Here is a 576,716-nt window from a genome sequence, read left to right as displayed (position 1 = left end):
ATAGACTGATGGTCACACATGCATCTCCCTTCAAAGTGTATGAAACACACAGAGACAGCGGAGCATAGAGCTTAACTACCTACATTTGTCAGTCCCACATAACCTAAAAGGAGTGGCAACACGTATGCACAACTCCCGCCGCATTTCACACCTTATTATCTATTTTACAATTTTTATAAGAAAGCCATACCTTGATCATATAGCCCTTTGTTTCTTGTAAACTTTTCCTTAGCTTTTTATCCACCATAATAATATAATTTTGATCCACAAAAGACACAAACCTGATATCCAGACATGACTAAAAAACAAATGAAAGATATTTTGTAGTTAATATAGATTGTGTAACCAACAGGGGTAGCTTAAAACTTCTAAATTCTAATCCATTTATGAGGCAGAGGGATTGTTTGGATGCCCTATTGAGATAACAGGAGACCGGAGATGCCTGCTTCCAATTTAAGCAGCTCGAGCAATTTGAAGCTGGCTACAAGAATTGCAGAGGAGACTCCAATCCATACAGGTCAGTATAGGGCAGGGGCTGTATGGTCAAACTAATATGGCATCACTTAAGAAAGCTCCTTAAAAATTTGTGCTGTGCTCACAAATTCCAAGTAAATCCAAATAAAGACAGGCTGCAGGAAGGCCTGTAGAAATCCCTACTATCAGACATAGAATTAATTATGATTTACTTCTAAGTGTTATACCCTAGGTTTTGAGCTTTTGACAATGCGGGACACAATATGTGATTGTCAATAAGTGGCCAGATGCACTGTGAAATGTTGCTGTGAAATTCTTCTGTACGTCAACCATCCATCCCAGAAGATGGTGATCATGAGGGCTAATGACCTCCTCCAGGGAGCGGACACAGACGGAGGCAGGCCCATGTGCACGAACAATATACGGGGTCTTTGCGGTCCAACATTTCATCATAATGCACAATTTCACCTGCTTTGGAGGTATAAGTAGCGCTTTTACCTCTTGTGCCCCTGTGGCGGCTGCACAAGCTTAACCAATGGTATGTCCGCCCATGCCTCCTTCCCCAAGTTATCACTATAGACACCTAAAACTATGTCTACAGACATTTTATTACTGGAATAAAATATATCTTTGTAACACGTTAGCAAATAGTAAAAATAACAACAATTGAGTAACTGATTCCTTTTAATGACCAGTTGAGCAGATTATGACAAATTTCAAGCTTTCGAGACTACTTAGGTCTCTTCTTCAGGCTTAGTGATAAAGAGACCTAAGACTAAGTAGTCTCAAAAACTTGCAATTTGCTATCACCTGCTTAGATAGCCATTAAAAAGTATCAATCACTAAGGTCTCTCAATTGTTATTACTTTTTCAAACACTTTAGTAATTTTTAATTAAACAAATGGATTACTGTGAGGATACTGGGGCCTTGTATTTCTTTGAACTTCTGCTCATCATAGTACTTCTGTCCTGAGTTTGGAGTGCAGCAGCATTTATAATATTGGCTGATGAGAAGATCAATCACTACTGAAGCCTACATGTAAGAAACAAAAAATTGAGATAAATGACTTCAGAGGCCTTAGATTACGTTACATCACATTCTTAAAGAAAACCTTTCATCAGTTTGAGCATGTTAAACTTGTCACATCAAGGAAAAGTGGCTGCAGAGAAAGTAAAATGTAGTTTCCATTTTTTCATTTCTCCTGTCCAATGCGGAGGTATTAGCTTGTAAAGTTCAAGGTAGAAGAGAGTTATAAAATCAATAATCATAGCTTTAATTTTTTTCATAAATCTATAAGAACACATGAAAATAACAAACACTGTAACATATCTCACAGTGAAATCTGCTTATAACCTCCTGGACTGATCTTTCACCTCTCAATTCAAGGGTAAATCTGTTTTCAGTGAAAATACTAATTTTCCCATTACTGAGATAGAAGATTATAGTTGATGCTTTTAAAATTCTAAAGAGGGGAGAAGGGAGGAGCTAGAGGCAGACACAGACATTCTGCTGCAAGCTCTCCTGAAACAATGGTTACAGTTCTCTATAGAACCTTATGAGCACCAACTGTCATCTCCTGGCTCAGTAATGTGAATACCTGTGAATTGGGAACTTATAAAATGAAAGATTGGGCTAGGTGGAGAAAGAAGCTGATTTTCTAGCAAGATATATTACAGGGTTTCTTATTTACATGTGTACTATTGATTTATGGAATAAAATAAATAAAATGATGGTTACTCTTTAGGTTTAATTGGGTGTTACCAGACATTTCTCTCTGGGGGTGTGTAGTTCTTCCCTGCATAAAGTTGACTAATAATAAGCAGGCAGCAACATACAGGAGGGAAAAGAACACACCCTCCTCTCCTTACTGATCTCTACCTTTAGAGATACAGCAGTGCTGAGTTATGCATCATACACAGAAACTTCCAGATCTCACATTGCAGTCAGTTCTCACTCTCCCCCATCACTGACCGCATAAGATCTATAATGATACATAACTGCTCTGATGTATCACACATTGGTGGCATAGATCAGTGAGGAAAGGAGGGTGCATTCTTTTCTCCCCTGCATAACACAGCCTGCTTATAATTGGTCAACCTCATGCAAGGGAAGAAGTATACTCCTCCAGAGATAAATTTCTGGTAACACCCAATTTGGCTTATCATTGGCTTATAAATTATAACAAAATTTTTTATAAGCTCATATATCTGCGGTGTAGAGGAGAAATTAAAAAATGAAAACTAAGTGGCCATAGAGATGAGTAAAACTATTTCATGACATGGACATTTTATTATGCTACAACTGGTGAAAGTCCCTCTTTAAATAGCTATTATGTTGACATTTAACTCACCAATCCAAAGTAGGAAAGATAGGAACCAATGAATATTACCAATTCTAAAAAGTTGAATCGACCTCCCTGCAGAGGCAAATATATAATTACTAGCCCACACAGTTTGATCACGTATTCATAAAAAACCCAAAACATTACATCTAGTCTCCATTTACTTAGTATATTACATATTAATAAATATGCCCCTCTAACACTAATGTATTAGTAGAATCATAGAATCATAGAATCGTAGAGTTGGAAGGGACCTCCTGGGCCATCTGGTCCAACCCCCTGCTCAAAGCAGGATTCGCTAAATCATCCCAGTCAGATGTCTGTCCATTGTATATATTGTACAATGGAGAACTGCATTTTTTTCTAACAGAAAAGTGGCAAAAACTTTATTACATCGTCTACACTATGTACAACTTGAAAACCATACGTACAAACAAAGTAATAACAGAAAACCAGCCACAAAAACCGCATGAGTGATTTCAGTCTTAAACAATGCTTACACAAGTCGTAAATACTAGCACCAAACATGGGTATAAATTATGGCTCGCTCACATGAGCCCATATAACTCGGACGAGTACTATCCAGTGTTTTATCGGATAGCACTCTGACCAATGTTATACTTTGTAGATTGTAAGCTTGCGAGCAGGGACCTCACTCCTAATGTCATTGTTTGAATTGTCTTAACTTGTATTGAATTTATTGTCTGTACATGTCCCCGCTTAATTGTAAAGTGCTGCGGAATATGTTGGCGCTATATAAATAAAAATTATTATTATTATTATTATTACTATAGGGAAGAGCAGAACAGATTTTTTTCTATAAACTTACAAATACTGACCAAATACTGAACATGTAAACGTGGCCTAACACAGCTGTGTACACTGGGTAGTGGTCATTTTTCGTGTAGCTTACCTCCAATTGAAGTGAATAAGAGCCAAGTTTGAGTACTCTGAAACGCTCACAACACAGTGAATAGAGCTGTACTATTCGGGCTTTATATACGAGGGGCTGCTAATAAGTCTTTGGCTTTGTGATCTTTTTTGTTTCTATGGTAACGAATGTTACATCACATGAAAGCCTTATGTGTCTAATATACTGTACGTTTTCAAAATTTTGTTTTTTTATCCTATGGCAACAGTGTTCTACGCACGAGGAAATACAAAATGGCGGAGTTTAAAGCGATATTCACAGCAAATGAGAGCAGAGGAGTGATAAAATTCTTGTTTCTGCAAGGAAAGTCCACGAAGGCTATTCATGGTGATATGTCGCAGGCATTGGGGGGGATCAATGCCCTTAATATTCTCCAGTTAAGAACTGGGTTGCCAAGTTTAAAACGGGCCACTTCAGCACCAACAATCAGGGACGTCCTGGACGACCGAGAGGAGTTGTTGTTCCGGAGATCGTCAATGCTGAGCACTACCTCATACTGGAGAATCGGCAAATTTCAGCTAAAGCAATAACAGACATCATGGGGATTTCCCATGAACATGTTTGTGTAATTATCCATGAACATTTGGACATGAAGAAGCTATCTGCAAAGTGGGTCCCCAAATGTTTGACAACCAATCAGAAGAGCATGCGAGTGAAAACTTCCCGGTCCATTTGTCAGCATTTCCAGACTGATAAGAACTTCCTGGATCGACTGGTCACTATGGATGAGGCCTGGATTTTTTTGTATGACCCTGAAATCAAGGAGCAGTCAAAAAGAGTGGAGGCACACAGTGGTTCTCCTCATCCAAAGAAGTTCAGGGTACAAAAATCAGCCACTAAGGTGATGGCATCTGTGTCCTAGGATAAGGAGGGCTTGTTGCTAGTGGACTACCTTCAAAAGGGTTCCACCATCAATGCAAGGTATTACACTGAATTTTTGGACCAATTGAAGGTAGCTCTGAAGGCCAAAAGGCGCAGCAAGCTGTCTAAAGAAATCTTGTTCCTGCAAGACAACGCCTCCGATCACACTGCACATGCGACCAAGGCAAAACTGGCAGTGCTGGGCTTCCAGCTGGTTGACCACCCACCTTATTCACCAGATCTAGTGCCCTCTGACTATCATCTGTTTCCAGACCTGAAGAAACACCTCAAGGGTCCCAAATTTCACCCCATTTCCGATGCCATGGCTGTTATGGATGCCTGGTTTAAGGCACAACCGAAATCCTTATTTTTTCAAGGCTTACAGAACTTGGAATACCGATGTAAGAAGTGTGTTGACATCAGTGGAGAGTATGTGGAATAAATGTAAACTTTCATCATACTATCTCGTTTCTTTCTGGGTAAAGCCAAAGACTTATCAGCAGCCCCTTGTACAGTGTACCGTAAATCTGACTGTAAGAGGAGCAGCAAACAACTGATCAGTGGGAGTTCTGGGTTTTGGACTCCAATAATTTCGATATAGATGCCTTATCCTAAAGACAGGTCATCAGTATTAGAGTCCTGGAAAAACACTATAAGGCCGGGGTCACACTTGCGAGTGCAATGCGAGAAACTCGCACATCAATACCCACTGCCACTGCATCAATAACACTGCCGCCGGCACTCGGGACCGGAGTGTGTGGCTGCATGTCTTTCTATGTAGCTGAGCGCTCCAGTCCGGACCGCCAGCGGCATTGCTGGATATTGAGACATGCGACTCATGCGAGTGTCTCTCACTGCACTCATAAGTGTGACCCCGGCCTAATAGTCTTTTGCATTCTTTACAGTCTCCATGAACAATGATTTGCCATGATCACGAGTGAACAGGCAACATCGGTAGCTTGAGTTAGCTTTATATAGAGTCAAAAATCACACTTTGACCAGTTTCACATGTCCAACATGGTCTGTGTACGGACCGCAATGTCTGGACTGGCTGCTGGATTCCAGGCCCGCACTGAACGGCATATATGAGGCTGCTGAGTTTGGATGAGACCTCACGTCTGGATCTTGTGGTCAATACTAAGACCATGAATGTTCCATGAGTGAAACCAGTATTAATATTATATAATGAAAAAAATAAGTTCAAACTTGTCAAAATCAATGAATTAGATCAGATGTCATGTTAAGGAGTGATTTAAAATCTAGGTACTTAAAAAATAAAAGCAATCATTACCGTGCCATGGACTTGAATGTCAAACCGTATTCCATATGCCTTTATTAGAGTTCTCCGCTCAGTCTGATCTGGGGCCTTATAATACTTTGCAAATCTGTAGGCAGGACACATTTTTAATTTAGCAAATGTAAGTGTAAAACGAGTTACTTTCCCCACCCCAAAGTAATGCTATATTTATACAAGTTTTTTTTATTGTACCTGTGTAAATTAAACTTTGGGTAGTAATGCATATTGACCTCTATGTACTTAGAAGGTATGATCACTGTGAAAAATGCCAACTTTTGAACGTAGTGCAGCATTTTGAGGAAAGCACTTTAACGCTTGGTCTTGCAGTTTGTCTCTTTTTTGCAGGTAGCTACATAGTTGTTCATTGACTTTAATGATGTGACCTAGTGAAGATATTACTGCATAACTGACTGATGTATACTAATGATACGGAACATGAGACTTGCTGCAGCTTTGCCACAAGTGGCAGCATTGTTTCCTTCTATTAAAGTTTTAACGTTGCATTTTTCCACAACTAAAGTAACTGACAGCATGAGACACTGTTAAATCTGACACATTCAAGACCGTCTAGCTTAAGACTCTGGTTAATCATTTATGCCTTTTAGAATTATTGTTGTTTTTGGGCCGTTCTTGAAAATTGCACACAAGGTTCATGAATTTTGCGCAAAGCAAAAAAATTGCCCTAATTTTTCACCTTGACCTTTTTTTGAGCTGTATTAGCTCAAAAAGATTCAAGTGTACAAAAATTTGCTGTTGTACACAAAATCACCACAAGGGGGACTTAAGTACGGTACATTCGTGCCAACATTTTGTGACTTTTCAAGATGCAATTGATAAATCAGCCATAAATATTCGGAAAGCCTATGTCTCTACTCACAAAAAAAGCCAAAACAGAACAAAGTGACTTTCAAATGGTGCAAGCGAAAAGACTAGTGATGAGCGAGCATACTCGTTGGTCGGGTTTTCCTGAGCATGCTTGGGTGTCCTCAGAGTATCTTGGTGTGCTCAGAGATTTAGTTTTCGTTGTCTCAGCTGCATGATTTGCGACTGGTAGACAGCTTGAATACATGTGCGGAATGCCTGCTTGTTAGGGAATTCCCACATGTATTCAGCCTGTCTACAAGTCGCAAATCATGCAGCTGAGACAACAAAATCTAAATATCCGAGCACGCCGAAATACTCGGAGGACACCAGAGCATGCTCGGGAAAATCCGAGCAACGAGTATGCTCGCTCATCACTAGAAAAGATGGGTATGGCACAAACAAAAATAAAAACAGGCATAAAATGCAAAATTAGCCAAGGGTGCAAAAGTAATGATGAATTGGAGCCTAATTTTACAATGTTTGCACATGAAACAGTTTTGGTAAATTTTAACAGATTTTTTTATGTATAATTTTTGGTTACATAAAAAAAAAAGTTAGTGGTATATTTGCACGTAAAACCATCATAACTTCTGAGACAATGCTATCCCCTTACCTGAAACTTAACCCTGGAAACAAACTTTCATCAAGAGCCTTATCATCCAAACGTCGAAAGCTATACTGTGGTTGGCAACTGAAGGCCCAAGGATCTAGATCACAATTCCAATTAATTTCAATGCCCATTATGCCACCCTAGGGGAATAAATAATTTAGGTAATGCAGCGCTATACCTACATTCTAAAGACACTTCCAAGAAGACATAATAGATTTAGTCATGCAATTAAAACAGCTTTTAGGTGTCATTGTATTCAAATAATGAAATTGGACATTGTGTATTGTGTTCAGGATTTCGTTTGCAGAATATGTTCAGTCAGACCAAGTAGGGATTGAACATCGGAAAAAAAGTTAAAAAGGGGACTGTGAGTAATTTAGGGCAATCTGATTCTTGGTTACGGCCAGATCACTTTTCTGCTCCATCTATATCAATTTGCTAAAGGCTCATACTCAAAACGGACGAGTGCAATCCTATAAAAAAAATTCTGATTTTTTTTTTCAGCCGAAATCGGACTGAGAAAAAAATTGCAACATGTTGCGATAGTCCTCGTATCTCGATATAGATACAATGAAATTTCAACAAATTCTTGATGCAAACATAACACCAAGTGTAAAAAGCTGAAGTGGAAAAGAGGATGGCTTCTACAAATGGATAATGATCCTAAGGTTTTACAATGGCCCTCACAATCCCCTGATCTGAACATCATTGAAAATCTGTGGCTACATCTCAAAATAGCAGTGTATGCAAGACGATCCAGGAATCTCACAGAAGTGGAAGAATTTTGCAAGGGAAGAATGGGTAAAAATCCATCAAACAAGAATTGAAAGACTCTTGGCTGGCTAGAAAAAGTGTTTACAAGCTGTGATAGAGTGCTACTAGGTACTACCCATGCAGGGTGTCAAATGTATGCAACGATGCATTTTCCTTTTTTGTAATTTTTAAAATGTAAAAGATGAAAATTTATATATTTTTTTCTTAAATTACAAAAGAAACGTTTCATCTTTAACTTTAGGCCTTTTAGAGATTATTTCAGCTTTGATGTGCTTAACAGTAATTTCGACCGGGGTGCCCAAACTTTTACATGCCACTGTAAGTCATTAGCATCTTATCTAGAGAAACGATTCACACTAGTTGCACAGCTGTAACCAATATCTTACTTTTCGGTGGAATATTCATTGCAACCTTGCAATAACAATACCAGCAGAACATACCAAAATCGCAACTTGAGAAAATGTCTCCCTAGCTTCTGTTAATATGTCTCCAAGTCTGAATATGGGGCATCGAGGAGCTGTCTTTTTGTTATATATGCAGGTTACATTGTATTCTGGTAGAATGTTCTTCCTAAAGCGGAAGGAACAAAAAGATTTTGGTAATAACATATAACAAGATTCTGCTTTGTCACAGTAAAGGTGTTCATACACATTAGAGGAAAGTCAGACAACCCTCCAGCATCCAATTTTATGTATATGGGGGAAAAGAAGCTACTGACAGATGCACTCCCAACATGTACATGCTTGGTAGGATCAAACTTGCATGTATATGGGGTGGTCAGGAGGAAATAGCCGTCTTGTTTAACGTGTATTGCCACTTTTGAACACTTTTTTTAACCCCTTAGTGACAGAGCCAGTTTTGTACGTAATGACGGGGTCAATTTTTAAAATTCTTACCACTGTAACTTTATGCGGCTATAATTCTGGAACACTTCAACGGATCCCGCTGATTCTGAGATTTTTTTTTTGTGACATATTGTACTTCAAGATAGTGGTAAAATTTCTTCGATATGACTTGCGTTTATTGGTGTAAAAAATGGAAATTTTAAAAAGTTGCAATTTTCAAACTTTTAATTTTTCTGCCCTTAAATCAGAGAGTGGTGTCACACAAAATAGTTAATAAATAACATTTCCCACATGTTTCCTTTACAACAGCACAATTTTTTTAAACAATTTTTTTTTTTTGTTAGGAAGTTATAAGGGTTAAATATTGACCAGCGATTTCTAATTTTTACAACAAAATTTACAAAACCATTTTTTTAGGAATCACCTCACATTTGAAATGAGTTTGGGGGAGGTCTATATAAAGAGAAAATGCCAAAAAGTGACACCATTCTAAAAACTGCACCCCTCAAGGTGCGTAAAACCACATTCAATAAGTTTATTAACCCTTCAGGTGCTTCACAAGAATTAAAGTAATGTGGAAGGAAAAAATTAAGAGTTTACTTTTTTCACAAAATATTTACTTTGGAACCAAACTTTTTTATTTTCACAAGGGTATCAGGAGAAAATGGACTACAAAATTTGTTGTGCAATTTCTCCTGAGTACACCGATACCCGGTATATGAGGGAAAGCTACTGTCTGGGTGCATGGCAGGGCTCAGAAGGGAGGGACCACCGTTTGACTGTTTGATCGCAAAATTGGCTGGAATCAATGGCGGGCACCATGTTGCGTTTGGAAACCCCTTGATGTACCTAAACAGTGGAAACCCCCAAATTCTAACTCCAACCCTAACACAGCCCTAACACCAACCCTAACCCCAACACACCCCTAACCATAATCCCAACCCTAACCACAACCATAACCCCAACACAACCCTAACCCCAACACCACAACCGTAACCCCAACACAACAATAACCCCTACACAACCATAACCCCAACACCACAACCGTAACCCCAACACAACCGTCACCCCAACACAACTTTAATTCTTGCCCCACCCCTAACCCAGCCCTAACCCTAGCTCTAGTCCCACTCTAACCCTAGACCAACCCTAGCCCAACCTTAACCCCAACCGTAGTTTCAACCCTATCCCTAGTCCCAAACTTAACCATAGCGCCAACTCTAACCCTAACCCCAACTCTAACCCTAGCTGCAAAGAATGGAAAAAATAATTTTTTTTTATTTTATTAAGGGACAAAGGGGGTTTGATTTACTATTTTTTTTTACTTTGATCATTGCTATAGGGTCTATCACAGTGATAAAAATGAACCAATAGGAAAAATCTATTGTTGCCGGGTGCTGGCCGGCAGATCTTGATGGGCGCACTGCTCATGCTGTGAGAGATGGAATCTTAAAAGATTACCATTTATTAAATAGTTTAGACATAATTTACTTCAAGTCAAATAACTGTTTTTGGATAAATTATTAAAACCTTTTTTTATAAAAATGTTTTAATTAAAAAAAACTATATTTCCTTATCCTACACAATAAAAATATAAAATGGCAATTTTTTGACTATTCTGCTAATAAATAAAACCAACAAAACTGAATAACCTGCTGCAACCCCCCCAACCTACTGTCTCCTTCCCCTCCATCCTGTAGAATATAAGGCCCCCGTCCCACATAGCGATGCACCAGCGATCCCGACAACGATATGACCTTGTCAGGATCGCTAGTGTGTCACTACATGATCACTGGTGAGCTGCCAAACAGGCAGATCTCACCAGTGATGAGGACCAGCGACGACGCGGGTAACAAGCGAAGGCGTCGCTTAGTTACCCGCAGTGTACCTTAGATACCAGCGCGCTGGTGCAGGGAGCTGGTGGAAACCCGCTGTTTACCTTGGTTACCAGCTCCCTGCACCAGCGCGCTGGTATCTAAGGTACACTGCGGGTTTCTAAGTGCCGTGCGGCGCTTAGAAACCCGCTGTTTACCTTGGTTACCAGCTCCAGCTCACTGGTCTCCCGCCTGCCACACGCAGCGATGCGTGCTAGCCAGCGGGAGACCAACGATCAAAAAAATGTCCAGGGTATTCCAGAACGATCAGCGATACCCGGCGGGGGGGGGGGCCAGTCGCTGATACCTGTCACACACAGCGATATCGCTGGTGAGATCGCTGTTGCGTCACAAAACTTGTGACTCAGCAGCGATCTCGCTAGCGATCTCGCTGTGTGTGACGGGAGCTTAAGCCCGAAAGGGCAGGGTCCTCTCTCCCCTCTATATCAGTCTGTGATTGCTAGTTTGTTTACTGTAAGTGATTCCTGTAATTTGTATGTAACCCCTTCTCATGTACAGCACCATGGAATCAATGGTGCTATTTAAATAAATATTAATAAATAATAATAATTATTTTACTTATATCACACTGCAAACACAAAGCCCAAATATAATGATGAATTTACTGATTCCTTGCCTTGTCTGGCCCAAAAAAATTATATATGCTAAACTAATCCAAGTATACGCAGCCCAGATGGTGCCATTTAAAATTACACCTCCTGCCAGACACAAAAAAGCGATCATACAACTATGTTGATGGAAAACTAATAAAGAACATACTGGACTTTAAAAGTAGAGATTAAAAGTTAGAGAAAAAAGCAAAAAAGTCCTGGGCTTTTGCCTGCTCTGTAAACCACTAGTTCAGATCTACCTCAAAGTGTCCCAAGATGTTTAGGAAGTCAATAAAAGCCCTTGACTAGTCCCAAATGACTACAGTTAACAGAATAGCATGAAGCCCAAGGGCTGGATGGAATCCTGGTCATATAAATTTGAGCTATCAACCTGTTTAGAGCTCCATAACCCAGGAAAAAAAGTTCAGTAAATGGTATCACCTTACTTGCTATTCCTCATTGCTGACTTTGACTTACCTTGTATAACCAAATGCTGCAAAGTGGATTGTGTTCTTTATCAAAACTGTGAAATTTTCTGCACTTGCCAAAATGGCAGGTCTAAAAGTGAACAAATGAGACAATTGTACACAAAATGGAACGTTGCAATGGTTACATGTTAAAGTGTTTCTTAACATTAAGAATGTAAATCATAAAAAAGATGCATCTTAGGTGCTATAGGTGTCCAAGACAACTGGTACACTATGGTCCAAACCAGACTTCGGCTTGCTGGAGAGGTTGCGGAGGATTGGGATCGTTGAGCCACATGTGGCGGTCCTGTCCGGTGGTGAACGGTTTTTCGAATACTATATATATGTTGTTAAGGGAGGTGACTGGGATTCAGGTTAACTTGACACCATAAATGGGACTGTTGCATATAGGGACAACGGATTTTCCTTTAGATTTCAGGGGTATAGTGTCACATATTCTGATTGCGGCTAGGCTCACCTTTGCTGCTAAATGTAAGGGGATGTCTCTTCCCACCATGAGAGAAGTGGTGGACAAAATCAATATACATTGTCAATATGAACAAACTCTGGCGCACTCATCAGTTACTAAGAAAAAGGTTGATCGAATATGGGAACCGTGGTTACTTAGTCAGAGGTCTGCCCCTTTGCATTGAAGATATATGTCTTTTCCTATGATTTTTTTTTTATGCAAGTGTCGATATGTTTTCTGTTTTATACATTATGTCAATCTATGATTATGCACATTTATGCTTATGTTTCCCTTTTTTAAACCCCTACGTTGGGGGTGTTGTTGCTTACATGTTTTCTTTTTCGAAAATATGCAATAAAAATTTATTGAAATAAAAGAATGTAAATCATAATTTCATTATATTTCAAATGTTATCCCATCTTAAAAATCATAATGGGTTTTACAAGTATTATAACAATTTGTGTGAAGTCCTGAAGCTGGAATCACACCTGGAGATATTGTGGCAGATTGATGGGACAAACAGAGGAAACAATACAAAAGAGGAGAAAGCTCTGTCATTCTTTTATACCTTTGCTTTTTTTCCCTCCATTTCTACTTTGGCTAAAGAAACTACATCAAAAACTGCCACAAAAACTGCATATGTGATTCTGGATTAAAGAACCTAACACCTGGCTAGCCCCCTATATTTAATTAAATGAGTTGTCCACGATCTAATTGAGCTCTATTCAATGGAACCTGTCAGCTTGGAAATGCAGTGCAATCTATTGGCAGAATGTAATGTAGCAGAAGCTGAACAGATTTATATACAGATTTGTGGGGAAATGTTCAGTAGAACTTGTAATTAAATAATGACTGTCAGATACTGTATGCACAAGTATACAGGGAAGGTTGTCATAAACTGAGGTGAACTGCCAGAAAGCTCCCAAAAAGCAGAGATTAATCTAAAATAAAAGTTATACTGAATCTTTACCCCACAAGACTGTACAGCAATATTCAGCTTCTCCTTCTGCGATATACTGCCATTTCCAAGCTGTCAGCTTCCCTTTAAATCTGAATGTGAGAATGGCTGAGCAGCTGCACACAGGTCTAGGGTCACCATGAGTAATGCCTGGCATCAGCTAGGGTGGCGGGGATGTGTTTTTTGGAGTGATGAATCACATTTCACAATACGGCAGTCTAATGGATGATTCTGGAGTCGGAAATTGCCTAAAGAACGCCCCACATCAGATTGCACACTGTCTATGGTGAAACTCCTATTCTCAGGACTTGGGTTAGGCTCTTTTTTTTCCAACTGAAGGGTAGTTTCAATTAATGGGGTTGTCCAGTTTTCTCTTAAAAGTCTGCAGTCGCTCTATGTGATTGCAGACTTCTCAATCCTGTCAGGGTGTGGTGCTCTGTCAGGATTCACCAATGTTGCTGGTGAGAGCAGTCAGACATGCGACTGCAAGGGTTTGATATGTATACTTCCTGTCACATTCCAACTAAACATGTCTGGCTTCACTCAATGGCAGTGAGATGAGATAAGCTGAGCATGTTTAGTTGGCACGTGACCGCATGTATGCAAATTGCATGCTTTTAATCACCTAGCTGCCTGCTCTCACTGGCAATACCAGTGAATCTTGACAGCATTTGTACTGTTATTAGAAGACCGGATAATCACTTTAATTGCATCTTTTCACTGGCGTGCGCATAGCCAAGAATGTCACTTCAGTCATCTTTGCCACTCCGTGCCCACAACAAGCTCTGCCTACTTTATTGGAGCTGACAAACTCGTGTGAAGTTGAAGTTTTTGAAAAAAAAAAAAATTGTGATATTTGAAGGTGTGTTTTACACCAGCATTTTAGCAAAAACACCTTCATGAATCAGGCCCTTGGTTTGAGGAGTTTTGTGAGGAGGAACCTGGTTAGCCTGTTCAGAGCCCTGATGTCAAGCTCAATGAACACAGTTGAGATTAATAAGAACACGAAGTACACATTACAAAATCTGGAGGAAAGCCTTTCCCAGAAGAATGGAGGCTGTGATACCTTCAAAATCGCACCCAACAACATATTATTTGAGGAAATAATCACAAAATTATTATTTATAAGCATATAAAGCTAAAAAGTAGGAACCAAGCACCTCACAGACACTAAGGCCCCAAGTCTTCAGTATCTCCAGTTTTCTGAAGTAACTTGCGCTTTATTAGTGGCTTTAGGATGAGCGCCTTATGCCCTATAAATTTTGCACTTCATTCCTCAGCTCTGATGTACTTCACCACCCACTGCCAGCCTACGGTTGTTTACTGACAAGACACTCAGAAGAGTAACCTGTCTCCCTTACACAGGCGCCCTGGTTTGGTGAGCTCCTGATGAGGTTATGAGATCAATGAACTGCCTCCTTGTCACAACGCAGCTGTTGGGTGACCCAGGACCAGGGGCTCCTTACCTGTCCCTAAAACTAGAGGGTGCCCTAGATCGCCCTGCTTCCCGGGATACTTCAGATGGCGAAGATGCCAAGGCTTCCGCCCTTGCCTTATTTCCTAAGTTAGCCCTCCGCCTGTTCTCTTTCCCACCCAGGGAAGAGGGGCTACTGTGCACCGTAGTACACTAACACGACAAACAAGGCTACATAGACAATGGATAACTGAAAACTCCAGGCATACAATATATTCACTTACATGTAACAGAGGAATGCACCGGGGTGTGAAGGTAAGGGAATAAATAAAAACAGAGAAGGATAAGGAATTACCACGCATACAAACCAAGCAACAGTCAGTAATAACTCCTCCAACTCTCCTTCTCATATGTACTCCTCTCCCACCGACAGTCATGCAGCAAATGCTAGCTCTGACAAGGATTAGTAACAGAGACTAGATTATAAATGGGAAAAAGAGTGGCTAACCGAGCTCAGCTGTGAACAGGGATTTCCAACATGGTCGATTAACCCCTGTTCTGCCAGAGGAAATAAACACATTTAAAATGAAGAAGTGCTTCTTCTCAGCTTCGAAGTAGGAGCAATCAGACGCTGCGGTCTTCTGGCTCCACATTGTCGCGGTAACCCTGTGACACTCCTGCTACATCACTAAAAGCTTACTGCGCAGGTGCTGTCATTGCCTGGGTTTGATGCAATGACGGTTTCTTTGGAATGAGCTCCTTATGACGTTGAGGGAGCCAGTATATTGATCTCGCAGTGTCATCAGGAGCTCAATGCGCAGGCATCGTCCCTTTTCATAAAATTAACTCAGGCACTGATGGTGCAGGAAAGACAGGTCACTCAGGAAAGAGTGACCTGTCAGTCAATGACCAGAGGCCGATAGTGGGCAATGAAGTACAGCAGAGCTATGCCGCTCCGCATAAAACTTTAAGAATAGAATTCTCAATAATGCAAAAAAATATGCTTTTTTGTGGCATGAACTGATATTTTATGTATTTATGCCATGATGACTCAGACTTGGAAATAAGACAATTACAATGTCCTATAGAGTAGAATTATTCTTTTTTTCCCCATCAGTTTAATTTACTATTGGCTCACAAAAACATTTCTTTGTGAAGAGAGACTGACGTTTCCAATGATATCTGCGGGGCAGACCATGGGGACAGGCACAATTCACAACCATTGCAACTTTATGTACATCTTCTGGTCTAGTGTATACATCAAGAATTTAACGGGACCTGACAAAGGCCAGCGTAGTAATCATCGGTATTGGAACTTTCATTTATAAATCATAAACCACATGAAATATTCATTCTATGATCGGTGCTAAAACATGTAAACAAAAAAGCCGGAATTTCATTATATCATGGAGACAGAGATACCATTGTCATTGCCAGGCGTCCTTCAGTTTCATGAGTACAGTACACACAATGTACTATTGTGCGTCCATCGCAGCTAGTGGTGAAGCCTATGTTGTAGCTCAAATGTCAAGTCAAGACTTAGAAAAAAAGATGATTAGAGTTGGAGGAGAACTTACTCTGGAGTGCTCTTGGACTCCACGGGGCACCATGCTTTCACTTGACAAGTCTTGTGAGTTGAGTTATAAGGTACACAGAGGCCTGTTTGGATTCCTAATGCACACATATTACCATTGAAAAGAAGAGGAATTATCAGGTCATCCTGTGCGAAAGACTGCAAGGCAGCCTCCATTATCAACATAGACCAAAAAGCAGTAGCTAGCCAGCATCCAAAAGTAGCAAAATCACTTGATACATTATTTTTCTTCTTAAAATCACAAGCCATTATATGCATTATTTGGGTTGTGTGATTACAACGACACCAGATTCATATCAGTTTTTCTTTATATTTTGTTACTGTTACACTAGAAAACGCTTTTTTTTTGCAAAACCAAGTCTCTGCATTGCCATGTTATGATAGCCATAATTTTTCTATATTTTTCTCAATAGAATCACATGAGGACTTGTTTTTTTTTAGCAGGACGAGTTGACGTTTTTATTTTTACCATTTTCGGGCACATGACATTTTTTGATTGTTTTCTATTCCAATTTTTGGGAGGCAGAATGACCCAAAACCAGCAATTCAGGAGTTGTATTTGTTGTTTTTTTTTTTAATGCCATGTGGTAAAATTGATAAGGAAGCTTTATTCTTTGGGTCAGTACGATTACAGCGATATCACATTTATACAATTGCTTTAATGTTTTGCCACTTTTACACAATAAATACAATTTTATAAAAAATAAAAATTTTTTTGCATTGCTAGATTCTGAGAGCTATAGCTGCCTTACCTTTCCACTGATGGAACCGTTTGGCAGCTTGTTTTTTTGCAGAACAAGATGACGTTTTCAGCTATACCAGTTTTATTTACATTTCATTTTTTCATCTCGCTTCATTCCACATTTTTTCAGCAGTATGATGAAAAAGCATAGTTTTTTTTTTTTTACGTTGTTCACAGAAGATGTTACTAGTGTGACACAGTGTTATAGGGTGGTTCACTCCGGACTGTTTTTTTTTTTTTTGTTTATAGTAGCACAATTGTAAAAAAAATTCACTTTTCTTTTTAACTTATCCCATTATGGGACATGAACTTTCCATTGTCTGATCACTGTTTTAATATCTGCACTGCTTTTGCATTGTAGGGCACTATATCTGTGCATCGCTCACAGGCAGAAGGTGTGTCAGCTACTGCTCTTTGCAGGATCTTACAGGCCACGCTACCTGGGTGACCCTGCGGCCATCGCGATCGCAATCACCTTGTGACTATCGGAGAAGAGAGGGTGCTTCCTCCCTCTGCGAAGTTGATCGATGTCACTATTGAGAGCGGCATCAGTGGGGTTAAACTATGTTAGTCAATCCCTGCATGTGTTGTGGCTGTTGAACAGCCACGAGACATGCAGCCACAGGGACTAGAACACAATATTCGAGCACACCGAAGATCAGGGCCGCCATCAGGGCATTACTGGTGTATGGGGCCCGACAAGCAGAGGGGGCCCGCATCGGGCCCCGTCTCTTCTGCTCAGAGGGCACCAGTGGCAGGATTCTGCCGATGCAGTAACTGAACCTAGAAACTCTAATGCCGTGCGGGCCCGCAAGGCAATAGTTAAAAGCCGCCAGCCAATCGGAAGCTGGCAGCTAAAGTCAGAAGCGTATGATGTCATTGTCATTCGCCGGTGAGTACGAGCTTCAACTGCATGGAGTGAGCATCACCGCAGGAGCGCGGCCAGGTAAAGAGTAAGGGGTTTTTGTCTTTATTGAAAGCGGCACAGGGGCAGGATGGGAGCACGTGGGCAGGATGGGAGACACAGCGGGCAGGATGGGAGACACGGGGCAGGATGGAGACAGATGGGGCAGGATCATGGGTCAGGATGGAGACAGATGCGGCAGGATGGAGACAGATGGGGCAGGATCATGGGTCAGGAAGGAGACAGATGGAGCAGGATGGATACAATGGAGACAGATGGGGCAGGATCACGGGACATCACATGGGGGCAGAATGGATACTCATGAGGGCAGGATGGGAGAACATATGGCTGGAGCCAGGAATGAGACACACGGGGGCCAGGTTGGGGGATATTATTACCATAAGGGCTAATTAAGGGATAGTATTACTGCACTGATTTATTTATTTTATTTTTTGAGGATACTGTTTTAAATGGGGAAGGCGGTCCTGTTACTGTGCAGAGCGACACTATGTCTCCTTTTTATCTTCATCTGGTGTAGTTTAAAAGTTGGGAAACAATTAAGTAATGTGTTCTGCAAGCAGTGCTCTAGATAACTGTTATTTCCTGCAGAGATGTGCCCTGGCTGGATGAAGATGAAAAGCAAAGATGAAGGACTTCACCTAGAGACGTCACAGGTGAGTCAATGTGTTACCTTTACATTGACACTATACACTGTATACAGAGGTCCTGTGTACAGTGTCACCAGTGATCACTGTATTACCTTTACACTGACACTATATACAGAGCTTCTGTGTATAATGTCATTGATCACAGTATAACCTGTACAATATATACAGCGCTCGTGTGTATAATGTCACTGTTTATCACTGTATTACCTGTACACTGACACTACATACAGAGTTCCTGTGCATAATGTCACTGGTGATCACAGTATTACCTGTACACTGACACTATATACAGAGCTCTTGTGTATAATGTCACCAGTAATCACTGTTATACCTGTAAACAGACACTGCATACTAAGTACAGATCTCCTTTGTATAATGGCACTTACGATGATATTAGTATTGTGTTTTTTTTATTAATGATCAGTATTGTAGTGTTCAGTCAATATGTGGTGGTAATATGTTGTCCGGCCATGATGTGGCGGTATTTGTTCCTTGTATGTGCAATTATTTGGTCACTGTGGTGTAATATGTGGTCTGGTCATGGTATGGCTGTATTTGTTCCTTGTATGTGGTATTGTAGGTCACTATGTGGTAGTAATATGGTGTCTGGACATGGTGCGGCGGTATTTGTCCCTTGTATGTGATATTATTTGTCATTTTAAAAATTGAAAAACAAATAAAAATATACCTAAATTGTATTGGAAATTTTAACAAATGTTTAATAGGATAGAGTAGAGCAGGGCTCGGCCAAAAGAGTCTACCTTGTCGTGGTGGCACCTAAAAAAATCTTTTGTCCAACACAAAAGCTGCTGGCTATGTGTGTGATTTAGTGATGGGAACAGTTAGTGTGTGATTGGTGAGAAGTGGAATTTTTCCAAGAGAGAGCGGTGGGGCTCTGGACAGTTTGAGGGGTGGAGCCTGGGTGGAGTCTCAAGGGGGCCCCGAAAATGTTGCCAGTATGGGGCCCCAAACTTCCTAGTGACAGCCCTGTCGAAGACACTCGGTTAGCACACAAGCATGCTCTGATAACATATCGTTTATCACTATTGCAGATCCTTTTTAACATACTTTGTACCAGGGGTGGACATACTCCACTGGTGCAACATCTGCAGCTGTACAAGGGGCCCAATATGTAAGGGGGCCCACATACACCTTAAAGGTAGGTGGAACTGTGCTTTATTATGAGCTATTGGACTGCAAAAGGCTCATATATTGTTCTTGCAGAGGAGCCTTCTTCTGTCCATGTCTGTTCCTGCTCTGTATACTAGTTTAGGGAAAGGCTTCCTTCTATGAGCCAGACTGGAGAGTTGCTCACGAAGAGTTTCTCATCCCCCTGGTAAGGCAAGCCCGTTCATGTATCACATGGTGGCCTCATATTTATCACATTCATCTCCAGGGCAAATGTATGACTGACTACAGCATTACCTTTAGAGAACTGCTGATCGCCACAGGTTTGTGAGATAACCGCAAAAAGCATTGTAAAAGCGACAAGGAAAAACATACCATTATTATATGTGTCAGAATATCCCTTCTTACAGATACTGTCCTGAGAGCAGATGGTTTTCCGGTTTGGATACTAGGAAGAAGAGGACAGTACATGTAATAATGTATTCATAACTATACTAACATAACACAGCATTTACTTCCAATATTTACTTGCATAAAGGTGATCCACCATATTAATTCAACCATTACAAGAAGTAAGAATATTAGAAATGTGCATAAGTTATCATTACACAAAGCAAAATTCACAAATCTAAGACCTCGCTCAGACTTCAGTGATTTTTCTCATAGGCCAAAAATGGGTCTTATTTCATAAGTGGGTTTTATCAGTTTCTTCAGATTTTGGTCAGTGTTTTATCAGTTTTTCTCAGATTAAAAAAAAGGTGATGGAGGTTTCTCCTGCTTCTCGGATCAAACAGTCCATGAAGAACGCTCAGCACACAGATGGCATCCGAGTTTTTTCACAGACCCATAGACTTCCATTGGCGAGTTTGATCCAAGATTTAGATCAAAATCAATATGTCTCTGCAATTTTGTGAAGACCACTGGGTGGGCAAAAATAAACAGACGTGTGATCAGTGCTATAGATTATAAATGCTACGAGTTCTATCCTTCAGAAACACATATGAATAAATATGAAGATACAAGGTGAGCGCTCTGCAACGATCAATGAAGGAAATGCTGAAACAAGAAGCAAAGCAAATGGAGACAAGAGCTCCATAGTGAGGAGACTGCAAAGAAAAAGGAAAAAAAAGGAAAAACTAAAGGAATTGAAGAGAATATTGACACATTGTGGCTGGGCCCTTTAATCATAACCATGGGAGAGTTGTAACAATTAAAAGTTATATAAGGCATAATAAAACTTTGCCCAGGGACAGGATATGTAAAAAATATCAAACCAAGGTGCCGACAAGAGTATTTTCTTTCGGAGTGTGATCTGACAAAACATCAAATCGCACTGTTATGCCATGAGTCCGTGCACAAGTGGCGCCCCCAGGAGTATGGTCGCCACAGTGGCTTTGCCTTCCTCCAGGGAGGGTAATGCCAGGCTTGGGAGCAATGACGGGTCTCTCTCGCAGTTAATCTTACATGCAACACAGTTCCACTCCAGGCCAGCAGGGGGAGCTCTGAACTGGAATTCAGGGAGGAGTGCTCTCTGGGGGCCAAAAGGAAGGAGTGGTTAGTTAGTCTGCGGAGGGTGAAGTGTGCAGACGTGAGGAAGGAGCGCTGAGATAGAGCTGAGAGGAAGAGCTCGTCTCTCGCAAGAGCGCATGAACTGGAGCCTGGTCTCCACGGTTGTATGGATACTAATGGTCCTGCAACAGACACCAGAGGAGTAGAAGGCTGTAAATGCAATACTCCCATCTAAGACTTCAGGGCACAACAGCAACACTGATAGTGAGCCGGGACTTAGAAGCGAGGAGTCCCTGGAACAGGCTACAGCTGTCTGCCGTACAAGTAGAGTTCTTGGGAACATCTGACAGGAGGAACTTCAGTGTAACTCAGTACTGGAGATCCTTCAAATAAGCGCTAGGAAGGAGACTGCACAGCCCGTCTGCCGGGAGAATCCCTGAGTTTCTTCCAGGCTAGCCTGCTCCGGTACCGTCTGTAATCAGGACCCAGGACTGCAGTTATCAAGTAAAGGTACAGAAATTGCACCCCGCTGTGTCTTGTCTGCTTCCTACCTTTCCGGCACCGCTACATCCCCGTGCCAACCACATCTAAACTGCCCTGGGACTACAGCTTCACCTGTGGGGAGCTTAAACATCTTGGCTGCACCATACCATCAGTCCCAGCGGATCTGCATGCAGCGTCGGCTTAACACCTCCCTTGCCGAACACCACAGGTGGCGTCATGAACTATTCATCTAACTACATTCCACCATTCACATCTTCCTATTACTTGGGCACCCAGGGCCACGGTCCGGGTCACCGCTGCTGTGACACATCCCACTGATACCGGCCCGGTACCGAGTACCCCACAGCCCTGGGAGGGCGATCCACACATGTCTGATTTTTTCCCTCAGACAATTGACTGTCCAATCAAAAAAATCACTACATGCCCGAGTGCAATTGAATATCAGATCAACCTTAGGCATGAGGGCAGTGAGTGCGTGGAAAAAAATCAGACTGCACTCGGATGACATCAGAGTGCAGTCTGATTTCCGAGGCCTCACAGAAGGGAGAAGATGGAGTTTTTTTTCTCCATCTTCTCCTCATCTCAGAGAATTGGAGCACACTATGATGACACTGATCAGAGTGTGATTTGAATAATCGATCCGATTAACTCAATTGAGAGAATATACTGTCTCACCTACTGGTACCCTCCTGGATCATCATCAGATGCTTTATCATGATGGCACGCTGCTCAGTTACCTGACTGCTGACACCAGTGATGGGTCATAGCAGCCTAGCAGATGATAGAACGGCGACATCACAGCTTCCTTCCATCGCACTACGGCCTGCACTGGATCCAGGCGGGTGCCAATTGGTTATTTTTCACATATCCTGTCTCCGCGGCAAACTTTTATTTTGTCCAGGCAACAGTTGGACCGGACTTGCATACAGTACAACTACAACATGGAAAAAATCCAAAGGCTAAATGGATGTTGCTCTCACGGAGGAACTTTATTATAGTAGAAATCTACGCGTTTCAGCCTCCCTCTGGTCATGATGGTACATGTTTTATACATAGGCTTATGTAACAGAACAGAGAGCAAGGGAATGCGGCTAAAGGACAACCAGGGCACAATCATACAAATAAAAGGGTTGAAAGTATTACAAAATTAAAGGGGTTTTCCCAATAAATGCAGGACATGTGATAAATGTATTATTACTAAAGGCCTGTTTCTGGCCGTACCCAAGAAGTGAAATGAGAAGTGTCATGCGTGTGAACTATCATTCCATTCAGGCCTCATTCAGCCGTCCATGTCGCACATACATCTTGTATCCATTTTTTTCACAGATACAACATGCACCCATTATAAACTACGGTGCTATTCACGTCTGTGCTTTTCATGGATCGTGTGTCCATGCCAAACATACAGAGACATGTTCCTTTTTTCCCGGCAGCATGGATGACAAGAACCAATACAAGTCTATGGGTCCGTGAAAAACACGTACAGCACACGGATGGCATCCATGTGCTGTCTGTGGTCACAATTGCAAAATATAGGAAAAGCTTTGCCATTTATTTATTTCTCCATCCGTGAAAAACTTTTGGTGACACACTGATGGTAGTAATGGATACACGGATGATAACCAAAAGAGAAGTATAGGCTATTAAAGGGGATCACCACAAGGAGTCGGGTCTTCTCTTTTTTTACCCTACCAGACTCCATGTGGGCTTTATCCGCTACCATCATATAGGCACCTTGATTCCATTTTTGGGTAATTTACACAGCATTTGCTGTGACACCTGCTGCATTCATACTTGACTCTTCATCTTAACCCTTTGTGGTAATAGCAGGTACGCAGGATGCAGTGACGAGTCGCGAGACAACCTGGTGCTTTCTAAAATAACTTTTATAAGACTGGGGCAACTTTGGAACTTTCCTCAGTCACGGCTTGAACACAAAAAGGGGTAACATGTGTTGCCCTTGCAGGGGCTCTAGACAAGCAAACACCAAAGAGTGGAACACGACTACTTCCGGCAACAGCCGGTCACTATAGGGTCGCGGTTTGGCCGACTACGGGTCCTTAATTGAAAAGTCAACTTAGCTGCTGTCCAGACATCCCTCGCCGTTCGGGTTGGTGGTCTTTCGGTGTAGTAGTTGCTGGGCCCAGTTGCTGAGGCGTTGACGGAGTCTTCGCGCCCTCCGGCGCGCTGGCGACACTGGAGCCCCACAGGGCCTGGTGAAGTCCTTGGACGGGTGGGCCGCAGCCCCCGGACTGGGGCCAGCGGCAGCGATGTGCGGTGGCGGATGACAGGCCACCTGCGCAGCCAACGGCTGCGACGGGGAGTCCGCGGTCAGTAGAGGCCTGGCCCCTGCTGCAGGCCTGAGCGGGACGGTCGTGGCCGCCGACGGCCCGGTACGTGCTGCGGCCACGGGCGAGCACGGGGTGGCTGCGGATGGCGGGGAACAGGCCGCAGCCGCGGGCGGAGGAGAGGCGGCGGCAGCCGCCGTGGGTGCCCGTGGGTAGGCCGCAGCCACGGGCTGAGAGGAGGCGGCAACGGCCGTGGGTTGAACTGGGGCCGCAGTGGCCGCGGGCTGGAGCAGGGCAGCAAGTCTTGGATGATCGCCTTGGCACCGTCCCTCTAGAGTCCTCAGAGACCGTCCCCTCTCACACTGGTGAGTCGCTCTAGCTTCCCGTCGCTCCAACGCTCTTCTGCAATCTCTGTCCCGGTCTGCTGACTTATCGTTCGGGCAATTCCCCGCCTCCTTTATACTGGTCCCTCCCCCAGCCCATCTGTCTGTCAGAACGGTCCGTCCTTGAATTCTGTCCCCCGGGAACAGTTTCCCCCGGAACCCGGATGACGGCTCCTTTGGTTCCGGCTCGGACACTCGACGGGGGCCGTTCCTCCCACACTTTGTTTATTGCAATGGGTAAATCTGGGGGCATGGCACCTTCTCTGTCCTTTGTGTAATTAGTGTTCATTCACACTGAGCATGTAATCCACAACTTGGGGAAGCTGAGCTCCTATACAGGTTTTCATCATTCACACTGAGATGAATTGGATCTGTATGCAAGTTACCTGAATGCTTTCAGTTTCAATTTCTTTATTCAGCAAGGATAGGTTTGTGGCGTTGCTCAGACAGATTAATAGCAGTGGTTTAATCAAAATTTCTTTGATGGTATGCTGTTTATATGGGTACTACACAGATTATACACATCTGAGTCTCAAGGGTAAAGGCTTTATTATGGGCCTATGTATTGTCTAGATGAGTCACATGTGTGACCGTTTTAATGTTTTTAATGTTTTTTGTGTGTTCATATATGTTTAATAAAATTTATATGTGACTTTCATGCCTTGTGGTGATCCCCTTCAATAGCCTATACTTCTCTTTTGGTTGTCTGTATACTATTGTTACTATAGGCTGTGGCAGGATCCCCTTTAGATTGCTCTGTGGTGCCCCCTCAATCTATAGGATACACGGATGACACACTGATGGTAATAACTAGAGTTGAGCGACTTTTGGTTTTTTAGGGTCGCGTTTCGTTTCGTGAAACCCGACTTTTCCAAAAGTCGGGTCGAGCAAGATCGTCCGATTATAGGGAAAAGTCGGGGTCGTCCCGAAACACGAAACCCAATGTAAGTCAATGGGGAATAAAAGTCGGCAGTGAGAGGAGGACAGGAAACACACCAACAGTGCCCATTTGAATGCCAAAAGCATCAATTCTTCTTACTTAAGCTTGTCAACCTTAATTAACTTCATAATACAAGTTACGCACTGAAAAATGGGGGTTATTTGGCTACAGACTGTGGGGGGGGAGGGCTGGCTCCAGGTTTTCATGTGCCCTGGGCGAAAGAGCGACCCTTTAACACATACCACAACTCATCATGCTCCGATACGGCAGAGAAATAGCGGTATAGTACAATGAAAAATACCTCACTTTTTACATCTCATGACGAGGCCCATCCATTTCTCCATACAGAATCATTGGTCCCATATAATGTTTGAAACAGTATATGATGAGCTCCACATAATGCTACAGTATATGTTGGTCCCCATGGATGAAGCTCCACTGTCTTATGGGCCCAAATAATGCCCCAAACATAATGGGCCCCATTTCTAATGCTCTAGTGTATAATGGGCCCTGTAAATGCTGCTCCAGTGTCTGATGTCCACCTTTGGAATGTTCCAGTGTATGGTGGGCCCCATCTATCATTCTCCAGAGTATAGTGCTCCCCAAAAATTGCTGTCCCAACATTGAAAACAATGAAATAAGTCTCCTCGCTAGGGAATCCCTGTACTAGTCTGGACTCCTCGTCGTCCCCATCTTCCATCTCACTGCACAGTATTTCAACTTTGCAAGTGCTGTGATCCTGGGCAAGCAGGGGGGGCCCACTCGTTGGCGACGGCACTGGCACAGGGCCCCTGATAGTACGGTGGTGTGTCTTATGGCGGGTGGGCTGAACCTGCACTTTCATCTGCAGCTTCCTCTTTGTCACCGTGTAAGATGGAACTGTATATGGGAAGGGTAACCTGAGTTTCATCAGGGTCAGATTCAGGTCGTGTAGCGTGCGAGGGGAATGTAGTGGTCTGGGTCAATGTACCAGCAGATTCATCGAGCAGTGGCTGGGCATCAGTGCACTTGTGTCGCCCCCAGGAGTACGGTCGCCACAGTGGCATTACCTTCTTCCTAGGGAGTGTGATGTCATGCTTGGGAGCAACGAAGGATCTCTCTAGCAGGTTAACTGATTGGGCGGCGTTATTCCCACGAGTCATGACCCTCCAAACAGCGTTCATGAAGGCAAAGTGTTTGTTTTACGTGGGCAGTATGGTTGCAAAGCTGAACCTTAAAGGAATGTCCAGAAGGGCACCACCAGGAGTGGAGCCTACGGTTAAATTCGACTCCACCTGGGAAACCTCAACCATGCCAGCTACAGAACAGATGCACACATTGCAAGCTTAATTCCGTTAACGAACGAGACTCTGTCATGCCCCGCGGTCCGAGTCCGGCTTACTAGAGGGACACGTGAGGCTCTGGCACATGAGATTGGCCAATAACTGGTGTGTCATGCCCTTACATGTCCGTGGCTGCATGTGCGCTACACTGAAAAGGCCAGCGTTTGTCGCTTACAGGTGCAGATAACCCGCTGAACAACGTTAGTGATGGGGATCACTGATTACAATTATTACCCGCGAACAATGATTTCCCAGTAAGTGCAGGTCAACCGCAGTTCCGGAATTAGGCCTAACCGTCATTCCTGAAAAAATGAAAAACTTACGTGTGCAAACCACAGGTGCTGTAGCTTGCTTAACAGCTCGCCAGCCGTTCTCACGCCCAGTATGGATTACATGTGATTGCACAAAGGTTAGAAAGGGTACCGTATCCCCGGATAACATGTATGGATAGCGTACACATTCAAAATATATGTCTCAGGAGGCAGGCTCAGACGGTGTCAGGCCCAGTATGGATTGCACGTGATTGCACAAAGGTTAGAAAGGGTACCGTATCCCCAGATAACATGTATGGATAGCGTACACATTCAAAATATATGTCTCAGGAGGCAGGCTCAGACGGTGTCAGGCCCAGTATGGATTGCACGTGATTGCACAAAGGTTAGAAAGGGTACCGTATCCCCAGATAACATGTATGGATAGCGTACACATTCAAAATATATGTCTCAGGAGGCAGGCTCAGACGGTGTTAGGCCCAGTATGGATTGCACGTGATTGCACAAAGGTTAGAAAGGGTACCGTATCCCCAGATAACATGTATGGATAGCGTACACATTCAAAATATATGTCTCAGGAGGCAGGCTCAGACGGTGTCAGGCCCAGTATGGATTGCACGTGATTGCACAAAGGTTAGAAAGGGTACCGTATCCCCGGATAACATGTATGGATAGCGTACACATTCAAAATATATGTCTCAGGAAACAGGCTCAGACGGTGTTAGGCCCAGTATGGATTGCACGTGATTGCACAAATGTTAGAAAGGGTACCGTATCCCCAGATAACATGTATGGATAGCGTACACATTCAAAATATATGTCTCAGGAGGCAGGCTCAGACGGTGTTAGGCCCAGTATGGATTGCACGTGATTGCACAAAGGTTAGAAAGGGTACCGTATCCCCAGATAACATGTATGGATAGCGTACACATTCAAAATATATGTCTCAGGAGGCAGGCTCAGACGGTGTTAGGCCCAGTATGGATTGCACGTGATTGCACAAAGGTTACAAAGGGTACCGTATCCCCAGATAACATGTATGGATAGCGTACACATTCAAAATATATGTCTCAGGAGGCAGGCTCAGACGGTGTTAGGCCCAGTATGGATTGCACGTGATTGCACAAAGGTTAGAAAGGGTACCGTATCCCCAGATAACATGTATGGATAGCGTACACATTCAAAATATATGTCTCAGGAGGCAGGCTCAGACGGTGTTAGGCCCAGTATGGATTGCACGTGATTGCACAAAGGTTAGAAAGGGTACCGTATCCCCGGATAACATGTATGGATAGCGTACACATTCAAAATATATGTCTCAGGAGGCAGGCTCAGACGGTGTCAGGCCCAGTATGGATTGCACGTGATTGCACAAAGGTTAGAAAGGGTACCGTATCCCCAGATAACATGTATGGATAGCGTACACATTCAAAATATATGTCTCAGGAGGCAGGCTCAGATGGTGTTAGGCCCAGTATGGATTGCACGTGATTGCACAAAGGTTAGAAAGGGTACCGTATCCCCAGATAACATGTATGGATAGCGTACACATTCAAAATATATGTCTCAGGAGGCAGGCTCAGACGGTGTCAGGCCCAGTATGGATTGCACGTGATTGCACAAAGGTTAGAAAGGGTACCGTATCCCCGGATAACATGTATGGATAGCGTACACATTCAAAATATATGTCTCAGGAAACAGGCTCAGACGTTTTAGGCCCAGTATGGATTGCACGTGATTGCACAAATGTTAGAAAGGGTACCGTATCCCCAGATAACATGTATGGATAGCGTACACATTCAAAATATATGTCTCAGGAGGCAGGCTCAGACGGTGTTAGGCCCAGTATGGATTGCACGTGATTGCACAAAGGTTAGAAAGGGTACCGTATCCCCAGATAACATGTATGGATAGCGTACACATTCAAAATATATGTCTCAGGAGGCAGGCTCAGACGGTGTTAGGCCCAGTATGGATTGCACGTGATTGCACAAAGGTTACAAAGGGTACCGTATCCCCAGATAACATGTATGGATAGCGTACACATTCAAAATATATGTCTCAGGAGGCAGGCTCAGATGGTGTTAGGCCCAGTATGGATTGCACGTGATTGCACAAAGGTTAGAAAGGGTACCGTATCCCCAGATAACATGTATGGATAGCGTACACATTCAAAATATATGTCTCAGGAGGCAGGCTCAGACGGTGTTAGGCCCAGTATGGATTGCACGTGATTGCACAAAGGTTAGAAAGGGTACCGTATCCCCGGATAACATGTATGGATAGCGTACACATTCAAAATATATGTCTCAGGAGGCAGGCTCAGACGGTGTCAGGCACAGTATGGATTTGATGGCCCAGATTACACAGCGGAGGAGCAGGGAGAGGTAAAGATTGCAAATGCTGGGGCCCTGCCCAAGCAAGGGGGGCCCACTCGTGGGCGTCGGTACTGGCACTGGGCCTCATAGTACAGTGGTGTGTCTGACGGCGGGTGTGCACCACCACCGTCAGAGACACTTGATTGCACTATGAGGGACCCTGTGCCAGTGCCCGCGCCCAAGAGTCGGCCTACCCACCTGTCCAGGGCAACGGCACTCGCACGGTGTCGTGCGCTAGGTGGTGACCCCGGCCATGGGGGGGGAGGCAGCACAGTTAGGGAGTTTTAGAAAGTGGCATATGTTGATGTTGGACATTCAGCTGATGCAAAAGGCGAAATAGGTGAAGTACCAGGAAGAGGTGGACCAAAGCAAGCCATTTTTCTGTCACCCTATGTGTCATCAGGGGAAGGTGGGACAAAATCCTTGGAAACCCATGCGTGGTTCATTTTAATGAAGGTTAGATCATCCACATTTTGGGTTGACAGACGGGTCCTTTTTTCTGTCAGGATTGATCCAGCTGCACTGAAGACTCTTTCCGATAGCACACTTGCAGCTGGGCAAGCGAGCTCCTGTAAGGCATATTGGGCCAATTCAGGCCAGGTGTCCAGTTTAGCGGCCCAATAGTCAAAGGGGAATGACCTGTGTGGGAGAACATCGATATGGGAGGAAAAGTAGTTTGTAATCATAGTTGACAACTGCTGTCTCCTGTCACTTTCCATCGATGCAGTATTACCAGTTGTGTGAGCGGTATTTGAAAAATCAGTCCACAACATTGTCATGAAACCCCTGTCTCCAACGCCACTTCTGCTGTGTGCACCACGAACACCTCTGCCAAGCTGCCCCCGGCCCGTACGGCTCGTGTGAGAACCATCACCGCTGCTGTGTGCTGGGAATGCCTCAAGCAACCGATTTACCAGAGTTGCTTGTTTATTAGCCAATATTAGGTCAAGGTTCTCCTGTGGCATGATGTTTTGTAATTTGCCTTTATAGCGTGGATCCAGGATGCTGGCCAACCAGTAGTCGTCATCGTTCATCATTTTGGCAATGCGGGGGTCCCTTTTTAGGATCCGCAAGGCATAATCTGACATGTGGGCCAATGTTCCCGGTGTCAATGATGCACTGCGAGTGCTGGGTGGAGGAGCACTTTCTGGCAAATCCACATCCCTCCAGTCACGCACAAACCCTGTACCAGACCTTGCCACGCCAAAATTTTCACTTGCCCCACGAGATGCATCCTCCTCCCCTAAGTAATCATCCCCATCATCATCCTCCTCCTCCTCTTCTTCCTCCACCTCGTCCAGGAGAGGTCCCTGAGCAGACAATGGCTGAATGTCATCAAGGATTCCCTCCTCCTCTTCCTCCTCATCAACATTGGCTGCAGACGCCTGCTCCTTAAGGTGTGTCAAAGTTTGCATGAGCAGACGCATAAGTGGGATGCTCATGCTTAGGATGGCGTCGTCTGCGCTTACCAGCCGTGTGCATTCCTCAAAACACTGAAGGACTTTACAAAGGTCTTTCAGCTTCGACCACTGCACACCTGTCAACTCCATGTCTGCTCTCAAAGTGCCTGGCCGTGTATCCTCCCACAAATGCATTATGGCCTGCCTCTGCTCGCACAGCCGCTCCACCATGTGCAGGGTGGAGTTCCACCTTGTTGCAATGTCGATAATGAGGCGGTGGTTGGGAAGGTGGAGCAATCGCTGCAGCTTCTGCATACGAACGGAGTGTACAGGCGACCGGCGGATGTGCGCGCACAGTCTTCGCACCTTCTGGAGCAGGGCTGTTAACTCCGGATAATTTTTGAGGAAGCACTGCACCACCAGGTTCAAGGTGTGAGCCAAGCAAGGTATGTGGCTGAGTTTTGAAAGGGCTATGGCTGCCACAAAATTACGGCCGTTATCACTAACTACCTTGCCTGCCTCAAGATGTACACTGCCCAGCCATGACTCAGTTTGTCGCTTCAAGTACTCGGCCAGCACCTCGGCGGTGTGTCTGTCGCCCAAACACATCATCTGCAACACAGCCTGCTGACGCTTTCCACTAGCTGCTCGATAGGGGGACACATCGTGTGCAACAGTGGCAGCTGCAGATGGAGTGCTCATACGACTGCGCTCTGTGGACGAGCTTTCGCTTCTGGAGGAGGAGGAGGAGGAGGAGGAGGAGGGTCGAACGCCTACAGCCAACTGTTTCCTATACCGTGGGCTAGGCAGCACTGTCCCACCACCGCTGTCCCCTGTGGACCCTGCATCCACCACATTAACCCAGTGCGCAGCGATGGACACGTAACGGCCCTGGCCATGCCGACTGGACCATGCATCAGTTGTGAGGTGCACCTTTCCGCTCACTGACTGCTTGAGTGCATGGATAATGCGGTCTTTCACATGATGGTGGAGGGCTGGGATGGCTTTGCGAGAGAAGAAGTGGCGACTGGGTAGGTCATAGCGTGGTACTGCATAGGCCATGAGTTCGCAGAAAGCTGTGCTTTCCACGAACCGAAAAGGGCATCATCTCAAACGAGATTAGTTTGGCAATGTGGGCGTTCAAACCCAGTGTACGCGGATGAGAGACTGAGTACTTTCTTGACCTACTCATAGTGTCTGGGAGGGTGAGCTGGACTTGAGAGCTGCATATGGTGGAAGTAGCGGTGGACAGGGCGGACTGAGAGAGAGTTGATGATGGTGATGGAGTTGGTGTTCTTTCTGATGGCCTAGAATCAGTCTTTCGTTGATATAACAGTGGGATTCCCTGACTGCTGTGGTCTTGCAACGACACAGTGGGGGAAACAATGTAGCGTTGCTGACTACCTTCGTTGTGATCAGTTGCACATGTGGCACTTGAGGTTTGGTGTTGTGTCCACGCTTGCAAGTGCATGCTGGTTAAATGTCTAAGCATGCAACTGGTATTCAAATTTTTCAGATTTTTCCCTCGGCTAAAGGTCTTTGCGCACTTCTTACAGATAACCTTGGCCTGATCATGAGGATTTTGGTCAAAAAAGTGCCACACTGCACTCTTCCTACTTTGGCAGACATTTTGCGGCCTAGCACGCTGTGATCTTTTGACCCTCTGGACAAGCTGTCCAGCAACTCTTTTGATGTTTGGAACCTGTCTTTGGAGTGCGCCGGGCCTGCCAGATAACAGCTGTTGCGATGTCGATGTCTGCTGTGGATGCTCCTCATCTGAGCTATTGGAAGCAGCACCCTCTTCCCCCAATGGATGCCAATCTGGGTCAACAACTGGGTCATCCATCACCTCCTCTTCTATGTCATGTGCACCTTCCTCTGTGTCACCGTGTATGGTGGTATAGTGTGCGGGAAGGGGCACCTGAGTCTCATCAGGGTCAGAATCTGGCTCTGTACACTGCGAGGACAATGTAGTGCTCTGAGTGAATGTACCAGCAGAATCATCCATCAGCGGCTGTGCATCAGTGCACTCCATGTCAGATTCATCTTGGCCTGGGTAATTCACCATTTCACTTGATAATCCAGGCATGGTATGTGAAAACAGCTCCATGGAGTAATCTATAGTATGGCCTGCGTCATCCTTCAATCTTGGTTGGGGTGAAGGACACAAGGAAAGGTGTGGTTCATGAACATGAGCCTCCAATGACGACTCAGTGCTTTTACTTTTTACAACTGAAGAAGAGGAGGCGATAGAGCTGGAGGCTGAGTCAGCAATGTAAGACAAAACTTTTTCCTGATGCTCTGGCTTTAAAAGCGGTTTGCCAACTCCTAGAAAACTAAGCGTTCGAGGCCTTATGTAGCCAGACGATGACGCAGGGTCAGCACCTCCTGCATTCGGTCCTATTTTGCTCTTGCCACTACCATCAGATCCACCACCAACACCATCATTACCAGCTGCCAACCCCCGCCCAATTCCACGGCCTCTTCCACCAGCCTTCCTCATTTTTGGTAGAAATGTAGACAAAATCCAACAAACTATATAGTAATGTAAAACAAGGTACAAGGTGTCTATAGGACAGGGGAGATTTTGAATTTCTGCAGACACTTGTGGACACTGGACACTTTTGGATTGTGTGAGGCCCACTGATATCTGAGCGCTATGTGACAGGCTCGATGGCACAGCTGTGACCAAAGTGACTAGAGGATAAGGGAGATTTTGAATCTCTGCACACACTTTTGGACACTGGACACTTTTGGATTGTGTGAGGCCCAATGAATACCTGAGCGCTATGTGACAGGCTCAATGGCACAGCTGTGACCAAAGTGACTAGAGGATAAGGGAGATTTTGAATCTCTGCACACACTTTTGGACACTGGATGTACACTTTTGGATTGTGTGAGGCCCACTGATATCTGAGCGCTATGTGACAGGCTCGATGGCACAGCTGTGACCAAAGTGACTAGAGGATAAGGGAGATTTTGAATCTCTGCACACACTTTTGGACACTGGATGTACACTTTTGGATTGTGTGAGGCCCACTGATATCTGAGCGCTATGTGACAGGCTCGATGGCACAGCTGTGACCAAAGTGACTAGAGGATAAGGGAGATTTTGAATCTCTGCACACACTTTTGGACACTGGACACTTTTGGATTGTGTGAGGCCCAATGAATATCTGAGCGCTATGTGACAGGCTCGATGGCACAGCTGTGACCAAAGTGACTAGAGGATAAGGGAGATTTTGAATCTCTGCACACACTTTTGGACACTGGACACTTTTGGATTGTGTGAGGCCCACTGATATCTGAGCGCTATGTGAAAGGCTCAATGGCACAGCTGTGACCAAAGTGACTAGAGGATAAGGGAGATTTTGAATCTCTGCACACACTTTTGGACACTGGACACTTTTGGATTGTGTGAGGCCCACTGATATCTGAGCGATATGTGACAGGCTCGATGGCACAGCTGTGACCAAAGTGACTAGAGGATAAGGGAGATTTTGAATCTCTGCACACACTTTTGGACACTGGACACTTTTGGATTGTGTGAGGCCCAATGAATATCTGAGCGCTATGTGACAGGCTCGATGGCACAGCTGTGACAAAAGTGACTAGAGGATAAGGGAGATTTTGAATCTCTGCACACACTTTTGGACACTGGACACTTTTGGATTGTGTGAGGCCCACTGATATCTGAGCGCTATGTGACAGGCTCGATGGCACAGCTGTGACCAAAGTGACTAGAGGATAAGGGAGATTTTGAATCTCTGCACACACTTTTGGACACTGGACACTTTTGGATTGTGTGAGGCCCAATGAATATCTGAGCGCTATGTGACAGGCTCGATGGCACAGCTGTGACAAAAGTGACTAGAGGATAAGGGAGATTTTGAATCTCTGCACACACTTTTGGACACTGGACACTTTTGGATTGTGTGAGGCCCACTGATATCTGACCGCTATGTGACAGGCTCGATGGCACAGCTGTGACCAAAGTGACTAGAGGATAAGGGAGATTTTGAATCTCTGCACACACTTTTGGACACTGGACACTTTTGGATTGTGTGAGGCCCAATGAATATCTGAGCGCTATGTGACAGGCTCGATGGCACAGCTGTGACCAAAGTGACTAGAGGATAAGGGAGATTTTGAATCTCTGCACATAATTTTGGACACTGGATGGACACTTTTGGATTGTGTGAGGCCCACTGATATCTGAGCGCTATGTGACAGGCTCGATGGCACAGCTGTGACCAAAGTGACTAGAGGATAAGGGAGATTTTGAATCTCTGCACACACTTTTGGACACTGGACCCTTTTGGATTGTGTGAGGCCCACTGATATCTGAGCGCTATGTGACAGGCTCGATGGCACAGCTGTGACCAAAGTGACTAGAGGATAAGGGAGATTTTGAATCTCTGCACACACTTTTGGACACTGGACACTTTCGGATTGTGTGAGGCCCAATGAATATCTGAGCGCTATGTGACAGGCTCGATGGCACAGCTGTGACCAAAGTGACTTGAGGATAAGGGACATTTTGAATCTCTGCACACACTTTTGGACACTGGACACTTTTGGATTGTGTGAGGCCCAATGAATATCTGAGCGCTATGTGACAGGCTCGATGGCACAGCTGTGACCAAAGTGACTAGAGGATAAGGGAGATTTTGAATCTCTGCACACAATTTTGGACACTGGATGGACACTTTTGGATTGTGTGAGGCCCACTGATATCTGAGCGCTATGTGACAGGCTCGATGGCACAGCTGTGACCAAAGTGACTAGAGGATAAGGGAGATTTTGAATCTCTGCACACACTTTTGGACACTGGACACTTTTGGATTGTGTGAGGCCCACTGATATCTGAGCGCTATGTGACAGGCTCGATGGCACAGCTGTGACCAAAGTGACTAGAGGATAAGGGAGATTTTGAATCTCTGCACACACTTTTGGACACTGGACACTTTTGGATTGTGTGAGGCCCAATGAATATCTGAGCGCTATGTGACAGGCTCGATGGCACAGCTGTGACAAAAGTGACTAGAGGATAAGGGAGATTGGATTGCTTTTAAAAAAGCAGTTTGCGGAGCAGTGGGTAAACAGCAATGCAGGAATGTCAGGAAGCCTTAGAAGGCAGCCCAACAACCAACACCACTGATACACCACTATATAGCCTCCCCTTGCACTGCACACACACTGACTGGTGTGTTGTGCAGGCCAAATCGCTAGCAGCAGAAGCAGTTTTTTTGTCTTCTTCCCTGCCTAACGCTCTCCCTACAGAATCAGCAGCAACCTCTCCCTATACTAAGATCGGCAGAAGTAAGATGGCAGTCGGCGTGCACGCCCATTTATACCCCCTGTGACGCCCACCAAAGCAAGCCAATCACTTGCATGCCCTTCTGAAAGATGGTGGTGACCCGTGCCTATGTCATCACGTTGCCCACAGTGTCCGTGGATCCTGATTGGCTGAAAAAGAGCGCAAAACAAACTTTTGAAACGCGACTTTGGCGCGTAAGACGCCGACCTCGTGGCCGACCTCATCCTAGGGTCGGGTTTCGTTTCATGAAACCCGACTTTGCCAAAAGTCGGTGACTTTTGAATTTTTTCGACCCGTTTCGCTCAACTCTAGTAATAACGGATACACATATGACACACTGATGCAGAACACTGATGACACCGGGATCATATGTTCACAAACGTATTTAAACAACGACTTATGAATGAGGCCTTACTTAGGGGACTTTGGACCCTCAATCCTGTAAATAGATATTAATTATATCAAGTGTGAAAAATAAATAAATACATATCGTATTTTACCAACTATAAGATGCACTTTTTTCCACCATGGGAGTGGAGAGCAGTGAATATTCATTTCTCTTTAATAGCGGACTCGCTGTTTGTCGCAGCCGCCGGATTCCTGCAACTACAGGGCTTTCAAGTGTGCTCGCTACTTAAGGGAATGAATATTCACTGCTCTCCACTCCCATAGATGTGGAGACCAATGAATATTCATTGATCTTTATTAGCGGGCACAGGAGCAGCCGGCAATCACATGTGACCGCTATTAAAGAGAATGAATATTCACTGTGTCAGTTCATTCCCTTTAGTAGCGGGCACAAGTGAATGCCCAGCAGCTGCAGGAATCCAGCGGCTGTGGCTAACACTGTGCTCGCTATTTAAGATCAGTGAATATTCACTGCTCCACACGCCCATAGTCCCAGCGTGGGTAGCAGTGAGTATTCCGGCAGCTGTCCTCTGCTTGTAGGCAGCATATGATGTCACTGCCATGTGCTGCTTACAAGCATAAATCATCTGTTGGCATCGGAAAAGAAAGCAACGAGGGAGTGCAGGAAGGTAAGTAGAACCGTGTAAGTTTTTGTTTTTTTCTGATGGGGGCCAAGCATACCAAGTTGTAGATGGGGGCCCTGAATACCAGGATAGGGATGAAGGGAACCATGCCTACCAGGATAGGGATGAGGGGGCCATGCATACCAGGATAGGGATGAGGAGGACCATGCCTACCAGGACAGGGATGAGGGGGGCCATGCATACCAGGATTGGGATGAGGGGGCCCTGCCTACCAGCATAGGGATGAGGGGGCCATGTCTACCAGGATTGGGATGAGGGGGGCCATGCCTACCAGGACAGGGATGAGGGGGCCATGCATACCAGGATTGGGATGATGGGGACCATGCATACCAGGATTGGGATGAGGGGGACCATGCATACCAGGATTGGGATGAGGGGGACCATGCCTACCAGCATTGGGATGAGGGGGGCCATGTCTACCAGCATAGGGATGAGTGGGGCCATGTCTACCAAGATATGGATGAGGGGGCCATGTCTACCAGGATATGGATGAGGGGGCCATGCATACCAGGATTGGGATGAGGGGGCCATGTATACCTGGACTGGGGAGATATATATATACCAGGATAGGAGATATTAGTACAGAACTGACCACATTGTTTGCTTCAATTTTTTTTCTATTTTCCTCCTCTAAAATCTAGGTGCGTCTTATAGTCCGAAAAATATGGTAAATAATGTAAACATAAAATACATAAAAAGTGTATTATATTTACGAAAAACAATTGCTAGCAGGCAAACCATTGCAGGACCAGAGTGGTATTGTACATTGAGCCTGAACATACTGAAAAGATGACAAATTGTTTGAAGTGCACAGTGCATCTTAGGGTATATTCACATGCAGCATTTTTGAATTGGTTATTTTCTACTGCCTCTTTAATGGAAATTAAAAGCTGATTTGCAAAAGCTATGAGATTTCAGAACTCTCATGCACATGCTTGTTTTTTTTTTCAGTCTGCAGCATGTTTATTCTTTCAGAGTTTTTAGTGTTTTTGACCCATAGAAAGCAATGAGGAAGCGAGATAATGCTACAATAAAGCAACAACGTTTTAAATTCTAAATTTTCAAACAGATTCTAATAAACGACAGTCTATACAATCAGCAGATACAGAACTAATTTCCCATTTTCTAAGAAAATAGCACCTAAGCCAAATAGGTGGAAGTATTAACATAAACTTACCTCTGCACAAAGGCTTTCTTTTTGATTTTCAGTTTTTACAACATTGGTTACTACAAAAAATGATGAACCATCCTGTAAAAAAAATAATAATAATCTCCAACTAATAAAGTAATTTATTGCATAATTTACCATATTTGTCAATGTGAGATGGGTGTCAATGTAATATTTCAATTTTTCATGAGCATAAAATAAGCTGTTGAATTCTGGTCAGAACTGTGGTCATTCCATATACCATAGTCTGTACTCACACCGGGATACACGGACATGTAAAGCCGACGGCCTCATTCAGACATCTGAGTCACATAATCTTCTATCCATCTTCTTCACACATAGAACAACTACCCATTATAGTTTAAGCGGTTGTTCATACCCATTGTTTTTTGTGAACCGAGTGGTCTGTGAAAAACCCTGGAAATTTGTCAATTTTTTACCCAAATCACAGATCAAAACTACCCATACAAGTCTATGGGTCTGTGAAAATCACAGCATCCTTGTGCCATCTGTGTTAACATTATGATGGATAGGAGAAGCATTGCAGTTCTTTTTTATCAGTGAAAAATCACTGATGTAACACTGATGGTGATAACGGACACACTGACCAAACACTGATGAAAGCTGGATTCAAAACACTGATGGACAAAAGTCCATGCTTTTATGCACATGAAAAATCATGGACGCCTGAATGAGGCTTAGACCTTTAGCAATTTAGCTGAAATGTAACAATATACTATTTATTTTTTTTACAAAAACATTCAGTCCAGAATCCGTCTGAAATGTGCAAAGCCGCTTCATACAATGAACATACCCTAAGGCCTTATACACACACACATTTTTTTGTATACTATGCTATGATATTCAAGTATTCTTATTTACTTTGTTTTCCAATCATGCTGGTGGCCTTTTTTCTATTTCTAATGTGTTTTTTCCTGGTTTTTCAAGTTCTACATGGGAAAAACAGCAGGAAAAAACCACACCATTTCCCGGAGAATCCTCATAGCGAACACAATGTGAGGGTTTACAAGTCTACAGTCACATAGAGAGACACATGGAGCGACACATGGAGCAACACAGAGTGGCACATGGAGCAACACATGGAGCAACTAATGACACATGGAGCAACACAGAGCAACACTCAGTGCAACACACGGAGCGACACATGGAGCAACTAATGACACATGGAGCGACACATGGAGCAACACAGAGTGGCACATGGAGCGACACATGGAGCAACTAATGACACATGGAGCGACACATGGAGCAACACAGAGTGGCACATGGAGCGACACATGGAGCAACTAATGACACATGGAGCGACACATAAAGCGACACATGGAGCGACACATGGAGCAACACAGAGCAACACTCAGTGCAACACACGGAGCGACACATGGAGCAACACAGAGCAACACTCAGTGCAACACACGGAGCGACACAGAGTGGCACATGGAGCGACACATGGAGCAACTAATGACACATGGAGCAACACAGAGCAACACTCAGCGTGACACACGGAGCAACACAGAGTGGTACGCGGAGCGACACATAAAGCGACACATGGAGCGACACATGGAGCAACTAATGACACATGGAGCGACACATAGAGCAACACAGAGCGACACTCAGCGTGACACATGGAGCAACACAGAGTGGCACGCGGAGCGACACATAAAGCGACACATGGAGCGACACATGGAGCAACTAATGACACATGGAGCGACACATAGAGCAACACAGAGCGACACTCAGCGTGACACATGGAGCGACACAGAGTAACACAGAGCGACACTCAGCGCAACACACAGAGCGACACAGAGTGGCACACAGAGCGACACATGGAGTGACACATAGTGACACACGTAGCGACACATGGAGCAACTAATGACACAGCGTTTCCCACTCCCACACTACCTCCTCATCCCGCCCTCTCTGTTAGAGTCCCCCAAGGATCTGTCCTGGGGCCCCTTCTTTTTTCCATCTACACCCTTGGCCTAGGACAACTCATCAAGTCCCATGGCTTCCAGTACCACTTGTATGCGGACGACACTCAGATCTACCTCTCTGGCCCAGATGTCACCTCTGCTGTCCTGAATCCCAGAGTGTCAATCAGCCATATCCTAATTTTTCACCTCTCGCTTTCTAAAGCTCAATGTAGACAAAACTGAACTCATTATCTTTCCTCCATCTCACGTATCTTCCCTACCCAATCTATCTATTATAGTAAACGGCATCGCGCGCTCTCCCGCACCTGAAATCCACTGCCTTAAAGTAACTCTCGACTCTGCCCTGTCCTTCAAACCACAAGTCCAAACTCTTGCCATCTCCTGACGACTCCAACGCAAAAATATTTCTAGAATCAGTCCCTTCCTCAGTCCTCAATCTACTAAAACTCTTGTACATGCCCTCATCATCTCCCGCCTTGACTACTGCAACACTCTCCTCTGTGGCCTCCCTGCTAACTCTCTTGCACCACTCTAGTCTGGCCTCAACTCTGCTGCCTGACTAATCCACCTCTCTCCTCTGCAAATACCTCCACTGGCTCCCAATTCCCCAACGAATCCAGTTCAAACTACTAACACTGACCTAGTACAATACAAAATAATATTGTAGTACACTGACACTGTTAACACTGACCTACAAAGCCATCCACAACCTGTCCCCTCCCTATATCTCTGACCTAATCTCCCAATATCTTCCCTCATGTAATCTTCGTTCCTCCCAAGACTTCCTACTCTCCTCCACACTTAAGGGGGTTTTACACATAGCGATATCACTATAACGTCACCGATTTTGTGACGTTATAGCGATATCGCTAGCGATATCGCTATGTGTGATACTTACCTCCGACCGGCTCCCCTGCTGTCCATCGCTGATCGCGCGAGAATGTCCGGCTCCATTTCTCGTCGGGCGCTTCCTGCTGGCGCCGACGAGCGACGCGTGGACGCGGGCGGGAGGACGTCAGGATCGCTGTGTGTGAAAGGTGAGTATCGTGCGCTGCTGCGTCGCTACACCGCTGTGAGCTCTGCCTGTGTGACAGCTCACTAGCGATCATTTAGCGATGCACCAGCGATCCTGACCGGGTTGGATCGCTGGTGCATCGCTAAATGTAAAGGGGCCTTTATTCGTTCCTCACACAACCGCCTCCAAGATTTCTCCTGAATATCCCCCATCCTCTGGAACTCCATGCCTCAACACTTCTGGTTATCTATCACCCTCGGGTCCTTCAGACGGAAGCTGAAAACCCATCTCTTCAGGAAAGCTTACAGCCTGCAATAACCATTCTGCCGCCTCACCACCGCCCGAGCTGCCGCCTCATCACCACCAGAGCTGCTGCACCCCCGACCTTCTGTCTCTTCCCCACTATCCCATAGAATGTAAGTCCGCAAGAACAGGGTCCTCTCTGCTCTGCACCAGTCTGTCATTGTAAATTTGTTTACTGTTAACGATATCTATAATTTTGTATGTAACCCCCCCTTCTCATGTACACCACCATGGAATTAATGGCGCTATATCAATAAATAATAATAATAGAACAACACACAGAGCAACACACATAGCGACACATAAAGCGACACTCAGAGCGACACATGGAGCAACTAGTGACACATAGAGCGACACATAGAGCAACTAATGACACATAGAGCGACACAGAATGACAGAGTGACACATAGAGTGATACATAGAGCGACATATAGAGCGACTGCTTGTTGTTTTACACCGGACAATCCCTTCAATCATCTAGTCTCTGGTATTCTGTTTTGGGCACACCTTGACCATGATATGACTGCAACATGTGAACCAATCCCAATAGGCTGTGCTCATATTTTAGGCTACATTGCAGCTTTTTCTTGCAATTTTCAAAGTTTACAGCAAAAAATATTTTTTGCTTCAATATTCGATATAACATCAAAAATGCATTGATTGCTCTGAAGTTGCTGCAAAAACAATGCCAATCTGGAGCGGGTGCAGAGAAGAGCGACCAAGGTTATTAGGGAACTAGGGGGTCTGCAATACCAAGACAGGTTATTACACTTGGGGTTATTTAGTTTGGAAAATCGAAGGCTTAGGGGTGATCTTATTACAATATATAAATATATGCGGAGACAATACCAAGACCTTTCTAATGATCTTTTTAATCTTAGACCTGTGACGGGGACAAGGGGGCATCCTCCACGTCTGGAGGAAAGAAGGTTTAAGCATACTCACAGACGCGGATTCTTTACTGTAAGAGCAGTGAGACTATGGAACTCTCTGCCATATGATGTTGTAATGAGTGATTCCCTACTAAAATTTAAGAAGGGACTGGATGCCTTTCTTGAAAAGTATAATATTACAGGGTATATACACTAGTCTCCTTAATATTGCGTTGATCCAGGGAGCTAGTCTGATTGCCGTATGTGGAGTCGGGAAGGAATTTTTTTCCCCAATGTGAAGCTTACTGTTTGCCACATGGTTTTTTTTTTGCCTTCCTCTGGATCAACATGTTAGCGCAAGTTAGGATAGGATATGGGTTGAACTAGATGGACTTAAAGTCTCCCTTCAACCTTAATAACTATGTTACTATGTTACTATGTATTTGAATCGTATTTCGAGAACAGCGACAAAACCATTGCATCTGCGCCACAAACTGTGAAAAACGCAGCTAAATATAGATTACCGCAATTGAGTAGAGGGACAATCAGGACCTGGACTAGTGTTATAGCAGTGTTAGAAGTGAAGAAAGGATGGCTGCATGAGGATGCAACAGGCTTTACCAATGGACAGCATCATAAATATTCAAACAGCCTAACAAGACAAAGAGCTCTTTCACATGGACCTTTCTAATAATGCAGGAACTTGGCCCTTATTCCTGTGTGCATGTTGCCAGCTATGTCAATTACGTAAAAAAACTGCACACATTTTACTGTGGGTATGTGTACTCGTTACAAATTCTGCAACATCCAACTAATGAAACAGGCAATAAGGGAAATCTGTCAAGAGGTTTTTGTCATCTAATCTGAGAGCAGCATAGAGTAGGGGCAGAGGCCATGATTCCAGCGATGTGTCACTTACTGGGCTGCTTAGTGTAGTTTTTATAAAATCCTTGTTTTCTCAGCAGGAGACACAATTCTGTCTCTGAGCTCCTTGGCCAGGTCCTTTGACCTCATGATTCTCATTTGGTCTGACATGCACTGTGAGCTGTGAGGTCTTATATAGACAGGTGTGTGGCTTTACACATCAAGTCCTATCAGTTTAACACAGCTGGACTTCAATGAAGGAGTAGAACCATCTCAAGGAGGATCACAAGGAAATGGACAGCATGTGACTTAAATATGAGTGTCTGAGCAAAGGGTCTGAATACTTATGACCATGTAATATTTCAGTTTTTCTTTTTTAATAAATTTGCAAAAAGGTCTACATTTGTTTTTTTTCAGTCAAGATGGGGTGCAGAGTGTACATTAATGAGAAATAAATGAACTTTTTTGAATTTACCAAATGGCTGCAATGAAACAAAGAGTGAAAAATCTAAAGGGGTCTGAATACTTTCCGTACCCACTGTATACAGAGCTGAGCATTCGGAGCATGGTAGATCTGCAGCATCCAAGTAAAGTACCGTATATACTTGTGTATAAGCCGACCCCCCTAATTTTGCCACAAAAAAACTGGGAAAACTTTTGACTCGCGTATAAGCCTAGGGTTAAATGGTGGTCCAAGAAGATGCTCCATAGATTACCCCCCCATATGCTGCTGCACAAGGGTTAATGCTGGCCCAAGAAGATGCCCAATAAATACCCCCATAATATGCTGCACAAGGGTTAATGCTGCTCCATAAGATGCTCCATAAATACCCCCCATATGCTGCTGCACAAGGGTTAATGCTGCCCCATAAGATGCTCCATAAATACCCTCCATATGTGGCTGCACAAGGGTTAATGCTGCCCCATAAATATCCCTCATATGCTGCTGCACAAGGGTTAATGCTGCCCCATATATACCCCTTATATGCTGCTGCAATAAAAAAAAATGACATACTCACCTCTCCGTCGCTGGGGGGCCAGGTGCCGGTGTCCTGAGCCCCCAGCACCGGCGATATTCACCTGTCCCTGTTCCATTGCCATCCACCGCTCTGTCTCCCGGCTCTCTGCATTGACAGCAGAGGGCGTGCCCTCTGGAGTCAAAGCAGGAGGACCCAGAGACAGTGAGACACAGCGGTGCACGGCTTGGAACGGGGACAGGTGAATCTTACTCTGCCCCATCCTACTCACCTCTCCTGGCACTTCTCTGCAGCCCCTGCTTCTCCTCTGCCGTCTGCTTCCTGCATTCAGATGGTCACGTGGTACCGCTCATTAAACTAATAAATATGCGCATATTCATGAGTTTAATGAGCAGTACCACGTGACCGCTGAATGCAGTAAGCAGACGGCAGAGGAAGAAGCAGAGGCTGCAGAGAAGTGCCAGGAGAGGCGAGTATGATCTCTGACACTCCCGCTCCCCCGCCATATGACTCGCGTATAAGCCGAGAGTGGGACTTTCAGCCCAAAAAAATAGGCTGAAAATCTCGGCTTATACACGAGTATATAGGGTAAGTTGTTAGCACCACCGCGACTGGTCCCACTGCCGCCTCTGCACTCACCGCTGGCCCCGCCGCCGCTTCTGCTTCCGGCCTGGGTTTCTCCTGCCTCTCTGCTCCAGCGCGTGCCCCCGGTCTTCCTCCTTTCCGGCGGGCGGCTTCCCGGCGCGCTCCTCCTCTAACCTCGGCAGCGCGCACTGTGCCTCTGCGCACGCGCCAGGGTGTCAGACCGCGCATCCCTGCAGTACGGACACCCCGGCTACCTTGGAGGATCTCATTTCTTTGGCCACACGGATTGACCTCCGGTTCCAGGAACGCGCCCGCGAGGCCGCTAGGGAGAGGAGGCCGCTTAGACCTTATTCTTCTCTTCACAGGCCATCCAGTCCACGTCCTGTTGGGTCATCCTCCAGTCCGGCGCCAGAGCCGATGCAAGTAGATCGGGTCAAGTTGGCAGAACAGCGCCGGAGGGAGAGATTGACGGAGGGCTTGTGCCTGTATTGTGGCAGCGAGTCTCACTTCCTGCGTTCTTGTCGGAGAGACCGGGAAACTCCTCCACCTAGGCCAGGTAAGAGAGGCCGTCCTAGGTGTGTCTCACTCCTCTCATCCCCTTACTCTTTCTGTACAGCTGGTATTTGGTCGGAGACGTGGTTCGGAGGTGGCCTATGTGGACTCGGGCGCGGCGGGGAACTTCAACCGGTTGAAGGAGGTGAAAAAGTACCAGATTCCCGTGATTACTCTGAAGACTCCATGTGTTATCGCCTCTGTTGATGGGAGACCTTTGCAAGTATCTGTGTCCTTGGTTAAGGAGGAGGTGCGTCTGCAAGTCGGGGCCTTGCACCATGAGCTGATCGCATTCTACGTCCTACCCAACCTGTCCCACGCTCTGCTTCTTGGTCTTCCCTGGCTTAGGACACATGAACCCGTTTTGGATTGGCATTCCGGTGAAGTCCTCCGCTGGGGGCATCCTTGTCAAGAGAGGTGCCTAGGGCCCGTCCTTCCTGTCGCTCCCCCTCCAGTCTCCTCGGGTCCTGCGGGCTTACCTGCCGCATACTGGTCGTTTTCTGACGTGTTCGATAAGAAGGAGGCAGAGACACTTCCCCCGCATCGGCCGTATGATTGTCCTATTGATCTACGACCCGGGACCACTCCGCCCAGGGGCCGAATTTATCCCTTGTCTCCAGCTGAGACTACGGCCATGTCTGAGTACATTTTTGATAATTTAGCCAGAGGGTTCATGCAGAAGTCTTCTTCTCCTGCCGGTGCCGGGTCCTTCTTTGTGAAAAAGAAGGACGGTTCGCTCCGTCCTTGCATTGATTTCCGGGGACTAAACAACATTACGATAAAAAATAAATATCCCTTGCCTCTCATTCCTGAACTCTTCGACCGCTTATGTGGAGCCTGCGTCTTCTCGAAGTTGGACCTATGCGGAGCCTATAATCTCGTCCGCATCCGCTCCGGCGACGAATGGAAGACTGCTTTTAACACCCGGGATGGGCATTATGAATACCATGTTATGCCCTTCGGCCTCTGCAATGCTCCCGCGGTGTTTCAGGAGTTCGTTAATGACATCTTTCGAGACCTGCTGTACTCCTGCGTGGTCGTGTATCTAGACGACATCCTTATTTTTTCCCCGGATCTAGCGTCCCACAGGAGGAGTGTTCGTCAGGTACTACAGTGTCTGCGGGAGAATCACCTCTACGCGAAGCTTGAGAAGTGTCGCTTTGAGCATTCTTCATTGCCCTTCTTGGGCTACATTGTTTCAGATTCTGGGCTGGAAATGGATCCTGAAAAATTGTCGGTAATTCTTCAATGGCCCCGTCCGGTGGGGGTCAAGGCGATTCAACGGTTCCTCGGCTTCGCCAATTACTATCCTCAATTTGTGCCACATTTTTCATCTCTCATCAAACCCATTTCCAGTCTTACTCGCAAGGGTACCAACTCCTCGCTCTGGCCTCCAGAGGCTGTAGAGGCCTTTTCCAGTTTGAAACAAGCCTTTGCGACAGCACCTGTGCTCCACCGACCCGAGACTAACAAGCCATTCATTTTGGAGGTACATGCCTCATCCACGGGAGCAGGTGCAGTGCTCTCTCAGAAATCCCCGTCCGGACGACTGGTTACCTGTGGGTTCTTCTCAAAGGCTTTCTCTCCTGCTGAGTGTAATTACTCCATCGGGGACCGCGAGTTGTTAGCCATAAAATTGGCACTGGAGGAGTGGCACTATCTTCTGGAGGGGTCAGTCCACCCGTTTACCATCTTTACCGATCACAAAAATCTAGCGTACCTCCAGTCAGCCCACAGACTGAACCCCCGGCAAGCCAGATGGTCTCTCTTTTTGACCGGTTCGATTTTGAGCTGCGTTTTCGTCCCGGGCCTAAAAACGTCAAGGCTGATGCATTGTCCCGGTCACTGCAGCCTCCTGATTTCGTGGAGAAGCCGACTCACATCATCGATCCAGCCAACATCATCATGGTGGCTCCTGTGAGACTGATCACTCCTCCAGGCAAGACCTACGTTTCTGAGGCAGACAGAAAAGAGGTGCTGCATTTGGGACATTCCTCTAAACTTTCTGGGCATGTCGGAGTCAGAAAGACACTGGATCTCATTGCTTGTTTTTATTGGTGGCCTTCACTGCGCCAAGATGTGATTGACTTCACGGCTTCTTGTTCCTCTTGTGCCAAGGTCAAGGTTCCTAGACGGCCACCCTCCGGTCTTCTGCTTCCTCTGCCGATCCCCTCGGTTCCATGGCAACATATAGCTTTGGATTTCGTCATTGATTTGCCTAACTCGTCCGGATGTACGACTATCCTGGTAGCGGTCAATCGTTTCTCTAAGATGGCCCATTTTATTCCTCTTCCAGCACTGCCCTCCGCTCCAGAGTTGGCGAAGATTTTTATCCAGCATGTCTTCCGCCTTCACGGCTTCCCGCAGCATATTGTCTCTGATCGCGGTGTACAATTCTCCTTTCAATTTTGGAGAGCCTTACGTAAACTTCTGGAGGTCAAATTGGACTTTTCTTCCGCATACCACCCTCAGTCCAATGGGCAAGTGGAACGCGTCAATCAGGTGCTAGCATCATATTTACGCCTGTTCTCTAATGCTCACCAAGATAACTGGGTCCATCTCCTCCCCTGGGCAGAATTCTCCTACAATAATCATTCCAGCGAGTCCTCTGCCAAATCTCCATTTTTTGTGGTGTTTGGGATGCATCCAGGTATTCTGCTACCGATATCCGCTACCTCCGGTGTGCCTGCAGCGGATTCCCTAGCCATAGAGTTCTCCAAAGTCTGGTCCGAGACTAAAGAAGCTCTCAAGAAGTCCGGGGAGCGCATGAAGAGACACGCGGACAAGAGACGTTTGGACTCTCCGACTTATCTCCCGGGACAAGTTTGGCTTTCGGCCAAGTATATTAGGCTGAAGCTCCCGTCCTACAAGCTAGGACCTCGCTACATTGGGCCTTTCAAGATTCTGAAGCGCATCAACAACGTGTCCTACCGGTTGGAGTTGCCTGCCTCGCTCCGAGTTCCCAACACCTTCCACGTCTCTCTCCTTAAGCCAGTTGTCCTGAATCGTTTCCACCCGGCTCCGAACTCTTCTCCTCCACCTGTCAGTTCTGATGATGTCTTTGAGGTGAGACATTTTGGCCTCGAAAAGGGTAAGGGGTAAAACGTTTTTTCTCATCGATTGGAGAGGTTTCGGTCCCGAGGAGAGATCCTGGGAGCCACAAGAGAACATCAATGCCCCACGCATCCTTAAGAGGTTTTTATCCAGACACAGTAGAGGGGGGTGTAAGAGAAGGGGTACTGTTAGCACCACCGCGACTGGTCCCACTGCCGCCTCCGCACTCACCGCTGGCCCCGCCGCCACTTCTACTTCCGGCCTGGGTTTCTCCTGCCTCTCTGCTCCAGCGCGTGCCCCCGGTCTTCCTCCTTTCCGGCGGGCGGTTTCCCGGCGCCTCCTCTACCCTCGGCCGCGCGCACTGTGCCTCTGCGCACGCGCCAGGGTGTCAGACCGCGCATCCCTGCAGTACGGACACCCGCCAGCGTGACCTGACCCGGACCCACGGCCTGGCCAATCAGGAGCTACCACCAGGTATTTCAGGCCGCTCTCCCTTAGGGGAAGCGCCTGACTATCGAGTTAGTTCTCGCTGCGTCCAGGCCCTGCTCGCTTCTGCTAACCCCTTGCTCCAGCTCGCTCTTCCGCCTCCCGCGTCCCTTCCGCCTGTTTCTCTGCTAACCCTTCTGTGTGTTTTCCTTTTGCAGTCCCCTGTACCCCTGCCTCCGCCTGGTTCCCGCTGTCCTCCTTCGTCCGTCAGCAACACTCTCTCCATTCCCTGTACCCTGGTTACCCCAGGCGTCTCTCCAGGTTCCCCACTGCCCATCTGCTGCTCACCCTATCGAGCCGATCCCTGGTCCTGGCTGCCGTGACGTTTGAACTCCTTGAGCCTGCTCCCAAACGGTCCCTGTATAGGGGTCGGTCCACCTGGTGCGCTCGCTCGGGGAGGGTTCGACATCATGGTCCAGTGGGTCCACTCTTGCTCCCGTCACCAGTAGCGTAACATAAGTGATATATTGCTGGAATCTGTCGCTGGCCCTACATTATGCTGCTCTCAGCTGGGGTAGCAAAAACCAGGTCACAGATTCCCTTTAAGCACTAGGATTAGATTCTCAGTTATGTAGATTTAAAGGAGTGGTCCTAAACTAAATTTTATTTTAATCCTAAATCGCTATATAATGTCATAATCTGATCTTTTTTTAGTAATATACTTTAATTTGAAATTCCCTATCCTCTCACTATGCTATCTAACTACTTTTTATTTCTTTACTACTTCTTTTGTGATGATGCATGCTGGAATACTCAAGACAGTTTTCATTATGGGGCAGAGTCTGCCACACCCGGAAATGAAGGGGCATCAGTGATGTCTGTTTCAGGGGTTGGGCTGCTCCCTGCTCTACTGAACATGTGTCAGCTGTCAATTCCGATGGATGCTTTGTAGGATTTTGTTACTCATAGAATCATAGAATCGTAGAGTTGGAAGGGACCTCCTGGGCCATCTGGTCCAACCCCCTGCTCAAAGCAGGATTCGCTAAATCATCCCAGTTAGATGTCTGTCCAGCCTCTGTTTGAAGACTTCCATTGAAGGAGAACTCACCACTTCTCGTGGCAGCCTGTTCCACTCATTGATCACTCTAACTGTCAAAAAGTTTTTTCTAATATCTAATCTGTGTCTCCTCCCATTCAGCTTCATCCCATTGCTTCTAGTCTTTCCTTGTGCAAATGAGAATAAAGTTGATCCTTCTACAATGTGACAGCCCTTTAGATATTTGTAGACCGCTATTAAGTCTCCTCTCAGTCTTCTCTTTTGCAAACTAAACATTCCCAAATCCTGCAACCTTTCCTCATAAGACAGGGTTTGCAGACCGGTCACCATTCTGGTCGCTCTTTTCTGAACTTGCTCCAGTTTGTTGATGTCTTTTTTAAAATGTGGTGCCCAAAATTGGACACAATATTCCAGATGAGGTCTGACCAAAGAGGAGTAGAGGGAAATAATTACTTCACGTGATCTAGACTGTATGCTTCTGTTAATACATCCTAGAATTGCATTTGCCTTTTTTGCTGCTGCATCACACTGTTGACTCATATTCAGTCTGTGATCTATTAGTATACCCAAGTCTTTTTCACATGTGCTGTCACTTAACCCTATTCCTCCCATTCTATATATGCTTTTTTCATTTTTATTGCCCAGATGTAGTACTTTGCATTTCTCCCTGTTAAAAACCATTCTGTTAGTTGCTGCCCACTTCTCCAGTTTATTTAAATCTTTTTGAATCCTCTCTCTCTCTTCTCTAGTATTAGCTATCCCTCCTAGCTTTGTGTCATCAGCAAATTTAATCAGTTTACCCTCAATTCCTTCATCTAAATCGTTGATAAAGATGTTGAACAATACAGGGCCCAGGACAGAGCCCTGTGGTACCCCACTTGAGACATTCTTCCAACTGGATGTGCAGCCATTTACGACCACTCTTTGGGTCCGATCACTAAGCCAGTTATGAATCCACCTAACAGTTGCCTTGTCCATTCCATACTTAGTCATTTTTTCAATAAGGATTGTATGAGAGACTTTGTCAAATGCTTTGCTGAAGTCAAGATATACTATATCTACAGCATTTCCTTGATCCACCCAATCAGTAATACCATCATAGAAGGAAATTAAATTAGTCTGACATGACTTATTAGTTACAAACCCATGCTGACTCTGTTTAATCACTTCATTCTTATCCAGGTATTGACATACATGTTGTTTAATAATTTGTTCAAAGATCTTTCCTGGTATAGAAGTCAGACTCACCGGCCTATAGTTGCCTGGGTCCACCTTCTTCCCCTTTTTGAAGATAGGAACAACATTTGCTCTTCTCCGGTCTTCTGGCACTTCTCCTGTTCTCCAAGAATTTTCAAAGATTATGGAGAGGGGTTCAAAAATTTCTTCTGCTATCTCCTTCAGTACTCTGGGGTGTAATTCATCTGGACCTGGAGACTTGAATACATTTAGGTTAGCTAAGTGTTTCCTCACTATCTTTCTGTTTATAGATATCCTGGATTCTTCTTTTCCCTTAATAGGACAGTGAATAACAGTCGATGTTACATTTCCTTTCTGAGAGAAAACAGATGCAAAATAGGAATTTAAAAGTTCAGCCTTCTCAACATCCTGTCTTACCATTTCATCATTTCATTTTCATCCTGTAAAAATCCTATAGCATCTTTGACTTTTCTTTTACTTTTGACATATCCCCAAAATCCTTTATTATTGCTTTTGACATCTCTTGCAAGCCTCAATTCATTTTCAGCTTTAGATAATCTGATTTGTGCCTTGCAGGTTCTGCAGACAGCATTATATTCTTCTTTAGATATGCCTCCATCTTTCCATTTTATAAACATTTTTTGCTTCCTTTTTAGCATGTGCTTAAGTTCTGTGTTCATCCATCCTGGTTTCCTTAAATGCTTCCTATTCTTCCCTCTTTTCGGAATTGTTAACAACTGTGCTTTGAGAATTTCATTTTTCAAGATTTCCCATCCTTCCTGGACATTTTTGTCTTTAAGGATATCCAGCCATTGGATCCCTCCAATTCTCTTTCTGAATCCCTTAAAATCTGCCTTTCTGAAATCTAACCTTGACGTCTGAGTCTTCACAGGTCTTCCGCCTCTAGTTATCCAAAATTCTAAAATAGCATGGTCGCTACCTCCTAGGGTCCCAGCCACTTTTACCTCCTCAACCATTTCCTCCCTGTTTATAAGGATTAGATCCAAGGTAGCAGTTCCCCTTGTTTTCTCCTTTACCTTTTGGAAGATAAAGTTGTCAGCAAGAGAGGATAAGAATTTCCTTGACCTGTTAGTTTTGCCTGAGAGAGATTCCCAACAAATGTCTGGATAGTTGAAATCTCCCATGACAACTATGTCAAATTTTTTGGAGAACTTGGCCATTTGATGCATAAAGAGTTCATCCATATCTTCAGCTTGCACAGGCGGCCTGTAGTAAATGCCTACAATGGTGTCCTTTCCATTGTTCTGTCCTTGTATTCTTACCCAAACAGTTTCCACAGAACTCCCAGTCTCTGAAGCTTCAATCTCTGTGCAGATATACGCATTTCTAACATACAATGCGACACCCCCTCCTCGTTTATCAAGTCTGTTTCTTGCAAATAAGTTGTATCCTTCTAGTCTTGTATTCCAATCATGTGTATTGTCCCACCAAGTTTCAGTGATTCCAATGACATCATATTTCTTTTCCTGTGTTAGTAGTTCCAATTCTCCTTGTTTGTTGCCCATGCTTTGTGCATTAGTATAGAAACATTTTAGTTTGTGATTGGTTTCTCTTTCTCCAATATTTTTTTTAATTAGATTCTTTCGTCTTTGTTCTTCCTTTCCACTTCTAATAGCAGAGTTCTCAGTAGCATTTGTCAGGTGTATGGCTTTTTCTGGTCTTTTGCTTCCCTTCCCATGTTGTTCTAGTTTAAAGCTCTCCTTACAAGTGTAGCAAGGCGACTTCCAAATACCTGCTTTCCAGTCTTCGTAAGGTGCACCCCATCTCTAGCAAGTAGTCCATCGTATAAGTAGTTCACTCCGTGATCCAGAAATCCAAATCGTTGCTGACGGCACCATCGACGTAGCCAGTTGTTCACCTGCAGAATCTTATTCCACCTCCTTGTTCCATGGCCATCCACTGGGAGGATGGAAGAGAAGACCACCTGCGCTCCCAGTTCTTTCACTTTCTTGCCTAAGTCTTCAAAGTCTCTGCAGATGGTTTCCAGGTCGTTTCTTGCGGTGTCATTTGTCCCCACATGTAGTAGCAGGAATGGGTAGTCATCTGTAGGTCTGAAGAGTCCTGATATCCTGTCAGACACATCTTTAATTTTTGCACCTGGAAGACAGCACATTTCTCTTGAAGTTATATCCGGTCTGCAGATAGCGGCCTCTGTTCCTCTCAACAGGGAATCCCCCATGACCACCACTCTCCGTTTCTTCTTCACAACATTTTTCTTTCTCCATCCAGGAGGACTCTGAAGGCGTACAAGGTTGCTGTTTGTTGGCAAAGTCTTATCCTGATGTATTTCTTCATCGTTTTCCTGCGTGAGAGCCTGGTACTGGTTTCTGAGCAGTATGGGTGCTGACTGCCTCCTGATCCTCCTGCTTCTCTGGGTCACATGTCTCCATTCCTCTGTTTCTTCAGGTGCACTTCGAATTTCTTCTCTTTCTGTAACATGAAGAGATAATTCTGCTCTGTCCAAGAACTCTTCACCTTCCTTAATGATCTTCAACGTAGCTAACCTCTCTTCGAGATTTTGCAACTTTTCCTCCAACAGGGTCACAAGCTTGCATTTGTGGCATGTGAAGTTTGGCTTTTCCACTGGTAAATCTGTGAACATGTAGCAAGAAATGCAGCTCACCAAATGGCTCCTGGCCTCTTCCATCTTGAGATTTCTTAAAAAGATGAAAGATGAGCCAAAATTCGCGCGCCGATAGGCGCGCAGTTTCTCCGATTTCCTCTTTTCAGCTGCAACGGCCAAAACCCAGTGATCGTTGAGCTCGCGGAGACTCTTCACTTATCCCAGAAGGCACTGGGAATATGCAAATGATCTCCTCAAGACTATTCCCCTGGTTTCTCCGATTTCCTCTTTTCAGCGGCAACGGCCAAAACCCAGTGATCGTTGAGCTCGCGGAGACTCTTCACTTATCCCAGAAGGCACTGGGAATATGCAAATGATCTCCTCAAGACTCTTCCCCTGGTTTCTCCGATTTCCTCTTTTCAGCGGCAACGGCCAAAACCCAGTGATCGTTGAGCTCGCGGAGACTCTTCACTTATCCCAGAAGGCACTGGGAATATGCAAATGATCTCCTCAAGACTCTTCCCCTGGTTTCTCCGATTTCCTCTTTTCAGCGGCAACGGCCAAAACCCAGTGATCGTTGAGCTCGCGGAGACTCTTCACTTATCCCAGAAGGCACTGGGAATATGCAAATGATCTCCTCAAGACTCTTCCCCTGGTTTCTCCGATTTCCTCTTTTCAGCGGCAACGGCCAAAACCCAGTGATCGTTGCGCTCGCGGAGACTCTTCACTTATCCCAGAAGGCACTGGGAATATGCAAATGATCTCCTCAAGACTCTTCCCCTGGTTTCTCCGATTTCCTCTTTTCAGCGGCAACGGCCAAAACCCAGTGATCGTTGCGCTCGCGGAGACTCTTCACTTATCCCAGAAGGCACTGGGAACATGCAAATGATCTCCTCAAGACTCTTCCCCTGGTTTCTCCGATTTCCTCTTTTCAGCGGCAACGGCCAAAACCCAGTGATCGTTGAGCTCGCGGAGACTCTTCACTTATCCCAGAAGGCACTGGGAACATGCAAATGATCTCCTCAAGACTCTTCCCCTGGTTTCTCCGATTTCCTCTTTTCAGCGGCAACGGCCAAAACCCAGTGATCATTGAGCTCGCGGAGACTCTTCACTTATCCCAGAAGGCACTGGGAACATGCAAATGATCTCCTCAAGACTCTTCCCCTGGTTTCTCCGATTTCCTCTTTTCAGCGGCAACGGCCAAAACCCAGTGATCGTTGAGCTCGCGGAGACTCTTCACTTATCCCAGAAGGCACTGGGAATATGCAAATGATCTCCTCAAGACTCTTCCCCTGGTTTCTCCGATTTCCTCTTTTCAGCGGCAACGGCCAAAACCCAGTGATCGTTGAGCTCGCGGAGACTCTTCACTTATCCCAGAAGGCACTGGGAATATGCAAATGATCTCCTCAAGACTCTTCCCCTGGTTTCTCCGATTTCCTCTTTTCAGCGGCAACGGCCAAAACCCAGTGATCGTTGAGCTCGCGGAGACTCTTCACTTATCCCAGAAGGCACTGGGAATATGCAAATGATCTCCTCAAGACTCTTCCCCTGGTTTCCAGTACTCTGTACTGTTCTTCTCAGTGCACAGTGGCAGTGCACTCTATTGCCGTCTCTCATGAGAAGTTACCAATTGGCAACAGAGTGCACTGTCATTACACATTTCCTAGCCCCTAAGACAGACAACACTAACACTGATGATGCTTCATTTCAGGGTGAGGTAAGATGCTGCAGCAGTGACTCATTTAAGCGTCTCAGCATGCAACAGAGAAAGTAATACAAAAAAATGAATAGATAAAGCAGTTAGGTTAGTGAGGGAAGGAGGGAAGGATAGTTAATTTTTAATTAAAGTATAGAAGAAATTTTTAATTAAAGTATAGAAGAAAAAGAAAGTTTCAGACCACCACATTAAGCCTCTTGACAAAACACTACAATACAAAAAATTTTTTTACCAATGATTCTTAAACTAATTTCTGCAGAGAGAGGTCTCCGAGAGGTTCACCGATTTCCATTTTTGCAGTTGCAGAAATTTCTATTCCTGCCACATAATTATGGGACTGGGCATGCCACAGATGGGGAATGTAAAGATGCATTAATGTAACAGTAATTATGCAATAGGTATAAATAGAAGGTAGACATGGAGGTATGTGATGCCACATAAGATTCAGAGTATGGGTTTGAGGCACAAAAAAAGAAGCAAAGGACACCTGTCTGTTCAACAAAAACATTAAATGGAAACTGTCACCAGGTTTTTGCTACCTCATCTGAAAGCAACATAATTTAGGAAAAGAGACCCTGATTCTAATAATGTATCACTCAGTTTACTGGGTGCAGCGTTTGTGACTTAGCCTTCTTAAGGGGGTTTTACACATAGCGATATCGCTAGCAATATCGCTAAAACGTCACTGATTTTGTGACGCAGCAGCGATATCGCTATGTGTGATACTTACCTCCGACCGGCTGCCCCGCTGTTCATTGCTGATCGCGCGAGATCGGGCGGCTCCATTTCTCGTCGTCTGCTTCCAGCTGGGCTTCCTGCTGTGTGAGGCGAGCGACGCGGGAGGACGGCTTCATCGCTGTGTGTGAAAGGTGAGTATTGTGCGCTGCGTCGCTGCTGCATCGCTGTGAGATCTTCCTGTGTGGCAGCTCACTAGCAATCATTTAGCGATGCACCAGCGATCCTGACCGGGTCATATCGCTGGTCGGATCGCTGGTGCATCGCTAAATGTAAAAGGGCCTTTAGTTGTAGAATGCAGATCTGAGAAAGCTGACCCCACTCACACCAGGCTCGGTATGTACATTGTCTATTGACAGTGAGCTGCTTATCACAGTAGGGGCAGAGGCGGACGCCTTGACACCACACAGCTAGTCAGGGCAATGATAATGTCCTAGTGATAAAACCTTTATTATAAGTAAACAATAGAACACAGCCTAATAAATGACATATCGTTGAATTCAGTGTTTTAACCCCTACCTCATGCTGTCCTCAGATTGCATAGCAAAAACCTGTTGACAAATTCCCTTTAAAGGGTTTTCCAGGACATTGTTTTATCAACAAAGACAGATGCAGCGGCAGAGAGTCTGCAATTAACTATTTTTGAAAAATGTTTTTGAAAACAATGTTTTTATTGTTTTAGCTAGCTTTCTCCCCCATGGAATGTATATTCTCACCCCTATTGAATGTATTTAGACTTACTGGAGATGGCACTGTGTATTCGGCAGGGTCCCAGATCCTTGAATCTGCATCCAAAACTCCTTTAACCTTTGTGTGCACTGAACTGATAACGGTTTCCTTTTTCTGATAACGTTTTTCAGTAATTAGAATCACACTGAAAGTAATGGAGAACCTTGTTGAGAAGTTTCATAGAAATACAAAGGGGGCATTTATGAAAACTAATGCAAAGTGATATAAAGGTAACAGTTACACTGTAAAGTATATATACTTACATGATGATGAAGCTTCTGACACAGATGCAAAACAAATATCAGACATTAACAGGGATGTCTTATTAGCTTGTAGTTTGTATCGTATGTGCTTTAAAGAAAATCATCTCATTGGGGCAGATGTCTTAATGAAGTTAAAGGGAATATGTTACCTGAAAAAACACTATTAACCTGCAGATATGGGGTTAATGTGCAGGTTAATAGCATTCTGAATCTGCCCTTATATCCCCTCTGCCAAGAGGAAATTAACTTTACTTCCCCTGGCAGCATTCAGCGTTCAGTCTTGGGGGTGGGGCATTCAGCGTTGACTGAACCTGCACCAGCGCCAACATTGTGATTGAAACCCAAATGCTGCCAGGGGGAATAAAGTTAATTTCCTCCTGGCAGCGGGACTCTAAGTGCGGGCGCTGGGCAGGTTCAGAATGATACTAATATGCAGGTTAACAGCATTTTTTCACATGCCACCTTCTCTTTAAAGAGGTTGTCCCATTTCATCATTGTCACGCTTGCGCCTTGGCGGCTTGATGCGAGCCGGGGGGGTTTGGCCCCACTGTGCGACAGACCAGACTACTCTGGAAGGGGTGTAACTAAGACAGCTGCCTTGGTCTTCTCTGGAGCCTACAATGATGTGGTCAGGGTTGTGCGGCAGGCAGCTGCCAGGTGCCACTCCAGGGTGGTGTCTGGCTGTGACTGCTAATCCCACTCGGGGACAGGACACTTGGTCAGGTGCGAGTGACAAGCAGGTAAGTAGACATGGCAGGCATGGCTTGAGACACAGGACAAGGCGGGCACGGCTTGAGACACTGGACAGGATGGAACAGGAGAGACACAGGGCAGGCAGGAGTGGTATATGAAGAAACAGATAGAGACCTCTTCACACAAAGAAATGCAGGTATGGATACAGGCAGGAAGGAGTGGAATATGAAGGGACAGGTTTGGACCTGTTCACACAGGAGGTGCAGGTATGGATACAGGCAGGAGTGCAGAGCAAAGCTGAACCACAAGGTGTTAGGCGTCGAGTTTCTCCCACTGCACAGGGTTTGTCTCGAGCCATGTCCTCTGCGGTCTCCCATTCCTCTGCAGCAGCGGAGGTTCCTGCTCGGCGGAGACGTCGACGCGGTCAGGATCGCTGGTGAATCGCTGGGTGGACGCTAGTGAGCTGCCACTCAGGCAGATCTCACCAGCGACATCGCTGGGGACGGGGATCGCTACTTACCTGTCAGACGATCCTGCGTCCTCCAGCCCGGCTCCACGCGTCTCTCGTTGTCACAGCAGGAAGCGCCGCAAGAAGTGGACGACGAGAAATGATCCAGGAGCTTCTCGCGGATCAGCGATAACCAGCGGGGGAGCCGGTCGGAGGTAAGTATCACATGCAGCGATATCGCTAGTAATATCGCTGCAACGTCACAAAATCGGTGACTTTACAGCGATATTGCTAGCGATATCGCAGTGTGTAACGGGGGCTTAAGTCCTGCTTTTCTCCTAATGAGCTTGCCCGTGGGACGACTCATTGGAGGTCGGAGGTCACATGCTCAGCTCCTATTGCAGTTCGAATTGGGCCATCAGGAGGGTCCCGGAAGACTGCGTCTATGAAAGGATCGCACGACCGTGCGCTAATATAGAAAAAGATTTGACCATGTGGAGTGAGTGTTGTATGCATGTATGAATGTCTCTGGTGAACGACTCATTATGAAACTCCTACCCTTGGTACACATGTGTTGTGTAGCCTAGCCTGCTAGCGCCCAGGCTGAGGTCCAGGTAAAGGCCAAGTCAGAGACTGCCATCAGCATTCACCGGTGGCTTTGTCTGTACGCCACGGTGCACACAGTCTGCACTCCTCGGTGGTCTGCGTTCATTAGAGGCGTCTGCAGGTGCAACGCCGCACGCTCAGTAGGTCTAGAGGGACTCAGACCTCGTATCCTTGGGGCTGAGTTCTGTGTCCATTTACTGTGCGCCCTCTTGCCAAGTGCTATGTGTTTTAACAGGCTCCGGCATTTATGTTCCGCGGTAATGCGGGTCTGTGACGTAACAGAGTCCGCTACTGTTCACACAGGGTGATGTTAACTCGCGTGTGACCTATTCTCTACCGCTATACACATCCGCCATTGCTAAGCAGCAGTTTACCACCTCTGCACGGTGGACCCCAGGCTGCGAACGCACATTACTATTATTTTATTATTTGGTGTGTTCCGCCAGCCCTAACACAAGGCACAAGGTTTGCGGAGAGAAGCTGCAGCAAGAGGTTCTGCAGCAGCAGAGCAAAGCTGAACCACAAGGTCTGCGGAGAGAAGCTGCAGCAAGAGGTTCTGCAGCAGCAGCAGGAGCAGAGCAGGCAGAGCTGCAAGGGTGCAGAGCAGACAGAGCTGCAAGGGTGCAGAGCAGGCAAAGCTGCAAGGGTGCAGAGCAGGCAAAGCTGCAAGGGTGCAGAGCAGGCAAAGCTGCAAGGGTGCAGAGCAGGCAGAGCTGCAAGGGTGTAGAGCATGGACAGGGAGGACACAGGGAAAGACACAGCAGAGAAAGAAGCCAAAGACAAGGAGGCAGGGGTAGGACAGAGTTCAGACAAGGTAGAGGGACAAAGACTCAAGGACCAGGATATTCTGCCTCCTGGAGGGTGGACGGAGGTACTAGGCAAGACAAGGTCAGGAGCTATAGCACAGAGACCAGGATATACAGCCTCCTGGCAGACAAACAGGCACAAGACAAGGCTAGGAGTGTAGCCTCCAAAGAAGGAGAACTACAGGAGAGGACCTGGCAAGCTCAGTAGCAAGGTACTAACTGAGTTTAGACATTGCATGTAATGTCAAGTGTGACTGGATACACCGCCTCCAGCAGGGCAAATTTCTATAACACCCGTGAACCTGGATACACCGCCTCCAGCAGGACAAATTTAAACAAAGTTAAGGGAAACACCAGGGAAACCGTTACAATGGAGGGCCCTGCAATAGGGAATGGGAATGTGGAGACCTCCTGCACTCCCTTGAGTCAGTGTCCCTACACTCCTGACGATCCCTAGGCAGGTTCAGCACCTGGCGACAAGCTGGATACCTCAAATCCCTAGCTCGCCCTGCACCTATCCCTTTCTAGCGAATTGGATGGTGCAGAAACTAATCCCACCACTGCACTAATACACACACAAGGAAAGTAACAAACAGGGTAAAAACCCACTTAGCTTAGCTCTGTTACTATTGCTCCCAGCAACAGAGTATGACACCAAAGTTCAGCTTCACCCCTGAAGCTCGACACCTGAATTCAGCTTCCGCCTGAAGCAATTACACCAGAGCTCCCCTGAGCTGCAAGGAACTCCTCTCTGTCGTTCCTTCCTTCACCAGACTTTGTTGGAAATGAGCAATATCACCAACAGTGAGTGAGACCACCTGCTACTCCTTTCTAGCTAGAAGCCAGGGAATCACACCTGCTTCATTATCACGTGCAATAACACTAGTGGCCACCGGGGGCAACTAAACCAAAGTAACCAGAGTGCAATGACCCTAAAGGCCACCGGGGGCAAAACTAGAACTAAAACAACCACAGTGTAATTAATAACCCTAATGTCCACCAGGGGGCAAAACTAACTTTAAGCAAACAGCTTAAAGGGAAAAAAAAAGGTTACACTCAGGTACCTCGCCAACCATCACCTCTGCTGACATAGTACCTTCTGAGGGCGAGGAGGAAGGTCTTCCTCCACACGACCAGGGGGACACGGCTTCTCTGATATTACCGAAGTTTCGGCGTGAGTGCCAAGGACTAAATCATTAGTCTGCTCACTATAGGGACGTACCCTTTCACCTTGGGGAACACCAGGCAGCACCATGGGGACATCAACTCCTCCCACCTGCCTGGGTACGTCCACCTGTATAAGCAAGTCCTGCTCCCCAGCAGGGACTCCAAGGCGCATCTTCGCCAAAGCCGCAAATGGACCCTCTAGTTGAGGCAGAGGGTAGGCCTCAGACCCATAATTCCGCTGCAGGTGCTGCTTAAACACATCATTCAGCTCCTCACTCATCTCAGTGACGACCAGCAGCAACTGCTCACTGGTCTGAACTTGGCCCATGGCTCACCAGAGAAAAATGTTAAGGTTGGTGATAATGTAATGTCACGTGTGACTGGATACACTGCCTCCAGCAGAGCGAATTTCTATAACACCCGTGAACCTGGATATACCGCCTCCAGCAGGGCGAATTTAAACAGAGTTAAGGGAAACACTGGGGAAACCGTTACAATGGAGGGCCCTGCAATAGGGAACGGGGACGTGGAGAACTCCTGCACTCCCCTGAGTCAGTGTCCCTACACTCCTGACGATCCCTAGGCAGGTTCAGCACCTGGCGATGAGCTGGATACCTCAAATCCCTAGCTCGCCCTGCAGCTATCCCTTTCTAGTGAATTGTACGGTGCAGAAACTAATCCCACCACTGCACTAATACACACACAAGGAAAGTAACAAACAGGGAAAAACCCCACTTAGCTTAGCTCTGTTACTATTGCTCCCAGCAACAGAGTACGACACCAAAGTTCAGCTTCACCCCTGAAGCTCGACACCTAAATTCAGCTTCCGCCTGAAGCAATTACACCAGAGCTCCCCTGAGCTGCAAGGAACTCCTCTCTGTCGTTCCTTCCTTCACCAGACTTGGCTGGAAATGAGCAATATCACCAACAGTGAGTGAGACCACCTGCTACTCCTTTATATGAAGCAGCCAGGGAATCACACCTGCTTCATTATCACGTGCAATAACACTAGCGGCCACCGGGGGCAACTAAACCAAAGTAACCAGAGTGCAATGACCCTAACGGTCATGGACATATTAGCCCGGTGCACCCTGACTCCATAAGAAGCAGAGAGTTCAGGCGCCGCCCCCCTATACACACAGTCAGGAAACATGAACACAGCAGACAGAAGATAAAAGGGACAGAGCATGGAGCTGGCAGTATACAGAAATCACAGCATGGCCTGGAGTAGTGAGCAAATTGGTGAGTGGGGAATGGGAGGCCATGCAGCGATGCCAGCAGGGTTGTTACAATCATGTACATTAATAAGAAAAAAAATTAACTTTTTTGAATATACCAAATGACTACAATGAAGCAAAGAGTGAAAAATTTTAAGGAGTCTGAATACTTTCCGTACCCACTGTATATATATACAGGGGGGGTCTTTTATTTTTGAAGGTATGCCAGAACTGAGTACAAGATATAGTGTCCATCCACCAAAAGCAATGATAAAGAATACTTGTTTGCTGCCCTGACTTTTCTCTGTACTAAATCACTTGCATTTCCTACAAATTTCTGGAGCAGCTTTTCTTAGAAGTTTGTGTTGTTCTATTCTACTTTTATTTCCCCTGGAACTGTAAGGATACATTTACAACAACTGGGTGTTGCCATTCATCTATCAATAAGGGTTGTCTCTACACACTTTGTCAATGTCTCATTGCACTGTTAATGCAAAACTGTACAGAAACACAACCTACTCAAGGGGGGATTTGTAATGCCAAGTATTCAGTTTAATGGTTCACTACCAAGAGGAGCTACAACATTTTGAAGATAGTCAATAGGACTTCTTAGTGCAATAAACAAGCATGCTTTGACAATTTATTCATGTATGTGGGTGTCAGAGGTAGATAGCAAAAAAAAGATACGTTTTTGGCCAACTGTGATATTATGTGCACGGCCAGTATTAGGCATGTGCAAGAAGACTGTATAGCAGCACATGGAGCCCGAAGGGTCTCCAGACTTGTAATACCTCAACATGCTGTTATATAGTGCCTGTGTTATAATGCAAAAACCCTTGGAGACAACATTGCTAACCACTAAAGCACAGTGCCATCCCTTCACTGAAGTGCTGTCAAATAAACAAATAACATCTTTTAACCGTCTTTCTCTAATCTTCACAGCAAAATTGTAGTTATGTTGGATCAGAATACTGACTATATTATTCTGCATTTTTTTTACATTTTATTTTCTTCCTCATACCGGTTTACATTCAGAATAGGAAGCAGTGCTTACCACAAGAAACAAATGCGGCCAGATCACAGCTTCTCTCTTCTATTTTTGCAGCATTGATTCCACTGCTCTTTTCGACAAATGAAAGGGCTGTAGAAATGTGTATGTATGTGTGCATACATGGGACCCTTACTGATTCTGCTAGCCATCTGGTTTAAATGGAACCAGTCCTGCTTACCAAATGCTATTAGGCTGAGTGCAGACGGAGTTTTGAGCCCTGCGGATTTTTCCGTGCAGAATGGAAGAAAACCGCAGGTCAAATGACCTGCATTTTTCCTGCGGATTTCTTCCATTTTTCACGCGGTTTTCATGCGGTTTTTGTGCGGTTTTCCATTGCGGTTTTCCCCCTGCGGATTTGGTGACAGGGGAGATAGAAAACCGCACAAAAGAAGTAACATGCTGCGGATTTTGTACCGCAGGAAAACCGCGCGGAAAAATCCGCAGCGTCTGCACAGCGTTTTTTTTTTCCCATTCATTTTAAAGGTACTGTACATCACAATGCGGATATGCAACGTTTCTGCGCGGTAAAATCCACTGCGGAAACGCTGCAAATCTGCATCGTGTGCACACAGCCTAAATCTGCAGATATTTGGTAAACTGCAAGCTCATAATTGAAAAAAAATAAACTATATTCCTCCCGGCAGACACCAGGTTTCAGACATAGAGATGAGCCCAGAGCAGCTATAGCATTGTGAGCGGCAACTGGAAGAAGTCTCAGGCACTTTGATTGACAGTTCGCTCTGCAGCACATCTGTGCAGAGCGAAATGCCAATGAAAGTGAGTGATAACTCTAGCCACTCTAGTCTCACCTTTATAACTGAAAGTTGGCAACTCCCAGGAGGAATAAACTTTATTTTCTCATAGTAGCTTATTATGATTAGGTCACCGAGGAGGATAGCCGGGGGAATAAGCTAGGCAAGCAGATGACCAGAAAGGTTGGTAACTTAGCGGACTGCAGACCCCTAAAACTAACAACAGAACTAGAATTAGCCGAGGGTCTTAACTACGATGCCCTAGACGCCTCGACACAGCCAAGGAATTGACTAAGCCTAAAGCAAGAAAGGCGAAAGCTAAACTGCCCCGGAGTAGAACCCCAAAGAAATAGATAGCCCCCAAACATATATATCCGGTGAGACAAGATGAGGCACAAACACAGGCAGAAAATAGAGTAAGCAAATGAGGGGGCCCAAACTGTCTAGATAGAACAGGACAGGAAAGATACTGTCTGCAATCACGCAAAAAAACCCTAAGAAAAATCCAACACGTCTGATATGCAAAAATACTGAGGCCACACGACATCTCCCCCACTAGATCAGAATTCTGGTGTGAACTGGAAGCAAAACAAAATATACTGACATAACAGGGGATTAGCAATACTGAACAAACTGACATGAGTTGTGGCATATGGAACGGGGTCCAGCACAGGTCCCAGCAGGGAACAATGTTGAACCCACACAGCAAAGCCGAAAGATTCCAGCAAACAAATAACTTATCTGAACGATGCGGGACCAAACAGGGGGCAAGCGGACTTCAAAATGCACAGGAAGAAAACCAAATCACCAGCAACAACTGAGGGAAGCTTGCTCACTTAAATCTTCCCAGTCTGTAACACCTGACCTCCAATCATTCACTTCAGGTGATTGACTTCTGTCAACCCGACCAGCTCCATTACCCACAGCAACCACCAGAGGGAGCCCAAACTCAGAAGTCAGGTCTAAAGTGTTCTCAACAGTAGCTGGACTTTCAGTAAGGTGGCTGGACAGGATTGAGACGTCATTATCCTGCAGATTAATCCCATATCTACATGTATAGGCCGGGCTCACACTTGCGAGAAATTCGCACAAGTCTCGCATCTCAATACTACCCGGCACTGCCACCGGCACTCGGGACCGGAGCGCTCAGCTGCATGTATTTCTATGCAGCTGAATGCTTCGGTCCTGAGTAGCGGCGGCAATGCCGGGTATTGAGGTGCGAGTTTCTTACGTGTGACCCCGGCTATATAATGTTTGTGGACATGACATGTTCTCCTCAAAGAGTAAACAGAACAATAGTTTCTCTAGTCTAGTGTTTCCCAAATTCCAGTCCTCACGGACCCAAACAGATCTTGTTTTCAGGAAGACTTCCTTAATCCCTTAATGACCAAGACACTTTGTAGGTTAGTGACCAGGCCTTAATTTCGAAATCTGCCCACTGTCAATTTATGTGGTTATAACTCTGGAACGCTTCAATGGATTTCACTGATTCTGTGGATATTTTTTTCATGACATATTGTACTTTATGATAGTGGTAAAATGTCTTCAAAATTATTTGTGTTTATTTGTGAAAACAATGAAAATTTGACAAAAATTTTGAAAATTTCACAATTTTCAAACTTTTAATTTTTATGCCCCTAAATCAAAGCGTTATGTCAAACAAAATAGTTAATAAATAACATTTCCCACATGTCTCCTTTACATCAGCCCAATTTTTGAAACATAATTTTTTTTTGTTAGGAAGTTATAAGGGTTAAAATTTGACCAGCGATTTCTCATTTTTCCAACAAAATTTACAGAACCATTTTTTAGGGACCACCTCATATTTTAAGTCACTTTGGGGGCCTATATGACGGAAAATACACAAAACTGACACCATTCTAAAAACTTCACTCCTCAAGGTGTTCAAAACCACATTCAAGAAGTTTATTAACCCTTCAGGTGCTTCACAAGAATTGAAGCTATGTGGAAGGAAAAAATTAACATTTAACCTTTTTTCACAAAAATTTTACTTCGGACACAATTTTTTATATGTTGTCAAGGGTATCAGGAGAAAATGAACCACATTTGTTGTGCAATTTCTCCTGACTACGTTGATATCCCATATGTGGAGGAAGACCACTCTTTCTTTAGGTGCACGGCAGAATTTGGAAGGGAAGGAGTACCATTTGAGCTTTTGAACGTAAAATTGGCTGGAATCGAGAGCAGACATCATGTCATATTTGGAGAGCCCCTGATGTACAGTTGTGGCCAAAAGTATTGACACCCCTGCAACTTTGTCAGATAATACTCAGTTTCTTCCTGAAAATGATTGCAAGCACAAATTCTTTGGTATTATTATCTTCATTTAATTTGTCTTAAATGAAAAAACACAAAAAGAATTGTCCTAAAGCCAAATTGGATATAATTCCACACCAAACATAAAAAAGAGGGTGGACAAAAGTATTGGCACTGTTCGAAAAATCATGTGATGCTTCTCTAATTTGTGTAATTAACTTCACCTGTAACCTACCTGTGGCACCTAACAGGTGTTGGCAATAACTAAATCACACTTGCAGCCAGTTGACATGGATTAAAGTTGACTCAACCTCTGTCCTGTGTCCTTGTGTGTACCACAGTGAGCATGGAGAAAAGAAAGAAGACCAAAGAACTGTCTGAGGACTTGAGAAACCAAATTGTGAGGAAGCATGAGCAATCTCAAGGCTACAAGTCCATCTCCAAAGACCTGAATGTTCCTGTGTCTACCGTGCGCAGTGTCATCAAGAAGTTTAAAGCCCATGGCACTGTGACTAACCTTCCTAGATGTGGACGGAAAAGAAAAATTGACAAGAGATTTCAACGCAAGATTGTGCGGATGTTGGATAAAGAACCTCGACTAACATCCAAACAAGTTCAAGCTGCCCTGCAGTCCGAGGGTACAACAGTGTCAACCCGTACTATCCGTCGGCGTCTGAATGAAAAGGGACTGTATGGTAGGAGACCCAGGAAGACCCCACTTCTTACCCCGAGACATAAAAAAGCCAGGCTGGAGTTTGCCAAAACTTACCTGAAAAAGCCTAAAACATTTTGGAAGAATGTTCTCTGGTCAGGTGAGACAAAAGTAGAGCTTTTTGGGCAAAGGCATCAACATAGAGTTTACAGGAGAAAAAAAGAGGCATTCAAAGAAAAAAAACACGGTCCCTACAGTCAAACATGGTGGAGGTTCCCTGATGTTTTGAGGTTGCTTTGCTGCCTCTGGCACTGGACTGCTTGACCGTGTGCATGGCATTATGAAGTCTGAAGACTACCAACAAATTTTGCAGCATAATGTAGGGCCCAGTGTGAGAAAGCTGGGTCTCCCTCAGAGGTCATGGGTCTTCCAGCAGGACAAATGACCCAAAACACACTTCAAAAAGCACTAGAAAATGGCTTGAGAGAAAGCACTGGAGACTTCTAAGGTGGCCAGCAATTAGTCCAGACCCGAATCCCATAGAACACCTGTGGAGAGATCTAAAAATGGCAGTTTGGAGAAGGCACCCTTCTAATATCAGGGACCTGGAGCAGTTTGCCAAAGAAGAATGGTCTAAAATTCCAGCAGAGCATTGTAAGAAACTCATTGATGGTTACCGGAAGCGGTTGGTCGCAGTTATTTTGGCTAAAGGTTGTGCAACCAAGTATTAGGCTGAGGGTGCCAATACTTTTGTCTGGCCCATTTTTGGAGTTTTGCGTGAAATGATCAATGTTTTGCTTTTTGCTTCATTCTCTTTTGTGTTTTTTCATTTAAGACAAATTAAATGAAGATAATAATACCAAAGAATTTGTGTTTGCAATCATTTTCAGGAAGAAACTGAGTATTATCTGACAAAATTGCAGGGGTGTCAATACTTTTGGCCACAACTGTACCTAAACAGTGGAAACCCCCACAAGTGACCCCATTTTGGAAACTAGACCCCACAAGGAATATATTTAGATGCATGGTGAGCACCTTGAACCCCCAGTTGCTTCACAGAAGTTTATAACGTAGAGCTGTGAAAATTAAAAATCAAATTTTTTCCTCAAAAATTATCTTTTAGCACCAATTTTTTTATTTTAACAAAGGTAGCAGGAGAAAATGGACCACAAAAATTGTTGTGCAATTTCTCCTGAGTTCGCCGATACCCCATGTGTGGAGGAAGACCACTGTTTGGGCCCACGGCAAGACTCGGAAAGGAAGGAGAAAGGTTTGCCTTTTTGAACACACAATTGTCTGGAATCGAGAGCGGATGCCATGTCACTTTTGGAGGGCCCCTGGTGTGCCTAAAAAGTGGAAACACCCCACAAGTGATACCATTTTGGAAACTAGACCCCTCAAGGAACTTATCTAGATGTGTGGTGAGCATCTTGAACCACCAGGTGCTCTACAGAAGTTTATAACAGAGATAAGAACATTTTTCCCGCAAAATTTTAGCCCCGATTTTTTTACACTGCTCAAAAAAATATAAAGAGAACACTTAAACAACAGAATATAACTCCAAGTACATCAAGCTTTTGTGAAATCAAACTGTCCACTTAGGAAGCAACACTGATTCACAATCAATTTCACATGCTGCTGTGCCAAAGGAATAGACAACAGATGGAAATTATTGGCAATTATCAAGACACCCTCAATAAAGGAGTGGTTCTGCAGATGGGGACCACAGACCACATCTCAGTACCAATGCTTTCTGGCTGATGTTTTGGTCACTTTTGAATGTTGGTTGTGCTTTCACACTCGTGGTAGCATGAGACGGACTCTACAACCCACACAAGTGGCTCAGGTAGTACAGCTCATCCAGGATGGCACATGAATGCGAGCTGTGGCAAGAAGGTTTGCTGTGTCTGTCAGCATAGTGTCCAGAGGCTGGAGGTGCTACCAGGAGACAGGCCAGTACATCAGGAGATGTGGAGGGGGACATAGGAGAGAACAACCCTGCAGCAAGACCGCTAACTCCGCCTTTCCGGACTCCGGGGACCTGCCTGCAGGCCACATGTGGCCCGTGGCCGGAGGTTCCCCACCCGTTTTAATGGGCCGGCGGCGGTGGCCCACGTAGCCGCAAGCCCACCTGGCAGATTTGCAATCCGGGCCTGAATACACACCACACAGCCCCACACGGGAGTACAATGCAGTCCCACACAGGAGTACAGTGCAGCCCCATAGAATGTAATGCAGACAGCCCCCATGGAATGTAATGCAGCCAGGTGTTAGGACGGCGGAACGCACCAAATATAAAATAACAGGAGGTGCGTTCGCCGCTCGGAGTCCACCGTGCGGTAGGTGACAAGACCGCTGCTGAACAATGGCAGATGCACCTAATCAATGAGGTACTGCACTCGGATTAGCGTCACCCAAACGCTAAGGACGGCTCTGTTCTGGCATAGAGTCGCAAGAGGCAATGTGGTGCTGAGACGCGGCTCTGTTAATGTCACAGAGACCTGCGTGTGGTGTCGCAACAGCGACCAAGAGTAGCTGCGGTTAGTGCAGCGCAGCGGCAGGTAAAGCCGCAGACGTCGGCGCTGAGACACAGGCGCCGACGGACGCTAGTGTAGGCGAGGATCACGTGGCGTGTAGCTTGCCACAAGCTGAGACTGACTATCCAACTCTCTGTCACCATTCGTAATATCCGAGGGAAGGGGTTTCATAATGCGTCAGTCACCAGTCCACACATCCGTCACCATACACACACAGCATAATATGCTACACTAGCGCATCGCCGAGCCGCCATGCGGGCTTTTTATAGCGATGTGCTTCCGGGACCTTCCATTAGCTTGGGAAGGACCAATCAGATCCGACGTAGGACCTGAGCATGTGACCCCTGCTCTCCAGTGAGAGGTCAAGTTGCGGGCATGCCCAGTAGCACGGCATGAGGACTTAGCCTCAGGAGCAGGTCCCTGCAGAGCAGGTTGCGCTGCTATTGCTGCACCAGAGGTGGCAGCAACATCCAGGCTGTCAGAGCGAGTCTGAGCAGCAGGCCTGGCTCGCCATGTTTGCTGAGCAACACCCGGAGCGGTCGAGAAAGAATGGGAGACTGCAGGATGTCTGGCTCTGGACTCCCGCTGTGCAGTGCCAGGAATCCGACGCCTAACATGGTCCCCGCCTCACTGCGCTCAAAAGCCGCGACCAGAAGCGGTGCATGAATATTCTCCACCGTCTCCCAGGTCCGAGCCTCGGGACCATGACCCTTCCTGTCCACCAAATAGAATTTTTTGCCACGGACAAACCTGCGCCCCACGATGGTGTTAACCTCATACTCGTCAGACGATAAGTCTGATGACCCGGTGGATGGCTCAGAAAACCGGACCATGTGGGACCAGATGGCCCAGGAGGTCCCTTCCAACTCTATGATTCTATGATTCTATGAACTGGTTTGAGGAGGGACACATGAAACACGTCCGATATGGCCAAATGTGGAGGAAGAGCCAGGCGGTAGACCACTGAGCTAAGTCGCTCGAGGACCTTGAACGGTCCAATGTATCGTGGTGCGAACTTGGGAGGCTCGACCCGCAATTTAACGTTCCGGGTGGAGAGCCACACCATGTCGCCCGGGGAGACGCTTGGCGCGGGTCGCCGGTGCGTGTCGGCGGACGCCCTCATCCTTTCTTTAGATGCCCGGATAGCATTCTGAGTGTGATCCCAAATCTCCCGGGCCTCCACTGCCCAGTCTGCCACCCTGGAGTCAGTGGAGGACACCGGCATTGGGACGTGTGGGTGTTGACAATAATTTAGGAGAAAAGACGTCTGACCCGTGGAATCGGCCACTGCATTGTTTAGGGCAAATTCAGCCCAAGGCAGCAAGGATGCCCAGTCATCCTGCCTGGCAGAGACAAAATGTCGTAGATAGGTGACCAAGGTCTGATTGGCCCTTTCGACCAAGCCATTCGTCTCGGGATGGTAGGCGGAAGACAGATTTAGCTTGATGCTGAGTAAGCTGCAGAGCTCCCTCCAAAAACGAGACGCAAACTGGGGACCTCGGTCACTTACGATTTTGTCCGGCATACCATGTAAACGGAATACATGCTTAATGAACAGGACGGCCAGACCTCGGGCGGAAGGTAGGCGTGCGAGTGGCACCAGATGTACCATTTTGGAAAAATGGTCGGTAACCACCCAGATGACCGTACTGCCACTGGACTTGGGCAGGCCAACTATAAAGTCCATGCCCACCATTTCCCATGGTCTATCCGCTACTGGCAGGGGAAACAAGAGCCCCGCCGGCCTCTGTCTAGAGGGCCTGTTCCGGGCACACGAGACGCATGCTTTCACGTATGCCTTGACGTCTCGAGCCATATGTGGCCACAAATATGACCTTGCCAGGAGTTCGGTGGTCCTTTTATTACCAAAATGGCCACCTAGCCTGGAGGCATGTGCCCAGGCAAGAACCTCCGGCCGTAGCCGGGGGGGGCACCAAGGTCTTGCCTGGCGGTACCGACTCGAGAGCGATAGGAGCCACGGTCGTAAAACTCTCTGGAGGTAGAATTAACCGGGGCTCAGCTTCTCCTTCTTCCGCTGAGACCACCGAGTGCGAGAGGGCATCTGCTCGGATGTTCTTCTCCCCAGAGAGGTAGTGCAGGGTGAAGCGGAAGCGAGAGAAGAGGGACCACCTGGCCTGACAGGAATTCAGACGTTGGGCCGTCAGAAGATAGACCAGGTTTTTGTGGTCCGTGAACACCTGAAAGGGGAACCGGGCTCCCTCCAGGAGATGTCTCCACTCGGAGAAAGCCAATTTCATGGCCAGCAGCTCCCTGTCGCCGATGGAGTAATTTTTCTCCGCCGGTGAAAAGGTCTTAGAATAGAAGAAGCAGGGATGCTTCCGACCTTGAGCATCCTTTTGGTAAAGGACTGCTCCTGCACCGACGAAAGAAGCATCTACCTCAAGGATAAACGGCTTATCCACATCGGGATGGTGTAAAATGGGAGCGCCTGCAAAGTGGGACTTTATGGAGGAAAAAGCCTTAGAAACCTGTTCGGTCCACGCCTTAGGATTAGCTCCTTTTTTCGTGAGAGCAACCAAAGGAGCTACCAGAGTGGAGAAGTGGGGTATAAACTGACGGTAATAATTAACGAACCCCAAAAAGCGCTGCACCGCTTTAAGAGAATGGGGTTCCTGCCAGTCCATAACCACTTGCAGTTTAGCCGGATCCATAGCCAACCCCTGGGCCGAGATGACGTAGCCCAGAAATAGCAAGGACTCCTGCTCAAACTGACACTTCTCCAGCTTGGTGAACAGGGAATTCGCCCGCAGGCGGTCGAATACCCTGCAGACATCTTTCCGGTGGGTGGGGAAATCTGGCGAAAAGATGAGGATGTCATCCAGATAGACCACCACCGAGGTAGAAAGCATGTCACGGAAGACGTCGTTGACGAAGTCCTGGAAGACAGCGGGCGCATTACAAAGGCCGAAGGGCATGACCAGATATTCATAATGGCCATCCCGAGTATTAAAAGCTATCTTCCATTCGTCTCCCTCGCGAATACGGATCAGGTTGTATGCCCCTCGTAGGTCTAGCTTTGTGAAGAGCCGCGCCCCACGCAACCTGTCGAACAACTCGGAGATCAACGGGAGAGGGTACTTATTCTTTACCGTGATGGCATTGAGACCCCGGTAGTCGATACAGGGGCGTAACTCCCCGCTCTTCTTCTGAACGAAGAAGCCTGCCCCAGCCTGTGACACCGACTTCCTGATAAAGCCCCGCGTCAGGTTCTCCCGGATATATTGGGACATTGCCTCTGTCTCCAGGAGAGACAATGGGTAGACACAATCTCGAGGAGGTTCTGTGCCCGGCAGGAGGTCAATCGGGCAATCATAGGGACGGTGCGGCGGGAGTGTCTCCGCAGACTTCTTAGAGAAGACGTCCGCATACTGATGGTAAGGTTCAGGAAGCGTGGAGAGATCTGTAGGCAGCTCTGTAGACGCTACCTGAAGACTGTCCCTAAGACACCTTCCCTCGCAGTCCTTGCTCCAGCCCAGTATTCTCCCCGATGCCCAATCAATGTGAGGGGAGTGACAACGAAGCCAGGGAACCCCGAGGAGTGCCTGATCGATGCCATCAGGCATAATAAGCAAGGACAGGGTCTCCCGATGTGAGGGGGACATGGCGAGACCGTGTGGGACCGTCTGATGGGTCACTTGAGACGGCAATGGTGCCCCATCCACCACCCTGATGGTCAGAGGTTGTGGGAGTGATACCAGGAGGATAGAGTGACTCTGGGCAAAACTCGAGGACATAAAGTTCCCCTCGGCGCCGGAGTCCAGAGTAACCTCTGTCTCCCAGGTGGAGGAACCATTATCCATAGTACCCCGGAATACCGGCTTAGGTGAAAAGGGCTCCATCTGGGACTGGCCACCACCTACAACCATGGAACGGGCTCGTCCCTTTGGCCGCTGAGGACATGTGCCAGCCGAGTGGCCAAAGTGTCGGCAGTGATAACAGCGCACAGAGCCCCGCACCTGACGTGGCTTAGTACCGGTGCGAGAAACCTCCATGGGCTCGATGGAGGGAGGCTCCTGAGCGGAATGGCTCAGTGGTTCGGTAAAGGTGGGAGCCAGGTTAATCTTACGTCTGGATTGAGTCCTCTCCAGCCCGCGCTCCGTGAACCGGAGATCAATACGGGTGGAGACGGAGATCAATTCCTCCAGAGTTGTGGGAATATCTCGGGTGGCTAGAGCATCCTTGACGTGCTCAGCTAGGCTTCTACAGAACACTGGGACTAACACTTTGTCCGGCCACTCCAATTCGGAAGCCAATGTCCGAAACTGGACAGCATAATGGCTAACCGAGAGTGACCCTTGTGTTAACGCTAACAGTTGGAGAGCCGTATCGTGCATGACCCGTGGTCCCAAGAAGACCTGCTTCAGAACCGCGAGGAACTGAGCAGGCCCCTGAACCACGGGATCATCACGTTCCCACAACGGTGAGGCCCACTGCAATGCCCGGCCAGCTAACAAGGAGACAATAAAGCCCACCTTGGCCCGCTCTGTAGGAAACCGTGCAGCCAGCAACCCCAGGTGAATGGAGCACTGACTGACGAATCCCCTACAGGTGGCGCTTTCACCCGAAAACTTATCGGGGAGCGGGAGGGAAGAGATTGTTGGCGAGGGCAAAAGAGTGGGCACACGTGAGACGGCCTCAGCGACCGTCTGGGCGGCAGCTAGCGCAGCATTCGCAGCTGAGGTGGTGCTCTCGATAGCCGCCAACCTGCTCTCCAGCTGCCAGCCAGACCCTGGCGCTAGTGTAATATTAGGACGGCGGAACGCACCAAATATAAAATAACGAGGTGCGTTCGCCGCCCGGAGTCCACCGTGCGGTAGGTGACAAGACCTCTGCTGAACAATGGCAGATGCACCTAATCAATGAGGTACTGCGCTCGGGTTAGCGTCACCCGAACGCTAAGGACGGCTCTGTTCTGGCAGAGTCGCAAGAGGCAATGTGGTGCCGAGACGCGGCTCTGTTAATGTCACAGAGATCTGCGTGTGGCGTCGCAACAGCGACCAAGAGTAGCTGCGGTTAGTGCAGCGCAGCGGCAGGTAAAGCCGCAGACGTCGGCGCTGAGACACAGGCGCCGACGGACGCTAGTGTAGGCGAGGATCACGTGGCGTGTAGCTTGCCACAAGCTGAGACTGACTATCCAACTATCTGTCACCATTCGTAATATCCGAGGGAAGGGGTTTCATAATGCGTCAGTCACCAGTCCACACATCCGTCACCATACACACACAGCATAATATGCTACACTAGCGCATCACCGAGCCGCCATGCTGGCTTTTTATAGCGATGCGCTTCCGGGACCTTCCATTAGCTTGGGAAGGACCAATCAGATCCGACGTAGGACCTGAGCATGTGACCCCTGCTCTCTAGTGAGAGGTCAAGTTGCGGGCATGCCCAGTAGCACGGCATGAGGACTTAGCCTCAGGAGCAGTTCCCTGCAGAGCAGGTTGCGCTGCTATTGCTGCACCAGAGGTGGCAGCAACATCCAGGCTGTCAGAGCGAGTCTGAGCAGCAAGCCTGGCTCGCCGTGTTTGTGGAGCAACACCCGGAGCGGTCGAGGAAGAATGGGAGACCGCAGGATGTCTGGCTCTGGACTCCCACTGTGCAGTGCCAGGAATCCGACGCCTAACACCAGGTCTGTTATGAATGAGTCACCGAGGAGGAAAAAACAAAAAGCAAGCTAAGCCCAGAAAACCATAGAGGTTGGTAACTAGCGGATTGCAGACCCCTGATCCTAGCCATAACAACTAGCAGTAGCCGTCGAGCGTGCCTACGGTGGTCCTAGATGCCTCGTCACGGCCGGAGAACTAAATAAGCCTAAAGAAAGAAAGGGAAAATCTAAACTGCCCCAGAGCCCCAAAGCAATAGACAGCCCCCAACATGTATTGTCGGTGAAACAAGATGAAAACACAGACACAGGTAGAAAGATAGGCTGAGCAAATGATGGGGCCCTCGCTAACTAGAAAGGACAGGAAAGAAAAGCTGCTGTCTGCAATCATGCAAAAAACCCTGCCAAAAAGAATGTCTAACACATCTAATAGAAAAAGGCCCTAAAGTCGCTAGACTTCAAAACACTGTATCAGCACTCAGGTATATTCTGAAGACAGAGCAAAGAGATCAACTGATTAGAGACAAAATGGGGATTCAGGCCAGGGCTGGCTAAACACAAAAACTAAGTAAACCAGACAAAAACTCATATGAACAATAGCAGAGAAAACTTAGCTTTAGGAAGGCAGGAACCAAACTGGAAACCAGGAGCCACAGTCAGGAAAAATCACCAGCAAGAAACTAGGGAGTCGGCTGCCTTAAATCCAATCAGAAACTCCTGATATCCAATCGCAGTCCTCTTCCTCAGGTGGCCGGTCTCTGCCATTTAGATCAGCTTCATTACCTCCCTTCACCAACAGAGGGAGTCCAGATAGAGAACTCACTACTCCTCTGTCAGCACAGCCAGCTCCATAACCCTCACCAGAAGCCAGAGGCAAACCTGAAAATGAGCTCACAGCACAGGTCCTATAAAATGTCATGCAGCCAGCCCACATGGAATGTAATTGTCATGCTTGTCATGCCGCATGATCCCCAAAGCCGGGGCCCTCTCGAGTGCGCACGCGCATCTCCCTTTATGGCTGCACGCCATTGCGAGTGCACACGCTCATCTCACCCTGTGGCTGCACGCCGTTGCTAGTGCGCACATGCACCTCCTATGCTGGATCCTTTGGCTGGACACCTATGCCCAGCATGCGTGCGTGCCCGTCTCTGCTCTGCCTGCAGTCATTCCTCTCTGTGGTCCTGGAGGACCTGACTCGGAAGTCCTCACTATGATGCTGGAGGACCAAACCTGGAGGTCCTCTCTATGGTCCTGGAGGACCTGACCTGGAAGTCCAAGTGTTCATGCCCTATATCAGGCCGCCTCTTCCTATGGGAGGAACCTGAATATCGTTTTGTGCTTCCCTGCTAGGCCTGCATGGCCTTTGCTCGATCGCTCACTGTATTCAGTACCCCTGCACTCTGCCCTATTGTGCTCCTTTAGCACAAGCTCTGCTTTCCGCTCCGCCATGCTTCCTAGCACATGTCCTCTATTTCCTCCTGGTACATGTGCAGCCTGACCCAGAAGTCCTCTCTTTGGTCCTGGAGAACCTGACCCAGAAATCCTCTCTATGATCCTGGAGGACCTGACCTGGACGTCCTCTCTATGGGCCTGGAGGAAATGACCCAGTAGTCCTCTCTATGGTGCTGATCCGGAAATCTTCTCTATGGTCCTGGAGGACCTGATCCAGAAATCCTCTCTATGGTCCTGGAGGACCAGACCCGGAAGTCCTCTCTATGGTCCTAGAGGACCTGACCCAGATGTCCTCTCTATGGTCCTAGAGGACCTGACCCGGAAGTCCAAGTGTTCATGCCCTATATCAGGCCGCCTCTTCCTATGGGATGAGCCTGAATATCGTTTTGTGCTTCCCTGCTAGGCCTGCATGGCCTTTGCTCGATCGCTCACTGTATTCAGTGCCCCTGCACTCTGCCCTATTGTGCTCCTTTAGCACAAGCTCTGCTTTCTGCTCCGCCATGCTTCCTAGCTCATGTCCTGTCTATCCTTCTGGTACATGTCCAGCCGTGCTCCTTAGCACATGAACTGTCTTTCCTTTACTCTGCTCCATCGTGCTCCTTTAGCACAAGCTCTGCTTTCCTATACTCTTCCTTGTTGAGCTCTCTTGCACAAGCCCTGTTTCTGTACTATGTTTCGCCATGCTGTCTAGCATGTGCTTTAGCTCTGTACTCCGCCTTGTGCTCTGTACCGTACCCTGCCATGTGCCTCGTGCCTGTACTCTGCTTCGTGCACTGTACCGTGCTCAGTGCCTGTACTCTGCCTTGAGCTTTATTCTTGTACTCTGATCTGTCGTGCTTCTTTAGCACATGTCCTGCCTTTCCTCCTGGTTCTTGTCCTGTCCATGCCTTGAACCCTGGTGTGCCTCCTAGCTCGTGCAGGACCTTGCCTTGAACCCTGGCGTGCCTCCTAGCACGCGCAGGCCCTTGCTTTGAACCCTGACGTGCCTCCTAGCACGCGCAGGACCTTGCCTTGAACCCTGGCATGTCTCCTAGCACGCACCATGCCTTGAACCTTGGACCTTGGCGTGTCTCCTAGCACACACCATGCCTTGAACCTTGGACCCTGGCGTGTCTCCTAACACGCATCCTGCCTTGAACCTTGAACCCTGGCGTGTCTCCTAACATGCACCATGCCTTGAACCTTGGACCCTGGTGTGTCTCTTAAACATGCACCATGCCTTGAACCTTGAACCCTGGTGTGTCTCTTAGCACGCACCATGCCTTGAACCTTGGACCCTGGTGTGTCTCCTAAACACGCACCATGTCTTGAACCTTGGATCCTGGTGTGTCTCCTAGCACGCACCATGCATTGAACCTTGAACCCTGGTGTGTCTCCTAACACGCACCATGCCTTGGACCCTGGCGTGTCTCCTAACATGCACCATGCCTTGAACCTTGAACCCTGGCGTGTCTCCTAACACGCACCATCCCTTGGACCCTGGTGTGCCTCCTAGCACGCGCAGGACCATACCTCGAACCCTAGGGTGCCTCCTAGCACGCACCATGCCGTGTACCTTGGACCCTGGTGTGCCACTTAGCACGCACCATGCCTTGGACCTGCTTTGCTTCGTAACCGCCGTGTCCTTGTGAATATGTCTTGCACTGTCTTGTACCTGACGAAACCCTGTGACCACGCTTTGCACTCGCTTGTACCCTGCACATTCCCTGCTACTAGACACTCACACCCGTGTCTTCCGTGAGCTGGCCATCTGGTCCCAGGAGTCGTGGTGGCTCACCCCCTTGGGCTTGCCCCTGACACTCCCTGTATAGGGGGTGGTCCTCACTAGGCAAGTCGCCCTAGGTGGGTGGGTGCCACGACCCAGAGGGTCCACTCCAGAAACCGTCACAGTAATGCAGCACCCATAAAATGTAATGCAGTCAGCCCCATAGAATGTTATGCAGTCCCCATAAAATGTAATGCAGCCCCCATAGAATGTAATGCAGCCGCCATAGAATGCAATGCAGCCCCCATTAATAAACAAAATACTCACCTCTTCTCGTTCCCTGCTGTATCACATCTGCTCACCTCTGCAGCTCCACTGCCCGACACACCGTAATGCATGATGATGTCATCGCACCCACTGCATCAGAGACAGAGGGGGATGATGGGAGAGTCACGTGATGCTCTCTCCTCCATCATTGTTTTCAACTGTATTGGCATCTAGTGGGAGCCTTAGGCAGCTGCCTAGTTTGCCTGCCCCTAACGCCGGCCCTGGTTACTTTATCCCCAAAGCAATTACTAGATGGAAAAAGGACACAACAACTGCACATATCTGCTGAGAGCTCATGCCAGTGCCCGGTTGTATGCCAGCATTAGCGGGTTGAACCAGATGACCCAGGCGGTCCCTTGCAACTCTACCATTCTATGATCCTAAAAACAAAGGACTCAGCTTTCATTTTTATACAACTACAGTCTGTTGGTACTGATTACACATTCTAAACACAGCAAATACCTGCTCTCTTTTCTAGGAGATCTACAGGGTGGGCCATTTATAAGAATAGACCTTGGTGGGCCATTTACAAAGATGGATCCAAAATATTTGACTTCAAAATGGCCGCCATGGTCACCACCCATCTTGAAAAGTTTTCCCACTCCCATATACTAATGTGCCACAAACAAGAAAACAATAAGTTGATATCACCAACCATTCCTATTTTATGTAGGTGTATCCATATAAATGGCCCACTCTGTAGAGAACTACAAATCAACAATATGCCCATCACATGTCACCTGTCTCCAGGCCCGGATTGGCAATATAACCAACCGGGCATTTTCCTGCTGGGCCGCTGTCACGTGGGCCGCCGATCATCTGGCCGCTTGCCAGCTGCTGCGGCCACTGTGGCTCCTGCCGCCGGCCCTCTGCGGGCATGGCAGTGATTGTTTCAAGTTCCTCCCGCACTGCAGGGAGATAAGACGCCACGCCCCCCCACACACACCCCATCCTCGACGTAGCATGAGACCCGCCCCCACCCCCACTCACAGTGTCGCACTCGCTTGCCTGCTCGCTCTGTTCGCAGGACCTGTGATTAGGTCACAGGAGGTGAGGAGTCAGGGGGTCACATGATCAGGAGCCTTTGTCCAGACCCCCGATCATGTCACCCCTGACTCCGCCCCTCCTGTGACCTCATCACAGGTCCTGTGCGCTCAGCCTTGCCTCTACCGTCTGCAAGACTCTGCTTTGCTGTTGTCATGGTGCTGGTTGAGGTAAGTATGTGTGGGGTCAGGATTTACAGTGTGGATGTAGCAGAGCTGTGTGTGTATGAGGTGTACGGAGCGGAGCCGTGTGTGTACGAGGTGTACGGAGCGGAGCCGTGTGTGTACGAGGTGTACGGAGCGGAGCAGTGTGTACGAGGTGTACGGAGAGGAGCCGTGTGTGTATGAGGTGTACGGAGCGGAGCCGTGGGTGTACGAGGTGTCGGTACGAGGTGTACGGAGCGGAGCCGTGTGTGTACGAGGTGTACGGAGCGGAGCCGTGTGTGTACAAGGTGTACGGAGAGGAGCCGTGTGTGTACGAGGTGTACGGAGAGGAGCCGTGTGTGTATGAGGTGTACGGAGCGGAGCCGTGTGTGTATGAGGTGTACGGAGCGGAGCCGCGTGTGTATGAGGTGTATGGAGCGGAGCCGTGTGTTCGAGGTGTACGGAGCGGAGCCGTGGGTGTACGAGGTGTACGGAGTGGAGCCGTGTGTGTACGAGGTGTACGGAGAGGAGCCGTGTGTACGAGGTGTACGGAGCGGAGCCGTGTGTACGAGGTGTACGGAGCGGAGCCGTGTGTGTAAGAGGTGTACGGAGCGGAGCCGTGTGTGTACGAGGTGTACGGAGCGGAGCAGTGTGTACGAGGTGTACGGAGAGGAGCCGTGTGTGTATGAGGTGTGCGGAGCGGAGCCATGTGTGTACGAGGTGTATGGAGCGGAGCCGTGTGTGTACGAGGTGTACGGAGCGGAGCCGTGTGTGTACGAGGTGTACGGAGAGGAGCCGCGTGTGTACGAGGTGTACGGAGCGGAGCCGTGTGTACGAGGTGTACGGAGCGGAGCCGCGTGTGTACGGGGTGTACGGAGCGGAGCCGTGTGTACGAGGTGTATGGAGCAGAGCCGCGTGTGTACGAGGTGTACGGAGCGGAGCCGCGTGTGTACGGGGTGTACGGAGCGGAGCCGTGTGTACGAGGTGTACGGAGCGGAGCCGTGTGTACGAGGTGTGCGGAGCGGAGGCGTGTGTACGAGGTGTGCGGAGCCGTGTGTACGAGGTGTACGGAGCGGAGCCGTGTGTACGAGGTGTACGGAGCGGAGCCGCGTGTGTACGAGGTGTACGGAGAGGAGCCGTGTGTACGAGGTGTACGGAGCGGAGCCGTGTGTATGAGGTGTACGGAGAGGAGCTTTGTGTGTACGAGGTGTACGGAGAGGAGCTGTGTGTGTACGAGGTGTACGGAGCGGAGCCACGCGTGTACGGAGAGGAGCCACATGTGTACGAGGTGTACGGAGAGGAGACGCGCGTGTATGAGGTGTACGGAGAGGAGCCACGCGTGTACGAGGTGGTCGGAGTGGAGCCGTGTGTGTATGAAGTGGAGCCATATGTGTACAAAGCGGGTTTTTCCCACGGACACAGGAGTACACAGCGGAGCCCCGAGGAGCATTTTAAAACACACACATGACGTTCCACCTGAAGTGATATGCTGGAAGCTGATGGGAAATGAGATAATTTCTTGAGGAGATTGTGACGGAACCAGGAATGCTTCAGATCCATCACCGTGTCCTCCTCCGACAGCGCAGACAGCAGGATCGCCTTGGAATCGGGGATGCCGGCCATGTGAGCGGATCATGATAGGTCCTGCACCGGGAGGCTCAGGTGGGCACTACAATGGGAGCCGGGCTGCTATAGTATCTTTGTAGAATCTTTCTTTATTTCTTTCTCTCTTTTTCTTTCTTTCTCTGTTCTTTCATTCTCTGTTCTGTCTTTCCCTCATTTTCTTTCTCTCTCTGTTCTTTCTTTCTCTCTCTGTTCTTTCTTTCTCTCTCTAATCTTTCTTTTTTCTCTCTCTGTTCTTTCTTCCCCTTTCTTTCTTTTTCTTTCCTCTCTTTCTCTCTGTTCTTTCTTTCTTTTCTTTACTTTCTTTCTCTCTCTGTTCTTTCTCTGTCTCTCTGTTATTTCTTTCTCTCTCTGTTCTTTCTTTTTTCTCTCTCTGTTCTTTCTTCCCCTCTTTCTTTCGTTTTCTTTCCTCTCTCTCTCTGTTCTTTATTTCCCCTCTTTCTTTCTTTTTCTTTCCTCTCTTTCTCTCTGTTTTCTTTCTTTTCTTTACTTCCTTTCTCTGTCTCTCTCTGTTCTTTCTTTCCCCTCTTTCTTTCTCTGTCTCTCACTGTTCTTTCTTTCTTTCCCCTCTTTCTTTCTCTCTCTGTTCTTTCTCTGTCTCTCACTGTTCTTTCTTTGTCTCTCACTGTTCTTTCTTTCTTTCTTTCTTTCTTTCCCCTTTCTTTCTCGCTCTCTCTGTTTTCTTTTTTCTCTCTCTCTCTGTTTTCTCTCTTCCTTAGTGCCAGTCAGTGTGCCCATAATGCCAGCCACTGTGCCCTCAGTACCAGTCAGTGTGATCAGCAGTGCTAAATGGGTGCGATTAGGTGTGGACATGGGTGTGACTAGTTGTGAAATGGGTGTGGCTGGGCGTGCAGTCTTTGTGCAGCTTTCCCTTCTTCAAAAGTTGGGAGGTATGATAGGGGCGGCTATGACCAGGGGGTCTGGTTGCCCAATAGAGAGCAGTTCTGCCAGGAATTCTGTAATCATGCATACAAAAGGGTACAGAGATTTGGGAGGAGTACTGTACCTAAAAGCAATAAATAGGACTGAGCTGAAATACTGGTCACAGCTCTGACTACATGTTATATAGTCGTGTTAATCTCCTCTCACTTCTTGTAAACTACAAGTGTACAAAGATATTATATAGTTACCATGTGACTAGTGGCCCTGTGTAACTTCAAATGCCAGGGCTGAATTTTAGTCCCAGTCCGGCCCTGCCTGTCTCTATACTGAATCCGGATTCCTAGGAAGTAGAACAGGCACATTGTGAACCTACAGTGAGCCCTCAATGGATAGAGAGGAGTAAAATTCTATTGGTACAAAGTTGTTTGTCAATAGAATCTCTTTAGTCATCAGATTCCTTTTGATGCTACCACACCTAGGTTTGAACTGAGAACCTAGGGTCCATTAGTTGAAATGTAAAAAAGTAACTCAGGCTGTGCTCCCACATAACGTTCAGTGGGCAACTAGAGCTCGGCCAAGGTGCAGCTGGAGGACAGCAGCTTCATAAGAGCTGCAGCGGATTTCCACTGTATTATTAAAAAATGAATTACATATTGGGCATGCAGGTCATAGGAAGTTGAATAAAATGATACCTTGATAGCTGTGATCTGATGTCTTATTCCACAGAAATCCATGGTTTTCTTAATGTGTAAACAGCTGTTTATAACTCTGGGACCGACATAGATCTCCCCCCGGAGCCCGGAAGAAATCAGTAGCATAAGGACATCCTCTAGCTAGATAAACCATCCTCCCTCTTTTTAAAGGGGTTTTCACGTAAACAAAGTGCACTTTAATCAATAGATCTTGGATTAAAAATATGTGTCACCGTGACATGTGTTAAAAAAAGTTCCTGTGCTGACATAATGTTATAAATGTGCCCCTGCTTTGTTTGTGGGACAACCCCTTTAAAGCTATTGTCTGACCTTTGTTTAGATTGTATGTAAATTCTGCCTACCTTACCCACCCCTAGGTGTCTGTGGCAAACACAACCCTGGGATGACCCCCCTTAGCAATGGTGCCATCATTGTGACTCTATGCTCCATGTGCCTCACATGCCACAATGAAAAGTTGCCATCAGAGCCCAAAACAGCCAATCACTTTCTAACAATTCAACCATTAGCAATGCATAGTAACTGATGATTGTAGCTGCTCTGATGTGTGATTCGCTCATTACTGGCTGTAATCTATGAAAAAAGACAATCAGTGCTACTGTACCAGATACCACACAGCACGAGACAGGCAGCGGGAAGAAATCCGGGCAGCCTCGCCCGAATAAACAGCTCCGGCTGGCAGATCATTACAGAAGCCCATAAAGTGACACAATGTCATTACTGCCTGCTGCTGCGGCATTGTTGCCGGGTAGAAAGCTCCGATCTACAGACACACCGACAACTAGTCATGATGTCAGCCCACATCAGTAATGGCCCCGGCGCGCCTGCACTACTCACCACAAGTACAGGAGCACTCCGGCAGAGATCACCCACTTCAGTGTCCCCAGAGGGGCACTCCTAATCCGGAGCTCCTGATCCGTGCTGTACTCACAGAGCGACATCACTCCGGCGGCTCCACTGCGGCTCTGAGCCAAGGCGCTGAGAAGGAAAGCAACAGGACTCGGAGGGACACGTCACGGCCGCCCTCACTGCTGAGGGAAGAGCACGACGCGGGGATTCCCTACTGCTGAGAGAAGAGCACTGCACCATAGGGAAGAGCACTGCACTAGGATTTCCTAAGCACTGCACTACTATCTCACTGCTGAGAGAAGAGCACTGCACCATAGGGAAGAGCACTGCACTAGGATTTCCTAAGCACTGCACTACTATCTCACTGCTGAGAGAAGAGCACTGCACCATAGGGAAGAGCACTGCACTAGGATTTCCTAAGCACTGCACTACTATCTCACTGCTGAGAGAAGAGCACTGCACTAGGATTCCAAAGCACTGCTCTACTATCTCACTGCTGAGAGAAGAGCACTGCACCATAGGGAAGAGCACTGCACTAGGATTTCCCAAGCACTGCACTACTATCTCACTGCTGAGAGAAGAGCACTGCACCATAGGGAAGAGCACTGCACTACTATCTCACTGCTGAGAGAAGAGCACTGCACTAGGATTTCCTAAGCACTGCACTACTATCTCACTGCTGTGAGAAGAGCACTGCACCATAGGGAAGAGCACTACACTAGGATTTCCTAAGCACTGCACTACTATCTCACTGCTGAGAGAAGAGCACTGCACTAGGATTCCAAAGCACTGCTCTACTATCTCACTGCTGAGAGAAGAGCACTGCACTAGGATTCCAAAGCACTGCTCTACTATCTCACTGCTGAGAGAAGAGCACTGCACCATAGGGAAGAGCACTGCACTAGGATTTCCCAAGCACTGCACTACTATCTCACTGCTGAGAGAAGAGCACTGCACCATAGGGAAGAGCACTGCACTACTATCTCACTGCTGAGAGAAGAGCACTGCACTAGGATTTCCTAAGCACTGCACTACTATCTCACTGCTGTGAGAAGAGCACTGCACCATAGGGAAGAGCACTGCACTAGGATTTCCTAAGCACTGCACTACTATCTCACTGCTGAGAGAAGAGCACTGCACCATAGGGAAGAGCACTGCACTAGGATTTCCTAAGCACTGCACTACTATCTCACTGCTGAGAGAAGAGCACTGCACCATAGGGAAGAGCACTGCACTAGGATTTCCCAAGCACTGCACTACTATCTCACTGCTGAGAGAAGAGCACTGCACCATAGGGAAGAGCACTGCACTACTATCTCACTGCTGAGAGAAGAGCACTGCACTAGGATTTCCTAAGCACTGCACTACTATCTCACTGCTGTGAGAAGAGCACTGCACCATAGGGAAGAGCACTACACTAGGATTTCCTAAGCACTGCACTACTATCTCACTGCTGAGAGAAGAGCACTGCACTAGGATTCCAAAGCACTGCTCTACTATCTCACTGCTGAGAGAAGAGCACTGCACTAGGATTCCAAAGCACTGCTCTACTATCTCACTGCTGAGAGAAGAGCACTGCACCATAGGGAAGAGCACTGCACTAGGATTTCCCAAGCACTGCACTACTATCTCACTGCTGAGAGAAGAGCACTGCACCATAGGGAAGAGCACTGCACTACTATCTCACTGCTGAGAGAAGAGCACTGCACTAGGATTTCCTAAGCACTGCACTACTATCTCACTGCTGTGAGAAGAGCACTGCACCATAGGGAAGAGCACTGCACTAGGATTTCCTAAGCACTGCACTACTATCTCACTGCTGAGAGAAGAGCACTGCACCATAGGGAAGAGCACTGCACTAGGATTTCCTAAGCACTGCACTACTATCTCACTGCTGAGAGAAGAGCACTGCACCATAGGGAAGAGCACTGCACTAGGGTTTCCTAAGCACTGCACTACTATCTCACTGCTGAGAGAAGAGCACTGCACCATAGGGAAGAGCACTGCACTAGGATTTCCTAAGCACTGCACTACTATCTCACTGCTGAGAGAAGAGCACTGCACCATAGGAAAGAGCACTGCACTAGGATTTCCTAAGCACTGCACTACTATCTCACTGCTGAGAGAAGAGCACTGCACTAGGATTCCAAAGCACTGCTCTACTATCTCACTGCTGAGAGAAGAGCACTGCACCATAGGGAAGAGCACTGCACTAGGATTTCCTAAGCACTGCACTACTATCTCACTGCTGAGAGAAGAGCACTGCACTAGGATTCCAAAGCACTGCTCTACTATCTCACTGCTGAGAGAAGAGCACTGCACCATAGGGAAGAGCACTGCACTAGGATTTCCCAAGCACTGCACTACTATCTCACTGCTGAGAGAAGAGCACTGCACCATAGGGAAGAGCACTGCACTACTATCTCACTGCTGAGAGAAGAGCACTGCACTAGGATTCCAAAGCACTGCTCTACTATCTCACTGCTGAGAGAAGAGCACTGCACCATAGGGAAGAGCACTGCACTAGGATTTCCTAAGCACTGCACTACTATCTCACTGCTGAGAGAAGAGCACTGCACCATAGGGAAGAGCACTGCACTACTATCTCACTGCTGAGAGAAGAGCACTGCACTAGGATTCCAAAGCACTGCTCTACTATCTCACTGCTGAGAGAAGAGCACTGCACTAGGATTCCAAAGCACTGCTCTACTATCTCACTGCTGAGAGAAGAGCACTGCACCATAGGGAAGAGCACTGCACTAGGATTTCCTAAGCACTGCACTACTATCTCACTGCTGAGAGAAGAGCACTGCACCATAGGGAAGAGCACTGCACTACTATCTCACTGCTGAGAGAAGAGCACTGCACTAGGATTCCAAAGCACTGCTCTACTGTCTCACTGCTGAGAGAAGAGCACTGCACTAGGATTCCAAAGCACTGCTCTACTATCTCACTGCTGAGAGAAGAGCACTGCACCATAGGGAAGAGCACTGCACTAGGATTTCCTAAGCACTGCACTACTATCTCACTGCTGAGAGAAGAGCACTGCACCATAGGGAAGAGCACTGCACTACTATCTCACTGCTGAGAGAAGAGCACTGCACTAGGATTCCAAAGCACTGCTCTACTATCTCACTGCTGAGAGAAGAGCACTGCACTAGGATTCCAAAGCACTGCACTACTATCTCACTGCTGTGAGAAGAGCACTGCACCATAGGGAAGAGCACTGCACTACTATCTCACTGCTGAGAGAAGAGCACTGCACTAGGATTCCAAAGCACTGCTCTACTATCTCACTGCTGAGAGAAGAGCACTGCACCATAGGGAAGAGCACTGCACTACTATCTCACTGCTGGGAGAAGAGCACTGCACTAGGATTCCAAAGCACTGCTCTACTATCTCACTGCTGAGAGAAGAGCACTGCACTAGGATTCCAAAGCACTCCACTACTATCTCACTGCTGAGAGAAGAGTACTGCACCATAGGGAAGAGCACTGCACTACTATCTCACTGCTGAGAGAAGAGCACTGCACTAGGATTCCAAAGCACTGCTCTACTATCTCACTGCTGAGAGAAGAGCACTGCACTAGGATTCCAAAGCACTGCACTACTATCTCACTGCTGTGAGAAGAGGACTGCACCATTATCTCAATGCTTAGGGAAAAGCACTTCACTAGTATTTCCTTCACACTGCACTAGTATCTCACTGCTGAGAGAAGAGCACTGCTCTAGTATCTCACTGTGTGAAGAGCACTGCACTAGTATTTCCTAAGCACTGCACTAGTATCTCACTGCTTAAAGAAGACCACTGCACTACTATCCCACTGTTTTGAGAACAACACTGCACTAGAATCTCACTGCTGAGGGAAGGTCACTGCATTAGTATTTCCTCAGCACTGCACTACTATCTCACTGATGAGGGAAGAGTTTTTACTTGTATTTTCTAAGAACTGCACTAGTATCTCACTGCTGAGAGAAGAGCACTGCACTAGTATCTCACTGTGGGAAGAGCACTGCACTAGTATCTCACTGTGGGAAGAGCACTGCACTAGTATTTCCTAAGCACTACAGTACTATCTCAATGCTGAGGTAAGAGCACTGCATTAGTATCTCGCTGCTGAGAGAAAAGCACTGCACTAGTATTTCCTATGCACTGCCTATTTCACTGCTGAGAGAACACTGCAGTAGTGTTTACTAAGCATTGCACTAGTTTTTCACTGCTGAGATAAGTACTAGTACTGATGAGAGAAGCACTAGTATTTCATAAACACTGCATTATTATCTAATCGCTGAGAGAGCACTGCACTAGTATTTACTACACACTGCACTAGTATCTCAATGATGAAAGAAGGGCACTGCACTAGAACAGATGCTTTTCACAAAATTAGAATATCATCAAAAAGTTAATTTATTTAAGTTCTTCAATACAAAAAATGAAACTCATATATTATATAGAGTCATTACAAACAGAGTGATCTATTTCACGTGTTTATTTCTGTTACTTATGATTATGCTTACAGCCAATGAAAACCCAAAAGTCATTATCTCAGTAAATTAGAATACTTTATAACACCAGCTTGAAAAATGATTTTAAAATCGGCTATGTTGGCCTACTGAAATGTATGTTCAGTAAATGCACTCAGTACTTGGTCGGTATTGAGAATATTTAACAAAAAACACCTGCAAATGCTTCCTAAACATTTAAAAAGGTCCCTTAGTCTGTTTCAGTAGGCTCCACGATCATGGGGAAGACTGTTGACAGATAGGCAGAAAGCAGTCATTGACACACTCTTGTGGAGTGTGTCAATGACTGCTTTTTGCCCATCTGTCAACAGTCTTCCCCATGATCATGGAGCCTACTGAAACTGACTAAGGGACCTTTCTAAAGTCCCCTTTACATTTAGCGATGCACCAGCGATCCTGACAACGATACGACCCGGTCAGGATCGCTGGTGCATCGCTAAATGGTCGCTAGTGAGCTGCCACACAGGCAGATCTCACAGCGATGCAGCAGCGATACAGCGGTCGTTACTTACCTGTCAGACGCGGCGATCCTGATGGAGCTGCGCGATCAACGACAGACAGCGGGGGAGCCGGTCGGAGGTAAGTATCACACATAGCGATATCGCTAGCGATATCGCTGCTGCGTCACCAATTCGGTGATGCTTTAGCGATATTGCTAGCGATATCGCTATGTGTAAAACCACCTTAAATGTTTAGGAAGCATTTGCAGGTGTTTTTTGATGAGTGTTTTTTGATGATGCTTTTTGATATGAGTATATGTGGATTACCTTCACAAGGAGGGTAATCCACATTGTCATTCTAAAAAAATATATGTGACTCATTCGCTTAAAGAAAAATAAATAAAAATAGTGTAGGGCCCAGCCAAAAGAGTCTACCTTGTCGTGGTGGCGGCTTAAAAATTCATTTGGCCAAAACAAAAGCTGATGGCTATGTATGTGATCTGGTGTCTGTTGGGAACTGTTAATATCAATCAGATTGGTGAGGACGTGGTGCAGAAGATGAGTTTTTCCAAGAGCGGGAGGTGGGACTGTGGAAGGTACGAGGTGTGGAGGCGGAGCTGGGGTGGAGCCTGGGCGGAGTCTCCTGGGGGCCCGAAAATTTTGTCAGTATGGGGCCCCGAAATTCCTAGTGGCAGCCCTGTGCACTACTATTTCCTAAGCACTGCACTAGAATCTCATTGCTGAGGGAAGAGCTCCTCACTAGTGAAGGGGGGCACAGGGCCAGTTTGATATGGGCCAGACCAGAGTTGACTGTGCCCTGAAACCAGGTCGGACTGGAGCACCTTGGGCCCACCAGAGAAAATCATTCTTGGGGCCCACTATGTAGCTACATAGAAGTAAATACAAGACCACCAATTGTGTGGTAAAACATGCTAATATCAGGGTATAATATAAGGTAGTGTACGTCTTAATTATGTAGCAGGGGTTGGGGTAGAATCATAGAGGGGTAGCCCCCTCATAGAATATAATATAGCATCCCTCATAGAATATAATGTAGCCCCCCTCATAAAATAATGTAGCCCCCTCATAAAAGCTAATGCAGCCCCCTCTCATAGAATATAATGCAGCACCCCACAAAATATAATGCAACCCCCTCATAAGGTATAATGCAGTCTCCACCATAGAATATAATGTAGCACCCTCATAGGGTATAATGCAACTCCACCACAAAATAAAATGCAGCCCCCCCATAGATTATACTGTATCCCCCTCATAGGGCATAATGCTGCCCCCTCATATGATGTAGCCCTCCAGAATATAATGTAGTCCCCTGAGAGAGTAATGCAGCCCCACCACAGAATATAATGCAACCTCCACATAGAGTATACTGTAGCCCCCTCATATAGTAATATGTAGCCCCCCAGAATATAATGTAGTCCCTTGACAGAATAATGCAGCCCCACCACAGAATATAATGCAGCCCCCCCATAGAGTATACTGTAGCCCCCTCATATAGTAATATGTAGCCCCCCAGAATATAATGTAGTCCCCTCAGAGAATAATGCAGCCCCACCACAGAATATAATGCAGCCCCATAGAGTATACTGCAGCCCCTCATAAAGTAATATGTAGCCCCCAGAATATAATGTAGTCCCCTGAGAGAATAATGCAGCCCCACCACACAATATAATGCAGCCCCCCATAGAGTATACTGTAGCCCCCTCATATAGTATGATGTAGCCCCCCAGACTATAATGTAGTCCCCTGAGAATAATGCAGCCCCCCCACAGAATATAATGTAGCCCCCTCATAAAGTATTATGCAGGCCCTCTCCACCCCCATCATTGTCCTCATCACCACCTCCATCATTACCTTCTCCCCCACCACCCCTATCATTCTCCCCCACCACCCCATCACTGCCCATTCCACCACCTCAATCATTGCCTCCTCCCCCACCACCATCATTGTCCATTTCATCACCTCCATCATTGCCTCCCCCACCACCATCATTGCCCATTTCATCACCTCCATCATTGCTTCCCCCATCACCTCCATCATTGCCTCCCCCACCACCCTCATTGTCCATCACCTCCATCATTGCCCCCCCACCGCCATCATTGTCCATCACCTCCATTATTGCCTCCCCATCACCACCATCATTGTCCATCACCTCCATCATTGCCTCCTCCCACCATCATTGCCTATCACCTCCATCATTGCCTCCCCCACCATCATTGCCTATCGCCTCCATCATTGCCTCCCCCACCATCATTGTCCATCACATCCATCATTGCCTCCCCCACTGCCATCATTGCCCATCACCTCCATCATTGCCTTCACCCACCAATATCATTGTCCTTCCCCACCACCCCTGTCTCACACACACACAGCAACGCATCACTCTCTCACACTCACACACAAAGCACCGCACCACATACACACACAGGCACACAGACACACTGCACAGCTCACCTCCACGCAGCAGCACATCCTGGCAGCCTCTTCCTCACCGGCAGCTGTCTGAGACAGCGCACTGGATGATGATGTCATCCAGCTGGGTTGTCTCAGAAAGGAAGCGCCAGGCAGGAAGCAAGACGCCGGGATGTGCTGTGCTGTGTGTCTGTGTGCCTGCATGTGTGTATGTGGTGCGGTGCTGTGTGTGTGGTGGGGCTTTACATGCGGGCAGTGCTAGCTGCAGCCTGCGGCTAACGCTGCCCGCTATTAAAGAGAAATGGGCGTGGAGAGGCGTGAATATTCATTTCGCTTTAGTGGGACAGGATCCTGTCTCCAGCTGCTGCTACGGTGGCACAGGGTGGGCCCCCTTGACTCAGGGCCCCATAGCCACTGGCTGGGGGCCCCTGGAGCAGTGGGGGCCCTAGGCAGCTGCTGGCCAAAATGCCAGCAGGTGTCAGTGCCTGGGCCCACCAGAGAATCCACCGGTTCTCCGATGGGCCAGTCCGAGCCTGCCTGAAACCCCTCTTCTGATACGGGATAAGAGAAGTGGTACTGTGCAGTGTATATATACAGGATAGGAGAACTGGTCCATATATATGGAGGGTGGGTGGGAGATTCTAACACTAGCTGATGGGCACCTAACATGGTTGATCCTAGAGAAATGGCCATCCCTTGTATACTCTTCACCGTTACCTCTGACCCCTCCTCTCCCCTGTCCTGACCCACTCATCCTCTTTTCTTTATTAACCCCATCGTTCCCAGTAACTATCCAGCTCCCTCTATTAGCCCCATCATGTTGGCCTCCCTTTAAATCCAGGGGCCCAGTACGGTCTCTCTGGACAGGAGAAGTGTTACTGTGCAGTATATATTGTGACAAAGTCACTGGCAAGGTGCCGGAGGGGATATGTTTTGCTGAGGCTAATGGCTTCAGTGATTTAAAAACCCAGAAGTTTTTCCTTCAGCACATTAAGTGTTGCATGGGGTTAACAATCAATTTGTTTAACCCCTTTCTGACATGAGACGTACTATACCGTCCATGGAACCCGGGCCCCTATGCCCATGGACGGTATAGTACGTCTAGCGTGATCATCGACGCTCACAGGGTGAGCGCCGCTTATCGCGGCTGGATGTCAGCTGATTATCACAGCTGACACCCGGCACTATGTGTCAGGGGAGGTCACGGACCGCCCCCGACACGTTAACCCCTGGCACACTGCGATCAAACACGATCGCAGTGTAGCGGGGGTTTAGGGAAGCATCGGGAGGGAGGGGGCTCCCTCCGTGCTTCCCTGAGACCCCCGCAGCAGCTCAATGTGCAGCGCTGCTGCGGGGGCCTCCTTCCCTGCAGGTCCCTGGATCCAATATGGCGACGGGGACCTTCGGGGGCCTGCAGGGAACTGGCTTCCTCACTGCCTGCAAAGCGCAGGCATGAGGAAGTCTGCTTCAATGACGATCTGTCACATGACAGTTATGTCCCCCCTGGGACAATGTAATAAAGTTAAAAAAAAAATAAGTGTAAAAATAATTTATAAAAAATCGCTAAATAAATAATAAAAAAAATTCCCTAATAAATTCATTTTTTGTAAATAATAATAAAAAAATAAAAGTACACATATTTAGTATCGCCGCGTCCGTAGCGACCCGCCCTATAAAACTGTCCCATTAGTTAACTCCTATAGCGAACCCCTTAAAAAATAAAAAACAAAGCAAAAAATAATGCTTTATTATCATACCGCCGAACAAAAAGTGCAATAACGCGCGATCAAAAAGACGGATATAAATAACCATGGTACCGCTGAAGACGTCATCTTGTCCCGCAAAAAAAGAGCCGCCACACAGCATCATCACAGTGAAAAAATAAAAAAGTTATAGCTCGCAGATTAAAGCGATGCAAAAATAATTATTTTTTATATAAAATTGTTTTCATTACATAAAACCGCCAAAGCATAAAAAAGACATAAATGAGGTATCGCAGTAACCGTACTGACCCGAAGAATAAAACCGCTTTATCAATTTTACCGCATGCAGAACGGTGTAAACGCACCCCCCAAAAGAAATTCATGTAATGCTGGTTTTTGTTCATTCTGCGTCCCAAAAATCGGAATAAAAAGCGAACAATAAAAGTCACGTGCCTGAAAATGGTACCAATAAAAATGTCAACTCATCCCGCAAAAAATAAGGCCTCATATGACTCGGTGAGTCAAAACACGGAAAAATTACAGCTCTCAAAATGTGGTGATGCAAAAACTATTTTTACAATAAAAAGCGTCTTTTAGCGTATGACAGCTGCCAAATATAAAAATCGCCATATATAGTAAATCAAACCCCCCTTTATTACCCCCTTAGTTAGGGAAAAATAATAAAATAAAATTTTTTTTTATTTATTTCCATTTTCCCATTAGGGCTAGGGTTAGGGTTATGGTTAGGGCTGATATTAGGGGTGTGTTGGGGTTAGGGTTGGAGTTAGAATTGGGGGGTTTCCACTGTTTAGGCACATCAGGTGCTCTCCAAACGCAACATGGCGTCTGATCTCAATTCCAGCCAATTCTGCGTTGAAAAAGTCAAATGGTGCGCGTTCCCTTCCAAGCTCTGCCATGCGCTCAAACAGTGTTTTACCCCCACATATGGGGTATCAGCCTACTCAGGACAAATTGCAAAAGAACTTTTGGGGTCCAATTTTTCCTGTTACCCTTAGGAAAATAAAAAAATGGGGGCAAAAATATCATTTTTGTGGAAAAAAAATATGATTTTTTTATTTTCACGCCCGGGCGTTATAAACTTCTGTGAAGCACTTGGGGGTTCAAAGTGCTCACCACACATCTAGATAAGTTCCGAGGGGGGTCTAGTTTCCAAAATGGGGTCACTTGTGGCGAGTTTCAACAGTTTAGGCACATCAGAGGCTCTTCAAACGCGACATGACACCCGCAGACCATTCCATCAAAGTCTGCATTCCAAAACGTCACTACTTCCCTTCTGAGCCCCGACGTGTGCCCATACAGTAGTTTTCTCCCACATATGGGGTACCAGCGTACTCAGGACAAATTGGACAACAACTTTTGGGGTCCAATTTCTCCTGTTACCCTTGGGAAAATAAAAAAATTGGGGACTAAAAGATCATGTTTATGGAAAAAATATGACTTTTTTATGTTGAATCTATTTTTATTGAAAAACAAGTATACAAGGGGAGCATACAAGATAACAAAAGTTATACACCCATCTGTACAAGATCATAGTATAAACAGTTTCATGTAAAGCCTACATATCTTTTGAAATATGAACTCGTATCTTCACAATAGGGTATATATTGAGAAAGCACAAGTACCCCATCATGAACCAAGCTCGAGACAAGTGACTGGCATTGTAGGATGATTAACCCTGCTATATAGCATACATTAACATTTGACTGATATGCAATAAAATAGGCTGGAGAGCAAACCTTTCGCTCACACCATCTTTGGTAGATTGGTAACATAAATGGGGAGATGCACTAAAATAATAATCGCAAGCTTTCATAGTGCGCTTTAACATATATCAACAAGGGTGTATTACAAAAAAAGAAAAGAAAAAGGGAAAATATAAGAAAGAAGCGGAAAAGAACCTGAAAGAGTTTAGGATGGAACATTTAGGAAAAATAGGGTAGTAGGAAGGGAGAGAGGGGGATGAAAGGGTAGGGAAAAGACGGGCACCAGACCTCTGAACCAGCCCCTAAGAAGCCTCCTCGACCAGTTGGGATAGCCCGGCTGTTTCTTTGAATATGATCCAGGGATGCCAAGTACGAATCAAGCGGGTGTTATCCCATTCCATTTCTGCCATCAATTCCTCCATCCGGAAGACGTCTGCAAATTCGGACACCCATTCCGCCATTGTTGGCGGTGTTACTTCTCGCCAATGGCGTGGAATTACCATGCGTGCCGCTGTGATACAAAACCTGAGAAGGCTCCGTTTCTGAGCGGATATGGGGCCTGGAAGGATCGAAAGGATGGCAATTTGCGGGGAAGAGGGAACATAATCTCCAGAAATTTTATGATAAGCCAAAAACACCTTCTTCCAAAAAGATTGTATAGCGGAACACTGCCACCATATATGAAATAGTGTGCCTCTCTCAGTTCCACAATGCCAACAGGTGTCCTCTACTGACGGAAAAATAGACTTTAGACTAGCGGGGGACAGATACCATCTGGTCAATATCTTGAAATTTTTCTCCTGTGCGCCCCCAGCCGGGGACATTTTGTGTGTGAATAGGTAAGCTTTGTTAAGGTCCTCATTTGAGAACTTACATCCCATCTCCTCTTCCCATGCCCGAATATAACTCGGGGTCACCTCTGAATCCTCAGCATGGAGTTCCTTGTATAAAAGAGAAATCAAATGAGAAGGGGGGTCCTGCTGCTGTAATAAATTTTCCATTCTTGTCATGGGGGGGCAAGAATTGCAGCCAACTATATGTCTCTGAATAAACCATTTCAACTGATTATATTCCATCCATGAGAGCCCCACAGTGGGAAATTGTTCCCGTAGGGACTCCAAAGGTGGAATCTTTCCTCCTATCAGTACCTGTCCCAAGCGTAAGTCCGAGCCCACAAGCCAACCCAAAAAACGTTCCCTGAAACGGCCAGGAGGAAAGTCAGGATTGCCAAAGATTGGCGTCAGCGGATTCAGGGCGCTGATCAACTTCTTCTTAATTTTTATGCGATTCCAGAGTCGTAATGTCTTCCATGCCAAAAAGCCCATTGATCCCTCAGTGTCGTTTGAAGTAAGGTCATAACATCGAATCCAAGGAAGGAGTCGCAAGGGGATGTCAAAGGATGTCTGTTCCAATTGAACCCATTGTTTAGAACGGTGGCCAAATTGCCAGTCGAATAGACGTGTTAGCAAGGAAGCTCTATGGTAAAGTTCTAAATCAGGGAGACCCGCACCGCCTCTGGACTTCGGGGTAGTCAGACTGGTATACTTTAAGCGGGGTTTAGAAGCCTGCCAGACAAATCGGGTCAGTGCAGATCTGATGGCTTGGAAGAATGCCCTTAGCGGCATAATTGGGACTGCCTGAAACAAATATAAAAATCTGGGAAGAACATACATTTTAAAGGAGTTCATCCTGCCCAACCATGAGATGTTCCTTCGTCTGTACTCTTTCAAACTTTTCAGGGTTGATTCCAGGAGGGGTAAGTAATTAAGTTTGTAAAGGTCAGTCATATCAATAGGAACCCGAACGCCCAAGTATTGAATAGCTTCATTTTTCCAACGAAAGGGAAAATTCTCCACTGTTCTCGTAAGTTCTGCTTGTCCCAGGGATATATTAAGGGCTTCGGTCTTCTGAAAATTAATTTTAAAATTACTAACTGCACCATATTTTTGAAACTCCGCCATCAATGATGGAAGAGAGATGTGCGGCTGAGATACATACATAGAAGATCATCTGCATAAAGAGAGACCTTGTAATGAACGCGGTCCACCCATAGACCGTGCACACTGGGGTTCCCTCTAATTGCCACCGCTAAATGTTCCATAACTATCGTGTACAGAAGGGGTGACAGAGGGCATCCCTGTCGTGTGCCATTCCCGATGGCTATAGGATCTGACAGTGCGCCATTGACCCTAACTCTTGCAGTAGGGCTGGAACATAGAGCCGCAATCCTATGTAGGAAACGGCTCCCCAGGCCTATCTGTCGTAAGGCCGAGAACATGAATCCCCAGTGCACATGGTCAAAGGCTTTCTCCGCGTCAATCGACAGCAGAGCTATCGGTTTATGTTTTGATTTAGCATGTGCAGTCAGAATGAGGGTTTTGCCTATCCCGTACCTCGCCTCCCTCCCCCGCACAAACCCCACCTGGTCCGAATGCACAACCAAAGGTAGATGGGGAGCTAATCGGTTAGCTATAATTTTTGCGTAAAGTTTCACGTCTACGTTAATGAGTGATATCGGACGGTAGTTGGTCACCACCGTAGGATCTCTTCCCGGTTTCGGTATTACTGTAATGAAGGCCTCTAAGGATTGTGGAACGAACGGGGCATCACCCGCGATGGAGTTAAAGACCTGTGTCATAATGGGATTAAGTTGCTCTCGGAACAGGAAAAGCCATCCGGACCCGGACTCTTACCAGCCGGGGTGCTCCGAATGACCTCGTCAATCTCCTCAGTTGTAAAATCTGCCTCTAATGGTTCCGTTAGATCTGTAGTCAGTGTTGGGAGGGCGGTATCATGAATATAAGATTCTATTCGTGGTTGGGGGCCCAGAGGCGGCTGTGGGGGATCATTTCCCTTAATACTGTACAATGTATGATAGTAGCTTCGCATTATGTCTAGAATTTCGGTTGGATTCGATGTCGTCTGACCCCGACGTTTCTGAAGGGATGGGATTAGTGATGGGCGAGTCCTAAATTACTCGGAATCGCTTGACTCTAGTGAGTCTGAGCCCGGGACTCGCTACTCGTTGCGAGTCTAGCGAGTCCAATGTTAATGAATGGGGAAGCGAGTCTTAGCGAGTAATGTGCGATTTACAAATCGCAGATGTGTCTCGGAAAGCGCTTGCATTGGCGATTTGTAAACCCCACTCGCAACAGTTTGTTGCTGCTGTGTCCGAGTCCAAACTCGCATTTGTTTGTCTTATTTAGCGCCGATGAGGCGAGGGAAGCGATTTTCTCTAGCACACACCATGCTTTGAGCAAACAGGAAATAATCCGAGTCGAGTTGACATACGCACACACACACAGAGCAATACAGAGCAATCATGGCCCGTGTCACTGTCAACACGCTGCAGTTGATTGATCTGGTGGAGGCTCGGCCCCTGCTTTGGCTCCCCACTGACCCTGCCTATGGGCATAACATCCAGCGGACTACAGCCTGGAGGGAGATCGCTCAAGTGATGTTCCCTGCACTGCTACGGCCACAACCTCGTCCCTTTGCAACCTCTTTTTTGGGAAATTGTGGTTTTTGTGACATTGTTGACAAATGCACAGTCACCGAGATGGAGTTAGGTGGTGCTGTAGGCGTCACTTGCTGGCGGGGTAAGTGTGTGTGCTGACACCTAGCAGTGAAGCTGCACACTAGTCCCTGCACTGTGCACTGCACTGTAAGGCTTGATCCTCCCTGCCTGCCTGCCTACAGTCTACACCGTACTCCTCTGTCCTCCTGGTAGCTCTCAGAAGAGCTGTTTGGGTTTAATATAAGGAATCTTGAAGTTTCCCTACACTAACTGACAATCCCTATGATCTGCTCAAGCATCTACCTCACCCTGCTCTATCTCAGATCTCTCAGGAATGTAGAGGAAATGGCGGTGGAAAAGGCTTATATACAGCCTCGCCTCTCATACATGACATAGGCATCACGATGGATAGAAGCCAATCATAGTCCTGCCACAACCAACATTACTGAATATGATTGGCTAACATGCTTGTCCATCTAAAAAAGTTTTCTGACCTAACACGCTAGGCTGTCTCGGAAGCTTTGTAGGAACATAACAGATTCTATATTTGCGAGTCCCAAATCCAGTATACAGGACTCGGGATTCGTAGACTCGCTCAGACTCGCTCACAATCGCTGTGTGTTGACATAGGCTGTCTTGGAAACTTGTAGGAACATAACAGATTCTGTATAAGCGAGTCCCGAATCCAGTATACAGGACTCGGAATCGTAGACTCGCTCAGACTCGCTCAGACTTGCTCAGACTCGCTGTTGACAGCGATGTGATATAGCGAGTCTAGCGAGTGAGAAAAAAAACTCTGACAAAACTAGGATTGCCATTGACTTGCATTGGACTCGTTACTGTGCGAGTAATCACTGGGAGACTCACCGAGTAATGAGTCCAGCGAGTCCCTTACTATTCGCCGAGTAACGAGTCCTAGCGAGTAGACTCGCCCATCCCTAGATGGGATGTATGTGATCTGACAGCATGGGTGTAAAAATCTGGCCAGCATACGTCCACATATATTAGCTTGGCCGTATAATATACTTTTAAAACAATTTCTATGAATATGGGACTTCTCGTTTAGCAGAGACTTCAGATCGTCTCTACATTTGATCAGGTCAGACTGCGTCTCCGCCTTTAAGTCATTCTTTTGAGTCATCTCCAAAAATAATATTTTTTCCGTGAGATCTTTAATTTCCTTATTTTTCATTTGCTTTAAGCGGGAGCCATGTTTAATAAGAACCCCTCTAAGGACGCATTTTAGAGTTTCCCATTTGATAGGCATGACAGTGGCGTCGTGTTCGTGATCTTGTAAAAAAGTATAGTAGTTTTAACGTCAGCTACACATGTAGGTGTCACGCTCGCGCCTTGGCTGAATGGCGCGAGCCGGGGGTTTGTGGCCCCACTGAGCCACAAACCAGACTACCCTGGAAGGGGCGTGACTACGACAGCTACCTCGGTCTTCACTGGAGCCTCTGATGGTGAGGTCAGGCTTGTGCGGCAGATAGCTGTCGGGTGCCACTCCAGGGTGGTGTCTGGCTGTGGCTGCTGGTCCCACTCGGGGACAAGTCACTTTGACAGAAGCTATAGACAGGCAGGCAGGTAGACACAACAGGCACGGCTGAGACACTGGGCAAGGAGGTGTGGCTAGGAGACACAGGACAGGCGGGCACGGATTGGAGACACAGGACAGGCGGGCACGGCTTGGAGACACAGGACAGGCGGGCACGGCTTGGAGACACAGGACAGGCGGGCACGGCTTGGAGACACAGAACAGGCGGGCACGGCTTGGAGACACAGGACAGATTGGCGTGGTATGAGAAGGAGCAGGTAGGGACCTGTTCACACAGCAGGTGTAGGCAGGAGGGAGTGGTGTATGCTGGAATAGGATTTGGACCTGTTCACACAGGAGGTGCAGGTATGGATATAGGCAGGAGTGTGGAGTAGGCTGAGCCGCAGGAGTGCGGCGTAGGCTGGGCGGCAAAGGAGCCGGGCAGGCTGAGCGGCTAGAGAGCCGTGCAGGCAGAGCGGCTAGAGAGCCGAGCAGGCAGAGCGGCTAGAGAGCCGAGCAGTGACTAGAGAGCCGAGCAGGCAGAGCGGCTAAGGAGCCGAGCAGGCACAGCGGCTAAGGAGCCGAGCAGGCAGAGCGGCTAAGGAGCCGAGCAGGCAGAGCGGCTAAGGAGCCGTGCAGGCAGAGCGGCTAAGGAGCCGAGCAGGCAGAGCGGCTAAGGAGCCGAGCAGACAGAGCGGCCAGGAAGCCGTGCAGACGCACAGATAAGGAGGACACAAGGAAAGACACGGCAGAGAAGGAACCACAGACAAGGAGACTGACAGACAGAGGTAAGACTGAGTTCAGACAGAGACACAGGGACAAAGACACAAGGACCAGGATATTCTGCCTCCTGGCAGGCGGACAGAGAAATGCTAGGCAAGGTACGAAGACACAGGAATAAGCAGTAAGAGCCTTCAGAGACGGCAAGACATAGGACAGGGCCTGGCTACCTCAGCAGCAAGGAGCTGAGTTTAGACATTGCACAGGCAATGATTCAGTGGGAGTGGCGAAACTAAATAGTCAAGGGCTCCAGGTGATTGGTAAGGGACATATTACACAGGTGCACCCTGACTGCATTAGAACCAGAGAGTTCAGGTGCCGCCCCCCTATACACACAGTCAGGAAACATGAAGAGCAAGCAGGAAAACAAGAGGCATAGCACATGGAGCTCAGGTCTGGCAACAGACAGAATTCACAGCATGGCTTGAAGCAGAAAGTAAGTTGGTGTGCGGGGGATGGGAGGCCATGCAGTGATGCCAGCAGGGTTGTTACAGTACCCCCCCTTTATGGCCCCTCTTCCTCAAGCCTGCCAGAATGACCAGAAGAAGGAGTATGGGACCACACACAGTACAGGTTGACACGACATCCTTCAGGTAGGGTGGAGTATGTGTGCCATCAGGAATCCCAGATTTTCCGGTTTCTTGGTGCCCAAGGGAGTCAGTTTCCAACACAGAGGGTACAAAGACTTCTTCCTCCAAATTGGCAAAAGGTGGGGACCAGGCAGCTTCAGACTTCGCCCCTACATCCGACCGGCCAGCTAGAAACAGAAGACACCTTCCCTGAGTCCGACTTCAGCCTGACATGCCAGAAAAATTGGACCTCCTCCTCCCGGTTGGTGAGAAATGGAGATACGTGGGTCACTGTTCCAACCTCTTCACCCACCTGCAAAATGGAAGCTGGAGGCATACATACAGGATCCATCTTCTGCCCATGGCCTAAAGAAAAAATTTCAAACGACAGGGATGCTTCTGGGAACTGGTCACAGGAGGTGTGTGGAGAGGGCGCCACTGCTTCCTTTTCTTCAGTGACATCAGCACACCATGACCCAATAGCCAGCAGAACAGATGGGGAAGTGTAATGATTGAGTCACCGTAGGAGGCAAAAACAGAAATGCAAGCTAAGTCCAGAAAACCAGAGAGGTTGGCAGCTATCGGATTGCAGACCCCTGAACCTATCAACACAACTAGCAGTAGCCGTGGGGGGTTCCTACGATGCCCTAGACCCCTCGATCACAGCCGGAGGACTAGATAGCCTAAAGACAGAAAGGGAAATCTAAACTGCCCCAGAGCAGACCCCAAAACAAAAGGCAGCCCCCCCATATAATGACGGTGAAGCAAGAAGAAAGAACACAACACAGACAGAAAGATAGACTGAGCAAAGACGGGGCCCAAGCTAACTAGCTAGGAAAGGACAGGAAGGCTGATGTCTGCAATCCGTGAAAAACCCTATGAAAATAAGAGCCAACAGACTGACAGTGAAAAAGGCCCTGAAGACGCTAGGCTTCAAAAAGACTATGTCAGTACTCAGGAATATTCTGAAGACAGAGCAACAGGCAAAAGGAGATTCGGCTCACCCCAGCAGGGAATGGCAGAATCCAGAAAAGCAAGGCAAACAAAAAACAAAACACAAATGCAAAAAGGCAAAGCAGAAAACTTAGCTTTAGAGGAGCAGGAATCAGACTGGTGTCCTAGAAGTCCACAGAGAAATCACCCGCAGGGCAGAAGGGCGTCGGCAGCCTTATATCCAGTCAGTGACTCCATTCAGCCAGTCATCATCATTAGGCTCAGGTGCCTGATAATCAGGCTCATTACCTTCCTTTACCAGAATAGGGAGTTCACCAGACCTCAGTGACGAAGGGGAAAATGAACTCACAACAGGGAAGGTAACACTGTAGCCTGACCTTGTAACATTGGAACTAGATACCTTTGGTGACTAGGTAGCTCCAAGTGCGGCACCACGCTGGGTCTTCGGACCGGAACGGGCAGTAGAGTGTCCGGCTCAGAAGGACCGATGGGCAAACTGGTCAGCAAGTGTAAAATAAACTTCTCCAAATATAATGCTCCGATTTGGAGCTGTAGTTGTCCCCTCGACACTCAACTGTTCATAAGTAGGGTACAACCATCACCAAACACCGTCACCGGATTCTGGAGCTGTGGAACAGGAACCCTACACAGACTCCGTCTGGCTTGCAGCTTTAACACATCTGCAGGGCCGAAGCTCCCACAAGGCACACGAACAGTCACCGATCTTAGTGAGGAGGAGGGACTCTTACCAAGGGCAGCCTCCCCCACTGACCCAAGGTTTTGGAGCTTGCGCTCCCTCAGACAGAAGCCGTCCGGGTGTTCCACACAACCGCAGCAATACTGTATGCCCATCTTACGACTGGTTTCAGGCTGCTGCTTTGCCAGCCCACTCTTAACAGTCTTCTTGGGTTCAACTCGAGTCGCTGCTTTAACAGGTGGAGGAACTAGAGGGTTTCGGACGGCAGTCGCGGTCTGACGAGGCGGTTTCTTCACTGGTTTCGCCCGTCTGGCGCGCCTCTCAGATCTGGAAAGGGAAGACTTGGCAGACGTAGCTGGACTGGGTACTTCAAAGGCTTTACGGAAGGCCACTAGGAAGGCCTCTAGGTCCGTGATGATAGGATCCCCTGCTTCCCAGAGGGGACAGATCCACATCAAAGCTTCTCCTGCTAAGTAGGACATTATATATCCCACTTTGACCCAATCAGAGGGGAAAATGGCTGAATTCCACTCAATGTACCGCAGGCACTGCTCCAGGAACCCTTGGCACTCCTTAGGATCTCCATAGAACCTTGGAGGATCTTCAGGGTCAAGCCTCTCATAAGCCAGGAGCTGGTTGTAGATGGCATTGGAGACAATGATGGGTTCAGAAGTCTCAACAATCGGAACCACACAGGGCGGAACAAATTGTTCCAGATGCTCATACTGGCAGAGAGAAAGTCCCTCATGCTCTGCAAGCAGAAGGACATGGGACTCAGCGGGGACCATGGCCTGTGCAAACTGTCACGCTCGCGCCTTGGCTGACTGGCGCGAGCCGGGGGTTTGTGGCCCCGCTGTGCCACAAACCAGACTACCCTGGAAGGGGCGTGACTACGACAGCTACCTCGGTCTTCACTGGAGCCTCTGATGGTGAGGTCAGGCTTGTGCGGCAGATAGCTGTCGGGTGCCACTCCAGGGTGGTGTCTGGCTGTGGCTGCTGGTCCCACTCGGGGACAAGTCACTTTGACAGAAGCTATAGACAGGCAGGCAGGTAGACACAACAGGCACGGCTGAGACACTGGGCAAGGAGGCGTGGCTAGGAGACACAGGACAGGCAGGCACGGCTTGGAGACACAGGACAGGCGGGCACGGCTTGGAGACACAGGACAGGCGGGCACGGCTTGGAGACACAGGACAGGCGGGCACGGCTTGGAGACATAGGACAGGCGGGCATGGCTTGGAGACACAGAACAGGCGGGCATGGCTTGGAGACACAGGACAGATTGGCGTGGTATGAGAAGGAGCAGGTAGGGACCTGTTCACACAGCAGGTGTAGGCAGGAGGGAGTGATGTATGCTGGAATAGGATTTGGACCTGTTCACACAGGAGGTGCAGGTATGGATATAGGCAGGAGTGTGGAGTAGGCTGAGCCGCAGGAGTGCGGCGTAGGCTGGGCGGCAAAGGAGCCGGGCAGGCTGAGCGGCTAGAGAGCCATGCAGGCAGAGCGGCTAGAGAGCCGAGCAGGCAGAGCGGCTAGAGAGCCAAGCAGGCAGAGCGGCTAGAGAGCCGAGCAGGCAGAGCGGCTAGAGAGCCGAGCAGGCAGAGCGGCTAGAGAGCCGAGCAGGCACAGCGGCTAAGGAGCCGAGCATGCAGAGCAGCTAAGGAGCCGAGCAGGCAGAGCGGCTAAGGAGCCGAGCAGGCAGAGCGGCTAAGGAGCCGAGCAGACAGAGCGGCCAGGAAGCCGTGCAGACGCACAGGTAAGGAGGACACAAGGAAAGACACGGCAGAGAAGGAACCACAGACAAGGAGACTGACAGACAGAGGTAAGACTGAGTTCAGACAGAGACACAGGGACAAAGACACAAGGACCAGGATATTCTGCCTCCTGGCAGGCGGACAGAGAAATGCTAGGCAAGGTACCAAGACACAGGAATACGCAGTAAGAGCCTTCAGAGACGGCAAGACATAGGACAGGGCCTGGCTACCTCAGCAGCAAGGAGCTGAGTTTAGACATTGCACAGGCAATGATTCAGTGGGAGTGGCGAAACTAAATAGTCAAGGGCTCCAGGTGATTGGTAAGGGACATATTACACAGGTGCACCCTGACTGCATAAGAACCAGAGAGTTCAGGCGCCGCCCCCCTATACACACAGTCAGGAAACATGAAGAGCAAGCAGGAAAACAAGAGGCATAGCACATGGAGCTCAGGGCTGGCAACAGACAGAATTCACAGCATGGCTTGAAGCAGAAAGTAAGTTGGTGTGCGGGGGATGGGAGGCCATGCAGTGATGCCAGCAGGGTTGTTACAGTAGGGTCTTTTAAAAGATTATCGTTCAATTTCCACGTCCACTGTCGCGTCCCCAAATCAGGAGGGCTAATGTCCAGGAAAACTGGAGCATGATCCAACCATAGGAAACTCCCAATGGATGGCTTCAGATCCCAGGCCAATGCGCAATGATTAAGAAGAAATCTATTCTGCCGTATGGTTTATGTGGCGTGGAGAAGAACATATAATCCTTCGTGTTGGGGTTAAGGAGCCTCCAAACATCAGTAAAATGTAGGTCATGAAGGTCTCTTTTCAGAGAGGTCAATTGGCGAAAAGAGAGGTAAGACCTCGCCGCTGTTGAGTCCAGCGTCGGATTAAGAGTCAGATTAAAGTCTCCCCCGAGGACAACAACCCCTTCGGCGAAATCAGCTACTGTCTTCAAAAAAGACCTCGCAGCTCGAATTTGGTCTCGGCCGGGGGCGTACCACCCCGCAATAGTATATGTTGTTGAAAAAATCTGGATTTTCAAAATCACGTATCTTCCCTCAGTATCAATTATTTTATCCAGTATGGTATGTTGGAGGGACTTGTGGAGTGAAATGGAAACACCTCGGGACCGTGAGTCCGGGTTGGCGCTATGGAACCAAGTCGTGTAATAGCGGTCGGGTATACTAGGGACATGCCCAATCTTAAAATGTGTCTCTTGCAGTATCAATACGTTAACTCTTTTCTTGTGCATACCATATAAGATATGCGACTGCTTCTGTGGTGTATTAAAGACCCTAACATTCAAGGAGCCAAGTGTAATCTTTCGTTTGTCAATCTTACCAGGCATTGTACTTGCAGTCTGGGGCCAAGAGAATCAGGCCTCTTCCAAAGGGGTAAGTCCGCTCCGAGGTCCGGCGCCCGCTGTGGGAAGGGGAAAGAGACTAGTAGAGTGGGGATAGGTTGAACACTAAGAATGAATATAGAGTTAAGAGTTAGAAAAGATAAAGGTAACAGTAGAATCAATGATGTGAGTGCGAGTAAGCACACACCCACAGGTAACGTGCAACCAGGTGGAGGTATGTACTAATTGCTGTACGCCACAATGGCAGAACAGCACCTCCAGGGGGGGTAAGTGTACGACAAGAAGAGAAATGGAGACCCGTCTCCTCCGGTCCCCGATCCTATGGAAATATAACATTCACATACCCCTAAAGCAAGAAGTCTAACCCTTTAAGATTATGTGTACTTATATCTACCGAATCCACGAATCGTTAACACATCACACATCGTATATAACTACAGTATCATCAGAACTGATAATGTCGAGAACATCGTAATCTTTAAATCTGGAATAACATAAGCTTCTAGAGATCATGCCTTCCATTAAAATGGAGCATTACAGGGTGGCGATCCACCCAGGTATCTGAAGGTGTTCAGTAGGAAGATATAGCCGCTCAAGAGCACATAGAAAAGGGCAAGGGGAGGGGGGGGGGAGAGAGGAGAAGGAAGAGAAAGAAAATCGACTGATGATGACAACTGATAAAACTGGTCCTCCATCCCTGACCCCAGAACCATTCATGAGAAAACCCGTCCCGATTCATAGAATTTCTCGATCAGTCATTCTCTCCCTCTCCTGGATATGCATGCTCAAGTCCATTGGGCTGTCTTCCGGGTCGACGCTGTCGTTCAGGATCTCGTCCCCTGCGAGGGTCATTCATTCTATAAAGGGACGGTAAGGATGGCCAATCAGTGACGTCCACCTCAGATACATCCAGGGCGGCCAAGAATGCCGGGATTCCGTTAGGATGGCTCAGGCGATGCGCTCTGCCCCTTTTCTGAACCTGGAGGCAAAATGGAAACCCCCAAGTATAAGGAAGATCATGTTGTAGTGGCTCATCTAAAAGTGGACGAAGGGCTCTGCGTCTCTGTAAGGTCCATCTGGATAGGTCCGGTAGGAGCTGTATGCGGGTATCCAAGTACTTAATGGGTCCTTTCTTCCTGGCCGCTCCCATGACCGCATCTTTAAGTTGATACTTATGGACTCGGCAAATCACATCTCTCGGTGGGTCCTGTTCACTAGGACGCGGGCCTAGAGCCCTGTGAGCACGATCTAACTCCATTGTTGTATCTTGAGGCCTGTCTAATACCGAGTTGAAAATACTTCTCAAAGTGTTATTTAACTCCTTAGGGGGTATAGACTCAGGTAATCCCCTTACTCTTATGTTATTCCTGCGTCCCCTGTTTTCAGAATCGTCCAGCATCTCCGCTAAGGTCTGCAGCTGTCTAGCCTGGGTAGCCACAGCGGCCTCCTGAGCCTCCATTCTGTCGTTCAGGGAAGCTATAAGCTGATCGTGAGATTCAACCTTCTCACCACATTGTTGAATGTCGTCTTTAAGTATGGAAAGCTAAGCTTTGTAAGAAGATTCCAGGCGTACAATATATTGCTCCATGTCTTGTTTCGTCGGTATGTCTCTAATCTTATCGTACAGTAATGTGAAATCGACTCCTATGGGTGTTGCAGGAAGAGGGGCCGAAGGTCCACACTGTGGTGCTAGGGACGCTGCTAGTTGAAGGGTAGGTGGGGGAGGTAAGGCTGACGGCAAGTCATCTTGATGAGCAGGTGACATAGGATGGTCAAGCTGCCCTCTCATTATGGGATCCGCTCCTCCTTGCATTATATCGCCATCTGTAATAGCAAAGTTGCATTCAGGGAGAATGATATGATGATCTCCCCGGGAGTATGATGCAGGGTGTTCCAGGGAGGCTTTCCCTAGGTCTGCACAAGCTGTATCAGTGTGAGACCTCTCTGGCCTGACCACGGGGTCTCCCTGTAAAGCGCATGTTGCCAGGGGCTCAGCGGCGCCGTTACCGCCCTGAGAAGATTGCCCCGTTCCTTTTATGGCCGCCGGGGTCACCCCATTAGATTTCGGGGGAGTCTCCCCATCGTCTCCTTTCCTCCCACATTGCTCCCCCACCTCCGGTACCTTATTCCCCGCTGGCAGCGGAGCTGATTGTCCCTTGCGCGCCGCATCCATCATGGCGCCTGCAGCTTTCTTCTTACCCGCCCCAGTGAAGTAGCGGGAGATATCGTGGGGGACCATTTCGGATGCCGTGAGGCCTGTGGGTGCACTCCCACGGCTTCTCCTGGTGGACATCGGGGTATTAGACATCTAGGTGAGTCTCTGATTGGGTCGGTTCTCGGGATAGGAGCGGGAGCTCTCCAGTACGCGTCCTCACTCCTCTCCTGCCATGCCATGCCCCAATATGACTTTTTTATTTTCACGCCCGGGCTTTATAAACTTTTGTGAAGCCCTTGGGGGTTCAAAGTGCTCACCACACATCTAGATAAGTTCCTTGTTCTAGTTTCCAAAATTGTGTCATTTGTGGGGGGTTTCCACTGTTTTGGCACATCAGGAGCTTTCCAAACACAACATGGCGTCCGATCTCAACTACAGCCATAAAAGTCATATGGTGCTGCTTCCCTTCCGAGCTCTGCCATGCGCCTAAATAGTGGTTTACCCCCACATGTGGGGTATCAGCGTACTCAGGAAAAATTGCACAATAACTTTTAGGGTCCTGTTACCCTTGGGAAAATAAAAATTGTGGGTGAAAAGATCATTTTTGTGGAAAAAATATGATTTTTTTAATTGTACGGCTGTACGTTATAAACTTCTGTGAAGCCCTTGTGGGTTCAAAGTTCTCACCACATATCTAGATATGTTCCTTGGGGGGTCTAGTTTCCAAAATGGGGTCACTTGTGGGGGGTTTCCACTGTTTAGGCACATCAGGGGCTCTCCAAATGTGACATAGCGTCCAATCTGAATTCCAGCCAATTGTGCATTGAAAAAGTCAAACGGCGCTCCTTCCCTTCTGGGCTCTGCCTAGCGCAGAAACAGTGGTTTCCCCCCCACATATCAGATATCAGCGTACTCAGGACAAATTGGAAAATAACTTTTGCAGTCCAATTTCTCCTGTTACCCTTAGTAAAATAAAAAAAATTTGACATGAAGTACTTTTTTTGTGAAAAAAGTTAAATGTTAATTTTTTTTTTAAACATTCAAAATATTCCTGTGAAGCACCTGAAGGGTTAATAAACATCTTGAATATGGTTTTGAGCATCTTGAGGGGTGCAGTTTTTAGAATGGTGTCACTTTTGGGTATTTTCTATCATATAGACCCCTCAAAGTGACTTCAAATGTGATGTGGTCCCTAAAAATAAAATGGTGTTGCAAAAATGAGAAATCACTGGTCAACTTTTAACCCTTATAACTTCCTAACAAAAAAAATTTTGGTTCCAAAATTGTGCTGATGTAAAGTAAACATATGTGAAATATTACTTATTAAGTTTGTGTGCCATATCTCTGTGGTTTAAGGGCATGAAAATTCAAAGTTGTAAAATTGTGAAATTTTCAAAATCTTTGCCAAATTTCAGTTTTTTCACAAATAAACGCAAGTTATATGAATGAAATTTTACCCTGTTGTGAGCTCATCTGTTCATTCACCTTTTGTGTCTGAGGATCTCCCTCTTCTGGTGAAGGAAGGTAGCGAGGCTGATTTGGGTGAAAGAAACCAAACACCTGATCAGGTGGATTGTGACTGGGTAACGGGAACTTCAGACTGGATATAAGGCAGCCGACGCCCTTCTGAGTGGCTGGTGATTTCTCTGCTGGATTCTTGGAGACCAGTCTGATTCCTGCTTCCCAAAGATAAGTTTTTGCTCTGCTATTGAACTTATTAGTTTCGGTTTTGTTTTCCTTGTTTTTTGAGTTCAGCCATCCCCGGCTGGGGGTGTGCTGGATTCTTTTTCCTTGATCAGTGTTCTCTTTTGCTCTGCTTTCAGAATATTCTGAGTGCTGATATAGGGTTTGAAGTCTAGTGACTTCAGGGTCCTTTTTGCTTGTCAGTTGTGTTGGTAATATTTTTAGCAGGGTTTTCTCGGATTGCAGACAGCAGCTTTTCTGTCCTGTCCTTTTTAGTTAGCTTGGGCCCCATCGTTTGCTCAACCTATCTTTCTATCTGTGTTAGTGTTTTCATCTTGCTTCACCGTCATTATTTGTTGGGGGCTGCCTATTGCTTTCGGGTCTGCTCTGGGGCAGTCAGTTTTTTCCTTTTCTCTCTTTAGGCTTATGTAGATCTCCGGCTGTGACGAGGTGTCTAGGATCACCGTAGGAACACTCCACGGCTACTGCTAGTTGTGTGATAGGATTAGGGGTCTGCAATCCGCTAGTTTCCAACCACTCTGATTTTCTGGGCTGAGCTTGTGTTTTGTTTTTTCCTCCTCGGTGACTCAATCATTACAATACCCTATCACGAATGTGGTTAGCAAGAAGCTCCAAGAACTGTGCCCAGAAATATATAGAACATACAGGTATCTAATACAACATTAGCCTCCAGACATATATTGGTTAATACTCAAATCCCCAGCTGAAACTGATGAAGTAAAGGTCATGCTCCACTGTCCAAAAGAACATATACAGAAACAAATGAGGACAGAACCCTCCTATTAAATAACATAATAAACAGAAGAAACCAAAACAGTAGGTAGCTCCGGCTGGAACAAGGACATACATATGTCTCTTGCCCCCCACAATAGGGAAGAAGTAATGGCTGGGTATATACTAACACTCGGGTTATGCTCAAAAAAGCTAGTAAAGGTAGAAATCAGCCTTGACGGAGGATAGTGTAGGCACAGGGAAGGATACCTGTAAACAAGGAAAACCTCAAGTCATCCTAAGGGTCCCGTTACACATAGCGATGCACCAGCGATCCCGACAACGATATGACCTGGTCAGGATCGCTGGTGTATCGCTACATGATCGCTGGTGAGCTGTCACGGCGCTTAGTTACCCGCTGTTTACCTTGGATACCAGCTCCCAGTGCGAGCATGCTGGTATCCAGGGTACACAGCGGGTAACTAAGCGACGCACTCGCTTAGTTACCCACTGTTTACCTTGGATACCAGCTCCCAGCGTCTGCTTACAGCGCTGGGAGCTCGCTGATCGATGGTCTCCCGCTGCCATGCGATGCGTGCTGGCCAGTGGGAGACCAACGATCAAAAAGGCCCAGGACACTACTGCACACTGCACACTCAGCGATACCCATCGAGGGGGCCGATCGCTGATTGGTGTCACACACAGCGAGATCGCTGCTGAGGTCGCTGTTGTGTCACAAAACTTGTGACTCAGCAGTGATCTCGCTAGCGATCTCACTTAGTGTGACGGGGGCTTAAGGATACAAGGAGCAGGAGACCATGACATGGCCTCACGCATATCAGCGTATCAGGAAGGGCTTTGTCAGGGGAAGTGTTGTCCCTCTAGCAAAACGAGAGTAAAATACAGTTTGAATCACAAGTAACAACATACCGGTGATCGCCGTGGATCAACTGGGCGGATGCGGAAGTAGACGCAGAAATGATGCACTGTGTCAGTAAGGGCAGACGTCTCTGCCTGAACACTGTGAGCGCGCATGCGCATAAAAATAAAAATAACCGAGAGCAAATAGTGCGGGGAATGAGCAGCAGCAGGTAGCCAGGCATGCAGGTGAGAGTATGATGAGAGCTTGTGCAACTCCCAGGAAACAGAGAATTAGCATAAGGCCATTATCAAGGACAAGTACACATGACAGCCAGAGCCAGACTCACACAAGGTACTTACAATGATGCAGCAAGAGTACACACAAACCGCTAATGTTGCACATAGACAACAGATTAGAGATAGGTACAGGTTCAGACACTGCAGGTTTTAGAGATAGGTACAGGTTCAGACACTGCAGGTTTTAGAGATAGGTACAGGTTCAGATATAGAGAATTTAGGAAAATATCCAGGCTTAGATACAAACAGGTTCAGGGATTGGTCCTAATTCAGACAAGGACAGACAAAGATACAGGTTCAGGCTTGGGTATCCAGCCTCCAGGGTGGCGGAAACAGGATTGATCAGATACAACTACTACAGGTACAGATTCAAGGTTCAGGCCTGGGTATTCAGCCCCCAGGGTAGCAGGAACAGGAAAGGCCCTGACAACTAGCAGTTGCACAAACACACTGAAAGAGAATGTTGCTCAGACACCTACCAACAGGTGGAAGTACCTTATGTTCCAAGTGCCTCAAAGCAATAGGCTGAAGACACATTAGCACTGTCTCTTTAAGAATCAGGAAGTGCATGCACAGGCACCTTAAGCATACACAACAAGCAGAGAACAAGAAGCTCACTGCATAATGGGGGATGAGAAGCCATGCAGGGATGCAGTCAGTGGTCTTACAGAGGCTATGTGCTTACACTGTATGTAGGGGACAATCTGGGGGCTCATACTATATATATGGGGAGCTATGTGTGGACTCACTGTATATAGAGTGGCAATATGGGGGCTCATACTGTATATATGAGGCTATTTAGGGGCTCATACTGTATGTAGGAGGCTATGTCGGGGCTCATTATATATATAGAGGCTATTTTGGAATCTCAAACTCTGTATAGAGAGGATATGTGCTTACACTGTATGCAGGGGACTATGTGGGGGCTCATACTATATATGGGGGTTATGTGGGGGCTCACAGTGTATATAGAGTGGCTATATGGGGACTCATACTGTATACAGGAGGCTAAGTGGGGGCTCATACTGTATATAGGGGGCTATGTTGGATCCCAGCCTGTGTATAGGAGGCTATGTGGGGGTCTCAAACTCTATATAGCAAGGCTATGTGGGTGCTTACACTGTATAGAGAGGTTTTTGTGGAGGCTCATAGTATATATAGGGGGCTCACACTGTATAAAAGAGCCTATGTGGGGGCTCACACTATATACAGTGGGGAAAAAAAGTATTTAGTCAGTCAGCAATAGTGCAAGTTCCACCACTTAAAAAGATGAGAGGCGTCTGTAATTTACATCATAGGTAGACCTCAACTATGGGAGACAAACTGAGAAAAAAAAATCCAGAAAATCACATTGTCTGTTTTTTTTCATTTTATTTGCATATTATAGTGGAAAATAAGTATTTGGTCAGAAACAAGCAATCAAGATTTCTGGCTCTCACAGACCTGTAACTTCTTCTTTAAGAGTCTCCTCTTTCCTCCACTCATTACCTGTAGTAATGGCACCTGTTTAAATTTGTTATCAGTATAAAAAGACACCTGTGCACACCCTCAAACAGTCTGACTCCAAACTCCACTATGGTGAAGACCAAAGAGCTGTCAAAGGACACCAGAAACAAAATTGTAGCCCTGCACCAGGCTGGGAAGACTGAATCTGCAATAGCCAACCAGCTTGGAGTGAAGAAATCAACTGTGGGAGCAATAATTAGAAAATGGAAGACATACAAGACCACTGATAATCTCCCTCGATCTGGTGCTCCACGCAAAATCCCACCCCGTGGGGTCAGAATGATCACAAGAACGGTGAGCAAAAATCCCAGAACCACACGGGGGGACCTAGTGAATGAACTGCAGAGAGCTGGGACCAATGTAACAAGGCCTACCATAAGTAACACACTATGCCACCATGGACTCAGATCCTGCAGTGCCAGACGTGTCCCACTGCTTAAGCCTGTACATGTCCGGGCCCGTCTGAAGTTTGCTAGAGAGCATTTGGATGATTCAGAGGAGTTTTGGGAGAATGTCCTATGGTCTGATGAAACCAAACTGGAACTGTTTGGTAGAAACACAACTTGTCGTGTTTGGAGGAAAAAGAATACTGAGTTGCATCCATCAAACACCATACCTACTGTAAAGCATGGTGGTGGAAACATCATGCTTTGGGGCTGTTTCTCTGCAAAGGGGCCAGGACGACTGATCCGGGTACATGAAAGAATGAATGGGGCCATGTATCGTGAGATTTTGAGTGCAAACCTCCTTCCATCAGCAAGGGCATTGAAGATGAAACGTGGCTGGGTCTTTCAACATGACAATGATCCAAAGCACACCGCCAGGGCAACGAAGGAGTGGCTTCGTAAGAAGCATTTCAAGGTCCTGGAGTGGCCTAGCCAGTCTCCAGATCTCAACCCTATAGAAAACCTTTGGAGGGAGTTGAAAGTCCGTGTTGCCAAGCGAAAAGCCAAAAACATCACTGCTCTAGAGGAGATCTGCATGGAGGAATGGGCCAACATACCAACAACAGTGTGTGGCAACCTTGTGAAGACTTACAGAAAACGTTTGACCTCTGTCATTGCCAACAAAGGATATATCACAAAGTATTGAGAAGAAATTTTGTTTCTGACCAAATACTTATTTTCCACCATAATATGCAAATAAAATGAAAAAAAAACAGACAATGTGATTTTCTGGATTTTTTTTTTCTCAGTTTGTCTCCCATAGTTGAGGTCTACCTATGATGTAAATTACAGACGCCTCTCATCTTTTTAAGTGGTGGAACTTGCACTATTGCTGACTGACTAAATACTTTTTTTCCCCACTGTAAATAAGGCTATGTGGGGGCTTATACTGTATATATGAACCTAGGTGGGGGTTAATATTCTATATAGGAGGCTATGTGGGGGCTCATACTGTATATAAGAGGTTATATGGGAGCCTACACTGTAGACAGGAGGCTATATGAGGGCTTTTATTGCATATAAAGAGTCTATGTGGGGGCTCATACTGCATATATGGGGCCCGGGAGTCAGGGGGCCCATTGCCAGCACAATCTGAGCCCCCCTGTACACTGTATATAGGAGGCTATGTGTGGTCGGTCTCCTACTGTTTATTGGTGGGCTAAGTGGGGGATCATATTGTATACAGAAGGCTATGTAAGGGCTCATACTGTATGTAGGGGGCTATGTGTGGTCTCAAACTGTATACAGGGGGCTATGTGGGGGCTCATGTTTTATATAGAGAGGTTATGTGGGGGCTCATGCTGTAAATAGAGAGGGTATGTAGGTGCTTACACTGTATATCGAGAGGCTATGAGAGCGCTCATACTGTATGTATGAAGCTGTGTATGAGCTTTTACGGTATATAGGGGGGCTGTATATAAACTTATACAGTATATAGGGGGAGTCAGCATACTTAATTCTGCTCACTATTAGGTGATACAATTAATATTATTATTATTCATTTTTATAGTGCCATTTATTCCATGGCGCTTTACATGTGAAAAAGGGACATACAAAGACAAGTACAATAAACATGAGCAATACAAGGCACACAAGTACAAAAGGAGAGAGGACCCTGCTCGTGAGGGCACACAGTCTACTGCAGGGTTCCCCAACTCCAGTCCTCAAGGCCCACCAACAGATCATGTTTTTAGGATTTCCTTAGTATTGCTCAGGTGATAATTGCATCACCTGTGCAATACAAAGGAAATCCTGAAAACATTATCTGTTGGTGGGCCTTGAGGACTGGAGTTGGGGAACCCTGGTCTACAGGATAAAATAATTGTAATTAATATATTAATATTGAGCAGAATTAGTTTCAGCTTATTGGTTCGGCTCTCCAGAACAGTCACGGTTTCTCATGTGGCTCCTCAGGAAATGAATTGCCCACAAAGTAATGTTGTCTATTGTGTTCTCTCCTATTTACTTACATTTATCCTACAGTAATATATCCACCTCCCCATCTAACCAGCCATATTAACTAATCTTCTGTATTACTGGGTTATATGGGTTATTGTTGTGGATTTATCATTGTTCAAGTTAGTAGAACTACTCTGGAATTACATTGTATGGCAATAATGTCATTGTGGCACTTTGTAAAAGGTTTCAGAGGTCAAGGTGGATAATTAGAGTCCATTTCATCTATATGGTAATGAATTGGTTGCATGGCCTGGTCTGGTCCCTTCAACCCCTTAACGACTGCCGATGCGACTTTTAATGGCGGCAGTTAAGGGTACTTGTTCCTCAGCGCCGCTTTTCAACGATACTGAAGAATAAGGTTATAGCGCCCCACCAGCGTCAGTAATTCTCCGGGGTCTCGGCTACCAGGGGTCCCTGAGACCCTGGAGAACATGATTTAGGTCTTTTTTTACCGACCCCAGTGTTGTGATCACTGTTATTCACAAAATAACGGCGACCACAAAAAAAAAAACAGGTTTCCCATTTATTTCTCTCCTCTGATGTGATCTAGCACATCAGAGGAGAGAGAAATGGGGTCCCCCGAACCCCCCTCCCCAATATCTGTGATGTCCCACTGTCCCTCCAGCTGTGTCACCCCGGCCCTCGGAATCTTCTTCCGGGAAGAAAATGGCTGGTGCATGCCCAGTGCACCCAACGAGATCTGACGGCCGGCAACAATAGATTTCTTCTATTGGTTCATTTTGATCACTGTGATATAGACCCAACTCAGTGAAAAAAAAAAGTAAATCAAACCCCACTTTATCACCCCTTTAGGTAAAATTTATTAATAAAAAAATGTTTTATTTTTCCATTTTTCCATTAGAGTTAGGGCTAGGGCTATGGTTGGGGCTATATTTGGGGTTATCGCTAGGGTTAGGGTTATGGTTGGGGTTATAGTTGGGGTTATAGCTTGGGTTAGGGTTGGGGTTAGGGTTATGGTGTTGGGGTTAGGGTGATTGCTATAAACTGGTCACCGAGGAGGATGGCAGGAATAAGCTAGGCCACCAGGAAACCAGAAAGGTTGGTAACTTAGCAGATTGCAGACCCCTAATCCTAACAACAGAACTAGCAGTAGCCGTGGGGCGTACCTACGATGCCCTAGACGCCTCGGCACAGCCAGAGAGCTAACTAAGCCTAAAGCAAGAAAGGTGAAATCTAAACTGCCCCGGAGTAGAACCCCAAAGGAATAGATAGCCCCCAAACATATATTGTCGGTGAGACAAGATGAGACACAAATGCAGGCAGAAAATAGACTGAGCAAACAATGGGGCCCAAACTGACTAGATAGGAAAGGAAAGACACTGTCTGCAATCACGCAAAAACCCTAAAAAATCCAACACGTCTGATGTACAAAAAACACTGAGGTCTCACGACCTCTCCCCCACTATATCAGCATTCGGGTGTGAACTGGCAGTAAAGCAAAATAGACTAATATAACAGGGGAGTGAACAAACTGACACAAGCTGTAACATATGGCGCGGGGTCCAGCACTGCTAAAGGAGGGAGCATGCTGAACCCTCACAGCAAAGCAGAAAGAGGCAAAACCTTATCAGATGCAAAGGATTAGCAAATGAACAACTTAACTGAAAAATGCAGGATCAGGCAAGAGACAGCAGACCTCAGAATGCACAGGAAGAAACTAATCACCAGCAGCCACTGCAGGGAGCCTGCTCACTTAAATACTCCAGTCAGTAACCCCTGATTTCCAATCATCGTCGTCAGGTGGCAGACTTTGGCCAGGTCCACTACCCACAGCAACCACCAGAGGGAGCTCCGACTCAGAAGTCAAATCGAGGGAGTTCACAACAGGTGATGTTGAGGTTAGGCTAGGTTCACATTGCGCTAGGGGCATCCGTTTCACGGATCCGTTAAACGGATGCGCTAACGCTGATGTCAATTTTGACATCTTTTGTGCCCTAGCGCTAACGTATGCGCTAACGCATGGTAGCAGTTCGCTGTGCGCTAGACCCGACGCACCCCCGAACGCTGTAGACCACGTTTGAGGGTGCGTCATGAAGTAACGCATCATCGCTAACGCATGCCGATTTTGGCATGCGTTAGGATGCGCTACTGTCATTGCGGGCAATGGGTGCGTTAACACATCCGTTGCATAGCGTTAGTGCCGCTATGAAACGGATCCCGTCAGCGCATTGACCCTAACGCAATGTGAACCAGCATTGTGGTTAGAGTTATGGTCAGGGTTGGGATTAGGGTTAGGGGTGTGTTGGGGTTAGTGTTGTGTTAGGGTTGGAGTTAGAACTGGGGGGTTTCCACTGTTTAGGTACATCAGGGGGTCTCCAAATGCGACATGGCGCCCGCCATGGATTCCAGCCAATTTTGCGTTTAAAAAGTCAAACAGTGCTCCCTCCTTTCTGGGCCCTGCCATGCGCCCAAACAGTGGCTTTCCCCCACATATGGGGTATCGGCATACTTAGGAAAAATTGCACAACAAATTTTGTGGTCCATTTTTTCCTGATACCCTTGTGAAAATAAAAAAGTTTAGTTCCAAAGTAAATTTTTTGTGAAAAAAATAAAATGTTAATTTTTTTCCTTCCACATTTCCAAATTTAGTTCTCTATTACTAAGAGCGGCCAGCAATGCCGGAGAAGCATCAGAAATGTCTGTATGAGCCAACAGAACTGTTATTTATGGATCTGAAATAAAGCATATCATTTGTAAAAAGGGACGTACCTGCTTTTTCTCCAAAAAAGTTTTCATGTATGTTACACTGGGCTGCAGTCTGAAGCCGGTCCCACATGTGAGGTGACACAATACTACATGTGATGTTGGTGAGTTCATTCCTTACACTTTGTATTCTCTTTGGAGGTTGTATGTACCTGACATGTACCTGACAAAGAATTGTCCAGAGGAAAAAATTGTAAGGCCAGGGTCACACAAGTGATGATTATGCTACTGACACTCAGCTCAAACTCTCATCTGAGTGTCATCCTAGAGTGATTCGATTCTCTTGGATGAAAGAATCGGAGCATATTGAGAAGACAACTTAATTTCTCCATCTTCTCCATTGTCTGAGGCCGTGGATATTGGACTGCACTCTGATGACAGCTGAGCGCAGCCTGATGTATCACACGCATCGATAAATTTCAGTGGGTGCGTGTAATCCGAATTCCAGAGCCACTCGCAGCATGCTGTAGATTATTTTTCCACATGCCAATTTTGAAAGTTCACTATCATCTTGTTGTAACCGGACCCACTCATCCCGGGATCGCCCCAAGACACCTTCCCGAGCCAAAACTTGCACCTGGTCCTGCGTGGCCACCATTGACTTGGCGAGGTCTAGGAACCTGGGGATCTCCTCATTTCTAAAGGTACTGTCACACTAAGCGATATCGCTAGCAATATCGCTATAACTTGTTACGTTATAGCAATATTGCTAGCGACATCGCTGTGTCTGATACTTACCTACGACCGGCTCCCCCACTGGTTATCGCTGATCGTGCGAGAACGTCCAGGACCGTTTCTCGTCATCAGTTTCCTGCGGCGCTTCCTGTGGAGAGACGAGCGTGGAGCCGGGCGGGAGGACGCAGGATCGCCTAGTGTGACAGGTAAGTAGCGATCCCCGACCCCTGCGATGTCGCTGGTGAGATCTGCCTGTGTGGCAGCTCACTAGCCACCACTTAGTGATGCACCAGCGACCCTGACAGCGTCATATCGCTGGTCGGGATCGCTGGTACATCGCTAAGTGTGACAGTACCTTAACTCTTCATCTCTATTTGGCCCAGGTTTAGCATGTTTCATCCTGAATAGGGCATCAGCATGAGTGTTCTCAGCTCCTCTTTTGTAAGCAATCTTATACCGAAACTTTGCCATTCTAGCCACACATTGTTGCTCCAGAGCTCCCAGCTTCACATTCTCCAGATGAACCAACGGATTGTTGTCGGTGCGCACTAATACTTCGGACCCAGACAAATGTTCCGCGAACCTCTCCGTCATAGCCCACACGAACACCAGCAGCTCTAACATGAAGGAACTGTATTTGTCCAGATTACGTTCGGAATCGTGAAGGGATCGACTTGCATAAGCGATCACCATCTCTTCCCGTCCTGTATCTGTGACAACACAGCCCAAAGTCCATGCAAACTCCCGTCAGTGTGGAGAATAAACGGTTGAGTAAAGTCCGCATAAGCCAACACAGGAGCTTCTGTCAATGTCCTTCTTTAGATCTTGAAAGGCTTTTTCCTGATGTTCCCTCCAACGTATAGTCCAGTTCTTTGCACCCGAAGGCACTCCCTTCAGTAGTTCTAGCAGCAGTTTCGCTATGCGGGCAAAATTCTTCACGAAACGGTGGTAATACCCGGTCAGTCCCAGGAATGCTCGTACATCTTTCATCGTCTCTGGAGTGGACCAATCCTTTATCACAGCAATTTTCTCTCGAGATGGTTTCACTCCTTCAGCAGATACCACATGGCCCAATCTGATTGGGAACAAATGGCACTTTTGGGGCTTCACTTTTAGCCCGTATCCTTGAAGGCGACTTAACACCTGTTCTAATCTTTGTAGATGATCTTCAAATGAAGCAGCGTAGACTATGATGTCGTCTAAATAGATCAGCGTAGCTTCAGAGTTCAAATCACCTAAACACTTCTCCATAAAGGGTACTTCACACATAGCGAGATCGTCACAGGTTTTGTGTCGCAACAGCAACCTCGCCAGCGATCTTGCTGCGTGTGACACATAGCGGCGACCGGCCCCCCGCTGCGATATCGCTAATCGTGCTCGAATGTTCTAGGCCATTTTTTGATCGTTGGTTTCCCGCTGGCCAGCATGCATCGCTGTGTTTAACACCATAACAACGACGAGCGACCTCGTTGAAGCACGCCTATCAAGGACTGAGTCGTCAGAATAGCTGCTGTGTGACAAGGTCCCAACGACCGCCGAATTCGTTATATGGATCGCCGTATCGTTGCTGCGTCGATGAGTAGATCTGAGTGTTTGACAGCTTACTAGCAACCATGTAGTGACGTACCAGCGATCCTTACCAGGTCGTATCGTTGTCGGGGTCGCTGGAGCGTCGCTATGTGTAACGGGACCCTAAGACGCTGAAAGATACTAAGAGCATTGGCTAGGCCAAACGGCATTCGGTTGAATTCGAACAGGCCCATGGGTAATATAAAGGCGGTCTTTGCCTGGTCCTGTTCTGACATCAGTACTTGCCAATAACTGCTGGCGAGGTCCAATGTTGAGAAGAATTTGGCTTTTCCTAATGTGGGCAAGGATTCTTCAATCCTGGGTAATGGATATGAATCTCTCACAGTACAGGCATTTAGTTTACGATAATTCACACAAAAACGCAGAGTACCATCCTTTTTTTCAGACCAGGACTAAAGGAGCAACCCATGGACTCTGACTCTCTCTAATGATGCCTTTCTGTAACCTCTGACTTAGCATACTGTTCACTTCCTGGTACAGCTGTGGTGGAATTTGCCGATAGCACTCTCTTATGGGTGCGGTATTTTCAGTTGGTATCTCGTGAGTGATGGCCGTAGTGCAGCCGAAATCGTCCTCGTGACGAGCGAATATGTCTCTATGGCTGGAGTTACACACAACGACAAAAAAAAAAAATCGGTCCGATTTTTACGGACCAAAAAACGCACAAATGTTTCCTGAACAGTGATCCGTCTGTCATCCGATTTTCCTGCGATGATGCGATTTTAATCGCATCTAAGCATCCGTTTGACATTCATCTGCCGATATTTTGTCGGAGGCTACCAAAATGGACACATAACAGTTTTTAGGCCTGAAACTAATTTAAATCATCATCCAGCCCTATATTTATTGGCTCTACAACAGGTGGGAGCCTCCTAACTTTGCAATAGAGTCTGTGCTTGGATTTGGTTAGATCTGCTTTGTGCTAAACACAGGGGTGGATTAAGGGTAGTCAGGGCCCCGGGCTGTTCAGACTCTGTGGGCCCCCCGATCATGTGACGGGGTCGGGAAGTCACTAGTTTTCATGATGCATACAGTGCGTCAAGGGGCGGTAAGGGGTTAAATACTTAGGTAAAATAAACTCTGGAAATACGCAACGTGTGCACGAGGCCTCACAAATACGGAGGTAAAAAAACACCAAATGCTCAGTGTGTCCATGAGGCCTTACAAATACTGAGTGAAAAACTCAACAAATACTCAGCGTGTGCACAACGCCTTATAAACACTGAGGTAAAAATTCACCAAATACTCAGCATGTGCACGAGGCCTTATAAATACTGAGGTAAAACCTCACCAAATACTCAGCGTGTGCACGAGGCCTTATAAATACGGAGGTAAAAACTCATCAAATATTCAGCGTTTGCACAAGGCCTTACAAATACTGGAAGGCTTCCACCCAACATCTAGTCCTGACTCACCTGTACCTAACATCAGCTAATAGTCTGCAATCACCTGGTGACCTGGACCCATGACCTATCAGACAAGTTACTTCACATGAGTCACACAGAGGCTTCTGCTTCATGAACTTCCCCAGATAGAAGAAGCAGCCTCCAATGTGCAGCCTGTGGCCGGATACACAGGAAGAGACGCTCCTCGTCACAGGCTGTGCCCAACATGGCAGCAGAGGGGTTAACGCCACAGACAAGTCGCCGTCTTCTCACACGCTGGACACGACGCTGCATCTGGCGACAAACAAGCGCACAATGCGCAATGTTATTCATGTCCCAGATGTTCAGCATGTGGAGGACCAAGGGGGGACAAAAAAGACCCCAGGATTAGAACAGGAGCATGGGAAAGTGGATGGCGGTCGGAGGGGCAGGGTTTATATAGGGATTGGAGTAAGTATATATATATATATATATATATATATACACACACACAGACACATATCACTACATGCGGGCAGCGCACACATGCACAATCCTCAGGTTGTATAACTTTCAACTGGTCAAAACATTTCTCTGAGTAGGCCAAGAAAGAAATGTGGCAGGAATAAAGTACACCTCATAGTAACTTATGTGTGAGGCAGAGGCGACAAGACCCGCCATCTCGTGCCCACCTTACTAGAGGTGCCCACTGCCCACATATAACAAAGTTGATAGAAACAGATGACAGCCACTATGATGATTGGTTACCGGCTGCCCGACCACACTCATTTCACAACTAGTCACACCCATGTCCATGCCCCAACCACACCCATTTAGCACTGCTGATCACACTGACTGGTACTGAGGGCACAGTGGCTGGCATTATGGGCATAGTGGCTGGTTCTGTGGGCACATTGGTACTGAGGAAAAGAAAGAAAGAACAGAGAGAGAGAAAAAGAAAAAGAGAGAGAAAGGAGAGAAAGAAAGAACAGAGAGAAAGAAAGATGAAACAGAGAGAAAGGAAAAAAGAACAGAGAGCAAGAAAGAGTGCACAGGACCTGTGATGAGGTCACAGGAGGGGAGGAGTCAGGGGGTCACATGATCAGGGGCCTCCAACTGAAACCCCTGATCATGTAACCCCTGACTCCTCCCTTCCTGTGACCTCATCACAGGTCCTGTGCGCACAGAGCAGGGATTTATCAGTGAGGGGCTGGCGCTGCGGTGGCAGGTGGGTCTGATAGGGGGAGGAAAGGGTCAGTACATGGGGGGGCGTAGCGCTATGGTGGCAGATTATAATGGGGCAATTTTCCCTGGACTCCTGGGCCCCCCACACCACTGGGCCCTGGGCTACCGCCCAGATTGACCTCATTATAATCCGCCACTGGTTAAACATGACAGACAGGCTGACTTTTAACACCACTGAGCGTGTTGTTTTCAATTGGGTTATATCCCGACGCTTTGGTGAGCCCTACCCTGTGATTGTAGATCCGTGGAAGCATTCTTCCAGCTTTTTTTTTACTGGTGCCAGTGAAATTTGCATGCCAAAGCTTCCTGCCAATGCCTGATGCTATTTCCTGTCACCTGGAGAAGTCTTGCGATTTTATCGAAAGTCACACGTGTGGTCCGTTTTTAATCCGATTTTTAATCACACCCATAGACTTGCATTGGTGAGTCTGATCCGAAAATCGGTGATTTGTCTCGGCCCGAGGAAAAGATCCGATAAAAAAAAATCGGATGATGGGAGCTACACCATAGAATAACATTGGTACGATTTCAATGCGATTTTCTATCGTATTGCATTCGTCCGATTTTCTCGGCCCGAGGAAAAGATCCGATAAAAAAAATCGGATGATGGCAGCTACACCATAGAATAATATTGGTACGATTTCAATGTGATTTTCTATCGCATTGCATTCGTCCGATTTTCTCGCTAGTGTGACGCCGGCCTATAGCTTCCAAACAGAGCTTATACTTGTGCTTGAGTAAGTTCAGTTATCTCGGCCTGCATCTGCTCCAAAATAAATCGTCATTCTTGGATATGCTGGGGCTCTGGCGTCGAAGAGGAGTTTACCGTCACAGTCCAGGGGGTCTCCCTGCTCTACTCTCAGCTGCACAGCCTGAGGTGGTATTACCTCTTCAAGCATGCCCATAATCTGAGCTATTTCACTTTTGGAAGAAACTGTGATGTCCTGATTTTCTAAATTGACACAACGCACAGGAACTGTTCCACCACACACAATGGTTAACGTACGCGCCACCAGGAGTCTCGGGGGAAGTTGCTCTGAAAGAGATGGCTCAATGGGGATCTCTACTCCTTCTAACGGGGTGCGAGCTCAAACAGACAGAGTGAGTACTGTCTGCCCGGGGGGCAGAATGAGTTTGGAAGAAGCGGGAGCGATCACTTTTCCGAACGCCCCTGCATCACTGAAAGACTCTTGAGCTTGAGCTCCAAAAATTAGCTGTTGGAATTCCTTCCTCTGGGGGGTATGTGGGCTCCACTGCTTCAGGGTCTCGCTAGAGGGTTCATTGATGAGGAGACTCCCAAATTCCTTTAATATGTTCGTTCCCAGGGTGACTGTGTGCCCGCTACTCACTTCTCCTAGGGTTAGCACCACACCTTTCCGGCCCAGATCCTTTCCACACATGGAGATCTGCATCCACGCCACTCCTGCGACCGTGATGGGCAGTTGGTTGGCAGCCGTCAACTTTATCACTGTGCCCCACTCAGGCTGTCTTGCCTCAGGAAAATGTGCCTGAAATAGGCTTCGGGCATCGTAGTAACTTGTGAGCCGGTGTCCAAACGCAGCCCAGACTAGAGGGAACATTGAAACTAGATTTGTGGGACTTCCACTCCTCCTCCGTATCTGTTATGGCTCCGGGCGGCATCCCCCAGGCTCGGAGCCCTCTAATTTAACGGACGACGTGGTTGGATTCTACCCCGTCGTGAACACTCCCTTGCCATATGTCCAATCTCGCTGCAATTAAAGCAGGTGAGGGGCCTCTGTCGACGGAACATTTTAGATTCACGCCGGGAATCCGGGTCTTCCCTGCCTCCTAACGGATTTGAGGCAGCCTTGGATTTATTTTTTACATCAGCTAACTCCCCCTTAATATCCAGAAGTTCCTTCGTTAATTCTTCCACCCACTGGGGTACACTGGGGTACACTGATTGCATTCACGGACACCTCCCCGCTCCGGACCTTCCCTATCGGTACTGTCACCCCTGCTCCTGTTCACACGTGCGCGCTTCGCTTCCTATATCAGAAAAAATCATGTGAGGGTTCACCCACACACGCCCCCGCAGGGTCTGTTTCGTCAGCGCGTCCCGCAAGCCCGTCACCAACAGGTCTTTTGCAGCATTATGTCTGTAGGACCTATGCCTATGCTATCTTTCCTGACAATCGCAGTATGCAACTCCTGCAGTGCATTCATGTACTGAGTCACAATCTCCCCCTCCATCTGCATACGACCAAAGATACGCCTCCTCAGTTCCCCTACGTCCGTTGGATCTCCATGAGTCTCTTCTAAAATTTGAAGCACCTTAATCTCTGGGGGCCGTAGCATAACTGAGTCTCTGGCTTCTCCATCTATTGCCAAGATAGCCACCTCGGCTTCCAACACAGGGGTCTTGGGGTGCATCCTCATCATTCCCCTTATGCATCAGTCCAGCTCCATAACATGGTATTGCTTCCCGTAAACTTTGGTAAATTATTCAACATGGCCCCCAGAGAGATACTGGACCTAGGTCCGACCCCAACTGCTTGGTCTGCTGCCTCCGTGCTGTTGGACTGCGTCCTGCCGAATACGCCAAATGTAAGGGACTAGCAAGAATGCGGGATGCAGTGACGAGCAGGAGGCAGAGCAAGAGTTAATGGGTTATTTATAATGAGTTATCATAACAGTGAATACTCCACACAGGGAGAGAGGGGGTAGGGAATATAGGTGAACAAGGCGTATGCAGTAATAGAGCAATAGTAGAAGTTAAATATAGGGTTAACTTATCAGTCTGTGGCTCACAGACGTAGGAGGCTGGAAAATCCCAAGATGGCGACGTAGGTGACGCGTGAAGTTCCCAAACTGGTTCTGGAGAAAGGAGAAGCACTGTCTCTTAACAGAGGTGACGTATCCTGGCCTTCCCACGCGTAGTCTTGTGCTACTTGAACAAGGTACCGTTCGAGTGGGTATCTGCGGCACTGCGTTTGGTGAATGAAGTCCCGAAGTGGAGGCTGCGGTCAGGCTACCTGCTCCAGTGTGCAATGTTTGGTGAGCACTGTGTCGTGTACCGGCAGAAATCAGCAGTAAAGAACGATTTGTCTTAGTCACGTCAGCGACAACAGGAGTGATGGTCTCTGGAGGGGGGGATGAAAGAACGCAAAGCGAGCCTCCTTGTTGGCATCGGTCTGCAGAGAGGGAGTCAACCTTCTCCTGTAGCACACGCTGTCTTCCCACCAAAGGCCCCATTCTGGCGCGCCCTGTCCCTTTTATGTCAGACTCGCCTGCTACAGTCAGAAAGTCTTTCCCCCGGCAACAAAGGTGACAGTCCCGACAGTTCCGGCCCGGACACGAGAGAGATACTACCAGCCTGGTCCATCTCCTTACAGAAAAACTGATGCCTTCAAATTGTGGTGCTGGAGAAGGAGGTTATCAATACCATGGATGAAAAGAAGAACAAACAAATCAATCTTGGAATGGATCGGTCGCCTTCACCCAGGGCAGCGGGGTACTCGGAGCCGGGCCCGATGATTTCAATGGAAAGTGTCACGGCAGCTGTGACCCGGTCCGTGGCCCTGGGCGTCCATTGTAAAAGGGAAATGTTGAGCGTGTGGATGATGATGATTAAAGTTTATGAGTGAATGATTCGTGACGCCACCTGTGGTGTTCGGCAATGAAGATGTTAAGCCGACGCTGCAGACAGATCCTCTGGGACAGATGGTGTGGTGCAGCAATGATGGTGTAGCCCTCCACAGGTAGGGCTGTAGTCCCAGGGCAGAGTAGATGAAGAAGGTAGGTGTTAAGGGAGAGAGTGTAGTGTCCGGCACCAAGATGTAGCAGTGCTAAGTGTGTTGGCGCAGGAATAAGTGGAGGACACCAGGGCATGTAGTTCCAAAGCTTTAGTCACAGTCTGTTGTGCATACAGGTGCCCGTGTCCGTGCCGTGTCCTCCAGGTCAGGAGCTCAGTCAACCTCCAGGCAAGATGAAGTACTCCGTTCCAACACTCCGCCAACATATGTGCCTTTTCTGAACGTCTCCCTTTTGCGCTGTGATAAAACACTCCGCGATCGCCTTTGCTGGGGTCAAAGGTCATTTGCGTTCAGCATGAAACTCAGGCGCACAGCCGGGGTCCGGGTATAACTGACACTGGGTCAGGTTTATAAAAGGTGAAAGCAATGCATAAAGGAAATAAAAACATAAAATAAATCCTTGCCTGTCCGGCACTAACTAAACAAGGTACAACCTAACTACCAACTGGCGGGCTTCTCCCGTCCAGCCAAACCACAGTTACCGTGGGCACTGCTTTCATTCACGTGTGTCTCTCACACAGACAGGCTCTCTGTGTCCCCAGGCTGAGACACACACACCATCACCTGACATCCTTTTATATCTGCCTCCCATTATTCATTAGTAACCAGGTGAGATACTGACCAGACTAGGCCACATAGGAAAGGTATCTGGGCAAGATATACCTGCCCTCATCCACTATTCCCACATGATTCTCACAGCGCCTATAGTGAAGTACTCTCAGTACTGAGTTACACTGGAGTTCCTCCTGTCAGATGTTCCTATGAACTCTACTTGTACGGCAGACAGCTGTAGCCTGCTTCGGGGACTCCTTGCTACCAAGTCCCGGCTCACTATCGTTGCTGTTGTGCCCCCAAGTCTTGTGTGGGAATAAAGTGGTGGCAACTTCCATTCCTCCGGTGTCTGCTGCAGGACCATCAGTATCCATACAACCTCGGGGACCGGACCCCGGCCTTGCGCTGTGAACTTGGGAAGGGTTCTGCTCTAACCCTAATCCTTAGTCCTCCTCTCCTTACGTTCCGTACTAATCCTTCCTTCTTATGGAGAGAGTCAGGCTTTCCATCAATGTCTCTTTCCTGTGCCAGCGGACCCAGGTCACTTAGGTCAGCTGCAGCACTTCCTTCATCCATCCCACTCCGGGGATCTTCACTTTTCCACTGACTCTGTCAGACTAACTCAATCCTAAACTTTTCCCGCTCTTTTGGTGCAGACTAACTCCACCTGCCTCCCAGCACGCTTCGTGTTCCAAGCAGGGAGCCACCAAAGGGTGCTTTGCTACACTACTATGTTGTGTGGGATGCAGGTGTTGGAGCGTGGTCAGGTGTCTCCACCTTACCTGAATGGTGGGGTACCACACCTCAGGAGGAGGTGCAGTACCTCTGTGGCGACTGAACCCTCAGGGGCGCCACAGGAACAAATTAAGCCAGACCTGTCACTCAAAGCAAGGATCACAAAGCTATGATTTGCCTACTTTGGTCACATCATACAAAGAGAGCAATCACTGGAGAAAGACATCATGTATGGAACAATAGAAGGAACAAGGCGAAGAGGAAGACCAGCAAACCGATGGTTTCATACAATCAAAATAACGTCAGAGAAGACCCTGGTGGACCTATCTAGGCTCGTACAAGATCGATCTTCCTACATATCGTTCATCCATCAATTCGCTATATCTCCAAATTGAGCCAAATAAATTCAGCAAAACACAAAAAATACAGAAGAAAATTCTAGGATAACGTGGTTAACTATGCAAGCAAATCCTGACTGAAGAGAGCTGGTCCTAGGGTGCAGTTTTCCACACTTCAGATTTCCCAATAGCACATAAACAGCCAACATGTGCTCTCTGCCCTTATATACCATACCTGTGCACACAGGAGATTAGCCAGAGGCATCACAAATACCTGGACTGTCTCAACGGAGCAGGAAAATTCACAGTTGCCTGCTACCAAACTGCCTGACTGGCCCATCTACAGTGTTGGTGGGAAAAATGTTGCTTAAAATATTCAGGCCTTTTCCTCATTTTTGATGCGTTTTTATTCATTTTTCTCTAGTTATTTGAACACTTGAAAAACACTACAAAAACACTGAAAGAACTGACATGCTTTGGATTTGAAATTGCTTCAACTCTGCAAGGAAAAAAGCAGCATATACATGAGATTTCAAAAATCTTATACACTTTGCAGGTAAAGTGCTTCATTTTTTTCTGTGGCAAAAAAGCATGTAAAAAACACGGCAAAAACATAACGTGTGGACATACCCTAAGGAAGGAACCTAGGGGAAATGTACAGACATCAATCGTTTTTCCCCTGGTCCTGTTACAACCTCTTTAGAGATTATTACCATAAATTTTTCCACAACTTAAAGTGACAGCAAAAATTAAGCACTGTTCCTAAAAAATGTGATTTGTCTATGCGATATTTGAGCCACTGGTAGCATCTTGCTGCTTTATGCCCAGTCACTCTGCTCTCATGTGTTGCCCAGTTGTGTACTTCTCACTTGAGCTATGCTTCTGTAGTAAAGGTGAAGAAACCGAGGCGTTGTGTACGTTGGCGCCTCTGAGCCGAGGAAATTCGAAAACTTGTCTGTAGATAAGATGCTTTATTAGAGATGCAAAGACAACATTTTGAAGACAAATTGTCCCCTTCGACAGGTATACAATACCAATTCGGAAAGCAAAAAATACCATTGACTATCATTTTTGCTTATACTGACTATCAAACCCAACCTGGGAGATCAATGAAAGACGGTTGGCAGCAGTCTAGTACTGCACAAGTGTCTATGGGTGTTATGTTCCTAGTATAATTCCGCCAGGTGGGAGTCCTACTTATGCCACTAACAACCATTTTCTTTCCCAGCGATGTTAACCCATTTATCGCTGTTCTTTAACCTATGTGCATGCTCTTATCATCTCCCGCCTCGACTACTGCAACCTCCTACTCTCTGGCCTCCCCTCTAGCACTCTAGCACCGCTCCAGTCCATCCTACACTCTGCTGCCCGACTAATCCATCTGTCTCCCCGCTATTCCCCAGCCTCCCTCCTATGCCAGGCCCTTCACTCTCTTCCTATCGCCCAGAGGCTCCAACTCAAAACCCTAACCATGACATACAAAGCCATCCACAACCTGTCTCCTCCATACATCTGTGACATGGTCTCTAGGTACTGTGAGAATCATGTGGGAATAGTGGATGAGGGCAGGTATATCTCGCCCAGATTCCTTTCCTATGTGGCCTAGTCTGGTCAGTATCGCACCTGCTTACTAATGGATAATGGGAGGTGGATATATAAGGATGCCAGGTGGTTGTGTGAGTGTCTCAGTCTGGGAACACAGAGAGCCTGTCTGTGTGAGAGACTCACACGTGAGTGGAAGCAGTGCCCACTGCAACTGTGGTTTGGCTGGACGGGAGAAGCCCGCCAGTTGGTAGTTAGGTTGTCCATTGTTTAGTTAGTGCCGGACAGGCAAGGATTTGTTTTATGTTTTATTTCCTTTTGCATTGCTTTCACCGTTAATAAACCTGACCCAGGGTCAGTTATACACGAATCCCCGCTCTGCGCCTGAGTTTCATGCTGAATGCACGTGACCTTTGACCCCAGCAAAGGCGATCCCGGAGTGTTTTATCACATTGTGGTGGAGAACGCGGGCATCACGTTGCAAGCATGAGCATGGAGGACGTGGTGAAAGCGCTGGTACAGTCCACCGCCGTCCAGCAAGAAGCAAATCGGGTGATGATGGCCCAGCTGAAGGAGTTGGTGGACATGACAGCTACCGATCGTTCGCTTCTGCAGCAGGTGGCGCAGCGCTTGGCAAGCTTACCTGAGCTTAACCTGGAAGCCGAGTCGAGAGTGATTCACGTGAGTCGGTACTGGCAGAAAATGACACCTGATGATGACGTCGAGGCATACCTGACCACGTTTGAACGGACGGCGGTGCGAGAAAAATTGCCGAAGGCACGATGGGCCGGCCTGATTGCCCTGTTTCTTTCCGGTGAGGCCCAAAAGGCGTATTATGACCTGGAACCTGAAGCTGCGCAGGACTTTGACAAATTGAAAGCCGAGATCTTAGCCCGGCTGGGAGTGACGACCGCTGTCCGGGCACAGAGAGTGCATCAATGGACTTATCAGCCGGATAAACCACCGCGGTCCCAGATGTTCGACCTGATCCACGTGACGAAGAAGTGGCTACAACCCGAGGTGTTGACAGCGCCAGAGATAATCCAGAGAGTCGTCCTGGACAAGTACCTGAGAGCTCTACCGCCAGCCCTGAGGAAGTGGGTAAGCCATGGAAATCCTACGACGGCAGATCAACTGGTGGATCTGGTTGAACGTTACTCCGTGGCGGAAGGACTCCGAGACGACGCTACCCCACCTCGTTCTTCATCGTCTCCACATGGAACCGGTAAGACTGTTCCAGGGAGTAGGGGAGATGGAAAAATCCCTAAGACAGTGGGGGAGGAAAACGGGACTGCCCGCACTGCGAGGCCGAGAGTAACGAACTATGGTCTAAGCAAGGGGCCCGTTAGGTGTTTCCGCTGCCAAGATATGGGACATATTGCTGCGAACTGTCCGGTCACTACTGAACCCATGCAGTGCGACGTCACAGACTCTAAAAACCGCATGTCTATGGTTGCACGGGTAGTGAGTGTGAATGCCGGTCAAAAGGATGTGGAAAAACACTTGTGTGATTTAACTGTTGATGGCAAAAATGTGGTGGCATTGTTAGACTCGGGAAGTGTGGTGACTCTGGTGAAGGCCAGTCTGGTGCCAGCCCCGACTGGGCCATCAGACAAATTCTCTGTAACGTGTGTGCATGGAGACACCTGTTCGTACCTCACCACAGTCATATGCATTACAACTTCCTATGGGTCTGTGCAACATAAAGTGGGACTCGTCCCGGCGTTATTGCATGATGTTATCCTGGGCCGAGATTTTCCCCACTTCTGGCAATTGTGGGAGAATCAGTTGATGCCCTCGGGTAATAGTGTACATGATTCTTCTCCCAGGGAGCGTGTGGGTCCCGAACCCCTGGAAGAGGTCTCCCTGGAAGACTCGGGGGAAGAGTCTGCGGGAAATAACCTGCAGTTCCCGTTTTCAGTCATGGCGGGTGATAATGAGGAGACCGGGGAAGAGGAGGAGGCTGACAGCCGTCCACCTCCCCGTTTGCCGGATTTAGAAGTTCAGAAAGATGACTTCCAAAGTGAGCAAATAAAGGATCCTACCCTTTCTCAGGCTTGGACAAATGTGAAAGTGATAAATGGGGTGCCCGTAGAACCTGGCTCTAGGCTGGCATATCCTTACATGGTTCTGGAGAATGAATTACTCTATCAGATAGAGAAAAAGGGGGAAGATACTGTGCAACTATTAGTCGTGCCAAAACCCTACCGGCGGCAGGTCCTGGACCTGGCCCACGGACATGTGATGGGAGGTCACCTGGGAGTCCAGAAAACCACCGAAAGGATATTACACTGTTTTGTTTGGCCAGGCATGCATCACGATATTCGTGTATATTGCGAGTCTTGTCCTGACTGCCAAGCCTCTGCACCTAAGCCCAGGTTCTGTAGCCCTTTGGTACCCCTACCTATTATTGAAGTCCCGTTTGAGAGGATTGGGATGGATTTAGTTGGGCCCCTTCCACGGTCTGCACGTGGACACCAACATATCCTGGTCATCTTGGATTATGCCACTCGTTACCCGGAGGCCATCCCTTTGCGTAACACGGCCACCAAGACGATTGCCAAGGAGCTGGTGCATGTGTTTAGTCGGGTCGGTATACCAAAACAGATACTCACCGACCAGGGGACCCCCTTTATGTCCAGGATAATGAAGGAGCTCTGCCGATTGTTACAAATCGAACCGTTACGCACATCCGTGTATCACCCTCAAACAGACGGGTTGGTCGAACGGTTCAATAAAACGCTGAAGCAGATGCTGAGAAAGGTGATAGACAAGGATGGGAAGAACTGGGACTATTTACTTCCGTATTTGCTTTTTGCCATCAGGGAAGTACCCCAGTCTTCCACGGGATTCTCGCCTTTCGAGTTATTGTACGCCCGACGTCCTCGCGGACTGTTAGACGTTGCAAAAGAAACCTGGGAGGGTCAGGTCACTCCGTTTAAAACGGTGATAGATCACGTCACACAAATGCAGGACCGTATTGCGGCTGTTATGCCTATCGTCAAAGAACACATGACACAGGCTCAAGGAGCCCAAAAAAGAATCTATGATAGGGGCGCCAAGATCCGTACGTTTGCACCCGGAGATAGGGTGTTGATCCTGGTCCCCACGGTGGACAGTAAGTTCCTGGCAAAGTGGCAGGGCCCCTTTGAGATCAAGGAAAGAGTTGGTGAAGTAAACTACAAAGTATACCAGGCAGGTAAACGGAAACCTGAGCAGATTTATCATGTAAATCTGATAAAGCCCTGGAAGGATCGGTCTGCCTTGTCAGCGGAGCTGGCCCGTCCTGTCTGCTCGCATACCGTACCGGAGGTACGGGTTGCAGAGACTCTCTCGGAGCGGCAAAAGACAGAAGTCAGGCAGTTTCTACTTCACAACCAAAAGTTTTTCTCAGAAAAACCCGGGCAGACTATGCTAATGAAACATGACATCATAACGGAACCTGGTGTCACAGTTCACGTAAAGCCCTACCGAATCCCGGAAGCGCGCCGTGAAGCCGTTTCCCGAGAAGTGAAGGCAATGTTAGAGTTAGGAGTCATTGAGGAATCGCACAGTGCGTGGTCCAGCCCGATTGTGCTAATTCCTAAACCGGACGGCACCATCCGGTTCTGCAATGACTTCAGGAAACTGAATGCGGTCTCAAAATTTGATGCCTACCCTATGCCCCGGGTCGATGAGTTAATAGATCGGTTAGGAAAAGCCCGGTATATTACGACCCTAGACCTAACAAAGGGGTATTGGCAGATCCCTCTGGCGGAGGCTGCCAGAGAAAAGACGGCATTTGCTACCCCAGAAGGTCTATTTCAGTATGTGTATATGACGTTTGGACTGCACGGAGCACCGGCGACCTTCCAGAGACTGATGGATCGAGTCCTGAGGCCACATAGGCGGTACGCTTCGGCCTATTTGGACGACATTGTCATTTACAGCTTGGACTGGGAGACTCATCTCCAGAAAGTACAAGCTGTGATTGACGACCTGTGGGAGGCAGGTCTAACCGCGAACCCCAAGAAATGTCACATCGGGCTAGAAGAAGCCCGGTATTTGGGGTATGTAATTGGGAGGGGTGTTGTTAAACCCCAGGTTGATAAGATTCAGGCGGTTCAGGACTGGCCACAACCTGTCAACAAGAAGCAGGTGCAAGCCTTCCTGGGGATCGCCGGTTATTATCGCCGGTTCATACCCAATTTTGCAGCCATCGCTACCCCCCTGACGGATCTTACAAAAGGGAAAGACTCCGTCATGATTAAATGGAGTTTAGCGGCTGAAGAAGCCTTACATAGCCTAAAACGGGCACTTTGCTCTCAGCCCGTACTGGTGACTCCAGACTTCCGCAGCGAGTTTGTGGTACAAACGGATGCCTCTGATACCAGTATCGGGGCCGTACTCTCACAAGTGAGGGACGGAGTGGAACACCCAGTCCTCTATCTCAGCAGGAAGCTGAATAAACACGAGCAAAGGTATGCAGTCGTGGAAAAAGAGTGCCTAGCCATTAAGTGGGCTCTAGAGGCCCTCAAATATTACCTGGTGGGCCGAAAGTTCAGGCTGATCACTGACCATGCCCCTCTCAAGTGGATGCACTTGAACAAGGAACGGAATAGCCGGGTGACCCGGTGGTTCCTTGCCCTGCAGGCCTACACTTTTACGGTGGAGCACTGCCCAGGGGTACAGATGGGGAATGCAGATGCCCTGTCCCGAGTGCACTGTTTGGCGGGTGTCATTGCTCGACTGGAGTGGTCTGAGCAGAGGGGGGGGATATGTGAGAATCATGTGGGAATAGTGGATGAGGGCAGGTATATCTCGCCCAGATTCCTCTCCTATGTGGCCTAGTCTGGTCAGTATCGCACCTGCTTACTAATGGATAATGGGAGGTGGATATATAAGGATGCCAGGTGGTTGTGTGAGTGTCTCAGTCTGGGAACACAGAGAGCCTGTCTGTGTGAGAGACTCACACGTGAGTGGAAGCAGTGCCCACTGCAACTGTGGTTTGGCTGGACGGGAGAAGCCCGCCAGTTGGTAGTTAGGTTGTCCATTGTTTAGTTAGTGCCGGACAGGCAAGGATTTGTTTTATGTTTTATTTCCTTTTGCATTGCTTTCACCGTTAATAAACCTGACCCAGGGTCAGTTATACACGAATCCCCGCTCTGCGCCTGAGTTTCATGCTGAATGCACGTGACCTTTGACCCCAGCAAAGGCGATCCCAGAGTGTTTTATCACAGTACCTACCTGCACGCAACCTTCGATCGTCCCAAGATCTCCTTCTCTACACTCCCCTTATCTCTTCTTCCCACAATCGCATACAAGACTCCTCCCGTGCTTCCCTCAAACTCTGGAACTCCCTGCAGCAACACATCAGACTCTCACCATCAACGGAAACCTTCAAGAAGAACCTGAAGACCCATCTGTTCCGACAAGCCTACAGCCTGCAATGATCCTCGGTCTACTGAACCACAGCATGACCTGCTCTACCCTCTCCTACTGTATCCTCACCCATCCCTGTAGACTGTGAGCCCTCGCGGGCAGGGTCCCCTCTCCTTATGTACCTGTGTGTCCCTTGTCTTACACGTTTACTATACTTGTCTATATTTCCCCTTTTCACATGTAAAGCGCCATGGAATAAATGGCGCTATATAAATGCATAATAATAATAATAATAATAATAATATGCACAGAGTTGAAGCTCGGCTTTTGGAGTATGGCGACTTGCCCCATTGTATAGTCTCTGCTGGCGGTCTTTTCTCTCTTCCTAGGGCCACAGTTCCCTGCCAGCACTGTGGGACCACTGCTTGTCTATCTGTCCGGGCCCGTCTATCAGACTCCATTCTAATGTGCACCCTGGAGCCTTCATCAGCTTTCTCAGACTTCTTCTAAAACTATGAGGAAAGGGTCCCAGCAGGACTTGTTGATCGAAGTGTGCCAACCAAACGTGCAGCACTCTGGTTCAATACTGGCACCAAGCTTTCTGCAGTCAGAAAATGTGTAAGTAGGATAACAAAGCCACAAGGTGACACCTGCCAGGCACTGCTGCGACCACGTCATTATTTATGGGGCACATATTACACTACTGCAGTTTGTGGAAACTTCATGAACATCTGAAATTTACACAGTTGACCGCTAGATGGCAGCATGCGACAATTTGTGGAGGAGAAAGCCGCATTCTATCACTCCAATGACGAAGCCGCTTTGTCGCAAAGACTTCCGCTCATTCCAGGAAGTGACGTCACTCATGGGAAACGTCTCCTAGGCAACTACAGCAAGCTGCTTTCATCGTTAACGGAGCAGGTTTTCTGTGTCAGGTAAGAGCGCGCGCACACTGCCCGTTATCTCCGCGCAATGGCGGCTGTTTCTGATGAGAACTAGGATAGTATACGAGCAGGCTTTCTCTTATAGTGAAATGGAAACATTATTTCTCCATCATAATGACTGAGCTGTGCAGCTGCCGGGCTCCTCTCAGGACAAGCACTGCTGACCTCACACCAGACACCTGAACACCAGGCTCCTTCCACAGTGACCTCTGCCGCTCCGTTATCCGAGGTTGCTTAGTCTGCTCCTTGTAGGGTATGTGCCGGCCATAGATACTGGTGTTCCGGCCCTCTGCAGCCTGTTGTGTCCCTGCCCTCTGCCGCCTGTGTCCCTGCCCTCTGCAGCCTGTTGTGTCCCTGCCCTCTGCCGCCTGTTGTGTCCCTGCCCTCTGCCGCCTGTTGTGTCCCTGCCCTCTGCCGCCTGTTGTGTCCCTGCCCTCTGCCGCCTGTTGTGTCCCTGCCCTCTGCCGCCTGTTGTGTCCCTGCCCTCTGCCGCCTGTTGTGTCCCTGCCCTCTGCCGCCTGTTGTGTCCCTGCCCTCTGCCGCCTGTTGTGTCCCTGCCCTCTGCCGCCTGTGTCCCTGCCCTCTGCAGCCTGTTGTGTCCCTGCCCTCTGCCGCCTGTTGTGTCCCTGCCCTCTGCCGCCTGTTGTGTCCCTGCCCTCTGCCGCCTGTTGTGTCCCTGCCCTCTGCCGCCTGTTGTGTCCCTGCCCTCTGCAGCCTGTTGTGTCCCTGCCCTCTGCCGCCTGTTGTGTGCCTGCCCTCTGCCGCCTGTTGTGTCCCTGCCCTCTGCCGCCTGTTGTGTGCCTGCCCTCTGCCGCCTGTTGTGTCCCTGCCCTCTGCCGCCTGTTGTGTCCCTGCCCTCTGCCGCCTGTTGTGTCCCTGCCCTCTGCCGCCTGTTGTGTCCCTGCCCTCTGCCGCCTGTTGTGTCCCTGCCCTCTGCCGCCTGTTGTGTCCCTGCCCTCTGCCGCCTGTGTCCCTGCCCTCTGCAGCCTGTTGTGTCCCTGCCCTCTGCCGCCTGTTGTGTCCCTGCCCTCTGCCGCCTGTTGTGTCCCTGCCCTCTGCCGCCTGTTGTGTCCCTGCCCTCTGCCGCCTGTTGTGTCCCTGCCCTCTGCCGCCTGTTGTGTCCCTGCCCTCTGCCGCCTGTTGTGTCCCTGCCCTCTGCCGCCTGTTGTGTCCCTGCCCTCTGCCGCCTGTTGTGTCCCTGCCCTCTGCCGCCTGTTGTGTCCCTGCCCTCTGCCGCCTGTTGTGTCCCTGCCCTCTGCCGCCTGTTGTGTCCCTGCCGCCTGTTGTGTCCCTGCCGCCTGTTGTGTCCCTGCCGCCTGTTGTGTCCCTGCCCTCTGCCGCCTGTTGTGTCCCTGCCCTCTGCCGCCTGTGTGCCTTGTACATGTATGGAGTATGCTATGCTAATATTAGTAAGTGCAGAATCCACACAGAGCTGAGGTGGTGGCTCTCTGTGCCAGCGTCTTAGAAGGAACGTGTCTGTTAATTCATGATGCCCGGACCACAGACAGCATTAACCAGACTCTGCATTACCAGAAATCATGCTTTAAGGCCGGGTGCACGCGTTCAGGAATTGGCAGCGCTTTGGACGCAGCACATGTCCACTGCGTCCAAATCGCTGCAGGCTTTTGAACGCAGGGTAATCTGCATGTGCTCACTGAACCGTGTGGATTCACCGTGTCCAATACTTTGTACGGGTGAAGCTTTTCTTGCAGAAACTGGGGTCTCCGCAAGATAAATAGACATGCTTGAAAGATCCACCGCATGTGCGTCTCTGCGGGTGTGTGTGCACGCATAGTGGGCATAGGATTTCTTGAAATCCTATCCACTATGCTGTAACATCTTGACGCTGCGGATGTACGCAGTGTCCAACCCGCAGCATTTACTGATCATCTGCATATACCCTAAAAAACTTACTATATGGCAAAACATGATGAGTTGAATGACTTCCCCGCCCTGCTCCAGCTGACTGACAGGTTTCTCCCGTGTATGTACTTAGGTAGAGACCTGTCAATTATCTAATGTGGAGGTCAGAGGATGCCGGCCTGGGACGTCATTGGATTGGTCAGGTCTCTACAATGTGTGTACCTAAGTAGAGACACGTCAGTTATCTAGAGTGAGGGGCAAAGGATACCTGCCCGCATCATTGGATTGGTCAAGTCTTACCTTGCTAGAGACCTGTCATTCATCTAGAGTGGGGTTGTGGAGATGCCGGCCGGGGATGTCATTGGTTTGATCAGGTCTTTCCCATTTGTGTATTTATGTAAAGACCTGTCTTTTATCTAGAGTGGGGGGCGGAAGATGTCGGCCCGGGACACCATTGGATTGGTCACATCTATCTCATGTGTGTACTTTGATAGATGCCCGCCAATCATCTAGAGTGGGGGTCGGAGGATGCCGGACGGGGACATCATTGGATAGGTCGGGTCTCTCCCATGTGTGTAGTTGGGTAGAGAGAGACCTGTCAATCATCTAGTTTGGGGGTCGAGAGATACCGGCCTGGAACGTCATTTGATTGGTCAGGTCTTCTCCTATGTTCCTCTCCCAGAACATCCAACTGTTTTCTCTGAAACACAGCAGTATTTCAGAGAAAAACATATTTTGTTGAGTCGCACCCTCAGGCTCTGATTCATTTATTCTGACCTTGGTTCAGATACCTTGCATTTAATGACCAGTTCCCTTTAAAGTGTTTGTCTATGCATACTGTCCCAGTCTAGGACTTGTGTACGTTTCTTGCTGCTCACCAGATCGTTGCCTGCAGATGGTTTCAGTTTTCAGTAAGAGCCAGCTATGTATATCAGCCATGTTCTGGCAGTTTATCACATGGGTACAGAGGCAGTACCTGTGCTGCCACCACGATGTATGTGTCTTTCATGGAGCACTAATTGCCAAGTTCTCATGTTTGATGTAGATAATTCATGTAACATTAAGGGGTTAAAATCAAACCTTTTAGTAACTGTAGTAAGTATCTGACGTGCGTGCAGCCCCCTGATGACGTTCTGGTCCAGGAGGGGTGATAGACGCTGCAGAGAAGTGCTTGCAGCCATAGCCTCCTGTGACGTCCTGTTAGAGACTTCTCTCAAGTGAAACGTCACAGGAAATTAAGAAAAAAACTCATTTAGGGATTTGCAGAATAGTGAGAAGTATGGGCATTTTATAATAAAGCTAATTACAAAAGTGGCTAGGGTGTAAAGATGAGTATTTAGAAAGGACATTTTAGGTACTGGACCAACTCTTTAAATTCTCACCTGGTATGTAGTTACTGTGCAGCCAGTGTCTCGGCAGGCCCTAGTCGCTGAACTCTATGGAAACAAGGCGTAAACTATTTAAGATAAAACCTCTCGTGGTAGGATAGTGAAATAATTTTTTCATTCAATGTTTACATAGTGAAAAAGAATATAATTTGCACAAAGCACATTTATCAGGCGGAAAAATATCACCTGTACATAAATCATATAGTAAGGTCCCATCTAAATTTTCCAAAAATAAGTGTCTTCAGTATTTTAGCCCAAATATGTAGGTAATGTGCGCCTAAAAAGTGCACTAGTAAATATATAAAGATGACACTCTGAGGCGCGTTTCAGCTTTTTCCACGCACGCTCCCTTGGAAAAAGCTGAAATGCACGTCAGGGTGCCACGGCCTTTGGAGGTATGATACATCAAAGCCAGCAATAACTACTTTTAATTTCTCCCTGTGTCCCATCTTTATATACAGTGGGGAAAAAAAGTATTTAGCCAGTCAGCAATAGTGCAAGTTCCACCACTTAAAAAGATGAGAGGCGTCTGTAATTTACATCATAGGTAGACCTCAACTATGGGAGACAAACTGAGGAAAAAAAATCCAGAAAATCACATTGTCTGTTTTTTTTTCATTTTATTTGCATATTATGGTGGAAAATAAGTATTTGGTCAGAAACAAGCAATCAAGATTTCTGGCTCTCACAGACCTGTAACTTCTTCTTTAAGAGTCTCCTCTTTCCTCCACTCATTACCTGTAGTAATGGCACCTGTTTAAACTTGTTATCAGTATAAAAAGACACCTGTGCACACCCTCAAACAGTCTGACTCCAAACTCCACTATGGTGAAGACCAAAGAGCTGTCAAAGGACACCAGAAACAAAATTGTAGCCCTGCACCAGGCTGGGAAGACTGAATCTGCAATAGCCAACCAGCTTGGAGTGAAGAAATCAACTGTGGGAGCAATAATTAGAAAATGGAAGACATACAAGACCACTGATAATCTCCCTCGATCTGGTGCTCCACGCAAAATCCCACCCCGTGGGGTCAGAATGATCACAAGAACGGTGAGCAAAAATCCTAGAACCACGCGGGGGGACCTAGTGAATGAACTGCAGAGAGCTGGGACCAATGTAACAAGGCCTACCATAAGTAACACACTACGCCACCGTGGACTCAGATCCTGCAGTGCCAGACGTGTCCCACTGCTTATGCCTGTACGTGTCCGGGCCCGTCTGAAGTTTGCTAGAGAGCATTTGGATGATCCATAGGAGTTTTGGGAGAATGTCCTATGGTCTGATGAAACCAAACTGGAACTGTTTGGTAGAAACACAACTTGTCGTGTTTGGAGGAAAAAGAATACTGAGTTGCATCCATCAAACACCATACCTACTGTAAAGCATGGTGGTGGAAACATCATGCTTTGGGGCTGTTTCTCTGCAAAGGGGCCAGGATGACTGATCCGGGTACATGAAAGAATGAATGGGGCCATGTATCGTGAGATTTTGAGTGCAAACCTCCTTCCATCAGCAAGGGCATTGAAGATGAAACGTGGCTGGGTCTTTCAACATGACAATGATCCAAAGCACACCGCCAGGGCAACGAAGGAGTGGCTTCGTAAGAAGCATTTCAAGGTCCTGGAGTGGCCTAGCCAGTCTCCAGATCTCAACCCTATAGAAAACCTTTGGAGGGAGTTGAAAGTCCGTGTTGCCAAGCGAAAAGCCAAAAACATCACTGCTCTAGAGGAGATCTGCATGGAGGAATGGGCCAACATACCAACAACAGTGTGTGGCAACCTTGTGAAGACTTACAGAAAAAGTTTAACCTCTGTCATTGCCAACAAAGGATATATCACAAAGTATTGAGATGAAATTTTGTTTCTGACCAAATACTTATTTTCCACCATAATATGCAAATAAAATGAAAAAAAAACCAGACAATGTAATTTTCTGGATTTTTTTTCTCAGTTTGTCTCCCATAGTTGAGGTCTACCTATGATGTAAATTACAGACGCCTCTCATCTTTTTAAGTGGTGGAACTTGCACTATTGCTGACTGACTAAATACTTTTTTTCCCCACTGTATTTACTAGTGCACTTTTTAGATAAGATAAGATAAGATAATCCTTTAATCGTCCCACCATGGGGAAATTCAGAGCATTACAGCAGCAAGGCAGGAACAAGTACAGATACAGATGCATAAAGGCATTACATTGACAGTAGGTAGGTACATATACAAAAAAAAAAAAAATGCACATTACTTACATATGTGGGCTAAAATACTGAGGACACTTATTTTTGGGAAATTTAGCTGGGACCTTACTATATGATTTATACACAGGTGATATTTTTCCGCCTGTTAAATGTGCTTTGTGCAAATTATATTCTTTTTCACTATGTAAACATTCACTTATGCTCTATGGTCTTCAATAAGCCTGCTGTTTTGGCTATGTATGCACTTGCTAGCACTTTATATGTAGACTGTCTTATTATTTAGAGATTTTTTTCATATAAAAGAATTTTTTTGTGCAAAGTCCATTGTTTACATACTTATTATTATTATTTTTTGATTTCTGCAGCGTTCATTACCGACTTTTTTGCATTTTGTTGTCCCCATTTTTAAATTTATATGATTTTAAAAATATTGCTAAATAAAAATTCTTTGTATTTTATGGTATTGAAGCCTCTTCATCTCTTTTTTTTGATAGTTTTGCTTATTTTCATGCTGTCTAACTAAAGCAACCTAATAACTTAAAATACCTCTTTAAGACTTTCCCATAGACTTCAATTTAAAAAAAATGGATCCAGTTGTACCTGGCACTGAGCAGTCACCGTTCCTGCCAGTGATTCAGCTGCTCCATGTCAACAGAGCGTCTCTTCTGGGCTGCTCTGTTTACAAGACGTAACTTCCTATGTCATGCTGATTGACTGTCGGCTTCCTGCAGTTAGGCTTCAGGGAACTAGCTGGCTGTCAATCAGCATGACATCCCCAGTCTTACTTCTTAAACAGAGTAGAGTGGGTGAGAAGCCGCTTCATTGATGACGTGACGTAAGCGGAAGCTGCCGAATCGCCTGCTGCCTAAAAGGTCTTAGGCGTATTGTTAAAGATGTTGTCCACTACTTGGCCATCTTCTTCTCATACCCCTCGCTTTGCCCCGATAAAATAATAAAGCTTTTACTCACCTTCCATGCCGGCGCCGTTCCCACGGTGTTGGCACTTCGTTTCCCGTGGCTCCCATGCTGTTGTGACAAGACACGCCGGCGCCCAATCAGCAGTCGCACTTCTTTATGTTCGATTTGTTCGAAGGCGCCGGGACAGTGACGCCGGCGCTGGTTGGGTGCCAGCGTCACGTATCACAACAACGGCGGGAACCGCAACGGTGTCGGCATAGGAGGGGAGTATTGGCTTTACTATTTTATGGGTGTCTAAAATTTTGATCAAGAAGGGATTGTCCTAGTAGTGGACAACCCCTTTAAAGAAAAAATAGTTTTGGATAGCCACTTTATCAACATAAGATAATAGATAGACATGTACACCATATATCTCATGTCCCTGCCTTTGATGTGGGTTCACATGCCAAGTCAACATCTTTCCCAGCAGATGATGGCTGATTTAATTAGGCATCATGCGCCTTTAACATCCGTGGGTGGAGAAGAACTGCTAACCTGTTAAATCCCGCTCTCAGTCTCTCACAATGGCATTTAAAGGGAATCTGTCACCCTTTTTTTGGCCTTGCAGCTGCCGGCATAGACATCGGGGGCTTATCTACAGCATTCTGTAATGCTGTAGATAAGCCCCCGATGTAACCTGAAAGAGAAGAAAAACACGTTATATTATACTCACTGAGGTGGGCGGTCCGGTCCGATGGGTGTCGCCGTCCTGTCCGGCGCCTCCCTTCTTCATGCGATGTCCTCTTCTCCCGTCCTGTAATGGCTCCGGCGCAGGCGCATTGCTCTGCCCTGTTGAGGGTAGAGCAGAATTCTGCAGTGAGCAGGCGCCAGACCTGTCCCGACGCCTGCGCACTGCAGGACTCTGCTCTGCCCTCAACAGGGCAGAGCAATGCGCCTGCGCCGGAGCCATTACAGGACGGGAGAAGAGGACATCGCATGAAGAAGGGAGGCGCCAGACAGGACGGCGACACCCATCGGACCAGACCGCCCACCTCAGTGAGTATAACAGGGCAGAGCAATGCGCCAGAGCCATTACAGGACGGGAGAAGAGGACGTCATTGCATGAAGAAGGGAGGCGCCGGACGGGACGGCGACACCCATCGGACTGGACCGCCCACCTCGGTGAGTATAATATAACGTGTTTTTCTTCTCTTTCAGGTTACATCGGGTGATTATCTACAGCATTACAGAATGCTGTAGATAAGCCCCTGATGTCTATGCTGGCAGCTGCAAGGCCAAAAAAAGGGAGACAGATTCCCTTTAACATGGGCTGGTGGGGGGGAGGCATCATTCCACTCACCCATTGGCACGCCTGTGACGTGATTGTGGGGTGCCATTGGATGGTCATGACAGCTGAGAATCTGCTCAAGATCTTCGTGACAGCTACAATTCCCCTAACAAAATTAACTACAGTAAAAACTAAAAATAAAATGTTTTTAAAAATATGAAACAAATAAAAAAACACAAGTTTCAAATTTTTCCCAATTAAAAATACAACAACCAAAATGACACATTTTTTGTATTGCCTCTTTCCTGTGAAAATGTAAAGTTAATTAATCTGGTCAGTAAGCTGCTTAACGAGAAAAAAATCGAAACGCCGGAATTATTTTTTTGCCTTTGCAACACTGTAATAAAATGCAGTAAGAGATAATCAAAACTTTTTATGTACCCCAAAATGGTAGCAGTAAAAATGTCAGCTCAGGGCACAAAAAGTAAGCCCCCTAACAGCCCCATATTCCAAAAAAAGAAGCATTAGGCTATGTGCACACGCTGCGGATTGGTCTGTGGATTTTTCCGCTCGGATTTTGCAAAATCCGCATGTCAGAAGACCTGCGGTTTATCTGCAGATTAGCCTGCGGTTTTGCCCTGTGGTTTATCACCTCTACAATGGAGGAGATGGTAAACCGCAGCGGAATCTGCAGAAAGAATGACATGTCAATTCTTTCTGCGGATTGGAAACCGCAGCAAAAACCGCGCAGAAAATTCCGCACCGTGTGCACTGCGGTTTCCATTTTCCATAGGATATAATGGTACTGTACAACACAGCAGATTCTGCTGCGGAGCCGCAGGGCCAAATCCGCTGCGGATCCGCAGTGTGTGCACATACCCTTAAAGTTGAAAATGGCGATACAAGCAGAGTTCTTTTTTTATTTTATTTATTTATTTATTTTTTTTTACAAAGTTCCCAATTTTCTTTTATCACTTTAATTAAGCAAAAATTGTTTTGTATCTGTGTAATCATACTGACCTGGAGAATCATATTGCCAGGTCAGTTTTATATTGAACATGGTAAGTAAAAAAAACAAAACAAAAACAGTTGTGGAATTGCAACCGTTTTTCCAGTGCATCACATGATAACATGAATGATGTCATTAAAAAGTGCAACTCGTACCGCAAAAAAACAGACTCTCATAGTGCTATGTGGACAGAAAATAAAAAAATTGTGGATCTTGCAAAAAGAGGAGCAATAAGTGAAAATGAAAAAAACGGAAAATCGCCCTGGGGTGAAGGGGTTTAGGAAATTTAGAGCCCCACTCATATGAATGAATCCTGTACCATTTGTTTTATTTCCTTTTCTGTCATCCCAAATCGGATTCAAAACCGGAAGTATCTTCTGGACTTATGAACATAGCCTAAGGCTTTGTTGTCATCATCTTCGGAGCCTGCCTCAGGATGATATGCCGATGCATCCACTGGTAGGCTCAGATGAATTACTTTGGCTTCCAAAACTTGTACTATTTGGTATCCTTTGTGTTCTTTTCTTTTCTGCTATATGCCTTTGCATGGAATTGTCAGGCTATTATCCTACTTTGTACAGCAACAAATAAGTGACGTTGAACCTCCCAGATAAATCCTTACGGATACATTGGAGTATATGCCGGATATGGTTCAATCATGGGCTCTAAGGCCAAGTTCAGATAGCTGTATTAAAACTCCGGCCAGTCACGTCCTCTATAAATTGTGGGTGTATATGGCTCCGTCTGCATATTGGATAAGTACAGGAGCTTACTGCTATTTTCATGCTCTAGTCTGGTTCATAAATCGGACCAAAGTATAGTGCATCCTGCAAATTTTTTTTCCCTGTAGATTGTTGCACTGGCTAAATGGACGCACACGGACAGCACAATCCGTAAACACTCTCCTCTGACCGAGCCCTGAACGTGCGGGCATCAGAGGCTTAGAGAGATCCTGTTGGTTGAATCTGCTGATATTTGTCTTATTCGTCCTGTATCATACATTTATGACGCTGGGACGAGCGTATGGCTTGTCATGTGTCGCTGCTGTTATCAATGTGACTTCCATCAAATCTTAGTATTAGTACTGAGCCGTTATAATTATTTCATGTTCCAAAATAGTAGAAAAATATCTTTATTTTTACAGATTTAAATCTCGCTATTAAAAATGAGTGACCAACTCAAATTTATTGTGGAAAAATTGAACAAGGATCCCTTTAAGAAGAATTTGAACTTAATTACTTTTGATTCTCTGGAGCCAATGCAGTTGTTACAAGTCCTCAATGATGTTCTTGCAGTAATTGACCCAAAGGTAATGTGTATTATATTTATTTGGGCATATAACATCGATAATGTCTTATCTGTACTTAATCTAATTTCATGTGTATGTGATGGTAACCGGTATTATGGTGCTGTACTGTCCTAATTTTATATGACTGTGTTAAAAATTAAAGGTATATTCCTATAGTAAATATTTATGGTTTGTCACTGGCTCGCTCTTGTCATCTGCAACTCAAAAACATTTCTAGAATTCGACCTTTTCTTACTTTTGAGTCTGCAAAAACTCTTACTGTTTCTCTTATTCATTCTCGTCTCGACTATTGTAACTCTCTTCTAATCGGTCTCCCTCTTACCAAACTCTCCCCTCTCCAATCTGTCTTGAATGCTGCAGCCAGGATCATATTCCTCACCAATCGTTACACCGATGCTCTACCTTGTGCCAGTCATTACACTGGCTACCCATCCACTCCAGAATTCAGTATAAACTTATTACCCTCACCCACAAAGCCCTCCATGGCTCAGCACCACCCTACATCTCCTCCCTTGTTTCAGTCTACCACCCTACCCGCGCCCTCCGTTCTGCTGATGACCTCAGGTTAGCATCCTCAATAATCAGAACCTCCCACTCCCGTCTCCAAGACTTTACACGTGCCGCGCCAATTCTATGGAATGCACTTCCCAGGTCAATACGAGTAGTCCCCAATCCCTACAATTTTAAGCGTGCCCTGAAAACGCATTTATTCAGACTGGCCTACCGCCTCAACACATTAACCTAATCTATCCCTGTGTGGCACAGCCAAAAGTTTTACCATAACCAGGTTCCCCGCATCATTCTCCTACATGCTTTATGCATCCATTAGCCCTCTGTGTTTGTACTGTCACACACCTAACATTATGGCTGGTCCATACAATCAGGGCAACTGTTACCACCCACCTTTCGTGTCTACCTCTTTCCTCATAGACTGTAAGCTTGCGAGCAGGGCCCTCTTTCCTCTTGGTATCTGTTATAATCTACTGTATGTGATTATTGTTATGCTGTAATGTCTATTGTCTGTACAAATCCCCTCCGAAATGTAAAGTGCCCCAGAATATGTCGGCGCTATAGAAATAACATTTATTATTATTATGTTTGTCCACTGGATGTTCTCTCAATGGCTGGTAGGTGTGGGTCCCTCTCAAGCACTTATGTGACATACTCTTATTTATAACACAGACATGTATCTTGAGATAAACTTTCTCCTATAAAGGTGTTGATTTGCAATACATTGTTAAACAGTTTTTCGCAGGATCACAAGTTATTCCCTTTCTGTAGGATATGCTGTTCATTGGAGGTCTGACTTCTGTATCTCCCATGGATCCTGAGAATGGGCCTCTGCAGAAATCCAACTTGAATTCAATGGAAGGTGCACAAACTCTGCAGCTCCAATTGCTGCTGTAAGATGCAGGTGCTGGCTGTATAATTCAAGATAAAGCTTAGGATGACTAGGAGTCCCAGCTGTAGGACCCCCAGCAATCACCAAATAAATCCATGGCTGGACTAGTAATGAAATTTAGCCCTGGCATTTGAAAGCTCACGAGTCCATGCTTCCTTTTTTTACCCGCTTCCCCAGATAGTGATCTGTATTGCAAATATGACTTTGCCTGACTTTGGAGGAAATCAATATTTATTGCAAGACCAATATTTCCAATAATATTGCTCTATATGGGTAAATAATACCACCCTACTATGATTACATAATCTCACAACATAGTGACAGTATCATGCCACCATACTGAACATTAACAGACATCACTGTCCCATTATTACCATCAGTACTACAAGGCTGTGTGCCCACGTAAGTGTTTTTTCCTAGTTTTTTAACCGTTTTTACCGGCAAAAACGTTTAAAAATCGCTCAAAAGAAGCATCCCATTCATTTCTTTTTGTGCATATTGATGCGTTTTTTTCCGCGAAAAAAACGCTTTGCGGTAAAAAGCGCAGCATGCTCATTAATTTTGCGAAAGGTCCACGTTTTTAGCTATTTTCTATGTGTCTGGGGACGCGCGGAAAAAACGCATCAAAAACACGTTTTTTTCTAGGAAGGAGTCCGGTTTTCATGCAGAAATTTTCTGCATACGTGGTCACAAAGCCTAATGTATGACAAATAATTCCACCTGATATTTATTACCAGCACATACAGGAGTGACAATACCAACATACTGATCAATAACAATACCTACTGGTATTAAAACTGATTTTACCACCATGCAATGACATTGTAATAGACATATCAGTTCTACTTTTCTGAAAATAACATTTGTGCATACTGCACAGATAAATCCATTGATCATCAGTGACGTTCTTCTACTTTCCTTTTTCTTTTCATTCTCCCAGACCTCCATTACCACTTCTTCCATTCATAACTCATCTCTGAAAAATAGAACACCGACATCTTTTGCTTATCCCTTTTCCAACCCCCTCCTTACATTCCGCCATATGTACACAAACCATTTAGTGATATAATCTGTACCCTAGATAGTAAGGGTATGTGCACACTCTGCGGATTCTGCTGCGTTTCCGCAGCGTTTTTGGCTCTGCAGAAACGCAGCAGATTCTGCTGCGTTGTACAGTATCTTTATTTCCTATGGAAATAAAAAAAAGCTGTGCACATGCTGCGTTTTTTTCCGCGCGGTTTTGCTGCGGTTTACAATCCGCAGCATGTCAATTGTTTGGTGCAGAAACTCTGCGGTTTTACACCTCATCCATTATGAGGTGTAAAACCGCAGGGAAAAAACGCAGAAAAAACGCAGATAATCCGCAGATAATCCGCAGAAAAACCGCAGCACTTTGTCCTGCGGTTTTCTCTACAAAATCCGCAGAGACTAAAAACTACGTGGGAACATACCCTAATAATACACCCACTTTGCCCTGTGGCTCTTTATAATAGTAGTCATAATGTCCTACTGTGCCTGAACTTTATAGTTATACAACTCCTTGCACTAATAAGGTTTCCATGTACCTCCTCCTAATGCCCTCCAATATATCTCCTTACAATAATAATGCCCTCCAATATATCTCCTTACAATAATAATGCCCTCCAATATATCTCCTTACAATAATAATGCCCTCCAATATATCTCCTTACAATAATAATGCCCTCCAATATATCTCCTTACAATAATAATGCCCTCCAATATATCTCCTTACAATAATAATGCCCTCCAATATATCTCCTTACAATAATAATGCCCTCCAATATATCTCCTTACAATAATAATGCCCTTCAATATATCTCCTTACAATAATAATGCCCTCCAATATATCTCCTTACAATAATAATGCCCTCCAATATATCTCCTTACAATAATAATGCCCTCCAATATATCTCCTTACAATAATAATGCCCTCCTGTGTATCTCCTTATTATAATTATGCCTGCTTTATAATAACAATGTCCTCACGTGTATCTCCTTATAATAATTATGTCCGCTTTATTCCAATAGTGCCCTCCCGCTTATTATTATAATTATGTCCTCCTGTGTCTCTTTATAATAATGTCCCCTTGTATTGTAATAATGCCACCCAATGTGCCTCCTTAGAATAATGCCCCTATTGTTCTTCCTTACCATAATGTCCCCCACCCTTATTGTGCCTTGTTATATTATAATGCTCCCCCATTGGGCCTCTATCATTCTGCCCCCCCCCCCCCGATTGTGCCACTAGAGCAAATGAGAGTTCCATATATGCTGTCCATGTTCCTAATCGTAGAAGCGTAAAAAAACCCTGTAGAATTAAAGACTGTTTTCTTGTCCTGTACTAAATATCTAAAGTGATGACATTCTCCAGTGATGTCAATGTGAAAAAGTTCTTAATCTGCATTTGATTTGTATCAATCCTTAGCTGATTAACTGAAGCTAACTATTACCAAATATGTTGCTATGTTCTCATATATAAACCCATAAACATATTAAAGAGGTTGTCCACTACATTCCATAATGCCCTCATTGATTTAATCCTTGTAAATAAGTATTTTTGTAAATACACCTTGTTGTCTTCTGTGCCTGTGACCGTGTGTATCAGTGACCGCTCCCTCAGTATGACGTGACCCCGGCTGCAGCCGCCGCTGACATCCGCTGATGTCATGTTACGTTCGGGATCTCCTCCATTCCCCCAGGTGTGACTCAGTCACGTGCACCCCTCCTCATTAACTGGGCTGTGGGCGGTGTTTCACCGCAGATCACCGCCCAGTATCCAGCACGCCCTTTCTTCCTTTCCTCTGCTTTCATTAGCCACAAGTGCACCCTGGATACTGGGTGGTGACGTATAGTGAAACTCCGCCCACAGCCCAGTCAACCAGGAGTGGTGCGCGCGACTGGGTCACGCCCGGGGGAATTGAAGAGGTCCAGAACTTGACGTGATGTCAGCGGCGGCTGCAGCTGGGGTCACGTGATGCCGAGTTAGTGGTCAGCAATAGCGCCACTCACAGGCACAGTAATTACAAAATTCTTTACAAGGTCTAAATCAGTGGGGGCATTACAAAATGTAGTGGACAACCTCTTTAAGTCATTAGATCGACAAATATAATAAAAATTAATATATTTTATTAATAAATATATGATATACAAAATGACATGAAATTGATGAATAAAAAAATGAGGTCCACAATGAAGACTCAAACAAGAGGAAAGAATAACACCAGATAGTAATAGTTAATCAGAGATAATGAACATATGAAATAGACAATGTCATGATTCCAATGAATTAATACCGTATTGTTCTGACTATAAGATGCACCGGACCATGAGACGCACCTAGGTTTTAGAGGAGCAAATTAGGAAAAAAATTGAAGCAAAAAATGTGGTCAATTCTGTACTTAATATCCCCTGTCCTGGTATATATGGTCCCATCATCCCCATCCTGATACCCTTTCCCCCCTCATCCCTATCCTTGTGTATGGCCCCCTTAACCCTATCCTGGTTTGAATGGCCCTCATCCCCATCATGATTTTCATGGTTCCCTGATCCCTAGCCTGGTATGCATGTCCCCCTTATCTCTAGCCTGGTAGGCATGACTTCCTCATCCCTACGCTAGTATGCAGAACCCCCTCCATAACCTGGTATTACTGGTCCCCATACTGTTCCTGGTATGCATGGCCCCATCCTTATCCTTGTATGATTGGCCCTCACCCCCATCCTGGTATGCATGGCCCCCATCAGAAAACATATAAAAACCCAAAACATTACACTTACCTTCCCGGCGCTGCCTCGCAGCGTCCTGCTCCGTTGCCAGCGGCTGCTTTATGCTTGTAAGCAGTGCATGGCAGGGACGTCATGCGCTGCTTGCAACCCGAAGGGCAGCTTCCGGAATACTCACTGCTCTGCACCCCAGGACTCCCATGGGCGTAGAGTGAGGTGAATATTCATTCTTCTTTAGTAGCAAGGACACGTGACCGCCGACAGCTGCAGGAACACTCCAGCTGACACCATGTGCGCTACTGAAGAGCAATGAATACTCACTGCTCTCTGCGCACACAGTCCCATCGTGCAGAGCAGTGAGTATTCCGGCAGCTGCCCAGGACGCTGCGAGGGAGCTCCGGAAAGGTAAGTTTAATGGTTTGTTTTTTTCATGTTTTCTGATGGGGGTTGGGGGCCAATCATACCAGGATAAGGATGGGGCCATGCATACCAGGACGAGGATGGGGTCCAATCATACCAGGATGCTAAAGATAAATGAATATTCATTGCCCTCCACGCCCATGGTCTTGGAATGCAATGAATATTCATTTCTCTTTAGCAGCGGGCACAGGAGTTAGCAGCAGCAGCTGGCTCCTGCCTTATGACCCGTTGCTTCTCCGATGCCGCTCTCCCACCTCCCCACCACAGCCAGAGCCAGTACATCCAGACTATAAGACGCACCCTCCATTTTCCTCCACATTTTGGAGGAAAATGTGCATCTTATAGTCCGAAAAATACGGTATATATGAGAAGCATCAATGAGTAAAGGAAGTAGTAAGGACTTTCCACCAAATTTTACAGGTTGAACTAAATACATAATGTAATAGTGGCTGCAGAGCGGCATAAAACATTTTTGTTTTTTAATTTTGCTTCTCTGTTATGGAGATATTAGCAATAAAATTATTTGGCACCTAATCAGTTAACTTTTGTTAAAGGGGTTGTCCACTACTTTATATTAACCCCCCAATGTATCCCCCCGGGGCCCCCAATGAATTTTGTAAATACCTTATGTTGCCTATACTGTCTGTGAGCAGCGCTATCCGTGGCCACTCACAGGCAGCACGTGACCCAGCACTGACGTCACGACAAGTGAGGCATGACTCACTGCTGGGTCACCGCAGTGGCTGCTGGGTTGTGGGCGGGGTTACCGCCCGCTTTCTCAATGATTGGGCGCATGGTGGATGTCGGGTGTGATGCGGGGGGGGATAACCCCGCCCACAGCCTGGCAGCCAGCGCGGAAGGAGGAAGAAGGACCTCCGGCTGCTACCAGCACTTGATGGGACTTCAGCGGAAGCAATAGCCGGCTGCAGCCGGGGATCACGTGCTGCCTGTGAGCGGCCAACGATAGCGCCGCTCACAGGCAGTATAGGCAACATGAGGTATTTACAAAATTCATTAGGGGCCTCGGGGGGGATACATTGAGCGGTAAATTTAAAGTAGTGGACAACCCCTTTAAGTCCAAATGGGTGTTATCTGATAGCAACTCATACAAGGAGAAGTACATGCCTCCAGTGAAAAGTATCTAATGACATCCGCTTGGCACTAAAGGGTTGTCCAGCCTTAACCGCTGTGCTTCACGCTGTGGTTTTTTCCGCGCGGTTTTGCTGCGTTTTTTTTTCCGCAGCATGAGCATGTCAATTGCTTCTGCGGATTCTGCTGCGGTTTCACACCTTTAACATAGTAGAGGTGTGAAACCGCAGGGCAAAACCGCAGGCCAAACCGCAGCGTGTGCACGTACCCTCAGGGTATAAGTCTTGTGAATCTCTGGTGTCAACGCTGGGAGCAGGTGATCATGTGACCATAAGTGTGCGGTTTGCATACTTCTGGCCATATTCCAACTAGGTGTCACCCTGCTCAAAACACTTGCATTGAGTGAGGCCATGCATGTCTAGTGGACATATGACTGCATGTATGCAAATCACATACCGCTGGTACCAGAGAATCCTCACAGTGCGCATCCTGTGCGGAATCACAAGTCTGTAGTTACATAGAATGACTGCAGACTTGTACCCTAATGCTGGACCACTCCTTTAAAGGGAACCTGTCAGCAGGAATGTGCACAGGAACCTACAGTCAGTGTTGCCACTATGCTGATTACAATGATACCTGGGTTGATGAAATCCGTCTTGTGGTTGATGTTTAATCTTTATTTTCAGCTTCAGGGCGAGACTGTGGGGGGGTCTTCATGTGGTGCTCTGATTAGGGATCCACCAGTATGGCTTCTGACAGGTCATTGATCCCTCAGTGACCTGTCCCCTATCTTGCATAAAGAAAACTAGGAAAAAACCTTCAGCAGGCAGGCGGCGGCGCCTGCACTCAGCATGAATCACATGCAGCATGATCTGATCTTCGGCACCTGCCTGCTGAAGGTGTATGTGTACATATATATATATATATATTGTGAGAATCATGTGGGAATAGTGGATGAGGGCAGGTATATCTCGCCCAGATTCCTTTCCTATGTGGCCTAGTCTTGTCAGTATCGCACCTGCTTGCTAATGAATAATGGGAGGTGGATATAAAGGGATGCCAGGTGGTTGTGTGAGTGTCTCAGCCTGGGAACACAGAGAGCCTGTCTGTGTGAGAGACACACGTGAGTGGAAGCAGTGCCCACTGCAACTGTGGTTTGGCTGGACGGGAGAAGCCCGCCAGTTGGTAGTTAGGTTGTACTTTGTTTAGTTAGTGCCGGACAGGCAAGGATTTGTTTTATGTTTTATTTCTTTATGCATTGCTTTCACCATTAATAAACCTGACCCAGTGTCAGTTATACCCGAATCCCAGTTCTGCGCCTGAGTTTCATGCTGAACGCACGTGACCTTTGACCCTAGCAAAGGCGATCCCGGAGTGTTTTATCACATTGTGGTGGAGAACGCGGGCATCACGTTGCAAGCATGAGCATGGAGGACGTGGTGAAAGCGCTGGTACAGTCCACCTCCGTCCAGCAAGAAGCTAATCGGGTGATGATGGCCCAGCTGAAGGAGTTGGTGGACATGACAGTTACCGATCGTTCGCTTCTCCAGCAGGTGGCGCAGCGCTTGGCAAGCTTACCTGAGCTTAACCTGGAAGCCGAGTCGAGAGTGATTCACGTGAGTCGGTACTGGCAGAAGATGACGACCGAAGATGACGTCGAGGCATACCTGACCACGTTTGAACGGACGGCGGTGCGAGAAAAATGGCCGAAGGCACGATGGGCCGGCCTGATTGCCCCGTTTCTTTCCGGTGAGGCCCAAAAGGCTTATTATGACTTAGAGCCTGAAGCTGCGCAGGACTTTGACAAACTGAAAGCCGAGATCTTGGCCCGGCTGGGAGTGACGACTGCTGTCCGTGCACAGAGAGTGCATCAATGGACTTATCAGCCGGATAAACCACCGCGGTCACAGATGTTCGACCTGATCCACGTGACGAAGAAGTGGCTACAACCCGAGGTGCTGACAGCACCAGAGATAATCCAGAGAGTCGTCATGGACAAGTACCTGAGAGCTCTACCGCCAGCCCTGAGGAAGTGGGTAAGCCATGGAAATCCTACGACGGCAGATCAACTGGTGGATCTGGTTGAACGTTACTCCGTGGCGAAAGGACTCCGAGACGACGTTACCCCACCTCGTTCCTCATCATCTCCACGTGGAACCGGTAAGACTGTTCCAGGGAGTAGGGGAGATGGAAAAATCCCTAAGACAGTGGGGGAGGAAAATGGGACTGTCCGCACTGCGAGGCCGAGAGTAACGAACTATGGTCTAAGCAAGGGGCCCGTTAGGTGTTTCCGCTGCCAAGAGATGGGACATATTGCTGCGAACTGTCCGGTCACTACTGAACCCATGCAGTGCGACGTCACAGACTCTAAAAACCGCATGTCTATGGTTGCACGGGTAGTGAATGTGAATGCCGGTCAAAAGGATGCAGAAAAACACTTGTGTGATTTAACTGTTGATGGCAAAAATGTGGTGGCATTGTTAGACTCGGGAAGTGTGGTGACTCTGGTGAAGGGCCAGTCTGGTGTCAGCCCCGACTGGACCATCAGACAAATTTTCTGTAACATGTGTGCATGGAGACACCTGTTCGTACCTCACCACGGTCATATGCATTACTACTTCCTATGGGTCTGTGCAACATAAAGTGGGACTCGTCCCGGCGTTATTGCATGATGTTATCCTGGGCCGGGATTTTCCCCACTTCTGGCAATTGTGGGAGAATCAGTTGATACCCCAGGGTAATAGTGTACATGATTCTTCTCCCAGGGCGCGTGTGGGTCCCGAACCCCTGGAAGAGGTCTCCCCGGAAGACTCTGGGGAAGAGTGCGGGAAATGACCTGCAGTTCCCGTTTTCAGTCATGGCGGGTGATACGGAGGAGACCGGGGAAGAGGAGGAGGCCGACAGCCGTCCACCTCCCCGTTTGCCGGATTTAGAAGTTCAGAAAGATGACTTCCAAAGCGAGCAAATAAAGGATCCTACCCTTTCTCAGGCTAGGACAAATGTAAAAGTGATAAATGGGGTACCCGTAGAACCTGGCTCTAGGCTGGCATATCCTTACATGGTTCTGGAGAATAATTTACTCTATCAGATAGAGAAAAAGGGGGAAGATACGGTGCAACTATTAGTCGTGCCAAAACCCTACCGGCGGCAGGTGATGGACCTGGCCCACGGACATGTGATGGGAGGTCACCTGGGAGTCCAGAAAACCACCGAAAGGATATTACACTGTTTTGTTTGGCCAGGCATGCATCACGATATTCGTGTATATTGTGAGTCTTGTCCTGACTGCCAAGCCTCTGCACCTAAGCCCCGGTTCTGTAGCCCTTTGGTACCCCTACCTATTATTGAAGTCCCGTTTGAGAGGATTGGGATGGATTTAGTTGGGTCTGCACGTGGACACCAACATATCCTGGTCGTCTTGGATTATGCCACTCGTTACCCGGAGGCCATCCCTTTGCGTAACACGGCCACCAAGACGATTGCCAAGGAACTGGTGCATGTGTTTAGTCGGGTCGGTATACCAAAACAGATACTCACCGACCAGGGGACCCCCTTTATGTCCAGGGTAATGAAGGAGCTCTGCCGATTGTTACAAATCGAACCGTTACGCACATCCGTGTATCACCCTCAAACAGACGGGTTGGTCGAACGGTTCAATAAAACTCTGAAGCAGATGCTGAGAAAGGTGATAGACAAGGATGGGAAGAACTGGGACTATTTACTTCCGTATTTGCTTTTTGCCATCAGAGAAGTACCCCAGTCTTCCACGGGATTCTCGCCTTTCGAGTTATTGTACGCCCGACGTCCTCGCGGACTGTTAGACGTTGCAAAAGAAACCTGGGAGGGTCAGGTCACACCGTTTAAAACAGTGATAGATCACGTCACACAAATGCAGGACCGTATTGCGGCTGTTATGCCTATCGTCAAAGAACACATGATACAGGCTCAAGGAGCCCAAAAACGAATCTATGATAGGGGCGCCAAGATCCGTACGTTTGCACCCGGAGATAGGGTGTTGATCCTGGTCCCCACGGTGGACAGTAAGTTCCTGGCAAAGTGGCAGGGCCCCTTTGAGATTAAGGAAAGAGTTGGTGAAGTAAACTACAAAGTATACCAGGCAGGTAAACGGAAACCTGAACAGATTTATCATGTAAATCTGATAAAACCCTGGAAAGATCGGTCTGCCTTGTCAGCGGAGCTGGCCCGTCCCATCTGCTCACATACCGTACCGGAGGTACGGGTTGCGGAGACTCTCTCGGAGCGGCAAAAGACTGAGGTCAGGCAGTTTCTACTTTACAACCAAAAGTTTTTCTCAGAAAAACCCGGGCAGACTACGCTAATGAAACATGACATTGTAACGGAACCTGGTGTCACAGTTCACGTAAAGCCCTACCGAATCCCGGAAGCGCGCCGTGAAGCCGTTTCCCGAGAAGTGAAGGCAATGTTAGAGTTAGGTGTCGTTGAGGAATCGCACAGTGCTTGGTCCAGCCCGATTGTGCGAATTCCTAAACCGGACGGCACCATCCGGTTCTGCAATGACTTCAGGAAACTGAATGCGGTCTCAAAATTTGATGCCTATCCTATGCCCCGGGTCGACGAGTTAATAGATCGGTTAGGAAAAGCCCGGTATATTACGACCCTAGATCTAACAAAGGGGTATTGGCAGATCCCTCTGGCTGAGGCTGCCAGAGAAAAGACGGCATTTGCTACGCCGGAAGGTTTATTTCAGTATGTGTATATGCCGTTTGGACTGCACGGGGCACCGGCGACCTTCTAGAGACTGATGGATCGAGTCTTGAGGCCACATAGGCGGTACGCTTCGGCCTATTTGGATGACATTGTCATTTACAGCTTGGACTGGGAGACTCATCTCCAGAAAGTACAAGCTGTGATTGACGACCTGTGGGAGGCAGGTCTAACCGCAAACCCCAAGAAATGTCACATCGGGCTAGAAGAAGCCCGGTATTTGGGGTATGTAATTGGGAGGGGTGTTGTTAAACCCCAGGTTGATAAGATTCAGGCGGTTCAGGACTGGCCACAACCTGTCAACAAGAAGCAGGTGCAAGCCTTCCTGGGGATCGCCGGCTATTATCGCCGGTTCATACCCAATTTTGCAGCCATCGCTACCCCCCTGACGGATCTTACAAAAGGGAAAGACTCCGTCATGATTAAATGGAGTTTAGCGGCTGCAGAAGCCTTCCATAGCCTAAAATGGGCACTTTGCTCTCAGCCCGTACTGGTGACTCCGGACTTCCGCAGCGAGTTTGTGGTACAAACGGATGCCTCTGATACCGGTATCGGGGCCGTACTCTCACAAGTGAGGGACGGAGTGGAACACCCAGTCCTCTATCTCAGCAGGAAGCTGAATAAACACGAGCAAAGGTATGCAGTCGTAGAAAAAGAGTGCCTAGCCATTAAGTGGGCTCTAGAGGCCCTCAAATATTACCTGGTGGGCCGAAAGTTCAGGCTGATCACTGACCATGCCCCTCTCAAGTGGATGCACTTGAACAAGGAACGGAATAGCCGGGTGACCCGGTGGTTCCTTGCCCTGCAGGCCTACACTTTTACGGTGGAGCACCGCCCAGGCGTTCAGATGGGAAATGCAGATGCCCTGTCCCGAGTGCACTGTTTGGCGGGTGTCATTGCTCGACTGGAGTGGTCTCAGCAGAGGGGGGGGATATGTGAGAATCATGTGGGAATAGTGGATGAGGGCAGGTATATCTCGCCCAGATTCCTTTCCTATGTGGCCTAGTCTGGTCAGTATCGCACCTGCTTGCTAATGAATAATGGGAGGTGGATATAAAAGGATGCCAGGTGGTTGTGTGAGTGTCTCAGCCTGGGAACACAGAGAGCCTGTCTGTGTGAGAGACACACGTGAGTGGAAGCAGTGCCCACTGCAACTGTGGTTTGGCTGGACGGGAGAAGCCCGCCAGTTGGTAGTTAGGTTGTACTTTGTTTAGTTAGTGCCGGACAGGCAAGGATTTGTTTTATGTTTTATTTCTTTATGCATTGCTTTCACCATTAATAAACCTGACCCAGTGTCAGTTATACCCGAATCCCAGCTCTGCGCCTGAGTTTCATGCTGAACGCACGTGACCTTTGACCCCAGCAAAGGCGATCCCGGAGTGTTTTATCACAATATATATATATATATATATATATATATATATATATATATATATATATATATATGTGTATGTGTGTGTGTGTATATTATATACATATATTAATAACAAGGTGTATATATATGTATGTATATAGTATATAATATTATGTAAAATAAGGGCCAGGTCAGTGAGAGATCAGTGACCTGTCGGATGAATACCAAATCAGAGCACCACATGACGACCCCCCCCCCACAGCCCCACCCCGGAGCACGAGCATATCTTTAACTCAAAACTGGAAATAAAGATTAAACAACAACCACAAGACTGATTTCATCAACCGATGTAGCATTTTAATCAGTATAACGGCACAAACCTGACAGTGCCTAGGTTACTCAGCACAATCCTGCTAACAGGATCCTTTAAGAGCTACATAATGCTTTTATTATATGGCATCTAATTCTTGAATATGTTATTTATTTTATTAATTGCCTTTGCAGCATTCCCTTGACATTCGTGAAGAAATGCCTGATCAAACAGCTAAAAGGATGTTGAGCATTTTAGGTGTCCTGAAATATAAACCTCCAGGAAACATGGGAGACATGTAGGTATCAATCATTATGAAAATTTGCAAAATGTCCAGTTTAAAAAAAACAAACACTTGTGTGGATCCAAATATCATTGTTTCCCATATTCATATATGCAGTATATCACAAAAGTGAGTACACCTGGCACATTTTTGTAAATATTTTATATATTTTCTTATTTAAGGGGTTCTTCTAGTCTAGACACTCTAATTTTATGCTATTTTTGTGATAGGGTTTTTTACAATATGTTTATACATGTTTGAAGTATGCTTACAAATCTTTATATCATGAAAAGCTTATAAATAAGCACCGTAAAATACAGTAAAATGGGCAAGAAATACAAAACGGTGGCCATGATCCTGGCTGTTGTACTTGTCTGACACAACAAACATAGAGATGTTTAATTACTGTGATTGTCACTATCGCCGGTAGCAGAATTTTTTTAAAAAAGTGAAAAATGGAAAATTGATGTCATGCTGAAAATTATCAATTTTTTTGGCTCAACTAGAGGCCCGACAAAATGCTAAAAATAAAGATTTTGACTTACCGTATATACTCGTGTATAAGCCGAGATTTTCAGCCCATTTTTTTGGGCTGAAAGTCCCCCTCTCGGCTTATACACGAGTCATATACCGGGGGTCGGCCGGGGAAGGGGGAGCGGGGGTGTCATATCATACCCACCCTTCTCTGCAGCTCCCCTGCTTGTTCCATGTTTGTCGGCGCTGCTCTCTTCCTGCTTCAGCTGACAAATGGCACCCGCTCATTAAATATACGCATATTTAATGAGCGGGTACCACGTGACCGCTGAACCAGGAAGAGAGCAGGCCGACAACATGGAACAAGGCAACAAGCAGGGGAGCTGCAGAGACAAGCGCCAGGACCCGGTGAGTATGAACGGGGGGTTGGGAGGCATATTCACCTGTCCCTGCGCTCTGCTGTCTTGCGTCCTCTGCAGTGACATTCAGGTCAGAGAGCGCTATCGCTCTCTGCCTGCACAGTCACTGCAGAGCGTAACGCTGATGAGCAGGGGGCAGCGACGGAGGTGAGTATACAGTTTTTTTGGTTTTTTTTGTAAGGGAGTCAGGGGCAGCAGCAACATGATGGGGCCACTCACTGTGCAGCATAACAGGGGCCACTCACTGTGCAGCATAACAGGGGCCACTCACTGTGCAGCAAAACTGGGGCCACTCACTGTGCAGCATAACAGGGGCCACTCACTGTGCAGCATAACAGGGGCCACTCACTGCAGCATAACAGGGGCCACTCTCTGTGCAGCAAAACTGGGGCCACTCTCTGTGCAGCAAAACTGGGGCCACTCACTGTGCAGCATAACTGGGGCCACTCACTGTGCAGCAAAACTGGGGCCACTCACTGTGCAGCATAACAGGGGCCACTCACTGTGCAGCAAAACTGGGGCCACACTCTGTGCAGCAAAACTGGGGCCACTCTCTGTGGAGCAAAACTGGGGCCACTCTCTGTGCAGCATAACTGGGGCCACTCTCTGTGGAGCAAAACTGGGGCCACTCTCTGTGCAGCATAACTGGGGCCACTCACTGTGCAGCATAACTGGGGCCACTCACTGTGCAGATAACTGGGGCCACTCACTGTGCATGATAACTGGGGCCACTCACTGTGCATGATAACTGGGGCCACTCACTGTGCATGATAACTGGGGCCACTCACTGTGCATGATAACTGGGGCCACTCACTGTGCATGATAACTGGGGCCACTCACTGTGCATGATAACTGGGGCCACTCACTGTGCATTAGGGTGACCGCAAAAAATCGATGTCGGAATTTTGTCCGTCTGATGGTTCATCTGTGCTACTGAGCAATTTATTAGCCATTAACAACTTTTCATTGTCTGTAATGGTGGGATCAAAAAACGATAATCCCACCAACTCTGCATTCAAATACCACAAATGGTTCGAAAATTTGGTCAGGGCTATTTCTGCAATGTTGTTGTCACATTCTTTATAGTCTAACAGACTATGCAAAATACCTAAATCTTAAAATACCTCAATTTGGATTTTTTCAAACTTTGAGCGACGAGCGGCACGGGTTAACGTCGGTTGATCGAGCTCAAATTTTGGCTATCTCAATATCTGGAAAGGGGAATCGTTTTGTGGGGTCCAGACGAACAAGATTCTGACATTTTTTCCCCCCCATATGAGATCCGGTCACCCTACTGTGCATGATAACTGGGGCCACTCACTGTGAATCATAACTGGGGCCACTCACTGCGCATCATAACTGGGGCCACATACTGTGTAGATAACTGAGGCCACTCACTGTGCATCACAACTGGGGCCACATACTGTGTAGATAACTGAGGCCACTCACTGTGCATCACAACTGGGGCCACATACTGTGTAGATAACTGAGGCCACTCACTGTGCACCCTCGGCTTATACACGAGTCAATAAGTTTTCCCAGTTTTTTGTGGCAAAATTAGGGGGGTCGGCTTATACTCGAGTATATACGGTAGTTCTGGTGCAGGAGGTAGGCACTTATATATTGAAAATGTTTGCACAAGCCTCACTCAATTAACCAATTGGTTCTGGAGATATCGTGACCACTGATTTGAGAAAAACTCTTTTAAGGTTTTTCGTGCTAATTTCACAGAGACACGTTTAATTGCGATCAATCAGCTATTCCTGGACCATAGAGTTATCCTTCCTCTTGCTCATAAAACTCCTGCAAAGTTGCTTTCTTTTTCTGATATGAGATCTGTCATCTTGAATGTAGTAATAAGAACGCCGCTCCGAGTGATTCAAACGAACCTCATCCCGAATGTGCATGTACAATTTCCCCTAGCTGTCCAATATTCATTGCCATCACGTCCATTACTTTAAGAATTGGCATAAATTCCTCGTTTGAGATAATTGTTGCCAAAAATTAGCTATGTTTCAATCTTTGCACCTGAATGAGGATGTTTCCAAGCAAAAGTCATAATGAGTGAGTTGAACGATTTCACAACTGTTGCGGCTTTACCAAGACAGAGGGGTCAGAAGACTGCAGTGTCTGGTTCCACATACTCCTGCACTGATTGCGCCGTGTGGTCGATCGCTTTTTTTATGCAATGAAAACAATTTTATATAAAAAATAATTAATTATTTTTTAATTTAGCGATTTATTTTTTTTTTTTTTTATAAATTATTTTTACACTTTTTGTTAAACTTTATTGCATTGTCCCAGGGGGGACATAACTGTCATGTGTCAGATCGCTGATCTGACACATCACAGATCGCTGTGACAGATCAGCGATCTCACACAGGCACTGCAGTAGGCTTCCTCATGCCTGCGCTCTGCAGGCAGTGAGGAAATCGGCTCCCTGCAGGCCCCCGAAGATCTCCGCCGCCATATTGGATCCGGGGACCTGCAGGGAAGGAGGCCCCTGCAGCAGCGCTGCACATCGCGCTGCTGCGGGGGTCTCACGGAAGCACGGAGGGAGCCCCCTCCCTGCCGATGCTTCCCTAAACCCCCGGTACACTGCGATCGTGTTTGATCGCAGTGTGCCCGGGGTTAACGTGCCGGGGACGGTCCGTGACCGCTCCTGACACATAGTGCCGGGTGTCAGCTGTGATAATTAGCTGACACCCGGCCGCGATCAACGGCGCTCCCCCCGTGAGCGCTGCTGATCGCTATGACGTACTATCCCGTCCATGGGCATAGGGGCCCGGGTCTCATGGACGGGATAGTACGTCAGATGTCAGGAAGGGGTTAAATTAAAAATCCCAATATCTCTGGAAGTAAAATGAACCAAATGAGCACATTGGCTACTGCAGTAATGTCAAATTCACCAAGAAAGAGGCCATATATGTCTATATTTATTTTATCAAGAAAAGGACAAAGCACAAAAGGCACAGTAATCTGGGATGGAGGCATATCCTCACCTTAAGTGCCCCCTCGACATAGTATTGTGAGTAAAGAAGGTAATGTACTCCAGTATGCAGATGAAACCATATTTGCCAAATGTCAGAATAATGATAGAGAATGTTTTAAGGCATTTTTATTACTTACTGCAAAGTCAAAAGTTTACATACATCTCATTAGTATTTGGTACCATTTCCTTTAAACTGAATGACTTGGGTCAAACATTTGGGATTTCCTTCCACAAGCTTCTCACAATAGTTGGCTGGACTTTGGGCCCATTCCTCCTGATAAAACTGGTGTAACTGATCCAGGTTTGTAGGTCGCCTTGCTCGCACCTTCCTTTCCAGCTTTGCCCATAAATTTTCAATAGGATTGAGATCAGGGCATCTGGAGGTAGTAAGAAAGCAGTTGCAGCTCTGACTTCCTCTGGATGTCTGATTTGTCTGAAGGAGGGAAGAGTGAAATGGTCTTTGATGGGCCACAGGGCTCACATGACATAACAGTGTCAAACAAGCCTCAGGATAGCAGGTGCGAACATCACTGTTACGGCGCTCGAAATGGAAGTGAGTATAGGTGTTATTATTCTACTTGGAGGCATAGTGATTGAGAGGGGTTATCAGAGTCGTGGACTACCCCTTTAATATGCATTTGAATATGTTTGTGATAGAGATCATTAGCGAAAAAGAGGTGTATTAGACACTAGGCCGTTATACAGGAGTTATTTGCTGCACTCCTCGCTATATACTTGGATATAGGAATGGTCTTATTGCAAGTTGCTCCTCATCTTCATAGTCCATTACGCACTGTTTGTCCAGAATGTTTAACAGGATAATATTGAAATTGGCTGAATATTTATAAACGGTTAAGTTATGAATAAGGCAATTTGCATAATTTTCTGTGCTAGGCCACTTTCCCTGTAATAAAGACTGTGTATAATACATTTTATAACTTATCTGTCCTGCATTATGTATTTGATTGTGATGAATCTCAGTCTAGAAATCAAACTACTAAAATCAAGTGTATGTGTTGTTTCAAACGTCAGCCAGAAGAGTGTGATAGCTGATTGATTAAAGTGCTATCGCTCTCAGAGACCGTGCTTGCTTCATTTGATGGATTTCCTTAAGTGTTTAGTTAATTTTTAGTTTAGGAGATTTCGTTTAGGGTTTGGTTAACAGCCGTACACTATATAATACATATGGCTTGCTTTTGACATGAGGCTTAAATGTTGGCTTGTGAACCAACTCTGGCTCATGATAATTTAGTAATTGGTTGCAAAGTGTTAGTACACGTAGTATTTAATCATTGTTATACTTTGACTTTTTTTTTTCTTTTAAAAGGACATATGAACATGACAAGGAGGTAGGAGTAGGTCTCCGTACTCAGTCCTTTCTACCAGTAAAGTCAGAAAGAAATGCTCTCACTCAGGAGTGAAATAATTGTTTCAATTTTTATTTAATAAATTACGAATACTTCTGAAAATAAGCAATGTGGCAATATATCATATCAGATAAATCTTCTTTCTTCACCTTGACTGATCATTCATTCTCAAAATTCTCAATTCACAAGAAAAATATGTTTTCAATTAATACAGATTTTCCCTTTACTGAGATGGATGTCAATTGTAACTGATGAGATTCTATGTAGATGGAAGGGGGAATAAAGTTGGGCTCCTCCCTTTTCCAGCCTCTCCGGGAGGGGCTCCTCCCTTTTCCAGCCTCCCCGGGAGGGGCGCCTCCCTTTTCCAGCCTCCCCGGGAGGGGCGCCTCCCTTTTCCAGCCTCCCCGGGAGGGGCGCCTCCCTTTTCCAGCCTCCCCGGGAGGGGCGCCTCCCTTTTCCAGCCTCCCCGGGAGGGGCGCCTCCCTTTTCCAGCCTCCCCGGGAGGGGCGCCTCCCTTTTCCATTTTTCCAGGGAGGGACTCATCCCTTTTCCAGCCTCCCCGGGAGGGGCTCCTCCCTTTTCCAGCCTCCCCGGGAGGGGCGCCTCCCTTTTCCAGCCTCCCCGGGAGGGGCGCCTCCCTTTTCCAGCCTCCCCGGGAGGGGCGCATCCCTTTTCCAGCCTCCCTGGGAGGGGCGCCACCCTTTTCCATTTTTCCCGGGAGGGACTCATTCCTTCACCACCCTCTCAGGGAGGGGCTTCTCCCTTCACCACCCTCTCAGGGAGGGGCTTCTCCCTTTTCCAGCCTCCCCGGGAGGGGCGCCTCCCTTTTCCAGCCTCCACGGGAGGGGCACCTCCCTTTTCCAGCCTCCCCGGGAGGGGCGCCTCCCTTTTCCAGCCTCCCTGGGAGGGGCTCCTCCCTTTTCCATTTTTCCCGGGAGGGACTCATCCCTTCTACACCCTCCCCTCTATACAGAAATTTATGAGTAGAAACTATCATCTCCTATCTCAGTAATGTAAAAATCTGTTTTGACAGAATATAGATTTTACCCGTGAATTGAGAATATTGTGAGTGAATGATCAGCCCTGACAGAGAATAAAGACAATTTCTCTGATAAGATATATTACAAAGTTTCTTGTTTTCATGTGTACTAGTAATTTGTTAATAAAAATTAAACGGACTGTTACTCTTTACGGCCTACATACAAATTATAATAGTCAGCCAATGGCAATGATTACTACAGGACTGGATGTGCATCTGATGTGTATCTCTTGGCTATGGGTATTTTAACCACTTCATGACCGGAGTTTTTTTTCGATTTTTCGTTTTCGCTCCCCTTCTTTCCAGAGCCATAACTTTTTTATTTTCCCGTCAATATGGCTGTGTGAGGACTTATTTTTTGCGGGACGAGCTGTACTTTTGAAAGAGACCATTGGTTTTACCATGTGGTGTACTCGAAAACGGGGGGAAAAAATTCCAATTGCGGTGAAATTGCAAAAAAAGGGCAAACCCACACTTGTTTTTTGTTTTGGCTTTTTTGCAAGGTTCACTAAATGCTAAAACTGACCTGCCATTATGATTCTCTAGGTCTTTACGAGTTTATAGACACCAAGCATGTCTAAATTCTCTTTTATCTAAGTGGTGAAAACAAATTCCAAAGTTTGCTAAAAAAATAAATAAATAAATTGTGCAATTTTCCGAGACCCGTAGCGTCTCCATTTTTTTGCGTGCTGAGCTGACGTTTTTAATGATACCACTTTTGTGCAGATAAGTTCTTTTGATTGCCTGTTATTGCATTTTAATGCAATGTCGCGGCAACAAAAAAAACGTAATTCTGGTGTTTTTGATTTTTTCTTTTTATTGCTACTCCGCTTAGCGACCAGGTTAATTTTTTTTATTGATAAATCGGGCAATTCTGAACGCGGCGATACCAAATATGTGTAGGTTTGATTTTTTTTTTTTTTTAATTGTTTTATTTTGATTGGAGCGAAAGGGGGTGATTTGAACTTTTATGTTTATTTTTTATATTTTTAAACACTTTTTTTTTTTTTTTTACTTTTGGCATGCTTCAATAGCCTACATAGGAGGCTAGAAGCTGCCATAGCGCGATCGCCTCTGCTACATAGAGGTGATGCTCAGATCACCTCTATGCAGCAGAATTACAGGCTTGCTATGAGCGCCGACCCTGTGATCGGCGCTCATAGCAATCAACTATCAACAACCATAGAGGTCTCGAGGATACATCTGGTTGTGATGGCAACGCAGCGATGACCCCCGATCACGTGACGGCGGTCGTTGCTGCGTGTATTTCTGGACCGGCGTTCAGAAGTGCATTTAAATGCCCGCTGTCAGAGTTTGACAGCGGCATTTAACTACTTAATAGGCGCGGGCGGATTGCGATTCGGCTTACGCCTATTGCGGGCACATGTCAGCTGTTATGTCGCGGCTTTGAGGTGGGCTCACCGCCGGAGCCCACCCCAAAGCAGGGGATACTGCCAGCTGACGTATTATTCCGTCAGTTGGCAGTAAGGGGTTAAAGGAGTTGTCCTTTTTGGGGACCACTTTCCTGAAATTCTGTAAAATACATAGAATAAGAAACACAGTAGTTACTGTACTTTCCTAGATTCAGCACCTGGTCCCTGCAGCTGCTTTGGACAAAGCGATTTGACTACAGCGGTGATTTCAGGTCAACAGCACGTGTCACTGAGGTCAGTGCCTGTTCAATGAGATTGACGCCATGCGATTCTGACCGCTCTAGCCAGCCTGTCACTTTAGCTCCGCATCTTGTGTCGTCAACCTCCATGTTCGAGTAGTGAGCTCTGTTACTAGCTACACTGGGACTGAATGGCTAGACCGGTCCTGTATTCAAAACACCAAGACCAGAGCAGTTATGTGGAGATAGCTCTGGACCCATACAGGGTGAGTGCCTGCTGAGTTTGTTCTATGTATTTTACTCAGTTTAGAGCCCACTTTCCTGAAAGTGGACACCCCCTTAAAAGAGATTCTTGTCAGTAGGATCAACCTTTCTAAGCTTTCTATATGGGCATGCAGGTCATAGGAAGCTGCATAAAATGATACCTTAAAGGGAATCTGTCACCTATTTTTTCACATATAAGCTGCCAGCACCGTCATCAGGGGCTTATCTACAGCATTCTGTAATGCTGTGGATAAGCCCCCAATGTAACCTGAAAGATAAGAAAAACGAGTTAGATTATAGTCACCCGGGTCTGGTCCGGTGGGTGTCGCTGTCCGGGTCCGGCGCCTCCTATCTTCTAACGATGATGTCCTCTTCCTTCTGTCGCGGCTTCTGCGCAGGCATAATTCTCTGCCTGGGAGAAGATGGGAGGCGTCGGACCCGGACCGCCACACCCATCGGACCTCACCGGTCCGTCCACCCCGGTGAGTATTATAGAAGTCGTTTTTCTTATCTTTCAGGTTACATCGGGGGCTTATCTGCAGCATTACAGAATGCTGTAGATAAGCCCCTGATGGTGGTGCCGGCAGCTTATATGCGAAAAATGAGGTGACAGATTCCCTTTAATATCTGCGATTGGATGTCTTACTCCAGAAAAACCCACGTTTATTATATGTAAATGAGCTGTTAAGATCTATGGGCCAGATACTGATCTGCATGAGATCTTATTTGTAATAAAAGGGGACATTACCGATGTGAGACATGTAACTAGCAAAGAACAATAGATACAGGTGCATCTTACAAAATTAGAATATCATCAAAAAGTTAATTTATTTCAGTTCTTCAATACAAAAATTGAAACTCATATATTATAGAGTCATTGCAAACAGAGTGATCTACTTCAAGTGTTTATTTTTGTTAATGTTGATGATTATTTCTTACAGCCATTGAAAACCCAGAAGTCATTTTCTCAGTAAGTTAGAATAATTAACAAAAAACACCTGCAAAGGCTTCCTAAGTGTTTAAAAAGGTCCCTTAGCCTGTTTCAGTAGGCTCCACTGATAACTTGACAGATGTCCAGAAGGCGGTCATTGACACACTCCAGGTGGAAAGTGTCATGATCCAGTCCGGGTTTTGAGTCCTGTCTGCTCTTTTCCCGGGCTGATTATGTTAAGGGTTAACTTTGCCTGGCCTCGTTTTGGGTTCAGGTCTGCTATTTCTTCCTGCTGCATCCTGCAGGTCATGTCAGTTATATTTTCTGTCTATGGTAGTACCCTGATTTGTCCTGCTGTGCTTTCTGACCTTGCCCGTGTCTGTTCCCCCCTCTCCCGTCTTAGTGTTTCCTGATTGCTTTTGGATTTCCTGGTGTTTGACTCTGCTTTGACTCTGACTTGACTTGAACAAATTTTGTGTTGTCTTGCCACATCTCGGCAAGATGATTGGTGCTCCTCACTGCCGGTGGATGAATTTGCATTCAATAATCGGGTTAATCAGTCCACTGGTACTTCTCCGGTTTTCTGTAATTACGGTTTTCACCCCCATTTTGGTGAATTTTCCAGGCTGGATTCGGGGTGTCCAGGGGCTGATTCAGCGGTTCAACGGTTGGAGGAGATGTGGAGGGAGGTTCAGAAGAACATTGGGGTGGCTCAGGGCAAACAAAAACATTTTACTGATAAGCAACGATCTGTGGGACATAAGTTGCTGGTGGGAGACAAGGTGTGGTTGTCTACCAGGAACGTACATCTGAAGGTTCCTTCTGTTAAGCTGGGTCCTAAGTTTATTGGTCCTTACGAGATCATTGAGGTTGTCAACCCAGTAGCCTTCTGGGGAAGGCCAGGGGAAGAGTCTTGAGGAGATCATTTGCATATTCCCAGTGCCTTCTGGGATAAGTGAAGAGTCTCCGCGAGCTCAACGATCACTGGGTTTTGGCCGTTGCAGCTGAAAAGAGGAAATCGGAAAACCAGGGGAAGAGTCTTGAGGAGATCATTTGCATATTCCCAGTGCCTTCTGGGATAAGTGAAGAGTCTCCTATCGGCGCGCGAATTTTGGCTCATCTTTCATCGTTTTTAAGAAATCTCAAGATGGAAGAGGCCAGGAGCCATTTGGTGAGCTGCATTTCTTGCTACATGTTCACAGACTTACCAGTGGAAAAGCCAAACTTCACATGCCACAAATGCAAGCTTGTGTCCCTGTTGGAGGAAAAGTTGCAAAATCTCGAAGAGAGGTTGGCTACGTTGAAGATCATTAAGGAAGGTGAAGAGTTCTTGGACAGAGCAGAATTATCTCTTCATGTTACAGAAAGAGAAGAAATTCGAAGTGCACCTGAAGAAACAGAGGAATGGAGACATGTGACCCAGAGAAGCAGGAGGATCAGGAGGCAGTCAGCACCCAAACTGCTCAGGAACCAGTACCAGGCTCTCACGCAGGAAAATGATGAAGAAATACATCAGGATAAGACTTTGCCAACAAACAGCAACCTTGTACGCCTTCAGAGTCCTCCTGGATGGAGAAAGAAAAATGTTGTGAAGAAGAAACGGAGAGTGGTGGTCATGGGGGATTCCCTGTTGAGAGGAACAGAGGCCGCTATCTGCAGACCGGATATAACTTCAAGAGAAATGTGCTGTCTTCCAGGTGCAAAAATTAAAGATGTGTCTGACAGGATATCAGGACTCTTCAGACCTACAGATGACTACCCATTCCTGCTACTACATGTGGGGACAAATGACACCGCAAGAAACGACCTGGAAACCATCTGCAGAGACTTTGAAGACTTAGGCAAGAAAGTGAAAGAACTGGGAGCGCAGGTGGTCTTCTCTTCCATCCTCCCAGTGGATGGCCATGGAACAAGGAGGTGGAATAAGATTCTGCAGGTGAACAACTGGCTACGTCGATGGTGCCGTCAGCAACGATTTGGATTTCTGGATCACGGAGTGAACTACTTATACGATGGACTACTTGCTAGAGATGGGGTGCACCTTACGAAGACTGGAAAGCATGTATTTGGAAGTCGCCTTGCTACACTTGTAAGGAGAGCTTTAAACTAGAACAACATGGGAAGGGAAGCAAAAGACCAGAAAAAGCCATACACCTGACAAATGCTATTGAGAACTCTGCTATTAGAAGTGGAAAGGAAGAACAAAGACAAAAGAATCTAATTAATAAAAATATTGGAGAAAGAGAAACCAATCACAAACTAAAATGTTTCTATACTAATGCACAAAGCATGGGCAACAAACAAGGAGAATTGGAACTACTAACACAGGAAAAGAAATATGATGTCATTGGAATCACTGAAACTTGGTGGGACGATACACATGATTGGAATACAAGACTAGAAGGATAAAACTTATTTGCAAGAAACAGACTTGATAAACGAGGAGGGGGTGTCGCATTGTATGTTAGAAACAAGTATATATGCACAGAGATTGAAGCTTCAGAGACTGGGAGTTCTGTGGAAACTGTTTGGGTAAGAATACAAGGACAGAACAATGGAAAGGACACCATTGTAGGCATTTACTACAGGCCGCCTGTGCAAGCTGAAGATATGGATGAACTCTTTATGCATCAAATGGCCAAGTTCTCCAAAAAATATGACATAGTTGTCATGGGAGATTTCAACTATCCAGACATTTGTTGGGAATCTCTCTCAGGCAAAACTAACAGGTCAAGGAAATTCTTATCCTCTCTTGCTGACAACTTTATCTTCCAAAAGGTAGGGGAGAAAACAAGGGGAACTGCTACCTTGGATCTAATCCTTATAAACAGGGAGGAAATGGTTGAGGAGGTAAAAGTGGCTGGAACCCTAGGAGGTAGCGACCATGCTATTTTAGAATTTTGGATAACTAGAGGCGGAAGACCTGTGAAGACTCAGACGTCAAGGTTAGATTTCAGAAAGGCAGATTTTAAGGGATTCAGAAAGATAATTGGAGGAATCCAATGGCTGGATATCCTTAAAGACAAAAATGTCCAGGAAGGATGGGAAATCTTGAAAAATGAAATTCTCAAAGCACAGTTGTTAACAATTCCGAAAAGAGGGAAGAATAGGAAGCATTTAAGGAAACCAGGATGGGTGAACACAGAACTTAAGCACATGCTAAAAAGGAAGAAAAAAATGTTTATAAAATGGAAAGAGGGAGGCATATCTAAAGAAGAATATAATGCTGTCTGCAGAATCTGCAGGGCACAAATCAGATTAGCTAAAGCTGAAAATGAATTGAGGCTTGCAAGAGATGTCAAAAGCAATAATAAAGGATTTTGGGGATATGTCAAAAGTAAAAGAAAAGTCAAAGATGCTATAGGATTTTTACAGGATGAAAATGATGAAATGGTAAGACAGGATGTTGAGAAGGCTGAACTTTTAAACTCCTATTTTGCATCTGTTTTCTCTCAGAAAGGAAATGTAACACCAACTGTTATTCACTGTCCTATTAAGGGAATAGAAGAATCCAGGATATCTATAAACAGAAAGATAGTGAGGAAACACTTAGCTAACCTAAATGAATTCAAGTCTCCAGGTCCAGATGAATTACACCCCAGAGTACTGAAGGAGATAGCAGAAGAAATTTCTGAACCACTCTCCATAATCTTTGAAAATTCTTGGAGAACAGGAGAAGTGCCAGAAGACTGGAGAAGAGCAAATGTTGTTCCTATCTTCAAAAAGGGGAAGAAGGTGGACCCAGGCAACTATAGGCCGGTGAGTCTGACTTCTATACCAGGAAAGATCTTTGAACAAATTATTAAACAACATGTAAGTCAATACCTGGATAAGAATGAAGTGATCAAACAGAGTCAGCATGGGTTTGTAACTAATAAGTCATGTCAGACTAACTTAATTTCCTTCTATGACGGTATCACTGATTGGGTGGATCAAGGAAATGCTGTAGATATAGTATATCTTGACTTCAGCAAAGCATTTGACAAAGTCTCTCATACAATCCTTATTGAAAAAATGACTAAGTATGGAATGGACAAGGCAACTGTTAGGTGGATTCATAGCTGGCTTAGTGATCGGACCCAAAGAGTGGTCGTAAATGGCTGCACATCCAGTTGGAAGAATGTCTCAAGTGGGGTACCACAGGGCTCTGTCCTGGGCCCTGTATTGTTCAACATCTTTATCAACGATTTAGATGAAGGAATTGAGGGTAAACTGATTAAATTTGCTGATGACACAAAGCTAGGAGGGATAGCTAATACTAGAGAAGAGAGAGAGAGGATTCAAAAAGATTTAAATAAACTGGAGAAGTGGGCAGTAACTAACAGAATGGTTTTTAACAGGGAGAAATGCAAAGTACTACATCTGGGCAATAAAAATGAAAAAAGCATATATAGAATGGGAGGAATAGGGCTAAGTGACAGCACATGTGAAAAAGACTTGGGTATACTAATAGATCACAGACTGAATATGAGTCAACAGTGTGATGCAGCAGCAAAAAAGGCAAATGCAGTTCTAGGATGTATTAACAGAAGCATACAGTCTAGATCACGTGAAGTCATTATTTCCCTCTACTCCTCTTTGGTCAGACCTCATCTGGAATATTGTGTCCAGTTTTGGGCACCACATTTTAAAAAAGACATCAACAAACTGGAGCAAGTTCAGAAAAGAGCGACCAGAATGGTGACCGATCTGCAAACCCTGTCTTATGAGGAAAGGTTGCAGGATTTGGGAATGTTTAGTTTGCAAAAGAGAAGACTGAGAGGAGACTTAATTGCTGTCTACAAATATCTAAAGGGCTGTCACATTGTAGAAGGATCAACTTTATTCTCATTTGCACAAGGAAAGACTAGAAGCAATGGGATGAAACTGAATGGGAGGAGACACAGATTAGATATTAGAAAAAACTTTTTGACAGTTAGAGTGATCAATGAGTGGAACAGGCTGCCACGAGAAGTGGTGAGTTCTCCTTCAATGGAAGTCTTCAAACAGAGGCTGGACAGACATCTGACTGGGATGATTTAGCGAATCCTGCTTTGAGCAGGGGGTTGGACCAGATGGCCCAGGAGGTCCCTTCCAACTCTACGATTCTATGATTCTATGATTCTATGTTTACGCTTACCGCCGTCGTTTCAGATCCCTAATATATTCCATAAGTCTCTTAAGCCATGTGTACATTCCTCTCCTGGGTCTCCACCCCCTCCGCCTCCTGTCTCGCTGGATGAAGTTGAACAGATTGTCGATTCTTGGAGGGTTCGCAGTTGTTTTCAGTACTTGGTCCATTGGATGGGTTATGGTCCTGAGTAGCGATCTTCCGTCCATGCTGATCGTCTGGTTCGGGCATTTCATGCACGTTATCCTGGAAAACCTGGGGGTCCGGTGGCCGCCCTTGAGAGGAGGGTGGGGTGCTGTCATGATCCAGTCCGGGCTGATCATGTCAAGGGTTAACTTTGCCTGGCCTCGTTTTGGGTTCAGATCTGATATTTCTTCCTGCTGCCTCCTGCAAGCCATGTCAGTTATATTTTTTGCCTTTTGTGTGAGTATCTGACTGGTAGTACCCTGATTGGTCCTGCTGCGCTTTCTGACCTTGCCCGTGTCTGTTCCTCCCTCTCTGCCCATCCTGTCTTAGTATTTCCTGATTGCTTTTGGATTTCCCGGTGTTTGACTCGGCTTTGACTCTGACTTGACTTTGCCTCGGGTCCCTGGTACTTCTGCCTTTTGTCTGGTATTGACCCTTTGGCTCTTCACTGACTCTGTGCTTGTTTTATCCCTTTTTACTGCCTGACGGTCTAGGTTTTGACTCGGCTTGTTTGACTATTCTTCTGCCACCTAGTGGTAGCTTCGCTGCAGCACTGCAGGTCTGCTCTTCCAGACTTGATACTATCCTTCCACTCTATTGCCATCTAGTAGAGGTTGCAGTTACGTCCATAGCAGCAGCGTATCAGAAAGTAAATTTTGCATTTAATTTGGAAATCAAGGTCCCAGAGTTTGGAGGAAGAGTGGAGAGACACACACTCCAACCTGCTTGAGGTCTAGTGTGAAGTTTCCACAATCAATGATGGTTTGGGGAGCCATGTCATCTGCTGGTGTAGGTCCACTGTGTTTTATCAAGACCAAAGTCAGCACAGCTGTCTACCAGGAAATTTTAGAGCACTTCATGCTTTCCTCTGCCGACAAGCTTTTTGGAGATGTTAGTTTCATTCTCCTGCAGGAATTGGCACCTGTCCACACTACCAAAAGTACCAATTCGTTGTTTAAAAACAACAGTATCACTGTGCTTGATTGGCCAGCAAATTCGCCTGACCTTAACCCCATAGAGAATGTATGGGGTATTGTCAATAGGAAGATGAGAGACACCAGACTCAACAATGCAGATGAGCTGAAGCCTGCTATCAAAGCAACCTGGGATTCCATAACCCCTCAGCCGTGCCACAGGCTGATTGCCTCCAGGCCACGCCACATTGATGCAGTAATTGATGCAAAAGGAGCCCCGACCAAGTATTGATTGCATTTATAGAACATACATTTCAGTAGGCCAACATTTCATTTTTTTCAAGCTGGTGTTATAAAGTATTCTAATTTATTGAGATAATGACTTTTGGATTTTCATTGGCTGTAAGCCATAATCATCAGCATTAACAGAAATAAACTTTTGAAATAGATCACTCTGTTTGTAGTGACTCTATATGTACATATAATATATGAGTTTCACTTTTTGTATTGAAGAACTGAAATAAATTAACTTTTTGTTGAACTTTGTCTTAAAAGCATAATTTGCATAAGTAGGTGCCACCTTCGAGCCCATCGCGGTCCCAAGTATCTGATGGTATAGGGTATCTTGAAAGGTAAAAAAATTATTGAGTATGAACTGCATGCTTTCATACAAAAATTCTTTTTGTGTGGGTGTCAACCGTGGATCAATGTCTATGAATGTTTTAAAACACACCAGTCCTAAATCATGTGGGATGCTGGAATACAGGGCGGAGACATCCATGGAGATGAAAACAAAAGTGTTCTTCCATGAGATGTCCTTCGTAAGTTGGATTAGATGACTGGAGTCCCTCAAATAACTGTGCAGTTGGTCTACATGTGTGTGCATCACTACATCCACATAATTTGCAAGGTTCGCCATTTATTACATGGCGCTTTACATGTGAAAAGGGTATGCATACTAAAAAAAAAGTACAATAATCTTGAACAGAAGGAGAGAGGACCCTGCTCGCGAGGGGTCACAGTTTACAAGAGATGGGTGACGATACAGTAGGTGAGGGTAGAGTTGATTATGCAGCTGTATGGTGGAACAAGGGTTGCTGCAAGTTGTAGGCATGTTGGAAGAGGTTTCATTTGAAGGTTTCCACGGTTGGCGAGAGTCTAATATGTTAGGGTAGAGAGTTCTAGAGTAGGGTGATGCATGGGAAAAATCTTGTATGCAATTGTGGAAATAGGGGAGTAGAGAAGGACATCTTATGAGAGTCAGAGGTTGCGATCAGGTAAGTACCAAGAGACTCGACCACAGATGTATGGAGGAGACAGGTTGTGGATGTCTTTGTATGCCGTGATTAGGGCTTTGAAATGGAGTCTTTGGGAAGTGGAGAGCCAATGAAAGGATTGACAGAGAGGAGAGGGCAGGGAATAGCGGGTGAACAGGTTTGGCAGCAGAGTTTAGGATAGATTGGATTGTTGTGAGAGTGTTAGAAGGCAGGCCACAAAGCAGGAGGTTGCAGTAGTCGAGGCGGGAAATGATGTGTGCAAGCACTCTTGTTTTCGGAATGTACGGAAATATTTTTGAGTTGCAGTCAATAGAAGTGGAAAGGGCTTGGATATGTGGTTTTAAGGAGAGATCAGAGTCAAGGGTTACTCTGAGGCAGAGAGCTTGCAGGACTGGCAAAAGTGAGCAGCCATTGACTTTAATGGATAGGTCTCTTAGGGGTGTTGAGTGAGATGGTGGAAAGATCATGATTTCTGTTTTGTCCGTGTTATGTTTTAGGTATCTAGCAGAGAAGAAGGATGAAATGGCAAACTGACATTGTGGGATACTGGTTAGTAAGGAGGTGATATTGAGTCCAAAGATGTAGATCTGTGTGTCATCAGCATAGAGATTATACTGAAAGTCGTGGGACTCTGAGCTGTTCCATGCCGAAGGTGTAGATGGAGAAGAGCAGGGGTCTTAGAACTGAATCTTGGGGTACACCTACAGGGGGCGTGATGAGGAGGTGATGTGTGAGTGGGAGACGCTGAATCTCCCCTCTATTAGGTATGAAGAGATCCAAGATTGGGCCAAGTCTGTGAGGCTAAGATGAGAGAATGTTCCACTGTGTTAAAAGCAGAGGACAGGTCCAGGAGGAGGAGAACAGAGTAGTGTCACTTGAATTTGTTGGTTAGTAGGCCAATGGTGACTGTAGTTAGGGCAGTTTCAGTGGAATGGTGCCATCAGAAGCCAGATTGTTAGCGGCCAAAGAGGGAGCAGGAGGTGGGAGGACAGTTCAAGATGGACGCGTTGTTCCAGTAGTTTGAAGGCATAGGGGAGAAGTGATATGTTGCGACAGCTAGACGCAGAGGAGGTCTTTTTAAGAATGGGTGTGATTGAGGCATGTTTGAAGCATGAGGGGAAGACACCAGTTGTTAGTGATAGGTTGAAGAGATGGGTTAGGGTTGGGATGAAGACTGTGGTGAGGTTTGAGATGAGGTGGGATGAGATCTGGTCAAGTACACTAGTGGTGAGATGTGATCCGGAGAGTAGAGAGGAAAGTTGATTTCTATAGTGGAGAAGGAGGGCTGAGTAGTTATAAGGAGGGGCTGTGGAGCTTTCTCTGGTGTTATTAATCTTCTGCTTGAAGAAAGACTCAAAGTCTTCAGCTGAGATGAGAGGAGAGTGAGGAAGTGGTGGGGAATGGGGGGGGGGCGAGTTTTGATACTGATGAATAGCTGTTTAGGGTTGTGTGACAGGGAGGATATGAGAGATGAGAACTAGATTTGTTTTGCAGCAGTGAGTGTGGATTTGAAAGTGGTCAAGGACTGTTTGAATGTGATAAAGTGCCTGTTGGAATGGGATCTTTTCCATCTCCGCTCAGCAACTCTTTAGTCAGGTTTGCCTGTTGATTGTGCGAGCTTTATTGTGTGTGAGGAGGGGCGAGCGATTAGAGAGCTGTAGCTGTTGTGGTGTTATGTAAAGTGGCTGCAGCATCTGCACTGTCTAAGGAACCTATGTCTGCAAGAAGGAGAAGGAACTCAGAAAGTGAGGGTGTGTGCATACGCTGCGGATTCTACTGCGGATTCGGCGCAGTTTCGGTCCTGCGGATCCGCAGCAGTTTCTGCTGTGGTGTACAGTACCATTAAAATCAATGAAAAATGAAAACCGCTGTGCAGACAGTGCAGATTTTTCCACGGTTTGAAAACCACAGTATGTCTATTCTTTGTGCGGATTCTGCTGCGGTTTGGCACCAGCTCCATGACAGGTGTCAAACCGCAGGCTAAACCGCAGAAAAACTGCAGATAAACCGCAGGTCTTTTGACTTGCGGATTTACCTGCGGTTTTTGACAAATCCGTGCGAAAAAATACGCAGGACAATCCGCAGCGTGTGCACACACCCTGAGTGTAAATCAAAGTGTTTGAGTTTTCTGCGATCGTGTGCAAGTTTGTGGATTATGCACCTGGACAGGAGATGGAAGAGAATGTGATAAGTTTGTGGTCAGCCAGAGGAAGAGGTGAGTTAGGCTAGGTTCACATCGTGTTAGTGCCATCCGTTTAACGGATCCGTTAAATAGATGCGCTAACGCTGATGGCCAAAATATTTTTTTTTCTACAATCGCGCTATCACATGCGCTAATGCATGGTACCATTGCGTCGGCATGCGTTAGTAATGGAGGTCTATGCACAGCGAACTCGTCCGTTCGCTGTGCAATAGACCTAACGTATCCGAAAACGCGGTAGACCGCGTTCGAAGGTGCGTCACAAAGTAACGGAACATCGCTAACGCATACCGATTTTGACATGCGTTAGGCTAGTTTCACACTAGCGTTTTCTAGCGCTGCGCTTCGTGCGCAATAGAATCGCATGCAAAAAACGCATCGTGCGTGTTGTATGCATTTGCTTTTTTTAGGTGCATGTGTTTTAACCAGTTTCTAGCCATGTTAACTCTTAAAACGCATTCGATTTTAAACGCAGGCGTGCTCATATCCATGCACATGCCTGCGTTCCCATAGACTGTAATGTGATTTTTTTTTTTTGCGCATTCCGTGCGCAATCGTTTTTTTGAGACAGGACGGACAGAAAATGCAACAGGTTGCGTCCGGCGCGCCTAGGCGCACACTACAAAAAACCGCATGCGCACGAAAACGCATACGAACGCGTGCATACGCTAGACCATGCGCCCCCGTGTTAAAGATAGGGGGCGCAGGACGCATGCGCATGGACGCGCACGAAGCGCAGCGCTAAAAAACGCTAGTGTGAAATCAGTCTTAGGGTGCGTTACGATAATGGCTGGCAATGGGTGCGTTAACGCATCCGTTACACAACGTTAGTGCCCCTTAGTAATGGATCTGTTAAACGGATGGCACCTAACGTGATATGAATCCAGTCTTAGAGAGGTTAGGTAGGGAAAATAGTGAGTGTCTGCGGAAAACCATTGAGCAAGGCCGAAGGAGGAAAGGGAGTTATAAGCTTACAGACAGCTGAGTTGGAATTGTCAATGGGAATGTTGAAGTTACACATGATGATATTAATGATGTCTGCGGAAAGGAAACAAAGTAGCCAGGTGGTGAAGTGGTCAAAAAAAGTGGTGGCTGACCATGAGGGTTGATAAAAGACAGCTAGTTGGAGAGGGAGTAGATGCGTCCAGAGTTCACCTCAAAAAAGGGAGAATAACAGAGGGTAAAAGGCCTGTCACACTAAGCGATATCGCTAGCAATATCGCTATAACTTGTGACGTTATAGCGATATTGCTAGCGATATCTGTGTGTCTGATACTTACCTACAACCCGCTCCCCCGCTGCTTATCGCTGATCGCGCGAGAACGTCCAGGACTGTTTCTCGTCGTCAGCTTCCTGCGGCGCTTCCTGTGGAGAGACGAGCGTGGAGCCGGGCGGGAGGACGCAGGATCGCCTGGTGTGACAGGTAAGTAGTGACCCCCGTCCCCAGCGATGTCGCTGGTGAGATCTGCCTGTGTGGCAGCTCACTAGCGACCACTTAGCGATGCACCAGCGATCCTGACCGCGTCATATTGCTGGTCGGGATCGCTGGTACATCGCTAAGTGTGACAGTACCTTAACAGTGGAATTGGGGTGAAGAAGCAGTTAACTGATAGAAGAAAACCACTATGCTTGCTGCTGGGACAGGTGATGTGAGAAATATGGAGACCCCCGTAAAAATGCAGTTGGAGAGGCTGTGTCAGAGAGGGTGAGTCTGATTTCAGAAGGAGAGTTGGTTAGTAATGAAAATATTATGGATGTATGAAAGTTAGTGGCATATAGACTTTCTTTAAATGGTTATATGGATATTCCCATCTCATAAGGTGATGGTACATTACAAAAATGTCCTATCACTTTATGATCTGTGAGGTTCCGACCTCCATTTGAGGGGCTTGCAATGCTAGTTTAGTGTGGTGAGCTCTTCATGGTGATTCCCTTCCCAGTAATGCCCAGGCTACCAGCTGTGAAGGGGAACTATGAGTACTGTCACACTTAGCGATGTACCAGCGATCCCGACCGGCGATATGACGCGGTCAGGATCGCTGGTACATCGCTAAGTGGTCGCTAGTGAGCTGCCACACAGGCAGATCTCACCAGCGACATCGCTGGGGACGGGGGTCGCTACTTACCTGTCACACTAGGCGATCCTGACGTCCTCCCGCCCGGCTTCACGCTCGTCTCTCCACAGGAAGCGCCGCAGGAAGCTGACGACGAGAAACAGTCCTGGACATTCTCGCGCGATCAGCGATAAGCAGCGGGGGAGCGGTCGTAGGTAAGTATCAGACACAGCGATATCGCTAGCAATATTGCTATAGCGTCACAAGTTATAGCGATATTGCTAGCGATATCGCTTAGTGTGACAGGCCCTTAAAGCACAGGATTCATTTAAATTCAATCTCTGAAGCAGTTGTGGTCCTAAAGAATGTCCCCCATCGATCATATAGTGATAGCATAGCCTAGCTATATGCCATGGCATTATGGAATGGAAAAAAACATTTAAGAGCTCTGTATAACTTTGTAGCTAAATCAGTAAATGAGAGCTTAAAACAGATGTCTAAATATAGCAGCCTTTTTAGTGGATAATATATTTGCTTTTCCAATTTTGGCTTCACAAAGAATAACCCTGCAGGAGCTTCTAAGGGTCAACAAAAGTTGGCTGTTTCAGCATGTTAGTAAAAACTGAGAACATATTGGAAACATCATGGGTCAGGATCAGTTTTTGGTAAAGCCTGCATTGCCTTGCTAAGATAGAGGCACCTGTATTACAACTAAAGGAGGTTTTGCTCAATTAGTACAAGTTTTGGTGACAGGACTGTGATGCTGTTCTTAGAAACTTGTGGATAGTTCCTTCCTTGAGGACGAGAGCGTATTTCCATACTTGTTCCTATAGAGCAGGGGTCCCCAACCTGTAACTCGGGATCCACATGTAGCTCGCGGTACCATGAATTGTGACTCGCGACTGTCTGCCAGCTAGGTGCGTTAGGTCCAGGTCGAGCAAACAGGTATGAAGAGCACATCACAAAATAGTGATTTACGTGAGCAGCCCTGAACAGAAGAGCATATCTGGATGCACATATACTGGTCTTAGGGGTTTAGAGATGTTTTAGGTATGGTACGCTGGAGGATGGTACTACCTGTTAGAGGAGGTGCTCAAAGCTGGGTGTGACAGTGTGTTGGGAGTCCTTGATGGGAGAATACTGAATTGGGGCATTGTGGGAACCCCTGGATCTCGGTGTACTGCTTTGGAGTGATTTATGTGGAAAAGCTTTGGTTATCATTTTACCTGTAATGGGGGCTTTGGTTGACACTACTTTGAAGGAGATGGGAGCTGGATGTGGCTCGCGCCCGCTCTCTCAGTGCTGAATGTGGCTCGCGACCCTTTGTCTAAGCAGAATGTGGCTCTCAAGGTCAGAAAGTTTGGAGACCACTGCTGTAGAGCATTACCTGTAAAGGCCCTGTTACACACAACGATGTCCCAGCGATCCCACCAATGATCTGACATGGATGGGATCGCTAGGACATAGTTAGGCTGATCGCTGGTGACCTGTCACATAGAGCCGCGCGACTCTTGGATACCCGCTGTTTACCCTACATTAGATACCAGCGTGCAGCTTTGCTGATCGTTGGTCTCCCGCTGCCACATGCAGCGATGCGTACTGGCCAGCGGGAGACCAACGATCAAAAAATGGCCCAGGACGATCCTGCACGATCAGCGATACCCGGCGGGGGGGGGGGGGGGCGGTCACTGATGGATATCACACAGCGAGATCGCTGGGGAGATCGCTGATGCGTCACAAAATCAGCGATCTCGTTAGCGAGCTCGCTGTGTGACAGGGCCCTAAGACTCTGCTCTGTACTGATGAGGAAGAATTTAATAAACTGGCCTAGTTACTTTTGTTGTGATATTTAAGTATATTAGTATCCTTATCTCTCGCCTGTTCTAGTGCCATTCCAGTCCCACATGAACGCTCCTCTTCATTGCCATGTTGTCATTTGCGCAAATTGACCATTTTGTGGGGTAGAGCTACTTCCTTCAATGTAAACTTATGGAGCCAAAGAACAAGGCTCCATAGTCTTATACAGAGATAGTGACCTACTTCCTACACAAAAACCTCAGTGTTCGACGTTTAGGCTGGTTTCACACATGCGTTGGGCAGAGCTGCGGAGGGTTGCGTACTTCCTCCGTTAAGCCCCGCCCACTGCCGCACTTCCATTTAGCTCCGCCTACACCTGCCTGCGTCCTGCGTACCTATCTTTAACATTGGGTACGCAGGCCATGCGAATGTATGCGAATGCCTCCGCTTGCGTCGTTTTGTCTCAGTCGCACACGCTGCTTAGTGGAAAAAGAAACTGGTGGCTCTGTCCTCCACGAATGTAGTCATTGCTACCTGCATTTTGAGGAGGGAGATAGCGTTGATATCAAGGCGTGGGGTGGGCTCTGGAGCAGCCCATGGGCCACTGTTTTTAGCCATTTGCCAAACGTTGCCCAGGTGTGTCCCGAGGATATCTAATTTGCATACATTTTCTCTTAAAGTATTGTAAAACTGTAAAACTCTCTACACCAGCTGGATCTCATCAAAGTCATCAAATTTAGTATGTTCCAAGAGCTCGGTCTGTATTTTACGGAAGCAAACACTTTATTGAAGATCATCTTTGATGCAGTTGTTTGTTTATAATGACTCATGCTTGTTTTCTCCTTGATGCAAGTGTATCCCTTGTCTTGCACGTTGTACATGGATTCATTAAGAAATTCAGCTCTCCTGTGAGTGCTTTAATGCATGGTGGTTTGTGGCAGTGCAATGCAGAATTAAGAGAAAAGGGCATCCTTCATCCATTTCTATAAAAGGCTAATATTTTATTCCTAAAAAATTCATGGTAATACACAAAAGAGCAACAGATATTCTCATTGGCTGGAATTTCTACCTAGGCGTCCTTTTACATCAAAATTATTGTTTCTAATTACTTTATTGAGAAAGATTAACAATATAGTAAGTTTTAACACCCAAAAGAAGACATTTATATGTTACAATAGTCATATTTTATCATAATTTTGTCTTTCCTCTGTATTTACTGCTAAAGAACTACAGATGTCTGATTACAAAGAGGTATAAAGCTGTCCAACAATAATTTTTTGGTCACCATTAAAGTTTTGATCAGCAACAATCAAGCAATTTCTAACCGATCAGCTACATATTTACACCAAATTTTTGTTAAATCCTTTGAGATAATTTCCTTCCATATTCAAGAGGAATGGTAGACATGATGTAATAGCCTCAAGGAAGGCCTGTTTCCCAAAGGCTACTTTCACATTTGCGTTAGGAGGCGCAGCACACTGCCGCTGTGCAGTTCCGCCCCCTGCCGCGTCCCCTCCGGTCAGCTCCTCCTATAGGCGCATGACGCTGCATGCGACCTGTATACCCTATCGTTAGCATTGGGTACGCAGGCCGTGCGCTGGTATGATTTATGCTAACGATAGGGTACGCAGGTTGCATGCAGCATCATGCACCCATAGGAGAAGCTGACCGGAGGGGGCGCGGCAGGGGGCGGAGCTGCATGGTGGCCTGCTAACTCAAGTGTGAAAGTAGCCTAAGAAATTAAGGTACCCTTTGTTGTGTAGATCCATTTATTTAATTTTGCAGGCTGTACTACTTGTACAGTATTAACAATAAATATACAGTACAGACCAAAAGTTTGGACACACCTTCTCATTCAAAGAGTTTTCTTTATTTTCATGACTATGAAAATTGTAGATTCACTCAGAACTATGAATTTACACACATGTGGAATTATATAATTAACAAAAAAGTGTGAAACAACTGAAAATATGTCTATTCAGTAGGACTATCAGCTGTGTATCCACCAGACTTCTGCACAACACAACTGATGGTCCCAACTCCATTTAGAAGGCAAGAAATCCCACTTATTAAACCTGACAGGGCACACCTGTGAAGTGAAAACCATTTCCGGTGACTACCTCTTGAAGCTCATCAAGAGAATGCCAAGAGTGTGCAAAGCAGTAATCAAAGCAAAGGGTGGCTCCTTTGAAGAACCTAGAATATAAGACATATTTTCAGTTGTTTCACACTTTTTTGTTGATTATATAATTCCACATGTGTTAATTCATAGTTTTGATGCCTTCAGAGTGAATCTACAATTTTCATAGTCATGAAAATAAAAATTCTTTGAATGAGAAGGTGTGTCCAAACTTTTGATCTGTACTGTAAATGAAAAAGAAACTTGACCTCAAAAAGTCCAATTCCTGTTTTTGGACTGTCATGAAGCCAGGAGATGTGATGTAATGCCTAATACAGGTGCACAATGTTAATAACAAGAATACATTCAGCAGCAGCTTGAAAGAATTTTTTTTAGAGGTTTATTCTCAACTGGTGCACAGCCTTCACTTCCTTGTTTCTGAATGGTGCCTCCAACTTGAGTGACAGGTCTGGTTGAAAAACAGTTTGCCAAAAGACAACAAAACCCCAACTAAAGACCTAAAATATAGCTTTTATTAATTATACTAATAAGGAAATATAAGAGTTAAAATTTGCACTGGTCAGCTCAGTATAAAGAGGACACTAATATATTATTCATTGGACTCACGTCCTATATCGTACTCATTGTCCTAACAAGGTATTTAATTATAGGCATGTGGATCAAGGTGCGGGCGCTACCTATATACCAAATCTATTGCAATCCTAAAGCTGCCTGGTGCATATGAAAAGATTGCCCTAAGCCTCCCCGACATGTTTCGCCAGCATGACTGGCGTCATCAGGCGATTGAGGCTATAATGAGCCAAAAAGTAGGATGCTTATATGACTCCCTGGGTAATGGCCTTGTATCCCATCTCTATTCTACATTTAATTAACCTAGAGACGGCTCTAAACTGAAATCTATGGAGCAATGGGAAGCAGACCTACAAATTTCCCTCACACCTCAAAGGTGGTACAGGTGTTACGAGAATATAATGAGGGGTAGCAATCAAGTTTCACTTACTGAAACATCCCTTAAACTGTTCCATAGGGTTCACTACGTACCTAGCTTCCTGCACAATATCTACCACTCAGTCCCTGGTAATTGTTTTAGAGGCTGCACGGATAGTGGGGATACCCTCCACATATGGTGGACATGCCCGATAGTAAAGTCTCTCTGGAAAGATGTGGTAAAACTAATTGACAATTTATTGAGTAAGAAATTGCCTCTGTCGCCGTCAGTACTACTGCTGGGAGACAGACCAATCAATGCTAATAATGGGAGTTAACGTCTTATTGACTTTATTGCAATGGCAACGAGAAACCACATAGCTAGCCGATGGAAGACTAGTACGCTATTAATAACGCAGGTGAAGAGAAGGGTTAATTTGATGTTATACGAGAAAATAGAAGCCATCAGATCTGATTCTCTCGATATTTTTCGAAATATCTGGGACCCCTGGATTCAAGCCCATGGGGGTGACGACCTCTCCAGGATGATATCCACATAGCGTGCTGACATGGTAATTGACTCTTACAGTTATGGTCTCTAAAGCAAACTCTCTAGTACCTCACGTCTAGTCATCTTTATTATCGACACTCATCATACACTCACCTCTTTCCCTCCCAATTCTGTTAAGACTAGATTAGTCATGTTATATTTGTTTTTCTATAAATATTTAAAAATTAAGATAACGAAGTCAAGGATAACATATGACATAGTGTCTTTTCCTGTGTACTTCCCCCTGCGAGGGGATCCTTGCACTCTAATGTGAATGTATTTCATGTTTAATGATGTTTCCTTTTCAATAAAACTGTTGAAACTAAAAAGTAGGATGCTGGACCTTTTAAAACCTAGGCTCTGATGTCATAAGTTCGACCAAGCCCATGATATATTGCAAGAACCAATAGCATCTCCTGTTATAATAGTATTAGGTAGTAGGTATAACAAACTTTCCACATTATTATGATAGATTTGCCTTAAATGACATCTGCCCGTAACAGTACTACAGATGCGATTGGATAATATACAGTGGGGCAAAAAAGTATTTAGTCAGTCAGCAATAGTACAAGTTCCACCACTTAAAAAGATGAGAGGCGTCTGTAATTTACATCATAGGTAGACCTCAACTATGGGAGACAAACTGAGAAAAAAAAATCCAGAAAATCACATTGTCTGTTTTTTTTTCATTTTATTTGCATATTATGGTGGAAAATAAGTATTTGGTCAGAAACAAAATTTCATCTCAATACTTTGTGATATATCCTTTGTTGGCAATGACAGAGGTCAAACATTTTCTGTAAGTCTTCACAAGGTTGCCACACACTGTTGTTGGTATGTTGGCCCATTCCTCCATGCAGATCTCCTCTAGAGCATTGATGTTTTTGGCTTTTCGCTTGGCAACACGGACTTTCAACTCCCTCCAAAGATTTTCTATAGGGTTGAGATCTGGAGACTGGCTAGGCCACTCCAGGACCTTGAAATGCTTCTTACGAAGCCACTCCTTCGTTGCCCTGGCGGTGTGCTTTGGATCATTGTCATGTTGAAAGACCCAGCCACGTTTCATCATCAATGCCCTTGCTGATGGAAGGAGGTTTGCACTCAAAATCTCACGATACATGGCCCCATTCATTCTTTCATGTACCCGGATCAGTCGTCCTGGCCCCTTTGCAGAGAAACAGCCCCAAAGCATGATGTTTCCACCACCATGCTTTACAGTAGGTATGGTGTTTGATGGATGCAACTCAGTATTCTTTTTCCTCCAAACACGACAAGTTGTGTTTCTACCAAACAGTTCCAGTTTGGTTTCATCAGACCATAGGACATTCTCCCAAAACTCCTCTGGATCATCCAAATGCTCTCTAGCAAACTTCAGACGGGCCCGGACATGTACAGGCTTAAGCAGTGGGACATGTCTGGCACTGCAGGATCTGAGTCCATGGTGGCGTAGTGTGTTACTTATGGTAGGCCTTGTTACATTGGTCCCAGCTCTCTGCAGTTCATTCACTAGGTCCCCCCGCGTGGTTCTGGGATTTTTGCTCACCGTTCTTGTGATCATTCTGACCCCACGGGGTGGGATTTTGCGTGGAGCACCAGATCGAGGGAGATTATCAGTGGTCTTGTATGTCTTCCATTTTCTAATTATTGCTCCCACAGTTGATTTCTTCACTCCAAGCTGGTTGGCTATTGCAGATTCAGTCTTCCCAGCCTGGTGCAGGGCTACAATTTTGTTTCTGGTGTCCTTTGACAGCTCTTTGGTCTTCACCATAGTGGAGTTTGGAGTCAGACTGTTTGAGGGTGTGCACAGGTGTCTTTTTATACTGATAAGAAGTTTAAACAGGTGCCATTACTACAGGTAATGAGTGGAGGAAAGAGGAGACTCTTAAAGAAGAAGTTACAGGTCTGTGAGAGCCAGAAATCTTGATTGCTTGTTTCTGACCAAATACTTATTTTCCACCATAATATGCAAATAAAATGAAAAAAAAACAGACAATGTGATTTTCTGGATTTTTTTTTCTCAGTTTGTCTCCCATAGTTGAGGTCTACCTATGATGTAAATTACAGACGCCTCTCATCTTTTGAAGTGGTGGAACTTGCACTATTGCTGACTGACAATACTTTTTTGCCCCACTGTACATAATTATCCATTATACCTAAAACGCCAAACACATTAAGATATTCTCATTACTGTTGCGGTACTTACCGCCAATCACGGTATCAAAACGGGAGTTCTTCGGGGTGTGTAGTACTGACATAAGGCGGCTGCTCTGAGCCATCATTATTATTAGAACATACTTCGCATGTCAAAGTCATTTCACATCTGCGCAGGTCCACTAAAAATCTCTAGGAGAGGTCAGAGGATGCTGCGCATGCTCACTCAGAGAATCGCATCAGCGTTCACCTACAGCACAAAAGGTCAGCGTTCACCTACAGCACAAATGGGTTCCACAAATCTCCTACATTGACTCGTATTATCCAAAAAGTACCCCTGACTTGCTATCCGGACTGTAAAATTCTCAGATTTAATAATAAATATCATTTAAAGAACGAAAAACTTCCTAATAGGGCTCGGATCAAAGAGGGGGAAGAAACAATTCCTATAATGTATACAGTATTCATCTATATATCTAAGATGTATATCAAGCTGTAAATTATCTTTAAATTGAATTAACTGAAGAGGATAAATATTGCCTAATGGAATGAGGCAACACCAAGTTTATAAATTATAATTTCATTGATTTGAGCCTGGATATATTACATCCACACACCGCCATAGTGGTACAATTTATTATCTCCATTTCCCAGAAGATGGTGATTTAATTACCTCCGTGTTCAAAGGCTAAATATCAACATCATAGTTCTTCTCCATAATGTGGTATATTCACCTCCATCATCAATAACTACACAGGCCATATAGCTCATACTTCAAAAACATTTTTAAAGGTCCAGCAAAATCTCTAAACAAAACCATTCCCAATAATTATATATTATTATATGGCAGGTAATAAGCACATCTATCTCATTATCACTATTTAATTCTCTCTATTATTTGCAACATGGTAGGGTTAAAGGGCCAACAACAGGCATTTAACCGAGATCAGAACCAAACAATCAGAGATTGACCTTTAATCCTCAATAAAGGCAGCAAAGGGAAAACCCTTATTGAGCCCAGAGGGGCTACGTGACATTAATCTAAATATCCACCTACACTCCTCCTGCAATAATAGCTGATCAAGGTTACCCAAGACTATATGTCTAAATCCCCAGACTTGAATATCAAGGGGGTTACCAGGATGTACATTCCTCATATGTACTGACAGTAGATTATCAGTACCTGTCTTAATGGATGTTTGGATAACCATCTCCTCAGTTCCTGTATGGTTTTCCTTACATATAATTTAGGGCATGGGCACCTAATCACATAGACCACACCTCGGGTCTTACAATTAATGTCATGCTTTACAAAATACTCTATTATCCACAGGGTTTACAAAATTTCTTGTTGCAATTTTACTAAATTGCTTGTTTTGGGTAATAATTAACAAAATGTACATGAACCACAAGGATGTAATCCCTTATTATTCACTTGTCCATCCCCATTACCTCCAGCACATTCTGTGGAGAGCTGGCTATGTGTTAGGTGGCCCCTTAAGTTTTTCCCTCTATGATAGGTAACAGATGGGTATCCTCCAATAACATCCCTCAAATCCGGGTCAGCCCTTAATATCGGCCAGTACTTACGTAGGATATTATAGGTGCTTGTCGCTTTCTCATCATATGTCCCTATAAATTTTAGAAATGGGGTTTCCACCTTTCTGGGAGCCGCATCCAAAAATCTTTCTCTATCTGCCACCTAAGCCCTGTAGAGCACCTTCTTGGGATAACCTCTAGACCTAAATCTCTGAAAAAGGTTCTTACTCTCTTTGACAAAATAGACATCATTAGAGCAATTACGGCGTGCCCGAAGGTACTGTCCGACCGGTAGCCTTCAAAGACGGAGGGTGCCAGCTTTCCCAATGTAAAAAAATTGATGGTTGATGTGGGTTTTGTGTATATATGTAGGTATGTATATCCCCCTATTCATCAATCAATATGGTCAGGAAGTTAATTTCTTTACATCCAACTTCCATAGTAAAATGCATACCAATTTTGTTTTTTATTGAGGATAGAAACAAAATTCAGGAACAACTGTGTCTCTCCATCCCATAAAATCAACATGGCAGCTGAATCAAAAATACCTGCCTGCTGGTGGCAGAGGCTCCCCGACACGCGTTTCGCGTAGGCTTCTTCAATGGGGGTATAGGTTAGATTATGGCACTGTATAGATAGGAATTTAGGAGAAAAATGTGTTTTAACTTCAGAGCATTTATTTAATTCTCGTTTTTACTTTTGCAAAAATGGCTAATATATAAAAACATAAAATATTATCTCTGTTTGTAAAAGTTCATGTAATTACCAAGCTTTGCTTATGGGCCATTATTTTCATATGTGGCATACTTCCACATGTAGCATATCCATGTCTTTGTTTTCGACTTTAACCTTTTTTATTTCATATGCATGCTCTGATAAAAAAAAAATAAAATGATCCCTACTCACTCCGGCTGCTACAGCCGTTGCACTTAAGTTTCTGCCCTAGCTGCAGCAATGACGGCTTAACTACAGCCTTGGACTGCCAATGAGTGGGTCAGTGCTGCTGTGCCATCTACCTTGATGGGATGGCAGAGCATAGTGATTGGATGCAATGGTTACTTGCTATAATCGTGAGAGCACCACTGCAGTTGAGTCAACAAAGACCGATGTGAGTGCAGTGACAGGGGACTTACCTCGTTTTGTTATTTTTCTTATCAGAACATGCCTGTAGAGAATTGTTTAAATCATAAAACCCCTTAACAAATCACCTGTGCTATTTTCCAAGTCAATTGGTTCGTATTAATTTGTTTAAACCAAATGATCTTGTTAAATGCCAATGTACTAATGAAATGTACAACTACCGTGTCACAGCTAGAAATATAGCACTAGTTTGTTTTAAGCATATAAATGCCATCAACTTTATAGTCGTTATTGGAATTTATTCCAATCCTTTTTATGTAATAATCTTTAATTGCTTTTATTCATAGGAGCACGTTTCGCCAAGGTCTGGTTGTAGGAAGTAAACCTGTTATTCACCCAGTATTATACTGGCTTCTCCAGAAGACAAATGAATTAAAGAAGAGAGCTTATTTGGCCCGGTTTCTGGTTAAAATGGAAGTTCCTGTAGAGTTTCTTCAGGATGACATTGTTTTTGAGACATACAAGCAGGTAAGGTGACTTCAATTCTTTGGAGGCTTTGTGGAAACTGATGTAATAATCTCCGACTTTAGAGTGCACCTATAATTTCCTACAATTTCTGACATGTCAGATGTTTTAATCAGTAGAGATTAATGTGCGGAGATTGCCCCACTGATCGTAAAATAAAAAGCCAGACAGTCTCAACAATTTCTATGATTTTTTTTTTATGAGCCTGTACACCACTCATTTTTCTTTCCAAGAAAAGTTAAGCAGGGGCATAGTAGTCACTTAAGTGCATCTGCTCCTTTGCTATACTAGTTGATGGGGTCTCAGTATCCAGACCCACACAGATTAAGGCCTCGATTCAGCAAAGCAATTTTGCCAGAAGTGTGTCGTAAATTGATTTGAAAAGTCGCAAAATTTTGGCACATTCTGCAGTTGTACGTTTTGGTGTTTCCAAAATAGGAGGAGCTGGGCTACATGGTAGCATGACAGGACAGCTCGTCTAATTCTTGATGGGCTGTGGTGTACCTTATGTGGCACACAGAGGCGGAGGGGACGCGTCAGATGCTCCTAATTCATGAAGAGGCGTACGCCTCTTAATGAATCAGGAGCATCTGACGCGTACAGACTGGCATACAAAATGGGTACCACAACCCTTGGCGACTGCTCTCGCCCTATACACTAATCCAGCACTGTTGCTTATTTTCTTAAACTGTTACTGAACATTTATGGCTGTAATGATCTTACTGTTCGGTAACCGTAAAATGCTGCAGCGCTGGAATAGTTTAAAGAGTGAGATCTTGCTCTTTCACTGTAAGAGCGGCCGTGGACAATTGTGAGATCCTGGCCTTGCATGCCGGGATCCTATAGACTAGAAGTTTAGGCCTGACTTTGCTAGAAAGTCGGGCCCTTTCAAGACACACTAGGGTTTTTTTTCTCCTAGAATATATTTAGACAAATAATCCATCAGGGACTAACCGCTGTTAAAAAAAAAAAAAATGAATAAATGATCCAAGCATAGAGTGACATGCTATGCAGAATTAAAATGTGTAGCATTTCCATTCTTTCTGCTGAAAGCTTTGTTGCAGGCTTGTTCCATTGAGTTCGGTGGGAATAATCTCAATTCAAAATCCACAATAGACTCCTATTGTTGCAGATTTTGCAGCATATTTTTAAAGAAAAAAACTACATTTCCCTTCTCTGTTGTACCCACCTTAATGATGATTCCCTATGTAATTGGCTGAAGGCCAATCACCGATTCCGGCGTTCACAACAGGACATCAACGCAGGAGGACGAGTTGATCGTCACAGGACCAGGCAAGGGAGCCACAGATTTCCATGGGAAAGTGATTATAGTGTTTTAATTTTACTTTTGTTTTTCTGCATCAAAATTGGCAGCATGATCCGCAACAATTTTACTTCGTGTCAGCATTGCCCAAAGCTTTGTTGATGGAAATGACCATTGTGCTTTTATTTGTTTTATAATGAATTCTAATGTAACGTATTGACTTACAATGGATCCATCAGACACAGCTGCATGACTGCCAGACAGGGCAACAGAAACCTGAGAGAAGTGAACCATGATGCCAGTGTTAGCAGCTTGAGTAATAGTTTTATTATATGATTTGCTATGGATTTAGCTACAGATTTCATGCAAGGACAAGTGACCATTTTATGATTACAACTGAGGCAAATTCACATAGTTATTCCAAATGACGGCGTTCTTGCAAGTTCCGAGATTTGACTTTTTACCTTCTCACTTTTTATATTAATTATAGGAAGACTGGATATAGTGGGAGACAGATACTGTATGTCATAAATACATTTCTAGGTGTAAGTGAATATGACATCAGAGCTGTCTTCAGTCATTCTGATACAAAGTATTTACTGGTACAGTCCTTCTGTGTTGATACCTTTCTGATGTATTATATTTGTGGTCAATAAGGGGAGTCATAGGAAATGACATCTTTGACGGATTTAGCTATTAACTTATTCACAGTCTATGTACTCTATTACTAACAGGCTGTAGAAGCCAAATTAAGCAAATTATTTTTGATGAAACACAACATTAATAAGGTATTAGGGATCCTTGCCACTGTTCTAACACTCCTCAAGTTCCTCCTCAGTCTTTGTATAGCCGGTCCCAGCCAAACATATGACTGCTGCAACCAATTGTGCTGTGGTCAGTCATAGGATGCAAAGGTCATATATCCTTTTGGCCAGAACAGGGAGAGGCACCGAGGCAGTCATACGATTCCCCTTACTGACCCCCAAGATAATACATGAATAAGGTATCACCACAGAAGGATTGTTCTAGTAAATGCATCGTATCAGAATGACTGAAGGCAGCTCCAGTGTCATTTTCACTTACACCTTGATAAAATGATTTGATCTTTGAATGGTTAAATAGCTCCTTTGCTTTATCATTTTGATTAGTCCTTGTAATGTTTGCCAAAAAGTGTGAAGATAGAGAGTAAAATCTAGAAACTTGCAAGAACTTTGGATTAACTATGTGAATTGGCCTCAGTAGTCATCATTAAGTTGACCACTTGTCATTGTCACGGGGTTACCGCGACAGAACAGAGCCAGAAGACCGCAGCATCTGATGGCTCCTGCTTTGCCGCTGAGAAGAAGCACTTCTCCGGCGTATTAAGGGTGTTTGTTTTCTTTCAGCAGGACAGGGGTTAATCGGCCATGTGAAAATCCCTGCATTCAGCTGTGCTTGGTTAACCACTCCTCTCTCCTATAAAAACTAGGTCTGCAGGCCAGATCATTGTCTGAGATAGCATTTGCTACAAGGATCTGTAGAGAGAGAGGAGCTGGTGTTTGGAGTGCTGGAGGAGTTTATTTTGCGACGGTTGCTTGGGTTGTACGCTTGGAGAGTCCTCATCTATTCCTGCTTTGTTTTCTTCCCCCGTCCTTCACACCCTGGTGTATACCTCTGTTGCTTGTGAGATTATTATTTGTGAGTGGAATTTTCTTTTACCCTTGACTCGTTTCCCTGTCTGTCGGGTTGGTGTACTTCGGTACACGGTAGCGCCTCTCGTCCCTGGGAGGGGGGGAAGGGGACAGACGTAGGGCTAAAGCTAGGAGACAGGGCTAGGGCGGAGGCCCCGGCATCCTCGCCATCTGAGGTATCCCGGGGAACAGAGCGAGTTAGGGTGCCCCCTAGTGTCAGGGTCAGGAAAGGTTCCCCTGGTCCCAGTTTACTCGCCAGCCCAATCGTGACATTATCTCAGACCGAAAACCTTTTTCTGATCCATGATGGATCCCATCACAGCGCTGACAGGGAAGTTGCAGCAGCTCAGTTTAGAGGTGGCGGATTTACGCACGGTGGTTTCACAGCCCCCTGTTACATCTGGTGTGGGGATTGCGTCATCCAGACAAATCATTGTTGAGCCCAAGGTCGCACTGCCAGACAGGTTCTCTGGTGGGCGGGGCAAGTTTGTTGTGTTCCGTGAGGCCTGTAAACTATATTTCCGGCTGCGTCCGGTATCCTCCGGTACGGAGGAGCAACGGGTGGGGATTATTATCTCGCTCCTGCAGGGGGACCCACAAGCATTGGCATTTTCTCTCCCATTTGACTCACACTCACTCCAGACAGTAGAGGGTTTCTTTCAGGCTTTGGGCTTGGTGTATGACGACCCTGATCGCATCTCCTTGGCTGAGTCATCTCTGCGCCAACTTCAGCAAGGAGACCGTCTGGCGGAGGAATACTGTTCCGAGTTTCGGCGGTGGGCCACCGACACTAGGTGGAATGACCGACCCTCCGTAGTCAGTTCTGTGAGGGTCTCTCTGAGAGGGTAAGGGATGTATTAGCTCTCTATGAGACTCCTGACTCCCTAGAGGCGGTCATGTCTCTGGCGATCCGGGTCGATCGCCGTCTTCGCCAGAGAAAAAAAAGGAGTCACCTCTGGAGTTGGGAGGTCCAAGTTTGAGCGTGGTCTGTACAGATCCCACTGTGGAACCCATGCAGGTGGATGCGGCAAACGTACAGTAATTTGGCGTTAAGGGGGAGTGTGTTTCTGTTGTGGCAAAAAGGGTCATTTTGTGAACAAATGTCCTATCCGTCATTTGTTTAAACAACCGCCGGAAAACTAAAGGGCCCGGGTTGCGGGGAGGTTAGCAACTCGGGTGTACTCATAACCTTGGTGGGAAAGACTCAGTTTTTCCTTCCAGCCATTTTGTATGGGTGAAAATAAGGTGGACATATCCGCCTTCTTGGACAGTGGGGCAGGTTTAATTTGGTAGACGCCAAGTTTGTCCGGGACCAAGGTCTTATCCCACATTCCTTGTCCAGACCGATATCCATTATAGCCATCGATTCCGGCCCTCTAAGGCTGGGCCATTTCACGCAGATGGTCCATGACTTGCGACTACAGGTGGGAGCCATACATTCTGAGGTGTTAAGCTGTTACGTGCTTGAGGGCCTGCCCTCACCTGTAGTACTGGGACTTCCTTGGCTCGCCGAGCACAATCCGGTAATTGATTGGCAGACACGGGAAGTGATAAAATGGAGTACATACTGTCAAGGACACTGCTTGGGTATCCGGTTGGCAAGGGTGGATACTCAGTCTGTGCTCCATTACCTGTCAGACTTCGAGAATGTGTTTTCAGAGCAGGGGAGCCAAGAGCTTCCTCCTCATCGTCCTTATGACTGTGCCATTAATCTGGTTCCTGGTGCCAAGCTGCCCAAGAGCAGACTTTACAACATCTCAGGTCCAGAGAGGCAGGCCATGAAGGACTATATTAAGGAAAGCCTGGCTGAGGGTCATATCAGACCATCCTCTTCTCCCCTTGCTGCAGTGTTCTTTTTTGTCAAGAAGAAGGATGGGGGGTTACGTCCTTGCCTGGATTTCCTGGAACTGAATGCTATCACTATCCGTGATACATATCCGCTACCTCTGATCCCCGACCTCTTTAATCAAATTGTGGGAGCAAAATGGTTCTCTAAGGCTATGTGCACATACTGCGGAATCACCTGCGGGGTTTTCCCCTCGGAACCGCAGGTAAAGTGATCTGCGGTTTTGCTGCGGTTTTGCCCTGCGGTTTCACACCTCTACTATGTTAAAGGTGTGAAACCGCAGCGGATTCCGCAGAAACAATTGACATGCTGCGGTTTATAAACTGCAGCAAAACCGCGCGGAAAAAAACGCAGCGTGAGCACTGCGGTTTTGAAAACCCATAGGGTTACATGGTACTGTGCCATGTCTGCGGAACTGCTGCAGTTCCACAGGGCCAAAACCGCAGCGGAATAGCAGCAAAAACCGCAGCATGTGCACACACCCTTAAATGGACCTCAGGGGGGCATACAACCTCATCCTCGGTAAGGATGGGGATGAGTGGAAGACTGCGTTCAATACGCCAGAGGGTCACTACGAGTGTGTAGTGATGCCCTTTGGATTGACGAATGCACTCGCCGTATTTCAGCACTTTATTAAGGACATCTTCAGTCACCTAGTAGGTAGGTTTTTGGTTATTTACCTGGATGATATCCTTGTTTATTCACCTAACCTTGAATCACACCAGCAACATGTCAGGCAAGTCCTACACATTCTACGTGACAATAAATTGTATGTGAAACCAGAGAAGTGTATGTTCTCGGTTGAAGAGATCCCTTTTTCTTGGATATGTATTATCCACCACTGGTATTCACATGGATCCAGCAAAAGTCCGAGCGGTATTGGAATGGGTTCGTCCTGAGGACTTGAAGGCCTTACAAAGGTTTTTAGGTTTCGTAAACTACTACTGAAAATTCATAAAAACTTTTTGGTAGTAGCCAAACAACTCACTGATATGACCAAAAAGGGGACAGACTTCTCCAAATGGTCCAGTCCTTCCAGGGAGATGTTTGACACACTGAAGGGGTGTTTTGCTTCTGCGCCAATTCTTATTCAGCCTGATGTCACTCAGCCTTTCATCGTACAGGTGGATGCATCCGAGGTGGGAGTTGGGGCTGTATTGTCGCAGGGTGCGTCTCTTGGTAAATGGCAACCATGCGCATACTTCTCTAAAAAACTTTCGCCAGGTGAGAGAAACTATGATATTGGTAATAGGGAACTCTTTGCTATCAAATGGGCATTTGGGGAGTGGTGTCATTTTTCTGGAGGGAGTGGTTCACCCTGTGATGGTGATCACTGATCATAAGAATCTGGTTTACTTGGAGTCGGCAAAACGTCTTACACCGCGTCAGGCAAGATGGGCGTTATTCTTTACCAGGTTTAGCTTTTTTGTTACTTTTAGGCCAGGGAGCAAAAATGTTAAAGCAGATGCTTTGTCCTGTTGCTTTCCTGGGGGAGGCGATAAGTGCAAACCGGTATCGATTCTACAAAAAGGGGTAGTGATGGCATCAATATGCTCCGATCTTGAAAGAGAGGTTGCTGATGCTCAGGGGGATGCCCCTGCTACCTGACCTCTGGGTAAACTGTTTGTGCCGCTCAATATCCATCTGAGAGTCCTCAGTGAACAGCATGATACAGTGCTGGCTCGACATCTGGGAATAAGGCCACCGCGGATCTACTTACTAGGCGTTTTTGGTGGCCAGGTGCTCATAAGGATGTTTGGGAGTATGTGGCCGCCTGCAGTGTCTGTGCACATTCTAAGACTTCGCACACGCGTCCATCTGGTGCTCTCCAACCACTGGAAATTCCCAGTAGACCTTGGACTCACTTGTGGGTTGATTTTATTACTGACTTACCTGTGTCTGCAGGGAACACTGTAATCTTGGTGGTGGTGGACAGGTTCAGTAAAATGTCTCATTTTATTGTTACCATCTTTGCCTAACTCCAAGACTCTGGCACAAATCTTCATCAGGGAGATAATCAGACTGGATATTGTCTCAGATCGGGGGGTGCAGTTTGTCTCCAAATTCTGAAGGGCGTTTTGCAGCCGTCTTGGTATCCATTTGTCGCTCTCTTCGGCTTTTCACCCGCAGTCCAACGGGCAGACTGAACAGGTTAATCAGAATTTGGAAACCTATCTAAGATGTTTTGTGTCTGAGAATCAGGAGGACTGGGTGACCTACCTACCGTTGGTTGAATTTGCGGTTAACAATCGCTGTCAGGATTCAACTGGTAAGTCCCCGTTTTTCGGGGCATATGGGTTTCATCCACAGTTTAGTTCGTTCAATGGTGATAACCCCTCTGATTTACCTGAGGAAGAACGGTTTTCTTCTTCCATATCTACCATACTAATAATTTGCGAAAGATGGGTTCCAAGTATAAGAGTGTGACTGATCGGAGACGTATGGTGGGTTCCGACCTGTGTGTTGGGGACTGGGTGTGGTTGTCCTCAAGGAACATTAAGCTGAAGGTTCCATATTGGTCCCTATAAAATCTTAGCCGTCATCAATCCGGTAGCATTCCGACTTGCTCTGCCACCGACTTTTAAAATTCAAAATGTTTTTCACCGTTCACTTCTCAAGAAATATGTGACATCGGCTGGACCTTCACCTCTGCCACCTTCTCCTGTCATTGTCGATGGTAATCTGGAGTTCCAGATAACTAAGATCTTGGACTCTCGTTTTGTTGTCGGTCACTGCAATACTTGGTACACTGGAGGGGGTATGGTCCTGAGGAGAGGATGTGGGTTCCAGCTTCTGACGTCCATGTGGCCAGACTAGTTCGGGCCTTCCATGTGGCACATCCGGATAAACCAGGCCCTGAGGTTCCGGAGGTCCCTCGTAGAAGAGGGGGTACTGTCACGGGGTTACCGCGACAGAACAGAACCAGAAGACCACAGCGTCTGATGGCTCCTGCTTTGCCGCTGAGAAGAAGCACTTCTCTGGCGTATTAAGGGTGTTTCTTTTCTTTCAGCAGTACAGGGGTTAATCGGCCATGTGGAAATCCCTGCTTTCAGTTGTGCTTGGTTAACCACTCCTCTCTCCTATAAAAACTAGGTCTGCAGGCCAGATCATTTTCTGAGATAGCATTTGCTACAAGAATCTGGAGAGAGGAGCTGGTGTATGGAGTGCTGGAGGAGTTTATTGTGCGACGGTTGCTTGGTTTGTACGCACCCGAACAATCCATTGAAATAGACGTCCTGGATGGCCACATGAAACCAAAGTTCCCATTTTTACTTATTTGATACTGCCATATTGTTAGCCTATGCATTGAATGCAAGGCCTGCCCTGCCCCAAAGTTACACGTACCCCAATAACCCTTTGAACCAACGTACTTGATGGCCATATGAAACCAAAGTTCCCATTTTTCTGTATTTGCTACTCCCATAACGTTAGCCTATGCATTGAATGCAAGGCCTGCCCTGCCCCAAAGTTACACACACCCCAATAACCCTTTAAACCAACGTACTGGATGGCCACATGAAACCAAAGTTTCCATTAGCGCCGACATATTACGCATGACACTTTACATTTCAGAGGGGATTTGTACAGACAATAGACATTACAGCATAACAATAATCACAGATTATAACAAATACCAAGAGGAAAGAGGGCCCTGCTCGCAAGCTTACAGTCTATGAGGAAAGAGGTAGACACGAAAGGTGGGTGGTAACAGTTGCCCTGATTGTATGGACCAGCCATAATGTTAAGTGCGTAACAGTACAAACTCAGAGGGCTAATGGATGCATAAAGCATGTGGGAACATGATGCGGGGAATCTGGTTATGGTAAAACTTTTGGCTGTGCCACACAGGGATAGATTAGGCTAATGTGTTGAGGCGATAGGCCAGTCTGAATAAATGCGTTTTCAGGGCACGCTTAAAATTGTGGGGATTGGGGACTAATCATATTGACCTGAGAAGTGCATTCCAAAGAATTGGCGCAGCACGTGTAAAGTCTTCCATTCTTCATTTGGTACTCCCATAGTGTTTGCCCATGAAGTGAATGCAAGGCCTGCTCCAAATTTTGATGCACCTCAATAACCCTTTGAAGAGACATCCTGGATGGCTACATGAAACCAAAATATTTGACCATGAAGTGAGTTCAAGTGTTGAGGGTAAAGAACCTGCATTGGAGCATTGCAGTGTTGAGGCTGAAGAAACTGCATTAAACTGACATTAACCCCTGATGGCCTGAAAGGAAAAAAGTTTTAATGTGAGAATCCTTATCTGCCACAGATCTAAAAATGGATCTCAATAAGTGCGCAATATAATCAAGAAATTTACAACCCATGGCACTGTAGCTAATCTTCCTGGACATGGATGGCAGATATTAATGAAAGGTTGCAACACAGAAAACTCCGGATAATGGATAAGCAGCCCAAATCAATTTTCAAAGAAATTCATGCTGTCCTGCAGGCTCATGGTCCATTAGTGTCAGTGCATACATAGTAACATAGTTTTGAAGGCTGAAGGAAGACCTTATGTCCATCTAGTTCAGCCCATTTTTAGTGCAGCTGTTCTGCATTGTTGATCCTGGGGAAGGCAAAAAACCCACAGAGTAGAAGCCAATTTTCTCCATAGGGAAAAAAATTCCTTCCCGACTCCTAAGCTGGGTCAACCATCTACCTATAATATTATGTTATTCGTAACCTTCTATACTGTTACTCACAAGAAAAGCATCCATTCCTTTCTTAAATTCATTCAGTGAGTTGGCCATCACCACTTCCTCAGGAAGAGAATTCCAGAGCCTCACTGCTCTTACCGTGAAGAACCCTCTTCTATGCTGGTGCAGAAATTGTCTTTCCTCCAAACGAAGAGAATGCCCCATTGTTCTTGTCACAGTCCTTGGTACAAACAGTTCATTGGAGAGATCTCTGTATTGCCCTCTGATATACTTGTACATATATATTAGGTCTCCCCTAAGTCTTCTCTTTTCTAGAGTAAATAGACCTAATTTTGATAACCTTTCTGGGTATTGTAGTGAACCAACTCCATTTATCATTTTAGTAGCCCGCCTTTGAACCCTTTCAAGTTCAGTAATGTCTTTCTTGAGCACCGGCGTCCAAAATTGCACACAATACTCCAAGTGTGGTCTGACAAGTGATTTGTACAGAGTGAGAATTATGTTTTCATCTCGTGTCCCCAGACCTCTTCTAATGCATCCCATGACCCTATTTGCTTTGGTGGCAGCTGCCTGACACTGGGCACTCCAATTTAGCTTCTTATTGACTAAGATGCCTAAGTCTTTTTCCATGTTTGATTTCCCCAGCAGTTTCCCATTTAGTAAGTAATTGTAGCATCTGTTTCTCCTTCCCATGTGCATAACCTTACACTTATCTGTGTTAAACCTCATTTGCCATTTTTCAGCCCAATTCTCCAATTTACTCAAATCTGTCAGTAGTTGCAAACAGTCCTCCTTTGTGCTAACTACCGTACATAGTTTTGTATCATCTGCAAATACTGATATTTTACTGTGTAAGCCATCCACTAAATCATTAATAAATATATTAAATAGTAGGGGGCCCAATACAGAACCCTGTGGTACCCCACTAGTAACCCTGGCCCAATATGAGTATGCACCATTAATAACCACTCTTTGTTTTCTATCACTAAGCCAGCTACCTACCCATCTACACACATTTTCCCCTAGCCCAAGCTTTTTCATCTTACTTACCAATCTTTTATGTGGGACAGTGTCAAATGCTTTAGAGAAGTCAAGATAAATGACATCCAATGATTCTCCTTGGTCCATTTGAGAGCTTACATCCTCATAGAAGCTGATCAGGTTAGTTTTACAGGAGCGATCCTTCATAAATCCATGTTGATATGGAGTTAAACATTTATTAACATTGAGATATTCCATAATGGTATCCCTTAGAAACCCTTCAAAAATTTTACCCACAACAGATGTTTTGCTTACCGGCCTATAGTTTCCAGGTTCCCTTTTACGCCCCTTTTTGAATATTGGTACCACATTTGCTTGCCGCCAATCAAAAGGATCAGACTCCGTTTCTATAGTCTTTAAATATAAGGAATAGAGGCCTGTCTATCACATTACTTAACTCCCTTAATACCCGAGGGTGAATGCCATCAGGGCCTGGTGATTTGTCAATTTTAATCTTACTTAGGCCTCTTTCACACTTCTGTTTTTTCTAGTCAGTTAAAATCCGCCAAAATGGCGGAAAGCGGATCCGTTTGTAACTGATGTAAACGGATGCCACCGGATCGTTTTTTTGACGGATCCGTTGAATGCAGAATTTTGAAGGAACCGCAGTCCGGGAAGGAGAGAGAGAGAGATCCGCAAAAAAACGGATCCAACGGATGGCCATCCGTCAAGATCCGCCGGTAATGCAACTCAATGGGGAAAAAAACGGATCCGCCAAAAAAAAATGGCGGATCCGTTTTTTTCAAAAACTGGCGGATTTTGACTGATGGTCAAAAACGGAAGTGTGAAAGAGGCCTAAGGCGGTTCTGCACTTCTTCCTGGGTTAGGCTGGTAATACTTAATGGGGAGTTTACATTATCACTCTGCGTTTCCCCTGGCAAATCCTTTTCCTGTGTGAACACTGTTCAGAAAAAAGTATTTAAAACATTTGCTTTTCCCACATCGCTCTCTATGATTTCACCCTCATTGTTCTTTAAAGGGCCGACACCATCAATGTTAATCATTTTACTGTTTATATAATTAAAGAATAGTTTGGTGTTTGTTTTACTTTCCTTAGCAATGAGTCTCTCAGTTTCTACTTTTGCTAAATGTATTTGTTTTTTACACATTTTATTTTTTTCTCTATAACTTTTTAATGCTTCTTCATTGCCTTCTTGTTTTAGCTTCCTAAATGCCTTGTTCTAGTTATTTATTGCCCTTTTTACATCCTTATTTAGCCACATTGGTGTTCTCCTGTTCCTAGCCCTTTTATTTCTGTACGGTATGGCTAGCTCGCAGTGGGTGTGTAAAACTGATTTAAATATTTCCCATTTATTTTCTGTGCTCCTATTTTTGAGGACATTGTCCCAATCAATTCGGCGAAGATCCTCTCTAAGCTGATCAAACTTTGCTTTCCTGAAATTCAGCGTTTTTGTAACCCCCTTCCAGGGCACCTTACTGAAGGACAAGTGGAATTGTATTATATTGTGGTCACTGTTCCCTAGGTGCCCATCGACTCGTACTTCTGTTATTCTATCTGGCCTGTTGCTTAAAATTAAGTCCAGAAGGGCTGTCCCTCTAGTTGTGACAGATAATTATCCTTGGTCACTGACAGAAATTGGTTTCCTTTCTGAGATACGCAGGTTTCAGTTTCCCAGTCTATGTCGGGGTAGTTGACATCTGTTGACATTTGAATGAGATTAAATGATATGGCAGGAGAGAAAGAGACACTGAGAGGAAGTACCTAGAGTCAAATATGGTGGAGTTTCAAATATGTTTTGGAGTTGCTTTGCTGCCTCTGGCACTGGGTGCTTTGACTGTGTGCAAGGCATAAAGTAATCTGAAGTTCACCAAAGGATTTTAGGTTGCAGTGTAGTGCTGAGTGTCAGAAAGCTGGGTTTGTGTCCTAGGTCATGTGTCTTCCAGCAAGACAATGACTCCAAACATGCTTCAAGAAGCCCCCAAAAATGGATGGAAACAAAGCGCTGGAGAGTTCTGCAATGGCCAGCAATGAGTCTGGATCTCATTAAACACCTGTGGAGAAATCTTAAAATTGTTGTTGGGAGACACCATCCTTCAAATGTAAGAGACTTGGAGCAATTTACAAAAGAAGAGTTTTGTAAAATTCTTCTTGAGAGGTATGATAGAAGTGAAATACTTTTCGTACCCAGTGTGTGTGTATATGTATGTGTGTGTGTGTGTGTGTGTGTGTGTGTGTGTGTCTATATAGATAGATAGATAGATGTTATATATATATATATATATATATCTCCTTAAACTATTTAGTCAGCCTTTATAATGTTGAAGAATATACTGAGTTAAACAGCATAGGCGAGGGAACATGAAATGGTTATGAAAGCATTGAAGACGCAGCTGGAGCTCATGGTTAATCTAAAGGAGAAGTTTCAGTATACCTGGTCTTTAAAAGCAACAGGAACATGTTCTACAGTGGACAGAAAGTACAGCCTGTGATGGAGAGGAATTGTATCACTCACCCACCTCCCTACGCCTACTCACCACCACAAGGGTCCTCTATCAGACATGCATTTTGAAATAACAGACTGTGCAGAGCAGAATGTTTTCCTGCTCACTTCCAGGTTATAACACAGATTTTAAATATGCAGTTTACCATAATTAGCATTATTGAGTAGATTTATTGTCGGTTTCCAACTGCAGAAATATTGCCAAATATATACAGAGAAATTAAGTGGATCAATATGGAAGAATGGTACCGGCTTACGTGACATCATATATTTATAATTCAGAACAAATTAGTCCCAATCCCCGTCAACTGTGTTAATACGTGTTTCTCTCTTCCGTGCTTTTGCAATTACACACATTAATAACTGGCTCAGCAGTCTTTCTCCTGATGACTTACATTTACCAGGAAATGAATTTGGAGCGTTTTTCTCAAATTTCTCATCTGCAGAATGTTATTGAGATCCCTGGAACACTGCCCGGCGTGCTGTTTACATGGCAATCTCAAGCACAATTGCCTAGTACAAGATGTAGTTAAATGCCACGAACCTCCTCAGAAATCATATTTATATCAGACAAAATTATGTTCTAGATTTATGGATGGAAGTTGTACTTTTGCTAATGTGATTTTATTAAAACTTTGTCTTTACAGTTCTTTGGATTGGCAGTACATAGTAATACCACGTTCTATTGTGTAGCATAGGAAATATAGTATCACGTCATTTCTTTTCTGTACAGCTTACAATGCCTTATTATTTATCAGACATGCACACATTCTGCATTCAGATTTTATAGGAAACCAAATAGCACTTAATTTAAAGAAGCAGTCCCGTTAAAATTTGTATCCTCCTTATATATTGCAGTCATATTATATTGCACTGTGTACTTACAATTGCCCATTTTGCCTTTCTACCCTGCTTTTTCTTCCCTTTTCCTTTAGGTTTATGACATCACATGATTAAAAATTTGACTAGCTGAATCCTTCTAAGCTCTATGTAGTAACAAGAAGTCTATTTACCCTGTATGAGTCATGAGTCGATGCAAAAATGCCTGGCAGGGGGAGAGGAAGCAGCAGCAGCTGGGTCAGGAGTTGAAGAGGGGAAAGATGAATGTCGGAACAAGAGACTTCCTGTTTCTACTTAAGGCCCCATCACACACAGCGATATCGCCAGCGAGATCTCTGATTTTGTGACGCGTCAGCGATATCGCTGTGTGTGACATGGATCAGAGACCGGCCCCCCTGCCAGGTATTGCTGATCGCGCTCCATCGTCCTGGGCCGTTTTTTGATTGTTGATCTCCCGCTGGCCAGCACGCATCGCTGAGTGTGGCAACGAGAGACCAGCGATCAGCGACGCTGGACACTGGTTTCCAATGTAAACAGCGGGTATCTAAGAGCCGCGCGGCTCTTAGTTACCCGCTGTTTACATTGGAAACCAGCTTACTAGCTGGTCCTGATCGCTGGAGGGGCTGTTGTCTATGTGACAGCTCACCAGCAATCAGCCTAACGATGTCCCAGCAATCCCATCCATGTCGGATCGTTGGTAGGATCGCTGGGACATCTTTATGTGTAACGGGGCCCTTAGAAAAGAGAAGAATTAGCTGGATAGAAAGGCAAAATGAGAAATTGTAAGTACACAATGCCACATAAAATGATGATTGCAATATATTAACAAGATGAAAAATTTGATTGGAGTGTTGCTTTAAAGGCATTGTACAGTCATGCTCATCGTTATTGGCACCCTTGAAGTTTAAGTACATAATTTGGAATATCTCTTTGAATGGAGCACTCCTGTTTAAATATAAAAGAGCAAATGATCAACAATAATGTGAAACAAAAAACAATGGAAGGGAAAAATAGAAAAACCTAAAGCTTGCTGTGACTCTGGAATTTGCACCCTTTACATTAAATTAGTATGGAAACACATTTTGACTCACCTGTGGCAAATCACAAATCAAATCACCTTTGATTGTCAGTGCTCATGTGACGTGAATTAGACAATGGAATGATGACTTCAGTGCATGGAACAGTCAAGAGCCTTCCTGGACGTGGGGGAAAGAGGAAAATTGACAAGAGATGTCTTTGAAGGTTGCAGCGAATGGCGGAAAAATCATTATGTCAAACATCCAAAGACCTGAAGGCCAACCGGGAGAACAGTCTGGTGTCATGGTTTCAACAAATACCATACGCCACACATTAAACCACCCAGAGTTTTATGGCCAAAGGCCAAGGAAGAATCCATTGCTGAAGAAAAGACGTAAAAAGAAGCGACTGAGGTTTCTGCAAGGAGTTTGTATGTTCTTCCCATGTTTGCATGGGTTTCCTCCCACATTCCAAAGACATACTGATAGGGAATTTAGATTTTGAGCCCCATCGGGGACAGTGCCGATAATGTATGTAAAGCGCTGTGGAATTAATGGCGCTATATAAATGAGTAAAATAAATAAGTTAAATGTTTGTCAAAGAGTACCTTGACAAACCACAATCCTGGGGAAATGTTCTGTGGACAGATGAAACAAATATAGAGCTTTTGCATCAATTTTTTTTACAGACGGCGCAATAAAGCTTATAAGAACACTCTACCAGCATTTAGGCTATGTGCCCACCTTGCAGAAATGCTGCGGAACTGTCCGGAACTTTTCCCACAAAACACAAGCATTTGTAAGCGTTTTTAGCTTGCAGAATGGTAGCGCTTTTCCAAGCGATTTGAAGCAGCGCTTGGAAAAGTGATAGGTTGGTCACACTTGACAAGCATAGTGCTTGACAAGTGTGACCAACTTTTTACTATTGATGCTGCCTATGCAAAAAAAAAAAAACTGGACACATTGGGTATCTATGGGTCTGGGAAGAAGGGGAGGAAGAAATGGAAATGCAAAAATGGAGGGGTTAATATTAACTTATGAGTCTGTAGCTGGTATTGTAGTCACATGAATAGGGCTAAGTTGCTGCTGAGCTGTTATACTAGACACAGCGTGTGGCATTTTTAATGTAATCTATTTTGGTCAGAATTTATAAGCTAAAACCATAAGCAGAACCTACATACAGAAACTAATGAAAAATTGTATATTTCTTTGGTTTTGACACTTCTCGCTTTCACTTACAAATATGGATGCAAAATACTGACATGGGAAAGTGTCCTATTGATGAGTCTTCTGATTGCTGGAGGTCCCAGCTGCCAGGCCAATACCAATCACATATGGCATACAGTGCTGCTCACCATTATAAGCACCCCTTCATTTTTTCATAGACTGTACAATATCTTAATAAATATATGTACCAAAGTTATATCCTCAGGATTTTTCTATTAGTGGTCCAAAGTAATACAACAATAAAACTTTGTTTTCTCCTTCGCCTCATTGGGGGACACAGATACTGTGGGGTGTATGCTTCTGCCGCTTGGAGGCTGACACTAAGTGAAAAAAAGAGGTTAGCTCCTCCTCCGTCGTATACATGAAGATAAGACAGGGGCGACGGATCCTATTGAAAGGGTCCGATCTCCCCAAACCATCAACGGGCGAGCACGTGTTGAGTATCGTCTCCACGTATCCTTTCCCGCACCGAGGGACATATCTGGGCCTTTTTCCCTAGACTTCTATTTTTTGCTTGTTATTTTATGAAGATAAGACAGGGGCAACGGATCCTATTGAAAGGGTCCGACGATTTCCCCAAACCAACAACGGGCGAGCACGTGCGAGTGTCCCTCCACGTATCCTCTCCCGGCTTCATCGCAGGGTAGGCCGCGACCGGGAGAGGAACGTCATGGCCTACCCAGAGGAAAGGAACGCTGGGCAGCGGAGCGCAGAGGCAGCGGCAGGAACACGTGGGGACACAGGACGGAGTAAGTGTGACCCCCGACCCTAGGGGCACACTACGGGCGATTAAAGGTGGTTTTTTCCTCCTCCTCCCTTCCCTTCAACCCTCATATAAATTAGGCCTGGCAGCAATATGACCGAAAAGAGTAAATCGCACATGTTCCTTTATGCCGCATGCATTTCTTGTGGGGTTAGGTTTCCACGAGCAGAGAGCCAGAAGCCTGTAACTCCGAACGCGCTCAGGAGCTCTCCCCTACGACTGTAGCCAAGGTGTCCCCGGAGTGGGCCCTATCTCTGTCACAGTCCATGGTGTCGCTTACGAGAGCAATAAAGTCCCTTCTTGCCCCAGATAGGGGCAGGGACAGTGGCTCGCCGGCCTTAGAGGGAACCTCCACCTCACAAAAGCCTCCGGCCTGCAGGGGCCAATCTCACTCCAGGCAGACCCGGAGGAAACAAATTCACACGGTGTCGCCCAATACATCCGGTGCTTTGGCATCTGTAAGCTCTGCTTCTCGCTCCCCGTCACCAGTGGTTGATAGCGAGCAGACCTCAGATTGCGACTCAGACGAGCCCCTTGACCTGGACACTCCAGGGTCACGTGAAACAGTGAACAGCCTCATAGAAGCCGTCAATCAGACCCTGGGGATTGAGGATGATCCCGCAGCGGCTACGGGGCATAAAGTGGCATATAAGCGAGTGAAGCGCCCGCACAGAATTTTTTCCTCTCACCCGGAGTTTGAGGACATAGTGCAGCGACACAGAGAACATCCAGACAGACGTTTCTCGGGTCAAAAGGCACTCGCAACAAGGTATCTGTTTGCTCCGGACCTCCGTAAAAAATGGATGGAATCCCCGTTGGGGATCCTCCGGTTTCGCGCCTAGCCACTAAGACCCTGCTATCCGTCCCTAGGGTTTCCTCAGTTAAGGATCCCACGGATCGCCTTATAGAGCGCTTAGTTCACTCAGTATATGAGACGTCAGGGTCAGCGCTCGCTCCCTCATTCGCAGCAACTTGGGTAGCCAAGGCTAGGATATCGTGGTCAGAAACATTAAACAAGGTTGCGCAGGAGCAGGATCTACCTGCAGAGATCTCGGAGGTCGCAGGTCAGATGGCGGTGACCGGAGACTATGTAATCAATGCGTTTTGGGATGCGGACAATTGCTCGGCACTTGCTGCCGCTAATGCAATTTCTGTCATAAGAGCCCTATGGTTAAGGACATGGCGAGCCGATCCTACTTCTAAGAAGTCCTTGACTTCCCTGCCTTTTCAGTGCGGCCACCTATTTGGGGAGAAGTTGGATCAACTTATCTCTGACTCCACAGGAGGAAAGAACGGGTTTCACCCTCAACAAAAGGGCAAAACGCTTTTTCGTCACCCGTTTTCAGGCACGTTTTCGGGCCTTTCGCAACCCCGGGTGGACTACAGCGGCCAATTCTGCCGCCTCAGGCCGCCCCAACCAGGCGCCTACTCTGGTTTCACTACGTCTGGATCAATGTCGCTCACGACGCATGGGGAAAGGAATCGGTGGCCTCGGGTTACAGAATAGAATTTGTCAGATATCCTCCAAGACGGGTTTTTTCTTCCCGGCTTCCCAGCGTGGATACCCAGGCATGGGCTCTATTGGGAGCCATCAAATCGCTCCAGCACAACGGAGTCATTGTTCCAGTGCCGGAACACGAAAGAGCTCAGGGGTTCTATTCCAACCTTTTTGAGGTTCCCGAAAAGGACGGGTCTGTCAGGCCTGTTTTGGACCTGAACCTTCTGAACAAATTCATCAGGATCAGACATTTTCGGATAGAGTCTCTCCGTTCACTCATATCGGCCATGGAGCAGTGAGGATACTTGGCCTCAATAGTCATCCAGGACGCTTATATGCATATTCCCATTTTTCCTCCTCATCAGGGGTTTCTACGCTTCACCATCGGCGATCAACATTTTCAGTTCGTAGCGCTACCCTTTGGGCTAGCCACGGCTCCCAGAGTGTTCACAAGGGTTATGGCAGGCGTCATGGCCACACTACATTCTCGAGGTATAGTCATCTTGCCTTATCTGGACGACCTCTTGGTCAAGGGCCCGTCAATACGGGCATGCGAGGAAAAGGTCAACATCACGCTAGATACTCTTGCCCGCTTGGGATGGTTGGCAATGCAAAGAAGTCATCCCTTGTGCCAGCTCAGAGGATCATCTTCCTAGGAATGATCTTCGACACTTGCCGAGGGTTGGTAATTCTCCCTCAGGTAAAGGCGCTAGCTCTCCTGCAGGGATTCCGGACACTTCGCCAACCAGTCCCTCATACCATTCGATCCGGGATGAGGATTCTAGGGAAAATGGTGGCAGCAATGGAAGCGATACCTGTCGCCCAGTTCCACCTTCGCCCCTGCAGCACGCCCTCTTGTCAGCCTGGGACAAGAATCCTTTCACGCTCGATCGGCGGTGCCGACTGTCCTCTCAAGTCAGGCAGTTGCTCGGATGGTGGATAACCAGTTCCTCTCTGGCCCAGGGGAAACCTTTCCCCCAGATCATTGGCTGGTAATGACAACCGACGCCAGTTTCCTCGGTGGGGGATCGGTGTTTCGCCACCACACAGCCCAGGGACGGTGGTCGCCACAGGAGGCACGCCTCCCGATCAACTTATTGGAGATACGAGCAATTCAGCTGACGCTGTAGAAGTTTCTTCACTTTCTAGCAGGCCGCCCTGGTCTGGACTCAGACAACGCCACGGTGGTGGCTTACATAAATCATCAACGGGGCACCCGCAGCAGAGCAACCAGAGGGGGAGCTCGTTCTTCAGTGGGCCGAAGCAAACCACTTGGTGATTTCGGCGGTCCACATCCCGGGCCGTGGAAAATTGGGCGGCAGACTTTCTCAGCCGGCAGGGTCTTGCATCCGGAAAGTGGTCTCTACATCTCGAAGTTTTTCAGCAGTTTTGTCAACTGCGGGAAGCTCCGGATGTGGACCTGATGGCTTCCAGAGTGAATGCCAAGGTGCCCACATATGTCGCTCAGGCCAGGGACCCGCAGGCATTCCTTGTGGATGCGTTGGTTCTGCCATGCAACCAGTTTCGCCTCCCCATATCTGTTTCCCCCACTGCCACTACTTCCGAGAGTCATCAAAAAGATCAAGACGGAAGGGGTGCCGGCGATCCTGCTGGCCCAGTCGAGCGTGGGGCGCAGATCTAATGCAGCTGCTCGCCGACGTTCCTTGGCGCCTGCCAGAGCGCCCAGATCTGCTGTCTCAAGGGCTGATTTGCCACCCGAGCTCAGGGACCCTGTGTTTGATGGCATGGCCGTTGAATCTTGGATTCTAACCCAGGCAGGGTTTTGAAGCGTGGTGGTCGCTACAATGATTGGCGCCCAGAAGCCTGCTTCAGCACGAATTTACCACCACACCTGGAAGGTGTTCTTTGCTTGGTGTTGACACCGCGGTGTTTCCCCGCTGGGATTTTCGATTCCCAACATCTTGGCTTTTCTGCAGTCGGGCTTAGAGAGCCCGGATAGCTCAGTCGGTAGAGCATTACACTTGGACTTTGCCCCAGGTTCCCTCAGGAGACAAATATCGGCCTTATCCGTCCTGTTCCAGCGCAGAATTGCTACTAATTTGCAGATGGAGTCTTTTTTCATTCAGGGAGTCTCCCACTTGGTACCTACCTAGAAGGCGCCTATGGACGCCTGGGACCTTAACATGGACCTAAGTGTTCTGTAGGAAGCTCCATTTGAACCGCTTCAGAGTATCTCTTTGAGGTACCTTACCTGGGAAGTGGTGTTCCTAGTGGCCATCACTTCCATCAGGCGGGTTTCAGAGCTGGCGGCCCTATCCTGCCGAGCTCCGTTCCTCACTTTCCATAGGGATAAGGTGGTCCTCAGACCAGCCCCTCCTTTTCGGCCGGAAGTCATGTCCTCTTTTCACATTAATGAAGATGTTGTTTTGCCTTCATTTTGTCCAGCACCGGTGCGCCATGTGGAAAAGGCTCTTCACACGTTAGACCTGGTAAAAGCCCTCCGGAGGTACGTGACGCGGACGGCACCTTTTCGTCAGACGGACACGCTGTTCGTGCTCCCCGAGGGGCGCAGGAAGGGACTTGCTGCCTCAAAATCGACCATAGCCAAATGGATTCGTTTGACGATTCAGGAGTCTTACCGCGTTAGAGGCACACCGATTCCAGCAGGGATCGGAGCGCACTCTACCCGGGCAGTGGGCGCCTTTTGGGCGCTTCGGCACCAGTCTTCGACGGAACAGGTTTGCAAGGCAGCCTGCACACATTTGCCAAACATTATAATATCCATGCTCAGGCCTCGGCGGATGCGAGCCTGGGTAGAAGGATTCTCCAAGCAGCGGTGGCGTACCTGTTAAACAAGAGGTGCATGTAGCTTGGATCGGTGAGTCAATCTCCCACCCATGGACTGCTTTAGGACGTCCCACAGTATCTGTGTCCCCCAATGAGGCGAAGGAGAAACATGGATTTTTGTGATAACTCACCGTAAAATCCTTTTCTCCGAGACGCTCATTGGGGGACACAGCACCCACCCTATTAGCCAGTTGGCTCTGTTTTCTGTTTAGTTAATACGCATTTATTTATGTGATATAAGGGTGGTCTTTTTCTAGACATGTTGTTCCTGTGTTAAGGCTGATTTTGTTGTCCTCCTACTGCTTTGGCACCAAACTGAGTTCCGCCCGCAATAGGGGCGAGGGTGTATACGACGGACGAGGAGCTAACCTCTTTTTTTCACTTAGTGTCAGCCTCCAAGCGGCAGAAGCATACACCCCACAGTATCTGTGTCCCCCAATGAGCGTCTCGGAGAAAAGGGTTTTACTGTGAGTTATCACAAAAATCCATGTTTCCATTTTACATGTTCCAATATCAAAGAATAAACAGAATAAACAGCACGTGCAGCAGTAAAGGCACCCCTTATTAATACTTGGTTGCACACCCTTTGGCATTGATGACAGCCTCCGAACATTTCTTATAACCATCTATAAGCTTCCTGCACTTCTCATTTTGTATTTTCTCCCACTCTTCCTTTGCAGTTTGTTCAAGCTCTAGAATGTTTGCAGGGTTCTTTTTCCCAATGTCAGATTTCAGCTCACTCCAAAGACTTTCAATGGGACTGAGGTCAAGACTCATTGCTGGCCATTTTAAAACACTCCATTTTTTCTTTTTCAACCATTTCTGTGTACTTTTAGATGTGCGCTTTGGGTCATTGTCTTGCTGGAGGACCATGATTTTAGACTCAAACCAAGTTTTGTTACACTGGGTAGAACACTTCGCACTAAAATCTCTTGATTATTCTCTCATTTCAAGATTCCTCTGATACAATCAAGGCCTCCAGTACCTGACACAACAACCTCACAGGACTATGCATGCTCCACTACCTGACACAAGACAACAACCTCACAGGACTATGCATGCTCCACTAAGCTTAAGGCTGTGTGCCCACGTTGCGTTTTTAAGCGTTTCCGCTGCTGCGGAAACACTTAAAAAACGCATTCCCATGCAATCCTATGGTATTCCGCAGTTGCTGTGTGATTGCTTACTTTTTTTGAGGGGCGAGACATTTTTATTAGTACCATTTTGGCATAGATATGACTTTTTGATCACTTGTTACAGCTTGTTTTGTGAAAATGTGGCGGTCAAAAAAACATAATTTTGTCGTTCTTTAATTTTTTCCATTTACATTGTTTACTGATTGGGTTATTTTTTTTTATTTTGATAGGACTTTTCTGAACACGGCAATACCACATGTGTCTGGTTTTTTTTTTTAATCTTCTGTTTTTTTGTGCTATATACAGCGATGCAACAGCATATAGCAGAAATCATGGTCTCCTTTGAAGGCTGGCCACAGGCAGGGTTTCAAAGGAAGTCAGGAATAACATTCACGGGGGTGATCTGTTGAACCCATGCTGTCATGACAACCCATCGGTGACCCGCAATCATATCAGGGACGCGCCGATAGGCAGAGAAAATGACGTGCGTGTTAATTGCCACCGTCAGAGATCGACAGCGGTATTTAACAAGTTAGCAATCGCAGGCGGAGCACTGTTCCACCTGGGATGGTTAGTGGCAGGTCCTGGCTGTAATGCACAGCCATCACCTGCCGAGTATAGGGTGGGCTCCCTGCGGGCATCTGCTCCATACAGACGCTTCCGACATGCGCCATAAATGTACGGCGGATGACATGAAGGGGCTAAAGCAGCTCTGTGAGGTCTCCTATACTCTTCCCTCTATGAGTAGTATGTAATACAATGCAAGACGCTGAGTTTGGGGATATATAGGGATTTTTTTTTTTTTTTAAATGGTTCGGTTAATTCTTTAAATTTAAGTGCTGTTGAAATGCAGCCAGGACTTATTGAAAATCTTGTGAGTCCTCCTTTCTCTCACCCACACATTGTGATTGACAGCTTTATATGTATGCAAACTCAAACATGGAAATGTGTCAGCCAGCAAGATTTTACATGAATATAGCCAGTCATATAGACAGCTATATATGTCAGAGCTCATGTGCCCTCATATAGGAGATGTGACGGATCCACTTCAAAAAATGTCTTAACACACATTGAACAATGCAGAAATTAAAATTGTGAGGATTGGAAGTGATCCTAGCCATTCACGATCACTTAAAATCCCTCTTTTTCATATACTCAAATTAGCTTAAAGTGTACCTGTCATTTGAGGTGACTGATCAGAAGAAGCTTTTCTGTGTGTATATCAGGAATAGCATAACAATATCAATATTTTTGCCCATTATATAACCTGTTTCTTGCATTTTTTTATCAGTTTTCCTCTCTGCTCAATATCTACTGTTCAATTATTTCTGAGCTAGTGGTCTTAGACAAGAAGTTATTATGTCTCCCATGCACAGCACACACAGACATCGGTTATTCCTGCTTCCAAGTCTCTATGCTGCACACAATCAAAATCAGCAGCACAGAGGACATTATGCAGCTGTCCTGAACAGTGTATCTGGTGAGATAAACACTTACTAGAAAGCAAGATAACCTGTATGTGTCTATACCTTTCACCAGTTCTCTCTTTACTACTTCACCCTCCCCTTTCTAGACTTCAATATGCTTTAATCTGACACCTCAGTGAGCTGTTAGTCCACCTTGTTCAGACCAAGACAGATTTAAGCAGATTTTCAAGGTGAATGACGAATGAAGGAGGAGAGACGTGTATCATAAGTGAGAAAAGAAGCATGTTTCCTCTGAAAGATTTATAACCGTGTTTCTCAGATTTGCCTGTATCAAATTAATCCAACTTTGTTGAAGTGACTATTAACCTGCTTATATTACATTTTAATAGTTTTTTTTTTCCTCTGGTTACTTTGCATGTGAAGTGTTTTCTGATGTAAGCTGTATGTATTTTTCTTTACAGTATGAAGATTTAATGGAGAACTTCAAAACTGTACATAAGGAGTGTGAGCAGCTAAAAACATCTGGCTTCTCTACTGCAGAGATTAGACGGGTAATGCCAGCTTTGTGTTTTTGTTTTTTATCCTTACAATGAAAATTTCTACCTCTTTTTACCTTCAACATTTCTGAATTTTTTTCATTTTAACTTTTATTTTGGGGCGCTTTGTTTCTTATCAGTTTGACACTGTAGTCATAAGCGGATAACAATGAAGGCAGTCTGGGCCACGACTCGGGGCCGAGGCTCTGGGGGGCCCGTGGCCAGATTGCACTGATTATGGCGCACATCCCCGGGCAGAGAGCTTTCCTGAAGTTCTGCTGCAACAGTACAGAATGGCAGCATAGCTCCAGGGGGGGCTTCTGTCGCCTCTTCTGTGACGTGCCTGCGCTATGACGTCATCAGCTGGCGCGATTATGTGCTCTTGTCAGCATGTACGTGCCCATCAAGAGAAGAAGTAGAGCCCTGGTGACTGGGAAGGAGTATGTGTTATGCTGTTTGCAAGTATATAGGGGGTCAGTTCATGGCTTTTGCTGTATACAGGGGGCTTAGTTAGGGGTCACACAGTATATATGAAGCTACTTGGGGGCTCATACTGTTTATAGAATCATATACAGGGGCTCATACTTTATATAGGGAGCTATGTGGTGGCTCATATTGTATATAAGGGCTATGTGGAAGCTCACACTGTATATAGGGAGGCTTTACTCATACTCTATAGAGAACTACGTGGGAGCTCATACTTTATAAAGAAGTATATGTGCGGGCTCATATTGTATACACGGAGCTATGTGGGGGCTCACTTTATATAAGGAGTTATGTGGGGGCCCTCACGCTATAGCAGGCTATATGAGGTCTCATACTACATATAGGGAGCTATGTGGGGGCTCATATTGTATATAGGAGGCTATGTGAGAGCTCATACCATATATAGGAGGCTGTGAGGGGCTCATACTGTATATAGGAGGCTATGTGAGAGCTCATACCATATATAGGAGGCTGTGAGGGGCTCATACTGTATATCGTGAGTTATGTAGGGTTTCATACTGTATGTGGGGGCTTATACTGTATCTAGGACCTATGTGAGGGCTTATACTGTATTTAGGGGCTCATACCTTTTCTAGGAGCTATGTGGAGGCTCATCCTGCATATAGGGGCTAGTGGGGCTCATACCATTTCTAGGAGCTATGTGGGGACTCTTACTGTATATAAGGACTATGTGGGGGCTCATACTGTATGTAGTGTATATGTGGGGGCTGTGTATGGGCTCATATGGTATATGGAGGATGTCATTACAGGGCACTCTATGTGCTGAGATGTCACAAAGAGTTGAGCAGATCTGACTGGAGCACTGGTAGCAGGGAACAGGGAGAGATGAGTATTTGATTAATATTTTTTTTATGAATGGAGCATTATATAGGACTATTATACTGCATGGAACATTATATGTGGCCATTATTTTGTACGGAGCATTATATGAGGCCCATTATACTGTGTGTAGCAATATGTGGGGCCATTATTCTGTATGACGGAATATTTTGGGCTATTATATTGCATGGAGCAATATATGCGGCCCATTATATTGTATGGAGCATTATATGAGACCCATTATACTGTTTGTAGCGATATATGGGGCCATTATTCTGTATGGAGCAATATATGGGGCCCATTACACTGTGTGTAGCAATATATGATGCCATTATTTTGTATGGCGCAATATATCAGGCCCATAGTACTGTATGGAGGACTATGTGCGGCCATTATAGTATATGGAGCACTGTGTGGTGCTGATAATACTGTATGGAGCACTATATGGTGTGTCTTATGTTGCTTTTTATTGATAGATTATTTTATTTAAACATTTGATCAGCTTTCTACATTGGTTATCTATGGATCACATGCAGGTCAGGAATGATTTTCGTCCTCTGAGATTCCTTTCTTTGTCGTCGAGCACGCCTATTTTGATTTTTTTGGGGGTGTGATATTTAGGTAGTGTGGTATTTAGGGGGAGTGTCAAATGTCCGTAAAAATTTTAGGCCATCCGATAATTTGAGTCCAGGTGTACAGAAATTTTTTTTTTTAGTAGCTTGTCAGCCCTACCTAAGGCCATGTGCACACGTTGCGGATTGTGCTGCGGATTTTTCCGCGCGTATTTGGATAAATCCGCAGGTCAAAAGACCTCCGGATTAGTCTGTGGTTTTCCCCTGCGGTTTGACTCCTGGACAAGGGAGCAGGTGTAAAACCGTTGTGGATTCCGCACAAATAATTGACATGCTGCGGATTTAAAACCGCAGCAAATCCGTGCGGAAAAATCCGCAGCATAAAGGTACTGTACAATGCAGCAAAATCTGCTGCGGATCCGCAGGGTCAAAAACGCTGCAGATCCGCAGCAGAATCCGCAACGTGTGCACATGGGCTAAGACTTCATGGCCCGGATACGACTGCAGCCCTGCACCTGTGATAGTTACATCCCTGCTAAGTTCTTTAGCTATCTAACTTCTGACTATAACTTTTGAATTGTGCAAGTTCTAAAACTATGTATATTATACATTATTATTTTTATGCCATGTTTAGGACATCAGTGCAATGGAAGAGGAAAAGGATCAGCTGATGAAGAGAGTTGAGCGTCTTAAAAAAAGGGTGAGAATACATTTGATATTGTAACAGTTCAGTGTCAAAATGTTTGTCTTAGGGAATGCAAACACGAATTAGGAGCCGCATGTTGCTGTTTATTAAAGGTACCATCACACATAGCGACTCACCAGAGATCCCGACAACGATATCAACGTGTCAGGATCGCTGGTGAGTCGCTATGTGATCGCTGGTGAGCTGTCAAACAGACAGCTTCACCAGCGATCAGCACAGCGATGCCGAGCTCCCGGCATCGCTGTGTACTTTAGTTACCAGCGCGCTGATGCAGGGAGCTGGTAACTAAGGCACACATCGGGTATCTAAGGGACGTGCGTCACTTAGAAACCCGATGTGTACCTTAGTTACCAGCTCCCTGCATGAGCGTGCTTGTAACTAAGGTACACATCGGGTTTCTAAGTGACGCATGTCCCTTAGATACCCGATGTGTACCTTAGTTACCAGCTGATCGCTGGTCTCCTGCCTGTCACACGCAGCGATGCGTGAGGGCCAGCGGGAGACCAGCTATCAAAGAAATGTCCAGGGCTTTCCAAGAGCGATCAGCGATACCGGCAGGGGGCCGGTCGCTGATCGCTGTCACACACAGCGATCTCGCTGGTGAGATCGCTGTTGCGTCACAAAACTTGTGACTCAGCAGCGATCTCGCTAGCGAGATCGCTATGTGTGACGGGGCCCTAAGGAAGATACAAATGCAAGTGACAGAAAGGGGATCTCCTTGGGCCGAAGGCCAAAGCTTTTAAGGAACTTGAATCCGATAACTTTCTGTCAGCTGCTGGGAGTAGTAGACATGAAACAGAAATGCCAAGCAAGACCGGTGTTAAACGTGATACATCTACTTGTTTTTGTAAGTCATTTGCACCTCTTTATTATTTACTGTAGGTGGAGACAGTTCAGAATCACCAACGGATGCTTGAAATAGCAAGTCAGCTGCGTGTTGAAAAGGAAAGGGAAGACTCTCTGACTCAACAGAAGCAGGAGCAGAGAAATCAGGTACCTTCCTAATTCTTATAAATCAGGAGAAAAAGTGGACTATAAGGCTGTGTTCACACGTAGCCTTTGTTTTGCATTTTCGCAGCGTTTTTAAACGTGCGATTTTGCCGAGAAAACTCAAAAAAAAAAAGCATCCCATGCAATCCTATGGCATTCCACACATGCTGTGCTAATGCTGCGTATTTTTCCGCGGCGGAATTGCATCGTGGAAATATATGCAGCATGTTCATTCTTTGTGAGGAATCGCGGGAAAATCCGAACACATTGGAATGCATTGTTCCGCTAACATTCCGCATGTGGCTATGCCCACCATGTGAAAAGTAAGTGGAAAATTTGCGGATGGTACCCATGGTCTGGATTCTCCTCCAGGCTCTGGGTACCATATTCCTGTTAAAAATAGAATTAAAATAAAAAATCGTCATATTCTCACCTTCCGGCATCCCTCGCAGCGTCCCCAGGCCTCAGCGATGCTCTCGGCAAGTCCCGTTTCCAGGGATGCCTTGCGACAATAACCTTTGACGTTGCGGGGAGAAAATATACCTCCCTGACTCAATTGAGGTATGGCGGGAAATTTATAAAAGTGATTATTTCAGCGTTCATAGAAATAATAAACATAAGAGCCACTTCACAAAATGCAGCCTTAGTGCTGCTGAAGGTGGCTCTTTTACTTTAATAGGCCCGGGGGGGGGGGGGTGACAGATTCCCTTTAAAGCCAGAGCTGTCAAACAAATAAGAGGTGGGGAGGAATTAGATGAAAAACAAGTAGGTGTGAAGAAGCACTTAAATGTTTGACCATGCCATTATGCAGAGAGGGCCTGTACTTGGCTTGAACAGGCAGTCTGTGCTGGCAGTCGCTGTTAATGATCATTCTGTTAGCCATCATTAATGGGTTACAGAGTTAGCAGAAAACAGTGACTAATAACTATTTTAATGCGGTTTCCAGCGCTTCTGTGCTCCCTCTCCTGCATCATGTGACCACTCTTCCTTGCCGACTCACATTGAAGATCGTTACTTCCTTTCTTAGTGTAAAGGACCCGTCACACTAAGCAAGATCGCTAGCGATATCGCTTAAGCGTCACCGATTTTGTGACGCAGCAGCGATATTGCTAACGATATCGCTATATGTGACACTTACCTCCGACCGGCTCCCCGGCTGGTTATCACTGATCGCACGAGAACGATCTGGGCCGTTTCTCGTCGGCTGCTTCCTGCTGGCGCCGACGAGCGATGCGTGGACACGAGCTAAAGGACTTCTTCATCGCCGCGTCTGACAGGTACGTAACGACCGCCGACCGCTGCTATGTCGCTGGTGAGACCTGCCTGTTTGGCAGCTCTCTAGCGACCATTTAGCGATGCACCAGCGATCCTGACCGGGTCGTATCGTTGTCGGGATCGCTGGTGCATAGCTAATTGTGACGGTACCCTAAGTCTATGAGAGACTTGTCCTGAGTCTCATAGGGCCTGATCTTATTTGTGACTGGCATTTTTTCCGTACAATGGAGTGCGAAGCACCTAATTCATTTAGAGACTGATAGCACTGAAAGAATTAGGCGCTTCTCTTAACTGGTGTCTGTCTCCAGTGCACTACTGGAGAAATTTACACCACCAAAGTTGTCCTGGACTGTTGTGAAAACACCAAATATTGCACAATTTTGGGACATAGGGAGGTGTTTTACTTGTAATCACCTTCATGACTTGGGGCCATAGACTAACAATGAGAAAGTAATTTCGAGCCCACATAGAATTGCTGTGTGAGCCGGCTAGTCGCAACTGTGGTCACATGATGCAGGAAAGGGACTTGAGTAACAATAGAAACTGCAGAAGACCGAGTCCTGTAAGTACAGGCATGGCTGGTGATAGGGGCAGGCAGACTAGGCAGCTGCCTAGGGCCCGCGATCTTCCAGGGGCCACCAGCCAATGGCATGCTTTTAATAGTGGCACACTATGCGGCCTCTTTGGGGGGCCCTCCCACATTGCGCATTCAACTTATTGGCATCATAGATGATGATACAGTTAAAAGCAGTGATGGAGGAGAGAGTGTCACATGACGCTCCCTCTCCCATCATTCCCCTCTGCTTGTGACTCAGCGGGCGCATGATGACATCACTTCATCTTGCGCCACGCTGTGTCGGCAGTGGAGCTGCTGAGACCTGCTGCAGAGGCCAAAGCAGCAGGGGGACTGGGAGATGTAAGTATTGCATATATGTGTATGCATTGTACTGTGTATGTGTGTGTGTGTGTATATATATGTGTATGCATTAGACTGTGTGTTGATATGTGTATGCATTATACTGTGTGTGGGGGGCTGCATTATACTGTGTGTGGGGAGCTGCATTATATTGTGCGGGGGGCTGCACTGTACTGTGAGTGGGGGGCTGTATTATACTGTGTGGGGAGGGCTGCATTATACTGTGTGTGGGGTCTGCACTATACTGTGTGTGTGAAGGGACTGCATTATACTGTGTGTTTGGGTGCTGCCCTATACTGTGTGGGGGCGGCACTGTACTGTGAGTGGGGGGCTGCATTATACTGTGTGGGGAGGACTTCATTATACTGTGTGTGTGGGCTGCGTTATCCTGTGTGTGGGGAGCTGCATTATACTGTGTGTGGGGGCTGCAATATACTGTGTGTATTGGGGGGTACACTTTACTCTGTGTGGGGGCTGCATTATACTCTAAGGCAGGGGTGGGGAATCTTTTTTCTGCCAAGGGCCATTTGGATATTTATACCATCCTTCGGGGGCCGTACAAACTCCACCCACAAATTACATCCTGACTCTGCCACTGGTGTTAGAACGTAATCTTTCATTGCATGCCCTTCAGTGTTCATTAGTGAACACTGCGTGTGTGTGCTTACAGAGCAAGAAGAAATTAATGAGTTTGTGGCTATCAAAATACAGCTCTCTGCCCAAGAATGCGGTCCCTGAGAATCTGCCCGGGGGCCTGATAAAAGGTCATTGAGAGCCGTAAATGGCCCTGGGGCCTGAGGTTCCCCATCCCTGCTCTAAGGGCTGCATTATACTCTGTAAGGGCTGCATTATACTCTGTAAGGGCTGCATTATACTCTGAGGGGGTTGCATTATACTCTATGAAGGGTCTGCATTATACTGTATGAGGGGGCTGCATTATACCGTGTGTGGGGGGACCTGAATTATACTCTGTGAGGGGGCTTCATTATACTCCGAGGGGGCTGCTTTATACTCAGAGGGGCTGGATTCTCTGAGGGGGCTGCATTATACTCTGAGGGGACTATTTTATACTGAGTGTGTGTGGGGCTGCATTATACTCCATGGGGGGCTGCATTATACTCTGGGGGGGCTGAATTATACTTTGAGAGGGTCTGCATTATACTTTGAGGGGGGCCTGCATTATACTTTGAGGGGCTCTATTATTAAGGACTATGGGGAGTCCTTTATACTGTATCGAGGACTATCTGTCCACATCATTCTTCCTCAGCCGGTGTAAAGAAACTCAGGAACAAGCGTCGAACAAATTCAATATTGTTGATCACGCTTGTTTAACGGCCTGAATGCAGCGCATGTAAATACAACCAAAATGTTTCTGTGTGATGGTGCAATGTGTTAGCATTTGGGGCACCACTTTAAACTTTTGCCCAGGACCCCACTTTGTCTAAAACCGGCCCTGAGTATGGGTAACAGAAGGGGCAATATTAAAAGTGCTGGAGTGACCTAGTAAGAAAGGCTAATTAGAAACCAGAGAAAATGGAAGCTTTTTACCATAAAAAACAAAGTTTATTTAAATTGGTATATGCAACAATGCAAATCTCTTCACCATAAAAAACACAGAGTTTATGTAAATTGGTATATGCAACAATGCAAGAGAAATGTAAAAGTGGGGAATCACAAATTCAAAAAATTATATTGCTGCAGAAAATAATCTTGTGGCATAGATAGACAATATTCATTGCACAGATTGACATATGAATGCCAGAATAAATAGTATTCCTAGTATAAGTTGCAAAAAAAAGCCTCCTAATTAAATATTCTGTTCTAAGGCCTAAAAAATAATAGCCAATAATTGTAGAAGAGATTTTTCCTTTTGGATGGTATATAAAGTGCAAATGCATAAGCTAATGAAAATCTCAAAAAAATATTTGTGCATCAATGAAAAAAGTAATGTGCTTGTGCAGAAGTGGAGATTCTCAGACAAGAAAAGAGGTCTATAAAGGGGTAAATTCCCCAGCTTAAGGACATAAGTGTGATAGTCAAATGCTGTGCTAATATTGTCAGAGGTATTCAATCTTATAATGGCTGAGAAATTAAACCCCAATAAAAAATGCTAATGCTACAACAAGACCGGTTATACAAAGAAATGAAGTGCTAAAAAGAGAGTCTTTATCTATACCTGATGGCAGCAAGCACACCAACGCGCGTTTCGCACTTGGCTTTATCCAGGGGAGGTGTATATAATTATGCCATGTGTATGCGCTTTTATATTGTGTCATAATGAATAGTGGCAGAGGCTAAAAACATCACATCCGCCCGCAGGTCTGGCGCGACGCCCACCGAGGCAGATGCCTGCATGATCACCGCCCGCCTCCAAGCCCAGGCGTCAGAGCAGGAAGGGCGGGCACCAGTACGGCGCGTCACCATGGTGACTGAACATCGCACGGAAGCTCAGCCCCCACCCACCAGCCAGACGGGTCCGGGCGAGTGGGAGGAGCCAAGCCCCGCACGAGCGTCACCACGGCAGCTGATATCAACGCCGCCATGATGCCCGACCATCCCCCCAACCCCGCGCGCCAGGGCAGAGGAGGAGGCCAGACACCACTGCAGCCATACTGTCCCCAGGGATGGAGCACCAAAACAAGGGGAGGGGATAAGAATGCTATTAAATATAAAAGGATAGTGACAACATGTAGAGAATTATGCAAATATGCCCAGATTAAATATAGGAAAATGCAAAAGTGCATAAATATAAGGTGCATTATACAGAATATAATATCAATATGACAAGATATTATGCAAATATGAAATATAGCAAAAAACATATAGTTGTATTATGAATACATAGTGAATAATAAAATGCTATTGAAGTGCAATACATAAGTGAATAGTATATAAATAACATATACAAATGTGTTAAAAATACTTACAAAACCATATGTGCATTTGTCTTTTAAATTTTTTTTATTTTTTTTGCAATATACAATAAAGGACCTCGTGCATGTATATATATCAAGCAAGTGAAAGTGCTTGTAATCTAGCCTGATGAAGGGGCCTTCTGAGCCCTGAAAGCTTGCTTACAAATATAATTTCTCTACTTAGCCAATAAAGGTATCACACCTTGAATACTTTTCTCAATTTTTGGGGGGGAGATAAGTATTTACATCTATTTTTCTGGCTAACACGGTACCACAATATTATTATTTTGTATTGTACAAAAATAATTTAAAAAATAAAAAATATGGTTATTCTCACCTTCTGACGGCCCCCGATCTCCTCAACGGCGCTCCCGGTATGTTCCGTTCCCAGGGATGCTTTGCGCGAAGGACTTTTGTGACTTCACGCTCGCGAGACCGCGACATCATCTCAGGTGATTCGTGCAATGCATCCCTGGGAACGGAAGATGCTGGCAGTGTGGCTTAGAGGCGGGAGGACTCTGGGGGCCATCAGAGGGTGAATATATATCCCTATTTTTTATTTTAATTCTATTTTTAACAGGATTATGGTATCCAGGGCATGGAGGAGAGTCTCCTCTCCTCCAGACCCTGGGTACCATCCGCACATGAAGCGCTCACTTTACGCATGGTGGGCATAGCCACATGCGTAAAGTGAGCGTTTCAATGCAATCCTATTGCGGCGGAATTGCCGCGATTCCGCAGAACTAATGAACATGCTGCGGATTTTTCCACTATGCGATTCCGCAGCGGAAAAATCCGCAGCATTGGCACAGCACCTACGGAATCCCATAGGATTACATGGGGATGCGGTTTGTTAGCAGTTTTTAAGCGTTTCCGCTGCGGCAAAAAAGCGGCGGAAAAGCTTAAAAAGCGCAACGTGGGCACACAGTCTAACAGTTCTCTGGTTAGCTATGATGACTGAAACAGTGCAGATGGAGAGTAGACACTTTCACATCGCACTTGTTCAATTGAATATCATTTCAGAATAGTCCAGACTATGCATGCAACTTTTTTTTTCTTCTTCTAGCCTTCATTTCTTCCTTTTATTATCCCTTCCGTCTGCCTCTGGTATTATCTTGCAGCTCCCCTGCCCTGCATTAAAACAAAAAAAACAAAACCCAACCATATTGTCTGACTTGAGTGGGGAATCCAAGCATTATTCATATGATTGCTTTTTAATTTTCAGTATAAATAATTGATTTCTATGTCAGTTTTTTATTGTACCATTATTAGAATTTCTAGTTTATATCATTTGAAGTAAACGGGTTAAATAAAACATTACAATTATGCACATATTTATGCACGTCAACATTATGCAAATGAGTTCTTAAAGGGAGTTGTGTGGCAGACATAATATATGACCTATTTCCAGGATTTGTGGTAAATTGCAGATAGTGGTGTATTCTACTTTTGGGGACCCCTTTAATCACAAGAATGAGTGTTGTAAGTTTCCTGTTTAAATAGAATGAAGGTCAAGCATGTGTAACGTTTGTCCATTAAAAGTCCATGGGACTGGCAGAGGTGGGCCATCTCGCTTGGTCCTATAGACGTTGCATTGTGTGGCAGTATGCATGCTCAGTATATTCCTTATTTCTGTACGCAATTATGAGTATATTTTTATATAGTGAGCATATTACAGTGATCTTAATTATGTTTCACAGCTATTCAGTGCAGAGCAAAAGCTGCAAAGAGCCCAGCAACAGTTGAAAAACATGCGACACGCAGCAGCAGATGCAAAACCGGAAGGTAAATTAATTAAATTTAAAGTGACAGTGGAAAGGGAGCCTGGAAAAAGAAAAACTGAATACATGCTTACCCCTGTCATCTGCTCCAGCACTGTTACTCTGCTGGACCAGCAGCAATGACATGCTGACCACCAGTCACTTTATCCTGATAAAGAGCAATGAGAGTTGAATCAATAAATGGGATTCTCCAGTAAAAAAAAAAAAAGCTTGAGAGGGGAAAGCCAGTCTGGAAAAAGAAAAAAGAACAAATACTCATCCTTGGAATTCACAATCCAGCTCCTAAACTGAACCGTAGCCACTCAGTGGTCAGGTTAGTGGTGGTCAGGACATCATCCTCTCCCTTTTCAAAGGGTCACACCTATTTTATTTCTCTGTCAAAGTCTCCTTACAAGGGACTGTTTTTTGCAGGATGAACTGTAGTTTTGAACTGTAACATTTAGTTTTCTATACAATGTGCTGGAAACAGGAAAACATTCCAAGTGTGCTGAAATAAAAAAACGCAATTCCACCAATGTTTTTTTTTTTGAGGTTTTGTTTATAGGCATTTATTGTGCAGTAGAAATGACTTGGCAGGGATCGTCTAGATTGAGTATTGGATCCCTGCAGAGGCCCAAAAATCAGGGTGCTTATGCTCTCCTGGACCTGTATTTATACTATTTAGCTGGTCAATTGCGTCATTTAAAACACTGGTTAATTGGAGCGAGACTCAGTAATGCAGAGGCACATCTCGTGCACCTTCTGGATGGGCATACACCGTGGGCAATATTGGAAGGATCATAGAGACCCCCCCAGGGATTATTATTTGCACATAAAATAGCGATACAAATTTGGCAAGAAAGTAAGCGTATTGTGAAATTCACTGATCAGATTGGGGATGTTCTGATATGGGATAATCCTGAGTACCCACACCTTCACAACTTACAAGATCCAAATTTTTGGAAGCAGAATGGAATAATAACACTTAGTCAGATTTTTGAAAATTAAATTTTATTATCGTTTGAACAAATTCATGTGAGATTTGGAGTCTCTTACTGAGAATTTTATAGATACCTGCAGCTGAGGCACGCCATAATGTATCAATTCCCGTTTCCTAGAATGAGAATATCTAAATACCCATTGATAGGAATACTATCAACTCTGGGACCTACGGGGATGATTTCCTCTCTCTACACCTTTGTATTGAACCCTAAGATTGCATCCACTCAGCTTGTTGTAGAAAGTAAGTGGCGCCGCTTGATACCTTCTATCACTGATGAACAGTGAAATGACGTCCTGGAAGCACATACGATGGTGTCACCAGCTGCAAACAACAAATTAATCCAATTGTATATCCTTCACCAGTCGTATTTGACCCTAAGCAGACTTCATAAATTCGGTAGAAGGGCAACGGATGAATGCCTTAGATGTGGGGAATCGGGGGCGGATTTTTGGCACCTTATCTGGAGCTGTGGTAGTATACGGGGGTATCGGAGAGATGTCATTTATACGTTGGAACGAATATTGGGAATACCGATTGAATGCACTCCTGAATTATGTCTCCAGGATGTTGTGGATGAAGAGATGTGGGTTCATTATGATAGAATATTTCTTCGAGAGGTTTTATTTATGGCTAGGAAGGCAGTGGTGTTCAGATGGTGGTGAATGACATAATTCCTTATGAGAACATATTATATAAAAACAGAAAATGTCCCCAAAAGTTCCATAGGATTTGGGAAAGGTGGTGTGACTCCCCTTTGACACACTTGGCTCCTACTGATATGGTCTCTTCGATTTCGAGATATGGTTCATGATGTGTGTCACTTCATGTAAGCTTTGATTTATGTGAATTTTAGAATGTGTATCTTCTATAAACTAGCCTGATACGAGCTCATGGATCCTAAATAGACCCTGTAAGCTAAAAGATGCAACGAATGGTATAATGTACTGTGCAAGAATATTGTGTTGTAATTGTTTTGTTTGTTTCTTATTATTGGACATATGATATCATGGTTATGTCACTATGAATAACTCTGACTCTATATTATAATGTTTTATGCTTGATATACAAAAAAAAAAGAAAAAAAAGAAATGACTTGGCAGCATGATTCTCCAGAATAGTACAATGACTGAGATGCCAAATTTGTATAGCACCAATAACCAAATTTGTTCAGAAAACTTGATGCAAATCGATTGTTCCTTATTTTGCTCCTTGGTCTCTTGAAACCCCAGGGTTTAATAAACTTCAGGTTAAAGAAAAATAAAATACTCATCTCACCACATCTTCCCATTCAGTCTCCTGTGCCGCTCTCTCCGGCCTCTTCTTTCCTATGGCATCATACGTGTGACATTGTCGTTGGTTTTTCCAGCATCTTCACTTTTCACCGGTGCCAGAAGCTCAGGCGCATAGTGAAGAGGCCAAAAGAGCTAAAGGGGATGTCATATTCACTATGCCGAAAGAGAGAAAAAGCCAAAGGATATTATAAGTAGAGGACCAAGTTTTATGCTGCAGTTGTAGTACAGGTGAGCAAACGAGGTTTTTGTTTTCTCAGCCCTTTGCCAGTACATTGCAAATCAGTAAAATGTCAGCCAGCCAGGTGCTATTTTGAGTGCAGTGATGACAAGGGGCATCCTCTACGTCTAAAGGATAGAAGGTTTAACTATCATCACAGATGGCGATACTTTACTGTAAGAGCATTGAGACTATCGAACTCTCTGAGGCCCCATAATATTGTAATTGAGGGCTGCATAACGTGTGGGCCGCATGTGGCCTGCCAAACAGTTTGCTGCAGCCCTTTCAGACACAAATACATTTGAACACTGGTGCAGCAGCATGATGAGGTCAGCACACTGCTGACCTCATTACACTGCTACCGGCGCCGCAGAGGAAGTGGTCACCATACTCACCGCCCCGACTGCAGCAATGTCCTCGGGCTCCTCCTCCTCTCCGTCTGTGCATGCTGAATTGACTTCTGGCGGCATACCTAGTGACGCACCTGCTCGTAAAGGGGCAGCGCGCGTACCTGCAAAGATACCCCCCAGCCAATAGCTGGGAGGCATCTTGTATAAAAGGCACAATCCCCAATAAGTAGGTGCCTGAGAAACCCCTATAGTTTGATAGTGGAAGTGTGTGTGCAATTGTATGTTTCCAGGTCCCCCTACAGTATCGGGAACGGTGTTACTGGCAGTTATCTACAGCTCAGGCCTGACTCCACCATCAGCAGCTCTAGTGAATACCAGGTAGCCGTTTGGCTACACCCCTCCTAGGCAAGCTCGTCACTATGGCACAGTGAGTCCACGAATCTTGTGCACCACCAGCGAGCGTGACACGGAGTCAGGAAGGATTTTTTCCCCATATACGGGGCAATTAGTACAGTGGCATGTAAAAGTTTGGGCACCTCTGGTCAAAATTACTGCTGTGAATAACAGCAAGTTGAAGATGAAATGATCTCTAAAAGGCCTAAATTTTAGGAAAAAAAAAACATTTTAATCTTTTACATTTTAAAAATTGCAAAAAGGAAAACGGGCTAGTGCAAAAGTTTGGGTACCCTGCTTGGTTAGTACCTAGTAGCACCCCCTTTTGAAAGTATCACAGCTTGCAAACACTTTTTGTAGCCAGCCAAGAGTCTTTCAATTCTTGTTTGAGGGATTTTCATTCGTTCTTCCTTGGAAATGTTTTCCAGTTTTGTGATATTCCTGGGTCATCTTGCATGAACTGCTATTTTGTGGTCTAGCTACAGATTGTCAATGATGTTCAGATCAGGGGACTATGAGGGCTATTGTAAAACCTTCAGTTGAACCTTTTGAAGTAGCCTATTGTGGATTTTGACATGTGTTTAGGATCATTATCCATTTGTAGAAGCCATACTTTTTTCAATTTCAGCTTTTTTACAGATGGTGTTATGTTTGCATCAAGAATTTCATTGAATCCATTCTTCCCTCTACCCGTGAAATGTTCCTCGTACCATTGGCATGCACCATACTAGTTTAGATATTCTTTTGCATACTAATTCTGATGCTGAATTTTATGGTGAGGACGCAGGACAGGTTTTCTTGTGATGACTATTCCATGAAGGCCATATTTGTGCAAGTGTCTCTGAACGGTAGAGCAATGTACCACAACTCCAGAGTCTGCTAAATCTTTCTGAAGTTCTTTTGCAGTCAAGCGGGGGTTTTGATTTGTCTCTCTAGCAATCCTACAAGCAGCTCTCACTCAAATTTTGTTTGGTCTTCCAGACCCTATCTTGCCCTTCCTGTTAACTGCCGTTTCTTAATTACATTTCGAACTGAGGAAAAGGCAACTTGAAAACGCTTTGCTATCTTCTTATAGCCTTCTCCTGCTTTGTGGGCCTCCACCATTTTCATTTTCAGAGTGCTAGGCAGCTGCTTAGATGAACCCATAGCTTCTGTTCTTTGGTACAAGGTTAGAGGAGGGTGGGTTTTTATAAACCTGGTCTTTCCTAACGATGGTGAAATCATAGTCTGAACTCTGCCCGCTCCCAACAACTGGCGAAGGTGAGCGTGACGCCGAACTTACTAATGCCGAGGCACCGGATGGGCCGGGCAACGCCATGAGGGTTTGTTTCCTTTGCGTCTGCCTGGAATGAGAGCGGCCCCTGCAGGTCGGAGGGTCCTGTGAGGTGGAGGAACCCTCCCAGATCAGTGAGCCACTATCCTTGCTCCTATCTGGGGCATGAAGAGACTCAATCGCCTTTGTAAGCGAAGCCATAGATTGCGATAAGGCCCATTCTGGAGGATTTGAATTCCCGGGCTCAGTCACGGGGGAGGGCTCCTGGGCGCGTTCGGAGTAGCAGGCTTCGCATAATTTATTGCTCTGCTCCCGCGGAAATGACGCCCTACAGGCGATGTATGCAGCGTAAAGGAACGTGTGCGTCTTCCCTTTCCCAGCCATATTGTATCCGCCAGGTCTTAATGCTGCCCTGCAAGGGGCTATGAAGGGGGAGGAGAGGGGAGGGGAGTACCCTTGGTTGCCATTCGTGGTCGGGACCGCACTTACCCGGTCCTGTGTCCCCCACATGTGCTGCTTCTCCTGCCGTGCCATCCTGCTGAGGGCTACTAGACCGTTCTTTCCTGGTCGCGGCCTATGCCTGACACGAAGCCGGGGCCTCAATTTATCCGGCGCCCGCCCAGGCCGGAGGGCGGGCCGCCGGAAGTGACATCGCGCCAGGAGGGTGGGACTTCCGGCCGCGACCTACCACCGGCCGAAGCCGCGGCCTGGATTTTTAATGTCCGCCCGCGACGGGGGTGGCGGCGGGCAGGCAGGGCGCTGCACACTAAGGCCGGAGCCGGCGTCATACTGCGTCAGGCGTCGCGTCCGTTCCGCCACCACTGCTGCAGTCACGTCACCGCGAGGGGAGGGGGGCGGGAAAGGGAAGGGAAGCGCTGGAACTCCTGCCTCTGCTGACCAGCTCCGGCCCTCTGAACGCCGCAGGGCCCTCCCTGACCATCACATCCATACCATCCGGACACTGCACTTCTCCGATCAGGTAGATGGGGGTGGTATCCTGGACGGTGCAGGCACCCTAACTCCATCCTCCTTCCAGGGATGAGGAGAGGGACCGTCCGCCGCCTTGCAGCACCGCCGTCTAGCGTTGGTGGAGCAGTGGGGGCCGCACGGACTAGTCTTGTGCCTTTGTACAGCCCATGGTTTCCATACCTAGGGGTGGTCAGGGCTAAGTCCGGCATCTTGTCCCACGTCGCGGGAGAGGATACGTGGAGGGATACTCACACGTGGTCGCCCGTTGATGGTTTGGGGAAATCGGACGCTTTCAATAGGGTCCATTGCCCCTGTCTAATCTTCATAGCAAAAAAAAAAAAAAATTCTGGGGAAAATGGCCCAGATATGTCCCACGGTGCGGGAAAGGATACGTGGAGACGATACTCAACACGTGCTCGCCCGTTGTTGGTTTGGGGAGATCAGCCCCTTTCAATAGGGTCTTATCTTCATGGAAAGGGAAAAAAAAAAAAAAAGTCTGGAGAAACCAGACACATGTGCCTCCAAAGACACGAAGCATAAAAACTGGTTTCCGCCCGTAATCGGGGCAAGGGTGTATGCAGCGGAGGAGGAGATAACCTTGTGTTGCTTAGTGTCAGCCTCCAGATGGCGGTAGCATACACCCACAGTGCCTGTGTCCCCCAATGAGATGAAGGAGAAAATTATATATTTTCATCTTTCAGATTTTCAAAATTCCAAAAAAGAAAATGGTCCGATGAAAAAAAATTTGGGCACCCTTGGAGATTTGTGTGCTCAGAAAACTTTCACTAAGGTTTCAGATCTTAATTAGCCTGTTAGGGATATGGCTGATCTCAAATGAGCCACTGGACCTGGATACCTCGGAGTGTCGGGAAACAGTTGACAGCCTCATCGATTCCGTTAATCAGACACTGGGGGTTGAGGATGACGTCACCTTGGCCTCAGGCCATAAGGTGTCCTTTAAGCGGGCTAAGCGACCGCATAGAGTGTTTGGCACTCACCCAGAGTTTGAGGACATAGTGCAGCGTCACAGGGAATGGCCGGATAGGTGTTTCTCGGGGCAGAAGACGATAGAGGCAAGATATCCGTTTGCCCCGGAGCTCTGTAAGAAATGGGCGGAGTCCCCAGTGGTGGATCCACCAGTGTCACGCTTGGCCACGAGATCCTTGTTATCGGTACCTAGTGGTTCTTCTATCAAGGACCCCACTGATCGGCTCATAGAAGGGCTGGCTAGCTCAGTTTTTGAAGCATCAGGATCAGCACTTGCTCCCTTGTTCGTTGCAACGTGGGTGGCCAAGGCCATGATGTCATAGTCAGAGTCATTGAGCAAGGTCTTGCAGGATAGAAACCTGCCTACAGAGGTAGCAGAGATCGCGAGTCTAATCGCTATGGCCGGTGACTACTTAATCAACGCTTCCTTGGATGCGGCCAATTGTGCGGCTCTTGCGGCCGCAAATGCGGTAGCCATTAGGAGGGCCCTATGATTAAGGACATGGCGGGCCGATTCAATTTCCAAGAAGTCTTTGACTTCCCTACCTTATCAGGGTGGCCGTTTGTTCGGGGAAAAACGGCCAGCTCTGCCGCTCCAGGGCGCTCCAACCAGGATAGGGAGTGACAGGTTTCATATAGAACCAACCCATTGGGGAGAATGCGTGCTCGCCAGCCCAGGGCGAAGGGGGCCAGGGCCCAGAGACCCTCAGCCAAATGACTCAGAGTACTTTTTAGGTGACATCAGCAGAGTGGGCGGCCGCCTGCTCTGCTTTCGCCAGGTCTGGGTCACGATAGCACGCGATTCATGGGTGGCGGAACTCGTATCCGCAGGATACAAGATAGAGTTTTTCAAGTTTCCCCCAAAACGATTTTTTCTGTCCTGACTTCCCAAGGTGGAGCCCCGGGCAAGGGCGTTGCTAGGGGCCATCAACTCACTCCAGCGGAACGGAGTCATTATTCCCGTACCAGAGCATGAGAAGGGGCAGGGTTTTTATTCCAATCTGTTTGCGGTCCCCAAAAAGGACGGGACAGTCAGGCCGGTTCTGGACCTGAAGCTCCTGAACAGTTTCATCAGGATCAAACATTTCCGAATAGAATCTCTCCGTTCAGTTATATCGGCCATGGGCCAAAGGGAATACTTGGCCTCGATCGACATCCAGGATGCCTACCTGCACATCCCCATTTTTCCTCCGCATCAAAAATTTCTGCGGTTCGCCATCAATGGCCGATATTTCCAGTTTGCAGCTCTGCCCTTCGGGCTAGCCACCGCTCCCAGAGTGTTCACAAAGGTGATGGCAGTCATGATGGTCATCTTACACTCTCGGGGCATAGTCGTCTTACCATATTTAGACGACCTCTTGGTGAAGGGCCCCTCGTTTCGGGCATGCGAGGAGAATGTCAGCATCACGCTGGATACCCTCTCCCACTTAGGGTGGTTGGTCAACAGGAAAAAATCATCCCTTGTCCCAGCTCAGAGGATTTCTTTTTTAGGGATGATTTTCGACACCTCCCGAGGGTTGGTAATTCTCCCTCAGGACAAGACGCTAGCACTCTGGCAAGTAGTCCGTAAGCTTCTGCAGCCAGTCCCGCACACCATTCGGTTTGGGATGAGAGTGCTAGGGAAGATGGTGGCAGCAATAGAAGCGATTCCGTTTGCCCAATTTCTTCTTCACCCCCTACAGCACGCCTTCTTGTCAGCCTGGGACAAGAACCCATTCACGCTCGATCATCGCTGCCGGGCTATCCTCGCAGGTCAGACAGTCTCTGGAGTGGTGGACGAGTAGGTCCTCCCTTCTTCAGGGTAAAACCCTTTCCCCCAGATCACTGGCTAGTGGTCACGACCGACGCCAGCCTCCTTGGCTGGGGAGCGGTTTTTCGCCACCAAACCACACAGGGACGATGGTCAACGCAGGAGGCACGCCTAACGATCAACTTGTTGGAAATACGAGCAGTCCAGCTGGCACTGCAACATTTTCAGCACCTAGCAGGATTCAGTCGGACAACGCCACGGCGGTGGCTTACTTAAATCGCCAGCGGTGCACGCGCAGCAAGGCAACAATGCGCGAGGTAGCACACGTGCTTCACTGGGCCGAGAGGAACCATTCGGTAATATCAGCAATCCACATCCCGGGCGTAGAAAATTGGGCGGCGGACTTCCTCAGCCGGCAGGGTGTCGCGGCGGGGAAATGGTCTCTACACCCCGAGGTCTTCCACCTTTGCCAATGGTGGGGAACACCGGATGTGGATCTGATGGCCTCCAGGGTGAACGCCAAGGTGCCCGTGTTCGTCGCTCGGTCTCGGGACCCGCGAGCGATCACCGTGGACGCGTTGGTTCTGCCATGGAACTAGTTTCACCTACCATACTTGTTTCCCCCGCTGCCACTAATCCCGAGGGTTATCAAGAAGATCAAGGCAGAAGGGGTTCCAGCGATTTCTGCTGGCCCCAGACTGGCCCCGTCGGGCTTGGTATGCAGACCTAGTGCAGCTACTCGCCGACGTCCCATGGCGACTGCCAGAGCGCCCAGATCTACTGTCCCAGGGCCCGATCTTCCACCCAAACTCAGGGGCCCTGTGTTTGACGGCATGGCCGTTGAATCTTGGATTCTGACCCGGGCTGGGTTCAGTTGCAATGTGATAGCTACAATGATTAGCGCCCGGAAGGCTACCTCGGCGAGTATTTACCATCATACCTAGAAGGTCTTCTTCGCTTGGTATCGAGATCATGGTTTGTCTCCACTGACATTTTCGATTCCCAACATCTTGGCCTTTCTCCAGTCAGGTCTAGACTCAGGATTGGCTACGAGCTCCCTTAGGAGACAGATATCGGCGTTGTCCATCCTGTTTCAGCGAAGGATCGCTACCAGTATGCAGGTGAGGACTTTCATCCAGGGAGTCTCCCACTTGGTACCGCCCTATAGGGTGCCCCTGGACGCCTGGGACCTTAATCTGGTCCTGAGTGTGCTGCAGGAGGCGCCTTTTGAACCACTTCAAGATGTTTCTTTGTCGTACCTTTCCCGGAAAGTAGTATTCTTGGTAGCCATAACTTCCATTAGGCGAGACTCTGAGTTGGCGGCCTTGTCCTGCCGAGCACCGTTTCTCACCTTCCACAAGGATAAGGTGGTGCTCAGACCAGCTCCCCCCTTTCTGCCAAAGGTCGTGTCCTCATTTCACGTTAATGAGGAAATTGTCTTGCCCTCATTCTGTCCGGCACCAGTACATCGCATGGAAAAAGCTCTTCACACGTTAGACCTGGTGAGAGCACTCAGAAGGTACGTGGCGCGGACGGCACCCTTCCGTCAGACGGACACGCTGTTCATGCTCCCCGAAGGGCGCAGGAAGGGACTCGCAGCCTCAAAGTCGACCATAGCCAGATGGATCCGTCTAACGTTTCAGGAGGCCTACCGCATCAGGGGGGCGCCGGTCCCAGCAGGAATCAGAGCACACTCTACTCGGGCAGTGGGCGCCTCTTGGGCGCTTAGGCACCAGGCTTCGACGGAACAAGTGTGCAAGGCAGCGACCTGGTCCAGCCTGCACACGTTTGTTTACCTAACATTATAATGTCCATACTCAGGCTTCGTCAGATGCGAGCCTGGGTAGAAGGATTCTCCAAGCGGCGGTGGCGCACCTTTGAACAGGAGGTGCATGTAGCTTGGATCGGTGAGTCAATCTCCCACCCAGGGATTGCTTTAGGACGTCCCACAGTACCTGTGTCCCCCAATGAGACTAAGGAGAAACATGGATTTTTGTGAGTACTCACCGTAAAATCCTTTTCTCCGAGACTCTCATTGGGGGACACAGCACCCACCCTGTTAGCCAAGTTGGCTCTGGTTTATTTAATTAATGTACATTTTTTTTATGTCAGGGTGGATCTTTTCCAGACATATTGTTGTTTGCATTAAGGCTGTTTTTCGTTATTCTCCGACTGCTTTTGCACTAAACTGGTTTCCACCCGTAATCGGGGCGAGGGTGTATGCGGCGGAGGAGGAGGTAGCCTTGTGTTGTTTACTTAGTGTCAGCCTCCAGATGGCAGTAGCATACACCCACAGTACCTGTGTTCCCCAATGAGAGTCTCGGAGAAAAGGATTTTACGGTGAGTACTCAAAAAAATCAATGTTTTTTGCCTAAAATACAAAGGAAAAGTGTCATCTTTAACTTTAAACTTTTTCAACTTGCTTCACTGTTCACAATAACAGTACTTTTGACCAGGGATGCCTAAACTTTTACATGCCACTGTATTTGCCTTGTCTTCCTTCAGCATTATATCCTATGAAACTTGAGGCAAATCACTAAAATCTTTCAGATTCCGGAAAGTCCAAACTTATTTGTAAAATTCAAGGCAATTTCAGTTCACATGTGAAATAAGTTTTCATCTTTTTTGTTTGTTTTTATTAAGTGGTATTTCATCTTTTTTGTTTTTATTAAGTTATGAAGAAAATGTACAAATTTGTCAAAAAAAAGACAAAAAAATGTGCTTACATTTGTTAATGGAGCTGTGGGAGGGTTTATTTTTTGCATGGTGAGCTACAGCAAGTAGCCCACAGCACTCACACACTGGCCGCACACCGCACACATCCCTGACACACACTGGCCATATACCGCACACAGCCCTGACACACTGGCCGTATATTGCACCTGAAAATGGCTGTCCACAATCGTTCACCATCCAACCTGACGGAACTGGAGAGGATCTGCAAGGAAGAATGGCAGGGGATCCCAAAATCCAATCCAGTTGTGAAAAAGTTGTTGCATCATTCCCAAGAAGACTCATGTCTGTACTAGGTCAAAAGGATGCTTCTACTCAATACTGAGCAAAGCGTCTGATTACTTATGACCATCCTGGCTGTATACTGCACACAGCACTCACACACTGGCTGTATGCCGCACACAGCCCTCACACATTGGCTGTATACTGCAAGAGGCACTCACACACTGGCTGTGTACCGCACACAGCACTCACACTGGCCATATACCCCACAAATACACTGCACACTGATGTCACTTTTACATTACACATATGATACACACATTGCTCAGGCAAAAAAACATTTCACTTATTCAGTGGACTACACTGAGCAGTTGAACTGCAAACCCCAATGACAAATATGATGTCACACTTATCTGCTTTCTTTCATGACTGCAGGCTGGCAGGAGTCTTGCAGGTTATGGGCAAGACACTGCCTGCTCCAGATGAGCAACACCCCTTTCTCTATGCTTTGCCCATCTTCTCGGTCTGAGGGTCTCCCCAGTCTGTTGCTGCCCCCGTGTCCCCTGTAAATTCAGGTATAGCACTGGTTCCCTGAGGCTCCTCCTCATGTTATGAGACTGCTGGCAGCTTAAACTATCAGAGCTCAAAGTCTGTAGCAGAAAGCAAGGCTAGCACTGATTGCCATTGCTCCCCATCTCTCTGATTCTAGCTGCGATCTGGCAGGACAGTGTGCAGGAGCCCACAAGGTGAGAAAGTCGCCCCCGCTGCAGTCTGTCAGCCGGCGCCATGTGCGATCACACAGGTAGCACGTGGCTAAGGCCGACCATGGCTGCAAGGGCCGCCTTCAGTAGGACCTTGCCTGCCATGGCAGTTCATCAACACCCTGCAATTGTTTAGCGGGAGGGCTAATAGGAGCCAGTCTATGTGCACACTGGCAGCTGTCAGTGATTGACAGCGGTATCTAAATGGTTAAACAGCAGTGATCAGAACAAGCTATATAACATAGCTGACATCTGCATGTGGAACAGGCTTCGCTTATGCCTTTACACACTCTTGCCTCCAGCATGTGCTACTCATGTATGGAAGATTAAAAACATATGTGACATGCACAAGTGTGAACAAGTCGGTCAGACACTGTTCACGCCACCCACTGGCTGAAACACAACAAGAAAAAGGGTTACCGTGACGTGGTGGAGCAGCTTGCTATACAGTTTTTGCAAAAAATGTATCGACTAAATACCCTGTATTTGTTATCCAGCACATGCTGATTACTGTCATATTTTTTACTGCAGAGTATTTTTGCAAATTTGTCTTTTTGTGTTTTCTTGTTGTGTTTCAGCCAGTGGGTGGCGTGAACAGTGTCTGACCGACTTGTTCACACTTGTGCATGTCACGTTTGTTTTTAATCCGTTTTTTCCTTGCTTAGCATGGTTTGGGAGACCCCACCCCTCTCTTGTGTGACATGCACATAAATGAGCTGCCTTGCACCACGAGCCCATACTGGTGGGCGCCTGTCTGTATCCTGTTCATTTAGACACTGTTCACATGTTCAGGTTTTAAATACATTAGATAGGGACTGCTCTGTGAAGGGTTACTGTGACGTGGTGGAGCAGCTTGCTATACAGTTTTTGCAAAAAATGTATCGACTAAATACCCTGTATTTGTTATCCAGCACTTGCTGATTACTGTCATATTTTTTACTGCAGAGTATTTTTGCAAATTTGTCATTTTGTGTTTTCTTGTTGTGTTTTATGTATGGAAGATGTTGGGAAAGGGTTAATCTGAATTCTGTAAGTTGTCAATCCTCTCCTATTCATTTGTATAGGAGCTAAGCTGCAGTACCCAGGAACGACCACAAGACAGTGTGCAGAGCTTTGATGTATTGCTCCATGAACTGTTACTGCTGATTAGGGGGGGTGCTGGGTGTCTGTCCCCCCAATGATTTGATATTGATGACCTATCCAAAGGACAAGTCACAAACATCATAGTAGTGGGCAACCCCTTTTAAGAAAATATACGGTTTTAAAGGGGTTGTCCGGTCAAAACCCGATAAGTCTGCAGTCACTCTGTGTGACTGCAGTCTTATGAATCCGCCCAGCACACGTAATGTGAGCTGTGAAAATTCTCCGGTTTCAAACCCAGGATCGGAGGGCATGTATGAGTTATATACACTGTCGGCCAGTGGGCACGGCCTCACTCTCCTTACAGTGTGCCCAAACATTTAAATGAGTTATCCATGACTTCTGTCATCTTAGTATATGGGGTTACGTAGTAACAGGCAGATAGTTGTTAACTACCTGCCTGTTCTGCTCAAAGCTAATCTTGCCGATGTCAATTCTGCGGCTTTCTCAGAAGTTTTCTTTTTCGCTCTGCTCTGACGGGGCGTCTTCCGATGTCATGCTGATTGACAGCCAACTCCCCGCTGCCTAACTGTGGGGAGCCAGCTGTCAATCTGCATGATGTCTGCAATGACTACCCGTTGACAGAACAGACCGAAAGAAGTGGTGCTGCTCTGTTAACTAGAGGGGAAAAGAAGCAGGGGAGTCGCTGGCAGAGATCATCCCTGTGCAGAATAGACAGGTAGTTGGCAACTATCTGCCTGCTAGATCTTAGCCCTCACACAAAAATAATAAATGTATTGCATAACCCCTTTAAGAGAAACCAAGCAGGTGTTAAGGAGCACTTAAATGTTTGGCCATGTCAGTTGAGCACCAAGCAACTGTGCTTGGTTTAAACAGTTATTCTGTGCTGACAGAGTCCCTTTAACCTGGGTTGTAACAAGTGCTAAGATTAAAATTCCCATTATGTCAGATTGCTGCCAGTTCTAAAATTAAAGCTTAGTGGTATTACTTCCCATCATGTCCCTGTTCCTTGGGATGATAGTTTCTCGATTGAGATGCCCTAGTTCCTTCATTTCAGTGCAGTCTGTTTTATAACCATGTATATGTAAGCACATGGTTGGGAAATCAGAGCTTGGAAGGAAATCTCAGGGCATCTGGCCAAATCATTACTGTGCGCTGTACATCTGCACATTTTGTAAACCATGGTTATGTACGAATGGTAAACAAACTCGGTATATGTAATGGAAAGATTTCTTTTGCCTACTCAATTTAAAAAAAAAAAGAACCTGAGAATAGTGAATCTTTTACTGGCACCATTGTGAAAAAAGTTCATATATTTTTTAAATTTTTTTTTTTGGTTGTTTTTTTTTTTTGTAACACAGCAGTATAGTAGGAATTTTACTTATGTTTGTTATGCGCTTGCAAATAGAAACACAAATGCTATTTTCGTTTTTTGTTCATGACTATTTTGTAGTCTTTCATAAGAACATTGTAGCCATAGCAGCTTGTGTGATGGATGCACAGCATGCCCTGCAACAGAAGGAATCATATTCTTTAAAGGCCAAAACAATCTAAATATGGGAGCATGAATTTTGACTTTTGTATGCTTATGTAATTAGACATCGCATAACAATTTCACAATAAAGAATTTCCTGATTCAGACTAAACCCAAAGATAAACACCAGAACTCTATCAAAGGTTTTACATATTTACTCACTTAAACTGAATCTGTTACCGCATTTGACCTCTCTAATCTATTAATATGGGCATACAGGTTATAGACTGTTGAAAACATTTCTATCTGTGTGCCTCATATCAGGTGCCTTGTTGTTGTCACATCATCTTTTATAACTTTATGTAAATGAGCTCTTCCATGCTCTGGGGAGGACCCAGCCTGATTAAATTTATTTAACTCTGCCTCCAGAGCTTATTTTATATGAAGGGGAGTTACCAGTATGATGTGTGATGGCCGCTCTATGCTCTCCTGATCTCGCTGCAGAGCTGTGTGTGATTATACCTGACACATCTGCAGGTTCCTCTCAGCTTCAGCCTCCATCTCACAGCCAGACAGGTTTGACAGCAGCCAAACAGAAAAAAATATAAATCTGGTATTACAGTAATCACATGGATCCAGTATCCAGTGAGCCCTTGCAGCCAATGAAAGCAGAGTAATAATAATCTTTTTTTTTTATATAGCGCTAACATATTCCGCAGCGCTTTACAGTTTTGCACACGTTATCATCACTGTCCCCGATGAGGCTTACAATCTAAAATCCCTATCAGTATGTCTTTGGAATGTGGGAGGAAACCGGAGTACCCAGAGGCAACCCACGCAAACACGGGGAGAACATACAATCTCCTTGCAGATCTTGTCCTTGGTGGGATTTGAACCCAGGACCCCAGTGCTTCAGTGCTAACCACTGAGCCACCGTGCCGCCCTACAGAAGGAAAGCACATGTTGGATTCTGGGCTGTGACGTGTTGTGAAACACAGCCCAGTCAATCAAGTGTGGTTCCTGCCAGGGCTGTGGAGTCGGTAAGCCAAACCTCCAACACCAACTCCAACTCCTCAATTTCCATGACACCGACTCCGGACTCCACCAAAATGCACTCCGACTCCACAGCCCTGTTTCCTGCGACTGGGCCACGCCTGGGAGAATCCTAGAAATCTAGACGTTGACATGACATCAGTGGATGGCAGCTGCAGCCGGAGTCACGTGATGCGGACTGAGTGAGCAGCGATAGCGACACTCACAGGCACATATGACAGCAGAAGGCATTTACAAAAATACTTGGTTAAAAAGTGTAAATCTACGGGGTCATAGATTATACAATATAGTGGACAACCTCTTTAAGTTTTGTCTTGAAATTCATACTCGATGGGATTGAGATCTTGTGATTGACTCGGGCACCTGAGAATATTTCACTTCTTTGCCTTAAAAAATTCCTTGGTTGCTTGCGCAGTATGTTTTGAGTCATTTTCCATCTATACTTTAAATATTATGGCATTTAACTTGAGTAAAATAATGATACTTTTATATTTTGAAAGCTCAGGCTTATTTTTTTAGGTTTTTTATTTGGATTGTTTTTACATTTAGGTTTTAAAGGGTTTTTATATAATTTTTGATACATTTGTCAACATTTTTACATACATGTTTAGTCCCACTAGACCATTTGATCACTTGTATAAAAAACTGCAATACTTAAATACATCAATACGTTGTCAAATTAACAATCTGCTCTAAAACCATACTTATGGTGGAGCTTTAGAGTAGTACCAATAATACTAAGATTGTCGCAGTAGTGATTATGCCATGGGAGTCTAATGTGCAAGTAAATGGTTGACTGGGATCTATCCAATCCAAGCATATAAGTGCCATTGTTCTCAGTTGTTAAGAGGACATTTTAAATGTTAAACAGCAGCGATATAAGCTAACTCCAGTCGCTGCTAATAGAGACAGGTGCAAGGCTGTACAACATGGTTGGCACCCACAGTGACTGGAGCTGGCTCAGATCCTGAGTTCTCCCATACACCTAAATCTAATACATTTTGTCAGTTTCTTGCAGAAATAGTTCATATGTGTTCATTTTGTGTATTTTTTTTGTTTTTCTTTAGGTCTCATGAAAAGAGTTGAAGAAGAAATTAAATTTAATTCATATATGGTTTCTGAAAAGCTTCCAAAAGAACTGGAGAACAAGAGACTAACCCTGAGCTTCATGCAAAGAGTAGTGAATGAGCAAGTTATTGACCAGTCTGATCTCACAGAACTTGAAGCCAAGGTATATATAGTATATGTCTACATTATTGACTGTAACTTTACACATAAATATTAGTAGTGTTATGTTTTATACAATATCTCTGTGTCTCCACAAAGTCTTTCATTGAAATATATGTTGTTAACTGCATAGTAATAAACAGCCAAATAGTTTCCCTGCATATCTGAAAGCATGCCATGTACCCATACGCTGTTTTTCGCATCATTTTATCTAGTGTTTCAAACATCTAAACGGAAATGAGACTAGCACATGATAACTGTTCTCACCAGGCAGTCATGTTTTCTTCCTTTTCCAGTTTTTATCAGATTGAAAACATTTTAAGCACGTACCAAATATTAGCAGAGCATCAGTGCACCACCATCATTCTAATTAGATCACATATCTCTTTCTCACACCATCCAACTCTGTTAGTTTAGTTATCACTGCTATATTTACACTCTATGAATAAAGCTATTAGCTTTTATTATTATATAGTTGACTGGTCTGACAGTAATTGGAAATTCATTCCTTTGCTAACTCCTGATTACTCTTGGCGATCACTGCAATTTAACATGTAAAAGATTTAAGGCTCCCATACACATTAGATTAATGTCGGCTGAACTTGCCGATATTGACGAGTTTGGCCTACTGTCTACGTTTGGGGGCACCGACTGACTGATGGTTGGAAAAGATGTCAGATGGGCATATATACGATTTCGGACTGCCGACTGCATTGCTCTCCCCGACATAATCCACCAGACAACTTGTCAGTCAGCAGCTTTCTCATAGAGCACTCATGTGCATAGTATTGTCAGCTGAGATGGCTGGCAGCTTAAACATTGTTGTTATCGCCTATCCGTTGAGTAGATGATAATCTGCTGATCATTGATGATCAGAACTGGAGCTCTGAAATCTTAATGGAGCACTGAACGGACAATGCGCATCACAGCTTCATTCATTTTGTCTAGGACTACCAGATATAGCAAAGTACAGCACTTCTTTTGTCTGCAGTCCCATCAAGAATGGATTACCAATGCCACAATAGGGTTACTCTGCCCTCTGCCCGTGCTTTGACTTTGATGTTCTTTCTTGAGTCTGGTTATTTTATCTCTGCATGATTATTTGTTATTGTTGCATATTATCTGTTATTATTTTGATCTATTCTCTTCCCTGATGAACTAAACATTTTGTTCGGCTATAGGTTGCACTAGTGGTAATTATTATTGAAGTCTATATCCTATGTGTTTTTGACCTTGGTGTTCCTAATCTAATCTATTTTTATAATGCAAATAAATGTAATGTTTTTAACCAGTATTGTCCAGTGATGGAAAAGAAATAAAACATAAATAACACTATATAAATTTGGAATTGCCATCATTGTAGCCACAGAATAATGTTAACACTTTATTTAAGCAGCACATAAAAAGACATATTTAAAATGTAAAAAGAACAGTTACAAAATTGCTGTTTTTTTAAGTCCTTTCCAAAAAGAGTTAATAAATATTAATAAGTTATATGTACTCCAGCTGACAAATGCAGCTCATCACATGAAAAGACAAACACTTTTACTGTTACTTAACGAAAATGAAAAGAAAAATAAAAGATTAGTCATCAAGGACTAGGTCTTATTATCGGGTCAAAAGTGACCAGTTTAGGCTTATATTTAATTCTCGCTACTTCCCTGATTTTCTTTGTTTTGTTTTTTTATATGCGACATACTATACCAGAGATACTGTCCTTTTTATTTAGTGTTACTTTTTATCATCTTGACCGAAGGGGCATGGCCTTCTCTGAGGGCATGTCTTTTAGGCTGCTTTGCATTATTACCCTGTTTACAACACCCCCTTGCTAGAGAAAATAAAAATTAGCACTAAACAACACAGCATACACAGCATTTCCTCCTCTGGAGCCAGTGGTCATATGATCACTGGGTGTAGGGAGGGAGCAGTAGCTGTTGGGTCCAAAGAGACCCAGGCAGCTCTGCTTTGCAGCCAGTAGGCGGAATTCCCTACTATTGTACCAGCCCCAGTTATAGGGGACACCATATGAAAGACATTTTGGGAGCATTTTTAATATTTTTTAAAATAACCTTATGGTGGGCACAATGTGTAAATTAAATGAAAAATAAAAAAGCAGGAAAAATAAATACGGGTAAATAAAAAAAAAAGAAGTTACATTTATGTTAATGTTTTCTAATCCGCGTCCACATTTTATATATTAGAGTATGTTTTATCCCATGTCTTCAAATAATTTAAAAGGTCAAACATTTTTATTTATTTATTTTTTGCTTAGAATGCTAGAATAAAATAGCTTAACACTTGTTTACTTATTATAGATCCAAGAAGTTAATGCTGAAATTAACCATCTGATTGAAAAGAGAATGAGAAGTGATCCAGTGGATGACAAGCTTACTCTTTTTCGACAGCAGGTGTGTTTTACTGTATGCTGAAAAATGTTATCAGCCTTCCCCTTCTACCTCTTATATTGTTCAAAGCTCCATGGCAATGTTAAGTTAATAAAAATGAGCATAAAAAACAGTGAAACCTTTTGAAAGATATTTATGTCACATATATTGAAGACATAATTTATTTTGTTTTGAATCAATATACACAATTATTTTCTTCTCTCTCAGGCAGCTATCATTTCACGAAAGAAAGAAACAAAAGCTGAAGAATTACAAGAAGCAAAGGAAGAAATTGCCAATTTGGAGAAGGAAATAACACAAAAATCTAGCCAGGCTCGAGACACTGATGGCTCTGAAATGTTAAGAGGAGATGAGGTGAGAAACAACATACTTGTACAAGATTGTACTAATTGCTACACTTTCTTTAAATGAACAAGACGGGAGCAATCCTTCATATGAGAAATATAGTTTAATTGTTTTAAGATTGAAAGGAGACACAAACATGTTGTTCCAGAAGAAAGAAAACACCCCTTTAGGCAGACGCTAATTGCCATTTATTGGGGGAAAATGTTTTTGCCTGCCTCCAGATATAGTAGTCAGTCTAGTTCCCTGGATCAACATTGCATCACCAAAATTTAGTATTCATAGTCTGTAATATAGTGTTTTCTAGAAAGCCATCCAGGCCCTCTTTGAACTTTTTTAGTAATCAACCATTTCAGCATCATGTGGCAGAGAGTTCCATAATCTCACTGCTCGCACTGTAAAACATCACTGGCTGTAATAATAATTTAACAATTTTTCCTAAAGATTGAGAGGATGCCCCCTTGTCGCCATTGCAGATGTAGGTCTAAACCAGTGATGGCGAACCTTTCTGAGACCGAGTGTCCAAACTGCAACCTAAAACCCAATTATTTATGACAAAGTGCCAACACGTGCCAAATGCCCCATCTTGATCCCCTTCATGTAGAAATATGCCCCATCATGATCCCCTTCATGCAGAAATATGCCCCATCATGATCCCCTTCATGCAGAAATATGACCCATCATGATCTCCTTCATGCAGAAATATGCCCCATCATGATCCACTTCATGCAGAAAAACTCCCCATCATGATCACCTTCATGCAGAAATATGCCCCATCATGATCCCCTTCATGCAGAAATATGCCCCATCATGATCCCCCTTCATGCAGAAATGTGCCCCATCATGATCCCCTTCATGCAGAAATATGCCCCATCATGATTCCCTTCATGTAGAAATGCCTCGTCATGATCCCCTTCATGTAGAAATTGCCCATTCCACCACCTCCATCATTTCCTTCTTCCCATCATTAGCCCTCTCCACATCACTCCCATCATTGGCCCCCTCCCTATCACTCCCATCATTGGCCCTCTCCCTATCACTCCCATCATTGGCCCTCTCCCCATTACCCCCATCATTGGCCCTCTCTCCATCACTGGCCCTGTCCCCATCACTGGCCCTCTCCCCTTCAATGGCCCTCTCCCCCTCAATGGCCATCTCCCCATATCACTGGCCATCTCCCCATATCACTGGCCATCTCCCCATATCACTGGCCCTCTCCCCATATCACTGGCCCTCTCCCCATATCACTGGCCCTCTCCCCATATCACTGGCCCTCTCCCTATCACTGGCCCTCTCCCCATCACTGACCAACACACACACATACACCACAGCGGCCACACTCACTGCCACACTCAACACACACGCACCAGCGGCCACACACACACCAGCGGCCACACACACAACAAACACCAGCGGCCACACACACACACTAGCGGCCACACACACACCAGCGGCCACACTCACCTCTCCGTGCGCCGGCAGCTTCCTCGGGCTCTCACTTCCTCTCACACATTGAGAGGCTTGGCCGCGGCTGGATGACATCATCACTCAGCTCCGCGGCCGCGCTGCTCAATGTGTGAGGCAGCCAGGAAGCTGCAGCTCCGGATCAGTGAGGCGAGGCCGCGTACCAGCTGAGAGGGCTCTGCGTGCCCTCTCTGGCACGCGTGCCATAGGTTCGCCATCACTGGTCTAAACAGATCTTTATATTTGTACATTGTAATAAGTCCCTTGGAAGAACACCAATATGTCAGGGGGCAACACTCCGTCAGCTCCAATAAACGACAATTATTCAGTTGATGGGCAGTGATGAACCAGGCCATGGATGTTCTCCCTACTAGGCCAGTTATTGGGAATATATTTATTGCGAGGGATCAGCTGTGTGGTAGACACTGATTCACACACAGGGCTTCATTTCGCAGTTCAAAACAAACAATTTAAAATAAAGGTATGGGCAGAATGGCGCTGTCACAATGATTTAAGATGAACCTTTAGTGTAAAAATCTGCACCCTGGTTTTCCTTAAAACATAATGATAAATTTTCGTTTTCTCATCACTTTGTGCTTTGGGTCGAGACTGAGTGTAGGGTCTTCAGCTCAGAGGTTCATCCACGGCTTCTCTGCTGCTCCGTTGTATTGATCATCTTTGTAATTTAAATTTTGAGCTTGCGCCATCCTAGCTGTGGGTGGCGCTCTCGCAGATTCAGTTGGTGGCGGTCTTCATGAAAATAGCACCGACACATGCACATATCGACCTCCAGTGGTCTTCAGGAAAATGGGGCTGAAGGTGGCGCATGCGCAGAATAAGGTCTTGGCTCATCATATTCCACAGTCCCACCCACTAGTCATTTCCATATTGTTTTCCAGGTCTATGCTCCACCTAAACACTAAAATCCTGTAGGGCTAGGAACCATCTAGTTACTCTGGCATTGTTTCCCTTGTTCTCTCGCATCAAGCTCAGTGGGGCATGGTCCGACACTAATCTTCTACGTAACAGGTAATACAATGCCCAGTTGATGGCCAAACATTCTTTTTTCACTATGGAGTAGTTCTTCTCTCTTGTGGACAACTTCCGACTGAGGTACGGTCATGATCCAGGTTGGATTATGACAGATTTTGCACTAGTAACCTTTTTTTTTCTTAAGCTGTGTGCTTAAAGATAGTTTGGCCCCCGGTGGCCATTAGGGTCATTGCATTGTGTGGTTTCAGTTCTAGTTTTGCCCCCGGTGGCCATTAGGGTCATTACACTCTGTTTACTTTAGTTTAGTGCACGTGATTATAAAGCAGGTGTGATTGCTGGCTCTTGCCTATAAAAGAGTGTCAGGTGATTGCAATCACTTTTGGTGATATTTCTCATTTACAACCAAGACTGGTGAAGGAAGGAACTACAGAGAGCAGCTCAGGGGAGCTCTGGTGTAAAGTCTGGTGAAGGAAGGAATTACAGAGAGGTGTTCCTTGCAGCTCTGACAAAGCTTGGAGGAGTAGCAGCTATTCTGGAGGAAAGCTGCATTCTGGTGGTGGACTCTTGCTGGGAGCAATTGCAACAGAGCAAAGCTAAGTGGTGTTATCCCTGTTTGTATTTTTCCCTGGTGTGTATTAGTACAGCGGTGGGGCCAGTGCCTGCACCACCCAGCTCCCTAGCAAGGGATAGGTGTAGGGTGTGCTAGGGTGACAGGTTCCGGCTCGGCGACAGGTGAGGAGCCTGTATAGGGAACGTTAGAAGTGTGAGGGACAGGAGGTCTCCACGTCCCCGTTCCCTATCGCAGGGCCCACCGTTGTAACTGTTTCCCCTTCCCCCGTATCTTGTTGTTTTAGTTACCGACCTGCGGGTCGTGTCACACAGGACGGGTCCACGTGACAGGTACAGCACAGGGTGTTCTCTGTTAATCTCCTGGGACAAGACTGCTTCCAGTCCGACATCCGATGCGTCCATCTGAACCACAAACTTTTTGGAGAAGTTGGGCGGCACCAACACTGGCTGCCTCATCTTGTGGAGACCATTTAGCCCTAGCAAACTTCGCCCCTTTCAGAAGATCCATCAGCAGGCTTGCTATCAGTTAGGGACAAATTTTTTTTTAGTAGTCGGCGATGACTAGAAATACCCTGACCTGCTTTTTTGAGAGGGGCTGCGGCCAGTTCTGGATCGCCTTCACCTTATTTATTTGTGGTTTTATTCACCCCTACCTACCATGTAGCCCAGATATTTGGTTTCCTCCATCCCTATATCACATTTCTTTAGGTTGATGGTAGCGCCTGCCTTTCTTAGGGTGTCACGTGAACTTTGCTAACATGACTTCCCCAGTCCTGGCTAAATATAACGATGTCATCTAGGTTGGCCGCTGCATATTTTTTAATGGGTGCTAAGATCCGGTCCATGGCTCTCTGGAAAGTGGTTGGAGCTCCCTTCAACCCAAATGGCATCATAACGTACTGATAACGTCTACCTGGCATCGAGAAGGCAGGTTTTTTCTTGGCATCTTTGGATGGGGGACTTTGTCAGTATCCTTTCGTGAGGTCCAGGGTGGTGATGTACAGAGCTGGTCCTAGCTAGAGATGGGCAGATACCTGGATGTTCGTGACCGGCAGGTTCGGCCGAACAATTACAAAAAGTTCGTGTTAGTGAACCCGGACCCCATTCACTTGAGTACGGGGCATGAACATCCAATGTTTGCCATTCTCTCATGTGCATGACAGAGGGGCAAATACCTCTTCTGATCAGTGGTAAAATCAACATCGCCGGTCAGACAGCCGCGGTTCCCATCCTGTCAAAAGACAGCATAAGCGCGCAGCTGTGATCGGAGGTATAAAGTTTACCTCCGGTCACTGGTGTCAGCTGATAGGACTACTGATCCATCAGCCAACGCCTGCTGCCGCTTGTAACAGTGAGAGCAGAAGAAGCTGATGGGAGTATTCATTAGCCTGCGCTGTAAATAAATAATTAAAAAAAAAAAAACCGCTATGGGTTCCCCTGTATTTTTGATAACCAGCCAGACGAAACTCACAACTGGGGACTGCGACCCTAATCTGTCAGCTTCAGCAAAGCTGGTTATCAAGAATAGAGTCCCCACTCCAGGTTTTTTTAAATTATTTAAATAAATAATTTAAAAAAAAGCTTGGGTTCCCCCTCATTTTTGACAACCAGCCTTGCAGAGAGCTGGAGTTCTGCTATTCTCGGGCTGGTAATGTACCATGAATATTGGTCCCCTCCCACCCCCAGGGAAAAAATAGCAGCCCACAGCCACCCAGAAAAGGCGCATCTATTAGATGCGCCAATTCCGTCGCTTTGCCCTGCTCTTTCCACTTGCCCTGTAACGGTGGCAAGTGGGGTTCCTATTTGTGGGGTTGATGTCAATTTGTATAAGACACCTATCCATTACTAATCCTACAGTTATATGGTAAATAAAGACACAGCCAGAATAAAGACTTTTATTTGAAATAAAGCAAAACACACTTTTTCATTTTTATTTAAAAATAACAAACACCGTTATACTTGAGGGATAGCCACCGAGTAGCGGTGTCGCCATTTTTCATACAGATATATCTAGGGTGCCAACCTCGGCTGGTAGGCAGATGTTGAGACTAAGGCCCTTATAGCAGGGTGAACCTAGAGTGCACTTTTTAAATTGTGTGATGTTTTTGTTTTCTGGGCATTGTATGTCTTCTAAAAGTTGGTTTCATTAAAATTTATGATTTATATCTATCTTTGGGGCCCTATATATTAGCTATTCGTCAATTTGAGCCCCTCACTTTATTACTTTTCTTTTCTCAGTAACCTTGATATGTCACTTCTGACAATACACATCTCACTGGGTTTCACCACTATCACTGTCACGTTTCCTATCACAATTTTATCTTTATTTAGATAAGAAACATGGCAAGGATAGCATCATCCATCTTTTCGATATTCAGTTTGAAGGTGTTCTAGTCACTGCCCAGTGACGTTAAGCAATGCGTTACGTTCGCCGCTTCACCATGAGTCAAAAAATGTCAAAAAGTTAAAAAATAAGACTTTCATATCTATCATATATATGCCGTTCACAAAAGGCGCATTATTCAAAATAATTTGTATGGAACAAAGAAGCTCAGATCAGTCTGTTTGCAGTTCTGAGACACATGCAGACAAGGACCATAAACCTGTCACCCTCTGCATTACTTGGCAAGCTGTGGGATCTGCTATTCATCAGATTCCAATGTTAATTACCTCTTTGAGAGGAGAAGGGGAGTTGGATGGTCTCAGCCCAAGACAAGGGTCATAGAAAAGTTAATAACCAGTTTTTGGTTCCATTTAATCCACGCTTCAATGTTAATATGAGAGTGATTTTTACAATTATATTTATCAAACCCCTAAACATTTGTTTTCCATCATTGAATATCACAAAGTTTGACAACTTGTCTTGATATTGCAGACCACCAGTTCCCTCAATAACCTTGGTCGCTCTTCTCTGCAGCCGCTTTAATTAGGTTAATCTCTATATCTAAAACTGAATGTGTGTGTATCACCAACCAATCACGAAGCATCTTTCATTTCAACAGAGCTGTTCAAAAGATGCTGAGCTATGATTGGTTGCTATGATTAACAGTTTTCCTTGCAACCAATCACTAAGCATCTCTCATTTCTCCTTCGCCTCATTGGGGGACACAGGTACTGTGGGTGTATGCTACTGCCGCCTGGAGGCTGACACTAAATGAATGACAAAAAAAGGTTAGCTCCTCCTCCGCAGTATACACCCTCGCCTCGGTTGCAGGCGAAACCAGTTCTTGCTTGGTGTCCATTGGAGGCACACGTCTAGTTCTTTTTTCTAGTCCTATTGAAAGGGTCCGATTTCCCCAAACCAATAACAGGCGAGCACGTGCGAGTGTCTCCTCTACTTATCCTTTCCCACTACGTGGGACATGATGCCGGACTGAGCCCTGACCACCCTAAGGTAGTGAAACCCTAGGCTGTACAGAGGCCTACGAACAGTCCGTGCAGCCCCCACTGCATCACCAATGCCAGACAGCGATGATGGAAGGTGGCGGGCGGTCCCTCTCCTCATCCCCTATAGGGAAGACGGAGTTAGGGTGCCTGCACCGTCCTTAAGTTTTTTGCAGCCCCCCTCCCTCCCCCCCAACCTGAGGATCAAGATGGACGTCTAGGGGTGAGGCGTGGAAGGAGGTGGGCTGGGAGGGGTCCTGTAGACCCCCAGGGTCGGCACTCCTGGTGGTGCCGTTTTCAGACATCCCCGGGCTTCCATGGGTTGCATCACATAGCGTGGCAGCCAGCGACGCATGTTTTTCTGCCCAGGCCCTGCTTCTGGCGGTCCCGCCCGGGTGCGGGCGCACGCCGAAAATTTAGTCCCCGGATTTTGCTGGAGCTAGGCCGCGGGCGGAAGTCCCGCCCCCGTGACGCGGCCACTTCCGGCGGCCTTGGGCGGACGTCAAGAATTTAGTCCCCGACATTTGCCGGAACTAGGCCGCAGGCGGAAGTTCCGCCCCATGACGTCCCGGCGGCCGCCTCTTTGTCCGAAGGCCCGCCCACATGCCGAGGGGCACTTTGTTTTAAAAAAAGGAGCAGCTGGTCGGCAGGCTGGATGCCTAACAGGAGCCAGGACGGGGAACACAGGACTGGGGTAAGTGTTACCCCTGGAGGAAGGCCACCCTCTGTGTTTCCAGAGGCTAAGCAGTTTTCTCCTTCGCCTCATTGGGGGACACAGATACTGTGGGGTGTATGCTTCTGCCACTTGGAGGCTGACACTAAGTGAAAAAAGAGGTTAGCTCCTCCTCCGTCGTATACACCCTCGCCCCTATTGCGGGCGGAACTCAGTTTTTTGCTTAGTGTCTTTGGAGGCACACGTGTCTGGGTTTCTCCAGACTTCTTTTTTCCATGAAGATAAGACAGGGGAGACGGATCCTATTGAAAGGGTCCGATCTCCCCAAACTAACAACGGGCGAGCACGTGCGAGTGTCCCCCCACGTATCCTCTCCCGCGACGTGGGACATGATGCCGGATTTAGCCCTGTCCACCCCTAGGTATTGAAACCATGGGCTTGCACAGATGCACAATACTAGTCTGTGCGGCCCCCACTGCTCCACCAACGCTAGACGGTGGTGCTGCAAGGCGGACGGTCCCTCTCCTCACCCCCTGAAGGTGTTAGACGGAGCTAGGGTGCCTGCACCGTCCAGAAATTAACCCTATCCCCTCTACCTGGTGTGCTAGATCCGGAGTCAGGTATGGAGGGCTGGGGAGGGCCCTGCGGCAGCGTTCCGGGGAAGCCCCAGGCACCTTAGGGAGTGTAAGGCACTCCTCCTTCCCTCTCCTCCCTCCTCCTTCCTGCCTCCTTCCACCAGGCAGGGACGCCGGGTTCCGGCGGCAGGGATCGCAGGGGGAAAAGGCAGAGGCCGCCAGAGTGCCCCCCCCCGCGCGCCGGGCATGCAAAATTTAGCCCGCGGCTTCGGCCGTGACTAGGCCGCGGTCGGAAGTCCCGCCCCCGGCGTGACGTCATTTCCAGCGCATGCCCCCCCCCCGGGCTAGGGCGGACGCCAAACAAATTGAGCCCCCTGACTTCATCGCACGGAAGGCTGCGAACGGGAGAGGAACGTCCGGCCTACCCAGAAGGAAGGAACGCTGAGAAGCAGAGGCAGCGGCAGGAACACGTGGGGACACAGGATGGGGTAAGTGTGACCCCTGACCCTAGGGGCGTGCTACGGGCGATTTAAAGGTGGTTTTTTCCTCCTCCTCTCTTCCCCTCAACCCTCATATAAGTTAGACCTGGCAGCAATATGACCGAAAATTGCACACGTTCCTTTATGCCGCATGCATTTCTTGTGGGGTTAGGTTTCCACGAGCACAGAGCCAGAAGCCTGTGACTCCGAACGCGCCCAGGAGCCCTCCCCTGCGACTATAGCCAATGTGTCCCCGGAGTGGGCCCTATCTCTGTCACAGTCCATGGTGTCGCTTACGAGAGCAATAGAGTCCCTTCAAGCCTCAGATAGGGGCAGGGACAATGGCTCGCCGGCCTTAAAGGGAACCTCCACCTCACAAAAGCCTCCGGCCTGCAGGGGCCGCTCTTATTCCAGGCAGACCCGGAGGGAACGAATCCACACGGTGTCGCCCAGTCCATCCGGTGCCTTGGCATCCGTAAGCTCTGCTTCTCGCTCCCCGTCACCAGAGGTTGATAGCGAGCAGGCCTCAGATTGCGACTCAGACGAGCCCCTTGACCTGGACACTCCAGGGTCACGTGAAACAGTGGACAGCCTCATAGAAGCCGTCAATCAGACCCTGGGGATTGAGGATGATCCCGCAGCGGCTACGGGGCATAAAGTGGCATTTAAGCGAGTGAAGCGCCCGCACAGAATTTTTTCCTCTCACCCGGAGTTTGAGGACATAGTGCAGCGGCACAGAGAACGTCCAGACAGGCGTTTCTCGGGTCAAAAGGCACTCGAAACAAGGTATCCGTTTGCTCCGGACCTACGTAAAAAATGGATGGGATCCCCGTTGGGGATCCTCCGGTTTCACGCCTAGCCACTAAGACCCTGCTATCCGTCCCTAGGGTTTCCTCAATTAAGGATCCCACGGATCGCCTTATAGAGCGCTTAGCTCGCTCAGTATATGAGGCGTCAGGGTCAGCGCTCGCTCCCTCATTCGCAACATCTTGGGTAACCAAGGCTATGATATCATGGTCAGAAACATTAAACAAGGTCGCGCAAGAGCAGAATCTACCTGCAGAGATTTCGGAGGTCGCAGGTCCGTTGGCGATGACCGGAGACTATGTAATCAATGCGTTTTGGGTGCGGACAATTGCTCGGCACTTGCTGCCGCTAATGCAATTTCTGTCATAAGAGCCCTATGGTTAAGGACATGGCGAGCCGATCCTACTTCTAAGAAGTCCTTGACTTCCCTGCCTTATCAGTGCGGCCACCTATTTGGGGAGAAGTTGGATCAACTTATCTCCGACTCCACAGGAGGAAAGAACGGGTTTTTCCCTCAACAAAAGGGCAAAACGCTTTTTCGTCACCCGTTTTTAGGCACGTTTTCGGGCCTTTCGCAACCCCGGGTGGACTACAGCGGCCAATTCCACCGCCTCAGGCCGCCCCAACCAGGATAGGGAGCGGCAGGTCTCATATAGAGCCAACCCATTGGGTAGAATGCATACTCAGCAGCCAAGATCGAGGGGATCCAGATCCCAAAGTTCGTCGGCCAAATGACTCGAGGCCTTTACCAGACGACACCGGCAAGGTGGGCGGCCACCTTTTTGCGGTTCCTGAAAAGGACGGGTCTGTCAGGCCTGTTTTGGGCCTGAAGCTTCTGAACAAATTCATCAGGATCAGGCTAATTTCACACTAGCTTTTTTTTGCAGTGCGTTTTTAGCGCAAAAAAAACGCATGGAACAAACGCATACAAACGCTGCGTTTTATTCAAGCATTTTTATGCGCATGCAGGAAAAAAACGCAGCGTTTTTATGCGTTTGTATGCGTTTTTAGTGCGTTTGCGTTTTCTTACACATTTTTGGACAACACCCAAAAAAAAAACAAAAAAAACATTCAACAACACACAAGACCAATGGGACGTCAATGTCGGTGTGGTATGTTAATATATAGACCCTGTCTACAGTATTCTTCAGATTTGCTTGATTCTTCTCGTGTCAACATGGATCTGCGTTGGAAGAGTTTTCACTTCAACTTGTATTTGGACATCGCGATGGCTCAGGCGTATGCAGTTGCTTGCCATGAACAAAGGAAGAGAGAGAGGCAGTGAAGACGGCAGCGGCGGCGTATGTGGATACATCCGATTGTTGAACTCCCGGAGAGCCGTGGGGCATACCACACCCTCTACAGTGAGCTACAGGCAAACCCGGAGAAATTTATATCCGTATGTCCCAAGAAACCTTCAGGGATTTGCTTGCTCGTGTCCAACAATCCATCCGGAGACAGGACACACAGCTCCGTCGTGCGATTCCTCCTGAGGAACGGCTACTGGTGACATTACGGTACGTAATATTTAAAAACCAAGGGGTGCTGTCTGATGGTTTTTTTTTTAAATTTAGTATTCAAAACCTTGGGTAATTAGTTTTCGTGAATGTACTTATATTTTATTTTATAGTTTTACAAAATAATATACAGAAATATTAATTTTACTTCTTTCTCTGTTCACAGATTCCTGGCGACTGGAGAAACCCTATCTTCACTACACTTCCAGTACCGTATTGGAATCTCTACCTTGTCTGGAATTGTTGCGGACACCTGCCGGGCTCTCTGGAATGTTCTTTGTCCAGAATTTATGCCCCTGCCCACCGCTGAAAGTGGATGGAAATTGCTGACAAATTCTGGACAGTATGCAATTTCCCCAACTGTTTGGGAGCTGTTGATGGTAAACACATACGGATCATCAAACCCAAAAGAACAGGATCTGAGTACTATAATTACAAAAAGTACTTTTCAATAGTACTCATGGCCATTGCGGATGCCGGATGTATGTTTGTAGCAGTGGACATTGGAGCATTTGGCCGTGGTAATGACTCACATGCTTTTAAAAACTCAGACATGGGCCGGAGGTTGTATGGCAACCAATTTAATTTCCCTATGCCACGGCCTCTTGCTTACACCGAAGCTCCGCCACTGCCCTTTGTAATGGTTGGTGATAAGGCTTTTCAAATGTGCGCAAACTTACTGAAACCCTACTCCAGCCGGGACTTGGACCACACCAAAAAAATATTTAATTACAGGCTGACCAGGGCCAGAAGAACTGTCGAGTGTGCTTTTGGGATTCTTGTCTCAAGATGGCGAATTCTCGGCACAGCCATAAATCTTAAACTTCAAACGGTCGATGAGGTGGTGAAGGCATGTGTGGTTCTACATAATTCTGTGATGGCTAAAGAGCACACGACCTTTGAACTGGACGATGATGCTCCTAACCCATTGCCTGAATTCACTCAGCACCCTCTCAGGTCTTCCGTTGAAGTTGGCCAAATGAGGGACCAATTTGCGGCCTACTTTATTTCTGATGTAGGACGGGTGCACTGGCAAGATGAAATGTTGTAAGAATGTTTTCGTTTGTTTATGGTAATAAAAAACCTTATTTGATACCATTACTGAGTGCACTATATTTTTTACACTCCAATTAAATAGAAAACTTCCCATGTATACCTGTGAATTTTTTGATGTTCTCACACCTTGTCAGGTAAATACACATATGAGTTAAATTGCAGCATTGCTAGTCTGCGTGAAATATATTGGAACGTAAGCAAAGCTGCATGTTAAATCTGATGTGTATTAACCAGGCCATGATTGATAACTATAACCAGGCCATGATTGATAAATAGTTATGATTATGACTTTTGAGCGACGTTGGTAGGATCGGGTTTCAGGAAACCAAATTTTTTAAAAAGAAAATTGTACAACTAGTGTAAAAAAAGTATGAGATTCGTTCAAAACCCAACCCCAATGCAAGTCAATGGGGAATAAAAGTCAGCATTGAGTGGATGAATGTAATCAGCTCAATTCCAACTTTTATTTAACATTAACTAACATTGTGGTAGTGTTTAGAAAGAAACTTATTTTTTTTTTTTTATACAAGTTTCACCAGTTTGTTTTTCAGGAAACCAGATCCTAGTCGGTAAAACTCGAGTTATTATACTAGGCCTTGGTATGACTATACTAGGCCGTGGTATTTAACATATGACTATACTAGTCCTTGGTATTTAACATATGTTAAATACAAATGCCTAGTATAGTCATATGACTATACTAGGCCTTGGTATTTAACATATGACAATACTAGGCCTTGTTATTTCACATATGACTATACTAGGCCTTTGTATTTAACATATACAAATGCCTAGTATAGTCATATGACTATACTAGTCCTTGGTATTTAACACATGATTATACTAGGCCTTGGTATTTATTATACTAGGCCTTGTTATTTCACATGACTATACTAGGCCTTGGTATTTAACATATGACTATACTAGTCCTTGGTATTTAACACATGATTATACTAGGCCTTGTTATTTGTTATACTAGGCCTTGTTATTTCACATATGACTATATTAGGCCTTTGTATTTAACATATGTTAAATACAAATGCCTAGTATAGTCATATGACTATACTAGGCCTTGGTATTTAACATGTTAAATACAAATGCCTAGTATAGTCATATGACTATACTAGGCCTTGGTATTTAACATATGTTAAATACCAAGGCCTAGTACAGTCATATGACTATATTAGGCCTTGGTTTTTAACATATTACGTGTATTTACCCATCAGTGGATTCTTCACACAAATGTATGTTGTTAATTACAAGGTATATAAATAATCCCTCTTGCCTAGAATCACAATAAGTGAAATGAGGATTGGAAAAAACAGCCAATCCTCCAAACACTTTTTATGACACCTTGCAAAGTTTAAGTCGCATTGTGTGTACGGCGCAGTGTGTGTGAGCGGCGCCAAAAACATCAAACTTTGTTATGGTGAACCACAAATGTAAATTTATTTTTAACCACAAAATTAAAAAAAAACTTTATTTTTTTCTGCGTTTGGGGGCAGATGGTTGCAATTTGGGGGTGTGCAGGGAAGATGCAACACTTGAAGTGGAAGAAGGTGTTTGAGGGGAAGGGGCAACAAAACTTGTGGGGGAAGGTAGTCCAGTTAAGGTAATTAAACTAGGAACACTTGGAGGAGAGGAAAAAGGTTCAGGTACATTTGTTCTAAGTGCATGTCGCCGTAAGCTTGTCTGCCTGGACCTACTTGGGCCCAATGCCCGCCTTGATTGATTTCGCCTTGAACTTGGGGCAAATATTGAGTGTAGGTCCCCCGTCTGCTGCTGTGGCTGCTGCTGCGGTGGCTGCTGCTGTGGCTGCTGCTGCTGCGGTGGCTGTTGCTGCTGTGACTGCTGCTGCTGTGGCTGCTGCTGCGGTGGCTGTTGCTGCTGTGGCTGATGCTGATGCTCTGTGTTGGCAGTGCTCGTCCTTGCAGGAGGACTGGTGGCGGCAGTGATGGTCCAGGTTTGCGGAGTGGTGGTGGCAGGGCTACTACATGTTGTTGTAGCGGCAGGGCTGTTCCACGTTTGCCTAGTGGTGGCTGTGCTCCACGCATGCATGGGGGTGGCGGTGGTGCTCCAGACAGGAGCAGCGCTTGCCATGGTGGTGTTGGTGAAGTGACCAGCTGCACTCACACTTGTGGTGGTGTAACATTGGGTGTCCTGGCTTTGAATAGAGGTGTCCATGCAGTGGTATACAGCACAAGTCGGTAGTGAGGTGAAGCGAGTCAATGGTGGCACAGGTGGAAAAGACACCACTGACTGCTGCCCGTACCGATTATGCTGCATAGCCTGCAAGAAAGCATTGTTGCAGGCCTGCAGCACATTCAGCTGTTGCTCAGGACTAAGGTGTTCCGCCATGCCCTTTTCAATCTTACTAAAAAAATGGTGCGCTGGTCTGTTGAGGTCGGCCCCCAGACGGTCAAGGCGCTGTTCGACAGAATTGAAGCGGTGTTCAAAGTGGTTAAAACCACGTTCCATGAGTGCAAAACCGCTTTCAACTCTGTCGGACAGCGACTTGAGGCTGGCATTAAAGGCCTCGCTCAAGTGCATAAACTCGGGCAAGACATTCCTGTCCAAGGCCCTCTGCCGCTGGCGGGTAGTGCCCACATAACCAGTGGCAGAGACCTGGGACAGGGGAACACCTGATGGCCCAGCTTCCTGGTCACCAGCTGTCTGTGTGGCTGACCTGCAAGGTGCTTCCTGGCTGTCGGATGGCTGGGACGGGTCAGAGGACGTCCGAGGAAGGACCGCTCCAGGGCCAGGTTGCAGGGTGCTGCTCCAGGTGCTGTGGAAGAAAGGAAAATCATTACTACCATGCCTTTACAAGAAGCATCAGCTGTGGATTAGAAAAACACAGATTAATAAAAATAAAAACCCAAAATGTATAATAATTACGATCTGGTGGCAAGGACCGGTCTTAGGAACTGCAACGCATGATAGTGACGGTATCTAGTTCTTGTCCTTGACGCAGATCCACTGCGAACCTGGCCCTCAGCACGAACAGCGGTCCTTGATCGAGCGCCAACGTGTTCGGACTTTGTCCACTGTTGGAAAAAAAAAACAACAACATGTCACTTGTGTTTTTGATGCACGACATATGGTATCACTAAACCTAACAGTGCCATCAAGGACAATAGTCACTGCGGCACAATACAGCGATACAATACTCAAAGCAGTCACTGTAGAGCCCGATGACACTGTTGGGTTTCCTGCTAGAATATACAGTCATATGTAAAAGTTTGGGCACCCCTATTAATGTTAACCTTTTTTCTTTATAACAATTTTGGTTTTTGCAACAGGTATTTCAGTTTCATATATCTAATAACTGATGGACTCAGTTATATTTCTGGATTCAAATGAGGTTTATTGTACTAACAGAAAATGTGCAATCTGCATTTAAACAAAATTTGACCGGTGCAAAAGTATCGGCACCCTTATCATTTTCTTGATTTAAACACTCCTAACTACTTTTTACTGACTTCCTGAAGCACTAAATTGGTTTTGTAACCTCATTGAGCTTTGAACTTCATAGCCAGATGTATCAAATCATGAGAAAATCCCCTCTGAAATGTAAAGTGCTGCGGAATATGTCGGCGCTATAAAAATAAAATTTATTATTATTATTATTTAAAGTGGCCACTTGCAAGTAGTTCTCCTATTTGATTCTCCTATGAAGAGTGGCATCATGGGCTCCTCAAAACAACTCTCAAATGATCTGAAAACAAAGATTATTCAACATAGCTTTCAGGGGAAGGATACAAAAATTTGTCTCAGAGATTTAACCAGTCAGTTTCCACTGTGAGGAACATAGTAAGGAAATGGAAGAACACAGGTACAGTTCTTGTTAAGCCCAGAAGTGGCAGGCCAAGAAAAATATCAGAAAGGCAGAGAAGAAGAATGGTGAGAACAGTCAAGGACAATCCACAGACCACCTCCAAAGACCTGCAGCATCATCTTGCTGCAGATGGTGTCACTGTGCATCGGTCAACAATACAGCGCATGCATAACGCCTTTTTGTATGACCAAACAACTCAATCTTTGTTTCATCAGTCCACAGGACCTTCTTCCAAAATATAACTGGCTTGTCCAAATGTGCTTTTGCATACTTCAGGCGACTGTTTGTGGCGTGCTTGCAGAAACGGCTTCTTTCACATCACTCTCCCATACAGCTTCTCCTTGTGCAAAGTGCGCTGTATTGTTGACCGATGCACAGTGACACCATCTGCAGCCAGATGATGCTGCAGATCTTTGGAGGTGGTCTGTGGATTGTCCTTGACTGTTCTCACCATTCTTCTTCTCTGCCTTTCTGATATTTTTCTTGGCCTGCCACTTCTGGGCTTAACAAGAACTGTACCTGTGTTCTTCCATTTCCTTACTATGTTCCTCACAGTGGAAACTGACTGGTTAAATCTCTGAGACAACTTTTTGTATCCTTCCCCTGAAAAGCTATGTTGAATAATCTTTGTTTTCAGATCATTTGAGAGTTGTTTTGAGGAGCCCATGATGCCACTCTTCATAGGAGAATCAAATAGGAGAACTACTTGCAAGTGGCCACTTTAAATACCTTTTCTCATGATTTGATACACCTGGCTATGAAGTTCAAAGCTCAATGAGGTTACAAAACCAATTTAGTGCTTCAGGAAGTCAGTAAAAAGTAGTTAGGAGTGTTCAAATCAAGAAAATGATAAGGGTGCCCATACTTTTGCACCGGTCAAATTTTGTTTAAATGCAGATTGCACATTTTCTGTTAGTACAATAAACCTCATTTGAATCCAGAAATATAACTGAGTCCATCAGTTATTAGATATATGAAACTGAAATACCTGTTGAAAAAACCAAAATTGTTATAAAGAAAAAAGGTTAACATTAATAGGGGTGCCCAAACTTTAACATATGACTGTATCTAGCACGAAACCCAACAGTGACATCAAGGACAACAGTCACTGCGGCACAATACAGCAATACAATACTCAAAGCAGTCACTATAGAGCCCGATGACACTGTTGGGTTTCCTGCTAGAATATATCTAACACGAAACCCAGCAGTGGCATCAAGGACAACAGTCACTGCGGCACAATACAGCAATACAATACTCAAAGCAGTCACTGTAGAACCCGATGACACTGTTGGGTTTCCTGCTAGAATACATCTAGCAGGAAACCCAACAGTGACATCAAGGACAACAGTCACTGCGGCACAATACAGCAATACAATACTCAAAGCAGTCACTGTAGAGCCCGATGACACTGTTGGGTTTCCTGCTAGAATATATCTAGCACAAAACCCAACAGTGACATCAAGGACAACAGTCACTGTGGCACAATGCAGCAATACAATACTCAAAGCAGTCACTGTAGAGCCCGATGACACTGTTGGGTTTCCTGCTAGAATATATCTAGCACGAAACCCAACAGTGACATCAAGGACAACAGTCACTGCGGCACAATACAGCAATACAATACTCAAAGCAGTCACTGTAGAGCCCGATGACACTGTTGGGTTTCCTGCTAGAATATATCTAGCACGAAACCCAATAGTGACATCAAGGACAACAGTCACTGCGGCACAATACAGAGCAGGGAAATACTTACTAAACGCCTTTTTGGAGGATGCAGTGGCGCTGTCCCAGCCATCCATCAACGCTGCGGCCACCTCATTCCATAGCCGCCGGGTCTCCACATTGTCCTTGTACAGCCGGTCACGGCTGTCCCACAATGGGGCATGCTCCTGGACCAGGCTGATGAGCTGCTCATTATCCAGGTAGACGTCTTCATCCCGTTGTGGACCCTAGACAAAACACATTCATTAGAATAAAATTTAAATTGAATAAAAAGTTACAAAAAAAAAAATACAGATAAGATGAAAAATAGAAGATAAAAAATAAAGAACATTACAAATCATTTGATACATACATTCCGTGGTTAAAACCACGTTCCATGAGTTGGGCGGACCAAAAATTGCAACATGTAGCGTCTGGAAAATAAAATCGCACACCACAAAAAAACGCAGCGCACGAAAAACGCATACGTGCGCATGCCAATGCGCACGTATGCGCGACCATGTTAAATATAGGGGGAAAAAGCGCATGTGCACGTATGCGTTTTTTTCCAGCGCAAAAAAACGCAAATGTGAAACCAGCCTTAGACATTTCCGGATGGAGTCTCTCCGTTCAGTCATATCGGCCATGGAGCGGTGAGGATACTTGGCCTCAATAGACATCCAGGACACATATCTGCATAGTCCCATTTTTTCCTCATCAGAGGTTTCTACGCTTCACCATCGGCGATCAACATTTTCAGTTCGTAGCACTACCCTTCGGACTAGCCACGGCTCCCAGAGTGTTCACAAAGGTTATGGCAGTTGTCATGGCCACACTGCATTCTCGAGGCATTGTCGTCTTGCCTTATCTGGACTACCTCTTGGTCAAGGGCCCATCAATACGGGCATGCGAGGAAAAGGTCAACATCACGCTAGATACTCTTGCCCGCTTAGGATGGTTGGCAATGCAAAGAAGTCATCCCTTGTGCCAGCTCAGAGGATCTCCTTCCTAGGAATGATCTTCGACACTTGCCGAGGGTTGGTAATTCTCCCTCAGGAAAAGGCGCTAGCTCTCCGGCAGGGAGTCCAGACACTTCGCCAACCTTTCCCTCATACCATCCGATCCGGGATGAGGATTCTAGGGAAATTGGTGGCAGAAATGGAAGCGATACCTGTCACCCAGTTCCACCTTCGCCCCCTGCAGCACGCCCTCTTGTCAGCCTGGGACAAGAATCCTTTCACGCTCGATCGGTGGTGCTGATTGTCCTCTGAAGTCAGGCAGTCGCTCGGATGGTGGATAACCAGTTCCTCTCTGGCCCAGGGGATACCTTTCCCCCCAGATCATTAGCTGGTAATGACAACCGACGCCAGTCTCCTCGGTGGGGAAGCGGTGTTTCACCACCACACAGCCCAGGGACGGTGGTCGCCACAGGAGGCATGCCTCCCGATCAACTTATTGGAGATACGAGCAATTCGGCTGGCTCTGTAGAAATTTCTTCACTTTCTAGCAGGCCGCCCTGTCTGGATTCAATCGGACAACGCCACGGCGATGGCTTACATAAATCATAAAGGGGGCACCCGCAGCAGAGCAACCAGAGGGGGAGCTCGTTCTTCAGTGGGCCGAAGCAAACTACTCGGTGATTTCGGCGGTCCACATCCCGGGACGTGGAAAATTTGGCGGCAGACTTTCTCAGCCGGCAGGGTCTTGCATCCGGAGAGTGGTCTCTACATCCCGAAGTTTTTCAGCAGTTTTGTCAACTGAGGGAAGCTCCGGATGTGGACCTGATGGCTTCCAGAGTGAATGCCAAGGTGCCCACATATGTCGCTCAGGCCTGGGACCCGCAGGCAGTCGCGGTGGACGCGTGAGTACTGCCATGGAGCCAGTTTCGCCTCCCATATCTATTTCCCCCACTGCCACTACTTCCGAGAGTCATCAAAAAGATCAAGACAGAAGGGGTCCCGGCGATCCTGTTGGCCCCGTCGAGCGTGGGACGCAGATCTAATGCAGCTGCTCGCCGACGTTCCTTGCGCCTGCCAGAGCGCCCAGATCTACTGTCTCAAGGGCCGATTTGCCACCCGAACTCAGGGACCCTGTGTTTGACGGCATGGCCGTTGAATCTTGGATTCTAACCCGGGCAGGGCTCAGGAGCCAGGTGGTCGCTACAATGATTGGCGCCCAGAAGCCTGCTTCAGCACGAATTTGCCACCACACCTGGAAGGTGTTCTTTGCTTGTTTTTTCTCCAGTCAGGCTTAGAGAGCCCGGACAGCTCAGTCGGTAGAGCATTAGACTCGGGCTTTGCCCCAGGTTCCCTCAGGAGACCATATCGTCCTTATCCGTCCTGTTCCAGCGCAGAATTGCTACTAATTTGCAGGTGAAGACTTTTCATTCAGGGAGTCTCCCATTTGGTACCTCCCTAGAAGGCGCCTATGGACGCCTGGGACCTTAACATGGTCCTAAGTGTTCTGCAGGAAGCTCCATTTGAACCGCTTCAGAATATCTCTTTGAGGTACCTTACCTGGGAGGTGGTGTTCCTAGTGGCCATCACTTCCATCAGGCGGGTTTCAGAGCTGGCGGCCCTATCCGGCCGAGCTCCGTTCCTCACTTTCCATAGGGATAAGGTGGTCCTCAGACCAGCCCCTCCTTTTCGGCCAGAAGTCGTGTCCTCTTTTCACATTAATGAAGATGTTGTTTCGCCTTCATTTTTGTCCAGCATCGGTGCGCCATGTGGAAAAGGCTCTTCACACGTTAGACCTGGTAAAAGCCCTCCGGAGGTACGTGTCGCGGACGGCACCCTTTCGTCAGACGGACACGCTGTTCGTGCTCTCCGAAGGGCGCAGGGAAGGGACTCGCCTCAAAATCGACCATAGCCAGATGGATTCGTTGGACGATTCAGGAGTCCTACCGCATTAGAGGCACGCCAATTCCAGCAGGGATCGGAGCGCGCTCTACCCGGGCAGTGGGCGCCTTTTGGGCGCTTCAGCACCAGGCTTCGACGGAACAGGTTTGCAAGGCAGCAACCTGGTCCAGCCTGCACACATTTGCCAAACATTATAATATCCATGCTCAGGCATCGGCGAATGCGAGCCTGGGTAGAAGGATTCTCCAAGCAGCGGTGGCGTACCTGTTACGCAAGAGGTGCATGTAGCTTGGATCGGTGAGTCAATCTCCCACCCAGGGACTGCTTTATGACGTCCCACAGTATCTGTGTCCCCCAATGAGGCGAAGGAGAAACATGGATTTTTGTGATAACTCACCGTAAAATCCTTTTCTCCGAGACGCTCATTGGGGGACACAGCACCCACCCTATTAGCCAGTTGGCTCTGTTTAGTTAATACGCATTTATTTTTGTGATATGAGGGTGTTCCTTTTCTAGACATGTTGTACCTGTATTAAGGCTGATTTTGTTGTCCTCCTACTGCTTTGGCACCAAACTGAGTTCTGCCCGCAATAGGGGCGAGGGTGTATACGACGGAGGAGGAGCTAACCTCTATTTTTCACTTAGTGTCAACCTCCAAGCGGCAGAAGCATACACCCCACAGTATCTGTGTCCCCCAATGAGCGTCTCGGAGAAAAGGATTTTACGATGAGTTATCACAAAAATCCATGTTTTTGCCCTTGGCATATCACTTAGCAGCCATCATGTCCAGAAAAGCTAAGGCACACACATTCCTGTACATTGCGTGCCCCTCCTGTAAGTCCGTCTTCCCACATGCGCAAATCAAACAGATTTGTGATGCTTGCGATTCCGAACGTGCCCATGAACCCTCCCCTGCGACCGAGCCCAGTGTACCGGACCCCCTAGAATGGGCTCTGTCTCAGTCCATGGCATCGCTTACAAGAGCAATCAAGTCCCTTCGAGCCCCATATAGGGGCAGGGATAGCGGCTCGCCTGTGTTAGAGGGGTCCTCCACCTCACAGGAGCCTCCGGCCTGCAGGGGCCGCTCTCACTCTAGGCAGACGCGGGGGGAAACGAACCCACACAGCGTCTCCCGGTCCATCTGGTGCTTTGGCATCTATAAGCTCGGCCTCTCGCTCAACTTCACCAAGGGAGCTCAGATTACGACTCAGATGAGCCGCTTGATTCGGGTACTCCAGAGTACCGGGAAACAGTTGACAGTCTCATTGAGGCTGTCAACCAGACCCTTGGGATTGAAGATGATTCCACCTTGGCCTCAGGTCACAAGGTCTCATTGAAGGGAGCAAAGCGGCCGCATAGAGTATTTAGCTCTCACCCCGAGTTTGAGGACATAGTGCAACAACAAAGGGAGCGGGCCGACAAGTGTTTCTCAAGGCAAAGGGCGCTCGAGGCGAGGTACCCGTTTGCCCCTGATCTCCATAAGAAATGGGCAGAGCCCCCAACGGTAGATCCACCCCTGTCACGCTTGGCCTCTAAAACCCTGTTATCCATACCTAGTAGGTCCTCTATCAAGGATCCCACTGACCGTCTCATAGAGAGCCTGGCTTGCTCAGTGTTTGAGGCATCAGGTTCAGCACTCCCCCCCCCTCATTTGCGGCAACTTGGGTAGCAAAGGCCATGATGGCTTGGTCAGAATCATTAAACAGATCCCTGCAGGGTATGGACCTACCAGCAGAGGTATCAGAGATTGCAAATCAAATCATTTTGGCCGGGACTACCTAATTAATGCATCTTTGGATGCGGCCAACTGTGCGGCACTCACTGCGTCAAATGCGATCTCCATTAGGAGGGTTTTATGGTTGAGGACATGGTGGGCAGACACAACTTCCAAGAAATCCCTGACTTCCTTGCCTTATCAGAGCGGTCGTCTGTTCGGGGAGAAGTTGGATCAGCTCATCTCTGATTCCACGGGTGGAAAAAGCAGTTTTCTCCCTCCGCAAAGGGTCAAACAGCCGTTTCGTCACCAACATCAGACACGGTTTCGATCCTTTTTCAACCCAGGGTGGGCTGCAGCGACCAATCCCGCTGCTTCAGGTCTTCCCAGCCAGGACAGGGATCGGCAGGTTTCATATAGAACCAACCCATTGGGGAGAATGCGTAACCACCAGCCCAGATCAAGAGGACCTAGGTCCCAGAGATCTTAAGCCAAATGACTCGAGGCAATTTCAAAGCGACTCCGGCAAGGTAAGTGGCCGCCTGCTTTGGTTTCGCCATGCCTGGCTCTCTGTCATACACGACACATGGGTAAGAGAGCTGGTGTCCATGGGGTACAAGATAGAATTCATCAAATACCCCCAAGACGTTTTTTTCTCTCCCTTCCTCCCAAAGTAATTGCCCGAGCAAGGGCTTTACTCGAGGCCATAAAATTACTCCAGCACACCGGAGTCATTGTCCCCGTACTGGAGAACGAAAAATATCAGGGGTTCTACTCCAACCTTTTCACGGTGCCCAAAAAAGATGGGGCCGTGAGGCCCGTTCTGGACCTAAAGCTCCTAAACAAGTTTATCAGGATCAGACATTTCCAGATGGAGTCTCTCCATTCAGTCATATCTGCCATGGGGCGGGGAGAATACTTGGCCTCTATTGACATCCAAGACTCCTATTTACACATCCCCATTTTTCCCCCGCACCAAAGGTTTCTGCGCTTCGCCATCAACGGCCTACATTTTCAGTTCGCAGCACTGCCCTTCGGGTTGGCCACCGCACCCAGGGTATTCACAAAAGTCATGGCGGTCGTCATGGCCACCCTGCACTCCTGGGGCATAGTTGTCTTTCCTTATTTAGACAACCTCTTGGTCAAGGGCCCCTCATTTCGGGCATGCGAGGAGAGTGTCAGCATCACGCTAGATACTCTTTCCCGCCTAGGATGGTTGGTCAATCTGAAAAAGTCATCCCCTGTTCCAGCTCAGAGGATTTCCTTCTTAGGAATGATCTTCAACACTTCCCGAGGCTTGGTAATTCTCCCTCAGGACAAAGCACTAGCTCTCCAGCAGGGAGTCCGGAAACTGCGCCAACCAGTCCCTCATACCATCCGTTTCTGCATGAGGATCCTAGGAAATATGGTGGCAGCAATGGAGGCAATTCCATTTGCCCAGCTCCATCTTCGCCCCTGCAGCACGTCCTCTTATCAGCCTGGGACAAAAACCCATTCTCTCTTGATCGCCGGTTGTCCATGCGGGTCAGACAGGCACTCGGGTGGTGGACAGCCAGTGCGTCACTTCTCCAGGGCAAGCCCTTTCCCCCAGACCAGTGGTTGGTGGTTACAACCCACGCCAGCCTCCTCGGCTGGGGAGCGGTTTTTCGCCACCACACGACCTAGGGACGGTGGTCCCCGCAGGAGGCACGCCTCCCAATCAACTTGTTGGAAATACGGGCAATCCGGCTAGCTCTGCGACAGTATCATCACCTTCTAGCAGGCCGGCTCGTTCGGATTCAGTCAGACAACGCCACGGCTGTGGCTTACATAAATCATCAGGGGGGCACCCGCAGTAGGGCAGCCATGCGCGAGGTAGGGCATGTGCTTCATTGGGCCGAGAGAAACCACTCGGTGATATCGGCAGTCCACATCCCGGGCGTAGAGAACTGGGCAGCAGACTTCCTCAGCCGGCAGGGTCTTGCATCCGGGGAATGGTCACTACACCCCGAGATTTTCTGGCAGATTTGCCAATGATGGGGGACGCCGGATGTGGACCTGATGGCCTCCAGAGTGAACGCCAAGGTACCAGTGTTTGTCGCTCGATCCCGGGATCCGCAGGCAATTGCCGTGGATGCGTTGGTTCTGCTATGGAACCAGTTTCGTCTCCCATACTTATTTCCCCCGCTGCCATTACTTCCGAGAGTCATCAAGAAGATCAAGGCAGAAGGGGTTCCAGTGATTCTCCTGGCCCAGATTGGCCTCGTCGAGCATGGTACGCAGACCTAGTACAGCTACTCGCCGACGTTCCTTGGCGCCTGCCAGAGCGCCCAGACCTACTGTCCCAGGGCCCGATCTACCACCTGAACTGGCCCTGTGTTTGATGTCTTGGCCGTTGAATCTTGGATTCTAACCCAGGCTGGGTTCGGCCACAATGTGGTTGCTACAATGGTTAACGCCCGGAAGCCGGCCTCAGCACGTATTTATCACCACCTGGAAGGTGTTCTTCACCTGGTGTCGGAACCATGGTTGTTCTCCACTGAGATTTTCTATTCCCAACATCTTGGCTTTTCTCCAGTCTGGCCTAGACTCAGGCTTGGCCCCAAGTTCCCTCAGGAGACAAATATCGGCCTTATCCGTTCTGTTCCAGCGCAGGATTGCTACCAATCTGCAGGTAAAGACTTTCATTCAGGGAGTCTCCCACTTGGTACCTCCTTATAAGGCGCGCCTGGACGCTTGGGACCGTAACCTGGTCCTAAGTGTTCTATAGGAAGCTCCATTTGAACCGTTACAGGAGGTTTCTGTAGCCTACCTTTCCTGGATGGTAGTATTTCTTGTGGCAATAACGTCAATCAGGCGGGACTCAGAGCTGGCAGCTCTATCCTGCCAAGCTCCGTTTCTGATCCTCCACAAAGATAAGGTGGTTCTCAGACCAGCCCCTCCCTTTCTGCCGAAGGTCGTTTCTTTATTTCACATAAATGAGGATATTGTCTTGCCCTCTTTTTGTCTAGCACCAGTACACCGTGTGGAAAAGGCTCTTCATACGTTGGACCTGGTGAGAGCTCTCAGGAGGTACGTGTCATGGACGGCACCCTTTCTGGTCCAGCTTGCACACATTCGCAAGGGACTACACTATCCATACTCAGGCTTCGGCAGATGCGAGTCTGGGTAGATGGATTCTCCAAGCAGCGGTGGCGCACCTTTAGACAGGAGGTGCATGTAGCTTGGATCGGTGAGTCGTCTCCCCACCCAGGGACTGCTTTAGGATGTCCCACAGTACCTGTGTCCCCCAGTGAGGCGAAGGAGAAACATGGATTTTTGTGATAAACTCACCGTAAAATCCTTTTCTCCGAGACGCTCATTGGGGGGACACAGCACCCACCCTGATAGCCAGTTGGCTCTTTATTTACTTTGTTCATTAATATGTATTTATAATACTAGGTGGGTTTTTTCTAGACATGTTGTCACCTGCATTAAGGTTGATATGTCTGTTGTGATCTCCTACTGCTTTTGCACCGAACTGGTTTTGCCTGCAACCGAGGCGAGGGTGTATACTGCGGAGGAGGAGCTAACCTTTTTTTGTCATTCACTTAGTGTCAGCCTCCAGGTGGCAGTAGCATACACCCACAGTACCTGTGTCCCCCAATGAGCGTCTCGGAGAAAAGGATTTTACGGTGAGTTTATCACAAAAATCCATGTTTCACCAGAGCTGGTTAAAAGAAGCTGAGCTGTGATTGGTTGCTATGCCCAACAGTTTTCCCACTTGACAACACCTCAGCAGACACTGACATGGTGGGAGAAGTCTAGCATCCTCGGGAACATAAGCTCCCAACCATTGTCTGCCCCCCTGAAAGGAGCAGAGAGCACATAACAGAAATGAATCCCCCCCTCCCTGCCCATATCCCCATCACACATCCTCCATCCCATAGGCACATCTTCCCTCTTAAAGGGATCATTGGTATGGAAGTCAGAGCAAATCCATCCAGGACTTTGGTTTTGACCCCAGGCCTCTCTTAAAGGGATCCCCGGTATGGAAGTTAGGACCGTTCCACTCGCTCTGTGGTTCTGAAACCAGGGTCTCTTAAAGGGATCATTAAGGGATCAACTTAATATGGACAAAACAGAATTAATCATCTTTCGCCCATCTCACGTGACCCCCCCAACAGACCTATCCATTAAAGTAAACTGCTGCCCACTCTCTCCAGTCCCACAAGCTTGCTGTCTCAGGGTTATCCTTGACACTGATCTCTCTTTCAAAGCACATATCCAAGCCCTTTCCGCTTCCTGCCGACTTCAACTCAAAAATATTTCACGGATCCGTACATTCCTCAACCAAGAATCTGCAAAAACCCTAGTCCATGCCCTCATCATCTCCCGCCTTGACTACTGCAACCTCCTGCTCTGTGGCCTCCCCTCTAATACTCTCGCACCCCTCCAATCTATTCTTAACTCTGCTGCCCAACTAATCCACCTGTCCCCCCGCTATTCCCCGGCCTCTCCCCTCTGTCAATCCCTGCACTGGCTCCCCATTACCCAAAGACTCCCGTTCAAAACCCTAACCATGACATACAAAGCCATCCACAACCTGAGTCCTCCGTACATCTGTGACCTAGTCTCCCGGTACTTACCTGCACGAAACCTCCGATCCTCACAAGATCTCCTTCTGTACTCCCCTCTTATCTCCTCTTCCCACAATCGCATACAAGATTTCTCCCGCGCATCCCCTCTACTCTAGAACTCTCTACCACAACATATCAGACTCTCGCCTACCATGGAAACCTTCAAAAAGAACTTGAAGACCTACCTCTTCCGACAAGCCTACAACTTGCAGTAACCACCGATCCACCAAACCGCTGCACGACCAGTTCTACCCTCGCCTACTGTATCCTCACCCATCCCGTTGTAGATTGTGAGCCCTCGCGGGCAGGGTCCTCTCTCATCCTGTACCAGTTGTGACTTGTATTGTTTAAGATTACTGTACTTGTATGTATTATGTATACCCCTCCTCACATGTAAAGCGCCATTGAATAATTGGCGCTATAATAATAAATAATAATAGGTATGGAATTTAGGGGAAATGCACTCTGCACTTTGGTACTGACACCAGGCCCTTCTTAAAGGGATCCCCGGTATGGAAGTCAGGGTAAATCCATCCAGAGCTTTAATTCTGAACCCAGGCCTCTGTTAAAGGGATCCCGGTATGGAAGTCAGGGCAATTGCCTTCAAATGCTCTGGTACTGACCCCAGGCTCTCTTAAAGGGATCTCCTGTATGGAAGTTAGGGCAATTCCCTCGGCGCTCTGATTCTGACCCCAGGGTTCTATTAAAGGGATAATTGGTATGCAAGTCAGGGCAAATCCACTCAGCGCTCTGGTTCTGATCCCAGTCTCTCTTAAAGGGATCCCCGGTATGGAATTTAGGGCAAATCCACTCAGCGCTCTGGTTCTGACCCAAGTCCCCTCTTAAAGGGATCCTCGGTACGGAAGTGAGGGAAAATCCACTCTGCGCTTTGGTACTGACCCCAGGCCTCTCTTAAAGGGATCTCCGGTATGGAAGTTAGGGTAAATCACTCAGCGCTCTGATTCTCACCCCAAGCTTCTATTAAAGGGATCATTGGTATGGAAGTCAGGGCTAATCCACTCAGCGCTCTGGTTCTGACACCAGGCCTCTCTTTAAGGGATCCCTAGTATGGAAGTTAGGACCCTTCCACTCAGCGCTCTGGTTCTGACTCCAGGCTGACGGGATGATGTGGGATATTAGTGGTAGTTGTCCGGTTGCTCTAGCTGATGGGATGATGTTGGATATTAGGAGTGGTAGTCCAGTGGCTCTGGCTGACGGGATGATGTGGGATATTATAGTGAATGTGGCTATGCGGAATGGTTGGAGCTCTACACTCAGCTTTATATATATAGATATAATCATTATAATTTGTTATAACTAACTGTAGTTAGTTACTATGCCCGGGCAGCGTCGGGCTCTTCATCTAGTGTCCTTATAAAATGATGCCCCAAAGTGTACACAGTATTCCGAGTGTGGCTTGACTAGTGACTTGAATAGAGGCAAAATTATGTTCTTCACTTGAGCATCTATGCTTCTTTTAATGCATCTCATAATTTTATTTGACTTGGCAGTAGCTGCCTGGCACTTGTCGCCAAATTTTAGTATACTTTCCACCATTATACCCAAGTTTTTTCCAGTGACACTTCTACCAAGCATTTTATTTTTTAGTACATAGTTGTTAATTTTGTTTTCTCACATCAGATGCCTGAATTTACATGTTGATGCAAATTGATTTACACTTTCCAGTTCATCGGCAATGACAATGTTTTGTGGACACTGGATGGATGGCGAACAGTTTCTTACCTGATGGCATCTTCTGCTATTTGATTTTCTTGTACATATACAGTAGTGAAGAAGACTTTTAATCAAAACTAGATCTTTTTCTCTCATTCTTGACCAAGCACATTTTAATTTTTTTGTATTTGCTGTTTTAAGGTATACAATCTTTTTTTCTCTTTAAAAATAAAGTAATAATTGCAAGGAGCACTGAAATACACTGTAAATTTTGTTCCGCTACCAGTCACAATTATTTTTATATATCGGACACCTTTTTTGAGGGAGGGAAAGTGGGGCTGTATCTGGCAATGACAATTCAGGCACAGTTTTAAAATTTATTTTTCGTGATTTTTTTTAATTCATTCATTTTACACATTGTGCCCCCTATAAGTTCATAAAAAACAGCACTCTTGTATAGTTCTCAGGAGTGCACAGGAGAGGGAGCTCTCCTCTGTGTGGAGTTGGAAGAGATCGCTGACAGCTAACAGCTATTTGTTTTGTGTTGGGGCCTTTAGGCCCAGGTCATGATCTGCTCTCTGTACAGTCATTGCCCTCCCCTTTCTTATCTTCAGTACAGCTGCATTCTCCTCATTGAGGTTAAGACAGTAGAGAGCAAAGTCATCCCAGCTGTCCAGGAACGCAAGACCCTCCTTCTTGTACCCATTCCCGAGCCACTTATTTACCTCCCTAATTTCTTCTTGCCTCTCTGACATGGCATGATACCGGTAATATTTCAGAAAATACTACCATTGTGGTCCATGCCTTAAGTTATGGCATAAATCCCACCTACCTCTTTCTTTGTCACTATTGATGCCGATGTGAACCACTACTGGGTCTTCACCAGCTCCTCTCAGTAATCTATCAAACTGATTTACAATATGTTAAACCCATGCACATTTAAGATAACAAACTGTTCGCCCATCCAGTCTTTGTGACCATTTTTTTAAATTTAATACAATAATAATTGAATCCCCCACTACCTGCATCTGTCTGTACTGCTCTGCACTCCTGTTCCCCTCGCTACTAGAACAGGCATTCCCCTGGCTTTCTGCAGTAGTGCTACTACTGTACTGACATCCCCTCCTCTGCCAACTTGGCAAACTTGTTCGGATGTACCGGATCAGGATGAGCCTCTAACCTACCATCTGTCACACAGCTAACTCTTATCCTGTCCCACATGTAACCCAACAAATTCCTCTTTAGTGATCAGCAAACTCCTCTCCATTTTGTCAGTGAATCATAGTGTTACAAGTTGCTCATTTAAATCAAGTATCTGGGCTTCCAAATGTTTAACGTTAATACATCATGCACAGCAGTATGCACCTTCAAATGGCTACACAACGATTGCATGCATGCAACAAGACGAAAACTGGATGGCGTTGTCAATTATGGAGCTCATTTTCCTAATAGGAATTGCGCAGATAGCAAAAAAATAGAATTATACTTACCGGTAATTCGGTTTCTAGGAACCTTCCACAATAGCCACCTTGGCGGTTGTCTCCCCGCCCTAATAGGGGACAGGAACACACAGAGGTTAAATAACCCTCCCCTTCCTGCTACCTCAGTGTTTTTTCTGAACATACTAGCATGAATAGTTACCGCCAGTAGAGCAGGAATCATCAGGTAAATATATCATATAGGGAGGGAAATTAGTGCTGTCGTGGAAGGTTCCTAGAAACCGAATTACGGGTAAGTCTAATTCTATTTTCTCTAGTCACCTTCCACGACAGCCACCTTGGAGTCATGCCAACGTTAACTTTTTAGGGAGGGACTACGGCTTGCAAGACGCATCTGCCGAACGTCAGATCCCTATTGAAATCCAGTCTATAGTGTCTAGTAAAGGTGTGCACAGAGGACCTGGTGGCCGCTCTGCATATCTGCTCCGAAGACGTATTTTCCCTTGCTGCCCAGGACGTAGCGACTGATCGAGTGGAGTGGGCCTTTAACGACTCCGGAGGAGAGAGATGTCTTGCAGAATATGCCAGAGAGATGGACTGCTTGATCCAGCCTGCTATCGTGTTCTTTGCTGCCTTCTTCCCTTTATTTCTTCCTGAATACTGAAGGAACAGGTTGTGATCAATTCTCCAATCCTTGGTTGCTTCGAGGTAACGGAGAACTACCCTGCGAACATCCAGGGTATGAAATTTCGCTTCCTTCGGGTTAGAAGGATTTGGGCAGAATGAGGGCAACACGATATCCTGGCTTCTATGAAAGTCTGACACCGCCTTGGGCATAAAGGAGGGGTCTAGGCGCAGTACTATACTGTCTGAATTGAGTAGGAGATAAGGTTCCTGTACTGAAAGGGCCTGTAGCTCCCCCACCCGTCTAGCTGATGTGATCGCCACAAGAAACACTGTTTTGAGTGTGAGCATTTTTAATGGAACTTCTGACAGGGGCTCAAACGGGGCCTATGTTAGGCTATTAAGCACTAAATTAAGATCCCAGGGGGGAACCCGGCTAGGGAGCGAAGGGCGAATCCTGCCTGCTCCTATCATGAACCGCTTGACCCAGCGGTGTTTGGCTAGGTCATGGTCAAAAAAGGCACTTAGCGCAGATACCTGTACCTTTAACGTACTCGGAGTAAGCCCTAGATCTAACACTTTCTGTAGGAAGTCTAGTATTTGGGCAATATTTGGATGGACGGGGTCAGGGACCCTCGGGAGGCACCAGGAGGAAAATCTTTTCCATATTTTCCCGTAGATTGCATTCGTTATCGGCTTTCTACTCTTTTGAAGGGTCCGGATTACCTCATCCGACAACCCTTTGGCCTTCAGAATGTTGGCCTCAATAACCAGGCTGCTAGGGATAGCTTGGCTGGGTCCGGGTGTAGCAATGGACCTTGAAAAAGGAGGTCGGTCTTCTGGGGTAATAGCAAGGGACCTTACTGGGCCATGTCCAACAGAGCGCTGTACCAGCTTCGTCCTGGCCACATCGGAGCCACCAGGATCGTCTTGACTCCGTCTGTCCTGATCTTTTGTAGGGTCTTTGCCAGCATCGGGATTGGTGGAAAGGCGTAGGCCAGTCTGAAGACCCATGGATGGGCAAATGCATCCGTCCCCCTGGCTCCGTACGTGGGACTGAGGGAGAAATAGGTCGCAGCCTTTGTATTTTGTGCATTCGCGAACAGGTCGACTTCTGGATCCCCCATCTTGAGGCTAGAGCCTGGAACACCTCTTGGTTCAGACACCATTCTCCTGGATGGACGTCCTTCCTGCTCAGGAAGTCTGCCTGGAAGTTTTCCGACCCCTTCAGGTGTACCACGGAAATGGTTAACAGTTGCTTCTCTGCCCAGAGGAAGATCCTTGCTGCTACTTTCTTTAGGCTGGCGTACCTTGTGCCCCCTTGATGCCTGAGATATGCCACCGTGGTCACGTTGTCGGAGTATATCCGGACATGATGGTTCTTGACAAGGGCTTCTGCGGCCTTCAGTGACTCTTCCACTGCCGTCAGCTCCCTTAAGTTTGAAGATCCAGCCTTTATGTTCTGGGGCCATTGTCCCTGGAAGTATGAATCTTTGACCACGGCTCCCCAGCCCCTCAGGCTGGCACCGGTGCATAGTATTTTTAGAGGAAGCTGATCCCAGCTTACTCCTCGCCTCAGATTTTGGTAGCTCAGCCACCACCAGAGGGCCGATTTTACATGTCCTGGAAGTAGAAGCCTTTTTGACAGGTTGTTTGGATATTTTTCATATTTGTCAGGACATACGACTGGAGGACTCGCGTGTGAGCTTGTGCCCAGGACACCGCCTGAATGCACGCTGTCAGAGAGCCCAGGATGGACATGGCGTCCCTCAGCGTCGGCACCCTTTGGTCTCTGAATCGGATTATTTTCTGCTGAAGGTCTTTTTGGCGATCTTCGGGAAGAAAGGACGTCCTGTTCTCTGAATCCAAGAAGATCCCCAGGAATTTTTTTCCACGGGGAAGGACAGAGGGCTGACTTCTGGAGATTTGATATCCACCCTAGAGTTTCGAGAATCTGTAGGGTTCTTGATACATCCTGGTTCAGCCGGTTTACTGATGGGGCGACGATAAGCAGATCGTCCAGATACGGTACAATGCATATCCCCTGAAGCCGAATGAAGATGACTGCCTCTTTCATGATTTTCGTGAACACCCTTGGTGCTGGGGATACCCCAAACGGCAGGGCGTTGAACTGAAGGTGGCTGATTCCTCTGTCGTGGGTGACCGCAAACCTCAGGAACTTCCGGTGGTCCGGATGAATGGGTACGTGGTAATACGCATCCCTTAGGTCTATTGTCGCCATCTGCCAGCCTCGTCCGATAAGAGGAATTGCTGGTCTTACTGACGCCATCTTGAATCGACGGTACCTGATGAAGTGGTTCAGGGGTTTTAGATTTATAATGAGCCTGTGCTTTCCTGAGGGTTTCTTTATCAGGAACAGGTGAGAATAATGTCCCCTGCCCTCCTCCTGAGGAGGTACATACGAGACCACTTGTTCCCGTAGCAGTTCTTCTAACTGCAGCCACAGAACTTTTTGCAGACTTGGGGAATGCGCTGGGGTAATCTTTAGGGCATGCGGGGGGGGGGGGGAGTACTCGAACTCCAGTTGTAGCCCAAATTGTATAGTGTGCAGGACCCACTGGTTCGAGGTCGTGGCCTGCCATTGGGCGAAAAACTGTGTGAGTCGACCCCATACCCGGGAGTCACTGCTTTTCCGGGGGCTGCTGCTGTTGGGGCACAAGGATGTTTCTTCCTTTACCCCCTTTCGGGTAGCTCCATCGACCCGTTTTGCCCTTCCCTCTGAACGCCCTTTGAGAAGTCTGTTCCCTTGAGGGACGAAAAAAACGCCTTTTTGTGGGTTTCTGTTCCGGCAGTGACCTATTCTTGTCAGAAGCCTTCTCAAGGATGTCATCGAGGAATGGCAGGAACACGTGGTGTCCCTGGAAGGGGATGGCACAAAGTTTCGTTTTGGAAGTGATGTCGCCTCCCCATGACTTCAGCCACAAGGCTCTCCTGGCCGAGTTTGAGAGGACTAGGGACCTTGCTGCCACCCATACCGTTTCTCCCGAAGCGTCAGCTAAATAGCCTGTTGCCTTTTGGAGGATTGACAGGGAGTCTAAGATTTCCTCCCTTGGAGTGCCCCCCGACAGGTGGTCTTCCAACGTACGTAGCCAGAAAAACAACGATCTGGCTACGCATGTGGATGCAATATTTGCTTTGAGCAGGTTCGTAGAGGCTTCCCAGGACTTTTTAAGATGGCTCTCTATTTTGCGATCCATCAGATCCTTCAATTGGGAGGCATCCTCAAAGGGCAAGGAAGTCTTCTTAGTGACTTTAGACACTTGGACGTCTATCTTAGGGATCTCCCAAATGGAACTATCTCTTTCTAGGGGGAACTGATTTTTTAGCTCAGAGGGCACAGTAAGTGCTTTCTCGGGGGAGGACCACTCCTGAGTTATTAAATCCTGTATAACCTCATGAACCGGGAAACCCTTTTTACCTCTGGGTTTCAAACATCTCATCCTGGACTGAGAGCCTAACCTCCTTCTCCTCCAATCCCATGGTATTTCTTACCATGGAAACTAACTCCTCCATATCCTCCGAGGAGAAATAGTATTTTTTTTGGATCATGACTGGAGGTGGACGTGGAGCCCTCATCTTCCCAAATCTCCTCCGACCCCGAGGAACGGATCTCTCCTGAGTCTGAGTCGGCTTCTATAGGTGCCCTTTTCCCCTTTTTTGGGGCAGGGCCCTGGGCCGGGGTTTGGGCTGCTATGGAGGTCTGAACCTCCTGTCTAATGAGAGTCTTTATGCTGTCAAACAGGGAGGGTTGCTTGGTACGCAGTATATTTTGCGTACATGGCTGGCATAACTTCTTTCTGTAATCAGAAGGGAACCTGGCACCACATATACCACACTTGCGGGGGTTTTTAGGGGCCGAGGCTTTGTCTTCCTGCAAGAGAAGGGACCGGCCCCGCTACTCACTGTAGGAGGGGGAACGCTGGGCTCCGCAGATGCTGCAGTTGAGGGCTTCTCACCGTCCATTCTGCACACACACTCTGCGCTTACCTGGAGCTGCTGCACCCTTTTAAGGGTGATTGGGCGTTCATTCCTGGTGCTCCTCCCTGGTCCCTGGGGAGGAAATGCTCGACCCCCACCGCCATTGTGATCGTTTCCCGTGTCTCCCCGGGAGCCGGCGCGCGTTTCCCCTTCCTAGGACGCCGGAGGCCGCAAACCGGAAGTGCGCGTCACTGCCACTTCCAGTCGACTGCCCGCCCCCTCTGACGTGCGCGCCCTGGCTCCAATGTGGCGCTGGGAGGAAGGAGGAAGCCGGGGAGCTATGCAGGACCCCGGCAGGCACCGTACCGCCCCGCTTTACCCCGGAGGGCGCGGGAGGGGCGGCCATGTCTCGAGTCACACCGCGATGGAGACGGGAGCAGAGCATGGATGAGGAGAGGCGAACCCCCCGACGTCGGCTGCCCAGCTCTGTGAGTATATAGGGGCTCCGCTCGCTGGTCACAGCAGCCCCTTGTGACCTCTTCATGCCCCGATAGGGGACAGGAAAAACACTGAGGTAGCAGAAAGGGAAGGGTTATTTAACCTCTGTGTGTTCCTGTCCCCTCTTAGGGCGGGGAGACAACCTACAAGGTGGCTGTCGTGGAAGGTGACTAGGGAAAGAATATATAGCAATAAATACAATCAGTGAATTAATGCAATTCACTCATTTTATATATCCCTGAGTTTAAAGTTACTGAATCTCACTTAAGACAAAGCACACTTAGAACCAAACATCCAAAAGTTCGTTCAGTTGCTTTTTCAGACACTAAAGATGTTTTTTCTTCGCTTTAGTTGCAATACAACCTGCAACACATTGCGATTTTTGTCATATCCGTGGTTTACTTTTAACTCTCATACGTCTGTGCTCTTTTACATCTTTTCTTGTTTTCAACCAATTCAGGTTCGGGACATTTTTTACATTTGGTTCTAAGAGCAATAAAGTTTTTTTTTCTCATTTGTTAATTATTTGTTGCCATTTTTGTGATATGTAGGGTCTAATTATTTTTACATTTTATTTTTTTTGCCAATATTGGGAGATAATGTAAATGGGGGGGGAGAGGACATTTGTCTATGGTTTTACAATATTTTCATTTTTTTTCTCAGACCAAGAAGGGCAACTAACCGCAACTAAAACATGTTAAATTGCGTTCCCAATTCTATTACATATATTTATTTTTCTGTTGAAAGTAAGACTGAAGGTTCAGGCAGTCAGTACTTGGAATGCACACCCAACATATAAACTGAACACATTTAATAGATGTGTTTAAAGGGATTATCCATAATTAACACAGAGTAGGTGATAAATGTCTGATTGCTGGGATTCTGAAAATCACCTGGCGAGTGTCCCACACTTCCTCTTCTCACTGTTGAACTGCAATAAGGAGGAATTTTAACAAAGGACGGACAAGTACTAACACTGTCATATCTCTATCTGAACCTGCTTCAAAAATGTCTACTGCTGTTGCCATGTGCTATCGTATTCACTTTTGTGAGCAGCACTGGTGATGGAGTAGACCTCATGTCCAGTATCTCTGGGAGGTGCAGACTCTGTCCATCCAGAGATTCTAGTCTTGTTGGGACTTGTGATGCACTCAATTAGAATGGCTGTGTGCTGTCCAGAGGTTCAGCAGCAGTAATTAACTTTCTGCTGTGGCCAATTGGGCAGTACCACACCCTACTTAAATTCCTACTAGTCTTTTGGCAGTTACCAGATATTGTGTTGAGATTACTGCAGACATCTTTGACCGGGGTAGCATGGTGGCTCAGTGGTTAGCACTGCAGCCTGGCAGCACTGGGTCCTGGGTTCAAATCCCACCAAGGACAACATCTGCAAGGAGTTTGTATATTCCCCCCATGTTTGCGTGGGTTTCTTCCGGGTTCTCCGGTTTCCTCCCACATTCAATAGAGCCCCATCGTGGACAGTTCCAATAATGTCTATAAAGCGCTGTGGAATTATTGGCGCTATATAAATGAGTAAAATAAATAAAATAAATAAATGGTGTTCCTGCTGATATACAATTTCTGACCAGGCCTGAGCCTGACATTGTCTGTTATGTCTCGTGACTCTGATTCCAAACTTTTGTTTTTATTTGTGTTTTTGGCATTTGTGCTTGGCTATTCCATTGACTAAGGTTTTGTCTTCCGATTCTGTCTTTTTTCTCTTTCTTGTTATTTACCAGATAGTTTAACACTTCTTCCAACAGGCTTGTTTCTTCTGCCAGCAGCTACTCAGTAGATGCAACCCAGGGGACTAATTCCTGTAAGGTATTAAAAGGTGAAGGCTGGGGCTCCACTAGGAACTTCAAGATGGAGTTGATAGTGTCAAATCTCAATTTTTGCCTAAAGTTAATGGTACTGTTATAGACTTCCCTATACATGCTTGACAAAAAAACTTCATTCAAAGCCCTCTTTTCTGTGGTTCAGCATTGAGGAGTGACAGGGAGTTTGAGACTCGTCTTTATAGACACGGGTATGGGTCCCAGAGGTGGGGTCTCCAGCTATTGGAAATTTTAAAAAGAAAATATAATTTTGAACATGAATAATTCTAGCCTTGTTGGTGCATGAAGCAGAAAATGAAATGGAAGATAAATAGAAAAGATTAACAGGACAGTGCGTTCTGACCAAGTACATGTCACCTTGTATTTTGTGCTCTTCTTTTTACGACTTTACCGTTGTCACATAAATTACACTTTATGTATACTTTTGAAGTATTTCAAAATGCTTATAATGCTTGTCCAAGTGGTTTACCACATGTATGCCTTATTATTTAAGAACCTATTTCTGATCATTTGGAAGTTCCATTATCACTTATTATAATTCTTGTTGAGCATATCATCCCCGTATTGGGAATATATATTGGTTGATGACAGAAAGGGGCACATGTGACACAAAACTAGTTGCATTCTGTTCGTTGCGGCTTTCATTTTCATTCCATCATGTGGCTATTAGTAGACTGGAGATACTTTAAATTTTTTTCCAGGAATAGATTGTCCACCATGGTCCTTTAAAACAATGCCTCCAAGAATAAAAGATTTGCCTCCTGGTAAATGTAGTAAACATCAGAAATAAAAAAAAATACATCTTCCCTTTGCCATTTCCAAATATCTTCTAATTGTAGATGAAATACCGAGGAGAATATTCAGGTTTTTCTTTTGTGATAATGCTGGAATTTGATTACAATGAAAGCAGATCATGTTAAAGAGACCCTGCTAGTCAGTTCCCAGGCAGCCTGAATCAGAGCCTGGCTTCACGATTGCAGGTAGGTATGTTTTTTTCTGAGACGCCAGAACATAATTTGAATAGCTGGCCAGGGACCATAGGGAGAGACCCTACTAGTCCCGCTTCTCCCCACAGTGGTCTAGAAAATTGACAGAGTTCCCTGATGGGTGTACCTGGATAGAGACCTGTCAATCAACTGCAGTGGAGTGAGGAGAAACTGGCTAAGGACAGCATCTGGCTAGATTTGTCTTATTGTCCCCAGCCATCTAAGATTTCTCTGAAATGTCAGAGCATTGAGGAGAAAAACGTAGCTGACTATAATCATGCAGTCAGGCTCTAGGTTTGGGCAGCATGCTCAACTGACAGTTTACTTTTAACAAGGGCAAACACTGTATTGTGTTGAAACATTAAAAAAGCAATTTTACATTTAGATTTTGAAACTGTACGGAAAAGGTTTAAAATTAGATGATATTGGTTGCCCCTAGTGTAATTTAAAAGCCTTCACAATTCTTTCTGTAAAACTAAGATCACATGACCGTATTAAAAAATCAGCCGATTTTCATGCAGAAAATGGGCCTATTTTTCATTTGTATGCCATCCTGATCTTTGTGTGTTACACCTATAAAACTTCCACATTACATTCGTTTTTATACATTAGCAGTTCATAAAAATGCAGAGCAAATACCTTATTTTTTTGGACAATAAAACGCACCCCAAATTTTCATAAGTAAAATAATCTAACTCATTTTCTTATCTTTCAGGTTACATCGGGGGCTTATCTACAGCATTACAGAATGCTGTAGATAAACCCCTGATGGCGGTGCCGGCAGCTGATACTCGAAAAATGGGGTGATAGATTCCCTTTAAGACGTAATGAGCTATGGCCGAACACTTTAAGAACTTTCTAGTACTTTTCACCCCAAACTTTTCCTCTACTGACAAATTAGCCTTATTGTTGCAGAATCCATCTAACATCTTATGATACTTGAGCCCTCTCACTCATTTTCTGTACTCTGGACCTCACTGCTCACCTGGGCCTATAAGGCGCTATCTGTGAATTTAAACAAGGCTTAGAGCACATGACCTTTCTCACAAATATGTAAACCATGGTCATGCTGCCCTTATCCCAACGGTAAGTTATTATTATTTATTGGGTGGTTCCTCTTTATCAGCATTCTGCCAGTAGTATAGATGTTAGAACTTCCTTTTTCTCACTTCCTACCACGCTCTGCCATTTTGAAATGGCTTTCCTACCCTGAACTAGATGCTCGCCATACATAAAGGCAGACACCTCTTGACAATAAACAATGGGGACAGGTTAGACTGGAGGGGGAAACACCTAGTGACTAATAATTTTGAGTGGTTTGCCAAGACTGAGATCTAAAATTTTACAATTTTTACAAATTACCTGTTTAATGTGTTATTTATCAAATCTGATCAAGTTGTCTAAAAGTACAGTGACCATTTACAACCCATCATTTGACAAATGATCAAAACTTTATGACAGCCTCTGTATGGGGAAATGTATTGACATGTATTCCCACAGCCTTGTTGCGTCACAATCATTCTACCAATAAAGTAGTAGCTGAATGCTTTACTTTTATTCCAAAGTGCACGTGTTCTGACAAGTTCTGGATGTTCGTTTATTTTTAGGTATGTAAAGCATGTCTTCAGTTTGACATAAATATGTTAGAATATCTGGGCACTTCTTAGTAAAGTTACGCTGTGCCCTTATTTTCGTTTGCCATTGATTTGCTGATTTTTATGACCCTTGAATGCTTCTCTTGTGAACACCATTAGCTAGTCTGAGAGCAAAGTTGTCTATGAAGCATTGTGTCCATGCAGGGGTAAAAAAAAAATTGGGCCTAGAAATCAGAGGATCGATAGCAAAATAAATAAGCAGGAGGGTACTATATGACTTAACTAAGCATTGCCAGATATGGTTACATTTTTATGTCACACAGGAGAGCCTCTTTACTTTATAATCTGAATTCTACTGTACAAAATTCACTATATTTATTCATTTTGCCTATGACTGTACAAAATTCACTATATTTATTCATTTTGCCTATGATATCCCATTGCAGATAATGAAGAACTTTGGAGTCGAACCATGTCACTTTCATGGAGATTAATAGTACATACAGTTACTTCATGCAGAATGTTGTTTATTCATTTCATCCGTAGATGACTATTTTTAATAGGGACTGTCCTTCTGTCTATTTATATTGCCTGATATCATTTAAAAAAATGTATTATGAACAGGCAACGAACACTAAATGTACATTCTGTTCTTCTCAAATTCAACAGCAGGAGAAGAGGTTTTCTGTTAATAAGATTTATCCGTTATAATTGTGCCAGCCCTTGAAGTTGGAATGAATATATTCTGAGATTGTGGGTCAGATCAGAATACATTTTTGTATTTCTTGCAATATTTTAGGATTCTTTTTTTCATCCTGTTTGTTACCTATGAATGAGACAATTTAATGTGGCTGGCATTGTGCTCCTTGACCAGCCTCTAACTGTCTGGACAGTTCTCCTTGACCAGCCTCTGTCTTGGCAGTGCTCCTTGACCAGCCTCTGACTGTCCGGACCATGCTCCTTGACCAGCCTCTAATTGTCTGGACAGTGCTCCTTGACCAGCCTCTAATGTCTGGACAGTGCTCCTTGACCAGCCTCTAACTATTCCCCTGCCACAGCACTTTGCAACTTGAAATTCTGTTCTGCATTCAGTTAGCCACCAAATTTTTTTATTTCTTTTCCTAAAGTTATGGAAACAAATTTACATTAATAGTACAATTTAATACAATACAAACTCCAGTAAATGCAAATCCTCGCATATAAGTAACGGGTAGAAATCTGTTTACCTCAAAATCATACCCACAGGTACATTTTATTTATGGTGACAAAACTTGAACTACTATTTCTTCAGATTTTCACCCATAATAAAAATTTATATAGACTGAATACTAAAGAAGAACAAATCTCAAAATTCGAATTCCCTGGTTAGCTGTATGTTTCCCAAAAATATGATTAGTATCAACTCTTAAAGTGCACCTGTCAGCAGTTTTGGCCAATATAAGATGCGGCCATCACCGTGACAGGACAGAGGCCCGGCACCTGCGCACTGCAGTACTTTGCTCTGCCCTGGGCAGATAAGTACGCCTGCGCAGGAGCGTGATGCCGGGGAGCCTGTGTGGACGATGCAGGATTGCGTCATCCACAAGAAGCAAGCAGGAAGGCGGCGATCATAAGAAGATGGGAAGCACCGGACCAAGACCAACGACACCCATCAGACCGGACCGCCCCACAGGTAAGTATAATAAAAGTTATTTTTCAGTTCTCCCAGGTCGGGTTAAGAGTTTATATACCACATTTTAGAATGCTGTAGATGAGCCCTGAAAGGTGATGACCACATCTTATATCGGCCAAAACTGCTAACAGGCTCCCTTTAAGTACTCAAGTTTGGGGGGCGTGGCCTGGAGTAAGATGTGAGCAGATGTGTGCTCAACCAGCTCCTGCACAGTATCTAGCCAGGACATACTTTGTTACACTTAGAACTCCCTACTGTGAAGATCAAATTGCGGTGACCCTGCTACATCCTCTGGAACGCTCCTATATCATCCATGACAGGCAAAAAGGCCTCAGAAGGAATGCCCGGAATCCGGACAGGACGGCCCAAGATGGCTCTCATGCTGCTGGTGAGGTGGAGGAGGGGCCGGCCCGAGATGAGAGCAGGAAGATGGACGCTGTGAGTAGATTACAGCATTTTGCCAGGAGCACAGGTGGGCACCAGACTCAAAACGAAGGTGGAGGAGGAGATGTGTGCACATCACAGAGGTATGAGAAGGGAGAGGAGGAAACTGAGCAGGGGGAGGTGGACAATGATGAAAGTGAAGATGAGATTCAGAGTGACTCTCAGGGAAGTGACACAGGACATGGTGAGGTGAATGCAGAGTTGCTGAGGGGAAAGAAGGGAGAACTGTTATTGCCGGAGGAGCCGACCTTAAAAGATGTTTTTCGCGCCATAATACACTGTGACTCCTCTATCAGCAACATGACGATACAGCTAGGCAACATCCAAGCTAACATGACTAAAATGCAGCATACTGGGGGGCGTGGCTATGCCGTGAGCGGGAGAGGACGCTAGCAAGGAGAGCTCCTCACCATCCTGACGGATCCTGAATCCTGGACCCCTTCCTGGTGGCTTACTTACCACTGGCTGGACCCCCTCAGACATCGGGATCCCCTGGGTACCCTGCGGCAGGTCGGGAGGCAGCTTCTGAGAGCAGGCGGCGGGGGAGACAGGAGCGGGCGGCTGGTCTCCCACGAGGCGGCCATCTTGGGCGCGCAGCTCAGCTGCTGAGAGCTGCAGCGCCGGCTTATATTGCTGCACCGCCGCTGGGCAGTGAAGAAACCGGCTGACAACCTGAGGGAGCGTGCGGTGAGTGCCCTGAAAAAGTGGGCCCTGCGTGGTATCCCTCTTCTATCACCTGCTCACTGCGCCGGCTGGCGCCATTACCAAGGGAGGCTCTGTACACCCTCCCCCCCTGCAGCTGTCTCTGTGGGGCCCCCCTCTCCCTCCCCTGGCCATAAAGATCTGTACTGTACTGCCGTCCTTATAATCCCTGAGGCATCCCTCTGTAGCCTGACCCACATTTAACTGTTGCCAGCCCTGCTGTAGCCTTCATCTGTGGTGGGTGATACCTGGATCACACGTTTTTTCAGATGTTTCATCAGACCACACTGCAGATAATCATGAGCCGACTTAAAGGGTCAGGTGCGGCGGCGGAAAAATTGAAGGAGTTTGTTAGACCTGACCCCGCTGAAAGTGCACGACATAACAGGAGCACTTCCTCTCAAGTTCAGCGCAAAAATCGCCCTTCTGGGGGTGAGGAGGAGATGGAGCAGGAGGAATTGACCCTTAAACAAGCATCTGAGCAGTTGATGCAAGCTATTTCTTTGACCAGGACATCCCTGACGGAGAAAATTGAGGATGTTTACACGGAGGTGGGGAGACTTCGTCAGGATATGCAGGCCATGAAGGGACGCATTACGGAGGTATAGACAAGGGTGTCCAAGGTGGAGGATACCATTACACCTAAAGTTGTGGCCAAAAGTATTGACACCCCTGCAATTCTGTCACATAATACTCAGTTTCTTCCTGAAAATGATTGCAAACACAAATTCTTTGGTATTATTATCTTCATTTAATTTATCTTAAATGAAAAAAACACAAAAGAGAATGAAGCAAAAAGCAAAACATTGATCATTTCACACAAAACTCCAAAAATGGGCCAGACAAAAGTATTGGCACCCTCAGCCTAATACTTGGTTGCACAACCTTTAGCCAAAATAACTGCGACCAACCGCTTCCGGTAACCATCAGTGAGTTTCTTACAATGCTCTGCTGGAATTTTAGACCATTCTTCTTTGGCAAACTGCTCCAGGTCCCTGATATTTGAAGGGTGCCTTCTCCAAACTGCCATTTTTAGATCTCTCCACAGGTGTTCTATGGGATTCAGGTCTGGACTCATTGCTGGCCACCTTAGAAGTCTCCAGTGCTTTCTCTCAAACCATTTTCTAGTGCTTTTTGAAGTGTGTTTTGGGTCATTGTCCTGCTGGAAGACCCATGACCTCTGAGGGACACCCAGCTTTCTCACACTGGGCCCTACATTATGCTGCAAAATTTGTTGGTAGTCTTCAGACTTCATAATGCCATGCACACGGTCAAGCAGTCCAGTGCCAGAGGCAGCAAAGCAACCCCAAAACATCAGGGCACCTCCGCCATGTTTGACTGTAGGGACCGTGTTCTTTTCTTTGCCTCTTTTTTTCTCCTGTAAACTCTATGTTGATGCCTTTGCCCAAAAAGCTCTACTTTTGTCTCCTCTCACCAGAGAACATGCTTCCAAAACGTTTTAGGCTTTTTCAGGTAATTTTTGCAAATTCCAGCCTGGCTTTTTTATGTCTCGGGGTAAGAAGTGGGGTCTTCCTGGGTCTCCTACCATACAGTCCCTTTTCATTCAGACGCTGACGGATAGTACAGGTTGACACTGTTGTACCTTCGGACTGCAGGGCAGCTTGAACTTGTTTGGATGTTAGTCGAGGTTCTTTATCCAACATCCACACATTCTTGCGTTGAAATCTCTTGTCAATTTTTCTTTTCCGTTCACATCTAGGGAGGTTAGCTACAGTGGCATGGGCTTTAAACTTCTTGATGACACTGCGCACGGTAGACACAGGAACATTCAGGTCTTTGGAGATGGACTTGTAGCCTTGAGATTGCTCATGCTTCCTCACAATCTGGTTTCTCAAGTCCTCAGACAGTTCTTTGGTCTTCTTTCTTTTCTCCATGCTCAATGTGGTACACACAAGGACACAGGACAGAGGTTGAGTCAACTTTAATCCATGTCAACTGGCTGCAAGTGTGATTTAGTTATTGCCAACACCTGTTAGGTGCCACAGGTAAGTTACAGGTGCTGTTAATTACACAAATTAGAGAAGCATCACACGATTTTTCGAACAGTGTCAATACTTTTGTCCACCCTCTTTTTTATGTTTGGTGTGGAATTATATCCAATTTGGCTTTAGGACAATTCTTTTTGTGTTTTTTCATTTAAGACAAATTAAATGAAGATAATAATACCAAAGAATTTGTGTTTGCATTCATTTTCAGGAAGAAACTGAGTATTGTCTGACAGAATTGCAGGGGTGTCAATACTTTTGGCCACAACTGTATGGAGGCTAAGCTAACGAAGGTGGCGGGCTCCATGAATTCGTGGAAGCAGAAGGCGGATGATTTAGAAAACAGAATGCGCCGAAATAATATCTGTATCGTTGGTCAGCATCCTGAGCAATTTCTGGACGATTGGCTTAAGACCTCTCTGGGAGATGAATTCTCCTCAATGTTCGCTGTTGAAAGAGCTCACAGGGTCCCTACAAGACCCCTGCCTCCGGGGGCCCCGCCTCGACGTTTCCTGGCACGCTTGCTCAATTGTAAGGACAGAGATTCCATTCTGCGTCTTGCACGACTAAAAAGTCCTATTAAGTTTAACAATACTGTCGTTTCCATCTTTCCGGATTTTTCCATGGAACTGCAGAAACAGGTGGCACAATTCATCAAGGTCAAGAAACGGCTCAGAGACAGAAACATTGTATACTCGATGATATATCCGGCCCGACTCCGGGTTGTTCATGAAGGTGCCTCCGTATTTTTCACGGATCCGGCGGAGGCGACTGAGTGGCTGCGGTCCCATAAGGGGTCCTCTGCGAGGGAATCCTAATGTAGCGGCTGTTACTCCGGATCCTTTCAATCAAAGGTCTAATTGGAGCTCTCTCGGCGAGTACCCAGATATCAGCAATACCGGACGCTGTGTTCAGTGATGGTATCCCCTTGCTTATTTTTTTATGGGGGCGTGAGACTGTGCTCCTATGTTACTATGTTCCTGTTTTGTTTTTTCTTTTTCAAAAGTTTTAGTTTTTATAGTTGTTTAGGTAAATGCCGCGGCCGACATCAATTTTGCTATCTGGGTGGGATCTCTGCACTTGGTTCGGGCACCATTATGCATTATACTCAGACGGACGGGAGTGGGTTCTGAGTTGATTTGTATGACTTGGAATGTAAGAGGCATAAAAACCCCTCGAAAGAAAATTAAGGTGTTCTCACAAATTAGACACTACCGTCCTCATATTGTGGCTCTGGTAGAGACGCACCTGACCAGAGATACGGTTCGGTGGGTACAGAAACCATGGGTGCAATGGTTTATACATGCTTTTCACACCAGCTATTCAAGGGGGGTTTCACTGTTAGTTCATAAAGATGTTCGGTGGGAAGCCAGGGAGGCCCGGAAAGACCCTGAGGGACGATTTGTGTTTGTACATGCGCTGATCAACTCTGAGAAATGTTATTCTTTGTATTTATAATCCCCCTCCGGCCAATATATCGATTATTCAGAAGACGTTGAGCTTTGCTTTGAATTACCCTGATGCACACGTCATTTGTATGGGAGATTTTAATTTGGTCATGAACAGCCATCTTGATAAATTGAGATTGGATAGTGGAGTACAGGGTGGGGTCCCCCCCTGGACACATCCCAACTGTCACAATTCATGGCGGGTAGTTGGTGGCTGGATCTTTGGAGAGTGCGTCATCCAGAGACAAGAGAGTATACTTGCCATTCCTCCACTAAACGCTCCCTGTCTCGCATAGACTACATTTTCGGGTCCAGCAGTCTGGCAGCGTGGGTGGATGATATTAAACATGGAAGTAGGGGGATTTCGGATCATGGCCCAATTATTCTTAAGCTTAAATACGGGCCATCGACTAATAGAATAACATGGAAGCTGAACCCTTTTTGGCTGAAGTTGATAACATCCCCTGATAGAACGATCGATCAGTTACGTTGCTTCGTCTCGTCCCACCCTGAACCCCGAAATATTAATATATTTTGGGATGCTCTTAAAGCCTATTTACGGGGTTGTTTATCCTCTACGATCTCTTACATTAAACTGGTGACATCGGAGGAGGATGGCGAGATGGAGCGACGCCTGAAAGATTCGGAAGCAGCGTATATATCTGATCAAACTGATAACAATAGGGTAGAATGGCTGACTGCTCAGAGGTTATATGCTCAATATACTGACACCAAGACGAAACATAAATTATTTTTTGCCCGGCAATCTTACTTTGAGATGGGGAATCAGGCAAGCAAATTATTGGCTTATTTAGTACGACAGCATAATGTGACTAACACAATTCTACAGATTCGTGATTCGGGTGGTACTCTGGTTTCCTCAACTGAGGAGATACTGAAATGCTTTTCTGACTATTATGGTTCACTATACAATTCTAAGATGTGGATGGCCCGGAGTGTCTAAATTATTTGTCAGATAGAGTTTCCTGCCCTGAGTCCTTCCCAACAGGCCTTTATGGATGCTGAGTTTACTCTAGAGGAGGTAGAGGATGCCATAAAAGACATGGCCTCCGGGAAAGCCCCTGGGCCGGATGGATTTTGTCACGGTCACGTGTGTCTGGACGCAGCGAGTACCGCAAGGCGAACCCATATGACACGTGACCCTGGATACACCGCCTCTAGTAGGGCGAATTTAAATAATAGCACGTGCAGCTGGATACGCCGCCTCCAACAGGCGAATTTAGGTAATACACGCGAGTCTGGAAACCCCGCCTCCAGTAAGGCGAATATAAATAATAAAGGGAAAACTTGGGTAACAATAACAATGGAGGGCCCTGCGATAGGGAAACGGGGAAGTGGAGACCTCCTGCACTCCCCTGAGTCAGTGTCTCTACACTCCTATCATTCCCTATGCTGGTTCCGCACCGGGCGACGCACAGGAACCTCAAAATCCTGACTCGCCCTGCACCTAAACCCTCACTAGGGAATTGGTCGGTGCGGAAACTAATCCCACCACTGCACTAAACACACATAAAGAAAAATGACAATACAGGGGAACACCACTTAGCTTTGCTCTGTTGCTTATGCTTCCCGCAAAAGAGCCCACCACCTGCGTGCATCTTCTCCTTCAATCGGATCCATCACCATAACCGGATCCATCACCATAGTGCAGACTTGGAGCAGAGTCCACCACCAGTTGCAGCTGCCCAGTAAACAGAGTCCCAAAGATGAATCCAGCTTCTGCCAAAAAGTCCAGCATGCTTGAGTCCAACTTTTCTGCCAATAAGTCCAGCATGCTTGAGTCCAGCTTTCAGCAACCAAGTCCAGCATGCTGAGTGCAACTCTCACCATAGTCGCCACTCCACCAAGCCATGCAAGCACTTCCTGCTGACACCATAAATTGTGACTCCACCACGCCATGCCAGCCCTTCCTGCAGACCCCATCATTGGACTCCACCAATCCATGCCAGCACTCCCTGCAGACACCATAGCTGCCATTCGTCCCCTCTGGCTGGGCTGCCCAGGACTCTTGTTCAGCTCCATCTTTCCCCCAGGCTTACTTGAAAATGAAGACCTATCACCAACAGTGATCAAACAAACCTGACACTCTTTTATAGAGCATCACACCTGTTTTATAATTACGTGAACATTAAACCAAAGAACTAAAGTGCACTACCGCTCACCACCACCGGGGCAACTTAGAACAAACGACACCACAGTGCAATAATTCTAATGGCCACCAGGGGCAATCACAATACTTTGGCACCCAGCCAAAGGGAAAAAAAAAGTTCAATTGTGCATTTAACTTGTCAGATCCAGCCTGGATCATGACAGATTTCCCGTGGAATTATATAGGAAATACTAAGATATACTGGCGCCCCCTTTGTTGACAGTGTTTCGAGGGATTTGAGAGGGGGGATGCATGCCGGAGTCCTTTTATGAAGCCAATATAATAGTTCTTAAAAAGGAGGGGAAGGACCCTTTAGATTGTGGATCATATAGGCCCATATCACTAGTAAATGTGGATTATAAAATCTTTACAAAAATTTTGGCCAAAAGAGTGAACTCAGCCATACTAGATCTTGTACACTCCGACCAAACTGGTTTTATGCCTGGTAAGAGTACCTCCATTAATATCAGACGGGTCCAGTCAGTGGTTCAATATAGTTCTCTGGTACCAGATAATGAATGGGCATTGGCATCACTGGATGCGGCCAAGGCCTTTGACTCTCTTGAATGGCCTTTTCTCCGTACATGTTTGCAGAAATATGGATTCGGTGATAGATTTCAAAAATGGGTCAGTGTTTTATACGTGAAGCCCAAGGCCCGGGTCATTGTAAATAATTCCACATCTGAATCATTTTCACTGCATAGGGGAACTCGTCATGGGTGTCCCCTTTCCCCGGCCCTTTTTGCTCTTGCTATTGAGGCCCTGGCAATTCGTATAAGATCTTCTCCTAATATTGCTGGTATAGAAATAGCAGGTCGGACTGACACCATAGGCCTATATGCTGACGATATGGTGATATTTATGGACAAAGCGGGGGGGACTCTGACAGGAGTCATCACTACTATAAATAAATTCAGTAAATATTCTGGCCTATATATAAATTGGGAGAAATCCGCTTTGATGCCTCTTTCCCACACTCCAATGCCACGACTTGAGACTCTCTCCTTACTGCCCATTGTAACCAGTTTTAAATATTTGGGTGTTCATGTCTCTCAGGGTAGTAAATTTGATTTGCAACTCAATATACAGCCATTGCTGGAGATGGTCAAGGGTAAATTCGCGATCTGGGGTAAACTTCCACTGTCTGTAGCCGGACGTATTAATTTAATTAAAATGATTTTACTCCCCAAGATTAATTACTTTCTTCAACATAGTATGGTGGTGGTGCCCAAATCCTTTTTTGCTAATCTGAATTCCCAAACCACATCCTTTATTTGGGGGAAAGCCAGGTCTAAACTTAAAGGGAATCTGTCACCCTTTTTAGCTCCTATTAGCATTATTCTGTAATGCTGTAGCTAAGCCCCCAATGTAACCTGAAAGAGAAGGAAAAACACGTTATATTATACTCACCGAGGTGGGTGGTCCGGTCCGATGGGTGTCGCCGTCCAGTCCGGCGCCTCCCTTCTTCATGCGATGACGTCCTCTTCTCCCATCCTGTAATGGCTCCGGCGCAGACGCACTGCTCTGCCCTGTTGAGGGCAGAGCAGAGTCCTGCAGTGTGCAGGCGTCGGGGGGGAAGCAGTTGAATAAGCCCCGCCCAGCGGACCGGACCATGGCAGTTTACATACATCTGAACCGATATAAAAAAAGGTATTTATGCATGAAAGGTGCGGGGTCAAGGGAAAGCAAAAGTACTAAGAGAATCCTTATGTGACACACAATTGAATGATATCATTATATGATATCTCAAAAAAGGGGTGACAGATTCCCTTTAATAAACGAATTTAAAAAAAAAAAAATGCAGCACACTATGCATGTGGTGAAGGAGAGAGTGGGAGAAGTTGAAAAAAGAGTCAGCTCTGCGGAGAACTATATAGCAGGAGCTGAGAAGGAATATAACCAAATGGCAATGGCCCTTACTGCTGTCCAGGCCAAAGTGACGTTGAAAACAGGTCCCGGCGCAATAACTTGAGATTGGTCGGCGTGCCGGAAAAAGTTGAGGGCAATGCCCCTACGGAATAGTTTGAGAAATTGCTCTTGGAAAAGATGGGTGCTGATAAATTGTCACGGTTCTATGCCACTGAACGTGCTCACAGGGCTCCCAAGTGTCCCCTCCCCCCTGGAAGTCCACCACGGACTGTAATAGCTAAAGTTCTCCATTACTGGGACAGAGATACCATTTTGAGGCTTGCTAGGGAGCACTCAGACCTTGTGATTAATGGTTCTGCAATTTCCATTTTTCCGGACTATTTTATTGAAGTGCAAAACCAGAGAGCCAGGTTTATTGATATCAAGAAAAGGAGATGGGAAATTGGTGTGAAATATTCCATGTTATACCCTGCCGAGCTGCGGATCGTAACTGCAAATAAAGTTCAATTTTTCTCTGATGCCAAGGATGCTCTCAGATGGCTGGACTGTAATGAGAAACAACAACGGTTGGAAAAGGAGAAAGTCTCTGCAGACTGAAGGTTTCATGAACTGAGTGTCTGTTTACCTAATTGCCACTTACGGTGGCTTCCTGGGAGGTTCTTTGTGGCGATATACTATGTTCATTTTTGTTCACAAGTTTAAGACATAGTGGGTCCTTTTATTGGAGGATCTGATGCAGGAGTGGATATGGCGAGGTTAAGATCGGATAAGGATAATATACGCCTGTTTTTCTTTTTTCCAATACGGAAAAGATATCTGGCTTTCTTTTTTTACAATTTTTTTTATTCTGGGGATACTTGTTGGGGGAGGGGGTGTAGAGTGTAATGGGGATGGTTTATGTCATGCTTCTTCTTCAGGACATTTACATGTTGTTGCACATTTTATTTCATATACAAGTCTGAGTATCAATGTTGGGAGACGTGAAAATTCTGAGCTGAAATGTTAGAGGCCTTGCAGCTGATGTTAAAAAAACAAGCAATTTTTCAGTTTTTGCACGCAGCGAAACCAGCTATAATATGCTTGCAGGAGACTCATATGGTCCCAGACAGGATTCACACCCTGAATGGGCGTTGGATACAAGAGAGCTATCATGCTACGTACTCTGCCTATTCGAGGGGAGTAAGTATCTTGATATGTAAGGGAACGAAGTTTGAAAAGCTCAACGTGATCATTGACCCGGAGGGGCAGTATGTGTGTCTATTATGCAAACTTAGTGGTAGACCTGTACTGCTCATTTCTGTGTATGTTCCGCCACCGTATAACAATACACTGTTTTTGAAAATACTTGAAATTATCACGGGCTTACCTGGAGTCCCGTACTTGGTGGTGGGGGATCTCAACAATGTACCTGACTCTCATTGGGATAGAGATAGAAGAGAGGAAATTAAACGGGGGGGTAACTGTACTCCATTTGGTGCTTTGTTGAGAGAAACATCTATGATTGATCTCTGGAGGGTCCGAAAACCTGGGGTGCGTAGATTCTCGTGCTTCTCAGCGACTTTTTCTTCTTTGTCAAGGATCGATTTGGCGTTGGGGTACAGCCAGATGTTAAGACTTGTGACAGATGTGGGATATGTGGCAGGGCTAAGGGTCGTGTAATTGATGGGAGATATGTGTCTCATAAATGGCTTATCTCCATAATGTAAGGCAGAAGTAAAGCATACCAGATATTGTTATTGTTTTTGTTTGAAGGACCTGTGGTGAGGTCACAGTCATGTGACCAGTCAGCTGCTGGGAACGTGGGTGTGGCTACAGCTTTATAATGTGACCTGCTCCTGAACCAGGTAGCTGTATGTGGGGAGGACTACACCTCCCAGCATGTGCTGAGACTCGCGGTCTGAGTCTGCAACCACGAAGGTTTATGTTTTGTTTGCCTAAGCTAGAGGCTATTTTTGGGGATACGCTGTTTTATGGTTTATGACAGAAATAAACCTCATGAACTTTGGAAGAACCGGTCTCCTGATTGTCTCCCGCTGCACCTGAGCGAGTCACATCCCCACAATTGGTGGTACACGTGCGGGCAGCGGTCCCAGCAGAGACTTGAGACAGTTGCTGCATGTCCTGGGTGAAGTTTGCAGCGGGGCAACAAGCATTGCCTGGAATCATGGAGGACCTCATGAAACACCTGGTCCAGTCCCAGGCACTGCAGCAGGAAACCAACAAGCTGTTGTTACAGCAGATCCAGCAAAGCCAGCAAGAGCAGCGGCAGCAGTTCCAGCAAAGCCAGCAGGAACAACGGCAGCAGATGCAGCTTCTGGCAACCGCCATCCAGGAGGGCAGGACGAGTGCCCCAACACCAGGTCGGGCTGATGCCACCGACGTCGAGAAGGCGGTAAGACGCGCATTACAAAAAATGACCCCTGAGGATGATGTGGAGGCCTTCCTGACGGTGTTTGAGAGGGTGGCTGAGAGGGAAAAACTTCAGCCAGAGCGGTGGGCGGAGGTACTGGCCCCATACCTAACGGGGGAGCCCCAGAAGGCGTACTTTGACCTGACGGTACAAGATGCCAGAGAGTATCCCAAATTAAAAGCGGAAATTCTCGCACGCTTGGGGGTAACAATGACTACCAGGGCACAGCGAGTTCATCGCTGGGCCTATCACCGGGACAAACCCCCGCGCTCCCAAATGTTTGACCTGTTGCACCTGGTCCAGAAATGGCTGCAGCCAGAGTCGGCTTCCCCTGCACAGATGGTAGAGCGAGTTGTGATGGATCGGTTTGTGCATTCTCTGCCGAGACCTCTACAGACTTGGGTTGCCCAGGGTGATCCCCAAAATGCTGATGAACTGGTTGGGCTGGTCGAGAGATACCAGGGGATGGAAGGTTCCTTGGGGAAGCAGCCCATTCCATATTGGGGATCCCAGCAGGGGGCGGAGTCACAAAAAGGGGTGGTGCGTCCAAGGTCAAAAGGGGCGGGGGAGGCGGTGCCCAAGGTCCCCTCGGGTGTTATTTGCTGGAAGTGTCATGGGCCAGGACATATAGCGGCCCGTTGTCCCCAGACCACCGAGCAGATGGACTGCAGCATGGGACGCCGTAGTTCATACTACGCATATCCAGCTTGCAGTGTGAACTCGCTACCTAACAAGGGGCCACAAGCGTGTCCCGTGAAGGTGAACGGTCGAGCAGTAATGGCGCTTCTGGACTCCGGGAGCTTGGTGACCCTTGTGAGGGCCAGTTTTCCTCTAAACATACTCCCGGGTAAAAAGATTGGTGTTCGGTGCATACATGGCGATGCAAAGGACTACCCTATGGCTAGGGTGAAGATTGAAACGGCGCATGGCACCGAGTCGCATGAAGTTGGCGTTGTTCGAGACTTGTTGCATCCCATAATTATTGGCCGGGATTTCTGTCTGTTTTGGGATCTGTGGGGGATGGGTTCTGAGTGTGCTAGCAAGAGCAGGGAACCAATCCACCCCACTGAGGTATCGCCACCACCAGAGGCAGACGAGTTCCCTTTATGTGTCCTTGTTGGGGATGAAGAGGAAGGGTCCCCTGTACCTGACATCCTGGAGTTGGGGGTGGCCGGGGAGAATTTTGGGACTGCCCAACATAGGGACCCCACACTAAGGGAAGCCTTTAACAATGTCACCGTCATTAATGGGGTTGCACAAGAGCCGGGAGCAGACACAAGGTTTCCCCATTTTATGTTGAGTGGGGAATTGTTGTACCGGGTCACGAAAATAAGGGAGGAGGTGGCAGAGCAGTTAATAGTACCAGGCCCCTATAGACGAAAAGTGTTGGACATGGCCCATTCACACATCTTGGGGGGACACCTGGGGGTGGAAAAAACCCAGGAACGGATTGTACAGAGGTTCTATTGGCCTGGGTGTCACCGGGAAATAGTAAACTATTGCAGGTCCTGCCCGACATGTCAGTTAACTGCCCCCACATCTCATTTTCGGAACCCTCTTGTGCCACTGCCCATTATTGAGGTGCCATTTGAGAGAATTGCCATGGACTTGGTCGGTCCCTTAGTTAAATCAGCTCGGGGCCATCAGTATATATTAGTCATCCTGGACTATGCCACACGCTATCCTGAGGCCATTCCCCTGAGAAACTCCTCTGCGAAGAGTATAGCCCGTGAGCTGGTCCATGTGTTTTCCCGGACGGGTTTGCCGAAGGAGATCCTGACCGACCAGGGGACACCTTTTATGAGCAAGGTGATGAGAGAATTGTGCAGAGTCTTGCAAATTTCCCAGCTGAGGACTTCAGTGTACCATCCACAGTCAGATGGCCTTGTTGAGAGGTTTAACAAGACCCTGAAGAGCATGCTGAGAAAAGTCATAGAGGAAGATGGTAGAGACTGGGATTGTCTCTTACCGTATTTACTGTTTTCTATCCGTGAAGTTCCCCAGGCCTCCACGGGGTTCTCCCCCTTCGAGCTTCTGTACGGCCGGCATCCGCGAGGTCTCCTAGATATAGCCAAGGAAACCTGGGAAGCCGAAGTCACGCCCCACAGAAGCGTCATTGAGCATGTGGCACTGATGCAGCAGAGGGTTGCGAAGGTGATGCCCATTGTTAAAGAACATCTCCGCCAGGCACAAGAGGCTCAGGCCAGGGTCTACAACCGGTCAGCCAGAGTGAGGCAGTTCAATCCGGGAGACCGAGTTCTCGTGCTAATACCGACGGTGGAAAGTAAGTTCTTGGCCAAGTGGCAAGGGCCATATGAGGTGGTGGAGAAACTGGGAGACGTAAACTACAAGATCCACCAACCCGGAAGACGGAAGCCATACCAGGTTTACCATGTTAACCTTATCAAGCCGTGGCAAGATAGAGAGCCAGCGGTAACTCCGTGCTTGCTGGGCAACCTAGAAGGGGAGGTTGGAGCTGTTACCATAGCGGAGACTCTATCGAAGGCCCAGAAGCAACAGTGCCGGGAGTTACTCCAGAAAAACCGCGACCTGTTCTCAGAGTTGCCGGGGTGCACAAAGGTGGTGGAGCACGAAATTCTGACCGAGCCACATGTGCGGGTGAACGTGAAACCATATCGTATTCCTGAGGCCCGGCGAGAGGTAATCTCCAAGGAGGTGCAGCGTATGTTGAAGCTCGGGGTCATTGAGGAATCCAAGAGCGGCTGGTCGAGCCCGATTGTCCTGGTCCCAAAACCTGATGGTGAATGGAGGTTCTGCAACGATTACCGGAAGCTGAATGAGGTCTCCAAGTTCGACGCTTATCCCATGCCACGCGTTGATGAGCTCATCGAGAGACTTGGACCTGCCAGGTACATAACCACTTTGGATCTGACCAAGGGATATTGGCAGATCCCCATGGCACAGGAAGCCAAGGAGAAGACGGCATTCTCCACACCAGACGGGTGCTTCCAGTATGTCCGGATGCCGTTTGGCCTACAGGGAGCTCCAGCAACCTTCCAGAGGGCGATGGATAGAATCCTTGCACCTCATAAGCTATACGCTGCCGCATACCTGGATGATATCGTCATCTTTACCCCGGACTGGGAGACTCACCTGGAAAAGGTCCAAGCAGTGTTTGACGCTCTAAGAGAGGCGGGGTTTACAATAAACCCGAAGAAGTGTGCCTTGGGGAGAGAAGAAGCCAAGTACCTCGGATATGTAGTGGGGCGTGGTGAGATCAAACCCCAAATCAATAAAGTGGAGGCAATTCAAACATGGCCGAGACCTCTGTCAAAGAAGCAAGTTAAAGCCTTCCTGGGGATTGTGGGATATTACAGGAGGTTTATCCCAAACTTCGCCACAATGGCTGCACCTCTAACTGATCTGCTTAAAGGGACAAAGTCAGTGATGGTCAGCTGGTCCGAAGAAGCAGAGTCAGCCTTCCAAGAAATGAAGGGAGCTCTTTGTAAGCAGCCCGTTTTGGTGGCCCCAGACTTTAAACGTGAATTTGTCCTCCAGACAGATGCCTCAGATGTCGGGGTAGGAGCTGTCCTTTCCCAAGAGATACGTGGGGAGGAGCATCCTGTTCTCTACTTGAGTAGGAAGTTGACTTCTTGTGAGAGAAATTACTCAGTTGTAGAGAAGGAGTGTTTGGCCATAAAATGGGCAGTGGACACATTACGGTACTACCTGGTGGGACGGAAGTTTAGGTTAATATCCGACCATGCCCCACTCAGGTGGATGAGGGAAACCAAGGGCAAGAATGCTAGGGTCACCCGCTGGTTCTTAGCCCTACAAGACTTCAGTTTCCATGTAGAGCATAGGGCCGGGAAGCTACATGGGAATGCCGATGCCCTCTCCAGAATCCCTTGCCTGGTAGGTGAAAGTGCCAAGCCCCACGGCTTTAGGCAGAGGGGGGAGGTATGTGGCAGGGCTAAGGGTCGTGTAATTGATGGGAGATATGTGTCTCATAAATGGCTTATCTCCATAATGTAAGGCAGAAGTAAAGCATACCAGATATTGTTATTGTTTTTGTTTGAAGGACCTGTGGTGAGGTCACAGTCATGTGACCAGTCAGCTGCTGGGAACGTGGGTGTGGCTACAGCCTTATAATGTGACCTGCTCCTGAACCAGGTAGCTGTATGTGGGGAGGACTACACCTCCCAGCATGTGCTGAGACTCGCGGTCTGAGTCTGCAACCACGAAGGTTTATGTTTTGTTTGCCTAAGCTAGAGGCTATTTTTGGGGATACGCTGTTTTATGGTTTATGACAGAAATAAACCTCATGAACTTTGGAAGAACCGGTCTCCTGATTGTCTCCCGCTGCACCTGAGCGAGTCACATCCCCACAGATATTTGACTAGAACGGTGTCTGACCATTCTCCTGTGTATGTCGTACTTGGTGAGCAAGGTCAGATAATGAATAACAAACCCCCTTGGCGACTAAACACCTTCTGGCTGCAGTTAATTGATAAAGGAGGTGATCTAGAGAAAGAGCTCCAAGTCTTCTTCAACGTTAATAGTGGTACGGCCCATGAGGGAGTTGTTTGGGAGTTCATGAAAGCTTTCTTTAGAGGGCTTTGTATTAAAGGAATATCTAGGGTTTAGATGAATACTAAGCAGGAGGATAAATGGGTATTCAGGGAACTGAGGCGGAGGAGGCACTGACCTTGAACTCATCTACTCAGCACTCAGGTGGAGGAGAGGCTTAAAAAGGCTCAGGTTGGAATAAATGCGCTCTCCTTACGGATGGCGGAACGAAAAAAGATGTTCCGAACTATGCAATACTTTGAGGAAGGAGAGAGAGCCGGTCATCTCCTGACCCTAGTAGCTGCTGCACAGAGAGACAATACTTATATAATTACCTTGAGGGGAGACGATGGGCAGGAGGTTAGAGATACTGCGGGCATACTAGAGGTGATGGAGGGTTTTTATATTAATTTATATAGATCACAGGCACATTCGACAGATACAGAGATTAATGATTTCTTGGTCAGAGCTGAGCTTCCCAGATTGTCTGCAGAGAATCAGCAATTATTGGATAGACCGTTTAGCTTGGAGGAGTTGGAGGTAGCGTTGGCCTCTATGGCTAATGAAAAGGCTCCAGGGATGGATGGCTTGCCTGGTGAAGTATACAAATAATATGGGAAATTTTTGCTACCTGTTTTGCTGGAAGTATATAAGGCAGGGTTGGATAGAGGTGAACTTCCATGGTCCAGGTGGGAGGCAATTATTGTTGTGCTCCCTAAGTAAGGCAAGGACCCAACTGACCTGGCCTCGTATCGCCCAATCTCACTACTAACGACGGATGCAAAACTTCTGGCTAAAATGATGGCTAACCGTCTTAATAAAGTTATAACATCTATAGTGCATGGGGATCAGGTAGGCTTTATGCCTAACAAGTCCACAGCGACGAATTTGAGGAGACTTTTTATTAATATGCAAGTGAAGGCGGATAGTGACAGGCATAGAGCGATCTTGTCGTTGGACGCAGCCAAAGCATTCGATAGCGTAGAATGGGAATACTTGTGGGCTACGTTGCAGCACATGGGCTTTGGGGAAGTGTTTATCAAATGGGTTCAGTTGCTATATACTGCTCCTAGGGCCAAGGTACGTGTAAATGGGCAAATGTCTGAAGGGTTTTCCTTGTTTAGAGGCACACGACAGGGATGCCCTTATCCCCTTTATTGTTTGCTATAGCAATAGAGCCACTGGCAGCAGTGATTAGAAGGGACCAAAATATTGTAGGATTTAAATATGGGATACATGAAGAGAAAGTGGCACTCTATGCTGACGACATGTTGCTATTTTTGGGAGATGCGGAAGGTTCCTTGGGGAGGGTGATGAGGGTTCTAGACGAATGTGCCGGAATATCTGGGATCTGCATTAATTGGGATAAGTCCGTTTTGTTGCCGCTGGGTGGTTGGACTCTTGTAGGAGATCAGCCAACTCCGGTTCAAGTGGTTACAGAATTCACTTACTTGGGCATTAGGGTGTCAAATAATATTGAAGTTTATGAAAGACTTAACTTAAACCCGCTGCTAGGTAAATTTAAACTGAAAATTACGGCATGGAGGAAATTAAATTTAACAATGGCAGGGCGTGCTAACTTAATAAAGATGATACTTATGTCTCAGCTTTTGTATGTGCTACACAATGCACCGGTTTGCTGCCTCAAAATAGATTTTATAAAATTAACGCCATTTTCCGTGATGTGATATGGAAAGGATGTCGAGCTCGTATTAAGTTGGAACTGTTGCAACGTCCAAAAGGTGATGGAGGTTTGGCATTTCCCCAACCTATGGCTGTATTATATTGGGTCCCAATGCCAGCATTTGATAGGATGGGGGGATCATGATCTTATAAGCTCAGTGGGGAAGGTTATTTCTCATGTGGTAGGGAGGGGCCTGTTGCTGGCTGCTCTGGAGGCGGGTAAATTTCGTCTGAATCCTAAAAGGTTTCCAACTTTGGTGTTGCTTGAAAAAACTGTGGAATAAAATAAAGCTATGGAGGGGGTATAGGGAAATACACGAGATACACAGCCATTTGGTTTGACCCCCGGCTGACTGAACTGCTAAGTCTATGGAATTTTGAACAGTGGAGAAGAATAGGTGTATGGTATGTGTCGCAGTTGCTAGATGGTGAGACATTTAAAACATTTGAAACACTTAGGCTACGTGCACACGCTGCGGATTCCGCAGCGGTTTTGGCCGCTGCGGACCCGCAGCAGTTTTAGCTGCGGTGTACAGTACCATTCAAATGAATGTTAACCAAAAACCGCTGTGTAGACGGTGCGGATTTATCCTCGCGGTTTTCCTGCGGTTTTGAAACCGCAGAAAGAATTGAAATGTCAATTCTTTCTGCGGAATCCGCAGCGGTTTCCTATCTCCACCATTGTGGAGATGGTGAAACCGCAGGACCAAACCGCAGACTAAACCAAAAGACCTGCGGTTTTATCTGCGTTTTTTGCAAAATCCGCGCGGATGAATCCGCAGCGGATTCCTCAGCGTCTGCACACACCCTTAGGGAAGAGTTCCCTTTGGAGCATACTATGTTTTACCAGTATCTGCAGCTGCGACACGCATTCTCTAAACAATTGAGAAGGTCACCGATAGTGATACAAAATGACAGTATAGGCCCTTTTACATTTAGCGATGCACCAGCGATCCGACCAGCGATCCCACCCGGTCAGGATCGCTGGTGCATCGCTAAATGATCGCTAGTGAGCTTTCATACAGAAAGACCTCACAGCGATTCAGCAGCGACGCAGCGCACGATACTTACCATTCACACGCAGCGATCCTGGCGTCCTCCCGCCCGCCTCCAGCGTCGCTCGTCGTCACAGCAGGAAGTCTCAGCAGGAAGCGCCCGACGAGAAATGGAGCCGGACATTCTAGCGCGATCAGCGATGGACAGCGGGGGAGCCGGTCGCTGGTAAGTATCACACATAGCGATATCGCTAGCAATATCGCTATAACGTCACAAAACCAGTGACGTTTTAGCGATATTGCTAGCGATATCGCTTAGTGTAAAGCCCCCTTTAGTTGAATATGCTTGGCCCCCAGAGGGGTACTAGGGGTCTTATATCGACAATTTACAGGGGATTGCTGGGTACGTTTTTGGATAGACACACATTATTGGCTAGATCCAAATGGACAAGGGATTTAGGAGACATATCGGATGAACAGTGGGAGTCGGTTTTACAATATGTCCCTAGAATATCAATAAGTGAATCTGGGAGGGTGTCACAGTTATACACTATACATAGGGTATACAGGACACCCGTGTGGATGAAAAAGGCTGGACTAAGGGCAGACTCTGGATGTCCAAGATGTACGATGGATGAAGCTGATATTCTTCATATGCTATGGTCTTGTCCAAGATTACAGGCATTTTGGATTGGGGTCCTGGATTTGGTGGAAAGAGTGACGGAAGCAAATATTACTCGAGATCCATTGACGTGTATTTTAGGACATGTAGAGGAGGTTGCGTCGGATGAATGGGGTAGGCTAGCAATAGCCAGATTGCTTTATGTTGCAAGGAAGACTATCACATTGCACTTGGTTAGATGAAAATCCTCCTACTAGGAAGGAATTTGTAAATACAGTTAATTTTGTAATCCTTATGGAGCAAAGCGTATACATGAAAAGAGGCAAGATGAACCACTACGAGAATATCTGGGGAGGGTGGTTGGACTTTCCCGGATTGGCTTCCGCAAAACTCGTCAAAAATAGGTTATTAGGGTTATAAAAAAAAAAAAGTGTACAACATTGTAATGCATGGATAAGGATTGTAGATGCGTGATGGGGGGGATGTGTTTGGTGTATTTGCATTTATTAAAAAATGGGAAAAGTATTATAATTTGTACTCTAATCTATACTTATGTATGTTATACTATCCTGTATGCTTTCTTGAATAAAAAGTATTTGATTTAAAAAAAAAAAAAGAAAAAAAAAAGTACTCAAGTTTCCCTGAAAAGATGTGTATCACACTCTAATGCGGTGTTTCTCAACTCCAGTCCTCAAGACCCTCCCACAAGTTATGTTTTCAGTATTTCCTTAGCATTACAAAGGTGATGGAATTACTGCTTGAGCATGTGATGAATTATCACCTGTGCATTACTAAGGATATCCTGAAAACAAGACTGGTCTGTATCCCACACATTTTAACCTTTTTAACACAAACACAGCCTTAGTAATGGCAAAATTATCTCAACTTATATGGCTATGGGCAAACAGATCTTAACTGTTTTTAACTACTGTTCTTTCACACACTATCAGTAATTTTTATTCAGTGTTTAATGGTTTTCACAATCCAGATTCTCCACAAAGTAGCTGCTGTATTCCCAGCTTTTGCTTAAATACCAGCTGTGATCGGCCATCCTGATTGGCTGTGCTGTACCAGTTGCTGCAAGGCATTATTGGAAAGGCCACTTCCAAGATCACGTGATTCTTCTCTGCCTTCTACAATCATCTGAAATGTGTAAAACGGCTTTAGCCATTTTAAGCGATTCGCTAATTCGCACACTGTTCATATTCGGTGGGTTCGGCAAATTCCTAAAAATTTGACGCAAACTCTATTAGCATCAGATCAATTCATTCATCCCTACTAAGTATTTTTTAATATTTTTTTTTTCTAAAATTGTGCTTGAAAATATGGATGCAAAAAAAACCCAACAAGATCCCACAAGGCTATGTGCACACACGCGCCATATACAGTGTCTTTTCAGTTGTTTTTTTGCAAGATCTTTTTTTTTTCCTTCCAAATGCAAGCCACGTGAAGAATGTTAGGTCACTGTTTTTACCCGCTTTGCACTTTTGGAAATGTGAAGCGGTTAAAAGAAGCTTCAGAGGCTGCACATATGCATAGCAAGCCATTTTTACACATAAATAGATATGTTCATTCTTTTTAGCGTTTATTTCTCGCTTTTTGGCTTAGGGAGCTTATGCCTCTAAGATAGATGTTGTGTGTACAAAGCCTAAAGGTACAGAATTAACAAGGTTCGAGCTACTGGAAGCACCGACATTTCCAGCAGTGAAAAGAGTAAATAATATCCTTGCCTTCACGTTAATGCAGTTAGTGCTACGATCTACACTGTGTGTAGAATTATTAGGCAAATGAGTATTTTGATCACATCATCCTTTTTATACATGTTGTCCTACTGCAAGCTGTATATTCTTGAAAGCCAACTGCCAATTATGTAAATCAGGTGATTTGCATCTCTGTAATGAGGAGGGGTGTGGTCTAATGACATCAACACCCTATATAAGGTGTGCTTAATTATTAGGCAACTTCCTTTCCTTTGGCAAAATGGGTCAGAAGAAAGATTTGACGGGCTCTGAAAAGTCAAAAATTATGAGATGTCTTGCAGATGGATGCAGCAGTCTTGAAATTGCCAAATTTTTGAAGAGTGATCACCGAACAATCAAGCGTTTCCTGGCAAATAGTCAACAGGGTCGCAAGAAGCGTGTTGATAAAAAAGGCGCAAAATAATTGCCCATGAATTGAGGAAAATCAAGCTGCCAAGATACCATTTGCCACCAGTTTTGCCATATTTCAGAGCTGCAACGTTACTGGAGTATCAAAAAGCACAAGGTGTGCCATACTCAGGGACATGGCCAAGGTTAGGAAGGCTGAAAAATGACCACCTTTGAACAAGAAAAAGATAAAACGTCAAGACTGGGCCAAGAAATATCTTAAAACTGATTTTTCTAAGGTTTTATGGACTGATGAAATGAGAGTGACGCTTGATGGGCCAGATGGATGGGCTCGAGGCTGGATCAGTAAAGGCCAGAGAGCTCCAATCTGACTCAGATGCCAGCAAGGTGGAGGTGGGGTACTGGTATGGGCTGGTATCATCAAAGATGAACTTGTGGGACCTTTTCGGGTTGAGGATGGAGTGAAGCTCAACTCCCAGACCTACTGCCAGTTTCTGGAAGACACCTTCTTCAAGCAGTGGTACAGGAAGAAGTCGGTATCGTTCAAGAAAACCATGATTTTCATGCAGGACAATGCTCCATCACATGCATCCAAATGCTCCACAGTGTGGCTGGCCAGTAAAGGTCTAAAAGATGAAAAAATAATGACATGGCCCCTTTTTCACCTGATCTGAACCCCATAGAGAACCTGTGGTCCCTCATAAAATGTGAGATCTACAAGGAGGGAAAACAGTACTCCTCTCGGAACAGTGTCTGGGAGGCTGTAGTGGCTGCTGTACGCAATGTTGATCGTAAACAGATCAAGCAACTGACAGAATCTATGGATGGAAGGCTTTTGAGTGTCATCATAAAGAGAGGTGGCTATATTGGTCACTGATTTTTTTTTTTTTTGTTTTTGAATGTCAGAAATGTTTATTTCTAAATTTTATGTTGTTATATTGGTTTACCTGGTGAAAATAAACAAGTGAGATGGGTATATATTTGGTTTTTATCAAGTTGCCTAATAATTCTGCACAGTAATAGTTACCTGAAAAAAACATATCCTCCTAAGATAGCCAAATCTAAAAAAAAAAAACACTCCAACTTCCAAAAATATTAAGCTTTGATATTTATGAGTCTTTTGGGTTGATTGAGAACATAGTTGTTGTTCAATAATAAAAAGGATCCTCTCAAATACAACTTGCCTAATAATTCTGCACGCAGTGTAGAACTTGGTGAATCTGGCCACTTTTGCAACAGTAATTAGCCAGCCTCTTCTTTGATACTCTGCTAGTCAATGCAGAGACAGAAATAAACAAGCTGAAATCGCTTTTTAAAGTCTCGTGGTAAGTTTTTATGATTTTGTTGGTCTTATTCACAGTCTTCTATACATTTATTTCAATGCTTATGGTTTTCTATTTTGTAATACTGTAAATTAAAGCGTTTCTTGTTTTGCGAACGTAATGTGCATAAAAATAACAGCAAGAGGACAGATCCTCTGTAACTTCAGATATTTGTTTCTTTTGTAGTTTAAACGTTATGTCAGCAAACTTCGTGGGAAAAGTTTGGTCTTCAAGAAAAAAAGACAAGAATTAGCAGAACTTACTGCAGAATATGGTGTCCTACAAAGGACAGAGCAGATCCTAAAACAACGTCATGACAGTATGCAGCAGCAACTGGTAAGCTGGAGATTCCCTACAGTACAGACATTATTTTAGAGACTTAGCTTTCTTTAAACTTAATTTATCAGTAGTAAGTTAATATGATTGCAATAGTATAAAGCATGGCTGACGCAAGAAAGTATTTTTGTTTTGTATTTCTAAAAATCTGCTTTATATTATAGAAAATTTTTTGGCTGTGTTCACTTCTATATTGGAGCCTCAGTTAAAATATTTGTAAAACATACTGGACAAAATGGCACTACATGGCTGTGCTGTTTTAATTACGGACACAATGAAGTAAACCTTATGGACCACATCATAGTCAGTGGGGTTTATCGAACAATGTTGGTGTCTGTCTTTTGACTGATCCAGCACAGCCATCATTTTGTTGTTCATATGACAAAGAAGAACCATAGAAATGAAAACCACAGATGTGCACATAGCCTTAAAGTTCTTGTCCACTACTAGGACAACCCCTTCTTGATTTAAATGTTTGGCGTCGATAAAATAAAAAAGCTAATACTCCCCTCCTGTGCTGGCGCCGTTACAGCAGTGTCAGCACTCGCTCTCCTTGGGACTCTTGTGCGGTTATTATGACACGTGAGCCTGGAGCCCCATCAGCGCTGATGTCATTGCCTCTGCCTTTGGACAAATCAAGCATCAAGAGGAAGTGAGAGTAGCTGCAGCCCTGACTTTCTCTTGATGTTTGCTTTCTCCAAAAGCAGAGACAGTGACGCCAGTGCTGATTGGCCACCAGGCTCACGTGTCTTAAAAAACGCACGACAGCCCTGGGAACGCGAGTGCCGACACCACTTGAATGGCGCCAGCATGGGAGGTGAGTATAAGCTTTTTTATTTTATTGGGGCCAAGCGTGGGGTATGAGAAGAGGTTGTCCAAGTAGTGGACAACTTCTTTAATGTCATTTCACTCTTTTATTAGTTATTTTCAGTTAGGCCTGTATTGCATTTTTATGGTCAGTATAGTTTTATATGTTGTTGAATCCTAATCAATTGAAAAAAAAGTGAGTGCATGGCAGACCCACTCAAAGAGGTTATGCTGGATGGATTATGCAGGATGATGTCTTGAATTCTTTAAAAAATGGAAGTCATGGAAGACACCAGTATGAACTGAGCATTACATAATTAGATCTTGAGAAAGGTCAGGTTGAACATTTTTCTCTGTCACATCTTTGTTTATATGTATAATTGAAAAGGATATGCCATTCGAGAATATTTATCATCTATGAACAGGATAGATGCAGATTCCGCCATTGGAGCCCACAAGTGCACTATTGTGAATAAAGAGGTGAACTTACTGTACATGTACTGCTCTCTTTAATCATTTCTCTGGGAGCCTATCCTATCCATATGTCATACAGTTCAGTGGCGTGAAAATAATAGAAATGACTATGCAGCCACTCTGTGGCCCATGATTCATGGGGAGATGCCCCGTACTCCCACCTGGTATCTCAGTTTAAATTGTGATTGCATCCTCAGGATGCAGGTACAGTTCAATAAAATGATGTAACCCACAGCTGTCAGGTTCCTGCTTCACCATTCAGACTGTGTGTCGGAGACTCAATACACATGCGAGATGATGTCACTAGATTATGACTGCTACGCAGAGCCTCAGTCCGCACAGAATTGAGCATTAGATTAATAAAATAGGGTTTTTTATGTTGCATTAATTTTAGGGGGAAACAGTTGGTGTATCAAACTGAGTGTATGTCTATAATATGGTGTGGGGGACTGTGAGGGCCATGGTCCTGTGAGGGGGGGCTGTGAGGGCAATTATACTGTGTGTGGGTGACTGTAGGGGTTAAGATGCGGTTTGTGGGTCCATGATTCTAAGTGGGGGCCATGATACTATGTGGAGAGGCTGTGAGGGGCATCATACTGTGTATGGGGAATGGTGGGGGCCATGATATTATGTGGGGGGATTATGTCTGCTATGACGCTGTGTATGGATGACTTTGAGAGACATGATGTTGAGTGTGCGAGCCATAATACTGTAACGCCATTCCCACAGCCCCTGCATGGTTCCCTTTCCCCCTGCATGCAGGGACGCCCGCATACTCATGGCATCCTCCCTGCTTTATTTCGGGTCTGAGCCCTGGTGCTCACCTGCTTTTAAAGGGGTAGCACACATAGTAAAATGCCCTCAGCCTATAGCGGAGAGGCAGTTAGTGTTAGTGTACACCTGCAAGATTGCTCCCAGCCAACAGCTGTGAGGCATCATGTTTAAAAGGCACCCTCCCCAATAGGGAGGTGCCAAGCAACACATTTAGTAATTAGGTCGTGTGCTGTTCTACCAGTGAAGTTGTGAGGTCCTTTGGTCCCGGTGTGGCTAGTGTCCTAAACCCAAATTCCTGGTTCTACTGTGGCCAGTTTCCTGAACCCAAAGTCCCTAGTCCTTGTGCAGCCAGTCCTGAACAGAATTCTGTGCCTCCCGTGCTACAACCAGTCTCCAAACACTGAAGCCACCTCGGCGGCACTGAATCAATTCTGTCCCTCCGTGTCTGTAACAGTTCTGCCACAGTATCCTGAACCTAGTAGATGGAGCCCGAGTTCATATCCCTGTCTGCGTACCTGACCCCTGGGGTCAGCAGCTCAGTACCAGGGACTGTGTAGAATTTGTACCTGGTGGCTACCCGCAGCGAAGCCTGACTCCACCATCAGGAGCTCAAGTGAACACCTGGTAGCCACTTAGCTACTCCTTTCCTAGGTATGCCCTGCCCTGTGGCATAATGGGTCCACAATTCACGTGCGCCACCTGCGTGCGTAACAGATATTATGTGATACCATGATACTCTGTGTCGGTGACTGTGGTCGCCATCATGCAGTGAGGGCCATGATTCTGTGTGGGAGGTATTATGCTGTTGGGGGCATTATAATGTGTTTGGTGTTACTTTGGGGACACTGTGGCAGCATTATGCAGTTTTGGTGGCATACACTTCATATAGAGGGCAATGGGTATGGGAAAATTTACTGTAGGGGTATCATAGTGTGTGTGGGGTGGCATTTTGGGGGGCATTATACGCTAATGAGGTCGTAAAAGGGGAATTGTAGTGGGTGAGAACCCTAAGGAGCATCAGCAGAGGTACAATTACTGTGTTTCACGTTGTACTACGTCCCTTTCCTTGTTCTTAAATATTGGGAGTTATGCCCTGCTGTGATTGCGCCTACCCTGCAGAATGTATTTTTTCTTTGAGTGAGTGAGAGAGAAGGGGGGACCAATTAGGACTTTTGCTGTAGGGGCCTATGATTTCTGTGCATGCCCACAATTCCGTTGCAATCATAATTATTGAGCCTCCATTGCAATTTCAAAATATAAGAATAAAAATTCGGATCATCCAAATACAAGCGCGAAGTGGAAGGTAGACGCTGGCAGTTGTCCAAGTCGGGAACATGGATAGACGAGTATAATTGAAGCAAACAAATCTCCAGCGTCAAAAGCATAAGGAGCGTAGATAAATTAAAAACTGACTTTTAATAGTCTGAATGTAAATACATGGTTAACTGGATGGACACCACAAGTAGAGATATATAGCAGTATAAACCGACGCATTTCAGCAGAGAGCCTTAATCATATAGTCTGTGGTGTCCAGATATTCATGTTTTTATATTTGGACTATTAAAAGTTAATTTTTAACTTATCTACACTCCTTATGCTTTTGACACAGGAGATTTGTTTGCTTCAATTACACCCATTGCAATTTAGGTTAATTGCCAAAATTGACTAAACTTTTTGCTGTCTGCAATTAACCAAACAAGAACAATATAAATAGCTGAACACAACTTTCCGTATATAATGAGTGGTTTCTCTGTATACAAAACAAAATACAATTTTTAATGACCAATACAGTCTCAGAATTACTCAACCCCTTTATGAAAATCATCTTTAGTACCTAGTAGAGCTAAGTCCTGCTGCGTATGTGATACATTGCCAGACCCCAGCTTCTGGTAGCGTTCCTGAGGAACAATAGCCCATTCCTCATGGGCAGCGGCCTCCAGTTCTGTAATATTTTTGGGTTTGCTTGATTCACCTGCCTTCTCCAAAACCCCATGTACCTGTGGTTGTTTCCTGAAGAAGTGTTTGAAACTTCGAAACACGTAGAATAAACCACAAATATCTTTTAGCCATCTCTAGACTGATGTCTTTATTCATTCAGCAGTGCGGAATATATCCACAAATATATCCTTTTTTTCAACAAAAGAACACCTGATGTCACTTATGAAATCATCAATTATTTACATTAGATGAGCTTGAGACAACACCTGGATGGATTATAAATGTGGCATTTTATTCAGATGGTTGAATAATTCTTTAAAAGTGGCATTTTGTGTCGATTTTTTTTTTTAAAGCATTGGTTATTTTAATGCTTGTTTGATTGGTTTATTGCAAACAGCAGAAAATTTCACATTTTACAAATAAATGGAATTTGCAGTGGGGATTTAATACATTTGACTACAGCTCTAAATCTCTCAGATGGGAACATTGTAAAATACATCCCTCCATTTTAAAGTTCTTAAGAAGAACATATATATATATATATATATATATATATATATATATATATATATATATATATATATCTGAGAAAACATTTGTTCCCTTTATATGATTAAATACTGTTTTTATACATCATTTTCACATATATTTCCTTCAACCTATAACCTTACTGTAAATGAGATGTGTGATAACCAATTAATAGCTGCATATGTTGGATCAGAAATGAATAGACGTAGCTGTCTTTGGACAGACTAATGCAATGATACACGCATTATTTTTCGGTCTGAAAGGAAATATGTGAAATTATATCTTGAGCCAATAAAGCTGTGCTCATTAGCCATCACAGTCAAGATAGGTGTGAATTGCAAAAGTAAATGATTAAATTGTGCAGTGTAATATTGCAGACAGTTTCTAATAAAGGTTTCATTACAAGGCCATTTTTAGGATACAGTGGGGAAAAAAAGTATTTAGTCAGTCAGCAATAGTGCAAGTTCCACCACTTAAAAAGACGAGAGGCGTCTGTAATTTACATCATAGGTAGACCTCAACTATGGGAGACAAACTGAGAAAAAAAAATCCAGAAAATCACATTGTCTGTTTTTGTTTCATTTTATTTGCATATTATGGTGGAAAATAAGTATTTGGTCAGAAACAAGCAATCAAGATTTCTGGCTCTCACAGACCTGTAACTTCTTCTTTAAGAGTCTCCTCTTTCCTCCACTCATTACCTGTAGTAATGGCACCTGTTTAAACTTGTTATCAGTATAAAAAGACACCTGTGCACACCCTCAAACAGTCTGACTCCAAACTCCACTATGGTGAAGACCAAAGAGCTGTCAAAGGACACCAGAAACAAAATTGTAGCCCTGCATCAGGCTGGGAAGACTGAATCTGCAATAGCCAACCAGCTTGGAGTGAAGAACTCAACTGTGGGAGCAATAATTAGAAAATGGAAGACATACAAGACCACTGATAATCTCCCTCGATCTGGTGCTCCACGTAAAATCCCACCCCGTGGGGTCAGAATGATCACAAGAACGGTGAGCAAAAATCCCAGAACCACGTGGGGGGACCTAGTGAATGAACTGCAGAGAGCTGGGACGAATGTAACAAGGCCTACCATAAGTAACACACTACGCCACCATGGACTCAGATCCTGCAGTGCCAGACATGTCCCACTGCTTAAGCCTGTACATGTCCGGGCCCGTCTGAAGTTTGCTAGAGAGCATTTGGGTGATCCAGAGGAGTTTTGGGAGAATGTCCTATGGTCTGATGAAACGAAACTGGAACTGTTTGGTAGAAAGACAACTTGTCGTGTTTGGAGGAAAAAGAATACTGAGTTGCATCCATCAAACACCATACCTACTGTAAAGCATGGTGGTGGAAACATCATGCTTTGGGGCTGTTTCTCTGCAAAGGGGCCAGGACGACTGATCCGGGTACATGAAAGAATGAATGGGGCCATGTATCGTGAGATTTTGAGTGCAAACCTCCTTCCATCAGCAAGGGCATTGAAGATGAAACGTGGCTGGGTAGTTCAACATGACAATGATCCAAAGCACACCGCCAGGGCAACGAAGGAGTGGCTTCGTAAGAAGCATTTCAAGGTCCTGGAGTGGCCTAGCCAGTCTCCAGATCTCAACCCTATAGAAAACCTTTGGAGGGAGTTGAAAGTCCGTGTTGCCAAGCGAAAAGCCAAAAACATCACTGCTCTAGAGGAGATCTGCATGGAGGAATGGGCCAACATACCAACAACAGTGTGTGGCAACCTTGTGAAGACTTACAGAAAACGTTTGACCTCTGTCATTGCCAACAAAGGATATATCACAAAGTATTGAGATGAAATTTTGTTTCTGACCAAATACTTATTTTCCACCATAATATGCAAATAAAATGAAAAAAAAAACAGACAATGTGATTTTCTGGATTTTTTTTTCTCAGTTTGTCTCCCATAGTTGAGGTCTACCTATGATGTAAATTACAGACGCCTCTCATCTTTTTAAGTGGTGGAACTTGCACTATTGCTGACTGACTAAATACTTTTTTTCCCCACTGTACATATCTACTAAACACAGCTTCTTCCTACGGCACAAGAGAGACTGGAATATGTAGAAGAGAATTTACATGGATCTTGATTACTTAGTAACTTGTGGAGTGATTTAGACAAAGTGCATCACTTCAGAGTTGACAAGATGCCAAACATAACGTCAAATACTGAGCAACAGACCTGTGCCTGTTAAAGGGACCCTGTCAGCAGGATTGTGCACAGTAATCTACACAGTGTCAGGTCGGCGCCGTTATTCTGAATAAAATGATAGCTTGGTTGATGAAATCCATCTTGTGGTTGTTTCTTAATCTTTATTTTCAGTTTGTAGTTAAAGGGAATCTGTCACCTATATTTAGCCCTATGAGATGCGACCAGCATTCTGTAATGCTGTAGATAAGCCCCCGATGTAACCTGAAAGATAAGAAAAACGAGTTAAATTATACTCACCCCGGGGTCCGGTCTGGTCCGATTGGTGTCGCGGTCCAGTCCGGCACCTCCCATCTTCTAGCAATGACGTCCTCCTCTTTCTGCCGCTGCTCCTGCGCAGGCGTACTTACTCTGCCCTGTCGAGGACAGAGTAAAGTATTGCAGTGCGCAGGCATCGGACCTCTCTGACCTTTCCCGGCGCCTGTATACTGCATTACTTTACTCTGCCCTCAACAGGGCAGAGTAGGTACGCCTGCGCAGGAGCCGTGGCAGAAGTAAGGAGGAGGACGTAATTGCTAGAAGATGGGAGGCGCCGGACAGGACCACGACACCCATCAGACCGGACCCCACGGTGAGTATAATCTAACTAATTTTTCTTATCTTTCAGGTTACAGTCGGGGCTTATCTACAGCATTACATAATGCTGTAGATAAGCCCCTGATGGCGGTGGCCGCATCTCATAGGGCAAAAATGAGGTGACAGATTCCCTTTAATGATATGCTCGTGTCCTAAGGCGAGGTTCATGTATGTGGTGCTCTGATTAGTATTCATAATGCAGACTGCTGACAGGTCACTGACCTGCCCCCTAATTTGCCTAATAATACCTAACATACTGAATTAAAAAAAAAAAAAAGAAACGCTTCTGCAGGCAGGTTCCAGCCATGGCACCTGCTCTGCAGCATAATTGCTTGTTTTGTGTGCCAATAACACAGTTTCGTGATGTTATTCAGCTAGGGGAAGAAGAAAAAATCTATTTGAAAATGGCGTCTGCCGCGATTTCGCTATTGGTGTCTAGCTGTATCCGATAGCTGCTACTGCGCTTGCGCCAGCTGCACCATTTTTTACTGGAGATGAAAAAAAAATATCCTCCAAGATGGTGCCGTCCGCACCTGCACAGTAGAAGCTCTCGGCTATTTCTGAGAATCTCATTAACTACAAACTGAAAGTAAAGATTAAGAAACAGCCACAAGACGGATTTCATCAACCAAGGTATCATTTTAATCAGTATAACGGCGACGACCTGACACTGTGTGTAGGTTACTGTGCACAAACATGCTGACAGGTTCCCTTTAAACACAGCATCCAGGATAAAGACTTGCTTGTTAACCACTAAATATTGTAATTTTATATTAGAGTGGAAACTTTATGATTTTGACTGTAGATATGGTGTTTTCTATGTAAATCCCCAACAATTTTACCATGTATTTACCAACATATTTTGTTAGCTTCTCAAAAGAAAAACTGTTTTATGTGTTCTGTAACTAGTGGGAAGGACCAGATATTAAAAATGTTTATATCTAAAAGATAAGATCAAGTAATAAAATCCTCCCTGACACATACCTACAATTCATTCCCTTTTAAAGTGGATGCTTGGAACTATCTTAAGGGTAGGCCATCAATATATAATTCCCGAGCAACCCCTCTAATAAAATGTATTAATTTTTTAATCAGAAATTCGAAGTAAGTTAAGAAAGACCTTTAAGAGACCTCATTGCCTTCTCACTTTATGCAAATAAATACCGTAAATAGCTTTCATCATAATTGTACCAACAGAATAGTAAAGAAACACAGAAGTAACATCCAGTAGAAGTAGATATCTATTTGTGGTCTCACAAAAATGTCTTAAGTGAGATCCGTGAATGAATGCCCCAGGCAAGAGCAGTGCTCAACTGTCCTCTGCACAGCTAAAGTATCGGCTCAGCTCTTAGCATATATATCACAGGCTTTCTATGCCCTCCAGATGATTTTAGACTAAATAATTGCTTGTAAGGAAATAAGAAAGTGCCCCAGGTCCTTACAAGCATCTGCAGGCTACTGTGTGATACGAGTCTGCCATGCTTCGCTTACCGCTAGAGCAGAACAGCTTGTATCTTTCTACAGAGGACTGGTCATCAGGTGGCTCCTTCTCTATTTTTTATTTTACTGTACATAAGGCAATGACTTAGGCCTGTATCACACGTCAGTTTTTTGACGTCAGTCAAAATCCTCCGTTTTGCTAAATAAAGGATCTGCCATTTTTTTTGTGTATCCGTTTTTTCCCCCTTGACTTGCATTGCGGCGGATGGTCATCCGTTGCATCCGTTTTTTTACGGATCCATCATAATTTTGGCGTCCGCTGTGTTGAGTGGACGGACAATGAAACGTTTTTTGTGTGCGATAACACAGCGGATGGCAACATATCCGTCGCTGTCCGCCATATGTTATAATGGACGCCTATGGGCGGCGGATCCGTTGGCAACCGTTAATTGACGGAATCCGCCAACGGATCCGCCTTTGTATCCTGAGCATGACCGGAAGAATTGCCTTTCATGATTTTTAACTCCAAATCCCGTTCTGGCAGCTAAAATTCTCTCTCTCTCTCTCATTACATGTACCTGTATGTGTGCTTTTCATCACTTTTGTCCTCTATCAGCATAACTGTAAGTGTAGCTTGAAAGGGTTGGTGTGATTGCTTGTATTTATAAACTGGAATTTTTTGTTCACATGTGCAATGACAATATCACTGTTTGTTGTAGCATGGTACTATGCTAAGTATTTCTTGTAAAAAGACGTATTGAACACCGCAATAGATGTATATCCCAAATAATGTAACATAAATCAAATAGATATTGTAAAATCAAATAAATATTATGTGATATATACCTGCTGTATCCAGGAAATGGCAGACCATCCGGAAATTAAGTATAAAACCAAAGCGAGAAAGTAATGAACGAGGGTCAGGAAACACTAGGACAAAAGAAAAAAAAGGTTTAAAATGAGGATAAAATGTAGCACTACAGAAGAGAGGTGCCCGCACAGCTGAACAGACAATACATAATTACACTTAGTGAATAGATGATCAAATTCATTTTTCATTTATTTTCTCCTTCGCCTCATTGGGGGACACAGATACTGTGGGTGTATTCTTCTGCCGCTTGGAGGCTGACACTAAGTGGAAAAAAAGAGGTTAGCTCCTCGTCCGTCGTATACACCCTCGCCCCTATTGCGAGCGGAACTCAGTTTTTTGCTCAGGCCTGTTTCACACTTCAGTTTTTTTGTGTCAGTTAAAATCCGCCAAAATGGCGGAAAGCGGATCCGTTGCTAACTGATGTGAACGGATGCCAGCGGACCATTTTTTTGACGGATCCGATGAATGAAGAATTTTAAACTAACCGCAGCCAGAGAGAGAGAGAATTTTTTCTGTCCGCCAGAAATGATTTCAGGGTTAAATTTACGGCTGACTTCATTCCTCCGGGCATGCGCACTATAAAATGCGGATCCTGCAGCAAAAAAAAAACGTTGCATGGTCCGTCCAGGCATGTCGGCGAATGCAAAAAAATTGACGGATCCGCCAAAAAACGGATGGCCATCCGTCAAGATCCGCCGGTCATGCAAATCAATGGGGGAAAAAACAGATCCGCCAAAAAAAATGGCGGATCCGTTTTTTTTGCAAAACGGCAGATTTTGACTGATGGTCAAAAACGGAAGTGTGAAACAGGCCTTAGGCTAGTTTCACACTTGCTTTTTTTTGCAGCGCGTTTTTCCCGCAAAAAAACGCATTAAAAAAACGCATACAAATGCATACAAACGCTGCGTTTTTTTCCAGCATTTTAATGCGCATGCAGGAAAAAAACGCAGCGTTTTTGCGCGTTTGTATGCGTTTTTTGTGCGTTAGCGTTTTTTTACAGATTTTGGAAAAACCCCACAAAAAAGAAAAAACAACCATTCAACAACACACAAGACCAATGGGACTTCATTGTGGGTGTGGTATGTTAATATATATAGACCCTGTCTACAGTATTCTTCACATTTGCTTGATTCTTCTCGTGACCATGGATCTGCGCTGGAAGAGTTTTCACTTCAACTTGGATTTGGACATCGCGATGGCTCAGGCGTATGCAGTTGCTTGCCATGAACAAAGGAAGAGAGAGAGGCAGCGAAGACGGCGGCGTATGTGGATACATCCGATTGTTGAACTCCGGGAGAGCCGTGGGGCATACCACACCCTCTACAGCGAGCTACGTGCAAACCCGGAGAAATTTACTGATTATATCCGGATGTCCCACGAAAGTTTCATGGATTTGCTTGCTCGTGTCCAACAATCCATCCGGAGACAGGACACACAGCTCCGTCGTGCGATTCCTCCTGAGGAACGGCTACTGGTGACATTACGGTATGTTTTAAAAACAAAGGGGTGTGGTCTGATGTTTTTTTTTGTAAATTTAGTATTCAAAACCTTGGGTAATTAGTTTTCGTGAATGTACTAATATTTTATTTTATAGTTTTTAAAAATAATATGCATAAATATTAATTTTACTTCTTTGTCTGTTCACAGATTCCTGGCGACTGGAGAAACCCTATCCTCACTACACTTCCAGTACCGTATTGGAATCTCTACCTTGTCTGGAATTGTTGCTGACACCTGCCGGGCTCTCTGGAATGTTCTTTGCCCAGAATTTATGCCCCTGCCCACCGCTGAAAAGTGGATGGAAATTGCTGACAAATTCTGGACAGTATGCAATTTTCCCAACTGTTTGGGAGCTGTTGATGGGAAACACATACGGATCATCAAACCCCAAAGAACGGGATCTGAGTACTATAATTACAAAAAGTACTTTTCAATAGTACTCATTGCAATTACGGATGCCGGATGTATGTTTGTAGCAGTGGACATTGGAGCATTTGGCCGTGGTAATGACTCGCAGGCTTTTAAAAACTCAGACATGGGCCGGAGGTTGTATGGCAACCAATTTAATTTCCCTATGCCACGGCCTCTTCCTCACACCGAAGCTCCGCCACTGCCCTTTGTAATGGTTGGCGATGAGGCTTTTCAAATGTGCGGAAACTTACTGAAACCCTACTCCAGCCGGGACTTGGACCACACCAAAAAAATATTTAATTACAGGCTGACCAGGGCCAGAAGAACTGTCGAGTGTGCTTTTGGGATTCTTGTTTCCAGATGGCGAATTCTGGGCACGGCCATTAATCTTAAACTTGAAACAGTCGATGAGGTGGTGAAGGCCTGTGTGGTTCTACATAACTTTGTGATGGCTAAAGAGCACCCGACCTTTGAACTGGACGATGATGCTCCTAACCCATTGCCTGAATTCACTCAGCACACTCTCAGGTCATCCGTTGAAGTTGGCCAAATGAGGGACAAATTTGCGGCCTACTTTATTTCTGATGTAGGACGGGTGCACTGGCAAGATGAAATGGTGTAATGTTGTTGTTTATGGTAATAAAAATCCTTATTTGATACCATTACTGAGTGCACTATATTTTTTAAACTCCAATTAATTAAAAAACTTCCCATGTATAACTGAATTTTTTTATGTTCACACACCTGGGCAGGTAAATACACATATGAGTTAAAATGCAGCATTGCTAGTCTGCGTGAAATATATTGGAATGAGCAAAGCTGCAGGCCATGAATCAGGAAACCATTTTTTTTCAAGAGAAAATTGTGCAACTAGTTTAAAACAAAGTATGTGATTTTTTTAAAAACACAACCCTCAAAACCCAACCCCAATGAAAGTCCATGGGGAATACAAGTCAGCATTGAGTGGATGAATGTAATCTGCTCATGTAATCTGCTCCATTACAAGTTATTACACTAGGCCTTGGAATGACTATACTAGGCCGTGGTATTTCAAATATGAGTATATTAGGCCTTGTGCCTACTAGTATATTCATATTTGAAATACCACGGCCTAGTATAGTCATAACAAGGCCTACTCGATTTTGGCCAAATAGTATCTTGTTTCACAAAAAACAAACGGGTGAAACTTGACAACAGTTTGAAAATAGATTCTATTTGGTAAAACTAGAGTTATTACACTAGGCCTTGGAATGACTATACTAGGCCGTGGTATTTCAAATATGAGTATAGTAGGCCTTGGGGCTAGTAGTATAGTAATATGTGAAATACCACGGCCTAGTATAGTCATACCAAGGCCTACTGTAATAACTCGATTTTTAACAACTAGCATCTTGTTTCACAAAAAACAAACTGGTGAAACTAGAAAGAAACTTATTTTTTAGACAAGTTTCAACAGTTTGTTTTTCATGAAACCAGATTCTAGTTGGTAAAACTAGAGTTATTACACTAGGCCTTGGAATGACTATACTAGGCCGTGGTATTTCAAATATGAGTATAGTAGGCCTTGGGGCTAGTAGTATAGTAATATGTGAAATACCACGGCCTAGTATAGTCATACCAAGGCCTACTGTAATAACTCGATTTTTAACAACTAGCATCTTGTTTCACAAAAAACAAACTGGTGAAACTAGAAAGAAACTTATTTTTTAGACAAGTTTCAACAGTTTGTTTTTCATGAAACCAGATTCTAGTTGGTAAAACTAGAGTTATTACACTAGGCCTTGGAATGACTATAGTAGTCCATGTTATTTCACATATGACTATACTAGCCCTTGGGTTGGTTTTTAACATGTATTTACCCATCAGTGTGTGTGAGCGGCGCAAACAACATTAATGAAACTTATTAATGGTGAACCACAAATGTAAATTTATTTTTTATCTCAAAAATAAAACTAATTATTTTTTACGGCGTTTGGGGGCAGATGGTTTCAATTTGGGGGTGTGCAGGGAATATGCAACACTTGCAGTTGAAGACGGTGTTTGAGGGGAAGGGGCAACAAAACTTGTGGGGGAAGGTAGTCCAGTTAAGGGAATTAAACTAGGAACACTTGTAGGAGAGGAAATCTGTTCAGGTACATTAGTTGTAATGGCATGTCGCCGTAGGCTTGTGTGCCTGGACCGACTTTGGCCCAATGCCCGCCTTGATTGATTTCGCCTTGAACTAGGGGCAAATATGGAATGTAGGTCCCCCGTCTGCTGGTATGGCTGCTGCTGCTGAGGTGGCGGCTGCTGCTGCAGAGGTGGCGGCTGCTGCTGAGGTGGCGGCTGCTGCTGAGGTTGCTGCTGCTGAGGTGGCGGCTGCTGCTGAGGTGGCTGCTGCTGCTGAGGTGGTTGCTGCTGCTGAGGTGGCGGCTGCTGCTGAGGTGGCTGCTGCTGAGGTGGCTGCTGCTGCTGAGGTGGCTGCTGCTGCTCTTCGTTGTCAGTGCTCGTCCTTGCAGGAGGACTGGTGGCGGCAGTGATGGTCCAGGTTTGCAGAGTGGTGGTGGCAGGGCTACTACATGTTGTTGTAGCGGCAGGGCTGTTCCATGTTTGCCTAGTGGTGGCTGAGCTCCACGCATGCATGGGATTGGCGGTGGTGCTCCAGACAGGAGCAGCGCTTGCCATGGTGGTGTCGGTGAAGTGACCAGCTGCACTCAGACTTGTGGTGGTGTAACGGTGGGTGTCCTGGCTTTGAATAGAGGTGTCCGTGCAGTGGTATGCAGCACAAGTCGGTAGTGAGGTGAAGCGAGTCAATGGTGGCACAGGTGGAAAGGACACCACTGACTGCTGACCGTACCGATTATGCTGCATAGCCTGCAAGAAAGCATTGTTGCAGGCCTGCAGCACATTCAGCTGTTGATCAGGACTAAGGTGTTCCGCCATGCCCTTTTCAATCTTACTAAAAAAATGGTGTGCTGGTCTGTTGAGGTCGGCCTCCAGACGGTCAAGGCGCTGTTCTACAGAATTGAAGCGGTGTTCAAAGTGGTTAAAACCACGTTCTATGAGTGCAAAACCGCTTTCAACTCTGTCGGACAGTGACTTGAGGCTGGAATTAAATGTCTCGCTCAAATGCATAAACTCGGGCAAGACATTCCTGTCCAAGGCCCTCTGCCGCTGGCGGGTAGTGCCCGCATAACCAGTGGCAGAGACCTGGGACAGGGGAACACCTGATGGCCCAGCTTCCTGGTCACCAGCTGTGTGTGTGGTTGACCTGCAAGGTGCTTCCTGGCTGTCGGATGGCTGGGACGGGTCAGAGGACGTCCGAGGAAGGACCGCTCCAGGGCCAGGTTGCAGGGTGCTGCTCCAGGTGCTGTGGAAGAAAGGAAAATCATTACTACCATGCCTTTACAAGAAGCATCAGCTGTGGATTAGAAAAACACAGATTAATAAAAATAGAAACCCAAAATTTATAATACTTACGATCTCGTGGCAAGGACCGGTCTTAGGAACTGCAACGCGTGATAGTGACGGTATCTAGTTCTGGTCCTTGACGCAGATCCACTGCGAACCTGGCCCTCAGCACGAACATCACTGTTGAAGCGGTCCTTGATCGAACGCCAACGTGTTCGGACTTTGTCCACTGTTGATAAAAAAAAACAGTGCCGTCAAGGACAACAGTCACTGCGGCACAATGTAGCAATACAATACTCAAAGCAGTCACTGTAGACCCCGATGACACTGTTGGGTTTCCTGCTAGAATACGCCTATTACGAAACCCAACAGTGCCGTCAAGGACAACAGTCACTGCGGCACAATGTAGCAATACAATACTCAAAGCAGTCACTGTAGACCACGATGACACTGTTGGGTTTCCTGCTAGAATACGCCTAGCACGAAACCCAACAGTGCCGTCAAGGACAACAGTCACTGCGGCACAATGTAGCAATACAATACTCAAAGCAGTCACTGTAGACCCCGATGACACTGTTGGGTTTCCTGCTAGAATACGCCTAGCACGAAACCCAACATTGCCGTCAAGGACAACAGTCACTGCGGCACAATGTAGCAATACAATACTCAAAGCAGTCACTGTAGACCACGATGACACTGTTGGGTTTCCTGCTAGAATACGCCTAGCACGAAACCCAACAGTGCCGTCAAGGAAAACAGTCACTGCGGCACAATGTAGCAATACAATACTCAAAGCAGTCACTGTAGACCCCGATGACACTGTTGGGTTTCCTGCTAGAATACGCCTAGCACGAAACCCAACAGTGCCGTCAAGGACAACAGTCACTGCGGCACAATGTAGCAATACAATACTCAAAGCAGTCACTGTAGACCACGATGACACTGTTGGGTTTCCTGCTAGAATACGCCTAGCACGAAACCCAACAGTGCCGTCAAGGACAACAGTCACTGCGGCACAATGTAGCAATACAATACTCAAAGCAGTCACTGTAGACCCCGATGACACTGTTGGGTTTCCTGCTAGAATACGCCTAGCACGAAACCCAACAGTGCCGTCAAGGACAACAGTCACTGCGGCACAATGTAGCAATACAATACTCAAAGCAGTCACTGTAGACCACGATGACACTGTTGGGTTTCCTGCTAGAATACGCCTAGCACGAAACCAAACAGTGCCGTCAAGGACAACAGTCACTGCGGCACAATGTAGCAATACAATACTCGAAGCAGTCACTGTAGACCACGATGACACTGTTGGGTTTCCTGCTAGAATACGCCTAGCACGAAACCCAACAGTGCCGTCAAGGACAACAGTCACTGCGGCACAATACAGAGCAGGGAAATACTCACTAAACGCCTTTTTGGAGGATGCTGTGGCGCTGTCCCAGCCATCCATCAACGCTGCGGCCACCTCATTCCATAGCCGCCGGGTCACCACATTGTCCTTGTACAGCCGGTCACGGCTGTCCCACAACGGCGAACGCTCCTGGACCAGGCTGATGAGCTGCTCATTATCCAGGTAGACGTCTTCATCCCATTGTGGAACCTAGACAAAACACATTCATTAGAATAATCAAATTTAAATTGAATTAAAAGTTACAAAAAAAGAAACAAAAAAAAGAGTAAAAATGAAAGATAAAAAATAAAGAACATTACAAATCATTTGATACTTACATTCCGTATCACCACCGGGACTTGGCTTCGCTGCTCCTGCTCTTCGCCCTCACTAGTCCCGTCCGCAGATGATGATGACGATGTCTTAAGAAATTTGAAAAAAACGTAAGAGATTTGGAGAAGCAGCAGATATACTTACCAGATGCACGAAAATAATCACCTCACGGTCTGCTTGCGCCAATTCCTGCCGCGATGGGGAATACTCGGATTCTGAAGACATACTGCATGTAAAAATAATAAAAATCATTAGTACATACATAATTTAAAAGGACAGGCATATAATGTAATATACTCACATTCTTCGCTGATATAATGGGTTCTTGGTTGACTGTCTGCTCTTCAATCTGTCAGTGTAGTAGTGGCAGAGTTTTGGCAGGCACCTCCTTTATATAGACTTTTTTTTTTTGACTTTAGAAGATTCTAACTAGGATAAAAAGTGGACACCACCCAAAAAACGCAGCGCTAAAAAATCGCATACCTGCGCATGCCAGTGCGCACGTATGCGCATCCATAGGCTATAATGGCCATTTTTAGCGCAAAACGTGCGCATACGTGCGCATGCGATTTTTTTCCAGGGCCAAAAAATGGAACATGCAGCGTCTGGAAAATACCAACGCACACCCCAAAAAAACGCAGCGCATGAAAATCGCATACATGCGCTTACAAGCGCGCAGGTATGCGCACCCATGTTAAATATAGGGGAAAAATCGCATGCGCACGTATGCGTTTTTTTCCAGCGCTAAAAAACGCAAATGTGAAACCAGCCTTTGTGTCTTTGGAGGCACACGTATCTGGGTTTCTCCAGACTTCTTTTTTCCATGAAGATAAGACAGGGGCGAAGGATCCTATTGAAAGGGTCCGATCTCCCCAAACCTTCAATGGGCGAGCACGTGTTGAGTATCGTCTCCACGTATCATTTCCCGCACCGAGGGACATATCTGGGCCTTTTTCCCCAGACTTCTATTTTTGTTTCTTATTTTATGAAGATAAGACAGGGGCAACGGATCCTATTGAAAGGGTCCGATTTCCCCAAACCAGCAACGGGCGAGCATGTGCGAGTGTCCCTTCACGTATCCTCTCCCGCGACGTGGGACATGATGCCGGACTTAGCCCTGTCCACCCCTAGGTATAGAAACCAAGGGCTTGTACAGAAGCACAAGACTAGTCTGTGCGGCCCCCACAGCTCCACCAACACTAGACGCCGGTGTTGCAAGGCGGCGGACGGTCCCTCTCCTCACCCCCCGAAGGGGTTAGACGGAGCTAGGGTGCCTGCACCGTCCAGAAATTAGCTACATCCCCTCTACCTGGTGTGCTAGATCCGGAGTCAGGTTTGGAGGGCTGGGGAGGGCCCTGCGGCAGCGTTCCGGGGAACCCACTGAAGCTCCAGGCATCTTAGGGAGTGTAAGGCAATCCTCCTTTCCTCTCCTACCTCCTTCCGCCAGGCGGGGACGGCGGGGACGGCGGCAGGGATCGCAGAAAGGCAGAGGCCGCCAGTGCCCCCCCCCCCCCCGCGGCGGGCATGTAAAATGTAGCCCGCGGCTTCGGCCTTGACTAGGCCGCATGCAGAAGCCCCGCCCCTGACGTGACTTAATTTCCGGCGCCGCCCCCCGGGCTAGGGCGGACGCTGAACAAATTGAGCCCCCGGCTTCATCGCAGGATAGGCCGCGACCGGGAGAGGAACGTCCCGGCCTACCCAGAAGAGTGTAGCGCAGAGGCAGCTGCAGGGACACAGGACGGGGTAAGTGTGACCCCCGACCCTAGAGGCGCGCTACGGGCGATTAAAGGTGTTTTTTTCCCTCTTCCTCCCTTCCCCGCAACCCTCATATAAATTAGGCCTGGTAGCAATATGACCGGAAAGGGTAAATCGCACACGTTCCTTTATGCCGCATGCATGTCTTGTGGGGTTAGGTGTCCACGAGCACAGAGCCAGAAGCCTGCGACTCCGAACGCTCCCAGGAGCCCTCCCCTGCGACTGTAGCCAATGTGTCCCCGGAGTGCGCCCTATCTCTGTCACAGTCCATGATGTCACTTACGAGAGCAATAGAATCCCTTCTTGCCCCAGATAGGGGCAAGGACAATGGCTCGCCGGCCTTAGAGGGAACCTCCACCTCACAAAAACCTCCGGCCTGCAGGGGACGCTCTCACTCCAGGCAGACCCAGAGGAAATGAATCCACACGGTGTCGCCCAGTCTATCCGGTGCCTTGGCATCCGTAAGCTCTGCTTCTCGCTCCCCGTCACCAGTGGTTGGTAGCAATCAGACCTCAGATTGCGACTCAGACAAGACCCTTGACCTGGACACTCCAGGGTCACGTGAAACAGTGGACAGCCTCATAGAAGCCGTCAATCAGACCCTGGGGATGGAGGATGATCCCGCAGCGGCTGCAGGGCATAAAATGGCATTTAAGCGAGTGAAGCGCCCGCACACAATTTTTTCCTCTCACCCAGAGTTTGAGGACATAGTGCAGCGGTACAGAGAACGTCCAGACAGGCGTTTCTCGGGTCAAAAGGCACCCGAAACAAGGTATCCGTTTGCTCCGGACCTCCGTAAAAAATGGATGGGATCCCCGGTGGGGATCCTCCGGTTTCACGCCTAGCCACTAAGACCCCGCTATCCGTCCCTAGTGTTTCCTCAATTAAGGATCCCACGAATCGCCTTATAGAGAGCTTAGCTCGCTCAGTATATGAGGCGTCAGGGTCAGCGCTCGCTCCCTCATTCGCAGCAACTTGGGTAGCCAAGGCTATGATATCATGGTCAGGAACATTAAACAAGGTCGCGCAGGGGCAGGATCTACCTGCAGAGATTTCGGAGGCCGCAGGTCAGATGGCGATGGCCGGAGACTATGTAATCAATGCGTTTTGGGATGCGGACAATTGCTCGGCACTTGCCGCCGCTAATGCAATTTCTATCAGAAGAGCCCTATGGTTAAGGGCATGGCGAGCCGATCCTACTTCTGAGAAGTCCTTGACTTCCCTGCCTTATCAATGCGGCCACATATTTGGGGAGAAGTTGGATCAACTTATCTTCGACTCCACAGGAGGAAAGAATGGGTTTCTCCCTCAACAAAAGGTCAAAACGCTTTTTCGTCACCCGTTTTCAGGCACGTTTTCGGGCCTTTTGCAACCCCGGGTTACATAGTAACATAGTTTTGAAGGCTGAAGGAAGACCTTATGTCCATCTAGTTCAGCCTATTTTTAGTGCAGCTGTTCTGCATTGTTGATCCTGGGGAAGGCAAAAAACCCACAGAGTAGAAGCCAATTTTCTCCATAGGGAAAAAAATTCCTTCCCCTAAGCTGGGTCAACCATCTACCTATAATATTCTGTTATTCGTAACCTTCTATACTGTTACTCACAAGAAAAGCATCCATTCCTTTCTTAAATTCATTCAGTGAGATCTCTGTATTGTCCTCTGATATACTTGTACATATATATTAAGTCTCCCCTAAGTCTTCTCTTTTCTAGAGTAAATAGACCTAATTTTGATAACCTTTCTTGGTATTGTAGTGAACCAACTCCATTTATCATTTTAGTAGCCCGCCTTTGAACCCTTTCAAGTTCAGTAATGTCTTTCTTGAGCACCGGCGTCCAAAATTGCACACAATACTCCCAAGTGTGGTTTTACGAGTGATTTGTACAGAGGGAGAATTATGTTTTCATCTCGTGTCCCCAGACCTCTTCTAATGCATCCCATGACCCTATTTGCTTTGGTGGCAGCAGTCTGACACTGGGCACTCCAATTTAGCTTCTTATTGACTAAGATGCCTAAGTCTTTTCCCATGTCTGATTTCCCCAGCAGTTTCCCATTTAGTAAGTAATTGTAGCATCTGTTTCTCCTTCCCATGTGCATAACCTTACACTTATCTGTGTTAAACCTCATTTGCCATTTTTCAGCCCAATTCTTCAATTTACTCAAATCTGTCTGTAGTTGCAAACTGTCTTCCTTTGTGTTAACTACCTTACATAGTTTTGTGTCATCTGCAAATACTGATATTTTACTGTGTAAGCCATCCACTAGATCATTAATAAATATATTAAATAGTAGGGGGCCCAATACCCTGTGGTACCCCATTAGTAACCCTGGCCCAATCTGAGTATGCACCTTTAATAACCACTCTTTGTTTTCTATCACTAAGCCAGCTACCTACCCATCTACACACATTTTTCCCTAGCCCAAGCTTTCTCATCTTACTTACGAATCTTTTATGTGGGACAGTGTCAAATGCTTTAGAGAAGTCAAGATAAATGACATCCAATGATTCTCCTTGGTCCATTTGAGAGCTTACATCCTCATAAAAGCTGATCAGGTTCTATGAGGCCAATTCCGCCGCCTCAGGCCACCCCAACCAGGATAGGGAGCGGCGGGTCTCATATAGAGCCAACCCATTGGGGATAATGCATACTCAGCAGCCCAGATCGAGGGGATTCAGATCCTAAAGATCGTCGGCCAAATGACTCGAGGCCTTTACCAGACGACACCGGCAAGGTGGGCGGCCGCCTACTCTGGTTTCAATACCTCTGGGTCAATGTCGCTCACGACGCGTGGGGAAAGCAATCGGTGGCCTCGGGTTACAGAATAGAATTTGTCAGATATCCTTCAAGACAGTTTTTTCTTCCCGGTTTCCCAGGGTGGATGCCCAGGCAAGGGCTCTATTGAGAGCCATCAAATCGCTCCAGCACAATGGAGTCATTGTTCCAGCGCCGGAACACGAAAGAGCTCAGGGGTTCTATTCCAACCTTTTTGCAGTTCCCGAAAAGGACCGGTCTGTCAGGCCTGTTTTTGACCTCAAGCTTCTGAACAAATTCATCAGGATCAGACATTTCCGGATGGAGTCTCTCCGTTCAGTCATATCGGCCATGGAGCAGTGAAAATACTTGGCCTCAATAGACATCCAGGACGCATATCTGCATATTCCCATTTTACCTCCTCATCAAAGGTTTCTACGCTTCACCATCAGCGATCAACATTTTCAGTTCATAGCGCTACCCTACAGGCTAGTCACGGCTCCCAGAGTGTTCACAAAGGTTATGGCAGTTGTCATGGCCACACTGCATTCTCGAGGCACAGTCGTCTTGCCTTATCTGGACGACCTCTTGGTCAAGGGCCCGTCATTACGGGCATGCGAGGAAAAGGTCAACATCACGCTAGCTACTCTTGCCCGCTTGGGATGGTTGGCAATGCAAAGAAGTCATCCCTTGTGCCAGCTCAGATGATCTCCTTCCTAGGAATGATCTTCGACACTTGCCGAGGGTTGGTAATTCTCCCTCAGGAAAAGGCGCTAGCTCTCCGGCAGGGAGTCCAGACACTTCGCCAACCAGTTCCTCATACCATCCGATCCGGGATGAGGATTCTAGGGAAAATGGTGGGCCACCGGCCATTCTAGGCTGAGCGTGACTGCATTCGTCGGGTGGTGGTCGCTAAGCAGCTTGAGCCTGGGCTGGGACCCGGATGGGAGACATGCCCGCGCTCGCAGGTCCGGGGTCATGCACTTTGGCGATACCTGTCGCCCAGTGCCACCTTCGCCCCCTGCAGCACGCCCTCTTGTCAGCCTGGGCCAAGAATCCTTTCACGCTCGATCGGCGGTGCCAACTGCCCTCTCAAGTCAGGCAGCCGCTCGGATGGTGGAAAACCAGTTCCTCTCTGGCCCAGGGGAAACCTTTCCCCCCATATTATTGGCTGGTAATGACTACCGACGCCAGTCTCCTCGGTGGGGGAGCGGTGTTTCGCCACCACTCAGCGCAGGAACAGTGGTCGCCACAGGAGGCACGCCTCCCGATCAACTTATTGGAGATACGAGCAATTCGGCTGGCTCGGCAGAAGTTTTTTCACTTTCTAGCAGGCCACCCCATCTGGATTCAATTGGACAACGCCACGGCGGTGGCTTACATAAATCATCAAGGGGGCACCCACAGCAGAGCAACCAGAGGGGGAGCTCGTTCTTCAGTGGGCCGAAGCAAACCACTCGGTGATTTCGGCTGTCCACATTCCGGTGCGTGGATAATTGGGTGGCAGACTTTCTCAGCCGGAATGGTCTTGCATCCGGAGAGTGGTCTCTACATCCCGAAGTTTTTCAGCAGGTTTGTCAACTGTGGGAAGCTCCGGATGTGGACCTGATGGCTTCCAGAGTGAATGCCAAGGTGCCCACATATGTCGCTCAGGCCAGGGACCCACAGGCATTCGCGGTGGACGCGTGGGTTCTGCCATGGAACCAGTTTCGCCTCCCATATCTATTTCCCCCACTGCCACTACTTCAGAGAGTCATCAAAAAGATCAAGACGGAAGGGGTGCCGGCGATCCTGCTGGCCCCGTCGAGCGTGGGACGCAGATCTAATGCAGATGCTCGCAGACGTTCCTTGGCGCCTGCCAGAACGCCCAGATCTACTGTCTCAAGAGCCGATTGGCCACCTGAACTCAGGGACCCCCTGTGTTTGACAGTATGGCCGTTGAATCTTGGATTCTAACCCAGGCAGGGTTCGGGAGCGAGGTGGTCGCTACAATGATTGGCGCCCAGAAGCCTGCTTCAGCACGAATTACCACCACACCTGGAGGGTATTCTTTGCTTGGTGTTGACACCGCGGTGTTTCCCCGCTGGGATTCTCGATCCCCAACATCTTGGCTTTTCTCCAGTCGGGCTTAGAGAGCCCGGATAGCTCAGTGGGTAGAGCATTAGACTCGGGTTTTGCTCCAGGTTCCCTCAGGAGACAAATATCGGCCTTATCCGTCCTGTTCCAGTGCAGAATTGCTACTAATTGGCAGGCAAAGACTTTTCATTCTGGGAGTCTCCCACTTGGTACCTCCCTATTAGGCGCCTATAGACGCCTGGGACCTTAACATGGTCCTAAGTGTTCTGCAGGAAGCTCCATTTGAACCGCTTCAGAATATCTCTTGAGGTACCTTACCTGGAAAGTGGTGTTCCTAGTGGCCATCACTTCCATCAGGCGGGTTTCAGAGCTGGTGGCCCTATCCTGCCGAGTTCCATTCCTCACTAAGGTGGTCCTCAGACCAGCCCCTCCTTTTCTGCCGAAAGTCGTGTCCTCTTTTCAGATTAATGAAGATGTTGTTTTGCCTTCATTTTGTCCAGCACCGGTGCGCCATGTGGAAAAGGCTCTTCACACGTTAGACCTGGTAAAAGCCCTCCGGACGTGTCACGGACGGCACCCTTTCGTCAGATGGACACGCTGTTCGTGCTCCCCGAAGGGCGCAGGAAGGGACTCGCTGCCTCAAAATCGACCATAGCCAGATGGATTTGTTGGACGATTCAGGAGTCCTACCGCATTAGAAGCATGCCGATTCCAGCAGGGATCGGAGCGCACTCTAACCGGGCAGGGGGCGCCTTTTGGGCGCTTCGGCACCAGGCTTCAACGGAACAGGTTTGCAAGGCAGCAACCTTGTCCAGCCTGCACACATTTGCCAAAATTATATCTATGCTCAGGCCTCGGCGGATGCGAGCCTAGGTAGAAGGATTCTCCAAGCAGCGTTGGCGTACCTGTTACACAAGAGGTGCATGTAGCTTGGATCGGTGAGTCAATCTCCCACCCAGGGACTGCTTTAGGACGTCCCACAGTATCTGTGTCCCCAATGAGGCAAAGGAGAAACATGGATTTTTGTGATAACTCACCGTAAAATCCTTTTCTCCGAGACGCTCATTGGGGGACAGAGCACCCACCCTATTAGCCAGTTGGCTCTGTTTCTGTTTAGTTAATACGCATTTATTTATGTGATATAAGGTTGGTCCTTTTCTGGACATGTACCTGTAGTAAGGCTGATTTTGTTGTCCTCCTACTGCTTTGGCACCAAACTGAGTTCCGCCCGCAATAGGGGCGAGGGTGTATACGACGGAGGAGGAGCTAACCTCTTTTTTTCACTTAGTGTCAGCTTCCAAGCTGCAGAAGCATACACCCACAGTATCTGGGTCCCCCAATGAGCGTCTCGGAGAAAAGGATTTTACCGTGAGTTATCACAAAAATTCATGTTTTTCATTTTCTATTTTTCACATAGTAATGCTTTTATTAATAATTTAGAGATAAAACCTGGGATATTGATATTTAAGTTGATCGAATGAATTTTAATATTGATTTCTCTTAACTAGTTTTAATATTGATCACCCTATTTATACTATTTTATATTTGGGTTTAATTTGTGTACCTTTGTATGAATTTGTGTAATTATGTATTGTCTACTGTATTCACCTGTGCAGTTTCCACTCTTCTGTAGTGCTACATTTTACCCTCACTAATAAACGTATTTTAAACCTTAATTTTTATTGTCCTATTGTTTCCTGATCCTTGTTCAGTAATTTCTCTTGTTGGTTTTAAAAGTATTTCTTGTGTAACCTACCTACTGTTTTTCATACTTAGACCCTGATTCATCAAGACTGGCATAAACTACTGCTTGTTAATAGTTTATATGCGATACTTGCATTCATTGTATAGTGCTGTTGTTTGTGTTTACCCCAAACTGTACCCATGTGCTAATTGAGCGTGTAAGGCCTGTTTCACACATCCGTATGTTACCATCAGTCAAAATCTGCCGTTTGCAAAAAAAACGGATCCGCCATTTTGCTTGGCGGATCCATTTTTTTTCCCATTGAGTTGCATTACCGGCGGATCTTGACGGATGGCCATCCGTTGGATCTGTTTTTTTGCGGATCCGCCAAAATTTTGGCGTCCGCCGACATGACTTGACGGACAATGCAACGTTTTTTCGGGCGTCCGGATCCGCATTTTACATTGCGTATGCCCGGAGGACTTGCCTCGGCCGCAAATCCCTAAACTCTGTTCGGGCGGCTGAAAAATTATCTCTCTCTCTCTGGAAAAGTCACCTGTTTGAAGGGGGTTGGCTTTGGGATATTAAGGCTGACCTAAACCTCTCCAATCAGAAAGTGCAGTCAGATATATAAAAAAAAAGCCTACTTCCCTATGGTTTCTCTCACTCTTTTGTACAACTGAATTTGCATAATGTCCTTCGTCAACTTTTCCTGATATTAGCAAAGCTTGCTCAGAAATCTCCTGGCTACTTTCGTTTTTGATTTGACTGCTATCCCCCATCTAAAATGTGCCTAATTCATCATTAACTCAACTCCATGTTATATATTGTGCATATCAGCTTTTTGGGGCTTTGCTAGTGTTGGCCATACCTAAATACTGAGATCAACATGTCACAATGCTTCCTAACCTGTCCAGATAGACTTTTTACAACAAGCTAAAGCTTCCCTTTTTTCTCCATTGACATTGATTAATGATTGAACTTGGTATGTACAATATTCAACTAAACTACAAGATTTCCTGAGAAAAACTGACTTGAAAGTCATCCCCCTACTACTGAGTATAGTTTTTAACCTGAGGGTAAATGCACACGTTAACTATTTGCAGCACAATTTTCTGCCCCAAAAACACTGCACCAAAACACTGTATTTTACAGTACCATCAAAATGAATATTTTTTTCCTTGCAGACTTAAAATAGATCCAAATCTGGAGCATATCAATTTTTTTTTTGCTGCATTTTTCACCCATTCACATGACTAGGGGGAAAAAATGAATGAAAAAATAAAACGCATTAAAAAGGCTGCGCTTTTCCTGCCAAATGGTTTGTTTTTGGTGCAGAGATTTTGAAATTTCCGCTGCAAATTCTCAACATGTGTACATTACTCTGATGCTGTTACGCTCGCAGGTGGCGCACTTGGTTCATGGACTCACTGTGCAACGGACTGGACTAACTCTGGAGGGGCATAACTAAGCAGCTACATTAGTGTTCACTGGATCCTCCAGTTGTGAGGTCAGGCTTGTGCGGCAGGTAGCTGCCAGGTGCCACTCCAAGGTGGCGTCCGGTAGTAGCAATTGACCCTAAGCCGTTAATATGAATAGAGAATCCTAGACAAGGCAGGACGGCCACTAGGGACAGGTTCTGACTGTTCAATTTCTGGATATCCGACAGGTCGGCTACTTGGAAGAGGTGCAGACACACAGATCTCCTGAAAACTGTTCAGGTGCCACTGATGCTGCAACGGGGGGAAAACGTAACTTACTCTTGACTACAGGGACAGAACAGGGAAGGGTATCACTATAATAGGCTATGGAAACACAGGATATAGGAATAGCTTTAGCATACTAATGACAGAGGGACCTGGCAACATATAGTTGAAAACTCAAACACACCTAATTCTAAACTATAGGGATTGCTCAGGCACCTCCCAATTGGGGAGGGTGCCAAATATGCAAGATATCTCTGAGCTATTGGCTGGGAGACATCTAGCAGGTGATTACTTTAACAAAATGCCTCCCAGTTGTCAGATGGAGGTATTTTGCCCTGTGCGCGGGCAGCTCCTTTAAAAGCAGGGGAGCGTGCCACGGAAGTATTGTGCGGCACGCACAGAGCAGAAGGAGGATGCACACGGGAATGCTGCTTCCGCTGTGGCAGTGAGTAAGCCGGCATCCCCGCATGGTGGGAGGAGGGGAACCATGCGGAGGCGCCGTCAAACGTAACAGGTGTTCTGTGTCCTGGACTTGACGCATTCCCGTATTCTTATGCAGGGCCCTCCACCGTCTCCATAGTGCAGCCACACACCTTTCTCTATGTGTTAGATCTTAGATGGCTAACTTATTTTCAGAACACTTTGGGGTTCATTCATCAAAGCATTTACACCAAAAAAGTGGCATAAAAGCTTTGAAAAGTCGCAATTTTTTTTTCACTACGTAGAGTTGATAAAAAAATCTTGTTACTTTTCCCGTTTTTGCACGATAGTTTGAAACAGCTTCTCCAAAATGAGTGAAGCTGGGACTGAGCGTAGCCACTCCTGCCCATCAAATCTGCCAGTTTTTGTACTCCAGAAATGCTATTCTATTTAGGAGAGGTGCCAAATTCATTAAGTGCCCTGCACTCATAATGCATTTGGCGCCTTCTACTCCTGCAAAACTGACAGTGCGATCGTTCGCTGTGTCTGTCTTAATGACTCTGCCCTTTGTCTGTTTGATCCAGCTTACAACAAACATACTACTGTTTGGAGACAACATGCTCATAAATTGTCATTAACGGTATTCTATACCCACCACACACCTAGGGCAGCAAAATAGAGCTTATTTATTTTACTCTCTTATATAGGCCTAACAATCTACTATATAATTGTCTAATTCTGTCTGTCTGTAATGGAAATCCTGCATTGCTGATTGGTCGTCGCAGTTAGGCCCCGACCAATCAGCGACAGTTGCTTAGTTGTCGCGGCAACACGGCTGCATTGCTTATTGTACAGGCACATTACAGCCATTAAAGGCATCACTGCTGCGTCGCTCATTACACAGGCACAGTCCTGTACATATTCTGGAGTACAATACATTAGGTAACAGCAGAAAAGTAACTGAAGCTCTGGGTGTAATTGGAGTACAATACATTAGGTAACAGCAGAAAAGTGACTGCAGCTCTGGGTGTAACTGGAGTACAATACATTAGGTAAGATCTGAACAGTGACTGCAGCTCTGGCTGTAACCGGAGTATAATACATTAGGTAAGAACAGAACGGTGACTGCAGCTCTGGGTGTAACTGGACTACAATACATTAGGTAAAAGCAGAACTGACTGCAGCTCTGGGTGTAACTGGAGTACAATACATTAGGTAACAGCAGAACAGTGACTGCAGATCTGGGTTTAACTGGAGTACACTACAGTAGGTAACAGCAGAACAGTGACTGCAGCTCTGGGTGTAACTTGCGTACAAAACATTAGGTAAGAGCAGAACAGTGCAGGGTGTAACAGGAGTACATTAGGTAAGAGCAGAACGGTGACTGCAGCTCTGGATGTAACTGGACTACAATACATTAGGTAAGAGCAGAACAGTGACAGCAGCTCTGGGAGTAACTGGAGTACAATGCATTAGGTAACAGCAGAACAGTGACTGCAACTCTGTGTGTAACAGGAAAACATTAGGTAAGAACAGAACGGTGACTGCAGCTCTGGGTGTAACTTGCGTACAATACATTAGGTAAGAGCAGAACAGTGCAGCTCTGGGTGTAACTTGCGTGCAATACATTAGGTAAGTGCAGAACGGAGACTGCAGCTCTGATTGTAACTGGCTCACCACGCTCCCGGCATCTTCCGGTCCCAGTAATGATTAGCGAGAAGGGCCGGAGATGACGTCACTCTTGCGAGAGCGCGACGTCATCAGCGGTGTTTCGCACAAAGCATTACTGGGACCGGAAGATGCCGAGAGCGTGGTGAGAGGAGGGACAGAGTCCGGGGGCCGTCGGAAGGTGAGTATATAATTTTTTATTTTAACAGAGACTCTAGAATACCCGATGCGATAGAATCGGGTCACCATCTAGTTGACTTTATAAGCACTTTACAGACATCATCACTGTCCCCACTGGGTCTTACAATCTAAATTCCCTATCAGTATGTCTTCAGAGTGTGGAAGGAAACCGGAAAACCTGAAGGAAACCCAATCAAACGTGGGGAGAACATTGGCTCCATTCTTCCTTAATCATTAACCTTTTTACCCCCAATGCCGCTGTTAGTTTTTTCCCTTACTTTCATAGGAAATGGGTTCTTACATGCAGAGCTGTGGAGTCGGTAAGCAAAACCTCCGACTCCTCAAATTCTATGACACCAATTCCACAACTCCGACTCTCTCATACGTGGCTCATGTTTAAGTGAGGAAAAAATATTTAGAATTGAGAGTCCTCAGTGGTTGATACCTTTTAATGGCTAACTGAAAAGATGGTAACAAATTGCAAGTATTCGAGACTACGAGTAATCTCGAAAGCTTGCAATTTGTTACCATCTTTTCATTTAGCCGTTAAAAAGTATCAACCACTGAGGACTCTCAATTCTAAATATTTTTCTATCTGCTGGCTAACATGGTGCAAAGATGTATATCTTTCCTAAGTTTAACCCCTTCACTCCCGGAGCTTTTTTCTGTTTTTCCTTTTTTGGTCCCCTTCTTTCCAGAGCCATAACTTTTTAATTTTTCCGTCAATATGGCCATGTGAGGGCTTACCGTATTTTTCGCTTTATAAGACGCACCCCCAAATTTGTTGAACAAAAAGAGAAAAAAAATTTATGTTAAATGGGGGTCTGTCTTATAATGCCAATGTCCGTCTTACAAATCATATATGTTCTTCATCCTGGTATCTATTAAACCCCCATCCTGGCACATGGCCCCCTTGTGCTGTCACATGGCCCCCCTGTGCTGCTGGCAAATTGCCCCCCTGTGCTGCTGGCACATTGCCCCACTGTGCTGCTGGCATATTGCCCCACTGTGCTGCTGACATGCACATGGCTCCCCCACCCCATCCTGGATATGCCCCCCTGTGCTGCTAGCACACACATGACCCCCCCACCCCATCCTGGATATGCCCCCCCGGTGCTGCTGGCACGCATATGGCCCCCATCCCATCGTGGATATGCCCCCCGTGCTGCTGGCACGCACATGGCCCCCACATCACATCCTAGATATGCCCCCCTGTGCTGCTGGCATGCACATGGCCCCTGCATCCCAGATATGCCCCCCTGTGCTGCTGGCACGCACATGGCCACATGGCCCCCACATCACATCCTGGATATCCCCCCTGTGCTGCTGGCACGCACATGATAAAATAACAAACAGTTAACTCACCTTCCGATGATGGCTCCGTGCTCCCAGCTCCTCCTCGCTCTTTCTGTGTCTGTGCTGACATCCAGGAGCTGCTCATACAGGCATTTCATTGTAGCTGCAGGACCTTCCATCACATGACCGCAGTGCTGCACACTGGGAGTCACGTGACCGCAGGTCCTATTGGCACAGACACAGGAAGAGCCAGGGGGGAGCTGGGAGCACGGAGCCATCATCAGAAGGTGACTATAGTGACGGGGCAGTGAGGGGAGAGTGCAGGCACATGCAATATGCGCCACTCCCCTGTCTACCAACTCGGCGCGGCTTCAGCACCAAGGTGATGGACAGCGGGTGTAGTGAAGATTACATGAGCCTAATGAGCGGGAGCACTGACCACCCGCTGTCTCTGCAGCCCGCAGCCAGAACAACCCCAGCCCCCTGATGCCACTCCAGAGTCCCCCCCTCCTCTACAGCACACATTCGGATTATAAGACGAACCCCCCACTTTCCCCCAAAATTTGGGGGAACAAAAGTGCATCTTATAATCTGAAAAACACGGTATTTTTTGCGAGACGAGTTGTACTTTTAAACAAAACCATTGGTTTTACCATGTCGTGTACTCGAAAACGGGAAAAAAAATTCCAAGTGCGGTGAAATTGCAAAAAAAGTGCAATCCCACACTTGTTTTTTGCTTGGCTTTCTTACTAGGTTCACTAGATGCTAAATCTAGCCTGCCATTATGATTCTCCAGGTTATTACGAATTCATAGACACCAAACATGTCTATGTTCTCTTTTATCTAAGTGGTGAAAAAAAATTCCAAAGTTTGCTAAAAAAAAAAAAAAAAAAACTGCGCTATTTTCTGAGACCCGTAGCATCTCCATTTTTCGTTATCTGTGGTCAGATGAGGGCTTATTTTTTACATGCTGGGCTGACGTTTTTAATGATACCACTTTTGTGCAAATACGTTCTTTTGATCGCCTGTTATTGCATTTTAATGCAATGTCGTGGCGACCAAAACAACGTAATTCTGGGGTCTTGAATTTTTTTCTCGCTACGCCGTTTAGCGATCGGGGGGTGATTTGAACTTTTAGAGATTTTTTTTGTTTTGTTTTTTTTTTACTTTTGGCATGCTGCAATAGCCTCCATAGGAGGCTAGAAGCACACACAACCCGATCAGCTCTGCTACATATGGGCGATGAGCAGATCGCCCATATGTAGCAGATTTACTGCTGTGCTTTGAGCGCTGACCACTGGGTGGCGCTCAAAGCCATCTGCCTGGAACAACCATAGAGGACTCTGAGACCTGTGGTTTTCCAGGCAACGTAACGCCGACCCCCGATCACGTGACGGGGTCGGCAATGAGCTCATTTCCGGCCCAGCGGCCGGAAGTGCTATTTAAATGCCCACTGTCAGCTTTGCCATCGCCAGTTACTATGCCAACGCCTACGAACTTCACATGACCTCTCAAGGACACAGTTTCTGCCAGATAATTTCAGCTCTTAAAGAGAAACCCACAGCACAAATGCAAATCTAGCTTCATCACATGACGCATGCCCCTGAGAGAGAAGTGCGCCAAAGTGGATTTAGAAGCCCAGTGAGCCAAACTGGCTCTTAAAGAGCCGACGCGAAGTGATTCTTAAAGGGCCGGCACGCCAAATCGAAAGCTGAGTGACCCCAGGCTCCAAATCGGAGGCTGAGCCACCCCGGCCTCCAAATCGGAGGCTGAGCCACCCTGGCCTCCAAATCGGACCCAGCGTGGCCCCGCTCAAAAAAAATCCGACCCAGAGTGGCCCGCCCACCAAAACGGACCCGGAGTGGCACAGCCCACCAAATCGGACCCTGAAGGGCCCCGCCCACCAAATCAGACTCAGAGTGGCCCCGCCCACCAAATGGACCCTGAAGGGCCCCTCCCACCAAATCGGACCCAGAGTGGCCCCGCCCACCAAATCAGACCCTGAGGAGGCCCCGCCCACCAAATCAGACCCAGAGTGACCCCGCCCACCAAATCGGACCCTGAAGGGCCCTGCCCACCAAATCTAACCCTGAGGGGCCCCGCCAACCAAATCGTACCCTGAGGGGCCTCGCTCGCCAAATCGGACCCTGAGGGGCCCCTGTTGTGAGCTCATTTTCGGGTTTGCCTCTGGCTTCTGGTGAGGTTTATGGAGCTGGCTGTGCTGACAGAGGAGTAGTGAGTTCTCTATCTGGACTCCCTCTGTTGGTGAAGGGAGGTAATGAAGCTGATCTAAATGGCAGAGACCGGCCACCTGAGGAGGAGGACTGCGATTGGACATCAGGAGTTTCTGATTGGATTTAAGGCAGCCGACTCCCTAGTTTCTTGCTGGTGATTTTTCCTGACTCTGGCTCCTGGTTTCCAGTTTGGTTCCTGCCTTCCTAAAGCTAAGTTTTCTCTGCTATTGTTCATATGAGTTTTTGTCTGGTTTACTTAGTTTTTGTGTTCAGCCAGCCCTGGCTGGGACTGGGCTGAATCCCCAGGATCCTCTAGGATCACCGTAGGCACGCTCCACGGCTACTGCTAGTTGTGGATAGGATCAGGGGTCTGCAATCCGCTAGTTACCAACCTCTCCTGTTATGAATGAGTCACCGAAGGAGGAAAAAACAAAAATACAAGCTAAGTCCGGAAAACCGGAGAGGTTGGTAGCTATCGGATTGCAGACCCCTGATCCTATCCACAACAACTAACAGTAGCCGTGGGGGGTTCCTACGATGCCCTAGACCCCTCGATCACAGCCGGAGAACTAAATAGGCCTAAAGAAAGAAAGGGGAAATCTAAACTGCCCCAGAGCAGACCCCAAAGCAATAGCCAGCCCCCAACATATAATGACGGTGAAGCAAGATGAAAACACTAACACAGATAGAAAGATAGGTTGAGCAAACGATGGGGCCCAAGCTAACTAAAAAGGACAGGATAGAAAAGCTGCTGTCTGCAATCCGTAAAAAACCCTACCAAAAAATGTCCCAACCGTCTGATAGGAAAAACAGGCCCTGAAGTCGCTAGGACTTCAGAATGACTACAGTGGGGAAAAAAAGTATTTAGTCAGTCAGCAATAGTGCAAGTTCCACCACTTAAAAAGATGAGAGGCGTCTGTAATTTACATCATAGGTAGACCTCAACTATGGGAGACAAACTGAGAAAAAAAAATCCAGAAAATCACATTGTCTGTTTTTTTTTCATTTTATTTGCATATTATGGTGGAAAATAAGTATTTGGTCAGAAACAAGCAATCAAGATTTCTGGCTCTCACAGACCTGTAACTTCTTCTTTAAGAGTCTCCTCTTTCCTCCACTCATTACCTGTCGTAATGGCACCTGTTTAAACTTGTTATCAGTATAAAAAGACACCTGTGCACACCCTCAAACAGTCTGACTCCAAACTCCACTATGGTGAAGACCAAAGAGCTGTCAAAGGACACCAGAAACAAAATTGTAGCCCTGCACCAGGCTGGGAAGACTGAATCTGCAATAGCCAACCAGCTTGGAGTGAAGAAATCAACTGTGGGAGCAATAATTAGAAAATGGAAGACATACAAGACCACTGATAATCTCCCTCGATCTGGTGCTCCACGCAAAATCCCACCCCGTGGGGTCAGAATGATCACAAGAACGGTGAGCAAAAATCCCAGAACCACGCGGGGGGACCTAGTGAATGAACTGCAGAGAGCTGGGACCAAAGTAACAAGGCCTACCATAAGTAACACACTACGCCACCATGGACTCAGATCCTGCAGTGCCAGACGTGTCCCACTGCTTAAGCCTGTACATGTCCGGGCCCGTCTGAAGTTTGCTAGAGAGCATTTGGATGATCCAGAGGAGTTTTGGGAGAATGTCCTATGGTCTGATGAAACCAAACTGGAACTGTTTGGTAGAAACACAACTTGTCGTGTTTGGAGGAAAAAGAATACTGAGTTGCATCCATCAAACACCATACCTACTGTAAAGCATGGTGGTGGAAACATCATGCTTTGGGGCTGTTTCTCTGCAAAGGGGCCAGGACGACTGATTCGGGTACATGAAAGAATGAATGGGGCCATGTATCGTGAGATTTTGAGTGCAAACCTCCTTCCATCAGCAAGGGCATTGAAGATGAAACGTGGCTGGGTCTTTCAACATGACAATGATCCAAAGCACACCGCCAGGGCAACGAAGGAGTGGCTTCGTAAGAAGCATTTCAAGGTCCTGGAGTGGCCTAGCCAGTCTCCAGATCTCAACCCTATAGAAAACCTTTGGAGGGAGTTGAAAGTCCGTGTTGCCAAGCGAAAAGCCAAAAACATCACTGCTCTAGAGGAGATCTGCATGGAGGAATGGGCCAACATACCAACAACAGTCTGTGGCAACCTTGTGAAGACTTACAGAAAACGTTTGACCTCTGTCATTGCCAACAAAGGATATATCACAAAGTATTGAGATGAAATTTTGTTTCTGACCAAATACTTATTTTCCACCATAATATGCAAATAAAATGAAAAAAAAACAGACAATGTGATTTTCTGGATTTTTTTTTCTCAGTTTGTCTCCCATAGTTGAGGTCTATCTGTGATGTAAATTACAGACGCCTCTCATCTTTTTAAGTGGTGGAACTTGCACTATTGCTAACTGACTAAATACTTTTTTTCCCCACTGTATATGAGCACTCAGGTAAATTCTGAAGACAGAGCAAAGAGACAAACTGATCAGAGACAGAAATGGAACTCAGCACACTCCCGACCGGGGATGGCTGAACTCCAAAAAACAAGGTAAACAAAACAAAACTAATAAGTTCAATAGCAGAGCAAAAACTTATCTTTGGGAAGCAGGAATCAGACTGGTCTCCAAGAATCCTGCAGAGAAATCACCAGCGACTCAGAAGGGCGTCAGAATTTCCTGTTACCCAGTCATCATCTACCAGATCAGCCTCACTACCTTCCTTCACCACAAGAGGAAGTTCATCAGATATCGACGGTGAAGGGGAAAATGAACTCACAACACTCTCCGGTTTTCTGGGCTTAGCTTGCTTTTTGTATTTCTCCTCGGTGACTCATTCATAACAGGCCCCGCCCACCAAATCGGACCCAGAGGGGCCCCGCCCACCAAATCGGACCCAGAGGGGCCCCGCCCACCAAATCGGACCCAGAGGGGCCCCGCCCACCAAATCGGACCCAGAGTGGCCCCGCCCACCAAATCGGACCCAGAGTGGCCCCGCCCACCAAATCGGACCGAGTGGCCCCGCCCACCAAATCGGACCCAGAGTGGCCCCGCCCACCAAATCGGACCCAGAGTGGCCCCGCCCACCAAAATGTACCCAGCGGGCTCCACCAACAAAATCAGACACTATGGGGCTCCACCCACAAAATCAGACACTAAGGGGCCCCACCCACAAAATCGGACCCTGAGTGGACCCAGCCACAAAATCAGACCCTGAGGGGCCCCAACCACAAAATCGGACCCTGAGGGGCCCCGGCCACAAAATCGGACCCTGAGGGGCCCCACCCACAAAATTGGACCCTGAGGGGCCCAGACCACAAAATCGGACCCTGAGGGGCCCCGGCCACAAAATCGGACCCTGAGGGGCCCCAACCACAAAATCAGACCCTGAGGGTCCCCAACCACAAAGTCGGACCCTGAGGGGCCCCAGCCACAAAATCGGACTCTGAGGCCAAAGTGGCCCCTGAGAGGCACCCACAGTTAAAACAGATCCTGAGTTGAAAGTCTTGCAGGGGCAGCAGGCAAGTCTCTCTTAAAGGGGCAGCCTGGGCACCATTTCAAACCACTATCTGTACTTCCTTCAGGAAATACACTTCTAGTTACAATTTATTATACACTATGCAGTAAGTGGGGAAAAAAAAGTTTTCAACAAAAATGTACCTCAAATCTGACCTAATTATTTTAAGGCTAGAGAACAACCTCTCTACAGTAACTTGGGTTGGTGGCAAAGCCGTAACCACATGGGCAACATCTCTAACAATTTCAGGGTATAAAGGAATTGCCTCATGCACAGTCAGTTTTGATGAACGATTGAACTCTTCTACTTCTTTGAGAGCAAGTGAAAAATTTTGCTGAAATATGGTTAATCTGTTTTCTATGGGAGTGGAATCTTTTTCCCTGCGGCAACGCTTTGCCTGCTCCATGTCGTCCAAAGACTTTTCTAAATCAAACTCCTCATCTGATGAGGATGAAGAAACTGCAGCAGCAGCACTGGCAGGACCCGAGTCCCCTTGCTCTTGGCCGTCCTGTAGCCCACTCATCCCAACTGCTACCTCAATCAGAGCATCTTTTCCTTTAGTAAGCTGTTGATCATCCAGCAATATACGATGACTCAGGTCCACATAAACAGCTGCCAGAAGAATTTTATTTTCTAATAGTAGTGTCTCTTTCCTTTTAATTGAAGCAGCAATGCCATCTGCGATTAAACCTCCTCTTTGGGACAGGCAAAACAAGTTCTTCCACGCCTTTATAAAAATGCCAGGAGTTAAATCCTCAGCTTGTAACTTTTTAGTCACTGTAAATGGGTGATGAAGCAATTCCTTCAATTCAGCCACCTGTGTCCATTGACCTTCATAAAGTGTTACCTGAGGGTTGGCCATATCTACAAGGAAGGGTTTCAGCTCAAGCAATTGCCCAGTCATTAAATAGGTTCTGCCCCACCAAGTGGCTTGATCCACAATTGCCCCTTTTTCAGCACGTCTCTTCAAGATGAAATCAATTTTATGGGTTCTAGCAGCAATAGCCAATTTCCTCACTTTGCTAATCAGAGTTCCAGCATGTCGTCCTGCAGACTATCTCTAATTGTCAGCTGCAGCGTGTGCACAACACAGCGCATGTGATGAATAGGAAAGAGATGTGAAGTGGCTTCCACAAGATCATCTAATTGTAGGTCTTTTTTATTATATATGCAGTACAGACCAAAAGTTTGGACACACCTTCTCATTCAAAGAGTTTTCTTTATTTTCATGACTATGAAAATTGTAGATTCACTCTGAAGGTATCAAAACAATGAATTAACACATGTGGAATTATATAATTAACAAAAAAGTGTGAAACTGAAAATATGTCTTATATTCTAGGTTCTTCAAAGTAGTCACCTTTTGCTTTGATTACTGCTTTGCACACTCTTGGCATTCTCTTGATGAGCTTCAAGAGGTAGTCACTGGAAATGGTCTTCCAACAGTCTTGAAGGAGTTCCCAGAGATGCTTAGCACTTGTTGGCCCTTTTGCCTTCACTCTGCGGTCCAGCTCACCCCAAACCATCTCGATTGAGTTCAGGTCTGGTGACTGTGGAGGCCAGGTCATCTGGCGTAGCACCCCATCACTCTCCTTCTTGGTGAAATAGCCCTTACACAGCCTGGAGGTGTGTTTGGGGTAATTGTCATGTTGAAAAATAAATGATGGTCCAACTAAACGCAAACCGGATGGAATAGCATGCCGCTGCAAGATGCTGTGGTAGCCATGCTGGTTCAGTATGCCTTCAATTTTGAATAAATCCCCAACAGTGTCACTAGCAAAGCACCCCCACACCATCACACCTCCTCCTCCATGCTTCACAGTGGGAAACAGGCATGTAGAGTCCATCCGTTCACCTTTTCTGTGTCACACAAAGACACGGTGGTTGGAACCAAAGATCTCAAATTTGGACTCATCAGACCAAAGCACAGATTTCCACTGGTCTAATGTGCATTTCTTGTGTTCTTTAGCCCAAACAAGTCTCTTCTGCTTGTTGCCTGTCCATAGCAGTGGTTTCCTAGCAGGTATTTTACCATGATGGACTGCTGCACAAAGTCTCCTCTTAACAGTTGTTGTAGAGATGTGTCTGCTGCTAGAACTCTGTGTGGAATTGACCTGGTCTGAGCTGCTGTTAACCTGTGATTTCTGAGGCTGGTGACTCGGATGAACTTATCCTCCTCAGCAGAGGTGACTCTTGGTCTTCCTTTCCTGGGGCGGTCCTCATGTGAGCCAGTTTCTTTGTAGTGCTTGATGGTTTTTGCCACTGCACTTGGGGACACTTTCAAAGTTTTCCCAATTTTTCGGACTGACTGACCTTCATTTCTTAAAGTAATGATGGCCACTCTTTTTTTCTTTACTTTGCTGCTTTTTTCTTGCCATAATACAAATTTTAACAGTCTATTCAGTAGGACTGTCAGCTGTGTATCCACCAGACTTCTGCACCACACAACTGATGGTCCCAACCCCATTTATAAGGCAAGAAATCCCACTTATTAAACCTGACAGGGCACACCTGTGAAGTGAAAAGCATTTCCGGTGACTACCTCTTGAAGCTCATCAAGAGAATGCCAAGAGTGTGCAAAGCAGTAATCAAAGCAAAAGGTGGCTACTTTGAAGAACCTAGAATATAAGACATACAGTATTTTCAGTTGTTTCACACTTTTTTTGTTAATTATATAATTCCACATTTGTTCATTCATAGTTTTGATGCCTTCAGAGTGAATCTACAATTTCCATAGTCATGAAAATAAAGAAAACTCTTTGAATGAGAAGGTGTATCCAAACTTTTGGTCTGTACTGTAGATACATCACATGACACAACTACGATACATTACAGGGTAAAACACAACAGAACAAAACTCCAATCAGACAACAAGATGACAAAATCAGACACAAATCAAAAAGAAATAAACTAGAACTGGAAACAAAATGGAGGAAAGTTCTCAACCTACTAATCAAGGAAAAGAAAAGAAAATTCAAATAAAACAAAAAAAACAAAAATAAAAGGGAAGAAACAAAATAACCATAACTACATGAATACACCCATAAGATAATAAACAATAGTATAAAATCATGTAAAACCCCCGGCCCTGCTTCATTCATACTACTATATACAACCCCAAACTACATTCACACCGTCCTATATACAATATTATATACAATATAAACACATTACACTAAACCGGATATTATTCAAGGCACCAAAACTCATCAAATACCTACTGGTCCCACTGCCTTACCTTACACTACCACATTCACACTACAACAAACCTAAATCCTAAATATAACACAACATACAAAAGTAACTTTTTTATATAGTTGTTTCCATATATTTCAACTATATATGAGCACACAGCTACACTAACTGTCCCGCCACTCCTGATCCAGCTCTGGCCACAAAGTTGAGGAATTATCCGAGCTAGGATCAGGCCCCAAAGTTTAAGATCATCTAATTGTGAAGAATCATTTTGCTGTTCTTCTGTAGTAATATCTGTTTGCTCCTCCGTTATGGGAACAGGACTGTGGCCTTCCTTCTCCAACATACTGAATGTGAAATGTTCTTCTAGCTGCTGTTCACCTTCATTATTCTCATTCATCAGTCTATTTGTACTTACTATGTTTGAAGCATTATCAGTTACAATAGCAAGAACCTTTTCTTTTTTGAGTTCATAATCTTGCAGAACTTTTTCCACTAAGGTCTGGAGAAACTGGCTGCTGTGATGATCTTTAGTATCTTTTACTGCCAGCTTCTTAGTAACAATTTTGTTGTTGTCACAAACATATTGAATGTTGATAGCAAAATAGTTCACTCTGTGATGTGTGCAGGCATGCATTTTAAGAAACACAAAGCTTCTCGAGAGTCTTTTTAAGATCTTCCTTTTGGTTAAGGGCTTCTTCAATCATTAATTTTCTAATACTTTCTCTTTCCAGAGAAACACCAAGTTTGCGGGCCATTTCTCCTTTCAGAGCTGTAAAAGTTGGTTGTGTAAATATTGATTATGGTACACTGTCATTCACAACAAGCTTGATGAGCTGTCTTTTAAACACATCTGCTGTCATTGTTACAGTAACTATCACTTACAAAATATCTTGTAACTGATGTTTGAGACGCTCTTTCCTCCTCCTTTGCCTGCCGGAGAGTGCTGGTCTCTGGTTTCTTGGTGCTGTTGTGATCTTTTTCAATCACAGTTTTGCAAACTTCTGGGTGGCAGCATTGTAAATGTCTTTTTAGATTGGATGCTCTTGAAGGAGCATTTTTGTCACTGCCTGAGTATGCACTGATTTTGCATCACAGCATTTGTTTTCATCTGGGTCACTTATACACTGACATACAATTTTTTTTTATCTTGAGTCACTGAAATGCTCAAATACAGCTGATTTCATAAGATGCTTCTTAGACATTTTGTAATTATGTAAATTCGGTCACAAAATAATTTTGTCCTGTAAATAAAGTAAGGTATATTGTAATTATTCCAAGATTAGCGAATCGTGCACTGTATAACTTAGGATAGAAATAAAACAATCTTTGCATAAATCAATAGGACAGATGATAAGTATAAAGTTTGTAAAATATGTCGTTAGATAGCTTTACTCTGAACTTTCAATGTCAGGCTTGTCTCAGGGTACAGCTCACTAAATGCTTCACATCATATTTCTTCCCAGTCTATGATGAGGGGATGTGGGAACATGTTTGTGCTGAATCATATTCCAGAACACAGAAACAAATATATATATATATATATATATATATATATATATATATATATATATATATGTCCTCATCGATCCTCTTTCTGTACTTCCGAATTTGAGATGTTAGAAAACAGTTTTTCCCCTTATATTCTATGTATAGTGTATATAAGTCATCAGAGCAGCTAATTTCTCCAAACATGAGCTAAGAAGTACTTAACTTAATCCTGTTTACTCCAGAAGTTTTGAGATGAATGCAGGCATTCTTTCCATGGGTGTTTGTTATTTTGTACCTTGTCTGTAGAGGAGGAGCTTCACTACTTATCATGAACATAAACTGCAGCACAGATTCATCTCAGCTAAAAGTCTAGACCTTAGATCAGGAATAGGATAGGACTGACATTTATAGGACATTTCATAACTTTACCAAAATTTTATGAAAGAAATATTCCCCACAAACTGCAATGGTCTACTGTACCCAATTTATTATATATTTTAGGAGTTTGAGTCGGTCCATTTTATGCCAACTCCGACTCCCACCAAAATGGGCTCCAACTCCACAGCCCTGCTTACATGTATTCATTCACACGTGATGAGTTATAACTTAGATGAATGACGTCAACATCTCCGTTTCCCACAGCTCACCATAAATAGAGCTGTTGGAAGCTGCTAGCACATTTGGTATTTACTATAATATAATTGCTTGTAAAGTGCATTTAATATTTAGTCTTTATTTCTCTTAAAGCAAACCATAGAACAGAAAAGGGGAATATCAGGGTACAGTGACACCCAGGAAGAATTGGAGAGAGTGTCTGCCTTGAAGAGCGAAGTAGATGAAATGAAGGGGCGAACCCTAGATGATATGTCCAACATGGTAAGTAACTCTGCAATTTTCTAAGCAACATAAATTGTTGTAGCTTTAGAGTTATAGAACATTAGAAAAAGTCTGCTAAACAATCATTTTGATTTTAGTAGTGTCAATATAGGTTTATAAATTACTTATTGTAAAGAGATGGTGTACAGGAAATATTGTGAATGAATACATTAATTGTATACATATTTGTATAATTGAAATCTATATTGATCCATGCAGTATTTTAGATAAGGGAGTAAAAATGTTTTTCAAGACTTAATGTTTGACAGTATGGACAAATATATATTCTCCCTAATAACCTAATGAAAATACTCAATTAACATATTAAAACAACATAAAGCTACATGTCCCTTAATATATGTTGTAATTGAATGTATATAGATGCCTATAGACCAAGTATAATGCAAGCTTTTTTAAGAACCAGTTGATAATAGTAGTTGACACAGGAGCTCACCTATGCTCACAAAGATTTTTATTTTTCACACTATTTTGTACGTTTCTTTAGGTAAAGAAGTTAAACTCCATGATAGAAGCAAAAAAATCAGCATTGGCTCCAGTTATAAAAGAGCTAAGGCCTTTACGCCAGAAATGCCAGGTTTGTAAAAATCTAAATGTAGTACAGATGTGAGGGGGAGAGTAGTGTTTTTTTTTTTTGTTATTACAAAATATACCCGTGTATTTTTGTGCTTTTGAGTAGTTTATAAACTCCAGGTACTGAATATATACTTATAAAGTAATGTAGGGTTATGTCACCTGAGTTTGTGTCGCATTGCAGATGCAAATTGCTTCTTCAGAGATGAAGAGGACTTGAACTCTAGTGCCACCTATTGGAAGTAGCAATCCTACAAGTCACTATCGACCCTTTAATGAGCCTTACAATATGACTTGGGATAAAAGCCAAATCAGAATCTTAGTTTACAGACACTGTGTTTCAGGGTTATTGCCCCTTGTCAGTACAAGGTGTGAGATCTGATTTGGCTAAGGGGTAAAGTTTCTCCTTGTGGAGAGTGACATGCCTGCTCTGGGACGCCAGTATGATTAGACTCTAATGCCTTGCATGTTCCTCTGGAAAATAAAATATGCAAATTGTCTCCTTAGCGAGGAAGAGGACTTGAACTCTAGTGCCGCTTATTGGAGGTAGCAATCCTACAAGTCAATATCGACCCTTTAGCGAGCATTATAACTTCGTATAAAAGCCAAGTCAGAATCTGTCAGGTTGGAGTTCATTTTTGTTGTACTTGGTGGAGAAAGAAGACTTCATCTGTTGTACTGTAATGATATCTGTTGTAGTGTAATCTAAATGAGATGCCAAGTCACTTGTCTGAAGGCGGTGTTAATTTCTCATATAGCTGCTTAATCTACTGTCCTTAATGGTAACACAAGACCTCCCATGTTGCAGCCCATAGTGTTAGTGCCAGGTTTACATTTCACGCATTTATGAAATTTTATTTTAAAAATGTCTATAAAGAAATCTGCTGTAGTTGCGGTCCAACTTAATATATTACCATAATTTAATTTTGTTATGCTCACTTTCATACAATAATAGACTTTTGGGGAAAAACATTTTTGTGCCTTGCAACAGGTCATCATAGTGGTTACTTCAGAACATCTTGGCTTAGCCGACGTGTGTCTGTCTAAAGTATCAGTTAGTAGACATACTCCCCTGCCATGTGTGAAAAAGGAATGAAATACATCTACTGAGATTAAGTAAGCAACACTCTGTGTGCCAGGATGAAAGCCTGAAGCTGCTGACTGACGGGAACGTGCATTTCTCTATGCCATGTGCTTGAGGTCTCATAGTACGTGCTGACATGAATCTTTGCCCTTTTCACATTAGGAGCTGACCCAGGAGTATGATGAAAAGAAAGCCCAATATGACAGCTGTGCGGCTGGCCTGGAGAGTAACTGCTCGAAGCTAGAGCAGGTATCATTTTCTTTATCCTGTGCAGTCTCTTCTGAATATGTCATGTACAACTACAGCGCATTTCATGACTGCTGAATAAAGAGCCCCCTTTATATGGCACATCCAGAAGTAGTAATGGGCATTGTATAAAAGCTATGCTCATTCAAGTGCTCATTCCAAGCAATCGGATTACAATTTTTCTTTCTGCATTGCATTTCAGAAAATTGGAGCTGTAATCTGATTATCTGCTACAGTTTGTCCGATGAACTTTGGTCTACATGTTGTGTATACAGGAGGCTCCATTCATGTTATGTGACTAATCATTCAATGAAAAGTTTAGCTTCACTATTTTAATTTCAGACACATACCAGCAAAGTATATAATAAGAAAGTAAACAAAACAAATTATTTTTGTGGCTGCTGTCCTGCTTCTCAGCTTTATAAGGTGTCAATGGTCAACTAGCCAATTTTCAGTCTTCCTGTTTGCTGTCTTGGGAGGTTTCCCCTTCAGTAACCCACAACTTTGACTTGAAGTTCTCTACCTCAACTTCAAGTCAAAAGTGCACCTACTAATGCTGGAAGATCATGCTAGTAGATAGAGATGTCTGCGCCCGCTCTTCTCATATGCATTTAAGATACCAGTCATGCATATGTATATATATATTTTTTTTATTTATTTATACTGTAGTGCAGCGGTGACCACATCATATCACACAAAACCCCAAAAATGGGCCCGACAAAATTGTTGGCACCCTTCCAAAAATGTGGATAAACAACTTTAAGATTATATGTTCTCTGACATGATGTGCATAACCAGCATTTTAACTTCTATTGTTTAGTGCTCCATTTGCATTTGTCTATATTATTATTATTATTATTATTAATAATAATATTTATTTATATAGCGCCATTGATCCCTTGGTGCTGTACATGAGAAGGGGTTACATACAAATTACAGATATCACTTACAGTAAACAAACTAACAATCACAGAGTGATATAGAGGGGAGAGAGGACCCTGCCCTTGCAGGCTTACATTCTACAGGATGTTGGGGAAGGAGACAGTAGGTTTGGGGGTTGCAGCAGCTCCAGTGATGGTGAGGCGGTAGCTCCAGTTGTGGTGAAGAGGCAGCGGGGATCATTGCAGGCTGTAAACTTTCCTGAAGAGATGGGTTTTCAGGTTCCGTCTAAAGGATCCGAGTGTGGTTGATAGCCGGACATGTTGGAGCAAAGAATTCCAGAAGATGGGGGCTATTCGGGAGAAGTCTTGGAGGCGGTTGGGTGAGGAGCGAATAAGTGTGGAGGAGAGAAGGAGGTCTTGGGAGGATCAGAGATTACGTGAGGGAAGATATCGGGAGATTAGTTCAGAGATATATGGAGGTGACAGGTTATAGATGGCCTTGTAGGTCAGTATTAGTAATTTGAATTGGATACGCTGAGGGAATGGGAGCTAGTGAAGAGATTTGCGGAGTGGAGGAGTAGCGAGGAGAGAGATGAATTAGTCGGGCAGCGGAGTTAAGAATGGACTGGAGAGGTGCGAGGGTGTTAGCAGGGAGGCTACAGAAAAGGATGTTGCAATAGTCAAGGCGGGAGATGATTTGGGCATGCACAAGCATTTTAGTAGAGAGAGGATTGAGGAAGGGACGGATTCTGGAAATATTTTTGAGCTGGAGGCGGCAGGAGGTGGAGAGAGCTTGGATGTGCGGTTTGAAGGACAGGGCAGAGTCAAGGGTTACTCCGAGGCAGCGGACCTCCGGTACGGGGGAAAGCGTGATGTCGCTATATTCAGTAAACCACTTCAGTAAAGTCCACTCTACATAATAAAGGGGTTCTAAACGTTAAGAAATTGTTGCTCTCAAAATAATCCGTGAAGATGGGCTATGCAGTTGAAAGTTGTCCCCCATGCTAATTCTGTGTCACCTTGCAGCAGGAGTTAGACTACTACATGTAATAGGTATTTTTTGCTCATGAGACGGCATTTACCAGTTAGAATTTTACAAACACCCTTCTCTATTATTCTACATTTTCCCCCTGCATGTTCCCCCATGATTGGTTTGAGTAGGCAGAATTAAGACTGAATTCAGAATTGCTTCCAGAAACATTTCTCTTAGTATGTTGCCCCTAAAACATTGTTGATGAAGCATTGATTTGCATGTAAAATCCTGGAAAATATAGTTTAGTGATTTACTTTTTGCCGTGTTAACTTTCTGCTGTGTTTTCAGTACTTGTTCTATTTTTACTCCAGAATAATTATGTAATTATTTATGTTTAACTCAGGAAGTCCGAGGACTCCAGGAGGAGTGTAGCCAAGCCGAGACTCAGTATCATTACATCAACTTGATGAAAAAGGTTAAACTACGCAGATTTATTTAATAACTTTCGCTCTGGTTTTGTACAGAAATACTGAATCTGTATTCTTTGTTAGATTGCTGAAGTCCAGATACAGCGTGCAACAGATGAGATGAAAGCTTATGTGTCTCCAGACTCGCAGGAAAGGAGGAAAGCTATCAGGTAAGGATACAGTATATTTTGATTTTAGTTGCTGGTATTAAAAAAATTGATTGCAAACATAAGATACTTTACACAATAATCTCCCCATATAAAAGGCCCGTAAAGGGGATTCCCATTATTAGGTTCAATTTGTAATGTATATGATATACTGAATAAAGAATAAACATAACTGACATCAGTTTTCTAATTTGCTTGGGTTCTGTGCATATCTCAAATGTTACTGACAGGACAAGCTTGCACATATATGTTGCAGGCTATCAGTGCTCTTAAAGCAGGCAATCAGTTTCATGATTAGGTCCATCCTGACAGTATGGAGTGGGCATGAATGTTACACACGATTTGTTATTTAAGCTTAATCAATATGTCCTATTACCCTTTTTCCGTTCCTCCATAAAATATCACCAATAAAAATCTATGTCGCTGGTGAGATCTACCTGTTTGGCAGCTCACTAGCGACCACTTAGCGATGCACCAGCGATCCTGACCGGGTCGTATCGTTGTCGGGATCGCTGGTGCATCGCTAATTGTGACGGTACCCTTAGACGTTCATTATTTGCGTACGGGTGCTCTTTGTGATTTTCACAGATAGCACTCATACCTGTGATAGTCTATAGACCCATTCACGTGTCCGATTTTTTATTTTTTTTCCTCGCACCGAGTAGTCCGCTGAAAACATCGAAGACATTTGCCCCTGTGTGGAACACACTCAACTCCTGATCCCTCTCTATACACCGGCAACCGCTCCATGATGTGCATGTCCTTCATGGCATGTTAAGGGGTTAAGATTGTGGAACTTTTAGAATAACACTTAAAAGGGTTGGGAAACCCTTTAAAGAAGTTGTCCACTACTTGGATAACTTCTTGTCATACCCCTCGCTTGTCCCCCATAAAATAATACAGCTTATACTCTCCTCCCGTGCCGACACTGTTCTCGCGATGCTGGCACTCCCTCTCTCGGGGCTCACTTCTGGTTACGGACTTCCCGTTCATGTTCGATTTGTCCAAAGGCATGATCAGTAACGCCAGCGCTGATTGGGCATCGGTGTCACATGTCAAAACAACCGCAGAGCCCTGGGAGAATTGAGTACCAACACTGCGGGAATGGTGTCGGTACAGGAGGTGAGTATAAGCTTTATTATTTTAAGAGGGCCAAACATTTTGATCAAGAAGGGGTCGTCTATGTAGTGGACAACCCCTTTAAAGACGCGCTCACATGACCTTTTTTTTTCCCTTAAACGTGTATGTAGTGCAGTGTGAATGTCTTAGGCCTCTTTCACACATCAGGTTTTCTCCGTCAGGCGCGATCCGGCGCTTTTGACAGAAACCGGATCCGGCGAAATGCAATGCCGGATCCGGTTTCCCCCCCATTGACTTGCATTTGCGCCGGATCGCGCCGGATGGCCATGCGTTTCATCCGGTTTTCGCCGGAACCGGCAATGTGTCGAGATCCGGCGTCTGGAAAAAACGGCTACTGTAACGTTTTTTGTCTCCGGCGAAAAAGCCGGACACTCCGGATCCGGCGCGTCCGGCTTTTTCACACAATGAAAGCCTATGAGCGCCGCAATGCGCCTGATCCGGCGAAAGCCGGATCCGGTGGCCGGATCCGGTTTTTTTGGTCTGAGCATGCTCAGTAGCTCTGCCCACAAGACATATATAAAAGCAAGACAGTGGGACCCACAGCCACACCCAACATTCCACCCAAGAAAGCAAACAAGCGCAGCAGGAGAAGGCAGGAGACCACTGCAGCACCATCAGCACCACCACCACCACCCCAAATGGAGCAGCAAATGGAACATGCTGAGGAGGGGAGTCCAGAAGCAGATGAGAGACGGTAATTATCAAATTCACCATTCCTCCAAACTAGGGCCATGGAATATCAAGATATTCATTGGCCCTTTGTTTCTCTTTATTCAACAGCCGCCAAAGAGATGCAGCAGCAGCAGCAGCAGAAATGGCATCACTGGCAGCAGCAACAGCAGCAGCAATACCCACAGCCATGGAGTCTGGCCATCAACAGGACAGCACATCTTCTTCTGGGAGCCCTCCCTCGCATCGTCAGCGTTTGACGGTAAGTTTTTATTTCCAAAATCCATCATCTCTGTAATATATGTCTATTCCATTGCCTTTTATTTCAAAACAGGAATCACAAGATGAAGAGGAGCTCCCAGAAGAAGAAGGAAGGGGTGGACAGACACCTGGAGTGGGCTCACAATTGGTAAGTTTTTTGCATCAAACGCAGAAACACAACATCACACTACACACAACACATAGAAAACAATGTTCTGCAGACCACACACAGCAAACAAATGCCTACATCCAAAGACATAACATTTTTTGTTTTCTTCGCTAGTCTTCCCAATCTGGTGCTCGGCCAAGAGGTCCTCGCTGTGCCTCCCAGGGTCGTCGGCGACAGCAACGCGGCGGTCACCAGCGTGTAAGTATAAATATTTTTGCTTTGTTTTTTTGCACTTTTTATTTCATTTCTTTTGTGGAGGCTAATTATGTTATTTTTGTCTTTTTCTTTAACAGCCTTGACAGCGTGCTCCCGACTCTGACGGTGAGGATGGAGGACTCGATGTGGACCACCTCATCGATCTCGTCAGAGAAAGGGAGCCGCTCTGGAATATGGCTGACCGCCGCCACGCTGACCTTATCGTTACCCGACGACTCTGGGAGGAAATCTGTTCACTCCTTGTGGGCCGCTGGGAGGACCTCGATGTTCGGGCCCAGATTAAAGAGCGTAAGTATATACAGTACCGGTTGCTTGATGTAAACCAGTGTTTCCCGAACTCCAGTCCTCGTGGTCCCCACGGATCATGTGTTCAGGATTTCTATTTACTATGGAAATCCTGAAAACATGACCCCTGGGGACCATGAGGACTGGAGTTTGGGAAACACTGATGTTGTATACTAACCACTCCTTTCTCGTTTCAGAGAACAGAATTGTGAATCGGTGGCGGTCTGTGAGGGATCGTTTCAAGAAGGAGTTCAATAAAGAGATGCGGGCCCCGAGTGGATCTGGAGGACGCAGGAGCAAGTACAAGTACGCACAAGCCCTGTCTTTCCTCCGGGAGACAATGCTCACCAGAAGGAAAATATTACACACCACATGTGACAAAAAAAATGTTTAGATGTAACTTTTTTTTTTCAGCCAGGGCCATACCATGTCACTATTTTAATTGTTTTTTTTTCTCTTTATTCCACAGCACGGTGAGCAGCACTCAGGAGCCTGCACGATTGGACCCTTCTGAGGCGATCCCTGAGGAGACCGGCACCGAGGGACACTTCGACCGCCCCGGTACATCTGCACCTTCCCAGCCTTCCCACACATTCGACCCATCTGTCCCATCCACCAGCACAGGAGCATCGTGGCCGCCTACATTACATGAAGCTGCTGGTGAGGAGATCGCTTTCCCTTTACCCCACCCTTCTGCCCCTGCCACCTCTAGTACACCTGCGGGTACTGGGCGACAGCGGCAGAGGGGTCAGGAAAAGAGTTATGCGCAAGAGTTCTTGCATCTGAATGCATCTTTCCAGAACTGTCTAAAAGTCTTGTCAGAGCAAATCTCCGCAGGCTTTCAGCAGATCAACTCCAGCATTCTGGAGGTGAAGACACTTCTGCAAACCATGCATTCAGAAGCAAGATCTTCGCCAAACCACACCTTTTTCAGGTCTGTTGTGGAGCGCATGGCAACACTATCTCCAACCCAGCAGATGCATGTAATGCATTCGTGCCACGGTGCTCTACAGCAGGTTACCTCCCAACCTCCACCTCCCACCACTGTAGTTCCTCCACCTGCACCCCCTCCAGCCACTTTCCATCCTCCCCCTCCTATTACATCTGCACCCCCTCCAGCCACTTTCCATCCTCCCCCTCCTATTACATCTGCACCCCCTCCAGCCACTTTCCATCCTCCCCCTCCTATTACATACCAGCAACCTCCCCAGTACCAGACATCTCCCCACTTCCAGCAACCTGCCCCGTACCAAACTCCTTCCCCGTACCAAACTCCTTCCCCGTACCAAACTCCTTCCCCATACAACTTTCCATCAACATCATCTGCTCCTACAGTCCCTGCCCAACCCTCCACTCCACCGCCCACCACCTCTTCTGCCTCCCACATGTCCACCCATTCTGTAGATTTTTCCACACCTTCACCTCTAACTGTTCCTTCCCCACCACGATCCCAGTCCTCTCTCCACACACCCAGTGTCGAAGTGTCCCGCAGCCCCTCCAGCAGTATTTCCACCCCACACTACACAGATTTGTAATGTGTGTTTTTTAATAAAAATGCCCATTGGGTTTAAAACCTTTATTAAAAAAGTTTTTTGCACTTTAAAAACATTTTACAAAAAAAAATAATTTTTAAATAAAAGTTAAATTATCGTTTCACAATGGTTGTCTGTCATTTCTTTCTGCGGCGAACTATGTTTAAAAAAAAAAGGTTAAATACAGGGTATTTCAAAGGTAAAAAGGTATTCAAAACCAGGTATATAACTGTGGGTAAATTTTAGCTTTTTGCCACAGTTGTGTTCCTGGTTGTGTTTGAAGCAAAGTATTTCACCTAAAAAGTTGTGTTTATTGTTGGTGATTTCCTAACAATGTACACAACTTTTGTTAAAAGGTGAAATACTTTGCATAAAACACAACCAGGTACACACCTGTGGCCTAAAGCTAAAAATAGTAAGACCATGACAAGATAGCCAACTTTGGTTGGCAAAGGTATATACTGTTGGTCCAGAAGGTACACAAGTTTGGTTAGGGCACAAATCTTTCACACTCTGTCATCCTGCCAGTGTACTCTGCCTTGAGGTGACATAAAGTATAGTGCAAAATTGTCCCTCATTACTGAAACCGTCACAGAACTTCTAGTGGTAATGTCATGGTAATCTTGCAAGGTGGTTTCTTCAGAGGTGTCCTCAATGGAAATGGGTTCCTTGCAGATAACAAAATTGTGGAGTACCACGCACGCTTTGATCACCTCGTCCACAGTTTCTGTCTTGAGGTTGATCGCAGTCAATAGGACCCGCCATTTGGCTGTCAGAATACCAAAGGTACATTCAACCATTCTTCTTGCTCTTGTGAGGCGGTAATTAAAAATGTGTTTTGGTCTTGTCAATCCTCTGCTAGCGTACGGTTTCAAAAGGTGTTCTGACAGCTGGAAGGCTTCATCCCCTACACAGACAAATGGCATAGGTGGACCAGATGTTTGCGGCAGCGGTCTAGGTGGTGGGAACTGGAAGGTGTTTCCATACAGTTTACGCCCCATGGCAGACAGTTTGAAAACTTGAGAGTCATTGGAGCGGCCATAGGCCCCAATATCAACCGCAATAAATTTGTATTCCGCGTCAGCGATGGCCATGAGGACAATTGAAAAATATTTCTTGTAATTGAAATATTCCGATCCCGATCCAGCTGGCTTTACAATGCGGATATGTTTCCCGTCCACAGCGCCCAAGCAGTTTGGAAACTGACATATCTGTTGAAACTTGTCAGCAATTTCAATCCACCTCTCTGTTGTGGGCTCTGGTAAAAACTCTTCAGCTAAGGAGTCCCACGGTGCACGGCATGTGTACTTCACAATTCCAGATATGGTGGAAATCCCGAGTCTGTACTGGAAATGCAGTGACGAAAGGGATTCTCCAGTTGCAAGAAATCTGTGGGGAATTAAAAAACAATAAATTAGTTTTAAATCACAGCATTACATACCAAAACTGAGCTATAACACTTGGAGATACAAACTACCACCAACAAGATTGCAGTGAAAGTGTGCTCTGATGCGATCACATCCAATAAATGTGGCTTACCTTAAAGTCACCATCAGACGCTCTGCGGGTGAAACAGAGAAGCGGCAATAGGTGTCCGCTTTTCTTATGAGGTGTGCAATGCGCTCCACCAAGTAATCAAAATTCTCCATTTTCATCCGAACATATCCAAAAAATTTATCCGTGTTTCGTCGAAGGTCCATGCAGAGTGTAGAATAGACCCCACGCGTCATTCTCTTGGCTGTGATGGGGTGGATCCACAAACGTCGTCTACGATGCCTGATGCGCTGCTGTCTCGCTCTCTCCTTCTCCAGAACAATCACCCTCAAACGATTCGCCTCCGCTATAAAATCCGCCAAATTCTTCAAAATATTTCCAATGACAACATCCATCTTCGCCAGTAACTTGCTCTTCTCTCCAACCTGCACTTTCTCCTCTACAACCTGTCAAAGAAGGGCTGTAGGAACATGCTATATATAGTTTTCCAGTAGCCAATCCCGTTCGGAAGGCCACAAGGGTCAATTTTAAAAACCGGATTCGGCGTAATCCGTCGAAAAACGGATAGAAAAACGGATGTACCGGATGAGACGGATCCGGTTTTGTCTGTCAAGAAAAAGACGGATCCGGCAGAAAACCGGATCCGTCACATCCGGTTTTTACGAAACATTTGCCGGATCCGGCGTTCCGGCACGACGCCGGATCGCGCCTGACGCCGAAAACCTGATGTGTGAAAGTAGCCTTAATATGCTCACCTACCTCACTGCTCTTCAAACTCATTGGCTCCCTCTGTGCTCTATGTGTGAGTCTATTTTACAATATATGCCTATGGAGCTTCATTCTGACGAACCATAGGCTTACATCGTAAAGAGTAAAAGTTTGTGTTTGCGTGGGTTTCCTCCGGGTACTCCGGTTTCCTCCCACTTTTAAAAGACAAACTAATAGGGAATTTAGATTGTAAGCCCCAGTGGGGATAGTGATGATGACGATGTCTGTAAAGTGCTGCAGAATATGATGGCGCTATATAAACAAAGCACAATAAATAATAATGTGGTGATTGATACATTGCATGGTTTTTCACAACTAAAAAATTGCTCTTTCAAAGATAAAGTTTACAACTGTCCTCCCACCTCTTTTTCTCACATACTGTGCTGTCTATATTTACTTGTTTATAAAAAATATCATGATTAATGATACTATATAAAAAAAATACGTGGTCCTGCTTATAAAGTGTTATATAACGGTTATATAAAAAGGTTGTTCTTTGTATCACAAGACCAGTGAGACAATCATAGCCATCGTCTGTACATATAAGCTGATAATAACTAATTTTGTAGACAAAATATTTTTTCCTTAAGTGTATCTTTTTAATTAATTTCATAAGCCCACAATAAAAGATTTCATTAAGATTAAAATCAATTTAATCTCTTGAATTCAAATTTTCCATGATCAAAACGCATCCATCATCTGAGCGCTGACAAAATTTGACTTGTGTATTTTGCTATCTAAATTTAGAAGGTTTTCAAATCTAAGAGGCATTCTTTCCGAGGTCAAAATTATAAATAGCAATAGAAGAAATCTAAACAATACCACAGCACATTGTCCCAACGACTTGTTCCCTTGTACACATTTTAACCAATATAGATGTCCCCAGTTTTCCTGTAATCTTTCCTGAAGCTGCGTAGGAGTTCTGGTAATTTAATCAGGATTATGCTAGGTGTATTGATACTATCTTTAAAGGACAAGAACTTTTTTTAAACCATACACTGAACACTCTTCTTCAGCTGGAGCCAAGGGCGGACATATTATTGGTGTCACCTGTGCAAACTCAGAGGCCCAGAAGGTACGAGGGCCCATTTCCCCCTCCAAAGCAGAAGGTATTATGATGAGCTATTGAACTGTAAAGGGCCTATATAGTGTTTTGCACAGGGACCCTTTTCTGTCTGTGTCCACTAGTGGTGGGAGCATTAGAAAGCATGTGCTGCCATGATGCAATTTTCCAAAGAAACAATTCTAGGAACTACCAAGAATTACTTCTGCAATAAAAAGGCATCATGTCAAGATGGTACCTCAAAGTCCAGTCTTACTTATTAGCCCTTGGAAAAACATTGAACAGTATTGTAACTACCATAAACCACAGCAGTACATAGAGTAGAGAGAGACCCATAGTTAAACTTCAAAGAGTAACTGTTTACATTTTTTCTCATAAATGAATAATACACATGAAAATAAAAACTTTGTCAGAGAAATTCACTTCTTTCTCCCCCTGGAGTGATCTTTCATTCTCAAAGTTCTCAATTCACAGGTAAAATCTGTTTTCTCCTTCACCTCATTGGGGGACACAGACCATGAGTGTTATGCTGTGGCCAATAGGAGGCTGACACTAAGTTGAGACAAAAAAAAGTTAGCTCCTCCTCCGCAGCATACACCTTCCTGCTGGCCCCAAGTGAACCAGTTTTTTATTAGTGTCTGTAGGAGGCACACTGGTCTGGTCTTCAGACCATTTGTTATTTGAATTTTTTAATCTGGATGAAGGGGCAACGGAGCCTTTCAAGGTTCCGATTTACCCAAACCAACAACAGGCGAGCACGTGCGAGTATCGCCTCCACGTATCCTCTCCTGCGACGTGGGATGCCATGCCATGCCTGAGCTGATTCAAGAGCGACGGGTCACTTAAAGGGCACCAATCTTCCCGCACCGACTTATGGACTAGCGCATGGAGTGTCGCCTTCATGTATCCTCTTCCGCAGCCAGACCTATGCCGGACAACCTGCCCTGCCCATCCTTAGGGATTGAACCCATAGGATGCTCAGAGGCCTCTACATGGCGTCCGTGCAGCCCCCACTGCTTCACCACTTTTTAAAGCGGATGATGCAAGGAGGCGGACGGTCGCTCTCCACTTCCCTTCTAAGGGATACTGGATTGAGGCATTTACTTACCCCGTACCGTCCTGAAGATTACCCATGTCCTCTAAAGCGACCGGTTAAGTGACCGAACAGTCCGAGGGCCGCCTGGGGAATGCGCGCCTCTGCGCTGAAGTCCCATTGCGGCGGCTCCATGCCGGGACGCGCACCGCGGTGAGTGCCAGGCCATTGGCCATTCTAGGCTGAGTGTGACTGCTCTCGTGAAGCCACAAAGCACAAGTTCTGTCACAGCCGGACATAGCCCTGTGAAATCCCAGTGGAGCTAACTCAATAAATATATGTGGTAGTAATACGGTATTTGTTGTACCATTTGTGACCGGGTCACTGGCACAGTGTATGAAGGGAGATGTGTGTCACTGTGCATATTGGCATCAGTAATGTAAGACCAGGATATTTTTCCTTCAGCACGCTACGGGCTGAGAGGGTTAATTAAATGTTATACATTGACTGGTTTTATGTGAGCACGCATAGAGTGGGAGGGAGGGTGCTCACCATATCTCCTCCTGCAGAGCCGACATCCAGCAATGTGGATTAACAGGATCTGCGGTCTATGCCCTGGAAGTCTTCACATGCAGGACACACTTCCGAGGCATAGACCGCGCTGGAAAATACCGGCGCATGCGCAGTAGCGATTATATGCTTCGCCCACAGTTGGGCAAAGCATACTGCGCAGGCGCCGGAGGCTTTACAATGCGCAGGCGTGGAAACCAACGTTATCTGTGATATTCACAGATGAAGATTACGTGCAGCAAGCCGAGGAGGAAGGGGGGGAAAGAAGGCGACTAAGCCATGCCCATTGGACCGGACCGCGGCGAGTTGCATACATCCCCAACAAGATAAAAAAGGTATTTATGCCTCAAAGGTGCTAATAGAATCCTTATGGGACGCACAATTGGGTGATATCTTTACATGATATCACTAAATATGGGTGACAGATTCCCTTTTAATTATCTGAACATGAGTCAGTCTGTGTTGTGTCTTAGGAGAGGTGGAACTCCCACGTGGCTTCAGGAGGAGCTAAGGACGTTGTGTGTGTTACCTGCGGTGAAGCCTGCAGGGAAAGTACTCTGATGGACTTTATCTTTGTTTTGTTTTACCGTTATACCAGAAAGGCTCTGTTTATTTTGCTGAACCCTGCTAAGGTTTTATGCTGTCCATTATAAATCTACTAAATCTACTACCAGAACCATTCCTGTGTCTACCTTGTGAAGCAGCTGAGTAAGTCAGCCCCTCACACATTAGAAATATACCCTACAAAGAACTCCGGTCCGTAGTGGCATTGGTTCCAGTCCCCTTTTTAAACGCCTGCACCATACTCACAGTATGCCCAACCTAACATCTCAGCAGTGCCACAGGCTGATCGCCTCCATGTCACGCCACATTGATGCAGAATTGATGCCAAAGGAGCTCCGACCAAGTATTGAGTGCATTTACTGAATATACATTTCAGTAGGCCATCATTTCATATTTTCAAATAATTTTTTCAAGCTGGTGTTATAAAGTATTCTAATTTACTGAGATAATGACGTTTGGGTTTTCATTGACTGTAAGCCATAATCATCAACATTAGCAGAAATAAACACTTGAATTAGATTGCTGTTTGTAATGACTGTATATAATATATGAGTTTCACTTTTTGTAGTGAAGAACTGAAATAAATCAACTTTGTGATGATATTCTAATTTTGTGAACTGCACCTGTATTGGCTAATATTCATGGTTGCTAACCTTTGCTTGTGTCCATATGGACGTCTGATGCCTACCACGTTGTGTTCATTGCAGGGCGTGTTTATAATGTTACACCATATATTACTTCCACATATATTTATTGAGATTCATTCTTTATAAATATGATATCGCTCCCACCCTGCCGGCCCATACACACTCTGTCTATGTGCACGTGTCTCTTGTTTCTCCTGCTTGCTCATATATGTATTTTAGCTAATAAAGTTTTGTAACATTTCTAATATTTGATTGGACTTGTCGTTCTCCCCACCTTTGATTCGTGTCTAATAATAAATAAATAATAAATTTTATTTTTATAGTGCCGACATATTCCGCAGCACTTTACATTTCAGAGGGGATTTGTACAGACAATAGACATTACAGCATAACAATAATCACATACAGTAGATTATAACAAATACCAAGAGGAGTGAGGGCCCTGCTCGCAAGCTTACAGTCTATGAGGAAAGAGGTAGACACGAAAGGTGGGTGGTAACAGTTGCCCTGATTGTATGGACCAGCCATAATGTTAAGTGTGTAACAGTACAGACACAGAGGGCTAATGGATGCATAAAGCATGTGGGAACATGATGCTGGGAACCTGGTTATGGTAAAACTTTTGGCTCTGCCACACAGGGATAGGTTAGGTTAATGTGTTGAGGCGATAGGCCAGTCTGAACAAATGCGTTTTCAGGACACGTTTAAAATTGTGGGGATTGGGGACTAATCGTATTGACCTGGGAAGTGCATTCCAAAGAATTGGTGCGGCACGTGTAAAGTCTTGGAGACGGGAGTGGGAGGTTCTGACTATTGAGGATACTAACCTCAGGTCATCAGCAGAACGGAGGGCGCGGGTAGGGTGGTATACTGAAACAAGGGAGGAGATGTAGGGTGGTGCTGAGCCATGGAGGGCTTTGTGGGTGAGGGTAATAAGTTTATACTGAATTCTGGAGTGGATAGGTAGCCAGTGTAATGACTGGCACAAGGTAGAGGCATCGGTGTAACGATTGGTGAGGAATATGATCCTGGCTGCAGCATTCAAGACAGATTGGAGAGGGGAGAGTTTTGTAAGAGGGAGACCGATTAGAAGAGAGTTACAATAGTCGAGACGAGAATGAATAAGAGAAACAGTAAGAGTTTTTGCAGAGTCAAAAGTAAGAAAAGGTCGAATTCTAGAAATGTTTTTGAGGTGCAGATGACAAGAGCGAGCCAGTGATCGAATGTGGGGGGCAAAGGAAAGCTCGGAATCAAGTATGACCCCAAGACAGCGGGCATGTTGCTGGGGAGTAATAGTGGAACCACAGACGGAAATGGCAATGTCGGGTGTAGGTACATTAGTAGCGGGAGGAAACACAAGGAGTTCAGTCTTTGACAGGTTCAGTTTCAGATATAGTGAGGACATGATATTAGACACAGCGTTTAGACAATCGCCAGTCTTTTCTAGAAAGGCTGGCGTGATGTCAGGAGAAGAAGCGTATAATTGGGTGTCATCAGCATAGAGATGGTACTGGAAACCAAATCTACTGATTGTTTGACCAATAGGGGCAGTGTACAAGGAGAAGAGGAGGGGGCCTAGAACCGATCCTTGAGGAACCCCAACAGTAAGGGGAAGGTGAGAGGAGGAGGAACCGGCAAAAGAAACAGTAAAGGAGCGGTCGGAGAGATAGGAGGAGAACCAGGAGAGAACGGTGTCCTTGAGGCCAATGGAACGGAGCATAGTGAGGAGGAGCTGATGATCCACAGTGTCGAATGCTGCAGAGAGATCCAAGAGAATTAGCATGGAGTAATGACCATTTGATTTAGCTGTTAGCAGATCATTAGAGACTTTAGTGAGGGCAGTTTCAGTGGAGTGTAAAGAGCGGAAACTGGATTGGAGAGGGTCGAGAAGAGAGTTTTCTGAGAGATAGCGGATAAGACGGGAGTGGACCAGGCGTTCCAGGAGTTTAGAGATGAAGGGAAGATTAGAGACAGGTCTATAGTTAGCGGCACAGTTTTGGTCGAGGGATGGTTTTTTAAGTAGTGGATGTATGATGGCATGCTTAAATGAGGAGGGAAAAATACCAGAAGAGAGAGAGAGGTTAAATATTTTAGTTAGGTGAGGGGTGACAGCAGGGGAAAGGGACTGGAGGAGATGTGACGGAAATGGGTCACTGGTGCAAGTAGTTGGGCGAGAAGATGCAAGGAGCCTGCTTACTTCTTCTTCTGTGACTGGTTCAAAATCAGAGAGTGAGTTAGATGCAGTGGGGGAGGGAGGACAGTGCATGGTATGAGGGGATTTGGAGATAATTTCCTGTCGGATCTGGTCAATTTTTTCTTTGAAGTAATTGGCCAGATCGTCAGCTCGGAGCTCCGTGGTTGGGGCCTGTACTTTTGGATTGAGTAGAGAATGAAAAGTGTCAAAGAGACGTTTCGGGTTATTGGACAGTGAGATGATGAGGGTGTTGAAATAGGTTTGTTTGGAGAGGTGAAGGGCAGTGTTGTATGTTCTAAGCATAAACTTAAAATGGATGAAATCTTCGTGTAGATTGGATTTTCTCCACAGACGTTCGGCGCACCTGGAGCACCGCTGCAGGAAACGTGTTTGCACCGTGTGCCAGGGTTGTCGCCGTCTGCGTTGTGGTGTTCTATTTATAGGGGGTGCAAATTCATCCAGGGCAGTTTGAAGTGTTTCATTGTAATGCTTCAATGCAGAATCAGGACATGAGAGGGAGGAGATAGGGGCCAATGAAGACTGCAAGTTCTTCAGAAGTTTCTGGGTGTTAATGGCCTGTATGTTTCTATAAGTCTGGACAGTGGGGGTGACCTGAGCAGCCTGGCAGTTCTTTATAGAGAATGAAAGAAGATTGTGGTCAGAGAGGCGGAGAGGGGAGTTTGCAAAATCATCCACTGCACAAAGCCGAGAGAAGACCAAGTCGAGGGAGTTTCCGTCTTCATGCGTTGGAGAATTAGTAAGCTGCGAAAGGCCAAATGAGGAGGTTAGAGATAAAAGGTGAGTAGCAGATGGGGAGAGGGGAAGAGCAATGGGGATGTTGAAATCTCCCATGATGAGGGTAGGGATGTCACAGGAGAGAAAATGTGGAAGCCAAGTGGCAAAATGATCCAGGAACTGATGGGAGGGGCCGGGAGGACGATACACCACCGCCACTCGCATGGAGAAGGGGGTGTAGAGTCTGACGGCATGGACCTCAAAAGAAGGGAAGACAAGTGAGGGTACTTGAGGGATAACCTGAAAGGTACATTTTGGTGATAGGAGCAGACCAACGCCTCCACCAGCTCTATTGTCTGATCTTGGGGTATGAGAGAAGTGTAGCCCCCCGTATGAAAGAGCAGCAGCAGCGGTAGTGTCTGACTGCTGGATCCAAGTTTCAGTAAGAGCCAGGAGGTTAAGAGAATTAGAAAGGAAGAAGTCATGAATGAAGGAGAGTTTGTTACACACTGAGCGAGAATTCCAAAGTGCACAATTAAGAGAGACAGATGGCATGCAGGGAATATTAATAAGATTAGAGGGGTTTCTGAGTGTAGCAGTGGGGGGGTTTGACTTTCTATAACATGGGGGACCAGGGTTGGGAGCAATGTCTCCTGCAACTAGGAGAAGGAGGATAGAAAGAGTGAGCAGATGGTTAAGTGATTTGTGAGAGCGTCTCTGGTGTTGAATGGTGGGACTGGCTGGATCTGTGCAATTTAACAATGTGAAAAGAGCATGAGTGCTATACATAGGAGAGGAAAGAAGCGAGGGGCCAATATGGATGGAGTGTGGAGAGTTAATGCCAGGGCGGTGGATGTGTGTGAATGCAGCGGCCAGGATAAATATTACACAAATGCATATGGTATATATTTGTTGTACTCCTAATGTACAGGGAATAGATGTATATAAATTTCTTACCTGTCTCCTGCCCTGTCTAACTGCCATGTTATAACTGCCAGAAGTACTTTGATACATGTACTTAGATTACATGTGCATAAATGCCACCCCTGCATAAATGCTCCCCCTAGCTAGGTCTGAATATATAGGAGGTTAAGGCTAAGTTTTTTGTTTTTTGTTTTTTTTTGGCTCTCTCTTCTCGTTAATCAATCACACTAAATTGAGACACCAGGACCCAATAAAATGTTGTGGTCAAATAAACACATGTCCAGCACTACATGGATCATAAAGCACTTTGAAAAGTTTCTTGACCTCACAACATAAGGGGACAAGCAGAGTAAGTTGAAAAAACTATATACCAGATATAAGCTTGCAGAGTTGAAAGCACATAGATAGCATTCAGGATTAACTGCTTGCTGACATTGAATGGCGTGTCTATGACGATTTGTTCCTACTAGTCCTATTAATTTGTAGCATTATGGATATGGCATCATTTTTGGTCACATTCATACAATTCTGAATTGACTATACTGCTTCTTTCTGTGAGCTATTTACATTCTGATGTAGACAGATCTGTGCAGCTTTACCTGTGTCTCACAGCTTTGTTCAGACATTTGAATGCCTTGTTGGTTATCTCTTGCAGAGGTCAGACCATTGTTCACTTTTTTTAATCTGCCAATGTGGGCGATCGGGCTAAGCTAGGGCGCCCCTGCCAGGGAACGGCTCACTTCACCTGGGTCTCCATATGTCTCCAGGCATCTGTTCTTCTATTCCATAGAGACGTTACTTATTCTTTAGTACACATCATTGTGAAGTTCTTATCTTTGTGTCTATGGATGCAAGTCTTAACAGAAGGGTGTTTCAAGCAGAAGCTGGTTGAGTAGTAACCTAAGGGATTGCGATCCGTCCTCCCGCAGTACTTTTACACTACCTGAGTAGCTGGAAGTTGGCTGGTCAGGAGTAGGCTGTTGGGGAGTATTCATCTTTTTTTCTAAGATGTATTCTTAGTGTGGACCTCCAGGTGTTTGCATAATACCCATGTGTCCCACAATGAAGTCTACGAGAAAGAGATTTTTATGGTGAGTGAAAAAATGTTAACTTTCCTATTAGTTAGATAGGAGATGACAGTTGGTGCTCATAAAGTTTTATGGAGAAGTATAACTGTTATTTCAGGAGAACTTGCAGCAGAATATCTGTCTGCCTCTAGCTCCTCTCCCTCTGTCTGCCACTACCCCCCCCCACCTCTTCTACATAGAATCTTATAACCATTGTCATTTCCTTTCAATGTAATGGGAAAGTCTGTCTTCACGGAATGCAGATTTTGCTCTTTAATTGAGAGAGAAAGATCAGTCCAGGAGGAGAAATAAGCAGCTGTCTCTAATATGATGTATTATAAAGTTGATTATTTCCATGTGCATTATTGATTTATGAAAGAAAAAAGATGGTCACTCTTAAAATGCAGTTTCTCCTGGCGGAGGTTGATATGATCACATGAAATTTAGGCGAGATGGGCTTCTCACTTAGATACCGTATTTACCTGCAGGGGTTGCCTCCATTAAATCATTATTCCTTCGATCAAAACTGTTAGCAATTTTTCTACTTGGGTACAGCTCCATTTTAGCCCCTTTCCTGAGTTTGGAAAGAAATAACTGTTTATATTGAAATTAGCTTGCCTTATCTTGGTGGCTATTGAGGTAGAGCTGATGGATGAGATTGAAATTATTGTCAACAGGTAACTGACAGAATAAAATTGTTTTATGACTAAATAGAGAAGTTCTTTATCTGCCATTTTCCTTAACTGAGCGTCAATAGACTAGATATTTATTAACAGCTAACAAAATAAATCAATCATGTTCCTCCTTTAACTAATTTGATTACTGCAAAATTGTCCAGTATAGCAATCTCTTATGGTCTTGTGAATCCCAGAAGACTGCATTCTCCTCCCTATTCAGCTGACATCACAGCGCCATATTTAGCACAGGGTTCCCGGGCTCCAGAAGTGAGGTATACACCAGCCAGATGTTGCTGAATCCTGTAATTGACTGCAGTGGTAAGGTGACTAGATCAGCATATCATCAGAGAAACATCAAGCTTCAGTGGTCCTGTTGTACAGTGGGTGCGGAAAGTATTCAGATTCCTTTAAATTTTTCACTCTTTGTTTCATTGCAGCCATTTGGTAAATTCAAAAAGTTAATTTTTTTCTCATTAATGTACACTCTGCACCCCATCTTGACTGAAAAAAAACCCAGAAATGTAGACATTTTTGCAAATTTTACTATAAAAGAAAAACTGAAATATCACATGGTCGTAAGTATTCAGACCCTTTGCTCAGACACTCATATTTAGATCACATGCTATTCATTTCCTTGTGATCCTCCTTGACCATGGTTCTACGCCTTCATTGGAGACCCAGCTGTGTTTAATTAAACTGATAGGACTTGATTTGGAAAGGCACACACCTGTCTATATAAGACCTCACAGCTCACAGTGCAGGTCAGACCAAATGACAATCATGTAGTCAAAGGAACTGGCCAAGAAGTTCAGAGACAGAATTGTGGCAAGGCACAGATTTGGCCAAGGTTACAAAAGAATTTCTGCAGTACTCAAGGTTCCTAAGGGCACAGTGGCCTCCATAATCCTTCAATGGAAGAAGTTTGGGACCACCAGAAGAGGTAAAGAAGAACACCAAGATGACTGCGGCTGAGCTCCACAGATGCAGTAGGGAAATGGGAGAAAGTTCCACAAAGTCAACTATCACTGCAGCCCTCTACCAGTCGGACCTTTATGGCAGAGTGCCCCGACGGAAGCCTCTCCTCAGTGCCTAGACATATGAAAACCTGCATAGAGTTTGCTAAAAAAAAAAAACCAAAAACACATGAAGGACTCCCAGACTATGAGAGATAAGATTCTCTGGTCTGATGAGACGAAGATAGAACTTTTTGGTGAAAATTCTAAGCGGTATGTGTGGAGAAAACCAGGCACTGCTCATCACCTGCCCAATACAATCCCAACAGTGAAGCGTGGTGGCAGCATCATGCTATGGGGGTGTTTTTCAGCTGCAGGGACAGTACGACTGGTTGCAAGTGAAGGAAACATGAATGTGGCCAAGTACAGAGATATCCAGGATGAAAACCTCTTCCAGAGTGCTCTGGACCTCAGACTTGATAGGGTTCACCTACCAACAAGACAATGACCCTAAGCACACAGCTAAAATAACAAGAGTGACTTCAGAACAACTCTGTGACCATTCTTGACTGGTCCAGCCAGAGCCCTGACTTAAAAAGGGTGCATTTTCATAAGGATAACAGTATAAAATGGACTGTACAATTTGTTGTACAGTTTCTCCTGAATACACCAATAACCCATTTGTGTGAAATACATAGCAAACACCACATTGAGTTTGCAGAGCCCCTGATGTGTCTGCATAGTGGAAACTACACCCTTCAAGTAATTTATATAGAGATGTGGCGAGCACCTTGAAACCACAGGTGCTTCACAGAATTTTATAACGTTGAGTTGCAAAAATGAAAAAATATATTTTTCTTGCAAGAAGGTTGCTTCAGCCCCAAATGTTTCATTTTCACAAGGTTAACCAGAGAAAATTCTTTATCCTGTGTATTATACACCACTATGTGGTGGAAAACTACTGTTTGGGCACATGGCAGAGCTTGGAAGGGAAGTAGTGCCAAGTGAATTATGGAGCGCAATTTTGGCTAGAATAGATTGTGGATGCCATGTCACATTTGAAGAACCCATTAATATGCCAAAACTGCAGAAACCCCCACAATGACCATTTTGGAAACTATACTTCTTCAGGAATTCATCTATGGGTGCAGTGAGAATTTTTAGCCTTCGGGCGATGTACAGAATTGTATAATATTGGGCCCCAAGTTTTCAATTTTCAAAAGGGATAATAGGAGAAACTGGACCTTACAATTTGTTACGCTATTTTTCCTGAGAACGCCAATACCCATATGTAGTCAAAAACTACTTTTGAGGCACAGTGCAAAGCTCAGGGAAGAGAAGAAATGCCATATTGGAGTTCAGAGTTTGATGGATTGGTTTGAGGGTACCATGACCCACTGGGAGAGCCCCTGAGGTGCCAGAAGAGCAAACACCCCCTCCTCCCATAAGTGACCTCATTTTACAAACTACATATCTCAATGAATTCATCTAAGGATGATATTGACAAGAAAAACGTGTCCCAGTATTTTATATCATTGGGCAGTGAAGAAAAAATAATTACATTTTTACAACAAAAATTTCGTTTTGGACCCAGATTTTACATTTTCATTCAGGAAAATAGGTAAAAATTACATCAAAATTTGTAACACAATTTCTGCTGAACAAACTATATAAAGTGAATGGAGGGCACCACCAACAAAATACACTTATATGTAAGAGCAAGAGGTCTCACCAGGGTATGCAAAGAAACATATAATAAGACAGAAGAAAAGATCAAACCCATAACAGGGAGCACCTCAATTGCATAAAGGTATATATATATCACATGTATGCTTGATACAAAAAATTTTAAATTTTTATTAGTCACCAAAAAAAGGATTATAAAAAAACAGAACAAGACACATACAATATAAAAACAATTAAAATTGCATCTATATGCAAAAGTACTCAGAACTGTGTGCCACACCTTAATATAAAGGTTATGGCAAACCACACAAGGCTCCCACAAATAACGCTACATTAATGGATATAACTGGCTTAATGTTGTATATCTACAAACGGATATGTAAGTACCTGCAGGACTTCTTATATGTGCAAACATGCATATGCAGAGTGATAATAATTAGTGCAAATACTAGTAAACATACAATATCAAAAAATGGTCCAACAGCATTTGTGAACAAAAAATAATGATGAAGGGAATCCCCAGCTCAAGAGACAGTAATAAGCCCTCAAAAAGAGGATTTGTTCACCAGATCAAATGTAAAGGACACATGGCAAATAGAAAGATCCCAAAGATGGTAAAGCCAAATGAGTGTGTGAAAAAACACACTCATATAATGCTAAATAAAGACCCAGGATAATGGTATATCACAAGGTATAGAGCAAGCCAGCAGCGTCACCACAGATCATGGGAGCCAAAGTGTGGGATGAAGTCCCACGCGTATCGCCACACAAAGTGGCTTCCTCAGGGAAAAATAGCATGATGTCCTAGCGTTCTGGCTCCATATAAATACCTTTTCTAAATAATTAACACATGGCTCACCTGTAGAGAGGAGGGGAGAGCCGGCATACAAGGCGCTCGATATTGTACATGGAGAGTAGTGGCCGCGGCCATCTTGTGTACAACAGGGTAGTAACAATAAAGTTCAATTGAAACGCTTACTGCGCATGCGTCGGTTTCTCTAACATGATCAGGCATTCAAAACGCGCAATGTTTTCACATGACCGCAACCATCTTGTGCACATGAGATATAGCAATAAAGTTAAATTGAAGTGCTTACTGCGCATGAATCAATTTCTCTGATAATGATCTTTAAAAGGCGCCGTAATCTTATGTGCCTAAAGGGCAAGATAGTAGCAGTAGAGTTCAACTGAGACGCTTACTGCGCATGCGTCGGTTTCTCTAACATAATCAGGCATTCAAAGTGCGCGATGTTTTCACGTGACCGCAGTTATCTTGTGCACACAAGAAATATAACAATAAAGTTAAATTGAAGTGCTTACTGCGCATGAATCACTTTTTCTGATGTTGATCTTTAAAAGACGCCGTAATCTTATGTGCCTGAAGGGCACAATAGCAAAATGCTTACTGCGCATGCGTTGATACGTAAACATACTTATATCACCCAACGTCACAGTTCAGTGTACAAAAAGGCGTAATAGACGCTAAAAACGGTACTGCAAAGTCCACACTGCGCCCATATCTCCACAGAAAAAAGTCAAACAACCATCAACTCATTGGAGACAGGCAAAAAATTCAAAATAAATATTATACCAATGAATCTAATAGAAAAGTATGTATGTATTGTATACTGCATATTATGTACGCAGGCATAGAGAAAAAGTTATAGCAACTTATTTAGAAGCTTTACAAAAAGTCTTTTGTAAATAAAGAAAAGTAATAAATCCATACATACTCTCATGAGTTTAGATAGAAAATATATATAAAGAACATACATGGAAAACCTAGTATTCACAATGTTTCAAAAAACTATATATATTTCATGAGTTTAGGTATAGAAAACATAAATAAAAAGCCTTATGTTCATGATGTAAAGATTGATGTACACGAGTATATGTTTTAAAAACACAAAAAGCCCAGCCCCAAACAGAAATGGGGCATGCACTCGGAAAGTGTCCATAAAGGAATAGTCCTATTCCAGCCAGAATATCCAAAGTCCTGGTAGTTGAGAGCAGCATTGTCATGTGGAGAAATCCTGCAGACAAAGTCCATAAAGATGTTCAATTAGAGATGAAAACATCCATGTGAAACCTTTGGAAAATCCAGCATTCCTGCATGATAGATACTGTAAAAAAGGAGAAAAAGAAGTGTATGTATTTTGCAAAGGTTTCGCATGGATGTTTTCATCTCTAATTGAACATCTTTATGGACTTTGTCTGCAGGATTTCTCCACATGACAATGCTGCCCTCAACTACCAGGACTTTGGATATTCTGGCTGGAATAGGACTATTCTTTTATGGATGCTTTCCGAGTGCATGCCCCATTTCTGTTTGGGGCTGGGCTTTTCGTGTTTTTAAAACATATAGTCGTGTACATCAATCTTTACTACATTCATGCACAGATTATTATTTTTGTTCAAGATTAGGTTCTAAGAACCAAATTAATAAATTTTATGGTCCTTTAAAATATGGGATGGTCCAACAGCATTGTCTCTTGTTTATTTCCATCAATTTTGAACCTCGCAGGACCTCTGATGTCACTGAATTATCATTTTTTCAGATGATTTATACTTTCGTATCTCAGGGTTAAAATTTGTCCATACATGTTGGACACATTCTAGATACAATATTTAGGAAGATGTGCATTAACACTGGGATCAGTGCTTTGCTTTGTCACCAAATGACTTTTTTCAACAGCATTTGTTAACTCTTTCTTATTCTTTATCTTTAATACCATATTTTTGTTATGGTTATATTCTTGGCATAATACCTTGCCGTATTTTGCGGCGATATCTACAAAATACCTAGCACTATGTGAATTGTTGTTTGGGCGAATACCTTGCCTTTTTTGAATAAGGGTCTTTTCAACAGTACCTGTCAAAAACTCTTCATCTTTAATATCTAGACCATGCCAGGTTTTCATTCCTGGAACAATCTTCTGTGGTCTCTGATAGTATTCAACATCTTATGACTAATTGACTTTTTTGAAAAATGTACCTACAGTATACTCTAAAAGAGATTATTCCCTCTTTTTGCAATCGATGTCCCTTTTGCACATATTGTATACTGTATGACATATTCCATTGGCCTGGTTTGTACCTGGCTTTTTGATCTTACGATCAGCTCTATAATAATTGCCTATATAATTAAAAACTCTGTATTTTTTCTTTTTTGATATGTATCTTTGTAGTGTCACTTCTGTGGCTTTGCAAAAAAGGGTGCATATACTGTGTCGTTTAAAATATCGTGAACATAAGGGTTTTTATGTATGCTTTCTACAGTGGGGAAAAAAAGTATTTAGTCAGTCAGCAATAGTGCAAGTTCCAACACTTAAAAAGATGAGAGGCGTCTGTAATTTACATCATAGGTAGACCTCAACTATGGGAGACAAACTGAGAAAAAAAAATCCAGAAAATCACATTGTCTGTTTTTTTTCATTTTATTTGCATATTATGGTGGAAAATAAGTATTTGGTCAGAAACAAAATTTCATCTCAATACTTTGTGATATATCCTTTGTTGGCAATGACAGAGGTCAAACGTTTTCTGTAAGTCTTCACAAGGTTGCCACACACTGTTGTTGGTATGATGGCCCATTCCTCCATGCAGATGTCCTCTAGAGCAGTGATGTTTTTGGCTTTTCGCTTGGCAACACGGACTTTCAACTCCCTCCAAAGGTTTTCTATAGGGCTGAGATCTGGAGACTGGCTAGGCCACTCCAGGACCTTGAAATGCTTCTTACAAAGCCACTCCTTCGTTGCCCTGGCGGTGTGCTTTGGATCATTGTCATGTTGAAAGACCCAGCCACGTTTCATCTTCAATGCCCTTGCTGATGGAAGGAGGTTTGCACTCAAAATCTCACGATACATGGCCCCATTCATTCTTTCATGTACCCGGATCAGTCGTCCTGGCCCCTTTGCAGAGAAACAGCCCCAAAGCATGATGTTTCCACCACCATGCTTTACAGTAGGTATGGTGTTTGATGGATGCAACTCAGTATTCTTTTTCCTCCAAACACGACAAGTTGTGTTTCTACCAAACAGTTCCAGTTTGGTTTCATCAGACCATAGGACATTCTCCCAAAACTCCTCTGGATCATCCAAATGCTCTCTAGCAAACTTCAGACGGGCCCGGACATGTACAGGCTTAAGCAGTGGGACACGTCTGGCACTGCAGGATCTGAGTCCATGGTGGAGTAGTGTGTTACTTATGGTAGGCCTTGTTACATTGGTCCCAGCTCTCTGCAGTTCATTCACTAGGTCCCCCCGCGTGGTTCTGGGATTTTTGCTCACCGTTCTTGTGATCATTCTGACCCCACGGGGTGGGATTTTGCGTGGAGCACCAGATCGAGGGAGATTATCAGTGGTCTTGTATGTCTTCCATTTTCTAATTATTGCTCCCACAGTTGATTTCTTCACTCCAAGCTGGTTGGCTATTGCAGATTCAGTCTTCCCAGCCTGGTGCAGGGCTACAATTTTGTTTCTGGTGTCCTTTGACAGCTCTTTGGTCTTCACCATAGTGGAGTTTGGAGTCAGACTGTTTGAGGGTGTGCACAGGTGTCTTTTTATACTGATAACAAGTTTAAACAGGTGCCATTACTACAGGTAATGAGTGGAGGAATGAGGAGACTCTTAAAGAAGAAGTTACAGGTCTGTGAGAGCCAGAAATCTTGATTGCTTGTTTCTGACCAAATACTTATTTTCCACCATAATATGCAAATAAAATGAAAAAAAAACAGACAATGTGATTTTCTGTATTTTTTTTTCTCAGTTTGTCTCCCATAGTTGAGGTCTACCTATGATGTAAATTACAGATGCCTCTTATCTTTTTAAGTGGTGGAACTTGCACTATTGCTGACTGACTAAATACTTTTTTTCCCCACTGTATACCTAAACTCATGATATATATACTGTGTTTTTTATAACATCGTGAATACTAGGTTTTCCATGTATGTTCTTTATATATATTTTCTATCTAAACTCATGAGAGTATGTATGGATTTATTCCTTTTCTTTATTTTTAAAAGACTTTTTGTAAAGCTTCTAAATAAGTTGTGATAACTTTTTCTCTATGCCTGCGCACATAATATGCAGTATAAAATACATACATACTTTTCTATTAGATTCATGGGTATATTTATTTTGAATTTTTTTGCCTGTCTCCAATGAGTTGATGGTTGTTCGACTTTTTTCTGTGGAGATATGGGCGCAGTGTGGACTTTGCAGTACCGTTTTTATCGTCTATTACGCCTTTTTGTACACTGAACTGTGACGTTGGGTGATATAAGTATGTTTAAATATCGACGTATGCGCAGTAAGCATTTTGCTGTTGTGCCCTTCAGGCACATAAGATTACGGCGTCTTTTAAAGATCAACATCAGAAAAAGTGATTCATGCGCAGTAAGCACTTCAATTTAACTTTATTGTTATATTTTTTGAGTGCGCAAGATAACTGCGGTCATGTGAAAACATCACGCACTTTGAATGCCTGATTATGTTAGAGAAACCGATGCATGCGCAGTAAGCGTCTCAGTTGAACTCTACTGCTACTATCTTGCCCTTTAGGCACATAAGATTACGGCGCCTTTTAAAGATCAATATCAGAGAAATTGATTCATGCGCAGTAAGCACTTCAATTTAACTTTATTGCTATATCTCTTGTGTGCACAAGATGGTTGCGGTCATGTGAAAACATTGCGCGTTTTGAATGCCTGATCATGTTAGAGAAACCGACGCATGCGCAGTAAGCGTTTCAATTGAACTTTATTGTTACTACCCTGTTGTACACAAGATGGCCGCGGCCACTACTCTCCATGTACAGTATCGAGCGCCTTGTACACCGGCTCTCCCCTCCTCTCTACAGGTGAGCCATGTGTTAATTATTTAGAAAAGGTATTTATATGGAGCCAGAACGCTAGGACATCATGCTATTTTTCCCAGAGGAAGCCAATTCATCCCACACTTTGGCTCCCCTGATCTGTGATGACGCTGCTGGCTTGCTCTATACCTTGGGATATACCATTATCCTGGGTCTTTATTTAGCATTATATGAGTGTGTTTTTCCACACACTCGTCTGGCTTTACCATCTTTGGGATCTTTCTATTTGCCATGTGTACTTTATATTTGATCTGCTGAACAAATCCTCTTTTTGAGGGCTTATTACTGTCTCTTTAGCTGGGGATTCCCTTCATCATTATTTTTTGTTCACAAATGCTGTTGGACCATTTTTTGATATTGTATGTTTACTAGTATTTGCACTAATTATTATCACTCTGCATATGCATGTATGCACATACAAGAAGTCCTGCAGGTACTTACATATCCGTTTGTAGATATACAACATTAAGCCAGTTATATCCATCAATGTAGTGTTATTTGTGGGAGCCTTGTGTGGTTTGTCATGACCTTTATATTAAGGTGTGGCACACAGTTCTGAGTACTTTTGCATATAGATGCAATTTTAATTGTTTTTATATTGTATTTGTCTTGTTCTGTTTTTGTATAATCCTTTTTTTGATGAATAATAAAAATTTAAAATTTTTTGTATCAAGCATACATGTGATATATATATATATATATATATATATATATATATATATATATATATATATATATATATATATATATACCTTTATGCAATTGAGGTGCTCCCTGTTATGGGTTTGATCTTTTCTTCTGTCTTATTATACAATTTCTGCTGAACGTGGCAATACCACATAGGTGGCTGTATAGTACTGCTTAGCCACATGGCGAGACTTAGGAAGGACGGAGCGCTATTTGACTTTCGAAGAACAAAAAATCATGGCGTAATTTGCGGACTCCATATACAGACCCCTTAAGTGTCCGAATAGCAGAATCACTCCTCAAGTGACCTCATTTTGGAAATTACACCCCTCTGGGAATTTATTTACATGTGTAGTGACGATTTTGACTCTATTGGTGTTTTCTAGTAACAAGCAGCACTGAATGTTACTGAGGGAAAAATGCACATTGTAGTGCCTCTACATTGTAGTGCCCATTGTAACGGGGATACTGCAACAGAGTGGGGTCAGATGATCGCAGCTTCTGGTTACACATACACCTGCGGTAATTAGAACGACTTCATTGTCCTATTAGTAGTTCTGGCTTTCTTTGCTCTGGTGTTGCATGGGTTAAACTTCTTAGTTGGACTCATGGGGTTTTCTTTCTTGGGTTGTATCAGCTGTTCTGAGTTTGTTACTCCCAATAGGTATAAGAATCCTCCTCCTTGATTCTTACCTTGCCAGTGATAGTTACCACTACCTGGTTTGGTGTTGATGAAGAGAGTTCAGTGTTTGAAGTAGACTGTTGGAGAGTTTTTCAGGAGATTGCTACGTGGAGTTGGTTTGCATGTTTCTCTTTATCCTCACCCATTTGATTTCTTCCTTCCTACTCCTCCCCTGTTTCCACTATATGGTTTTGTGGGTATATTTGTATGATTGTAGTTTTATTTTATCCCTGTCTGTTTACCCCTGTCTGTCTGATTATTGTTTACCTATACACTTCGGCCTCACACCACCCTGGGTGGGGAAGAAGCAGATAAGGGTAAGATAGGAACATAGCTATGTACCAGACCCTGGCATCTCCACCACCTGGAGTAATCCGGTGGACAGGGATAGTCTAGGACGCCCCTAGTTGGAGGGATCGGGTAGGTTCTCACAGTCCCTTGTCACTACGTGACACCTGTACATTGTAGTGCTCAGTACATTGTGACCAGCTTGTGCTTCTGGAGACATAGTAACATAGTAATGTAGTTTTAAAAGCTGAAGGAAGACCTTATGTCCATCTAGTTCAGCCTATTTTTAGTGCAGCTGTTCTGCATTGTTGATCCTGGGGAAGGCAAAAAGCCCACAGTAGAAGCCAATTTTCTCCATAGGGAAAAAAATTCCTTCCCCTAAGCTGGGTCAACCATCTACCTATAATATTCTGTTATTCGTAACCTTCTATACTGTTACTCACAAGAAAAGCATCCATTCCTTTCTTAAATTCATTCAGTGAGTTGGCCATCACCACTTCCTCAGGAAGAGAATTCCAGAGCCTCACTGCTCTTACCGTGAAGAACCCTCTTCTATGCTGGTGGAGAAATTGTCTTTCCTCCAAACGAAGACAATGCCCCCTTGTTCTTGTCACAGTCCTTGGTACAAACAGTTCATTGGAGAGATCTCTGTATTGCCCTCTGATATACTTGTACATATATATTAAGTCTCCCCTAAGTCTTCTCTTTTTTAGAGTAAATAGACCTAATTTTGATAACCTTTCTGGGTATTGTAGTGAACCAACTCCATTTATCATTTTAGTAGCCCGCCTTTGAACCCTTTCAAGTTCAGTAATGTCTTTCTTGAGCACCGGCGTCCAAAATTGCACACAATACTCCAAGTGTGGTCTGACAAGTGATTTGTACAGAGGGAGAATTATGTTTTCATCTCGTGTCCCCAGTCCTCTTCTAATGCATCCCATGACCCTATTTGATTTGGTGCCAGCTGCCTGAAACTGGGCACTCCAATTTAGCTTCTAATTGACTAAGATGCCTAAGTCTTTTTCCATGTTTGATTTCCCCAGCAGTTTCCCATTTAGTAAGTAATTGTAGCATCTGTTTCTCCTTCCCATGTGCATAACCTTACACTTATCTGTGTTAAACCTCATTTGCCATTTTTCAGCCCAATTCTCCAATTTACTCAAATCTGTCAGTAGTTGCAAACAGTCCTCCTTTGTGCTAACTACCGTACATAGTTTTGTATCATCTGCAAATACTGATATTTTACTGTGTAAGCCATCCACTAAATCATTAATAAATATATTAAATAGTAGGGGGCCCAATACAGAACCCTGTGGTACCCCACTAGTAACCCTGGCCCAATATGAGTATGCACCATTAATAACCACTCTTTGTTTTCTATCACTAAGCCAGCTACCTACCCATCTACACACATTTTCCCCTAGCCCAAGCTTTTTCATCTTACTTACCAATCTTTTATGTGGGACAGTGTCAAATGCTTTAGAGAAGTCAAGATAAATGACATCCAATGATTCTCCTTGGTCCATTTGAGAGCTTACATCCTCATAGAAGCTGATCAGGTTAGTTTTACAGGAGCGATCCTTCATAAATCCATGTTGATATGGAGTTAAACATTTATTAACATTGAGATATTCCATAATGGTATCCCTTAGAAACCCTTCAAAAATTTTACCCACAACAGATGTTTTGCTTACCGGCCTATAGTTTCCAGGTTCCCTTTTACGCCCCTTTTTGAATATTGGTACCACATTTGCTTGCCGCCAATCAAAAGGATCAGACTCCGTTTCTATAGTCTTTAAATATAAGGAATAGAGGCCTGTCTATCACATTACTTAACTCCCTTAATACCCGAGGGTGAATGCCATTAGGGCCTGGTGATTTGTCAATTTTAATCTTACTAAGGCTAGTTTTCAAATTAGCGTTTTTTTGCGCAGCGCATCGGGCGCATAAAAAACGCAAAGAAAAACGCAAAACAAACGCGCTTTTTTTAGCGTCATGCGCACGCTGATGCATCAAAAAACGCAGCGTTGCTTGCGTTTTACATGCGTTTTTGCATGCGTTTGCGTTTTTTATGCACATGCGTTTTTAGGTGTGACATTTTTTCCATTGTCTAGAGAACATTCTAGACTTGTTTACCGCAAAAAAACGCAAGCGTGCGCAAGACCATGCGCACGCATGCGTTCCCATAGACTTCAATGTGTTGTTTTTGCGCATTCCGTGCGCAAGCGTTTTTTGGACGAGACAGGGAGCACCAAAAAATGCAACATGTTGCGTCTGGCGCGAAAGACAAAAAAATGCATGCGCACGATGCGCTGCGCAAAAAAACGCTAATGTGAAACTAGCCTAAGGCGGATCTGCACTTCTTCCTGGGTTAGGCAGGTAATACTTAGGCTGAGTTCACATGTGGCGTTTTTTTCGCGTTTCCGCGGCGGTTTTAACCGCGCGATTTTGCCGCGAAAGCACGAAAAATAAGCATCCCATGCATTCCTATGGGATTCCGCAATGCTGTGCTAATGCTGCGGTTTTTACCGCGGCGGAATCGCTTTGCGGTAAAAACCGCAGCATGCTCATTAATTTGCGGAATCGCGGCAATCCCGCACCCATAGGAATGCATTGTTCCGCTTACTTCCCGCAGGTGGCTGTGCACACCATGCGGAAAGTAAGCAGAACAATTGCGGATGGTACCCACGGTCCGGAGGAGAGGAGACTGGGCTTTGGGTACCATATCCCTGTAAAAAATAGAATTTAAAAATAAAAAATATTGTTATTCTCACCCTCCGACGTCCCGCGCAGCCTTCCCGCTTCTCTTCGCGCTCTCTTTCCCAGTAGTCCTTTGCGAAAATGCCCGCGATGACATCCGTTCTCGTGGGATCGCGAAGTCTCGCGGTCATTCGCGCGACGTCATCGCGAATTACCGCGAGACATCGCGATCCCGCGAGAACGGACGTCATCGCGGGCATTTTCGCAAAGGATTACTGGGAACGGATGCGTGGGACGTCGGAGGGTGAGAATAACACCATTTTTTATTTTTTTTTTTACATTTTATCTTTTACTACTGATGCTGCATAGGCGACCTCAATAGTAAAAAGTTGGTCACACTCGTCAAACACCGTGTTTGACGAGTGTGACCAACCTGTCAATCAGTTCTCCAAGCGATGCTACAGATCGCTTGGAAAACGCTAGCATTTTGCAAGCTAATTACGCTTGCAAAATGCTAGTTTTTCCGCCGGAAAATCGCGGGAATTTAAAATGCAATTTTCCCACGGACTGGAATTCCGGAATTCTCGCGGTAATTTCCGCGAGAGTTCCGGTACGTGTGAACCCAGCCTTAACGGGGAGTTTACACTATCACTCTGCATTTCCCCTGGCAAATCCTTTTCCTGTGTGAACACTGTTGAGAAAAAAGTATTTAAAACATTTGCTTTTCCCACATCGCTCTCTACGGTTTCACCCTCATTGTTCTTTAAAGGGCCGACACCATCAATTTTAATCCTTTTACTGTTTATATAATTAAATAATAGTTTGGGGTTTGTTTTACTTTCCTTAGCAATGAGTCTTTCAGTTTCCACTTTTGCTAAATGTATTTGTTTTTTACACATTTTATTTTTTTCTCTATAACTTTTTATTGCTTCTTCATTGCCTTTTTGTTTTAGCTTCTTAAATGCCTTGTTCTTGTTATTTATTGCCCTTTTTACATCCTTATTTAGCCACATTGGTGTTTTCCTATTCCTGGCCCTTTTATTTCTGTATAGTATGGCTAGCTCGCAGTGGGTGTGTAAAACTGATTTAAATATTTCCCATTTATTTTCTGTGATCCTATTTTTGAGGACATTGTCCCAATCAATTCGGCAAAGGTCCTCTGTAAGCTGATCAAACTTTGCTTTCCTGAAATTCAGCGTTTTTGTAACCCCCTTCCAGGGCACCTTACTGAAGGACAAGTGGAATTGTATTATATTGTGGTCACTGTTCCCTAGGTGCCCATCGACTCGTACTTCTGTTATTCTATCTTGCCTGTTGCTTAAAATTAAGTCCAGAAGGGCTGTCCCTCTAGTTGGGCCCTGCACAAGTTATGACAGATAATTATCCTTGGTCACTGACAGAAATTGGTTTCCTTTCTGAGATACGCAGGTTTCAGTTTCCCAGTCTATGTCGGGGTAGTTGAAGTCCCCCATAATAATCACCTCATTGTGATTTACTGCTTTGTCTATTTGTTTCAATAATACATTTTCAGTGGTTTCTGTTATATTTGGTGGCTTATAACAAACCCCTATGAGGATTTTATTACTTTTCCCTCCTTGTATCTCCACCCATAGAGACTCCACCTCTTCATTTCCCTCTTGTATATCTTCTCTTAGTGTGGGCTTTAAAGTGGACTTTATATATAGACAGACGCCACCCCCTTTCCTTTTTTTGCGATCCCTCCTAAACAAATCATATCCTTGCAAGTTAGCCGCCCAGTCATAGCTGTCGTTTAACCATGTCTCAGTTATTCCTACTATGTCGTATTTTTCCTGATACATTACCAACTCCAGATCTTCAATCTTGTTGGTCAGGCTTCTTGCGTTGGTCAGCATGCAGGAAAGAAGTTTTGCTTCCTTTTTCTTAGCTTCATTCTGAGTACCCTGTCTTGGGTCCTCTTTACCACATCTAGTATCCTTGGTTAGTTTGTCCTTCTGCTGCATGTTCTTGTCTGCTGTTTTTCCTCCCATCCCCTCTTCTTCTAGTTTAAAGCCCTCCTGATGAGTGTGGCAAGTCTTCTGGCGAATATGTGTTTCCCAGGTTTTGTGAGGTGTATCCCATCTCTTGCGAGAAGTCCATCGTAGAAGTAATTCACACCATGGTCCAAGAATCCAAATCCTTGCTGCCTGCACCACCATCATAGCCAGTTGTTCACCTCTAGTATCCTATTCCATCGTCTGATGCCATGACCATCGACTGGGAGGATTGATGAGAAAACAACCTGTTCCGTTCCTTTATTTTCTTCCCCAGAATTTCAAAGTCTTCGCAGATAGTTGGTAGGTCATTTCTTGCCGTGTCGTTTGTGCCTACATGTATCAGTAGGAAAGGGTAGTCGTCCTTGCATTTGAGGATAGTTGGTATCCTGTTGGCCACATCCTTGATTTTTGCTCCTGGGAGGCAGCATACTTCTCGTGCGGTTATGTCCGGCCTGCATATAGTTGGCTCCGTGCCTCTTAGTTCTGAGTCCCCCATAACTACCACTCTTCTATTCTTTCCGGACGCACTGCTTGTTGCTCGTGAGTGTTTTTGAGTGTCATTTGTTTCCGCTTTTGTTGACAGAGTAACTTCTTTTGTTGATAGGGTATCTTCTCTTGTAGATACGGTATCATCCTGAGCTGTGCCATTTTCATTCTCCAGCATGAGGGCTTCATATTGGTTGCTAAGCTGTGTGGGTGGTGATGACCACTTGATCTGTTTGCTTCTTTTCTTCACATGGCTCCAATTTCAGCCTCTGTATGTGCTCTGAAGCTTTTCTCACTTTCCGTATCCTGAATGGTTGCTTCTGCTTCATCCAAGAAGTCCTCATGTTCTTTAATTACCTTCAATGTTGCTATTCTTTCTTCCTGTCCGTGCACCTTTTCCTCTAAGAGGGCAACAAGTTTGCAATGTCTGACAGGTAAAGTTGAGTTTTTGGGCCGGAAGATCCGTAAACATGTAGCATGTGTTGCAGGTGACCATGTGGATTTTCTTCTCTTCCATACTGCTATTGCTGATGCAGTCTATGATGGTGATGCAGTCTATGATGGTGGTTTTGCGATGTCTTCAAACAGCAAGACCCGACAAGGCCCAGCGATCGATCAGCTTAAGGCGACTCTTCTCCTCTTCCCAGAATGTACCGGAAATTTGCACATGAGCTTCCTGCTTCTCCAATCCCTGGTATGCACCCATAGATTAAGCAGGCTCTTACTGATACATAAATGCCAAACCTGAGGACGCTAAATGTGGTTTAGGCACACTGGGGTTAAGAAGGGAAAGGGGCATTTGGATTTGGGAGCGCTGGATTTCTTTTTGCGGCGAGGAGCCATTGCACTTTTCCAGAGCTTTTGTACTACTAGTAACGTGAAAGCCTCCTGTATTTCCATTGACAGATGACGGACCTGAGTGGGTTTTTTTTTTTGTGTGGATTGAGTTGAACCTTTTATTAGGAACATTTTACATAATAATTTAGATCACGTTTATTCTGTACTCTACACTGAGCACTTACATCGGGGTTTCCATCTAAATCTCTGACTGTCATGATTCAGATGAAATCCCCCAATGGATCAATTCACTATAATAAGGAAATAGACTAACTCTGGACTCTGTCTAGCCTCTGTTCAGTTGTGTCCTTCTTTTCAGAGGTGCACAAAACTGTGGCCAACTGCAATTTTATGCACTCTTACAAAGACAAACAGTGTCGGATCATAGGTCAGACAGTGTCCACAGTGCCTCCATCTGCCTTATTATAAGGAATCTTCCGCCGAGGGTTCTATCTGAATCACGTATTTCAGAGAGTTACATGGAAATCCCGGTGTAAGCACTTAGCGTAGAGCGCAGGATGAAAGTGAGCCGAGTCTTACTGCGATCTTTGGGAGCAGATTGAACAAATCAGCAGCATGTCAAGAATTGGGTTTTATTTATTTTTTTCTGCTGTTCGTCATGTAGTACAAGTCACTTGGTGACTTTATTGTTTGGGTCGGTGCGATTACTGTGATAAGAGATTTATATTAGTTTCTTTATGTTTGGCTGCTATCACACACTAAAAAATGCTTTTTCTTGCATTGCCATGTTTTGAGAGCGATAATTTTGCTATATAACTGCCAGCAGAGTAATATGAAGGGGTTTTTTTGCGGGACGAGTTGACGTTTTTATTGGTACTGTTTTCAGGCACATAACATTTTTCGATTTCTTTCTTTTATGATTTTTGGTAGGCATAATAAACAAAAAGCAGCAATTCAGAAATTGTATTTTAGAATTTTTTTTATGGTGTTCACCGTGAAGTAAAAGTAATAAGGCAGCTATATCTTTAATTCAGGTCAGTACAATTATAGCAATGCCACATGTATATCTTCTTTTGGAATATTTTGACGCTTCTACACAATAAAAACTATTGTATAGATAAAATTATTGTTTTTACTTCATTCTATTCTGAGAGCTCTAGCTTTTTTTTTATTTCTCCATAGATGGAGCTGTATTGTGGCTTATTTTTTGTGGGACAATTTTTATTTCCATTCAACCTTTTGATTGCATTTTATTTCACTTTTTGTTCGTCACGATGATGAAAAAGCATATTTTTTTCTACGGTGTTCACTGAAGGGGTTAACTAGTGAGACAGTTGTATAGGTGTGATAGTTCCGGAGGCGGCAATACCAAATATGTGTACTTTTAATCTTTATTTTTGTTTTTACATAAATATATATATATATATATATATATACCGTATATATTCAAATATAAGCTGTTTTTCAGCACATTTTTTTGTTCTAAAAAACGCCCCCCTCGGCTTATACATGAGTCTTTGTCCCAGAAGCCAGAGGGGGAGCAGCAGGTCACAGGAGTCAGGAGCCTGCGGCTGTAACTGTGCCCACTGCTAAAGAGAAATGAATATTCACTGCACTGGCAATGAATATTCATTTCTCTTATAGCGCACACAGTTACAGCCGAAGCTGCCGGCTTCCAGCAGCTGTATAAAAAAAAAAAAAAAAAACCTACTTACCTTCCCTGCGCACCCTCGCAGCATCTTGTTCCGGCTTCCAGCAGCTTCTGTGGCTACGCGATCACGTGTCCCAGCTGAGTGGAGAGCGGTGAATATTCACTACCTTAATAAGCGGGGATACGTGATCGCTCGGCCGTAGGAGCTGCTGAAAGCCGGAACAACATGATGCTCCAAGGGCACGCAGGGAAGGTAAGTAGGAGGTTTTTTTCTTTTTTTTAATGCCTTTCTCATGGGGGCCATGCATACCAGGACAGGGATGAGGGGTCGTGCATACCAGGACAGGGATGAGGAGCCATTCAGACAAGGACAGGGATAAGCAGCCATGCAGACAAGAATGGTGATAAGTAGCCATGCAGACAAGTATAGGGATGAGGAACCATGCATACCAGAATAGGGATTAGGGGACAATGCATACCCGGCTTACACTTGAGTCAATGTTTTCCCTATTTTTGTGGCAAAATTAGGTGCCTTGGCTTATACTCGGGTTGACTTATTCACGAGTATATACGGTATATTTATTGGCATAATATTAATTTCATTTTTTTATTTTGTGATTTTTATTTTTTTTTGCTACTATTTTTTTTTCTTTACTTTTTTCTTAGTCCCTCTATGGAACCTTAACGTTTATTAGTCTGATCACTGTCATAATGCATAATGTATTATATATGTAAGTTTTACACTGACAGAAACTTTTTAGACCATGCTCCTGGCATGGTCTAAGCAAGCCACATGACAATGATCAGGCCCTCGCAATGACGTTGCGGCGACGCTGATCAGAAGGGAGAGTGAGCCCCCTCCCGTCTCCTAGCCTCCCAAATGCTGTCATCAATATCGATGGCAGCATTTTGGTGTTAAACAGCTGGGGTAGTGCGGGCACTGCTGTTGCGAGTGACAGCCAGGGCACAGCTATCACATAAGCTGACCTCTCGGTGGCGATCGCGTGGGCACAACTCCTCCTCTACGCATATGGGTATGTCAAAGACCGTGAAGGAATTAAAGGGGTTTTCTTGTTTGAAAATTTTTTTTAGGACCCCTTTTATTTCTAATCCAGACAAACAGCACATTACTCCTTCTGGAATACCTGCCACCTTGATGCCTTACAAGGACAAGCAATGAATTATAATGGGTACCATCTAATGCTTAATTTTCTTTCTGGTTGTGCTGCAGGGAAGTTTGTGACTTATTTTTGGGCTTCCCCTCTGATCAACTTATTGTTTCGTAAAATTTTTGAATAAAAGGGTTTGTTATAAGACCTTTAGGTATAGACATCTAAAAGATAAATTACTGTTACAGGGATAATATCAGAAACTTACTTCCTCCTTCAAACTATTAAAGTGAACCTGCTAATACATGCTGTCCTCCTTGTTTTTCTGATCCAATTTTGGAGATACCAGGGACGTTGAGGTAGGAAGAGGCTGCTCACACTGCTGTCCACCCCATCTTTCTTATCTAAAGTTGTAGATACCAGGGGTGCTGAGGTAAGAAGAGGCTGCTCACATTGCTGTCCAACAAGTCTACCTGATCTATTACTGGAGATACTAGGGGTTCTGAGATAAGAAAAGCCTGCTCACTCGGCTGTCCATCCTGTATTTCTTTTCTAATACTGGAGATTCCAGTGATGCTGAGGAAAGAAGAGGCCACTCACATTGCTGTCCACCCTGTATTTCTGATCTAATACTGGTGATACCAGGGGTGCGGAGGTAAGAAGAAGCTGCTCACACTGCTGTCCGCCATGTCTATCTAATCTAATACGGGATATATCAGTGGCGCTGAGGTAAGAAAAGGCTTCTCACACTGCTGTTCACCCTGTTTACCTGATGTAATACTGGAGATACCAGAAGTGCTGAGGTAAGAAGAGGCTGCTCACACTGCTGTCCACCATGTCTTTCTTAATACTGAGCAGCTGCTGTGACCTGAAGATAGCTTGATAGTATGTGGTATATGTTATCTCTTATTGCACATGCAAACAGGCCTTTGTCCTATTGACATTTTAAGACAGGTTTCTGCCAATGTAACAAAACGGTGTCCATTTTAATTCTGTAGTGATTTCCGTATATACTCAAGTATACGCCAGTGCTGAAAAGGCCCCCCCCCTCGACTTACACTCGTGTCATTGTCCCAGAAGACGAGGGGGAGCTGCGGGTCACAAGAGGCAGGAGCCGGTGGCTGCGGCTAAGTCCTGTGCATGCTCCTAAAGAGAACAGCAGCAACCGGGCTATCACGGGTGTGCGCTACTTAAGAGTAATGAGTATTCACCTCTCTCCACTCCCATAGGCGTGGAGAGAGGTCAATATTCCCTTACTGAGTGGGGACACGTGATTGCTCGACCGCAGGAGCTACTGGCACTGAAACAAGATGCTGCGAGGGAGCACAGGGACTGTAAGTAGGACGTTTGTCTTTTTTTATATATATTCTTTTCTCATGGGGGCCTTGCATACAAGGATAGGGATGAGATGGCCATGCATACCAGGATAGGGATGAGGTGGCCATGCATACAAGGATTGGGATGAGGGGGCCATGCATACAAGGATAGGGATGAGGAACCATGCATACCAGGATAGGGAGGAGGGGACAATGTTTACCCGGATTATACTCAAGTCATTAAGTTTTCACAGTTTTTCATGGCAAAATTAGGTGCCTCAGCTTATTCTCGGGTCGTCTTATACACGAGTATATACAGTACTTCCTTAGATAAAATGACTATGATTTGCTAATTTAAAAGTATTTTGGCATTTATATACAAAGACCATTCCTTTCAGTTATTTTTTCTATTTATGGAGAACCTCTTTAAACTGTAACATTGTATTGAAACATACTATATGACAGTAGAATTAAGGTACTGTCACACTTAGCGATGCACCAGCGATCCCGACCAGCGATATGACGCGGTCAGGATCGCTGGTACATCGCTAAGTGGTCGCTAGTGAGCTGCCACACAGGCAGATCTCACCAGCGACATCGCTGGGGACGGGAGTCGCTACTTACCTGTCACACTAGGCGATCCTGCGTACTCCCGCCCGGCTCCACGCTCGTCGCTCGTCTCTCCACAGGAAGCGCCGCAGGAAACTGACGACGAGAAACAGTCCTGGACGTTCTCGCGCGATCAGCGATAACCAGCGGGGGAGCCGGTCGTAGGTAAGTATCACACACCGCGATATCGCTAGCAATATCGCTATAACGTCACAAGTTATAGCGATATCGCTTAGTGTGACAGTACCTTTAGTAACCTCCAGTTTTGCTTTCAGTCGTTGGTTAATAATTTAAAAAAAAATCATTTTCTGTAGATTCTACCACAAATCTGTCAACACAATCAGGGTAAGATTATACCTGTACGGTGTGATAATGTCTTTGGCTCTATCTGCAAACAAGTTATCTAATCTGTAAAGAGGGGAGGTGACAGGAACAAGGATTTTATTTTTTTGGTTAATATAAAATCGTAAATGTAGATCAGTTATAAGTCAGGTCATGCTCATAGCAGCTAAACCTGTCTTATTTTTAATAATGTGAGTTCTCCATCTGATGGATTTTCAATTAATAGAAATTGAAATCATATTGCCTCTTGAGGCATGGTATTGAAAACAGAAATTGTGTTAAATGTTAAAATTGACTGTAGATTTCCTGTGAAGTTAAATTTATTTTTCACTTATCAGGTAATTAGCTTCAATGTACCTTGGAAGCACAGTGTGTTAGTTTGCATGACTGGAGATTTGCTATTTTCAGCTTGGGAGGAAATTACATGACATTGGAAATGCCCATGATGTGGATTTGACCACCATGTATGGTAAAAGAGCTTTGCAATTCTGATTACAACAGCACTCATTACTAACAATGATGATACAGATGGATAAACAATTATCCGTTCATTTATTCATTTTTAAGCTGTATGATCTGCTTAGTAGAAAGAGCATGCCACTAATTTAAATGAACCGTCTGTGAGATAATGGTATAAAGCTCAAATGGATATTTGTATGCACATGCCAACTTCACCCAGTTTTATATAGTTGGCAGACTGTACAACAGAACTTTTTCTCGGTTTGTTCAAAAGTTAATCACCATGTTTAAAAAAAAAAAAAAAAAAAAAGTCAGCTTAACTACTCTTGTATTTAAAAGAAGTTTTCATAAATATTCCTGTCCCGGGTGCTTCTATAAGAGCACCTGTAAGGTCTCGTGGCTTGTCCTTGTTTGTGAATGCTTGCATACTCTCTGAAATAATTCTGGAGCATATTTTTTGCTCTCTCCTTTGTGCTGTTACCCTGTTATTACTTATGGAAACATATTAATAAATTAACAACTGCCGTCGGCCTTATGATAATGTGACTTAGCATTCGGCTGTCAGTGTTACGATGCTGGTGTAGCACTGCTGGAATCCAGTGGTCGGAGGAGCAAAAGCAAGGAACCGCAATCGGTAATAAGTCCTTGGAGATAGCAAAGGAGTTGTAGGAAACAATACGGAGATAAATGAGCACAGTCTGGATAAGAAAGTTTAGGAGCTGGAAACTGGAGCTAGACTTAAGGCCCCGTCACACATAGCAATCTCGCTAGCGAGATCGCTGCTGAGTCACAACTTTTGTGACACAACAGCGATCTCACCAGCGAGATCACTGTGTGTGACAGCGATCAGCGACCGGCCCCCCTGCTGATATCGCTGATCGCTGCAAGAAACCTCTGGACATTTTTTTTCGTCGCTGATCTCCCGCTGGCCAGCACGCATCGCTGCGTGTGACAGGCGGGAGACCAGCGATCAGCTGTAAAATAATAAAAAAAAAAAAAAAAAAATATTGTTATTCTCACCTTCTGACGTCCCGCGCAGCATTCCCGCCTCTCTCCACGCTCCGATCCCAGTAATCTTTTGCAAGAATGAACGCGAGACTTCGCGATCCCGCGAGAACGGACGTCATTGCGGTAATTCTCGCAAAGGATTACTGGGACCGGAGCGAGGAGGGAGGCGGGAATGCTGCGCGGGACGTCGGAAGGTGAGAATAACAATATTTTTTATTTTAATTCTATTTTTTACATGGATCCCTGCATCAGCGCTAATGAACACAGCGATGCCGCGCGCTCGGCATCGCTGTGCTAATCGCTGGTGAAGCTGTCTGTATGACAGCTCACCAGCGATCACATAGCGACTTACCAGCGATCCTGACACGTTGATATCGTTGTCGGGATCGCTGGTAAGTTGCTATGTGTGACTCCAGCTTAACAGCTAGACACAATACTCAAGCAATGAGTGAAAGATCCATGTGGCTTTAAGTAGGTGAAACAGGAAACTCGTATATTACTTACCAGTAATGTGTTTTTTCTGAACCCATGACGGCACCACGAGAGAGGGGATCCGCCCATTAAGGATAGGAAACCTTCAAGATAAAAAGGATGGCTCCTCTCTCCGCAACAGTTGGTTTACAGACCACGAGAGGAACTTCCAGGTTATTGTACACCTTAAATATATACATCTATATCCCTATTCGTCCTTAACCACCAACAGCACCCAAAATTAGGGTGATTAAAAAGAAAGAAAGAACTGCCAAACAGAAAGTGAAACAGAAACACATTACCGGTATGTAATATACGTGTTTTTCAGTCACCCATGACAGCACCACGAGAGAATTACTGAGAATTACTCAAACTTAGGGAGGGACAGTAGATCCCTTCTCCCAAATGTGAGGTCAGAGGAGGCAGACAGACCTAGCCTATAGTGTTTATAGGAGATGGATGGAGAGGACAATGTGGCCGCCTTACAAGTCTGGTCGATGGAGACATCCGCCTTTTCTGCCCAGGATGCCGCCAAGACTATTGCAATATATAAGAGGCTGAGGAAATAAGCAAGCGCAATAGGGTCTTATCCGGGTGATGTTAGGAATAAATGATAAGAGATTTACTCACCTATTCCAGGAGAGATAAGAGCACATAAGTCGACTGTCAGCTGCTGCACGCCCGAAGGTCCACTTCGTGACCGCCAATGTGAATCCTTATGGATAAGATATTTTTCGGACTTACTGTGCGCTGCTTGACAAAGTTCAGTGATGCACCATAAAGGGGTTAAAACGTTTATTTCCCAACGCGTTTCGAAGTTTCTAATACTTCTTCCTCAGGGGATGACATGAAGTCTTATGGTGCATCACTGAACTTTGTCAAGCAGCGCACAGTAAGTCCGAAAAATATCTTATCCATAAGGATTCGCCAAGACTATTGCGGAATGTGCCTTAAGACCTTCTGGGATGGCCGTACCTGCACTGACATAAGCCAACTTAATAGCTTCTCTGACCCATCCTTGCTAAGGTTCTCTTGGACACCTTAAGAACTTTTCTGGACCATTGGAATGCTATAAAAAGGGCACTTTATTTCCTTCATGTTTCTGTGACTGCCAAAATATTGAAGTAAATATCTCCTAACATCTAAGGTATGTATTTTTTCTTCCTTAGGGTTTCTAGGGTTAGTACAGAAAGATGGTAAAATAATCTCCTGCAATCTATGGAATTTTGTAACTACTTTAGGGAAATATCCGGTGGGTCTAAACTCATAACTACCCTATCCTCCAGTACCTGAGTGTACAGGGGATCTGCTTGCAAAGTCTGGATGTCACTTATTCTGCGGGCCGATGTTAGGGCTATCAATAGGGATGTTTTTAGCGACACTATTCTATCTGAAGCAAAATGCAAGGCTAAATTTAAGTCATGGGGAGGGGTTCTACAGGAAAGGATTGACCTAGCCCTGCTACAGGCTTTGATAAACCTAGCGATCCACTTATTACCTGCCAGGATATAATTGTAAAGAGTCCCTAGGGCTGAAACCTGAACTTTAAGGGTGCTAACTGAGAGACCGAGTTCTAGTCCCATCTGAAGGAACTCCAGGATAGATGTTAAAGGGATCGCTCCCTCCAGATCTGCCCCCAAGGCAGATAAGAATTTCCTCCAGGTCCTGCCATAGATTTTTGTGGTTACCGCTTTTCTACTACTAAGTAAGGTAGAAACTAACCTAGCTGAAAACCCCTTTCTCTCTAAAATCGACCTCTCAAGTTCCAGGCTGTTAAATGCAGCCCAGAGACCTGAAGATGAAGAAAAGGCCCCTGGGACAGAAGATACTGGTCCTTTGGGAGAACCTATTGATCCCAGATTGACTTTGCTCTCAGACAAAAGAATCATGGCCTCTTTGGCCAAAGGGGAGCTATAAGGATAACTCTGGCCTCGCCTTCCCTGATCTTTCTCAGGATTAACGGGATGAGACACATCGGGGGAACGCATAGAATAGACCGAGGGTTTATTTCATCCTGAAGGCATCTACCATGTGAGAGCTTTCTCCTGGGTCTAGGGAGCAGAACTACTGGACCTTCCTGTTCTTTTTGGAGGCAAAAATGATCCATTCGAGGCAGACCCCACATGTCCACAATCTGATTGAAAACTGTCTTTGGAGACCACTCTCCTTGGCCTAGCGGTCTGCGGCTTAGGAAGTCTGCCTTGTAATTTTATTTTCCTCTGATATGCAGACGAAGTGCTCTTCTGCTGTTATAAATATCCGTCTTGCAATCATCAGTGGACAAGAGCGAGTACCCCCTTGGTGGTTTACATAGCCTATTGTGACCCAGTTGTCAGTGAGCACCCTCATATGGTGACCCCGCAGATGAGGCAGCAGCTCGTTTAATGCTGCTCCACCGCCAAGAGCTCCCAGCTGTTTGAGGAGGCTAACTTCTCTTCTCTTGACCAAGTTCCTTGTACCCAATGGTCGTCTAGGTGTGCTCCCACCCCCTGGGACTAGCATCCGTAGTAACCACCCTGGATACGTTTACCCAGGGTACCCCCTTGGTGCTGAATATACACCTTGCCACCTTAGAAGAGAGTGTACCACTGTCCCCGGAAGAGTCAGTCTGCCTTCCAACTGTCCCGAAAGACTATTTCGTTTTCCAAGACGCACCACTGTAGATCTCGTGCATGAAACTGGGCCCATCTGCCTACCGGAATACAGGTGGTCAGAGAACCCAACAGAAACATCGCCTTCTGGAGGGACATTTCCAGATTTGCCACTGTAGATGAGATTAGGCTTATGATCTTTCTTTCTTTTTCTTCCTGGAGACTGCATTCTTGTCTTTCTGAATCTTTCACTAGGCCCAGGAAGACTTTCCCCCACCTGGGAGATTGAGTCATTCCGAGGGCTTTTTGATTTCACATGAGGACCCTCCGAAGAAGCCCCTTCTAGATTGGTCTTCCACCTTATCCCCGTCTCTGGATGGCTGTTTGCAGGTGTATTGTCCTTTCTGAAAGGATCGCGAATGGATGTAAAAGGGGTTTCGTGGGAAACCCTTCTTGCTGTCCCATGCTTTCTCCAGTATTTCATCCAGGGGAGGGAACATAGATTGACTTTCGCCTGCATATCTCCTGTCCAACACTTTAGCCAGACTGCCCTGCGACCTGCATTAGACAGTGCTGCCGATCTTGCTGCCAACTTTGCCGAGTCTGCTGATGCATCAGCCAAGAAAGCTGCTGCCCCTTTAATGGTTGGGATTGATGCCAGGATAGTATCCCTTGGGACCTTCTGCTCCAGCTGATCCTCCAGGTTATCCAACCAGACCCTTAGAAACCTGGCTGAGCAAGTTGCCCCTATCGCTGGTCTCAGGGCCAATGCGGAGGCTTCCCAGGTCGCCCTCAGGAAGCTGTCTGTCTTCCTGTCTAACGGGTCCTTTAGTGAACCCAGATCTTCAAAAGGTAGGGAGAACCTCTTGGAGATTGGTACATCCTATTCAGGGGCCTTATCTCAAGAAGAAGTAGCCTCCTCTTCAAAAGGGTATTTTCTTTAAAAGGGGGTCAGAAAGTGCCCCTTTTTTCTGATTTCTCCCACTCCTTTTTAATGAGGTCCTGCACCTGTTTATTTACCGGGAAAGTCCTGCGTTTTCTCTGCTTGAGGCTTCCAAACATCATGTCCTGGACTGACTTTTTAGATTTCTGGTCTGCAAGCCCCATCATGGACCTTATGGACTTTACCAATCTATCAGTCTGATCTAATGGGAAATAATGACGACCCTCTGAGTTACTGCCTGATGAGGTGGAATTTATATCGGACTCACACACGCCCTCTTCCTCTGACCCTGCGCAATCATCTGACGACGGAGGGGACCGCCTAGATTTTTTTTCTCCCCTTAGAGCCCGTATCTTCTCAGTGGGACATTGATCTTACAGACCTCTGTACCTCCGTTTTGATCAAAGATCTCAGACTGGTAGCAAAATTAGGGATTCTTCCAAAATGGTCTGCTCTGTGCACTACTGACAAAGCTTTTATGACCATATCCTTGATAGCCCTTGCCCACAGAGGGGGCACTCCCTATGATTCGTCTTCACTGTAAGCTTCCTAGGGACCTCTTATCTCCCTCACCAGAACCGAAAAGAAGCAGAGAGACCTATGGAAAAAAAAAAGAGAGAGAAAAGGGTATTAGCACGTCTGAACTTTCACGTAGATCACCCACCATTCGGAAGCTTTTTTATGGGTACAGTATCGGGAGGTTGGACCACTTCCGAAATGTCTCCCTTAGAGACTGCGGACTCCTCGATTCTACTAGAGCTGCAACGGCTGCTGACTTCTGCAGTAACTTGCATACTGCCCCAATGACCCCCGCTGCTGCTGCCCCATCGATCCGTACATGGCTGCTTCCTATGGGTTTGAGATGGGCGCCATCTTTCAGATCGTTCTGCTGTTGCTTCTTCAGCTGCTGCTGCAGTGGTGGCAGTGACAGTGAAGGATGCTCCTGTGGAAGCTGTGCTTCCATCTTGCATCCCTTTCTGCCCACCAGTGGCCCCTTTACATACCATGCCTCCACGTGGGGACCGGTAGCCGGCATGCACCGCCGCTTCCGGTAACCACCCCGGAAGTCACATGTCCAGTGCGTCTGCGCAGCCAATGAGCACCAGCCCGAGTCCTGTCGGTGCTCCTTGCTGTCGGCGTTCAGGGAGGATGGACGAAGGGGTCCTTCCGTGGTGTCTTCCGTCCGTGAAGCTGTCACCAAGGTGAGAGCTATCTGCAGGCATCCGCCGTCGGCTTACCTCCTGCGGCCAGCTGGGAGACCATTTCTTCTTTTCCCCGGCACGTGGTGCGCTACATCGGGGATGCGTGGCTAATGGATACCATCAACCAGTGCCCCTCTCGTGCTTACTCAGGAAGGACACCCCCTTGGGGCCTCCGTGGTGCTTCCAGCTCCCTCTGGTGATGGCCACTGCATAGACGGTGCCCTGCCAAACCCCGGCCACCCCAGGGCCAGGTGTCCTCTTCTTTTGCCACACCGATCTACTGAGGGTTCCCCATGAAGGACAGGAAGCCAACTTCTGCAGAGAGAGGAGCCACTCTTTTTTTGTTTAGGTTTCCTGTCTTTGAAGGGCAGATCTCCTCTCTCATGGTGCTGTCACGGGTGACTGGAAAACATGATGGATTCCACAGGTTCAGAATCTGCCATCTTTTTAAAGGGCAATTGCACAACACAACAGCAACCTCCAGTGGTAAGGAGTGAAATTACAGCACAATTATCAAGGCGAACAATAGCAGCCACTAGCGGTAAAACTGTAAAGCAAGAATCCTGACAGCTGTCTCTCCCATACCCAGGTGCGCTCTCTGTTAGTGCTCCTATGTTTGCAATGAGAAAGCCGCCGACAGTCATCTCTGCCAGTGGTTTATCTCCAGGAGAACAAAGTGATTATTAGTCCGAAATTGGACATGTCCAATCTACATCTTCCGTGACAATCAGTTGGCCTACGCCCCCATTAGATTGTTGACTAAACCCATCAATATTGTTGGGTTTATACAAAATTCATCTGTGTATGGCGGCATTTAGTGTTTACCATTCTTTTAACAATGTGGTCTGTCACTATAAACTTCGCAAAAGTACATCACAATGCAATGAGCAGCAAGAAAAGATGGGGGATGCAAGTACTTCAAGTAAGGAGGTCTACCAGAGCCTCGTTGTTACTGTCCGGTCTGACGGCCAGTAGACCCCACTGCCCCTTTTTTCGCATAATGGAAAAGTAGTATTCATCATTGGGTGAACTCTGCTTGACAATCAAGAAGAAGCCATCTTTATGCAAGAGGCGTGAAAAACCACTCTAGAAGACATATTGATTGGGCTCCCAAGTCACTTGTGACCCTAAACATAGTGGTAAATGCAAATCGTTGTATCGTTCATTCTAATCAGAGACTTAGTTTGGACGATCTAAAACGCAGAAACGTGAATTATTACTGTGGACAACTACAAACTTTCCATTGTTTTTGTTTTTATATCTCACCCTTAATTGTTTATTATCCTGCCGACAAGGCTGGACAAGTACTAACACATAGATGAGTAGCAGAGTGAATGATGAGTGTAGTCCTAATTACTTGTCAGATTATGCTCTTATTTCTAAATGTATATTACATCAGTAATAGCGAACTAGAATATAAAGTCATTGCTCTAGATTAGTTGAAAACCTCATACTTTTATAAAGGGTGGAATAAAATCGAGAGACTCTGTAGTCTGCTGTGGTCATTTCATTGGGATTGAGCAGTGGACTAATGTGAACCGCTGCTGAAGACGAGAAAATGACAGAAGGTTTCCATGACAACTTCCTACACAGAAGTTTTCCCACATGAAGACTGCAGATAAAAATTGGCTCCATGTCCCCAATTTACTGTAAATCTGTATCCTGTATCATTCATTGTGACTTGCAGACTCTTACATTTTCTATTGGCCCTGTGCCCGTTGTATCTGCTTTATCAATAAATTGCGCCTACTCTTTATATGTCTAAGAATTTGGCTGCATAAATGATTTGAGAGTTTTCCTTATATGCTTGTATGCTTAGGAATCTGCTCCATTTATTAAGTACAGAGAACTATTCTATTCGCTAAAAATCTCAGCTTCACGTAGCCACCACTAGGGGTTCTTGTATATCTGGCTGTATGAGGTCCAGTGTCTTTGAAAAGGAACTGTATACAAGTCTGCCCCCTAGTGGCTGGCAAAGACAGATGAAATGTTTGAAGTATGTGCCTTGATATAATTGAAGAATTTTCTGCTCTAAAGAAATGGGCCGCTGCATCCTTTTAAAATATACATATTGAAGAAATAAACATTTGGCGTCAGTAATGCTACTGGTTTCTTAGTTAAAAAGGAAAAAAAAAATCGATATAATTTCATATTATGAGTTCCCATGGATACCTACCCATAAGCATTACTCATTACACCATGCACCCATCTGTTCACAAAAATAAATACATTAATTTAATGGGGCTGTCAGGTGTAAATCGATAAGTCTACAGTCACTCTGTATGACTGCAGACTTATGAATCCCCCCAGCGCACGCACTGTGCACTTGTATGGAGGCCTCACTCACTGGCCGGCCGCGTCACTAGACGGAGCGTGGTTTCGCTCTATACAAGTGTCTGGCGCGAAGGTCACCCCCACTGGCCAGGAATATGTATAACTCATACATAGCCTCCTGTCCCAGCTCAGAAACTGGCGAATCCCCGCATCACACAGTGCAATTTGGACTGAACAACCCCTTTAAAGATCAAAACAATTTATTTGGAGAAGATCAAATGGAAGTTTTGAACCTAGTGTAATCTGGTACAATATGCTGGACAACTACTATATTGGAAAAGTGCATCACTTTAATTGTATGGTGAATAATCTAAATTTGCTAAAACTAGAAAAAATTCTTCATTGTATATGGTTTTTATGTCATCAGGGCTTTTTTTTTTATTATTAAAGCTCAAAAATGTTTGCTGTTTATGTTTTAGGGACCAATATTCAAAGAATATCCAAGAGCAAGAAAATTTGGGAAAGGTAAGACATACATTATATGTCTCTACAACACGGGTGTATAGACTGCAGCCTGGGGGCTACATGTGGCCTGTGATGCCATTCTGTTTTCCCCAAACTCCATCACAAACATGGTTATGTCTGATGGCTGCTAGCTTGTATTTTGTGTGTCTAATGGGCCCGTTACACTAAGCGATATCGCTAGCAATATCGCTGTAACGTCACTGGTTTTGTGACACAGCAGCGATATTGCTAGCAATATCGCTATATGTGACACTTACCTCCGACTGGCTCCCCGTTGATTATCGCTGATTGCGCGAGAACGTCCTGGGCCGTTTCTCGTTGGCCGCTTCCTGCTGTGGCGACGAGCGACGCGTGGACGCGGGCGGGAGGACGTCAGGATCGCCTCGTCTGACAGGTAAGTAGCGACCCTCGACCCCTGCGATGTCGCTGGTGAGATCTGCCTGTGTGGCAGCTCACTAGCGACCACTTAGCGATGCACCAGCGATCCTGACCGGGTCATATCGTGGTCGGGATCGCTGGTGCATCGCTAAGTGTAACGGTACCCGAAGAGAAAAGTGAGTTAATAGGCAGAGGCTGTGTCTGATATTTACTAATGTATTGCACGGGTGGGCAATTAATTTTGTAAGTGGCTACATTAGGTACTGTGACTGTTGTGGAGGCCCAAACCAACAGGCCAAACTTAATTCTGCTTATTATTGTTTGTATGTTGACTAGTTATTACTACTAATACATGTTGTGATAGGGCCTTTTGTAACATGATGTCCACCCACAGCCCCCCATTCATAATGATGTTCCACACTCAGCCCCCTTACACATTATTATGACCCCACACAACCACCGACTCTGAATGATGTCCCCCCACACTGCCCCCATACACAATCCCAAAGTAGAATGATGTCCTCACCAACAGTGAGTGTTTTTGGTCATCGCCTACTCAGATAATTACTACAGTGAATGTGCTGCATATCTTTAGAATGTCCCCTTAATTGTGTCTCTTCACCTATTTGTGACGCGCGCTTTCTTTATTATACGCTGACGCTTGCACAGATAATCATCACAGCAAGTGAGCTGTATATCTTTGAGGGTTAATTGGTCACATGACTGCAAGCGTCCCCTTGATTGGTCTTTCTCATTTATTCGTGATGCGCGCTTTGTCTACTATACGCCGACGCCTGCGCAGTAGGCTACTGCAGGCGCCTGTGCAGTAGCAATATTGAGCTCTCTCTCACTTCCTGTATTCAGGATGTGTGCCTTTCTCCCGGACACCGACGCTTGCGCAGTTGGCATTCTGTGACGTCACATGCCGCTGCTGTGAGCGGTCAGCCATAGCTATGTATCAGTGACTAACCGCTGACTCTCGGGTATATTGGATGTTAACCCTGTCATGGTAAGCAGCGGCGCAGCTGCTCCCTATCTACTAATTATGCAACCATATATATTGACACAACTAATTGGCAATCTGTACCCCTGATGAAGCCACCAAGAGTGGCGACACGCGTCGGGTCTCTGGCTCTACCTGCCCCACTTCACTTCTCATTGGTTTTGTATTGTGCTGATTTGTATGTGTGCTTATCATTTGGGGTGGTTATGGAGATTTTCTCTATCCACTTAGACCCTCTCTAGCCCCTATTGGTCTGGCTGATCTGGTCCTTGATGTTCCCTATGCCTGATCTTGGGCTGGGGTACCTCTACGCATATATGAGGTCTATTTAGTGTGCATTTCTATCTTTTTTGTACACCTCATAGTGATCAGCATCTTCTTGGGTTTACATTATCCCTTGTACTGTTTTTTGTAATTTTTGGGTTGGAATTGCATCATTTTTTCATTGTATTTGTATATTATTGGTGTTTCTGACTCATATGCTTTATATTACCTATGTGTGGGCTTACTAATTCTCCTATTGAGAATCCTGTTTACATGGACCTAGGAATATAGGCATCATTCTCAGTGAGGGTGATAGTTGGTAGCAGGTGGGTTGCTCTATTATGAGCATTGTATTATTTGTGTATGTGTCACATTTGTGACCATTTTTAATGTTTTTAAGAATTTTTGCTGTTTGCTGTGTTTAATAAAATTTGTATTATATATGATATGTCCTATTCAGGGTGATCCCCTGCTCATAGCCTATTTCTTTCTCTCCTTTTTGTCTGAGCCACCGGTGGACACTGATGACAGTCTCAGACTCTGCCTCTACCTACACCTAAGCCTGGGCGCTTAACAGGCTAGGCTGCACAACACATGCTTACCAAGGCTAGGGTTTTCTTAATGAGCCATTCACCAGAGACATTCATACATGAATACAACACTCATTCCACATAGTCTGATAATGCAGTCTATACTAGCGCATGGCCAAGCAGCCATGCGACCCTTTTATACCAGCGTCCTTCCGGTACCTTTCTGATGATCCAATTCAAGCTGGAGAAGGACCTGAGCACGTGACCTCCGATCTCCAATGAGAGATCGTCCCACGGGCATGCTCAGTGGACCGAAAGGAGGACTTCGTCCCTAGAGTAGCTCGCTGCTGACCAGCATGCGTTGCTATAGCTGGACCAGAGGTGACAGCAGCAACCAAACCCACAGTGCTAGTCTGAGCAGGGCGCCGGGATCGATGAGTCTGCTGAGCAGCCTCCTCTGCGGTCGAAGAGGAATGGGAGACCGCCGAAGGCAAGGCTCGGGATTCCTGCTGTGCAGCGACAGGAACCCGACGCCTAACATTGTGTGTGTGTAGAGTAAAGCTGAAAAGTTTGTTTTGTTTTTGTCTTGTCATAATAAATTGTTATTAAAGGGATTGTATTTCTGGATGCTGCTGCAGTTTATTTTTTATTTTCTAAAGATTGTACATCGTTTTTTTTCCGTTCTCCATTGTAGAGTGATGGCAATAGACTAAAATAGACGTCAAACATTTCCTTTTACAGTAAAACTATGAATGCCTGCCGTTCCCTTGGTCTGACAAGATGCTGTGTGATTGACAGAAGTGTTTCTTCAGTTACAGATATGCAGTTGCAAAGGAAAATTGTGGTTAATTTATTTTAAAACCGATGGTTTCATTTCATTTTAGCAAAAGAAAGCTGAAAGTGGAAACTGCCACATGTTGAGGCCTCTATTTAGAGCTCATTTACTGTACAGCATATAAGGTTTGTTCTCAGGGTAGAATCGGTGGTGGGTGCTCTGCTCCATCATGACAAAGCGACTGTCAAATTATTACGAGTTGCTGCACAGCCTCACGGCCATTAGCAATAGGTAATCAGTCTACTCTCATTGCGCTATAATCCATTTGACAGCTACTGTAACAACCACTTTCTGACTATTAAGTGTGACACATGCCTATGGGTTTGTGCCCGAGGACTTAGCTGTTCACTGCCAATTAGTGACCTTTACAATGGTGCTTAAAAGTTGCTGAACCATTCTGAATTTTCCATACTTCTGCATAAATTTCACCTAAAACTAGATCAGATCTTCATATAAGTATTAAAAGTAAATAAAGTGAACCACATGAGTTCAAAATGTTAGATTTTTTTTTTTTTTGATGAAAATTATCCAATATCACATGTATGTGAGTGGCAGAAGTATGTAAACCTTTAGATTGGACCACTGAATTCTGAATTTTTTCAGTAAATTCTAAGTGAAAATATCAAGACATCTGTCCCATGAGCTGAATCCTAAGAGATTGTGCATCAAGCAGCAAGACGACCCAAAAGACTCAAGTTTCTCTGCAAAAGAATAATTAAAGGGAATCTGTCACCTATTTTTAGCCCTATAAGCTGCCGGCACCGCCATCAGGGGCTTATCTACAGCATTCTGTAATGCTGTAGATAAGCCCCCGATGTAACCTGAAAGATAAGAAAAATGAGTTAGATTTTACTCACCCGGGCGTCCGGTCCGGTCCAATGGGTGTCGAGGTCCGGTGCCTCCCATCTTCTCGCGATGCCGTCCTCCTTCTTACTTCTGCCGCGGCTCCGGCGCAGGCGTACTTTATCTGCCCTGTTGAGGGCAGAGCAAAGTACTGCAGTGCGCAGGCGCCGGACCTCTCTGACCTTTCTCGGCGCTTGCGCACTGCAATACTTTAGGGCCCCGTTACATTTAGCGATGCAGCAGTGATCCCGACCACGATATGACCTGGTCAGGATCGCTGGTGCATCGCTAAATGGTCGCTAGTGAGCTGCCAAACAGGCAGATCTCACTAGCGATGCAGCAGCGGTCAGCGGTCGTACTCACCTGCCAGATGCAGCGAGGGTGACCGTCTTCCGCCTGCGTCCATGGCTCGCTCGTTGCGCCAGCAGGAAGCCAACGACGAGAAATGGACCATCCCGTTCTCGCGCGATCATCGATAGCCAGCGGGGGAGCCGGTCGGAGGTGAGTATCAGAATGCTGTAGATAAGCCCCTGATGGCGGTGGCCACAGCTTATAGGGCTAAAAATAGGTGACAGGTTCCCTTTAAGGGAAAATAAAGAGATTTGGAATGGCAAAGTGCTGACTTTAATCATATAGAAATGTTGTAGAAGGACCTAAGGTGAGCCGCTCATAGGAGAAAGCCCACCAACATAACAGAATTGAAGCTGTTTTATAGGGAGTAATGGGCTAAAATTCCGCCAAGACCCAATGTTCAGAACTAATCAACAATTACCAGAAACATTTCGATACAGTTATTGCTGCACAAGTAGGTCACACAAGATACTGAAAGTAAAGTTTCACTTACTTTTGCTACTCAGAAATGTCATATTGGATCATTTTCCTCTGAAAAAAATTGTATTATTTATAACTCTTTTGTTTGATTTGTTTCCCTTTCCCTTATCTACTTTCCAAATGTGCAAATCAGATGTAATTTGAGGTCAAATATATGTTTGGAAAATTCTGAAGGTTTCACAAACGTTGAAGCATACTTGTAGTTCTCCAGACAATATAGACTATTGCTGTCATAGAAAATATGTAAACTTCTCGTTCTTCTGTTCCCCTTATTTTCAATTTTCATTGGCTACATATTGTAAAATTCTTAACAAATCCATTCTTTTAAAAATTGCTTATTCTGAGGTAGGCGATCACATGTTGTTTTCCCTTCACAATATTACTATTATTATTTTATTTATTGATTATTTTTTTTCAAAGCTAAATTGGGACAAGAGAGATTATAAAGCTTTCCAAAATAATAGTTTTATTGTTACAGTCTGAGATGTTGCCCTTGGCCATTTTCTTCCTTCACGGGCTGCTTGTTAAAAGCTGAATAACAATCTTTGGTATCACTTGGGAATTCATATGCGTTGATCAATCCACACATTTTCTCATATTGTAATTAAAAAAAAAAGTACTATTATGTCATGAAAAAGCAATGGTATCCCCTGATACCTGTGATGCATATTCCAAAATTATGCCTGTCTAGGTATATACATCTGCTGCATAGTATCCTTGTGGAATGTTGCAGTATACAGTGGGTACGGAAAGTATTCAGACCCCTTTAAATTTTTCACTCTTTGTTTCATTGCAGCCATTTTGTAAATTCAAAAAAGTTCATTTTTTTCTCTGATTAATGTACACTGAAATATCACATGGTCGTAGGTATTCAGACCCTTTGCTCAGTATTGAGTAGAAGCACCCTTTTGCGCTAGTACAGCCATAAGACCATACGGTAAAAAGGAGGTCTTGTGAGGACTGGAGATTACGGGTAGGGAGGTATCGGTAGATTACTATGGCGATATATTTGGGAGACCGATTATGGAAGGCTTTATAAGTCATTGCTAATAATTTAAACTTCATTCACTGGGGAATTGGAAACTAGTGAAGCAATTGGCAGAGGACTAGTGATGGTAGAGATGGAGTAATCGGGCAGCAGATTTACAGACCGGAGGTGCGTTCTGTGACGGACATGGTCGCCCATTCATTTGGTGAAATGTTCTCAAATGGCTGATAGCTGATCTCTTCAAACGTTGTCCTTGACGTGATCATCTGGTCTCTAGAGTAGCTTCCTTGAAAATGAAACAAAATAAAGTCACCGTTTTTGTGACGTTGCAGCGATATTGCTAGCGATATCGCTGCATGTGATACTTACCTCCGACCGGCTCCCCCGCTGGTTATCGCTGATCGCGCGAGAAGCTCCTGGACCATTCCTCGTCGGTCACTTCCTGCGGCGCTTCCTGCTGTGGAGACGAGCGACGCGTGGAGCCGGGTGGGAGGACGCAGGATCGCCGCGTCTGACAGGTAAGTAGCGATCCCCGTCCCCAGCGATGTCGCTGGTGAGATCTGCCTGTGTGGCAGCTCACTAGCGACCACTTAGCGATGTACCAGCGATCCTGAATGCGTCATATCACTAGTCGGGATCGCTGGTGCATCGCTAGGTGTAACGGTACCCTAAGGTTCAGATTTACTAGGTCATATACCTGTTTCATTTCAGTTCTTTAAAGAGGTATTTCAATCATATACTTTTATGGCATATTTAAAGGACAGACTATAAATATATAGAATAAGAAGGTCCAACCAATGGAACTCGCATATATGTTGAGAACAGGGCCCTAACTCTTGCAGCTGTCAGAGAGTAGTTGGTCGGAATCTGTATTCATTTGTGTGGATATTCTGACCCCCAATAGTGCGTGAGGGGGGCCTGGTCCTGAGACAGATGCAGGTCATATTGTTGGGATCCATAACTACTATATATTTATGGCACATAGGCCCTAATTAATCAAATCTTGTACATCAGAAAACTGGAGTAAGATGCTTTAAAAAGTAAAAAAATATTTATACAACGGAGTTACATGAAAAAAAATTCCGACATTTTGTTGTTTTCACGCCAGTGTCTCCCAGCTCTGCTAAAATAGGAGGGGATGGAGCGTGATGCCGCAGCTCGTATAATTTGTGACCAGCTGTGGAGTTTCTTACACCAAAAATCTTACTCCAGTCATCGCCTGGAGTAAGATTTGTGGAAAGGTGCACGGGAGCGCACATCATTGTCAGATGCTCCTGATTCTTTAAGTCTTTTGCACCTCTTAATGAATCAGGGGCATTTGACTCTAGCATGCCCCGTCATCAAGACTGGCGTGAAAATCAGCCTTGATGAATCAGGGCCATACTTTGGATATGCCATAAATATGGGAATACTGTTCTATCTAGCTTCTCAAGAAGAGAAAATTGTTAGGATCACAAACTTCACTAAAGCAAACTCACTTTTAGGAAAGAAAAGTCTGCAAATATTACAATATGTTTTCTGGAAAGTACTTAGAAATTATTAGTACACATTGTTTAAAGTATTGATTTTCCTTTTAAAACAAAGCAAAATATAAAAATGACTCCAGAGTGCGGGATTCTATTTTCCTGTCTATTAATAGTAGCCGAGCCTTTATCATAACCTAGAGCGACTGTTGCCAAGCAGTACTTGCTGTACTCCTCAGATAATGTCGGTTTCCCATGCCCTCTGTTGGATAAACCAGCTTTTCTCAAGTTTTAAAGCCATATGATTGTTCTATGAAGCCTCATTCTCTCGTGCAGACTGTGAGAACCAGGCATTGTACTTGCTTTTGGGTAGTGGAGGCTGTGACGTCAGCAGAGGTTCCTGCAATGATTCATCAGCTGTAATGTGAGCCTTGTCGGTTGCATTTCATATAAATAATGGAAAGTCACTCTCCATGGAGACACTGTGCACACACAACACCTTTTTCATCATCCCAATTATAAGTCACACCTGTTCTTCAGACCGTACTCAAATCCTATTAGGGAAAGGCAGGTCCTTGTAGTGTTAATCTTCTATGTATGAATCTGCGGTTGGAAAATACTAGCCCACATTCTTATGCGCAAATTAATAGGTGCTTTGGTACAATAGCAAAACCCACCGTCCAAATAGTATGAATAAACACACTCACAATTATATCAGTGGTTGTAAGATCACTATATATAGCAAAAATTATATAGACCGGGTTAATGAACGTGCCTTTGGGTTTATTATGTATAATTATATCATGTTGTAATTTTGCAAAGGTCTTTATTACTCGTTATAGATGTCCTCATAAGGCATACTTTACTCTTGGTGCTAGTGGGTTCCTCCCCAAACAAACCACATAAAATCAACATATTATAGTTGGATTTTGGTTCCAGTGACAAATCTGAATGTAGACTAGTGGAATTGCTTTCTTTTTTAAGTCAATGATTTTCAGCCTTTTTGCATATCCCAGTTGTTTGTGATCAGCATTATCTATTTATTTTAATCCAATTAAAAAGAATTGGTAATAGGTTTTTGATACCCCGTCTGAGAACAACATAAAGTAAAGGTAGAGACACTGATTCCAGCTATATGTCACTTACTGGGCTGCTTGCTGTAATTTTAATAAAATCTCTGTAATATCTGCTGCATGTCTACCAGTTCTCTGAATGCTGTGCTCTGTATAACCCTACCCACACCACTGATTATCAGATTTCTGTGTTCACAGTACATAGGCAGAAAGCGGCCAATCAGTGGTGAGGGCAGGGTTCTATAGGGCCCATGAATACAGAGGACAACATGGCAGCAGGTTTGGAACTCCTCTAATGATAATCTTCTGCTGGTGATACAGTTATCAAAATTACAGTAAGCGTTGCTATCAATTCACTGATTGGTATATGAGAGCGCTTATATAGGGTAACACACCTATTAGGCTTACCTGATTAAACCTGCAGAGTTTCAGACATGCCTGCGGGGAGGGGGGGATTTGGGGTTGGGACTGACTGTTATACTGAATAACCCCGTCTTCCTTTGAGTCTTTCAAGCTACACTTTCTGGATATTGTTATGTCCTTCTTTGTCTTTATATGCTATGTATGTTACTGATCTTGTTTTCAGACGGTTATAAATAAATATCTAAAAAAAAAAAAAAAATCACAGTAAGCAAAACAGTAAGTGGCACTTCGCTGGAATCAGGGTTTCTATCATAACATTATGGTGTTCTCAGATTAGGTGGTAATAACCTGATGACAGATCCACTTTAACCCCTTTCCGACATATGGCGTAATAATACGCCAATGTCGGACACCCTCCCTTTGATGTGGGCTCCAGCACTGAATCTACATATTTTTCAGCACATGTCAGCTGTTTTGAACAGCTGATATGTGCCTCTAAGAGTTGCCGGTGAAATCACGATCCACCCATGGCTATTAACCTGTTAAATACCGCTGTCAAACTCGGACAGCGGCATTTAACACACGCTACTGGCAATCGCGTTGAAAATCCTGCCCATCGGTGACCCCCATCACGTGATCGCAAGTTTCCGATGGGTTGGCATGACAACCAGATTTCTCCAGCAGAGCTCTATTGTTGTCATAGCCAGATTGCTATGAGCGCTTCCCGTGGTCGGTGCACATAGCAAGTCAGCAATTCTGCTACATACAGGCGATCTGATCATCGTCTGTATGTAGCAGAGCATCTCCCATATTTTTAAAAATATAAAAAATATATAAACTGTGTTCCAAATTATTATGCACAAAGAGTTTAGGAGTGATAAGGTTAGAATTTTTTTGTCATTAAAACTCATTGATGGTGATGTGTGTCAGGGCTCTTTATATCACTGAAAGCAATTGCAGATACCTGTGCAAATTAGTTTGGCAGGTGTGTCCAAATAAAGGCAAGACTACTTAAGAAGGCTGTTCCACATTATTAAGCAGCCTACATTTTTTGCAAAAATGGGAAAGAAAAAGGATGTGTCGGCTGCTGAGAAGCAACAAATTGTGGAGTATTTAGGTCAAGGCATGACTACAATCAACATTGCCAAGACACTTCATCGTGATCATCGCACAATCAAGAAGTATGTAGCGGATTCCCAGCACACACACGTGTGCGTGCTGATAAGGAAAAATTGAGGACTCTCTCCAACAGGCAATTGTGTCAGGTTAAAAGAGCAGCTGCAAAAATGCCTTGTCATAGCAGCAGACAAGTTTTTGAATCTGCTGGTGCCTCCAACGTCCCCCGAACAACAAGATGCAGGGTCCTTCAGAGGTTTGCAGCTGTGCATAATCCATCCTGTCGACCACCTCTATCCACTGCACACAAGCAGAAACGGCTCCAGTGGGCCAAACGATACATGAAGACTGACTTCCAAACTTTTGGTCACCGATGAGTGCCGTGCAACGCTCGATGGTCCAGATGGATGGAGTGGAGGATGGCTGGTTGATGGACACCCCATGAAAACACGGCTAAGGCGCCAACAAGGAGGAGGTGTAGTAATGTTTTGGGCTGGAATCATGGGGAGAGAGATTGTCGGCCCCTTTAGGATCCCTGAAGGGGTAAAGATGAACTCCATAATCTATGTGGAGTTTCTAAAACAGCACTTCCTGCCATGGTTCAAGAGGAAGAACCGAGCTTTCCGCAGCAAGATCATTTTCATGCATGATAATGCACCGTCTCATGCTGCAAATAGCACATCTGCATCTCTGACTGCTATGGGCATAAAAGAGGACAAACTTATGGTGGGCCACCATCTTCCCCTGACGTCAACCCCATTGAGAACCTCTGGAGCATCATCAAAAGGAGTGTCTATGATGGCGGGAGGCAGTTCACATCTAAGCAACAGCTCTGGGAGGGTATTCTGTCCACATGCAAAACAATTGAAGCACAAACCATCCAAATACTGACAAATTCAATGGACGAGAGAGTTCAGAAGCTTCTTTCCGACAAGGGGTCCTATGTGCAAATGTAACATCACCTAGAATAAAGTTTTGACTTGAAAACTGTTTGATTTCATGTTGTAATAAGCTGATAATGCTTATAATTTCACAATTGACCATTTTTTGTTCAAAATAAAAATAAAAAGTTTGAAAACTCTGCAGTGCATAATAATTTGGAACATGCATTTTGAGTGTTTCTTATTTTTAGGCTGTGTGCCCACGATGCGATTTTTAAGCGTTTTTGCCTTGATTTTCGGTGCGAAAACGCTGCGAAAACATTTAAAAATCTTGTACAGAACGCACCCCCCATGCATTCCTATGGCATTCCGCACATGCTGTGCTAATGCTGCACTTTTTTCCGTGGCGGAATTGCATCGCGGAAAAAAATCGCAGCATGCTCATTCTATTGTGCGGAATCGCAAAGAATTGCCGCGATTCCGCACCCATAGGAATGCATGAGAATCGCTTACTTCCCGCATGTGGCTATGCCCACCATGCGCGAAGTTAAGCGTCTCATGTGCGGTTGGTACCCACGGTGTGGAGGAGAAGAGACTGTCCTCCAGGCCCTGGGTACCATACCCCTGTAAAAAAAAGAATGAAAAATAAAAAATCGGGGTATATTTACCTTCCGACGTCCCGCGCTGCCTTCCCGGGCCACAGCGTTCCCAGTAATGCCTTGCGGCAAGGTCCTGTGATGATGTAGTCTCGCGTGACTCTAGCGGTCTCGTGAGATCGCTATAGCAACGCGAGACCAGCGTCATCACAGGTCTCGCAAGGCATCGCTGGGAACGGGAGCTTCGCTGAGACTGTGCGGGAAGTCGGAAGGTAAATATACCCCGATTTTTTTAATTTTTTAATTATTTTTTACATTCTTTCTTTTACTATTGATGCCGCATAGGCAGCCTTAATAGTGAAAACCTGGTCACACTTGTCAAACACTATGTTTGACGAGTGTGACCAACCTGTCAATCACTTTCCAAGCGATGCTTCAAATCGCTTGGAAAGTGCCTGAATATCACACGCGAAAATCACGGCAAAATCGCGAACATAATCGCAGTAAAATCACGCAGAAAAAAACGCGCAATTTCTGGGAAGGAGTCCGGTTTTCAGTGTCCGGATTTAAACGCAACGTGAGCACATAGCCTTAAAAATATACTGTTTTCATAGGCAGTTTGTTCAAAAACATTGCAATTATACTAGAATATTAGATGACTGGAAAATAACAATGACTTCAATTCATATAGGTAATTTAGAGAAAATATGAGGAAATATTTTTTGCATAATAATTTGGAACACAGTGTAAGAAGTTCATATCACCCCCCTTTTCACCCCATTCAAAATAAAACAATAAAAAAAAATCAAACATACACATATTTGGTATTGCCACTTTCAGAATCGCCCAATCTATCAAAATAAAAAAATAATTAACCTGATCGCTAAATGGCGTAACGAGAAAAAAAATTAAAACACCAGAATTACGTTTTTTCGGCACCGCAACATTGCATTAAAATAACGGGCGATCAAGAGATCGTATCTGCGCCAAAATGGTGCACAAAAAATAAGCCCTAACCCAACCAGAGATCACGAAAAATGGAGACGCTACGGGTATTGGAAAATGACGCAATTTTTTCCAACCACTTAGGTGAAAAAGAACCTAGACGGGTTTATGAACTCATAATAACCTGGAGAATCACAATGGCAGATCAGTTTTAGTATTTAGTGAACACAGTAAAAAAGCAATACAAAAGAAAAACAATTGTGGAATTGCACTTTTTATGTAATTTCACCGCACTTGGAATTTTTTTCCCATTTTACAGTACATGATACTTTAAAAACCAAAGGTGTAGTTCAAAAAGTATAACTTGTCCCACAAAAGCAAGCTCTCACATGGCCATATTGACCGAAAAATAAAAAAGTTATGGCTCTGGAAGAAGGGGGGCAAAAAACGAAAATACCTCCGGTCATGAAGGGGTTAAAAAATATGGTCCAGACACAGATCTCCCCGAGAATTTGCCTTCAGAATTTATTATAAATGAAAGGGAGTTTTACCAGTCTGAGACATGTAATGACTGACAGTCTCACATTGGTTATACCCCCTTTTATTTAAAATAATTTCTGAAGGAGGATTATCATTCAGATCAGTGTCTGGCCTGTATCATTCAAGTCAGCTTCCTATGACCTATATGCCCATGTAGATGGCTTAGGATGGTTTATCCTACTGACTGATTTACTTTAACCCCTTCACGACCTTATGACGCCATAAGACCCTCTCATCAATGCCCCTGTCACATGATTGCGTGGCGCCGATGAGTTGGCATGATAATCAGGGGTCTGCCGGAGACCCCTGTGGTTGTTATTACTGGTCTGCTGTGAGCGCCGCCCTCAAGACTATTGAAGCATGCAAAAAGTAGAAAAAAAAAAGTTTTTAAAAAATATAAGGGTATGTGCACACGCTGCGGATTGGGGTGCGGATTTTGTAAAATCCGCAGGTAAAACTGCAGGTCAAAAGACCTGCGGTTTTTCATCTCCACAATGGAGGAGATGGCAAACTGCAGCGGAATCCGTAGGAAGAATTGACATGTCAATTCTTTCTGCGGTTTAGAAACCGCAGGAAAACCACGCGGAAAAATCCGCACCGTCTGCACTGCGGTTTTTAATATCCATAAGATATGGTACTGTACACCGCAGCAAAAACTGCTGCGTATCCGCAGCTGCCAAATCCGCTGCGGAACCGCAGCAGAATCCGCAGCGTGTGCACCACGCATTCAGAAACACCCAATCAAAATATAAAAACAGTTAATCGGTAAATAACGTAACGAGAAAAAAAATCTAAATGCCAGAATTCCTTATTTTTGGTCGCCGCAACATTACAATAAAATGCAATAACAGGCAAACAAAACATTGCATATATCCCAAAATGGTATCCATACAAATATTAGCACGGCACACAAAAAAATAATCCCTCACCCTTCCCCAAATCACGAAAAATGGAGACGCCAGGAGTCACAGAAAATTGCGCTTTTGTTTTTTTTTTTTAATAAACATTGGAATTTTTTTCACCTATAGATGTTTGGTATCTATGACTTGGAGAATCATAATGGCAGGTCAGTTTTAGCATTTAGTGAGCATGGTAAAAAAAAACAATTGTGGGATTGCACTTTTTTTGCAATTTCACTTCATTTGAAATTCTTTTCTAGTCTTCCATTCAGGGCCGGACTGGGACTAAAATTCAGCCCTGGCATTTGAAGTTACACAGGCCCACTAGTCACATGGTGACTATATAATATCTTTGTACAGTTGTAGGTTACAAGCAGTGAGAGGAGATTAACACGACTATATACCATGTAGTCACAGCTGTGTCCAGTATTTCAGCTCAGTCCTATTTATTGCTTTTAGGTACAGTACTCCTCCCAAAGCTCTGTCCCCTTTTGTATGCACGGTGACAGAATTCCTGGCAGAACTGCTATCCATTGGGCCACCAGACCCCCTGGTCATAGCTGCCCCTATCATACCTCCCAACTTTTGAGGAAGGGTAAGAGGGACAAAGACTGCGGCGCGCGCAGCACGCCGCTGCAAATTTTAAGCTACGCCCGGCCACACCCATTCCACAACTAGTCACACCCATGTCCACGCCTAATCGCACCCATTTAGCACTGCTGATCACACTGACTTGTACTGAGGGCACAGTGACTGGCATTATGGGCACACTGACTGGCACTAAGGAAGAGAGAAAACAGAGAGAGAGAGAGAAAAAAGAAAAAAAAGAAAGAAAGAGGGGAAAAAAGAAAGAAAGAACAGAGAGAGACAGTGAAAGAACAGAGAGAGAGAGAAAGAAAGAGGGGAAAGAAAGAACAGAGAGAGACAGAGAAAGAATAGAGAGAAAGAAAGAGGGGAAAGAAAGAACAGAGAGAGACAGAGAAAGAATAGAGAGAGAAAGAAGTAAAGAAAAGAAATAAAGAACAGAAAGAAAGAAAGAAAGGAAAGAAAAAGAAAGAAAGAGGGGAAAGAAAGAACAGAGAGAGAGAAAAAGAAAATGAGGGAAAGACAGAACAGAGAATGAGAAAGAACAGAGAAAGAAAGAAAAAGAGAGAAAGAAATAAAGAAAGATTCTATAAAGATACTATAGCAGCCCGGCTCCCATTGTAGTGCCCACCTGAGCCTCCCGATGCAGGACCTATCATGATCCGCTCACAAGGCCGACATCCCCGATTCCAAGGCGATCCTGCTGTCTGCGCTGTCGGAGGAGGACATGGTGATGGATCTGAAGCATTCCTGGTTCTGTTACATTCTCCTTAAGAAATTATCTCATTTCCGGTCAGCTTCAAGCACATCACTTCAGGTGGAACATCACGTGTGTGTTTTAAAATGCTCCTCGGGGCTCCGCCGTGTACTCCTGTGTCCGTGGGAAAAGCCCGCTTTGTATGCTTTGTACACACTTGGCTCCGCTCCGTACATCCCGTACACATAAGGCTCCGCTCCGTATACCCCAAACACACGCAGCTCCGCTCGGTACACCAAGTACACACGCGGCTCCGCTCCGTACACCTTGTACACGCGGCTCTGTTCCGTACACCTCATACACACACGGCTCCTCTCCATACACTTCGTACACACGCGGCTCCGCTCCGTACACTTCGTACACACGCGGCTCCGCTCCGTACACCTCGTACACACACGGCTCCGCTCCGTACACCTCGTACACGCGGCTCCGCTCTGTACACCTCGTACACGCGGCTCTGTTCCGTACACCTCGTGCACGCGGCTCCACTCCATACACCTCGCGCACGCGGCTCCGCTCCATACACCTCGCGCACGCGGCTCCGCTCCATACACATCGTGCACGCGGCTCCGCTCCGTACACCTCGTGCACACGGCTCCGCTCCGTACACCTCGTACACGCGGCTCTGTTCCGTACACCTCGTACACGCGGCTCCGCTCCGTACACCTCGTGCACACACGGCTCCGCTCCGTACACCTCGTGCACGCGGCTCCTCTCCGTACACCTCGTGCACGCGGCTCCTCTCCGTACACCTCATACACACACGGCTCCGCTCCGTACACCTCGTACACACACGGCTCCGCTCCATACACCTCGTACACACACGGCTCCGCTCCGTACACCTCGTGCACGCGGCTCCTCTCCGTACACCTCGTGCACGCGGCTCCTCTCCGTACACCTCGTACACACACGGCTCCGCTCCGTACACCTCGTGCACGCGGCTCCTCTCCGTACACCTCGTACACACACGGCTCCGCTCCGTACACCTCGTACACACACGGCTCCGCTCCATACACCTCGTACACACACGGCTCCGCTCCGTACACCTCGCACACACACGGCTCCGCTCCATACACCTCGTACACACGGCTCCGCTCCGTACACCTCATACACACACGACTCCGCTCAGTACACCCCACACACATACAGCCCTGCTATATCTACCCTGTAAACCCCTCCTGACCCCACACATACTTATCTCATCCAGCACCATGACAACAGCACAGCAGAGTCCTGCAGACACCAAGAGGCAAGGCTGTGCGCACAGGACCTGTGATGAGGTCACAGGAGGGGCGGAGTCAGGGGTCACATGATCAGGGGTCTGGACAAAGGCTCCTGATCATGTGACCCCCTGACTCCTCTCCTCCTGTGACCTCATCACAGGTCCTGCGAACAGAGAAGGCAAGCGACACTGTGAATGGCTGCGGGGGGGAGGGGGTCTCATGCTGCGGCGAGGATGGGGTGCGTGGGGGAGGCGTGGTGGCTTATCTCCCTGCAGTGCGGGAGGAACTTGGAAACTATCGGGCCGGCGGCAGGAGCCACAGTGGCCGCAGCAGCTGACAAGCGGCCATTTGATCGGGCGCTGCCGCCCGCGGCCCACATGACAGCGGCCCAGCGGGAAAATGCCCGGTTGGTTATATTGCCAATCCGGGCCTGCTTCCATTACACGATATGGTAAAATGGTAAAATAAATGGTGTTGTTCAAAAGTACAACTCATCTTACAAAAAAAAAGCCCTGACATGGCCATATTGACAGAAAAAGAACGAAAACACAGAAACAGAAAATCCCAACGTGGTGAAGGGGTTGAGTGACTGCACGTGCGCTAGATCAGTATACAGCTAACACTGGCAAAGCAAAGAAAAATAATTCTATTCAACAAAATTCAATTTTGCAAGTTCTCTATTTGTTGTTTTATTGTGTTTGTTTTTTGTCTTTTTTTTAAATGACAGAAATTAAGAGAAAAGCAGAAATCTATACGGGAAAGCCATGGGCCTAACATGAAACAAGTGAAAATGTGGAAAGATTTTGAACAGCTGATGGAATGTAAGAAAATGTGTTTTCTGAAATCGCAAAATCAGTCTTCAGCTGAGCGCATTATTCAAGAAGGAGGAGAAGACCGGCTCATCTTATAAACACTTGTGACGGACTTGCAATGTATTTGTGTGCACAAAAAATAACTTTGTAGAATATAGTTTAGCCTGAGTTAGATCTGGTGTATCCTTTTTGCTGATTCTCTCCTCTCTACTACAGTCCCCACTAGTTCATGCAGCTGATTGAGCATTTCTTACACATAGATGATCTAAAAATGTGTAAATGATCTGACCTGCTCTTCATGGGGCCCAGTAAACAGTTGATTAATCTTAAAGTGGTTTTCCAAGTAGTGAACACAGATTTGTCAGAAGCATGACAGCTACTAATGACTATGAGCCCAAAGGCAGTGGGAGAACGTCAGTTCTTCTCATACAATAATGCTTGTCAAACAATAGCTTGTATAGCAAAAGAACTTGCATGCCAATACAGGAGAGAAACCATTATGTATTTGTCTGAAAAATGTTTGTCCTATTGTTTTTATTCCTGCTTATGTGTATTTTCAGATAGATTTGTGTGTTAGCTGATCAGCATTAAAATATTTTTTTCTAATTGCACAACATTAATTATGACAATTCTATTTATTTCTAAGAGAAACTCCAATTAAAGTGCGTTTTCTGTATTAGCTATTAATGGAACATTTGTGTACCGTAAGGCAGCAGCATTTCCGCCAGTGAAATTAGTGAGACAGTTACCCAGGCAAGTTAAATCAAACCTCCTTTATTGTCCAAATACTGCACACATGAAATCGCTCACCTCCGGATCACAGACTGGAATATGTAAAGTCCGGTGCCACTTTTTAGAGATCACAGAAATGTTCACAGACCACGTAACACTGTAGGGTTGAGAAATGGAAACCTACAAAATTTTAAAAGCTTTTTACCAGTTTTAGAGATCACAGAAATGATCAGAGACCACATAACACTGTAAGGCTGTGAAATGGAAGCTGTGACAAAGTAACTGGTAAAGTGCTGAAGGGGAAATATGTTTCACTGCGCTTAATGGCATCAGTGATATAAAGCCCACAGATTAGCCTCCAGCACACTAAGTGCTGTGAGGGGTTAACAGCTAATTTGTATAATGGGCTGGGTTTTATGTGGACATCCAAAGAGCAGGTGATAGGTTGTTCACCTTATCTCCAACCCAGGGTGTGGTCTGGGGCTTAAGTATCTGGCCTCCAGAGGCAGTAGTTGTTCAGTGTCTGGAGAGGAACACTCCAGAGAAGCGTTTGTGGTTTGCTAACCCTGAGCGGGCTGATTGTCCCTAATACAAGGACTTTGCTTAGTGCTACCATTTTGTTTTGTTTTGCCCAGAGGGCCATGTTTACTTTGTGCTTCACTTTGGTTTATGCCGCATCTAATAAACCAAGGACATTTCTAAAGCAACAGTGTTCCCATGTCTATCTCCATGTACAGCCGAGTGAGATTATTTACCACAAAGCCTACATTTTTAAAATCTTTTTCTCAACAGTGTGTACTGCACACTACTGAATAGTGTATGGCTGAGAAATGTAGCCCAGGAAAATGGTTCAACGATTTCTGGATGTGTTATATAACACAAAAAAGGACCTCAACGGATCAAAATATATTCAATTTTTTAAAGCCCCCTCAGAAAAAGTTGCAGCTATATATTTGCTAACGGACTGCACAGGTCTAATCCCTGTCTACAGACTGGATTCTGTCACTCTCCCTGCTCCTGTGACTCTCTCTCCCTATGCTAAATGCAGATTGTATGTGATACAAACAACAAAGCAAAAGAATATCCCTTAGAAAGGCTGTTAGTATGATAGCTCAGCTTCAGTACCAGTATCAACACTACAGGCCTCTGATTCATTACACTGTGCACACAGGCCTAGACAAACACCCTCTCACTCCAATATGAAGTGTCACAGAGCTGTGCAATTGCGTCAGTGTTCTAAGCCGGACGGCGCCTGTCCTTTTATAACATCTGATGATGGCAAACAGCCAGCCACTTACAGTAATGCTACAACCAAGATGGCTACAGCATTACGGTGACTCACAGGCAATCCCCACATGCTTATTGGCTGTGTAACAGGCACCAAAGATGCGAGGCAGGGATTCAAGTTTTACATCGAGCACTGCCCAATACTCACCGAGTAAGGCTGTGTTCACACGTAGTGGGGTTTTTTTTCGTTTTCATGGCGATTTTAAACGCGCCGTTTTGCCGCAAAAAAAGCATCCCATGCAATCCTATGGCATTCCGCACATGCTGTGCTAATGCTGGCGATTTTTCCGCGGCGGAAATGCATCGCGGAAAAATATGCAGCATGCTCATTCTTTGTGCGGAATCGCCGGAAAATCGGCACACATGGAATGCATTCTTCTGCTTACTTTCCGCATGTGGCTGTGCTCACAATGCGAAAAGTAAGCAGAACATTTGCGGATGGTACCCACAGTGTGGAGGAGAGGAGACTCTTCCAGGCTCTGGGTACCATATCCCTGTAAAAAATACAATTAAAATAAAAAAATCGTCATATTCTCACCTTCCGATATCCCTCGCAGCGTCACCAGGCCTCAGCAATGCTCCCAGCAGTGTCGTTCCCAGTGATGCATTGCGACAATGACCTTTGATGACGTCGAGGTCTCACGATTCCGTAGTGGTCTCGTGAGACCGCGACGTCATCAAAGGTCATTGTCGCAATGCATCACTGGGAACGGGACCTGCCGGGAGCATCGCGATGATCGGCAACGTTGCGCGGGACGTCGGAAGGTGAGAAAAACACCATTTTTTATTTTTATTATTTTTAACATTACATCTTTTTACTATTGATGCCGCATAGGCAGCCTCAATAGTAAGAAGTTGGTCACACTCGTCAAACACTATGTTTGACGAGTGTGACCAACCTGTCAATCAGTTTTCCAAGCGATGCTACAGATCGCTTGGAAAACGCTAGCATTCTGCAAGCTAATTACGCTTGCAAATCGCTAGTTTTTCCATGGGAAATAGGCGGGAATTAAAATGCGGTTTTCTCGCATATTTCCCGCAAAATGGAATTACAGAATTCCCGCGGAAATTGCTGCGGCAATTCCAGAACGTATGCACATAGCCTAACTAGTACAGGTGTTTCTCACAAAATTAGAATATCATCAAAAAGTTAATTTATTTCAAAAAGTGAAATTCATATATTATATAGAGCAGACCTGGGCAAAGTGCAGCCCATGGATCACATCTGGCCCTCTGGCTGTCTAAGTCTAGTCCGCAGACCGAGACAGCCATGAGGCTGGAAACCAGGAGTCCGCGGGCCGCACCATGCCTGCCCGCTCGCTATCTCCAACTGAGCTGACTGCGTTGGTAGAGGAGGGGCCTCTGGCCTCTTCCTCCACCATTCAGCGTATGAAGTGGCTGACGCAATAACGTAATTTCATCAGGTCAGCTATGTACTGCAAAGAGTCAGCGCATCGGAGACACCTATACAGGAGTAGAAGCAGAATGTTGGAGAACGGGACCGAGGTATGTGGTGTTTTTTTTTTCATTTGTATGGGATGTATGGGTGGGCATAGGGAGGCTATGGGGTGTCGCGCAGCACATGGGGAGGCTATTGGGGTGTAGAGCAGCGCATTGGGAGGCTATGAGGGTGACATACTGCACATGGGGAGGCTATGGGTGTGATATGTTGCACATGGGGAGGCTGTGGGGATGACATGCAGTTTATGGGGAGGCTGTGTGGGGCCTCATGCTGTATATAGGGAGACTGGGGGACCTCATGCAATGTATATAGGGAGGCTGCATGGGGCTCATGCAGTATATATAGGGAGGCTGTGTGGGGCTCATGCTCTTTATGAGGAGGCAGTGTGGGGCTCATGCAGTGTATATGGGGAGTGTGTGGGGCTCATGCAGTGTATATGGGAGGCTGTATGGTGCTCATGCAGTGTATATAGGGAGGCTTTATGGGGCTCATGCTGTATATGGGAGAGGCTCTGTGGAGCTCTTGCTGTATATGGGGAGGCTGTGTGGGGATCATGCTTTATATGGGGGAGGCTGTGTGGGGCTCATGCAGTATAAAGGGAGGCTGTGTGGGGATCATGCAGTATATATAGGGAGGCTGTGTGGGGCTCATGCTCTTTATGGGGAGGCTGTCTGGGGCTCATGCAGTGTATATGGGAAGCTGTGTGGTGCTCATGCAGTGTATATAGGGAGGCTTTGTGGGGCTCATGCTGTATATTGGAGAGGCTGTGGAGCTCATGCTGTATATGGGGACGCTGTGTGGGGCTCATGCTTTATATGGGGGAGGCTGTGTGGGGCTTATGCTGTATATGGGGGAAGCTGTGTGGGGCTCATGCAGTGTATATAGGGAGGTTGTGTGGGGCTCATGCTGTATATAGGAGAGGCTGTGTGGAGCTCATGCTGTATATGGGGAGGCTGTGTGGGGCTCATGCAGTATAAAGGGAGACTGTGAGGGGCTCCTGCAGTGTGTATATATATATATATATATATATATATATATATATATAGGGAGGCTGTGGGGGGCTCCTGCTTTATATGGGGGAAGCTGTGTGGGGCTCATGCTGCATATGGGGACGCTGTGTGGGGCTCATGGAGTGTGTATATAGGGAGGCTGTGTGGGGCTCATGCAGTGTATATAGGGAGGCTGTGTGGTGCTCATGCTGTATATGGGGGAAGCTGTGTGGGGCTCATGCAGTATATATAGGGAGGCTGTGTGGGGCTCATGCTTTATATGGGGGAGGCTGTGTGGGGCTCATACTGTATATGGGGGAAGCTGTGTGGGGCTCATGCAGTATATATAGGGAGGCTGTGTGGGGCTCATGCAGTGTATATAGGGAGGTTGTGTGGGGCTCATGCTGTATATAGGAGAGGCTGTGTGGAGCTCATGCTGTATATGGGGAGGCTGTGTGGGGCTCATGCAGTATAAAGGGAGACTGTGAGGGGCTCCTGCAGTATATATATAGGGAGGCTGTGGGGGGCTCCTGCTTTATATGGGGGAAGCTGTGTGGGGCTCATGCAGTATATATAGGGAGGCTGTGTGGGGCTCATGCTCTTTATGGAAAGGTTGTGTGGGGCTCATGCAATGTACACTCACTGGCCACTTTATTAGGTACACCTGTCCAACTGTGTGTTAAGACTTAATTTCTAATCAGCCAATCACATGGCGGCAACTCAGTGCATTTAGGCATGTAGACATGGTCAAGACAATCTCCTGCAGTTCAAACCGAGCATCAGTATGGGGAAGAAAGGTGATTTGAGTGCCTTTGAACGTGGCATGATTGTTGGTGCCAGAAGGGCTGGTCTGAGTATTTCAGAAACTGCTGATCTACTGGGATTTTCACGCACAACCATCTCTAGGGTTTACAGAGAATGGTCCGAAAAAGAAAAAAAATCCAGTGAGCGGCAGTTCTGTGGCCGGAAATGCCATGTTGATGCCAGAGGTCAGAGGAGAATGGGCAGACTGGTTCGAGCTGATAGAAAGGCAACAGTGACTCAAATTGCCACCCGTTACAACCAAGGTAGGCAGAAGAGCATCTCTGAACGCACAGTGCGTCGAACTTTGAGGCAGATGGGCTACAGCAGCAGAAGACCACACTGGGTACCACTCATCTCAGCTAAGAACAGGAAACTGAGGCTACAATTTGCACAAGCTCATCGAAATTGGACAGTAGAAGATTGGAAAAACGTCGCCTGGTCTGATGAGTCTCGATTTCTGCTGCGACATTCGGATGGTAGGGTCAGAATTTGGCGTAAACAACATGAAAGCATGGATCCATCCTGCCTTGTATCAACGGTTCAGGCTGGTGGTGGTGGTGTCATGGTGTGGGGAATTTTTTCTGGGCACTCTTTGGGCCCCTTGGTACCAATTGAGCATCATTGCAACGCCACAGCCTACCTGAGTATTGTTGCTGACCATGTCCATCCCTTTATGACCACAATGTACCCAACATCTGATGGCTACTTTCAGCAGGATAATGCGCCATGTCATAAAGCTCGAATCATCTCAGATTGGTTTCTTGAACATGACAATGAGTTTACTGTACTCAAATGGCCTCCTCAGTCACCAGATCTCAATCCAATAGAGCATCTTTGGGATGAGGTGGAACGGGAGATTCGCATCAGGGATGTGCAGCCGACAAATCTGCGCCAACTGTGTGATGCCATCATGTCAATATGGTCCAAAATCTCTGAGGAATGCTTCCAGCACCTTGTTGAATCTCTGCCACGAAGAATTGAGGCAGTTCTGAAGGCAAAAGGGGGTCCAACCCGTTACTAGCATGGTGTACCTAATAAAGTGGCCAGTGAGTGTATATGGGAGGCTGTATGGTGCTCATGCAGTGTATATAGGGAGGCTTTGTGGGGCTCATGCTGTATATGGGAGAGGCTGTGTGGAGCTCATGCTGTATATGGGGAGGCTGTGTGGGGCTCATGCTGTATATGGGGAGGCTGTGTGGGGCTCATGCTTTAAATGGGGGAGGCTGTGTGGGGCTCATGCTGTATATGGGGAGGCTGTATGGGGCTCATGCAGTATATATAGGGAGGCTGTGTGGGGCTCATGCTCTTTATGGGGAGGTTGTGTGGGGCTCATGTAGTGTATATGGGGAGGCTGTATGGTGTTTATGCAGTGTATATAGGGAGGCTTTGTGGAGCTCATGCTGTATATGGGGAGGCTGTGTGGGGCTCATGCTTTATATGGGGGAGGCTGTGTCGGGCTCATCCAGTATATATATATATATATATATATATATATATATAGGGAGGCTGTGGGGCTCATGCTTTATATGGGGGAGGCTGTGAGGGGCTCATGCTGTATATGGGGGAAGCTGTGTGGGGCTCATGCAGTATATATAGGGAGGCTGTGTGGGGCTCATGCAGTATATATAGGGAGGCTGTGTGGGGCTCATGCAGTGTATAAGGGGAGGCTGTGTGGTGCTCATGCGGTGTATATGGGAGGCTGTATGGTGCTCATGGAGTGTATATAGGGAGGCTGTGTGGGGAACATGCTGTATATGGGGGAGGCTGTGTGGGGCTCGTGCTTTATATGGGGAAGGCTGTGTGGGGCACCTGCTTTATATGGGGGAGGCTGTGTGGGGCCTATGCTGTATATGGGGAGACTGTGTGGGGCTCATGCAGTATATATAGGGAGACTGTGGGGGGCTGGGGCTCATGCACTATATATAGGGAGGCTGTGTGGGGCTCATGCACTATATATAAGGAGGCTATGTGGGGCTCCTGCAGTATATATTTGAGGGGCTGTACTCGGGTTCAAATCATATATAGCGGGATATCAGCATACTCTGCTCAATATTAAGTGATACAATTAATATTATTATCAATAATATAATAATTATAATATATCGATATTAATATGAAGTAGAATTAATTTCAGCCTATTGGTTCGGCCCTCCACAACAGTCACGGTCTCTCATGTGGCCCCTCGGGAAAATTAATTGCTCTCCCCTGAGTCATTGCAAACAGTGATCTATTTCAAGTGTTTATTTATGTTAATGTTGATGATTATAGCTTACAGCCAATGAAAACCCAAAAGTCATTATCTCAGTAAATTAGAGTAAGTAAAAAACACCTGCAAAGGCTTCCTAAGCGTTTAAAAAGGTCCCTTAGGCCTGTTTCACACTTGCTTTTTTTTGCAGCGCGTTTTTCCCGCAAAAAAACGCATTGAAAAACGCATACAAAAGCATACAACTGCTGCGTTTTTTTCAAGCATTTTTATGAGCATGCATGAAAAAAACGCAGCGTTTTTAAGCGTTTGTATGCGTTTTTAGTGCGTTTTTACCGCGTTTGCGTTTTTTTCCAACATTAGGTGGCCACTCACACTAACCCAAACCATGACTTTACTAACCCTAACCCTAACCCTTAACCAAACCATACTTAACCCTGACCCTAACCCTTAACCAAACCATACTTAACCCTGACCCTAACCCTGACCTTAACCCTGACCCTAACCCTTAACCAAACCATACTTAACCCTGACCCTAACCCTAACCCTTAACCAAACCATACTTAACCCTAACCCTGACCCTAACCCTGAACCTAACCCTTAACCAAACCATACTTAACCCTAACCCTGACCCTAACCCTTAACCAAACCATACTTAACCCTAACCCTGACCCTAACCCTTAACCAAACCATACTTAACCTTAACCCTGACCCTAACCCTTAACCAAACCATACTTAACCCTGACCCTAACCCTGACCCTAACCCTTAACCAAACCATACTTAACCCTGACCCTAACCCTGACCCTAACCCTTAACCAAACCATACTTAACCCTAACCCTAACCCTAAACCCTCTTAACTAACCCTAACTTTACCCAAACCCCTAAATTCCATTGTCTAAACTAATGGTAAAAAAAAAAACGCATGTGCAAAAAAACGCATACATAAGCATGCCAATGCGCACATATGCTCACCATAGACTTATAATGGGTGTCTTGCTGTAAAAAAACGCATTGCGCGCGCATGCGTTTTTTTGAGGCAAATCGGAAGCACAAAAAATGCAACAAGTTGCATTTTGTGCGCCCGAGCGCATACCGCAAAAAAACGCATGCGCGGTAAAATGCGTACAAACGCATGTGTATGCGCACATAAGCGCATCCCATGCAAAGTATAGGAAAAAAAACGCATGCGCTATTTAGCGCTAAATTACCGCGAAAAAAAACGCAAATGTGAAACCAGCCTTAGTCTGTTTCAGTAGGCTCCACAATCATGAGGAAGACTGCTGACTTGACAGATGTCCAGAATCAATACTTCAGGAGCTACCACACACAGACATGTCCAGGACATGGGCTACAAGTGTCGCATTCCTTGTGTCAAGCCACACATGAGCAATAGACAACGCCAGAAGTGTCTTACCTGGGCCAAGGAGAAGAAGAACTGGATTGTTGCTCAGTAGTCCAAGGCATTGTTTTCAGATGAAAGTAAATTTTGCATTTTATTTGGAAATCAAGGTCCCAGAGTCTAGAGAAAGAGTGGAGATGCACACAATCCAAGCTGCTTGAGGTCTAGTGTGAAGTTTCCACAATCAGTGATGGTTTGGGGAGCCATGTCATCTGCTGATGTAGGTCCACTGTGCTTTATCAAGACCAAAGTCAGCGCAGCTGTCTACCAGGAAATTTTAGAACACTTCATGCTTCTGTCTGCCAACAAGCTTTTTGGAGATGGAAATGTCATTCTCCAGCAAGAGTTGGCACCTGTCCACACTGCCAAAAGTACCAATACCTGGTTTAAAAACAATGGTATCACTGTGCTTGATTGGCCAGCAAACTTGCCTGACCTTAACCCCATAGTGAATCTATGGGATATTGTCAAGAGGAAGATAAGAGACACCAGACCCAACAAAGCAGACGAGCTGCAGGCTGCTATTAAAGCAACCTGGGTTTCCATAACACCTCAGCAGTGCCACAGGCTGATCGCCTCCATGCCACACCGCATTGATGCAGTAATTGATGCAGAAGGAGCCCTGACCAAGTATTGAGTGCATTTATTGAACATACATTTCAGAAGGTCAACATTTCGGATTTTAAAATCATTTTTCAAGCTGGTGTTATAAAGTATTCTAATTTACTACGCTAATGACTTTAGTGTTTTAATTGGCTGTAAGCCATATTCATCAACATTAACAGAAATAAACACTTGAAATAGATCACTCTGTGTGTAATGACTATATAATATGAGTTTCACCTTTTTGTACTGAGGAACTGAAATAAATTAACTTTTTGATGATGTTCTAATTTAGTGAGAAGCACCTGTACATGCGAGCACCGTGATACTCGAGTGATCACAGAGTATCACCTAAGCACGTTCGCTCATCCTTAGTAACAATCTTGAGGCTAAATGATTCTTTAAATGCATATTACGTCCGAATATAATATATTGGATGTGGTGGGATGAACATCGGATAGAATAGGATCACTTTTAATAATGGACCAGTATTTAAATATTTTTATATATTTATGTGCGTTGTATTAAAGGTTGTAATAAAATTTGTTTATTGTATTTCTTATTATTTCATTCCTTACTATCAGGTTTTTTTTTTATTTTTTTCAAACAATTCCCTTGTTTTATTTTTTTCGAAGGATAAATGCATCTGTAAAGGTTTTATCAGGCTATCCCTTTTGAAGGAATCTTTTTATTTCTGCACCTATGATGACATAGTAAGCGCTGCAGCTAATGAGCCAGCCGCTCATTGGGTGCAGCCAGCATGTGATACAACCATGTCATGTCACAGCCGTGAACAGCGGCGCCAACATCGCTGGAATGGCACCGCTTCAGGAGGTGAGTATCCACAATTTTCATTTTATTTTGGCTCCTAAATTGATTAAGCTGGGTGGACATCCCCTTTAGGCTAAAGGGCCTGTCACACTAAGCAATATCGCTAGCAATATCGCTATAACGTCACTGGTTTTTGAACGTCCTGGACCGCTTCTCGTCGTCTGCTTCCTGCTGCGCTTCCTGCTGTGACGACGAGCGACGCGTGGACGCGGGCGGGAGGACGTCAGGATCGCCTCGTCTGACAGGTAAGTAGTGACCCCCGACTCCTGCGATGTCGCTGGTGAGATCTGCCTGTGTGGCAGCTCATTAGCGACCACTTAGCGATGTACCAGCGATCCTGACCGCGTCATATCGCTGGTCGGGATCGCTGGTACATCGCTAAGTGTGACTGTACCTTTACTGAAGAGAGCTATACCCTTAATAGGAGAACTTTTCTTTTTGCCAATAGAGTTGGCTAAGAGAATTAGCTACTATTTTGGTTGCCCCCAGCTATTTTCTGTGATGAATTAGTAATAAAATAAATTTGAATTATTTTATATGATTAAGAATTAATCTGAAATGTTTAAGAGTAAGTTTCTGATATTTCATTAACAGGAACACTTGAAAACGATTTGCTATGAACCTTCTAGGTTGTGTGATTTCGCCTGTTCTGGTAACAAATCTCCTCTGATTGAACACAGCCTAAATTTAGACCCGGTGCTGGGTATAGATTTGAGTGTCCTGTGATTGGTGTTTATTCTAGGTGATGCCAGACATATTTTAAAGCCATATTTCTCAACACATAAGATACGAGCCTTGATCAAGTTTCTTGTAAAATAAATAACATTTTTATGTTGGCATATGTATGTGACATTTTTACGTAAAGAAGACATGTATTTATACTATAGAGGAAGACACTGTAGGCCACCTGTGAGAAAACCTTCTGTGTCCAACGATGATCCAATGATTTTTGCTTTTGTGTTTCTTTGCATGTCATAGGGACAATGGCCCCAAAGAAGCTAATCACAATCCAGATTTCATCTTATACGTTTTCAAAAAGGAAAGAAGATATTTGATTAGGGTCCCGTTACACTAAATGACGCACCAGCGATCCCGACAACAATACGACCTGGTCAGGATCGCTGGTGTGTCGCTACATGATCGCTGGTGAGCTCTCAAACAGGTAGACTCACCAGCGATCAGGACCAGCGAGAACGCTGGTAACCAGGGTAAATAGCGGGTAACTAAGCGCGCAGCGCTTACTTACCCGTTGTTTACCTTGGAAACCAACTCTCAGCGCGCGCACGCTGGTATCCAGGGTACACAGTGGGTAACTAAGGGGCGCGTGCCTAGTTACCCGCTATTTACCTTATATACCAGCTCCCAGCATCTGCTTACAACGCTGGGAGCTCGCTGATCGTTGGTCTCCCGCTGCCACACGCAGCGATACATGCTGGCCAGCGCGAGACCAATGATCAAAAAATGTCCAGGACATTCCTGCCCGATCAGCGATACCCAGCGGGGGGCCGGTCGCTGATGCATGTCACACACAGCGTGATCGCTGGCGAGATCGCTAATGTGTCACAAAATCGGTGACGCATCAGCGATCTTGTTAGCGATCTCGCTTAGACCTGTTTCACATTTCAGTTATTTAACATCAGTCAAAATCCATCAGAGTGCTAAAAAACGGATCCGTTTCCGTTTTGCCACAAACTGATGCCATCGGATCCATTTTTTGGACGGATCCGCTGTAGCCGCTAAGTACATGAAATGAGAGAGAGAGTGAGAGAGAGATTGCCGCCACTTCCAGGACGTCGGAACGGGTTAAAATATATGACAGAAAAAAGCTGCCGGGCATGCACAGTTAAAAACAGCGATCCGCCGGTGGAAAAAAACGTTACATTGCCCATCTACTCTACCTGGCGGATGCTAACATACAAACGGATCCATCACAAAACGAATGCAACAGATGACCGTCAGTCAAAATCCACCGCTAATGCAAGTCTATGGGGAAAAAAAACGGATCCGCCAAAAAAAGGCGGATCCGTTTTTTTATTAAAACGGCGGATTTTGACTGACGTCAAAAAACTGAAGTGTGAAACAGGCCTTAGTGTGAAGTACCCCTTACTTATGGCCCGGTATCAGCGATGACATTGACCTGCTAGAGCAAGGCACCTCATAGTGTCAACAGATAGTCTGCAACTTAATGAGGCTTAATATAGATTTTTAATCATTCCCCTTTAAGGATTTCTTTCTTTAACTCCTTTAAGAAACGTACTGTCTACTGTGTGCCAAGTAGGTAATTAAATTAATTGCATATAAATTCAGGCCACCCAATAAACATGGAAACCTGGATGCAGCGAGACGTTCCATTGCCTACATATTAATGCTTGCCAATAGACAGTTGCTTACATTTACCGTATTTATTGTGAATACTTCCAAAAATATACATGTCACTTGTGCCAATATCATAACACATGGGCTTTTGTCTGTGTATTTTTTTTTTTTTTACGGAAGAATCTGTAAAAGGATATAATAGCCACCAGCTGCTGTACAGAACTGGAGCCAGACCAGGTTGTTGTTATGAATGCTATTATTGACGTAGGTAATTGTATCTGCACTGTTGTGAGAGCAACGGATGATGTGCAGGCAGAACTTACTCTTCGCAATCCGCGTATCACACTGATCTGTATTAAACATCCTTCTTTGTCCATTTTTTTTATTTATAAAAAGAAAAAAAAATACAAAGAAAATCATTATGCCGTTTGCGCTTGTGAAATCAAATCTACTTTAAACAGTTGGCATCTACAAAGCACATCTTGTTTCCATCAGGAAAACATTGCTTTTATTATTTGTGCCAGACAGCTCTCCTTGGCCTTTTAAAGGGATCCACTTGCTGGCGGTTTGGCAATGTCACGCAAATTTTAAACTGACACTTCTCGAAGAATTTGATTGAAACTATACATGTCTAGATAACATTCAAAGCAACGCTCCTGCCTTTGTTTCAGGATTATTTTTGGAAACAACAGGAGCGACCTTGGTCTCAGCTGCTTTTCCAATTTAGGAATTTTGTGGTTCTACAGTAATATGTATATGAGCACGTATGCATGTAGGTTTGTCTAGGACATTAATCGTTATTAGAACAGTGGATCGTAGGATGTTACTGTCTGTTGTAGGTATTTTCTAATAAAATAAAAAAAAAGCAAAAAAAAAACCCAAAACATTATCACTATATAACATATAACACCATAAAATGTTTGTTGATTGCTTGCTCCGATCCCTAGTGTTTTGGGCTGACAGTACATTTCCCTTTTCAGTATGAAACGGCAATAAGTAAAAAAAAAAAAACAAAATAGCACTGATTTATTTAACATTTGTTACTGACTGAAAAATCTGATTGTAAGCCAAGGCACACTGAGCCATGTGCAGTCTAAATGAGGACAGCTGGCAGGATTCCTGTTATTGCCACCTGTCCAGGGAAGATCTTTTTAAAGTTAAAGCTTTTTTTTTTAAGAAAAAGAACTTTCTTGTTAATTTTAACAATTTGATGCCAAATTAACGTTTCATCTACTCTCTAACAGCTGATCGCAACGCATATTTTTTGGTATTTTCTTTTCAAATAGTTTTTATTAAGAATTTTTTAGAAAAGAAGGAAGAAGGGGGAAAATAAAGGGAAAGGACATAAAATTAGAGAACCCATATTACACAATTTTAAGTAGTAATACAGAAAGGAAATCTAGTCGATCAACTTCAACACTACTAAATATCATTTTTTGGTATTTTCAAGAAGTCGTAGTATGGTGGCAGATTATGTGGCTACAATGGGCACCTGCTTGCCCTTTGTGAGATACTGCCCAGCAGATATAGATTGGGGTTGAAATTCTGCCCTGGCATTTGAAATCACACAGGGCTATGTTGTCCCCATCCCCAAGAACCAGATGGGATATATTACTAATATTACCCTGGATGGAGGAAAGCAAGATTTACTACAAGACCAATATTTCTACTGATACCCATGGCCTGCTGGGGTAAATGACGGAGTCAGCGACTTTGTGCTCCATCACAACTCTTAACAGTATGGGTGTCTTGAGAACGTAGCAGACAAGGCAGCCCATAACCAGGCAGGCCTTTCTGGCATTTCCAGAATTGCCAGATGGCCATTCCGGCCTTCTGCCCAGGACCTTCTTTTCAGAGGAGCAACGGTGTTTCAAACTGTGAGGTGAGGTATTGGCTTAAGGGTTTTTTTTCACTACTAGACAACCCCTCATCAATGGCTCCAGTATGCGCAATATTCTGAGTTCTTGGTGCATAAAACCTTAAAGGGAATCTGTCACCCCTTTTTTGAGATATCATATAATGATATCATTCAATTGTGTGTCACATAAGGATTCTCTTAGTACTTTTGCTTACCCCTGACCCCGCACCTTTCATGCATAAATATCTTTTTTATATCGGTTCAGATGTATGTAAGCTGCCGCTGTCCGGCCCGATGGGCGGGGCTTATTCACCTGCTCCCCCACTCCCTGTCTTGCTCTACACAAGAAGAAATGCGTAGAGCAAGACAGGGAGGGGGGGAGCAGGTGAATAAGCCCCGCCCAGCGGACCAGACAGCGGCAGTTTACATACATCTGAACCGATATAAAGGTATTTATGCATGAAAGGTGCGTTGTCAGGGGGAAGCAAACGTACTAAGAGAATCCTTATGTGACACACAATTGAATGATATCATTATATGATATCTCAAAAAAGGGGTGACAGATTTTCATGGTATGCACAAGAAGACTATGGTTTACCATATCTATTTTTTTGTGTAATTTACCACCAATTGAATAGATTGGCAGTATAGTAAATTTCTGAATTAACACAATAATGCGTGGCTCCTACCTGTTATTACACAGGGGACAATGGGCTGTTGCAGCCTCCTGTTAAGGATACTGTATGTTACGGTTGCTGTAGCAGAGAGGGAAGAAGGAGCAACCCGGAAGTGGACCCTCTGGGTCACGGCTCCAGAGCCCTCGAGGGCGAGCGCCCAGGTGAGGACCACCCCCTATACAGGGAGTGTTAGGGGCAGACCCCCAGGGGATGGAACCGCGACAGCCGGAACCAAAGGGACGACTGGGGCTTAAGACCGGAGTGGAGGCACAGGCAGGTCCGAAGAGAGAGCACAGAGGACCACAGAGACCGCGGATAATAGGCAGGAAGCAGGACCGGAGCGCAGCGGGTGGCAAGGGCCGGAGACTGCAAAAGAGGAAGCACAGGAAGACACAGAGGACAGCGCAGACAGAAGCGTTAGGATGGGGGGCCTGAGACACAGAGACCGCTGCCAAGAGACAGGGTCACCGAAATCGTAGACAGGCGTCTTACCAGTCCAGACGCCGGCCATAAGTAGCGATGGGCGCCGCCATGTTGGAGGCGGGGCCATGCGCGTCACACTACCCAGGGGGCTGCGCGGCAGGAGGACGGCAGTGCGCAGGTGCCCAACGCCGAGGGAGCCGGAGGCTGGATGCGCCGGAGAGCAGGAGCGCGCCAGGAGGTGCGCGCAGGGGAAGAGGTAAGGGCTGGGGCCGTGACAGTACCCCCCCTTTATGCCCCCTCCTCCTAACGCTGGTGAGAAATCGTCTCATGATGCGAGGAGCTTCAATATTCTCCTGGGGTTACCACGATCTCTCCTCGGGACCGAAACCTTTCCAATCAATCAAAAACAGAGTTTTTCCCCTCACAGTCTTCTGTTGTGAGCTCATCTGTTCATTCACCTTTTGTGTCGCGGGTCGCCCCAGACCATTAAGAAAATTGCAGATTTTTGGTGTTGCATAATTTGCATGATACCATTGTTCTGGGGTTCCCCTGGTTGCAAATCCATAATCCAGTTTTGGATTGGAAATCTGTGTCTGTGGTGAGTTGGGGTTGTCGGTGTGCTCTTAGTGACACTCCTGTTTTCTCCACCTCTCCCCAGTCGCATGAGTTTCCTGACTATTTGGCTGCTTTTTATGATGTGTTTAGTGCGTCTTTGCCTCGTCATAGGAGTTATGACTGTGTAATTGAGCTGAGTCCGGGGTGTAAATTTCCCAAGGGTCGACGTTTTAATTTATCTGTACCCGAACATGAGGCTATGCGTTCTTATATTAAGGAGTCGTTGGAGAAAGGTCATATTAGACCATCCTCTTCACCCTTGGGTGCTGGGTTTTTTTTTGTGGCCAAGAAGGATGGTTCATTAAGGCCCTGTATTGACTATCGCTCTCTTAACAAAATTACTGTTAAATATCAGTATCCGTTACACCTGATTTTTGACCTATTTTCTAGAGTTGAAGGTGCTTGCTGGTTTGCCAAGCTTGACCTCAGGGGGCGTATAATCTTATTCGCATTAAGCATGGGGATGAATGGAAGACAGCGTTTAATACTCCGGAGGGACATTTTGAGTACCTGGTGATGCCTTTTGGGCTCACTAACGCCCCTTCTGTCTTCCAGTGCTTCATGAATGATATTTTCCAGGACTTTGTGGATAAGTTTCTGATCATCTATTTGGATGATATTTTGATCTTTTCCAGGGATTGGGACTCTCATGTGGAACATGTTCGGACTGTGTTCCGGATTTTGAGGGAAAACTCCCTGTATGTTAAGGGATCGAAATGTCTTTTTGGTGTACAGAGGATTTCATTTTTGGGATTTATTTTGTCTCCGTCAACTATTGAAATGGACCCGGCCATGGTACAGGCCATTTATGATTGGGTTCAGCTCACTTCTTGGGGTTTGCTAATTTTTATCGTAAGTTTATAGCCAATTTTTCTGTTATTGCCAAACCATTGACTGATTTGACTAAGAAGGGCGCTGATTTACTGAATTGGTCTCCAGAGGCTGTTTCTTCTTTTCAGGAGCTGAAGCGGAGGTTCACTACTTCTCCGGTTTTGCGACAACCCGATGTCTCACTTCCATTTCAGGTGGAGGTGGATGCTTCAGAGACTGGTGCAGGAGCTGTTTTGTCCCAAAAGGATCTTGTAACATCTAAAATGAACCCCTGTGCCTTCTTTTCCCGAAAGTTCTCTCCTTCGGAACGCAACTATGATGTGGGGAATCGAGAACTGTTGGCCATGAAGTGGGCATTTGAGGAGTGGAGACATTGGTTGGAGGGAGCTAGACATCAAGTTGTGGTCCTCACTGACCACAAGAATTTGATCTACCTTGAGTTGGCTAAACGCTTGAATCCGAGACAGGCCAGGTGGGCCTTGTTTTTCACGCGTTTTGATTTTGTGGTCTCCTTTCTTCCGGGCACTAAGAACGTTAAGGCTGATGCCCTCTCTAGGAGTTTTTTGGCTGATTCTCCTATTGTGAACAAGTCTGCTACCATCTTAGTTGAGCGGGTGGTTCTTTCTGCCATTCTGCCATCTCGCCCGATTTGAGACTTGCTCTGGAGAAGTTTCAGGAGGATAAGCCTGAGCGTTGTCCCAGTGGTAGGTTGTATGTTCCTCACCAGTGGAGGAAGAAAGTGATGTCTGAGGTTCATTGCTCCGCGTTGGCTGGTCATCCAGGTATTTTTGGTACTAGAGATTTGGTGAGTCGGTCTTTTTGGTGGCCTGCCTTGTCTCGTGATGTCAGAAATTTTGTGCAGTCCTGTGGGACTTGCTCCCGATCTAAGCCTTGTTCTCGTTCTAGTGGGTTGTTGATGCCCTTGCCGGTGCCCAGGAGGCCATGGACCCATATTTCAATGGATTTTATTTCTGATCTGCCTGTCTCTCAGAGGATGACTGTTATCTGGGTGATTTGTGATAGATTCTCTAAGATGGTCCATCTTGTACCACTCCCTAAGTTGCCATCTTCCTCAGAGTTGGTGCCCTTGTTTTTGCAACAGGTGGTTCACTTGCACGGGATTCCTGAGAACATTGTATCGGACAGAGGAGTTCAGTTTGTCTCTAGATTCTGGAGGACCTTTTGTTCCAAGTTGGGAATTCAGTTGTCCTTCTCCTCTGCATTTCACCCTCAGATCAATGGGCAGACGGAGAGAACAAACCAGACTTTGGAGGCTTATTTGAGATGTTTTATATCTGCTGGTCAGGATGATTGGGTCTCATTTTTACCCTTGGCCGAATTTGCTTTAAATAATAGAGCTAGTTCTGCCACTTTGATGTCACCCTTTTTCTGTAACTTTGGGTTTCATCCTTGATTTTCTTCAGGGCAGGTGGAGTCTTCTGCCTGTCCAGGGGTTGACACTGAGGTGGAAAGAATGCAGCAGATTTGGGACCAAGTGGTGGATAAGTTGTCTCTTTCCCAGGAAAAGGCCCAGCGGTTTTCTAACCGGCATAGGACCATTGGTCCCCGGTTTAAGGTGGGTGATATGGTCTGGTTGTCATCAAAGAATATCTCTATGAAGGTGGCTTCTCCAAAGTTTAAACCTAGATTTATTGGACCTGACAAGATTTTGGAGATTATTAATCCGGTCTCTTTTCGGTTGGCTCTTCCTGTCACATTTAAGATTCATAATGTGTTTCATAAGTCCTTGTTGAAGAGGTTTGTTGAACCAGTGGTTCCTATGGTGGCACCTCCTGACCCTGTGTTGGTTGAAGTTAACATGGAATATGAGGTAGAGAAGATACTGGATTCCCGTCTGGCTAGACGGAGACTCCAGTATTTGGTTAAGTGGAAGGGTTATGGTCAGGAGGATAATTCCTGGGTCTCTGCCTCTGATATTCATGCCGAAAGATTGGTGCGTGCTTTTCATCGGGCTCATCCTGATCAGCCTGGTAGCTTGGATGAGGGTTCGGTGACCCCTCCTCAAGGGGGAGGTACTGTTGTGAGCTCATCTGTTCATTCACCTTTTGTGTCCGAGGATCTCCCTCTTCTGGTGAAGGAAGGTAGTGAGGCTGATTTGGATGAAAGAAACCAAACACCTGATCAAGTGGATTGTTACTGGGTAACAGGAACTTCAGACTGGATATAAGGCAGCCGACGCCCTTCTGAGTGGCTGGTGATTTCTCTGCTGGATTCTTGGAGACCAGTCTGATTCCTGCTTCCCAAAGATAAGTTTTTGCTCTGCTATTGAACTTATTAGTTTTGGTTTTGTTTACCTTGTTTTGGAGTTCAGCCATCCCCGGCTTGGGGTGTGCTGGATTCTTATTCCTTGATCAGTGTTCTCTTTTGCTCTGCTTTCAGAATATTCTGAGTGCTGATATAGGGTTTGAAGTCTAGTGACTTCAGGGTCCTTTTTGCTTATCAGTTGTGTTGGTAATATTTTTTAGCAGGGTTTTCTCGGATTGCAGACAGCAGCTTTTCTGTCCTGTCCTTTTTAGTTTGCTTAGGTCCCATCGTTTGCTCATCCTATCTTTCTATCTGTGTTAGTGTTTTCATCTTGCTTCACTGTCATTATATGTTGGGGGCTGCCTATTGCTTTGGGGTCTGCTCTGGGGCAGTCAGTTTTTCCCTTTTCTCTCTTTAGGCTTATTTAGATCTCCGGCTGTGACGAGGTGTCTAGGATCACCGTAGGAACACTCCACGGCTACTGCTAGTTGTGTGATAGGATTAGGGGTCTGCAATCCGCTAGTTTCCAACCTCTCTGATTTTCTGGGCTGAGCTTCTCCTCGGTGACTCAATCATAACAGTCTTCATTGCCAATATATCCCGTACCTCAAAGATGTTATCCGAAGTACACGGTTGGGAGAATTGAGGAGGCGCTGAGTGGAAGTGGTTAAATACTGCCGGTTTGAGGAGAGATACATGAAAAGCATTGGGAATCTTTAGTGAGGCTTGCAATCTCAATTTGTAGGTCCAGTCGTTGACGAGACTCAAGACCTCAAAGGGACCAATGTAACGTAGACCTAATTTATAGGAGGGGATTTTCAACCTGATATACCTAGAAGATAGCCAAACTCTATCCCCAGGGCGATACAGAGGAGCGTCAAGCCGTTTTTTTGTCGGCATACCTCTTCATCCTGAGGCTGGTACTCTCAAGGCCTTTTTTGGTCTCCCTCCAAATCTGAGAGAAGTCTACAGACAAGGAGTCCGCTGCCGATACACCCGAGGTAGGGGACACAGGAAGGGGAATGCCGGGGTGTTGACCAAAAACCACAAAAAAGGGAGATTTAGAGGAAGCTTCACTTGGATGGTTGTTATAGGTGAATTCTGCCCAAGGAAGAAGAGAGACCCAGTCATCTTGGTGAGCATTGGAAAAATGCCGAAGGTAGGATGTCAGTGCCTGATTGACCCGCTCGACCTGACCATTAGACTGGGGGTGGTAGGCTGAGGAAAAATCCAGAGTTATCTTCAGCAATCCGCAGAGAGCTCGCCAAAAACGGGAGGTAAACTGGACTCCTCGATCCGAGACGATATGCAGAGGGAAACCATGGAGGCGAAAAACATGGAGCAGGAAGATCTTTGCCAACTCGGGAGCGGTAGGCAGAACAGGTAGTGCGATGAAGTGGGCCATCTTGGAAAATCGGTCCACGACCACCAATATAACCATACATCTCGAAGAGGGAGGCAAATCAGTGACGAAATCCATAGCGATATGAGTCCATGGACTGGCAGGCACAGGTAACGGATGTAGGAGTCCTGAAGGAAGGTGTCGAGGGACTTTGTTCCGGGCACAAGAAGGGGAGGAGGCGATGAAATCCTGGACGTCTCTGCGAAGCGAAGGCCAGCAATAATGGCGGGAGATGAGCGTGAGAGTCTTTTTAACCCCCGAATGTCCAGAAACTTTTGACGATTGACTCCAACGTAGAACCTTCAGTCTATCTCCAATTCGAACAAAGGTTTTACCTGATGGCGGGGAGACCAGGCTTAGTGGTGCTACGGTAAGGATTTTGGTGGGGTCGATGAGATGTGCTGGACCCTCCTCCTTATCTACCGACAGGAATGACCGTGATAGGGCATCCGCCTTGATGTTCTTATCCCCGGGTCGGAAGTGGAGTTTGAAGTCAAAGCGTTCGAAAAACAATGACCATCTGGCCTGCCGTGGGTTGAGCCTTTGGGCGGACTGAAGGTAGGCCAAATTTTTGTGATCCGTAAATATGATGAACAGATGAAGGGCCCCCTCGAGGAGATGGCGCCACTATTCAAGAGCCATTTTTATGGCCAAGAGTTCTCTATCTCCTGCAGCATAGTTACGTTCAGGAGCGGAGAAGGCCTTAGAAAAGAACCCGCAGGTGAGAGCACGGCCAGAGGATGATTTCTGCAGAAGAACTGCTCCTGCTTCCACCGAGGATGCGTCCACCTCGAGAATGAACGGCCTGCAGGTATCCGGGCGATGGAGTACTGGAGACTTCGCAAACTCTTGTTTCAGAGCTTCAAAGGCGGCGTTTGCATCGGAGGACCAATGATTGGGATCAGCTCCCTTGCGGACGAGAGCCAAGATAGGTTTAGTCAACGAAGAGAAGTGGGGGATAAATTGCCTATAATAATTGGCAAAACCCAAAAACCGCTGAATTACCTTTACTCCGAGGGGACGTGGCCAATTGAGAACTGCCGAAACTTTCTCAGGATCCATCTCTAACCCCGAGTTCGAGACGATGTATCCAAGAAAGGGCAATGAGGTTTGCTCAAAGAGGCACTTCTCCAACTTGACAAAAAGATGGTTCTCTCTGAGACGTTGGAGGACTTGGCGAACGTCTCGGCGATGTGTGGCCAGATCGGGGGTAGAAGACTAAGATGTCGTCAAGGTAGACTACCACACAGGAGTAGAGGAGATCTCGAAAGACATCATTAACGAGTTCCTGGAATACTGCAGGTGTGTTGCAAAGACCAAATGGCATAACTAAATACTCGTAGTGCCCGTCACGTGTGTTGAACGCAGTCTTCCACTCGTCCCCAGAGCGTATGCGCACCAAATTATAGGCCCCTCGTAGATCAAGCTTCGTAAACACATGCGCTCCCCTCAAGCGATCAAAGAGCTCAGAGATGAGGGGCAGTGGATATTTGTTCTTCATCGTGATACGATTTAGGCCTCGATAATCGATGCATGGACTCAGCGACCCATCCTTTTTCTTTACGAAAAAGAAGCCTGCTCCTGCAGGGGACGAAGACTTCCGAATGAAGCTTTGGGTGTATTCAGACATGGCTTGGGTCTCTGCCGAGGAGAGAGGATAAATCCTTCCACGAGGAGGAGGGGTACGTGGAACGAGCTTAATAGGGCAAACGTAGGGGCGGTGCAGAGGAAGAGTCTCGGCCTCTCTCTTATCAAAAACATCCAAAAAGGCACTGTAAGCCGCCGGCAATCCGGAGGGAATAAGGGGAAAACGGGGAATACCCACGGGACGCACCGACAGCAGACACCGAGCCCGACAAGACTCCCCCCAGCGTAAGATGTTGCCGCTATGCCAATCTAAGGTGGGCTCGTGGAGCCGCAGCCAGGGGAGACCGAGAAGGATTGGATGGGAAATACCCGCTAAGACATAAAACGTCATTTTCTCCTTGTGCAGAGCCCCTACTTGCAACTCTACCTCATGAGTGACAAGAGTAACCGTCTCTAGCAGGGGTCGACCATCTATGGATGCGAGAACCTGAGGATTCTCCAAGGTCCTTACAGGAACAGAAAATTTGTTGACCTCCTCAAGTCTAATAAAATTCCCAGCGGCCCCCGAGTCCAGGTAGGCCTCTAGAGAAGCCCGCCTCCCACCAACTTGCAAAAGGACAGACAGAGTGAGGGGTAGAGAGGTATCACAAATGCCCAGGAAGGCCTCTCTTCCCTGGCCTAGGCGGAGGAGTTTTCCGGACGATCAGGACAAGTTCGGACCAAATGAGACCCTCTACCGCAGTACAAACAAAGACCCCAGAGGCTTCTCTCCCTGCGACGCTGGTCAGCGAGTTTCAGGCGGTCCATCTGCATAGGTTCGGGTGCAGAGGCAGAGGAGGGGATCCTGGGTCGAGGACTGAGTGGCCTGCGAACAGAAGACAATGGACGGGAAACCCTTCTCTCCCTGGCCCGTTCCTGAAACCGGAGATCTATCCGGGTAGCTAGGGAAATAAAATCTTCTAGCGCTGTAGGGGTATCCCGACCAGCGAGCTCATCTTTTATACGACTCGAGAGGCCTCGCCAGAAGGCGCCCACCAACGCCTCGTTATTCCAACCTAAGTCGGAGGACAGGGTCCTAAACTGTATGGCGTACTGGCCCACGGTTAGAGAACCTTGGCAGAGGTTAAACAAAGCCTCAGTGGTGGAGGCTAAACGACCCGGTTCATCAAAAACCCAACAAAAAGTGTCCAGAAAAACGGATAACTGGGTAACTACAGGGTCATCACGCTCCCAGAGAGGATTGACTCAAGCCAGAGCGTCCCCCTCTAGGTGAGAGATGATGAAGGCCACTTTGGCTCACTCAGTGGGGTACTGCTGGGGTAGTAATTCAAAATGAAGGCGGCATTGATTTATAAATCCCCGGCACAATTTGGCGTCACCGCAATACCGGGGTGGTTTGGCCAATCACGGAGGAGGATGGGAACCCGCAGCAGGAGGAGCAGAGGCGGCCGACTGCATGGAAAGCAACCGACCGTCTACCGAAGCTATGTAGCTGAGGATATGCGACTGGGTGTCACGCTGCTGCGCCAATTCTTGTTGCAAGTCAGCCAACTGGGTGGCTTTACCAGGGTCAGAGGATTGGAGAGCGGAGAGACGCGAGTCCATAGTTTTCATAAAGGTCATCATGCGCGTCTGGTTCTCCCGAAGGAAAACCAACTCCTTTTGGGCAGCCGTGGCTCCAGCGGGGTCCATGGCCTGTCTAACTGTTACGGTTGCGGTAGCAGAGAGGGAAGAAGGAGCAACCCGGAAGTGGACCCTCTGGGTCACGGCTCCAGAGCCCCCGAGGGCGAGCTCCCAGGTGAGGACCACCCCCTATACAGGGAGTGTTAGGGGCAGACCCCCAGGGGATGGAATCGCGACAGCTGGAACCAAAGGGACGACTGGGGCTTAAGACCAGAGTGGAGGCACAGGCAGGTCCGAAGAGAGAGCACAGAGGACTACAGAGATCGCGGATAATGGGCAGGAAGCAGGACCGGAGCGCAGCGGGTGGCAAGGACCGGAGACTGCAAAAGAGGAAGCACAGATATAACACCGAGCGAACGGCAAGGCAGACAAGCAGGGAAGATCAGAGGGAAGGACGGACGGAGCAGGACAGGGAGGCTACTAGGACCCAAAGAGGCAAGGAAAGGCTGGAGCACAGGGGAAGAGAAATCAGAGGCAGCACTAGCAGCGGCAAGGCAGATAGGCGTCTTACCAGTCCAGACGCCGGTCATAAGTATGTTGGAGGCGGGGCCATGCGTGTCACACTACCCAGGGGGCTGCGCGGCAGGAGGACGGCAGTGCGCAGGTGCCCGACGTCGAGGTAGCCGGAGGCCGGGCGCGGGGACGCGCCGGAGAGCAGGAGCGCGCCGGTAGGTGCGCGCAGGGGAAGAGGTAAGGGCTGGGGGCCGTGACACTGTACCTCTCTTTTCAATTCTTTGACCATTTTCTACCCACTTAGTATATATTATTACTGTGTCTTACTCAACAATAGAGATATCTCTGTTTAATTCTTGTTGTATATATTTGTAGTCTTTAGGGAGTGACAGCAGTCGAGGAGTTGGGGGCGCCACATCGCTCATCTAGGATGTCAACCTCCCCTGGCATGTAGACCATCAGCCTATAGGGCCTACCAGGGTAATATAGGCATCATTTGAGTAGTTTATCTCAATAGACTGCCTACATACCCAGATTCCCTGCTGCTACCCCAACTTGTGTGTCTGGACATTGTTCGGTTTCTTAATTAATTGTTAATAAAATATCTTTTTAGGGTATTTTTCTTTTTTTTTCGTGTTCTGACCCCTTTGTAGCACATTTCTTTGGGTTTGTTTTTTACTACTCCAGAATGCAACGCTCCATAAGATTGGGGAGGTTTCTCTGTGCGCGTGTTAGCTCTGCCTCCAGAGTCCAGACAGTGGCAGCTCTCGCAATCGGAGTATCATAGCATCGGACCCAAGACATTTCCAGGTGGGAGCACAGAACTACAATTCCACAAAATACCACCCTCCCTAAGAGAGACCTCCGGGTACTCACCGCCCACCTTGTCCAGAAATTTATGGAACTCAGCGGTGAGACGATATGCATGTATATTACCTCTCTAGACCCAGGACCGTACACCTTCTAATGAATCAAATACTGAATGGAGTTTTGAACTATGCAATAATCCACAATACTTTCTGTCACAAATTCCTCAGTATTATCTACCAGAATAGGAGGATGATCTGGGTCACAAGTGGAGTAACAACCTTTTTTAATAATGTCTTTTGAAAAACATTGGGAACCCACATAGAAGGCAGACCTACCCGAAAAGCCACCCTATTGACAATGGGAAATGGTCCTATAAACCTGGGTGCGAGCTTAGTAGATGGTAACTTAATCTTGAGATTCTTAGTAGATACCCCCACTCCTTGCTCAAGACGCCTTTCGGCCTGTCTCTTCATGCTCTCCCCTGCTTTCTTGAGATGGATATAGGCCTTCCCCCAGATCTTCCAGATTCGGTGGATAGTATCAGAAACTGCTGTAAGTACTCGGTACCCTTCCTCAAAACATGAAGACCTAGGATGAAATCCTAGATTGCAAAAAAAGTTGGCCATTCCCAAGCCCTTGTGGTGTCTATTGTTAGGGAAAACTGCTAAGGCTAAAGGTACTGTCACACTAAGCGATATCGCTAGCAATATCGCTATAACTTGTGACGTTATAGCGATATTGCTAGCAACATCGCTGTGTCTGATACTTACCTACGACCCGCTCCCCTGCTGGTTATCACTGATCGCGCGAGAACGTTCAGGACCGCTTCTCGTCGTCAGCTTCCTGTGGAGAGACGAGCGATGAGTGTGGAGCCGGGCAGGAGGACGCAGGATCGCCTAGTGTGACAGGTAAGTAGTGACCCCCGTCCCCAGCGATGTCACTGGCGAGATCTGCCTGTGTGGCAGCTCACTAGCGATGTACCAGCGATCCTGACCACGTCATATCGCTGGTCGGGATCGCTGGTACATCGCTAAGTGTGACAGTACCTTAAGTATGATCCCCAATCATGCGCATGGAAGCAAAAACATCTTAGATGGGACTCAAGACATTGGTTTGTTTGCTCATTTGCTCATTAGTTTGAGGGGGGTATGCGGATGAAAACAAGAGTTCCAACCTGAGGTGTTTACAGAAAGCCCTCCAGAACCTGGAGATAAACTAGATCCTGTGGCCGGAGACAATATTCATGGGAACAAGGAACAACTCTACAAAGTACTGGGCAACTGAGCCACAATAACCCACACTGTAGTCATACCCTTGGAGACAGGGAGATCCATAATGAAGTCCATGCATATGTGGGACCAAGGACGTACAGGAATGGGCAAAGGGAGAGAGAAGTTTCCCTGCCGGGGCGATGCAAGACACCTTGTTCCTGGCATATATCTCACATCCCTTAAAAGAAGCTTCAACATCCTTACCCATGGATGGCAACCAGATATTTCTGTTCAACCATTGACAAGTGCCTGTAATGAAACTCTCTGAGTAAGCTCAACCATAACTTCACCTGTACGAATTTATCACGAGGTGTGCTGGACAGAGCCATCCACTGAGCTTCAACCAGCTCCTAAGCTAAATTGACAGACGAGACTACAATGTCCCTTAGAAAAATGAACTCAGGTTCCGTAATTTCAAACTCACTAGGACAAAGACTCTGAGAGAGAGCATCTGCTTAAACTTTCTTGGTCCCAGGGAGTTAAATTTGAATCTTGTAAAGAACAAGGCTTTTCTTGAGTTGAATCTCTTAACATTCTCTAAAAGAACAGATTCTTATGGTCAGTAAGCACCGTGAATGGGTTCTTAGCTCCCTCAAGGAGGTACCTCCACCCCTTCAGAGCTAACGTGATCACAAGAAGATCACGATTGCCAATGTCATAATTAAGCTCTGAAGGAGAGAATTTTCGAGAAAAAAAGGCACAAGGCCTCAAATGAGTCATGTGGAATCCTGGGAGAGCACCGCTTTCACCCCTACCTCAGAGCCATCCGCTTCCACCACAAAAGGCTTATTGACATTAGGCTGGACCAAAACTAGAGCTAAGGATAAGGCCTTTTTAAGTGTATTAAAGGCCTTAATTGTCTCCAGGCCCCAATTAGACACATCTTCCCCCTTATAGGTAAGATCGGTGAGAGGTTTTACCACCTTAGAAAAACCCTTAATAAACCTCCGATAATAATTGGCAAATCCCAGAAAACGCTGCAATGCCTTGAAGTTAACAGGTTGTGCCCACTCTAACACCGTCGTCACCTTCTTTGGGTCCATCCGAAACCCCGTGGGTGGAAGGAGTGACTCCTAGGAACCCTAACTCCTGCACTTAAATTACACATTTTTCTTTTTTGACGTAAAGATAATGAACCTCTAATCTTTTCAGGACGATGCTCACATGGACCCTATGGGCAGCCAGATCTCTGGAGAAGATGAGGATATAATCGATATAAACTATAACACAAATACCCAAAAGATCATGGAATATATAATTTATAAGTGTTTGAAACGCAGCTGGAGCGTTACAGAGACCAAAGGTGCTATTGAAGGCCGTTTTCCACTCATCCCCCTCCTTAATTTGAACAAGATTATAAGCCCCCACACCAGTTGGTTAAAGAGGTTTGGGATGAGTGGAAGAGGGTACTGATTATATACAGTTATACAATTGAGCTCACGATATTCAATTCATGGTCTCAACCCTCCATTCTTTTTGGCCACAAAAAAAAACCTCTGCTCTAACCGGGGATTTAGAAGGGCAGATAAACCCATTTTTCTAATTTTCCTGAATATATTCCCTCATGGCTTGCCTCTCAGGTTCTTACAGCTTAAAAATTCTGCCCTTAGGCAACTTTGCCCCCTCAATGATCTGGATGGACAGTCATAAGTTCTATGTTGAGTTAATTTCTAGCCTCTTCGGAGAACATCTATGGGAACTCTGCCATGTACCACGGAACCTGGGGGTTGGAAACTAATACCTCAGGAGGCCTGATAATACAAAGGGATTGGCAGTTGGACACCACTTACCAATATTCCCCCTCTCCCAGTCAATAATATGGTTGTGGGCGCGAAGCCAAGGGAGACCTAACACCACAGTGGTAGGAAGATCTTGTAAAATAAAAAAGCATGCCTCTTCCTTGTGCAGACAACCTGTGGTGATAGACACTCGTTCAAAGGTGCAATACCTAATAGTCTGGACAAGGAGTGAATTATCAAGAAAATATATTGTATAGATGCATCCAAGGAGATAAGAAGAACCTCCAACTGCCACTGCAGCATTCAAAAAACTTATCTCAGCTGTGCAATCGATAAAAGCATAATCTACCACTCTGTTACTATTAAACGTGACAACAATAGGTAAAAGTAATTTTTTGCTAAGGATACCTGAGCGCCTAGCTAGAGATCCCCGAACCCAACTAGGCACGATCATTTCCCACCGGCTCCAGACGTGGACACTCACAAACTAGGTGACGCGGGAAACCGCAAGGAAGACACTATCACTGATGCCATCTTCGCTGCCTTAAATCCCAAGAGGTACCAACTCCACCAAGCTTCATGGGTTCTCTCGCAGCCTTAAGAAAATTTCTCCCAACATCGCTCCCGTCTTATCCGATCAAGTCGCACTGCTAATGACATGGCGGCCTCCAAAACTAGCATATCTTTAATAGGGTCTTTAAGCTCGCACAGTAAGGTACTTCGAAGAGTGGCTCACATACAAAACTGGAACCCTTAAACTCCAACTCTGCTTCACCTGGATTGCATGGCTGAGCGGTGGCATAATGCCACCACTCATCTGTGAATCCAGGAGACACTGAGCTAAGCATCAGAGCGCAACTTCAGTGACAAGCGGTAACGTCATTGCGTTTCCATGGTCAGTTCTGTGTGAGCTGGCCGATGAAGTGCAGTAATATTTATGACGTCACCGTTAGCGTTCATCAGTAAACATGGCCCCTTCCCTGGCTATTAATATCAGCCCACAGCTGTCTGTTTAGCCTTTGCTGGTTAGAAATTATAGGGGGACCCTACATAATTTTTTTTTTCTGGGACCTCCCCGTAAACTAACCACTTAAGGCTAACTAAACAGCTGTGAGCTGTTATTAATAGCCTGGATACCTTCTGGGATATTAGCCCTTTTCCCAGATCATTAACATCAGCCCCCAACGATCAGGTTTGAAAGTTACATGGGAGTTCACTCCCTTCTTTAAACATTTTATTTATTTAAAAAATACAAAAAAAACCCCACAAAGCACTGATTATATAGAAAACCGACATATGTATCATGTTCCTCAACAGTATCTTTCTTTGAACATCTTTAATACATAACACTCTTTAATTTCTATGCTGCATTTCATTCCATACATGTCACACTGACAGCACACAGACACGGATGTCACATGCATACACACAGATAGACACGGACACGGATGCTACATATGTACACACAGATAGCACACGGACACGGATGTCACATACAAACACACGGATCGCACACAGACACGAATCTCTGTTTTTTTCCAGTACCAAAATCACCAGGACGTGTTAAAGAGGTCTTATTTGCATTAGTGTCACTTTTTTCATGTTGCAATTATTTTCAAAGTATGACAATTACATCAGTACAACGCTGTTAAACAGTGCGTGAGGTGGAACCTATGACCTGATCTTATCTGACAACAAAGATGCTCACAGATCACATATACATATCATGATAGGAGTCTGATTTCTCCCTTCCCTGTGGTGAGATCTAGACCCTTACATGCTGCAGTCTCCTACGTTTCATCTGCAGTAGAGGAGATTGCAGAGGAGAGTGCCTTGCGGCAACTCTCTCCAGAGGCTAAGTCCTCTGTTCCCTCCACTGAGCATGCTCATGGGACGAGCTCCCATTGGAGTGCGGGAGTCACATGCTCAGGTCCTGTGTCTAATCCTATTGGCTCCTCCTGGAGCCTTGGAGATTTCTGGAAGGTCCCGTTTGGCATAAAAAGCGCGCATGGCTGTTCCGCCATGCGCTAGTATTTCATACTTGCTGCTGTATGTAAGATGATGGATGCTTGGACTGGTGACTGACTTATTAAGAAACCCCTTCCCTCTGATAATACGATTGTGTGAGTGTTTGGGTACAGCCAGTAGCAGCGCTAGCGCCACCGCGCATATGCTCCATCTTGCTCAGCAGCTTAGCGTCTGCATTGCGCCAGCGTTATTGCAGCGCCTTGCCAGCGGCTCAGTGGTTGCCGCGCTGCAGTTGCAGCTTTACTCTGCGTAAGCGGTTGCGACGCTTTGCAGTGGTTGCCGGTAGGTCTAGACGGAGTAGTCCTGCTGTTTAAGGCTACTCCTGTGACCGCGAATACCGCGACTGTATCGCTGTGAGTCTGTGACTCTGAACAGACTCAGCGGCTAATTTAAGTTTATTAGCCTGCAGCTCTGTGAGTATAACACAGCTTGTTTTTGTGCACTGGGTGTCGTTTAACCCTTGTGCACATTACCGCCTTAGTGCGCTGCCTCTCTAGCAGCGGTTTTTCCATCCATCGCACGGTGGACCCCGGGTGGCGAAGGCACTTTTTTTATATTTGTGATCACTAATGCATATTAAGCTATAATTGGCTATGGAAGTTCCAATGGTGGTAAATCATTCATTTTGTGAGAAATATGTTGCATTAACCCACATGTAGTTTACGTGGTTGATAGTTAACACCGATCAAAGCATTTATCACTAAATACCAAGAAGAATTTTGAAACATGAACAATAAGTGATCAGACTGATAGGAGGGAAAGATAAAGATTCTCAAGATTTTCATGGTTTTAGGTAACAGGGATCCAACCACTATTTGTCACATGCATGATGCTGTAGCTACATCCATACAAGATACATCACGTGACTGCAGCCCTCAGTGTCATATGTGTGATGTGACTTTACACTTGTGAATTTTCACATCACGTGCACTGAAGTTTCCCCGGCGGGGGGAGCGTGACCACAAGTATGTAATTTACGTACATGCAGTCACGTGCTGATTAGCTGAGCGCTAGGCATTGAGCCTGATAGAGTCTAGTCGGAATGTGGCCAGAAATATGCAAACCACATGATAGTGGTCACAAGAACGCCCACTTCGGGCACCGGAGAGTCCTCACAGCACACAGTGAGCACGAGATTTGAGGATTCACATGTCTGCAGTGGCAGAGAGTGACTTTAGATTTGTACCCTAAGGCCAGACAGCCCCTTTAAGATGAATAGACGCTGAGTGTTCTTTCCATCCCAGTTACTAATTATCCCATTGTAGTGACACCCATAGACATGTCTATAAATAATAGTCCTGTGTTCAGCGTTCCATGACCTGTACAAACACACTTAGCCTGTGGCCTCATGCTTTTATATGGTCACATAATGTCTTTGTAACTTGTAATATTCTTAGAATTTGTGGTTAGGAGAGCATAAACCCATATATTAAGTAAGTGAGTGTGTGAAATTCAGTTGAGAGAGATTTAATCCATTTCATAGTTCAATTTGAAAAGAATTCAAACAGGTCAGTCAACAATATCCTTTGGAGCCGGTATCTCAGATAGCAGACTGCCAACACCATATGCTTTGCTGCTTTTTTTAATACCCTCCAAACTTTCTGTGAAGTTGCCTGGATACAAGAAAGCTTCATGTATCTTTGTAGACTGAGTTGGAATGTCAAGAATTAAGCCTTTGTAAAACCAATGTAAATCTTGTTGGAGAAAGGATGAGCACAGGCGCTTTTACAGGGGCCAATAAATGGCCGAATGAGCCCTCATAAGAACGCATGTTCCCATGTAAGATTGCTCGTAATGTGCTAGCAGAATCCTTGTTATTCTGCTGATCACGTTTTATGCTGCCTTCAAGAAAATCATTGCCAGGAGCACACCTCCCCAGGTAAAAAATTGTATTAACATATTGCATTGGCTTTGGTAAAAAGGGCCTTAAAAGAGTTTTCTAGGCCCTTTCTAAAATGATATATTCCCCCATGAAAAATAAAAACAGCCTGTACTCACCTCCAGGTCTGGTACTGTATCAGTGATATGGGGGTTCAAATTACATTATGTCAAGTGAGCCCTGCAATCAATCAGAGGCCTTTAATTTGCCACTTCCCTCTCCCTTCCTTTGAACATAACGGACATATACAGGGAGTCAGAGAGCATCAGCAGCTCTCACTTCTGTTCAAAGGAAGAGTCGGTGAAGCGGCCTATTATACCAGCCACTGATTGGCTGCAGAGCTCACTTGACTTAATGTTATGCGAACCCCAAAGTCGCTTGAATGGCGCAGATAATGTATTTATTTCCATTTTCCCATTAGGGTTAGGGTTGGGGCTAAAGTTAGGGTCAGGTTTGAGACTGAAGTTATTGTTAGGGTTGGGGCTAACGTTAGGGTTTGAGTTTGGATTACGGTTGGAATTAGAGTTAAGGTTGGGATTAGGGTTAGGGGTGTGTTGGGGTTAGGATTGTGGTTAGGGTAGGGATTAGGGTTAGAGGTGTGTTGGGGTTAGGGTTGTGGTTAGTGTTATGGTTAGGGTTGGGATTAGTGTTAGGGGATGTGTTTCGGGGTTAGGGTTGGAGTTAGAATTGTAGGATTTCCAAAAGAGGGGGACTTTCAGCCCAAAAAAATGGCCTGAAAATCTCGGCTTATACACGAGTATATGCGGTATGTAAAAATCATACAATGTGATTTTCGTTTTTTTATTTTTTACAATCTGTCTCTCACAGTTGAAGTGTAAGTACAGTATAAATTACAGACCTCTCCATTCTTTGTAGGTGGGAAAACTTGCAAAATTGGCAGTGTATCAAATACTTATTTTCACTATAATACTGGTGTTCTGCCATTGTGCTGTGTGACTTTTGGGACCCCCTGTAGGCTGTGGGACAACTCCTACCTCTACACTACCTGAATATTTCCTTGACTGTTCTTTTTCTAAAAGAAAATATTTTAACAGAACTTCTGCCAGACATATATTGAAATCTGCATTTTCTTCTGCAGATTTGTACTTACCATTACTGTTCACTTGCTGAACTTAGAAATTTGAATATGACCCTCCCCTGTTGTATATTTTACCTAATATCCCATATCTGTTATTACTGTAAATTCATGTATACACATTATTATCACATTGTACAGCACCACAGTATATCATAGCACTATAAAATCAATATTACTTATAAATTAAAGTGAACCTCTCAGCAGGATTGTGCACAGTAACCTACAGACAGTGTCAGGTCGGCACCATTATACTGATTAAAATGCTACCTTAGTTCATGATATCCATCTTATTTAATCTTTATTTTCAGTTTTGACTTAATGATATGCTCGTGCTTCGGGGTGGACCTGTGGGGGGTCTTCATGTGGTGATTATTAGCTATTCACACTGATAACTTATGACAAGTCACTGTCTTTAGAAATATTCCCTTTGCTTGTTTTGAGATAAGTCAATGCTGATAAAACGGTGTGCTACAACTGGCATATACATTACATTTGCTTTTCATGTATATAGTCACTGTGAATGGCTCAGTATAGGGATATAATGTAGCTTTATCTGACTCTTCTTCCTGATCTGCGTATTGATAGAATGGTATTCCTTGCACTTGGTGTCCCTTATTTCCTTCTATGTATTCCCTCTGCTTACCTATGACTGCACAGAATTAGCTCTGTGATTGAAAGAAAAATCTTTTACACCTTTACTACCTCATTTTCTAAAGTTAATTATTAATAATTTCTCAAAATCCAGCATGATGTAGATAGTAAAGAACAAGGGACAAAGTGCACTGCAATCCAGATCTGTTATTTTAGTGTGGGTGTCTAACAAGTGCCTGTTAACGTGGAGTAACCTTTGTTCATACTGAAGATGTTGGTTTCTCTACATTTCTTTGAACATTGCTTATTGATTTTTTCACTTCTATTGAAAAGCACCTCATAGAATTTAGATCTGTCAATTCACATATAGAGTCATGGTGACTAAAATTTAGCAGGACCAAAATTAAGGGAATCTGTCACTAGGTTTTTGCAGTCCTGTAGACTGTGAGCCCTCACGGGGCAGGGTCCCCTCTCCTTATGTACTTGTGTGTCCCTTGTCTTACACGTTTACTATACTTGTCTATATTTCCCCTTTTCACATGTAAAGCGCCATGGAATAAATGGCGCTATATAAATGCATAATAATAATAATAATAATAATAATAATAATAGTTCCATCTAAGCAGCATGATGTAGGGGCAAAAACCTTGAATCTAGTGATGTATCACTCACTTTACTGGGTGCTTAACTTTTGATTAAAAACTGTTTTATCTGCTGCAGATCTACCAGATCTCTGAATACTGAGTTGTGTATAACCCGGCTCACAACCGCTCTAGTAGCATTATGTGTACAATGAGCATAGGCAGAAAGCTGTCAATCAATGATGTGGCGTGGTTGGACTACATGGCAGCAGGTTTACTAGTGATAATCTCCTGCTAATGAACCCCTTCACCTCGAAGCCTGTTTTCACCTTCCTGACCAGGCCAATTTTTACAATTCTGACCACTGTCCCTTTATGATGTAATAACTCTGGAACGCTCCAACGGATCCCACTGATTCTGAGATTGTTTTCTTGTGACATATTGTACTTCATGATAGTGGTAAAATTTCTTTGATATGAGTTGCGTTTATTTGTGAATAAAACGGAAATTTGGCGAAATTGTTTTAAATTTCACAATTTTCAAACTTTTGATTTTTGTGCCCTTAAATCAGAGTCATATCGCACAAAATAGTTAATAAATAACATTTCCCACATGTCTACTTTACATCAGCACAATTTTGGAAACTATTTTTTTTGTTAGGAAGTTATAAGGGTTAAAAGTTGACCAGTGATTTCTCATTTTTACAACAAAATTTACAAAACCATTTTTTTTAGAGAAAAAATTTGAAGTGACTTTGAGGGGCCTATATGACAGAAAATATCCAAAAATGACACCATTCTAAAAACTGCACCCCTCAAGTTACTCAAAACCACATTCAAGAAAGTTATTAACCCTTCAGGTGTTTCACAGTGTCATGGTCCATTTTTGGATCTGTGGCAGATTTGGCTTTTCTTATTAAAACTTTTTTTCTTTCAGGCCATCGGGGGTTAATGTCAGTTTCCCCCCCCGGTGGCCGCTGGTGTAATTACATTGCTGCTGAGTTTGCTGATGCAGACGGTGACCACTCCCACCATTCTTTAAAAGGCCACCTGATGCATCAGCTGACTCTTGGTGATACAGGTCCTTCCTGGAGACTAACCAAAGCAGGAACAGCTCTCTGGTGTGCAGCCAAGACTGGTGTATTGGAGTCCTGTTGCTGTGCTATCTGCGGTGTGGAGTTTACAGCGGTGCTTAAGCTAAGAGTTATACTTTTGTTACCTCGTCCTTTCTGTGTCTGTCTCCCTTCCCCTGCGTTTCTTAGCAGTAGTGGCTAGGCTAGCATCCTAAGCCGGCCAGTGTACTAGCAAGGGCAGTTTAAGGGGACAGTTTAGGGACGGGGTATCCTGACGTCAGCAAGGGCAAGGACCTGCATAGGGTGTTAGGTTAGACCAGGACAGACTCAGGTTGAGCTCAGGAGGTGACTGTCCCTGGGTCCCTATTGTCAGGGCCTTCCTCTCCCCTATTCCATCGGCGTTGACTAGCCTAATTTTTTGATGACCGACCAACTGCTGGGTCATGTCACACTGGGCCAGTCACTCCATGACACACAGGAATTTTTTTTTTTTTTACTTTCGCAACTGTAACAGGAAAAAATGAACAATGCATTTTGTTGTGCAATTTCTCCTGAGCACGCCGATATCCCATATGTGGGGAAAATCTACTGTTCGGGTGCACAGCAGGGCTCGGAAGGGAAGGAGCACCATTTCACTTTTTGAATGTAAAATTTGTTGGCACAATTAGCGGATGCCATGTCATGTTTGGAAAGCCCCTGATGTGCCTAAACAGTGGTAACCCTCCACAAATGACACTATTTTCGAAACTAGACCCCTTTTGGGACCTTACCTAGATATGTATTGAGCACCTTGAACCCCCTTGCTTCACAGAAGTTTATAAAGTTAAGCTGTGAAAATAAAAAAAATCACATTTTTCCCACAAAAATCATTTTATCTACAAATTTTGTATTTCAACAAGGGCAAAAGGAGAAAATGGATCCCAAAGTTTGTTGTGCAATTTCTCTTGAGTTCATGGATACCCCATATGTGGTCTAAAACTACTTTTGAGGCACAGTGCAAAGGTCAGAAGGGAAGTGGTGCCATATTAGGGTATGTGCACACGCTGCGGATTCTGCTACGTATCCGCAGCGGATTTGGCCCTGCGGATGCGCAGCAGTTCCGCAGGCATTGTACAGTACCATGTAAGCCAATGGTATTTCAAATCCGCAGTGCACATGCTGCGGATTTGCTGCGGTTTTAAATCCGCACCATGTCAATTCTTTCTGCGGATTCCGCAGCGGTTTGACACCTGTTCCATTGTTCAGGTGTCAATCCGCAGGGGAAAACCGCCGGCAAATCCACAGGAAATCCGCAGGTCACTTTACCTGTGGTTTTACCTGCAAATCCGTGCGGAAAAATCCGCAGGTGAAGCCGCAGCGTGTGCACTCACCCTTACAGTGCAGATTTTGCTGCACTTGTTTCATGGTGCCATGTTACATTAGCAGAGCCCCTGAGGTGCCAGAACAGCAGAATCCCCCATAAGTGACCCCATTTTACCAATTAAACCTCTCAATGAATTCATCTAGGGGTGCAATGATTATATTGACACCACAGGTGTGTCACAAACTTTTATATCATTGGGCAGTGAAGAAAAAGTAATTTATAGTTTTGCTGCAAAGATTGTGTTAGCCCCTAGTTTTACATTTTTACACTGAGAAATGGGTAAAAATGGCACCAGAATTTGTCCCACAATTTCTGCTGAATGTAGAAATACCCCATGTGTGGCTGTACAGTACTGCTTTGCCATACGGATTGATTCGGGAGGGACGGAGCCCTATTTGCCTCCTGTAGCACAGATTTTCCCAGATTAGCCCCTAAGTGCTAGAAAAGCAGAATCCCCCCCCCCTCAAGTGACCCCATTTTGGAAATTATAACCCTTTGGGAATTTATCTACAGATGTAGTGGGATTTTGACTACATGGGTGTTTTCCTGAAACAGGCAGCAGTGAATGTTGCTGAGTGAAAATTGCAAACTGCCGTTGTAGTGACCAGTATGTTGTAGTGACCAGTACGTTATGCCCAGCTCATGCTTCTGGAGACACGCACCTGTAAATTAGGCGGGATCTCATTACTACAGAAATTCCAAACATGTGGGCGCTAAATGTTGTTTAGGCTCACTGGGGCTTAGAAGGAAGAGGGCATTTGGATTTGGGAGCGGAGAATTTGCTGACTTTCTTTTGAGGAGCGAGGAGCCATTTTTCTTTTCCAGAGCCTTTGTGCTACCAGTAACGTGGAAGCCCACTATATTGCCATTAACAGCTGACAGCCCTGATTAAGGGCTTGCTTTTATGTGGATTGAGTTGAAGCTTTTATTGTGAACATTTTACGTAACATTTGGGGTCACAGTTATCTGGCCTTCTTCTATGCTGAGCACTTACTTTGGGGTTTCCATCTAAATCTCTGAGTGACGTGACAGATGAAACCCCTGAGGGATCCATTCACTATAATAAGGCAAGTGATTTACTCTGGAATCTGTTTGACCTCTGTTCAGCGGTGTCCTTTTTAGAAGTGCACAAAACTGTGCAATCCTAAAAAGACGGACACCACTGGATCACAGGTCCTATGGCCCCCATCTGCCTCATTATAGGGAATTTTCCACCGGTGGTTCTACAGGGTGGGCCATTTAATGGATACACCTAAATAAAATGGGAAAGGTTGGTGATATCAGCTTCCTGTTTGTGGCACATTAGTATATGGGAGGGGGAAAACTTTTCAAGATGGGTGGTAACCATGGTGGCCATTTTGAAGTCAGCCATTTTGGATCCAACTTTATTTTTTTCATCGGGAAGAGAGTCATGTGACACATCAAACTTATTGAGAATTTCACAAGAAAAACAATAGTGTGCTTGGTTTTAACGTATCTTTATTCTTTTATGAGTTATTTACAAGTTTCTCTTTGTTTACAGCCATTGACATGTCGCAGAGGTTAAGATGTGAGGCACGGATAGAAATTGTGTTGATGTCTGGTGAACGCAGTACCCGGGTCACTGCAGCAGATTTCAATGCAAGACAGCCTACACAAGAAAACTGTCACCATTCCCCTTTTATTTGTGTATCCATATAAATGGCCCATCCTGTAGATCAATCACATATTTCAGAGATTTACACGGAAACCCCGGTGTGAGAGCAGGATAAATGTGCGCCGAGCCTTACTGTGATCTTTGGGAGGCAGAATGAAAAAATCGACAGTTGGTGAAGAATTGGTTTTATTTATTTTTTACACCGTTCCTCGTGCGGTATAAGTGATTAGACGACTTTATTCTTCTGGTCGGTCCGATTACAATGATACCAGTTTTATTAAGTTTTAATAATTGGCTGCTGTCACACACTAAAAGATGCTTTTTATTGCGAAAACTAGTTTTTGCATCACCACATTTTGAGATCTGTAATATTTTTATATTTCATCCGACAAAGTCATGTGAGGGCTTGTTTTTTGTAGGACCAGCCATTCTGGAATTGCTTTTTGTTTTTTTTTATACTGTTCCCTGTGTGAACAAGAGAAATAACAAAATAGCAAAATAATGACATTTATTATTGTATCATAATAAAATGCAGGTTTAAAAACAACATGAAAAGACAATGTAGAAATATAAATGTGAAAAAAGGGGATGCAGCCAAAAAAAATTATGAAAAATAAATAAAAAATAATAAAAAGCTGATGTGATGTGACCAAAGATATTTTTTATAGATTAGTGTACAAAATAAGGGTCACAGAATGACATTATAAAGTGCTAATGGTGCATAAAAATAAATGATTGACAAAAAAGTTTATTTATAGATCAGTGTACAAAATAAAAGTCAAAAAATGGCATAATAAAGTGCTAATTGTGCAAAAGAAATATTTGTGCCATGGTATAGAGATATACACTACTGTTCAAAAGATTGGGGTCACCCAGACAATTTTGTGTTTTCCATGAAAACCCATACTTTTATTAATCAAATGAGTTGCCAAATGAATTTAAAATCTAGTCCAGACATTGACAAGGTTCGAAAAAAAGATTTTTATTTGAAAGAATAATTTTCTCCTTCAAACTCTGCTTTTGTCAAAGAATGCTCTCTTTGCAGCAATTAAAGCATTGCAGACCTTTGGCATTCTAGCAGACAATATGCTGAGGTAATCTGGAGAAATTTCACCCCATGCTTCCAGAAGCCCCTCCCACAAGTTGGTTTGGCTTGATGGGCACTTTTTGCGTACCATACAGTCAAGCTGCTCCCACAACAGCTCAATGGGGTTGACATCTGGAGACTGCGCTGGCCACTCCATTACAGATAGAATACCAGCTGCCTGCTTCTTCCCTAAATAGTTCTTGCATAATTTGGAGGTGTGCTTTGGATTATTGTCCTGTTGTAGGATGAAATTGGCTCCAATCAAGCGCTGTCAACAGGGTATGGCATGGCGTTGCAAAATGGAGTGATAGCCTTCCTTATCCATAATTCCTTTTACCTTGTACAAATCTCCCACTTTACCAGCACCACAGCAACCCCAGACCATCACATTACCTCCACCATGCTTGACAGATGGCGTCAGGCACTCTTCCAGCAACTTTTCAGTTGTTCTGCATTTCACAAATGTTCTTCTGTATGATCCAAACACCTCAAACTTGGATTCATCTGTCCATAACACTTTTTTCCTCTGTCCAATGTCTGTGTTCTTTTGTGGCGCCCCTGAGGCTCAGTCGCCACAGAGGTACTGCACCTTCTCCTAAGGTGTAGTGCACCACCACCTAGGTAAGTTGGGAACTCCTTTCCACACTCCAACACTCGCATCCCACACAACAGGGTAGTTCTGCACAACCACATTGCAGCTCAGTGCTTAGAGAGTAGCAGAGCACCTCTGGTGGTTCCCTGCATGGAACACTGGATGTGCTGGGAGGTGGGTGGAGTTGAGATCCATATAAAAGGTTGGGAAGGTTTAGAATTACAGGTTAGTCTGACGGGAGGTCAGGTGGGAGAAGGACAGTCAGGAGAGTCTGAGGACGGGTCCGAGGAGAAGGAGTGCTGCAGCTGCCTCAGTGATCTGAGCCAGCTGGCACGGGAAAGGAACAGAAGGAGAAAGACGTAGAACTGCAACCTAAGCTTCCATAAGAGAGAGAAGGAACAGTGCGGAACGAAGGAGTAGGAGAACAGAGAGGAGTTGTGGGTCGGAAGAGGAACCCTGCTTATAGGTTCTCAGTGCAAGGCCGGTGCCCGGTCCCCGAGGTTGTATGGACACTTATGGTTCTGCAGCAGACACCGGTGGAGTAGTTGGCTGTAAATGCACTACTCCCATCTAAGACTTGGGGCACAACAGCAACTGAATAGAGAGCCAGGACTCCGGAGAAGGGAGTCCCCGAGAGAGGCTACAGCTGTCTGCCATACGAGTAGAGTTGTTAGGAACATCTGACAGGAGGAACTTCAGAGTACCACGGTACTGGAGCTCTTCACACCTTAAGGCGCAATAGAGGAGTCGTTCAGGAAAGGTACATGTTGGCGGAGTGTTGGAGAATAGAATCCTGACTTGCCCGGGAGGTTGATTGAGTCTCTGCCCCGGAGGACACGGCATGGAGGCAGGCACCAGTGTGTACCACAGACTGTGAGTAAAGCTTTGGAACTGCAAGCCCTGGTGTCTTCCATTCATTTGTGCGCTAACACCGTCAGCACTGCTACATCTGAGGACCAGCATTCCTCACACCGCCTGCGCCTATCCTTATCTATTGCAATTACACTGCCCTAGGGTTACAACTTCACCTGTGGGGAGCTACACCATCTATGCTGCAACACACCATGAGCCCCAGAGGATCTGCATCTTGCTTGCCAAACACCACAGGTGGCGTCACGGACTGTCACATAAACTATATTACAAACCACCATTGATTTTGGCACCCAGGGCCACAGACCGGGTCACCGCTGCTGTGACACATCCCACTGACACTGGCCCGGTACCGAGTACCCCACAGCCCTGGGAGGGCGACCCACTTTTGCCCATATTAATCTTTTCCTTTTATTAGCCAGTCTCAGATATGGGTGTTTCTTTGCCCCTCTGCCCTGAAGGCGAGCATCCCTCTTCACTGTAGACGTTGACACTGGCGTTTTGCGTGTACTATTTAATGAAGCTACCAGTTGAGGACCTGTGAGGCATCTATTTCTCAAATTACAGACTCTAATGTACTTGTCATGTTGCTCAGTTGTGCAGCGGGTCCTCCCACTTCTTTTCCTACTCTGGTTAGAGCATGTTTGTGCTCTCTTCTGAAGGGAGTAGTACACACCGTTGTAGGAAATCTTCAGTTTCTTGGCCATTTCTCGCATAGAATAGCCTTCATTTCTAAGAACAAGGATTGACTGTTGAGTTTCACATGAAAGTTTTTTTTTTCCTGGCTATTTTGAGATTTTAATGAAACCAACAAATGTAATGCTCCAGATTCTCAACTAGCTCAAAGGAAGGTCAGGTTTATAGCTTCTCTAATCAGCCAAACTGTTTTCAGCTGTGCTAACATACTTGCACAGGGGTTTTCAAGGGTATTCTAACAATCCATTAGCTTTCTTACACAGTTAGCAAACACAAAATACTATAAGAACACTGGAGTGATGGTTGTAGGAAATGGACCTCTATACATCCATGAAGATATTACATTACGAACCAGACGTTTGCAGCTAGAATAGTAATTTAACACATTAACAATGTATAGAGTGTATTTCTGAATCATTTAATGTTAGCTTCATTGGAAAAAAATGTGCTTTTCTTTAAAAAATAAGGACATTTCTAAGTGACCCTAAACTTTTGAATTGTAGTGTATATCCTGTGTTAAAGCAGCAATAGAGAGTGAAAGATCCCCTTACTCCTGGATGGCATCCTCCCCTACGCACTTTTCGGCACGCTGCCTTAATCAGGGGGAGCCATGATGTATTATTTATTTACATACATTGGAAAACTATATACTGTATTATCCGGCGTATAAGACGAACTTTTAACCCCTGAAAATCTCGGGACAAGATCTGAATCTAAGCATGCGCGGGCTCCAGCGGCCATTTTCCTGGAGGCCACCGCATCGCAGCAATGGAGCTGCTGGGGACCCCGAGCTTTGGGGAAATGCTGGCGGAGCCCCAACGCTGGACAAAGAGCCGCCGCCCCCAGCTGCACAAAGAGGAGCCGCTGCCGACCCCAGCACAGAGTCATCATACTGCTGAAAGAGGAGCCGCCGCCCCCCAGCACAGAGACCCGCAGATAGCACCGCTGCCACCAATGAGGTAAAAGGGGATAACTCCACCTACACCTTCCCTGTGAGACGCCCCCTACCTTCGTCATCGGGACCACTCCCCCCCACCATATGCAGATTGGTCCGCACCCGGCGTATAAGATGACACCCGGTGTATAAGAAGACCCCAACTTTTAAAGATTTTATATTTTAACTAGAAAAGTTGGGGTGTCGTCTTATATGCCCAGTCGTCTTATACGCCGCAAAAAAACGAATATTTTTTCTTTAGGGATTTTTAAAAAAATATATATATTTCCAGGATGTCCACCTGACAGCACCATGGAGGACGTCCTCCTCCTCCTTACAGGGACAGGAAGCACACGAGAGGTTAAAGGTCACGTCCCACCCCCTCTCCCTCAGTGTTTTTCCTGTCCCTGCATGGAGGGACACACGAGAAGCTTACCGGAGGGGCTCAGGGGATCGTACGGCTAGTCCAAGCCTTCCCCTGTCAAGACGTCCCGGGGCCGAAACTCTCCAGTGGGGAGTCCCTCTGCCCCAAAGGCCAGGAGCAGGACGATGCTCCTGGAGGGAGCCGTTCCTCCCTATGGGAGGCTCTCGGCTCCAAAAACTCACCGCCACAGCAGGTGATGGTCGGCTCCCCGCAGGCGGCTGGCCGGGCGGGCACCGACGGACGACTGGCGCAGCGGCACTGGGAGGCAGGAATGAGGCCTCCGCAGTCCGCCATAGCAGGCGAAGAGGCCGGAGTGGCAGTCCGCCGCAGATGGATGGGGGTTGGCTCCCCACGGCGGCAGGCCGGAGGAGGCCGCCATAGTCGCGCGCAGAGCAGGAAGTGGAGGAGGCGGCCTAGCGCGAGAGGCCGCGCGTCACATCCGGTGACGTCAGACGCCGGCCTTTGAATCCCAGCGCGCGCTTCTGAAGCCACAGAGCGCTCGCTACTGAAGCCAGACAGCGCTCGCTACGGAGGCCAGACAGCGCTCGCTATTGAAGCCAGACAGCGCTCGCCACTAAAGCCACACAGTGCTCGCCTCTGGGGTCCACAGCGCGCGCTCCTAAGGCACAGAGCGCGCTTCTGGAGATCCAGGGAGCACGCTTCGGAGGTCCATAGCGCCCTGCGGACCGCGCCAGGATGGAAGGGGTCGCTCCAGCAGGCGGAGGGGTAAGTGCGCATAGCGCAGACCACCCTCCCCCACCCATTACCCCAACCCAGATCTGAGTAGGTGCCCCTTCTGTATTATTAGGAGAAGGGAGCCCCAACAGAATCCCCCTTGGGGGCGAAGGACCCGGCAAAGGCCACCTCCAAATCGGTCAGATGCCCAGTATGCAGGGTAAAGCTGCCAGACGCATATAACAAGACCCTATGCGGACCTTGTACCTCAAGGGTCGTAGGCGAGGAACAGCCATCCCTCCTAGCCGAAATGAGATCGCTGATAAGGGAGGAAGTTCGGGCCTCTACATCCAGCCTCGCACGGCGTCAGTCCCCCAGCCCAGGGCCGAGTCGCAAACGTCCAAGGTGGGAAGCGGACCCAGAGTCGGAAGAAAGCCCTAGTGAGGAGTCCGAATTCCGGGATTCGGATCAGGAAGAAGAAGGCGAGATCTGGGGGGATAGACAAGATCAGAGCAGGAAATACCTATTCAGACTGGAGGACACGGACGAGTTGGTCCAAGCAGTCAGAAATACTATGCAGATAGAGGAGGTCCCTAAACCACAGTCCAGACAGGACTTAATGTTCGGAGGACTGGTGGCCCAGAGACAGGTAGTGTTCCCTGTAAGTGAACACATCAAAACGATGGTCCAGGAGGAGTGGAAGGAGGCAGAGCGTCGACTGACACTCTCCCGAGACTTTAGAAGCAGACTGCCTTTTGATCCTGAGGAAACCCGGGCATGGGAGGAAATTCCTAAAATAGATGTCCCAGTCGCTAAAGTTACCAAAAAGACGGCTATCCCATTCGAGGACTCATCAGGTCTTCGAGACCCGATGGATAGGAAGGCAGACGTCTTATTAAATAGAGCGTGGGAGACGTCGGCGGCTCTCATTAGGGCCAACATAGCAGCCACCTCGGTGGCCAGGTCTATGTTTTTGTGGATGGAGCAGTTGGAAGAGCACCTAACCAACAAGACCCCTAGATCAAACATCCTAGCATCCCTTCTGCTCAAGAAATCGGCTACGGCGTTCCTATCAGATACGTCGGCCGAATCGGTAAGATTTGCAGCCAGAAACAGCTCCCTCTCCAACGCGGCCCGAAGAGCAGTCTGGCTCAAATCCTGGTCGGGGGACAACGCTTCAAAAACTAAGCTATGCGCCATCCCCTTCTCGGGCCTGAGGGTATTCGGGCCAGCCCTAGATAACATTCTAGAGCTGGTATCCGATAAAAAGAAGGGATTCCCGGAGGAAAAACCCAGACGACCCCAGTCCTTTCGGAGAGGCTCCTTTTCTAGGAGGCAGACCAAGTTCAGGGGTCGGGCAAGGTCCAGTAGAGGCTCCTATAAGGGCTCCTTCAGCCAGACCGGAAGGGACAGAGGTCCTCCATTCACATCAACCTCTAGATCGAGGAGGCAATGACGCCATAGGTATTGGGGGGAGACTTCGCCACTTCGCAACAAACTGGTCCCGAGTCACCCACAATCAGTGGGTCCTCAGAACCATCGCGGAGGGCTACAATATAGAGCTTTATTCACCTCCCCCCGAAAGATATATTACCCCCACTGTCGTCCTGGAGGACTCCGCAATGTGGACGGATCTACAGGACATGGTAAAATCAAAGGTCATAGTACCAGTTCCCCCGTCAGAAAGAGGGAAAGGGCACTATTCGTCCCTGTTCTCGATCACAAAACCGTCTGGCGAGGCCCGTACCATCATAAACCTGAAACCACTAAATGCCTGGGTCAAGTACAAGAGATTCCGGATGGAATCGGTCCGATCCGCAACCCTCCTGATAGATCGGGACGCCGTCATGTGCACCCTAGACCTAAAGAAGGCCTACTACCAGGTCCCTATCCATCCCTTATCCCAGAGACTGCTAAGGTTTGCGGTCAGTTTACCAGCCCGGACCTTCCAGTTCCAGTGTCTTCCATTCGGGTTGGCCTCAGCTCCCAGAATCTTTACAAAGCTGGTGGGAGAAGTAGTGGCCTACCTGAGAGATCAGGGTATTGTGATCATACCCTATTTAGACGACTTCCTACTGGTGGCAAGATCCAGGGAAGCGCTCGTTCGCGACAGAAACCGAGCAACTGCGGTAATGGAGTTCCTTGGATGGGTGATCAATTGGGAGAAGTCGAACATCAGGCCAGAGACCAGGAAAATATTTATCGGGGTCCTCCTAGACTCAACCGACAGAATATCCTGGCTACCCGAACAGAAGCAGAGGACTATTCAGACCAGAACCAGAGACCTGTTGAGACGTCAGTGCTCCATAAGAGAGGCAATGGAGGTCCTGGGCCTCATGACGGCCTGCATCCAGTGCATCCGACGGGCCCAATTCCACTCAAGATCACTGCAGAAAGAGATCCTTGCGAGGTGGGACAGAAGTCAGGCGTCGCTAGACAGACCCCTAAGGCTGCCAGAACGAGTAAGAGAGTCCCTTCGGTGGTGGACACGGTCCAGAAACCTTCAGGTGGGCGTATTTTGGACAGCCTCTCCATACGTGGTAGTCACCACGGATGCCAGTGTGTGGGGTTGGGGAGCCCACATAGAAGGGAAAATCTTCCAGGGGAGATGGCCAGTAGACATCAAGACCAGATCCTCCAATTTCAGAGAACTCTACGCGGTCTGGGAAGCACTACGGCGGAACCTGTCAATACTAGAGAATCGTCATGTCCGTATACTATCCGACAATATGATGACAGTGGCATTCCTGAAGCACCAGGGAGGGCCCAGACATCAACCACTACAGGACCTAGCGGGAAAAATATTCGCTTGGGCAGAAAGAACAGTCCGATCAGTGACCGCAGTACACCTAGAGGGTTCCCAGAACGAAGTAGCAGACTACTTGAGCAGACAACGGATCCGCCCGACAGAATGGGAACTGAATGAAGAGATCTTCAACCATCTCTGTCAGCGTTGGGGGACCCCCAGTATAGATCTCTTTGCAAGCCGAAAGAATTCGAAAGTCCCCAGATTCTATTCCCTGAATCCGATGGACCACCCAGAAGGTGTGGATGCCCTGAGTCAGACCTGGGGAGAATCCCTCTCCTACGCATTCCCGCCACTGGCCCTCATACTGGCAGTGCTCAGGAAAATACGCGAGGACCACGCACAAGTGATGTTGATCGCTCCATACTGGCGGAAGAGAAGCTGGTTTCCCCTTCTAGGAGCCATGGCAGTCGGAAATCCAGTCGAGCTACCCCTGTGGAAGGACATCATCCACCAGGGCCCGATCTACCATCCAAACCCAGCAAGACTTCATCTATCGGCTTGGATCCTGAGAGGGACATCCTGAAGACAAAGGGATTGTCGGACCAGGTCATATCCACCCTACTGGCCAGTAGGAAACCGGTGACATCCGCAATCTATAGGAAGATATGGAAAAGGTTCTGTCTGGAGGGTGGCAGGTCCAATCTCGTGGCAGGCACCCCTGACCTCCCTAGCATACTAAGTTTTTTGCAGGCAGGTTTTAATAAAGGCCTTAAGCCTAGCACGCTAAAGGTCCAGATTTCAGCCTTAAGCGCCTTCTTCGATTACCAGCTAGCGGCTCATGCCTGGGTAATAAGATTTATAAAGGCCACGCAGCGCCTGCGCCCCACGATTAGGCAGCTCACCCCGCCGTGGGATCTGGGTCTGGTACTCAGGTCCCTCTGTACAGACCACTATGCCCTAGGGGAGAAAATAACCATCTCTGCCCTCACCCGTAAAACGGCCTTCCTAGTAGCCATTACCACGGCCAAAAGGATAGGGGAGATCCAGGCCCTGTCCACTAAGGAATAAGAGGGGATAGTATAATCCTAAGGTTAGACCCGGCATTTACCCCGAAGGTAGTCTCCTCAAAGAATCTAAACCAGGAGGTAGTGTTACCATCGTTCTGCGACAATCCCCGTAATAAAAAAGAACAGCGTCTTCACTCGCTGGATGTGAGGCGCGCGGTGCTAGACTATCTAGAAGCCACCAATAGCTGGCGCATTGACCCAAACTTGTTCATCCTTTTTGGGGGTAAAAATAAGGGGAAGAAAGCCTCTAAGGCGTCTATCGCGTGCTGGATTACCTCAGTAATCTCTGACGCCTACCAAGCCGAAGGCGTTAGCCCACCAGGGTCCATAAAAGCCCACTCTACGAGGGCGGTATCAGCCTCATGGGCTGAACGGGCGGGGGCCTCGGTTGACCAAATCTGTAGAGCAGCAACCTGGGCCAATCTGAATACATTCTGCAAGCACTACAAGCTTGACGTGTTGGCTGGTCAGCAGACCGCATTCGGGAGAAAAGTTCTCCAGGCGGTAATCCCACCCTGAGGAGGTGCTTTGGTACTCTCCATGGTGCTGTCAGGTGGACGTCCTGGAAAATAGGTATTAGACCTACCGGTAATGATGTTTCCAGGAGTCCATCCTGACAGCACGGGTACTTCCCTCCCTGTTATGTTATGCTATGTTGTATTTTGAAATGTTATATGCTGTAATATGATTGTTTTATTAAACTGTTACTAGCATCATCCACCTTGCGGTACTTGTTAAATCACTGAGGGAGAGGGGGTGGGACGTGACCTTTAACCTCTCGTGTGCTTCCTGTCCCTGTAAGGAGGAGGAGGACGTCCTCCATGGTGCTGTCAGGATGGACTCCTGGAAACATCATTACCGGTAGGTCTAATACCTATTTTTTACACTTTGTAATTTTTTTTTTTTTACTTTTTTACATTGTCCCAGTATGGGACATCACTATATAAACCACCTTCCCTCCAGGACCCGGAAGGACCCCGCGGTCATCTTGGTGCTAGAGGTCTCCATGGAGACCATCAGGCCAACGCTTCTCTATTCCTCAGAGGAGTTAAATGCCCGCAATCGGTGCTAGCACCAATCCTGAGCATTGCTCGGGGTGTCAGCTGTCACATACAGCTGACACCAAAGCGCAATCTCCGTAGCATGAGGCCGCGTGATCGTGCCGCCATAGATATACTCTTTGCGGGAATGCACCTCCCGCAGAGCAGTACATGTATGGTGCATGTCAGGAAGGGGTTAAAAAATAATTTTTAAAAAAACTACAATAAGCAGCCAAGTATGTGACACATCGCTGGAATCTGGGTCTCTGCCCCTACCTACATCATGCTGCTCTTAATTAGCAAAAACTTACTGACAGATTAAATTATTCTCCTTCTTACTTTCTCTAAAGAACATATGTCAAACTCTGGCCAAATTTGGAGCGCAGGGTGAGTACAGTGGATACGGAAAGTATTCAGACCCCTTTAAATTTTTCACTCTCGGTTTCATTGCAGCCATTTGGTAAATTCAAAAAAGTTCATTTTATTTTCTCATTAATATACACTCTGCACCCCAAAAAAAAACCAGAAATGTAGAAATTTTTGCGCATTTTTTAAAAAAGAAAAACGGAAATATCACATGACCATAAGTATTCAGACCCTTTGCTCAGTTTTGAGTAGAAGCACCCTTTTGAGCTAGTACAGAAATGTGTCTTCTTGGGAATGATGCAACAAGTTTTTCACACCTGGATTGGGGATCCTCTGCCATTCTTCCTTGCAGATCCTCTCCAGTTCCATCAGGTTGGATGGTGAACGTTGGTGGACAGCCATTTTCAGGTCTCTCCAGTGATGCTCAATTGGGTTTAGGTCAGGCCTCTGGCTGGGCCAGTCAAGAATGGCCACAGAGTTGTTCTGAAGCCACTCCTTTGTTATTTTAGCTGTGTGCTTAGGGTTATTGTCTTGTTGGAAGGTGAACCTTCTGCCAAGTCTGAGGTCCAGAGTACTCTGGAAGAGGTTTTCATCCAGGATATCTCTGCACTTGGCCGCATTCATGTTTCCTTCAATTGCAACCAGTCGTCCTGTTCCTGCAGCTAAAAAACACCCCCATAGCATGATGCTGCCACCACCATGTTTCACTATTGGGATTGTATTGGGCAGGTGATGAGCAGTGCCTGGTTTTCTCCACACATACCGCTTAGAATTATCACCAAAAAGTTCTCTCTTCGTCTCATCAGACCAGAGAATCTCATTTCTCATAGTCTGGGAGTCCTTCATGTGTTTTTTAGCAAACTCTATGCGGGTTTTCATATATCTTGCACTGAGGAGAGGCTTCTGTCGTGCCACTCTGCCATAAAGGCCCGACTGGTGGAGGGCTGCAGTGATAGTTGACTTTGTGCAACTTTCTCCTATCCTCCTATCTCCCTACTGCATCTGTGGAACTCAGCCACAGTGATCTTGGGGTTCGTCTTTACCTCTCTCACCAAGGCGCTTCTCCCACGATTGCTCAGTTTGGCTGGACAGCAAGGTCTAGGAAGACTTCTAGTGGTCCCAAACTTCTTTTCTTTAAGGATTATGGAGGCCACTGTGCTCTTAGGAACCTTGAGTACTGCAGAAATTCTTTTGTAACCTTTGCCAGATCTGTGCCTTGCCTCAATTCCACCTCTGAGCTCATTGGCCTGTTGTTTGACCTCATGATTCTCATTTGGTCTGACATGCACTGTGAGCTGTGAGGTCTTATATAGACAGGTGTGTGCCTTTACAAATCAAGTCCTATCAGTTTAATTAAACAGAGCTGGACTCCACTTAAGGAGTAGAATAACCTGAAGGAGGACCACAAGGAAATGGACAGCATGTGACTTAAATATGAGTGTCTGAGCAAAGGGTCTGAATACTTATGACCATGTGATATTTCAGTTTTTCTTTTTTAATACATTTGCAAAAAATTCTACATTTCTGTTTTTTTATCAGCCAAGATGGGGTGCAGAGTGTACATTAATGAAAAAAAATGAACTTTTTGAATTTAAAGGGGTCTGAATACTTTCCGTACCCACTGTATAAAGGTCCTCCAAGTATATTTGGCCCACAACACCGGGCAGGTCCCCCCACCCATCCTTTGCACTTTCATGCGGCATCACACTTTCAACAATACCGGCATCCTAGATCTCATCATTTCTCCTCTGCGTCTGATGTCTCAGTGCAGGGGGCGCAATTACTTTATTACAACGTGCCCTCTGTACCAAGATGTTCAAAGGATCTGAAGGCACCATGAAGATACCGCAGCAGCAGGGGAACGGGCAGAGGTGAGTATTTTTTTTATTTTGTGAAGTCTATTATTGTTAGGAGTCAGATTTCGGCCATTGCCAGGCAGGAATCTAGACCCTCACATGATGCAGTCTCCTGCTCTGTGTTTAATGCAAAGGAGATTGCAGAGGAGATTGCTTTACAGCAACTCTCTCCGGAGGCTAAGTCCTTCGTTCCTTCTTCTGAGCATGCTCATGGGATAAGCTCCCATTGGAGTTCAGCTGTCAGGTGCTCAGGTCCTGCTCCTGATTCCATTGGTTCAGCCCAGGGCTCTGGGGACTTCCGGAAGGTCCCGTTCACTATAAAAAGTGCGTATGGCTGTTCCGCCATGCGCTAGTATTTTTCATACTTACTGCTGTATGTTTGCTGATGGATGCTTGGACTGGTGACTGACTTATTAAGAAACCCCTTCCCTCTGATAATACGATTGTGTGAGTGTTTGGGTTCAGCCAGTAGCAGCGCTAGCGCCAGTGTGCCTATGCTCTATCTACCTCAGCAGCTAGCGTCCTGCATCGCGCTTGCGATATAGTGGTGCCATCTCTGCGGCACAGTTTACGCTGCGCTTGCAGTCCTGCCCGGCGTTCGCAGTTGCGACGCCACGCACACGTCCAGTTGCGGTAGGTCCTTTCGGATGTAGTGACGTTATTTTTATAACTACTCCGGTGACCGGTTACCGCATGTGTGCCGCTGAGTACCTGTGCTGCTAACAGGCTCAGCGTTTTCAGTTCTATTGTCTGCCATTGCAGCTCTGTGTCCATAACAGAGACTGCTAATTTGCACCTGGGTGATATCCAGCCCTGTGCACATTACCGCCATAGTGCTCTGAATCTACTAGCTGCGGTATTTCCAACCACCGCACGGTGGACCCCAAGTGGCGAAGGCACTTTATTTATATTTTTTATTTAGTGTCTTCCGCCACTCCTAACAATTATACTATATAGAGCACTATGTGGGCCCATTATACTGTATGAAGCACTATGTGGGACTATTATACTGTGTGGAGCACTATGTGAGGCTATTATAATAATAATAATAAAAAAAATGTTTTCTATAGCGCCAACATGAATGGAGCACTATTTGGGGCTATTATACTGTATGTGAGGCTTCTTTGGGGCCTTTATACTGTAATGAGCACTATGTGAGGCCATCATACTGTATGGAGCACTTTTTGTGGCCATTATTCTGTATGGAGCACTATGTGGGATCAATATACTGTATGGAACGCTATGTGGGTCACATTATACTGTATGGAACACTATGTGGGGCCATTATACTGTATGGAGCACTATGTGGGGCTATTATACTGTATGTAGGGCTTTTATGGGGCCTTTATACTGTAATGAGCACTATGTTGGGCCATTATACTGTATGGAGGACTTTTTGTGGCTATTATACTGTATGGAGCACTATGTGGGTCACATTATACTGTATGGAGCACTATGTGGGGCTATTATACTGTATGGAGCACTATGTGTGGTCATTATACTGTAATGATCACTATGTGGGTCAATACTGTATGGAGCACTTTATGTGGCCGAGACCGTTCTCCAAGAAACAAGGTAGAGCCTTCCTGAGGATCGTGGGATACTACAGGAGGATCATTCCGAACTTCATCATGATGGCCGCACCCCTGACTGACCTCCTTAAAGGGGTGAAATCGGTAATGGTCAAATGGTCTGAAGAGGCAGAGAGACGGCCCTTCAAGAAATTAAAGGGGCTCTGTGTAAGCAACCGATTCTGGTGGCTCCTGACTTTATGAAAAAGTTTTTTATTCCAAACAGATGCCTCAGATGTTGGGGTAGGAGCAGTCCTTTCCCAGTCGATACACGAGGAGGAGCACCCTGTTCTCTACCTGAGTAGGAAGCTATCCTCATGTGAGAGGAATTATTTGGTCGTAGAGAAGGAGTGCTTGGCCATAAAGTGGGCGGTGGACACATTACGATACTATCTGGTAGGAATTAAGTTTAGATTGGTATTCGACCATGCCCCACTCAGATAATGAGGGAAACAAAGCATAAAAATGCTAGGGTCACCCACTGGTTCATAGCCCTGCAAGATTTCAACTTCCATGTAAAATATAGAGCAGGAAAGCTACGTGGTAATGCCGATGCCCTCTCAAGAATCCCTTGTCTGGTAGTAGAAAGTGGCAAGCCCCACAGCTTTAGGCAGAGGGGGAGGTGTGTAAGGAGGCTGTCATGATCCAGGTTGGATTATGACAGATAAATGCACTAGTAACCTTTTTTTTCCTTCAAGCCTTTGGCTTTAAGGTAGTTTTGCCCCCCGGTGGCCATTAGGGTAATTGCACTGTGGTGATTTCAGTTCTAGTTTTGCCCCCGGTGGCTGGTAGGGTCATTGCACTCTGGTTTATTTAGTTTAGTGCACGAGATTATCACTAACAGGTGTGATTGCTCTGGTTTAAGGATATAGGTGTGTCTTGTTCTCTCACTCACTGTTGGTGATATTGCTCATTTCCAACCAAGTTTGGTGGAGGAAGGAACTACAGAGAGAAGTTCCTTGCAGCTCAGGCAGAGCTCTGGTGTAGTAGCTTCAGGTGGAAGCTGAATTCTGGTGGTGGACTCTGTTGCTGGAGCAAGAGCAACAGAGCAAAGCTAAGTGGTGTTACCCCTGTTTTGTAACTTTCCTTTTGTGTGTTTCAGTGCAGTGGTGGGATTAGTTTCTGCACTGTCCATTTCACTAGAAAGGGCTAGGTGCAGAGCGAGCTAGGGTTTTTAGGTTCCTGATCGGCGCCCGGTGCAGAACCGGCCTAGGGATCGTTAGGAGTGTAGAGACACTGACTCAGGGGAGCGCAGTAGGTCTCCATGTCCCCATTCCCTATTGCAGGGCCCTCCATTGTATCAGTTTCCCTGGTGTTTCCCTTTATTATTTAAATTCGCCCTGCTGGAGGCGGTGTATCCAGTTATACGTGTAATTCTGAAATTCGCCTGCTGGAGGCGGTGTATCCGGCTGCACATTATATTATTTAAATTCACCCTGCTGGAGGCGGTGTATCCAGGGTCACGTGTGCCATAGAAATTCGCCCTGCTGGAGGTGGTGTGTCCAGTCACACGTTGACCATCACATTATCACCAACCATAACATTTTTCTCTGTTGAGCCATGGGTCAAGTGCAGACCGGTGAGCAGTTGTTGCTGGCCCTCACTGAGGTTAGTGAGGAGCTGAATGATGTGTTTCAGCAGCACCTGCAGCGGAATTATGGGTCTGAGGCCTATCCTCTGCCTTAACTAGAGGGTCCATATACGGCTTTGGTGAGGATGTGCCGTGGAGTCCCTGCTGGGGAGCAGGACTTGCTTATACAGGCGGATGTACCCAGGCAGGTGGGTGGAGTCGGTGCCCCCATGGTGTTGCCTGGTGTTGCCCAAGGTGAAGGGCTACGTCCCTGTAGTAAGCAGACTAATGATTTAGTCCAGGGAACTGACGCTGAAACTTCTGTACTGTCAGAGAAGCCGTTTTCCCATGGTCGTGTGGAGGAAGACGACCTGGGAGTGTATATTTCCTCCTCGCCCTCAGAAGGTACTATGACAACAGAGGTGATGGTTGACGAGGTACCTGAGGGCATACCGGTGCTTGTGGACAGTGGAGCAGAAGTCAGTCTGGTGGATGCTCAGGTTGTTCAGACGCATAGTCTGAGGTGTAAGACACTGGACAAGCCCATAAGCGTCCAGTGTTATGAATGGGTCACCGAGGAGAAAAAAGCAAAACAAGATAAGTCACAGAAAACCAGAGAGGTTGGTAACTATGCAGATTGCAGATCCCTGATCCTACCACACAACTAGCAGCAGCCGTGGAGCGTACCTACGATGTTCCAATACGCTTCGTCACAGCCGGAGGACTAAATAAGCCTGAAGCATGAAAAGGGGAAAACTAACTGCCCCAGAGCAGACCCCAAAGGAATAGATAGCCCCCACACATGTATTGACGGTGAAACAAGATGAAGGCACAAACACAGGCAGGAAAATAGGCTGAGCAAACGATGGGGCCCAAACTAACTAGAGAGGAAAGGAAAGACACTGTCTGCAACCTGCAAAAAACCCTACAAAAATAATGTCCAACACTTCTGATAGCAAAATTAACCCTGAAGTCACTAGACTTCTCCCACTATATCAGCACTCTGAAATATTCTGAGACAGAGCAAAAAGAGACCAAACTAGTAAGGGACAAAAAGCAAATTGGCAAAATACTGATAAATAATAGTGGAAATTCAGCACAGCCCCCAGCCGGGGCTGGCTGACGACACCAAAAAACTGAATAGACCAACAAAATCAAGTGTGAACATTAGCAGAAAAACTTAGCTTTAGATGACTGGAACAGAGCTGAAAACCAAGAGCTGTCAAGCTAGAAGGAATCACTAGCAACTGAATAGGGCGTCGGCTGTCTTAAATCCAATCTGAGACTCCTGAGGTCCAGTCGTCATCCTCATTCTCAGGTGGCAGATCTCCACCGATCAAATCAGCCTCACTACCTCCTGTTACCACCAGATTGAGTCTGGAAGGAGAACTCACAACTGGTGAACCAGAGAATGAACTCACAACAGTCCAGGCCATTAACTCTGTCCCACTGAGCCAGGGGGGGTTAAACCAAGTCGTAGAAGGCTCTGAGCTGCATAGCAGACATCAGGATGTATCCCAGCCATACTACGTCTTGGAGGGAAATCCAGCACCTATCGTTGTGGGCCCCCTTGGTCTAAAAAACACAACCCGGTCTTAGATTGGCGGACGAGGGAAGTAGTCAGCTGGGAGCAGTCGTGTGAGGGCTGCTGCCTAGGGACTACTGTCTCTGCCGTCTCTCTTCAACCGACCCCTTTCTCTCCAGTGAGAGCAGCAGATGTGCTGCAGGAGAGTAGGGGCAAGTCTCAACCCTCACCATTAGCCAACCCTGGGAGGCGCAGACCTCGTGGTGGAAGGGGTTCGAGGGTGGTGTACCCCGTGGTGAATTGCAGGGGTGTGAGTGTGGTGACACAGGGGGACGCCTCTGTTGTCAATCCCAGAAAGAGTTCACCGAATTGTGACAAACGAATATGTGGCAATAAACGTTCAGGTCCGGACCTGTGTGTGAACGAGCATGTATGGGTGGCCTCCAAAAAACATCCAGTGGAAGTGTGTTGCGGAGTCTTACCAGCTCGAGTTACCCCCAAACATACACATACACAACTCGTTCCCCAGGTCGGCGCTTCGGAGATGTTTGGTGCCTCCAGAACATACATTGCCGATACCAGCGGTGCTCGTTTGCCATAAACCTGAAGTTCAGGTAGTTGCTGGGATGAACTCTGGACTTGGGCGTCCCTGCTATAGGTGGTTCCCTGATGAGAAGTGGTCTTGAGGGTCCAGAGGCCCCTCATTGAGGGAGGGTACTGTCATGATCCAGGTTGGATTATGACAGATAAATGCACTAGTAACCTTTTTTTTCCCTCAAGCCTTTGGCTTTAAGGTAGTTTTGCCCCCCCGGTGGCCATTAGGGTCATTGCACTGTGGTGATTTCAGTTCTAGTTTTGCCCCCGGTAGGGTCATTGCACTCTGGTTTCTTTAGTTTAGTGCACGTGATTATCACTAACAGGTGTGATTGCTCTGGTTTATCTATATAGGCGTGTCTTGTTCTCTCAGTCACTGTTGGTGATATTGCTCATTTCCAACCAAGTCTGGTGGAGGAAGGAACTACAGAGAGAAGTTCCTTGCAGCTCAGGCAGAGCTCTGGTGTAGTAGCTTCAGGTGGAAGCTGAATTCTGGTGGTAGACTCTGTTGCTGGAGCAAGAGCAACAGAGCAAAGCTAAGTGGTGTTACCCCTGTTTTGTAACTTTCCTTTTGTGTGTTTCAGTGCAGTGGTGGGATTAGTTTCTGCACCGTCCATTTCACTAGAAAGGGCTAGGTGCAGAGCGAGCTAGGGTTTTTAGGTTCCTGATCGGCACCCGATGCAGAACCGGCCTAGTGAGTGAGTAAAACCCCTACAATAAATTTCTTCATTCTTTTTAATTTACAGTGTTTACATGCACTACCTATAAACTATTATTTCATTTGATAGGTACTAAAAATATATTATGACTTACATCCATGTTTATAAAATATTTGACAGCTTAACACAATAGACCTTGAACATAAAGAGTCAATTCATTGAACATATGTTCCATATTACTGGATACTAAGCTCATAAGGTCATTTAAGTGCACAATCCATGAACAATAGCTTTGTACAGTATTATATGACAGGACTTACTATATATACATTTATGTGAATGCAATCATTTCTTGACTACCGCTAATCTTTTATCCTCAGCTACATTTATTGATTCATATTACCACAAGGCAACAAAGTGGGTAAGAGGTAAAATGAAAGAGGTGAGTAGAAAAATCATTCCAGGGAATCTAGAAGAATAATTGTTGAGTCACGTTGTTTGGTAAGCAAAAAGGCCACTGCTCAGTATCAGCAGACACAGTCAGTGGGTGACAATGCCAGAGTGAAGCAGATCTGGCATCACTCACAGAGAAAGGGCTGGAGGATCAGGTTCATATGACCACCTCATCTCCAGTAACTCAATTCATTTCTGTTGTGGATAGGAACATTGAATATATACAATTATAATACATTTTTTATTTGAATAGAAGGCGGATGTGCAGTACTCTGCCGCGGTCACTGTCAGACAGAGCAGCTTCGTAATTGAGCAGTTGCGGCCAGCGGCTGTCGCCACTGACACAGAGAACAGCTGATCGGCAGGGGTGCTGGGTATTGGACCTTGACTAATCCAAAATGAATCACCTATCCTGTTAGAGCCACTCTCAGCGCCTCCGGTCCTGGGTCCGCCGCTGCTAGCGCTATACTCACCACCCCCGGGTCCGCATCCGCCGCTGCTCCTGCTCTGCCTTGTGCTCCTCTTCTCTCCGCTCCTCGGCGTGCAGCGTCCTGGCGCGTCCCTCCACTTCCGTCGGCAGCATGCACAGGGTCTTCGCGCATGAGCCTTAGGACCAGGCCGCGCGCTCCATCACAGCCCTTATCCCCCTGCATGACCTGACCCGGCAGCACCCCCTGTCCAATGGGGGACAGCCACAGGGTATTTCAGGCCGCCCTCCCTTAGTGGAGGCACCTGACTATTGTGTTCTTTACCTTTACTTAGGCCACCACTTGCTACCATTAACTACTTGTTACCTAACCCAGTGTGTCTCCCTCAGTGTCTTCCAGTGCCTGTTCCAGTCCTTCGTCCTCCTGGTGTCCTGCTCCGTTTCTATCTCCGCATTCCTTCTACCTCCATACCCTCTCCACCTCGTGGTCTCCATCTCCCCAGCCTCACCCAGAGTTCTTCCCGGCTTTCCCGTCTCATCTCCTTTCCTGTATGTCACCCTGAGCCGACCGCTGGTCCTGGCAGCCGTGGTACTTGAGGTCCCTGAGTCTGCCACCTAACAATCCCTGTATAGGGGTTGGTCCCATCTGGTGTGCTCGCTAAGGGGAGGTTTGGTACCACGGTCCAGTGAGTCCACTCTTTGAACTCGCCGCCTTCGGCGTAACATATCCTAAGGATAGTTGATGAGTGATAAATTAGAGTAGTGGACAACCTTTTTAAGTTGTGACTGATAAGAATTTAAATCCTTTTTTTAAGGTATTAAGATCATTCTTACTACGATGCTACAGCTGATCATAGAATCATAGAATGGTAGAGTTGGAAGGGACTTCCTGGGCCATCCGGTCCAACCCCCTGCTCAAAGCAGGATTCACTAAAACATCCCAGACAGATGTCTGTCCATCCTCTGTTTGAAGACTTCCATTGAAGTAGGACTCACCACTACTTGTGGCAGCCTGTTCCACTTATTGATCACCCTAACTGTCAAAAAGTTTTTTCTAATATCTAATCTGTGTCTCCTCCCATTCAGTTTCATCCCATTACTTCTAGTCTTTCCTTGTGCAAATGAGAATAAAGATGATCCTTCTACAATGTGACAGCCCTTCAGATATTTGTAGACAGCTATTAAGTCTCCTCTCAATCTTCTCTTTTGCACGCTAAACATTCCCAAATCCTGCAACTGTTCCTCAAAAGACAGGGTTTGCAGACCGGTCACCATCCTGGTTGCTCTTCTCTGAACTTGTTCCAGTTTGTTGATGTCTTTTTTAAAATGTCGTGCCCAAACCTGGACACAGTATTCCAGATGAGGTCTGACCAAAGAGCAGTAGAGGACAATAATGACTTAACGTGATCTAGACTGTATGCTTCTCTGTTTATACATCCTAGAATTGTATTTGCCTTTTTTGCTGCTGCATCACACTATTGACTCATATTCAGTCTGTGATCTATTAGTACACCCAAGTATTTTTCACATGTGCTGTTGCTTAGACCTATTCCTCCCATTATGTATATGCTTTTTTCATTTTTATTGCCCAGATGTAGTACTTTGCATTTTTCCCTGTTAAAAAACATTCTGTTAGTTGCTGCCCACTGCTCCAGTTTATTTATATCTTTTTGAATCCTCCCTCTTCTCTAGGATTAGCTATCCCTCCTAGCTTTGTGTCTTCAGCAAATTTAATCAGTTTACCCTTAATTCCTTCATCTAAATAATTGATAAAGATGTTGAACAATACAGGGCCCTGGACAGAGCCCTTGTGGTACCCCACTTGAGACATTCTTCCAACTGGATGTGCAGCCATTTACGACCACTCTTTGGGTTCGATCATTAAGCCAGTTATGAATCCACCTAACAGTTGCCTTGTTGATTCCATACTTAGTCATTTTTTTAATAAGGATTGTGTGAGATACTTTGTCAAATGTTTTGCTGAAGTCAAGATATACTAAATCTACAGTGTTTCCCTAATCCACCCAGTCAGTGATTCTGTCATAGAAGGAAATTAAGTTAGTCTGACATGACTTATTAGTTACAAACCCATGCTTTCTTTGTTTAATCACTTGATTCTTATCCAGGTACTTACATACATGTTGTTTAATAATTTGTTCAAAGAAGACCTTTCCTGATATAGAAGTCAGACTCACCGGCATATAGTTTCCTGGGTCCACCTTCTTGCCCTTTTTGAAGATAGGAATAACATTTGCTCTTCTCCAGTCTTCTAGGACTTCTCCTGTTCACCAAGACTGTTCAAAGATAATGGAGATTGGTTCAAAAATTTCTTCTGCTATCTCCTTCAGTATTCTGGGATGTAATTCATCTGGACCTGGAGACTTGGATTTATTTAGGTTAGTTAAGTATTTCATCACTATCTTTCTGTTTATAGATATCCTGGATTCTTCTAATCCCTTAATAGGACAGTGAAGATCAGTTGATGTTACATTTCCTTTCTGAGAGAAAACAGATGGAAAATAGGAATTTAAAAGTTCAGCCTTCTCAACATCCTGTCTTACCATTTCATCATTTTCATCCTGTAAAAATCCTATAGCATCCTTAGCTTTTCTTTTACTTTTAACATATCCCCAAAATCCTTTTTCATTGCTTTTGACGTCTCTTGCAAGCCATAATTCATTGTCAGCTTTAGTAATCTGATTCGTGCCCTGCAGGTTCTGCAGACAGCATTATATTCTTCTTTAGATATGCCTCCCTCTTTCCATTTGATAAACATTTATTTCTTCCTTTTTAGCACGTGTTTAAGTTCTGTGTACATCCATCCTGGTTTTCTTAAATGCTTCCTATTCTTCCCTCTTTTTGGAATTGTTAACGATTGTGAATCTAATTTTTCAAGATTTCCCATCCTTCCTGGACATTTTTGTCCTTAAGGATATCCAACCATTGGATCCCTCTGATTCCCTTTCTGAGTCCCTTAAAATCTGCCTTTCAAAATCTAACCTTGATGTCTGAGTCTTCACAGGTCTTCCTCCTCTAGTTATCCAAAATTTTAAAATAGAATGGTTGCTACCTCCTAAAGTCCCAGCCACTCTTACCTCTTCAACCATTTCCTCCCTGTTTATAAGGATTAGATCCAAGGTAGCAGATCCTCTTGTTTTCTCCCCTTCCTTTTAGAAGATAAATTTGTCAGCAAGACAGGACAAGAATTTCCTTGACCTGTTAGTTTTGTATGAGATTCCCAACAAATGTCTGGATAGTTGAAATCTCCCATCACCACTGTCATATTTTTTGGAGAACTTGGCCATTTGATGCATAAAGAGTTCATCCATATCTTCAGCTTGCACAGGCGACCTGTAGTAAATGCCTACAATGGTGTCCTTTCCATTTTTCTGCCCTTGCATTCTTACCCAGTTTCCACAGAACTCAGTCTCTGAAGCTTCAATCTCTGTGAAGATATATGCTTTTCTAACATACAATGCGACATCTCCTCCTCGTTTATCAAGTCTGTTTCTTGCAAATAAGTTGTATCCTTCTAGCTTTGTATTGCAATCATGTGTATCGTCCCACCAAGTTTCAGGGATTCCAATGATATCATATTTCTTTTCCTGCATTAGTAGTTCCAATTCTCCTTGTTTGTTGCCCATGCTTTGTGCATTCATAGAGAAACATTTTAGTTTGTGATTGGTTTCTCTTTCTCCAATATTTTTATTACTTAGATTTTTTTGTTTTTGTTCTTCCCTTCCACTTTTAATAGCAGAATTCTCAATAGAATTTGTCAGGTGTATGGCTTTTTCTGGCCTTTTGCTTCCCTTCCCACGTTGTTCTAGTTTAAAGCTCTCCTTATGAGTGTAGCAAGGTGACTTCCAAATACATGTTTTCCAATCTTGTAAGGTGCACCCCATCTCTAGCAAGTAGTCCATCATATAGATAATTCACTCTGTAATCCAGAAATCCAAATCCTTGCTCACGGCACCATCGACACAGCCAGTTGTTCACCTGCAGAATCTTATTCCACCTCCATGTTCCATGGCCATCCGCTGGAAGGATGGAAGAGAAGACCACCTGCGCTCCCAGTTTTTTTCACTTTCTTACCTAAGTTTTTAAAGTCTCTGCAGATAGTTTCCAGGTCGTTTCTTGACGTGTCATTTGTCGCCACGTGTATTAGCAGGAATTGGTAGTCATCTGTAGGTCTGAAGAGTCCTGATATCCTGTCAGATACAGCTTTAACTTTTGCACCTGGAAGACAGCACATTTCTCTTGAGGTTATATCCTGTCTGCAGATAGCAGCCTCTGTTCCTCTCAACATGGAATCCCCCATGACCACAACTCTTCCGTTTCTTGATAAAACTACTAGCATCAGAACAAATCTGTAGCGTCTGTCTGAGGCCATTGGCTCAAATAGGCAACCTTAAACAGACTTAGCTCTAGCCACACAAACTAGCAGATGTTAGAGATCCCCCACCTTCACCCTTTAAGCCTAATAAAGGGATCCGGACTTATAATTAGGCCTATGTGTTGCTGCCATAAAATAGTTGCTGGCCAGAGGTGTGAACCTGAGGTAGTAGTACTCAAAACTAGCCAAATCAGTAAATCGAGGAACAGAATCGGGAGACAAAAACCTGGTTAGGGTTAGAGATTTGCTTGCTCGTCTGTTGAGCCTCAGGAATCAGCTTTGGGGGGAGGGTGTAAACACTGCTGCCCATTCAGGGCGCTGATCCCAGGGACAGAAAACAATAAGCGACATGTTTAGTGAGGGAGTTGATGCAGTGACGCCAAGCGGCGAGGATCTGTTGGTGAGGTCACGGTGCCCCGGTATGGATGGCCTATGGAGATTGGAGATCATTTGCTGGCTGGAGCTTGATACATGTGCTATTGTCTCGATTTCTATTATCTAAATGTGAGGAACTATCTTAAGGACAATCGTTGCCAGCTGGAGCAAGAGACGTGCTACAGTTGGGATATGGAGCATGGATTGTGACTACAGACTATACTGACGGGAGATGCAAAAGCTGTGGGCCAACCAAAAATTGAGAGACAGTGGGTGTCGCCTGGTACAGGGCAGTGGAACTATCAACCCCAGGATGAGATCTTGTGGACTGGGGACATTGCATTGTGACCATCTACACGGAATTGCTGTAAGCCCATGGATGTAAGGAATAAAAAATAGTTGCATTGTTAACCTGCCTAGGTGATTATTACAATCCACAACCTCAGATCTTCACATTGGACAATCCCTTTAATTATTTTATCTTTCCTCATAATGAAGATCCTTCAAGTCCCTTACCAGTTTTGTGGTTATTCTTTGAAGTTTTTCTAACTCCAGGTTAACCCTTCTATGAACTGGGGCCCAGAGCTGAATTGCATATCCCAAATGAGGGTGCACTAATGCTTTGTAAACTGGTAGTATTACAATCCTGTCTTGTGAGTCCATTCCACTTTTAACCCCTTCACCCCCAAGGGTGGTTTGCACGTTCATGACCGGGCCAATTTTTACAATTCTGACCACTGTACCTTTATGAGGTCATAACTCTGGAAAGCTTCCATGGATCCCGGTGATTCTGACATTGTTTTCTCGTGACATATTGTACTTCATGTTAGTGGTAAAATTTCATTCAAATAACTTGTGTTTATTTGTGGGAAAAACGGAAATTTGGCGAAAATTTTGAAAATTTCGCAATTTTCCAACTTTGAATTTTTATGCCCTTAAATCACAGAGATACAGCACACAAAAAAATTGATATCTAACATTTCCCACATGTTTACTTTACATCAGCACAATTTTGGAACCAAAATTTTTTTTTGTTAGGAAGTTATAAGGGTTTAAAGTTGACCAGCGATTTCTCATTTTTACAACACCATTTTATTTTTAGGACCACATCACATTTGAGGTCACTTTCAGGGGTCTATATGATAGAAAATACCCAAAAGTGACACCATTCTAAAAACTGCACCCCTTAAGGTGCTCAAAACCACATTCAAGAAGTTTATTAACCCTTTAGGTGCATCACAGGAATTTTTTTGAATATTTTAAAAAAAATGAACATCTAACTTTTTTTCACAAAAAAAATACTTCAGGTTCAATTTTTTTTATTTTACCAAGGGTAACAGGAGAAATTGGACTGCAAAAGTTATTGTGCAATTTGTCCTGAGTACGCTGATACCTGATATGTGGGGGGGAACGACTGTTTCGGCGCATGGCAGAGCTCAGAATGGAAGGAGCGCCGTTTGACTTTTTCAATGCAAAATTGGCTGGAATTCAGATCGGACGCCATGTCACTTTTGGACAGTCCCTGATGTACCTAAACAGTGGAAACCCCCTACAAGTGACCCCATTTTGGAAACTAGACCCCCCAAGGAACTTATCTAAATATGTGGTGAGAACTTTGAACCCACAAGGGCTTTACAGAAGTTTATAACGTACAGCGGTACAATTAAAAAATCATATTTTTTCCACAAAAATTATCTTTTCACCCCCAATTTTTATTTTCTCAAGGGTAACAGGACCCTAAAAGTTATTGTGCAATTTGTCCTGAGTACGCTGATACCCCACATGTGGGGGTAAACCACTATTTGGGCGCATGGCAGAGCTCAGAAGGGAAGCAGCGCCATTTGACGTTTTTGGCTGGAAGTGAGATCGGACATCATGTCGCGATTGGAAAACCCCTGATGTACCAAAACAGTGGGAAACCCCCCACAAATGACACCATTTTGGAAACTAGACCCCCTAAGGAACTTATCTAGATGTGTGGTGAGAACTTTGAACCCCCAAGGGCTTCACAGAAGTTTATAACATACAGCCGTACAATTCAAAAATCATATTTTTTCCACAAAAATGATCTTTTCACCCTCAATTCTTATTTTTCCAAGGGTAACAGGACCCTAAAAGTTATTGTGCAATTTGCCCTGAGTACTCTGATACCCCACATGTGGGGGTAAACCACTATTTGGGCGCATGGCAGAGCTCGGAAGGGAAGCAGCGCCATTTGACGTTTTTGGCTGGAATTGAGATCGGACACCATGTCGCGATTGGAAAACCCCTGATGTACCTAAACAGTGGAAACCCCCCACAAATGACACCATTTTGTAAACTAGACCCCCCAAGGAACTTATCTATATGTGTGGTGAGCACTTTGACCCCCCAGTGCTTCACAGAAGTTTATAACGCCCGGGCGTGAAAATAAAAAATTCGTATTTTTTCCACAAACATGATCTTTTAGTCACCATTTTTTTATTTTCCCAAGGGTACCAGCAGAAATTGGGCCCCAAAAGTTGTTGTCCAATTTGTCCTGAGTATGCTGATACCCCATATGTGGGAGAAAACTACTGTATGGACACACGTCGGGGATCGGAAGGGAAGTAGTGACGTTTTGGAATGCAGACTTTGATGGAATGTTCTGCGGGTGTAATATTGCCTTTGGAGAGCCCCTAATGTACCTAAACAGTGGAAACCCCCCACAAATGACCCCATTTTGAAAACTAGACCCCCTAAGGAACTTATCTAGATGTGAGGTGAGCACTTTGAACCCCCAAAGGCTTCACGGAAGTTTATAATGCCAGGGCATGAAAATAAAAAAATCGTATTTTTTCCACAAACATGATCAATTAGTCCCCAATTTTTTCATTTTCCCAAGGGTAACAGGAGAAATTGGACCCCAAAAGTTGTTGTCCAATTTGTCCTGAGTACGCTGACACCCCATATGTGGGAGAAAACTACTGTATGGACACACGTCGGGGCTCGGAAGGGAAGTACTGACATTTTGGAATGCAGACTTTGATGGAATGGTCTGCGGGTGTCATGTGCGTTTGGAGAGCCCCTGATGTACCTAAACTATTGAATCTCCCCAGAAGTGACCCCGTTTTGGACACTAGGCCCCCCACTGAACTTATCTAGATGTGTGGTGAGCACTTTGAACCCCCAAGTGCTTCACAGAAGTTTATAACGCTCGGAGGTGAAAATAAAAAAATCATTTTTTTCCACAAAAATGATATTTTTGCCCCCAATTTTTTATTTTCCTAAGGGTAACAGGAGAAATTGGACCCCAAAAATTGTTTTGCAATTTGACCTGAGTAGGCTGATACCCTACATGTGGGGGTAAAACACTGTTTGGGCGCATGGCAGAGCTTGGAAGGGAAGGAGCACCATTTGACGTTTTCAACTCAGAATTGACTGGAATTGAGATCAGACGCCATGTTGCATTTGGAGAGCCCCTGATGTGCCCAAACAGTGGAAACCCCCAATTCTAACTCCAACCCGAACCCCAACACACCCCTAACCCTAATCTCAGCCCTAACCCTAACCCTAGCCCTAACCCTAGCCCTAACCCTAGCCCTAACCCTAGCCCTAACCCTAGCCCTAACCCTAACCCTAGCCCTAACCCTAACCCTAATGGATAAATGGAAATAAATAAATTTTTTTTATTTTATTATTTTTCCCTAACTAAGGGGGTGATAACGGGGGGTTTGATTTACTATTTATGGCGGTTTTTATGTTTGGCAGCTGTCACACGCTAAAAGACGCTTTTTATTGTAAAAATAGTTTTTGCATCACCACATATTGAGAGCTCTAATTTTTCCGTATTTTGACCCACCGAGTCATGTGAGGTCTTATTTTTTGCGGGACGAGTTGACGTTTTTATTGGTACCATTTTCGGGCATGTGACATTTTTTGATCTCTTTTTATTCCGATTTTTGGGATGCAGAATGAACAAAAACCAGCGTTTCATGAATTTCTTTTGGGTGGTGCGTTTACACCGTTCCGCGTGCGATAAAATTGATAAAGCGGTTTTATTCTTCGGGTCAGTACGCTTACAAAGATACCTTATTTAGGTTTTTTTTATGTTTTGTCGGTTTTATGCAATGAAAACTATTTTATATAAAAAATAATTATTTTTGCATCGCTTTATTCTGCGAGCTACAACTTTTTTATTTTTTTGCTGATGATGCTGTGTGGCAGCTCGTTTTTTGCGGGACAAGATGACGTTTTCAGCGGTACCATGGATATTTATGTGCGTCTTTTTGATTGCGCGTTATTACACTTTTTGTTTGGCGGTATGATAATAAATCATTATTTTTTGCTTCGTTTTTTATTTTTATTTTTTAAGGGGTTCGCTAAAGGGGTTAACTAATGGGACAGTTTTATAGGGCGGGTCGTTACGGATGCGGCGATATCTAATATGTGTACTTTTATTGTTTTGGTTTTTTTTATTTCTAAAAAATGGATTTATTTGGGGGAATATATATTTTTTTTTTTCTAATTTATTTGGCGATTTTTTTAAATTTATTTTAACACATTTTTTTATTTTTTTTTTTACTTTATTAAATAGTCCCAGGTGGGACATCACTGTCCTGTGACAGATCGCTGATCTGTCACATCACAGATCACTGTGACAGATCAGCAATCTGTCACAGGCACTGCAGAAGGCTTCCTCATGCCTGCGCTTTGCAGGCACTGAAGAAGCCAGCTTCCTGCAGGCCCCCGAAGGCCCCTGTCGCCATCTTGGATTCGGGGGCCTGCAGGAAAGGAGCCCCCGCAGCAGCGCTGCACATTGCGCTGCCGTGGGGGGCTCAGGGAAGCAAGGAGGGAGCCCCCTCCCTGCCGATGCTTCCCTTTAACCCCCTGTACACCGCGATCATGTTTGATCGCGGTGTGCAAGGGGTTAATGTGTCAGGGGCGGTCCGTGACCGCCCCTGACACATTGTGCCGGGTGTCAGCTGTGATAATCAGCTGACACCCGGCCGCGGTAAACGTACTATCCCGTCCATGGGCATAGGGGCCCGGGTCCCATGGACGGGATAGTACGTCTCATGTCAGGAAGGGGTTAATAAATGACATAATGTTGCTGGCTTTAGAAGCCGCTGACTGACATTACACTCTGTTATTTAGTTTGTGATTTATAAGTAAACCCATGTCCTTCTCTACAAGTGACTCTCCTAGTTTTATTCATCCTCGAACATATAGTGTTCGCAGGTTATTAGTGCCCAGATGCATAAAATTACATTTATTCATATTGAACCTCATCTGCCAAGTGGATGCCCAAACACTCAGTTTGTTCATTTCAGCCTGCACAAAATTATAACAAAAAAAAAATTAAAAATGTAAGAGGTCAGCAGAGGAGAGACAGCCTGCTGAGAGAATCAGATGGAGAGGGAGACTCACTCTTGTATTAGTGCCTCTGTGGAAATCTGGCAGAGGTATTGGGACGCCCAGTCACTAAGGATCATTGTCTCTGGGCTGCATAGGGTATATACCCCTACCTTCACCGTTGACTCCTGGAGACGGAGCTGCTTTAGAAATCCACTTTAGAGGTAAACAGCTGGGGGCCTCTTATTCGTGTGACACTGTTACCGGGAACCACTACATGTACCATGCTGTCATATGAAGAGACTAACCAAAGTATTAATGCCTTCTTCCAATGACAGACTGTGACCACATGCTTTATGCCATGTAGAAGTTATTATTTTACCAAACCACATATATGCATTTGTTTATTCTTGTTAAGTATAGGATATAATGTACTGTACTGCTTTGTACAATTTACAACTTTTTGTTTGAAATATTTGTGTCTTATTGAGCTGTTTTGCCTGGTGGGCTATTCTATACATTTATCATTTTAAGGCCTGGTTGACCTTGCAGGGGGCAATGACAAGGTCTGCAGCCAACATGCACCACGCGTCCCACTTCAAACCTCCTTATATAGCCTTGTACGATATGGGCCCCTCACTCAGCCTGTCATCCTCCCGTAGGGTGGTGTGATTCCTGATGGATGTGTGTAATCCCAGGATACTCGCTCTTGTCTCTGATGAGTATGTGCAAGCTTCACACAAGCACTTCCACTTAGCAGTATGTAAAGATGACAACACTCATCACCTCTAACTGATGCCGCAGAAAAAAAAGGGAATGGGCAGCATCCCAATATCCTCCCATCTATAGGAGACGATAAAAGTCCTTCTGCCTATGTAACCTTTATTTCACTGTGTGTTTAACCTTCCCGTTTTACGGTCTTCCCCAAACACAAATGAGAATTTACAAAGGTATGAGAAATGAGTGGAAGTCTCATGTGTTGTTCGGAGCAAAATTCTGTTATTTGTTATGCTGAAATATCCTGTGTTCTTCATGCCTGTGGCTACGATTGATGATAACTGTAGATTAAAAGTCTGCAGAAAAGCCTGGAAGAGCTGTATAATGGGTTTGCAGTGAACAGTGAAAGCATTGGACCTGTGATTACAAATGCTGTAACCTTCAAAGAAAACCTTTTGTTACGTGTCGTGCTGCAGTATGAGGCCTGAATACAAACTTAACAGAGCTTTTGCTTTGAATACTAAAATCTGCAGCCTCCTGGTGACAGTGCAGAAAGGAATATTGCATTAGATGGCGATGCAGTTAGACGCTCCTCTGTAAATTAATGAACTAGCGTCAAACCACTGTTAAATGCTCATTAAAACATAACTTTCCATCAACGTTACAAAATATTCTGATATCTTGTCCAATCCTGCAGTCAGTGCCCCTCTTTTGGACTTCGAAATATGGAATTGGACTCCCCCCCAAATACGATGTCATTCAACTCCACCTTGACTCCCTTTAAAGCGTTTCATATATAGGGCTCAACGGTGCCCATAAAGGGTAATATATGTGGAAATTAATTTTATGGTCTGTTAATTGTTATAGTATAGCAAAATAAAAATAGCACCTTATCCTTTATAGCAGAAGGATATCTTCTATAATGTACTAATATTGTTAAAAGGAACCTGTCACCTCCTTTTTCAGCTATGAGCTGCGGCCACTGCCTTTTGGGGCTTATCTACAGCATTCCAGAATGCTGTAGATAAGCCCCCGATCTAACCTGAAAGATAAGAAAAACAAGTATTATTATACTCACCCGGGGAGCGATCCGGTCCGATGGATGTCGCAGGTCCAGGTCCGGCGCCTCCCATCTTCATACGATCTCGTCATCTTCCTTGCTTTATGTCGTGGCTCCTGCACAGGTGTACTGATCTGCCCTGTTAAGGGCACAGCAGAGTACTGCAGTGCGCAGGTGCTGGGCCTCTCTAACCTTTCCCGGCGCCTGCGCACTGCAGTACTTAGCTCTGCCCTCAACAGGCCAGATCAGTGCACCTGTGCAGGAGCCACGACACGAAGCAAGGAAGATGATGACATTGCATGAAGATGGGAGGCGCCGGACCCAGACCTGCGACATCCATCGGACCGGATCACCCCCGGGTGAGTATAATAAAACTTGTTTTTCTTCTCTTTCAGGTTAGATTGGGGGCCTATCTAGAGCATTCTAGAATGCTGTAAATAAGCCCCGAAAGGCAATGGCTGCAGCTCATAGCGGAAAAATGAGGTGACAGGTTCCCTTTAAGATGTCCAATTTGATTTTTTTTCTTATACTCTAGCTGATAAAACAATTTTATGTCAGTGAATATTTCTCAGTTTAGTCACTTAGACCTAATATTTAATTACTGTCTTTGTGAATATTCAAAACAAAGACAACTATTTGCTATATCCCAGTCAAACAGTCCACAAATGGAAAGCTTCCGCTATGAGCCAGAATAACGATTTATTGACAAATAGTTGCTTATCCTCTGGCAGACTCCAGCCATCCATGAATTATGTGGGCAACCATTCATTTGAAATCCGTTCTGAGCCACAAATTGGAACTGAAGCGATCAGCTGATTGCTTCCTTCACGTCATTCTGAAAGGGTTGTTAGTCATATTATTTAAGTTGGATTCTCACATCCGTGTTTAGTGGTCTGTGTATGGAGCATGCTTGGCACGCTGTGACGGTCTTCGGTAAGGAAAGGGGCCTCAAACTGTCCCTGGATCAAGGAGCCTATCTATCTCTGTCCTGGGGATACTCTTAAAGGTAGAGAGGCCCGAGTCTTCGACCTTACTGTGCACCTGTTAACCCCTGATCTTTCCCCTCCCCTACCCCATGAGACCTGGGACAGATAATCAAGACACACAAAGACAAAACAGGGATAACAAAAAGCAACAAACATACAAACACTCACCAAAAGTACAGAGGTATATAGGGAAGGATAGGAATGGACTAACCAAATGGGAATAGGACACTGAGGAAAGCATACACCCAAAAACAGCACACAACCATCTTCAGTAGCAACAACGAACTCCTATTCAGCACAGCATCTCCAAGGAGCTAGGAAGCAAAGCTTTCACAGGAAAGACAGAGTAGGTCTGGCCAGGTTTTAGGTAATGACCAGATCAGAAGCAGCTGAAAATGGAGCTACAAGTTTCTGACCAGGATAGAAAGGGTCATTAACCTCTTCAGCATCAAAGGAAACCAAATCCATTTAATATGTGGCACAAACACACAGGCTAAATGGAAGATCTTCGATTCACAATACGTAGTGATCTTCTAACCCCAGATCTCCCAGGAGAATGTGACACACTTATGACAGTGATGCACGGACCAGCTGTGGGTCTCCTGACCTGAATTCAATGTCACTAACAAATAAAGTTGCACTCTGTAGTGCTATAGCATGTAAACATGAAATATATGAAATTTTAATTGCATTACTGCTCTAGATAATATTAACTTATCTAGAGCAATAATGCAATTCAGATTTAATATATATTTCATGTTTACATGCTATAGCACTACAGAGTGCAACTTTATTTGCTAGAGTAGCCATCTCCGTGAATAACTTAGTATGCACCCGAACACACCAGTTTTGTGTTTGGAAGTGACTGTCAGTCTTTTGTCATTTAACTCAACATATGTGCTTAGAAGGCTGTCAATTTTGAGTCAGGAGACCCACAGCTGGTCTGCACATCATGGTTTGTACACCGACCACAAAACACGGATGTGTGAATCCGAACAAAATGGGGGTTTTCCGTAATTCTCAAGATTTTCTCTCTTTTTTGGGGGCAAATAAAGGCCTTGATTCATCAAAGTATTTTTGCAAGATTTCTGGCGTAAAACTCTTTGATATGTCACAAAGTTATTACGAGACTGGAGTAAGAATTGTGGTGAGACGCACACAGAAGCACACAGAAGTTGCCTGACGATCCTGATTTAATAAGAGGAATGTACCTCCAACACTCCCCCTCATCAAAACTTACAGGAACATTACCAGTCTTGATGAATCTGGGCCGAAAAACTTCAAGCTTTAGTTGAAATATGAGTAAGTGGTAAGTATTTACTGGTTATATTAACCTCTAATTTCCGTAGTCGCATGAGGTCCATTGGACCCCAAGATAGTTTGTTGTCATATTTGCACAAGTATGGAAGGTAGGTAACTGTCCGATTTGATAGCTTCCTAGCTCAGGCGTCCCTTAGAGCATCGCGAGACGCTTCATCGACTGCACGTGTCACAGCGGGGTGCTTGTGACTAAAAGTGTACAGTAAGTATTTTGGTGTGACTAACTGAAGGTTAAGAACTGAATATTTCTCGTAAAGGGTTTTCCAGGATTACACATTAAAGTCCTATCTTTACTTTTGGGTGATTGTTGGGGTCCAAGAAGTCATAGCTCACCCAATTAGTTTCCTTTAGGAGGGTCATACACTGTATATAAAACTTGGAAGTTCGGTTCAGACAATCATTTATCAGACTAAATATTATAAATGCTTGCATCGAATATTAAATAGTTACATTACTGAGAGCCATTAGTGGAGAACAGCCCTAAAAGTTATGTTAATTTGAATAATATAATACATAATTCGCCTTACATAAATCAGGCCTGTATGTTTCCATAAGCTTAGATTTTCTTGGCAGATGGAGGTTCAAGTTTTGATACCTCAATGAGGTTTTTATAGGTTTAGAAAAACATGGAAGCTTTGCTTTGGAAACTCGTATTGTGACTCAACCTTATTGAAGTGAATAGATCAGCGCTGTGATGTCTTACACAGCCTATGGCCTGGGGCGGTGCTGTTTGTGTATGAAAGATTGTCTAATCCTGGCCAACTCATATCAAACTGACAAATTATCTAACAGAGGTGTGGGTAAAACATTGCTTGAGTTTCGAATAAGTAATTATCAGAGTAAGTTTACATTTCTGAGAGAGTAAGAATCAAATGAAGTTCTACTCGATAGCTACTTGGAGCTATGCCAAGGTTGTAGTCTCGTGTCAGCTATCATGTAACTGGATGCTGGCTGTAACATCGCTAGCTGACCTTGTATTACATGTCTTTCTGAGCTCTGTTACGAGCTTGACTGATTGAAATTACACATCTCCATCATTTGTTAACAATATAAAAGAGCTTAATAAGCACGAGATGCGTCAAATTCAGTGAGTTGTTAATGAGAAGAGCAGCACATGCCCTCTTTATTATCGTCACAGTTAAATCATTTTTTTAAAATTACATATTATATTGCAATATTATAATGATACAGAGGATGGAATAATATTATAAATTTGACGTCACATTCAGTATTTTGCATCAGTATTTGTAAGCTAAAATCAGGAGTGGGTAAAAAATACAGAAGTGGTGACGTGTTTCTATTCTACTTTTCCTCTGATTGTTCCGCTTCTGGTTTTGGCCTAAAAATGCTGAGGTAAAATACTGACCAAATAATGAATGTGTGAACCTGGCCTTGACCTCAAACTTTGTCAAAGTATACACACCACCAATATGGGACCAGTTTTGGTACAGAATGTATAATCTCAAATCAGGTTTTTGATGATAAATACCCCTACTGATCTAGAGAATGAGAATGCCTAACCAATGATCAATGCTGTTTATGTACCTCGTCTAGACTCCAATGGAACGTACACGTGCTTACACAAGACACATCTCTGATGATGACAGATTTCTATTAATTTCTAGACCCTCATCATGTTGCAAACAAACTGCAAAGTATTTATAAGCTGATCCATTACCCCCTACACTTCAGATAGTTCTGCACTATTCTCTAAACTGCTTTTGGATATGCTACACTGCATGCTTTGTACATGGAGAATTAGCCTGTGGCCACGTTGACATGTTCAGTGTTTCGTCAATTTTTTTACATCAGTCCAGTCATGGCTGAAAGTGTTGACACCCTTGAAATTGTTTCAGAAAATGAAGTATTTGTCACAGAAAATTATTGCAATTACACATGTTGTGTTATACACATGTGTATTTCCATTGAGTTTAATAGAACAACACAGAAAAAAAAGCAGAGAAAAAAAAGGCAAATTGGACATAATCTCAAACAAAACCTCAGAAATGGGACAAAGAAAATTGTTGGCACCTTTCCAAAATTGTGGGTAAACAACTTTGTTTCAAGCATGTGATGCTCGTTCAAACTCACCTGTGGCAAGTAACAGGTGTGGGCAATATGAAAATAACACCTGAAATCAGATAAAAAGGGGAAAACAGAAAGAGGAGAAGATAACTGTCTGAGGATTTGAGAACCTAAACTGTTGAAGAATGTAAACAATCTAAAGGTTACAAGTCTATATCCAGAGATCTTGATGTTCGTTCGTCCACGGTGCGCAACGTAATGATGAAGTTTACAATCTCTGGTGCTGTAGCTAGTCTTCCTAGATCTATTCCCAGCAATGAGGTGTCACATGACACATCATTGTCACGTCGCCAATCGGAACAATGGCACTGACATAATGGCGCTAATGCAGAAAGTGAGTATATGTTAGGAGCTAGCAGGTACGCAGGATGCAGTGATGAGCAGGAGGCAAATCAAGAGTTAACAGGTGCTTTATGCAAGAATAAGAGTAGCAGTTTATGCTCCTCGCACGGAGCGTGGTGGATAACAACGGTATAACAGTGCACACAATGTGCAATAAACACTTTCCAGAGAGAAGAATAAACAAATAGAGTGTGTAAACTTATCAGTTCATAGCTCCTAGATGGAGGGAGGTTGAAAGAGTCCTCAACAGTTGCGAAGGTGTCATGAGATAGCGTTGAAACGGTCCCAGATGAAGTTTTTGCACAGTCTCTGTCTTGAAACGATGCTACTTGGCTATTCCTGGCGAAGACTCTCAGTTCTGATACACAATGAATAACAGGTGAAGCACTCTGGCCCTGAGTACGTAGCGTGAGAACCAGGTGTGCAGGCTGCCGACACGCCCTCGCGTACAGGGTGATGACGAGGCTCAGCGGTGGTGTGCATGTCAGACCTAGTCGGGGACACCGATCTGCGAGGGCAGCTATGGACCTCAGTCTCAGGTAATGAGCGGTCCCGCAACACACAATCAGCGTACGTGGCGGAGGGAAGGCTGTTGACTTGGCTGTGCGCTGTGTCAGGCAGTGTGGAGACGGAGTCAACCTTCTCCCTTCGGGTCAGCTCTCCTCCCGCCAAAAGACCTGAAAGCGTGTGCTCCTTCCCTTTTATAACTGACCTGCCCCTTAAAGTCAGATGCTCAGGTCTGTCCAGGTCAGAAAATTCCCCCCCCAGCAACGATGGTGGCAGACCCGACAGTTCCAGCCCAGAGACGCGCGAAGTAGCCCTTGCCCGGTCCATCCACCTATATTTACACTATTTTTATTTTAATTTGGGTCCTTAATTGATTATCATGGGATTATTCTGTAGTTAACCTCTTCACAACAGGGTCCATTTTTCGTTTCCTCTTTCCTCCCCTCCTTTTATTTTTCTACTGCTTAGACATATAAGGGATTGTTTTTGCAGGACTAGTTGTACTTTTGAATGACACACACGTTGATCCTGTATTATGTTGTTTTGTCACAATTGCAGAAAAAAATGCATAATTTTGCTACAAGTATCAAAAATTGCTGCAATTAATTCTACTGTGATTGAAACAAAAACAAACAAAAAAATCACAACTCATGCCAATGTATGAATGTAGCCTAAATATGTACAACAATTATCTGTTTACAATCATTCTGTCCTTTACTGAACAATCTTGTTAGAGATTTGGATCTGCCCAAGAGTAAGGCTGAGCTTTTAAGGCCCCTTAAAATTTAGCGATGCACCAGCGATCCCGACAACGATACGACCCGGTCAGGATCGCTGGTGCATCGCTAAATGGTCTCTAGTGAGCTGCCAAACAGGCAGATCTCACAGCGATGTAGCGACGCAGCAGCGGTCGTTACTTACTTTTCAGACGCGGCAATGAAGGCGTCCTCCCGCCCGCATCGCTCATCGGCCCCAGCAGGAAGCCCAGCAGGAAGCGCCCGACAAGAAATGGAGCTGCACGATCTCGCGCGATCAGCGACAGACAGCGGGGGAGCCGGTCGGAGGTAAGTATCACACATAGCGATATCGCTAGCAATATTGCTGCTGCATCACAAAATCGGTGATGCTTTAGTGATATCGCTAGCGATATCGCTATGTGTAAAGGCCCCTTTAGGTTCCAGACTACAGCAGAGGAATCTCCTAGCGGGCGATGTTCGGATTTCTTTGTTCCACCACCGTGATAAAGATCTTGTACAATACTTCTTCATGGAGGACAATCTTGTGTCATGCATCAACATCATCTGTTTAATAAAAGCTCTGAAGATACATCATAATCCAGAGGAATGGAGTCTGTCCATCGATTTGTCCGAAACATGCCTAAAAGCCGTCTTGCTGCATAATGGCAATGCGCTACCTTCAATTCCATTTGGTTATGCAGTCCACATGATAGCAACATGAAACAGCTGATGAGGTGCCTCAACTATGACCAACATTTGTGGCCCCTCTGTGGTGATTTAAAGATGGTTGCCCTCTTACATGATCTCCAGGGTGGATACGCAAAGTACTGCTGCTTCTTGCATGAGTGGGATAGTTGTGCAACAGAATATATCAATACCAAGAGTTGTCACTGAGTGAGTACCAAATTTTGTAGTGCAATTTCTGTAACTTTATGATTCGCAATAGTGTTTAGACAGGTTTTAGTTATTTGAATTGTTGCTAAGTTTCCTCTAAATTAATACCAGAAAATTGGCATAACAACATATTCTGCAACTTTATATTTTCAAAAATAATAATGTTTCAAAGTACTGAAACTTTTATACATTAATTATATGTAGCAGTAAAAGGAAATCTCTTTGATATCATAGAAACAAGAGACAACTTAAAAATGTTCCTTTTCAGATTTGAATTCAGGAGGTCAAAATCATTAAGAAATGGCTCCTTTCATAACTGAACCTGAGAACTTTTGAAAATATGTAGAACAGTGTTATTATACTACACATTATTATACTACACACTCGTGTGATATTAATGCTTTTGTAATACAAATCACAAGGCACAAATTAACGCTCAGTAGGGAAGTTTCATTGGCATTTTATGTATCTACAGATCATCAACGCCAATGAGAAATGTAAGCTGTAAAGTATGGAGCCAATAGATTACAATACTGTCATATGCTCAATCTACAGAATTAATGTCTCATTAAACAGCAGTGTGTTTCTAGCTGATAAGCTATATTCATTAACCCGTTATTACATATGCTTAGTATATTACAGCTTGTGAAAAGGACAAGTATTAACAATGAGATTCTACCACTCATAAATCTCCTACGTCTGAATTCATACTTTTGGTTACACTGATATTACAATAATGACCACAGACCAGTACCATGCAGCCATGCTGGATGCTCATGAAATATATTTTTGGCGAACGACTAATGTTTCAGGCTAACTTTAACAGTTTATGATAAATTACAGAATGTTTGCTTTCATGGGAAAAGTTATTAAGATTCAACCGAAACTGACCAAAACTTCCCACGTGTTAAACTACAATTGCAATTGTTGCAGTTAAGCAGTTTCCATATAGAAATGAAATTGGTGTGATCAGATAGGGAACTTATTGGTGATTACTGATTTCAGCTATATACTGTATGTATTTATGGTATTGATATACAGTATATAGGATTCCAATATTAAAAAAAAAGTTGAATGGCTTATAGGATCGAACCATCAATGTGTACCCAGACTTACAATATGTCAACCTAAAGTTGTTGTCCTCTACGCGGACATCCCCTTCTTAATTACTATATTTCCCCACATACAGTTTAAACATTTTATTCACCTCCACTGTCTGTGCTGTTCCAGTGATGTCAGTGTTGGGCTCGTGTGACTTTGTCACGTGAGCTCTGTAGCCAATCAGTGATCAGAGGCTTCTTAGTTCTCACTTCCTTTGAACATAACTGACCCCTGGAGGAAGTCAGAGAGTAGCAGTAGTGGGTGTCAGTTTCCTCCCCAGGAAGTGATAGTGAAGTGGCTACAGGGCTCACGTGACATAACGTCACACGAACCCAAGAGACTCGACCACGTCATTGCTGGAACGGCGCTGACTCTGCAGGCGAAAATAAAGTGTTTTTACTTTACGTGGAGGAATATTGTAATTGAGAAGGGGTTGTCCAAGTAGTGGAGTAAAGAGCTGTCAGCGCAAAATAAATGTTGAACCTAAGCACAGGTGTTCAGTGTATGGCCAAACTGTTCAGTGAACTTAGCGACATGTTTTTCATCTACTTTGCCCCCTTCTATGATTGACAGCTCTAGCATTACTGGAACCAAAGAAGAGCAAGATTGGTGGAAAACAAGTAGGTGGGAAGGTGCACTGAGCGCTAGTGCTTGTGTTGTGCTTTCAACAGTCAATTTGTGCCGATAAGCTCCCTTTAACCAGTCTATAGAGAAGTGATTCAGGCCCATTGTTGGACAGTCTCTTTAATGTGCTTTTGTAAATGTACTGTGCTTCATTGAAATGGATTTCATGTTAGAATTCGGTCCCCCAGTTTTAAAATGCGAAGTCAACGCACATTAAAGGGGTTGTCCTCTACTTTGTATTGATGACCTATCCCTGGAATAAGTGATCAATATGAGATCACTGGGGGTGCGACACCCAGCATCCCAGCCAATCAACTGTTCTCAGGGCTGGCAGTGGTAGGAAGTGATCAGTTGTTTAGCTGGAGTACACAACTCCATTAACTATATGGTGAATGCGGCTGAGTACTGCACATCCAAGCTTATTCATTTGATTAGGGGTCGATTTACAGTACCCTGCTGCAGACCCTGTGACACTATACAGTTGATGTAGCTGTGTAGCGCCGCTCCTCAATTGATCCCTTCCAGTCGCCGCCAGCACCGACAACAGCTGATTTGGTATTGCTGCTGTGTCTCGCACTCACACTGATCTGATATTGATGACCTATTCAAAGGGTAAGCCATCAATATAAAGCAATGAACATCAATATAAAGCAATATAAAGCAATGAACATTCATTTTCAGAGTACACAGCTTGAAGGGGAACAATGCGTATAAGATGCTCATGACCAATTAGGATGTAGGGGCACTTTTTGAAAACATCCGCAGCCCCCTAAAAATTATATTTTGGTGGCATTTAAGAAGAAGATCATAATCAGTCAGTGGCCTGGATCCAAATCTGAACTTAATTTATCTGCATTATATATGCCCCTTAAAACAAATATTGTAGGAACTTTTACTTAAAGTAAAAGTGTTATCAGGAAATGACCTGTAGTTTAAATCAGGTTTTTTGTGATAAACTTTTTTGGGTTTTTTGCGATAAACTTTTTGGGGTTTTTTGCAATGTTTTTTTTTCCCTTATAATTCTGTACTAAGCATAAAGATTTTCAATTTTCACAGTGGCCACAGGGCTAATTTAGACTTTAACTTCCTGTTCTTTCAAAAACTCCATTTAGCAGCAATAGACAGGCTCGGACCCTATGTTTTGTATTGAAGCATCTAATGGACATGTGCAAAGATCATTGAAAAGAGAAATTGGACACCAGGACCTCTGTGACATCACCTATTGTGAATGGCTGATCCTGTGTTTCAGCTGAGGTGTTACCTGTTATTGTAAACCTGCTGAAAACTCTCCCTGATAGAACAGAAGTATGAGTCAATAACAGCTCTAATGGCCAGTCTGAAAATTTGCCAAATTACTAATTTTGTTTGAAAAACAGCTCCTGGGACACTTTGGGGAAATGGTTCTACCACTAGCTTTCCAAAGTGTCTCCGGAGCTCTTTTACAATATGACAACACCAAGCCACATGTTGCTCGTGCTACTGTGAACAGCCTGTGTGGCCTAAGCATGCTACCATGGCCTACAGCATCTCTAGATTGGTCTTCCATTGAGCACATCAGGGATGTCATTGATCCGCAATACAGGTATACAGGTATAACAGAACCAAAATGGAAAATAAAAAGTCCATATATAGTATAGCTCAGGCCCATCCGTTAAAATATCAGACATTCGCTCAGCCTCTAGCAGAGACTGAGAAACACAAGCAAAGTCTACCACCGTGCACACACCGCCCTAATGACACAGCTGGACTTCCTTATATCTATCGAATCAGTCCCCGGTGTGAGGGAGATGTGCGCAGCCAGTCTCACCCATCTCTTTGCTGCTCATAAACCTGGCCCTGGATAAGCCTATTAATATGTGCTGAAGCATGCTTTTCCAGGCTTACATCACTAAGGCTATCAACCTCAACGATACATATCTCTCCTCAAGAACAAGTCCGGCGGCCATCTTATGCACTGTAATTGGAAACTCTGGTATTTTTATTATTAGGGAGTCCTGTAGGATTTTGACCGCAAATTCCCTATAAATCTCTGACGTATGCCTTGCAACAGGCCCTTACTATAAAGCTTTCTACCTAATCCCTATGCTTAGTGGAGATTCACTGATGTTGCTAAATATGGTTTTTGTCATGATACCAGTGCTGGGTAACCGACACTGCTGGGGTTAATGTTCTGACCTCAGTGCAGACTCTCACCTGCACACCTGGGACCTATTAGGGTGGCCTCTCATTGGTTCTGGAGAGGCTTCTTATAGCCTCAGGAAGCTCCCATCCCCCGTCAGTTATACTTTCGCCCTTGGCATTGTGTGGTGACCCCTGAGTGTGTTTGTGCTGTGTTCTGGTTGCTTGATTCCCTGTGTATGACTCGGTCTGTTCTCTGGATATTGCTTTGGATTCTGCTTGGTACCTTCTATGTCCGTTTGGTTTTTGATCTCTGCTTGGCCCTGACTGTCCGTTCTGTCGCATCCCTGGTACTGCATTGATATCTTGTGTATGACCTTTGGCTTTGTCTGACCTCCCGTCTGTTTATCCCTCCTGTACCTCGTTTGCCTGTATTGTGCCTGATCTCTGCTTTGCCCGACTCTGAGTTTTCTTCCTCCTCTGAAAGCAGGATGCTAAGCCCCGCCCCCTGGCAGTCACATGACCGTTCACATGACCGTAGGTCCTGTGTTCGGCTTTCTAATATTCTACATTCAGGTCCCGTGCATCTTTATTGTCCGGCTGTTCTTGTCCCCAGGGGTCCCTACGGTGCAGGTGAGTCCCAGCTTAGCGGAGGCTGTACGCCGGCGCTGTCAGGACCCTGACAGTTTTTTATGTTGTGGTAGTCTTAAGCAAGAACTTGGGGACCAGTTAAATGAGACATTATCTTCTTCCCAAATAGTTTTTTTTTTTTAAAGGAAGGCCTAGATTGAAAGTGTTAGTTACGCTGTGCAGACACGATTTACGGGAATAGCATGGCAGCCCTTGTGTATATATGCTGACGAGCTGGATATGCTTTAGGCTAGTTTCACACTAGCGTTTATGAGCGCAGCGACGGCCTGCACACGGCCGCCGCTAAGCCCCGCCCCCTGCCGCGCCTCCGCCGGTAGCTCCGCCTACCGGCGCATGACGCTGCATGCGCCCTGCGTCCCCTATCTCTATCACTGGGGGCGCAGGCCGTGCGCAGTACGCGTTTGGCGGCGCATGCGCCTTTTTGACGGTGCGCCGGCGCAACCAAACTGCAGCAGGTTGCGTTTGGCGCAGGTCGGCGCACCGTCAAAAAGGCGCATGCGCCACCAGACGCATACTGCGCACGGCCTGCGCCCCCTGTGTTAAAGATAGGGGACGCAGGGCGCATGCAGCGTGATGCGCCGGTGGGCGGAGCTACCGGCGGGGTGCGGCAGGGGGCGGGGCTTAGCGGCGGCCGTGCGCAGGCCGTCGCTGCGCTCATAAATGCTAGTGTGAAACTAGCCTTAAATGTACTTTAACCTTCAACAAACAGGAGACATTTATTTTCTATCACTTTCCTGTCAATGGAACTATAAAAAGAAATGCCCCAAAAACTGTAGCACGGCCTTGTGACAGAGCGCTGCTGTCAGTCATACTCAGGTGATAATTACCTCATAATACAATAGCTGGGGGTGAGATTTTAGTGGTGGGATATGAAAGATGTACGTGTAATCACATTTAGGATTAAAAATGGCTGCATGAGAGTGTTACTGCTAGAAGTATCTATCATATGTGATTTGCAAGTGAACCTTTACTGATACAGTCTGTTCCGGAATTTTTCTTTGGTCACTTGTTGTGACTGTCTGTAAGACTTATGGCCATAATTCTAGTTTTTACTCATCCATGTGGTCATCTTTAGACACTAAGGCTAGTTTAGAAGGATGAGTATTTGGTGCAATATTTACATAGCGTATGACAGTTTCAGCAAAGTGGATTGATAGAAATCTTGAGACTACTGTACCTTTTTGTAGTTACCCAACATAAACTGACCTACTGTACATTTTGAAATCCGCAATATGTCCATTTCTCTTGCCATATGAATGCTTTTTGTTTTAATCAAATCATTTTTATTGAAACAATTTTTTATCATTTAGTTTTGTTACAAACATCATTAGTAATCTTTAGATAAAGAACCACATATAAACATAATAACCTAAGGGTAAAAAACATGCGTTATTTCAGTATAGCTAACAATTTAGCTCAACGCTGTCCAGTAATTCACATTCATTATACCTTACAATCAAAATAGTGTGATCTTAACTTCCTGTAGAAGACAGAATTCTTATATAAAACATTTCTATTATAGGCCTAAATATATAACCACCCAAAACACCTGATTAAAAAATCATTCACATATTATAGTGAGGTATCAGGCGCAGTTTCGCCCTCCTCCCCCAGTAGGTCAAAAATCCTCTTCATGGCATTCCAGAAGTAGCCAACCCTGGGCCTCATATTCTCTCAAATTAATTCATGTTTCGCTTTTTGTATATACCCTTTTCCAGTCTAATAATATTATTTATCCAATTTTTCAAATTGCTAATCAATGGAGGTAAGGGATTAATCCATTTGGATGCTATATGTTTCCTGGCCTGGAAAAAATTGCGTGAAATTCCTATAGTTACTGGTTCAAATTCCATGTCATCCTCTAATATTCCCAGTAGACATTTTTTGGGATCTGGTTGAATAACAATTTTATAGACAGAACTCCTTTCCAGTATGATCCCAGTTCCCGACATTCCCACATCATATATAATAATCCCGCATCATCCATTTTACATCTTGGACACTCGGCAACAGCTCTGCACCCTGTACTAAATAAGAATCTGGGCGTCTTCTATTTCCTATGCATTAATATAATTTGAGAAAATCTCTGCGCCTCATTTAAAGATAATTGAGTTATCAACTCCACTGATCTTCTGAAATCGACCCTATATCTTCCTCCCATTTTTGCTTGACTAATGAAGGGAAGCTTTTTAAAAAATTTTTTAGAAGAAGTCTGTAAATATAAGAAATACGGCCCTTTGTATTACCTTTTTCAGATACCAGATTAATAAAGGAATTATTATCTATCAGCAAAGGGGTCAATTTTATTTGTGCATTAAATGATTGCCTAAGCTGCAAATACTGATAGAATTGTTTATTTGTCAACCCAAATTCTTCCTTGAATTGATCAAATTATTTATTCCCGGAGCTTTTTTACAATTTTTCGTTTTCCGCTCCCCTTCTTTCCAGAGCCATAACTTTTTTATTTTTTTCGTCAATATGGCCGTGTGAGGGCTTATTTTTTGCGGGACAAGTTGTACTTTCGAACGACACCATTGGTTTTACTCGAAAACGGGAAAAAAATTCCAAGTGCGGTGAAATTGCAAAAAAAGTGCATTCCCACACTTGTTTTTTGCTTGGCTTTTTTACTAGGTTCACTAAATGCAAACTTTGGAATTTTTTTTCACCACTTAGATAAAAGAGAACATAGACAGGTTTGGTGTCTATGAACTCGTAATGACCTGGAGAATCATAATGGCAGGTTAGTTTTCACGGCCGGAGCCCACCTCAAAGCAGGGGATCCTTACCGATGACGTACTATTCTGTCATCGGTAAGGAAGGGGTTAATATACCATCACATAATATTTGTTGTAGCGTAAGTATTCCTTTATCCATCCAGTTCCGAAATCCCTCTAATTTATAGAGCTCTACATATTTTTTATTATACCATATAGACGTTTATTCATTAGTTTCCTATTCCCATTAAATGTTTACCTCTATCCCACATCTTATAGAGTAATGCTAGTGTCGAGCATATTGATTTCTTATCCACAACGTTATTTCGTTCAACCAGATGGATAGAGATATTCCTTGGTGTCCCTGAGGTAATCAGCTTCATAGCACTATTTGACTTTTCAGTACTATTCCAGCCGCTAAAATGCTGTCGTTGTGCTGCCACATAATATATTAATGCATTGGGGACCGCCAGCCCACCAGAGTCCTTGTCCCTTTGTAAATGCTCAAATGTTATTCTTGCAGATTTTTTTGAAAATGAGAGAGCGAAACATACTATGAATTTTCTGAAAATAAGAACTAGGGATCCATAGGGGCATTATGCAGAATATATAGAAGTTGAGGCATCAATATCATTTTAACAAGTTTCCTCTCCCCACAGCGGATAGTGGTAGTCTACACCATGTTTCTATTTTCCTTTTAAACCTTTCCAGAAGAGGGTGTAAGTTCAGGGATATATAATCCTGAGATTTTTTTTGTAACATTTATACCAAGGCATTTAAATTCCTCCACTATTTGTATCTGAGTATGTTCCAGTATAACCCATATAGATGCTTTTTAGTTGCGGATTTTCCACATAGACTTGAATGAGAAGAGAAAAATCCACAAGTAAAAAACGTAAATGCATTTCAGCAGCAAAAACACACTTAAAACGAATTTACACCAAACATGACTTTATCAGTAACATTTTTTCAAGCTAAGTAACAGTGAGTATCCAAAACAAAGCAGTTAAATTTCAAAATGACACACCAAAAGGAACAAAAACCATAGCAGAAAAATAATGCAGAAAAAAACACGTAAAAAAACGCACTTATGGGTTAGTAATGGAGAGGTGTCTATCAGACATCCCCATTACTAACCCAGTAATCAAAAATAAAAACACACGGAAAATACTTTACATAAATAAAGACTCTCCCACACCGACTTAGATTCACCAAGTTATTGAAAAATCCCTTGCAGGCCTGCTGTAATCCACCGAATCCGATGTAGTCCAGAAATGGATACCTGAAAAACTTAAAAAAATAAAAATAAAAACAAGACACGTTCATCAATTTATTAGAAAAAAATGTTCCCATTCCGCTCCGATTTAGTCCATGTTCCCCAAATCCGGCCTCTGTGAATTGCAGAGTCCTGATATTCACAGGTTCCAGGTAGCGACAACAACAATCATCAGCATTGTCGGGTCTCGTTGAGCACAGCTTGCGCCAGCAACGCTGATGACATTCTCAGCCCGCAGCTGTCTGTTTTACCTTTGCTGATTGAGGGTGTGTTTTTAGTAGTAATTTTGATAGGAATTCATAATTTAGCAAGATCTTTTTTCACTCAGGTATCAACAAAATTAGCTGTGGGATTGCAGTCAATAAAGGCTTAAAGCCACACAGACTTTTCAAAGTAGTATAAACAACCATGGAGAAATCATTTTGCAGAATCATAGGGAAATTATTCTATGCTTAGGTGAGCATCCCTAGATCCAGAAAGGCACTGCAGCTTTTTTTGGCAGCGGTTGTCTCGGGCAGGCAAGTATCTGATGTCTAGATACTCCACTGTAGCGACATAGATCCAGCTCTAGTCATTTGACACCTTGTTGTAGATAATACTGTCATCCCAATCTACATGGGATCATGAATTAATGTGGTAGATACACACTTTTTAAGCAGAAGTCTAGAAGACAGTGGTGCATTTTTATCTTTGTTTGCGCAATCACCTATCAGGATGGATTGTTGAGGACATGGCTGCATCAGAGGACCGGAGGAGGGAGGAGAGAATGTTGCTAACATGTCCTTGATTTTGTCAAAGTCCAGTATGAAACCAACGGTGAAGGGCCTATTCATGGCCACCTGGCAGCTCTAAATAGGGCTTTCATGGGCAGGCTTTTCTCTAGCTGCTCTAGCTACTCCATCTATCAAATTCCAGAGGAACCCTGTCCTGCACCTTTTAATCCTTGTGCAGGGATATGGATGCAAACAGGGGCATTGGGTTGAGTCCACAGAGTAGCTGATGGCTGGTGTAAATAAGTGGCAGGAATAGTCATAGTGCTGTGTCAGAACAAAGAGGTACAAATAAGGAACCAAGTCTTCAGGCATTAGAATAGTCATAAAACAAGGAATAATCAATAGAAAAACAAGAGCAGAGGCAACGGATATTGACCAGGTAAGGCTACTTTCACACTTGCATTTTTTTGCGCTGCGTGCGCAGTGCAAACGCACATAAAAATGCATCATGCGTTTTTTAATGCGTTTTCTTGTTTTTATGCGCATGGCTTTTGCAAAAAAACGCATGCGGTTTTTTGCACTGACGTGCGCATGACCATGCGCACATCAGCACTCCCATAGACTTTAATGGGTTTTGGGTGAATTTCGTGCGCATTGTGTGCGCATGCTTTTTTTGAGACAGGTCGGACGCACAAAAAATGCAACAGGATGCATTTTGTGCACCCAGGCGCAGACTACGAAAAAACACATGCGCATACAAACACGTACAAACGCATGACAATGCACACCCATGTTAAATATAGGGGAAAAAATGCATGCGCATTTATGCGCAAAAACGCAGCGGAAAAAAACGCAAGTGTGAAAGCAGCCTAAGGCACAACTTATAACTGGCCTTAGGAAAAAAATATACAGGGGTTTATATAGTGAGCAACCACTGAAGTAGTTAAGTGCCAAAGCAAGGAAATAACTCTGAAGCTGCCTGTCTGGATGGCACCCCAAGTCCCCGAAAATTAAACAGAACTGTTTTTATTGTCACCGGCAAGAAAGGTGTGGCACAACAGAACTGGAAACAGAGGGGTCAGGTATTGATAGTGATCAAGGCTTTGTCAGTTAAAATAATGATGGGTGGTAGGAAACATTTTAAATTTACTGCTAAGCTACAAGGCCAGTCAAAACATCAGAAAGATACCTTTAAGAAGTGGACATTAAACCAGACACAGTTCTTGTCCTTTTCAAATAATGAGCAGATATTCTGTAGATTTCCATATTATGGTAGACTTTACTAATGAATCAAATTTTTGGCTGTTTGCAATTTCTTTGCTCTTGACTTAGCTTCATTTATTAGGCCCCTAAACTCTATACTGGTGGCATCGTGGCATCACACACCTACGCCTGATATAAAGGATGCTTTTTATTTCATACACACTATTGTTTGTTCATGTAAGAGATGTTCAGTACAAAAAGTCACCCACTTCCCACTACTATAGTAAGATAAGAGCTGTTTGTTCCTGTCTATATACATTGTTTGAAAGGCTGCTGCATTTATTCATCATCATCAGCAATAACATCATGTCACAAGGACGCCGTTTCTTTCAGCATGTCTATAATTAAACATTTTGATTGACCATGACACATCTCTCTGGAATCACATTTATTCTACATCGTCCAAGTCAAAGAATGCTGACTTCAAAAGATGGGCTAGTCTTTTACTCATAAACCTACTCCCTGAACGCCAGTAGAAGAAAGGGGGCTTAAAAATAGATATCTCTGCATCAGGCTAAACTAGTCTATCCCTGCTTGAGCGATTCATGGAAAATTCTTTTGGAAAATGTATTATATGGGCAGAAAATAATGCCATTAAAACGACTTCTTTTTTTAGCAATACCACTTAATTGAAGGTAGTGGAGATCACAAAAACTGTAATTCAAAGAGAATATTCACCCAAAACTTAAAAATAGAAGTGTATCAGAAGTTAGTATCATCGGTAATATTGGTTTAATATCCTTTTAACCGGAGCAATCTCATTTGCAGTGTAGATTTAAAAAAAAAAAAAAGATATGGGCGTCTTTTGTGGCCTGCTTACTTTTTGGATTAAAGGTAATATGTCACCCCTTTTTTTGAATATGAGCTGCCGGCCCCCGACATCAGGGGCTTATCTACTGCATTCTGTAATGCTGTAGATAAGCCCCCAATGTAACCTGAAAGATAAGAAAAAAAGTTAAGGCCCCTATACATTTAGCGATGCACCAGCGATCCGACCACGATACGACCCGGTCAGGATCGCTGGTGCATCGCTAAATGGTCGCTAGTGAGCTGCCAAACAGGCAGATCTCACTAGCGATGTAACGACGCAGCAAGTGGTCGTTACTTACCTTTCACACGCAGCGATGCTGACGTCCTCCCGCCCGCGTCCCCACGTCGCTCGTCGGTGCCAGCAGCAAGCGCCCGACGAGAAATGGACCCGGCCGATCTCGCGCGATCAGCGACAGACAGCGGGGGAGCCGGTTGGAAGTAAGTATCACACATGGTGATATCGTTAGCAATATCTCTGCTGCGTCACAAAATCGGTGACGCTTTAGCAATATTGCTAGCGATATCGCTATGTGTAAAACCCCCTTTAAGGGCCCGTTACACACAGCGATCTCGCTGGCGAGATCGCTGATTTTGTGACACATCAGCGATCTCTCCAGCAAGATCGCTGTGTGTGACATCCAGCAGCGATCGCACCCCCCCACGGGGTATCGCTGATCGTGCTAGATCGTCCTGGCCCGTCTTTTCATCACTGGTCTCCCGCTGGCCAGTGCGCATCGCTGCATGTGGCAGCGGGAGCCAGCGATGAGTGACGCTGCACGCTGGTTACCAACGTAAACATCGGGTTTCTAAGGGCTGCGGGGCCCTTAGAAACCTGATGTTTACCCTAGATACCAGTGTGCACTGCAGGCAGGGCAGGAGGTGGAGGCAGAGTGGCCTACAGACCGGAGTAGCTCTGCTATCTGCTTCTCCAGTCTGTCAGACCGGAGTAGCAGATAGCAGAGCTACATCGGTCTGTCTGCGCCGCTCTGCCTGCGCCACTCTGCCTGCGCCGCTCTGCCTCCACCTCCCGCCCTGCCTGCAGTGCACGCTGGTATCTAGGGTAAACATCGGGTTTCTAAGGGCCCCGCAGCCCTTAGAAACCCGATGTTTACATTGGTAACCAGCGTGCTCACTGGTCCTGATTGCTGGAGGGGCTGTCTATGTGACAGCTCACCAGTGATCAGCTAACAATGTCCCAGCGATCCCATCCACGTCGGATCGTTGGTGGGATCGCTGGGACATCGTTATGTGTAACGGTACCCTTAGATTATACTCACCGGTCCGGTCTGATGGGTGTCGCGGTCCGGTCCAGCGCCTCCCACCTTCATACGATGTGGTCCTCTGCTTTCCTTTCTGTCGTGGCTCTGGCGCAGGCGCACTGCTCTGCCCTTTTGAGGGCAGAGCAGAATACTGCAGTGCGCAGGTGCCGGACCTCTCCCGGCGCCTGCGCACTGCTGGACTCTGCTCTGCCCTCAACAGGACAGAGCAGTGCACCTGCGCTGGAACCACAACGGGAAGCAAAGAAGAGGATGGCATCGTATGAAGATGGGAGGCGTCCGACCGGACCGCGACACCCATCAGACCAGACCGCCCCCCCGGTGAGTATAATCTAACTCTTTTTTCTTATCTTTCGGGTTACATCGGGGGCTTATCTACAGCATTACAGAATGTTGTAGATAAGCACCTGATGTCGGTGCCCGCAGCTCATATTCGAAAAAAAGGGGTGACAGATTCCCTTTAAAATAAAAGCTGCTAAGTAAGAATGGTTTAAAAAAAATAGAAGTGTTAATAGTTTATTTTATCAATGGGAAAATACAAAGCGAATGGACAAAAGAGAAATCTAAATGAAATAAATACAACAGCATCAAAGCATCAATTCTTCTAGTTACACTTGCATTCGGTTATTGAAGGAACTCAGCAGGGAGGTTGTTCCAAACATCTTTGAGAACTAACCACAGATCTTCTATGGATATAGGCTTGCACAAATTTATTCATGTAATCCGAGGCAGACTAGTTGATGCTGAGATCAGGGCTCTTTGGTCGCCATATCATCACTTTCAAGACTCCTTGTTTTCTTTGCTCTGAAGATAGCTCTTAAAGGGAACCTGTCACCAAATTTTTCCCATTTAAAGTACCTGTACATAGGGATGGGCGAACCCGAACTGTAAAGTTCAGGACTGTACCAAACACATAATGTTTGGTCACAAGGTGCCAAACACGGGTTTCCATAGGAAACCCGCGTTACAGTTCGGGTCCAGTTCGGGTTCGGGTCTAGGGCCATTCTAATTATACTTGCCTATCCAGCGATGCATCCTCCCGTCCCGCTGTCTCCCGGACGCATCTGCTTCCGGTGCCGCTCATTAACTGCCGGCAGTATTCACTGCACTTGGCAGTCTTCGGCTTTTTCCAGCAGTGTTCGTGTGGTGATGTCTACAGGCAGAGGAAGCCGGTCACATTAAAGGGGTTTTCCCATGAACGAAAGTTCATTTTAAAAATTGTCTGTGTCTGACCGTATGGAGCATACCAGATTTCCTGGGCAGGGAGGAAGCAAAAGACAATACTGACATTACAGCAGGGGGATCACAGAGAATTCATTTTGTGAGGTAAAATATTTCAAAGACTGTTTTTAAACAATATTTTACCTCCCAAAATGTATCCTCTGCAATCTCCTGCTGTAATGTCAGTATTGTCTTTTGCTTCATCCCCTGTCCAGGAGGGATAGCACATGGGGCAGACAGGTCAAAGATGAGAGCACAGATGGGGAAGTCAGCACTTGGGGAAAGACAGATTGGATAGGTGGGTGAGCACATGGGGAAGATATTCTCAAATCTGCAAAGCCTGCCCCCATCGTGACATTACCGCCCTCTATCGCATCGGGCCTCCATCTAGTAGACTATATTTGAGAAGTTGGCTGCACATCTCTCCATAGGTGCCCATACACATCCTAAAATAAACTGGAGGAGAAATTATTCACCTACCCAGTTTTTTCCTCATTCTTGTCTCTGTTGTCTCCAATTTATCGCATTTGCCCTAAGATAATAACTCTGGCCAAGGCCATTTGTATGTGACACCACCAATTAATTTCACAGTAGAGCTTTGGAACGGACCGTCTCATTATTATTTTTTGGAGACTATATATATTAATGTACAATATATGAAAATGCTATTCCTACTGTATTTTCTCACTCATCAGAAACCTCATATTTCCCTCTGTGATTAGCTGCTAAAAAACATAGTAGATATAAAACAATCTGACAATTTACAAATTCATAAAATTAAAAAAAACCTGCTCTTTTAAACATACAACCACAAGCTATTCATTTGATATGTTAATAGTATCAACTGAAAGTTAACACTTAAAAGAAAATTCATTATACCAGTGGCTGCCTTCTGAGGATTGACTGCCCTGATGAAATATTCTCATATTGTTAGATTGTCTGTCACTTTCTCATTAGGAAAAAGTGAAATTAAATAATGAGAGCACTTGGACGGCACTATCTTTTTATGAGTGTATGAAGTTTGCCAAGTGCTAATTTGTCTTGCTTATTATTAACACCATGTAAAGCCCAGAAAGGAAGCAGTGATAATGCGGCGCAGCAATAGATTTTATACAGGTCATGTGGATTCATGATGTCAAATTGTAATCCATGTGCCACATATTATCATGATAGTAATGGTGGTAAAGAGTGTGCAGCTACAGTAATTAGAAATACGGTCCATCCAAATATTTCTAGGAGGAATCATCATCTACATCTACCAACATCATGACCATCCAAGGGTGGATAATTACACCTTCTTCTATAGCCCAATATAAATCACATAATCCAAAATAGCGGTAATGATCCGCCTAAGGACACAGAATGACTCCAGCAATATATGTTAAAATCATGATTTTATTAATAAAGCACTAAAAAGATGACAATACAAGACTACAAAACAGGGTGGGAATAAGCCTCCAAAAGGGGTTGTGCAAAATAAGGCAGGGTCCAATATCAGCTCATGCTTCTAGAGGAAAAAAGGTAATGTGCATATTGCACATAAGGTATGCATTAAAGCATGGCAGTCAGTTAACAAAATTTGATATGAAAAGACTAGTAAAATGCTTTTAAATGCAGACAAAAGGAATTAATTATAATTTTTACACTGACTGACATGCAAATGCATAGTACTAATTATAGAAAGTATCCATGTGTATTACATGTTCACATTATTCATGACAAATGCATAGTGATAATCATGAAAAGTAACAACATGTATTACATGTTCACATTATTCACATAATGCAGCACAAGTACCAATGTTATAAAAAAAATTACATCACCTTAACTGAACAATGATCAGCTGAAAGCCAAGGGAGGACCAGGACAGCCGCACATACCCCAAACCCTTACGCCGTTTCGCAAAAAAGCTTCTTCCGGGAGGTGTGTCATAGGGCAGGGAAAGTGCTTATTTTATAAGATTGAATAACTAATGGGAAACAGTCACAAAAAATGGAGATTTAACACACAAGATACTATTGGCAGCTATCAGTGAAGTTGTTTAAGTAGGAGGAGATAAATTACATAATCACAGATTGAATAGCGCATGAACTGATATTGGACCCTGCCTTATTTTGCACAACCCCTTTTGGAGGCTTATTCCCACCATGTATTGTAGTCTTGTCATCTTTTTAGTGCTTTATTAATAAAATCATGATTTTAACATACATTGCTGGAGTCATTCTGTGTCCCTAGGCAGATCATTACCGCTCTTTTGGATTATGTGATTTATATTATTTGGAGTGTCCAGCACTCTTATTTTGTATATTGGACAATTGTGTTAACTTCTCCTATAGCCCGACTGTTATAATAATTGCTCAGGTAAATGGGCAGGAAGCACAGACTGATATAAATCATATGTGGAATTATGCATCAGTTCAGGAGGACATTGCTGCAGGTATTAAAGAGGTTGTCTGGGGTTTTATCATTGATGGCCTACCCTTAGGTTATCATCTATTTATCTTTTGGTTAATTATTAAATCCTTCCTATACTCATCATCTGAAGCTCCCATTTACTGTTCTGCACATATCCAAACATATGTCACACATGGGGTCATGAACATAATAACTAGAAGGACAAGATGAAACTACTTGGCAGATAGTATTGATGCATAAAATATTCTCAGCTTTAGAAAATCTAAAAAGGTTGCTATAATAAACTTGGATGTCTCAAATCAAATACTCTACCGGGGCAAAGCTTTGATAGTTTTTCGGTGATGTACTGTGAGCTATGATTTACCTACTCATCTCAATGTCTAGCTGGCCATATACTTTACATATCATTTGCCCTAAGGCTATGTGCCCACGATCCGTGAGTAAAAGCGCTTTGGACACAGAGCATGTTCGCTGCATCCAAAGCACTGCCGTCTATTGAACACCAGTAAATCCACATGTGTTTACTCAACCATGTGGATTTACCGCATCAAAAACATTCTATTTATGAAATTTCTGTTACAGAGACTTGCGTCTCCACAAGAGAGATTGACATGCTGCGGACTTGAAAGACGTTCCCTATGTCCGTCTCCGCGGGTGATCCGCAGGCATAAGTGCATGCATAGTCACTATGAGATTTTTAGAAATCCCATCCATTATGATGTTACATCTGGACGCTGTGGATTGGACCTTGCATAAATACACACAATCAAACCCACAGCAATTCCTGATCATGGGAACGTACCCTTAGTTGAAAGTTGTTCCCCCCATTTTCCTCACATGCACAATTGGCCTTACATGTATGTGTACTATGGAGGGTGAGGGAAGTATGCTGCAGCCAGAAAACATTAGAGGAAACTTATAGCTGCAATAGCATATTGAATTTAAAGAGAACTTGTCACATGAAAAAACACTATTAACCTGCAGATATGAGGTTAATCTGCAGGTTAATAGCGTTCTGAACCTGCTCGGGACCAGCACTTAGAGCCCCTCTGCTGGGAGGAAATGAACTTTATTCCCTCCGGCAGCATTTAGGTTTCAGTCATGGAGGAGGCTCTGGCACGGGTTCTGTCATTGCTCTGTGCATAGAGAGCGGTGGCTGTAGGTTCACCCCCAGCACTGACTGACAGCTCGCTGAGCATTAGGACCAGCTGTCAGTCAGCACCGGGGCGTGGTTACAGCCACGGCTCCCTATTTACAGAGCAATAACTAAACCCACACCAGCGCCATCCCATGTCTGAACGCCGAATGTTGCCAGAAGGAATAAAAAGTTAATTTTCTTCTGGCAGCAGGGCTCAAGACGCAGGCACCGCGCAGGTTCAGAACGTGTTTAACCTGCACATTTACCCCGTATCTGCAAGTTGATAGACTTTTTCAGTTGACAGGTTCCCTTTAAAAGAGTTTATATTTGCCTTAAGATGAGAGTTAGGACACCCCACATGTAATGGCAGTGGGTGTGGACACACTGCTCCACGGGCTGGGCTTACCCTGGATGGGTGTGACTAAGTGACTAACTGGTGTGTTCACTGGAGCCTCAGGTGGTTATTCTAGGCTTGGCCACAGGTAATCACCAGGTGTCACTCCAGAACAGGCACAGGTACGTGGTACTGAGGGACGAGACAGAGGCAAAATCAGACGGTTCGAGGTTGTGGCAGGCAGCACAGAACCAGAAAATGTAACCGCGGTCTGGAGCGGAGAAGTCAAGCAAGATGGGTAAACAGGCTGGGACATTAACGGTAAGCTGAAAACAGGAAGATGCATGAACATGGACTACCGAGCACAAACCGCATTTTAGCAAGGGATGGAGGGCGGAGCTGCATTATGTAAGGCCTGCTCTCATGGAATAGGCAGGGAGAACCAAATCTCTGCAAGACACAGTAGAATTAAATTCCTTCAGAAACAGGCCATGCCCTCCTTAGGTTAGATGGATTCCACATACAGCAGCAACACAGAGGAATACAAACAGAAACAAGTTCAGCAATATGGCCTGCCGCGAGGATAAACCGCACAGTGAGTGGGGTGGCGCTGAGGATATATGCTAGTTGCTGCTGTGATGCCCCATAAATTAAATGTTTGGCGCATCCCACCAAAATTGGTATGTTTGACCCATGTTTATCTAATGTGTGTGGCCAACTTTACTCAAAATGTAATGGAATTAAGAAGAAAATACAGAAACACAAAAAAAAAAAATACAATGTGATTTGGTTGGCATTAGTATATATAAGGATGCACAGTATATTGCGGAGCTATAAGCTAAAGCCCAGATTCCTCATTTGTGATTTCATGAAGTCACTTTTCTTATTTCATTGTCTTGTATTCGCTGCCATTTCTTGCACTATATTTTTTAAAATGGTGCACACAGTTCATGAATTTGGTGCAAAATCAAAATTGATTGTTATTTTGGTCTTTAACTACTTGTTGCGACCAGGAAGAGGCTTAAGGAATTGAAGTCATACATTAGGGTGAGCAACTTCAAAGTGATCTATTCCAAAACAGGCATTAAAAGTGTTGAAAGTCACTCTTTCTAGCTTTCTTCAGGACCAGTAAGCACCTTCCTTTCTAGATGGGAGCTTGGTTACAGCAAATGTTTTGGTATATTCAAAACCAGGTCACTCTCAGATGTATTCTCCCCCAACTATGCCACCCTTGGAGCCTGTGCTATGGCAGACTTAAAGGTGTATAGCAAACTGATTTTATCCTGGTTTTATCCTGTACCTCCTGGTTATGACATGTGTTGGGGACACACACACACACACACACACACATATATATATACACACACACACACACACACGCACACACACTTAGAGACATGCTGTACACTTCCAATATGGTGCAATAGTTTTAGACAGATAGGATTTGCAGCATATAACCACAACCACAACCTTTAGATATCTTTGCCCCTGGAGGTCCCATGCGATAGATATTGACATCATGTTTATTATTGCGATTTCACCTGTCTAGAGATGACATGACATGGATAGCACCATCCGTGGGGCTGATAAGTTGGAGGATTTAGAATGGCCTAATGGTGTTGTATTTGAAGCGTTATGCAGTTCCCTTTGCTACGAAGTCGAAAAATATATCTCACATACAGTAAATATCGGAACAATGCAAACCCCAATATTCATCACTGACCACTGGCTCCAAAATATCTCAGACAGTGCTGTGATCAGAGGAAGCTTATGCCTGGGTAGAGTACTCTATCACCACTGTAAATAAATTTCAGCCTTGGTGTCTTTTCCCAGAATAAATTTCTTGTGGTCATTACCTGTTCACTGCAGGAGGCCCATACTTCAATGGACGCTGAATTGTCAGCTCTCGCTCTTTCTCATTTCCCCAGTTATAATTAGTTTATCACTTCCAAAGGTATAATTTGTTTTTTTTCTCTTCCCCAGCTATAATTAATCCCACATGTTCAATGTGAGGGTAATATGTCCCCTCTCTGAAGATGTCTTATGGATTTTAATTTTTCTCTATGTTGCAAAGGAAGAATGCTTTCAAAAGCAGAAGTGTTAATAGTTTATTATTTATTATCAATTATCAAAATGCAAAGTGAATGTAAATCAAATCAATATTTGATGTGGCCACCCTTTACCTTTGTAGCAGCATCAATTCTTCTAGATACACTTGCACACAGTTTAAGGAACTCACTAGGCAGATTGTTCCAAACATCTTGGAGAACTAATAACAGATCCACAGAACTATGTATGTAATCTCAGAAAGTCACTAACATTTCTACCAGGATTCCTTTTTCTTTTTTACGCTGGCATTATACAGGGTGGGCAATTTATATGGGTACACCTAAATAAAATGAGAATGGTTGGTGATATCAACTTCCTGTTTGTGGCACATTAGTATATGGGAGGAGGGAAACTTTTCAAGATGAGTGGTGACCATGGTGGCCGTGTTTCCCCGAAAGTAAGACCCTGTCTTACATTAATTTTACCCCAAAAAGTCCCACCCTGTCTTACTTTCGGGGGAGGTCTTACATTAGCCGAAAAAAAATGACAATTTCTTTTTAACCAATAAATTAACATTTATTAACATGCTGTTATACCCCATAACAGTGCCGTATCCCACTGCACACAGCCCCACACCCCATAACAGTGCCGTATCCCACTGCACACAGCCCCACACCCCATAACAGTGCCGTATCCCACTGCACACAGCCCCACACCCCATAACAGTGCCGTATCCCACTGCACACAGCCCCACACCCCATAGCAGTGCCGTATCCCACTGCACACAGCCCCACACCCCATAACAGTGCCGTATCCCACTGCACACAGCCCCACACCCCATAACAGTGCCGTATCCCACTGCACACAGCCCCATACCCTATACAGTACATGTTTCCCTACTTGGTTTTTAAATGCTGGACGTTTTCCTCTGCGGTGCGGCTGTGGGTGCGGAAGGCCTGTGCTGCAGGGAACGCTGTGCCAATCAGCAGGGAAACAGCGGTGACGTGGGGCTGGGGCGGCCAATTACAGCCCGAGCTGCTGGACCAATCAGTGCTCGAGCCGGGGGCCGGCGGTGACGTGGGGAACAGGGGCGGCCAATGAGCTGTTGAGCTGGGCGGATTGCGGGGTTAACACGGCAAGTTAACCCCATGAGCGCTGGACCCGCCCAGCTGCACCTGAGGACACCTCTGGAGCCTGGGGACCCAATGGGGGACAGCGGCGGCCCAAAGGTAAGGGCCTTACATTTCACAGCGGCCCCCAACCCTGCCTTACATTCGGGGGAGGCCTTACATTGAAGGACCCCCCCGTAACCCCCACCCTGTCTTACTTTCGGGGGGGTCCTACTTTCGGGGAAACACGGTAGTAGAATATAGCAGATACACCTACTGTATGTAACCCTCTAAAAAGTAAAAGTTTGTTGGTGTCTACAGTTATCTGTGTTTCCATTAACGGATATGTAAGTGTAAGATTATATACAGGGTGGCCAATTTATATGGATTCACCTAAATAAAATGGGAATGGTTGGTGACCCAGATCGGTGCGCTGAATCTGCAGAATGGGCAAAACAAAATTGGAATAGGACCCTCAGTTTTTACAGAACATTATGTTCAGTGATGAGGCAAACTTTTTTGGGTGGGCCATTTATATGGATACACCTAAATAAAATGGGAATGGTGACAGTTTTCCTTTGTCGGGTGTCTTGCATTGAAATCTGCTGCAATGTCTCGGGTACTGTGTTCACCAGACATCAACACAATTTCTATCCCCTCCACACATGTTAACCTCTGCGACATGTCAATGCCTGTAAACAAAGAAAAACTTGTAAATAACTCATGAAAGAATAAAGTGACGTTAAAGCCAACCACACCATAAGTTTGATGTGTCACATGACCCTCTTCCCATTTGAAAAAAATAAAGTTGGATCCAAAATAGCCGACTTCAAAATGGCCACCATGGTCACCACCCATCTTGAAAAGTTTCCCCCCTCCTATATACTAATGTGCCACAAAGAGGAACTGATATCACCAACCATTCCCATTTTATTTAGGTGTATCCTTATAAATGGCCCACCCTGTAATATACCTGTTCACATTATACATAGGGTGAAATAAGTACTTAACATATCCACAAATTTTCTAAGTAAATATAATGTTAAAGATGCTATTGACATGAAATTTTCACCAGGTGTCTGTAACAACCCTTCCAATACACACATGAAAAGAAGTCAAACCAAATTAAATTATGTGTAATAATGAGAACTGACACAAAGAAAATGTAATGAACACGCGTACTGAAATTTATTTAATACTTCATACAACCGCCTTTGTTAGTGAGGACAGCTTCAAGATGTCACCTGTATGGAGAAACTAGTCGCATGGATTGTTCACATGTGATTTGGACCCATTCTTCCACACAAACACTCTTCAAATCTTGAAGGGTCTATGGGCTTAAATGAACTTTGAGATTTTGTTCCTTCCATGCAGTTTCTACTGGATTCAGGCGATTCTAGCAGATTTATTTTCTTTCTCTGAAACCAATTGAGAGTTTCTGTTATGGCTCGGTTTTGGAATTCGAACCAGTGATCTTTTGTTGCGTGGTTTTCATCTTATTGTTATGATTGAGTAGCAACTCACTCAGGAAAATAGGTAACAAACTGAAAACTGAAACTGTCCATGCCGCCTGACTAGCAGTCCCTAAAGGTACCTGCATGAGCAGAGATAGCCCTAACTACAGACTAAAATATGGCAGTTCATACCTATGCTCTCTGAAAGGCCGTTGAGCACTTCACATTCCTCCTAAAGAACCAGATGTCAGAGCAGAGTGTGAATTACCTACAAAAGGAAAAGTGTGTAGAAAAAGGAAAGATTCCAGAGTGAGTAACGTCAACAATGAAATACAAAATAAAGTGTAAGGTATATACTATTAGATTATATTCCTAAAAATAAAAAAAAAAACAAGGAAGGTGCAAAGTAAAGAACAGAAACACCAAGGAGATAAACCTTAGCTGGAATGTCACTGACTGGCTTTAGGCTACAGCAGAATGGCTGAACCTCCAAAATAAACTATCACCAGCAGGAAATGCCAGCAGGGGCAGATAATAGAAATCCGCACCCGAAAGGTGACAGGGCAGACAAATGGAAACACTTGTGTTATGCTAGACAGACTGCAGGTAGAATAACAGAACCTAAACACCTGGAGAAAATGTTCGAACCCAGCAGCATGACACGCTGATGGGCTACAGTCCTTTTAATCTCTGTCCAAATGCTGATGGTTTCTTTTGTTTTTGTCTCCCTTTCTTGGTTGGCTTCTCTCCTGATGTTTTCCATTTTGGCTCTGGGCTTTATATGTTCACCTTTCACTTACCTCACTTGCTGGCTATGTTTCTGTGTAGATTGCTGTTTTGAGTTTCAGATCCTCAGCTAGGGGTTTACTTTGACTGGTAATCCCCAGTGGTTTTTCCTGCTGCAAATTTGTTTTCCTCCACAGCACTTTTCACTTCTCCACATTTGGGGTCTGGGAGGTTTGACTTATTCTATTTTTTGTTTTTTTGCTCTTCTCATTTATCCCTGCCTGTCCTTTGTGAACATGCTTTACTTTCTCACCCTTGTTTCTCCTGTCTCCCTGCATGATTTCCTCTACCTTTGTTGGATTTGTGTTGCAGCCTTTCCTCTGGTTCCTCAGGAGGTACGAGAATCCTCTCAATGGTCTTTTATGGAGCCAAGTTGGAGGGGGGTGTTTTTAGTTGTGCTGGTAGTGCCTTTTCTACTCTGTACAGGGATTAGTTGGGTATGGGTGTGGTTTCTCTCTTTGGTAGTTCTTTCCCTATTCTGTTACCAATTTGAGCGTGTGAGAATGATCATAACAGTTTTTTTGGCTGTGTGTTTGCAATCATTGTCTTACTGAAATGTCCACCCTCATTGTTTCTTAATAATTCTAGTAGTTTGCAGCTGATTTTTATCAAGAATATCTCTGTACATTTGTCCATTCATTCTTCCTTCAATTGCATGAAGTTTGCCAGTGCCGTAAGTTGAAAAACAGCCCCACCTTCAAATATCATTGTTGAAATAGTGTTTTTTTGGGGGGGTGATAAGCAGTGCTTTTTGGCCTCCAAAAATAGCGTACATTATTGCATCCAAAGAGTTCAATTTTGGTCTAATCTGACCAGACTATATCTTTCCAGTATATCACTTGCTTGTCTAAATGTTGTTGATCAAATTTTAAATGCGCTTAAACATGTTTTTTGTTCAGCAATAGAGTCTTGCGTTGTGAGCGTGCATACATGCCATGAAGATTGAGTGCATTATTTACTTATAGTTTTCTTCGAAACAATTGCACCTGCTGATTCCATGTCTTTTTGTAGCTCTCCACAGATGGTCCTTGGCTCTTGGACAACTTTTCTGATAATTCCTTTCACTACTCTGTCTGAAATCTTAAGGGGAGCACCTGGTCGTGGCCAGTTTATGGAGAAATTTTGTTCTTTCCACTTCCAAATTATAGTCCCAACAGTGCTCAGTGGACCCTTCAGTAGTTTATAAATGATTCTGTCAATGCCATCAGTATGTTTTGCAACAATAAGCTTGCAGAGGTCTTGAGATAGCTCACTGGTTTTACTCATCATAAGATGCTTCTTGTGTGGCACCTTTGTAATGAGACACCTTTTTATAGGCCATCAGTTGAACCACCTGATATTTTGTTTCACTAAGTGGCAGGATTGCTTTCTAACTACTGGTAGATTTCAGCTGGTATCATGACTTTCCATGGCTTTTTGCACCTCTCTTTCTTCATGTGTTCAATAGATTTCCCTGTGTCATTTCTCATTATTACACGTAACTTAATTTAAGGATATCTATGGTTTGGTGTATTTGACTGTGTGGATTGGTTGGGTGTTTCCAACATCTGGTGAGAATTTCATGTCAATAGCACCTTTAGAAAAATATTTTATTAGAAAATTGGTACTTATTTCACCAACTGTATATCATCTGAATACTGCGCATAGTGACACTTGGCGTATACTATGCAATGTAGATATATTGCTGTGTGAAGCCAAACATTTATATAGTAGATGTAGATATAACTTTATAAATTAATTCAATATATTGTCTAAACATTAGATCGATTATCAGTTGCTACAGCAACACTTCCTGTGCTGACACATGAATGATTCTCATTACATGTACATGTTAAATTCCTTTTAAAACCTCTTAATATGATTGAGGCACGTGGCATTGACAATTATTGATGCAAATAAATAAAAATGACAATAAAAGGAAATCAAGCAGTTAATCTTTCATTTGTTCTCTTATATACATAGTAATAAACTGAGTCAATCATATCCATAAAAACAATGGGGCTTTTGTGACACATATGTTTTATGCACTGCAAAGTTTACACAGCTAGCTTTTATATGCTAATCACCATAATCTAATGCAAATAAATGTCAGACAATGCTATTCTAAATACTGAAAAAAAGAATGCCTTCACATGCAACACCATTAGTGGCTATAAGTAAAGGCCCCGTTACACATAACGATGTCCCAGCGATCCCACCAACGATTCGACATGGATGGGGTCGCTGGGACATCGTTAGGCTGATCGATGGTGAGCTGTCACATAGACAGCCCCTCCAGCGATCAGGACCAGCGAGCAAGCTGGATTCTAATGTAAACATCAGGTATCCAAAACACGGTCTCGCTTCTGGCAGCAGCGGGCAGTCACCGGTTTTGCCCGCTGAGCCCCTGGTCCATTTAAATGCAAAGAAAAAGAGTAAAGCTATCCGCAAGGTTCCATGTGACACGTGTCTCTCTGAGCAGCTGCCGTCTCTTTAATGACTGCTCTGCACGGCTCTGCTCGGCGTGTGCTCCTCTGTGTGCAGGTGACACCCGGATGCCCACACTGCAATTCTCTGCCTGGCACGCGCTGCTCAGTGCGTCCACCAATACCAGTAAGTCTCTCATGCAGTAAGTCTCTCCTGCAGTCGTCCTGGATCTGTACTCTGCAGTCGGGAGCTTTTCCCAACATACTCTTGATCGGCATACTCTGACCTGCAGCGCTCGGCGACGCTCCCCGGGTCCTTATCTCAGCCGCGCGGCCTGTCATTGCTTGTGGCTCAGGTCCTCACTAAGCCCTCTGGCGGAAAGCCCCCCTTTCTTCCCGTGCAAACCTCCTTATACTTTCTGGACTTGTCACGTCCGCCATGTCTGTTTTGCCTCATGAACCCCTGGAGCGGTGTGCACGCGCACCTTGTGTCTGCTATCCTGCTTGTTCCCTAGAGCAGTGTGCACATTCACCTCATGTCTGCTGAGCTGCAAGATGCCTGCATTTCTGCTTTGCTTTCTGTGATCTTCTCGTCATGTCTAGAATCCCTGATCATGTGACGTTTCCTAGGATCCTGCACTGTCTGGTTCTGCAATCATCTTGTCATGTCTGAAACCTTGATCATGTGACGTTTCCTAAGATCCTGCACTGTCTGGTTCTGCAATCATCTCGTCATGTCTGAAACTCTGATCATGTGACCTTTCCTAGGATCCTGCACTGTCTGGTTCTGCAATCATCTCCTCATGTCTAGAATCCCTGATCATGTGTCCTTCCTAGGATCCTGCACTGTCTGGTTCGGTGATCATCTCGTCATGTCTGAAACCCTGATCATGTGACTGCGCTCTGTGATCCTGGAGCATCTGAACTAGGAAGTTCTCCCCTGGTCCTGACCCAGAAGAGGAGGTGCTGTGCCCTATATCAGACCACCCCTTCCTTTGCTCAGGGCCTGATTATTGTGTTGCTTCCCTGCATGGCTCTTGGTCTGTGGGGTTGCTCCCTCTATTCTGTGCCCTTGCACTTTGCTCTGTAGTGCGTCTCTGCACACGCTCCATGCTCGTATTCTGTCTCTTATCTTGTGCCATGTCTTGTGTTGTCTCTCGTGCCATGTTTGTCTTTGTCTTGCTTTGCCTTGTAGTCCTTCCGCTGTTCTCTGCTTTAGTGTGTTTTGCTATGTCTCGCCTTAGCTATTCTTTGACTTGTAGTCCTTCCTCTGTTCTCTGCCCTGCCTGTTTCGCCATGTCTGGTCTTTGCTATTCTGAGCCTTGTAGTACTTCTCATGTTCTTGTCTCAGCCTGGTTTTCCACACTCTGTCCTCTGGTGCTCTCTTGCACATTTCCAAGTCTAGTCCCAAGGTTCTCCCTTGGCCCGGCTCTGGGTTTTGGCCTACGCTCCACTGCTAGACTCTGTCCTCGCTCTGACCTGGCTCTGTTTCTGCCTATGTTCCGCTTCGTGTTCGGTACCTTGTTTCTTGCCTAGTCTTGCCTTGTTCCTTGTCTTGTCCTTGCCTTGAACCCCGGCGTGGGTTCCCCTTGGCCATCTCCTGTGCCCTGGTAAGTGCCTCGTGTTTGTGTACAGCCGTGTGCACTGGCCAGTGTGGCATGCCTCCTGCGTGGCTCCTAGCATGCAGCCCTTCCTTGAACCTTGGCGTGGCTCCTAGCACGCACCCTGCCTTGAACCCTGGCGTGGCTCCTAGCATGCACCCTGCCCTGAACCTGGCGTGGCTCCTAGCACGCACCCTGCCCTGAACCTGGCGTGGCTCCTAGCACGCACCCTGCCCTGAACCTGGCGTGGCTCCTAGCACGAAGGTTCCTTTGCCCACCTCCTGTGCCAAGGTCGTGCCTCATGCTGGCGTTACAGCGGTGTGCACTGGCCAGTGAGGTGTGTGTCCCACGTGGCTCCTAGCACGCGTCCTGCTCTGAACCCTGGCGTGGCTCCTAGCACGCACCCTGCCTTGAACCCTGGCGTGGCTCCTAGCATGCACCCTGCCTTGAACCCTGACCTTGGCGTGTCTCTACACACGCACTCTGTCTTGTACCTTGTGCTTTGGCGTGTCTCTACACACGTACTCTGTCTTGTACCTTGTGCTTTGGCGTGTCTCTACACACGCACTCTGTCTTGTACCTTGTGCTCTGGCGTGTCTTTACACAAGCACCCTTTCTCGCTTTGAACCCTGGCGTGTCCCCTACAGACGCACCTCGCTTTGATCCCTGGCGTGTCCCCTACACACGCACCTTGCCTTGCACCTAGCCTTGGACCTTGGCGTGTTCCCTAACGCGCACCATGCCTGGATATCTGTCGTGCCTCCTTGCCTGAACCCTGGTTTGCCTGCCGGATGCCCGGAACCTGCCGATCGCTGCCAGAGATCGTAAGCTGGATGACTGCGGCCTGATGTCCGGAGCTGATGTTCGCAGCCTGATGCCTTGATTATGTCGATCGTCACCAGCGGTCTGGAGTCCGATGCCATTGTGCCTTTACCTGTACCTAGGCGTGCCACCTGGCACGCACTATGCTATGGACCTTGGCGTGCCCACGCGCGCACCTTGCACGTCTTGCTTGTTTTCACGTTTGCACTGAATGTGATTCTGAAGATCTTAATGAAGATACCTTGCACTTACGTTTTGTCTTGTCTTGTTTCCTGCTCGTCCTTGTCGTCAGACACTCATCTAGTGTCCCCTGAGCCGGCCGTCTGGTCCCAGCAGTCGTGGTGGCTCACCCCCTTGGTCTTGCCCCTGACACTCCCTGTATAGTGGGTGGATTCCCACAAGGTCAGCTCGCCCTCAGTGGGTGGGTGCCACGACCCAGAGGGTCCACTCAAAAAATGGGCTCAGCAGGAGCTGAGTCCGTCACAGGACTCATCACGCCCCCTCCCTGCAGGTCATGGGTCTCTTCCATCCTTAATCTTCTTTCCCCCTGCAACAGGAGGTTCGGCCCCAACAGTTCAAGACCCGGCTCTTCAGCAGCACTCGCAGCCTGGTCCTCCCTTCTACACTCCCCCTTCTCTTTTAGCTCGCCATTCCACGGGCGAGAACTCTTTGTGCTCCTTTATGTTGTTCAGAGATGGACCAGATGCACACTGTTTTTGCACCGTTTCTGCCTCTCTTGCACCATGTTTTGCCAAAGAAAATTGTTCTGCGCATATCACATGGGCGGAACACCAGCGTGGTCATGTAAGAAGGTGCCAGAACTTAGTCCTGGCGATATTGCTGTAATTGTTTACTTTGTTATGATTGACATGTTTGTGTGCATTATATGTAACTTGTACATTTGTGTTTGTGGCCACATGGCATTAGATAGATATGTACTTTGCAGAGATGGTGTAGTTATAGAGAATGGACACTAGATGGGGCACGGAGCAAATTCAGATTGTTGCCACTAGGAGGACACTAGAGGGTTAACTAGGGGGACATTAGAGGAGTGGTTAACTGGGAACTAAGGGGAGATAGATTTCCTGGTGTAGTTCAGTTCAGCCGGGGGGTAGCCTCTAATACTGATGTGGAGGCAGAACTCCTGACAAGAAGTGAAGCAGAGTCCCTCAGCCATCCTGAGTAGAGAAGTGGAGTGTATTGCCTACAGCAGCAGCCAGTGGGAGAGTCACTGGGGAGCCTTCAGCCTGAGACTGGAAGCTGATGAGCTAGTGAAGCCAGTGAAAGAGTCACTGTGGAAAGACGTCAGCCTGTATCTGGAAGCTGATGTAATACTGAAGCCAGTCTGTGGAGAAGTCAGCCTGTATCTGGAGCTGTCAAGCCAGGGGAGGTCAGTGAAAGAGTCCCTGTGGGAAGTGACAGCCAGAGTGTGGGAGCTGATCAATTAGTCAAGTGAGCCACAAGCCGACTACACAGACAGGACTACCAGAAGGGGTGGACGACCTAGTAGACGGGTACCTTCGTGGGCTGAAGTCGGTCGCAGGAAGAGAGGTCGAAGTGCCGTATTCACCGGGTGTCATGTTCCGTTGCCATTGTGTGGTTCACTCAGTTGTAGCTGTGAAGAAACTGTGTGCTGCTGTGGAAGATGTATTGTTAGTACTGTGTCAAGAGTCCTAAAGGGGTGTTGGATGGGCTGTGCCCTGAGGAAAATAAAGTTGAATTGTTAAAAGTTATTCCGGCCTCTGCCTACAGTCTTTTGAACATCAGAAGTGAGCAACGTACCAGGGATGGAGCAGCCTCCAGCACAGTGAGTACTGGAGCGACTTATAAGGCTACCCCCGGCGTCTGGTGTATTACAGTCACACTGAGTACTTTGAGGCACCTCTTGAATTTTCTCATCAGGAGTACTCAGAACTTTAGGTATCTCACACAAAATTTCGACATCGGGCTCTCCTCCGTGGAATTCAGTGTCTTCCTCCACTAAGTCATCTGACTGCGCACTAGGTGTGAGCCCTACCTGTTGGTGGTTCATTCTCTGGTTCACCAGTTGTGAGTTCCCCTTCTGGACTCCCTCTGGTGGTGACGGGAGGTGGTGCGGCTGGTTTGATCGGTGGAGATCTCCCACCTGAGAATGAGGATGACGATTGGATCTCAGGAATCTCAGATTGGATTTAAGACAGCCGACGCCCTATTCAGTTGCTGGTGATTCCTTCTGGCTTGTCAGCTCTTGGTTTTCAGCTCTGTTCCAGTCATCTAAAGCTAAGTTTTTCTGCTAATGTTCACACTTGCTTTTGTTGGTCTATTCAGTTTTTTGTGTGGTCTGCCAGCCCCGGATGGGGGCTGAGCTGAATTTCCACTCTTATTTATCAGTATTTTGCCAATTGGCTTTTTGTCCCTTACTAGTTTGGTCTCTTTTTGCTCTGTCTCAGAATATTTCAGAGTGCTGATATAGTGGGAGAAGTCTAGTGACTTCAGGGTTAATTTTGCTATCAGAAGTGTTGGACATTATTTTTGTAGGGTTTTTTTCAGGTTGTAGACAGTGTCTTCCCTTTCCTTTCCTGTCTAGTTAGTTTGGGCCCCATCATTTGCTCAGCCTATTTTGCTGCCTGTGTTTGTTCCTTCATCTTGTTTCACCATCAATACATGTGTGGGGGCTATCTATTCCTTTGGGGTCTGCTCTGGGGCAGTTAGTTTTCCCTTTTCTTGCTTTAGGCTTATGTAGTCCTCCGGTCGTGACGAGGCGTCTAGGTTCATCGTAGGCACGCTCCACGGCTACTGCTAGTTGTGTGGTAAGATCAGGGATCTGCAATCTGCATAGTTACCAACCACTCTTGTTTTCTGTGGCTTAGCTTGTTTTGCTTTTTTTCTCCTCGGTGACCCATTCATAACACCTACCTCCACCTCTTCACTGGGGCTGCCGTCATCTTTAACTTTTTTTGGCTCACCGGCTCCATCCGATTCACCGCCATGCTCCTGAGTAACGTAGACATCTCGCTGCAGGCAAATAATGCCTTCTCCCTCACTTCTTGGCATCCAACACCATGGCTCTGCCTTTCTCTGGGTGAAGCTCCCCTCCGCTCACCGTACCATTTCTTCCAGGTCTCCGTCCGTCCTCCATGGTCACTCTGCAAAGGGTGGATCTTCTCTTTCCACTCTGTTCCTCGGGGGTGGGCCTTCTTATCGAAGGACTGTCTCCTCCAGGTGCAGCATTCTATCCAGTGGGCATGACCATTGGAAGAGTAGGCAAATCTTCGTCGTTGGCTGTCTCGTGTAGGGCAAGTCCTTGACATGTGTCCCATTTTTCCACAAGTCCAACAATCACTTCTGAGCCTTTCTGGTGGGCGCTTCGGTCTGGATCACCGTCCTCCGGGAGAGGCATACCACCTCTGTAATCATTCTTCATCCCAGGATATAGGATTAGATTCTGGGGTTGCTGCTGGAGTTTTTCTTATGCTCCATATCTCTCCTCTAATTTCGCTTATCTCTTGACATTTTACCCCGGGGTATGGGATTGGACTCCAAGGTAGCAGCAAGTGCTTCCTTTAGGCTCCATATTTTTGCTGTAGTTTCTCGCATTTCCTGCCGTAATTCACGGGACCACTCCGGCTCTGCCGTGTTTGGGGTAGGTACTTTGTGGCTCCGGACTATTCCTGCTAGGGCCGCCACCCCCTGTTCCTGCCCTCGCACGCACATCTCCACTTCTAAGAACATCATACGTGGGCTAGTGCGCAAGCGTTCTTGCAAACCCTGCTTAAGCGGCGCGTCCCTAAGACCCGACACTCACATGGTCCCCGCATCTTCTCTCTTAGCAATGTGTGCATGCACCTCCTGTAACGCATTAATATACTGCGTCACCGTCTCCCCTTCTCGCTGAATGCGGCCAAACGCATCTGCAGCTCTCAGTGAGGTCCCCATGCATCGCCTACAGGATCTGTAACACCTTATCCAGCGTATTCCGCTCATGTGGAGGGTGAAACATAACAGAATACCAGGCCTCACCATCTAGGGACATTAACGCTATCTCTGCCTGCAGTGCAGGGGCCATGGGGCGCATCTGCAGCATGCTCTTAACCCTTTCAGTCCAGTCCCACAACATCATGTTGCGCCCCATGAACTTTGAGAGGTTACTAAGCATCGTCCCCAATGGCAAGCTGAACCTGGGGGTACTCATACTGGACTGGTTTGCAGCTTCTGTGTTCAAGGACTGCATCCTGCCAACTACACCAAGTGTAAGCAGGTTAAACGGATGCAGTAACGCAGAGGCGCGGAGCAAGGGTTAACAAGAGTGCGGTTTAATTTACAGTAATAAACTCCTCCCAGGCAGATAACAGGGAATATAACCGGAAGGGGGGGGAAATCAGGTGAAAACAGTGTAATTGTGATACCACGTAACAGTCTTGCTATCAAATGCAACTTATTGTGACTCCGCAGTCCTTTAATTGCTGGCGGTCCGGTGAAAGATGTAATGCTGGCAGAGTCCGACACTGCATCTTCAAGCTTTCCCTCCCAACACACGGTCTCGCTTCTGCCGGCAGAGGGCAGTCACCGGTTTTGACCGCTGAGCCCATAGTCCATTTAACTGTGGAGCAAATGAGTAAAGCTCTCCGCTAGAGATGAGCGACTTTGCCTTTTTTAGGGTCAAGTCGGGTTTCATGAAACCCAACTTTCTCAAAAGTCGAGTGGAACGAAATCGGCCGACTATAGGGAAAAGTCGAAGGTACGACTGAAACACGAAACCCAATGCAAGTCAATGGGGAAGCAAAGTTAGCAGGGAGAGGAGGACAGTAAACACACCTACATGCCGGACTGCTTTTTAAAGTGCGCGAAAACTCTCTCTCTCTCCCCGGACGCTGCACATGTCATCTCGTTGCCCAGAGTGTACGTCCTTGCTCAGTGGTTGAAAAAAGTCACATGCAAGCATTCTGGGAAATCCGACTTTGGCTCTCGGGTCGGCGACTGCATGGCCGACCTCACGCTATGGTTGGGTTTCGCTCGGTGAAACCCGACTTTAGCGAATGTTGGCGACTTTTGAATTTGACGACCCGTTTCACTCAACTCTACTCTCCGCAAGGTTCCACGTGGCACGTGTCTCTCTGAGCAGCTGCTGTCACCTTAATGGCTGCTCTGCACAGCTCTACTCAGCATGCGCTCCTCTGTGTGCCAGCCTACACCCAGACGCCTGCGCTGCAATGCTCTGCCTGGTATGCGCTGCTCTGTGCGTCCACCAATACCAGTAAATCTCACACGCAGCCGTCCTGGGTCTGTGCTCTGCGGCCGGGAACTTTTCTCAACAAACTCCAGCTCGGCGTACTCTGACCTCCAGCGCTCGGCGATGCTCCCCGGGTCCTTATCTCTGCCGCGCAGCTTGTCATTGCTCGTGGCACAGGTCCTCACTCACTAAGCCCTCCGACGGAAAGCCCCCCTCTCTTCCTGCACAAACCTCCTTATACTTTCTAGACTCACCACGCCCCCTCCCTGCAGGTCATGGGTCTCTTCCATCCTTAATCTGCTTTCCTCCTGCAACAGGAGGTTCGGCCCCAACAGTTCCGGACCCGGCTCTTCAGCAGCACTCGCAGCCTGGTTGTCCCTTCTACAACCTGACCAATAGAATGTAAGAAAGCATCCTACAGGTCATTCTTAGTTATAAAATTTAAAGCACCACTTCAGCATTTTAGTTTGAGTGCTGGAGCTGTGCCACTAACATAAGTTCTTAGTATTATACTTAAAGGGGTTTGTTCTGTCCTCATTAAATGAAACAGAATTTATGTAGCTATACAGACAGCTAAACCGCTATACCAGGGTCCAATAAGGAGACTGTAGTTGAATCTGTGCTTTATTGAAGGTGATGGTATACTGATGTGTGGTGAAACTACAAGAAAAACATATATATACACTCAGTCAATACAGGGTACATCAGGAATTCATATATGAAAGTAAATAACACAATAACACTGCGGTTATGACTCTGGTCACTAGAGGGAGCCAGAAACACTGAAAACATTAACAAGCAGATAATCAGGGATTATAAATCAGATGTTTGGAGACAGAACACTCCCCATCTGGCATCAAGCGGATGTCACTGTCCTTTTTCTCAGAAGACAACAATAAGACAAGTTCAGTTACTGGTCTGAAGAATGTCTTAAGTTCATTCCCTTTGGCCATTCTCATTTCAACTTTGCAGACGTTGCCATCCTTACACGGGAATGTTGCGGTCACTAGACCAAGTGGACACTGGTTTCGGTGGACTTGGCAATCTTTTACAAGGACGAGGTCACCAATCCTCAGATTCGGCCTGGTAGATTGCCACACTCTGAGCATTTTACACTGACCTTACAATCCTTGGCAAGATGAGTTGTGGATGAGCAGCACTTCTGCGATCTGGCATAGATTTTCCTCTGAAGTCTCTGTATTTCAGGAGAGGATGAGGCTTTTGATAGAGCGGGCATTGCTTGTCAGGTTCTTGTACCTTTTTCTCTGATTGGGAGCAGTCAGCAGACCTGTAATTGGAACTTGGAGAAGAAACATAAGTCTTGTGCACTGCGACAGACCTTCTGCGTGGATTTGCAGCTGGTGACGGTGTGGCATATGACATTGCAAAGTCAAAGCTGGGATAGTTTCTAATTGTTGCTTGTTTGTGTATAAAGTCTACAAAAACCGAGAAGGGAAGGAATGGAACACTGTGTTTGTATTTGTACGTGGAACCATGTGTGAGCCACCTCTCCTAGGGCAACTTTTGGACTATAGGGTTAACACCTTTGGCTGTATCAAGGAATGCAAGTCCTTGTAGGTCACCTTCACAATTGGCAACTAGGTCTGCCTTCAGCAGGTCACTTAGTTCTCTAAGTTTCTGGAGGCCTTTGTTAGATATTTTAGGAAAGTCATCGATTCTTTTGAACAAGGCTCTTACCTCTGCTGAGCTGTAACACTCATCTAGCCTCTTCCAGATCTCTTTGAGGCCAATTTGAGGGTGGTTTATATCAATGTCTCTGATCCTTACTGCATGTTTGACTGACTCTTCTCCCAGGTATTTGACTAAGAGGTCTATCTCTTCCTTGTGTTTTAGCCCCAAGTCTCTAGTGACATTTTGGAAGGAAGCTTTCCAAGCTCTGTAACCTTCAGCTTGGTCAGTGAATTTCATGAGTCCCTTGACAACCAGTTCACGTCGTGTGAAGAACTTAGCAAGTTCTGTTGTGAACCAGATGTCAGCAGAGTATACTGGTGATGGACTGCCCTAATAGTGATGTGAGGTGCGTTCATACCTGTTAGTATCCTCAGGATGGCACCAGCTGGTGTCATATTGCTTCGGTCTGATGTGCGGTGTGTCAGCGAGGTGATTCACGTTGGTTACCTGGTGAGGGGCAAGGTAGTCATTGGCAGAATTGTTTTGCTCCGCGTTTACCTGGAGCTGAGCCTCATGATGAGTCTCACTTGCTTCACTGGAGATGTCGTATTCTTGGTTATAGTTTGGATCAGGAAGCTCAGTAACATACTGAGATGTGCGTTGTGGTGAATCTTGCAGTGGCAACTTCAGACTTGACGTACGGCTTCGGCTATGCAGCTCAGGGTTTTGCACGGCTTCTAGCAATTCTGCTTCAGCTAGGGCTGCGGCAGCTTCTCTTTTTACTGCTAGGCTCTCTAAGGCGGCATCCACGCGTGACTTCTTTAACTGCGTCTTTCTCTCTTGCTCATCTCTTTCTAAACATAACCTTCTCTCTTGGTCATCTCTTTCTACGCGTAACCTCTCTTGATCCTCTATTTCTAAGCGTAACCTTCTTTCTTGATCCTCTCTCTCTATGAGTGACCTTCTCTCTTGGCCTTCTAGGCGTGTTTTGTCTAATTTAAATTCCATCTCTTATACAGCAAAGCTTGCTCGTATTTTGGCGACTTCTGCATTTGCGCGGGGCAATGGCGACCGCGCTGCTGATGGATGTAGTCTTTGAGGAGACGGAAGTAACAGATTTTGTCCTGTGTGATTTGTGAGACATGATGTCTTGGGGTGAAGCTTGGCTGTGCAGAGATTGCTGTAGATGTATTAGTCTCTGTGTAGCCGGTGACGAATCTCACTAGATGGGTGGGTGAAGTTTCACTAGTTCCTGCCAGCTGGATGGAAGGCTGTCTTTTCCCTGAATTCCACTAGCTCGACGGCCGCTGTTTCACTGACCCCTGCAGGATGGAAGGCTGTCTTTTCTCTGAATTCCCACAAGCTGGATGGCCACTGTTTCACTGTTCTGTCCTCACTGAATGAAGCAGAATTCATGTAGCTATACAGGCAGCTAAACCGCTATACCGGGTCCAATAAGGAGACTGTGGTTGAATCTGTGCTTTTATTGAACGTGATCGTATACTGATGCGCAGTGAAACAGCGATGCTATCACAAGGGAGAAGAGAAATGAGATGCTTCCTGAATGCAGGCAGAAGGAAAAATGGAGAACTGGAGGGAAAGTACCATAATCCTTTGCAAAAGGCTACCAGGATGCATTGCAAAACTTACCAGAATGCACTGCAACGGAGAGAAAAATACGAGCATCAAAAGTGAAAGTAAAATAACACAATAACACTGCGGTTATGACTCTGGTCACCAGAGGGAGCCAGAAACACTGAAAACTTTAGCAAGCAGATAATCAGGGATTATAAATCAGATGTTGGAGACAGAATAGGGTTTTACCATGAACAAAAGATCATTTTAATCACTAGATCTTGGAATAATAATAATTTCCACAATTGGATGTGTTAAATAAAACGTTCCTGTGCTGAGATAATATTATAAATGTGGCCCTGCTGTGTACTGTGTAATGGCTGTGTCTGACCGTACAGGGACATGGTCTGATCATACCACAGCTCCTGGGCAGGGGAGGAAGCAAAAGAGTATACAGACAGGACAGCATGAGATCACAAATGATTCTTTTTGTGAGATAAAACATTTTGGTGCCTGTTTTGAAACAATGTTTTACTTCAAAGAAAAAATAATTTGCAATCCCCTGCTGTCTTGGCTGTATACTCTTTTGCTTCCTCCCCTGCCCAGGAGCTGTGGTATGATCAGACCATGTTCCTGTACGGTCAGACACAGCCATTACACAGTACACAGCAGGGGCACATTTATAAGATTATATCAGCACAGGAACATTTTATTTAAACACCTCCAGTCGTGGAAATTATTATTATTCCAAAAGCTATTGTTAAAACTTTTGTATCATGGGAAAACCCCTTTAACAGTCGCTGTCTTCAGCGTATCCCAGCACTGCTCTGGTCCCAAGGTTGCCAACTTGATTTTTTACATTTTTTCTGTACACATTGGAAAATCAAATTAAATCATTAAGATTTTCAGTAATACTGTATATGTCTACAGACCATAAATCTGAAACAAAGAGATTAGGTGAATTCACTTTAAACTGTAAAATGACAGTGATAAATATATTAAGATTTGAGAGTCCGCAGTAGTTGATACCTTTTAATGGCTAACTGAAAAGATGGTAACAAATTGCAAGCTTTCGAGACTACTTAGGTCTCTTCATCAGGCATAGACTAATTTTAAATCTGAAGAATCACATATTTAAACAAAAGAGGGCACAGGCATAATGCAATAGATAAGACAAGTGACGTGAAGCAGAACTATTATTTTGGGAGAGGGATAAACTGTTGTGGCCATAAATATTGGAATAGTCCATAGATAAGGAGTGTGAAAGTTTTATTGATCTATGATTTCACCATAGGGCTGCAGAATGATTCATGTCCACATCAAAATTAGGAGGAGCTTTAATATGGTCATAAGTGTGCTTAGAGAACTTATTTTTTTTTAAGAAAGAAAAGATCATGATTACAAACGCCACCAGAAAGATCACAGCGACAAATTCATGGTTAACTCATTATGTAAACAGATATGTATCGTGCAACACTTATGCTGGGTGCACACGATCCAGAAGTGGCAGCACTTTGGACGCAGCACATGTCCGTTGCGTCCAAAATGCTGCCGTGTATTGAACATAGTTGTATACTCATGTGATCACTGAACAGTGCGGATTCACAGCATCCAATACATTCTATTGGTGAAATTTCTCTTGCGGAGACTAGAGTCTTCGCAAGATAAATTGACATGCTGCAGTCTGGAGAGACACGCCACATGTCCGTCTCCGCGGGTGAGCTGCGGACATCTGTGGACACGTAGTGTACATGGGATTTCTTGAAATCCCATCTACTATGCTGTAACATCTGTACGCTGCGGGTTGGAACAAGCACAAGTGCACAGCGGCCAACCCACAACGTTTACTGATCGTGGGAACATACCCTGAGACTGTAAAAGCCAAATGGTACAAAAATTTTAATAAAACCCAATTGCAAAATATTTTTAGCCAAAAATATACACATTTAAATAAAACAATTACATGAGACATCCATATCCTTTTAAACTGTTCGGCTCCAATACAAAGCCAATGCACAGCAGCGAGGGGATAAGGCCTCACCTATCGTATGCTAATTGCAATACTAGTTTCATTTTCTCTGTAACTGTAATCTTTGGGCCCCTTAGGGCCCAAGTGTAATTGCTTCATCAACTGCTCCTACTGCTACACCCTGATTTCTTTACATTGCATTAATAAAGAAAATTTGCATGTATAAAAACTTAAATGCATGTCCACTAATTTGCATAATAGGTGCAGAAATGGTGCGGATAATCTGCAGCGTCAAAACTGCAGCAGATCCTGAACGTGGGAACGTAACCTTACAGTTTCATCAGTTTTTCTTATATGCAAAAGAAAAAACTTAGAGTAAACTTGAGAAATCTCCATTTCAAATGGTCAGTGAAAATCGGACAGCAAACATATGTCATATGGATTGCATCCAAGTGTGGTCTGACTTTTAAATATATATATTGCCTTAGGTTGCGGTCTGGCAAAATTCTGAGCCCCCGAGAATTCTTGCCTAAAAATCATTGGGCCGGCATAGAGCGGGCCTGGGGTGTGTAGAGCTGGCTCATGAATGGACCCTGGTCCACATGCAGAAGATGCTGGGCACAGAGGATCACTAATCAGATCCTTTCTCCGACGTGCAGTGGTGTGATCACGCTGCTGAGGTTGCTGCAGCTCAATGAGGTCACCTCATCATTCTGCTGACATCACTGCAGGGCCGCAGAGAAGTCGAAGACATGGCCGAATGTAAGCACTCCATTGTGGAGCTGAAGATACAAGCAACTTTTACTCCACACTGGAAGGAGGGTTAGTGTGAGGGCACAGTATGGAGAGGGGCAGTGTGGTACAGCGACAGTGTGAAGTGAGTAGCGTGGGAAGCCCATAGATCATAAAGAATGACAATGTGGGAGCTATATCTTGTGAGGCGGACAGTTTGGTGGGTACAGTATATTTTATAAGAGAGGATGGTGTGGCAGTTATAGTTCATGAAGAGTGCTAGCAGAAATGCAGGATGCAGTGATGAGCAGGAGGCAAACCAAGAGTTAACAGTGTCACGCCGCCTCCGCATACTCACCCAGCCTCCGCTCCCACGCCTCAGCCCCCCGCCGCCCGACAGCCACGGCGGTCCCTTCTGATAGGTTTGTGGCCGACGGGGTCTCTGCATGCAATGCACATGCGCCATAGGCTGCGGCCGTGCCTCCCTCCCGTTACTTGTGCTCCGGCAATGCCCTGACCCGCAAGCACCTACGGACCAATGGCAGACCTGACAGGGCCATATCAGGCCGCTCCCCCTGAGGGAGGCGCCTGATCGTTGTGTTTGCTAACACACTGGTCCCTGTTTCCTCGTGTGCTCTCTGCAGTCTCGCAGTCCTGCCTTCCGTGGTCCCTGCAGTAGCCCCGCAGTCCGGTGCTCCGTGGTTCCAGCTATCTACACTCCAGTCCTGCCTCCGGTTTTCCTGCTCCATCCTGCTATCCACACTCCAGTCCTTCAGTCCTACTCCAGTCCTACCTCCGGTGTTCCTGCTCCACCCTGCTATCCACACTTCAGTCTTTCAGTCCTACTCTAGTCCTGTCTCCGGTGTCCCTGCTCCATTCAGCTATCCACACGCCAGTCCTTCAGTCCTACTCCAATCCTGCCTCCGGAGTTCCTGCTCCATCCTGCTATCCACACTCCAGTCCTACAGTCCTACTCCAGTCCTGCCTCCTGTGTTCCTGCTCCGTCCTGTTGTCTATGCTCCAGTCCTGCAGTCCTACTTCCGGTCTACTCTCCAGTGATCCCGCTCTGTTGTCTATGCTTCAGTCTCGCACTCCTACTCCAGTCCGTCCTGAGCCACCCCTCTTGGTACCGGCTATCGTGGTACCCGAACCCCTGGGTCTGCTCCTAATGATCCCTGTATAGGGGTCGACTCCACCTGGCAGCTCGCCCAGGGCCCCTTGGTGCCACAGTCCAGAGGGTCCACTCCTGGAGATTTGTCTCCTGACCAGCCGTGGTAACAAACAGGTGTTTTATGCAAGAATAAAAGTAGCAGTTTATGCTCCTCACAGGGAACGCGGGGGATTACAACGGTAATACGATACACAGTACATAGACAATGTACAATAAACACTTTGCAGAGACAAGAGTCAACAAATAAGGCGTGAAAACGTATCATTTCGTTGCTCCTAGATGGAGGGAGGTTGGAAGAGTCCCAGATGGCAGCAGAGGTGTTTCGAGGTGGCGTTGAAACGGTCCCGGATGAAGTTACTGCACAGTGTCTGTCCTGCAGCGATGCTCCTTGGCTTTTCCTGGTGAAGACTCTCAGTCCTGGTACATGGAGGAGAACGAGTGAAGCACTCTGAGAGATCCCGGGGTGCAAGCCACGGACGCGCCCTCGTGTACAGGGTGGTGAAGATGCTCAGCGGTGGTGAGCGGGTCGGACCTAGTCGGGGACACCGGTCTGCGAGGGCAGCTATTGTCCTCAGTCTGAGGTAATAGGCGATCACGTAGTGCACAATCAGCTTGCGTGGAGGAGGGAAGGCGGTCTGGCTGAAAGTTGGTTCAGGCCATGTGGAGATGGAGTCAACCTTCTCCCTAGGGGTCAGCTCTCCTCCTGCCAAAAGCCCCGAAAGCGCGCGCTCCCTTCCTTTTATAATTGACTCGTCCCTTAAAGTCAGATGCTCAGGTCTGTCGAGGTCAGAAAGGTTTCCCCCCAGCAAAGATGGTGACAGACCCGACAGTTCTAGCCCAGAGACAGGTGAAGTAGCCCTAGCCCGGTCCATGCTCCTACATTCAAAGGGGGATATGATGTGACAGTTATTGTCCTTAAAGGATAACCATGGGTATGGTCACTGATATAAGAAGAGTTAGTTGTTATTAGTCGTAACCATGGTTACCTAAGTTACTGCATGGGGAAAATGACATCGAATCAGAGGAATTATACTACATTTATAACTGGAGGCATTTTATAATATTATTATTACACCTACTACATATTGGGATAGGATCTTGGAGATGTGAACAACCCTTTAAGCTAGGACAGTGTGGCGGTCATAGTATAAATGGGGGATGGTGTGGTGGTCATTGTGAATAAGGGGAGAAAGAATGGTGGTTAGAGTTTCTAAGAGTCGACAGTTTGGTGGCTTATTTTCAAAATAGTATACTGAAACCCAAGGCGTCTCCCCTAAATAGGTTCATCAGGAGCACATGTAGGTAACAGCAGGTTCACAGGATGCAGTGACGAGACACGAGACTGAGTGTTGTTTTGGAAAGTAACATTTATGAACTTGAGCCGCTAGGGCTATGCTGAGCAACCATAAAGGGGTAACACTAATTGTCCTCGCAGGGACTCAACAACAATAACAACACTTTTCTTTAAACGAGAATGCGACTGACCCGGCAAGGCCGGATATTATGGGGCCACGAAACGGCCAACTACGGGTCCTTATTTCCTAAAGTCAACTTATCCTTCCTGACGTCCCTCGGTGTCGCTGGTGTGGCTGGTTTGGTATCACTGATGTGGCTGCTTTGGTGTCGCTGATATGGCTGCTTTGGTGTCGCTGATGTGGCTGCTTTGGTGTCGCAGCCGCTGGGCCCAGCTGTTGAGAAACTGTGGTAGCCTTCAGGCATCTCAGCACCCAGGAGAAGTTGGGGCACAACAGGCCCTAAGGAAGTCTTTTGTTGCTGTAACCCCCTGTAGCCACAGCAGGGTCCCGTTCGTTAGCGAGTCCACGGGGACTCCAGTCCCCCCAAGCAGGGTAGTGACGTAGTCTGGAAGAATGGCGGTTGGTAGGCCACGCGCACAGACTGGGCCTGTGCAAAGAGTCTCTCCGTAGGCGAGAAGCAGGCCCCAACTGCCAACTGCAGCGAGGTAATGGCAGCTGTGGACAGTGATGAACAAGCCGCAACCAAGGGCGGAGGCGGGGCGTCAGCGGGCAGGCCGCAACCACAGGATGAAGTGGCACGTCAGCGGCCGTGGGAGGTACTGGGCAGGCCGCAACGGGCTGGAGTGCAGCGGCAGAGAACGTGAGCAGGTCGTGGGCCCAATTTGGAGAGGGGCGACAGTCTCTTGCCGTTAAGCTTGGTACCTCCTCTCTGAAGGCCGCTGTAGATCTCCTCTCTGCTGCTGATCTCTCCTCTGGTTGCAGTCAGTCACTCTGGCTCTGTCACACCCCCACGTCTCTCTCTCTCTGTGTCTGGCGTACTACCAACTGACTTCCCGGCGCGCTCCCTGCCCCCTTTATACTCGCCCCGCCCCTTGCTGACCTGTCACTTTCAGTCACCCGCTCTCCTCCGTTGTCCCCCGGGTACCGTTTCTCTAGGAACCCAGATGGCAGTCCCCTTGGTTCCAGCCCAGACACTCTATGGGGGTCCTCCTCCCTACACACATACTAGATTATTTAATACTTTTTGAAGATAAGCATATTTTGCCTTGAATTTAATATTATGAGTCTCGGCAAACAATTTTGGAATTGAACATATGACTCTTTTATCAGAGGGAAATACCTAATTTCTCTAGCTATTCTGCTTGTGTGACATATTAGCAATAATTGCTTGTGGTGGACAATTACTCTAACATTATGCTGCAATAACATGTACATTTTGGGGGAGTACAAACTCAGGAATTGACATAGTGGTTTGAATAATCTGAATAAACCACAATTGGTTACTTGTGAATATGTTTTTTTCTCTTTTGTTTTATTAGTGTTATCTTTCACTTGATGTGTGTCATAGGGCTCACTATGGACAGCCTACCCTGAGCGGGGCGACATTTGCACTGATAGGGTGCCAACTTTCACAGCTAGAAGAACAGAAATAGAGGCTTTTAGTGTCTACATTCCTCTTTCCTAACCCATGCCTTTTTATGGATATAGCACTAAATTGTACTCTGTTAGTAATTTTCTACTAGTTACCCCATTGTTATTATTTTTTAAAGATTTATTTCTGTATATTTTTTCTATTAAGATTTTAAAGTAATTAATAAAAGTAACATTTTATGTAGTGCAATTTCTGTGAACTAAGAGTGTGGAATGGTGTTCAGCAACCCCTGAAGATGTTATAATTAATGTGTGTGATGCTAGTCACTAATCAAGGACAAGCTATGAGGCAGTGTAGTCAAGAGGTCTAAGGTCAGATACCAAGAGAGCGCGTTGTAAACTAAGGGGTAAGACAAAGGCATAGTCAGGTCATAGTCCGAGGTCAGTATTCCATGCAGGTAGCGGATTAAGACAAAGGGGCTAGGTAAATGATTGATCAAAGGCAAATCCAAGGTCAGGCAACAAAGATCAGAATATAAAAACTCAGAGCACAGAGCAAACACATACTACTTGAGCTATAATGGGTCGCCCTCCCAGGGCTGTGGGGCACTCGGTACCGGGCCGGTCTCTCAGATAGGAATGTCACAGCAGCGGTGACCCGGTCCATGGCCCTGGGCGCCCAATGCAAAAAGGGGAATTGAATGGTGAAATGTAGTTGAAATGAATAGTTCGTGACACCACCTGTGGGGTTCGGCAAGGGAGGTGTTAAGCCGATGCTGCATACAGATCCTCTGGGACTGATGGTATGGTGCAGCAAAGATGTTATAGCTCCCCACAGGTGGAGCTGTAGTCCCAGGGCAGTGTAGATGTAGAGGTCAAGGGAAGGCATAGGTGAGGCAATGTCGAGCACCAAGATGTAGCAGTGCCGGGTGTGTTGGCGCAGGAATAAGTGCCTGCCTCCGTGCAGTGTCCTCTGGGTCAGGGACTCAGTCAACCTCCAGGCCAGATGAAGTACTCCCTTCCAACACTCCGCCAACATGTGCCTTTCTGAACGTCTCCTCTATAGCGCCTTTAGATGAAGTACTCCTAGTACTGAGTTACACTGGAGTTCCTCCTGTCCGATGTTCCTATGAACTCTACTTGTATGGCAGACAGCTGTAGCCTGCTTCGGGGACTCCTTGCTACTAAGTCCCGGCTCACTATCCAGTGGCTGTTGTGCCCCCAAGTCTTGTGTGGGAATAAAGTGGTCACTACTTCTATTCCTCCGGTGTCTGCTGCAGGACCATTAGTATCCATACAACCTCGGGGACTGGGCCCCGGCCTTGCGCTTAGAACTTCTAGGAAGGGTTCTGCTCTAACCCACGTCCTCTGTTCTCTTTTACTCCTCACGTTCCGTACTAATCTTTTCTTTCTTTGGAGAATCAGGCTTTCAGTCTTTGTTGCTCTCTCTCTTCCTTTCCCGTGCCAGCAGACCCAGGTCACTGGGATCTGCTGCAGCACTTCCTTCCATCTATCCCTCTTTCCGGGGATCTTCTTCTCTCCAGCTCTCTAACCAACTGACCTCTCACTCCTAAACTCTTCCCGCTCCTTGTAATGTCAACTAACTCCACCCACCTCCCAGCACGTTCCGTGTTCCAAGCAGGGAGCCACCAATGGGTGCTTTGCTATACTCCAAGCAGGGAGCCGCTGAAGGTGCTTTGCTACACTACTTTGTGGTGTGGGGTGCAGGTGTTGGAGCGTGGTTGGGAGTCTCCACCTTACCTGGATGGTGGGATACTACACCTCAAGAGGAGGTTCAGTACCTCTGTGGCGACTGAGCCTCAGGGGCGCCACAATAACCTTCAGCAATCAGGCACAGACAGACAGCTAAATAGCCAGGTAATAACCAAGGATAAGAGAAACCTGGAGAAAACCAGCATGACCCGGCTCTGATTGGATGGCTGGACTGTCACTCAAAACACTGACAGCTCAGTACTCCCCAGCCCCAGATTGGACAGCTGAGCTGTCAATCACAATACCGACAGCTCAGAACGTCCATGCCCCAGATTGGATAGTTTAATTATTACTCACTGCGTCAAAGACATGTTGAGTGGTGGAATAGGGACAATGTATTTGTCATGTGAATACAATTTTCAATTGCAGCATTGTTTAATAACATATGATATGAAAAACTATGATGGCTGAAGGAGATTTGGGGAGGAAACGGTTGGCAATTAGTGGGATGCTCAGGGAGGGGCTTCAGCAATACAAGGGGCTGTAGAGGCGTAGTAGATTGGTAGATCTGTAGTTTCAGCACAGTGAGCATCTGCCAGACAGAAAGCTAATTCCACCATAAAGTATGACAGAAGCATTATCCTGGAAGTGAGCACTGCTGTGAGAGGCCCAAACAGGAACATAGTTGGGAACAAAGGTGGAGCAGAGCTATTGGTAGTCCTGAGACTGCTAGGGACTGGACAAGGTCGCCCTGTAATAGCAATGGATTGTGAGATGACAACCTAGTGTGGAAGATATAGAGAAGGAAGTTTATGTATTGACTCATGGGATAATCTGGAGAGATAGCTGCGGTAGCTCTAAAAAGCAGCATAGATAGATTTTGCTAAAATGGATTTGTATAATTGTCAGATTATTATTAAGAAAAAAAATGTAAAATACTGCCATGTATAAAGATTTATATGGAAACTCTGTCTATGTCATCAGTGAATACCATCCAGACTGGAGCCGCTTGTTACATTCAACTACATCAGCAAAATACTTTTTGTTGTTAACTATAATGGGTAGGGCAATAACAGCAAGAGTCAAGACTAAAGTTGAGTGAATATTTTCGGAATTGGTCGCCGAATCTGAATTTGCCATATTCGTGCCATATTGGTATGCTTTTCAACATATTCATTCATTTCTACTCCCATTGTCTCCAATGACATTCGGCTGTGTTCGGCGAATATTGCAAATACAATATTCGCCGCGGATCGTAATTGGGACCGAATTTTGAAAAATTCGCTCAACTCTAGTCAAGACAAGTTGAAAAAATCAGACAAAACAATTGGAAATGGGTCTGATTTCTTCCTCACTTACCAATGAATGATGCATGTCACTCAACTAACCCAGAATCAGCAAAATAGAAGTTTTCAGATACTGACTAATGGCATATGTACGTGACTACCTCTGTACGACCACTGGGTTATATGGAGCTGTAAAACTACATGGATACACTTCAATAGAATGCTACAGTACCTCCCTATTGCTGCAATTTCATATAGACGCACAAGGGTTTTTATCATGTTGGATTACATATGAATCTGAGTGAAAGGCCGGGGTCTCACTTGCAAGAAACTTGTACGAGTCTCAAAACCTCGCACTGCCGCTGGCACTTGGACCGAAGCGCTCAGCTGCCTAGAAATACATGCAGCCGCACAGTCCGGGCCCGAGTGTTCGCGGCAGTGCCGGGTATTGAGACGCGAGACTCGTGCGAGTTTCTCGCAAGTGTGACCCTGGCCATAGGAAGTGAATCATGCTGCACTCCATCAGATGCAATATTACAGAGCTGTAAAGAGCTACACATTTTCCCTTACAAAAAATATTGCACAAAAGACACCTGAAAAATGCAGCATAAGGAAGACATCTCAAAGGCCTAAGTGCTGTGGTCTCTGGAGGCGATTCAGGTGCACTCACTAGTTGCCAGCAGATTTGCTAACCACAATAGTGTTTGTACGGTGGCTAAAGGGCTGTGTGCTCACATGGGCACAGTGTCTATAATGTGGGCAGCAGTGATTATCTTGGCAGAGGACCATACTCTTAATACACTTTAGAAATGTACCATAATCAATGTAACAGAAGGGTGTATGACCCCAAGTAGCTTTAATATGGAGACATACCCATCAGTCATCTTATAAAATACTGCTGCTATGGTAACTTAGGTTGGCTAAACTACAAGTGGCAATATAAATGATAATGAATATGCTATAACTCATTAATTCTTTTATTTAATGAGATTTTGTGTACATGGCCTTGAGGACAAAATGGTCTTTTGTTAATAATATAACAAGGCTGTACAGGAATGCACCGGATTAACGTAATTTGCGGAAAAAAATATGCAGTATTTCATAGCAAGAGCCAACCTGGATAGATGAGACCTATTGTGAGGACAGAGTGATACATTATTTGAATTTTAATTTTTTTTAAGAATTCTTAGCATTTTGAAAATCCATTCACTTCAACTGAAGAAACCTGCAAAACCCAACAGCACCGCCGCAATGTAGACAACATGCAGGTAAACGGAGCGGAAAAGGCTGCAGCGCTCACAACCTCTTCATCAGACAATTAACAAGTTTACCAAGAGTCGTCTCACTCTTCAAAAGCCAAAATTGCTTATACTTCCACCACAATTATGCAATAAAAAGCTCAAAAAACAGATCAAGAGCTTACCACACAAAAAGGGTCCCCACACAGGTTCATCGACCGAAAAGGGAAAAAAAAGCTGCAGCTTTCAGAAAATCATGACAATCAAAACATTCTTCTTGCAAACCTCTGATTTTTATTTGACTGTGTATTCCAGTTAGGTTACGATCACCTGAACGTATTGTGACAGAGTCACTGGCACAGTGTATGAGGGGAGATATGTGTCACTGCGCATAATGGCGTCAGTGATGTGAAACCAGGATATTTTCTTCCAGCACTCGATGTGTTGAGAGGATTAAATTAAAGTTGCAGACATGGGCTGGTTTTATGTGGGCATCCACAGAGTGGGTGGGAGGGTTCCCACCATATCTCCACCTGCAGAGCCGATACCTGCAGGTGTACTGACAGGACCTGGGTTGACATCACGGTCATGTGTTTATCACATGGCATCACATGGTCTGGCTTAAATAGCTTGACTTGAGAGTCAGTGTGTGGTGGGGTGGCTCCAGGCAGAGCTGAGTACACCTGGTGGTATGAGCAGGCGAATCCCTCAGACAAGTAGACTTTGTCTTATGTTATCTTTTTTTTTACCATTATGCCAGAAAGGTTCTGGTTATTTTACTGATCCCTGATATAGTCTATGCTGTCCATAATAAACCAGCAGGTGATTTACTATAAGAAATGTTCCTTTGTCTAACTTGGGAAGCAGCTGAGTGTGTCAATCCCTCACAGTATTTTCAATACAGGAGTGGAAAACAGACCAAACACGGACAGTTCATGGACCAGTGTTAATCAGTGACTAGAGAAGTGCTGCCTTCAAAATTTGTATCCTCTTAATATATTGCAGTCATTATATTATATAGCACTGTATAACTGTATACTTACAATTGCTTATTTTCCCTTTCTACCCAGCTAATTCTTCTCTTTTCCATTATATCTATGACATCACATGATTAAAAACTGACTAGCTGAATCCTTCTAAGCACTATGTACAGTGGGAAAAATAAGTGTTTGATACACTGCCAATTTTGCAAGTTTTCCCACCTACAAAGAATGGAGAGGTCTGTAATTTTTATCGTAGGTACACTTCAACTATGAGAGACAGAATCTAAAAATAAAAAAAAGAAAATCACATTGTATAATTTTTAAATAATTACATTGCATTTTATTGCAATCACAGACCTGTTAATTTTTCTTTAAGAAGCCCTCCTACTCTGCACTCATTACGTGTTTGAACTTGTTACCTGTGTAAAAGACACCTGTCCACACACTCAATCAATCAATCACACACCAACTTCTCCACCATGGCCAAGACCAAAGAGCTGTCTGACACCAGGGACAAAATTGTAGACCTGCACAAGGTTGGGATGGGATGCAGAATAAGAGAGAAGCAGCTTGGTGAGAAGGCAACAACTGTTGGGATATTTATTAGAAAATGGAAAAAATACAAGATGACTGTCAATCTTCCTCAGTCTGTGGCTCCATGCAAGATCTTACCTTGTGGGGTAAGGATAATTCTGAGAAAGGTCAGGAATCAGAACAGAACTACAAGGGAGGACCTAGTCAATGACCTGAAGAGAGCTGGGACCTCAGTCTCAAAAATTACTGTTAGTAACACACTACGCCAGTGATGGTGAACCTATGGCACGCGTGCCAGACAGGGCACGCAGAGCCCTCTCAGCGGGCACGCGGCCTCGCCTCACTGTTCAGAGCTGCAGCTTCCTCACACACATTGAGCGGTGCGGCCGCGGAGCTGAATGATGATGTCATCCAGCTGCGGCCGCGCCTCTCAATGTGTGTGAGGAAGTGACAGGAAGCAAGCTGCCGGCGCGCAGAGAGGTGACTGTGGCCGCTGTTTGTGTGTGTGGTGAGATTGTGTGGTGAGTGTGGCCCTGTGTGTGTGGAGAGGGCCAGTGATGGGAGTGATAGGGAGAAAGCCACTGATGGGGAGATGGCCAATGATGGTGGTGATGGGGAGAGGGACAATGATGGGAGTGATGGGGAGAGGGCCAGTGATGGGGAGAGGGACAATGATGGGAGTGATGGGGAGAGTGCCAGTAATGGGGAGAGGGCTAATGATGGGGGTAATGGGGAGAGGGCCAATGATGGCGGTGATGGGGAGAGGGACAATGATGGGAGTGATGGGTAGAGGGCAACGATGGTGGTGGGTGAAAGGGCAATGATGGGGAGGAGGAAATGATGGAGGTGGTGGAATGGGCAATTTCTACAAGAAGGGGATCATGATGGGGCATATTTCTGCATGATGGGGGAACATGATGGGGCATATTTCTGCATGAAGGGGATTATGATGGGGCATATTTCTACATGAAGGGGATCACGATGGGGCATATTTCTACATGAAGGGGATCACGATGGGGCATATTTCTGCATGAAGGGGATCATGATGGGGCATATTTCTACATGAAGGGGATTATGATGGGGCATGTTTCTACATGAAGGGGATCATGATGGGGCATATTTCTACATGAAGGGGATTATGATGGGGCATGTTTCTACATGAAGGAAATCATGATGGGGCATATTTCTACATGAAGGGGATCACGATGGGGCATATTTCTACATGAAGGGGATCATGATGGGGCATATTTCTACATGAAGGGGATTATGATGGGGCATGTTTCTACATGAAGGGAATCATGATGGGGAATATTTCTACATGAAGGGGATCATGATGGGGCATATTTCTACATGAAGGGGATCATGATGGGGCATATTTCTACATGAAGGGGATCATGATGGGGCATATTTCTACATGAAGGGGATCATGATGGGGCATATTTCTACATGAAGGGGATCATGATGGGGCATATTTCTACATGAAGGGGATTATGATGGGGCATGTTTCTACATGAAGGAAATCATGATGGGGCATATTTCTACATGAAGGGGATCACGATGGGGCATATTTCTACATGAAGGGGATCATGATGGGGCATATTTCTACATGAAGGGGATTATGATGGGGCATGTTTCTACATGAAGGGAGTCATGATGGGGAATATTTCTACATGAAGGGGATCACGATGGGGCATATTTCTACATGAAGGGGATCATGATGGGGCATATTTCTACATGAAGGGGATCATGATGGGGCATATTTCTACATGAAGGGGATTATGATGGGGCATATTTCTACATGAAGGGGATTATGATGGGGCATGTTTCTACATGAAGGAAATCATGATGGGGCATATTTCTACATGAAGGGGATCACGATGGGGCATATTTCTACATGAAGGGGATCACGATGGGGCATATTTCTACATGAAGGGGATCATGATGGGGCATATTTCTACATGAAGGGGATTATGATGGGGCATGTTTCTACATGAAGGGAATCATGATGGGGCATATTTCTACATGAAGGGGATCACGATGGGGCATATTTCTACATGAAGGGAATCATGATGGGGCATATTTCTACATGAAGGGGATCATGATGGGGCATATTTCTACATGAAGGGGATCATGATGGCTCACATTGCTAAAAGAAGGGGACAATGATGGGGCATATTACTACAAGAAGGGGATCAGGATGGGAACATAACTACTGGCTATGGGACCATTCTAATTGGGCAGGTGGTGAGCACAGTAATTAAAAGATAAAGTGTGTACCTGTCGTTAGTTTGGCGGCTGTTTGCAATCTCAGCACCTGGACCGCCAGCGATTTTTTTTATATATACAGTGGGGCAAAAAAGTATTTAGTCAGTCAGCAATAGTGCAAGTTCCACCACTTAAAAAGATGAGAGGCGTCTGTAATTTACATCATAGGTAGACCTCAACTATGGGAGACAAACTGAGAAAAAAAAATCCAGAAAATCACATTGTCTGGGTTTTTTTTCATTTTATTTGCATATTATGGTGGAAAATAAGTATTTGGTCAGAAACAAAATTACATCTCAATACTTTGTGATATATCCTTTGTTGGCAATGACAGAGGTCAAACGTTTTCTGTAAGTCTTCACAAGGTTGCCACACACTGTTGTTGGTATGTTGGCCTATTCCTCCATGCAGATCTCCTCTAGAGCAGTGATGTTTTTGGCTTTTCGCTTGGCAACACGGACTTTCAACTCCCTCCAAAGGTTTTCTATAGGGTTGAGATCTGGAGACTGGCTAGGCCACTCCAGGACCTTGAAATGCTTCTTACGAAGCCACTCCTTCGTTGCCCTGGCGGTGTGCTTTGGATCATTGTCATGTTGAAAGACCCAGCCACGTTTCATATTCAATGCCCTTGCTGATGGAAGGAGGTTTGCACTCAAAATCTCACGATACATGGCCCCATTCATTCTTTCATGTACACGGATCAGTCGTCCTGGCCCCTTTGCAGAGAAACAGCCCCAAAGCATGATGTTTCCACCACCATGCTTTACAGTAGGTATGGTGTTTGATGGATGCAACTCAGTATTCTTTTTCCTCCAAACACGACAAGTTGTGTTTCTACCAAACAGTTCCAGTTTGGTTTCATCAGACCATAGGACATTCTCCCAAAACTCCTCTGGATCATCCAAATGCTCTCTAGCAAACTTCAGATGGGCCCGGACATGTACAGGCTTAAGCAGTGGGACACGTCTGGCACTGCAGGATCTGAGTCCATGGTGGCGTAGTGTGTTACTTATGGTAGGCCTTGTTACATTGGTCCCAGCTCTCTACAGTTCATTCACTAGGTCCCCCCGCGTGGTTCTGGGATTTTTGCTCACCGTTCTTGTGATCATTCTGACCCCACGGGGTGGGATTTTGCGTGGAGCACCAGATCGAGGGAGATTATCAGTGGTCTTGTATGTCTTCCATCTTCTAATTATTGCTCCCACGGTTGATTTCTTCACTCCAAGCTGGTTGGCTATTGCAGATTCAGTCTTCCCAGCCTGGTGCAGGGCTACAATTTTGTTTCTGGTGTCCTTTGACAGCTCTTTGGTCTTCACCATAGTGGAGTTTGGAGTCAGACTGTTTGAGGGTGTGCACAGGTGTCTTTTTATACTGATAACAAGTTTAAACAGGTGCCATTACTACAGGTAATGAGTGGAGGAAAGAGGAGACTCTTAAAGAAGAAGTTACAGGTCTGTGAGAGCCAGAAATCTTGATTGCTTGTTTCTGACCAAATACTTATTTTCCACCATAATATGCAAATAAAATGAAAAAAAAACAGACAATGTGATTTTCTGGATTTTTTTTTCTCAGTTTGTCTCCCATAGTTGAGGTCTACCTATGATGTAAATTACAGACGCCTCTCATCTTTTTAAGTGGTGGAACTTGCACTATTGCTGACTGACTAAATACTTTTTTGCCCCACTGTATATATATATATATATATATATATATATATATATTTTTTTTTTTTTGGGCAAATTTAGAGCCGTAGCAAATATTTATACTTTTTCAGATCACGGTGAAGCCTCCTAGCCTGCCATTCTTGCCAAGTGCTATCCACAAGCCAGCCATCTCCAGGCCAGGATTCAGAAGTCAGCAGCTGCCAGATACAGTAAGTGATTAGAGATAGTCACACTGTGAAATGTAGCAGTGGATTTCAGCGTGGAATCTGCTTGCATTCCATGCTAAAATCTATCTATCTATCTATCTATCTATCTAATATTCTGCATTTATTTTTTCTGCATTAATATTCAACTTGAGAATGATAAGTTGACTTCACGACTGTTTACAAAAGCCACTGACAAAAATGATTTATTATTGTATATTTGTCAGCACCCTAGAAAGACGCTGGGGGGTATCCCATTACATCAGATAATGCGAGTAAAGAGAAAAAATCTTGAATAAATTTACGGAGAGGGGTTACCCTAAAAGCCTTTTAAATAAACATCAAAATAAGGTTGATAACATGGATAGGGATGTTATGTTGCATGGGGTAAAAGAGAAAAAAAACTCTTGATCGTATCCCATTGTCAACTACGCTTTGTGAGGAAAGCACCCAGATTGGGTCTGTGTTAAAAAAACATTGGGGCATGCTGGGTAAATGTCAACCTCAAGTAAAAGAATTTTTGAATCCCCCGTTATTTTCATATAAACGCAGTAGGACAATTGCATCCACTTTGGTCAAAGCTGACATAGGCCCTTTTAAAAAATCAAGTCAAATGTCATTGACGGGAAGTGACAGAAAGGGATGTTTTCCCTGTCTGTCCTGTGTGAACTGCTGTCTTATGTTAAAAGGGTCTAATTTCCAACATCCAGTTACTAATGAACAATTTAAAATAAAACATTTCTTGACGTGTGATTCAGACTTTGCAATCTACCTTCTACAGTGTCCGTGTCGCCTGTGGTACATCGGTGAGACAACGCGTGATTCCAAAACGAGAATAAATCTGCACCGATGTACCATCAGGAAGAAACGTATGGATCTACCAGTTTCCAAACACTTTGTAGAGAAATCACATACAGAAAAACAACTCCGCTTCCGCATAATTGATGCGGTACCAGCAATGAGGAGAGGAGGTGCTCGGGTGCATCTACTCAAAAGAAAGGAACTTGAGTAGATTATGAAGTTGAACACATTGAGACCAAATGGTCTCAATGTGGACTTTAAAACGAATAAGATCATGTAAAGCTGAGACATACAATGACTTTCTAATCCTGCTTTTGTCTTTGTATTTTATGTCAGTTTATATTTTTATTAATAATGTTTTTATTTTTATTTTTTCACAGATTTGGATCTTATGGAGGGGATGCATTCACATTGGTTATTGTGTTGGAGAATGTTCTCTATTTTTCACTGCACAAGTCGGTGTTTATAGTTGTATGAATTAATATCTGGAAGAAAAAGTTTTCTAAAAAAATATTCCAAAAAAATAATAAAATTCTTATTTGGATAATAAATTTCATGTTGGTTTTAGACCATTATGCTCAGGTTGGGGGTATACTGTGATTGGAGAGCGAACGTGGAGTGATATGGGGGTGTCATGTGTGCATGGGGCTCGGGGGCTGATACCCTTTGTAGCCTCGTTTCTGCACATACAGCGGGGGGCATCTTGCTATATATAGCGGGGTTCGGCCTGCTTAGTGACACCATATTGGGCATAGTTCCTTTCCTTCCATACGAGTAGCTCTTATGATTTGGTCCCCCCATAGAGGCATTTTAGTGGCTATTAACCTGGTGAAAATCATATAAAAAAAACCCTATAAACCAGATATACTTTATTGTTAAAAGACCCATTGGGGTACCACAAAAACACAAAGCAAAAACCAGAAAAAGTGTCCAAAAAATAAAACCATATGTGTGTGGGGGTTGACCTAGGTGTCCCTATTGATATCTATTACTTGCTCCTTCCTTTCCGAGGAGGTTGGCACCCTAGGGGGGAATGTTGTGGCGCCCCCGCTCAACGGTGGCTATCCCTAGGGGCCCTGTTGTACCCTACCGCCACTAAGGGTTCCCTTCCCCTATACTAAGGGGACCCCTGTCAATAACAGAGACAATCCGATAATAAGGAGGACCCTATACCCCACAGCATAAAAACACAATTAGGAACACATTAGTTTTATGGCAAAAAAAAGTGGTAATCGAAACATGCATAGTGGTCTTTCTCTGATAAGAAAAATCGATGAAAAATACATCTTCAAGACTCTTCATTCATGTATAGATATTTCTTTCAGCTTATTCCATGGGCCACAACATAGATATAAACATTTGTGAACAGTAAGCAAGGCGGTTCCATCCCACTAATTTTTCATTGATATACACTCACTGGCCACTTTATTAGGTACACCTGTCCAACTGTGTGTTAAGACTTAATTTCTAATCAGCCAATCACATGGCGGCAACTCAGTGCATTTAGGCATGTAGACATGGTCAAGACAATCTCCTGCAGTTCAAACCGAGCATCAGTATGGGGAAGAAAGGTGATTTGAGTGCCTTTGAACGTGGCATGATTGTTGGTGCCAGAAGGGCTGGTCTGAGTATTTCAGAAACTGCTGATCTACTGGGATTTTCACGCACAACTATCTCTAGGGTTTACAGAGAATGGTCCGAAAAAGAAAAAAAATCCAGTGAGCGGCAGTTCTGTGGCCGGAAATGCCTTGTTGATGCCAGAGGTCAGAGGAGAATGGGCATACTGGTTCGAGCTGATAGAAAGGCAACAGTGACTCAAATTGCAACCCGTTACAACCAAGGTAGGCAGAAGAGCATCTCTGAACGCACACTGCGTCGAACTTTGAGGCAGATGGGCTACAGCAGCAGAAGACCACACTGGGTACCACTCCTCTCAGCTAAGAACAGGAAACTGAGGCTACAATTTGCACAAGCTCATCGAAATTGGACAGTAGAAGATTGGAAAAACGTTGCCTGGTCTGATGAGTCTCGATTTCTGCTGCGACATTCGGATGGTAGGGTCAGAATTTGGCGTAAACAACATGAAAGCATGGATCCATCCAGCCTTGTATCAACGGTTCAGGCTGGTGGTGGTGGTGTCATGGTGTGGGGAATTTTTTCTTGGCACTCTTTGGGCCCCTTGGTACCAATTGAGCATCGTTGCAACGCCACAGCCTACCTGAGTATTGTTGCTGACCATGTCCATCCCTTTATGACCACAATGTACCCAACATCTGATGGCTACTTTCAGCAGGATAATGCGCCATGTCATAAAGCTCGAATCATCTCAGATTGGTTTCTTGAACATGACAATGAGTTCACTGTACTCAAATGGCCTCCTCAGTCACCAGATCTCAATCCAATAGAGCATCTTTGGGATGTGGTGGAACGGGAGATTCGCATCAGGGATGTGCAGCCGACAAATCTGCGCCAACTGTGTGATGCCATCATGTCAATATGGTCCAAAATCTCTGAGGAATGCTTCCAGCACCTTGTTGAATCTCTGCCACGAAGAATTGAGGCAGTTCTGAAGGCAAAAGGGGGTCCAACCCGTTACTAGCATGGTGTACCTAATAAAGTGGCCAGTGAGTGTATATGCAGGTTCACAAATAGAATATAGCCCACAGGAACCGCAACTATGAGAGACCTAAGAGAGCTATACAGTTGAGACCACAAACATTGAGTTTCTATCCACATTATCAAACTGTAAATCCCCTCATTATATGGGGCAGATAATCTATAAATTATCAGTGGAAATGCTCAAGTGGAAAAATACAGATACTTATCATGTCATCCACCAGTTGCCATATTGCCTATATCGCCTCTATGCGTTTCGCCCCATCTGGGCTCATCAGGAGGCCCGATTTTGACTAGTGTCCTGATGTGGTCTAGTGGCTGGATTGCCACGATATCCCTCCATTTAAAGATACCGCCACAGCGTGCGCCAGCCCCGGACGCTGTGTGGGGACACGCCCCCTGTCCTATGTGCGCAGGTCTCACCCAAGTACCATGCTCGCGCCCATCTCTCTCATGCGCATACCTGCTCTCGCGCGCATTCTGGTTGCCGCCCGGAGACATGACGCGATGCTCCCAATACGTCATCAAAGCAGAGGACACAAACTCAAGAAGCCATTAGGGGATCCAATGTACATATGTAACCAAAAGATGCATATGACGTTTACATCAGTGTGTACTTAACATATAGGCAAGACAAAAAGAGACTTTAGAAGAAGGGTGGGGGAGCATATGGGGGACATTAGAAATGGAAGGGATACCCCACTCGCTAAGCATATGCAACGGGTTCATAATAATTCCCTGACTGATGATAAGTTTACGATCATTGAAGTGGTAAATGTGAACCCCCATGGGGGGAACACGGACAAAACTATCCTAAAGAGGGAATGTGAATGGATTTTTAGGATGGAGAGTCTTGAGCCAAAGGGGATCAATGAACAACTGTCTTTTGCCTGCTTTCTGTAAGCGAGATAGGCCTCTCTAGTATTATTAATGACTGCCACCCCAACCTCTGATAGAAGTTTCAACTATGACCATGAATGGAGACTGGATTACGTTTCAATTCTAGGTATGGTCTACTTGTAAGACCTTCATGGATCTACCATGTGGCATCCTTTGATATTCTTTTCCCTCTATACCGCATGGGAATGGGTACCCTGTAATGTAATATGGAGCCATTTAGATAAACATTAAATTGTGTGGAATGTATGATATTAATCATCTATAATGATGCTCCATGTGGATTGTGGAGGTAAGGTGACAATCTCCAGGTCCTTTATATTATCAAGATTATATGAATATATGTTAAGTACACACTGATGTAAACGTAATATGCACCTTTTAGTTACATATGTACATTGGATCCCTTAATGGCATCTTGAGTTTGTGTCCTCTGTATATTCCTATATATCTTTAAAATTGTTTTGTGGATCAGAGGCACTTTGTAGTATGGTGGCATCATGAGTTAGCGCATAAAATATTCGACTGTCACTGAGACTGTTTATATCTGGGGAATATGCGTATTGATCTCTTTTGTCACCACATTATATTTGCATCTTGTGCCCTTGTCATGAATACAGTGTCAACATTGTATCCCATCTGGAGCATGCGCAGTGAGAGGAGCACCTTCTAACCCAGAAACATTGAGACAGTCTTGGCTGTGGTTAGGGAGGATACGCGTGATCAGCGCGAGACCTCCGCCGGTGAGAGGCGCGCTTTGATGGTGTATTGGGAGCATCGCGTCATGGCTCCGGGCGGCAACCGGAATGCGCACGAGAGCGGGTATGCGCATGAGAGAGATGGGCGCGAGCATGGTACTTGGGTGAGACCTGCGCACATAGGACAGGGTGCGTGTCCCCACACAGTGTCCGGGGCTGGCGCACGCTGTGGCGGTATCTTTAAATGGAGGGATATCGTGGCAATCCAGCCACTAGACCACATCAGGACACTAGTCAAGATTGGGCCTCCTGATGAGCCCAGATGGGGCGAAACGCATAGAGGCGTTATAGGCAATAAGGCAACTGGTGGATGACATGATAAGTATCTGTATTTTTCCACTTGAGCATTTCCACTGATAATTTATAGATTATCTGCCCCATATAATGAGGGGATTTACAGTTTGATAATGTGGATAGAAACTCAATGTTTGTGGTTTCAACTGTATAGCTCTCTTAGGTCTCTCATGTTTGCGGTTCCTGTGGGCTATATTCTATTTGTGAACCTGCATATACACTCACTGGCCACTTTATTAGGTACACCTGTCCAACTGTGTGTTAAGACTTAATTTCTAATCAGCCAATCACATGGCGGCAACTCAGTGCATTTAGGCATGTAGACATGGTCAAGACAATCTCCTGCAGTTCAAACCGAGCATCAGTATGGGGAAGAAAGGTGATTTGAGTGCCTTTGAACGTGGCATGATTGTTGGTGCCAGAAGGGCTGGTCTGAGTATTTCAGAAACTGCTGATCTACTGGGATTTTCACGCACAACCATCTCTAGGGTTTACAGAGAATGGTCCGAAAAAGAAAAAAAATCCAGTGAGCGGCAGTTCTGTGGCCGGAAATGCCATGTTGATGCCAGAGGTCAGAGGAGAATGGGCAGACTGGTTCGAGCTGATAGAAAGGCAACAGTGACTCAAATTGCCACCCGTTACAACCAAGGTAGGCAGAAGAGCATCTCTGAACGCACAGTGCGTCGAACTTTGAGGCAGATGGGCTACAGCAGCAGAAGACCACACTGGGTACCACTCCTCTCAGCTAAGAACAGGAAACTGAGGCTACAATTTGCACAAGCTCATCGAAATTGGACAGTAGAAGATTGGAAAAACGTTGCCTGGTCTGATGAGTCTCGATTTCTGCTGCGACATTCGGATGGTAGGGTCAGAATTTGGCGTAAACAACATGAAAGCATGGATCCATCCTGCCTTGTATCAACGGTTCAGGCTGGTGGTGGTGGTGTCATGGTGTTGGGAATTTTTTCTGGGCACTCTTTGGGCCCCTTGGTACCAATTGAGCATCGTTGCAACGCCACAGCCTACCTGAGTATTGTTGCTGACCATGTCCATCCCTTTATGACCACAATGTACCCAACATCTGATGGCTACTTTCAGCAGGATAATGCGCCATGTCATAAAGCTCGAATCATCTCAGATTGGTTTCTTGAACATGACAATGAGTTCACTGTACTCAAATGGCCTCCTCAGTCACCAGATCTCAATCCAATAGAGCATCTTTGGGATGTGGTGGAACGGGAGATTCGCATCAGGGATGTGCAGCCGACAAATCTGCGCCAACTGTGTGATGCCATCATGTCAATATGGTCCAAAATCTCTGAGGAATGCTTCCAGCACCTTGTTGAATCTCTGCCATGAAGAATTGAGGCAGTTCTGAAGGCAAAAGGGGGTCCAACCCCTTACTAGCATGGTGTACCTAATAAAGTGGCCAGTGAGTGTATATCAATGAAAAATTAGTGGGATGGAACCGCCTTGCTTACTGTTCACAAATGTTTATATCTATGTTGTGGCCCATGGAATAAGCTGAAAGAAATATCTATACATGAATGAAGAGTCTTGAAGATGTATTTTTCATCGATTTTTCTTATCAGAGAAAGACCACTATGCATGTTTCGATTACCTCTTTTTTTGCCATAAAACTAATGTGCTCCTAATTGTGTTTTTATGCTGTGGGGTATAGGGTCCTCCTTATTATAGGATTGTCTCTGGATATTCCGGAAATGCATTATATGACCACTTCTTGTATATGCCATGAGTAAAATGGCACCGCTAGCCTTATTGCGCTACTGCACATGTGCGGGCACGCAAAGGATTGTGGGATATGTAGTCTTTTTGACACAGACATGTACAGTGAAGCATTGGGCTTGCTGACAAGTAGTGGCGGCCATGGAGGAGCTTTATGATGTGAGTGCACATGTTCCTGAAATAAGATTACACACATGTGAGAATTTTTAATTTAAAATGCAATCAGCACTTTATGGCACTGTATTTCACCTTATAGTTGTTATATAGATACTTGAAAACCAAGGCGGCACGGTGGCTCGGTGGTTAGTGCTGCAGCCTTGCAGCACTGGGGTCCTGGGTTCACATCCCACCAAGGACAACATCTGCAAGGAGTTTATATGTTCTCCCCGTGTTTGTGTGGGTTTCCTCTGGGTACTCCGGTTTCCTCCCACATTCTAAAGACATACTAATAGGGAATTTAGACTGTGATCCCCATCGGGGACAGTGATGGTAATGTGTGCAAACTGTGAAGCGCTGTGGAATATGTTAGCGCTATATAAAAATAAAGATTATTATAAAACCATGTGTGTATATGGAAAGTTTCATGCATGGTGCAGCACTTAGCAATTTATGAATAATGTATGATTTTATTTTTAATGTTCATTGTGTGTACTCCCTATAAGACTGTGTGTTTGTAACAGACTCATTGCTTGAGAAAGGATTGCCGTATCGGAAACGTCGCCACGCCACTAGGCTATTAAACAGTTCACACCACTACTATTTTGGTACTGCTTTTTCTTTTTTTTTTTTGCTATTATCAAAGGACAGTGAGGTGTCTGGAGAAGTGTGCACTGCTCTAAGGTGTTTTGTGCTGTTCCTATTTTTTACACATCTATCTATCTATCTATCTATCTATCTATCTATCTCTAATATTCTGCATTTTTTCCCATAAAGATCAATCCAACTTCAGTGTCTGGAAAGGGCAGTGTGAGTGGCTCAGTGTCACTGTGTGATAAGCACGCATGAGCTTGAAGCCCCCCTGCTGAACAGAAGAGAAGACTGCAAAGGTAAGTTTAAAATCAATGAATTGTTTACATAATAGAATTGATCATCAGGGTTTAGGGATGGCAAGCGCTGTACAGGGAAGAGAGTTGGCAGCTGCGGACTCTCCTGTGCAGCGCTGCTGAGTAGTTCTCATTCACTTTGAATGAGGGCAGCGCTGCAGCACCTTGAGACAGCCCCTACACATTTTCATCATACAAAATTGCCCTGGTGGCACTTCGTCATAAAAAATTGGGTTTTAGGTTGCAGTTTGGGCACTCGGTCTCAGAAAGGTTCGTCATCACTGCACTACGCCATCATGGATTAAAATCCTGAAGGGCACACATGGTGCCCCTGCTCATGCCAGCACATATCCAGGCCCATTTGACGTTCGCCAATTACCATGTGGATGATTCAGAGGAGGCATGGGAAAAAGTAATTTGGTCAGATGAATTCCAAATAGAACTTTTTGGTACGAACTCCACTTGCCGTGTTTGGAGGAAGAAGAAGGATGAGTACAAACTCAAGAACACCGTTGCAACCATGAAACATGTGGGTGAATACATCATAAATTGAGGGTGCTTTTCTGCAAAGGGGACAGGATGACTGCAACGTATTGAGGGGAGGGTGGACTGGGGTCATGTATAGCGAGATTTTGGCCAGCAAACTCCTTTCCTCATTAAGAGCATAGAAGATGGGTTGTGGCTGGGTTTTCCAGCATGACAATGACCCAAAACACATAGCAAGGGTAACTAAGGAAGTGGCTCCGTAACAAGCATTTTACGGTCCTGAAGTGGCCTAACCAGTCTCCAGACCTGAGCCCAATAGAAAATCTTTGGAGGGAGCTGAAACTCAATGTTGCCCAGCGACAGCCTCGAAACCTGAAAGATCTGGAGAAGATCTGTATGGAGTAGTGGGCCAAAAGTCCTGCTGCAGTGTGTGCCAAGAACTACAGGAAACGTCTGACCTCTGTAATTGCGAAAAAGGTTTCTGTACCAAATATTAAGTTCTGGTTTTCTACTGTTTCAAATACTTATTTCATATGATAATATGCAAATTAATTATGTAAAAATCACACAATGTCATTTTCTTTTTTTTTTAAGATTCTGTCTGTCACAGTTAAATTGTACCTACGATAAAAATTACAGACCTCTCCATTCTTTGTAGGTGAGAAATCTTGCAAAATCTCTAGTGTATCAAATGCTTATTTTCCCCACTATAGAAACAGGAGGTCAGTTTTTTCCCTGTATGACACATGAATCACTGCAAAAGTCCCTGGCAAGGGAAGGGGCTGGGTTAGGAGATGAAAAGGGGGAATAATAAATGCAGGGACAAGAGACTTCCTTTTTCTACATAGAGCAGAGAAAAGAGAATTATCTGGAAAGAAAGGCAAAATGAGCAATTGTAAGTACACAGTGCCATAAAATACGATGATTGCAATCTGATAAGAGGATAAAAACTTTGATAGGAGTGCTTCTTTAAGTTCACATGAATGATTTTCCTCACAGACTAACAGCATATGCAAAAAAAATTGAAAAAATAATTGCAACATGGGCTAGTCTCATCCGTTTTTGGATGAGACTCACTTTATACATATATTTTATTGGCTGCACAAAACAAAGACAGATGTCATGAAATTCCATCTGGAGGGCATTCGTTTTTAAAGGATCTATTCAAATTAATAATGTAGAACGCAATATTTGGCCTTGTATGCATTTTCAATTAATGAAGTATGAAAGTGTGTATGGTATACGGATGGTTACAGTATGGATGAAAATCTGTCAAGTTTTTTTCTGATGAAAAGCTGGCTATTTTTTATACACTTGTGTGAAGTTAAAAAGGTTGTCCACTACTTTTTTATTGATCTATCCTTACGATAGGTCATCAGAGTCTGATTGGTTGGGCTCCAACAACCGGCACCACCCCGATCAGCTGTGCCGCTGGCCGTAAATGTTCAATTGTGGAGCTGCTCCGCGTTTTGATAGTGGCCACGGCTGGGTACTGCATATACGCCTTCTGTTCAAATCAATAGGAGGCGGATGCACAGTAATCGGCCATGGCTACTATCAGAAGATGGAGCAGCTCCGCAATTGAGCATTTCCGTCCGGCAGCAGCCGCCGACACTGAGTACAGCTGATCGGCTGGCATGCCGGGTGTTGGACCCCGACCAATCAGACATTGATGACATTGTTGAGAGGAACAGAGGCCGCTATCTGCAGACCTGATATAACTTCAAGAGAAATGTGCTGTCTTCCAGGTGCAAAAATTAAAGATGTGTCTGACAGGATATCAGGACTCTTCAGACCTACAGATGACTACCCATTCCTGCTACTACATGTGGGGACAAATGACACCTCAAGAAATGACCTGGAAACCATCTGCAGAGACTTTGAAGGCTTAGGCAAGAAAGTGAAAGAACTGGGAGCGCAGGTGGTCTTCTCTTCCATCCTCCCAGTGGATGGCCATGGAACAAGGAGGTGGAATAAGATTCTGCAGGTGAACAACTGGCTATGTCGATGGTGCCGTCAGCAACAATTTGGATTTCTGGATCACGGAGTGAATTACCTTTACGATGGACTACTTGCTAGAAATGGGGTGCACCTTACGAAGACTGGAAAACATGTATTTGGAAGTCGTCTTGCTACAATTGTAAGGAGAGCTTTAAACTAGAACAATGTGGGAAGGGAAGCAAAAGACCAGAAAAAGCCATACACCTGACAAATGCTATTGAGAACTCTGCTATTAGAAGTGGAAAGGAAGAACAAAGACAAAAGAATCTGATTAATAAAAATATTGGAGAAAAAGAAACCAATCACAAACTAAAATGTTTCTATACTAATGCACAAAGCATGGGCAACAAACAAGGAGAATTGGAACTACTAACACAGGAAAAGAAATATGATGTCATTGGAATCACTGAGACTTGGTGGGACGATACACATGATTGTAATACAAGACTAGAAGGATATAACTTATTTGCAAGAAACAGACTTGATAAACGAGGAGGAGGTGTCGTATTGTATGTTAGAAACGCGTATATCTGCACAGAGATTGAAGCTTCAGAGACTGGGAGTTCTGTGGAAACTGTTTGGGTAAGAATACTAGGGCAGAACAATGGAAAGGATACCATTGTAGGCATTTACTACAGGCCGCCTGTGCAAGCTGAAAATATGGATGAACTCTTTATGCATCAAATGGCCAAGTTCTCCCAAAAATATGACATAGTTGTCATGGGAGATTTCAACTATCCAGACATTTGTTGGGAATCTCTCTCAGGCAAGACTAACAAGTCAAGGAAATTCTTATCCTCTCTTGCTGACAACTTTATCTTCCAAAAGGTAGGGGAGAAAACAAGGGGAACTGCTACCTTGGATCTAATCCTTATAAACAGGGAGGAAATGGTTGAGGAGGTAAAAGTGGCTGGGACCCTAGGAGGTAGCGACCATGCTATTTTAGAATTTTGGATAACTAGAGGAGGAAGACCTGTGAAGACTCAGACGTCAAGGTTAGATTTCAGAAAGGCAGATTTTAAGGGATTCAGAAAGAGAATTGGAGGGATCCAATAGCTGGATATCCTTAAAGACAAAAATGTCCAGGAAGGATGGGAAATCTTGAAAAATGAAATTCTCAAAGCACAATTGTTAACAATTCCGAAAAGAGGGAAGAATAGGAAGCATTTAAGGAAGCCAGGATGGATGAACACAGAACTTAAGCACATGCTAAAAAGGAAGAAAAAAATGTTTATAAAATGGAAAGAGGGAGGCATGTTATGATTGAGTCACCGTAGGAGGCAAAAACAGAAATGCTAGCTAAGTCCTGAAAACCAGAGAAGTTGGCAACTATCAGATTGCAGACCCCTGAACCTATCAACACAACTAGCAGTAGCCGTGGGGGGTTCCTACGATGACCTAGACCCCTCGATCACAGCCGGAGAGATACATAGGCCCAAAGAAGGAAAGGGGAAATCTAACTGCCCCAGAGCAGACCCCAAAGCAATAGGCAGCCCCCCACATATAATGACGGTGAAGCAAGATGAAAACACTTACACAGACAGAAAGACAGGCTGAGCAAAGACGGGGCCCAAAAACTACCTAGATAGGAACGGATAGGAAAGCTGCTGTCTGCAATCTGCCAAAACCCTATCAGAGACAAAAGCCAACAAGCTGATATAAAAATGGCCCTGAAGCAACTAAACTTCAAAAACTAAATCAGCACTCAGGTACCTTCAGAAGACAGAGCTCACGGAACACTGCACACTCCAGCAGGGAGTGGCAGAATCCAAAAAGCAAGAAAAACAAAAACAAATCTTAGATGCAAAAGGCAAAACAGAAAACTTAGCTTTAGGAGAGCAGGAATCAGACTGGTGTCCAAGAGTCCACAGAGAAATCACCCGCAGGGCAGAAAGGGCGTAGGCTGCCTTAAATCCAGTCAGTGACTCCACTCAGCCAATCGTCTTCATTAGTCCCAGGTGTCTGATAATCAGGCTCACTACCTTCCTTCACTAGAATAGGGAGTTCACCAGGCCTCAGTGACGGAGGGGAAAATGAATTCACAACAGTACCCCCCCTTGAGGAGGGGTCACCGAACCCTCAACAACGCTACCAGGGCGATCAGGGTGAGCCCGATGAAAGGCACGCACCAATCTTTTGGCATGAATATCAGAGGCAGAGACCCAGGAATTATCCTCCTGACCATAACCCTTCCACTTAACCAAATACTGGAGTCTCCGTCTAGCCAGACGGGAATCCAGAATTTTCTCTACCTCATATTCCAAGTTACCTTCAACCAATACAGGGTCCGGAGGTGCCACCTCAGGCACAACTGGCTCAACAAACCTCTTCAACAAGGACTTATGGAACACATTATGGATCTTAAATGTGACAGGAAGAGCCAAACGAAAAGAGACCGGATTAATAATCTCCAATATCTTGTAAGGTCCAATAAATCTAGGCTTAAACTTAGGAGAAGCCACCTTCATAGCAATATTTTTTGATGATAACCACACCATATCACCAATCTTAAACTGGGGACCAATGGTCCTATGTCGATTGGAAAACCGCTGGGCCTTTTCCTGGGAGAGAGATAACTTATCCACCACTTGGTCCCAGATCTGGTGCATTCTCTCCACCACAGTGTCAACACCTGGGCAGGCAGAAGGCTCCACCTGCCCTGAAGAAAATCGAGGGTGAAAACCAAAGTTACAAAAAAAGGTGACATCAAAGTGGCAGAACTAGCTCTATTATTTAAAGCAAATTCGGCCAAGGGCAAAAATGAAACCCAATCATCCTGATCAGCGGAAATAAAACATCTCAAATACGACTCCAAGGTCTGGTTTGTTCTCTCTGTCTGCCCATTGGTCTGAGGGTGAAAAGCAGAGGAGAAGGACAACTGAATTCCCAACTTGGAACAGAACGTCCTCCAAAATTTAGACACAAATTGAACTCCTCTGTCAGATACAATGTTCTCAGGAATCCCGTGCAAGCGAACCACCTGTTGCAAAAACAGAGGCACCAACTCAGAGGAAGATGGCAACTTAGGGAGTGGTACAAGATGAACCATCTTAGAGAACCTATCACAAATCACCCAAATAACAGTCATTCTTTGAGAGACCGGCATATCAGAGATGAAATCCATTGAAATATGGGTCCATGGCCTCCTGGGGACCGGCAAAGGCATCAACAACCCACTAGAGCGAGAACAAGATTTAGACCGGGAGCAAGTCCCACAGGACTGCACAAAATTCCTGACATCATGAGACAAGGTGGGCCACCAAAAAGAGCGACTCACCAGATCTCTAGTACCAAAAATACCTGGATGACCAGCCAATGCAGAGCAATGAACTTCAGACATCACTCTCTTCTTCCATTGGTCAGGAACATACAACTTTCCACTGGGGCAACGCTCAGGTTTGTCCTCCTGGAACTCTTGCAGAGCAAGTCTCAAATCGGGCGAGATGGCAGAAAGAACTACCCCTTCGCCTAAGATGGTGGCAGGCTTGGTCACCACAGGAGAATCGGCAAAGAAACTCCTAGAGAGGGCATCTGCCTTGACATTCTTAGTTCCAGGAAGGAAAGAGACCACAAAATCAAAACGTGTAAAAAACAAGGCCCACCTAGCCTGTCTAGGGTTCAAGCGTTTAGCCGACTCTAGGTAAATCAAATTTTTGTGGTCAGTGAGGACCACAACTTGATGTTTGGCTCCCTCCAACCAATGTCTCCACTCCTCAAATGCCCATTTCATGGCAAACAGTTCCCGATTCCCCACATCATAGTTACGTTCAGATGAAGAGAACTTACGGGAAAAGAAAGCACAGGGATTCATTTTAGATGTTACCGGATCCTTTTGGGACAACACCGCTCCTGCACCAATCTGAGAAGCATCCACCTCTACCTGGAACGGGAGTGAGACATCAGGTTGCCGCAGAACCGGGGCAGAGGTAAATCTACTCTTCAGCTCCTGAAAGGAAGCAACCGCCTCCGGAGACCAATTCAACACATCCGCACCCTTCCTGGTCAGGTCAGTCAATGGTTTGGCAATACTAGAAAATTTTGCTATAAATTTCCGATAAAAATTAGCAAAACCCAAAAACTTCTGGAGGGCCTTCAAAGAAGTGGGCTGAACCCAATCATAAATGGCCTGTACCTTGGCCGGGTCCATTTCAATAGTTGACGGCGACAAAATAAATCCCAAAAAAGAAATTCTCTGTACTCCAAAAAGGCATTTTGATCCTTTGACATACAGAGAATTCTCTCTCAAGATCCGGAACACAGTCCGAACATGTTCCACATGAGAATCCCAATCCTTGGAGAAGATCAAAATATCATCCAGATAGATAATCAAAAATTTATCGACAAAGTCTCGGAAAATATCGTTCATGAAGCACTGGAAGACAGAAGGGGCATTAGTGAGCCCAAAAGGCATCACCAGGTACTCAAAATGTCCCTCTGGAGTATTAAACGCCGTCTTCCATTCATCCCCCTGCTTAATGCTGATAAGATTATACGCCCCCCTGAGGTCAAGCTTGGTAAACCAGCAAGCACCTCTGACTCTAGAGAATAGATCCGAAATCAGGGGTAACGGATACTGATATTTAATAGTAATTTTATTGAGGGAACGATAATCAATACAAGGCCTTAAAGAACCATCCTTCTTGGCCACAAAAAAAAACCGGCACCTAAGGGTGAAGAGGATGGTCTAATATGACCCTTCTCCAACGCCTCCTTAATATAGGACCGCATAGCCTCGTGCTCGGGTACAGATAAATTGAAGAGCCGACCCTTAGGAAATTTACACCCCGGGTTTAGTTCAATTGCACAGCCATAACTCCTATGAGGAGGCAAGGACGCAGACTCATTCTCACTAAATACATCATAGTAGTCCGCCAAATAGTCAGGAACCTCATGCGACTGAGGAGAGGTGGAAAAAACCGGAGCCTCACTAAAGGTACACCGGCAACCCCAACTCACCACAGACACAGACTTCCAATCCAAAACTGGATTATGAATCTGCAACCAGGGAAACCCCAGAACAACGGCATCATGCAGACCATGCAACACCAAAAATCTGCAATTTTCTTGGTGGTCTGGGGCGACCCGCATGACCAACTGGGTCCAAAACTGAGGTTTATTTTTAGCCAGAGGGGTAGCATCAATCCCCCTCAAAGGGATAGGCGTCTGCAGAGATGTCAATGGAAATCCACAACGTTTAGCAAAATCCAAGTCCATTAGGTTTAGCGCTGCTCCCGAATCCACAAAAGCCTTGGCGGAAAATGTGGACAGGGAACAGATCAGAGTAATCGCCAAAAGAAACTTAGGCTGAACCCCACCAACAGAAAACGTGTGTGCAAAGCGTTTCTCACGTTTAGGACAAACAGAAATAACATGTGAGGCATCTCCACAGAAAAAACACAGCTTATTATGCCTTCTGAATTCCTGACGTTGCGCCTTAGACAAAACTCTATCACATTGCATAGGTTCAGACGTCTGTTCAACCGGTGGCAACACCTCTCGTGTAATCCTGCGTTCACGTAAACGCCAATCAACCTGAATGGCTAAAGACATAGAATTGTCCAGACCAGAGGGAACAGGAAATCCCACCATAGTATTTTTTACGGCTTCTGACAAACCCTTCCGAAAGAGAGCAGCCAAGGAACTATCATTCCAGGTAGTAAGGACCGCCCACTTTCGGAACTTTTGACAGTACAACTCTGCAGATTCTCGACCCTGGTTCAATGCTAACAGGGTCTTTTCAGCCTGATCAATAGCATTAGGTTCGTTGTACAGCAACCCCAAGGCTTGAAAAAATGCGTTCACATTAGTCAGAATAGGGTCATCTGGTTTCAAAGAAAACGCCCAATCCTGGGGATCGCCGCGCAGCAAAGAGATGACAATTTTAACCTGCTGCGCGGGGCTCCCTGACGAGTTAGGCTTCAAAGCAAAAAATAATTTACAATTATTTTTGAAACTCAAAAATTTAGATCGATCCCCAAAAAATACATCAGGTGTAGGGATCTTTGGTTCAACAGCATGTGAACGAGCAAGATAGGCGGAAATTCCTCGCACTTCAGCAGCGAGCTGCTCCACACGATCAGACACTTGCTTTATCTCCATTGAGAGAAAAAAAAAATTCCCCCTACGGCCTCAGAGATATAGAGGAAAGAATATACACTTTTTTTTTTTTTAAACACAATTCTTTCCTGCTATTAAGTACCCCAGGATCTGCGGTTGGGCGGGTGATTCTGTTATGATTGAGTCACCGTAGGAGGCAAAAACAGAAATGCTAGCTAAGTCCTGAAAACCAGAGAAGTTGGCAACTATCAGATTGCAGACCCCTGAACCTATCAACACAACTAGCAGTAGCCGTGGGGGGTTCCTATGATGACCTAGACCCCTCTATCACAGCCGGAGAGATACATAGGCCTAAAGAAGGAAAGGGGAAATCTAACTGCCCCAGAGCAGACCCCAAAGCAATAGGCAGCCCCCCACATATAATGACGGTGAAGCAAGATGAAAACACTTACACAGACAGAAAGACAGGCTGAGCAAAGACGGGGCCCAAAAACTACCTAGATAGGAACGGATAGGAAAGCTGCTGTCTGCAATCTGCCAAAACCCTATCAGAGACAAAAGCCAACAAGCTGATATAAAAATGGCCCTGAAGCAACTAAGCTTCAAAAACTAAATCAGCACTCAGGTACCTTCAGAAGACAGAGCTCACGGAACACTGCACACTCCAGCAGGGAGTGGCAGAATCCAAAAAGCAAGAAAAACAAAAACAAATCTTAGATGCAAAAGGCAAAACAGAAAACTTAGCTTTAGGAGAGCAGGAATCAGACTGGTGTCCAAGAGTCCACAGAGAAATCACCCGCAGGGCAGAAAGGGCGTAGGCTGCCTTAAATCCAGTCAGTGACTCCACTCAGCCAATCGTCTTCATTAGTCCCAGGTGTCTGATAATCAGGCTCACTACCTTCCTTCACTAGAATAGGGAGTTCACCAGGCCTCAGTGACGGAGGGGAAAATGAACTCACAGCAGAGGCATATCTAAAGAAGAATATAATGCTGTCTGCAGAACCTGCAGGGCACAAATCAGATTAGCTAAAGCTGACAATGAATTGAGGCTTGCAAGAGATGTCAAAAATAATAAATAATAAAGGATTTTGGGGATATGTCAAAAGTAAAAGAAAAGTCAAAGATGCTATAGGATTTTTACAGGATGAAAATGATGAAATGGTAAGACAGGATGTTGAGAAGGCCGAACTTTTAAATTCCTATTTTGCATCTGTTTTCCCTCAGAAAGGAAATGTAACATCAACTGTTCTTCACTGTCCTATTAAGGGAATAGAAGAATCCAGGATATCTATAAACAGAAAGATAGTGAGGAAACACTTAGCTAACCTAAATGAATTCAAGTCTCCAGGTCCAGATGAATTACACCCCAGAGTACTGAAGGAGATAGCAGAAGAAATTTTTGAACCCCTCTCCATAATCTTTGAAAATTCTTGGAGAACAGGAGAAGTCCCAGAAGACTGGAGAAGAGCAAATGTTGTTCCTATCTTCAAAAAGGGGAAGAAGGTGGACCCAGGCAACTATAGGCCGGTGAGTCTGACTTCTATACCAGGAAAGATCTTTGAACAAATTATTAAACAACATGTATGTCAGTACCTGGATAAGAATGAAGTGATTAAACAGAGTCAGCATGGGTTTGTAACTAATAAGACATGTCAGACTAACTTAATTTCCTTCTATGACGGAATCACTGATTGGGTGGATCAAGGAAATGCTGTAGATATAGTATATCTTGACTTCAGCAAAGCATTTGACAAAGTATCTCATACTATCCTTATTGAAAAAATGACTAAGTATGGAATGGACAAGGCAACTGTTAGGTGGATTCATAACTGGCTTAGTGTTCGGACCCAAAGAGTGGTCGTAAATGGCTGCACATCCAGTTGGAAGAATGTCTCAAGTGGGGTACCACAGGGCTCTGTCCAGGGCCCTGTATTGTTCAACATCTTTATCAACGATTTAGATGAAGGAATTGAGGGTAAACTGATTAAATTTGCTGATGACACAAAGCTAGGAGGGATACCTAATACTAGAGAAGAGAGAGAGAGGATTCAAAAAGATATAAATAAACTGGAGAAGTGGGCAGCAACTAACAGAATGGTTTTTGACAGGGAAAAATGCAAAGTACTACATCTGGGCAATAAAAATGAAAAAAGCATATACAGAATGGGAGGAATAGGCCTAAGCAACAGCACATGTGAAAAAGACTTGGGTATACTAATAGATCACAGACTGAATATGAGTCAACAGTGTGATGCAGCAGCAAAAAAAGCAAATGCAATTCTAGGATGTATTAACAGAAGCATACAGTCTAGATCATGTGAAGTCATTATTTCCCTCTACTCCTCTTTGGTCAGACCTCATCTGGAATATTGTGTCCAGTTTTGGGCACCACATTTTAAAAAAGACATCAACAAACTGGAGCAAGTTCAGAAAAGAGCAACCAGATTGGTGACCGGTCTGCAAACCCTGTCTTATGAGGAAAGGTTGCAGGATTTGGGATTGTTTAGTTTGCAAAAGAGAAGACTGAGAGGAGACTTAATAGCTGTCTACAAATATCTAAAGGGCTGTCACATTGTAGAAGGATCAACTTTATTCTCATTTTCACAAGGAAAGACTAGAAGCAATGGGATGAAACTGAATGGGAGGAGACACAGATTAGATATTAGAAAAAACTTTTTGACAGTTAGAGTGATCAATGAGTGGAACAGGCTGCCACGAGAAGTGGTGAGTTCTCCTTCAATGGAAGTCTTCAAACAGAGGCTGGACAGACATCTGATTTGGATGATTTAGCGAATCCTGCTTTGAGCAGGGTGTTGGACCAGATGGCCCAGGAGGTCCCTTCCAACTCTACGATTCTATGATTCTATCCTAAGTACATGTAATCAATGATAAAATAGTGGACAACCTCTTTAACCGCTTCCTGACATCAGACGTACTATCCCGTCCATGGGAGCCGGGCCCCTATGCCCATGGACGGGATAGTACGTCTAGCGCGATCAGCGGCGCCCACGTGGTGAGCGCCGCTGATCACGGCCGGGTGTCAGCTGATTATCACAGCTGACACCCGGCACTATGTGTCAGGGGCAGTCACGGACCGCCCCCGACACGTTAACCCCTTGCACACCGCGATCAAACATGATCGTGGTGTACCGGGAGTTAAAGGGAAGCATCGGCAGGGAGGGGGCTCCCTCCGTGCTTCCTTGAGCCCCCCACGGCAGCGCAATGTGCAGCGCTGCTGCGGGGGACTCCTTTCCTCCAGGCCCCCGGATCCAAGATGGCGACGGGGGCCTTCGGGGGCCTGGAGGAAGCTGGCTTCCTCAGTGCCTGCAAAGCGCAGGCATGAGGAAGCCTTGTGCACTGCCTGTGACAGATTGCTGATCTGTCACAGTGATCTGTGATGTGACAGATCAGCGATCTGTCACAGGACAGTGATGTCCCACCTGGGACTATGTAATAAAGTAAAAAAAAAATTAAAAAAAAATGTAAAAATAATTTAAAAAAAATCGCCAAATAAATTAGTAAAAAAAAAAAAAAATATTCCCCAATAAATTCATTTTTTGAAAATAAAAAAACCCCAAAACAATAAAAGTACACATATTAGGTATTGCCGCGTCCGTAACGACCCGCCCTATAAAACTTTCCCATTAGTTAACCCCTTTAGCGAACCCCTTAAAAAATAAAAATAAAAAACGAAGCAAAAAATAATGATTTATTATCATACCGCCAAATAAAAAGTGTAATAACGCGCGATCAAAAAGACGCATATAAATATCCATGGTACCGCTGAAAACGGCATCTTGTCCCGCAAAAAACGAGCTGCCACACAGCATCATCAGCGAAAAAATAAAAAAGTTATAGCTCGCAGAATAAAGCGATGCAAAAATAATTATTTTTTATATAAAATAGTTTTCATTGCATAAAACCGACAAAACATAAAAAAACGACCTAAATGAGGTATCGCTGTAACTGTACTGACCCGAAGAATAAAACCGCTTTATCAATTTTACCGCACGCGGAACGGTGTAAATGCACTCCCCCAAAAGAAATTCATGAAACGCTGGTTTTTGTTCATTCTGCGTCCCAAAAATCGGAATAAAAAGCGATCAAAAAATGTCACATGCCCGAAAATGGTACCAATAAAAACGTCAACTCGTCCCACAAAAACTAAGACCTCACATGACTCAGTGGGTCAAAATACGGAAAAATTATAGCTCTCAATATGTGGTGATGCAAAAACTATTTTTACAATAAAAAGCGTCTTTTAGCGTGCGACAGCTGCCAAAAATAAAAACCGCCATAAATAGTAAATCAAACCCCCCGTTATCACCCCCTTAGTTAGGGAAAAATAATAAAATTAAAAAAATGTATTTATTTCCATTTTTCCATTAGGGCTAGGGTTAGGGCTAGGGTTAGGGCTAGGGTTAGGGTTAGGGCTAGGGTTAGGGCTAGGGTTAGGGCTAGGGTTAGGGCTTGGGTTAGGGCTGAGATTAGGGTTAGGGGTGTGTTGGGGTTCGGGTTGGAGTTAGAATTGGGGCTTTCCACTGTTTGGGCACATCAGGGGCTCTCCAAATGCAACATTGCGTCTGATCTCAATTCCAGCCAATTCTGAGTTGAAAAAGTCATATGGTGCTCCTTCCCTTCCAAGCTCTGCCATGCGCCCAAACAGTGTTTTACCCCCACATGTAGGGTATCAGCCTACTCAGGACAAATTGCAAAACAATTTTTGGGGTCCAATTTCTCCTGTTACCCTTAGGAAAATAAAAAATTGGGGGCAAAAATATCATTTTTGTGGAAAAAAATGATTTTTTTATTTTCACGTCCGAGCGTTATAAACTTCTGTGAAGCCCTTGGGGGTTCAAAGTGCTCAGCACACATCTAGATAAGTTCCGTGGGGGGGTCTAGTAGTCAAAATTGGGGTCACCTGTTGGGAGTTTCAATAGTTTAGGTACATCAGGACACCCGCAGACCATTCCATCAAAGTCTGCATTCCAAAACGTCACTACTTCCCTTCCGAGCCCCGACGTGTGCCCATACAGTAGTTTTCTCCCACATATGGGGTATCAGCATACTCAGGACAAATTGGACAACAACTTTTGGGGTCCAATTTCTCCTGGTACTCTTGGGAAAATAAAAAAAATGGTGACTAAAAGATCATGTTTGTGGAAAAAATACGAATTTTTTATTTTCACGCCCGGGCGTTATAAACTTCTGTGAAGCACTGGGGGGTTCAAAGTGCTCACCACACATCTAGATAAGTTCCTTAGGGGGTCTAGTTTCCAAAATGGTGTCATTTGTGGGGGGTTTCCACTGTTTTGGTTCATCAGGAGTTTTCCAAACGCGACATGGTGTCCGATCTCAATTCCAGCCAAAAACGTCAAATGGCGCTGCTTCCCTTCCGAGCTCTGCCATGCACCCAAATAGTGGTTTACCCCCACATGTGGGGTATCAGCGTACTCAGGACAAATTGCACAATAACTTTTAGGGTCCTGTTACCCTTGGGAAAATAAAAATTGGGATGAAAAGATCATTTTTGTGGAAAAAATATGATTTTTTAATTGTACCGCTGTACGTTATAAACTTCTGTAAAGCCCTTGTGGGTTCAAAGTTCTCACCACATATCTAGATAAGTTCCTTGGGGGGTCTAGTTTCCAAAATGGGGTCACTTGTAGGGGGTTTCCACTGTTTAGGTACATCAGGGACTCTCAAACGTGACATGGCGTCCAATCTGAATTCCAGCCAATTTTGCATTGAAAAAGTCAAACGGCGCTCCTTCCATTCTGAGCTCTGCCATGCACCGAAACAGTGGTTCCCCCCCACATATCAGGTATTGGCGTACTCAGGACAAATTGCACAATAACTTTTGCAGTCCAATTTCTCCTGTTACCCTTGGTAAAATAAAAAAAATTGAACCTGAAGTATTTTTTTTATGAAAAAAAGTTAGATGTTCATTTTTTTTAAAATATTCAAAAAAATTCCTGTGACGCACTTAAAGGGTTAATAAACTTCTTGAATGTGGTTTTGAGCACTTTAAGGGGTGCAGTTTTTAGAATGGTGTCACTTTTGGGTATTTTCTATCATATAGACCCCTCAAAGTGACTTCAAATGTGATGTGGTCCTAAAAATAAAATGGTGTTGTAAAAATGAGAAATCGCTGGTCAACTTTTAACCCTTATAACTTCCTAACAAAAAAAAATTTTGGTTCCAAAATTGTGCTGATGTAAAGTAAACATGTGGGAAATGTTAGTTATCAAGTTTTTTGTGTGCCGTATCTCTGTGACTTAATGGCATAAAAATTCAAAGTTGGAAAATTGCAAAATTTTCAAAATTTTCGCCAAATTTCCGTTTTTATCACAAATAAACGCAAGTTATTTGAATGAAATTTTACCACTAACATGAAGTACAATATGTCACGAGAAAACAATTCAGAATCACCGGGATCCATGGAAGCGTTCCAGAGTTATGACCTCATAAAGGTACAGTGGTCAGAATTGTAAAAATTGGCCCGGTCATGAACGTGCAAACCACCCTTGGGGGTGAAGGGGTTAAGCTTTGACAAAGCTTCAGCGCAAACTCTGGAGAAGATTAGATGGATGCCGAGTTCTTGCCTAGAAACTATGACAGTAGTCCAGCTACGACAAGATGGTGCATGGATGAGCATTTTGGCTGTTTCATGCATGGGCTTCAAACTGAAAATATTTTGTTTGCAAAAGACAGAAGGTAGCAGACTATGGCAGATGGCAGAATGTAACAGAATGTGCAGATGTGCGGTAGAATCCCTTACGGACCAAGTCATTTAGTCCATTAAAATCACACAATTTTTTTTTCTATCTCTGCATTCTGTAAGTTATAACATTTTTTTATTATTGCATCAAAGCAGCAATAAGGGGTCTTGTTATTTGCAGTAGAAATTGTAGTTTATAGTCATACCCCAAAGTTTTATTCATTACATTTTGGAGAGGGGACAAGCAAGAAAAAAAGGATATATTTATAATGCATGTTGTGTGAGTTACATGTTTTGAGGGTTATTTACTGTACATATATTTGTTTTCCCTTCTTTTTTAATTCCAAAGGGATACTGGTGGTTTGAATTGACATACATTTTAACCCCTTTACCCCCAATGGTGGTTTGCACGTTAATGACAGGCCAATTTTTACAATTCTGACCACTGTCATTTTATGAGGTAATAGCTCTGGAACGCTTCAACGGATCCTGGTGATTCTGAGAATGTTTTCTCGCAACATATTGTACTTCATGATAGCGGTAAAAGTTCTTTGATATGACTTGCGTTCATTTGTGAAAAAAATGGACATTTGGTGAAAATGTTGAAAATTTCACAATTTTTGTTGTTAGGAAGTAAAAGTTGACCAGCGATTTTTAATTTTTACAACAAAATTCACAAAACCCTTTTTTTAGGGACCACATCACATTTGAAGTCACTTTGAAGAGTCTAAATGAAAGAAAATACCCAAAAGTGACACCATTCCAAAACCTGCACCCCTCAAGGTGCCCAAAACCATGTTCAAGAAGTTTATTAACGCTTCAGGTGCTTCACAGGAATGTTTGGAATGTGGAAAGAAAATGAACATTTAACTTTTTTTCACAAAAAATTTTCTTCAATTTCATTTTTTTTATTTTGACAAGTGTAACAGGAAAAAATGGACCCAAAAATTTGTTGTGTAATTTCTCCTGAGCATGCCAATACCCTATATGAGGGAGAAAATCAGTCTTTGGGTGCACAGCAAAGCTTAGAAGGGAAGGAGCCCCATTTGACTTTTTAAAGCAAAATTTGCTGGAACAATTGGTGTTTGGAGAGCCCTTGATGTGCCTAAACAGTAAGAATCCAGCACAGGTGACACCATTTTGGAAAGTAGACCCTTCAGGGAACTGATCTAGATGTGTGGTGAGCATATTGAACCCTCAAGTGCTTCAAAGAAGTTTATAATGTTGAGCCGTAAAAATAAAAAAAGCAAATTTCCCCTACAAATATGTTTTTAGTTCAAAATATTGCATTTTCATAAGGATAACAGGAGTACGCTGATACCCCATATGAGCGAGAAAACTACTGTTTCGGCCAGGGTGGATTTGATTTAAATCTAACTGATTTAAATCACGATTTAAATCACGATTTAGATCACTAGTCAGTAAGGCTTGATTTAAATCAGTTCTTGCTACTTTAACATGCAAGTAGATGAAGATTTTTAGAATCACTTTTTATATTACTTTTTTCTCCCCAGTTTAATGGGTTAATCATTCATATTTGGACACCACTGTTCTGTTGTACTTAGGAAGGAGAAAAATAATCCTGACCTTAATAACAATTTAAATAGATTTATTCAACTGAAACAATAACAACATTACAGCATAAGTTATTTGCTTAAACAAACATCCATGTTTGTTAACTAATTTGGCTAAACAAAATATATATATATTTTAAGAAACTTTGACTGTCAGCCCAGCCGACACATGAAAAACTTAAATACTACTGTCCCTGCTGTCCTCTGTAGCTCACTTGTCGTCATCTTCATCATCATCTTCTTCTTTGTTCCTATTCATAATCTGGAAAAGAAAAACAAGCTTTCCTGCTTTATTGGGTCCCAACCGATTTCTCAATTTAGAATGAATGAGTCCAAAGGAAGAGAATATTCTTTCAACGCCTGCAGAAGAAGCTACTGCTGTTAAAAGTGAAATCATTACTTGAACAGTCTCTAAATCCAAGCGCTTAAGTGACTTCCACCAGTCTACTGGTGTGACCTTCCTTAAAATATCTTCAGCAAACATATATTTCTTGAATGGTTCCCCCTTAGCTCTGAAGTTTATTATAGTTGGCATTAAAGATGGATGATTGCTGGATACCCATGTCATAGCTAACTCCTCTTCCTCAGCACTTAGGTTTTGACCCTGATATTGGATATTGACAATATTTGCCAAAAAATGAGCTGGAGTCAGTGCTTGTCCCATTCGTTTGTTTACTGCTTGTAATTTAATTCTGTCCATGTGTAGTTCTGTTTTTAAGTGTTCACTCAGTTCCTTCCAAATTTCAACAGCATCCGCAATAAAACAGCTATTTTTCTGTATTTTGTTTAAAGCTTGAGAGATGGGTTTCTGGAAGCTCAGCATATGTTCAACATTTCTCTTAAGCCCAATGTTGAGGATTTTGGCTGTGACAGTGCCATCTATTTTATCTCGATTTTCTTCACAAAGTGTCATCAGAATAGGCCAGTTTTTGATATACTGCTCAAAACAGTCCACCACAGAGTTCCATCTAACATCTTGTGGGAGCGTTAGCTTGGTTCCACCCATCCTTTTCAGAGCTGCTGCAGCAAAATGATTATTACGGAAGTATTTAGCAATTTCAACAACATTAGCCTTTATTTCTGGAACACTTAAGTCTTTGGCTAAGAGGTGCAGCAAATGAGCACTGCAACCATATGTTATTAGCAGCTTTGTATTCCCTCCCTGCTCTTCTAAATCTCTTCTCATCTTGGATACATTTGCAGCATTGTCAGTGACCAAACTGCGTACTAGACATTTGAATTTTTGTTCACATGTCGTTATAGCTTTTACTGCCACTTCTTGTAAGTATTCTGCTGTGTGTGCATTTCCTGACGTATCAGTTGTTTTTGCAAGGAAGACTTTACCTTCTTCTGTTGTTATACAAGCACATACAATAGGATCATTGTGGACATTACTCCACCCATCAATACTTAGGTTAACAATTTTACCCTCCAGAGCTGTTGCACATTGCTCCATTTCTCTGTCATACACTTGATCCAGCAGTTTCCCTGCAACATCAGCTCTGCTGGGTGGACTGTATCCTGGTCTCAGTGACTGAACCATATTAATGAAATGTGGGTTCTCAGTCAGACGGAAAGAAGAGTTCGTTGCATAAATAAACTGGGCAATTTTTTCATCAATCAACTCTTTTTCTAATCTGCTAGTTCTTATCACAAACCTATCTATGGTGGTTCCAGGAGGTAAAGGTTTTTTCTTCCTTTTGGGTGATGGTGATATGTGGCTGTGGGTGTCTGATGATGATGCTGCTGCTGCTAATGAAGCACTATCCTGGATGGATAACTCTGAAACTGTAGAACAGGATGATGGTGATCTTGGAGGTGGATAGTTTCCAGAATCCATGAATTCCCCTAAACAAAAAAAGTCAATGCTGTTATTTTATTGTTTATACAATTTCTGCTTATTGTACACAACACATCACTGCCCCTGCCCCAAAAGGAATATTTGTTTTTCTTCATAACTGTACCAAATGACAGTAATATGCAGTAATAATAAGAAATATAATTTTTCTCACACATGACAGTTCAGTCTTTAGAAATAGGATTCAATAAAAATGTTTACCAACCTGAAGATCCTGCCTGTTCAGAAGTGTTTCTTTGGTCATCTTCATCACCGCACTTCTCATGATGTTGCCTCATTCGCGCCACCAGGCCTTGCATCTCTTTGTTGCATCGTTTGCATTTTGCACGCATGCCTGCCTTACCGATAGGCGAAGGAGCTTCAATAAAATATTCCCAAACTGGGTCTCTTTTACGGCCTGCTGCCATTATAAGGAAAGAATGTAATAAACCTCAGATCGTACACACAAACAGATCCAGACTTGTCTGTCTGTGGCTATGCTGCAGTATTGTGCTCAAAGTTTCACTTTCATTTTCTTGTCTGCTTGCCCTTCCTCCTCCTCACACTTAGATTCACATTCTTCTTGTGTTGTGCAGATCTATTCCACTCCAAACAATCAGAAACATATTGTCTAACTTCTTGGACTTGGCACTGAAGGGGTTGATTCTGTATTCATAGGTTTGTAGAACAATAGGATTAAGGTCTTTTTCTCAACTCTGTTCATGTTGTAACATTTTTGCCATGAAGAAGAGGCTGGGACCTCTGCGGAGTCAAATTCAGTTTTGAGAACTGCGTAAGTAAAGCGAGCATCTGTGATAATATAGGAGAGAAACTGCCCACTAATCCTACAGAAACCTCTGGAAGAGCATGGCATTGTGAATGTTACACATATACAGCCTTTATTCTACTGAGTTAAACAACTCAGCTTTACCTCATGATGGAAGAACCTTTGGATGGTAAAATATTTTCCTCAAAAAGCAGTTTATTGAAAAAAATCCGATTTAAATAAAAAAAATCCGATTAAGGCTGGTTTCACATTAGCGCTTTTTAAGCGCACGCACGGCCGGGGGTAGCTCCGCCCCCGAGCCGGCTCTCTGCCCGGCGTGCCCGCCCCTTGCTTGTAGCGCCGCCTCCTAGCGCACAGCGGCGCCTGCGATCGGCGCACCCTATCTTTAGCATAGGGTGCGCAGATCGTGCGCAGGCCGTGCGCTAGTTGCGCTTTGACCTGCGCTGCGCACTTTTGACGGTGCGCCGTGCGCGCCAAAATCCGAAAAGTTTGATTTTGGCGCGCACGGCGCACCGTCAAAAGTGCGCAGCGCAGGTCAAAGCGCAACTAGCGCACGGCCTGCGCACGATCTGCGCACCCTATGCTAAAGATAGGGTGCGCCGATCGCAGGCGCCGCTGTGCGCTAGGAGGCGGCGCTACAAGCAAGGGGCGGGCACGCCGGGCAGAGAGCCGGCTCGGGGGCGGAGCTACCCCCGGCCGTGCGTGCGCTTAAAAAGCGCTAATGTGAAACCAGCCTTAAATAAAAAAAATCCGATTTTTTTTGATTTTTTTTAACAAAAACATTGATTTTTATCCACCCTGGTTTCGGCGCACGGCAGGCCTCTGAAGAGATGGAGCGTCATTTGACTTTTTCAAAGTAAAATTTCCTGGAATCATTAGCGAATGCCATGTCCCATTTGAAGAGCCCCTGATGTGCCTAAACAGTGGAAACCCCCACAAGTGATACCATTTTGGAAACTAGACCCCTCAAGGAATGTATTTAGATGCGTCGACTCGTGAGCACCTTGAACTCCCAGGTGCCTCACAGAAGTTTATATCATTTTGCTGTGAAAATAAAAAAATAACTTTTTCCCCACAAAAATGTTATTTTGGCCCAAATTTTGCATTTTTCATAAGGGTAACAGGAAAAATTGCACCATACAATTTGTTATGCAATTTCTTCTGAGTACGCCGATACCCCATATGTGGGGGAGTACTACTTCTGAGGCACAGTGCAATGATCAGAAGGGAAGAGGCGCCATACTGGAGTTCAGATTTTGCTGGAATGGTTTGAGGGTGTCATGTCACATTGGCAGAGGCTCTGAGGTGTCAGAACAGCAGAACCCACCTGTATGTGAACTCATTTTTCAAACTACACTCCCCAATGAATTCATCTAGTGGTGCAGTGATCATATCAGTAGTGGTTCAGTGATCATATTGACACAACATGTGCCTCACAGCATTTTATACCACTGAGCGGTGAAGAAAGAATAAATTACATTTTTATCACTAAAATATTTCAGCCCCAAGTTTTTAATTTTTCCAAGGGCTAATAGGAATTTTTTTTTACAACAAACTGAGGTCCATTTTTTCCTGAGTGCACCAATACCCTACATGTAATCGGGAAATATTTTTCAGGCACAGTGCAAAGCTCAGAAGGCAAAGAGCGCCAGATTATTATGGTGTGCAGGTGCCATGACCCACTGGGAGAGCCCATGGAGGTGCCAGCACAGCAGAATCCTCCATAAGTGACCCCATTTTACAAACTACACCTCTCAATGAATTCATCTAGGGGTGCAGTGATCATATTGATGCTATGGGTGTGTCACAGAATTGTATAC

The 576,716-nt window shown here is 45.4% G+C and overlaps 2 protein-coding genes across 4 annotated transcripts in view; one reads left to right on the top strand and one right to left on the bottom strand.

The window, feature by feature from the left end:
* The window catches only part of P2RX7 (purinergic receptor P2X 7), a 100,563-nt gene extending 16,582 nt beyond the window's left edge, over nt 1-83,981 (bottom strand). The window contains exons 1-12 of the mRNA XM_073585961.1: nt 83,795-83,981; nt 56,992-57,124; nt 38,373-38,444; nt 20,203-20,275; nt 16,369-16,462; nt 11,961-12,041; nt 8,594-8,723; nt 7,383-7,519; nt 5,900-5,993; nt 2,826-2,891; nt 1,385-1,507; nt 191-298 (exon numbers count right to left, since the gene is read on the bottom strand). Of these exons, the coding sequence (XP_073442062.1) occupies nt 191-298; nt 1,385-1,507; nt 2,826-2,891; nt 5,900-5,993; nt 7,383-7,519; nt 8,594-8,723; nt 11,961-12,041; nt 16,369-16,462; nt 20,203-20,275; nt 38,373-38,444; nt 56,992-57,124; nt 83,795-83,898 (1,215 nt within the window). The 5' untranslated portion in view covers nt 83,899-83,981. The remainder of the gene's footprint in view (nt 1-190; nt 299-1,384; nt 1,508-2,825; nt 2,892-5,899; nt 5,994-7,382; nt 7,520-8,593; nt 8,724-11,960; nt 12,042-16,368; nt 16,463-20,202; nt 20,276-38,372; nt 38,445-56,991; nt 57,125-83,794) is intronic.
* Nucleotides 83,982-136,128: 52,147 nt separating this feature from the next.
* Nucleotides 136,129-418,618, top strand: IFT81 (intraflagellar transport 81). Of its 3 annotated transcripts, none has more exons than XM_073585958.1 (19): nt 136,129-136,269; nt 146,063-146,227; nt 159,484-159,587; nt 190,943-191,123; nt 215,241-215,330; nt 217,848-217,913; nt 218,802-218,912; nt 225,716-225,800; nt 242,421-242,584; nt 244,896-244,988; nt 245,193-245,339; nt 308,315-308,464; nt 349,863-349,991; nt 350,497-350,586; nt 351,829-351,915; nt 354,170-354,241; nt 354,318-354,403; nt 401,032-401,077; nt 417,918-418,618. In XM_073585958.1, the coding sequence occupies exons 2-19, from the start codon at nt 146,084-146,086 to the stop codon at nt 418,098-418,100; spliced, it is 2,028 nt and encodes a 675-aa protein (XP_073442059.1). In that variant the 5' UTR covers nt 136,129-136,269; nt 146,063-146,083; the 3' UTR covers nt 418,101-418,618. The 3 variants fall into 3 exon arrangements, with proteins under 3 accessions (XP_073442059.1, XP_073442061.1, XP_073442060.1); XM_073585959.1 differs by lacking the exon at nt 136,129-136,269 and adding an exon at nt 136,364-136,531; XM_073585960.1 differs by lacking the exon at nt 401,032-401,077 and having other exon boundaries at nt 417,918-418,058.
* The last annotated feature ends 158,098 nt before the right edge of the window (nt 418,619-576,716 follow it).

The sequence above is a fragment of the Dendrobates tinctorius genome, unplaced genomic scaffold (assembly GCF_039654945.1).
Source record: "Dendrobates tinctorius isolate UK_male_01 unplaced genomic scaffold, ASM3965494v1 ptg000090l, whole genome shotgun sequence".
NCBI classification, from domain to species: Eukaryota; Metazoa; Chordata; class Amphibia; order Anura; family Dendrobatidae; genus Dendrobates; species Dendrobates tinctorius.
Note: the sequence above shows the minus strand (reverse complement) of the source record. Positions and strands in the feature narration are given on the sequence as shown.

Bases quoted from the DNA above. Each gene is read 5' to 3' on its own strand.
- IFT81 (XM_073585958.1), top strand. From the start codon at position 146,084: ATGAGTGACCAACTCAAATTTATTGTGGAAAAATTGAACAAGGATCCC. The intron at 146,228-159,483 runs GTAATGTGTATT...TTGCCTTTGCAG, and splicing joins TTGCAGTAATTGACCCAAAG to CATTCCCTTGACATTCGTGA. The intron at 351,916-354,169 runs GTATCATTTTCT...TGTTTAACTCAG, and splicing joins ACTGCTCGAAGCTAGAGCAG to GAAGTCCGAGGACTCCAGGA.